The 445,802-nt window shown below is 33.0% G+C and overlaps 29 protein-coding genes, 3 long non-coding RNA genes, 1 other non-coding gene and 1 pseudogene across 49 annotated transcripts; 15 read left to right on the top strand and 19 right to left on the bottom strand.

The window, feature by feature from the left end:
* Positions 1–6,380: 6,380 nt before the first annotated feature.
* LOC111423234 (lipase member H-A-like) lies at positions 6,381–11,374 on the bottom strand. Of its 2 annotated transcripts, none has more exons than XM_023056475.2 (3): positions 10,947–11,374; positions 6,712–7,383; positions 6,381–6,664 (listed from the first exon to the last, which is right to left on the bottom strand). In XM_023056475.2, the coding sequence occupies exons 1-3, from the start codon at positions 10,993–10,995 to the stop codon at positions 6,441–6,443; spliced, it is 945 nt and encodes a 314-aa protein (XP_022912243.2). In that variant the 5' UTR covers positions 10,996–11,374; the 3' UTR covers positions 6,381–6,440. The 2 variants fall into 2 exon arrangements, with proteins under 2 accessions (XP_022912243.2, XP_022912241.2); XM_023056473.2 differs by lacking the exon at positions 10,947–11,374 and adding an exon at positions 9,669–10,667.
* A 12-nt stretch (positions 11,375–11,386) lies between these two features.
* On the bottom strand, positions 11,387–11,898 carry LOC111423236 (gem-associated protein 6-like). The gene has a single exon (XM_023056477.2). The coding sequence runs from the start codon at positions 11,864–11,866 to the stop codon at positions 11,402–11,404; it is 465 nt and encodes a 154-aa protein (XP_022912245.2). The 5' UTR covers positions 11,867–11,898; the 3' UTR covers positions 11,387–11,401.
* Positions 11,899–12,810: 912 nt separating this feature from the next.
* LOC111423232 (chaperonin containing TCP1 subunit 7) lies at positions 12,811–15,030 on the top strand. The gene is made up of 2 exons (XM_023056471.2): positions 12,811–12,924; positions 13,199–15,030. Exons 1-2 carry the CDS (start codon positions 12,919–12,921, stop codon positions 14,822–14,824), a joined length of 1,632 nt encoding a protein of 543 aa, XP_022912239.2. The 5' UTR covers positions 12,811–12,918; the 3' UTR covers positions 14,825–15,030.
* A 2,785-nt stretch (positions 15,031–17,815) lies between these two features.
* Positions 17,816–24,508, top strand: LOC111423233 (docking protein homolog). The gene is made up of 3 exons (XM_023056472.2): positions 17,816–18,048; positions 18,103–18,683; positions 23,284–24,508. The coding sequence occupies exons 1-3, from the start codon at positions 17,980–17,982 to the stop codon at positions 24,086–24,088; spliced, it is 1,455 nt and encodes a 484-aa protein (XP_022912240.2). The 5' UTR covers positions 17,816–17,979; the 3' UTR covers positions 24,089–24,508.
* Positions 24,509–24,898: 390 nt separating this feature from the next.
* Positions 24,899–25,369, bottom strand: LOC111423235 (DNL-type zinc finger protein-like). Its single transcript, XM_023056476.2, has one exon. The coding sequence runs from the start codon at positions 25,367–25,369 to the stop codon at positions 24,899–24,901; it is 471 nt and encodes a 156-aa protein (XP_022912244.2).
* A 5,712-nt stretch (positions 25,370–31,081) lies between these two features.
* Positions 31,082–79,681, bottom strand: LOC111417496 (E3 ubiquitin-protein ligase neur). Of its 2 annotated transcripts, none has more exons than XM_023049791.2 (3): positions 79,309–79,681; positions 32,212–33,839; positions 31,082–32,148 (listed from the first exon to the last, which is right to left on the bottom strand). In XM_023049791.2, exons 1-3 carry the CDS (start codon positions 79,334–79,336, stop codon positions 31,900–31,902), a joined length of 1,905 nt encoding a protein of 634 aa, XP_022905559.2. In that variant the 5' UTR covers positions 79,337–79,681; the 3' UTR covers positions 31,082–31,899. The 2 variants fall into 2 exon arrangements, with proteins under 2 accessions (XP_022905559.2, XP_022905558.2); XM_023049790.2 differs by lacking the exon at positions 79,309–79,681 and adding an exon at positions 48,869–49,303.
* A 457-nt stretch (positions 79,682–80,138) lies between these two features.
* On the bottom strand, positions 80,139–81,278 carry LOC139429314 (putative nuclease HARBI1; annotated as a pseudogene).
* Positions 81,279–85,080: 3,802 nt separating this feature from the next.
* On the top strand, positions 85,081–87,086 carry LOC111417512 (venom carboxylesterase-6-like). The gene is made up of 4 exons (XM_023049814.2): positions 85,081–85,401; positions 85,458–85,557; positions 85,610–86,350; positions 86,400–87,086. The coding sequence occupies exons 1-4, from the start codon at positions 85,150–85,152 to the stop codon at positions 87,029–87,031; spliced, it is 1,725 nt and encodes a 574-aa protein (XP_022905582.2). The 5' UTR covers positions 85,081–85,149; the 3' UTR covers positions 87,032–87,086.
* Positions 87,087–88,367: 1,281 nt separating this feature from the next.
* On the top strand, positions 88,368–109,923 carry LOC111417516 (3'-5' RNA helicase YTHDC2-like). 2 transcript variants are annotated; one of them, XM_071195421.1, is made up of 10 exons: positions 88,368–88,492; positions 96,368–97,751; positions 97,852–98,342; positions 98,401–98,574; positions 98,641–99,293; positions 107,878–108,025; positions 108,092–108,877; positions 108,939–109,090; positions 109,144–109,274; positions 109,789–109,923. In XM_071195421.1, exons 2-10 carry the CDS (start codon positions 96,404–96,406, stop codon positions 109,872–109,874), a joined length of 3,969 nt encoding a protein of 1,322 aa, XP_071051522.1. In that variant the 5' UTR covers positions 88,368–88,492; positions 96,368–96,403; the 3' UTR covers positions 109,875–109,923. The 2 variants fall into 2 exon arrangements, with proteins under 2 accessions (XP_071051522.1, XP_071051523.1); XM_071195422.1 differs by lacking the exon at positions 88,368–88,492 and adding an exon at positions 88,888–89,060.
* Positions 109,924–113,182: 3,259 nt separating this feature from the next.
* Positions 113,183–125,126, bottom strand: LOC111417508 (transmembrane protein 181). The gene is made up of 9 exons (XM_071194973.1): positions 124,836–125,126; positions 124,682–124,785; positions 124,449–124,625; positions 124,147–124,397; positions 124,003–124,083; positions 123,850–123,949; positions 123,512–123,789; positions 113,543–113,870; positions 113,183–113,488 (listed from the first exon to the last, which is right to left on the bottom strand). Exons 1-9 carry the CDS (start codon positions 124,991–124,993, stop codon positions 113,358–113,360), a joined length of 1,608 nt encoding a protein of 535 aa, XP_071051074.1. The 5' UTR covers positions 124,994–125,126; the 3' UTR covers positions 113,183–113,357.
* A 5,446-nt stretch (positions 125,127–130,572) lies between these two features.
* Positions 130,573–131,600, top strand: LOC111417498 (transmembrane emp24 domain-containing protein 5-like). The gene has a single exon (XM_023049792.2). The coding sequence runs from the start codon at positions 130,724–130,726 to the stop codon at positions 131,402–131,404; it is 681 nt and encodes a 226-aa protein (XP_022905560.1). The 5' UTR covers positions 130,573–130,723; the 3' UTR covers positions 131,405–131,600.
* Positions 131,601–136,567: 4,967 nt separating this feature from the next.
* LOC111417509 (ribosome biogenesis protein NOP53) lies at positions 136,568–138,021 on the bottom strand. Its single transcript, XM_023049812.2, has one exon. It carries the CDS (start codon positions 137,935–137,937, stop codon positions 136,609–136,611), a length of 1,329 nt encoding a protein of 442 aa, XP_022905580.2. The 5' UTR covers positions 137,938–138,021; the 3' UTR covers positions 136,568–136,608.
* A 212-nt stretch (positions 138,022–138,233) lies between these two features.
* Positions 138,234–144,952, top strand: LOC111417501 (pre-mRNA-processing factor 17). Its single transcript, XM_023049798.2, has 6 exons — positions 138,234–138,426; positions 138,496–139,039; positions 139,098–139,312; positions 143,957–144,065; positions 144,125–144,279; positions 144,333–144,952. Exons 1-6 carry the CDS (start codon positions 138,289–138,291, stop codon positions 144,864–144,866), a joined length of 1,695 nt encoding a protein of 564 aa, XP_022905566.1. The 5' UTR covers positions 138,234–138,288; the 3' UTR covers positions 144,867–144,952.
* Positions 144,953–145,520: 568 nt separating this feature from the next.
* On the top strand, positions 145,521–145,710 carry LOC111417522 (U2 spliceosomal RNA). The gene has a single exon (XR_002706690.1). It is a non-coding gene; the product is annotated as a U2 spliceosomal RNA (small nuclear RNA).
* Positions 145,711–151,805: 6,095 nt separating this feature from the next.
* On the bottom strand, positions 151,806–188,854 carry LOC111417507 (uncharacterized). Its single transcript, XM_023049810.2, has 5 exons — positions 188,485–188,854; positions 174,860–175,314; positions 174,595–174,799; positions 174,223–174,539; positions 151,806–152,911 (listed from the first exon to the last, which is right to left on the bottom strand). Exons 2-5 carry the CDS (start codon positions 175,188–175,190, stop codon positions 152,802–152,804), a joined length of 963 nt encoding a protein of 320 aa, XP_022905578.2. The 5' UTR covers positions 175,191–175,314; positions 188,485–188,854; the 3' UTR covers positions 151,806–152,801.
* Positions 188,855–197,652: 8,798 nt separating this feature from the next.
* On the bottom strand, positions 197,653–225,273 carry LOC111417494 (moesin). 2 transcript variants are annotated; one of them, XM_023049788.2, is made up of 6 exons: positions 225,102–225,273; positions 224,283–224,330; positions 214,365–214,544; positions 203,818–204,092; positions 202,695–203,766; positions 197,653–198,240 (listed from the first exon to the last, which is right to left on the bottom strand). In XM_023049788.2, the coding sequence occupies exons 2-6, from the start codon at positions 224,292–224,294 to the stop codon at positions 198,076–198,078; spliced, it is 1,704 nt and encodes a 567-aa protein (XP_022905556.1). In that variant the 5' UTR covers positions 224,295–224,330; positions 225,102–225,273; the 3' UTR covers positions 197,653–198,075. The 2 variants fall into 2 exon arrangements, with proteins under 2 accessions (XP_022905556.1, XP_022905555.1); XM_023049787.2 differs by lacking the exons at positions 224,283–224,330; positions 225,102–225,273 and adding an exon at positions 219,461–219,646.
* A 2,189-nt stretch (positions 225,274–227,462) lies between these two features.
* Positions 227,463–233,458, bottom strand: LOC139429390 (uncharacterized). Of its 3 annotated transcripts, none has more exons than XM_071195105.1 (6): positions 233,327–233,453; positions 231,578–232,511; positions 231,373–231,526; positions 231,136–231,320; positions 230,912–231,077; positions 227,463–230,859 (listed from the first exon to the last, which is right to left on the bottom strand). In XM_071195105.1, the coding sequence occupies exon 6, from the start codon at positions 230,379–230,381 to the stop codon at positions 227,886–227,888; it is 2,496 nt and encodes an 831-aa protein (XP_071051206.1). In that variant the 5' UTR covers positions 230,382–230,859; positions 230,912–231,077; positions 231,136–231,320; positions 231,373–231,526; positions 231,578–232,511; positions 233,327–233,453; the 3' UTR covers positions 227,463–227,885. The 3 variants fall into 3 exon arrangements, with proteins under 3 accessions (XP_071051206.1, XP_071051207.1, XP_071051208.1); XM_071195107.1 differs by having other exon boundaries at positions 229,130–230,859; positions 233,327–233,458; XM_071195106.1 differs by lacking the exons at positions 231,578–232,511; positions 233,327–233,453 and having other exon boundaries at positions 231,136–231,382.
* Positions 233,459–236,543: 3,085 nt separating this feature from the next.
* Positions 236,544–248,729, top strand: LOC111417514 (RNA-binding protein RO60). Its single transcript, XM_023049815.2, has 6 exons — positions 236,544–236,894; positions 237,049–237,587; positions 237,647–238,064; positions 243,716–244,071; positions 244,127–244,346; positions 244,405–248,729. Exons 2-6 carry the CDS (start codon positions 237,062–237,064, stop codon positions 244,541–244,543), a joined length of 1,659 nt encoding a protein of 552 aa, XP_022905583.2. The 5' UTR covers positions 236,544–236,894; positions 237,049–237,061; the 3' UTR covers positions 244,544–248,729.
* Positions 248,730–248,764: 35 nt separating this feature from the next.
* LOC111417515 (zinc finger protein pita-like) lies at positions 248,765–250,739 on the bottom strand. Its single transcript, XM_023049817.2, has 3 exons — positions 250,690–250,739; positions 250,444–250,630; positions 248,765–250,140 (listed from the first exon to the last, which is right to left on the bottom strand). Exons 2-3 carry the CDS (start codon positions 250,609–250,611, stop codon positions 248,920–248,922), a joined length of 1,389 nt encoding a protein of 462 aa, XP_022905585.2. The 5' UTR covers positions 250,612–250,630; positions 250,690–250,739; the 3' UTR covers positions 248,765–248,919.
* Positions 250,180–251,057, top strand: LOC139429433 (uncharacterized). The gene is made up of 2 exons (XR_011640082.1): positions 250,180–250,316; positions 250,391–251,057. It is a non-coding gene; the product is annotated as an uncharacterized lncRNA (long non-coding RNA).
* Positions 251,058–253,245: 2,188 nt separating this feature from the next.
* On the bottom strand, positions 253,246–254,304 carry LOC139429313 (uncharacterized). The gene has a single exon (XM_071194982.1). The coding sequence runs from the start codon at positions 254,302–254,304 to the stop codon at positions 253,246–253,248; it is 1,059 nt and encodes a 352-aa protein (XP_071051083.1).
* A 4,179-nt stretch (positions 254,305–258,483) lies between these two features.
* Positions 258,484–260,962, top strand: LOC111417519 (pyruvate kinase-like). Its single transcript, XM_023049825.2, has 6 exons — positions 258,484–258,597; positions 259,022–259,163; positions 259,236–259,459; positions 259,511–260,335; positions 260,385–260,607; positions 260,659–260,962. The coding sequence occupies exons 2-6, from the start codon at positions 259,022–259,024 to the stop codon at positions 260,850–260,852; spliced, it is 1,608 nt and encodes a 535-aa protein (XP_022905593.1). The 5' UTR covers positions 258,484–258,597; the 3' UTR covers positions 260,853–260,962.
* Positions 260,963–265,283: 4,321 nt separating this feature from the next.
* On the bottom strand, positions 265,284–269,540 carry LOC111417520 (pyruvate kinase-like). The gene is made up of 7 exons (XM_023049826.2): positions 269,474–269,540; positions 267,090–267,197; positions 266,930–267,038; positions 266,652–266,875; positions 265,586–266,603; positions 265,377–265,533; positions 265,284–265,312 (listed from the first exon to the last, which is right to left on the bottom strand). The coding sequence occupies exons 2-7, from the start codon at positions 267,117–267,119 to the stop codon at positions 265,300–265,302; spliced, it is 1,551 nt and encodes a 516-aa protein (XP_022905594.1). The 5' UTR covers positions 267,120–267,197; positions 269,474–269,540; the 3' UTR covers positions 265,284–265,299.
* A 3,809-nt stretch (positions 269,541–273,349) lies between these two features.
* LOC139429277 (uncharacterized) lies at positions 273,350–273,893 on the bottom strand. The gene is made up of 2 exons (XR_011639960.1): positions 273,806–273,893; positions 273,350–273,682 (listed from the first exon to the last, which is right to left on the bottom strand). It is a non-coding gene; the product is annotated as an uncharacterized lncRNA (long non-coding RNA).
* A 78-nt stretch (positions 273,894–273,971) lies between these two features.
* LOC111417518 (pyruvate kinase-like) lies at positions 273,972–292,994 on the top strand. Of its 2 annotated transcripts, XM_023049824.2 has the most exons (8): positions 273,972–274,064; positions 274,133–274,189; positions 280,626–280,755; positions 280,811–281,034; positions 281,086–281,910; positions 281,964–282,186; positions 292,606–292,765; positions 292,822–292,994. In XM_023049824.2, exons 2-8 carry the CDS (start codon positions 274,184–274,186, stop codon positions 292,832–292,834), a joined length of 1,581 nt encoding a protein of 526 aa, XP_022905592.2. In that variant the 5' UTR covers positions 273,972–274,064; positions 274,133–274,183; the 3' UTR covers positions 292,835–292,994. The 2 variants fall into 2 exon arrangements, with proteins under 2 accessions (XP_022905592.2, XP_022905590.2); XM_023049822.2 differs by lacking the exons at positions 273,972–274,064; positions 274,133–274,189 and adding an exon at positions 279,880–280,131.
* On the bottom strand, positions 292,923–334,867 carry LOC111417517 (uncharacterized). Of its 2 annotated transcripts, XM_071194884.1 has the most exons (23): positions 334,545–334,867; positions 334,367–334,483; positions 334,186–334,316; positions 333,975–334,126; positions 323,962–324,050; positions 323,785–323,906; positions 323,196–323,737; positions 322,873–323,145; positions 322,617–322,816; positions 318,689–318,845; positions 316,918–317,154; positions 316,548–316,868; positions 316,318–316,491; positions 316,092–316,259; positions 308,675–308,899; positions 308,476–308,616; positions 308,066–308,415; positions 307,790–308,014; positions 307,324–307,741; positions 307,050–307,267; positions 302,590–303,127; positions 301,743–302,539; positions 292,923–293,624 (listed from the first exon to the last, which is right to left on the bottom strand). In XM_071194884.1, the coding sequence occupies exons 2-23, from the start codon at positions 334,465–334,467 to the stop codon at positions 292,997–292,999; spliced, it is 6,207 nt and encodes a 2,068-aa protein (XP_071050985.1). In that variant the 5' UTR covers positions 334,468–334,483; positions 334,545–334,867; the 3' UTR covers positions 292,923–292,996. The 2 variants fall into 2 exon arrangements, with proteins under 2 accessions (XP_071050985.1, XP_071050986.1); XM_071194885.1 differs by lacking the exons at positions 308,675–308,899; positions 334,545–334,867 and having other exon boundaries at positions 334,367–334,507.
* On the top strand, positions 334,818–371,665 carry LOC111417503 (C2 and C2B_Munc13-like domain-containing protein staccato). 5 transcript variants are annotated; one of them, XM_023049800.2, is made up of 12 exons: positions 334,818–335,057; positions 335,110–335,235; positions 355,714–355,945; positions 357,791–358,134; positions 358,185–359,141; positions 359,192–359,404; positions 364,863–365,478; positions 365,531–365,740; positions 365,790–366,090; positions 366,144–366,267; positions 366,323–366,507; positions 371,422–371,665. In XM_023049800.2, exons 1-12 carry the CDS (start codon positions 334,855–334,857, stop codon positions 371,523–371,525), a joined length of 3,615 nt encoding a protein of 1,204 aa, XP_022905568.2. In that variant the 5' UTR covers positions 334,818–334,854; the 3' UTR covers positions 371,526–371,665. The 5 variants fall into 5 exon arrangements, with proteins under 5 accessions (XP_022905568.2, XP_022905570.2, XP_022905569.2 ...); XM_023049802.2 differs by lacking the exons at positions 334,818–335,057; positions 335,110–335,235 and adding an exon at positions 343,386–343,475; XM_023049801.2 differs by lacking the exons at positions 334,818–335,057; positions 335,110–335,235 and adding an exon at positions 343,860–344,149.
* Positions 339,637–341,035, bottom strand: LOC139428871 (uncharacterized). The gene is made up of 3 exons (XR_011639956.1): positions 340,060–341,035; positions 339,910–340,001; positions 339,637–339,852 (listed from the first exon to the last, which is right to left on the bottom strand). It is a non-coding gene; the product is annotated as an uncharacterized lncRNA (long non-coding RNA).
* Positions 348,914–355,630, top strand: LOC139428868 (succinic semialdehyde dehydrogenase). 2 transcript variants are annotated; one of them, XM_023049805.2, is made up of 3 exons: positions 348,914–348,987; positions 349,508–350,665; positions 355,005–355,630. In XM_023049805.2, the coding sequence occupies exons 2-3, from the start codon at positions 349,561–349,563 to the stop codon at positions 355,409–355,411; spliced, it is 1,512 nt and encodes a 503-aa protein (XP_022905573.2). In that variant the 5' UTR covers positions 348,914–348,987; positions 349,508–349,560; the 3' UTR covers positions 355,412–355,630. The 2 variants fall into 2 exon arrangements, with proteins under 2 accessions (XP_022905573.2, XP_071050999.1); XM_071194898.1 differs by lacking the exon at positions 348,914–348,987 and having other exon boundaries at positions 349,383–350,665.
* On the bottom strand, positions 371,647–382,135 carry LOC111417505 (NEDD4-binding protein 2). 2 transcript variants are annotated; one of them, XM_023049806.2, is made up of 5 exons: positions 380,845–382,135; positions 374,016–374,270; positions 372,491–373,953; positions 372,013–372,434; positions 371,647–371,959 (listed from the first exon to the last, which is right to left on the bottom strand). In XM_023049806.2, the coding sequence occupies exons 1-5, from the start codon at positions 381,797–381,799 to the stop codon at positions 371,881–371,883; spliced, it is 3,174 nt and encodes a 1,057-aa protein (XP_022905574.2). In that variant the 5' UTR covers positions 381,800–382,135; the 3' UTR covers positions 371,647–371,880. The 2 variants fall into 2 exon arrangements, with proteins under 2 accessions (XP_022905574.2, XP_022905575.2); XM_023049807.2 differs by having other exon boundaries at positions 374,016–374,237.
* Positions 382,136–382,676: 541 nt separating this feature from the next.
* LOC111417499 (DCN1-like protein SCCRO4) lies at positions 382,677–385,360 on the top strand. 3 transcript variants are annotated; one of them, XM_023049794.2, is made up of 4 exons: positions 382,677–382,905; positions 383,036–383,161; positions 384,363–384,928; positions 384,987–385,360. In XM_023049794.2, the coding sequence occupies exons 2-4, from the start codon at positions 383,073–383,075 to the stop codon at positions 385,052–385,054; spliced, it is 723 nt and encodes a 240-aa protein (XP_022905562.1). In that variant the 5' UTR covers positions 382,677–382,905; positions 383,036–383,072; the 3' UTR covers positions 385,055–385,360. The 3 variants fall into 3 exon arrangements, with proteins under 3 accessions (XP_022905562.1, XP_022905561.1, XP_022905564.1); XM_023049793.2 differs by having other exon boundaries at positions 382,704–382,892; XM_023049796.2 differs by lacking the exons at positions 382,677–382,905; positions 383,036–383,161 and adding an exon at positions 383,299–383,457.
* Positions 385,361–387,353: 1,993 nt separating this feature from the next.
* On the top strand, positions 387,354–388,385 carry LOC111417500 (FSHD region gene 1). The gene is made up of 3 exons (XM_071195174.1): positions 387,354–387,540; positions 387,602–387,968; positions 388,020–388,385. The coding sequence occupies exons 1-3, from the start codon at positions 387,482–387,484 to the stop codon at positions 388,365–388,367; spliced, it is 774 nt and encodes a 257-aa protein (XP_071051275.1). The 5' UTR covers positions 387,354–387,481; the 3' UTR covers positions 388,368–388,385.
* A 230-nt stretch (positions 388,386–388,615) lies between these two features.
* Positions 388,616–403,230, bottom strand: LOC111417495 (ubiquitin protein ligase E3A). The gene is made up of 8 exons (XM_023049789.2): positions 402,947–403,230; positions 402,534–402,717; positions 402,230–402,479; positions 401,952–402,140; positions 400,910–401,898; positions 396,014–396,364; positions 395,795–395,962; positions 388,616–389,318 (listed from the first exon to the last, which is right to left on the bottom strand). Exons 1-8 carry the CDS (start codon positions 402,988–402,990, stop codon positions 388,824–388,826), a joined length of 2,670 nt encoding a protein of 889 aa, XP_022905557.1. The 5' UTR covers positions 402,991–403,230; the 3' UTR covers positions 388,616–388,823.
* Positions 403,231–405,075: 1,845 nt separating this feature from the next.
* Positions 405,076–444,459, bottom strand: LOC111417511 (cyclic AMP response element-binding protein A-like). Its single transcript, XM_071194900.1, has 6 exons — positions 443,949–444,459; positions 411,712–411,922; positions 411,257–411,420; positions 410,935–411,201; positions 410,727–410,870; positions 405,076–406,374 (listed from the first exon to the last, which is right to left on the bottom strand). Exons 1-6 carry the CDS (start codon positions 444,033–444,035, stop codon positions 406,165–406,167), a joined length of 1,083 nt encoding a protein of 360 aa, XP_071051001.1. The 5' UTR covers positions 444,036–444,459; the 3' UTR covers positions 405,076–406,164.
* Positions 444,460–445,802: the final 1,343 nt, after the last annotated feature.

Genomic DNA, 445,802 nt, shown 5'->3' with positions numbered 1-445,802 from the left:
GGTTCGATTACGTGGCCTCCTCATTCTCTGGGTCTAAATCCCCTTGATTTTCTTATTAGGATTGTACAAAAGAAACAGTGTATTAAAAACCGATTGAAAATCTTGCCGAACTGCGCCATAATATTTATACAGCAGCAGAAGAAATAAATTGCAAAGGGATTTGCACAACTAGTAAAAAGATCTTTTCTGTGACGATGCAAAGCTTGTATTGGTGTCGACGGCAAATAATTTGAGCATTTGCCTTAGTTTTAGGAAAATAATGCTATAAAATTAATAATAAACAAATTTGTTTGTTTAATTTTGTCTTTAGGTTAACCTTATTTGAAAGAGTCCTTTTGCAAGACATAAGGGCAACCATCTTGTCGAAACCACATTTTGTAGTTCGTAGATATTGACTGGCACATCTTCTAACAAAGTTAAGAGGAAATAAAGAGTAAATACAAATAGTATACAAAAGTATGAATTTTTTAAATAACATGTTTTTTTTTGCAGGAAAACAGGCAATAATATTTTTTATGACAAGAAAAATAGCAAGTGTTGTACCATTTTGGAAACTTGACTAAACAGACCATCTTTTAAAATGACTTGCCAAGGGTGTTGTACTACTCCTTTTTTTAGAAATCGTGTGTCAAACTTGCTAGACATAAATTCTTTCAACCTTAACACAACCAAATAAATTTTTTTTTGCAAAACTAACGACTTTTGTTGTTTGATTTGTGACTTGTACAGTAGCATGGTTCACGAGGAATACATTATTTAAAAAATCACTATTAAATTGCGAACATTTCTGACCGTAGTACCTAAAGATATGATGTATGGGACCGATTTTTAACATTTTCAAAAATATGTCTATTACCACTTAACTAAAAGACATAGAATTTTTTTCTTATTTTTACCAGAACAGGTATGGGTTGGCCTCCCATCCGGTGCCCGCTTGACGTTGTGTTTAGGGACATCCTGTATATCTTGGTAAGTATCAACTTTATAAAAAAACATTTTATACAAAAGTTGTTTAATATTTTATTTGCCATAATAAGACAACATTAAATTGTTTTTATTTCAGAAAACAAATGAGCAATGAATAACACTTGAAGTTTCTTAAATGGCAATGTACCCTTTTGTTAGGCTCATTTGATAGATTTTTTTTCTCTTTGCGATGACGTAAAATTTCAAAGTCAGAAAATTTTTGAAAAAACCTATAAATTTAGTGCACTAATTTTTCGTTTATTTGTTTTATTTTGTATGTAAATTTAGTTTACGGTAATAATTCGAGATACTTGACGATCTCGGATGTCTAGATTAACCCTTAACCCGAAACATAGCTCCAGCAGACAGTTTGATTTGTCGTAGTGCAGTGTAATGTGAGTAGTAGACTCTAGAAACGTGCAGGTCTGTGAAACCAGTTGTTTCGAATTACGGTAAAGAGGTCCTATAGACCAGTGTTTCTAATTGCATATATACACTAAACAAAAGTAGCAACTAGTTTAGCAACTATGGATAAACCAGGTCCTAGTAGATATGATACCCGAATAAATTTGAATGATCCAGATTTTGAAATTAAATAATAAGAAGTTGTTGCTTAATAGCACAAGTTTATATTTATCGGACGAAGAACCTAATGAAATAGCAGATGATTCCGACCAGGATCCTGACTATATTTTAGAGGATAGTAATGATTCAAATCAGATGATGATTTCCTGGACATAGAACCCAGAAATGAGACTATTAGGATGGATCTCGAAGCAAATGATGTGGAAGGAGAAACTGAATCCGACGAAGTCACATATTGTGGCAAAAATTGTTTTCAGTGGACGTCGACTGAATCAACAAGAAACACTGAAACCAGATCGCATAATATCATTACACGTTTACCAGGGCTAATTACAATTAGTAGAAATTTAGGAAATAATCCTTCTAAAGAAGAGATTCATGACAACGCTCACAAGACGTTTCGATTTGAGGTTATAATTATAGAGTTACATCCCTTAGAAGAACAGACGTACTTTTTCAACGTGGCCATTTGAATTGTACAGCAGACATATTAAACTAATGCTATCTCTTTCTAACACACATTACTCTCTAGCGGTTTGTGAACTACGTATGGCATTTGTAAGAGCGAAAAACGATGATTTACTGCCAGCTCTCGTGGCGTCTACTATACCATAAAAAAGTGCCTATTAGAACTTTTTTTCATGAGCGCAGTGGTTTCCAGGCGATATGTTGTTACCAGTAGTACATAGACATTTAAACACTATCCGTTTTAGGTTATAGGCATAGCTGATGTATTCAGGATAAAGCCATATTTCCCAAACATGCCCATATCAATCTTATCCGTCTTGTTATTTCGGTGGTATTTTGCTAAAACGAAATTGAGAGAGCTACAAATGAAGTAAAAAGGATTTTCAATCGCATGACATTAACAAATTAAAATATGTTAATTTTGTAATAAGTGGGTTTCTGATAATTCCAACCACATCATGTTTATTCCATGCTAGGACGGGTCAGACACAGCAGTTGTGCCAGTTATGTAAATTTTATGGTCTGGGACTAACAAACCATCAAGCTACAGTTTTTACTACTTTTAATCATGATGCTTATGGGGTTGCTGTTATTGATCCTTGTATTTCTGATCATAAGGCAATTTCTTTTGAATATAAAATTATACACTTACTGTCTAAACAAAAAGCTAAGCACCCATTACTGAACATGGATTGCTATATTTCTGTCTATAGGTGTGTGGAAAAAATAAATTTGTCCTTTGTTGAAGATACAAACATATACATAAACAGCAAGTTTTCGAAGTTCACAAATCTTTTAACTACTGCTCTTGACGTGTGCTTTCCACTTAAGTCTAAAATATATAATTGTTGTATTCGTTATTTCTTTCCATTTTAAAGCATTAAATAAAATAACAATATCTTCTGTTTGTACTTTTATTAAAAAATGGATTATTTGTTTTTAATTCTACCGGTTTCGGTTCAATAGTAGAACCATCTTCAGGAATCCTCGAATTTCGTCAATTTATTTTTAAATCTCTTGTGATAGTTAACATGTTAAAAATGTGCGTATTCCCGCACGCACATATTCCTGTCACACTAACTTTGAACTTAACAGCTAATACCCTACAAGTAAAAAACACAAGTTCTTGTGAATTGAAGAAAAGAATTTTTTAACATGTTAACTATCACAAGAGATTTAAAAATAAATTGACGAAATTCGAGGGTTCCTGAAGATGGTTCTACTATTGAACCAAAACCGGTAGAATTAAAAACAAATAATCCATTTTTTAATAAAAGTACAAACAGAAGACTGTTATTTTATTTAAAATATATAAGATCACAAATTTTGACGCTAATAAGATTCACTGGTTTGATAATGATGTAAAAAACTGATAAACGGATATTAGATAAGATAAATTGTCAAAAATGAAAGACAGTTTCAATGTACTTTAACTGGTTGTAAAATTTTTTTTATTTTTCGTCTGACTAGTTTTGCCTTATAGGCATCTTCAGAGACTCTACATTGAGAAATTGTTATTTGTTTTACAATATTGTACTAATCCAAACTTAAACAAATTCAAAGTTTACAATTACTTACTCGTTAAAAATGTTTCTTGAAAATGATTTTTCTTGTTTCTCAAAACCTGCTTGATGAGTTTTCATTTCATTTTTAACAACGACGTAGTTCAACCATTTTAAACTGTAACGTGCTCGTCTTTAATTTTAAACGTTTAACTAATTTTTATGGCATATTTCGGAATTAAGAAATGTTCTACAACATAATCTGTCAATCCTATAGTTATTTTTTGATAAGATGGATATAACTTCACATTTTTAACGAGTAAGTAATTGTTGTAAACTTTTAATTAGTTTAAGTTTGGATTAGTACAATATTGTAAAACAAATATTTCTCAATGTAGAGTCTCTGAAGATGCCTATAAGGCGAAACTAGTCAGACGAAAAATTAAAATTTTACAACCAGTTAAAGTACATTGAAACTGTCTTTCATTTTTGACCATTCATAGATAGTTTCTTCACTGGTAACATGGATTTAATCAATTTTAACTCATATATTAGATAAGAAACTAACAGCAAATGAATAAATAGTTCAAATAACACACAAAGGGCAACTTGGACAGTAATTAGAAACTGCAACCCAATTCAAAGATGAGAACAGACGACTAGCATAACCATTTTTTGCGAATGTCGCGGACCAGCTTCCTCTATTTAATGATTTAGGTGAGATGTGTTTTTCCTTTGAGTGGGTTTCTTACGGTACAGTGCGCGATGTAATCGCAGAACTAAAAAATATAAGTAGTTTTGATGTATTTTGGATATTCCATTAGCTAAACATATTAGCAATTGTATTCGCACTTCCGTATTTCCAGACTGTCTAAAAATTGCAAAAGTTACACGATGTGTCTAATTATAGACTTATATCTATTATACCTGTAGTTAGGAAGATATTTGAAATTATTTTAAACTTGCAAATAACTTGCTATTTAGAGAATAATCAATTACTAACTAATGATGAGTTTGAATTTAGGAAGGTTGAACATGTGAAGTGATATAATAAAGTTTAAAACTTAGTCTTCAATAAACATGGGGTACCTCAAGGTTCTGTATTGAGTCCCATATTATTCTTAATTTTTATCAATGATTTATCGAAAAGTATGCCAACGCAGACAAAATGTATGATACCATGACATTAAATGTGTCAGCCTTCTCACAGAATTTGAGACAACAGATCGTGCCATCACACGAAAGCATTGCAAAATGGTTCTTCATCAATCAACTTAAAATAAATGAGTCTAAACACATGTTTTGTATTTCTCTCTTCGTCAACTTGATTCAAACTATCAATCTAAATCTATTAAATATCTCGGTATCTATTTAGGTTCGAAGCTAACATGGGATGAACATGTTTTTCAGGTAACAAAAAGATTAAACAAGACCATATTGTAGACGTACGGTTGTAACATTCTTGACGACCATTGCCTTTTATAACTTTGACGAATTTTTTAGTGCTGATTTTAGTTCTATTGGTCAGATTGTCTTCTTGTCTATACTTTTTTGTAAAGAAATATTTGTATCCTTTAAAAACCACGAATAAATTGCTATTATTATGTAATACACACAACGTACTTTTTAATAATTATACTTTCAAATCGGAATACTAAAGTTTATTATATTGAGTAAATTTAGAATATCATTTTTTGGTTCAAAAATGATTTGTTTGAAAAAAAATCTCGTTAAAAGAAAATAAGAAACTTTTTTTTCGAAAACCCGACATACTTTCTTTTTAAAATCATCATTAAAACCATGTCATTCCTTTTCAGTCGACTCTACAGTGAGATGTGGTATGTTGAGAAGCCGTTGTGCTTTCGTTGACGAACAGAAATCGTAATAGCTTGATTAACTTGCTCTTCATCTTGTGTATCGTCGCGGAATTGCCGGTATTTCTAGTACAAGAACGAAACAAAAAGAAAAAGAACCCCGGTAGATATTGAAGATTGTCGTTTGGAAAGTTTTTTTTTATTTTAAGAGACGATCTTCGAAAGTAACTGAAATCGCGCCTCCTCAAACGGTTCTCACATACTTCTTCATTTAAAAACTATGACTTACCGTCCCATTGTTAACTCTGAGACACCATCGGCGATTGTAAGAGAACGCTTAATTATCATGTTAATTATAAGATAATCCCCTCGTCTCGGGGACGATTTCGTTATTTTCAATGGAATAAATTAAATTAATTTAACCTAAGAATTTTGACGTTTAAAACGTCAAAAAAAAAAAATTTATAAATTATATTTATAAAAACCAACAAACTATCATAAATATCAATTTACGATGAATTTGTGGTTTTTGAGGACCACAAACTGATTATTTAACGCAAGGTAAACATTGTTGGAATTAAAATAATTATTTATTAAAGACCACAAGTGAAATCAAATTCGAACCAGTTTAAAAATTGAATCAATTTTAGTAGCGGCGAAGAAAACAATTAGAAAACGTTCTAAACTATTAGTTAAACGTAAAATGTTAAAAGAAACTTAATTGAAACTAATTACTAACCTCGTTATCGTCGTCTGTCATTATTTGACAGATTTCCCGAAACCATCCGAATAAAATCCGACGTACGCCGAAGTACGATTTTTTTTTTACCATTTTGGACTAATTAAATTAAGTCACAACACTTAAAAAGAAGATAAATCGTTAGATTGGGTGTTTAAAAAAATTTTAACATACCTTTTTTAAGTAAATTAATGATTTTCGTTAAGATATTGGATGGTGGTGTTGAAATGACAGCTACGTGATTTAGTATTGAGAGGTTAACAAAGGTGGCGCTAATTTGAATGTTATCAAAAAATAAGCGGGAAATTTAAAATTTATTATTTTTATTTATTATTAACCTGTTTTAACTTAATTAATTTTACCTTATTACATAATAACATTCCGAATATTAATTCCAAATGGAGATTCAGCAGAAACAAAATAAGTCCCGGTAATTTCAGGATTAATATCTTCAGTGTACAAAATCTGGCGGTTATTAAAACAAAGCCCAAAAACATAAAAAATAGCCGAGCTACATTCAGTTGCGATATATTGCGGTTTATTTATGGTATTAATAAAATATTTATAACTTATCCAATGATTACAATAAGCTACAAAGAAAAAATTAACTTGATTTAATTAAACTTTATTTAATTACCTTGACCGTGATCTGTAATAATTTCTGCAACCGTACAACCTGGTTGTAAAGGTCTCAATGGATTAAAATAAATATCTAACGTTCCCATATTTTCATTAGCTCCAAAAATTAATCCATCCGTATGTATAACAACAGTTGATTTAGCATCAGTTCCGGTTAATCGTTTTTCCGGGGGTGCACCGTTATAATTAGGTCCAGCAGCATCCAAAGCCGTTATTTTAGCTAATTTTTCATTCGATAATCTAAAAACGTTCTTTCCAACAAACCCAGCTACGTGGCAACCCAAAGAATGAGACACAACGTGGACTTGATCGAAATTTAATTTCCCAGAGTATTTTAAAAACACTAAAGTTTCAGCTATTAATTCACCAACATCCGGTGCAATCTCTCTAGCATATGTGTATCCTTGTTGATCTAAGCGATTATAATCAAAGCTGAAAACGTTACAATCGTATTTCTTTAGGTATTCATCGCGTATTTTAAGGTAATGGGGGCGAGTATGAGACTCGGTCCACCCATGGATAAGAACGATGTTAATATTTTTTATTGGGATTAACTCAGTGTTGATGTTATCGATTCGAAATTCTAATCCATTTACGCCGGAATCTTTGTTGTATAGGTAAAAGTAAATGCTCGGGATAGCTTGGGTTCGATTTAAAACTGTTAAACCATCTAAAACAAGGAAATAATTTATTTATTAGATTAATTACAGAAAACTGTAAGTATATTTGGTTGTATAGTGAATTTCACTTAAGATGCAATATACAAAACAGCTCCAGTTTTATACTAGTACTGTTACTATATAGAACTAACACTATACTTAGAACTGGAATCATTTGGGTTTAGCAGCACGTCTCTTAAGACGGCTAAACCCGAATGATTCTAGTTCTAGGTCTTGTGCTAGTTCTAACGAAAGTGCTAGTGTAAAACTAACACTAGACCTAGAACTAGAATCATTCGGGTTTAGCCGTCTTTAGAGACGTGCGGCTAAACCCATATGATTCTAGTTCTAGGTCTTGTGCTAGTTCTAACGAAAGTGCTAGTGTAAAACTAAAACTAACACTAACAACTAGTTCTAACGAAAGTGCTAGTGTAAAACTAAAACTAACACTAGACCTAGAACTAGAATCATTCGGGTTTAGCCGTCTTTAGAGACGTGCGGCTAAACCCAAATGATTCCAGTTCTAAGTATAGTGTTAGTTCTATATAATAACAGTACTAGTATAAAACTAGAACTAACACTACACCTAGAACTAAAAACATTTGGGTTTAGCCGTCTTTAGAGACGTGCGGCTAAACCCAAATGATTCCAGTTCTAAGTATAGTGTTAGTTCTACATAGTAACAGTGCTAGTGTAAAATTAGAACTAATACTAGACCTAAAACTAGAAACATTTGGATTTAGCCGCACGTCTCTCAAGACGGCTAAACCCGAATGATTCCAGTTCTAGGTCTTGTGTTAGTTCTAGCGATAATGGTAGTGTAAAACTAAAACTAACACTAGACCTAGAACTAGAAACAGTCGGGTTTAGCCGTCTTAAGAGACGTGCGGCTAAAACCAAACGATTCCAGTTCTAGGTATAATGTTAGTTGTGTATAATGTAACAGTGCTAGTGTAAAACTAGAACTAACACTAGACCTAGAACTAAAAACATTTGGGTTTAGCCGTCTTTAGAGACGTGCGGCTCAACCCAAATGATCCTAGTTCTAGGTCTTGTCTTAATTTTAGCGATAGTGCTAGTGTAAAACTAGAGCTAACATTAGACCTAGAACTAGAAGCATTCGAGTTTAGCCGCACGTCTTTCAAGACGGCTAAACCCGAATGATTCTAGTTCTAGGTCTTGTGTTAGTTTTAGCAATAGTGCTAGTGTAAAACTAGAACTAACACTAGACCTAGAACTAGAAACATTCGGGTTTAGCCGTGCGTCTGAAGACGCACGGCTAAACCTGAAACTTCTCTAGTTTCTCTAGAAACTTCGTCTAGTGTTAGTTCTAGTTTTAATTGTTATACAGCGCTAGACCATGAACTAGAATCATTCGGGTTTAGCCGTCTTAAGAGACGTTTAGCTAAACCCAATTGATTCTAGTTCTAGGTATAGTGTTAGCTCTAGTTTTACACTTGTACTGTTACTAGAACTAACACTAGACCTAGAAACATTTGGGATTAGTCGTGCGTCTCTTAAGAAGGTAACTGAGAGTTATCATAAGGACGTCACCTTTTCCAAACAAAACTACCCAATCCTGTACTATTAAGCTATGTAAGCCGTGTGTCCACTACCAAGTTTTCTTGCGGAAGTTGCTTCCAGAAGCGACTTCCAGAAGTTTTTGTCGTGTAAACACGTATTAGAAATCACGGCTTGCAGAAGTTACTTGCAGCAATTATGTGGAAACACGTGTTTGTTGCTTGCTGGAAGTAACTTGAACGACTTGCTGTGAACTACAAGTGTTTTGAAGACTTGCAGAAGAAGTCGGGTATACGTGAGTAAACGGTTTGTGGTATTCTCTTCTGTTTTCAGTTTTGTTTTGTGTTTTTTTTTGAGTTCTTTTCAAAATTTATAAAAATGGACAAAAATAAATTCGTTTGGAGTAGTGAAAAAACACATTTGGTAATTGAAAAACAAGAAAGTTATCCTGAATTATGGGACACGTCCTCAAAAGACTATAAGAATAAAATTAAAAAACAAAATGCTTTAAAGGCAATAGCCAATGATATAGACGCACCCGAAGAAGAGGTCAAAAGGAAATTGCACAACCTCCGAACACAGTTTGGTCAAGAAGTAAACAAAGAAAAGAAAAAAAAAGTGACCAAAGTGCTGATGATGTATATGTTAGCAAGTGGGAGTTTTATAATGACATGAAATACATGACGTCATCTCATGTACCCAAAGAAACTGAGGATAATTTGGTAAGAATAAGAAAATACGGATATATAATCGTTTTTCTTGTTTTTTTTCTTACCTGTTGCCAAAAATCGAAGAGTAACTAAAAGCCGGTCTTTGGGAGGTATAGCCAATCTCATTTTAGTATCCTGTTTTTGAATACTTGTTTGAATTAAAGATAAAATGTATTCAAAATCATCATTAGATATTTTCAGGAAATTTTTCAATTGCATGGAGTCTTCGGTCCGCAATTCTTCAAGTAATGTATTTTGGAAACTTAAATCAACGCGCCGCAGCACCCAATTTTTCACCCAAACACTTCTTTTTGTTTTTTTTTTTTTAATTTGCTTCTTTTTAATTAAATATGCTGCGATGGCAGCTGCCAATCTTATTTTGCCACAAGACATTTTTATACTGTCATTCGTAAAAAAAGCAAACTACTGCAAGCTGTACTCACATTGTGTGGAAACACGTCTGCAATTTCTTGCAGCAAGTTCGTCGTGATAACTTCTACAAACTACTTCTGGAAGCAGACTTCCGTAAATTTCGGTTTGAGTGGAAACACTTCAGCAAATACTTGCAGAAGTTCTTCCGCAAGTGACTTGCTAGTGGACACACGGCTTTACATTTTATGTTGGACAGTGCAAGTACATATAGTTCGTTTTTTTTTCTATAATACTTGTCAATGTAAATTTGTTAGGGTTTCTGTTGGTATTATCTAGGACCCTTATAAAATTTATGTTGTTTTCCTGATTTTTAGTAACATTTTCTTTTAGTAACTAAATAATTGAGGTTAAAATACTAATAAATTTTTAGATAAATACGATTTTAACGAAGTACATATTTATTGTAAAAGCGTTTTTTATGCACCTTTTCTTTTTGAATAACGAAAACTCAAACGTCAATGTGACATATCTATTTCAAAACATGATAAAACAAAACTCCCTGTTAATTTTGCCAACTTTACAACAATTTGCCAGGTATTATAGAAAAAAAATGAACTATAGTAGTTTCGTAACTATGATTACTGCGTTCATATATTGCGAGTTATATGAAATTCCCGATATAACATGAAAATATAAACTTATAAACAATATTACTAACAAATGATATTTGACATTTAAACGTCAAAAATATTTTAAGGACGTCAAGAATGACGTTTCGATCAAATATTATAAATTAATTTATTAATCCACCCAAAAATAAATTTATATATTAATAAATGATTTATTATTATTAATATTACATGATTTATGTGGTTTTTGAGCACCACAAACAAATTTTATAACAGTTTCCTATAAAAGATGTAAATTGGGTTGCATTAATAAATTCAAAAATAAATTAAAAAAATACTAACCTGTAATACCCCAAAAGCACAAAACACACACTAAAATACATTTAATCATTATTAAATAAAGTGTAAACTAACAATCTAGAGTAGTTAAAAGTTCAGATTGAATTGATTTCAACTTTTTGGTTTCATTTCGTTGCGTTTCGGTTTAAATACGATCCGTTGTGCGTACAGAAGCGCAAAATTTGCCAGTTATTAACGATTATTAAACAAAATTGTAACGGGTAGACCCATATGATAACCGAAGCGGTTTTAATAAATTAAAAAACGACGATTCACCGATAAATCGGACGTTAATGGATGCGAGTAGCGCCCTCAATCGGCGTTTATCGCTAAGAACTACAATTAACGTTCATTTACATCGGATATTTACATACAGATGGCGCTACTTTATCTAACCCTATGATTTATTATGGTAAAAAGTTAAAATTAAAATAAAACTCACATAATTTAAAATAATTTTATGGCATTCTTTCTATTAGTTGTATCATTCTTTCTAAAATAATCGCATTATTGCTTACACACTGTGAAATAGTATACGGAGGACCTATACTGAAATCATCACGAATTCGTAATAACTTGCCATCTTCAGTCACATCAATCAAATTCTTTATAAACCAATTTTTTAATCGTATTCTTCTTTCTTCGATATCTCGCTCGAATAGTGGTTCTTCAATAAATGTATCTCGCACCACCTCAGCATCCGGGGTTAGTTTAAACGTTTTTAAAGCGTGGAACATCACTATTTTTAAGATCTTTTTATTGTCTTTGATTTGAGTTAAAACTATCGTTTTTGAAATTGGATCTATTACGTAAACGGCACCGTTATGCACATCGTTATCTAACGTTGATATGCTTACATACTTTCCTGTTAGATCTTTTAAAAAAATTGGATCACATTTTTCAAGTTGTTCTAAAACATCCATTTTTTGTTATTTGAGGTTATGTTTTATATGTGTGAAGTTAGTTCTTATTTCAAGTTTTTTTTTTTTTTTAATTTTTAATATTTGATTTATTTTTAGATACTTAATTTAAATAAAAATTAATAAATTAATTTTAATTTTGTAATAAATAAAATAAATATTAAGCAAAATTGAGATTTATTGCTAAATTCATATCGAACCCACACGTTTCCTTTTGACATTAATTTTGAGATCAATTTTCTAGAATCGTATATATACTATATATTTCTTTCAATTAATTTAAAAGAAATTGAGAAAATTAATTTAATTTTAATTTTATGATAAGAAAAATAATGGGGTCATACACACTTATTAAATTTAGAGAAAATTTTTACGTCAAACGATATATGCAAGTATATGCATGAACACAAAGTAAAAGAAATATTTTGATCAATTTTATATTTTGCGTAATTTGAAGTGAAAAATAGCAAATATTCAAACGAAATAATTTCGCGGCTTTTCTGTGACGTAGGAACCGCACTGCCTAAAACAAGTTAAATTGTCCGTTAGATAGCGCTTGCGGTGTGACAGTGTCAAAACAAAACCATGGATGTAATAGAGTGTCTCTATTACATCCATGAACAAAACATAATAAACATAACCTACAAACACTCTATCTCTTTTCAATACAACCTAAATGACGTTCGTCTCTTTCTCGCATTTGAGCGGGGAGCAGGGGACGCAAAGGTGGATACGTACGTCATCAACGCGGGAATTTTAAAAGCCCAAATGGGTACATAAATTTTCAACAATTTTTTTAACAATGATTTTGTTCGAAAATATTAAAAAAAAAAATAACGGTAACTATATTTTTATACAAACTTTCAGAAAATATAATAAAAAAAAAATCGTGTATGACCCCATTTAAAGCAAAATTTGAGATTTGTTGCTAAATTCATATCGAACCCACACGTTTCCTTTTGATGTGCTTTTGACATTAATTTTGACATCGATTCTCTAGAATATTCCGAATCTCTTTGAATTAATTTAAAAGAAATTGAGAATATCGTCTCAAAATGATGGTAAGTATTCATTTTTATCGAAATTCATCTCAAGAATTAAGTAATTTCTTAATAACAAAGTAATTAATTATTGACATAACCTCAAAGAAGGCGTTACCGGTTTTTCATTAAACACATGACCCAAAAAATCTAAATTTTCGCTTAAATATGAACGTAATCGTACTATTTACTTCACCAACATTTATTTTATCATAAAAAAACTCAATTATTAAGATTTTTTTTTATAATTTCGTACATAACCTATAAAAAAACTAATTTATGTTTTTTTGTGTAGCAACCGCAAATTCTTCTATTAAAAGAAGGTACTGATACCTCACAAGGTAAACCACAATTAGTTTCCAACATAAATGCCTGTCAAAATGTGGTGGATGCTGTAAGAACAACTTTGGGGCCCCGTGGAATGGATAAATTGATTGTAGATCGAAATGGAAGGGCTACAATCTCAAATGATGGTGCAACTATAATGAAATTACTTGATATTGTCCACCCTGCCGGTAAAACTTTGGTTGATATAGCAAAATCTCAAGATTCTGAGGTTGGAGATGGGACAACAAGTGTTGTTTTATTAGCTGGGGAATTTCTAAAGCAAATCAAACCTTTTGTTGAAGAAGGAGTCCACCCACGAATCATCATCAAAGCGGTTCGTCGATCCTTAACGTTATGTTTAGAAAAAATCAATGAACTTGCCATCAAAATCAGTAAAGACAACACAAAGGAGTTTCGTAGCTTATTAGAAAAATGTGCTGCAACAGCAATGAGTTCTAAATTAATCCACCAACAAAGAGATTTCTTTTCAAAAATGGTTGTAGACGCCGTTTTATTACTGGATGATTTATTACCTTTAAACATGATTGGTATCAAAAAAGTACAAGGTGGGGCTCTTGAAGAATCGTTGCTTGTTGAAGGTGTTGCATTTAAAAAAACATTTTCTTACGCCGGTTTTGAAATGCAACCGAAAACTTACACAAATTGCAAAATCGCAATGTTAAACATCGAGTTGGAATTAAAAGCTGAAAGAGATAACGCCGAGGTGCGCGTAGACTCAGTTAAAGAGTACCAAAAAATTGTCGACGCCGAATGGAACATTTTATACGGAAAATTACAAAAAATACACGAAAGTGGGGCCCAAGTTGTTCTATCAAAACTCCCCATCGGAGACGTCGCCACTCAATTCTTCGCCGACCGCGACATGTTTTGTGCTGGAAGGGTACCCGAAGAAGATTTAAAACGTACAATGAAAGCTTGTGGTGGGGCTATAATGACGACAGTTCATGATCTTCAAGATTCAGTTTTGGGAACATGCGCTCAATTTGAAGAGAAACAAATTGGGGGTGATCGTTATAATATTTTCAAAGGATGTCCTCATGCAAAAACTTGCACCTTGATTCTCAGAGGGGGTGCAGAACAATTTTTAGAAGAAACCGAAAGATCTTTACATGATGCTATAATGATTGTTCGTCGTATGATTAAAAACGACGCAATCGTTGCCGGGGGTGGAGCTATCGAAATGGAACTCTCTAAAATGTTGCGCGATCATTCAAGAAGCATCGCTGGAAAGGAACAATTATTAATTGGAGCGATTGCTAAAGCCCTTGAAATAATTCCAAGACAACTTTGTGATAACGCCGGGTTTGATGCGACAAATATCTTGAATAAATTACGTCAAAAACACGCCCAAGGTAATTGTTGGTATGGAGTTGATGTTAGTAAAGAGGATATCAGCGATAATTACGAAGCTTGCGTTTGGGAACCTTCAGTTATTAAGATAAACGCGTTAACAGCCGCTTGTGAAGCGACTTGTTTGATTTTATCTGTTGATGAAACTATTAAAAATAAATCGTCGGGTGCTGGAGATATGCAAGCTCCAATGGGTCGAGGAATGGGGAGACCAATGATGTGAATTTAACAAAATTGCTTTAATTAAAAAAAAAATAGGTTAGATTTGATTTAAAAATGTAATCACGACCGTTTTTTACTTAACAGATCGTGAATATTAATTATTATTACCATTTATGCACGCATCAAATTCAATTTTGATTTTAACATTCTATTTTTCATTTCATTTCGGATTATTAATCACTTAATAAAAGCTATTTAATACAAAAACGAGTTATTTACTTACATTTGAGATTATATTCACATATCCTAGAATAATTACGATTTAGATTAATTGTTGCTAAAATTGTTCATGAAATTTTTGACACATAATTTTTGGTGGCTCCATCTGTTGTTAATTAGAGTAATTTTGACTTTATTAAATAATTATCTTTTACCTTAACTTAATTCTCCTAAATATAATATAGAAAAGTGTTTAAGATGTTATTTATGAAGAAATTTATATAAAAAGTTAATAATAATAATTTCTAAGATTTTTTAGGTATTAATATTTTAGTGACTCCATCTATTGAGCAACTTAAGAACGTTAAAATTATATTTATAATAGAAAGAAATGTGCAATTTTTTGATCTAAAATTTATAAATATTATTTTTTAATTAATATGGGTACAAAATTAATAAAAAATAAGTAGCAAAGCAATTAATTATGTTTTTATTAATTTGTACTGTCATTAAAAAGTGGCTCCATCTATTAAAAAGTGTCAGATCTTTTTGACAGAAACCAAATAAGGTTATGTTTATATTTTGAATTCGTTTTGATTTAATTAATTAAAAAATATAACAAAAGTACGAATTAAATTAATTAAGGAATAACATAATTTATTTCAATAAATCCGCTGAGTTAATAAATCAACTAAAAGCCTTAATAAGATTTATAAAGAGTAACTTAGTAAATTTAACTAAAGAAAATGTATAACTAATTATTATTAAATTAAAGGATAGATTTGATTTAAAAAAGTAATCACGACCGTTTCCTACTCGACAGATCGTTAATATTTATAATTATTACCATTTTTGCACGCATCAAATTCAATTTTGATTTTAACATTCTATTTTTCATTTCATTTCGGATTATTAATCACTTAATAAAAGCTATTTAATACAAAAACCAATTATTTACTTACATTTGAGATTATATTCACATATCCTAGAATAATGACGATTTAGATTAATTGTTGCAAAAATTGCATGAACAATTTTTGACACATAATTTTCGGTGGCTCCATCTATGGAAAATTAGAGTAATTTTGAGTTTATTAAATAATTATCTTTTACCTTAACTTATTTCTCCTAAACATAATATAGAAAAGTGTTTAAGATGTTATTTATGAAGAAATGTATATAAAAAGTTAATAATAATAATTTCTAAGATTTTTTAGGTATTAATAATTTAGTGACTCCATCTATTGAGTAACTTAAGAACGTTAAAATTATATTTATAATAGAAAGAAATGTGCATTTTTTGATCTAAAATTTATAAATATTACTTTTTAAGTAATATGGGTATAAAATTAATAAAAAATAAGTAGCAAAGCAATTAATTATGTTTTTATTAATTTGTACTGTCATTAAAAAGTGGCTCCATCTATTAAAAAGTGTCAGATCTTTTTGACAGAAACCAAATAAGGTAACGTTTATATTTTGAATTCGTTTTGATTTAATTAATTTAAAAATATAACAAAAGTACAAATTAAATTAATTAATTAAGGAATAAAATAATTTATTCCATTTATATCCACTGACTTAATAAATCAATTAAAGGTCTTAATGAGATTTAAAAAGAGTAACTTAGTAAATTTATTTAAAAAAACATGTATAACTAATTATTATTAAATTAAAGGATAGATTTGATTTAAAAATGTAATCACGACCGTTTTCTACTAGACAGATCGTTAATATTAATAATTATTACTATATCAAATTCAATTTTCATTTTAACATTCTATTTTTCATTTCATTTCGGATTATTAATCAGTTAACAAAAGCTATTTAATAAAAAAAACGAGTTATTTACTTACATTTTAGATTATATTCACATATCCTAGAATAATTACGATTTAGATTAATTGTTGCAAAAATTGTTCATGCAATTTTTGACACATACAATTTTATGTGGCTCCATCTATGAAAAATTAGAGTAATTTTGAGTTTATTAAATAATTATCTTATACCTTTACTTCATTCTCTTAATTATAATATAGAAAATTGTTAAAGATGTTATTTATGAAGAAATTTGTATAAAAAGTTAATAATAATAATTTCTAAGATGTTTTTGGTATTAATATTTTAGTGACTCCATCTATTGAGCAAGTTAAGAACGTTAAAATTATATTTATAATAGAGAGAAATGTGCATTTTTTAATCTAAAATTTAAAAATATAATTTTTTAATGAATATAGGTACAAAATTAATAAAAAATAAGTAGTAAAACAATTAATTATGTTTTTATAAATTTGTATTGTCATTCAAAAGTGGCTCCATCTATTAAAAAATGTCAGATAGTCAGATCTTTTTGACAAAAACTAAATAAGGTTATGTTTATATTTTGAATTCATTTTGCTTTAATTAATTTAAAAACATAACAAAGGTACAAATTAAATTAATTAATTAAGGAATAAAATAATTTATTCCATTTATATCCACAGACTTAATAAACCAACTAAAAGCCTTAATAAGATTTTAAAAAAGTGAAATTTAATTAAAAAACATGTATAAATAATTATTATTAAATTAAATTTAATTAGAATTGTGTTTGGTGAAAGCTAAACAAATCATTATCATGTTTATTTATAATACGATATGAATATCCTGGAATAAATTGAACATTGCCACATTTCCATTTTCAACCACAAAATTATTATAAAAAAACAATGACTTTCACTCCATATAATAACGATAATCTTATTTAATTACCTCAAAAAGTATTCTTTATAAATCCAATTAAGTATAATTTATCAAAAATTTCCTTAAATAAGTGTTGTAGAAGAAGAAACTTGGCAAATCAGCGTTGTATAAGGAAATGTCAAATGATAACTGGCTCACAGCACAACAAAATAAAAACCACATTTTATAACACTATACGTGCACAAACCGACACAGATACACGCATACACTCACTCCCTTGTGCTTAGAATGTGCTTTAGAATTGGTATATAAATCATGGGCGAAGAAAGAGTTATTTATTCAGGATACCTTTTGGTACCACCAACTGGAAAAATTGTTATTAAGGTTAGCAAAGTTATTAATATATTCATAATACATTCATTTTCGTTGGTTTTATAGAAATCTTGGCAACAAAAATACTGTCTTCTTTACAAATCAAGCAAATTTGGAATCGAACGTTTAGAAATCTATGATGACATTGGAACATCAAAACACTCCCCTCATCGAATAATCACCCTCGAAAACTGCATTAAAATCACCCAAAAAACATCAATGACCTTCTCGATAATCACCAAAACAATCTCACAAGATTTTGGCACCCAATCGGAAACATCATTAACCCAATGGATGAATGCTTTACAATCGGTCGCGTTTCGAGACGATACATCTCGGGCGACAATCGTTGAAGACAACGATTTGTATTGTTCGTCGGGTGAGGGTGTGTTTAGCGTTAAATTACACAGTTCGGATGCTTCGGAACGATGTGGATTAGAGCCGATAAATTATACTTTGGTTTTAACTCCAACTGCCATACAGCTAAGAAGTTACAACGATAATAAATTGTTATTTACGTGGCCATATTGTTTCATTCGGCGCTATGGGCATAAAGAAGGAAAATTTACGTTCGAAGCGGGGAGAAAATGCGAAACTGGTGAAGGAACTTTTTATTTAGAACATTATAATGAACTGGAGATATTTCGGTACTAAAATATTTACTTAAATTAATTTTGGAAACATTTAAGAATCATTATGTGGCTTAAAAATCGACGATTTTTATTTTAATCAATGTGAAATGATCCAAAAAGCTCCTATACCAGTGTGATTGCTAAGGAATTTAGGTGATGTTTGGAATTTTTTTTTATATTAAATATTTCATCGAATTTTTTGAAACTTTAAGAATGTATTTGTCTATTATCGAACTACACTGTGTTAATTAATTATCCTACCCGACGTCATCATTGCAAGTATGCAACCAATATCACAGTGTTCGTATTGCAATACGCAAATTGCGTATTGTGTTGCATAGTTGCAATGATGACATTGGGTAGGGTAATTAATTAACACACTGTATATCAGAATTGTTACAAGTACAAAGGAAAAGTACTCCCAGTAACCAGTACAAGTAGCGCTATAAATTATTTTTACTCCAAGTAATAAGTAACAAGTATTTTTAAAAAGTACTTGGAGTAATAAGTAATTTTAGTTAAAACTAAAATTTCAAGTACCCAGTGCAAAGTAAAACTGAAATCTCTTGTGGTAATAATACGTTCGCCTGGCCCCTGAGTGACTTTTGAACGACCTAACATCGACACTTAACCCGCGAGACATAATGCTGGGTGTTTTTTTAAGCCTGATAGATATTTAAATTGAAAAAAATAACACAAAAAATTAAATTTTAATCCAAAAAATGTTTTTGTTCGAAAGATCAATATACAGGTGTATCTGAATGACTGCAACAAACTTCAAAGGGTGATTCCTTAGTGAATTTTAAGGGTACTTTGATATATGAACCATGGGCGACTTCGGCCCCCCTAAGGAGTTACACCCCTCCAAAAATGGCGGAAAATTTAGAGGCCAAAATTGAAGATATCGTAAAACCAACAAGTGCAATTATCTTAGTTATTATTATAGGTGGAGTATTATAACTAAGACATTATATGGACACTTTTTAACAAAGAATTTCATACATAGTCAAAAAAAAATTTTCAGTTTTAGATTTTGAGATACTATGACAATTTTCGTTTTTTTAAGTGGAAACAACCACTGATTATTCGCTTACTAAATTCGTTATTTTTTTCTGATTACAAAAATATAGGGTTTGATGGTCTATTTCTTATTGTTTTAGAATAAAGCTAAAAATAAACTTTTTTTTAGTGTCGTCAAAGAAATTAAATTTACAGTTTCCTGTAAATTACGGTACTATAACTAAAAATTATTCTACAAAAAATTTATATAAAATTTACTTTATTTTCTAATATGTAACATTCTAAGATGTTAAACTTTTGGTAATTTTCATAATCCATCTTAAAAAACAGGATTTTTAATTTGCCACTTCAAAAAATTTTTGAATACAAACAAATGTTGCTATGTTTATTTGAATTATAAAAAAATATATGAGTGCCATATATCAATAATTTATTAAGTCATTTAATAATAATATTAAATATTAATAAAAAATGTGAAATAATGCAATCTATTCCAACTTTAGTGTAAACGAATATAAATTAAATACTTCAACAAATGTAATTGTTTCAAATATCAGAAATATGTTTTTTTAATTTTTAATGCTTTTTCGAGCATTGCTGGCCCTATCTCACGAATAACACGAACAATGTTGGCTTCAAAGGCGTCAATTATTCTGGTTTATCATCATAAACCAATGACTTCACGTGGCCCCACAGGAAATAATCTAGAGGTGTCAAATCGCATCATCTTGGAGGCCAATTGACAGGTTCATTTTTAACTTATTGCCAAATTTTGATTTCAATAAATCGATGGTCGCCGTATGGCACGTAGCACCATCCTGTTGCAACCACATCTCGCCCAGATCAATGTCATCCATATTTTCAAACAAAACATGATTGATCATGGTGCGGTAACGATCTCCATTGACCGTAACGCGAACTCCGACTTCATTTTTAAAGAAGTCGAATGATGTCACCAGCGTGCAAACCACACCAACCGGTGCATTTTTCTGGATGTAATGGAGTCTGTTGTGGATTGGTTTCACTCCATAAGCGGCAATTTTGTTTATTAACAAACCCGTTAAGCCAAAAATGAACCTCATCGCTGAACACAATTTTGCGATAAAACATCGGATCAGTTTCCAACTGCTCTACTTAGAGTCCAATTGGCGAAAGAACGACGCATATGATGGTCTCGTGGCTTTAATTCTTGCACCAGATGGATCTTAAGCAGGTGTAGGCCAAGATCTTTGCGCAAAATTTTCCACGTAGAGGACGCACAGAGCCTCAATTCCTGTGACTGACGACAAATTGATAAATTTGGATCTTCTTCCACACTTCAGTACGCACATTCCTTCGACGTGTTGGTGTTATTGCATCATTTAGAGAGTATGTGGTATGAAAGCTACCTACAGTTCGACGGATGGTTTGCTCAGATGGACGATTATGTGCGCCATACAAGTCATAAAGTCGTCTATAAGTTGTGCGTGATTGATGACTGATTTTCAAACTAAATCTGGAGAATTTGGTAGTGTTGTTCAAGCGTCAATCTATTCATGATGATTTGCCAGAGTTTACTGATCATAAATGTCAAAAAGTGAGCGCAATATGACAGTTCGTTTGACAGTTAACCCTTTCGCAAGTTTTATCTGGCTTAAAAAAACAGCCTTTATATACCGGCGTTAAAAAATAATGAAAATAATTTTTTTTTTTCAAAAATTGCAAGCCATCATGAAAATTTTTTCAAGTGAAAGTTATGTAAAATTATGCTATCCACCCAGCGGAAGAAAAAGAATTATAGATTTAAGAAAATAGCAGGATTAGTACTCACATCTTGTATGACCGGAAGCACAAAGAGAATGATTTCATGTCGTTATAATCCGTTTTAACGGCCTAACTATACATTCCAATCTTTTTCTTATATCACTAGTAATAATAAAAAAATATGGGGGTGAGAGCCACATCCGAGGGACACCCGGAATACAATAATTTTTTCATAGAAAAATAGTAGAACTAACATTTTAGCGACTTATGTGCTATGCCCCGAAGCACTCATAAAAAAAAACCCCTCCACTCCTCCCAGCGATAACAGTCGATTCAACACCTAAAATGGAAAAAACAAATATCGATGTTAAACTAGAAGATATTCTCCGTACCGTGACCTAGGATTTTAGAGAAACATTGAAATTTTACAAAATGTTGCACAGTTTAGAAGAAAAACTTTTATTAAAATTGCCTAAAGAATCACCCCTGAAGTTTGGGCACGTCATTCAGATACACCCCGTATATAAAATCGACAGTGATAGGGTTAGTCTAAAACTAGAACTAACACTAGACCTAGAACTAGAAAGTAGCGGATTTAACCGCACATCTCTCAAGATGGCTAAACCTGAATGATTCTATTTCTAGGTCTTGTGTTAATCTAGTGGTAGCGCTAGTGTAAAACTACAACTAACACTAGACCTAGAACTAGAAGGTATCGGATTTAACCCAACCAGAAATTTACAACCCACCCTCTGCTCCACGCCCAACCCGACATTTGAGAAATTCGCACTGGCCCTACCCCCGTCTAAAAGATATGTCGCATCAGGGTGACAAAGAATCGAGTGTTGTTGCAGCAATTTTTAAATCTGTAATGGAAGGGACACAGACAGATATCACTCAACAGAAGAATAGTTTCAGTAAATAGTCTTCAGCCAATAGTATTGTAATCTCCAAGCACTTTGACAGCAGTATATATTGTCTTCTGAAAGTATTAAATAGTCTTTGCCAACAATATCTAGCTTTCTCCAAGCAATTTGTAGTCTTTCCGACAATATTTAGCATTCTGAAAGTAGTTAATAGTCTTTTGAAAACAGTATCTTGTCTTTCCAAGCAAATAATAGTTTCTCCCAACAGTATTTAGTCTTCTCCAAGCAGATTGTAATCTTTTCTACTAGTATCGAGCATTTTGGAGGCAGTAGGTACCTGTTTTGGAGAGCATATCTCTTCTTTCCAAGTAGTTATTACTCTTTTCCGGTAGTATTTAGCATTCTGGCAGCATTAGGTAGCTTTTTGGGAAACATATCTCTTCTTTCCAAGCAGTTATTAGTCTTTTCCAGCAGTATCTAACATTCTGGAAGCAGTAGGTAGCTTTTTGGGAAGCATATCTCTTCTTTCCAAGCAGTTATTAGTCTTTTCCAGCAGTATCTAACATTCTGGAAGCAGTAGGTAGCTTTTTAGAAAGCATATCTCTTTTGCAAAGAATTATTAAAGTCTTTTAAATCAATAAGTAGTCTTAGAAGCAGTATTCCGCCTGTCCAAGTAGGTCAAAACTTTTAATAGCAATGTTTAGCGTTCTGGAAGCAATCGATATTATTTTGAAAACAGTACCTAGTCTTTTCCAAGTAATTTGTGGTCTTTTTCTGCAGTATCTAGCATTTTAGGTAACTTTTTGAAATAGTATTTCCTCTTTCCAAGCAATTTTTAGTCTTTTACTAGCAGTATATAATCTTCTGATATCAATAATTACTCTTTCGCAAACAGTCAAATTGTCGATTTTTAAGCGACATGATGATTCTTGAATTACACCATAATTTTTTGCATGATTTATTTATATTTATTGTTATTTTTTTAGTTGTATCGCTTCAAAAATGAAATCGATGAAGAAACTTTTAAAGGGCGAATCATCTCCAGCACTTTTAGATTGTGGTGATAATCAATTTCAAGCCGCTTTAACGATGGAACCACGATCAAGATCCCCTTTACCACCATCCCCAACGAGCAGTTCATCACTCCAAGATATCGAAAGTCACGTTTCTAAATCAACTACCATCGAATATTTAGATAAACGTGCCAACAATCCAATTTTTAACGAATTTGTTGTAGGAAAAAAACATCCGCCAACGAAACCCCCGCGAAAAACCCTCCAAAACTTTATTCCCGCCGAAAAAGATTACGAATTTATTAAGAAATATGACGAAATTGAGTATCGAAGTAACGCTTGGCAAGAATTAGGTGTTAACGATGTCAAACATACTGAAAATCATATTGTTAATAGTGATGATGACGGGGAATATGCATCTTGGGGGAACGCTAAAGGTGTGGAAAAACCGGTGAGCGTAACAAAAGTCGTTATGGAACCTTTATTAACGCATACAAGTTATGATAAATTAAACTTTTTTGGTTCAACTGGAAAGATATCTTCAAATTCGGGTTATAGGCAGGTTCTACCAACGCCGCCAGTACCTCAAAGAGTTAGCCCCCCATCTTTTAACGATTACGATGAAGTTACAATTTCGATGGAAAGCGTTCGTTTGGCGGATGATTCGCATTTAGGGTACGCTTTAGTTCGAAAAGCTACAACCTCATCGAAAGAAGTTGATCACCAGTTTCATAACAACGATCCTTATGCCATTATTAGTAAGCCGAAACGTGTCTAGTCGAGGAGATGTGATTTTTTTATTGATTTGTATTTAAATCAAGATGCCAACCAATTTTTTATATTATTTTTCGAAACACTTCTAATGATCCCTCTTCACTATGGCTCATGATGAGCCACTAGAATTGTCATTATGATGGCTAGCATGTTTGCTTCCACACAGTGGTATAGTCTAGATGGACCACTCCAAGCAACAGGTGCTGATGACGACCGAAATAGTTAAGCAATGACTGTGTGGACATGCCACTGCGCAGTTAGCTGCGCATGATGGCGCCCTTTGATGTGTGGCCACTTCAGGCCATGATCCATGGTCAGCCAGTGGTCCATGATAAGCCATAGTGAAGAGTGGCCATAAGATTTTTGTTATAACGATTTTATGAAGGAAATAATAACTTTAAGGTTACCAGAATGAATCAAGTGTAATAGGAGGAGTAAAAGCATCACTGTGCAATATTTGCAAAGTTTTTAGGCATAAGTTGCTAATTTCACACCAGAGTTAGAATTTAAGAGAGGGATAATTTCATAATTTTTTACTGTATATGTAAAGTGTGGTTAAATAATTACACAATTATATCATAATGTACTTATTAAAGTTAAATCGAATCAAAAATTTCATACCAATGTGGTAAAAGCTCAGTATTTTTTATATAAAGTTTTGTATATAAATTTTATTTTATAGGACCAAAGAAATATAAATTGGCAAGAACAAAAAATTATAATGTGCCATTTAATTAAGGTGCGAATAAATACATTTTTGTACTTTTATATAAAAAAGAAATTGTACATAAATCTAAAATAAAACTTGACATTTTTATTTTTTACGATTCTTTATTTCTTCCACGGTAATCTCAGTACACCCGTCAGAAGTACATCTTTTAACAGTTTCTCCCTTTTCGGCCATAATATCCTCGATGTTTCGTTTCCCATCTTGGAACCAATTCAAATTATCCGCAATTAAATGTTTACTTTTACACCCCGAACATGTAACAATCACAACACCATTTTCATATGCCACTTTTGAAATGAAATGATTATTTATTGTATTACATATTTTACACGTATATATTAACTGAAGCTTTCCCGAGACTTTTCCTAATTCATGTTTAGTTGTTGCCTTTTCGGTATCTTTTTCACTACTATAACTTCTTATTGGATATAATTTTGGCGTGTTTTCATGATAAAACTTTATTCCGTTTATTAATGTAGGTATCTCTTGATTAAAAACTTGTCTTCTTATTGTGTATGATAAAATTCTTGTTGATAATCGTCTTATAACGTTCATTGTAAATGCTGATTGAGGTTATGTTTTTTTTTTATCATGTGTCAATTTATTCTTCTAAATTAAGTGATTTATTAAAAAAATGTTTAATTTTAAACGTTTAAAATAAACGAAGTAAAGAATTTGTTGGGGAATCACTTAAACATTAAAATTTAGAAATAATTAAAAAAAAATGTGAGGTTATGTCTCAGTTGTGTCACGAAACGTCAGATCAAACGTCAGATATGGTGTACAGTGTGTGTGCAAATGAAATTAAATGAAGTGATTTACACTCAAGTTTCTGTATTGTCACTACCTTATAAATAAATTATGTAATGTAGATGATAATTAACTATGTGAGTGGTTCAATTTCTGTCAAGGAATGTGAATACACAAAAAATTCGCCGGGTAGTTTAAGCCATAAACTAACTCTGCAGAAGAGCAACCAAGATCTTCTTTTAGAAAGCACCGAAGCCCTAAAAGAATAATGGGCAGATCGTTATTCCATCTGTTACCAGCTCCGCGAGCAGTAATGGCTATTTTGAGAGTTCTATGAAATCTCTCCAACATACCATTAGCTACTTTGAGGGTGGTAAGAGAAAGCTCGAATTTGGTTGGTCCTTGAATCTCCTTTAATATGTTTAATCTCTGGTGTAAAATGAGTAATGTAGTCTAAATAGCGAGATTCACGAAGAGATTTTTTTGAACTGGAATAAAAAGAATTTATCAAAGGTTTATGGTCTAAAAGTTCTTAAAAGACATACAAAACGCAGCCTGGACCTCAACACCTATTTTAACACCAAAAACCTAAATCTAACATTTATCCTAAATTCATTAGAGACAAAATGGCAGAAAAACGGAAAGCAAGAAAAAAATGACAAACCAATAGAATTCCTGGTGATAAAACTAAATTAAATAAAACAACAGCCCAATTAAGAGCATTAACAGATAGCCACAAAGATAATAACATTCAAAATTACTTAAAAGACCTTACTGACGATGCCAGTACTGATTATTCTCTGCGGAAGGCAACAAGAAAGCTTAAAGTTCCAAAAACACATACACCTCCAATTCGAAATAGTAATGGAAATTGGGCTAAGAGCAATCAAGAAAAGGTTAATTTGTTTGCTAAACATCTGAAAGAAACTTTTACATCAAACAACCATGTTAAATAGTGTTTCTAGCATAATTCAAAGTGATCAGCAGAGCAATATACCATGTGTGCTATGACCTAATTAATGGAGAAACATTGAAATATCTACCAAAACGGACCATTACAAAACTATTACACATAATTATTGCTGCTTTTAAACAGAAATACTTCCCAAGTATACAGGATGTCCCACATAAGCAACAAAGTATATAAATGTCATTAAGGAGCCGAGATACGCAGTTCTTCCTTAGACAAAAGTTGTAGGAAATTTAGCACACTATAAACGGAAAATATTGTTATACATATAGGCTGTTCCATAACGACATACTGAAATAAACATATGTTATTTTAAATGGAATGATATAGTTTTTATTGCGTATTCTGATTTTATACACAAAACTAAGTTGACTTTAATAAGCCATGTTGATACCTAGTGCTTTTAGTTTTTGAGTTATTTTAATTAGAACTTTTCTTTAGCAATTAACACTGTGCAAATTTGCATTTTTTTTTTCTACTGATCCAGCTAGAAAGTTAAAATTTGTAACAGTTGCTGCTTGAATATTCTTAAATAGAGCGCCATTGGCTACATCGGTCCATCTTATACAGAATGTTCAAAAATGTAACTACAGTTTTACCATATTCAATTGCAAAAAAGTCGAAATTTTAAATGGACACCCCATACGTGATTAGCTTATCAGATAGAGAATTTAATTCTCTACAAATCTTCAGCACATGTCCCTATACCTATCTATTGCAGTTGTTGAGATAGAGCAGAATGAATCAAAATCATGCAAAGAATACAACAGAGTTACTAAAGCAAGCCAAAATTGCCCCTACAGACGAAATGCATAAAACCTTCGCTTCTCCAAAGATAAAGATGTCAAACATCAGAATACGGAGCAAAGTTCGAAAGCTAGAACGGCCATTGAAAATACAGCACAACATAAACTAGGCGACAAACCAACTTGTCCGTATTGCATGGATGGATTGGATGGTGTACATCGCATGAAGGATTGTCCACTAATGTGTTGTACGAAATGCAAAGCAAAGGGTCACCTAGCAAGAGATTGCAAGATATAGCGAAAATTTACGATGATCGTAGAAAGCAAAACAAATAACATGATGATATCGTTAACAATTAATGGTACCGTCCAACAAGCACTAGCAGACACAGGTTCTTGAGTTAATTTGATATCCGAAACCAAAGTACATGAGCTGGATATTTGTAACCTCGAGACAGATTCGGAAGTAAAACCTATTACTCTATCCGGATTAAATGGTGTCAAAACATAGGTCTTGCAAAATTGACTGTCGGAATAAAGGAAAATATGTTCAAAACAAAATTCTTTTGACTCTGCTATACCAGTACCTATCATTGTCGGAACAGACTTTTTTCGTCAACCATCTGTAGTACTTCAAATAGAAAAGGGAATTGCCAAGATAGAGATTGAACCTGAAAACATAACAATAAGTGACGAAATCGGTGCCTACAACCGAAACAAAGTTTAAAGCTTATTCAAACCACATTGAACACAAGCGAAGAACTTAAACGACTCTCTGAATTTGAAATGGAAATAAATTCGTTTAACCACAAAGGAATCAGTGGTGTACAGACCTAGAAGACTACCAAAGAGCGAACAAAAACATGTCGATAAAATTGTTCATGAAAAATGGAGAGAAATGAGAAGCACTTAATAAAATAACGTACAGAGATAAATTTCCTATTCCTCTTATAAATGATCAAATAGACGCTCTCTCCGCTCAGCGATACTTTACAGTACTCGATTTAAGATTCCAAGAGATATACTACATTCGGTACGCATAATGGCTTATGGGAATATAATTATATGCCATGGATAAATGCTTATTTCTCCAGACCGAGGTAGATTACCTAGGCTTTTGAATAAAATACATCGAAGTTCGACCACAATTGTACGAAGTGGAAGCGGTATCAAAATTTTCTACGCCTACTACAGCTAAACAAGTCCAAAAATTCTTGGGTCTTTCTGGGTATTTTAGACACTGCGACGTCCTTTCCTGGTTCGGTCCTAGGAAAGGGGTCTGTGTGCCCTTTTATATGTTCGGGATGTTAACGGTCTCGGGCGCCACCTTATGTTTAGAGAGTTAAGGAACTCTTTCGCCTCCAAGTAGCTTTTGGGGGTTACAATCGGAGATTCAGGGTGTTTGAGAGAGGGTGAAAAATAAAAACATACGGTTCATAAATTAAGAAAATAAAATCAAAATTTATTAATAATAAAAAAAAATCAAAATAGGGGTTTACGGAGGAAGGTAAAAAAAATCTTTATTTAAATATATAAGCGGTAAATGTCTGGCCTAGTGCAATCTTGTGGGACTCGTACTTCGGACGTAATTGAAATAATTATTCATAAGGGAATAATTGGTCTGGATGAAGTGCTACGGAAAACTCGCGATAGCACCAGGTCGGGAAGATGTTGCGGAAAACTCGCATCAACACCAGTTCGGGGAAAGTATTGCGGAAAACTCGCAGCAATACCAGGTCGGGAGAGTGTTGCGGAAAACTCGCAGCAACACCAGGTCGGGGAAAGTATTGCGGAAAACTCTTTAGCAGCAAGCTAAAGCAAGATTAAAGACTCGATCATTATCCGAAAATCAATAGATGGCAAGTCGACAGCAGAACAAATATCGTTATGACTTGCGACGACGACCACGGATTAAATATTCTGTCGGGGACTACGTAATGATGAGGTCCAATGCAATTCAGCCTGGAAAATCCAAGAAATTGCAACAAAAATACCAAGGACCTTATGTCATCACAAAGGTTCTAAATAATGACCGGTGCGTCCCTCCAGGGCGTCCCTGGAGCCCAGGTCTCTCAAAGATTTTATGCAGGAATACTGCCAAGTAATCGCCTTCCTTTTCTCATTGCGGACGATTCTTCAACACCGTCTTCAGGCATTCTGGTAAATTCATAAAGACCAAATGAGATGGTAATTGCCGTTTTGTGAACATCCTCTTCCGCAACAGGTATTTGATGATTAAATTTGGAATTTTTTTGATGATTTTGGTAAATTTTGTTTCAATGGAGAAAATGTTAGATGAAGGAATGGAAATTTTTTGAATCGGACCAATAGAACATAATTTAGCTGCATTATCGATTAAGTGATGATTTTTTATGCCAAATTTGTCAAGAAATTCTATGCTAATAATAAGTTTATCTACATCTGCTATCGTGAAGATGTGAGGAAAATTTCGTCTTAACTGTAAAGTTAATATTAAAAGTTATTTACGTAACCAGTTATGAAATAGTTAGTTTAGACCTATAAGATCTATTGTAACTTTAGCCCTCTAAAGGTTTAGGGTAAATGTAGATCCTTGATGAACCTTAATATTGCCCTGAGGTCTTGCACATTTATGTCGGTAGGTGTCAAGAGAGTTTCACCGAAAATTTGGTGTCTAGCGACGCAATTGCACAGTATATGTTCAGCTGTTTCTGACTCGTCGTTGCAAAGTCGACAAGTTTGATCCTCAACTTGTCCAATGTGGAAGAGGTGGTATTTTAGGGGCGCATAATCAATACACAAAACCAAAGAGGCATAAAACCGCTTTGGTTTTGTTTTACTCTTCGCTTGACTGTGACCTGGAAGTTCTTTCCAGCTTTAGGTGGCTTTTTTGTAGTCTACAGCCAGGTTGGGGTCCAATGAAGGGCGTGTTTGCTGCCTCTTTGGCCGCGAAGTTGGTATAGTTATTTATATTACAAGTGGGCTAGAAACATAATTACTGTACGAGTGTGCAAAATTGCGTGTAATCACACGAGTACTGTACTAATACTCTAGCCCACGTGTGATATACAACATTTTATCTACGTTTGCTAAAAATTACTTCAAAATCAATTTCTTTAAAAAGGTCTATTTGACATTTATAAAAATATTTTGAAATGATTGTTGACAAATTTGAATTAATGTTAGTTTCAATAACATGTTTACTCATCTGGAATAAGTGTTTCGAAATGTAAAAACATAACAATTAATGTTTATAATAAATACTATTGTTTCTCTTTAAATAGGTAGCACTTTTTTTTTGTATTGTTGCTCGTTGCAATAAATTAAATCTGTTCTGATTGGGCTAAAAATCGTTACGTAATGAAACCAGTGCGGTAATGAACTTCATTACGTAACTCAAATCACCTCAAATGAGTGTGGTAATGATGACTTATCCAAGCAGTCGTAGATAAAAGTTTTTTTACTATAGTTGATTATTGGCGTACTGTTAGCAGCAGTAAGAGACGAAGTGACTCTTTTGTGATTTTGATAAAGTTTGAAGGAAGTACAGAAATGTCAGCTCCAGTATCAATAAGAAAATTGAAACGTTAAGACGACAACTAATCTCATTTAATGAAATAAGAGAATGTCGTTTATTGAAATTGTAAATCTTTTCCATTGAAACATTATTTAGTTTTTTGAATCTGAAGTTTTGGTCAAATGAGTGTTAGCCTGAAAGGAGTCGAAGAATTTACAACTATTGCCCTCATATTTTTTTGCTTCGTCACCAAATTTAAAGTGAAAATGATGAGGATATTAAAAGGAATAAAATAAAGCCAAATATTAGTTAACATTTTTGTATTTACATAGAACAGAATAGTACTAATAAATGATATTTCTATAAGACTCAGTACATTCTTATTGACTAGAACTATGATATTACCGGCCCTTTTGTGTGAAATAAAAAAAAACATTACAAAAAGGCTTCGCTCTTAGGTGACTACTAAATTTATGTAGAACTGGCCATTTATTATTAAAGTTAAACGGTGGTTTGTTTCGTCCCCTTCGATTTTTAAAAAAAGGAATGTCAAAGGTCGTTTCAAATGCTTCTTTACAAAACAAAATCGGAAACAACAATGAATAACGATGACGGTAAACAATAATCGTACCGAAGAACAAAAAAAAATCGAACATATTACCAAATAAATAATAATAATAATTAATAAATTTTGTACAAAACGACTAAGTTTTTGTTTGTCTAAATTTTTTTTTTGAATTTTTTTTTATTTCTGGTTACACTTTTAAATAAATAAATAGAAATAGAAATCATTAAACGGCGCGAACCAACAGCGTGACTAATTCCTGAGGCCGCCCAAAAAAAAATCCTAAGCCTTCTCTTTGGTGATTTTTTCATCTTTTATCTTCTTCATTTCATTTTCCTTAATTTTAAATTAACTTGTCAAGAGTTTCTTTTTTTTATTTAAGTTATTATACGTCACATCGCCAAAACAAATAAATTATTAAATTAACTTTCACGTTTTGGGGCGCGAGATTCAGTCTTCATTTTCCTTAATTAAAAAGAACAAAAACGATATTTAACGCCGAGGAAGTAGACACTAAATAATGGAAGCACAAAAGTCTCCATTTCTTTAATTTTCACTTCAAGATTTATATGTACGGATAACGTCTCTTATAACAGCCCTACACAACGGACAATGTCCACCTCCTTTACCCCGCCATTGTTGTAACGCGCACTCATAACACATACACATGTGACCACACATGTATAAAACAGCGTCTATTGAATTTTCATAACAAATTGTACATTCCGCTCCAGCTCCGTAAGCTATACTTGTCCCTTCAACCCAAGTTTGTGTTGGACTATACGGGGTTGATGAAATCGTTACAGGCTATAACAAAAAATTTTAAAATTAATTATTTGATTTTATGATTTTTTTAAAATAATTAATTACCTCAATGTATGTACTACTACAATTTGACATCATAGTTCCTGTTGGTATCGCTGGTGTTGCAGAAGAAGTTGGACCAGGAACTAAAGCCATCATAGATGGTACTGGAGAAATTGGAACGATATGTTGACTACTACCATGTTGGCTACCACCACCACTATGTTGGTTACCACCATGTTGACTCACACCATGTTGACTCCCATGGGGTTGTTGTTGATTTTGGAAATGACTAGAAGCGAGTTGACCTTGAATAGCTCCGGTGGATCCTTGATGACTCGAATTTGGCCGTAAAGTAACCGTAAACCCATTAACACTATGTACTTGTAATTCCCCAGTTTGTGGAACACAACAAATTCGATTTTGCGAGTTTTGAACCATCGAGCTACGTCTCAATTCCGACTGAGAATTGATGCTGTTCATACTTTCGGAATTCGCGGGTGTGATGAGACGATTTTCTGGGTTTCTTGTAGGTGTTGTTATGTTGGTGGAGGATAAAACCCGGATTTTTCGGGTTGATCCATAAACATCGAAGAACGCCCAAAGTTTTAAAGTTTGATCGACGTGGATGATCACGCATGGTGACGCCCCATTTCTACGAATTTGTACTTCACCATTAACGGAAATAAAAAAACTAATTTCGTCCCCTACGTTTAAACTCCGCGCGAAATCCCGGCTGATAACCCAATATTCCGGGCGGTCCAAAAGGAAATTAGCATCGTCTGGTAAATCCGCTGGTTGTAACGTCGATGGGTCACAAGATGTTAACCCTAAACTTAAACAACCTTGAAACATAGGTTCGGTTGCTAAGATTTGAACAACAACTCTTTCACCAATTTGTAAAGGTCGCCCGGTGAAAACGTAGCCTTGACAAAACTCGGAGTCAACTCTCGATGCAACACTTCGACTTGAATTAAATCTAACGTTTTTTCCTTTCGTACGGTGTAAAGCCAAAGGTTGGTAATTAATTTGAGATGGTTGGTGACGCAAAGCTGGGTAACTAACTTCTTCATTTTCCCTTTGATGTATACTAACAGCACTCATCGGGTAAATAATCCTTTCAACTTCATCGTTTTCATAACTTGAAGACAACTCGTTTCTTCTAGAATTATTTAATTGATGTCGTATATCAACAAATTCAATCGCCGTTGAATTTCCATATACGTCGATTAAAGCCCATAAAGGACCTCGAGTTTCCACACCACTAAAAAACACCCCTTTTTCTTCGCCATTAATCCCAAAATGAACCTCCCCCGTCGATGTTACGTAATAAAAAAGAACCGTAGTTTGACTACAAAATCTTTCTGGTAAAGCTTTCGCCCAATATCCTGGTTTATTTGTTAAATCGGGACATGCATATTTCGGTAAACCATATCGCAACGTACTCGGGTCATTGTAAGTAAACCCTAAACGAATCACACCACTCCAATTATTTGAAATCTCTAGGAACTTTATGCATATCTTTTCGTTTACTTTTACAGGGCGAGCACTAAATGCGATTCCTTTACAAAAACTTTCTACTCTTCTTGCTGTCGTACCATCTCTAGATATACGGATATTGTCTCCATGGACGTTGTGAAAAAGTAATGGAGGTAGGTTATTGGTACCACTTGCGTTGGAGGTAGATCTTGATGCTAAAATAAAAAAAAAAGAATTAGAATGTATATTAAGAATGAATTTGCAAAAGAAAATGTTAAATAGGATGAAAATATACAACTAGTGATATCTAGTGCTAACTAGCATTGTTACTAGAACTAACATTAGACCTAGAACTAGAAACCTAGATGTGTTAGTTCTAGTTTTACATTATCATTAGAGCTAACACAACACCTAGAACTAGAATCATTCGAGTTTAGCCGTCTTGAAAGACGTGCGACTAAATCCGCATGTTTCTAGTTCTCGGTTCTGTGTTAGTTCTAGTATTGCACTAACACTAGAACTATCACAAAACCTAGAACTAAAATCATTCAGGTTTAGCCATCTTGAGAGACGTGCGGCTAAACCCGAATGCTTCTAGTTCAAGGTCTAGTGTTAGTTCTAGTTTTAGTTCAATGAAAATATACAACATAGCGATATCTAGTGCTACCTAGCATTGTCACTAGAACTAACACTAGACCGAGAACTAGAAACATTCGGATTTAGCCGCACGTATCTCAAGACGGCTAAACCCGAATGATTCTAGTTCTAGGTCTTGTGTTAGTTCTAGTGATAGTGCTAGTGTAAAACTAGAACTGACAGTAGACCTAGAACTAGAAAATATCGTTTAGCCGTACATCTTCAGACGTTGTTATAAGAACTGAAAAAAATTGAACATGTCATATAGAATGTCAAACTTTAACAAAATTGTAATTTAATCTTTAAGATGTTATTCAAAAGTCACTTTTAACATTAAAATCTTCTTGTGGCGCAAAATAATCAAATTTGATAGTTAAAACGTCAATTGGTAGCAAAAAGTAAGTTAAATAAGTAATTTAGAATATCAAACTGTCAATTTTATCTTTAAGCTATCATTTAGATGTTACTTTTGGCATTAAAATCTTCGTGTGATGCAAAATAATCAAATTTGACAGTTAGAACGTCAATTGGTAGCAAAAATTGAGGTTGACCTGTCATTAAGAATGTCAAACTGCAAGAAAATTGTAAATTTAATCTTTAAGATGTAATTCAAATGACACTTTTGATATTAAAATCTTCTTGTAATGTAAAATGATCAAATTTGACAGTAAGAATGTCAATTGGTAGCAGAAAACAAGCTAAATAAGTCATTTAGAATATTAAACTGTTAATTTTATCTTTAAGCTATCATTTAGATGTCACTTTTGACCTTAAAATCTTCGTGTGATACAGAATAATCAAATTTTACAATTAGAACGTCAATTGGTAGCACAAATTGAGATTGACATGTCATTAAGAATGTCAAATTGTAATTTAATCTTTAATATGTCATTCAAATGTCAGTTTTGACGTAAACATTTTCTTGTGATGCAAAATGACCAAATTTGACAGTTACAATGTCAATTGGTAGCAGAAAATAAGCTAAATATGTCATTTAGAATATCAAACTGTCAATTTTGTCTTCAAGCTATCATTTAGATGTTACTTTTGGCATTAAAATCTTCGTGTAATGTAAAATAATCAAATTTGACAGTTAGAACGTCAATTGATAGCAAAAATTGAGTTTGATCTATCATTAAGAATGTCAAATTGTAAGAAAATTGTAATTTAATCTTTAATATATCATTCAAATGTCAGTTTTGACGTAAACATTTTCTTGTGATGCAAAATGACCAAATTTGACAGTTACAATGTCAATTGGTAGCAGAAAATAAGCTAAATATGTCATTTAGAATATCAAACTGTCAATTTTATCTTTAAGCTATCATTTAGATGTTACTTTTGGCATTAAAATCTTCGTGTAATGTAAAATAATCAAATTTGACAGTTATAACGACAATTGGTAGCAAAAATTGAGGTTGACATATCATTTAGAATGTCAAACTGCAAGAAAATTGTAAATTTAGTATGTAAGGTGTCATTCAAATAACAGTTTTGATATTAAAATCTTCTTATAATGTAAAATGATCAAATTTTACAGTTAGAATGTCAATTGGTAACAGAAAATAAGCTAAATATGTCATTTAGAATATCAAACTGTCAATTTTATCTTTAAGCTATCATTTAGATGTTACTTTTGGCATTAAAATCTTCGTGTGATGTAAAATAATCAAATTTGACAGTTAGAACGTCAATTGGTAGCAAAAATTGAGGTTGACCTGTCATTAAGAAAGTCAAATTGTAAGACAATTGTAATTTAATCTTTAATATGTCATTCAAATGTCAGTTTTGACGTAAACATTTTCTTGTGATGTAAAATGATCAAATTTGACAGTTACAATGTCAATTGGTAGCAGAAAATAAGCTAACTATGTCATTTAGAATATCAAACTGTCAATTTTGTCTATAAGCTATCATTTAGATGTCACTTTTGGCATTAAAATATTGGTGTGATGCAAAATAATCAAATTTGACAGTTAGAACATCAATTGGTAGCAAAAATTGAGGTTGACATGTCATTTAGAATGTCAATCTGCAAGAAAATTGTAAATTTAATCTTTAAGATGTCATTCAAATGACACTTTTGATATTAAAATCTTCTTGTAATGTAAAATGATCAAATTTGACAGTTAGAATGTCAATTGGTAGCAAAAAATAAGCTAACTATGTCATTTAGAATATCAAACTGTCAATTTTGTCTATAAGCTATCATTTAGATGTCACTTTTGACCTTAAAATCTTCGTGTGATGCAAAATAATCAAATTTGACAGTTAGAACGTCAATTGGTAGCAAAAATTGAGGTTGACCTGTCATTAAGAATGTCAAATTGTAAGAAAATTGTAATTTAATCTTTAATATGTCATTCAAATGTCAGTTTTGTCGTAAACATTTTCTTGTGATGCAAAATGATCAAATTTGACAGCTAGAATGTCAATTGGTAGCAGAAAATAAGCTAAATATGTCATTTAGAATATCAAACTGTCCATTTTGTCTTTAAGCTATCATTTAGATGTTACTTTTGTCATTAAAATCTTCGTGTGATGCAAAATAATCAAATTTGACAGTTAGAAAGTCAATTGGTAGCAAAAATTGAGGTTGACATGTCATTTAGAATGTCAATCTGCAAGAATATTGTAAATTTAATCTTTAAGATGTCATTCAAATGACACTTTTGATATTAAAATTTTCTTGTAATGTAAAATGATCAAATTTGACAGTAAGAATGTCAATTGGTAGCAAAAATCGACGTTGACATGTCATTTAGAATGTCAAACTGCAAGAAAATTGTAAATTTAATCTGTAAGGTGTCATTCAAATGACAGTTTTGATATTGAAATCTTCTTGTGATGTAAAATGATCAAATTTGACAGTTAGAATGTCAGTTGGTAGCAGAAAATAAGCCAAATATGTCATTTAGAATATCAAACTGTCAATTTTGTCTTTAAGCTATCATTTAGATGTTACTTTTGGCATTAATATCTTCGTGTGATGCAAAATAATCAAATTTGACAGTTAGAACGTCAATTAGTAGCAAAAATCGAGGTTGATATGTCATTTAGAATGTCAAACTGCAAGAAAATTGTAAATTTAATCTTTAAGATGTCATTCAAATGACACTTTTGATATTAAAATCTTCTTGTAATGTAAAATGATCAAATTTGACAGTAAGAATGTCAATTGGTAGCAGAAAATAAGCTAAATATGTCATTTAGAATATCAAACTGTCAATTTTATCTTTAAACTATTATTTAGATGTCACTTTTGGCATTAAAATCTTCGTGTGATGTAAAATAATCAAATTTGACAGTTAGAACGTCAATTTGTAGCAAAAATTGAGGTTGACCTGTCATTAAGAATGTCAAATTGTAAGAAAATTGTAATTTAATCTTTAATATGTCATTCAAATGTCAGTTTTGACGTAAACATTTTCGAATTATCGAATTTGACAGTTACAATGTCAATTGGTAGCAGAAAATAAGCTAAATATGTCATTTAAATCGAATATCAAGGTCTTGTGTTAGTTCTAGTGATAGTGCTAGTGTAAAACTAGAACTAACAGTAGACCTAGAACTAGAAACATTCGGGTTTAGCCGTCTTTAGAGACGTTCGGCTAAACCTGAATGTTTCTAGTTCTAGGTTTAGTGTTAGTTCTAGTTTTACACTATCACTAGAACTAACACAAGACCTAGAACTAGAATCATTCGGGTTTAGCCGTCTTGAGAGATGTGCGGCTAAACCCGAATGTTTCTAGCTCTAGGTCTAGTGTCAGTTCTAGTTTTATATTAGCACTATTACTAGAACTAACACAACACTTAGAACTAGAATAATTCGAATTTAGCCGTCTTAAGAGACGTATGGCTAAACCGGAATGATTCTAGTTCTAGATCTAGTTTAGTTGAATAAAAATTAGAATTAGAATAAATATTAAGAATGAATTTGCAAAAGAAAATGTTAAACCGGATGTAAAATATACTATTAAACAATACCCCATATAATAGTAACCTTGTAGGTTTCTCTACTTGAAAAGTATAAGTTTAAAGTTGGGGGAAAAACCGGATGCGCTTCCTACTCACTTCGGGGATTATTCTTTCGCGTTTACGTCTCGCGTTACGGGACGTTGAGCGTCCGTCACGCCCCCCTAGGCCCCATTTCATTCATTAACCCAACTACCACGCGGTGGATGTACGCTTTGGTTGTGCCCGCGAACCGTCACGTTTTCTTCGTCGTCCTACCATCACGATTTTACATTATTACCAGAGCGTAGAGGTTTTCAAGGAAACTCTATCGAATAAGACACCCGCCACCGCGTCCAACCGGAAGTGATAATCGACGCATGTGTCCTCTTTAAGCACGTGTCCAAAACGTGTCGTTTATGAAAGACTTGTAAATTAAAATAATTATTGCGATCTGACATGGTTTTTGACATGTGCAGAAAATTTGCAACATCTGCAAGATTTTGTATTCTTTAAGCCAAGACACGAAAATAGTTAATTCCCGGCCCCTAAAGCGACAGAAGGAGCAACAGCAGCACCCCTTAAAGCAACCAAAAACTGAATTCATCGTTATCCAGGTGGGTTGAACGGTCACAATATGTCGTTGTACTACGGGGGAAGTACGAGCAGCTGTAACGTCCAGGTAAAATGGGAATAGCACTTCCCTCGAAGCACATGGCGCTCCTCACAGCTGATGCAAAGTCCCCCTTCTTCCGTTCCTTCTACAATTCACAGCCGGTTTTTCGCATTGTTCAAAGATGTGTATGTATGTATGAGATAGAAGGGATTTTTTTCTCTTCATATCTATTGTGTGTTTGCTTGGTATTATTTTTTTAATACATTAAAGTTTCCACGAGGATCTCATCATTTCAATGCAAATTACTGACGGGAAGAAAAAATTCTAGATCTATCTTATTTCCGGTTCCCCCGCATATAATTCCAACCGGATACACGGTTTTATGGACACTTATTTTAATTTGTATTTCTTTTGTGTACTTCAAAGTTGTTCTAAAAATTAATTTTGAACATGTTTTTTTAATTCAGCCACAAGATGTGAGTATTTTGAAAACGTTCTAAGAGGATTTGTATGTATTGAACACATGTTGTGGAATTAACCCCAATTGGACGTCAATTCAACGTCGCTATTTGGTCCCCCGTGGTAAAATGAACACTCGATGCGATTACTCACCACGCGAAGTAGTACAGCGAAGCGAGAAGGATTCGTTTGGGGTGGTGTATAAATGTTTATAGTCCCACGCGGTGCTATTTCAGAGACAGTTCATTAAAAACGTTAACGCGTGGGGGGCTTTCGTCCCCTGCGTACTGAAATTTAATATGGATCGTCGAGGGTTATCATTGTATTTATTCTCGAACAGAAAACAGATAGAGTGGATTAAGCGGTTTACAAATTTCTATTTTCAATTGACAGATTTCATAAGAATAAGCTATTCAATTTTATTAAAAGAAAACTTAAAGTATAACCTCGATATAATTGATTAATACGGAGAATGGAGTGTCCGTTATAGCAAAAAGTCTGTAAAACTAGAATTAACACTAGACCTAGAACTAGAAACTAGAATGACTCTAGTTAGTGATGGAACGGATAGTGATTTTGCGAAAAGCTGGATATCCGGCCACTATGGTTATAATTTCTGGTGCATTTTTGAAGTGATACCCTATATTACCACATTATTGCGATATTTGAATAAAAATGAAATTAATAAGAAAACTGATAAGATATGTCAACTTATTTGGATCCAAGATACAAAATGAACTTTTTTGATGCTGATTTAACTAACGAAGTAACTCTAAAAAAAGGATACTTTAATTAATAATTGGCGATATTTCCACAAGGATCCTTCAAGAAATTAATTTTACAGCGAATTTTGAAAATTATCGATCAAAATTGCAACATTGAAAATTTTATTAAAACTTCAAATATTGTTTTCTCAAAAACTAAAAGTTATTTTTCAAAACGGGTTGGTTCATTGGAAAGAGGACACTTTTATTAACATTTTGAGAAATTTTCATACTCATATTCCAAAAAATCGATTTTCTACAAATTATTAAAATTTAATCGGCGAAAATTCGAAAAAATTGTCGATTATTTCAAACATTTATTTCTCAAGAACTAAAAGTGATTTTTCAAAACGGCTTGTTGTATTAAAAAGGGGATACTTTAATTAATAATTGGTAATATTTCCACAAGGATCCTTCAAGAAATTAATTTTATAGCGAATTTTGAAAGTTATCGATGAAAATTGCAACATCGAAAATTTTATCAAAACTTCAAATATTGTTTTCTCAAAAACTAAAAGTTATTTTTCAAACCGGGTTGGTTCATTGGAAAGAGGACACTTTTATCAACATTTTGAGAAATGTTCATACTCATATTCCAAAAAATCGATTTTCTACGAATTATTAAAGTTTAATCGGCGAAAATTCGAAAAAATTGTCGATTATTTCAAACATTTATTTCTCAAGAACTAAAAGTGATTTTTCAAAACGGCTTGTTGCATTAAAAAGAGGATACTTTACTCAATAATTCGTGATATTTCCACAAGGATCCTTCAAGAAATTAATTTTATAGCGAATTTTGAAAATTATCGATGAAAATTGCAACATCGAAAATTTTATCAAAACTTCAAATATTGTTTTCTCAAAAACTAAAAGTTATTTTTCAAAACGGGTTGGTTCATTGGAAAGAGGACACTTTTATTAACATTTTGGGAAATTTTCATACTCATATTCCAAGAAATCGATTTTATACGAATTGTTAAAACTTAATCGGCGAAAATTGCAAAATTCGAAAAATTGTCGATCATTTCAAAAATTTATTTCTCAAAAACTAAAAGCGATTTTTCAAAACGGCTTGTTGCATTAAAAAGGGGATACTTTAATTAATAATTGGTAATATTTCCACAAGGATCCTTCAAGAAATTAATTTTATAGCGAATTTTGAAAATTATCGATTAAAATTGCAACATCGAAAATTTTATCAAAACTTCAAACATTGTTTTCTCAAAAACTAAAAGTTATTTTTCAAAACGGGTTGGTTCATTGGAAAGAGGGCACTTTTATTAACATTTTGAGAAATTTTCATACTCATATTCAAAAAAATCGATTTTCTACAAATTATTAAAGTTTAATCGGCGAAAATTCGAAAAAATTGTCGATTATTTCAAAAATTTATTTCTCAAAAACTAAAAGCGATTTTTCAAAACGGCTTGATGCATTAAAAAGGGGATACTTTAATTAATAATTGGTAATATTTCCACAAGGATCCTTCAAGAAATTAATTTTATAGCGAATTTTGAAAATTATCGATGAAAATTGCAACATCGAAAATTTTATCAAAACTTCAAACATTGTTTTCTCGAAAACTAAAAGTTATTTTTCAAAACATGTTGGTTCATTGGAAAGAGGACACTTTTATTAACATTTTGAGAAATTTTCATACTCATATTCCAAAAAATCGATTTTCTACAAATTATTAAAGTTTAATCGACGAAAATTCGAAAAAATTGTCGATTATTTCAAACATTTATTTCTCAAGAACTAAAAGTGATTTTTCAAAACGGCTTTTTGCATTAAAAAGAGAATACTTTAATTAATAATTGGTAATATTTCCACAAGGATCCTTCAAGAAATGAATTTTATAGCGAATTTTGCAAGTTATCGATGAAAATTGCAACATCAAAAATTTTATCAAAACTTCAAATATTGTTTTCTCAAAAACTAAAAGTTATTTTTCAAAACGGGTTGGTTCATTGGAAAGAGGACATTTTTATTAACATTTTGAGTAATTTTCATACTCATATTCCAAAAAATCGATTTTCTACAAATTATTAAAGTTTAATCGGCGAAAATTCGAAAAAATTGTCGATTATTTCAAAAATTTATTTCTCAAAAACTAAAAGCGATTTTTCAAAACGGCTTGTTGCATTAAAAAGAGGATACTTTAATTAATAATTGGTAATATTTTCAAAAATTGCAACATCAAAAATTTTATCAAAACTTCAAATATTGTTTTCTCAAAAACTAAAAGTTAATGTGTTAGTTCAATTCAGAATATACAACAATTTAATGATGAATAACAGTTAAAACTAGAACTAACACTAGACCTAGAACTAGAAATATTCGTTAAATATAAAAAAAATTAAAATTCCGAAGAATGAAATTTATTGGTTCTCAACTACCGGTTTCGGAAAAACTTTCCGTCATTCAAAAATTTTTTTAAATTTACAAAAACATAAACATGAGAAAATGATTTACCGTCAATTAATAGCGGCTGCGTGGTATAATAATTTCGGATGTTAAGGTTTTCCACTTTTGAATTTCTCTCGGCATTGTTAAATTTACAAGAAAATTGTTACGATAAACTTACACGTTAAAAATGTATGTTAAAAATTAAAAACTCGAACAAGATCACAAAAATATCTTAAATCTACTCTAATGTGCAACTTTTGGATTATTCTAAGATGGAAGATTTTCGGAAATAGGTTTAGGTGGTGAATTTACACTTATAAAAGGCATAAACAAACTGTAAGGATTTATATCCGTAGCTTCGTTCATTAATAATTCTTTGTTATTATTATTATATTTAGATATTTCCATTTCTTCATATAGATCTAATTTTTTAGATTTTGTTATACATACCACGCAGCCGCTATTAATTGACTGAATTCTTGAATAAATTATTAATAATATTTATTATTACAACTCATAGTTTACTTTCTCGTTATGAATCATACAAAGTTATATAACGAAAATACCCCTACATAGAAACTATAAATAACAACTAGTAGATAACCACGGGAGGTAACAGATGCTATTCATTTGGGAATCGCCTAGAAAAACCCCTAGATTAAAACCTATTTTTACAGCGCCTCTAGGGGTGATGACATCAACTACCCAGAAAATCCTATTAATCATCCCATACCACCATAACAAAATCAAAAAGAAATTGTAAACCTGAATCGAATTTATCTTGAAAAATTTTCATGTATACAGGATGTTGTGAGTCACGGCATCGTTTTAATCATATTTTTCAGCAAAAATTAAAATTACGTACTTTATGATATGAAAGGGGCGTAATCAGGTACAGTTCTTGTTGAGTCTACGCAAAATCTGTCCATATCACTAATCTGCTTAAGTTAGCAAAAACGCAGTATACACGAGATAAAATTAATGCAGATATAGTACATTGCAACAAGTTGCAGAAAACCAAAAGAAAAACAGAACTTAAGGCACAAGGTACAAACAATTTGTGAATGTATAGTAAATAGAATTTTTTGATTTGTCACTTTTGACACTTGACATAAAACATGTGATCATCAAGATTGGAGATTTTTGATGTTTTTGACGTTCAGAAACATTAAGTACGTTAAGTATTAAAAAAAATGAGCAGAATGAACCGATTAAGTTAAAATTACTCGTAGAAAGCCGTAAAACCACAACTCACAAACTAGAAAATAAAAAGATACCGTTGGGTAAACATCTAGGAAGCGGTGCGTGGCTACCGTAGAAACGAGTGGAAACGAGCGGCGGCGGCGGGCGAAACAACAAAAGCGAACAACTAAGAAACTTAAGGCGCCGTCACATAATCTCTTTAAACGCCATCGTCTTAAGGTCGATATTCGTAGTTAACTCCGTACAGAGTGATTCGTCGTCACGGCACCGGGCGATCACGGCGCGCGTCTCGTTCCCACGGTTTGGACTCTTGCACTTTCTACGGGTAAACGTGCTCATCTTCCGTGCCTTCGCCCCGTCCTTGTCTCGCCGGCAAACGATAGACAAGGACGCGGTGATTCGGATCCGTTAACTTTTGCAATTCGCTTATATTGATTTTATTAGCATTTTCTTGGGAACCAATTCGTTCGAGATCAACGGCGGCGCAGGAGGTTTATCTACTTTGCGGTGCTACTACTTACTTACTACTATAGCTTCCGTGGCGCTAGACTCGCCTAATAAGATCGATAATAATAACGCGACCGTGAGATAGATACAAGGAAGTTCATTTCCTTTTGTTCAAAAAACTATTTCAAGTTTATATCTTTATTTACTACAAAATTAATTTGACGTCAAATTAACAACTGTCAAATTTGACGTTTAAACACCAACTGTCAAATTTGACGTTTATGTCAAAATTTTAGAATTAATTTAATTTTGTTGTTGTTGTGGTTAGATTTTGAGTCGGTTATGGTCAAGGAGCACAAATTTTCACTCGGTAAAGTCTCGGCTCTCGGCTAATAATCGAGATGCTCGGCATAGCTGGGTCGTTTCTCACGGTCGGCGTCTTGAGAAACTCTTTAAAGGAGTCGAAACGCGCGGGGCGGAAATCGGCGGGTTCGTTTTTCGTCTGTTTGCCCATCCTCAATTAATGACAAAATGAAAAATTAAAACTAAATGCTTTGTTTTAATTAATTACGTTGTAATCGTGTTTTAATCATGTTGCAATCATGTTTGAATCGGTATCAATTAAGTGGAATTGTGCCAAAGACTCGCAGATCCCCTTAATTTTAGAAACAGAAACGGTGCGTATCCGATCGATTTCAACACTCCAAACCACACAAAATTGAGGTTTACGATTTAGAATTTGCGTTTGCCGACCGCCCGCCGTTTTCAATTTAGATTCCCCGATTTAGATTTCCAGACCGATCTAAATAACGAAAACGTTTCCTAAACTGCTTGTATTTAAGACTTTTTTTTAAATTTGACTAAAATTGTGCAAAAACATTTTAAACTAGAACTGTTAGTAACATTATCACTAGAACTAACTAGAAGTAACACTAGACCTAGAACTAAAAACATTCGGGTTTCTCAAGTCTCTCAAGACGGCAAAACCCGAATGATTCTAGTCTTCATTCCGTCTTGATGAACAGTATTAGTTCTAGTATTGCATTAGCACTATCACTAGAACTAACACAAGACCTAGAACTAGAATCATTCTAGTTTTCACTCCATCTTGATCAACAGTGTTAGTTCTAGTATTGCATTAGCAATATCACTAGAACTAACACAAGACCTAGAACTAGAATCATTCGGGTTTAGCCGTCTTGAGAGACTTGCGGCTAAACCCGAATGTTTCTAGTTCTAGGTCTTGTGTTAGTTCCAGTTTTGCACTAACACTATTACTAGAAGTACTACTAGACCTAACACTAGAATCATTCGGGTTTAGCCGTCTTGAGAGACGTGGGGCTAAACCCGAATGTTTCTAGTTCTAGGTCTTGTGTTAGTTCTAGTGATAGTGCTATTGCAATACTAGAACTAACACTGTTGATCAAGACGGCTAAACCCGAATGATTCTGGTTCTACGTCTTGTCTTAGTGCTAATGCAATATTAGAACTAACACTAGACCAAAAACTAGAAACATTCAGATTTAACTGCACGTCTTTCAAGACGCGTAAACCCGAATAATTCTACTTCTAGGTCTTGTATTAGTTCTAGTGATAGTGTAAAACTAGAACTAACACTAGATCTTGAACTAGAAACATTCGGGTTTAGCCGTGCGTCTCTCAAGACGGCTAAACCCGAATGATTCTAGTTCTAGGTCTTGTTAGTTCTAGTGACAGTGCTGATCCAAAACTAGAACTAACACTAAACCTAGTACTAGAAAGTTTCGGGTTTAGCATAATCGCATGGCTTAACCCGAAACTTTCAAGTTCTAGTGTTAGTTCTAGTTTTAGTTGTCATTCAATGGTAGACTATTGTATATTTGTATTAAACTAGAACTAATACTAGACCTGGAACTAGAAACATTCGAGTTTAGCAGCACGTCTCTCAAGACGGCTAAACCCGAATGATTCTAGTTCTAGGTCTTGTTAGTTCTAGTGACATTGCTCATCTAAAACTAGAACTAACACTAAACTTAGTACTAGAAAGTTTCGGGTTTAGCATAATAACTCGGCTTAACCCGAAAGATTGTAGTTTTAGTGATAGTACTATTATTACTTCTAGTTTTAATTTAATTAACACCGATCGTAAAAGCCTTCGTTTTAATAATAATATATAAATAATATATCATAATATAATATATATATATATAATTTATCATAAAACGAAACATCTGATTAACGTCAGGTTAAGCACTGATTAGCACTATATTTACATGAATATGACGCAAACGCAAATATTATGGTAATTATTTATTTAGCGAACCAATTATTAACACCGGCTAAATATGATGCAACCTCAGGAGTTATTTTATAAACTACTCAATAACGCGTTTCGTTGATTAACTTTTTGATTTAACCTCAGCTTAAATAGAATCTAACGCACGATTAGTATTCGTTAACTTCTAATCATGATTTGTTAACATTAATTTTTAATTGAAGATGACATTAATGTTATTTTAGAAAAAAATTTTTGTTCGATTAGCAATCGGTTTAAGTTAACGTGACGCTAATCGAGCTTTATAAAATTGTCTCCTAATTAAGGTGATATTATTTATCAATTAATGTTCTTTAAAGCCAACTTTTAATATATTGCCACTTTATCATAAAACGAAACATCTGATTAACGTCAGGTTAAGCATTGATTAGCACTATATTTACATGGATATGACGCAAACGCAAATATTATGGTAATTATTTGTTTAGCGAACTAATTATTAACACCGGCTGAATATGATGCAACCTCAGGAGTTATTATATAAACTACTCAACAACACGTTTGGTTGATTAACTTTTTGATTTAATGTCAGCTTGAATGGAGCCTAACGCACGATTAACATCTCGATTAGTAATACTTAACTTTTAATTATTTGTTAATATTAATTTTTGATTGAAGATGACAATGTTATTTTAGAAAAAAAAATTTATTCGATTATTCGAACTTTATAGAATTGGCCCCTAATTAAGGTGATATTATTTATCAATGGACTATCAATCAATCAATGTTATTTGAAGTCAACTTTTAATATATTGCCACTTTATCATAATACGAACATGCGATTAACGTCGGGTTAAGCGTTGATTAGCACTATATTTACATGAATATGAGGCAAACGTAAATATTATGGTAATTATTTGTTTAGCGAACTAATTATTAACATCGTCCGTGACAGCCTTCGTACTTATTCTTATAAAACTCATTTTTGATTTAATTTAACGCCAAATATACCCTAACTCATGATTAACAAAAAGATTAGAATTTATTAGCTTACTTTTAATTTATTAGTTTTTGATTGAAGATGACCAGCTTCATAAAATTGATTCCTAATTAAGGTGATATTATTTATCAATTAATATTATTTGAAGCCAACTTTTAATATATTGCCACTTTATCATAATATGGAACACCGATTAACGTTAGGTTAAGTGTTGATTAGCACTATATTTACATGAATATGACACAAACGCAAATATCATAGTAATTATTTGTTTAGCGAACTAATTATTAACACCGACCGTGAAAGCCTTCGTACTTATATCCTATAAAACTCATTTTTAATTTAACGCCAAATTTAGCTTAATTCACGATTAACAACAAGATTAGAATTTATTAGCTTACAATCATGATTTCATAACTTTTAGTTTCGATACGTTGAATTAGAACGAACCCGGAATAAACATTCTATTAATGGAAGGTTAAGCATTGATTAGCACAATCTTTAGGTTTTATAAAACTCATCTAAACTGAATATGATGCAACCTCAGGAGTTATTAAATAAACTATTAATCAACAACACGTTTGGTTGATGAACTTTTTAATTTGATTTGATGAACGCCAGCTTAAATAGAGCCACAATTAACATCACGGTTAGTATTTATTAACTTCTAATCACGATTTGTTAACATTAATTTTTGATTAAATATAACATTAACGTTATTTTAGAAAAAAAATTTTGTTCGATTAGCGATTGGTTTAAGTTAACGTGACGCTAATCGAGCTTTATAAAATTGTTTCCTAATTAAGGTGATATTATGTATCAATTAATGTTCTTTCAAGCTAACTTTTAATATATTTCCACTTTATCATAATATTGAACATCCGATTAACGTTAGGTTAAGCGTTGATTAGCACTATATTTACATGAATATGACGCAAACGCAAATATTACGGTAATTTTACATTTTAATACATTTTGGGGGAATTTAGATGAATATTTGGTGTGTTCCATACCAAAAATTTTCGAATTCGAATCACGTTTTATTTTATATTCCGACATTAATTGCGCGCGGTTCTAGATACGTGATTTACATGACGAAAGGACTTTGCCCCGTCGTTTCGTCGTGTGAAACGGACCAATCGTTTGGTTCTCACAGCTCAGTTTTCGTCAATTACCGATGACACGAGATCAAAATCTCCAGTGTTAAAATAAAAATTATTAAAAAAGAATTAAATCGATGCGTTACGCTTAAGTTGTAGGGGAAATCGTTAATGTTTGTAATTTGTAACGATCAAGTTGGTTTAATTGATTTAACAAGTTGATGAAGAAAAAATTGGTTGATTTAAATCATTATATAATTTAGAGAAAGTTATATAAATAAAGTTTCACCCGATTAGAATTACTTCAAATTTAATTAAAAAGGTCAATTATTTTTAGCTAATTTAAGGGTTATAATAAGAGTTTAAATAAAATCGTAAAGATAAGTTAAAAGATGTACGAACCTAATCCCATGCGTTTCTTAATCTTCTTAAGAACCTTCATTTTTCCTTTTAATGGTGAGAAAATAGTACCGCTGTTATTATCGCTTTTAGTTTTCTCCTGACAGCGACAATCAGCCCCGTTTTCCTTCACCCCCATCAATAAAAAACCAAAAACGTTTTTCAAACAATTTTCCCTTAGTACGTAAATAAAATCGCACGCCCCAAAAATCGCTTTCCCTCTCTGAAAATCGATTTTCAGCAACCTCTTCTTCCAAAATAAACCAACACTTTTAATCAAAAATATCTAAATCCATCGACAACCGATTCATTAAATGTTAATCGGCGTTCTGTTTTTCTTGAATTAAAGACTAGACAACGGGGGAAAAACGACGTCGACGGCGACGAAAATGTCGTTTTTCAGCGCGATTTCGAAACGGTGCGTTGCGACGTTTTGAAGTGAACTGAGGGCCGGCACGTCGTCGGCGTCGTTTTAAACGGGGGCTCATGGGGTTTGGTGGGGATCGTGGTCCAGGTGAGCCACGAGTCTCTGGCCAATCGGGGACCGCGCCGGCGCCTGCTGCTGCTGCTGTGGGGGCACACAGCCGGCATCGAACAGATGCGGCTCGCGCGCCCCGATGTCTGTCGCCGCCGCGACTTTTCTACCTTTATCTTCTTCTTCTTGTTCTTCTTTTCCGGCACCCCTCTCATATATGAAGTGTTTACTTTGATGAGAAGGTGTAAACTCTAATAAATGTTAGAGAGAGCTTTTTGGAAATGATTAAGTTCCAAAATATATTTCACAAAAATAAGAATTAAAGAGACCTGATGATGGGAGTAATTTCCGAAACGTGTGGAAAAACTTCAAAAACAAAAGTCCTCCGGGAAAGGTATTTGGAGGCTGATGCCACTTTTGACAACCCCTACAAAAACCCTTATAACACCAACTTTTTTGTGCCATACGATTTTACATTACGCTTAGGGTCTCCAGTGACCCCATGATATTATAAAGGTACTACAACCTATCGGTTGGTCCACAAAAAATCACTAAAGAACCAAGCTTTCAGACTATCATAGAAACGACTCCTCTAGAACTAACCTTCTTCTCATCCAGACAAAACACAATAGTAAACCAATTAGTGCCATGGAAAATAATAGTAGTAGCAAAATGAAGAAAAACTGCCCTTCATGACCTCTAATCCTAATCAAGAATGTTGATTTTATTCTTAAACTTGTTCTGAGCTCGATATAACAGTATCTTAAAAAAGGTGTTCCAGATCTGGATTAAGTTGAACTTTTGTAACTGTCCTTGCAATCCATAGCCTTTATCATGAAGAGTAAAGAGACTCTGCTCAACGTAAGCTTTCATCTTTTAATCACCACGTTTGTCCTACTTGTCAGAGGCGATGTTGCCTTCCCGACGAACTTCCTTAGCTGAAAAGACCAATCGAAGTCGGAACAAAAATATAATCTGTTATGTTTGTCGAACGGTGTTTTCTGAACCCTGACTTTTTGAGATACCAAGTCTTTTGCATGCCAAATCGTTCCCAAGCGCGGACTTTGCACAAATCTGGAAAAGGCTTTGCTTTTGACGAAGTGAAACAGTTTGACGAATGCGTAACAGTTTGCGTCGAAGACAAAATGGGATTCATTCAAAGTAGTTCTGCGAATGTGCAATTCTACACAGGATGTAGCGTTCTCCGTTTGTTTGCCGTTTTTGAACTATCTGGTTCTCATCAACACGATGAAGAAGTCTTGGAACGAAGGTTTTGCAGAGCGATGTTGCTTAAAGCATTTTTAATTTTCTCAACCAGATTTGTGCAAATTTGATGTCTCAGAAAGACAGTGTTCAGAGAGCATCGTTCAACAAACATAACAGATAATATGTTTCGCTTATTTCGACTTCGAGTAATCTTTTCAGATAAGGAAGTACGTCAGATGTGGTGATTAAAAGATGAAAGCTTACTTTGAGGAAAATTCGTAACTCCACAAAACTCAGATCTCTTCTCACTTTGAAACTCAGAGTCATTAGAATTACTACCAGATTAAGGTCCAGATTGTTTATTATCACTCTTGTTTCGTGTTTGGACGGATGATTTTTTGAACCCAATTTTGCATCAACCTTGCACACATATTGGCCGGAACGTAGTCAATTTCCAACCCAACCCAACTCAACCCCATGATATTATAAAGGTACTACAACGTATGGGTTGATCTACAAAAAATCACTAAAGAACCAAGCTTTCAGACTATCATAGAAACGACTCCTCTAGAACTAACCTTCTTCTCATCCAGACAAAACGACACAGTGGTAAACTAATTAGTGCCATGGAAAATAATAGTACTAGCAAAATGAAGAAAAACTGCCCTGAGTAAAATGATAGTAAAGATGACGATCGACTCATTGGAGAAATCATGAATGTTACCATACCTTCATGGCCTCTAATCCTAATCAAGAATGTTAATTTTGTTATACAGGGTGTTTCATGAGGAATGGTACATAGGTGAATATGTTATAGATTTGGTCATTTTAAGCAGAAAAGTTCCTAAAAACATGTGCTTAATTCTTAAAGGTAACTGAGATACAGTGCTTAAATGCATAAAGTGATTTATTTAAGTGTGTACATAAAATATATAAATATAAATAATAAATTCGGACTTTAAAGGAAGGGTTCGAATATCCCATCGCTTAACTCGATGTACTTGGCTGATCTTTTGAAGCAAGAGTATGTTGGTTCTACGTGTTGTACTGGTTGAACATGGATACAAGTCATGAGTACGCAATGTTCTCAACTTCAGGTTCAACTTCATTCAGAGTTTGCTCACCTGCACATTCAAAATGAAAACTTGTATTTGGAACAGAACCGGTTTCATGCAATCTGTTGAATGTTCGAGTAAATGCTCTGGAATTTGATAGCACTCGGTTAGGAAACCGTCTCATATAGTCCAGCTTCCATTGCAGAAACCGTAACAGCATATTCTGCATGAGTCAATATGTGTGGCATTATCAACAACTTAGTCGACACATCAACCAAATAATGTTAAATGTCAAACATTGAGAAGTGAATGTTGCACAGCAGCCGTGCGTGATATCAATTTATGCATTAACTGGCTGTATCTCAGTTACTTTTGAGAATTGATCACATTTTTTTAGGAACTTTTCTGCTTAAAATGAACAAATCTATAACATATTAACGTATGTACCATTCCTCATGAAACACTCTGTATAACAGTAACGATATAACAGTATCATAAAAAAAGCTGTTCCAGATCTAGATGAAGTTAGACTTTTGTAACTGTCCTTGTAATCCATAGCCTTTATCATGAACAGTAAAGAGACTCTGCTCAAAGTACGCATTCATCTTTTAATCACCACGTTTGTCTTACGGTTGTCAGAGGCGATGTTGCCTTCCTGACGAACTTCCTTAGCTGAAGAGACCAATCGAAGTCGAAACAAAAATATAATCTGTTATATTTGTCGAACGATGCTTTCTGAACGCTGCCTTCTGATTGTGAGACACCAAGTCTTTTGCTTGCCAAATCGTTCCCAAGTGCGGACAAATCTGGAAAAGGCTTTGCTTTTGACGAAGTGAAACAGTTTGGCGTCGAAGACAAAATGGGATTCATTCAAAGTAGTTCTGTGAATGTGCTGTTCTACACAGGGTGTAGTGTTCTCAGTTTGCTGGCCGTTTTCGAACTGTCTGGTTCTCATCAGCACGACGAAGAAGTGGTGGAACGAAGGTTTTGCAGAGCGATGTTGCTCAAAGCATTTTTCATTTTCTCAACCAGATTTGTGCAAACTTGGTGTCACATCAAAGACAGTGTTCAGAGAGCATCGTTCGACAAACATAACAGATTATACATATAGTAGAAACCACGAGAGCTGGCAGTAAGTCATTGCTTAAAAATGGTATGAATCAAGATATGGACGTACTACTTAGATTATTTCACCACATACATTTAAATATAGGTTATGTTAGTAATGCAGGTTATATGTCAAACATTGTCAAAGATAGTTGAGGTTAACCAGTGAAAAAGCATTAATATTAATTTATAATAAAGTTTATGTAATTATTAATTTATGTAACAAATAGTTTTAAAGGTTGTTTACAGGTCGCAAGTAAGTTTTATTTAAACTGTGGTTCAACGCTCACAAGACGTTTCAATCTAAGGTTAGGATTACGGTAGGTACATCCGTTAGAAGAACAGACGTACTTTTTCGACGTGGCTATTTGAATTGTACAGCAGACATATTAAACTAATGCTGTCTCTTTCTAACACACATTATTCTTTAGCAGTTTGTGAATTTTAATGTACTACGTAAGGCATTTGTAAGAGCGGAAAACGATGATTTACTGCCATCTCTCGTGGTTTCTACTATATTTTTGTTTCGATTTCGTTTGGTCTCTTCAGCTGAGAAAGCTCGTCAGGAAGTCAACATCGCCTCTGATAACCTTAGCACAAACGTGGTGATTAAAAGATGAAAGCTTACTTTGAGCAAAACTCCACAAAACTCAGATCTCTTTTGACTTTGAAATTTAATTTTTTGTCTTTTGAGGGATGTTGGATCTCAGAGTCATTAGAATTACTGCCAGATTGTTTATTGCCACTCTTGTTTCGTATTTGCAGCGAATGATTCTTTGAACACAATTTTGCATCAACCTTGCACACATATTGGTCGGAACGTAGTCAATTTCGCGTTCGATATTATCCTGGAACTCTTCTAAAGGTTGTCAATTTGTTTGAAAAGGCAACGAATTAACGTACAAGTTAAGTAAAGATTACGCGGTTATCGAACTTCTTCTTCAATAGATCAATTTGTTAATCATATATGTGGCATGAAGCACCATCTTGTTGAAGCCATATATTAGTGATGTCAAATCCATTAAATTCATGCAAAAATAGTGTTTTAACATGACGAAAAATATGATCCAATCACACCTAAAGCATCAAATCCATCACTTTTTGTGGTTGTAATGAAGTTTCTTGAAGCACAGTGTTGTCCAATAATGCACATTATGCTTATTAACAAAGCCATTAAGCGAAAAATCAGCTTTATCGCTGAAGATGATTTTTTGTTAAAAACCACAATTTTCTTTAAACTTCAGGGGGATTTCTTCAAGGATCTTGAAGGTTCTTGAGTTAATTTGTTCATTATTGTCTTAATTTTAATTGTAGAACAGATATCTGCAGGATGGGCTATTGCGTTTTTGACAGTAAACCATTAATATCTATATTTAGATTGTCTCAAACTTCACAAATTAGTCGGTGTCCAAATATGTCATATCCTGAATCTTGGAACTGGGATAAAGATGGGGGCTCTTCTTGACAGAAATCATTTTCTGCCAATTAACCTGTAGTCATCCATAGCTGAGGTTATTTCGAAAGCTTTTGAAGTAAGTTGTTGCATTTCCTATTTCCGAGGTTTTAGCAAAATCCTCCCCAATACTATGAGTTCATCGCCTTTCTTTTTTCATTCACTTTTCACCTTTTACTAACGAGTTGATACCAAAAAACATGCTTCCTAGTTTTATTACTAACCTTATTACCAGAAGTCAATCATTCCAGAAAAATATGTTGGATAAGGTTAGTTCTATTTACAAATGTTAATTATCTCGGGAAAAAATATTGGGTAAGATTAGTTTTGTTTATAAATGTCAATCATTTCGGGAAATTTCTTCTGCCGAGTAAAAGGACTCAGACACCAAAAAGCGTTTAACATGATTTTTAAAACACGCGGCGTTCATGTTCTTTATGCAATCCGGTAGTTATAAAGTTTTGTACCCTGGTAGTCAACACCTTGCTGGGTCACCTTAAGACAGTGATACGGAACCCTTATAGAGTCTTTTTGTCGCGTATTATACTCGTGATGTGCGGAGTTTATGTCATAGAGATGTTTATTATTATGTACATGGTTAACACAAATAAGGATGTAAGTACATGCAGGGCACGGTAAGTATATTAGTTTTTTTTAAATGTTCTTTACATGATTCTAAATTTTTTAGATTACACAAAGCGCGGATACAACTCTTTTGTAGCTTAAACACCCCGTTGATTCTCGGGCCCGAACCCCAAATGGAGATGCCATATGAGGCCACTACATGAAAACAAGAGAAATATGCTGTTTTTACTACTTCAGGTTCGGTACACGAATTCTAGAGTTTTAGTGACAATACTAGGTAGCGCTAGTTAGCACTAGATATTGCTACGTTGCATATTTTTATTGACCTAAAACTAGAACCAACAGACCTAGAACTAGAAAATATCGAGTTTAGCAGTGCGTCTGAACTAATACCAGACCTAGAATTAGAATCATTCGGGTTTAGCCGTCTTGAGAGACGTGCGGCTAAACCTGAATGTTTCTAGTTCTAGGTCTAATGTTGGTTCTAGTTTTACACTAGCAGTATCACTAGAACTAACACAAGACCTAGAACTAGAATCATTCGGGTTTAGCCGTCTTGAGAAACGTGCGGCTAAACCCGAATGTTTCTAGTTCTAAGTCTAATGTTAGTTCTAGTTTTACACTAGCAGTATCACTAGAACTAACACAAGAACTAGAACTAGAATCATTCGGGTTTAGCCGTCTTGAGAGACGTGCGGTTAAACCTGAATGTTTCTAGTTCTAGGTCTAATGTTGGTTCTAGTTTTACACTAGCAGTATCACTAGAACTAACACAAGACCTAGAACTAGAATCATTCGGGTTTAGCCGTCTTGAGAGACGTGAGGCTAAACCCGAATGTTTAAAACACGCGGCGTTCATGTTCTTTATGCAATCCGGTAGTTATAAAGTTTTGTACCCTGGTAGTCAACACCTTGCTGGGTCACCTTAAGACAGTGATACGGAACCCTTATAGAGTCTTTTTGTCGCGTATTATACTCGTGATGTGCGGAGTTTATGTCATAGAGATGTTTATTATTATGTACATGGTTAACACAAATAAGGATGTAAGTACATGCAGGGCACGGTAAGTATATTAGTTTTTTTTAAATGTTCTTTACATGATTCTAAATTTTTTAGATTACACAAAGCGCGGATACAACTCTTTTGTAGCTTAAACACCCCGTTGATTCTCGGGCCCGAACCCCAAATGGAGATGCCATATGAGGCCACTACATGAAAACAAGAGAAATATGCTGTTTTTACTACTTCAGGTTCGGTACACGAATTCTAGAGTTTTAGTGACAATACTAGGTAGCGCTAGTTAGCACTAGATATTGCTACGTTGCATATTTTTATTGACCTAAAACTAGAACCAACAGACCTAGAACTAGAAAATATCGAGTTTAGCAGTGCGTCTGAACTAATACCAGACCTAGAATTAGAATCATTCGGGTTTAGCCGTCTTGAGAGACGTGCGGCTAAACCTGAATGTTTCTAGTTCTAGGTCTAATGTTGGTTCTAGTTTTACACTAGCAGTATCACTAGAACTAACACAAGACCTAGAACTAGAATCATTCGGGTTTAGCCGTCTTGAGAAACGTGCGGCTAAACCCGAATGTTTCTAGTTCTAAGTCTAATGTTAGTTCTAGTTTTACACTAGCAGTATCACTAGAACTAACACAAGAACTAGAACTAGAATCATTCGGGTTTAGCCGTCTTGAGAGACGTGCGGTTAAACCTGAATGTTTCTAGTTCTAGGTCTAATGTTGGTTCTAGTTTTACACTAGCAGTATCACTAGAACTAACACAAGACCTAGAACTAGAATCATTCGGGTTTAGCCGTCTTGAGAGACGTGAGGCTAAACCCGAATGTTTCTAGTTCTAAGTCTAATGTTAGTTCTAGTTTTACACTAGCAGTATCACTAGAACTAACACAAGACCTAGAACTAGAATCATTCGGGTTTAGCCGTCTTGAGAGACGTGAGGCTAAACCTGAATGTTTCTAGTTCTAAGTCTAGTGTTAGTTCTAGTTCTAATTGTTATTCATCGTTAGATTGTGGTATATTTTTATTGAACGAAAAGTATAACAAATACTAGACCTAGAACCAAAAACATTCGGGTTTAACCGTGCATCTCTCAAAACGGAAATTCAGAGTTATCATAGGACGTCACTTTTTGCAAGCAAAACTTTTCCTTTGCAAAACTACTCAATGCCAGTACTATTAAGCTATGTTGCATTTTATATGGGACAGTGCAAGTGCATAGTAGTTTCGTAACTATGGTTACGGCGAATTATATGAAATTCCCGGTATTCTATGTCCTAGAAATTTTGTGATACTCTGTATAATGAAACTCGAATGACTTGTAACATTAACAACCAATAAGAATTTTGGAAAGTTTTAGTAAACAAGGATAACAATAAAATATTGATTAGTATAGAATAGTTCAGATCGTAGATGATTTTGATAAAAAAACCATTCTGCAAATGTATCTTTGTTTATTTTCTTACTGAATGTGGCCTCCTAAGCTTAATAAATTTCTTAGATCTGTACAGTTCTAAATTCCCAAATACAATTAATTAGCAAAATCTATCTAATTAAAATCATTTTGAGTTTTTGTTCTTTATTCTTTACGTTTCTTTATTTCTGCTCTGACACAATCAATTAACATCAATTTAAACCGGCTGAAATAACACAAAAAGTATCTAAATATAACTCGGGACATTTCTAAACTGAATCGAACTCCTTCAAAATATCTTTAATTCTTAAATCTCCAAAACATTTTAAAACTAATCATCAAACACAACTTCAAAGGTTTCTTGTAATTTCTTAAAATACTTAAAAATTGCAACATTTACGCGTTTCAAGGGCAATCATTAATAAGTTCGTTCGCTTCATTCATCTTGAACATTTTCGTTTTCCAAAAAACAAATTTAATCAACGAAAACATTCAATAAAAATTGTTTTTGGGAAAATCAAAATACAAAAGTTAAACCGAACTGATTTCTCTTCCAAGTTCCCATAACTCGCAAAAATAAACATAAATCACAGGTAGACCTTTACGTCTTTGAATAAAAACGACAATAGTTAACAAGGTCGTTTCGTTCGTTCCATTCGGGTTCATTGTGCGATTTTACGTAAGTCTTGGGCAACCTCGTTCCAAGACACCAAGAACAGCTGAGTTTTTAGGCTTTGGGATGAGAGAGGACCGAGAGGAGAAGCAGGTCGAATCCGATGCGGAGATTTAAATCACCGTTCCGTTCGGTTTTCGGGCCTTTTAAAAACCCGTCTCGTCGTCATATGACCGAAAGGAAGAACCAGCTACCTGTAACCAAAATCAACAACAACAACAGCCGATCATATGTTTTCTTCTACCTCTCCTCGCAGTTGATCGTTCTCGAATACAAGAAGCCGTGAGAACGGCTTTATTTCAAATTCAGACCATATGACCGCTCAATAACAAAATCTTCGCGATGTCATCACATTTGTTATTCAAAATACGTCCTCTACGAAGAATTAAGAAGAAGTGACGATGACATCAATTGGTCGTAATATTAATGTTTTGTTCGATCATATTATTGTTTTCTCACATAAATTTATTGCTTATTCTAAGAATTTTCTTTCTTTCTCGAAGATAAAACGAAGATAAAACGAAGATACAACGACAGGTGTTGTTAATTTTTCTTGTTTTACTATTAGGATCGACAAAGCTTCTTCCGGTCTGGTAAGTTGTAATTAAAGTTATGGTAATAAAATTTGTGAGTGGTTCTTCACGTGAAATTTCCATCGGAACGAACTTAAAGTTAAGTGATCCATCATGATAATTGAAAGCAACTCGCTATTTGCTGTTAACGATGTGTAACCGATCCAGATAATGTTGATTGTAACTAGGAAAAAGAAAATTATCTTCTTTTTCTTCGTTCAAAATTATATGCCACAAAATCTAATGTAAGATGAAATTAATTTGTTATTAGATTCGATTCTTTCGCTTTCTTCTTCTTGAGATAAGATCAGTCTCATTTTATTTCTTTTGATAATCTTCTTTTTGCTTCGTCTCATTCGTTTGCAAGCGATGCCGCCAATTGCAGTAGCCACAGGGAACGTAAATTCTTTATTGCTTCTATCCACCTGTCCTCTTCGTTTTAGTCGTCGTCGTCGCCTCCTCTAGAGAGATGAAGAAGCAGGTGACGTGCCAGACGTAAAACGACATGCGGGCGGCAGCCCGAGAAAGAAACAACACGTTCAAAGTATAAAACAATTTCTCATAATTACATAATAGTATTCCAAGAAAACTATTTGGTATGGAATGAATCAAAGAATTGGTATTATACACAAAGGAATGTTGAGGAAGTGTGTCACGAAGAAGAAGCTCACGCGCCAAGAAATGCGCTCGAGAAGAGGTTCAGGAGAGTTGCTTTGTGGGACGGGTCAAGGGTCGGAACTGGGGTCAGAGTGTGAGACGGCTCGAAATTTACCGTTTCCTGCGTGAATCACGGTTCCCAAAGAGAGTTAAGAGTTAAGGAGGAGAAAAATTAAGGCGAAAATGCGACCGAATTGGTTTGAAACGACTTAGAAGGGAGGAAATTGTAGTTTATAAACTAAATTAACCGTTAAAGAGCGCCAGTTTAATTAATCTTATTAAAACTTTTACTGAAATAAGTTAATGGGGTTTAAAGTCGCCTTCTTAACGAGATAACTTGGATTAATTTTTTATTGTAACAGGATGTAAATTTTAACTATGTGAAAGTCTTTTTGAAGAGATCGTATCTCCCAATTACAACTTTTAACAAAATTATGACATAAAATGGTTTCTAAACTGCAATCAAGTTCTATAAAAGTACTTCTAACAAAGTGCTAGCTACAATCATACGATGAAGAATGTATTTTGCAATGTGGTAGCTATTGGATTAAAAATGTTATTGAAGCTGCCATAAAAACCGATACAAAAGAGAAACTACTGGGAAAGTTCCTAATATCACTAGCAACTTTTTTCTTCTGTTTGCAGCTTTCAAAATATGCTAATCTTCTATAACAAAAACAGTCTTCGCATATACGGTGTCTAGCCCAAAATGGTGAAGTTGAAAACAAAAGTTATGAAATGTACCTATCAGACTGAATCTAACAAAGATAGAGGGAAAAGCGGTGATGGGGCTTTACTTACTTTAATAAAGTATTAGAAGAATTAGATTTTATGCTAATCAAGGATAACAGGCATAAATATTTCGCGAAGTGTGGAATTTGTAGTAAATTGTTAATCCTACTAGAAATAAGTAGACTTTTCGAAATATATCTTGAGTTTAGCTATTTCAATTTCCAATGCTATTGTGGTTATTTTTTTTTACAACAGATTCTGTCAACAATTCGGATTCTGCAAATTTAACGAACATGTTTGATCATGAAGTCAGTAAACCTGATAATGCAGAAAATAGTGAGTGTCAGATGTTAGAATTGTTAGTTGCAGATGATGGACAACTAAATTTAGTTAATGAAGTTCCTAATTCTAACGAAAGCATGCACAGCAGTATTTCATTACCAAGTATTATCTCATGTAGTGAAAATACTGCTATTTTTTTACATAAAAATCCAACTTCCTTGGCCACCACGACTACAATGACACCAAAACATTTCAAGAATACTTTACATACAAGAAAAACTAAAGGTAATGCAGCTATTATGAATTTTGTAGACACTTGAATATGAAGGAATAGAATTAAATAATTGTTTGGCAAAATTTATTTTTGGTTGCAATCTTTCATTTAGTGTTGATGAGTCGCAACATTTTAAAAATGTTGTAAACAAGTTACGACCCGCTTATAGGCTCCCTTCTACAACAACTTTATCTATAACTTTGCTGGACAATATTTACAAACAGAGCATAACTGAAGCTTCTAACTTTGTTACAAGTGAATCTGTAATGATTATTGATGGATGGAAAAATACGTCAAGTAATACAAAAACAATTGTTTGTGTGTTGCATAATGCCAATGATAACAAAGCCTTCGTTAATGCATGGGATTTTTTCAGCAGGTAAGAAACTTGCGAAAATAGTAATTTCTGCCAACAAATTAGTCAGAGAAACTTTCGTAGTGAAAATGGGTGATATGTTAAAACATGTTGTTTGGCTACAATCATAGAGCTAACTTCTTGCAAAAAGTGTACTCAATAAAATTTTAACAGATAACATTATAAACATTTTACGGGAGTTAAAAATGTTGATCTGGAAAGAAAAATTATTGAAGAAGGTGGTCATAGAATGAAATTACCTTGCGATACTCGTTGGTGCTCTTATAGGGGAGCTTATTTTTCATTTTTAAAAAATTTCCCCTATATGAAAGTTTTTGATGCAAAAGGAAAAACTTTAAAATCTGTATCAAATCTATACAACGAAGAATTCATAGAAATCGTTAGAAGCTATATACAACTACTAGATCCCATCTGCAAATTAATTAACACTTGCCAAAGTGCAACGTGCTCTATTGCAATTTCGAGAAGAACTAAACAAAAGAAAAGCGTATTACTTACATCCATCATTACGATAATAAAAAATTGTCAACTGAAAAAGTCCGCAAAATGAATCTATTTTTATTAAAGAATTTGAATGCTGAAGGACAAGAGAGTTTAGATGATTTTAGGCAACGTCAATGTATTTGCCAAATTCTTTTGAAAAAGCGAATTTTTAAACCGCTTCTGTTTTGGAACATACCATCCAGTCTGCTCAACTTCAGAGTTTTTTCTAAATGGTCACTCATACACACCCTTGTATGCAATAGACTAAGTTTTGAAAGGTCAAAATCGAAAAAAAAAGTTAATGACCGTTTATTACAACCTATATCTTCATATTGCAAAGTTACAATTATTGGGGAAAAGACAGACGGAAAGCCGAGACACGATACGGAGAGACACACGTGATAACAGGCTATAAGGTCAATCAGTTTCCTTTTTTGAATTGTATCCTTGCTCACGTAGATGTTGCAATCTCCCACCAACAGATCATTCTCTGCACAGTTTTATTGCAAACATTGAAAAGCCTTGTTGTGGATTGAGATAGTTGAGTGTTTTCCTTTTGGGAGAGGTTATTGTGTCGATTTTTAGGATGTCAGCGGATAAACTATCAATAGTTATAGGTGTTGAAGTGTTATACACGTTTGAAACGATAGCTAAGTCGATGATAGCAAGGATAACATCGTTTTATAAGGAATTGGTTGAATTATCGACTTATCGAGAAAGTTTGCTGCGAGTACTGCAATAAATGGGTGTTTTGATTGTACTTGTACGCTTCTTGATTTGCGAGTATGGCCGTTGCAATGTATCATAGCCATTGCAGGAGTTTCTGTATGGGAGAGATCTTGGCTAAGTTATTGAGTGACTTGGAATATGCTCGGTTTATGCCTTACACTTGATTAGATTGGGAATGTTAATAATCATACTTATTTCGGGCATTATTTTCCTCATTTATAGTACTTTGAACCCGGTTGAGTTAAATTAAGTTAGGTTACGTTGGTTTTTGTTAGCATTCTTGTGATGGTTCAAGTTGCTTGAAATTTTTGGCGTTTTAAAAAGTGAAGTTGTTACAGTTTTTCTGGAATTCCATTGTGATGTTCTCCAAATACTTGGATACTCCACGATTTGAGAATACTAGAGATATCTACGCAATGTAGTTCCAAACTTCTTGGACTTTTTCAAAAAATATTGAGATCTGAATTTTGTCCAGCGTAATTCCAGACTTTTTCTTGAAGTTTGACATCAGATCATATTAAATATTTCAAATCAATGATATCTGGGTGTAGTTCAAAACATATTCTGATGACAGAGATTCTGATTTTTGATGTCGTTTTGGCCAAATTCTCTAGAATCAAGCCAAACTCCAAGGAAAGTGTGAAATCATAACATTTCTCCTTGAAGTCTGAAATTTATGACTTGATTATTGTAATTTTAGAGTTCTTCTGAGAGTCTAATATATATGTAATGTAATTCCTAACTTCATTTTGATGTCTAAAATCTGTCATTAGTCTGGTGTAATTCCAGACTATAAATTATATGGAAAAAGGAGCGAATATTTATTTCGGGCATTATTTTCTTAATTTGTAGTAGTTTGAAGCCAGTTAAGTTAGGTTGTGTTGGTTTTTATTGACTTGCTAGCATTCTTGTGATGCCTCAAATTACTTGAGATATTTGGCGTCTTAAAAAGTGAGGTTGTTATGGTTTTTCTGGAATTCGATTGTGATATTCTCCAAATATAAATATTCGATTTTATTGTTAAATTAGAGTTAAAGTTTTGATAATATTAATAATTTTTCTCATTTGTAACAGATATTTTCCGAGAAATTGATGTAAATAACAATAGCATCCCAATTGCCCCAACAACCGTGGCAGTTCTGGCATAATCTTTGCAATAATCTTGTGCTTTAAGTCTAAATCTATGCAGTCAAACTCCAGACTATTTTTTTACAGAAATTTTGCAATGCAATCTACGACTTCCTCTTGGAGTCCCAAATATCATAGATTTATTCGAATCAAGGCAGTTCCAGACTTCTCCTTGAAATTTGGAATCCATGATTTGAGAATACTAGAGATATTTACGCAATGTAGTTCCAAACTTCTTAGACTTTCTCAAAAAATATTAAGGTATTAATTTTGCCCAGTCTGATTCCAGACTTTTTCTTGAAGTTTGACATATCTAAGTGTAGTTCAAACATATTTTGGTGACAGAGATTCTGATTTTTGACATCGTTTTGGTCATATATAGTGCATTTGGAAATTTTTCAAAATTCTCTAGAATCAAGCCAAACTCAAAATTTTATCTGTGTAATGTAATTCCAGACTATAAATTATATGGAAAAGGAGCGAATATTTATTTCGGGCATTATTTTCCCAATTTGTAGTAGTTTGAACTCAGTTGAGGTAAATTAAGTTAGGTTGCTTTAATTTTTGATGACTTGCCAGCATTCTTATGATGGTTTTTCTGGAATTCCATTGTGATGTTCTCCAGATACTTTATATGAATCTTCTGCCCATTCTACAAACGTCCTCCTCATATTCTCTAAGTTTTTGTGGATTCAGTTTTTATGGTATAAAGAGGTGCATTCGATTTTATTGTTAAATTGGAGTTAAAGTTTTGAAAATATTAATAATTTTTCTCGTTTGTAACAGATATTTTCCGAGGAATTGATGTAAATAACTTAATCACCAACATTAAATTAATTAGATTCGTAAAAAGACATGTTTTAACAAGGCACGGTTGTAAATCGAGATCTGTAAACCGCAAAATCGATGCCGGTTGTCGAATTCGTAAAATTACCTTTTTACGTTTTACGTTCGCCTGCTGCCGTTTCCTTTCAATTATCATTTTCCCACTTCCGATGACCAGGTTACCATCTGTGTACTCGTTCAAACTTATTTTTCGTTTACACATCAATTTTTTTACAAATTATTATTTTCTCTCACTATTTTTTCTGGCTCAATTTTAATAATTAGTTAATCAATGTAAGTAAATAATAAAAGAAGAATTGTTATGGTGAATAATTCGCTACAATGAATATATTGATCAGTGTTTTTCCGGTAACATCTCTTCGTGGCATCATCCTAGTGGTTACATCGATTTGCTTTCGTGCGCAACCTCCGCCTATAATACGGAACACGGGGGACGTTAATGCCAAGGCCAAACACAAAGTCTTTTCCCATGGCTCCTCCGCTGTTATACGTTCGTTCTTTAGTTCGGATCCACACGATCGACGGTTACGAAAAACGTGATTAATCACTGGGAATCGCGCGCGAACCTCTCGCATTGCGCAATTTCACTTCTTGGGTAACACACGTTTGCCTCTTCTTGTAAAGTAAGTGAGAGGCGGTTCGTGTGGTACGTAACAAGGATGTTCCTACGTGTCGTTAATCGTTATGCGAAGAAATCGCTGATTCTAACAATGAAAAAATGTCTTAAATAGAAAGAGGGACGCATTCATTTGATTTTTTGGTCTTTTGTTAAATACTAAGGAGGTAACTTTCTGCAAGGCGAGAAAAGTTGCGAGTTTCTTAAAGAAGAACCCCACCTGAGCACGTGTTGTCCACGCTCCGATCAGCTGGTGGCTTCTTTTTTAAATTTCCTTGGGCAGGTATTCCTTTTTTGTGTAGTTTTTGTTAGAAAGAAACTTCTTGTATTGTAATGTGATTTAAAAATTAAAGGTCTTAAAACCAGGTAATTTTGCACAAATTTTCTTCTTAAACTACATTCCCATTTCGAATTCGCATCGGTTAAATTATTACAGCCCCTTTTTAATATTTTTGCAAAGAGAAAAAAAACACAGAGCAAACGTTTCACCTGCTTGTACTCGAGTAATAATAATTGAAAGATGCAGAAGAGAAATAAGAGTGCGCAGCACTCCAAGCAGATGGTGCGCGATCACTCAAAGAAAAAGTGCGGCCGCATCGGTTCATACGGGTAATAAGTACACGTCGGTGACGGTTCCAAACGCGTAAGAGACCCAGAGAGACCGTTGCCAAGGGGTTCACCACCAGATGGTGACGAAGAACAACATAATGAAAGAAAAATAAGAAAAGAAAAATTTAGTCCAAAGAAAAAAATTAACACAAAAATCGTTTAATTTCAAAATTAAAAGGTGTTGACGTTTGAATTTGAAAAGAAAACATTGCTATGCACCTTGATGATTCTTAAGAAACGAAGGTATGCGAAGTTAAACGCGATGCCAAGAGCTTATATCTGGAAACTCTAAAATTAAATGAGGATTTGATGCTTTACCCGCGCAAAGTCCTTGGTTACGAAAATATCTTCACTAGAAAATACTCTAGGTGGTTAACGCCCTCAACACAATGTACCTCTAAATTAAATTAAAACATTAAAGACTTTCCAAAATTAATTTTTTTATATAAAAACGGTAATTTGATACTAGATCACCACCCTTATTTCTTACTACCGGACTTCCGCCCCAACTTTCTCTTCAAACAACGTTAACGTATCAAATGCATCCACATTGTACGGAGACGTTTCGGACGTATTCAGAGCTATTTACCTGGCGCGGTATTCTCACCCCTCGCAAATACTTCCGAGAGGGGTGTCCTCCTCAAACGCAGACAGTAGTCATCACCTGGACAACATTACTAAGTTCACCCCAAAAAATTTTCGACCCCATCGCTATTTTTCGAATTGATATTGTTTCATAATGGGGAGAAGCAACAGCGTCTAACCCTAAAATCGCGTCGCATTTTTCCAAATACCACCTGGACTTTATTCGGGGGTCGAAAAGATTTGCATCTGCCAATAAGGTATTGTTAAAGGAAAGAGTGCTCAAATAATAAGGGCACGTGTGTGCATGAAATGGACAACAAATGTTTATGAAATATATAGAGGGATGAATTAAACCTTACAAACATTTTTATTTTATCAACTTATTGCAGCTTGGATATATACAGTGAATTTCACTTAAGATGCAATATACAAAAGTATATTTCTATAGAAACTTCGATATATTATAGCTTAATGAAAACATACAACAATTTAGCCCTGAATAACAAATAAAACTAGACTAACCTAGAACTAGAAACATTCTATTTAGCCGTACGCCTCTTAAGACGATTAAACCTGAATATTTCTAGTTCTAGGTCTAATGTTAGTTCTAGTGACAGTGCAAGTGTAAATCTAGAACTAACACTATACCTAAAACTGGAATCATTCGGGTTTAGCCGTCTTTAGAGACGTGTGGCTAAACCCAAATAATTCTAGTTCTAGGTATAGTGTTACTTCTACCTAGTAGTAGTGCCAGTGTAAAACTAGAACTAACTAACTAATAGTCATTCGGGTTTAGCCGTCTTAACACTTTATCGACCGGTCATCGTTGAGGCTACCACTCAGTAAGGACCGGCTTAGTCGCGCGCGTATTTACTCCTAGTACCAGCTAAATTTTCGCTATTCATTGTGTTGTGCTTATTGCTTTTGCTTCAAAGCAATGTAATTTTATGTCTTCCCCCCACGGAATAATACATTCATCTACTGATAATTGTTGACAAGGTTTATACACATCAATAAATCTAATCTTTAAATAATTTATAACTGGCTGAATTTTTACAAGTCTGTTTGAATTTGTGGGTATATCTTCATTGTTACAAAAGTGCCAGCTCTGCAGTATCTGCATAAATCTGGTTCTACTCATTACTTTAGAAAAAAACGGAGTTTCGATGCTTGGGTCAGTTGACCAGTAATTGTGAAGTCTGTCTTTTTTTACTTGTCCCATTAGAACAATTAGACCTAAACATTTTTTCCTTTCTGGCAACGTAATGTCTATCCATTTCTTAGTTCTTGAGATATTTTTATATTTATTGATTATTTGATAGTGATATCTATTCGATTCTTTAACCAAATATTCCAAAAAGTCAATTCCAATAAATAACTTTACAATATTCATTACACTTTCTTCGTATTTTGGTAGAGTTTTTATACCTGGGCTGTCTTCGAAAGGTTCCAAAATAATTGATTTGTCCATTTGATGACCACGTATCGATGTTTACTTCAGCAGTGTCATCATTATCACTTTCTGAATCGCTAGATTGCAGTGGCAATAATTTGCGCCCAAATGATTCTAGTTCTAGGTATAGTGTTAGTTCTACATAGTAACGGTGCTAGTGTAAAACTAGAACTAACACTATACCTGGAACTAGAATCATTTGGGTTTAGCCGCACGTCTCTTAAGACGGCTAAACCCGAATGATTCTAGTTATAGATATAACAATGGTAGTATAAAACTAGAACTAATACTCTACCTAGAACTAAAAACATTTGGGTTTAGCCGTCTTAAGAGCCGTACGACTAAACCAAAATGATTCTAGCTCTATGTACAGTGTTAGTTCTACATACTAACAGTGCTAGTGTAAAACTAGACCTAACACTAGACCTAGAACTAGAAAGATTCGGGTAGACTAGAAAACCCGACTGTTTCTAGTTCTAGGTGGAGTGTTTTAATTGTTACGCAGCGCTAGATTGTTGTATATTTTTATTGAACTAAAAGTAGAACTAACACTAGACCAAGAACTAGAATCATTCGGCTTTAGCCGTCTTATTAGACGCACGGCTAAACTCGAATGTTTCTAGTTCTAGGTCTAATGTTAGTTCTGGAAACAGTGCTAGTATAAAACTAGAACTAACACTAGACCTAGAACTAGAATCATTCGGATTTAGCCGTACATCTCTCAAGACGGCTCTAATTCTAGTTTTGCACTAGCATTGTCACTAACACTAACACTAGACTTAGAATCAGAATCATTCAGGTTTATCAACTATATAGAAGGATGAATCAAACCTTAAAAATATTTTATTTATATAAACTTATTGCAGCTTGGTTATATATTTTAAAAATTGCTTAAATAGAAGAAAAACTTATTAATTACAAGAAGACAAGAAAAATTTATTTCCAATGTAATACCAGACAATTTATGGAAGACTTAGATCTTAACTCATTAACAACAACCTTGGAATTTTGCAGCGTACATAATTGCATACCACTTCTAGTATTTTGAAATATACGTTTTTGGAGCTTACAATTAACTCAATGTAATTTTACAGGTTGGAAAGTAATCAAATGAATATAAATCCAGACTTTTCATGAAGTCCAAAATTTGTGTTTAGTCGAAAATTACAAAGTTACAAATCTATGCAATGCTATTCCAGACTTCTCCTTTCAATCTGAATTTTGAGCAGTGTAATTTCCGACGAATTCTTGATGCCTGAAATTTATGCTGATGTGATGTAGTTCTACAGATACCTTTAGAGTCTGATTTTTATGCAACCTCACACTTTATCATGAAATCTAACATCTATGATATGTGGAGTGTAACTCAAGAGATAATCTCGTATTTTATTTTTTATACAAAGTAAATTCAGACATCGTGTTGGAGTTTAAAGTCTCTAACTATTGTAATATAATTAATATAATTAAACCAATTCTTGAGTCTGAAACAAATGCAATACAATTTCCTGACATTTTCTTTCAGTTCGGTATTAATGATTTATGTGATTCCAGACTTCTTGGTGGTAATCTGCTCAATTACATTCAATCTGTTTCATTTGATGATTTATTCAAAACAAGGCAGTTCGAGACTTCTCATTGAAATCTGAAATCTATAATTTGAGAATACTAGAATCTTCATAGATATCTGCACAATGTAGTTTTCCAAACTTCTTGGACTTTGTCAGAAGAATATTAAGGAATGAATTTTGCCTAGCGTAATTCCAGACCACAATTAACTCGATGTAGTCTTACAGCTATGAGAGTAATATTTCTTGGACTTTGTCAGAAGAATATTAAGGTATGAATTTTGCCTAGCGTAATTCCAGACCACAATGAACTCGATGTAGTCTTACAGCTATGAGAGTAATCAATGCAAATCCAGACTTTTCATGAAGTCGAAAATTTGTGATTAGTCGAAAATTACAAAGTTACAAATCTATGCAATGCTATTCCAGACTTCTCCTTTCAATCTGAATTCTGATCAGTGTAATTTCCGACGAATTTTTGATGCCTGAAATTTATGCTAATGTGGTGCAGTTCTACAGACACCCTTAGAATCTGATTTTTATGCAACCTCACACTTTATCTTGAAATCTAACATATATATATATATGTTAGATTTCAAGATAGATAAAAAAGATATGTGGAGTGTAACTCAAGAGATAATCTCATATTCTATTTTTTATACAAACCAAATTCAGACAACGTCTTGGAGTTTAAAGTCTTTCACTATTGTAATGTAATTCCAAACGAATTTTTGAGTATGAAACAAATGCAATACAATTTCCTATCATTTTCTTTCAGTTTGGTATTAATGATTTGTGTGATTCCAGATTTCTTAGTTAGTCAGGCAATTTGTTCAATTCCAGACTTCTTTCTTTGTGTTTGTAATATGTCCAATACGTTTAGATCCCAACTTGTAACGCATCAAATGCCTATCCCAACTCATCATTAAGTCTAGAGGCAATCCAGAAAGCATGTGATCGTGACAGCTGCAGTTCTGGTAAAGGTGGCAAATATTTCTATATTAATAGATTTTGGGTTCAGAATCAAATTCCAATAATAAATTCAATACTCTCGAAACGTTATTTACACTACTCTGATGAAACAAAGAGCAGAAAGAATGTTGCGATATACGATGTATTAAACAATTTGAAGTAGTTGTATGAATCGTAGCCGAAAATAGCTGTTAGCTGAGGTATATCTTATCTGGTATTGGCTGCCGCAACAACTGCGGCAGTTTCGTCGCTTAAAGCACCCTAACTTGGACATCCAATTATATATTTTCGTTGTGCCTGGTTCTGGCATAATCTTTGCAATAATCTTGTGCTATGAGTCTAAATCTATGCAGTCAAATTCCAGACTACTTTTTACAGAAATTTTGCAATGCAATCTACGACTTCCTCTTGAAGTCCCAAACTTCATAGATTTATTCAAAACAAGACAGTTCCAGACTTCTCCTTGAAATCTGAAATCCATGATTTGAGAATACTAGAGATATCTGCGCAATGTATTTCCAAACTTCTTGGACTTTGTCAGACGAAAAATTTAATATTATTCACGTTTTTAATAATTTTACACAAATAATTTTTCAATTTCTTATACCCATACCCATCAGATTGTAAATTTACACAAATAAGGTTTTGGTGTTTTTCAACATTATTTTCATGTTTTTATTGGAAACAATCTCATAAATGATTTTACAAGGACTCAATGTACTCTCGAAAACCCTCAAATTGATGCTCTTCGTTTGACGGTAAATGTTTCTTTATTTGTATACAAGGTATAAAATATTTTAAGATTTATAAGGATTCTTTGATCAATTAATTTTAAATTCCACATATGTACCTACAATTCTTAATTTAATTTGTATTTTGTTGTTTCTTGTAATCGTGCCTGATGAGGAATGATTTTCTTTGTCAGATGAATATTAAGGTCTGAATTTTGCCCAGCATAATTTCCAGACTTCATTACTGATTAAATATTTCAAATCAATGATATCTGGAATGATAGAGATTCTGATTTTTGACATCGTTTTGGTAATACAGTGCATTTGGAAATTTTTGTAATTTCAGAGTTCTTCTAGAGTCTGATATTTGTGCAATGTAATTCCTAACTTCGTTTTGGTGTCTAAAATCCCTCATCTGTCTGGTGTACTTCCAGATTATAAATTATATGGAAAAAGGAGCGAATACTGCGTTTTGTTCAAGATGGCAGTGTGAAAAAGTAGATTTTTTGTTAGCCTAATATTTATGTTAGCCTAGACTAGATAAAGTTAATAAAAAAAATTCAAATTGAATTTTTTTATGAATTTAAGTTTAAGATATATAATATATTCTTCCATAGTCGTTTATATATTCTGAGAAAGGTTATCTAAATAGTTTCTTAGTAGGTTCTATAAATGTTTTATATTTTTTTCTTGTATCTTGGGAGCAGCTGATTTTCACCATGAGACACACCTTGCTCTTTCCGTAGAGTATCTAGAGAAGGAACGTCGGGTTAATAAGTTTTAAGATGTAGCGGCACCTGCTACGTCTATACACAACATCTCTCGATTACCCACAAGTCGAGTTCCTTCTTAAAGCAATAAGGACTCAAGAAAGGAGTCGTCGTTGGTCCGCCGTCTCACCTTCCTCCCCTTTAATCCTACGGAGACAGGTGAGAGTCGCAGCTTCATGTAATTTCCTTAATGACAAACTTGAAAACCCGACGCGAGACGGCGTCATCGATTGACACTCAATTAAATATTAAAATGCAGATAAAAATTTTAATCGGATCCTACTAGGGTCTCTTTACGAGTGTTCGAGTTTACTGCCCTCAAGATCTATATTTAAACGACCGCAGTCTAAGTTTAACTTTATACTCAAGTAGCAAAAAAAATTATACCAAAACTTGCACACATCTAATTTTGCATTCTTAACTAAAAATCATGAAATTCTTTGGAATGTGATGGAATTTAAAATAATTGAGGTTAAATTCGTTTACCTCTAGAATGGAATCGAAGAGTTGTTGCAAAAGTAAACGCTAGAAATAGGAAAATAGAACACGGCGCGATTTCGACGTGTAAATCAACAGTTTCTGGTGGAAAAACGGTCAGTTTTCGTTGGGATAGTGTTGTCAAAAGTAGGTTTTCAGTTGAACTTTCGAAACGCTCGTCGTTTTCAGGAAAACGGTGCCGATTAAAATTAGACTTTAAGCCGTTAGAACGAGCTTTTTTTAGTTGCGTGTGTGTTTTGGGTTCTCGGGAAAGTTTTCAGATCGGAACCTACTACACCAAGAATTTAGTTGTGACATAACGAACCACTTCTATTTAACTAATTTTAAATTGATCCAAACTCATTAAATGCTAAAAAAAATAATACAAAGAAATTTCTTAATGATATTCAAAGGTTAAAACTCTTGCTTTAAAGGCGAAGGACGAAACGCCTTCTTTTCTTCTGAAAACGGTATCATCTTTCAAGGATCGAGACGATAATAATGCGCCTCTTCTGTATAGAAGTGGGGAAGAACTGCGAACGCGTGCACTTGGCACGTGTCTCGAACGGTGCCCTGCCAGCTCGAACGACAGCTGTTCATTCAGACACAACAGGATCGCAACCCCTCAAACGAAAAAAATTCAAAAAGTACATATCTAATAAAAAGAATTTGTACAAAATATTTCAACTGATTCAAAATCGATTAATTAATACAGAAAAAACTCGAAATCTATAATAACGCAAAGGCTAAATCCGAAACTTTCTAGTACTAAGTCTAGTGTTAGTTCTAGTTTTGGATCACTAAAAATAACACAAGACCTAGATCTGGAATCATTCGGGTTTAGCCGTCTTGAGAGACATGGAGCTAAAATCGAATGTTTCTAGTTCCGGATCTAGTTAGTTCTAGTTTTAGTTCCATAAAAATATATAATAATCTAGCACTGAATAACAACTAAAACTAGAACTAAAACCATTCGGATATAGCCGTCTTGAGAGACGTGGCTAAATCTTAATGTTTCTAGTTCTAGGTCTAGTGTTAGTTCTAGTTTTGCATTAACACTGTCACTAGAACTAGAATCATTCGGATTTAGCCGCACGTCTCTCAAGACGGCTAAACCCGAATGATTCTAGTTCTAGGTCTAGTGTTAGTTCTAGTTTTGCTTTAACACTGTCACTAGAACTAACATTAGACCTAGAGAACTAGAACCATTCGGATTTAGCCGCACGTTTCTCAAGACGGCTAAACCCGAATGATTCTAGTTCTAGGTCTAGTGTTAGTTCTAGTTTTGCTTTAACACTGTCACTAGAACTAACACTAGACCTAGAACTAGAATCATTCGGATTTAGCCGCACGTCTCTCAAGACGGCTAAACCCAAATGATTCTAGTGTTAGGTCTAGTATTACTTCTAGTAATAATGTTAGTGCAAAACTAGAACTAACACAAGACCTAGAACTAGAAACATTCGGGTTTAGCCGCAAGTCTCTCAAGACGGCTAAACCCGAATGATTCTAGTTCTAGGTCTTGTGTTAGTTCTAGTGATAGTGCTAATGCAATACTAGAACTAACACTGTTGATCAAGACGGAGTGAAGACTAGAATCATTCGGGTTTAGCCGTCTTGAGAGGCTTGCGGCTAAACCCGAATGTTTATAGTTCTAGGTCTAGTGTTAGTTCTACTTTTGTACTGTCACAAGGAATAACACAAGACCTGGAACTAGATTCATTCGGGTTTAGCCGTCTTGAGAGACGTGCGGCTAACCTCGAATGTTTCTAGTTCCAAGTCTAGTGTCAGTTCTAGTTCAATAAAAATATACAAGTGTGGAAGTGTGGAACTGCCTTGTTTCGAATAAATCATCAGATGCAACAGATTGAATGTAATTGAGCAGATTACTACCAAGAAGTCTGGAATCACATAAATCATTAATACCGAACTGAAAGAAAATGCCAGGAAATTGTATTGCATTTGTTTCAGACTCAAGAATTGGGTTGCAATTACATTACAACAATTAGAGACTGTAAACTCCAAGACGACATCTGAATTTGGTTTGTATAAAAAATAGAATATGAGATTATCTCTTGAGTTACACCCCATATATCATAGATGATGGATTTGAAGATAAAATGTGAGGTTGCATAAAAGTCAGACTGTAAAGGTATCCGTAGTACTGCATCACATCAGCATAAACTTTATTCATCAAGAATTCGTCGGAAATTTCTCTGATCAGAAGTCAGATTGAAAGGAGAAGTCTGGAATAGCATTGCATAGATTTGTAACGTTGTAAAATATTTCAATTGATTCAAAATCGATTAATTAATACAGAAAAAGCTCGATATAATGACGTAAAGGCTAAAGCCGAAACTTTCTAGTGCTAAGTCTAGTGTTAGTTCTAGTTTTGGATCAGGACTGTTACTAATAACACGAATCATTCGGGTTTAGACGTCTTGAGAGACGTGCGGCTAAACCCGGATTTCTAGTTCTAGGTCTAGTGGTAGTTCTAGTTTACCACTAACACTGTTGCTACGTAGAACTAACACTATACGTAGAACTAGAATCATTTGGGTTTAGCCGCACGTCTCTAAAGACGGCTAAACCCAAATGATTCTAGTGCTAGGTATGGTGTTACTTCTAGATTTACACTTGCACTGTCACTAGAACTAACATTAGACCTAAAACTACAACAATCCAACCCAACCCGAATGATTCCAGTTCATCTCTAAAGACGGGTAGTTTTGCACTAGCACTATCACTAGAACTAACACAAGACCTAGAACTAGAATTATTCGGGTCAAGCCTTCTTGAAAGGTACGGCTAAACTTGAATATTTTTAATTCCAGGTCTTGTGTTAGTTCCAGTTTTAGTACAATGAAAAATATACAACAATCTAACGTTGCTAACAACTAAAACTAGAACTAACACTAAACCTAGAACAAGAGATATTCGGGTTTAGCCGTCTTAAGAGACGTATAACTAAACCCACATAACTTTTGAGTCACATTGTATATTGATTCTCTCAGCAACAGTTTGCACAGCAGAGCGGTTAATATTTGAGCTTCCGGTCGATATAAAAATAGTAGGAGGGTTTGAGTATCGAAATTAGAGGGTAGTGGGTGTAAAAAGATAAAAAAAATAATACAAAAAAGGCCGTTAACCGAGCGCAAAAAAAGGAAATAAAGAGAAACCGTTTAAACGAACTGAAAATCAATTACCGCGCTTTGCGTGAGTCCATAAAGAAATTATCACACACTTAAAACGCAACTCAACTATCTCGGGCGTATAATACACAGTGGTAGCGAAAGCGCGTTTAATCCGGGGGCAGTGTGCAATTTATAAACATCCGGCTCCGAGTTAAACGATTTGATCTAAACAAAATTTTTTTTTGATTCTCAATTGATCTGAAGAGGTTAATCTAAGAATACGAATTTAAATAAATATCTAAATAATTTTAATTTTATGATAAAAAAAAAATGATACTACAAATATTAAAATGAAATTGACGTTGTAATAAAAATGAAAATTAAACTGCTACAAATTAAAATTTGAACGATTTTACATAAACAAATTGGACGCGAAAATATCGTCTGAAGTGAAAAAAATATTTTCTATCGGAGATTTTTACGACGGAATTTATGCGTGTGTTTGCAAAGTGTTTATTTCGACGGGCGCCTTTATAAAAATAAACTTTCCTTTACAGATTAAAAACGATAAACCCGTCTAACTATAAACGACAATTAAATAAGACTAAAAAAAAAAACATTTTAATAAAATTTTAATTAAAAAATGTTTCTGATATCGTACTTTATTTGGGTGCCACATCATTTGATTAAGTTCACATGACGCTTATTGAAACTTATTTGTGATAACTCAACAAATATTGGTTTATAATAGAAATCAATAGATGGCGCTAATAGGCAGTTTTAAATTTTTCGCCAATTTAAAGGTGTCGCCATCTAAGAGCGAGTAGATGATTTACTATTTTGTTGTACTTAATGATATACGCAACATTATAACTAAAAATAGTTGCTAAAAAAAATTTATGGTTGTTAATTTGGCATTGAGCTCGAAACTCACAATAAAATTGCCTTTAATTACTAAAAAAATTATCTAGTGACGTTTATCAAAATTATTCAATATATTGTAGTAACATACAGGGTGATTCATAATGATTTGTTTACAAGTTATACAAGTTTTACACATTTTAGCACAGAAACTTTATAGTTAATTTGTTTTCGGAAAAAAGAGTTGTCATGGAAACGCAATAATGTAAATAAATAACACTCAAACACTTATTAGTAATCCTGCCAGAATTTACAAATCAAGAATATGCGGACATAATTTTTGTTTATGGTTTCTGCAATGGAAGCAGCTGCCGTAGAATATCGCCGAAAATTTCCTAATCGTAGGCAGTCGTCTAGTCTTTCTCGGGCGTACAGCAGATTACGCGAATTTAGTATTGTGCGAAATCATGGAGGATGTCCACATGTTTGCCACAATGTACAGATAGAGAAAGCTCTTGTCAATGTGGTTACTGATGAAATTTCGGTTTCTAGCTTTTTAAATTATTAAAAATATATACAGCGTGTTCATAAAGCTTAGTTACTTTTGAAGTTTTTGAAATGGCTTTTTCATAAGTTTTTTAATTGGAACAGCCCTGTATATTGTGTACTGGTTGAATTGCCTACCAAGTTACCTTTAATTAATGATAAGTATGTCATATATCTAACTTTAGTGGTTTTCCTGATATTTAGAATTTAAAGAATAATGTGTAATAAAATATGCGTTATTGTACTTATGTTAGACCCACTTTTACCATCCTCCTGATAAACTATCTAAGGGATAGTTGCCATGGTTACAGCTCTTTTAAGCGCTCTCATTAGCTAAGAGTTGAATTTATCTATCAGATAAATGTATCAAGAGATGGTAAAAGTGAGCCTTAATATTATATTCTGTCTATTTTTATCAGTTTCTTTTGTTCTTCCTTCTTCATTTTATAATGTAAAATAATTTTGCTCCGATATACCAGATTTTAATGCGACTTGGTACTTTATGAGATTTAAAAAGATGTATTACTTACATCATATGCAATTGTTTTGCCATATAATTTACGACTTTAGAGAAAATAAGATGTACATGTTAAGAGATGCCTCAATATCTTTTATATGGCACATTAATGCTTGTAGAAGAGAAAATGGGCGGCATTTTGAACAACTTCTAAATATTAATTAAATTAATACCTAGTTGTTGAGCAACGTTTAGTAATTGTTTATAGTTTGTTGCTGCATTTCCTTCAAATAATTTAGTAATTAAAAAAGGAATTTATTGTTCTGCCATTTAATTGTATTTTTACAACGTTTTGATTATTTATTTATTAAAGTTTTTTTTTAATAGTATTTTAATATAATATTACTGATTTACAAATGACAGTCAAACAAAAAAGAAAAAATAAAAAAAAGTAACAAAAAAATAACATTTTATTACACATTTCTTTATATTCTAAATATCAGGAAAACTATTAAAGTTAAACATATGACTACTTACCATTAATTAAAGGGAACTTGATGAGCAATTCCACTAGAACACAATATACAGGATGTTCCATTTAAAAAACTTAAGAAAAAACCATTTGAAAAACATCAAATGTAACAAAGCTTTATAAACAACCTGTATAGTGTATCTAATATCTTTGAATACTATCATCTACCTATTGGCTTTGACTACTGTCTGACGTAGTTTCAAGGCAAAAATGTCGTTTCTACATAGTTTTTAAAAAAGATAGATTCTACATAGTTATATAAACAAATTTAGTTGTATTCATAATATAATAAAATATACAGGGTGTTCCATTTAAATAAATTTATGTACTCTCTGTTACGCTTAAATGGAACACCCTGTATAAGTGAAAATAATTTTACGTAACAGAAAGTGATGAGTCAAACAACTTTTGTATAAAATATTTTTTTGTTTTTTAAACGGTTTAGTAACTATCGACCGCCTGGATACTATTAACTCACCCTGTATATTCTGAGCTTCTTTTCCAAAATCGAGCTTTTCATTTGTATTCTTAATTAAACTTTTTAGTATTACCATCATAATGGCAAGACCACCTAGTTTGGCTCAAACTTTTTATTGAAAATTTAAGTTTTTTTTGACTATTTAAGAGCTCCCATCTGTGGGAAGAAGCAGAAAAGAAGACATATATTTGTTGATTTATTCCAAAATAAGATGATATATGGTCACAGTTCGATCGTTTGTGTCGAAATGTAATTTGTCCAGATTTGTCAATGAACGGTTGTCTTTAATATCGGTATCAAGCGTTGTGAATTCACCGAGCGTTGTGAATTACAGGTAACTGCAATAATGTGAGCGCTATCTGTCATTGGCCAAAGTATTGAGTGGACAACTTACAGAAATCTACCATATTATCAAATGCTCAACTATACATACTTAAAAAATGTATAGGGTGTGACAAAAGTATGGAATATAACTAATAAATTCGCCATTTGTGGTTTAAAAGAAAAATGTTCGAAGTAAAAGTTTTCTGGTTAATTGTGGGGCATACTTTGGCGATATTTGTTGGTTTGTATTGTTTTTGGTTCCGTTACTATAGTAACCAACATTATCTTAAATAGAACGCATATGTTTTTCTTGCATATTTTGAAAGAGAATATGTCCTTCTATCTGATGAATATATCATATCATAAGGTTGGATAAGAAAAAACCGAGAAAGGTTTAATGTATATGTTTGGGGTGCTATCTCCAATAGAAACATATTGTGGTCATCGATTAAAGATTTAATTCAGACGGCTATCTAAATCTATTGGAAAAGGCAGTGGAACATATCATGGAAGATATTCCGTTGGCACAGCTGGGAAACATTTGGTACCAACATGATGATGCACCTCCATACACAGCAAGAAGAGTTGTTGCCTGGTTAAATAACGAACAATATTAGTTATTTTTATTCTTATTTTTTTTTAAATTTTATTTTGTATCAGAATCCAAAATATTGTAGACTAGTTATGAATCACCCTGTATATTTTCGGGATTTTACTTTATAACTAAAAATACCAAGGTTGGCAATAACTGTTAACAATAACCTATAATAATTAAGTTATCAAAGTCATTAAAAAATAAATGATTCTTACTGAATGAATATAAAAATTGAACTTTAACCTTAAAAATTTGCAACAATTTCAACCCACCCACTTATTATAATTTTTAATCAACAATCGCTTAATAGAGACAACAAAAGTGGGAAGGTCAAAGTTCTTTACACGTCGAAATTAAATAACACCAGTTTATTTCTTCTCATAGCAGACGAGTTCTAAAAATATCTCGACCAGAACACATACACTAATCACTTATCGCTTATAAACAAGCAATTAGAACTGGAATTTGCTATCGACGGCTTCGCGTTACGTGTAACACGCATTCTTCACGTACACTTTCGCTTTTTAACTAATCCCGTTTAAGGTCGTAAAACGTCGCAATACAATTTCAATAAAAATCTCGACAAAATCGTTTTAGATTTCCAAGTCGAGATAAATTCTTTGAATAAAATGCCATAAAAAAAATTGTGTGGAAACTTTTGAACTTACCGGGTATGCCGCTACTGATTTGTCCCATAATTTTTGGAGAGGGGGTTAGTTGAAGAGCCAAAGTAGACTTGATTTTATCTTTCGAAATTTTTACCGGCTTTTTCTGGTGGTTCTATGACAGTTTAAAAATCGCGCAATAATCGATGTATACACTAATCTTTGACACACACCGGACGTACAAGTCTTGCACGCGCGTTCTATAATTTCAAATTATCGCGAAATTTTCATCATTACATTTTCACGCTTCGAAGAATAGATATTTTGACAGCTACACAGCTGCTGTAGCCTCGCACGTTGGGATTTTCAACGTTGGTTATCTACGTTGGCAACAATTACGTCGAAATGTATGAATACATAAATCACGGGACACTGTGTATTAAAATCAAACTACGTCTTTTATACACAAATTAGAAATCTTGTTTCTTACCTAATTAATTCATTTTTTTTTTAATTTTTACTAAAACGTTTATTAGAAACGTATTTAATAGTGTTTGTACATCACATATTATTTAAACCAAATAAATATGATTACTTTATCATTGAAAACAAAGTAAAAGTGACCATAAATTGTTAATAATGATTATTATGGTTGTTAAGTTGCCTAATTTTGACATTGTCTATTGCGTCTGAAAGTGGCGACATCTATTAAAAAACTAAAGAAATCAGTTAAATTAATTAATTTATTTTGTTTAATTATATTAAAGTTACTTTTTTTTGGAATATCTAATATTTAATTTATAATCAATGAATCGTTTTTATTTTAAATTGTAATTTATTAATTCTTATTGTAGAAAAAAATTATGTTGTATATTGAGTTGCCTATTTTTAAATTTAACCAATCTGTATACAGTGAATTTTACATGCAACATACAAAAATATACTTCTATAGAAACCAGGGCGTACCTAGAGATGAAAGAGAGGAATATTATCGAAAATATTCACCACTAGAAAATTCTCTGAGGTAATTTTCTCATCGTGTATGGTGGCTCCCTCTGTTGGTCCGCTAATCCATACTCCACTTCATACATCGTCTCTATCAATAATATCTGTAGAAAAATAAGCTGAGTCGGATCTGGATTGTAGCCAGTTTTGTAAGACATAAGCTGCTTTTACTATTTTTATAGCAGTTGGTACAGAAGTTGCTATAGGCTTCTCAAATATGCGAAATGGGGACACTAATATTCCAAAAGCGTCCTCTATAGTCCTTCTTGCCCTTGACAATGTATAGCAGAATATTTTGCAATGAGTATTTTTCCTTCCTCGGGTAGGGTCTCATCAAATACATCTTCAAAGGGAAATCTTTATCTCCAAGAAACGCGGTGTTATTAGGAATATGGAGTTTATTGTTTTCAATTTTTTGCTTCAAAGAGTTCTGATCGAAAACACCACCTTCAGAATATCTACCTTGGGCTCCTAGATCAATTTACCGGAAACAATAGTTTGCATCAGATACAGCCAAGAGTATTTACACTAAACGAATTTTTGGAGTTGTAGTATTCACAGCCACTAAACATTGGAGCACGAATAGCGACATGTTTGCCGTCAATAGCTCCGATACATCCTGGGAAATTTTTCATTCAAAGATTTTTCGATTTTTTTTCACTCTTCTTCAGAATTTGGTACCGAGAAAAAACATAACAGCCAAATAAAAAAAATTGCACCCAAAAACAGCTTTAGGAATTGGTCTTCTCATATTAGTATCTTTTTTCTGAATTTTATCTTTAACTTTATTAAGCAAAAACCAAAACAGGTTCCATCCTAAAAAGGTTTCTATAGCCGTTATGATCTTCCAATAACTCTCTACAAATACTATTGGTGGCACCTAGTATATTCCGCCTATTTACCCAGTCACGAACCCAGATACGCCTCTTCTTTTTAATATTTGAATTTTTCAAATGATTTCTTAACTCAGTTATTAATAGTGTTCCATCACTGATTTTGCGAAAAGGTTTGCGATGATTCTTCGGCATCCCCTTCGGCCGGATATCCGGTTATCCGGCATATGTATCCGGCCATTACACATAATTTCTGGTGCATTTCTAAAGTGATAACCTATATTGCAACATTATTGCGATATTTGAATAAAAATGAAATTAATAAGAAACCTGATAAGATATATTAACTTATTTGGATCCAAGATACAAAAACTTTTTTGATGCTGATTTAACTAACGAAACAACTCTAAAAAAGGATACTTTAATTAATAATTGGTAATATTTTGACAAGGATCCGTCAAGAAATTAATTCTATAGTGAATTTTGAAAGTTATCGATGAAAATTGCAACATTGAAAATTTTATCAAAACTTCAAATATTGTTTTCTCAAAAACTAAAAGTAATTTTTTAAAATGGGTTGATTCATTGGAAAGAGGACACTCTTATTAACACTTTGGGAAATTTTCATACTCATATTCCAAGAAGTGGATTTTATACGAATTTTTAAAACGTAATCGGCGAAAATTGCAAAATTCGAAAAAATTGTTAATCATTTCAAAAATTTATTTCTCAAAAACTAAAAGCGATTTTTCAAAACGGCTTGTTGCATTAAAAAGATGATACTTTAATTAATAATTGGTCATATTTCCAGAAGGATCCTTCATGAAATTAATTTTATAGCGAATTTTGAATATTATTGATGAAAATTGAAACATCGAAAATTTTATTAAAATTTCAAATATTGGTTTCTCAAAAACTAAAAGTTATTTTTCAAAACGTGTTGGTTCATTGGAAAGAGGACACTCTTATTGACAGTTTGAGAAATTTTCATACTCATATTAAAAGAAATGGATTTTTTACGAATTTTTAAAACTTAATCGACGAAAATTGCAAAATTAGAAAAAATTGTCAATCATTTCAAAAATTTATTTCTGAAAAACTAAAAGAGATTTTTCAAAACGGCTTGTTGCACTAAGAAGATGATACTTTAATTAATAATTGGTCATATTTCCAGAAGGATCCTTCAAGAAATTAATTTTATAGCGAATTTTGAATATTATCGATGAAAATTGCAACATCGAAAATTTTATCAAAACTTCAAATATCGTTTTCTCGAAAACTAAAAGTAATTTTTCAAAATGGGTTGGTTCATTGGAAAGAGGACACTCTTATTAATACTTTGGGAAATTTTCATACTCATATTCCAAGAAGTGTATATTATACGAATTTTTAAAACTTAATCGGCGAAAATTGCAAGGTTCGAAAAAATTGTCGATCATTTCAAAAATTTATTTCTGAAAAACTAAAAGAGATTTTTCAAAACGGCTTATTGCACTAAGAAGATGATACTTTAATTAATAATTGGTCATATTTCCAGAAGGATCCTTCAAGAAATTAATTTTATAGCGAATTTTGAATATTATCGATGAAAATTGCAACATCGAACATTTTATCAAAACTTCACATATTGTTTTCTCAAAAACTAAAAGATATTTTTCAAAACGTGTTGGTTCATTGGAAAGAGGACACTTTTGTTAACACTTTGGGACATGTTCATACTCATATTCCAAGAAATGGATTTTATATGAATTTATAAAACTTAATCGACGAAAATTGCAAAATTAGAAAAAATTGTCGATCATTTCAAAAATTTATTTCTCAAAAACTAAAAGCGATTTTTCAAAACGGCTTGTTGCACTAAGAAGATGATACTTTAATTAATAATTGGTCATATTTCCAGCAGGATCCTTCAAGAAATTAATTTTATAGCGAATTTTGAAAATTTGAAAATTTTATCAAAACTTCAAATATTGTTTTCTCAAAAACTCAAAGTTATTTTTTAAAATGGGTTGGTTCATTAGAAAGAGGACATTCTTGTTGATTGTCACAATGAGGTTTCTAAAGACAAACTTGATATAAATAAAGTTGTATCAAATGAAAAAAGTCCTATTTGGGTTGAACTTGATTATTATCTGCAGTGTCCAACACCTAAAAGAGATCCTAATTCTTGTGAATGGTGGAATACTAAGTAATAAGTTTTTAATATCCGGCCAAAGCCGGATATTTGGTAACTATCCGGTATCCGGCCTAATTTTTAAAAATGGCCGGATACCGGATAGTTACCGGATATCCGTTCCACCACTAGTTATTAATAGCACCTAGTTCCGTCTGAACTGGAAACCGTCATGGATTTCTTTATTGATAGTGCTCTCGCCCTGTTTACGACTATGTGTGAAACCGGCTTAAGTATGCTTTCGTCGAGTGCAGCAACAGATAGAAGCTTGAGCTTTATTCACACTCCATAAGTTATCCATAGTAATTAATCCCATAAATATGAACCATGTCACGTTACAGCCGTCAGACTGAATTTGCCGAGCTGTATTTGTATTTAAAAGCTTGTTCTCAGAAAATTCTCAAAATTGAGAATATTCTCCTATTATTTCTTTTTTTTTGATAATTTTTCATCTTTAAGCACTAGAACTAACACTAGACCTAGAACTAGAAATATTCCGTTTAGCCGCACCTCTCCTAAGACGTCTAGTAGGTACTAGTAGTAGGTACTAACTAGAATCCTTTGGGTTTAGCTGTACGTCTCGTAAGACGGCTAAAAACGAATATTTCCAGTTCTAGGTTTCGTGTTAGTTCTTGTTTTAGTTGTTGTGTAGCGCTGTACCATGAACTAGAATCATTCGAGTTGGGTTGGGTTGGATTGTTGTAGTTCTAGGTTTAATGTTAGTTCTAGTGACAGTGCAAGTGTAAAATTAGCCGTACGTCTCTAAAGACGGCTAAACCCAAACGATTCTAGTTCTAGGTATAGTGTTAGTTCTACATTGTAACAGTGCTAGTGTAAAACTAGAACTAACACTAGACCTAGAACTAGAAACATTCGGGTTTAGCCGTCTTATGCGACGCATGGCTAAACCAGAATGTTTCTAGTTCTAGGTCTAATGTTAGTTCTAGTGACAGTGCAAGTGTAAAACTATAACTAATACTATACCTAGAACTAGAATCATTTGAGTTTAGCCGTCTTTAGAGACGTGCGACTAAACCCAAAGGATTCTAGTTCTAGGTATAGTGTTAGTTCTAGATAGTAACAGTGCTAGTGTAAAACTAGAACTAACACTAGACCTAGAACTAGAAACATTCGGCTTTAGCCATCTTATGCGGCGCATGGCTAAACCCGAATGTTTCTAGTTCTAAGTCTAATGTTAGTTCTAGTAACAGTGCAAGTGTAAAACTAGAACTAACACTATACCTAGAACTAGAATCATTTGGGTTTAGCCGTCTTTAAAGACGTGCGGCTAAACCCAAAGGATTCTAGTTCTAGGTATAGTGTTAGTTCTAGATAGTAACAGTGCTGGTGTAAAACTAGAACTAACGCTAGACCTAGAACTAGACACATTCGGCTTTAGCCGTCTTATAAGACGCATGGCTAAACCAGAATATTTCTAGTTCTAGGTCTGATGTTAGTTCTAGTGACAGTACAACTGTAAAACTAGAACTAACACTATACCTAGAACTAGAATCATTTATGTTTAGCCGTTTTTACAGACGTGCGGCTAAACCCAAAGCATTCTAGTTCTAGGTATAGTGTTAGTTCTACATAGCAACAGTGTTACACAGTGTTAGCTATGTTGTATTTTATGTGGGACAGTACAAGTACATACTACTTTCGTAACGATGGTTACTGCATTCATATATTGCGAATTAAATGAAATTGCCGGTATAATTAAACATAAAATTATTGATATAATTATTTAAAGTAAAAATTTTAAAGCTTAAAAAAATCCAATTATATCAATTTTCTTTAAACAATAATCGATCATTTTATTGACACTCCCGTTTCGAAATTATCTCCAAAACGTCTAGGTCAAGTGTTTATCTAACAACTTAAAGATAGCTCGAGATGAGGTTTATCACTCTAACGAAACGTTTCTCCAATCACTTTGCAAAAATGACTTCTATAAAATTTATTACATTACTCATTGTGTTTCTTAATTTACAATTGGGGGTTTTTACCACAGAAGAAGCACCTAAAATTGAAATATCTAATGGATTATTACAAGGATTTTTTAGTAACAGTTATAATGGAAGGAAATTTATTGGGTTTGAAGGGATTCCGTTTGCTCGACCACCGATTGGAGAGTTACGATTTCAGGTATTTTTAAAAATAAACCTTAATTTTCGTCTAAAATAAACTTTAATCATTTTTAGCCACCGGAAGAACCTTATAATTGGACGGGTACTTGGATGGCTAATACAAAACATTCTTGTATTCAATTTTTAGAGAGTGTAGCTGGATTAGAAATGCCTTGTAAGAATTAATTCACTCAACCTCAAAGCTTTAATAACAATTCTTTTTGTAGCAAGTGAAGATTGCCTTTATTTAAACGTTTATGTCCCAAAAGAGACAATTTCTCCGGAAGATAATTTGGATGTTTTAATTTTTATCCATGGTGGCGGTTTTATGTTGGGACACCCTCATACTCTTTTCGGCCCAAAATATCTTATGGACACAGACACAATTACCGTTTCCATAAATTATCGTTTAGGTCCGTTAGGATTTTTAAGCACTCAAGATGAAATAGTACCAGGAAATAACGGATTAAAGGATCAAAACTTAGCTTTAAAGTGGGTTCAAAAAAATATAAAATTTTTTGGTGGAAATCCAGACTCGGTTACCATTTCCGGTTTATCTGCTGGTGGAGCGAGCGTACATTTCCACTTTTTATCTAGTTTATCTAAAGGATTATTTCATCGCGGGTACTCAGCCAGCGGAACGGCTTTAGATCCTTGGGTTATTCAAGAAGCTCCATTGGTTAAAGCTAAAAAATTAGCTAATTTGTTGGGGTGTAATAAAAAAGATTTGACTTCGAAAGAAATTTTGGATTGTTTTATGCAAAGATCAACACAATCACTTTTCGAAGCCACCCAAGAATTACTCGTTAAAGGAATGCCTTTTTCACCGTTTGGGCCTGTTATTGAACCAGATTTAAAAGGTGCTTTTTTGAAACGGAATCCTTTTACACAATTAGCCGATGGTGAGGTTCAAGATTTACCATGGTTGGTTGCTTTAGCTACTGAAGAAGGATTATTTCCAGCTGGATGTAAAAAAAAAGTATTTGTTTTTATTATTCATTGATTAATTTATTTTAGTTTATTACCACGATTTAGAAGAAATTGATAAAGATTGGGAAAATTTCGCACCACACATTTTTGATTATAACTACACAGTTCCAGAGAAAACGAAAAAATCAGACGTTTCCAAAAAAATTCGCTCCCATTACTTTGGAGATGGTCCAATTACTTTCGAAAAACTCGTTAAGGCTTGTAGCGATAGGCATTTTTATAGAGGAATGGAAAAATCAATAAAAGTACAACGTCGAATAACAAATTCACCCATTTACATGTTTATGTTTGCTTATCGAGGTGAACATTCATATTCCGAATTGTTCCACGTCCCGAATACTGATAAAGGAGTTTCTCATGGAGATGAAAGCTTGTATTATTTAAATACCAACCAATTCGGCAAGTTAAACGAGAACGACGAAAAAGTTAAAGACGTGATGTTAAAGATTTTGACATCATTCATGAAAACGAATAAGCCGATGTTGGATGATTTTGATTGGAAACCAATTTCGAAAGGAAAATTAGATTATTTTTATTTTAATGGATTCGAAAATTTCAAAATGGAAGTTGGTGACGATTTGGGTTCGAATGCGTTTTGGAAAAGCTTAGGGCTAAAAGAAAATGAAGATTATTCAAGAAATATAAAAGATGAATTGTAAAATTTTTATGTATGCAACCCATTTTACATAAATTTAATAAAATTAAAAAAATTGATTTACTTTTACTAAAAGTAATACAGAAAAAAAAATTAATATATTTATAAATTAAGATAATATTTAATTCATTAAATACTTATTTTTTTTATTAATTAATTAATATTTGAAGTTTAATAATCGTTGGTTATGCAGCACAATACACACTTCATCGAATTTTTACTTTCAATTAAAATCCATAAATATAGTTATTAAAAAATCGTAGTTCTACATAGTAACAGTGTTAGTGTAAAACTAAAACTAACACTAGACCTAGAACTAGAAAAATTCGGATCTGAAGACGCACGGCTAAACCCCAAACTTTCTAAGTCTAGTGTTAGTTATAGTTTTAATTGTTATACAGCGCTAGATTGTTGTATACTTTTCTTGAACTAAAAGTAGAACTAACACTAAACCTAGAACTAGAATCATTTGGGTTTAGCCGTCTTTAGAGACGTAGGGCTAAACCCAAATGTTTCAAGTTCTAGGTCTAATGTTAGTTCTAGTGACAGTGCAAGTATAAATCCAGAACTAACACTATACCTAGAACTAGAATCATTTGGGTTTAGCCGTCTTTAGAGATGTGGGGCTAAACCCAAATGATTCTAGTTCTAGGTATAGTGTTAGTTCTACATACTAACAATGCTAGTGTAAAACTAGAACTAACACTAGACCTAGAACTAGAATCATTCGAATTTAGCCGTCTTAAGAGACGTACGGCTAAACCCAAATGTTTCCAGTTCTAGGTCTAATCTTAGTTCTAGTGACAGTGCAAGTATAAATCCAGAACTAACACTATACCTAGAACTAGAATCATTTGGGTTTAGCCCCACGTCTCTAAAGACGGGTAAACCCAAATGATTCTAGTTCTAGGTATAGTGTTAGTTCTACATAATAACAGTGCTAGTGTAAAACCAGAACTAACACTAGATCTAGAACTAGAATCATTCGGGTTTAGCAGTCTTAAAAGACGTACGGGTACGGCGTACTTTTAATAAAAGTAATACGGAAAAAAAATATTAATATATTTTTAATTTAAAATAATATCTAATTGATTAAATACTTATTTTTTTTATTAATTAATTAATATTTGAAATTTAATAATCGTTAGTTATGCAACCCAATACACACTTCATCGAATTTTTACTTTCAATTAAAATCTATAAATAATTATTAAAAAATCGTTTAAAATGAGTTAAATTACTAAATTTACATAATATATTCTAAATATTAATTATAATGCATTAATAACTGTTGATTGTTTTCTAATTTTTTTATATTTGTATACTAACCAGATTGTTGTCTCGACAAGTTTTGAGAACCTGAATTGTGTAGCCTCGCAGTCTCATGTTAGATTTAAGAGTTTTCTTTATTCATTATAAGAGAATTAATTTATGTGTATGTAGTGATTAGAATTTTTCGTGGCAGGTAAGAATTTTTTATGGATACTTTACTTCTTATTTCCGTGACGTTTCGAAGTTTTAAGGTTATGTTTTGATTTGTCTCAGGGTTTATTATCGTTTTGAGACATTTTTTTTATAATCATCGTATTTCATCACCTTACAGCTTGTTTTTATGCGTCACGTGCTTGCAGACTTTGATTTAAGCATCTTGGGTTTATTTATTGAATATATAAATTATTTTTGTACTTAATTTAATTACTTCTTACAAAAAAAAGGGTTGTTTTTGTTTTTCTTTAATATTGAAATTAGTTGAATTAGTTTAAATTAAAATGTTAATTTAATTAAAAAAATTAATTTATTTTAATATTGAAATAATTAACCCCAAAAAAATCCGTTACAAAATTCAAATTTTATTTGGCAACATGGCAATTTTTGTATTGACCAATAGGAAATTGACATTTTTTAAAACAAATGAAGATCACATTTTATCGGTTATAAAAGCCCCCAACCTGTTTTTATAGCCACTTTTGCTTAGTTCTTCGTTGAAGAAGGGTGAAAAAATTTGACTCTCAGTTCTTTTTTTCTACATTTTGGTAAGATTTATTTAAATTATTTATTTAAAACGCCGTCGTTTTGAGGGTTTTGTTTGGGATACGATTTTCATGTTTAAGATTGAAAAAAATATGTTTTTTTATTAAAATTTATTGAAAAACATCAAAACGATTTATAAAATGAATCGCAAAAGAACGCCGTTTTGTTCTTTATGCGATTTTAAGGTGAATTTAATAATAAATTTTTGATTTTAAAACCTTCTGGAACGTTCTGGAACATTCTAGAACATTCTAGAAAAAAACATGGCGGCTTGTGATGCGTCAAGTTCATCCAACATAACCTCAAATTGATAAGTTATTTAAAGTTAGCTTTTTTATTTCAAGTTTTTAAATAGTAATTATCAATAATTCCATAATTAAAGTGTTAAATAACGTATACCTAAATTTTTCTTCTAAGTTTATGATGTAACTAACTTCAGACACAAGCAATAACAATTTAACCTCAATAACAGCTTTTATCATAATTAATAATTAGCAGTGTAAAAGCGACGATTTTTTTGAATCGATAGGAAATGACCTAAAAAAGATGTTAACAATAAAAACAAAGTGTAGAACATAATATATCGAAAAATCACTTTAAAGTTTCGATGTGACGTCACGTTTTCTGCCCTTAATCATGCATTTTCATATTAAATCGGTTAATACCTAACCCTTGTTTATTTCATAGGCTATGAAATAAACAATGTGTAGGTGTAAAAGTAAAGTAATTTTCACTAAACTTGTTGAGGTTACAATGTATAATTCCTCGACCTTGATGACCAATTGCAATTTTTACAGTATTTGGTATTCTCTTCGGTTTATTTCTGGTTAGATAAGTAGCATGCCTTCAAAAACATTTCCACCTCAATCAGTACTTTTTAATTCCAAATAATCGCATTGTATGCCACAATGTCCAAATAACTCATAAACAATGTAAATGACCATCTTCTAGTAATAGGAAAATGAATATAAATCAACTTCTCACTCGCTTGTTTTATTTACCGATACTTGTTTCGGCTTATAAAGCCATCATCACTCGAATCTATGATTAAAAAGAATTACAAATTTGTTATTTCGTTGAACAATTTTTTGTTTTTTATATAAAATACAAGTTGAAAAATTTGTTTTTCTTAGAACGTGAAATATCATATACTGCATACATGAACTCTCCTACATCAAAAATTGCACAATTTTTATTGAATATTTTTCAACAAATCGATGTCAAACTTGAATATAGTATCAAAATTCAAGGCAATTTATTGAAAAAAACTTTGATATCGATACAACAAATACAAAACTAATTTCTTTCGACGTTACCAACTTATATTGGAACGTTCCGATAAAATATACTTTGAACTTAATAGATATAATTTTTAGATACCATTTTAAAATTGCTAAAATTGTCTCCCAGCTTAATTTATTACTACAACATGTAGTCTCTCAAAATTATTGTTGTTTTAATGATGAATACTATGAGATAATCGAAGGACTACCAATGGGTATCCAGTATTCTATCTGATATTTTTCTAAATCATATCGAAGAACAATATGTATTGTTCACAAAAAAAATCCATCTAAACATCACATTGTCGAATAGATAAGATATGTGAGTTGTCTGGTTTCAATATCCCCTAAATCCATTTTTGGGCAAAAATGAGATATATACGCCATCTGTTAGAAAAAGTTGTTTTCTATAAAATACTCAATGATTTGAGTATGATTTGAGTTAAAAATTCAAATCAAATAGACAGCCTTTAGATATTAAAGAGAGCTACTTTCGATTTATTTTTAATACTTCCTTCAACATCGGCTTTGGATCTCCTAGCACCGATGTTTGCTCTAAGTGTCTTGAACTCCGGGAAAAAATTAAAAATGAAAAGGTTGCATCTATTAAAACAGTGCTAACTACAGAATACCGAATACATAAGCTCAGGGCCAAAGCATTTTTTGAACAGCTAAAAGAGAAACGGGACGGCCTTCTGACAATTTCTTTTGATGGTCAGAAAAACTTGGTATTGCCCAAAATACCAGATCAAAGTACCTATTATAGTAGACAACTGTACATTTACAACTTCACTACTGTAGTGGGGCACTCACATGCTCCGTTAACAAAAGATAATGTTAAAATTTTCACGTGGACTGAAGATGAACATGCCAAGGGCGCCAACGAAATCGCAAGCTGCGTCTTTTACACTTTAAACAATAGTAACTTAGAGGGAATAGATACACTTCGATTGGTCGCCGATGGATGCGGCGGCCAAAATAAAAATACCATTATGATATGTATGTTGTTCAAATGGCTAAGCAGTATAAGCAGTTCTATTAGAACAATCGAGCTGGTATTCCCAGTGGTTGGGCACTCCTACATTCCACCTGACAGGGTTTTTGCTACTATCGAAAAAGAAATAAGAAAGAAAGAAGAAATTGTAATGCCAGAAGAATACATAAATATTTTTCAAGAACATGCTACTGTTTTTAAACTTGGAAAAGATGTTCCCGATAGTGATTGGAAAGGTGCTGGTCAAAAAATCCTTAAGCCAGTGTCTCAGTGGCATTTTAAATTTAACCAATGTAAGAGATATATTATACGACGTGGCAAAAAAAACGCCATCACCATTCGAGGTGAGTTATCTTACCGTTCAGACACCGGAACATTCAAAGGAGTTTTTAGGAAAAACCAAACCGCCATGAATATCCAGCCAAAAGAAATTCCTACCGGAGTGAAACCAAAAGATCTGAAAATGAGAGATGTAAATAACTTGTTAAGCAAACATTATGGAAAGAACTGGAGAGCGGTAGAAAATTTGGCTTATTATAGAGATGTGTTGGGAAAATTTCAGAACAATAATATTCCTGGCGATTCTCGAGAAGACAGTGGGGACGAAGAGCCTAGTTTATGTGAATCAACCGAAAATATACCTGATGTTACAGTTTAAGAGTTTTTTAAGTACAGTTTTTAAATAACATATCTTTCAAAAAATAAAGTTTCCTGTTATTAGCTACAAAGAGATTTGATTCACTTTCAATTCATGCCTAATCCATTTTGTTCAGATTCAAATGAGCCTTAATCCACAGTTTGGTAGCAAACGCAACCAAACACCATTTTTAAATCCACTTTGTGATTTTTATATCTATTTCAAAAGACGTGGTTATAGAATTTTTGAAACTTCAGTAAGTCTTCTAATAACAAATAAATTATGTTTGAATTATTAACGCCAAAATCATGCCAAAATACTTTTTTGCCGTTTTCTCAAAATCGAAAAATTTGGACTTAAGGGTATTTGAAACCAAACAACTCATGTAGACAATCGAAATTAATAAAAACATTAATTTCCTCGATCTAAACCTCGACCATTCCTCTGGAAATATAAAATACAACAACTTTAGAAAACCTTCCATGATATCTACAATAATACCTTACTTAGACTATCCGCTATCAAATGAAGATCTCACCATTGAATTTAATTTTATACAACAATTGGCCTTAGATAACGGATAACCCCCGTATAAACTGATAGACAAGAATAAATAATTAAAGAATAAGAATTATATAAAACAAGAAAAAGAAACAATATACAAAGCTGTTCCATAAAATTCCATTACTCATTAAGTGACGGAAATCTTTGTTAAATATAACATAACGTTAGCCTTTAATAACAAAACCTCTATATTTAAAATCTTATCCAACCACCACCTAAAAACCAACAACAACATTTTACAACTAAGTGGCATTTACAAAGTCAATTGCACACAATGTCAATCTGCATATACAGGCTGTCCCGTATCTTCCGCATGAGAGCATTATACGGTTGTAGGATACATTATTCTGAAGCGATCTTTCTAATAAAATTTTTTCGAAATGTTTATAATAACCGCACGGGAACAGTTTAAAGTTATCCGCTATTGTCCAATAGCGGACGACTTTGATTCACCGAAAAAGTTTATTTCTCTTTCCGTGTCGAATCTATTGGTGAGCACACGTGGGAAACGAGTTATCATCGCCGTAGCGGACCCGCCGAGGGTGGCACCGATTACCTGAGTCTGATTTGCGATCTGCTGATAGGACGAAAACAGTTCGTTTAAAGTTCCCGTGCGGTTATTATAAACATTTCAAAAAAATCTTATTAGAAAGATCGCTTCAGAATAATGTATCCTACAACCGTATAATGTTCTGATGGACGCCAACTAGAGATGCGCTTAAAAGAACATAAGAAAAAAAAAACTCTAACATCTACAAGCACATTAACGAAACAAACCATGCTATGCATTTCGAAGGAGTAAAATTAATCCACAAATGCGAGAAAAGTTTTCGTGTGGACCTTCAGTAGATGATGGAAATATATCGGCACAATAATCAAAAAAATACTAAACTACTCAACGACCAACTCGTTAACATAAAAATTAATTTTATTTTAAATTTATAGAATTATGGGTTTCGATCCATACAAACGTGCCATCTCGTAACATTTCGTAACATCTGTAAAAACATTTTCCTATTAATTCAAATAATTTCGCAATATGAATTCCTACATTCTCAATCTCCTACAACTTCTAGTAGTTCTGCGGCAACTATATTCTCAAATGAGTTTGTCCAAGAGTTTTTTTAACTGTATTTCAAGACAATATTTAGTTTGTAATTTCTTTGGTTTGATTATATACGAAACTAAAGTTATCTCCTTTGTACATAAGGAATATGATGAACAAAGCTCGATTTTTTATTTCAAGTAATATTTTTTGGCAAACACTTTTTATTTTTACGAACAATCCCAAGGAATGTTAGGTTTGTTAATTCATATATCGATAAAAAACTGTCTGTCGTTACCACGTAAACGACCACAATCGGGTCATTTGCAAAAAAATATTGTTTTCGGGTCATTATTAACCCAGTCTTGGTCGTACAAGGGTTAATCATAATAGAAACAGAATCAGCTATATTTGTATACTGTTTTTATTACTTTCCATACTGTCTTCTATTTATTATCTGACTCATTAATTTCCCTGGTAATGTGAAATCTTTTGGTATCGTTTACTTTTCTTAGGTATTCTTCCTTGTATCATTTGTATACGTGTAATGATGGTTGATCTTTCTTAACCTGATTAATAACCTCTAGTGCTTCTTAAGTATGTTTCATTTGGTGTAATTCCTTTGACCACCATTTGATTGGCCCTTTAGCAACATTTTCCCACTTTCTTACTACATTTGGAAAATATTGTTCAAAAATTTTCAACAAGCGGTTGCGAAATTTGTTAAAATCGGATGGCAACCCTTCAAGGACAGATATCCAATCATTATGCCTTACTTTATTTTCAAATTTTAATATGTTTTCTATAGATATCAATCTTTTCCATTAGAGACTACTTTGATTGAAGATATTTTCCGAATCGATGCTCAATAATTGTCCTAAATGATTGGTCAAATGTACGTTAATTGTTCTAACATGCTGAGTATCGCCCTATGTGTTAGTTATTATGTTATTTATACATGATTTTGTGTTACAATAATAAAGTTCAACCTCAATAGGACTTACTGAAACGTCTTTATTTACCATCTACCTGCTGGTGTAGATGTGAATGTTAACTTTTTTTTCAACCCCTCAACCCACCCCCTGCTCCGAACCCAATCCTACATTATATTAGGAGGTGTTGTAATAGTTTAAATGTTCATTAATGTAACTAAAAATCTTATTTCGATACAAAATTCTTAAATATATCTGCAAAGAATGTAGATCTGCATGTTAACATTTTTTTACTGCTCTAAACCCAATCCCTTATTAGGCTAGACACATACAGTCTATTGACACACAGTCTATCTGGCGACAGGTAGTTAGGTAATCAGTCATTGTGCATCGAAAACCTAATAGGCCCCATACACTTGCAAACAAATTGCGCAAACTGACGTTGCACAACATGTTATTGTGCAAACAAGGTTACCCATACACTATACACAATTTTATACAAACTTCAGTTGCTTGTGCACGCATGGAAACATGCCGTCTGACGAAGCAACCTGCTTAGCTATAATAATTACTGTTACGTTGGAAGATGGTGTTAGAAAAAGAAAGCAGAGAGTATGTATGAAAGAGTGTTTAAAGGAAAGATCACTTTTTAGCCACGCAAATCTTCTCAAAGAACTTAAGTTGGGTTCACCATTAGACTATAAAAATATTTACGAATACATCCCACTACTTTTGGTGAATTATTGGTCATGGTAACACCACATATACAAAAACCAGTCGTTATTGCTCAATGTGTCGCACAAACCTCATACACAACACAATTGTTTGCGCATGAATAGCGCCGCCCAACTAATTTCAAACAATTTTGAATTCTGCAGCCAGTTGCGCAACGCATCAAGACTTGAAAACAACTGTGTACGGTATATCTTTGATCTCGAGAGATCTCAACATATAACTCCATACCGTAATTATTTACAGATATTAAGCTGTCAGAACCGTAGATCGTTTCGTATATTGACTATGTTATATACTGTTCTTCACAATCAAACATCAGGGTATCATTACTGTATATTTCAACGCTTGTCGTCGTATGGTTTACCCACTAGATCTCAGTTAGATTCTCTGCTTATGTTCCCGACCCATAGTACTGAGATTTAGCATAAATCGTTAACTGTGCAGGCCATAACCCTTTGGAATAGTCTGCCTACTGAGATTCGTAATATTCCTCACTTTATGACATTTAAAAACCATCTAAAACGTCATTTATTTCCTCTCCAAGTATCTTCCTGAGAACTTCTTCTTCTCCTTCTTCTTTTACTTCTCTTCTTCTTTTATTCTTGCAACTAATATTATGCACCGTTTTAGTGATCATAGATTTAACGTAGCAGTTTGCCATTTATTTATTCTTTTTTTTTATATATTCAATATACGGCTGACTGATTGGGTCCTTTCGAAGATATCGCTTACGCGATAAATCGACCCTTTTGCCTATATTTATACATTAAGTAGTTAAATGTATACATTTTTTTTAATTTGTATTTTTTTATTATGTCAATAAATTTATTATTATTATCATTATCAACCAACACCATACAGTACACAATTTTCGCAATACAGCGATTGTTGCGCAATTTGTTTGCCTGTGTATGGGGCCTATAACAAACAAGGGTATTTCACCCGAAAATATACATACATTGTAATCTCAACAAGTTTAATGAAAATTACTTTAATTTTAACTTTATCAAATTGATTTTGTGCGTGACTATATTGTTAACATCATTTTTAAGTCATTTCCTATCGGGATATATTGGGCCTTAATAACATTAACTAATTTAATAATTAAATAATTTTTAGATCGTTTTATTGAATTGACTTCAAACAATAAAAAAAATGTACGCAAACCGTCGAAACAGACAGTCCTTGCAGAACGAGCACACCGAGGATTTTCGCATTGGGATCGACATAATTTTCAGAGATTTCTGTGCAGATCCCGGAGTCACCGAGTTCACATTCAAACCGAATTTGAATAACGTCGAGCGGAAATACATCCACGAAAAGTGCCGCCGTTTGGGTTTGAAATCAAAATCGAAAGGAAAAGAGCCGAATCGAACCTTAACAATGTTTAAAAACGTAACTTCAAATCAAGGTACATTTGAATTTAAAATTGGTAACGACGCTAAGAGTAAATTGAAGCATTTCGTGATGAATAACTGTAACGGGCCCACTGCTACGTTTAACGACCTTCATCAGGTTGTTATTACGAATGGAAGCGAGGGTAATTTATGCTTTGGGGATCCCCCTTTTGTCAATGCCCCGAGTTCGTATGAATTTGCTGATTTTAGAAGTAATCTTCCCGTTTTTGAAATGAGAAATTTTATTTTGGAAACGATTGAAAGGAATTCCGTTACGATTATTTCCGGAGAAACCGGTTCGGGAAAAACCACTCAGATTCCTCAATACCTCTTGGAATACTCAAATTCACTTAATAAACCTTGTAGAATTATTTGCACGCAACCAAGGAGAATTTCCACCGTTGCTGTAGCTGAAAGGGTTTCAATTGAAAGAGGGGAACGAGTTGGCGAAACTTGTGGTTACCAAATAAAATTAGATTGTTGCTTAGGACCCACAACTTCACTAATTTATTGTACAACCGGTGTTTTATTGCGTACATTAATGAGCGGATTCGCCGTTTTGAAGAATGTATCTTACATAATAATCGACGAAATCCACGAAAGAGATAAATTTACCGATTTCGTTTTGATCAGTCTTCGAGAATGTATAAAACAATTCCCGAATTTGCGTTTAATATTAATGTCGGCTACGTTGGACGTGGAATTATTCGAGAATTACTTTGGAAACGTCGCTAAAGTTGAAGTCAAAGGAAGAACATATCCCATACAACATTACTTCCTCGAAAATATATTACTTGAATTAAATTATGAGTCTGAACAGATGAAATTGATTCAGAAAAAAAATAGCAAACAAAATAATGAAATAGCCGAAAGTAATAAAATTAATGAAGTTGTAGTAGTCGATCAAGATGTATTACGAGAAATGGATGAAGCTTTATTGCATTACATTTCAATTCCTAATGAAGAAAATTTCATTCAAGTCTTACATCTTATTTTATCCGAAGAAGTTTCTGTTAATCATCAGCACAGTGGTACAGGATACACGCTTTTGATGGCAGCGGCGGCTAATGGTCATATTGAATTTGTTGAAAAATTACTAAATTTAGGTAAAAAATTATTTTTATATTATTTATTCATACTCTCACTTCTGTGAGAAAGACTGTTTATTAATTATATCTACAAGAATAATAAAAAAATTTGGTTTAGGTGCTGATGTATCATTAAAATCACAAGAAAATTGCACAGCTATCGATATGGCTGAACAAAACTGCCATAACGGCGTTATAACCCTGATTCGAAATTTCGAATACATGAAGAGACAAGTTCACAATGACGTTTTAAGTCTGTACAATCAAACGATTCTTGAAGACATAATCGACCACGATTTAATCGTTGCGATCATCACACATATCCATCAAACTGAGATTAAAAACAATATGGGGGTTCTCGTATTCCTTCCGGGTTACGAAGATATCATGCTTCAACTTGAAGCTTTATCCGCATCTCCTGTTGGGAAGTTTCTCAAAATTTGCGTATTACACGGAAGCATGATGGTTAATGCGCAACACGACGTTTTCAAGCGATCACAACAACGCAAAGTGATTTTATCAACGAATGTTGCTGAAACGAGTATTACCATTGATGATATTGCCCATGTTATTGATACTGGGAAAGTTAAACAGAAATCGTACGATTCGGTGAGATAAATTTTGATTAAATAAGTTTTTTTAAATTTATTTTCTTTTGGGGTTTAAGTTGAATGGAACATCTACTTTGGAAACTACATGGATTAGTATTGCTTCTTTAAAACAAAGAGCCGGGAGAGCTGGAAGATGCGCTCCAGGAAAATGTTATCATATATTTTCTAGGACGCGTTATGAGTCGCTTTTAATAAATACCATACCGGAAATACTCACGGTACCTTTACATGTAAGCTTTTTTTATAATTTTTAATCAAACCGATTTTCCTTAATCTAATTTTTTTGATATTTTAAGGAACTTTGCCTCCAAACCAAACAACTCGCCCCACACGGGATGAAAATAGCCGATTTTCTTTCAAAAGCCCTCGAAGCCCCAAACACTCACGTTATAGTGAATGCGATAAACGATTTAGTTTCGCTTGGAGCTCTCGATTCTAACGAAAGCCTAACCGTTCTTGGTTCTCATTTACTTCGTCTCTGCATCGAACCCCATTTGGGTAAAATGCTAATCTATTCGGTAATTTTTAAATGCCTCGATCCCGTTTTAACCGTCGTTGCTACTTTGACCCATAAAGATCCTTTCGTTTTACCAACGAAAGGTTCCGAAAAAGTCGAAGCTGGGAAACGAAAGAAATCGTTAACTTGCGGGACGTTCAGCGACCATATGGCCCTGTTAATGGTTTACCAAAAATGGCAAGAAGCGAAATTAACTAAGACGGAAAGAAAGTTTTATCGCGAATATTACGTTAGTCCGAGTTGTTTGGATATGATTTCGGCGACGAGATGCCATTTGGTTAGCTTGTTAAGGCAGTCTGGTTTGGTGCCGGTTTCCAGTGGCATTAGGAATTTAGTGCAATTTAATAGAAGTTGGCCAATTGTTAAAGCAGCGCTATGTGCGGGGTTATATCCGAATGTTGCGTTTTCGCATCACAATAAAGTGGTTTCAAGGTAATACACTCACTTTCACATGAAATACACAACCCATTAAGAATTAGGCTACAATTTTGAAATTTCGGTAAAATAATGCTTTATTGTCAACTAAGAAACGATGAAAGTTTAGTTGAAAAAAACAAAAATTAACATTTTTCAAGAAAAAGCTAGTAGTGGGTTGCATCCCCACGCATGGCTATGCATGCATTAACTCTCCTACCCATGCTTTCTAATAAGGGGGGAAGTACATTTAGACGCGATAAAATAAGTTTGATACCCACTACTATTTAGTGATGCTTTGTTTTATAAAAATATGTATTGACATATGCTAAAACTTTTATAGGCGAACGGCAAATAGTGATCAGATAGAGGAACGTTATGGAGTGAGCGGTTCCGTTTCAAACATTCTAGTATTCGCTAGAGTGGTTAGAATTACTTGCGAATGCTTTTAAATTGTTCCCAACATCTTCTATGTGAACCAAAAAAAAGTTAAAAAAAAAATAAGCATTTAAAAAATACAGGTGTTTTAATATAATTTTAAAACTTTTTAAGAAAATATTGATATACAGTAAAACCTCTTAACCCAGATATGCCCATACAAATTTGGTGGTTGTTTATGAGTAGATGTTCTGAGAGGTTAGTGTTTAAGCTATACATAAACAAATTTGGAAAGCAAATTAAAAATTTATTTTGAAAAATACAAAATTCAAGCCGTACTATATAGTATAGTTCTGCTTATCTTGAGGTATGACGTAGTGGTCCCTGTGATCAAAACGAATATACATCTTCATTATGTGACATATGTCCTCTTGAAGTCGTTTGTTTTTTATTCTGCAATAGCAGTGTGGTGGCAATTCTTCTTCTAAATTTTAGCTGATCTAGTGTTCCATCACTTCTCCTATGTAGTTGCAAGGCGTTGTGGACTGACATGTCAATACAATGCGCTATAAGAGGAAAATACTGTTTTTTCTCTCTGACATACCGTATTTTCTCGAATGTAATCCGCACCTTTTTTACAAATTTTATGTGCTCTAAAATCAAATGCGGATTACAATCGGGTGCGGATTAGATTCGCAGTCGTATAGTTGCAATTTGGAAAATAGTAAAATAAAATCACATTATAACAATAACACTTTATTAAGGGTTTTAGAACGATATTTACATTTTTATGTATCATTTTCTTCCCATATTACGTCATCTTCGGATTATACAAAACTTCTTAAATGATGTTATAATATTGTTTTCAGGGATCGTTTTCCATGTCGCCTACACTCACTGAACAAGTTCAGAAGCTCCTTTAATTGCTCCCGGTTTTGTTAATTCTCGAGTTTGTTAATATACATATACATACACAGGTTGTAGTATGGATGTTATTCCACCAGGTATTATTATTGTGACAAGAAGTCTAAACCAAGGGCAATCATCTATGATTAATTAATATCCTTATTTAATAATCTTCCTGGTCTACGACTCCATACTTGTCTTAATCATTCCATCATCAGCTTTTCAATTATCCATCCTTTTTGTTGTGCCCTAACTAGGACCTCATTCGGGAAGTCTTTCAGATTTCAGAATGGTTTTTTTCTCAATAGTAGTAATGTCAGCAATTTTTCCCTATCACTTGTTACTGCTAGCATCAGTGTGATGCGCAATTTTTCGCAACCATTCGTTTATAAAGAAATTTCCCACACACCTCTTCTTTCCAGTGTGTAGTTGGGTGGCATATCCAGATATACTACCATTTTGTTGACATTTACAGTTTGAGACAAATTGAAATTTTCTTGAAAATCATTAGGAGCTTTTGGGAAAGTGTAGTTCTGCGCCTCAACGATAACACAATTCGGCGCATAAATCCCACAGTCCAACCTTAGCTAGTATTAAAAATTCTTAGTCCCTCTTTTCGTTTTCTTGAGAGAACTAGAAAACTGCCTCGTCAATTTCATGAAATCGTCTCTTCTTTGGCCCGGTAAATTTTTTGCACGATGCCTCACAATCTCCAATAGCTACCTGGTCTTTCCGCAACAGCTGCAACGTTACTCTCGTTATCAGCAAAAATTGTACCAGCTTTTCGATTTCCTTAACACTAACTTAATAACATCTCTTTAAACTTTGCTGTATAGAAGAACCTTTTAGATTTTTGCTACTTTTTTTTTATAATTACCCTATTATATGTATAATTATTAATTAAGCACACACCACGTTCGAGCTACTACGAGGGCAGTATATGAACGGAATTCGTGCTAGGCATTACTATTTATTTTTAAAATTATATTTATTTTCCAATTTTTTCTGGCTTGGTAAATTTAAAGTCTAGTCTAATAAAAACTCGTCGTAAGCAAGGTTTCTTTAGGTGCATCAGCGTCAGTCAACGGAAAAAATATATATTTATGGTTAACAACAAGCATCGCATTGTTTTGGTGTTGTCGAATTGCTCAAAGAAAGATGCGGATTACATTCGCAAACTAAATTTTTTTACCACTATGCATTTTTAAAATCGGGGTGCGGATTAGATTCGAGTGCGGATAAGATTCGAGAAAATACGGTATATACGATAAAGGCTCAAATTTTGATCATATCTGTCGACACCTCCCATTTTGGCGTTGTATAAATTGACTAAATGTTACCCGAATAATTTTCTTTTCTTTTCGAGAAAATCTTTTCGCAGAATGAATTGGATTCACCCCTGCTGAATTTGAACATAAAGTGACAATACTATTGTCATGCCATTTTACAACAATTATATTTTGGCCATTAACTTTTTTATAATCGTAGCATCCTCTTGGCTCTTTCTTCATTTTTTTAGAATCCATCAGAGGATTAGCTGGTATACTGTTTTCACGAATGGTGCCTGTGCCTCTCAACTTTTTATTGGATAGAAGCTCCAATAGCGGCAAGGTGGAAAAGAAGTTGTCAAAAAAAAGTGTATTGGTTCATTAGGCCATTTTTTCTTCAAAACGTCGGCATATTCTAAAACAACAGCAGGCCCAGCACCGTACGCACTATACTTATAACTGTATAAACTGTTTACAGCCATGACGACCAAAGTATGGTACCATGGCTTCATCAATGCAATGCATATACTATTTTCTAAAAAATTTTTATTCAGATACTCTTACTTCTATTTTAGTAGTATCTGCAAGATGAAAATCGGACATAATACATTCAAAATTATTTCGACTTATTGCTTTAGACACCAACACATTTTGACTGTCTCTTTCATACTCCCAGTACATTCTCCTTCTTGGTACTTGCATGTATCCACTGAGTAATAGTACACCTATGAATGCTTTTATTTCTGTTTTCTCTATTCTTAGGTGGTGATTCTTCTGATTTGTATAACAATTACTTTCGATTACTATTAGATCCAGTATTTCATCATCAAAGAAAAGTGAAAATAACTCCAAAGGACATACATCGTTATCATTTTCATCTACTTGGCCATTAAAAATTATATTATTAGGCTCCAAGTCGTTATCCGTCCATTTATAACTTTTCCTTTTTTTCGTATTTTTTTCTACCCTTGCTTTCTTTACCCTCAAGGCTGAAAGAGGAATTTCGTCGTCTGAAGAAAAATCGTCATCATTCTTTTGATTTTGATTCTGGCAGTCAATATTTCGGAAATTTATTTCAGCTGGAGCTTGAAGTTGTGGTCCAGGTAAATTATTTAGGTTTGTGGCATTATCCTCTCCAGAATTTTCATCGGTTTGATCTCCGCAAGCATTCTCTGGTGGAAAATGGTCAAAGAATCGACATTTTCTGCCAGTTCGTTGTCATCTTCTAACATTACCAAAGCCTCGTTTAACAAAAAACCTCTAGAATAATAGAAAAAATAAGAGGTATCCGAATGCCCACCGTCCTACATATGGTACACATAAAACAATCGGGTTGAAACAATACTCTAATAAATTTTAAAACATGTATTTGCGTGTACTATATGTAGTACGGTGGGCATATCTGGGTTAATAGCGCTCACAAAAATTTATTGGAAAAATGGCCGTTAAAGAGAGGTGGTCGTTATTGAGAGGTAATAGATAAGTGAATAAATCGTGTTGATCATTTCATTTAATGCAAAATTATAAGTATAATGAAATTACATTTTCTTGAAATGTTGTTCAATACAGGTTTGTTTTAAGTTTTAAATTTTCGTTTGTAACACCTGAGATTCACATTTTGCTAAAATGTTAATAACTTTCACAGCTAGTTCACGTTTGTTGTTACAAAATAAAAAACTGTGTACATCCCTTAGTTTTGCACATACTTCAGTCATGTTCTTAATATTTGACGTACAACTTTCAGATACTTCAACATCATTTTCACTGTTTGAATCATTGCCTTTATCGTCACTTAGTTCGTTGATTATTTCTTGGATGTCTATATTGGGATTTTCAGTTAATACATTAGAATCAATAGACGCATAATTTTCCAGGTTTATGTTTGGCATATTTTTTAAACCTGAAAAAAGCTGGGCCAGTGGAATTTCATCCTTTTCCTCAAAATCGCCTTCTTGTTCAAGATTCTTGCAGAATCCGGCTTTTGCAAAGCATTTTGAAATGGTTGTTGGAGAAACCTTTTTCCAAGCTGCTATTATCCAAATTAAGGCACCGGTCAAATTGATACTTTTTTCGGCATCTTCGAAACAACTTTCGTCATTTGTAAATGTTAAAAGCCTTTTAATTAAGGATTTTCTGTAAGCTAACTTAAAGCTATTGATGATCCCTTGATCTAATGGCTGGCAATGTGAGGTAGTGTTTGGAGGAAGAAACACTATTTTTACATGTTCTAATGTAAGTTTGGGATGGGACGTGGCGTTATCCAGAAATAAAAGTACTATTTTGCTTTCTCATTTTTTCATCAAATTGTTTTAGCCACGAAGTCATAATCTCTGTTGTCATCCAGGCCTTTTTATTACACTCCCATTTTAAAGGAAGTTTGTTGATGTGCGATCCTTTAAAGCAACGAGGGTTTTTATTTTTCCCGATGATTAACGGATCCTCCTTGTCTCCTTCCATGTTTGCGCAAAATAAAATTGTCAATCTTTGTTTGGGGTTTTTTTACCCGTACATTTATCGCCTTTGAGAGAAAACGTTTTGTTCGGCATTGCAAGATAAAACAGTCCAGTTTCGTCAGCATTGTACACATCTTTTGATAAGTAGTTCTTCAATATCAATTTTAACTTTGTTTTCCATGCTTCAACACTGATCAGGTCGACATCAGCTGATTCCCCGCAAACGGTTTTAAAGCTTATTTCATGTCTTCGACAAAATTTTTCAAGCCATTCATTTGAAGCTTTAAAACTCAAAAGTTTCAAATTTTGGGCTGCTTCCACTGCTTTTTCTTTTAATAAAGGTCCAAATATGGTGATGTTTCTATTTCTCGCTTTACAGAATCCTTCGGTTTTACGAAATTTTCTCTTTTGCTCTAGATTGGAATTTTCTTCAAACAACTTTTGTGGGATTTATTTTTTAAAATGTCGTTTCAATTGGCCGCTTCTAGAGGTGACCGTTTTTTAAAGGTGGTCGAAAATAGAGGGTTTACTGTATAAATTAATAAAAAAGTAGTTTTTTAAAATAACTTATGTATACTTAGAGGTTCAAATAGAAGGCGATATTACTATTTATATGTGTACAAAATTTCATGAAACTCAGTCAAGTAGTTTATTATTTATCGTGCTTATAAAGTGTAAATATATTGATTTGAGAAAAAACTCGTTAAAGTTTCAAGTCGTAAAAACAAATTTTTTTCAATTACAAATAACTTGTTGACTAGTCTGCAATACCCGGACCATATAACAGACCTTCAGCTTCTTCATAAAATTTACTTTCGATCGCCAACTTGTCTTTTTGTGCTTTTCGAGCTTCTTTAAACAGAGATTCGTTACGTCGTTCCTGCCGAGTAATTCGATATTCGTCCCTTTGTTCAGAGTATATTTTGGCTTCCCTCCCAATAATTATATTTAATTTACTCATTATTTCCAAAATGCTACTGTGTCCTTCATTAAATAAACTAGCCGCAATATGTGTACTAATTTCCACTATTTTTAAGCTTTTTAATCGCCAAATAGTGGAGTTGAAACTTTCATTGGCATTTTGAGTGTGGCCCCCCAAACATCTTATTAATAAATTTTCTCGGGATAAATCTTCATAAATTGAATATATGTGTTTCTGAGTATCTGGATGCAATGGCGTTGGATGCTTCATCAAGGAATCCGACCCATTTGATTTAGCTTTTTCCACTCGCACTAACTCTCGGATCCTGACGGACAATATTGGTGATTTGGATGTTCATTTGTAACTTCATAGAATCAAGAGGTTAAACAAGATATTGCTATAAAAATAATCGATTTTTTTGATCACGTGATCATGCGTGAGTTACTTTAATCACGCGTGAGTCACGTGGTTCATATGTATGGTAGTAGGGAAAATACGCTATTTTAACGGAAGTAGTTAGAATTTCGCTTTAAAATTTTGCTATCACATTCTTAAGATGTTCAGATAACTTTTTATGGAAAAAAAATATCCATAAAAAGAATTACCCCTCTTAAGTGATCGATGTTCTCCTGGGGTATCTCGTTCCATGCAACCTCTAGATGGTGTCGAAGGTCATCCAGATTCTCAGGAGGCCTGGGTACTTGTCTTAGTCGCCAACCCATCATATCCCAGACATGTTTAATTGGCGACAAGTCCGATGACCGTACAGGCCAGGGCAAAATCTGCAATCCAACCTGCTCCAGGAACCTTCTTGTAACCACAGCAGTATGGGGTCTTGCATTATCCTGTTGTGTGGCATTCTGCAACGTCTTCATGAAACCGGTGTTGGTACCTAACACCGGTTCCAGAACGTTATCGATGTAACGACATGTAAAGGTCTTTGCCCACTACACCCTTCCATACTAGGACCATAACAGGAACGTGTCAAGCACGTAAGAAAACGTTCCGAACACTACTATGCCCACTGCAATGGACCAACAGCGTTCTATTCTCGTATGAAAGGCGTATTATGCCCGTGTATGCAAACTGTAGATGCCCCGTTCGGATCTCGTTTAGTTACAGTATAAAGTAAATCAGTAGTCTCTAGTAAGTTTTTGCTGTTGCGCCTACCTGCGGATAGTATCAAAAAAGCGACGGTATGGCTATTAGAAAGTTATCTATCAGACGATTGGCAATGATTGGCCATTATTTTGGACGAGGAAGAAGAAGTAACGCAAAAACAGCGACGATGGTACTGGATTCACGATGCTCTAAAAGAATGAAAAGCTGAGTGAGAATACTGCACATTATTTAGACACTTAATTGGTGATGAAGAAAAATTTTTTCAGTACTTTCGAATGTCATCATTTCAAATTTCCCTCCAGGCTCTCTCTTTCCTTTGAGTATCCATATCAATTTTGGATGTTGAAGGTTATATAAAAATTCGTATTTACGAACACATTTCATTAGTTTTTCGTCCTCCATATTTAACAACTTGCTGAACCTGCTGCAGTGTTCAAGCGCGAAAGGAATAGTAAAACAGATGTTTGCGTAACCACGCGGTTGGGCAGCCTATGCACATCGGTGCGTGCCATGCACGGAACGTTTCGGCACCTGCAAAATATTCCTCCCTGGGAATTGCTGCCGGGTCGGGCATGGCACGGTACGGCGTTAGTCGGTGCCGGAACGGTCCAGTGGACATTGTCTCATGATAATTCATACAAAGAATATTTTTTTGCATGTGTCGATACGGTTACGCTCATAGTATGATACGGTGTAGTGGGCAAACACCCTCTTCCAGCACATATCAGCCCTCAAACTATAACCCCAGGTGTTAAGGCTGTGTGTCGGACACACAGCCCTGTTAAGGCTGTGTGTCATTTGGACGAACTCCAAATGACGTCTTTCCCCGCGATGTCGCACCCTTCTACGACTATCATTCATCCATAAACAAAACCTTGATTCATCACTGAAGATGATGTCATTCTATTGATGAACCCACCCTTGTCGTTCTTGACACCATGCAAGTCTGGCTGCTTTATGTGGAGGTGTTAATGGAAGCCGAAGATAAGGACGGTATGAATGAAGCCCAAAGGAAGAAACTCTTCTGTAAACAGTTGAAATCGACAAGTGTCCGTTCAAAGCTCTCGTCCAATCCACAGCAATTGACCTTGTTGCTTGAAATCGATCCCTGGTAGCCATCCGCCTAAGGACTCGGTCTTCACGTGCGTTGCTTCTTCGGAAGGGTCTTCCAGCAGGACAGCGCATCTGAATACCTTCTTCTGACCATAAAGTCCATATCCAAGCAACTGTAGTGTGGTCTCGATTCAGCCTTCTCCCAATCTCTCGAAATGCGAGACCCACCTCTCTCATATCAAAATTTCGACGACCGACGTCGCATTGGGGGCATTGCAAGGCGTCTACTTGACAGTTTGACAATCAAATTAACTTACAGTGCTAGGAAGAAAATATTGAAAGTTGAGTTCTTTCGGCGGAAACTTTCATCGTTTCTTAGTTGATAATAAAGCATTATTTTACCGAAGTTTCAAAGTTGTAGTTCAAATTTTAGACATTTCATATGAAAGTGAGCCTATTAAATAATAAATTAAATAATTTAATAAATTATTATTTGATAGAAATGAAAAGAGGGTTTTAATGCATTCGACTTCGTGTCTTCGAGGAACCATGGAATACTCATCAGGATTGTGGTTTGTTTTTGATGAAATGTCAAAACTTGGGAATTTGTGCAATTTAAAAGGAGTTACTGCTGTTACTCCATTAACTGTAAGCTAATTATTGGTATTAGACACCCAAATAGAACTAAAACAACTTTTTCTATTTAAAAATTAGATTGTTTTAACCGCTGGTTCAACTTTGCGATTTGATCCGGAATCGTCAATAATGGAAATCGATGATTCTTTAAACGTGAACTTGGGTGGCGATGTAGTGTGGAAATTTCGACTTGCTTTAAACGACATGATTCAACGTCACGTCACGCAACCATCTGCTAAAACTACAAAATTCGAAATGGATCTTCTCGGACTTTTTAATTATGTTCTTGTAGGCGAAGAGTCTTATTTTAATCTTGTTCAACCGTTTGAATTTGGAAAAAGGCCACGACTCCCACCAGGAAGCAATGGATATCTGCATTTTAACACAAACGGCGAATCATCGAACGACTTCGATCCAAATATGGAACCTAATTTCGGTGATAATGTTGAAAGGAATCAGCAGGTTCTTAAAAGAAATTTTAATGGAATTCCAAATGATGCTGATGATAATCACGATCATCAAAGTGGTAGTTCGAAACAATACCAACCTTGTTTGAAAACTGGTTCTTCTAAACGACAAGGTTGCGGACCACATTCAAAACAGCCTGAATTGAGTCATACCAGCGGGAATGGAGCAAACGTTCCAAGCACATCTCAAGATGGTGTTTTTAGCGATCATCGCCGTTTTGGTATTCCAACGAATGTGTTGATTGATATGACAGCGACTGGTCCTATATCGTTTGGTCCGTCGTCAATATTTTATGTTATCCGTCCATTGGAATTGAGCAATATCATGATCAGTTTATCGCAAGGAACTTGGAATTTCGCCCCGCAAACTGAGCGGAAGGTTTTTAGGAGCTTCTTGGTATATATAATTAAATTTGATTTCATTTATTAATTAATTGTACTTTTTTTTTGTAACCTAGGAAAATCAAAAGACTTTTCTTCTATACAACGTTCGGGGAACTTCGGAATTTCAAGCTTTAGCCCAATTAATGTCTACCAATGACGGTCAATATAACACACCTGCCAAAATTAATTGGTTAACTACACAAGGAGTTACATACGATCAAATCAGGTGAGTTTCCTATTAAATATATTGATAATTTGTTATTGTTTGAATAATTTTAGGGGATTTTTTCCAAATGGGATCAATTATTTCGTGGATGGGTATCAAATTAGTAGGGAGATTGGCATAAAAATAGCCACGTTGATGATGGAACGTAACGATCAACCTAACGTTTTCGCACGTCCAATTTTGGGTAGGGGTCTTGATTTTTAAGAATAATTTTTAAAGCAAATCTTTTTATTACCTCATCTTATCCGAACAATATTCTTTTTTCCAAACACTTCTTTTAGAATTTTCTCATTTTGATCGCATTTCTTTTAAAATTATTTATCTACGATGTTCGTACAGTTCCTTTAACAAAAAACATTTTAATAAATTATCCTTTTCTATGTTAGCTTAATAATTGTTACGGTTTACTTATTTTTAACTTTATTTTTTTGCATTTTTTTTGTGCATGTAGTTTATGTCGTATTGTAAATGTGTTTATTAATGTGTTAAATCCTGATCACTCCACATCATCTCCGCACCATTATCCACATCCGATTATGAAATAAGAAGATTAATTTATTTATTAAGAAGTAACAGATAAGTTAGAATTAATTTAGTATTAACGTTAATTAATGTTATTACTTTCTTGTAAGTATTAAGTTTTCTTAAAACTCCAGTTGCTTAACTAATATGTTTTCTTTTTTGGGTGATTTTTTCAGAGTTTCCTGAAAGAAGGAGTGGAGGTTATAAGAAACCACGTTGGAGAGGTGGATGGAGAGGAAGGAGAAATAATCATCAGTGGTAATTTTTGTTATTTGTTGAATTAACTATTAAAAAATGACTTTTATGTTTTATTAGTGTTTATTTATTGATTAAAAAATACTTTCTGATAAAAACTAATTTCTTACTTACAAAATTTATCACATTTAATAAAATTTCCTTTATAAGTGTTTACAGGTACACAAGATATCGAATATTACAGTAATTAATCTCCTCAATCACCTTTTAGTGTTTGAAAACTTTGAAACATACTTGAAACAATTTGAAGCACTTAACTTCATATTAAATCACTTTCTGTTAGCAGTCAATTAAATAATGTCCATAACTATAACAACCATTTTCTGAGTCAGTTCTTTTTGCAATTCCCTACTGGGAATTTCATATAACGTGCAATATATGAATGCAGTAACCATAGTTACGAAACTACTATACGCTTGCACTGTGCCATTGGGTAGTTTTGCATAAGAAAAGTTTTACTTGGAAAAAGATGAGCCGCACGTCTCTCAAGACGGCTAAACCCAATGATTCTAGTTCTAGGTCTTGTGTTAGTTCTAGTGAAAGTGGAATACTAGAACTAACACTAGAACTAGAAACATTCGGATTTAGTCGCACGTCTCTCAAGACGGCTAAACCCGAATGATTCTAGTTCCAGGTCTTGTGTTAGTTCTAGTGATAGTGCTAGTGCAATACTAGAACTAACACTAGACCGAGAACTAGGAACATTCGGATTTAGCCGCACGTCTCTCAAGATGGCTAAACCCGAATGATTCTAGTTCTAGGTCTTGTGTTAGTTTTAGTGACAGTGAAATGCTAGAACTAACACTAGACTTAGAACTAGAAACATTCGGGTTTAGCCGCACGTCTCTCAAGACGGCTAAACCTGAATGATTCTAGTTCTAGGTCTTGTGTTAGTTTTAGTGATGGTGGAATGCTAGAACTAACACTAGACTTAGAACTAGAAACATTCGGGTTTATACGCACGTCTCTCAAGACGGCTAAACCCGAATGATTCTAGTTCTAGGTCTTCTGTTAGTTCTAGTGATAGTGCAATACTAGAACTCACACTAGACCGAGAACTAGAAACATTCGGATTTAGCCGCACGTCTCTCAAGACGGCTAAACCCGAATGATTCTAGTTCTAGGTCTTGTGTTAGTTTTAGTGATAGTGTAATGCTAGAACTAGTACTAGACTTAGAACTAGAAACATTTGGGTTTAGCCGCACGTGTCTCAAGACGGCTAAATCCGAATGATTCTAGTTCTAGGTCTTGTGTTAGTTCTAGTGATTATTATTTTATTATTATTATTGCTGCCGGGCTGAGGAGAGCGGCCCCTCTCGTTACCGCGACCTATAAGATCTATTGTAACTTTAGCCCTCCAAAGATTTAGGGTAAATGTAGGTTCTTAATGAACCTTAGTATTGTCCTGAGGTCTTGAACCTTTATGTCGGTAGGTAACAGGGGAGTTTTACCGAAGACGTTGTGCCTTAGACGGCCTCTGGCGACGCAATTGCACAGTATATGTTCAGCAGTTTCTGACTCGTCGTTGCATAGTCGACAAGTTTGATCCTCAGCTTGTCCAATATGGAAGAGGTGGTATTTTAGGGGCACATGGCCGATTAGGTAGCCTGAAAGCGTTCTTAGATCCCCTTTGCTGTGGCATAAAACCTCTTTGGTTTTGTTTTGCGACGGAGTTATCATACTCTTCGCTTGTCTGTGACCTGGAAGTTCCTTCCAGCGTAAGGCTATCTTTGAAGCCTCCCAGTTGTTGATTATTTGTTTTAGGTGGCTTTTTTGTAGTCCACATCCAGGTTGGGGTCCAATGAAGGGCGTGTTTGCTGCCTCTTTGGCCAGCTTGTCGGCCTTCTCATTGCCCTCAATGTTGCTGTGACCTGAAACCCACCATAGGGTAACATCATTGCCCCTAGCGAGTTCTCTCAGGTTGTTGGTACACTCTCTGATCAGTGCGGAGCCACACGTGTAGGCCTGAATTGCCTTTAAGGCGGCCCGACTGTCTGTGAAAATGTTTATGGATGCACCTTTTTGTCCCTTCTGTAGGTTCAAAGCGGTGCAGAAGTTTATAGCAAGAACTTCTGCTTGGAAAATTGTTAAGTCCGAGCTGAGGGGCAATTTGATGTGGCTATTTGGTCCACTGATGCCCATGCCTACTCCAGATCTTACTGTCTTTGAAGCATCGGTGTACCAGGCTAGGGCTCCTCTTTTTAGTTGAGGCCCTCCCTTCTCCCAATCATCCCTGCTACTAAATATGACCTTATACGGTTGGTTGAAATTGTATTCCGTCGGTATGAGGTCCGTTTTAATTTCAATCAGGTGATTTAGACATGGGTCCTTGAGGATCTCGAGGTCTCCTCTGAGGTTACCCTGCATCAACTTGAGTGAAGAAACTGTTTTCAGTGATAAGGCACTTAAGGCTGCTTTCTTTTGTATATATATGTGGAGCGGTGTGAGACCGAGTAGGGCTTCCAAAGCAGCCGTCGGACAGGATCTCATTGCACCCGTTATGTTAAGACATGCTAACCGCTGGATTTGTGCCAGCTGTTGTTGAGCTGTCTTATGTTTTGTTTTTGGCCACCAAACCAATGAGGCGTAGGCGACCATGGGTCTGATTATTGCTACGTAGGCCCAATGAGCCATTCGTGGTTTGAGACCCCAGTTCCTTCCTAGGAGCCTGCGGCAGATCTGGTTTGCCATGATGGCCTTTTTCCTCACCTTATCTAAGTGTGAGTTCCAGTTTAGTTTACTGTCAAGTATTACCCCTAGGTATTTAGTTTCTGTTTTGAGGTTAATAGTTCTGCTTTCAATGAAGGGTGCTTTTATTTGTAGCTTCCTTCTCCGAGTGAAAGGGAGTATTTCGATTTTATTGGGATTGATGCTAAGCCCATTGCTTCTGCACCAAGTACTGGTGAGTAGTAGGGCTTTCTGCATTAGCTGAGTTATGATTGAATCATATTTACCTCGGATTGTGATTACCAGGTCATCAGCATACCCTTGTATCTTAAATCCGTTTTTAGTTAGGATGTTCATCAAGTCATCAACTACCAGGCACCATAATAAGTTCTAGGTCTAGTGTTAGTTCTAGTTTTATTTCAATAAAAATATGCAACATAGTGATATATACCTACTAGTCACTTGAACTAACATTAGAACTAGAAACATTCAGACATGTTGCATTTTATGTGGGACAAATTTTCTTGTTTAGAGTCTTTTACTTCCAACTTCTAAGTCAGTTAAGCATTAAAAGAGCAAATTTTCCATTATTACAGTTAATTATCTTCTCTTGATTGTTGTAGTCTTCCATTAAAAAAAAAGCATAAAAACAATTACGTTTGTTTATTTCGCCAATTTAAATTACAATAACACTTATTTATTATGATAATTGTTTACAGTTCATTTCGACTTACTTAAAACACTACATATTATCTAAAATAGCGAAAGTAGAAAAAGAACTTCACCAAAAAGCCCCCTTCTTGGCACCATTTCCCGTTTTAATTCAATCACTGTCATCGTCATTTCTTGCCCTATTCAACGGCCTTCTACTTTCATCTTCGGAACCATAAATAACATCTTCGTCGGAATCATTAATCATCGAAAAGGTTGGGTTATCTTTAGTTATAATTGATTCTAAAACGATTTTTTTAAATCAATCGATTACAAAATGAGATTTTTAATGTTTACCTTGAATGGTTTTAGTATTTGGAGAATAAACATAGGTCATGGCGTAAACGTAGAAATTTAATAAACCGTAAAAAGACATGAATTGAACGGAACTGTTGTAATGGGTGGACAATTGGGCGACGAAGTTATCTTCCAAAACTCCGATTCCAAATCTTAAAACTGTTATTGTTAAGCTTATCGATAAAACCACCAACATTAGTAGTGTCAAAAATTTTAATCTCATATCGAAAAATGGCATTGATCTTAATTCACTATAAGCTCTTAGTAGTAACAATAGTAAATAGGCGATGTAAATTCCGCAAAATGTAAAAAAGATTACTTTTAATGTCTAAAACAAAACATAATGGCACTGATTTATTTAAATAATCAACGTAAGAAAGCAGATGTGTAAAATAACACATTTTCTAAATCGAGTAAGTAAGATGTTTATATTTTAATTCATAAATTTGTTTCTGATTTTCTGTGATTAGTTATGTAAAATTAATGGAGCAACAGAAGTACAAAAAGGAGGCAAAAATGGATTACATTGCAACCAGAATATGTCATTTTACTCATCTTTTTCTTAAATAGATATAATTGATAAACATGAATCAATAATTATTTCATTTAATTAAGTGGAGTGGTCTATACTCAACTGATACAGACGACTTCCATATACAGGTACGTTTAAATACACTTAACCGCAAAATTAACGCACCCTTTATATATTTCGATTTATTATAATTAAAGTCAAAATTATCATACATTTTGTAAAACATATTAAAAATAGAATACATAAACAGAATTATTTCGATAATAACGATAAGTTTGACTTAAATGAATTGTAGGAAATAAACGAAAACTAAAAGTAAAAAATATCATGTAAAATGATCATTATTGTTACGAACACAAAGAACTTCTTTTGAAGAAATTCTAAGTTTATTGTGCCACATAAAAAATATTAACACTCGTCAGGTACATACATTGCAAAGCAAAAAAGTAAAGAACAAACTTATAAAATATTTAAAGTACACATAAGACGTACACAGGTTCTATTTTTGAGATAAGAATCAATTAGGTTTATACTTTTTGTATCAAAATTATACTCTCGCAGTTTGTGGTGAAGTTTTATGTTGGACGCAGTCAAAAGCCTTGCTCAAATCGCAGAAGGTGCCAATCATATGTTTGCCACTCTCAAAGCATTCGGCTGCATATTCAACAAACTTGGCTATTGAATCTGTGGTATTTTTTTCCTGGTCTAAAGCCGAATTGGGATGGTGTAAATAGATTATTATTTTCAAAAAAAGCAGTTATTCTGTTTTTTAATATCTTTTCAAAGATCTTTGAGAAAATGGGTAGCAACGAGATTGGGCGATAATTTTCAATGCAGTTGTGGTCACCTTTTTTGTATATTGGCACGACTAGAGCTGTTTTTAATTGATCTGGAAATGTACCATCTATTAAAAGATTAATTATTTTTGTTAATGGAATTGTTATTAACTCTTTTATAACTTTTACTAAACTTACATTAAGACCATATATCAGTAACGAGTGTTACCACCTCTGGCTGTTATTGTAGCCTGACATCGTTGTGACATACTTTCAATTAGACATCTGATGGTTTCTTGGGGGATATCTTCCCATACGCGAATAAGACTTTGTCGCAGCTCGTCTAAGCTGTTAGGTGGTGGATGCTGACTTCTAAACCTCCGTCGCATTATGTCCCAAAGATGCTCGATTGGGTTCAAGTCTGGACTACAGGCTGGCCACTCGAGGACTTGAATATTAACATAATTTAAATATTCAGTAACTATATGTGCCGTATGTGGCCTCGCATTATCCTGCATAAAAATGAACCCATCGCCAATGTGAGGTGCAAAAGATATCACAAAAGGTTATAAAATGTCTGTTATGTATCTTTCAGAATTCAGACGTCCACCATCAATGATAAAAAGTCCCGTGCAAGCTGTTACCCATACCATCACTGAACCGCCTCCGTATAATGTGGTTTCTCGAATGTTCCAAATGAAATGTTTCATTTGGCCTTCTGTACACTCTTGGACGACGATCAGAACTTACAAGGCAAAACCGTGACTCATCCATTAATAACACCTGGTCCTAATGATGGATTTCGCAATCCGCGTGACTTCTTGCAAAAGCCAATCTGTTTCTTCGGTGATTTGCAGATAATCTGAGATCAGTAGCTGCTGCCCGAGGTCGTAAATTTTGAGTACAAAGTCTTCTTCTTATGGTATCTTAACTAACAGCAGTGCCATAAACCTCGCTTAGTTGTATTTGGAGGCTTCGAGCGGTAGTGAACCGTTTCCTAAGTGCTCGAAGCATCAAAAATCCTCCACCGCATTTGTAACTCGTGGCCTGCCTTGGTCACGTCGTCTAGCATAATCGTTGGTCTCTAAAAATCTCTGCAGAACCCTACCGACCGTTGTATGAGCCACGCCAAACCTTCTACCCAGTTCGCGATTTATTAGTCATTGGACAAAGTTACAATTTGAACACATTCATCACGATTTAAATTTCATCTAGCACGCTCCATTATGTATTGCACGAATACCAATTGATAAGATAATTGGTAAAACAATTAAAAAGCAATGCCTACTTTTATTTTAGAAGTGAGGCTTATTTACTTAAAAAATTTCAAAATTAAATAAAGAAGACGGACAAATCCTATACAAAAGGCGTAATAATGAACAAATTATTATAAATGATATTAATAAATCGGAAATATATAATATTTCTCGAAATAAAACTAAAAGTCGGAGTGGTGCGTTAATTTTGCGGTTAAGTGTTACAATATTTTCTCTTTATATACTTTGTATATGTGAGTGAAATAATCTGAATCGGAATAAAATAATTATTGATTAGGGTAAACCATACAGTTATTGGACAGTTAAGGGATTTTTTCTTAAATGATTCTTTCTTAAAAAATAGGGATGTAAGGGAAACGCAAATTTGCGTTTCTTACATAATTTCTCCGCATATTTTACATGAATGTAGTTACTTATCTGATTTCGTAGATAATACACCAATTACATTTTTAATTATTTATTGCAAAAAAGTACAAATAGTCATTGGGCGGTAATGTTACAGTTATTGGACATACAGTGTGTCCGTAAAGTAAGGGATACAGGCGATAAAATCATAATAAACGGTTTATGGAGAAATCTTTCCGTCATTTTTAAACGAGTTATGGCGTCATCGATATTTTTTTATAATGGCAATCCCCCATTTTTATTACGGAATATGAAAGAGGATTTTTTTCTGAATCTAGTACAGTCAATATTAATATTAGTTACATAAGAAAAATTTCGAGAAAAGTTACTTTAAAGTTTAATTACTTCAAATTTGTATAATGATAAAAATAGCAGTAGCCATGAGTAACTATGGCAACCATTTATTCTAAACAATTCCCTGAGTGTCAAAAACTGATTTAGTAAGCTTCTTGAAGTTTTGGCGCGCCATCTTGTTGGAATAACTGCCGTTGGAATTGAGTTGTGTCAACATTATCGGGATGGAAGGAATGACATCGCTTTGAAAAAATTTAAACATTTCTTTCCACTTAAGGTTTCCTCAAATCTTTTGCGGATATTGGGTGTGCGACTTTCTTGGCTTTTGGATTTTGGGTAACGCAATACCGACAACTTTGTCTATTTACTTGTCCACTCAATGTAAATGTCCCTTCGTCGAAAAAATAGCCAAGTAGTTTATAATGATTTATAATGCCTATATCCGTTACTTTACGGACACACTGTATGTTAATTATAATACATTACTGTTGAAACGTGATTATACACACAATACGCTTATTTAGGATAAATTTTTTCATCTGCATCCAATCCTTCAAGTTATATTTTGTCGCCTTGCTGTTGTTTCTTGTCTTACTGATTTTGCAAGGATCATTATTAATGTTCTTATCCTGGCCAGTTTCAAGTTGTTAAAATTTGTCTGTATTTAATAAGTCTTCATCACAGGAGTTCTTATAAAGTTCATTTTCTGGGCTCATCGCCTCTTCGCCGTAACAATTATGGCATAGATAAGTATAGTCGTCATCAGGATATGAATTCGATGAGATTTTGGAATTTATTTCATATGGAAACTATGTTTAGATTCCTCACACTTCAAGTTGGTCTTATTTTGACACGTTTTTCCGTAAACAAAACGTTTGAGTTTAGTATCTTTTTATGTCTTCTTTTCTCCTCTTTTTATCGTTCTGTTTCTATCTGTAATGTAATATTCTTTTTTGATGAAGTCTGTTTAATATTGTACACATTTTTTTTGCTCCTTTTTCCACATAGACCTTCCCTATGGACGGACATATACAGGGTCATCCACGACGACCATTCATTAGAACTTTACGGGGTTCTAGCTAAAACAAAAATTTGAAAATTCAGATTTAAGTATTATTAATTGCGTTCTCTTCGACTAAAATATTTTCAGATTTCTAACACTTCCGGTTATACCGGAAGTCGACACCTACTTTATTTTTTTAAATGGAACACCCTATATATTTTTACATATTTGGATTTGTCTGTTTTCAAGGTTTATGAATAACTTTACTTTTTCGAAATTTGGAAATACCATAACTTCATTTTTTTAAATGGCACCCCCCATATTTTATTACTTAGTCGTCTTGGGTGTCTCATTTTACATCTTTTATATCCCATATGTCCTATACCTAACATTTATAGTTTGGAAGATAATTAGGGTTTTTTGAAAAATGCACACATATCATATCGATATTTAACCTAGTGTGCCATGAATAGCTAGTGTGACCTAGTGTATAACCATATGAAGTGGCCTTTTGAAAATTTGCAGACTTCTGATGTTTGATGCCAGCTTTTTAATCAAATATTTTCAGGTTCCGGGTACTTGCGGTTACACCGGAAGAGGTGACAACTTTCATATTTCAAATGGAACACCCTGTATTTCATTACATTTTTGAAATTTTTGTTCAATTTTTTTAGGCCATTTGTATGTTGCAGCCGACACGTATATGGCATTATTTGGTTACACTCTCCATAAATTATTATCAAATTCAAATAATCCTCATTACTAAATTCCAAATATGGCATTTCTTAAGAACAGATCACTACAAAAAGTAACCTAGTCATCACACCAACAGAAATAAACCATAGCTTTAGCAAATGTCAAACTGTTTACTCTTTCCTTACTGATCCTCTGATAATACATAATCACAACAACATTCCACAACACCAAATTTTTTTTCCGGCGGTAAACTAGATGATTTATAAATTATAAAAAGTAACGTTGTAGTTGACATTTTTGATTGAAAAATGTAATAAAACTCAGGGTGTTCCATTTGAAATATGAAAATTGTCACCTCTTCCGGTGTAACCACAAGTACCCGGAACCTGAAAATACTTTAGTTAAAAAGCTGGCATCAAACATCACAAGTCTACAAATTTTCAAACTTCCACTTCATCCGGTCATTCACTACATGACGGTATTCATGAGACACTAGGTTAAATATCGATGTGTGTGTATTTTTCAAAAAACTCTAATTATCTTCCAAACTATAAATGTTAGGTATAGGACATATCGGATATAAAAGATGTAAAAAGAGACACCGAAGACGACTAAGTAATAAAATATGGGGGGTGCCATTTAAAAAAATGAAGTTATGGTACTTCCAAGCATCGAAAAGTTATCGTGCCATAGTAAAGTGACCAAACGTTCTAGACAGCCATACTCGGTACCAAAACATACTCCATCATGTTGCTTAAGCATCTTCTGAATCCTAAATTGATATCCCAAAAATCGAGTGTTCTCTGATTTTTTGAACAAATGTCTGCTAGAGCAGATTTTTCTAGAAAAATTCGAATAACTCGAGAACGGCCGAATCAAATTGCAAAAAGTAAAGTTATTCATAAACCTTGAAAACAGACAAATCCAAATTTGTAAAAATATAGGGTGTTCCATTTAAAAAAATAAAGTAGGTGGCGACTTCCGGTATAACCGGAAGTGCTAGAAATCTGAAAATATTTTAGTCGAAGAGAACGCAGTTGATAATACTTAAATCTGAATTTTCAAATTTTAATTTTGGCCAGAACCCTGTAAAGTTCTAATGGACGGTCGTCGTGGATGACCCTGTATTAAAACTTGTTTCATCGCTATTAAAAATATTCTATTAGGATCTTTTAATACAGTTTCTAAATTTTTCTTTTTTATGCATCCCTCTATCTCTTCAAACCATTTTCTTATGTCGTTTTCTGACACGCAACTGCTTGCGGCCATTACTCTTTTTGAGATCCTAAATGTAATATCAGGATGACATTGTCACCAAGTACGAATTGAGCGCCGTTCGATCTGCTTGGCCATTGGTCGTCAACCCTACCTACGGATCGGACGGTCGCCAACCAACCACAACGCCCGGTTGATAGGGTTTTACCCAAGGGCGCCTATTTAAGGCGGCCGGGTTTCCATCAGCGGGAAATTCCAACCGAACTCCGAAGCGACAACAGCAGCGACAACGATAACAGCGACAACAAGCCAGCACTTCAACCGCCAATTCGAAGACGACCCCTTTCGTCTTAAAAAAAACTTTTGAGGGTTTTTTTTTGTACATATTTTGTAAATAAATTATTTCGTTTTATTCAACAACTGTTGTTTCTTCTTCGGCGCAATCCATCCCCCGTAACAATTGGCGCCCAACGTATGGCCCGATAATGCCAAAAGGACCAACAACGAGAAGCCGTTCATTGTCGACACGGCCATATCCGACGAAGGAAGATTTGGCAAGCTCTTCAGAAGAAGAGGGGCCCACCCAACCGATTAAAGAAGAGAAGAAAGGAAAAGAATCCCAAACGCAGAAGATGGGGAAGACTACCGAAGAACCGAAACAAGACAGTGCGACCGTTCAGACACAGGTTTGCGCCCTGTCAAAGTTATTGGCCGAACATGTCTGCATCCCAAAAGCCGAGCCCCCGTGCTTCACCGGCGATTCCTTGGAGGATCCTGCAGAATTCATCAAGGTAATAAAGACATATTTCACTGACACCGGCATTCCATCAGCGGAACAAACAAAGAAAGCGACCAGTTTTCTTCGAGAAGATGCCGCTGTGTGGTGGAGTGCATTCGATGATTTGGAGATGTCCTTCGCGGAATTTCACCAAGCGCTGTTGGAAAGGTTCAACAGTCCGCAAATATTGGCACAAGTCAACGGCCAATATTTCAGCCGCCATCAGCAGACTGATGAATCGGTGCAGGCGTTTTTGAAACGCAAACACCTGCAAGCCCGTCGTCTGCACCGAAAACCGGACGACGACATTGGAATGATGGTTGCCCTGCTGCTACCTCAGCTACAGCTGCACCTGTCCCCCACGCCGGCCAATATACACGAGTTGCGACACAAAGCAATTCGCACGGAGGCGCTTCTGAAGAAGTCGGGCCTCCTCAAACAACCCACAACACCATCTCCAAAGGGTAAGAAGACTCCTGAAGGGGACAACGAGGACCCCAAGAAGAAGGTGCCCCGATGCTGGTACTGCCCCGGGTACCATTGGAACCGTGACTGTCCCCTACAACGCAGCACCGGTTCGGGAAACGAAACGGCGGCCGTTCGCCCAGGACAACCCGGACGGCCGCAGTAATCTCCACATTGGAGGAACCTGGTTGCTCCAGCCGCTCAACTGTAATACTCGAGGTAGCAGGAAGGCGCAGCCTAGCTCTCCTGGATTCCGGCTCGACAAGCAACTTCGTCAGCTCAAGAGCCGTCGCGTCTTATAAACCGCTGGGAGACACTTACGCCACCCAAGCGGACCCGAATGCCCAGCTGCCCATCCTCGGGAAGGCCGAAATCGAGTTCACCATCGGTGGACTCCAGTGCACCCAGCAGTTTTTGGTGGTTCCCCGACTCAGCACCCCGTTTGTTTTTGGGGATCCCTGGTTCCGCGACCAAGGGGTGATCCTCGATTTCCAACGAGGCTGTTTTCACTTCGGGAAAGAGAAGAGGACCACGATGTACTTCCGACGGGGCAACTCCACTGCGCCACTGCCCGCTCTGGACGTCAGTACTATCCGTCACCAATTTCCGGACAAACACAAAGAGGCTTTTTTAACGACGCTTCGTGCCTTCCCCGACGTGTTTACCGACTCCCATAAGAGTACCACAGGGGCAACTCAGCACAAACTGGAGCTCACCGAAGGAGCAAGGCCGTTTCGACTACCACCATACCGCTGCTCCTATACCAAAAAGGAATTTATCGCCCGTGAAGTAGAGAAGATGGTCAACAGCCAGCGGCAGGACGGGCCGAGAGAAGAAGACGAGCGCACAGGAACGAGCACCGATACCGCCAGCGATACACTGGGGCTGTACCACCACCCAGGCGGTTCCTGCCAAGGCAGCTCGTAATGGAGCGGGCTCATGTGGCGACGCCGTTTGGTCCTCGTTGGATAGGACCCCACATGGTTATAGAGGAGGCCGGACCTACAACGTACTGGATCCGCAGACACCAGACTGCAGAGCCCAGCAAAGGCCACATCAACGACCTACGTCTGGCTCCTCCACCACATCGACACCCACCTGCGCAGCCCGAACCAGCGCCTTGCGGGAGGGGGTGTCACCAAGTACGAATTGAGCGCCGTTCGACCTGCTTGGCCATTGGTCGTCAACCCTACCTACGGATCGGACGGTCGCCAACCAACCACAACGCCCGGTTGATAGGGTTTTACCCAAGGGCGCCTATTTAAGGCGGCCGGGTTTCCATCAGCGGTCAATTCCAACCGAACTCCGAAGCGACAACAACAGCGACAACAAGCCAGCACTTCAACCGCCAATTCGAAGACGACCCCTTTCGTCTTAAAAAAAAACTTTTGAGGGTTTTTTTTTGTACATATTTTGTAAATAAATTATTTTTTCTTCAAACGTCATTAAATGACAACTTTGTTGTCGTGTTTACTCGCGGTAGAAGTAAGTCATTGTTGCATAACGACGGTTGCTAAGATCAACATAGCAAAAAAGTACTTCAGCGTTATGGCGCTAAAGTAAATTTCACTTTAGCGCCATAACGTTGAAGAACATTTCACTTTAGCGCCGTATTATTTGCAACGTTTGAAGAAAAAATACTATGTTTTATTCGGAAGAGAAGCAGATTCGTTTGTGGCTGGTCCGTCATTGCCGGACTCACTTCGTTCGTCCGGCAAACTGTCGGACACGCCACAATTTTAACGGCTCATCTGTCATTAGCGACTCACTGCGTTCGTCGCTAAGCGACAGACCACGCCATAAAAAGCACTGCTTCTCTTCCATATAAAACAATATACTATCGTTTTATTCAACAACTGTTGTTTCTTCTTCGGCGCAATCCATCCCCCGTAACAACATAATATCAAATAATAAATGTTTGTTATTTGCAAAGGGATTTTTCCTTGGATTTTCTTTCAGAAAGTTCTGAACGCTCATTAATATAATATATTTTCTTTATTCCTAGGAAAACATCTATCAGCCATCTCCTTTATCTCCTTATTATTATGGTACACGGCCCAAAACTCTCTTTACGTCCTGAATGTTTGATTTTAAAATCAAGTGTTGATTTGGGCACATTATATTTGTTGGTAATATCTCTTAGAGAAGATTTACCTTTCTGCATTTCTTGAATCACCAACAACATGTGTCTGGGATCACATGATCGCATTTTGACCAGCTTTTATAAATAATAACTACGTTGCACCATTCTACAAACCATAAACTACATTTTGGAGTTGGGTAATAATCATAACTTACCTTAATGTTTCACAATTAAACTCACAAAAAAAACACAAACCTAGTCAAAACTTTTAGCAAAAAGCACCGACGATGTTCAGGTTAACTTAACACCTCAACTTTAAATCAGATTTCAGACTATGATACATAAACCTGCGCAAAGTTCTGGTTTTTAAAATAAATCTGTGCTGTCCAATAATTATATGATTTACCCTACATGATATTAAGAATAAAAGAAAATAATAATTTACATAATAACTTCCTGCATCGTTTATATGGCTATAAGTTGGATCTTTTAATTCATTACATTTTTCCCAAGTGGCCATAATTAGGGCACAAAGCCATAAAACACCGACGATGAAAAATTTTGGGAAATAAAACGACAAAATTCTTCGTTCGTTTTGTCGTAACCCATGATAAACGCACAACCAAAATAGTAAAAGTGCAGATAGAAATGTTGCTTGTGATAAGGCATCGATCATTCCGGGTATCCAAGAATTAATCAAAAATGTCATTGGGAATAGCGGATCTAAAAGTTTTATCCAAATTTTAGGTTCCTTTTAAATAAATTCAATTTTTTTTAACTTACTGTTATAAAATAGTAACAAAAATAATAAAATCGACATCCATTTCTGCTCGATAGACCAATCGAAAATAGCATAATTTTTTAATTTATAAATAAACCATGTCTAAAATCACAAAATGAATTATTTCGATGTATCTTGTTTCAAATTTTACTTACGGTTATAATAAACGTTGAAATTAAAAAGATAAATCGAAACCATATTTCGATTTGTGTAAAAGCTGGATTATAAGTTACAAACTAAAAATTAATTAAAATCAGTTTTAAATTCTTTGGTGTTTATAGTAACCAAAAAAATCTTACGTAAAACTTTAACTCCTTAATAGTATATCTATGATGAAACCATTCCAACCCAAAAAACCTCACCGTTATAATATAATGTGTATAATCCAAAAACCCCAAATGTAACACAATAAATTCATCGCAATACCGTTTATTACAACGTAAATGTCTCGTCCTATTCCTAGAATTATTCAAAATCGGAATTGGTTTATGATCCTGTGTTAAACCTTCAATTGTAACGCTTATTTGAAAACTTTTATCAAAAATTTCATCTAAAAAAATTACCAATTAAAAAGTATTAATTGACATTTAAATTTAATCACCATCAGTATTATCTGTAGCTAACTTCGCTATTAACCACATTTGTTGATTATAACTTGTCATAGCTGGTGATCTCATTGTAAAAGGACCTGTGGCCATCTCGGAAGGTGAAATAGTCTTATTTGTTGTATCACATGATGATTTAGCATCGCATTCGGTCGTTTTAGTGATAGGTGGACCTTAAATTTTATTAGAGTTAAATTTTGAAGTAACTTTGAATTTGTAGCCAACTTACCGGCTAATCCAATAAAAATTCCCAACCCTAAACATCCAAAAAATGCTATAAAAACCATGACAAATTCGCGTTTATGCATCGAATATAAACGCATTTGAACACTTCTAAAAAGGAAAACTTAATTATAAACATAAAAATGATTTTTTTTGATTACCTTTCACACCTATCATGGTGATAAGCCGGAGCTATATATTTATTAAATTCACTGAAAAGGTCACTAAATTGTGACAAAGAGTTTCTAATTTTTAGTCCTAAGCCCGCTGTGGGTAAATGATAAGAATATCCAAGTCCCATTCCGTCGATTTTTGACATTTTTTACCAAATTATAACACTTGGTTTAATTAACAATCACGATTTGATACAAATTCTTTCATATTTATAACAATTGTTGTGGAAAATTTGATACTTTACATCGGAAAATTAGTTCTTTTAACACAATTGTTGTTTTCTCGAACATAGCGACATCTAGGGAATGATTCAATTTATTGATCTGCGCATATTTATATCAAACTGATGCGCGAATTTTTTTTGAATGTCCCGCCAAAAGTATTTCTTTAATGTTCAAATTTGGACCTCAGAGCCAAACAGTATTAAGTGACATTTTTTAAATTTTACAAGAGAGCAATTTGAAGATTTTAAATGATGTTTTTCAAACCCATTATTCTTGTAATAGGAGAGCTTGGGTTATTATTTTCCCAGTTATAATTTTGGAAGATAACTAAAGCTGATAATAACAAAGCTCCTAGATTAATTTTTTTAAATAATTTTAAAATAATTGAGATACTTAATATTATTTGGTTCTAGCAATGGACTTAATATCTTTTGACTTAATACTCTATTTGGTGACTTAACACTGTTTAGCTCCTACTAATTTATAGATACGTGAGACTTGATACTTAATTATTGTTAAAAACTTATGATAGAACAATGCAAATTTGTATAATTGCAATTTTGTAATACAAAAATTAATTCATATCATTTATAACTATACTCAATTTTTTAATTCGGAGGAGTAAAATGAAAAGTTTTTATTGAACTAGAACTACCACTAGACCTAGAACTTCTAGTTTTACATTATCACTAGAACTAACACAAGACTTAGAACTAGAATCATTCGAGTTTAGCCGTCTTGAGAGACGTGCGGCTAAACAGGAATGTTTCTAGTTCTCGATCTAGTGTTAGTTCTAGTGGTAGTGGTAGCTAGTTAGCATAAGATATTACTATGTCGTATATTTTTATTGAACTAAAACTAGTACTAACACTAGCAGTAGATAGACCTAGAATTAGAAAGTTTCGGGTTTAGCCGTGCGTCTTCAGAAATACGAAAGAAAAAACACAAAAAACTTAACAAATTAGGAGAAAGGAAAAGAAAGGAAAAGGTTGAAAAACAGACAGAAATACATAGGTTTCATCCAAAACTGACACTACTTCCACAGTATTTGATAAAAAAAGAAGAAGAAATATTACAAAAAGGACTAAAATATGCCCCAAGAAACCAAATGGACCTACAAACGCTGTCAATGGAGATTCAAGCAGCAATATAAGGACATGAAAGAGAAAATATAATCAACAAAGATATTTAACTAATGCTAATAAAGGAAGAAAAGAATCGAGAACAGTTGCGAAGAAAGAGAGACAAGAAGGCAGAAGAAGAACACAACATTATCAAGAATATAAAACAGAAAATTAAAGATGATGATCTAATATTAACTCTAGCAGACAAAAATGTAGGAATGGTTATAATGAAAAAATAACAATACATAAAAAAGACAAAAGAGTTCGTAAATGAAAATAATTTTGAGAACATAAATAAAAATTTGAAGAAGTTTTACACTAGCACTACCACTAGAACTAACACTAGACCTACAACTAGAATCATTCGGGTTTAGCCGTCTTAAGAGACGTACGGCTAAACACTAGGGCGCTCTCAAACTAGAAATCTGAATGTTTTTAGGCGGCTGGCAACATCTCGAATTTTCCTAGTGTAATTTTTGCTTAAAATTGACCAATAGCAACCCTTCTTTTTGGCGCTTCTATTTGAAAATACTCCTCTGAATTAAAAAATAGAGTACAATTAATAATGGGTAACAAAAGGCAACAAAACACTTAAAATTATGAAATATTATTTAATGAGTGAGATCACTTCAAAATGTTGTAAACGAAAACTATCAATCTTAAAATTCAAGTAACACAAAGAATTAAAATAAAAATCATTGCATTTTTCAGTCGTCTTCCTTGAGATTACCATGTGAAAGATTTTTAAAGTATTCATCGAATCCGTTAGGTACCCATGTTAGTCACTTTTGCAAATCATTATACTTTTTAGTTGAAATAGGTTTTAGTGAAATAGTTTACTTTCTTATTAGTTTCAGCAGCAATAAGTTAGCTTGGGAATAACTTCCTTAGAATTAACGGTACTTTTATCTTTTCGTGTTAGTCTTTTAGTGGCTCTATTGAAATCAACTTCAAAATTTTTTTGATTAAAATCTGTTTTAAAATATAATACTCCAGGTGTTTCTCATAAAATTTCATAAGAACCACTTTAGATATGAAAAAGGTTTGATTATTTATAGTTTTTTTATTATTGTAAAAGTAAGATTCGTATTCTTCAAGTCCATGGTTTGCATTTCCGCTACTAAATTACAAAGTAAATATCGCATATTTGTCTTAAATAAGTTTAACCTAATTATTAATTTGATTTCTACAGGGATGTTATTCCAGTTTTTCACACATGAATACAAGGGACCTTTTTCATATAAATTTAACCTATGTTTAGGGAGCATGAAGATATGATTATGTCTAGTAACATATTGGTTTGTCTTAACAGATTGTTGAAAATAGTTTTTATGTTTGAAAACAAATATTGAGCATTCGAGGATGTAAATCGCCTATAATAAATCGTTGTCTACACGATTTATTATACTTAAGATTACATAACACTCTTATCGCTTTTTTCTGAAGTTTAAAGACATTACTGAACTGTACAGATGCTCCCCACGTAATTATTAAATATCTTAAATGTGATTCGATGTTACTAGAATAGAAAATCTTGGCAATCTTTTGGTAGTTGTATTTTTAATCGCTCTAAGACCAAATGTAGATTTTAATAGCTTATAACAGAGTTGTTCCATGTGACACTTAAACTTCATAGAACTATCAAGATGAACACTCAAAATTTTAATCTCCTGTCGTAGCTCAATATCGTAGATTGTAGGAGATTTATTAACTAATTTATTGTCAAAGACCACTTTTATCTTCGTTCATTATTAGATTATTACTATCAAACCACTTTTTTAGAGCGTTCAACGTATTACTATCCATCATTTCGTTTAAAGTTGAACCGGTGACTGATACGGTAGTATCGTCTGCATAACTTGTTAAATTACAATTCATGTCGTGTAATAGCAGGTCATTTATAAAAATGACGAAAAGTAGAGGACCCAGTAGGTACCCTGTGGTACTCCATACCTTGTATACTTCGTAGTTGATATTACTGGAGCACCTTCATAGCTTATAACTTTCGTCGTATGTGATCTATTATTTAAATACGAAGTAATTATGTGTTTTGCAGGACCCCTAAACCCGTAATGCTCAAGTTTGGCCACCAACTGTCTATGTTGGTGGCCAAATTGTCTATGTACACAATCAAAAGCCTTAGACAGGTCCAAGCTTATAGTACAAACGTGTTCATTTTTTTCGTAGGCATCTAGAATACTCGTAAAAAGTTCAAAAAGAGCAGTATCAGTTCCACGACCATGTACGAACCCATTCTGTCCTTCACTGAGTAAAGAATTACTTTTTATATACCCCAAAAAGAGTATATTTTATATACAGAGGTTTGGGATATATTTAAGGAGTAAAGAAAATAAGTACGACACACACTCAACTTTTTACCATTTACGCAATAAAAAATACTTCAACAACGTTGTTCTTTTTCCAGCACGAGATCCCGTTCTAGCACGAACACGGTTAACTGGAACTTCTTCAATACAGCTAACTATAAATTGTCTTTTCTGGTCAACTTCGATGCTACTATTCCAAAATTTGTATTCATTTCCAATAATATTATCTTATTGGTGGTTGACTGATATTCTTCGCCAGCAGCTCTCCTTTGCTTTCTAATGTTTTTCTTCTAATTGACAGAATTTCTTTTTCTTTTCTTTCCTGTAGTTTCTCGAATTTCTACAGCCTTTTCCTGGGTGGATCCTTGGACAAAGTACAGCCTTCCATATGTTGCAAATTATTTGCGTCTACTTCATTTGCTTTATATTGCAGTCCACTGTCATTATTTTGAATAATAATATTTTCAAAAATATTAATTTTAGAAGTTTTCTTGAATTCGCTATTTTTATCTTCATTTACATTGTTTACAACAAAATGCTCTGAGGAGCTTTTTGATATCTGAGACTCGTCTGTATTATTTCTGAGAATTTCTTCTGTATTGACAAAAGGCACATTGTTTTTACTAACAGAGATGGTATTGACAACACCGTTATTCAAAAAAATTACATCCCCTGTAGCATAGCCACATCCGGTTGCAATAATTTTCACATTTTCATGAGGGATACCCTGCGTGCTATTAGTGGTCGGATATATTTCCATGACGATCTCGGCATCAGTTGTAATATTATCGTGCGTGTTATCTGCCACAGAAGCTAAAAGGAATCAATAACAAAACATGTTGTGTTAAACCCATGTGTCAAAAGTGAGGTTACTACTAGGAATATTAAAGCATCAAAGCATTATCAAATAATTCCTGCCAACTTCGCGAACAAAATAATGTGACTGAATGTGTCTTAATATTATAACAACTGATGTACAGTGAAACAAAACAATATTAAATCCGCACTTAATATCTAAATATTGGATATCTTTTGAAAATCATTAATAGTATTTGGTTCTGTTTAATGGAGGACTTAATATCAATAATCTGAACCTATCTAGCGAACGGGAAAAAACTTAACTTAATACACGTCTCCATTGGAAAGAGTGAAAAAAAATACTTAAAGAACAATCAAAAACACAAATATTGAAAAAAAAATGGACTTAATACTGCAACCAACTGTTTCACATATCAAAAATTAATTATTGTCTATGATTATTGTCGTAATAAAATATCTAAAACAACAGGTTGCTATGGTTACGCATGGCTACTGTTATTTTTTTATCTCAATTGAATGGAAAATCATGAAACTTTAAGGCAATTTTTCTCGGAAATTTTCTTATGTAACTAATATTAATTTTAGTTGTTAAAAAAAAATTTTAAATCTATAGCAAAAAAATTTAAATCCTTAGACCCATCTCAGCGATTTTTGTACCCGTATAAACCGTTTTTAAATGTTTTAACGAATTTATCCGTTACTTTTGGGAAGCACTGTATAATGAATTGATTAGTTGAGAGACACGTGCCAATAGATGGCGCTAAAAACGTTGAGCCAGCAGTTTTTTAACAATTACCTTTGTTTATAGATTAATTTATTATAGATTATTAGTAGAATCTATATACAAGGGAATTACCTATCTATAGTACCATTGTCTTTAAATAATCAATATTTAAAGACGATGATAGTACTTAGTAGTTTTGTTTTGGTCGGTATAGAAGTATGGTCGGTTACCGACATTATTAAAAATATACTTTTCCGCGTCTACATTTATTTTGTACAATAGACCTATTCATTAGAAGCCATTTCAATCTAACACACGTCAACTTATGGGCATAATATCTGTACAATATGAGGATTATTTTATTTATAATTTCCTATAATAAATCAATTAAAATTCATTTAACTTAACTTTTTGACCCTAACATAACTCATCTCTTTCTATTTTTATAACCACAAATCTTTTTTCTCTTTCTCATCTTGATTGAATGATTAGTTCAAAAACTACCTCCAAATTTTAAAACATCCATGCACTATCATCAAATCTCAACGTAAATTGTTTAATTTTACCCAAATTAATGTAAACTTTGTAACGAAAACGAAGCAATAACTAAAACGTACTCCACCCTGTGATATTAAAATCGTAAAAACCTCGCCGACGATGAAACTCTACGTATTTTTCGTCTTATTAGGAATTCTAACCTTAAAGGTTATTGCTTTAGAAAAGCAAATAACAATAAATGTTGATCCTCGACGGCAAGATTGTTTTTACGAGACAATCAAAGAGCAAGAAACGGTGGAAGTCGATTATCAAGTAATAGATGGGGCTCATACAGATTTAGACATATCATTTCAGATATTAGACCCTACCGGAAGGGTCCTAATTGGTGATTTTAAAAAGACTGGAAACGCTCACACTTTCACCACACAAACTAAAGGCGATTACAGTTTTTGTTTCGATAATACTTTTAGTACGGTGAGTGTTAAGACTGTATTTTTTGAATTAATTATTGATAATGATGATGATGAGAATGATTATGCCAATGAACTTGAGTTAAATCCGGAAGAAGTTTATGAGTTAAAAGTACAGGATATTTTGGAGATAATCGCGAAAGTTAAGTCTGATATGAATAAAGTGAGACAATTACAAGATATTATTAAGTCAGTTGAAGCCAGGGATCGGAATGTAGCCGAAGAAAATCATAGTACGGTTAATTTCTTTTCATTTACCCAAATTATGGTGATGTTAATTGTTGGGATTGGTCAGGTTATTACCGTTAGGAGTTTGTTTGATGAAAAATCAAGGGTACATCGATTATGGAAGAAGGTTAATTCAAGATAGGTCATTTAGTTTTAATTCAAATTTGGCCACATTTTTAAATTTCATATTTATATATTTCAGATTTATTCTGCCAAAGTTTTATTGTATTTAAGATTTTTTTTTTTTGATAATTTCTCATTGTGTCATACTTTTTTCTATGTAATTTTGTAAAATGAAAAAATAATATAAAAACTAGTCACATTTTGATAAACATCAATATTATTTAACTTTAAAATCTTTATTTAATTTAATAAACTTCCGTCGCTTTTGACATTCCTTAAATTCCCCGCAATTTCTTGTCCCAAATTAAAATTTAAGTTGAGTTCGTCAAATTTAACTTTCTCCAAACGTTTCGTTTCTTTCTGTTTTTTGACAACCACCTTTGCTTAATTTCTTTAAATATCTAATCTTTTTCAATTTTTGAGTTAATAGCGACGATTTCTCAAGTAGACATTATACTAACATATGCAGCAAAATAGCATACCATGTATTCAATAATTTTTAACAATTATAGTCGATAAAATAAATATCTGTAATCACCGAAACACGCACTAATATTTAGCGTTGTAAATACCAAACTGCTATGAACAATTAGTAATCTTTACTAAATTTCGCAAGTGAAAAGACTATTGAAGCTCTTCTGATAATAAAAATTGACCTATTGTACGTTAGATGTCAGATAAATCACATAATTCACGGTGTACCCAAGCAGGTACAGTGGTCAATAGATAGCGCTAGTTAGCATAAAATATCACTATGTTGCATATTTTTGTTGAACTAACACTAGACCTAGAAAGTTTCGGGTTTGTTTCGGGTCTGAAGACGCACGGCTAAAACCCGAACGTTTCTAGCTCTAATGTTAGTTCTAGTTTTACACTATCACTAGAACTAACACAAGACCTAGAACTAGAATCATTTAGGTTTAGCCGTCTTGAAAGACGTGCGGCTAAATCCGAATGTTTCTAGTTCTTGGTCTAGTGTTAGTTCTAGTTTTACACTAGCACTATTACAAGACCTAGAACTAGAATCATTCGGATTTAGCCATCTTGAAAGACGTGTGGCTAAATCTGAATGTTTCTAGTTCTCGGTCTAGTGTTAGTTCTAGTTTTACACTAGGTTTGAATACGACGTAAATGTTCAGCCATCACGTTATATAATTTTTTTGATGAACCTCTAATAGCTATACATTGTCAGGATAAATACTGAATTAAATATATTAAACGTTCTATAACAGATTGCCAATATTTTTTTTCGGTAATATCTAATCTTTGGTCTATTGCATCTATCGTAGTTTTGTTAGTTAAAGATTTTTTAAGTGCGTTGTATTTTGTACTGTTTTTAATGTGTATTGCAGTTCTTTCGTGTTTTTTTAGTATTTGTGATGATAAGTATTGCCAATCATTACAACCTAACTCACTATTAAGTTTTGAATTTAACGCATTATCAAATAATTTACAATAATAGCAAAAAACAGAATTGTTTGATATTGAGTACAGCAAATAATTTCTGTTAATTTTTTCTCCATTTGGAAGTGTTCTGATATAACACGTTTCAGAAAATTTACGACCCCAACCATCTTTTGGAAAATTATATTTAATTATTCGACAAGAAGAATTTTCTACTAATATATTAGAATATTCTACTAATTCTTTATATGTATATATATATCTTGTTTTAATAGATAGAATTTTTGGCCAAGAACCTGTGTCGTTTGCATCAAAACTTAAAGTAGACATTGATAGCATGGATATATTAGAACAAAAAGCTATATTTCTTTCATCTTCAACTGTCTTTGTTCCAACTTCTGTTTCTTGCATATCTACTTTTCCTATTTGTTCGGATTGCTCTGATGTTAGAGGAGCATCGGTTTGAGTTGAAACTTTTTGTTTTTTCTTGTGAATGTGTTGATTCTGCCAAAAATTTATTTAACGAACCAGCCAACTCTTGATCAATTTGTAATTGTTTGGCTTTTCTTTTTCTGCACTGAGCCCTTGATAAAGTTGTTGGCTTTTTCTTTTCTGACATCTACAAAGCCACAACATGTTAATTATTTTATGTTTAATATTCAAGGATAATTAATAGAAATACTTAATTACATAACTATAAATACTTACAATTTCAGAATTACTATTAAGATAATGGACACAAGAGCACTTTTGCGAATTTCTATTTACTTTATATTCTTTCATTTGTTTAGTCTAGTATTGGAGTGTATCGAGCCGTAAGCTTAGGGGTTTTTTATCGTATTATTTGTTTGTTTAGTTAAGTGTTGGAATGCGTTGGGGTGTATATTTAAGTCTTTAGGTAAGGTTTTTTTTAAGATTTTATTTTCTTTAAGTATAATATCTTAAATAGTCCTTTAATAAATTGTATTTGTATATACAGTTAATTCAGCTTGAAATTTTCTTATTTTTGCTCAAAATGCTCTGTGCGGTGATCACCCTGCACACCCATAGGCGGCGCGCCTGCACAAGACCTAGAACTAGATTCATTCGGGTTTAGCCGTCTTGAAAGACGTGCGGCTAAACCCAAATGATTCTAGTTCTAGATCTTGTATTAGTTCTAGTGATAGTGTAAAACTAGAACTAACACTAGACCTAGAACTAGAATCATTCGGGTTTAGCCGTCTTGAAAGACGTGCGGCTAAATCCGCATGATTCTAGTTCTAGGTATAGTGTTAATTCTACATAGTAACAGTGTTAGTGTAAAACTAGAACTAACACTGGACCTAGTTTTAATCGTTATTCAGCGCTAGATTATTGAACTAAAAGTAGAACTAACGCTACACCTAGAACAGCAATCATTTGGGTTTAGCCAAACGTCTCTAAAGACGGCTAAACCCGAATGTATCTAGTTCTAATGTTTGTTCTAGTGACAGTGCTAGTGTAAAACTAGAACTAACAAGACGTGCGGCTAAACCCAAATGATTCTAGTTCTAGGTATAGTGTTAGTTCTACATAGTAAACAGCGATAGTGTAAAACTAGAACTAACACTAGACCTAGAAACATTTGGCTTTAATTTGATTTAAAATCAAATTTAATAATTTTTAATTAAAATCACTAAATTTAATTGAATTGAAGTTAGCGACGACTTTTCAGCGACGCCGACGGTCGCAAATCCGTTGCTAAGATTGAAACGCACAGTGAAACGGATTGAACATAGAAAATATGATCATGTTGTGTTAAATGAATGTTACGAAGGTCACTGCCTGCTGTTTATCCCAGAATTCCAGAATAAATTTTGAAACTGCTAATAAAATAGGGTAAAAACGTCTCGGCTTTAAAAAGAAATAAAATCATCCCTTTAGGCGTGAGTTGCAGGGTTGAAATTTGGTGTGAATATAGCTTCGACATCCTTAAGTTGATTTTCGTTAAAATTAGAGTGCTACACCTGAAGGGTTGTCAACCCCTAATAAAAATAGGTGGAATTCGCTATGTTAGGTGAAAAAAAAATAATAAAAATCCACCCCTTAGCCGTAAGTTGCTGAGTTGTAACTTGGTGTGGATATAGCTTCGACATCTCTAAGTTGATTTTCATTACAATTAGAGTGCTACACATGAAAGGGTGTCAACCCCTAATAAAAATAGGTGAAATTCGCTATGTTAGGTGAAAAAAAAATAGAATCCACCCCTTAACCATAGAATAACAGTAATAATAATAATATAATAATACAGTACAGTAATAATAGTAATATAATAGGTGAAAAAAGAAATAAAACCTAACATAGCGAACATCCCTTCATGTGTAGCACTGTAATTGTAACGAAAATCAACTTAGGGATGTCGAAGCTATATTCACACCAAATTTCAATCCGGCTAAGGGGATTGGTTTTTACCCTATTTTATTAACAGTTTCAAAATTTATTCTGGAATTCTGGGTTAAAAAGCAGGTAGTAACCTTCGTAAAATTCATTTAATACAATATAATCATATTTTCTATCTTCAATCCGTTTCCCTGTGCGTTTTAATCTTAGCGACCGTGGTGGAATTGACAAAATCCGTCGTTAACTTCACTCCAATCTAAATTTATTATTATCATGTTTATACTGCATAATTAATTGGTAGTATCAAATTTATCATAGATCGGTGGGATTTTAAATTTCCTTTAATTTGATACCAAACACGATATATTTATATTAACAAACAAAAAAGTTGTGATAAAAAAATTAATGGTAATAATCCTCCATCTTTAATAGTAATCAAACCTTAAAATTCGAATATCTCAACCAAACGAGATAAAATAGTCGAGTTTGGACTCATTTTGAAAGAAATTCAATTCTAAATTAATAAAACTAAACTTTATCCCAACCCAACTTTTTATTATTTTTTTATTATCTTTTTCTCAATAACCCAAAAAAGAAAAAATTGTTCATTTGAATCGTTATAAATTAAAACGAAATTGATTTTAATTTAAACTCGAATTCAAAAATTTTTAATTAAATTAAAAAGTGATAAAAAATTAAATGGTAATAATCCGCCATCTTTGATAATAATCAAACCTTAAAATTCGAATATCTCGAGAACCAAACGAGATAAAATAGTCGAGTTTGGACTCATTTTGAAAGAAATTCAATTCTAAATCAATAAAAATAAACTTTATCCCAACCCAACTTTTTATTATCTTTTTCTCAATAACCCAAAAAAGAAAAAATTGTTCATTTGAATCGTTATAAATTAAAACGAAATTGATTTTAATTTAAACATGAATTCAAAAATTTTTAATTATTTAAAACGTGATAAAAAATTAAATGGTAATAATCTGCCATCTTTGATAATAATCAAACATTAAAATTCGAATATCTCGAGAATCAAACGAGATAAAATAGTCGAGTTTAGATTCATTTTGAAAGAAATTCAATTCTAAATCATTAAAAATAAACTTTATCAGAACACAACTTTTTATTATTTTTTTATTATCTTTTTCTCAATAACCCAAAAAAGAAAAAAATTTTTTCGATTGAATCGTTATAAATTAAAACGAAATTGATTTTAATTTAAACACCAATTCAAAATTTTTTAATTAAATTAAAAGGTTGTGATAAAAAATTAAATGGTAATAATCCGCCATTTTTGATAATAATCAAACCTTAAAATTCGAATATCGCGAGAACCAAACAAGATAAAATAGTCGAGTTTGGACTCATTTTGAAGGAAATTCAATTCTATATCAGTCTAAAAACGATATTATTTTTTAAGTTTAAATCTTTATTTAATTTAATTCAAACTTATTTAACAACTGTAGTTTCCCAATTTTTAAAACTATTCTTAACAAAAGTCTTTTTCTTTCCTCTTTTGTGAATATGCCTCTTCGTAACATCAAGAATATTCCTTTTTTGCATACTTTGGAACCGATCCTTCAACAAACTTCCTTCACTTTTAATATTCCTTAAATTCCCCGTAATTTCTTGTCCCAAATTAAAATCCAAGTCGGGTTCATCGAATTTAACTTTCCCCAAACGTTTCGTTTCTTTCTGTTTTAATTTTTTGGTAACCAACCGCTTTCGTTGCTTAATTTCTTTAAATTTCTCATCTTTTTCAATTTTTGAGTTAATAAATTTTAATTTATAAATATCGGCAATCTTTTTTTTTTCAATTTTAGCTTTTTTAATGTTCTCTTTTAACTCGGCTTGTTCTTTAATTTTACGGCGTTGTTTTAAAGTTTTCTTTTTGTTAACAACTGGTGGATTAACCGATTCATAGGGTGATTTATGTTGTTTTGTTGATGATTTATTTTCGGATTTATTTGGGTTTGGTAAACCTTGAGACATTTCTTTCATCCAATTTTTTTCATTTTGCGTGGCGCTCACTTTTTTGAAGATATCTTTTGTAACGCGATCTAAATGTTGTTGTTCTTTAATAAATTTTAATTCTTTATCAGCGACTTCTTTTAATAGATCTTGATGATCTTCATAGCTTGGATTATAAGACATACCAGGATGAGGTGCTTCTACTTTTGGTAAGACCCCATTCAAAGTATTTTTCATTCGAGGAATAACTTTAGTTAATTTACCAACTCCCCTTAAAGTATGACGTTTAGTTAATTTATCAATCCATTCATCATCTTTCCCATCATTTTCATCCCAAATATCTCTCACCTCCTTCTCATTTTCTTCCTCAATTTCCTTTTTGTCTTGACTTCGTTGTCTATCAGAAATCCTTTGCAACTCTTTCTTCTTTAAAATCCCTTTTAATTTCATCTCTTGTTCTTTTTTCTTCAAAATCGGACATTTCCTTTCCTCTTTAGTCCTCACCCGGTTTCTTTTTGAAATCGGATCAGGCACTTTTGTGTGCGGTTGAAGCATGGGATAACATTTTGGGGGTGCTGCGGCTTTAATTTTACGCTTTTCACGTTTTGTAAGGTTCTCAACTTGCGGGGCAACATCAATACTGAAGAATTCTTCATCTTTTAATGTTGAAAAAGGTTGACCTAACCTTTCTTCCAATCGTTGATCTTCAAGGAATTCTTCTACATCTTTTATATCAGTTTTACGCCACGATGATTTCTTTTTCTTTGATATACGTTTCTTTTTAATTCCAGGCGATTGAAGAGTCATTTTCACTTAAATAAATATTAAAAAACTCCACGCGTTATTTTTTAGGTTAGGAGAACTGTCAACGTCAACTAGTTGAATGTGGAACTGTCATTTTTTAAACTTTAATTTGATTATTAATGATTTCTATCGTAATTGTTATTAATTATAACAAAATAAATCTATTAAAAAAGGAAAAATTAATTTATGTGTAATAATAATAATTACGACTTTAATTAACATATTTATTTCCTAATATGTGTAAAAATCAATAGGTGGCGCTTAAAATTTCGACTTAATAGTTGTCGATAAAACAGAAATTTAACCTAAAACTTTATTTGTCACTTTTGTATTTACGTTACTATTTTTACAAAAATGTTAGCTTTACAACAATATTCCAGCAGTGATGAAGAATCCGAATTAAAAGCCCCGATTGAAGAAACCAAAATAAACGAGGAATTTTCCATAAAAAAGCATTTATCGGTTTGTGCAACCCCAATTGTGTTACCAACAGTAAGTACATAACCTCAAAATATTTTTTAACTGTATATTTTGATGTTATTTATGTTATTAATAATACAGGGTTCAGAAGAATGTTTACAACACATAGACCCTTCAGCGAAAGAAATCGTTTATAACCCCAAATATGAAGAATTATTCGCTCCTATGGTAGGCCCAGAAAATCCCTTTCGTACTCATCAAATGCAATCTGATCGAAACATGCTTTCGGGTTATGTTGAACCAGCACACATAAGTGAATTCCAATTTGAAAATCAACGAAGGACATTTAACAGTTTTGGTTATGCTTTGGATCCCTCGATTAGTGGGGAAACTATTGATGGAAGTAAAATAGTTGGTTCGAAAGAACTGGCTGATGAATCACAAGGAAAAACAGTTTTTGAACATACAAAATTACGTCCTTTGGATAAACGTAAAAGAAAAAGGAATAATGATGCTAGTGATATTGAAGGTTTTTTGGGACCTTGGGGTGGATTTATCGATGAACAAAGAGTTATGAAACCAACTGAAGAGGAAGCTGCAGAACTTGAGGAGTTAGCCTCTAAAAAGAATAAAAGAGGAAAACCTGTTGATGAGAAACCAATTGAGGAAAAAACTATTTTACATAGTAAAATTATATATTTATTTATTTTTTGAAATTTGAGAATAATCAAAAATTTTTTTAGTTAAAGATCCTGTTGATTATCAAGGAAGATCATTTTTACATGCACCACAAGATGTTGGGGTTAACCTTAAGAGTGATACTCCTCCAGAAAAGTGCTTTTTACCAAAAGCACATATTCATACTTGGACGGGGCATTCAAAAGGTGTTGCGGCTATTCGATGGTTTCCAAGAACTGCACATTTATTGTTATCGGCTAGTATGGATTGTAGAATTAAGGTGATTAATTTAATTTCATCTAAATTAGCACAATTGTATAATACCTATGTATTAATTAATTATACTCGACGTCATCATTTGGTTGCAGGTATGCAACCAAATACGCAAATCGTGTATTGTGATATTGGTTGCATACTTGTAATGATGACGTCGGATATGATAATTAATTAACACACTGTACATACTAATTAGGTATTTATTTTTGACACAAAATTAAACAAGATAATGTTTTGCAGCTTTTCCTAGTGATCCAGTCTGCTTTACCCATAATGTGGATAAATGTAGAATTATAATTGAAATCCATTCTACCATTTGTCAATTTTGATATAAGTAAATAATTTAGAGTTTGATTTTGTACTTTTAAACTGGTTTTAATTGTATATAGAATTTAAGTCTAACTAGTTTCGGTCTTTGGCCATCTTCAGAAACTATTTGTGCTTCTTTTGTTAAAAAGATCACATATCAAAGTTGCAAATCAGACTATTAGTTACTAAATTTACAAAACTAAGGACGAAGTGTTACAAGTTTACAGATTAAAATTTAAGTATGTTCTTAAATCATTACAGGTTAAAATTTAAGCAACAGAAATAGTCGCTGAAGATGGCCAAGGGCCGAAACTAGTTAGAGTTAAATTCTATATAAAATAAAAACCAGTTTAAAAGTACAAAATCAAACTCTAAATTATTTATCTACTTCAAAATAGATAAATATTGTCATATTTTTACCGTTTTAAGATCAAAACACAAAAATCAGAACACACATTTAGGTTATTACTGTTTTTGTTATAATTCCGCACTAAAGCTCGCGTTTGAATCGACTCGCTAAATTGAACGGCTTCATCTTCTGAAAGCGACACAGGACATCCTTGTCGTCAAGAAGCTGGATGGCCTCGATGTTGGGATGATTCATACATTTTCTTCTCATGTTTAGATGTAATTTCTGATGACACCAATGCTACATCCAAGTCGCGATGGAGCTTAGTGTTTCTTATTCTTGCACCTTAGTACTTTGTTTTGGAATCTTTGAATCAGACTTTGCAATCAGAATTTGTCTTGCAGGTACAACCTCACAGTTGGATTTCCTACGTCCATTTTAGATTTAATACTTGCTTGTATATTAGCAACTTGTTTCTTAGTCAGTGCCGGTGCTAGCAAATGAAGCTCCAGGGTGCGGGAACCGGAGTGGCGCCCCCCACCAAGCATTTTGGGCGGAATGCGGGGGATAATTCATTTTAATTTAAAAAAATTAAAAAATACATTTTAATTAAAAAAATATATATAATCAAAGAAATATAAATAAACTTAAAAAAGACTGGAATAATCATAATCCATACTTCAGCAAAAATTTAAGAATTATACTGGTGAAAAACCAAACTTAAGAGAATAGTCGGGAATACTCTGGTCAGAAGGTTAATTTGCAGGAAAAAGTCTGAAATTGCAATAGTTATAAACTAGACTTCAGCAAAAAACAGGAATTACATTGTTCAAAGTCCACATGAAGTCTGAAATTACTGTTCAGAAAAAACAAAAAATGGATTATAAACCAAACATGATTTTTCATGGCAATACTTATGTGTTCAATAAAAGAACGAGAAGAATATGAACAAGAAATCAATGGATTTGTCTTGTTATTATACAAGACAGGAAATCACCAATACGGAAACTTTGCCAATGCAGGATAAGCACAAAAGCAAAGTAACAGCTGCAGAAATGAGGTACCGGGTGGTACAAGATCCGTATAGATAATAAGAGACTCTCAAAGAGATGATGATAGACACCCAGAAAGAAGTTGCTGTCAGTATCAAGAACAAAACATACATAACGTTGGCAGAAGACTAGATACTGCTTCTAAAAAACTAAATACTGCTTTCTGAAGACTAGATACTGCTCTGGAAACTTAAATACTGCTTTCTGAAGACTAGATACTGCCGATAGGTCGAAATACATCGTCTGGAACACTAAATACTGCTTTCTAAAGACTAAAATTGCTTTGTGGAGACTAAATACTGCTTTCTGAAGACTAGATACTGCTGACAGGTCTAAGTACTGCAAAAGAAAGATAAGATATTGTTGGAGAAAACATACATAACGTTGGCAAAAGTCTAGATACTGCTTCTAGAAGACTAAATACTACTTTCTGAAGACTAGATACTGCCGACAGGTCTAAATACAGCGTCTGGAACGCTAAATACTGCTTTCTGAAGACTAGCTACTGCTGACAGGTCTAAATACTGCAAAAGAAGATAAGATATTGTTGGAGAAAACATTAAAAAGGCGCCGGCACCCCTTGCACCCTCCGGTAGCGCCGCCTCTGTTCTTAGTGATACCGTTGATTTTCTGCCAATAAGCCAATGTAGGTGTCTAAATTTGATATCAAGTTCCCCACGTTTTTTTTTTTTAGACGTGAGCTTCGTTCACTTCGTTTGGCATCCATCGTCATACCAAGATATTTTGCGGATTGCATTGCCATTTATGTGTACTGGGACATAGTTTACTCTCTTATAAGTAAAGTTTATTTACAGTGGTGGTCATATAATTAGGGAAAGCATTTTTTATTTTAAAATGTTGAGTTTTTTTATTAAATTGCTTTTTTCGATTATACTTTATTCTTATAATTCATGTAATTATTGAAACAAAAACGAAAATAATACATAATTGGCAACTTAAAAAATAAAATAAATACATATTGACTATTTTAATCTGGAGAACTATTTAAGTTCACCTTAACTTTTTTATAAATTAACAATTAATTAATTAACAACGTTTTAAATGTAAATTTTCATTTAAATCTAATATTTAGTAGGATAACCATTTCATTTAAGTACGTTTTTGGACCTTCGAGAAAGACTAGTTACTAAATGCTGACATCGTTCGATTGAAATATTCTTCCTTTACATTTTTAACAATTCATCAGCATGTTTGTTTATTTTCTTTTCCAGAGCTCTTTCAGCATCTGCCCAGAGGTTTTTAATTAGGTTTAAGTCGGGACTCTGGGCAGGCCAATCCAAAACATTAACGTTTTCGGCAGAAAACCATGCTTTAACGCTTCTTTTGGATGGTTATCCTGCATAAAAATGAATGGGACAGGCATATATGCGACCGCAAATGGCTTCATTGTATTCGCCATGATGTTTTTGTATAAATGTTGGTCCATTCGTTGAGTTATCCGACAAATAAGACCCACACCAAACCACGAAAATGCAACCCAAACCATAATATTTTCTCCACCATGCTTTACGGTCTTTAAAGTATAGCGAAGGTCTAATTCCTTGTTTGGGGGCGTCGTACATTTTTTTACCATCTCATTCAAACAAGTTGAACTTTGATTAATCGCCCCATAGTATGTTTTTCCAAAATTCTAAGGGTTTGTCGATGTGTTCCTTTGCAAACTGAATTCGACGCTTTAAATTCTTATTCAATACATGTGGCTTTTTCCTTGCATTCCATCCACGGAGTCCACTTTCCAATAGTCGACGTCTTATGGTTCGCGTTGATATTTCAATACTTAATTGTGCCGTTATTTCGCCGTGAATTTGCTTAGAACTGAATTTTGCTTGTTTTTGCATTCGTATTAAGCCGCGATTACTCGGCCTGTGGAGCGGCACACCCCGCGTGTGGAGTAAGGCGCCATGAAAGTGACTTGGCGTGATGATACGAGCCAGGAAAATTTATGTATAAAATGTAAATTTTTTAAGAATGTTTAAAAAATTTGAAGTGTCCTTAATTAGCCGTCCAAGCTAAAATAATCAGTATTTATTTATGTTATTTTTAAGTTATTACAAGCACATTATTTTCGTTTCTTTTTTAATTAATACATGAGTTATAGGATAATAGACATAATTCTTTTTTTTTAAGAAAATAGATCTAACATTTTAGTAAAAAGAACGCAAAGTTTTAAACTGAAAAATGCTGTCCTTAATTATATGACCACCACTGTATGTCGATTTATTTATATTTATTATCCATCGTTTGGTTCAATTTTCTATTGAATTTAAGGCCAATTGTAAGTTATTTTCTGCAACAGCCAAGATCGCTGTGTTATCTGCGAATGTAGCTATTAAAGTTTCTGTGATCTGAGGAAGGTCGAATGTGTAGAGTAAGTACAGTGTTGGGTCAAGCACATTTCCTAGAGGAACTCAGGCTTGTATTTCATGTAGTGGTGAATAAGCGTTTTCGTATTTTACTCTAAAATAGACTAACCAGACTTTGTCGAAAGCTTGTGCAACATCCAAAAATACGGCGGACAAAACTTTATTTTCTTCCATTGCTATTTCAATAGTAGTGGCTTTCTGTACTCTTCTATTTTGACACGCATTCGTAATATGTTTGTTATTTCATGGATCCTTTTTACATCTTCTGACGATGCAAAATCCAAGATGTATAAAGGAAGAGGCTGTTTTATTTTGTATGTTAACATCATAGTCATCATCGTTGTTCATCTTTGATATCATTAACAACACGGGTTTTATGCATCATTTTAGCTATCACCTCCAGATTTCTGGGTTGCTTATTTTCATAAGTGGACCAGGACAAATTCTTTTCAGTAAGCATCTTTGATGCTTCTCTGTACTTCTGTTTCGAATTAAGATTCAGTTTTACTCACACATCGAACAAATTACAGTGTATTAATTTAATTTTTTTATAGATTTGGGAGGTTTATAACGAAAGACGATGTGTTAGAACTTATTATGGACACAGACAAGCTGTTAGAGACATTAATTTTAACAATTCCGGGAAACAATTTCTTTCAGCAGGTAAAAACAACAATTAAAAAAAAATTATTGAGCATACTTTAATATGAACTTTTTAATAGGTTATGATCGTTACATAAAACTCTGGGATACAGAAACCGGCCAAGTTGTTTCAAGATTTACAAGCAGAAAAATTCCTTATTGCGTTAAATTCAATCCGGATCGAAATAAGCAGCATTTATTTGTTGCTGGGACGTCTGATAAAAAAATTATTTGCGTAAGATGACCAAAATAATAAAATAAAATGATTTTAATGAATAAATTTTTTAGTGGGACATCCGTTCGGGTGATATCGTCCAAGAATACGACCGACATTTAGGCGCAGTGAACACAATAACATTCGTTGATGATAACCGTCGTTTTGTCACAACATCCGACGATAAAAGTCTGCGTGTTTGGGAGTGGGATATCCCTGTGGACATGAAATACATCGCCGATCCAACGATGCATTCAATGCCGGCGGTCGCCCCCGCTCCAAATGGAAAATGGTTAGCTTGCCAAAGCATGGATAATAAAATCGTAATTTTTTCTGCTTTGAATCGATTCAAAATGAATCGAAAGAAAACGTTTACCGGGCATATGGTCGCTGGTTATGCGTGTTCTTTAGATTTTTCCCCCGATATGAGTTACTTAATTTCGGGCGATGCCGATGGAAAATGTTACATTTGGGATTGGAAAACCACTAAGTTGTATAAGAAATGGAAAGCGCACGATGATGTGTGTATAAGTGTTTTATGGCACCCCCATGAGTCGAGTAAAATGGTTTCAGCTGGTTGGGATGGTGTTATTAAGTATTGGGATTAAATTAGATAAGAATTTTTTTTAATGGTGTATATAAATTATAATTAATTAGTTTATATAACTATACTAATAAAGTAATGTTAATATCATTATTTATTTTAATAGATCCTAAATGAAACATTAAGAAGCATATTTAAATCAAAATGAATGAAATTTAATGCTAATTAATGGAATGTCAAAATTGATGGAACATTATTGTTCAGGAGGAAATAGAATGGTTCAGATAAATTTTAGGAACGTAATTACAAAAACGTCTTGTTTGAATTAAACTTGGAAAAAAGAACTATCATTTCATATGATTAAGTCCAGGTCCCTTGGGGGCGAGGCGCTGGTTTCAAATATCAGCCGAAATATGATCAATAATCTACAGCTGCAGATTAATTTCGGGTGAGTTATTATTTATTATATATATATATATATAATAATATGAATATTATTTACAGTTGCTTTTTATTACATTTATATAGGGTATATGTGGTTGTCTATCTGATGAAGTCTTGGAGTTCGAAATATAGGTTATGTCTAACATGGGCTGACACGTGATGTAAATATATGTTTGAACTTGTGGGCTTTTGAAGTATAGATAGCGCTTTAAAGTTCTCGTTGGGATTGTTTTGATATTGTGGTTTAAGAGGGGATCAATTGATTTGTTTCAGTATCGCTTCTCGGCCTATGGCTAAGATCAAAGTGTAGTATCTGTTCTTATCAGCTTAATATCTGATACGCCCCGCATGCGGGGCCAGTATATTAAACTGATTTTTGGAAATTGACGGAAGGTAGGGGCTTGCTCCACTTCTGTCACGGGTTGGCCTTGTATTGCAGTACCGCAAGGATCGGCCCACATTATTTTAATTGAATCACAGTCTATTATTTAACAAGCGCTAGCGACTAAATTACAGTTCTTATTTATTTGCTTATGTTCATCGAGAACTTTACGTTAAGGTCCGTTTACACGCCCAAACCAGTTTGTGCAAACGAATTGAATAAAATATTTACGTTCACACGCTCAGTTTAGTTTGCACAATAATATTGTGAAGTGTAAAAATTGACCCAAAAGTTGTTATTAATCAGTTTGTAGTGTTCAAAATGGAACATCTAGAACCTAGGCGAAGAAAGAACTAATACTTCTTTCAACGGCTGCGGTGTCCATTGTGAAGAGAAAGAAGGACTTGAAGACAAAAAGGAAAAAATGGTGTAAACCATGGTTGTTACTAGTGATGGAACGGATAGTGATTTTGCGAAATGCCGAATATCCGGTTATCCGGCATATCTATCAGGCCATTATGGTTATTACTTCTGGTGCATTTCTGAAGTGACATTGCCACTTTATTGCGATATTTGAATAAAAATGAAATTAATAAGAAAGCTGATAAGATATGTTAAATATCTAACTTATTTGGATCCAAGATACAAAATGAACTTTTGATGCTGATTTAACTAACGAAGCAACTCTAAAAAAAGGATAAGAATTGAATTTTATAACGAATTTTGAAAGTAATCGACAAAAAATTTTATCAAAACTTCAAATATTATTTTCTCAAAAACTAAAAGTTATTTTTCAAAACGGATTGGTTCATTGGAAAAAAAAAACACTTTTATTAATACTTTGGGAAATTTTCATACTCATATTCCAAGAAATCGATTTTATACGAATTATTAAAATTTAATCGGCGGAACTTGCAAAACTCGAAAAAATTGTCGATCATTTCAAAAATGTATTTCTCAAGAATTGAAAGTGATTTTTCAAAACGGTTTTTTGCATTAAAAAGAGGATACTTTAATTAATAATTGGTGAGATTTCCACAAGGATCCTACAAGAAATGAATTTTATAACGAATTTTGAAAGTTATTGATGAAAATTGCAACATCGAAAATTTTATCAAAACTTCAAATATTGTTTTCTCAAAAACTAAAAGTTATTTTTCAAAACGGGTTGGTTCATTGGAAAGAAAACACTTTTATTAACACTTTGGGAAATTTTCATACTCATATTCCAAGAACTCGATTTTTTAAAACTTAATCGGCGAAAATTTGCGAAATTTGAAAAAATTGTCGATCATTTCAAAAATTTATTTCTCAAAAATTGAAAGTGATTTTTCAAAATAGTTTTTTGCATTAAAAAGAGGATACTTTAATTAATAATCGAAAGTGCTAACAGCGACAGTTCTGTTAGTAATTAATGTGATGATGAATTATAAGCGAAGAGAAGAAAACTAGAGACGAAACTGCAACAAGAGATTTTATATATCGCATTGACATTGTTACAATGAGGTTGCTAATGACAAACCTGATATAAATAAAGTTGTATTCAATGAAAAACGTCCTATTGGGGTTGAACTTGATTATCTGCAGTGTCCAACACCTAAAACAGATACTAATTCCTGTGAATGGTGGAGCACTAAGTAATACGGTTTTAATATCCGTCCAAAGCCGGATATTTGGTAACTATCCGGTATCCGGCCGGATTTGAAAAAATAGCCGGATAGGCCGGATACCGAATAGTTGCCGGATATGCGTTCCACCACTAGTTTTTACAAAACTAGTGAATAATAGTATGACAAAATTGATCATACTATTCTTGTACAGAAACTTTTCTCCTTTGATATTCCAGATGGCCTTGTTCACTGGATTATGTCGTATTTATCTAACCGAAGTCAAGCAGTCAGGATTGGTAGCTTTATATCTGGCTACAAACCTATCACATCCGGTGTGCCTCAGGGCAGTCATCTTGGACCCTTACTATTCGTAATGTACATAAATGATATTTCTTCGTGTTTTATATTTTCTAAGTTTCTACTCTATGCCGACGATAATAAAATATTCACAAGGATCGGGTCTAATCTGGACTGCCTTAGACTACAGGAGGATCTTGACCTTAAATTATGACAAATGCCAAAAAATTACATTTACTAGGAAACGTTATCCTCTTAACTTCTGCCTGAGTTGAGTTTCAATGTACCGCAACGGCTTACACGTTTCAACGCTACATTTCGTCTTGATAGATCTAACACCAACCTTTATCAAAGCTCTCCATTAGTTCGAATTCTTAATTCCTATAACCAAGGCTTCAACCATGTACCTCTCTTTGACGTTTCCGTACGCTCTTTTAGAAACTATGTACTAACTAATGTATAGCTAATGTTTTGTTGATCGCTTTATCGTTGTATTTATTTTAGTTTATATCACAATTTTTTTTATATTAATTTTCGTTATTATGAGGATGCTTTGTTGGGGATATTCTCCACGTATGCATCCCGAATATGTAATAAATAAATAAATAAAAAGGATGTGTTTTCCGATATCAATTTAATTGCTAAACTACGTAGTGAGCCTGATGATTGAACCTCGGTTTAACTGGAACTTTATGTCATATTATTAAGCAGAGGTCGATTGCGGCCGAGGCGCTACAATCGATACCATCTTGGACAACTCTAATGTTAAATGGTTTAGTTCGGACGAAAAATACGAAGTCATTCCTGTATACACGAATTTGCTAAATTTAATTGCACCCATCATATCGAAAGCAGACACCGTTATGAGACGTGCGTTACCCTCCATAAACGGCTATCATCTACGCTGAAATTTTTTGCAACTGAGAGAAATCAGAAGATTATTAAGTGCCATCATTCCAGAAACAGACAGGGCATTAAAAGACATATATCTCAAAGTATATTTATTGAATATTATTTATAATAAGTTATAAAATACAAAAGGAAGTAGTACCAAAATATTTTCCAAACAAAAGGAACTTATCAAATGGTAATATAAATTATGTTGCGCCAACCTCGAAACACTGAGGTTGCGAATTGTGGTTTATGGTTAAGTGTGCAATGATTGCTGAGTGCTGAATGGGGGTTGAGTGTGAGGCTGTAGAATGTCAGTCTCCCTGTTGGCTTCTGGGTCCAAGGATCGCATATTTTTCGTGAAAAGTGATAAGATGATAAGATACGCGGTAAAGTCAACTGATAAAGTTGGGGCAGGTGATGGTAGGTTATCATTCAATATGCATGTCAAATTGTAACTGAGGCTTGACCATCGTTCATGCCAATACACAAAACTCAACCCGATTTTCTGTCAAGACAGATTTTACTCAAGTAATATTTTTTGGCTTGCGCAAACTTGTACTTTCAATGTGAAGTTAATAATTATTGTTTTATTCAATATTGGTGGAAATAAAACATATACAATATATTGTAATAATATAACCAATCATAAAACATTATTTTGAGGATTTGAAGACTTATCGTATTGAACCTAGGAGAATTTTATAAATGATAATAATAATAAATTTATTTTTTCTAATATAAAATATTATTTACGGATGAATTCCGTTATGTATTATTGGCCGTTGATGTTTTCTATTGTACATAACCCATGTAAACTCGATACGAAGTAATTTTAAAGACCATCTGACAGATGGATAACCTCAATTTGATTTTTTCTCAATTTCTTATTCAAATTCTTATTTATCCGGTTAAAACTATTGAAAATGATAATCTTAGCATAATAAGAATAGAAAACAGCCGTCATTTGTGTGAATTAATGAAATTTTAGATGAAAATCCATAATCTCAAGATTTCAGCATTTTGGAAATTTTGCCGTTGAATATAGAACAAAATGATCAGATATCTGAAAATCAATTTAAAGAAGTATTGAAACTACGAGATTTCATACATAAATATAGTTATTAAAAAAAATTTAATAATATTTAATCAAATTAAATTAGTGACATTTCAAATGTTAAGGTTGGTAATGACGGAAAATTTTAAAAACGAATTTCACGTTAATGGAATTGACCAATCAGGAGACACTATTTTTCAATTTCAAACATTATCCGAACGAAAATTTAAAATTTTAGTGTGATTTTGAACTTGAGAGAGAACGCACGCAAATTTTGGCTCGTCCAACATTATATTATTGAACATAACCTCAAAAAAAAATTTATTTGAAGAATTTCTCCGATTCAAAGAAAAAAAAATAATAACCCTAATGAAGAAACATCAATTTAGTTAATGTTCCTGATAATCCCAGAATCCCGTACCGTGGACATATTTATCCTGCAACCAACAAACTAAGCTAAGTGTTATTATTTTCTTTAAATTTATTCGTGTTAATTTAGTTAACAATTCACTTACCTTCAATACGAAAGATAATACTGAGATATTGCTCATAATAATTCTATTTATTGTTTATTTATTTGAGTTTTCAAATTTAATAGGATTAGATTTAATAGAATTATGAATTTTCATTTTACATATTTTTAAATAAACCTCAAGTAACATTACAATATATTCTTTTAAATTTATTTATGAATGTTTCTAGTTCTAGGTCTTGTGTTAGTTTTAGTGATAGTGCTAGTGTAAAACTGGAACTAACACTATACTTAGAACTAGAATCATATGGGTTTAGCCGTCTTTAGAGACGTGCGACTAAACCTGAATGATTCTGGTTCTAGGTCTTGTGTTAGTTGTAGTGATAGTGTAAAACTAGAACTAACACTAGACCTAGAACTAGAAACATTCGGATTTAGCCGTACGTCTTTCAAGACGGCTAAACCCAAATGATTCTAGTTCTAGGTCTTGTTAGTTCTAGCGATAGTGCTAGTGTAAAACTAGAACTAACACTAGACCTAGAACTAGAAACATTCGGATTTAGCCGCACGTCTTTCAAGACGGCTAAACCCGAATGATTCTAGTTCTAGGTCTTGTGTTAGTTCTAGTTTTAGTTCAATAACAATACACAACCTAGCGCTATGTAGTGTTGACTGGCACTACTTAGCACTGACACTAGAATTAATACTAGACCTAGAACTAGAAACATTCGGATTTAGCCGCACGTCTTTCAAGACGGCTAAACCCGCATGATTCTAGTTCTAGGTCTTGTGTTAGTTTTAGTGATAATGCTAGTGTAAAACTGGAACTAACACTATACCTAGAACTAGAATCATATGGGTTTAGCCGTCTTTAGAGACGTGCGACTGAATGATTCTGGTTCTAGGCCTTGTGTTAGTTCTAGTGATAGTGTAAAACTAGAACTAACACTAGACCTAGAACTAGAAACATTCGGATTTAGCCGGACGTCTCTCAAGACGGCTAAACCCGAATGATTCTAGTTCTAGGTCTTGTGTTAGTTTTAGTGATAATGCTAGTGTAAAACTGGAACTAACACTATACCTAGAACTAGAATCATATGGGTTTAGCCGTCTTTAGAGACGTGCGACTGAATGATTCTGGTTCTAGGCCTTGTGTTAGTTCTAGTGATAGTGTAAAACTAGAACTAACACTAGACCTAGAACTAGAAACATTCGGATTTAGCCGCACGTCTTTCAAGACGGCTAAACCCGAATGATTCTAGTTCTAGGTCTTGTGTTAGTTCTAATTTTAGTTCAATAACAATACACAACCTAGCGCTATGTAGTGTTGACTGGCACTACTTAGCACTGTCACTAGAATTAATACTAGACCTAGAACTAGAAACATTCGGATTTAGCCGCACGTCTTTCAAGACGGCTAAACCCGAATGATTCTAGTTCTAGGTCTAGTATTAGTTCTAGTTTTACACTAGCACTATCACTAGAACTAACACAAGACCTAGAACTATAATCATTCGGGTTTAGCTGTCTTGAGAGACGTGCGGCTAAACCCAAATGATTCTAGGTATAGTGTTAGTTCTACATAGTAACAGTGCTAGTGTAAAACTAGAACTAACACTAGACCTAGAACTAGAAACATTCGGGTTTAGCCGTCTATTATTAGTTCTAGTTTTACACTAGCACTATCACTAGAACTAACACAAGACCTAGAATTAGAATCATTCGGGTTTAGCCGCACGTCTCTAAAGACGGCTAAACCCGAATAATTCTAGTTCTAGGACTTGTGTTAGTTCTAGTGATAGTTTTTCATTTTACATATTTTTAAATAAACCCCAAGTAACATTACAATATATTCTTTTAAATTTATTTATTTTTCTCACATAAATTTAACAATCACAATCATTATTTCTTAAATCGATATTAAACGATCAATAATCCGTATTTTTTTTATAAATAAGTAGTTTATATTCGTAATTCCTTTTTGATTGTCCACTTATAACGTTGACTTTTAATTGCTTTTTTTACTTATTACTTTTTTTTTTTTTGGTTGATTATTAGACACAAATCTAAACACGCAATTTTTATTTGTATTTATGTATAATACATAACCCACAAATCGATATCTCATTTATTTTTTAAAGGTAATTTACGTATATATTGATCAATTTTTAAAAATAATACATTAAAAATCGTTTCTGTAACGTAACGTAATTTGAAACGAAACAATTTGATATGTCCTAAGTATTTTCTTCGTTAAAACCGATTTTTAAAGTATTATTATTTATTAATTCACTCCGTTTTTTTTCTCATTAACATCTATGTTTTAAGTATTTTGATTTTAGAAAAAAAGTCTCTAATACTCTTGTGCTTTTTGGATGGTTCGCAATAAGGTATCACATTCAAATGTAATTAATTACGTTTTATAATTTACGTTCTTTTTAAATACTTTTATACGTCTAAACACTTTTTCACAAACAGCAACAATCTTAAATTCGTATCATTTTTTTTTTCTTTAATCTTAAAGCTACAAATTAAGAATAACAAAACCTAAAAAGATATTTTCGTTTTGTATATTATTTGATAAAGTCGGTATCACAGTTTGATTCTAGTTTTTACGCATATTTTATTTTAAGATTGTCTTCAATTATTTGATTTTAAATTCAATTTTATTTATTTTTACTTTATTCTTTTAGTTTAAGTCGTATAATTAAGTAGTAATGATTTTAAAACATTTTCCCTGTGATACCAATCGGAATTGATTTGTTTCTTTGAAATATAGAAAGTGACTATAACAACAAGTGGAATTATCATTTTTTTACGCCAAGAACAACCTAATTTAACCGTTGTCAGTCTTTTGAAACGGCCGATGACGAATTTGTTGATGAGATGGACGTCGTTGATGACGTCGAATGTTCTCTATTGATGGAATTAATCAGTTCCTGATTCTCTTTGCGTACTGAAACAAAAAAAAAATCATTCCAATAATCTAAAATTATATTTTCGCTTTCTTTCTATCTTGAGAAACTGATTGTTATTAATAAATTTTCAAGACGTTACAATAACAACGGAATGGAGGTGGTGTTTAAAAACGATTATGGACATTAAAAATAGGTTTTAGAGGTTGCTCTAAAGAGGTGGGAGAGAATATAAGCGCTTATTTCTTATTATAACCAAGAGAGTTGTTGTTTGTGGGATGAATCTCAAAGATTTTAGATGTGGTGTTTCTAAGAACATTAAATAGCGAAATTTGACGAAGAGTTGTTTTGAAGCTTTCAAAACACAACTTTGAAATCATAACACAAAGTTTTTATTCACTTCAGAATTGATTTATAAATTTATAAGACTTATATAATAAAGTTGTACATTTCCTTTAAAACAAACTTTTACAGCCTCATGCATGCAATCAAAAACAAAGATTTTATATCTTTTTGAGAAGGCATAAAATCTTTTGTTGAAAATTGTGTCTTGTGGAAGCAAATAAAAGAGAAGATGTACTCATAAATCTCAATAATAATCATAATAAACTAGTCATATTGAAAAAGAATGTTTTTACAACCTTGTTTACGTCAATTTTAAATTATTCGTTTAAGAAACAAACGTAAAAATTTTTATACTTTTTATCTATATTGTTATTCTATTTTTAAACAGGCTTTGATGGTTATTTTAAAGTTGCAGTAAGACTGACAGTAAGTATTTCCGCTTTGTACGTTTTTAAATTCGATGTATCATGTAGGTGGTGTCTGGGAGCCAAAATAAACAATACAAACCGAATTGGCTCCGATATAGAGAGAATAGGAGAGATTGAGGAGCTGAGAGAATTCACATATCTGGGGTACAGATCCAGGGAGGATAAGAAGGACGCGGCGCATGTGAAGAAGATTGCTAAAAGGGCAAATAAGGCGATGGTGCAGGTCAGGACGTACACAATCGGTACTGGAGATGGTTTCTGAGTCTGGCGAGGGACACAGGGGTATATTGTTAAGGTGGATAAAATGTGTGTGGAGACAGGCAGAAGAGCAGTTAAATATGAAGAAATGATAAAAGACCATACTGCGGGATCCTAGGGGAATGTTGGAAGTTAGGGAGGGGAAGATTAGATATGGTATAGAAGAAAGAAGGGAATATTACAAAAGGACAGGTTATTCGGAGGCAGAGATAAGTAACAAAAGAAGGGAAGGGGTGTTGATGTGAGGGGAGTTAAGTGACAGGAATAGGGATGACGTCAACGAGTCAACGTGCCTGAGGAAGGCAATTTTGCCGAAACAGCTGTAGCACTGAAAAGTTAGTCTAATAAACTATTTAACACTGTTGACTCATACCTTTTTGATTTCACACATCTCAACGATGCAAATTGAATCCCAACTTTCCAAGGAATAGGGATGTCCAGAGACAGGAGAAAAGGACGCTGATACGAGAGGGAAGATACAATAAAAGATATAATGAGGGGACATAATGACGGAGGGGTTTCCAAAATACTTGATGAGGAAAGGAAAAGGATACTTTTGTGGCAATGAGGAGAGAGAAAACAGGTACTGGGCGGACGATGTGGAGAGGATTGGGAAACGCTAGAACATATGTTAAGAGGATGTAGCGAGCTGAGAGAAGAGGAAAGGAACCGAAGACAGATTCTGGAATAGGGGGGAGAAGACTGGGAATGGATGAGGGAGGTGGTTAGGACGAGGAGAGGGAGGAAGTTGAATTTGGTTTGTCATATATTGTAATGGAAAAGGTAGTATACTACCACAAGGGAGTATACTTGCTGCTAATAGAGCCTACTTACTACGCTAACAAAACGTTTATCAGGTCTAGAATCGTCTCCAGAACAACCAAAATCAAGGATATACAAAACTCTGATTATGCCGGTTATCACATATGGATCAGACACATGGAGCTTGACAGCTAGCGATACAAAGAAACTTCTTGTTTTTGAAAGAAAAATAATTAGACGAATATGGCGAATACGAACGAACGCAGAGATTGAAGGTATCCTAGAGAGAGAAAACATTGTACGTTTCATAAAGGTCAAACGTCTCAGGTGGTTTGGACATGTCATGAGAATGGCAAATCACCGGCTACCAAGAAGAATGTTCGCGTCTAACATGCCAGGAAGATGATGCCAAGGTTAATCTCGAAATCGCTGCAAGCATGAACTGGAGAGGGATTTTCTGAGTATGAAGGTGTGAAATTGGAAAGGCAGAACTTCAAGCCGAGATGGATGGCGGGAAGCCGTGAAGCAGGCTAAGGCTCACCCTGAGCTGTTTTTATAGTACAATTGTATGAAGTAGTAAGTATTTTTTAGTAAATATTTCAATTTTAGTACGTTTCATAGAGGTACTTATAATTACAATCTGTTCATAGAACATTAACATAACGTTAACAACACGTGCGAATATCGGATTCTGCAGATACATGCATTTCGAATCATATTAATTGATTCGCTGCCACTATGTTTCTTTCAATCGTCAAAAGATCCGTGAATCATGTAGTGCTGTGTTCTTTGAAAAGCAGCGAATGGTTTAAAACCAAACTTCATTAAACCTTTACGAAATTGTCTAAATTTGTCCTAAATTGTGAACATAAACGTTAAAAACTGGTCTATAATGTTCAAACTGTATCTAAGATTATGTAATTTTGCACTACAATTGTTTAAAATCGCAAAAATTTGTTCAAATTCATATAAATTTTTATAAAAATGTCTAAAATTATTCAAATAGCCTAAAATTAAACATAACATTAGTTGAACTACACTAGAAATAACACTAAACCTAGAAACTTTGGAGTTTAGCCGTGCGTCTTTTGAAAAGGCGTTTGACATTTCCGACACTTCTAACTTATTTCTGAAGAAGGTTGCAACATGGTATCCGAAACGTCAAACGCTTGTTTTAAAATCGAAAGTTTCTAGTTCTAGTATTGTGCTTCTTCTAGTATTAGTTTAGTTGTCCAAAATTATTTAAAAGTGTATCCAAAATTGCCTCAAATGATCAAAATAAACACTGTCTAATACGTCAAAATGTCTAAAATTGGTTTACTATCAAAATTCAAGAAGATGTTCGCATTCTTCTTTGATGAAATTGGTGGTTTGTCGCCTTTTCTCAGTCTCCATTTCCAAATTTTAATTTTAAGGTTAGAACAGGTTAGAATATCATCAAAATACCTAATAGTAGGTCTTTTGGTCACATAGAACTGCCAATTTAATATAATAGACTCCTAAATCCCTAGATTCCTTGGTTATCTCAAGGATTTATTAACTATGAGATAAATTGAGGTGGTAGTACGTACGACCCTGTTATCTACGATATAAATTGTATCTTATAGATAGCTTAACTGACAGATAGCATTGGTTTGGTAGTAACGGGCCTTAGTAGAACTAGAATCATTTGGGTTTAGCCGCACGTGTCTAAAGACGACTAAACCCAAATGTTTCTAGTTCTAGGTCTGATGTTAGTTCTAGTGACAGTGCAAGTGTAAAACTGGAACTATCCGCACGTCTCTAAAGACGGCTAAACCCAAATCATTCTAGTTCTACGTATAGTGTTAAGTCTACATAGTAACAGTGCTAGTGTAAAACAAGAACTAATCCTAGAACTAGAAACATTCGAGTTAGCCGTGCGTCTCTTAAGACGGAAACTCAGAGTTATCATAAGGACATCATCTTTTCCAAGCAAGAAAGCTTTTCCTTTGCGAAACTACCCAATGCCTTTACTATTAAGCTATGTTGCATTTTATGTGGGACAGTGCAAGTACACAGCAGTTTCGTAAGTATGATTACTGCATTCATATACATGGTGTATCTAACGAGATTTTTCAGCGAAAATTAAGGGGGATTTTCATATAACTTTTTGGTCAAAACCACTTCTTCTCCAAGTTACAGCCCTCTAGAATTAGCGAAAAAAATTGTTTTTCTTTAATTTAATAAGGATGAAATTTGGCATATAACTATTACTAATAAGGTGACATTTTTGACGATTTTTATAACCCTAATATGTTTTTATTAGGGGGCAAAAAAAATCCAACCCTATGATACTTCGCATCACAACTTTTTAATGCGTCTACATTTTTCTATTTAAAAAATTGATTTAAATAGAGGTATTCAATATGCAACTTTTTTGTCTCTTAACATTTTCTCCTAAAATTGTTAGTTTGTCCATAAAAAAATAAAATAGTACTCAGACCTATTTGACACAAATTCACAGTATGGTTATTATTTATATAAAAATATCAAGTAGACTGATGTCATAATGACAAATTTTTAAATATTAAGAACAGTTTCTTCCAAAATTGTTAATTGAATCAAAACAAAAAAAAATATAATACACAGACAATAACAATTAACAAAACTACAAAAACAAATAATAACGTTAACAAAATATTAATATAGTAGAAACCACGAGAGCTGGCAGTGACAGATCGCTTAAAAATGGTATGAATCAAGATATGGACGTACGACTTAGATTATTTCACCACATACATTTAAATGTGGTATGTTATTAATGGAGGTTATATGTCAAACATTGTCAAAGATATTATTTAATGATTTTCCTTTCAATGAAAACATTTTCGGCTTGTGAAAACATTAGCTTTGTTCGTTGGGACTGCACTACTCTGCACGACATGGCACTCGTATGACGTCATAGTGCAATGAAGTGTAAGTCAGTGCAATGTCATGTCAACTTAGTGCAGGTCAGAAAAGTGTATAAACCGTGGTCGCAACGAACAGATTTTTATAAAAAAAACTGTATAATATTTGAAATGGACGAACAGGAGATTGTCAGCGAAATACTCGTGGAAAATGAAATCATTGCAGAATGTTTTTTTGGTAGCGATTCATCAATTATTATTATATTATTATTATTTTTTATTTTTTTCAATTATTAGTAAAATATATTTTCTACCCCAAACTACTAACCCTTATTAGTTCTTTCAAAAGTACTACTTAACGTATAAAGAAATCACATGCTAAATTGCACCAAAATCGATAAGCAGCACTTGAAAAAAAAAATTTGGGGTGGAGAGAGTAGTTAACCCCAGCTACCCCTAAATGAGAAAAAACACATAGTTAATATTTTTAAATGTACTATAAGTGTATTTAATGAAGCCAAAATCGACAGGGTAGTTTTTAAATTATTCCAAAAAAGTAGGGGTAGTTTTCTACTGCCTCTACTGGGATTGAATATACTGTGTTCTCTTATACAACAAATATTAATTATTATAAGGTTTTATTTCTTAATATTTAATATTAATATTAATTATTACAAAACACGTTTTCAAATATTCCGCCATTTTAGTTATACTGCATTAAACTGCACTTATTGAACTTAATCGAAAGCAGGTGCAACAAAATCTGCACTAACTTGCACCGGCTGCACTAAATTGCACTGCACATGGCTCAACGAACAGTATGAGTGCAACTGCACTAAACTGCACTATCCCCAACGAACACACAACATCTGCACTAAATTGCTTAGTGCAAGTGAGTGCAAGTAGTGCAGTCCCAACGAACAAAGCTATTAACAGATTCATGACAACGCTCACAAGACGTTTCGATTTGAGGTTATAATTATAGAGTTACATCCCTTAGAAGAACAGACGTACTTTTTCGACGTGGCCATTTGAATTGTACAGCAGACGTATTAAAGTAATGCTATCTCTTTCTAACACACATTACTCTCTAGCGGTTTGTGAACTACGTATGGTATTTGTAACAGCGGAAAACGATGATTTACTGCCAGCTCTCGTGGCGTCTACTATAATCATAGTAAATGTTGAAAATGCCGCCCCTCAGCAACGACGCACGATTCTACCCTTCGCCTCATTCCATTTCGTATTCTTCGCACATGATGCGATGATACGATTCCGTAAATCATTGATATTTTCAACAGGAGTTGAATAAACCAGGGTTTTAAGAAAACCTCAAAGACAGAAATCTAGTAGATTTAATTCCGGAGATCTGCTGGCCAATTCTGAGGATCACCGCGGCCTATTCAACGATTTGTATAAACTTCGTCTATTGAAACGTGAAACCTGATTTCTATCGAAACGTCATCAAGAAGCAGGGGCAACTCCTCTTCGAGGAAATTACAGTATGCGTCTCCATTTAATCTCATTGGAAGAAAATATGGTCCAATTAAATAATTGTCAATGACCCCAAGCCACACATTTAATGAAAATTGGAGTTGAAAATTGGATTCAACAATTTTATGTCGATTTTCTTCAGCCCATATGTGATTATTATAAAAATTTCTGATGGATTTTTTTAAAATATTCGCCTCATCAGTAAACAAAATACGACATAAAAACTGCGGGGTTTGTGTAACCATTTGAAGAATCCATTGGCAAAAAATTAACCCAGGTTAAAAATCTCGCGGTAAGAGCGCTTGAACACGTTGCAGATGATAAGGATACAAAAGTTGTTCTTTTAAAATCCTAAACACGCTGGAATGGCTAAATTAAGAACTTCCTCTAGTGCTACATTACGTACTTCTCGTGAACGTCCGCAATCGACAATTCTTCTTAAAAAACGTCCATCTTCTCGAAGACGTTGATGAATACGCGGAAATATGCTGTGATGAAGTAGTGTACGTTCTGAATATAACTTAGCGTAAAGCCTTCTAGCTTCTAACCCATTTCCATTAGCACGACCATACACAAACTGCATGTCTGCCATTTTGGCGTTTGTGTAGTTTGCCATTGTGTTACTAATTAAGCAATAATTGTTTTAGTTTACAAAAATAATACGGACAAAATCAAAACAATGAAAATATTTGTCATTATGATACTTGCCTACTTGATATTTTTAAACAAATAATTACCAATCTCTGAATTTATGTCAAATAGGTTTAAGTATTTTTAATGGATAAACTAACGATTTTAGGAGAAAATATTAAGAGACAAAAAATACCTCTATTTAAATCAAGTTTCTAAATAAAAAAATGTGGACGCATTAAAAAGTTCTAATACAAAGTATTATAGGGGTGGATTTTTTCACCCCCTTGTAATTATATTATAGGGTTATAAAAATCGTCAAAAAATGTCACCTTATTAGTAATAGTTATCTGCCAAATTTCATCCTTCCAAATTCCTCCATAGTGAATTTATTAAAGAAAAACAATTTTTTTCCCTAATTTTAGAAAGCTGTAACTTGGAGGGGAAGTGGTTTTGACCAAAAAGTTATATGAAAGACTCTTTTGCATCAATTTATATTGTATTGTAAGTTATATGAAATTCCAGGTATATAATACACTTAAATTTTAAATGTTTTAAAATTTTTTTAAGTTTTAATAAGCAAAAAAACAACATTGCGCCTTCTCGCCACGTCATGAGGAACAAGAAGCACCATCCCTAGCAGAGATAGATTTAAAAGCCCTTCAAAACCTAATAAATAATAAGTCACCAAATCCCATGCGAAATTCCTCAAACAAGGAAGGGTCAATGTTAAAATCAACAAGTTAACTGACACTTACCTTCGTGATTTTTAAACAACTCAGAATCAACAACTTTAGGATGGGGAGCAAACGTATAATAAATAGTCGTTTTGTTCTCATAAAAAAACTCCGATCGATGCGTTAACGTAACAACAACAGCCGAAACTGAAGCAAAAAGTAAAAAGAGAAACATCCCGATAACGATACAAACGATTCTTCGTCTTCGCCTCTCTTTGGCTTTTTCTTCAACACTTAACGCGACACTTTTTCTTCTCGCGTTACTTTTTCTTCTCAAACTTTTCCGTTTTTCATCACCAAAGCTTGAACTTCTCGATGGTATTTTTCTGTCATCGTAACTTATCTGCGATCTTCTCGATCGCTTCGAAGAGTTTCTTTTGGGTTGGTGAAACGAATGAAAAGAAGCGACCGAACCCCTCCGAATGTCATCTAAAGAAGATGTTTTTAAAAGTTTGCGATCGTCCCGAAACGATGGACTCCTCGAATGACTCGGTGACGGTTGAAGACTGTTTTGATGGAAATTTTGAAGGCTATTTTGGTTGCTATTATGCAAAACGTGTTGATGAAAGTGGTGTATTTTTGCGTTTTCTATCTCATCGGCCAGAAAGATACCGTCGATGTCGTAAGCACTCATCTCGTTTTGATTGTTGGTGGTTGACTGAAAAAATCCTTCTCTCTATCCTCACTAAAACTCGGTTTGTTTTAAACCGCTAAATATAGCGAATACACAGTGCGGTCGGTGTTTCAGCTACGCAAGTCTACTTTAAGTTTCAAGGATGGGAGAACGACTGAAGAAATTGTGTTGCACGAGTTGGTCGATACCCGTGATGACGGAAGCCGCACGTGTTAATTTTCCTACGCGAATCGATTATAGGAAAAACTGGAATATAATGAGACTCATCGAAAAGGAAATCGATTTCAATTATAAATATTTTACCAAAATAATTTATTCAAAATGAAAAAGGGTTTTAAATGATTTTATGTTACTTTAAAAGCTTTCTCCTGATAGTTTGATTATTTTTTAAGACGAATCTAGCGTTAGCTTTAAGAAAGCTTTGTAAAACATTTATTTCGAATTTATAGTCGTTTAAACTCGGGTTTAAATGGTGTTAATTTGAATTTTAGAGAGTGTTTATAGTTGTAACAAAGATGTAGATAATTAAGAAGTGGATTGAGTGAGTTTTAGTGCAATAAAAATATGCAACATAGTGATATCTTATGCTAACTAGCGCTGTCGTTTGTAAAATAGATAAGATGAGAGATGTTAATCTATTTGTAGAGTCTCTCAAGATGGCCAAGGGCCGAAACTAGTTAGACTTAAATTCTATATAAAATAAAAGACAAACTTTTAATTTTATACTAACATCTAAAAAACGACACTGACCCGAAATTGTAGGTACATCTATTTTTTTTCTTTTGTAGAATTTCTTGGTGTATCTAAGTGTAGTATCTAAGTTGGTTCTTAGACGTATGCTGCAAATCAGACTTGAAATCGTATAACGTGATTGTCGCATAGCTTTATACTTTAAAACAAATGGTATTTTAGGTCTTTTGGTATTCTACATTTTTTTCTAAGATAAGTTACACCTTTACCTACGAAACAACATGAAATCTCTAAAAACGATCAAATGTCGCGTAGTCAAGTGATGTATAACGCGCTACAATTGTTGTTACAAGTTCTCTAGATGAATGAAAAACATGAAAACATCTTCATCATGTTTGTCAGAACTCTGTTAATAGTTTTACATAAATTATATCGTAAGAAATGAATACAGTAACAAGATTTGAGTGGTTTTATGCTAACTAGCGCTACCTAGCATTGTCACTAGAACTGACACTAGAGGTAGAATGATTTGAACCCGAATGATTCTAGTTCTACCTCTAGTGTTAGTTCAATGAAGAATATACAACAATTTAACGCTGAATAAAAGTTAAAATTAGAACTAACACTAGACCTAGAACTAAAAAGTATAATAATAATCACTTTATTCGGGCAATTTTATAATTACAATCTTGTGAAGTAATATAATATACAGGGTGATTCATAAGTAATGGGCCAAATTGTAAATGTACGTTCAGGAGGCCAAAATAATAATATTTTCATTAACAATAATGGGTCTTAGTCTGCTCCTTACTGAGATACAGGATGTTAAAGCGAAAAAAATAAAATAGATTTTTGTTAATAGATCAGCTACTTTTCTACATAATGACTCATAGTTGACTTATAGTTTTTGTAAGGGTAAACAATAATGTGTGAGAGGATTTGAGTTAACTCGTAGATGTCGCCACATGCGTCATATGAATTATGAAACGTCAATGAGCTTTTACGTTTAATGAATAGTTTAAAACATTTTATTGTTAAGTAAACTGATTCATTCTTGTCCTAACATAAATCAAAATGCCGAGACATAATCACTTTTCAAACGAAGAAATGAGAGACATGTTATGCGTTTACGCACAAGAACGTTTTTCTGGGCAAGCAGCATCCAGAAAATATCGTGAAATGTACCCTTACAGAAGGCAGCCAAACCGGAAGATATTTCAAAATATTTATAATCGATTGGGTGAAACAGGTTCATTTCGTCCAAAATATCATACAGGACGTCCTAAGATTATCACTCCGCAGCAAGAAGATGAAATTTTGGTAAGAATTGCGCAAAATTCTGAAATAAGCACTCGTCGATTGTCTGCAGCAACTGGAATAAGCCAACCATCCGTGACTAGAATTTTACACAAGGAAAATTTATATCCCTATCATTTTATACCTGTGCAAAATTTACTTCCAACAGATTATCGAATCAGAGTTCAATTTTGTCAGTGGCTAAAAGGAAAATTGAATAATAATCCAACATTCCTAAATAACATTCTTTTCACGGATGAAGCAACCTTTACCAGACGCGGAGTTTTTAATTGGCGAAATAGTCATGCCTGGGAAACCGAAAACCCTCGTTTAAAAAAAGATAGACATTTCCAGCACGAGTTTAAAATAAATGTGTGGTGCGGTGTAATAGGCAATACATTATTGGGCCCAGTTGAATTACCTCCTAATTTAAATGGAGAGTCATATTTAATTTTTTTAAATAATGACTTAGTCGACCTCTTGGGAGATCTTCCATTACAACTAAGAAGAAATATGTGGTTCATGCAAGACGGTGCTCCTCCACATTTTTCACGTGCTGTGCGCGAACATCTGAATGAAACATTCCCTCACCGTTGGATTGGACGTGGTAGTGAATTTCAGTGGCCACCTCGCAGTCCCGATTTTAATCCACTTGATTTTTATGTGTGGGGTTACATGAAATCAATGGTCTATGCTGAACCTACTATAAATACACGAGACGAGTTATGGAATAGAATTCAAGATGCAGCCAATTCAATACGAAATAATCCTGCTACATTTTTTAAAGTCAGACAATCCTTAACCAAACGGTTAAATGCGTGTATAAATGCTGGTGGTGGTCATGTTGAAAACCTTTTGCAGTAGCTCATAATTAAGCTTAAATTTAATTTAACTTCGCACAACATTAACATGTAGGTTTTGATAACAGTTGTCGTAAGTGGTCTTAGTTCAAGTCTGTTCTAATGTTGTATTTCGTTTTATTAACTGGCGTACAATAAATTGTTTTATTACGTAATTTTTTTATGGTTTCAGTTTAATATTGTTATCAATTATCAATTACGGTTAGGTAAATGTCAACATTCCATGCCATGCTTGTGTCTTAACAGATTAATGCTACGTCGACCACCGTGAAATGTAGTGTAGTGAATTAGTAAAATTCAAATATCTCGAAAATCGTTAATATTTTCAAGATCAAAGAAGTATAGCTTTTTTCTACAGAAATGATGGGGCTATCCAAATTAAACAAGTATGTTGTAAAATAATGAGCGATAAAAAATTTGTAGCTGATTTCATCTAATTCATATGGCGCATGTGGCGACATCTACGAGTTAACTCAAATCCTCTCACACATTATTGTTTACCCTTACAAAAACTATAAGTCAACTATGAGTCATTATGTAGAAAAGTAGCTGATCTATTAACAAAAATCTATTTTATTTTTTTCGCTTTAACATCCTGTATCTCAGTAAGGAGCAGACTAAGACCCATTATTGTTAATGAAAATATTATTATTTTGGCCTCCTGAACGTACATTTACAATTTGGCCCATTACTTATGAATCACCCTGTATAAATAATATACCTTATTCGGTACAAGAATGATTTTCAAAAGAAAAAGAAATAATAAAAATACAAAAATAAGACAAAATATTATAAAACCAATTTAATTTAACGTGATAGAAAAAATTTCGAATATTGTTGTACTTTTACTGGTTTATTTATATTTTTGTTGTCTAACTAGTTTCGGCAAAAAGACATCATCAGAGACAACTACAAGAATTAACAATTTTTAATCAATAAGTGAAATTTAAATATGTGAATTAACAATAAAAAGTTTTTTAAAAAATACTTACAAGTCAATGAATTTTACAGGAAATTAACATCGAAAATTTTCCTGGTTTAACTACTGGTTAATATTAATTATAAATAAACCAGTAAAAGTGCAACAAAATTCGAAATTTTTTCTATCACGTTAAACAAACTGGTATAATGGATATTAACTTCAAATTCAACCTAAATTTAATTTAGTTATTGAGAAAAAAGCCCGAACATATAGGCGGAGTGCAGGTCAACCCTGATCTTCCTGATCTTTCTCAATCTAACAGAAAGAAAGACCGTAAAGTAAAAAAAAAAAACAACAAAACAAAGGAAAAAAAAAAGATACCAATTGCAAGGAAATAATGAAAACTCATAGAAAAATGAGAGATAACCGTCACCCATCCATCAGCCAACATCTCAATGCTCTTTTAAATCGGTTCAGGGGCAGTCCAATCAGATGCCGAGGTAAATTATTGTATATGATGTATATCTTATAAGAAAAACACCGTTTGAAAAATTCTGTCCGGTGGGAAGGAGGTGTTAGTCTACCCCTGAAGCGAATGTTAACATTATGTATGTACGTCCGTTCTGAATTTAATCCTGTCGTGCAGGTATGGAGGGGTAGCTTCAGTGATGACCCTATAATATAAACAGGCCTTGTGGATGTATCTGCGAAATTTGACGTTCAGCCATTTTAATTGCTTAAAACTAAAAGACACATGATCATATTTCCTCAGGCCGAAAATTAAACGAATGCACGAGTTCTGAAGCTTTTGAATTTTTCCCTGATGCCTGGAATCCAAAAAAGCCCCGTATATGCTATCACAGTAATTGGAGTGTGACAATACCAGAGAGTTGCATAAAAGTTTTTTTGTGTGCCAGTCGAGACTATAACGATTAGAGTAAATCAGTTTCCTGGATATATACCCGGGGGTATTTACCCAAGATGGGTATTTAGAGGTACTTATAAAATTTAATTTAAATTGAGTTGTTGGCAGTTTTGCAAGCACTTCAAGAATGCAGAGTCGATTATATTATCGATACACCAAACTTGTTTATAACATCTACAAGAATTCTACAATGACGGTAAAATTGCATAAAAGTACTGAAGAGAATGGAAGTAGAAAAGTACTGATTGTGAGTAAAACAAGACGATACAATGTTGAACCCAAATTGTTCATCATAGTCCTGGAGAATGCATTTTAACAACTAGATTGGACCCAAAAAAGCGTAAACATTGATGGCAAATACCAAGTAATTTACGCTACGCGGACGATATAGTTCTTATTTTGGATAGCCTTGGAGAGATGAAACTAATGGTGAACGACTTAATGGAGGTGTGTGCAAGAGTCGGGCTAAATATTAACGTAAAGAAATCTAAATTTATGACAAATCTTGTTCCTAAGTCTAACATCAACATTGGGGATAATGTGATTGAGAGGGATAACAGCTATTTGTATCTTGGCCATGAGGTTCATGTATCGAGAAATAATCAAACAAGCGAACTAAACAGCCTACGGGAAACTTAGAGACATCTTCAAGAGCGATATTCCTATATATTTGAAAAGAAAGGCTTTCAATCAATTCGTGTTTCCGCTTATGACATACGGCTCCGAAACATTAACGGTAGCCACTGCTAGGAGGCTCAAAGTAACGCAAAGACCGAAATGAAGACATATGAAGAAGAACTGGCGCAAATGATCTGGGCAGCATTGTGGCAAAGCTCAACAATTGAATTCAGACAGCACAGAATAGAATCGAATGGAACAGAATAGGGAAGGCCTATGTCCAACAATAGCTGGATGATAATAATCATAATAACTTGATCTAATCTAAATTACGACAGATTCGTCTGATGATAGACGTCCATTTCATCATCTTCCTCTTAATTTTTTCGGAATCTGATGTATTTTTACTTGTATCACTTTTATACGTACTGTTTGGGTATTTACCCTGGGCCGGGGTAAATACCCGGATAAATATCCATTTTATAAATACCTACCCGTCAGGTATTTACCCAGTGCCCATCACTGGAGTAAATCAATTTTAACGAGCCATAAGCTCGACCAATCAACTGATTAGTGTGTTCCCTAAAGCTCAACGCCTCACCCATGACCAGTCCGAGGTTCTTGACAGATTTACTCAATGGAATAGGAGTATCTCCTATCGACAGGTGATAAAACCCCTACAAATTACATATAAATACCGGGGTTGGGCATAATGCACTAAAAAATAAATGTAATAAGAGTTTCACTACCACTACTTCTTCAGTGGTAGTTAAATACGAATTTCATCATCACTGAATATTTAGTGATAGTGAAAAAAAAAATTACATTATCACTAAACCTTTAGTGATAGTGAAAAAAAAATTGCACTACCACTAAATATTTAGTGATAGTGAAAACCTTTAGTGATAAATAAGATTTTTCAGTAACATAACACTGCTTCTTGAAGAATAAAAGTAAGACTATACATACAGGGTGTACAAAAAGTATGGAATAATGGTTCTACAGCCTAAACTTCAACTTATATTAAAAAAAGTTTTAAATAAATGTAACTTGAAACTATTTTCCGCATATTTTGGCGTAGAAATAAAATCAAAATGATGACGGCAGTCTGAGTTGCGACATGGTGAGTGTGTTTTTTAAATGTAACACCCTGTATATTTTAAGGTTTTTGGATTCCTTGAATTGACGACAAGACGTCAAGTCATTCCATCAAGTTAGAACAAGCGAAAGCCCAGTCCCGCAACCATCACGATTCCAAACGTGTTGTTTACAGTCGTGTGCCGGTGAGTAAAGTCACTTTTCATTCCTGTAGGACTAATATTAAGAGGAATCAAAAAAATTAATCATATTTTCAACAATTTTTATATTGCGGATACTTTGTTTCGGCATTATTTCAGCCGATTTGGCATTCCTAGCACTATAACCCATGATCATGGACGACAATTCGAATCAAAGCTCTTTTCAAAATTTCACACCCTTCTAGGAACACGTCAAATTCATACATCCACCTTCCATCCCCAAAGTAACGGAATTTTAGAAAGGTTTCACCGTTCTTTAAAAACAGCCATAACTGCCAGAGGTAACACTACGAGGTGGAACAATGATCTTCCCTTGGTTCTCCTAGGCCTCAGATCATCTCTTAAGGAAGACCTAGGTTGTTCATCTGCCGAACTTGTATACGGTCAACCACTTAGGCTTCCAGAAGAATTTTTTGTTAATATTCAACACCCTTTGGAATCTGATCCATTGCTATCTAGTTTACGAGAAACATTCTCTTGTTTGAAACCCGTAAACACAGTTTTTCATTCTAACCAAAAACCATTTATTCATAAAGATTTATTCATTTCAAAATTTGTTTTTGTCAAAATTAATGGGATTCAACCCTCTTTAACACCAAGATATGAAGGCCCATTTAAAGTGATAAAAACATTTCCGATATATTTTGTAATTTTCAAAAATAACAAGGAAGTAGCTGTTAACATCAACAACCTTAAACCAGCATTTCTTTTAAAAGAAAATTCAACATGTCACCACAGCGAGGCATCAATTCTCATAATATAAAAATTCAAAAAAAAGTTACTTTCAATTTTTAATATGAATTTTTTTTTTATTTAACCACCATATTATTCCTCTTTTTATTAATCTTTATAGGAGGGGAAGTGGCTGTAGTATGCTGTGCACACGACATGTACAAATCAAAAAGAACGTTACTATATAAAATTATCATCATTCAAATAATCAATCGATTCTATCAGTCCTTAGAATGTAGTTCATATTATTATTTAATAAAATATTAATCCACAATACACCTTGCCATACCGTTTAGTGGGAAACTTTCAATTCCGTTTTGCATTCGATCTTGCATGACAACCATCAGAATGTTGCCCAGAATTAATCCCAGTTAGGATTAAGAATTGATTTTTACTTCTGGAGATTCAAAAACGAAAAATATTCTTACAACGTAGCAACCTAATCGAAGACGAGATTGCTTGAGGAGTTTTTTTATACCATCTCTGCTGTGATTTGCAGTTATTGCATCAGCTGGTTGGAGACTGATAGGACCAAGTGGTCTTTAAAATGCTCTATTGGAATATGCACTATTGACTCACCCTGTATATACCCACACCCTGTATAAGCTGAGATTGCATGAGGAAATGTATTCCAAAATCGTGGAAAAGTCGTTCAAAAAAGTAGTCGTGATTTATTTCGCTAGATTTTCTTAATGACATCGTTTAATCGTATAATTACAGCGCATATACACCAAGAAGCATTTTTATCAACAAACTAATTGATAACTAACATCGGACATAAAATATAAATTCAAATGCATTTAGGTAACATGTTTCACTAAAAGTTTAGTGATAATACATTTTCTTCACTATCACTAAAGGTTTAGTGATAATGCAATTTTTTTCACTATCACTAAATTTTCAGTGATAATGGATTTTGCATTTTAACTACCACTGAATAGACAGTGGTAGTGCAATTTAGTGGTAGTGTAAAAATGCCCAACCCTGATAAATACTATGGATTACAGAATATGTAACTTCCGAGCTGTGAAATGCTAGTCCGAATCGGATGCTATTAGGTCTTGGGGCAGCTTCCTCTTTAAACACGTGTGGATTTGTTGGCGACCGACTTGATGCTGAACAGCACTAGAGCACTTAGTGATATTGTTAAAAAACTTTTTAGTTCGTTTTTTAATAAATTCGCTGATAGTTGGGACATTTAAGTCTTCATGGAGCTCCTCGTTTCTTACAAACCATGGCGCGTTCACTGAGATCCACAGAATTACTGGGCAAGAGTAAGTTACTAGTGGCCTGATGAGGGCCTTTGTAAAGAAGTAGAATGCACTCAGTTCGCAGTGGTTATTTTCTGTTGATTAGAGAATACAATTTGTGAAGCCTGGAATTTCCTTGGTTGACCTTTGAGATTGTGTTCAGTTTGCGCCACAATATTTATACAGCAGCAGAAGAAATAACTGCAAAGAGTCACAACTATTAAAAAGATCTTTTCTGCAACTATGCAGAGTTTTTATTAGGGCCGACGGCAAACAATTTAAGCATTTGCTTTAGTTTTAAGAAAATAATGCTATAATAATCCTTTTGTTTGTTTAATTTTGTCTTTAGGTTAACCTTATATGAAACAATCCTTTTACAAGACATAAGGGCAACCATCTTGTTGAAACCATATTTTGTAGTTCATAGATATTGACTGGCACATCTTCTAACAAAGTTAAGAGGAAATAAAGAATAAATACAAATAGTATACAAAAGTACGAATTTTTTAAATAACGTGTTTTTTGCAGAAAAACGTTTCGGGACATCCCCTGTATAAGATATTCTCTTCTCCGGGCGATTTGAACGACTTAAATGTTTGAATGTAATTTTTCTGGGATTCTGAATACAGCTTTGCTACCTCAAGATTGGCTGAAGCAGATTCTTCTATCAATTTCAAATTGCGAAGGCTCTGACGATATTAAAATTAATAGAATCAACCATTACTCTGTGATTGACGGTGGTTCACTTTCCATAACTTTGTCGTATAGCTTCGTAACGTTATCTCTAATGAGTCCGAGCTTCAAGTGGCTCTTTTTTTGACTTTGATCCTCAATCCATAAACTCAAAGCGTTTTCAACTTTTTCTATAGACCCTTTTCTAGAAAATCTGACAAATTTTGAAGATTTACAAACTGATATTTCAATACTTATTTTTTTAGCTACATCTGCTAAAATCATTATTTTATCTAGATACCTCACATTTTTATAAAAGTGATAACACTTTTCTAGATCGTTTAGAATCGGTTTTCAAGTTGAGAATATGTTTTCAATTCAAAAAAAAAAATTTGTTCCGATCTGGTTTAAATTTAGTTTCCGATAAACTCGAAAAATATTCGAAATTCAAGTGTTGTTCATTTCGTGAAGTGCATTTCAATTGAATCAGTCGTTGAACGTAAGCCAAACGCGTTTTATATGGATAGTTGAAAGACAAATGGATTGCGCACAATCATTAATCAAGCCGGTCCGGACGCGGCTCCGTTTCACGGTTTAAAAACACGGTAATTACTAACAGGGGGCCTCGCCGAATTGCATACGGAACGGCGCCAAATCGTAAATCCCGCGGACTCGCAAACCAATAAACCCCTCCGCGAACTCGCGCTACTATATTTCAACATTTCAATAAAACGAGTGGAAAACAGAGACAAACGCGGAGATGGTGTTTGCACATTTGGCCCAGTTTCAAAACAACGCGGAAACTCTATTGTATGAAAAACAGATAAAAAATTCAATGGAAGTGAAAAAAACATAAGTTGAAAATAAATTTTTTTATGTGGAGTATGCAACCAATTTTGCATCTAAAGTTTTAATGTAAAGTTGCGTGCGGTTAAATTCGAATGTTTCTAGTTTTAGCTCTAATTTTACAAAATCATTAGAACTAACACAAGACCTAGAACTAGAATTATTCGGGTTTAGCCATCTTGAAAGACGTGCGGCTAAATCCGAATGTTTCTAGTTCTAGGTCTAGTGTTAATTCTAGTGACAGTGCTAAGTAGTGCTAATCAACACTACATAGCGCTAGGTTGTGTATTGTTATTGAACTAAAACTAGAACTAACACAAGACCTAGAACTAGAATCATTCGGGTTTAGCCGTCTTGAAAGACGTGCGGCTAAATCCCAATGTTTCTAGGTCTAGTGTTAATTCTAGTGACAGTGCTAAATAGTGTTAGTTAGCACTACATAGCGCTAGGTTGTGTATTGTTATTGAACTAAAACTAGAACTAGAATCATTCGGGTTTAGCCGTCTTGAAAGACGTGCGGCTAAATCCGAATGTTTCTAGCTAGGTCTAATATTAATTCTAGTGACAGTTCTAAGTGGTGCTAGCACTACGCACTACATAGCGCTAGGTTGTGTATTGCTATTGAACTAAAACTAGAACTAACACAACACCTAGAACTAGAATCATTCGGGTTTAGCCAGTGACATGATTATTAACTGGACTGTGCGTTCCGCATACTTCCAGTGTAAAAGAGTGATACCAATAGGTTAGGCAACCAACAGTGACCATTTTAGGCAAAAGCGACCGGCCACAAGGCAAGGTTAATGCTATTGCGGGGCTGATAAATGCGCAAATAAGAAAAATACCCTTCTACTATGCACTTTACTGCTCTGCTGTACCTTTGTCAGTGACAAAATGACAAAGTATCTGTTTATAAACAAGTTCAAAATTTCGACAAAAATAATTTTTTTAATAATATTTTAATAATAACATTTTAAAACATTTTAATAATGTCATTTTAGATATTCACATGAAGCAACTTGCTCATACTTACTTGTCTTATTATGCTATTTTAGTAAGAGCGCTTTCTTATGGCGCGGCCCAGCTTTTGCCTACAATGACAAATGTTGGTTGCATACCCTACTGGCATCACTTTATTCGGCGAACACGTAGTCCAGTTGATAACCATGTCACTGCGTTTAGCCGACTTGAAAAACGTGCGGCTAAATCCGAATGTTTCTAGTTCTAGGTCTAGTGTTAATTGCAATGACAGTTCTAAATAGTGTTAGTTAGTACTACATAACGCTAGGTTGTGTATTGCTAATGAACTAAAACTAGAACTAACACAAGACCTAGAACTAGAATCATTCGGGTTTAGCCGTCTTGAAAGACGTGCGGCTAAATCCGAATGTTTCTAGATCTAGGTCTAGTATTAATTCTAGTGACAGTGGTAAGTAGTGCCAGTCAACACTACATAGCGCTAGGTTGTGTATTGTTATTGAACTAAAACTAGAACTAACACAAGATCTAGAATTAGAATCATTCGGGTTTAGCCGCCTTGAAAGACGTGCGGCTAAATCCGAATGTTTCTAGTTCTAGGGTTAATTCTAGTGACAGTGTTAAGTAGTGTTAGTTAACACTACATAGTGCTAGGTTGTGTATTGCTATTGAACTAAAACTAGAACTAACACAAGACCTAGAACTAGAATCATTCGGGTTTAGCCGTCTTGAAAGACGTGCGGCTAAATCTGAATTGTTCTAGTTCTAGGTCTAGTATTAATTCTAGTGACAGTGCTAAGTAGTTTTAGTCAACACTACATAGCGCTAGGTTGTGTATTGTTATTGAACTAAAACTAGAACTAACACAAGATCTAGAATTAGAATCATTCAAGTTTAGCCGTCTTGAAAGACGTGCGGCTAAATCCGAATGTTTCTAGTTCTAGCTCTAGTATTAATTCTAGTGACAGTGCTAAGTAGTGCCAGTCAACACTACATAGCGCTAGGTTGTGTATTGTTATTGAACTAGAACTAACACAAGACCTAGAACTAGAATCATTCGGGTTTAGCCGTCTTGAAAAACGAGCGGCTAAATCCGAATGTTTCTACTTCTAGGTCTAGTGTTAATTCTAGTGACAGTGCTAAGTAGTGTTAGTTAACACTACATAGTGCTAGGTTGTGTATTGCTATTGAACTAAAACTAGAACTAACACAAGACCTAGAACTAGAATCATTCGGGTTTAGCCGTCTTGAAAGACGTACGGTTAAATCCGAATGTTTCTAGTTCCAGGTCTAATGTTAATTCTAGTGACAGTTCTAAGTAGTGGCAATTAGCACTACATAGCGCTAGGTTGTGTATTGCTATTGAACTAAAACTAGAAGTAACACAAGACCTAGAACTAGAATCATTCTGGTTTAGCGATCTTGAAAGACGTACGGCTAAATCCGAATGTTTCTAGTTCAAGGTCTAGTATTAATTCTAGTGACAGTGCTAAGTAGTGCTAGTCAACACTACACAGCGCTAGGTTGTGTATTGTTATTGAACTAAAACTAGAACTAACACAAGATCTAGAATTAGAATCATTCGGGTTTAGCCGTCTTGAAAGACGTGCGGCTAAATCCGAATGTTTCTAGTTCTAGGTCTAGTGTTAATTCTAGTGACTGTGTTAAGTAGTACTAGTTAACACTACCTAGTGCTAGGTTGTGTATTGCTATTGAATTAAAACTAGAACTAACACAAGACCTAGAACTAGAATCATTCGGGTTTAGCCGTCTTAAGAGACGTGTGGCTAAACCCGAATGATTCTAATTCTAGGTCTAGTGTTAGTTCTAGTTTCAATTCTAAGTTGTGTATTGTTATTGAATTAAAACTAACACTACACATAGAACTAGAAAAATGGCCATTTTTTGTGGAAGATGGCCATTTTTCATGACTTTTACGGAAATATAGCCATCTTAAGAGACGAGTGGCTAAACCCGAATGTTTCTAATTCTAGGTCTAATGTTAATTAAGTTGAAAATATTTTATGTGGAGTATGCAACCAATTTTACATCTAAGATTTTAATATAATGTGTGTTGTATTGTTAGTTGCATAATTAACATTCTTACCCATATCGTCGATAATTGGAGCCATCCTCAGCGTGACTCCAACAAGTAATAAACACATAAAAAGTAATAAACACGCTGTTGCGACGATCGTCCACCGAGCTCTTTGAGGTAACTCATCTGCTTCCAAAACTTTAACATGTTGCGGTTCGATGGGAACGGCTGCCATCGCAGCCATGTGACGTCTCGCTCGTCGTTTTCGGCGTCTTCTACGTTTCCGGCGAGCTCGTCTCAACGCTTCCGAAGTCATTAACGTTTCGTCGTATTCGTCGAAATCTTCGATTTTTAGTGAAATGTAATCTTCGTCGAAATGAAGTTGTCTAATAAGAAAAGAAATTTAAATTTTTAAATCAAATCGCTATTGAATAAACTTACACATCACCGTTATTTTCGTGTCTACAACAACACGTATGTCGATGTCCACTCGGACAAGAAGATTCAATTGAAACTCCTTGAAAAAGGAAGTTGGATTCTTCATCGCTTGGTTGGTTTTGTTGTGAAATTGTTTTGTCACATTTTCCCAAATTGTATCTATTAGGACTTTCTGGGGAAGAACTCGATATTCTTTGTCTACTTCTCCCTATAAGGAAAAAAAATTTAATTTAAAAATATTTTTTAAAAAATTTAATTCTTTTTTTACCATTTCTTTTAAATCGATGTTTCGCCAACCGAATCTCATCACTATTCCTACGTTTTCGATGCCTTCGTTTAAAATCTTTATGAAACCCTCCTTTTCCGCTATCTTTATCTTTGGAAGAAGTGGTCGATGTCGAGGCGATTCTCAATCGATTCACGAATAATTTCGGGCTCGAATGTAAACTGGAAGACGTCGTCTTATCGTTTTTAATCGCTTCCACTTTGCTTTGTAGTAATGTATTTAAAACGCCTTCAAGTTTAGCAACTTCCACGCAAGTATTTCGCGTTGATAGTGGTAAATCTTCTGTTGAGACTGCTTTATCCGAAACCGACATTATTGTTATTTTATTTAAAAAAAATCAACTAAATTATTATTATTATTATTGGAGGAAACGGTAGAGACTGTTTCGGCGGAGAAGATGATCTGGACAAATAGACGTCGTCGTTCGTTCGTTGAAACTGTTAAATGAAAGAGTTAAAGATTTAATGGGGTCATAAAAAAAGCACGAATGTGTTGCTTTTGTGTGTTGTGTTTAACACCCGGGTGAACGTGTGTTGTATTATTTATAGTTAAAACGGCGTTTTTTGGTGTGTGTTTCGGAAAAACATACAATGCCTTGCCATTTTTTGTTTGAAGCCAAAAAAGAATTTGGAGGGGACAAAGAAAAGAAAATAATCGTTAAAAAAAAAATTAAATTTTGGCGTAAACGGGTAATAAAAATGTCATAGTTTAAAAATATAGTCTTTTTTTATAATAAAGAGTGTCAAAATTTTTATATTTGAATGGTTTAGATAAATTTTAAATGGATCATACTAACAAATCAATTAAAAAAAGTTTCAAAATAATTTTAGTTTTAGTTCAATAACAATATACAACCTAGCGCTATGTAATGCTAACTAGCACTACTTGGCACTGTCACTAGAAGTAACACTAAAACTAGAAAAAATTGGGTTTAGCCGTCTTGAGGGAAGTGCGACTAAATCCGAATGTTTCTAATTCTAGGTCTAGTGTTAAGTGTTAGTTCTAGTGATAGTGCTAGTGCAAAACTAGAACTAACACAAGACCTAGAACTAGAATCATTCGGGTTTAGCCGTCTTGAAAGACGTGCGGCTAAACCCGAATGTTTCTAGTTTTAGGTCTATTGTTAGTTGTAGTGACAGTGCTAAGTAGTGCTACTTAGCCCTACATAGCGCTAGGTTGTGTGTTATTATTGAACTAAAACTAGAACTAACACAAGACCTAGAGCTAGAAAAATTTGGGTTTAGTCGTCTTAAGGTGGGTTCATGCAAAGTGTTTTAGTTTTAGTCATAGTCATAAGCGTTTGCTTTAGCTGTAGCTATAAGGAAAGGGATTGGTTCATGCAATATTTAAGCACAGCACATTAAAGGAGGATTTTGACATATAAAGAGTCGTGCCACAACCAAATTAAAAAAAAAGAAATCGGGAGTGAAACTATTTTGTTTGTTATGAACAAAAGGAAAATTATAGAAGTGAATTTTTCCAAGAAAACCACTGTTTACGACAATGTCGTTATTAAATTTAGTCATACATCGAACACATTGCAGTAAAGTCCAAATTTTCAAAACCTGTTCTGCAAATTGTATTCCGGTCGTCATCTTACAAAGTACTGTTTTTTGATTTTTGAGTATTAATAATAGTAGACATATACAGGGTGTCACACAAAAAACGCCCCAAGCTGTAACTCTGTCATTTACATTCCGATTTTCATGAGCGGGTTATCAAATGAAATAGTTTCATGAATACTATGATTCATGCTACAAATAAATTTTTTCCAAGGCCGTCTTCAATTTTAAGCGATTATTAACTTTTGCTTTTCAAATTGCTCTATATTTTTCTTTACGTCATTGGATAGAGATTGTTTTTCTGAATCCACTGATGTACAATACATCCATTTTCAATATAATTTTAGTAGAGAAAAGACACCTGTATATACAGGTTGCCACACAAGAACGCCGCTAGCTGTACATCTGTCATTTACCTTCCAATTTTCATGACTTAGCTATCAAATGAAATGGTTTCATGAATACTATGATTCATGCTACAAATAAATTTTTTCCAAGGCCGTCTTCAATTTTAAGCGATTATTAACTTTTGCATTTCAAATTGCTCTATATATTTTTCTTTACGTCATTGGATAGAGATTGTTTTTCTGAATCCACTGATGTACAATACATCAATTTTGAATATAATTTTAGTAGAGAAAAGACACCTGTATATACAGGTTGCCACACAAGAACGCCGCTAGCTGTACATCTGTCATTTACCTTACAATTTTCATGACTTAGCTATCAAATGAAATGGTTTCATGAATACTATGATTCATGCTACAAATAAATTTTTTCCAAGGCCGTCTTCAATTTTAAGCGATTATTAACTTTTGCTTTTCAAATTGCTCTATATATTTTTCTTTACGTCATTGGATAGAGATTGTTTTTCTGAATCCACTGATGTACAATACATCAATTTTGAATATAATTTTAGTAGAGAAAAGACACCTGTATATACAGGTTGCCACACAAGAACGCCGCTAGCTGTACATCTGTCATTTACCTTCCAATTTTCATGACTTAGCTATCAAATGAAATGGTTTGATAAATACTATGATTCATGCTACAAATAAACTTTTTCCAACGCCATCTTCAATTTCTAGCGATTATCAACATTTGATTTTCAAATTGCTCGGTATGTTTTTCTTCACGCTATTGGATAGAGTTTTTTTTTCTGAATCCATTAGTGTACAATACATCAACATTAATTGTAATTGTAGCATAGAAAAACATTAAAATAGTTTCTGAACATTCTCTTAAAGTCCCTTGTATTATACTGTAGTGTGCCATGGGATAAATGAAAAAACAACTTATAAGTATCATTTACAACTGCTTCGGGCATTGACATAGCATTTAATGACTGTTATCAGTTTTGCGTGTTATTTTTTTCCATGGCACACTGTGACACAGAAGTGACTAAGTCAATGTTCGGAAAATGTTTTAATTGTTTTTCTCTGCTAAAATTACAATTAATGTTAATGTATTGCACATCAGTGGATTCAGAAAAACAATCTCTATCTAATGACGTGAAGAAAAATATATGGAGCAATTTGAAAAATAAAAGTTAATAATCCCTTAAAATTAAAGATGGCCTTGAAAAAAATTTATTTGTAGCATGAACCATAGTATTCATCAAACCATTTCACTTGATGCCTCGGTCATGAAAATCGGAATATAAATGACAGAGTTACAGCTTGGGGCATTTTTTGTGTGACACCCTGTATATGTGTGTATATAAATATAAAGAATTCATGTAAAATTTAAACTTCAACAAATATTATGTACATCTAAATAACGAATTATCTTCATTGCTTTTACGATGTTAGGTTTATATAGATCATAGCCTCCATTTTCTACATCCTAAGACGACGTGCCTAAAGAAGACCAACTTATTGGTTGAAACGTAACGTAGCACCGATTTAATAATTGAATAAAATATCTTTCATCGTTTTTAAACAGTGTTTTTTTTGGAAAAATTTACTTCTATAGTTATACAGCGTGTCCCGTATCTTCCGCATCAGAGCATTATACGGTTGTAGGATACATTATTCTGAAGCGATCTTTCTAATAAAATTTTTTCGAAATGTTTATAATAACCGCACGGGAACTGTTTAAAGGAACTGTTTTTCGTCCAATCAGCAGATCGCAAATCAGACTCAGGTAATCGGTGCCACCCTCGGCCGGTCCGCTACGCCGATGATAACTCGTTTCCCACGTGTACTCACCAATAGATTCGTCATGGAAAGAGAAATAAACTTTTTCGATGAATCAAAGTTGTCCGTTATTGGTCGTCGTTAAACAGTTCCCGTGCGGTTATTATAAACATTTCGAAAAAATTTTATTAGAAAGATCGCTTCAGAATAATGTATTCTACAACCGTATAATGCTCTGATGCGGAAGATACGGGACACGCTGTATATATACGATGAATATAGAGTCAACATTAGATAAAAAAAGAAAATTGTTGTCGCTGCTAGAGTAATGTGCTTGAATGCAGCTCTATTAATCGCACAAAGATTAAGAAATAAAAGACAACGGCGTTTTGGCAGAAGATCAATCAATAAAATTGGAGGGAAATTATGCTACTTTGATTAGAAACATGTTGGAGAAAAAGGAAGACGATTTGCAATTTTTTAAATATGTTCGCATGTCGTTCGAAGAGTTTCAGGAATTGTTAAGACTGGTTGAACCTTTTTTAGCAAAAACACCAAATAAAGGTGCTATCTTACAATAAAATACAAAACCTAACTGACCTAACTTCAATTTATAAAATAAAACGAAACACTGCTATATTATAAGGACACAAAAGTGAAAAGTGCGCATGCGTCACGTTACGACCAATTGTTTTAGGTTTAAAAAGTTAAAAGTTGGGCAACTCTTGGGACTAGGACAAAAACATTTTAGTCGTAAGGTGTTGCATGAACAGTACTACTATAACACAATACCTTAACTTTTCACTCTTGCGACTATGCCAACAACTACGACTAAAACATGTTGCTTAAGAGACGTGTGACTAAACCCAAATGTTTCTAGTTCTAGGCCTGGTGATAATGCTAAGTAGTGCTTGTTAGCAGTACATAAACTAGAACTAACACTAGAAACATTTGGCTTTAACTGTCATAAGAAACGTGCGGATAAGAGTTGGCTTGGGGTTGTGACAAGTTTAATAACAATAGGTTGGGTTGGGTTGAATTGTTGATGTCTTGCTTTGGTGTTGGGTTACTTTATACTAAAGTTGCACATAGTTCACACTGCTGAACATAGATAATATGCTTTATGGTCCTAAATAACCATGACAAAGGAGATTTATAGTCAATAATTCGTCATGCTGGCCAGGCTGGTGAACGAATGCTTTTACTATGAAGTTTTTAAGAGTTCTAACGGCATCAGAGATGCACGACTGGTGTCCTTAGACGACTTAATGTCCCATCCTAAGGACGGAGGCGATCTCTTTGAATAAATATGCTCTTATGCTGGAAAACAAACCCTCGCAAGCCATATGACTTGCCACTGCCTAGTGGCACGTCCCCGGCTTGCTTTAGAGTTTGGTTACTTTGTTGTTAGCTGCGTTGACGTTGAGTTGATTTGCTTTGAAATTAAATTGTTTGGGTTTGATTAATTTGCTATGCCCTTAATAATAATAATAATACTTCATATGCCTTAATTGGTTCAGGGTTGAATGAATGAAGTTGGACTATTTTGTGATTTGACTACATTGTATTAATCACCCTTGGAATTAAGGAACCAAGCCGAGGTCGCTTGTGGCCGAGGCGCTATAATTAATGCCATATCAACCCAAATCCGAACAACATATAGCAGCGTCTTGCCTAAATCAGAAGAAACAGTGGATACAAAGAGTCAAGTCGAGGTCGTTTGCGGCCGAGGCACTATATTATGTAAGTGTAAATCACTTTTGGAATCAAGAAACTAAGCCGAGGTCGCTTGCGACCGAGGCAGTGTAATTAATGTCATATTAACCCAAATCCGAACAATATATAGCAGCGCCTCGGATAAATCGAAAGAAACACTAGATTCAAGGAACCAAGCCGAGGTCGCTTGCGGCCGAGGCATTACATTGTGATAATCACCCTTGGAATCAAGGAACTAAGCCGAGGTCGCTTGCGACCGAGGTAGTGTAATTAATGTCATATTAACCTAAAACCGAACAATATATAGCAGCGCCTCGGATAAATCAGAAGAAACACTAGATTCAAGGAACCAAGCCGAGGTCGCTTACGGCCGAGGTACTACAATTAATATCATGTCAACCCAAATTCGAACAATATATAGCAGCACCTCGGCTATATCAGAAGAAACAGTGGATTTAAGGAGCCAAGCCGAGGTCGCTTGCGGCCGAGGCGCTATAATTAATGTCATATCAACCCAAATCCGTTCGATATGTAACAGCGCTTCGGCTAAATCAGAAGAAACAGTGGATTCAAGGAACCGAGCCGAGGTTGCTTGCGGCCGAGGCCCTATAATTAATGTCATATCAATACAAATCCGTTCAATATATAGCAGCGCCTCGGCTAAATCAGAAGAAACAGTAGATTCTAAGAACCAAGCCGAGGTCGCTTGCGGCCGAGGTGCTATAATTAATGTCATATCAACCCAAATCCGTTCAATATGTAACAGCGCTTCTGCTAAATCAGAAGAAACAGTGGATTCAAGGAACCAAGCCGAGGTCGCTTGCGGCTGAGGCATTACAATTAATGTTATATCAACCCAAATCCGAACAATAGATAGCAGCGCCTCGGCTAAATCAGAAGAAACACTAGATACAAGGAACCAAGTCGAGGTCGCTTGTGGCCGAGGTACTACAATTAATATTTTTAACTAATTAAAAAAGAACGCAACAATAGCTTTTCGAATTTACGTGCATTAAAATAATTCATTCCAACACTTAATAACAAATTGTATGCACACATTAAAAAATTTTTATAAAACGGACTTTTGGCAATAATGTTTTTTTTGAATTATTTATAATGTTGCAACAACTATATGGAATCTTTGGTATGTATGTAAAACTATTAACAGAGTTTTGATAAACACGATGAAGATGTTTCCACGTTTTTCATTTATTTGAAGAATTCGTAACAACAATTCATCGAAATATGTATCATTTCAAGGACAGTAGAATCTAACAGGACTGCTACATGCATTGTATTTTTGTAGCCCACTACGGGTTGGTTGCCCGCCATCTACGTCACAGTATTTGCCACGCCTGGTAACTGTCTGTGTTTTTAAAGGTTATATGATAGACATTAATACGTCTAAAAACATAAAACTTTAAAAATAATATGAATACGTCTACGATATAACCTCTACAAATACACAGCAACGCATAGACCACAACAACAGCTGGGCGTGGCAAATGGTGTGACGTAGTTTGCGGGCAGGTTGTCACAACAATGGATGTAGCAGTCCTGTTAGATTCTACTGTCCTTGGTATCATTTAATGTTTTTAGTTCTGACAATTTCAATATGTTGAAAATGAATAAGATCTCATAAATATTCTCTCACTGTAACATTTGTGGTTCTCAATCGTGTGACTTACCATGGTAATTTAGCATCAATGACTAAATAACAAACAACAATGTTTGTCATACTATGTTGCTGGAAATTGTGGCTTCTAGATAGTGTTAGCAATGCAAAATTCAATATTTGCCAATGAGGGTTCTATGCTGATGAAGTTGTCTTAGTCAAAAGACAACTTTGAATCTTGCACTTTGCAATTCATTTTTTCATTAAAGGATGCATACTTCCATCTATACTCACATCTTAACAAAGTAAAAAAAGTATAAACTGAAGATGCTGGTTTCTATGCAATTTTCTCAATTGATATTTTATGGAAATGTTGATGTCTTTTTTAAGATGACAGAATAGAATCCTACACTTTGAAATTCGTTCTTTAATGGCAATAAAGGCAAAATTGATAACTTAAATTGTGGGACTTGTTGCGCTCTATTTATACAATAGTTAGCATTAACTGCAAATTTTATATTATGTTTCTTGTAATTCGGACTAACCACGGATCCCCTAATTCGGAACGTATGATGTGTGATTTCCCGTCGTGTTTGAATAGTAGCGAGAATATCCGAAACAGTGTGGAACATAAAAAGGGAAGTCCCCGAATCATGGCTACACACAACTTTAACTCTCGCCAAAAAAACAGGAGATATTACAAAAATTGTAAAAGTAGTTATAGTAGTAAAGTACTAGCAGAAAAATATTGTGTCAGCACACACATTTTCCAATATTAAAGAGGATAAGGATAAAATAATAGGGTACATATTATTCTTTTTCCATTTAATGGTAATTTATTAATGGCGCGTTTATGTATTTACAGTTACATTGCAAATTGTGTTTCTCAACCAATGCATATGAAAATTCTGCGAAAACCAGAATATACCGAAATGAAAAATGAATTGTACAAATGGTTTCAGTTACAGCGAGAAAGAATTTACTCTAAATATTATAATGACAACAAATTTATTGCAAGCAGAGGGTGGGTAAGTTGGTTTAAAAAGAGGCATGGTATTCGTCAATCGATAGTGGTTGGAGAGAAATTATCTAGTGATTCATCTGCCGTGCAACCTTTTCTACGCAAATTCAACGAGAAAATAAATGAGCTGAACCTACTGCCAAATATGCAATGCAGATGAATCTGCATTATTGTGGAAATTACTACCTGATAGGACCTTGGTGCATGCCAAAAAAACAACAGCCTCAGGGCGAAAACCTTCGAAAAAGAGAGTAACTTTTCTTGCCTGTGCAAACGGCAATAGCACACACAAACTAAAATGATGGTATGTAATTGGAAAAGCAACAAATCCTTGAGCTTTTAATTGCGATAGACTTCCAGTTGAATACTAAGTAACAAAAAACGCCTGGATGACTTCTACCATAATTGTAAAATGGTTCCACGAGTCATTTGTTGTACAAGTGACTCGGAAATTTCAAGCGGACATTAATCTTAATGGAAAAGCCATTTAATTAGTCGAGAAACGACTATGGTCAAATAATAACCATCTTTTTGCCACCCCATTTTACCTCACTTATTTAACCCATAGACCAAAATGTGATACGATTAACTAAACTGTATTATCTAAAGAGCCTTTTGATCCATGTAGTAGGTATGGGGGAAAATGACATTTCTCGGGCTCTTAAGAACATCACATTGAGGGACACCGTGTTTTTCCTTGCCAATGCCTGGGACAAGCTCTTGCCTGATCCAATAGCAAAAATATATTTTGCTATTCAGTTGATAATAGTGATTCTGTTAGAGTCGCCACAAATTCAGAAACTGAATGGGATTCAAATGACGACGTTCCATTGTCGATTCTCAAAGAGAGATTGCTATCAAATGAAGTTCGACAAGAAATTGTTGAAATCGGTAGCATGGAATCATCAATCTAAAAAATCTGAAATTCTTGAATGGATTGTGGGAGATGAAGACCATTGACACCATTCCTTTGACGAGGAAGTTGCCAGAGAGGCTATTAGGAGTTTCAGTACCCGCATACAATAGGAGGAGGAAAACAAAGTCAAATTAAACAATTTTACCACTCAAATCTTGTTACTGTATTCATTTATGCAATAATTTATGCAAAACTATTAACAGAGTTCTGACAAACATGATGAAGATGTTTTCATGTCTTTCATTCATATATTATTATATATATTATTATACATCACTTGATTACGCGACATTTGATCGTTTTTAGAGATTTCATGTTGTCTCGTAGGTAAAGGTGTAACTTATTTTAGAAAAAATGTAGAATACCGAAAGACCTAAAATACCATTTGTTTTGAAGTATAAAGCTAAGCGACAATCACGTTATACGATTTCAAGTCTGATTTGCAGCATACGTCTAAGAACCAACTTAGATACTACACTTAGATACACCAAGAAATTCTACAAAAGAAAAAAAATAGATGTACCTACAATTTCGGGTCAGTGTCGTTTTCTAGATGTTAGTATAAAATTAAAAGTTTGTCTTTTATTTTATATAGAATTTAAGTCTAACTAGTTTCGGCCCTTGGCCATCTTGAGAGACTCTACAAATAGATTAACATCTCTCATCTTATCTATTTTACAAACGACAGCGCTAGTTAGCATAAGATATCACTATGTTGCATATTTTTATTGCACTAAAACTAGAACTAACAATAGACCTAGAATTAGAAATAAAAAAAAAGATATTTTCTAGTTCTAGGTCTAGTGTGAATTCTAGTTTTACACTAGCACTATCACTAGAACTAACACTAGACCTAGAACTAGAAATATTCGGGTTTAGCCGTCTTGAGAGACGTGCGGCTAAATCCGAATGATTCTAGTTCTAGGTCTAGTGTTAGTTCTAGTTTTACACTAGCACTATCACTAGAACTAACACAAGACCTAAAACTAGAATCATTCGGGTTTAGTCATCTTGAGAGACATGGAACTGAAAAAATGAATGTTTCTAGTTCTCGGTCTAGTGTTAGTTCTAGTGGCAGCGGTAGGTAGCGCTAGTTAGCATAAGATATAATTATGTTGTATATTTTTATTGAACTAAAACTACAACGGGAACTAGAAACATTCGGGTTTAGTCGTGAAAAAACTTTCAGTTGTCAATGTCAACTTTAACAACAATTTTATTATTATATTCGTAATCGTGATAAAATAACCTTTAAAGTGAGTCCAAACATGACGCATTTATCTCAAAAAACTAAAAACTTCGAACTTTCAACTTTTAATTTTGACATATTTATCAACTTCATAAAAAATCCTTTAAAATGAGTCCAAATTCGACATATTTAACTTTAATATTAATGGAGACACAATCACTTCCGGTTTGAAACGTCAACGTCAATTTTGACATATTTATCATCTTCATTAAAAAATCTTTAAAATGAGTCCAAACATGACGCACTTTTCTCAAAAAACGAAAAAGTTTGAATAAAAAGCATTAAACCCGAAGTTAGCAACAATGAAGATAGCAATGTAATTTTTAAATATTAATTTTAACCAACCCAACCAACCTTAATTTTTTATTTTTTTTTATTATTTTTTTTTGTGAAAAATAATAAGACATTTTATAAAAATTAAAAATAGGTCAAAATGACATTGACATTTCAAACCGGAAATTGCTTATATCTCGAGTAATATTGAAAGGAAACGTATCATGTTTGGATAACTTCATTAATATTTAAGATAAATATGTCGTGTTTGTACTCATTTTAAAGGATTTTTAATGAAGATTAAAAATATGTCAAAATTGAGGTTGACATTTTAAACCTGAAGTTAGTTATCATATAATAGACAAATGGAGAACTTCATGGTGTTCTTTCATGATGTATTCTTTATTAAAAATACCTTTAAAATGAGTCTAAACAATTTAATTTTTAATTATTAATACCAACCTTAATTTTTTATCTTTTTTTTTATTATATTTTTGTTTTTGTAAGAAATATTAAGACATTTTATAAAAATTAAGAATATGTCAAAATGACGTTGACATTTCAAACCGGAAGTTGCTTATATCTCGAGTAATATTGGAATTAAACGTATCATGTTTGGACTCATTTTAAAGGATTTTTCACGACGATTATAAATATGTCAAAATTGACGTTGACATTCTTAACCGGAAGTTGACCATAACTTCATTAATATTTAAGATATATATGTCGTGTTTGTACTCATTTTAAAGGTTTTTTAATGAAGGTTACAAATATGTCAAAATTGAGGTTGACATTTTAAACCTGAAGTTTGTTATCATATAATAGACAAATGGACAACTTCATGGTGTTCTTTCATGATGTATTCTTTATTAAAAATACCTTTAAAATGAGTGTAAACAATTTAATTTTTAATTATTAAAATACCAACCTTAATTTTTTATCTTTTTTTTATTATATTTTTGTTTTTGTAACAAATATTAAGACATTTTATAAGAATTAAGAATATGTCAAAATGCCATTGACATTTCAAATCGGAAGTGCTTATATCTCGAGTAATATTGGAATTAAACGTATCATGTTTGGACTCATTTTAAAGGATTTTTCACGACGATTACAAATATGTCAAAATTGACGTTGACATTCTCAACCGGAAGTTGACCATAACTTCATTAATATTGAAGATAAATATGTCGTGTTTGTACTCATTTTAAAGGATTTTTAATGAAGATTAAAAATATGTCAATATTGAGGTTGACATTTTAAACCTGAAGTTAGTTATCATATAATACACAAATGGACAACTTCATGGTGTTCTTTCATGATGTATTCTTTATTAAAAATACCTTTAAAATGAGTGGAAACAATTTAATTTTTAATTATTAATACCAACCTTAATTTTTTATCTTTTTTTTTATTATATTTTTGTTTTTGTAACAAATATTAAGACATTTTATAAAAATTAAGAATATGTCAAAATGACGTTGACATTTCAAACCGGAAGTTGCTTATATCTGGAGTAATATTGGAATTAAACGTATCATGTTTGGGCTTATTTTAAAGAATTTTTAATGAAAATTAGTTAGACTTAAATTCTATATAAAATAAAAATCAAACTCTAGATTATTTTCATCAAAAATGTTTACACGAATCATCATTTTGACTCTAGTATTTGTGGTTAAACTTGTGCCACGACTTACAGAACCATCCTGTATAATCGTAAAACGTAACGACTGACCAAGCGGCTTCTGTGCTTGTAATAGCTGTCATCAAATAGACAGGCACCATACAATTTTCAATAGTTTGAGCCTGTCTATTCTGAGAAGACTTATGTTTTAGAGAGATGAAAACGAAAATCTCGTTTTTCTCAACATTGTTCATTTTTCGCTTAGTCAAGTGCTGCATCAAAATTGCGATTGTGTCATTTAATGTTTTTAGTTCTGACAATTTCAATATGTTGAAAATGAGACTTCATAAATCATCTCTCTATGTAACATCTGTGCTTCTCAATCGTATAACTTGCCATGGTGATTGACAATGTTTGTAAATGACTAAAAAAGATGTACATTCAGAAACATCGCTTTTGTAGTGGAGCACAATGTAATACTAAGTGGAAATGCTGGCATCTAGATAGTGTTAGCAATGCAGAATTATTTTTAATATTGCCAATGTTCTATGCTGATGAAGTTGCATTGGTGACAATGGTAGAACAGAATCATCCTGCACTTTGAAATTCAACAAAGCAAAAAAGTAGAAAACGCAGATATTTTATGGAAATGTTGATGTCTTTTTAAGATGGCAGAATAAAACCCGGCACTTTGAAATTCGTTCTTTTGGCAACAAAGGCAAAATTGATAATTTAAATTGTGGGATGCATAAAGGAAGAACAAAGCTATCTAAGCAAATCCCTAACATAACTTGTTGCGCTCTATTCATACGATGTAACTGCATTCAAAGCTAAAGCGTAATACTAAAACAATGTTAGGACTCTAATTGAGGTAAGTTAATATACTCTATATTATATATTTTTATACTAAAATCTCTGACGCTTAATTTTATTTTATAGCAACTTCAAAAACATTAATGTATTCCGTATACTGCGACCGTGTTAATCCTTTTAGGTAAAGTACACGCCATTTACATATTCGCTTCTTTGTCATAAAACGGGCATAACATATTCTCTTTGTCGTTAAAATGTATATCATCTACACACATATTTTCGGAGTGAAGCACTAAGGATTTGCTTAATTTATGGAAATAAGGATATGAAACAGAAATAATTATTACATAGTTAAATACTTCTACATAGTTAGTATTCACACCATCAATCACATCAAAAACTAATAATTTCCTGACAATTACCGCTTAAATGATGCATGTGAAATCGATGCCGCCGCTAAATGGAGACCTTATTCTTTTAAATAATTGATATGGTAATAGGGATGGTCTATTAAAACTGAGATATTAACGTCTAAACGATCCATAAAAAATTTAGGACAAAAAAGGAGTCTTAAAAACTTAATTAAAAACCGGACGGTACAAAAAAAGTAAGGGAAAAAGGTTCTCATAAAAAACATATAAAAAAGAAAACAAATAAATCATTTCCATAGAGTAACTTACCCTCTCCTCTTCTTTGGAGTTCGTTTCCATGACACCTGCGATCGGAAACTTGACGTCACCGGCGGTTAACCCACCACGATTCCAATGTTTAAATACATTTTCCTAACCTCTAAATTATTGGAAAAAATACTAAAAATGCGAAATTAGTAAAAATGTTTAAGTTGAATTAAATTAAAATTTGTTGGGATTAAAAAAATAATATTTATATAAGTTTGCCTGAAGATTTTGGTGGGTTGCGTGAATTTCGGTGGGGTTTTGTCTTTTTATCGGTAGGGACGATACGTTTTCCGCGAAAGTCCGGCCTTTACTACTGAACTTTCCTGGTTAACAGGTTTTCGGATGCTGTCGGTTCGTGAAACGACCGCTTCGATCCGGGATGGCGCCACATGCAATCGTTTAGGAGTGTTTACATTTGGATTAATATTATTATAATAAAAATATAGGTATAATTGTGATACAAAAAGTAAATATAATAATGTATTTAATCCTTTTTTGAATCATAAATTTATGAGTTCACTTCATTTTTCAAAAAAACTAAAAAAAAAACAGATTGTGTTATTACAGCGACAAATACAAGGTGTTTCAGGTTTTTGTAGCAAGACATTAACGATAGAAAAGACTTTAAAAAATGAATAATAAAAGTTTTCTTGAATTTTTAGATATGGGCAAAGTTTTATCTAAGTCGTAAAGTTTTCAGTATTTACATAGCTAGTGTCCAACGATAAATTACGCATCCAAGGCTGTATATTTGCATAGCTAATAGCAACCCTATATCTCCCGTCCTTAGATATCCTAAATCATATTGAACATAAAAAGCTTATCTTTCTATTCCATACTAACGTTTTTGATATCTAAGCTGATTTTAGCTCATTTGCTAATGCTGAATAACGCAGTATCTGGTGATGATATCTATTGCCTCCAACACTGCCGATCGAGAACTTCTCTCTTGCAGGTTCTGATGCTAATGAATGGTTGTGCGTCCTCAATCACTTCATCCTCTCATCGTTTTGTGGTAATAAAATCCTAACAGCTACACATAATGAGCATGGCTTGTTCATTCCTCCACGTGTACCCGGGCAGCAATTGAGGTTGTGAAGACCGTCCTAGAATAAGTGGTAAATAATGAATACTTAATGAGAAATCAACCTAAATAATTACATATAACGTTTCACCTTTCTATTAGTTGTGGAACTAATGCTTCCATACCAAAAATAAATGGGCATAAAGGATCTTTGATGTCATAAGGTTATGAACATCAACCGAATTTTTCAAATTATGTTACTAAAATAATCGCTAACATTACCAAAGTAGCTTCATTGTATTTGTGATAGAACGAAGGAATTTATTTTTACGGAAATGTTGTCTTCAGGTAATTGGCAGGATGTGGTGCAAGTTAATCAAGGATAAGAAATAGTTCAAAATCAAACCTAAAATGTTAACATAGCCATTTCTAAGAAAATTATATTGGTAGAAGCGCAAACTGGAATTATCGGTATTGCTAAGTATTTAGGACAAGTTGAAAACATCACATAAGGTACCTGGGTAGAATATGGCCACCATAAGGTTTTTTTACATAAATTTTTTCGTCTTGTGTAATACATGAGGTAAAGTTTCTTTTTATTTCATCGCCTATTTATCTAATAGGTAACATAATGTAGACACAAAGAAAACGACGTGCAAGTAGAACTGTACTTATACTTTTTATTCTTTTCAGTGGGAAAGTGGCAACATTTCCCATAGTGTAGTTGAATATGCCCACGAAGGTGCAAAGCCTCATATCGGCGACTTTGTCTTCATCGCAAACAAAACAATACCAACGTTCAGTATGAGTAGCATTTCTGCTCTCTTCTCGAAGCAGTTGCTGAACTTGAAATCCTTCTCTGGAGTTGATAGGATGTCATGAATATCAGTAATTGATTTTAACGGGCTTGATTCATTGAGCAGATCTGAAAAAGGGAATATCATCTTCACTGCTATAGAAATCCGCTTCAGAAATGCTTCAATGTGTTGGATTGCTTGGTGCAGTCAATAAATTCTCTTCAGTGTGTTCATCAGACGCAGCAAGAGAAGGCCGATGCAAAAGCTTCTTCGGGAATTTTTGCGGGATCAAACGGATATATTCTGGTAGATTCAAATCCCGCTTTAATATTGAGTGAGGGCTTTGGTCCCACACTTTTGAGAAAAATGTTCCGAATCTCTGTTTGGTGATTTTTCTATCTTGATGCTGCGTTCAGTATTTTAATACTTCTTCATACCAGTAGCACTCAAACGCTCTGAAAACTGATTTGTCCACGTGCTGTAACTCATGGGTTGTGTTGCTTGGGAGGCAAAAAAGTTTGATATCGAATTTGTCCGCAGCTTCTACGATGGAATGATCCAAGTGGCATTTTATCGATAAGAAAAAAGATATGACGACTTTTCGAAAATGCACCTTTTTGATAAACACCTGTATCTCTGTAACCGTAAGAGATATCGATATGCGGTTTTCGCCATTAAGTTTCTTATAAAAATCGAGCGTGAAACACTGATATCATTTTTCCTCTATCTCTTATAGAAAGAGGAGTTTCCCTTTAAAAGTGTCCAATTTGGCCCACACTATACAGGCATTGGGTAGATTTGCGAAGGAAAAGGTGACGTCCTGTTTTAGTTCTACTCTTCGTTCAATAAAAGTATACCACAATCTAACGCTGAAAACAATTAAAACTAGTACTAACACTAGATGTATCTCAATATGGCTAAACCCAAATGATTCTAGTTCTAGATCAAGTGTTAGTTCTAGTTTTACACCAGCACTGTTACTATGTAGAACTAACAGTATACCTAGAACAAGAACCATTTGGGTTTAGACGCACGTCGCTAAAGACGATTAAATCCAAATGATTCTAGTTCTAGGTATAGTATTAGCTCTAGTTTTACACTAGCACTGCCACTTTGTAGAACTAACACTATAATACCTAGAACTAGAATCATTTGGGTTCAGCCGCACGTCGCTAAAGACGGCTAAATTTTATTGCAGTAAAACTAGAACTAACACTAGACCTAGAACTAGAAATATTCGGGTTTAGCCGTCTTGAGAGACGTGCGGCTAAATCCGAATGATTCTAGTTCTAGGTATAGTGTTAGTTCTAGTTTTATACTTGCACTGTCACTAAAACTAACATTAGACCTAGAACTAGAAACATTCGGATTTAGCCGTAGGTCTCTTAAGACGGCTAAACCAGAATGATTCTAGTTCTAGGTCTATCGCTGCATAAGAATTAAAACTAGAACTAACACTACATCTAGAACTAAAAAGTTTCGGGTTTAGTCGTCTTGAGAGACGTGGAGCAAAATCCGAATGATACTAGTTCTAGGTCTAGTGTTAGTTCTACTATTATTTCAGTAAAAATAGACAATAATTTAGCGCTTAATAGCAAATAAAACTAGAACTAACACTAGACCTAGAACTAAAAAATATCGGGTTTAGCCGGCTAAATGCGTCTAGTGTTAGCTCTAGTTTTACACTAGCGCTGTCACTAGAACTAACACAAGACCTAGATCTAGAATCATTCGCGTTTAGCCGTCTTGAGAGACTTGCGGCTAAATCCGAATGTTTCTAGTTCTAGATCAAGTGTTAGTTCTAGTTTTACAGTAACACTGTCACTATGTAGAACTAGCACTATACCTAGAATGACCCAAATGATTCTAGTTCTTGGTCTAGTTTTAGTTCAATAAAAATATGCAACATTTTTATGCTAACTTGCGCTACTTACCACCTACCAGTCGTCTTAGTGCTAGTCTTGTATATTTTTATTGAGCTATAACGGACACTGCGTTCCCCGTATTGATCCGTTATATCGAGGTTTTAAGCGTCCTTCAAACGATCACTATACAGCGTGTCCGTAAAGTAACGGATATAGGCGATAAAATCATTATAAACGATTTATGGAAAAATCCCTGAAACGGGTCTAAAGATTTAATTTTTTTGTAATTGTTTGGTGTAGGTTTTAAATTTCTTCCGCTATTTTGAAGCGAGTTATGACGTCATCGATATTTTTTCAAATAGCTATCCCCCATTTTTATTACGGAATATGAAAGAGGATTTTTTTCTGAATCTAGTACAGTCAATATTAATATTGGTTACATAAGAAAATTTTCGAGAAAAATTACTTTACAGTTTAAGTACTTCAGATTTGTTGAAATGATGAAAATAGCAGTAGCCATGAGTAACTATGGTAATCAATTATTTTAAACAATTTCCTAAGTGTCAAAAACTGGTTTAGTAAGTAGTTGACCTCTTTAATACAACACATCGTTGGCTTAGTAAGAAAACCACGTAACTCCAATTTTTACCAAAAATAAGATTTTGATGTAATTATGCAACAAATTATTAAATCTACCAATTCCGAAAACTGCGCGTATATTGAAATACAAGTTTCCGCCCAAATCTTAAAATGAAAAGCACTTAACACGACTGTCAAATTAAAAAAAATCCAGTTTTTTCTGTCTCCTGTAAAATTTTCCGAAACGGAGTTACGTGGTTTTCTTACTAAGCCGACGATATCCTGATCGCCAACTCATTAGCCAAAGTATGGTGAGCCGAGCTGTGTCTAAATTTAAAAAACATGGCCATCTCTCGAAGTCTGGCCTGCTAAATGTTTCAGGGGAAGTTCAACAAATCGTGGCTTTGGCTAGGCAAGAAAACCCTTATGGCGTAAGGAGTATTGGAATAAATCAACTGTTCACAAAATTTTAAAACTCGCAAAATATCATTCCCATAAAGTAAACCTGATTCACGAGCAATGAATCGTAGTTTTTGCAACAACAATTTTGCAACGATAATGAAGACTTTGTCAAAAACATAATTTTTTCGACAAAGGGACATTTACATTGAGTGGACAAGTAAATAGACAAAGTCAATATTATATTATTGTCAATATTATTGAAGGTGTGAGTAGAAAGATTGACATATTGTCAATATTGAGAATATTCATGGGATGGTTTGACGAAAACGAAAATATTTGATATATTGACAGTCTGAGGGAGATATTGACAATCCTACAAGCGTTAGTCATGCGAAAAAAGTTTTGAAATCTTTTAGAGTAGATACGCAAACCTCATTCAACAAATTCATTTGAGAAAACGTGTCTCTCTTTAGAAGCCATTCGCTAGCTCATATTCTCTTTTTCTTCCGGTGTTTTGCTGTTAAACCTAAAATAATAGCTACACATGCTTTTTGACGATATGCCATCTTTAAATGCCAATGCAAAACTAAGTAGATTGTCAATAAATATTGATAGTCTGAGTCTTTATTTACAATATATGTATATTGATCGTGTGAAGGACGCTTTACTGTAATGTCAAATTATATTGTCATGTTGCATTTTATGTGGCACAAAATAAGTAGGTACCAGAGACCTGCAGCGAGTGGCTCACATAGTGAATCATATTCACTGATTCGTTGCTTGAGTGTTGCCTTCATTCGTCAATAGTTACTATGAATCATGTTGTGTGGTATTCTTTCTTAAGTTACTGTAGTGTCGACTCCGAGACCTGTACCGAACGGCTCTTATGTCGAATCATATTAATCAATTCGCTGTTGCTATGGTTTATTCATTCGTCAACAGAAGTGTGAATCATGTAGTGCCATTAGAACCATTCGCGAATGAGATATTTGAAAAGTTCCGTATAATGTATTGAAATTTAAAATTTTGCTGAAAAAGTGCAAAAGTGGTAAAAAAAACTGTTTAAAAATTATCAAAAATATTCAAAATGAGTAAAATTATTTAAAATCACAAAATTTGTCCAAAATCATTTAATGTTGACTATGTAATGTAAACTAAACTAATCATTTAAAATCGCAAAAATTTGTGTTAACTACGTAAACACATGTTTAATTATCTTTCATAATCCTTTACATTTTAAGATTTTTATGTTTTAATTCAAAAATTGTTAACGGTTTTTTCGAGATGAAATTAGTAAAGTCATTTTCGATACACCATCACATTGGAAAACAGGGATTATCTCTAAATTCTTTTCTTGGTAATTAAATGTCCCACCATAGAAAATACTCGTTCAGAAGCAGCACTGCTCGCAGGAACAGACAAAATTTTAATTGCAATTCTAAATAAATTGGGATATTCCGTTGCATGGTTATTCCACCATTTCAGTACATCAAAATTTACATCTACACTAATTTTTGATGTACTATAACGTTGTACTTCGTCCTCTATTACTTCTCTTAAAGAGTTTGTATGTATAATGTTGTCATTACATAAAATTGTGTCAATGCAGAAATCTTTCACACTGTTAATTATATTTGGTTCTAAGAAAGGAAGACAGGAAACAAGCTGCGTTGTGGTAAATGCTTAAATTTGGAAGCCACTTACTTTCAATCTGGTTCAAAATATTTTCTTTTAATTTTCGTATAGGTGGGGTGTCTTCATTTACTTGTGTACATGTTTGTCTTTAACTAATCACGAGTTATTTGTTGTTTTCTTTCCGTTGCCATGTCGTTTACATAACGTGATACTGTTGTTGAGTTCGAAATCAGCTCGTCAATGTTAATATTACTTCCATACTTTGCCGCAATATCGATCAATTTTTGAACCATTTTTTTGAAGCCCTTTCTATTTACCGATGAAAAACGCCGATAATCTTCAATCACCCATTGAGAACAGACATGCAGTACACTCTCTGTGTCTTCACTATTTACATGTCTTATTTCTCGTTCGCCAATACTATTGCTTTCAATATAACATCTATGACGAACGAGGTTTGAGGTTTGCTTGCTATTATATTTTAAAATTTTGTTGCACTTTCGGCAATAAATAATTCCATCGTTATACTGTCATCTTGTTTTTTAAGAAGGCCAAATAAATTCCAAATTTTACTCACACTATTTGGTTTTGCTATTATATGATAATCACCAGTATTAATTTTTGTAATTATTTCAACATTGATTCACAACACACTCGTTTCTTGAAAAAAACTTCGTTAATAACAATTTCTCGAAGAGAATTTAAGGAACTTAGATAAAGTCACTACCAACTGACATTTCACAGCGTACTGATTGATACTCTTTGATTTAAATAAATAAAATAAACCACACAAATTTGTAACAAAAGTAACTAGATTTGTTAATATCATAGCCTTCTAATAGTGTCATCAATTAGATATACATTTCTTTTAAGTTCTGATTTCTTAAAAACGATTTTTTAACACTTTTTTTGGTTAACTTTGAATAATTTTAAACAATTTCGGATAATATTGCACGTGCTTAGACAAGTTTAAATAACTATAGATGTTTTGCGCTTTTAAATTTTAGGCAAGTTTAGATAATTGTAGACAATTTTGTAAAGTTTTCCGAATTTAGATAATTTTAGACACAACAATTTCAGACATTTTTGTGCATGTTTAGCCAAATTTAGATACAATTTAATCATATTAGGCTATTTCATAAAATTTTTTATGAACAAGTTTAATCAATTTTAGATAAATTTTGCGCTTTTAAATAATTTTGAACAAGTATACATAATTTCAGTAATATTTTGATTATTTTTCACTGGTATTTTATAAAATTTTGATAATTTTGGATATAAATAATTTAGACAATTTTGGCCAAGTTTTGATAATATTAGCCACATTTTGATCGTCTAAAACAGATGGTTTTGAACAAGTTTAAACAATTTAAGACAATTTTACGCTTTTAATTAATTTTGTACAAGCTTACATAATTTCAGTAACATTTTGAACTACTTTGTGAAATGTTGATAATTTTAAATACGTTTTGAATATTTTAGACAATTTTGTATAAGTTTAGCCAAATTTAGATAATTTTGCATAAATTTAAATTGTGTCTTAAATTCAACATAACATTAATTTATTTATGTTCGGTAGTAAAATAACAACGATTATGTACAAAAGCACTATTGAGTAGGTGAGGCAATGAATCATTTGAAATGATTCGCGAATACTTTTGACGATTCGCTGTTTTTCGTTACATATGACACTACACCATGTTGAGCGAATCGTGTGTTACATTGATTCACCATTCTTTCTTTTGTGAATGTTTCATTCGGGCGAATAAAACCATTCATGCAGGTCTCAGCCCTGGTTTCTATAGAAATATATTTTTGTACATTGCATCTTAAGTGAAATTCACTGTATAAATCATTACCCTTTCTTCTTAACTATTCACATTACCTACACAAATATAGTTAAAAAAAACTAACATAAACAACACAGTACTGAAGTACTTACCATTAAAAAGATTGGAATATTTGGAAATGTTTAAGGATTTTGAATTAAAATCAATAAATCTCCAAATAATATAATTTTAATTATTAAATCCCTAAATACAATAATAATAAACTGATAAACGCTAAATTCTCGAATAAAAATACTAATAAGTTTTTCCTAAGCATAATGTTTTTTTTTAATGATCCAGTAAATAATAGTAATATACAAATGGTTATTTTTAAAAAAAGAAATTCTCATCGTAAGAAGTATAAAACTATCTATATAAAAAGAGAAGAAAAAAAAAACTAAGAAGTAGAGTAATAAAAATTTGTTTTGACCATTTGCACCACAAACGAAATAATAATTATTAAAAAAAACTAAACTTTCGAAACTTTTCGCTAAATTAAAAAAGAATAGAAAGAAAAAATTGTGTATACCTAGCTAAGGTTGCGCGTAACAAAATAGTTTTTTATTATCTTCTTCCGTTTTCTGTGTTTATTAATTCTTAACACTTAAATTCGTAGAGTTGTAGGTAATAATAATTAAAAATAGTACGGGTTTCGTGTTAAAAGATTTTTTTCTATCGAAAAACCTTGTAAAATCTCGTAGCAAAAATTTGAAAAGGCAACAATTCGGTTGGTATTCGTTCAAAAAATGATCAATATTAATTACTTTTCTTTTAAAATATATAAGTTTTATATATTATGTACAACAAACAACAATATAGCGGACAATATCATTTAGTAGTTTTTTTCAAAAAAAAAAAATGCTGTAATAATAAATGATTATATACAACTTTTCTTAAATCGAATTCGTTTTTAAAAAGTGTTTTTTTAGGAAAATGTGTTTCTTTTTGTATTTTTTCTCGATAAAAAGGAAGCACCTGCTTGATAAGTTTCGTTATAAACGTCAAAGAAATAAATTGTTGAATAAAAAAAGTTTGATTCAAAAAAAAAAATGGCACTAAGCTACCTTAAAAAAAATAGGAAGCATAAAAATGAAAATAAAAAACTGAAATTGAAATTAATATTGAAAAAAAAAAGGAATGCATTTAAGTTCTTTTTCCTTTTTAATAATGATTAAAAGCAGGTTTATTTTATCTTTAAGATTATCCTTAATTAACCAAACAAAAAAAAGAAAGCTAGATATTATAAATGAAGCAAAAAATGAAAAAAAAAAAAAATAATAATAAGAGATAACAATCAACATAAATTAACTTTTCGGATGTTGAGCATGTATGAGTTAGTTTTTTTTATAATAAGTGTTTATTTAGTTCCTGCCTCTTCTCAAAAAAAAAAGAAAAGATTATTTTTCTTTTCGATTCTCTTTTAGCGTTGGTATGTAAAGTAGTACTTACGGCCGCGATGAGGTTTACATATTTTCAAATTGATCGACGCGACGTTTCGTATTACCCTTTCGGATCTCGCGCAAAGTCTTGTACTTGTCGCGACCTTGACGAACATTCTCCCGATGGATTTTATCCATTGCCGTCTCTTTTGTTTCGTCACGAGATTGTGCTAAATCTTTCTTCAAAGCCTACAAAAAAATAATTTTTTATTCATTTTTTAACAAATTAAATCCAGCATAACAGATTAATACGAAGAAGGGAGTGTCTGTTATAGCCAAAAGACTGTTATATAAAAAATTTTAATTTGCACTTTAAATTGTTTGAAGGAATAATTTTAATACACACAAATTTGAACAGATATTCAGACCGTTGTGTTCTGTATTTGTAGTATTAGAAGTAACACTACATCTAGAACTAGAAACATTTGTGTTTAGCCTTATGTCTCTTAAGATGGCTAAGCCCAAACGTTTCTAGTTCTAGGTCTAGTGTTAGTTCTAGTTTTATACTAGCACTATCACTAAAACTAACACAAGACCTCGAACTAGAATCATTCGGGTTTAGCCGTCTTGAAAGACGTGCAGCTAAATCCGAACGTTTCTAGCTCTAGGTCTAGTGTTAGCTCTAGTGACAGTGCTAAGTAGTGCTAGTTAGCACTACATAGCGCTAGGTTGTGTATTGTTATTGAACTAACACTAGACCTAGAACTAGAATCATTCGGGTTTAGCCGTCTTAAGAGACGTGTGGCTAAACCCGAATGTTTCTAGTTCCCGGTCTAGTGTTAGTTCTAGTGACAGTGCTAAGTAGTGCTAATTAGCACCACATAGCGCTAGATTGTGTATTGTTATTGACAGATAGTGTATCTTAAAAGGCAGAAGAGATTGAATCAAAACTTACTATGAAACAAAGAGATGGGACAGAAAGAAAAGAGACTTGCAGGAGACTGAAAAGGCCAGATGGCAACTACACAAAGAGAGGAAGATTGACCAGAAGAGAAATAAGACTGAAAAGGCAATAAGTGAAGCTCTAAAACAAAAAAGTGACTGGATAGCGTTAAGAAAGACTAGAAAGAGACTGAAAGTAGAAGAAGGAGATTGACAAGAGACTGGAAAGTGAAGAGACTCAGGGAAACAAGAAAACTTTAATAGATTCCAAAAAATATAGAAAGAAGTAGGACTGATAATTGAAGAAATAGACTAAAAAGAGATAGTGGAAGAGTCCAAAAAGAGAGCAAACATATTGGACAAAAGGAGAATCGGGAACGAAGTTGGGAAGGTAAGAAGGGAGGTTAGAAGAGCAGGCAGAAGATTGAAAAGAGACTATTAATAAATGAAAGAGATTGAATAGGGCCAGGAAGGAAAACAAAGATACTGGATAGAGAAGAAAGAAACTGGGAGGAAACTGGGAAGGCAAGTAAGGAATTAGAAAAGCAAGCAGAAGATTGAAAACAGACAATTAATAAATGAAAGATACTGAATAGGCTGAGGAAAGAGAACAAAGATAGTGGATAGAACGGAGAAAATCTGGAAGGAAATTGAAAAGGCAATAGGGAATTAGAAAAACAGGCAGATGATTGGAAAGAGACTGAATAGGGCCAGGAAAGAGAACAAAGATGCTGGACAGAAAGGAGAGAAACTGGGAGGAAGCTAGGAAGGCAAGTAAGATATTAGAAAAGCAAGCAGAAAATTGAAAAGAGAGTATTAATAGATGAAAAAGACTGAATAGGCACAGGAAAGAGAACAAAGATAGTGGATAGAATGGAGAAAAACTGGAAGGAGATTGAGAAAACCAATAGGGAATTAGAAAAACACGCAGAAGATTGGAAAGAGACTATTAATAGATGAAAGACACTTAATAGGCTCAAGAAAGAGAACAAAGATACTGGACAGAAAGAAAAAAAACTGAGAGGAAGCTGGGAAGGCAAGTAAGGAATTAGAAAAGCAAGCAGAAGATTGAAAAGAGACTATTTTTATAGATGAGACTGAATAGGCTCAGGAAAGAGGACAAAGATAGTGGATAGAAAGGAGAAAAACTGGACGGAGATTGAGAAACCAATAGGGAATTAGAAAAACGGGCAGAAGACTGCAAAGAGACTGAATAGGGCCAGGAAAGAGAACCGAATATTGGACAGAAAGGAGAGAAACTGTGAAGAAGCTGGGAAGGCAAGTAAGGAATTAGAAAAGCAAGCAGACAACAAAGATAGTGGGTAGAACAAAGACAAGAGAACAAAGATAGTGGGTAGAAAGGAGATTGAGAAAGCAATAGAGAATCAGAAAAACGGGCAAAAGATTGAAAAATAAGATTGGAATATAAGTCTCGTTAAGGGTACGGAGCGGCTGTATCTCGACAATGGTAAGGCCTAGAGGTTTGGGAAAAAAATCCTTATAGGTAAAGTGGGCAAGAGAAATAGCTGGAAATAATTTTTCAGTTCGTGATTCGACCGCTAGGGGGCGTAACTGATGAAAATTAGTCGATGAGCTATAACTTTGCGTTTTGCAATGTTTACATTTTAATATCTCCTGGACCATTAATTTGAATATTTTTGGTCTTGTTTGAAAGAGCATTTAATGCTCTTTTAAAAGATATTTTCAGTTAGACCGTGTCGTTTAAAATAGATAAGCCAGAGGACGTTATCTGCAGCGATTACATATTATTGTGATTTTTGAAAAAAAGTTAAATGGAACGGTACTATTTACTTCACAGACCTTTAGTCACCTTAAAATTTGTTAAATATTAGTGAAAACCGCATCTCGATATCGCCATCTGTTCTCGAATTATAGAAGAAAATGTTAAAAACTCGAGTGCCATCAATCGGATCTAGTTACCTCATCGAGAAAAACAAATCACATAACCATGGTAACTGTAAACATGTCATTTACTAACGCAGAAGCGTATGACGATTTATTTTCTGTGTCGAATATGATGCAACTGCATGGCAAAAATGTGCAATTAAATTACGACAAAGAAAGACATTTTTCTCTAGATGTCTTTTTAAGATTGGCTTAGCGATTACGGAAAATTGGCAACATATAGCCCATTTAGACTTCTAAATGAATTGATGGGCAATGCGATCTGAAAACCCCGAAAACAATAGACAACCTAAGCCTTGACGTTACAGAGATGGGCGGAGCTCATACTGACTCCAAACATTTTTGTTGCTAACTGCTAAATCACCATATGCAATTGTCCATTAGTGTTAAAATAAAATAAACTAAGTGATGACATTTCAAATGACATTTTTTGGCGATTTATCTTAGCAACTGTGATTAGCAACGAAATTGTTTGGAGTATAAGCTAATGCATCGAGATTTACAGAAGGCATTTCGAACATTTGTGAGCTATTTTTGCCAAAAATTTAAGTAATTCTAAGTGTTTTGGTTTATTTTGTTTTATTATCATTGATGATGTTTCATTGATCCGTTTTTATATCCGGCTGTTAAGCACGCCTGAAAAGTAGTTTTGAACCAGTTCTAAGCTTGGATAAAGAATGAAGGAAGGTTCTAGGTAATAACATTTTTGTACTCTCTTATTTGTTTGTTAAAGTAACTTGATCTGATTAAGATATACGAATTTTTTACATTTTCTTCTATAATTCGAGAATGGATGGAGATATCGAGATGCGGTTTTCACTAATATTTAGCAAATTTTATGGTGACCAAGTAAATAGTACCATTCCATTTAACGTTTTTTTAAAAATTCCAAAAATATGTAATCGCTGCAGATAACGCTCTCTAGCTTATTTGATTTAAACGGTCTTACTGAAAATATCTTTTAAGAAAGCATAAAATGCTCTTTCAAACAAGACCAAAAATATTCAAATCGGTTGAATGGTCCAAAAGATATTAAAATGTAAACATTTGAGAACGCATTGGCCTCCCTTATTATGACAAATATGAGAAATATTGCAAAACAAACGCGATATTATCCAAGCTATTAAATGATGTTGTCAAAGTTATAGCTCATAGTCTAACTTTATGATATAGCGAGAATTTTATGTTTCTCTTAAAGTCCCTAGATTTACAAAGTACCGCGGTTTGCCGCCATTTTGGCTCGAAAATCAAGCGGGAAATTTAAAACTATGTCGTTCTATTGATAACATTACGCCAAAACTCCTTTATTTTTTCTCGTGATACTCTTAAGAGTCCAAAGTCCCTCTTACTGCTATTTTCGCAACTCCAAAGGCAACAAGACGGCAATATTTTTGTAAATAAGTGGTGAGTAGCAGTAACAAGTTGTCAAACCACCATTTTGGCTCGAAATCAGGCGTCATGAACCGCGGTACTTTGTAAATCTAGGGACTTTAGTTTCTCTATGACAGTTACGCCCCCTAGGATTTTTTCCCAAAGCTCTAGTCCTTACCGTTGTCGAGATACAGCCGCTCCATACGCTTAGCGGGACACCTGTATAGGTATTAATAGATGAAAGAGACTGAATATGGCGAAAGATACTCGACAGAAAGGAGAGAAACTGGAAGGAAGCGGGGAAGGCAAGTAAGGAATTTAGTGCTAGATTTTTCATTAAACTAAAAGTAGAACTAACTAATAAAGAACGCACTTAATAACCAATTATATGCACAAATTAAAAATTTGTTATATAACGGATTTTGGCAATAACAGACATTATTACTATAATTTAAAAAATTTACCAATAATTGATCTTGAAGTCTTTCATTTCTTTCGGCCAACGTGCGTCTATCCTCAACAGGATCAACAATATTCTCATCAGTAATTAAGTCCTTACTAATATCTCCATTAACGACTTCATCGTCCTCATCATGTTGATTCTCCTCCAAATGTCCCTTAGTGGCATTAGCCAATTGTTCTTGTCTCAACTCCTCCTCTTTACGGCGAGCATTTTCGACTTCCTCTTGAAGACGTCTCGTTTCGCTATCCTTAATCTCAACTTCTTCTTGGATACGCATCACCTCCTCTTGTTTAGCCTTAATTTCCTCCTCCAATTTCAATCGTTCCGCGGCTTCCATGTTCTTGGTCTCTTCAAGACGAATCATCATGTCTTGAAGTTCTTGTTGGTTCTTCTCCAACTCCTCTTTAGCCGCCTGCAGTTGTCTTAATTGTTCTTCAAGACGACGAATCATCTCCTGAGCTTCTTGTAAACTTTGTTGACTTCTAGTCACCTCTTCCTCCATCTGACGCAATTTATCCTCGTATTCTTGTTGTTTCTTTTCGGCGCGTTCCCTCGCCGCAATTTCTAATTGTAATTTTTCCCTTTGTTGTTGTTTCGCGACTTTTTCATCCCGCGCTTGGGCTTTCATTTGTTGCACGTCGATCGTATCCGGTTTGCGTCTTCGCATGTACAATTCGTGGTTACCCATGCAAAGTGCTAAGATGCGTTTATTGATGCGAACGCGAGGCGCGAAAAACACAAAATCAGGCGCCTTTTTATCGATCGGTTTAATAATAAACTTGCGCTCATTGAACGAGATGTTGCGAATTTCGGACCAAGGGAAACCAATTTTCGGAGTTAAACGATCCTCTTTCTCGTAGATGTTTAAACCGAGCGCGTCAACTCCAAGAAACAATTCGGTACCCTTTTTATTACGAATATCGAAATAATTTACTCCGTACATTTCGAGATCTTGAGCGATTTTTAAATACTCCATCATTGCGTCTTCGCGAAGCATCCCGCGGTGTTCGTACCACCAAGTCATTATTGATTGTTCCCATTCGGTTTTTGACATTTTGTGTTGATCTAATACTCTGGGGGGAAATTAATTAATGAGGTATATTTGAAAGTTTTAAGTTTAGTACCTTTTTGGGAGTAATCGATCGTCTTCTAAACAACCTGGGGTGTGCACGCTTTTATCGTAATCACCATAACGAGCTTGTACGGCGTAAGAAGCTAACAAAACGGATGTTTCCGGGGGACAATAAATTTCATCGCCAACAATAGCATTTTTGACTTGTAAATAGAATAATCGCAGCGTTATATCTTGGATTAATTCTTCGGCTACGTCTTCGGGGTAGAATTTGGCGCGGAATTTGAATTGGAGTGGGTTTTCCTTCTTAACATCTTGATTAGTTACCTATAAAAACATATTAATCAATTAAAATCAATTATAATCAAAAGAAATTTCTTATTTTTGAAGTTTATTTCTTACCCAATGTGAGAAAGGCAAATCTCCAGTCTATTTTTTTGTAAGCATTAAAATCAAAAAGGAAATTTAGATTTGTAAGAAAAACAATTGGGGTTTGAATTGAATGTAAAATTACGTACATACAGTAGTTGCAATTAAAATACAAGGATATACGGTTTAATTAGTAAACAATGGAATTAGCGGAGATTTCCTGTACTTTTGCTACGTAACTCTAAAAAAAAACAAAGCTCTACGTATCAAAACCTAAATACAACAAATCTAATTCACAAATTTATACTTTCTTCCTAATGTTTTAAACAAAAACTAACTGTTTAAGTAACCGTTAAAAAAGGCGACGACGAAAGCGACGAGAGAGAATCCAATTCCTTTTATTTATAACTGTGTAAATACACACACAATTTGTTTTAATTGTATTTAAGCAGGACACGCAATATCCTATTAAGTTTCTTACAATGAGATTGTTGGCTCTAATAATAATTTAATTCGATATGAAATCTATTAATGATGATAATGAAATAAAAAAGAAAGATAATAAACGAAGAAGAACCTGTGTGAACGGTGCCGAGAATTTGTATTGAACGATGTCAAGGTCGACCGGTGACAGACAACATGCAACAACATAACTGTTTCATTAAAACGATTGAAAAACCTACAATCCAACTGATACCAATAAGCAACGGTTTCATCGACAGTATCGTCCCGATTTCTCAACAATACGGAGAGATATCGGGGATACATTCCTATGCAAAAATTTCTAAAAAACGATTTTCTATTTACACAAAGAAAGCCAATTATTCAAGGGAATTTATTCTTTCTATTCATTTATATCAATTTATAGTAAAGCAAAACAAATATTATTAATTTTTTAAATTCCAAAATTGTCATTGTTTGGGTTGGAGTTTAAATCACCCATCTGGAGTCTAAACCATGAGAATTGATTTGCAACTCTTGTACAGTAGACAAAAAGATTAACACTCTCATCTTATCCATTTTACAAACAAGTTTCTTAATATTTCTTTTTGTTTTGTTAAAAAAGATCACGTATCAAAGTCGAAATCAAATTATTAGTTACTAATTTACAAAATTAAAGTTTAAAAAGTTGTAAAATAAAATTAAATGTGAAATGACCCAAAAAACACGTTAAAAATAAAAAGAATGTGCGAAAAAGTGACTAACACTAGATTAACTTCAGTTATAAAACTTCTATTACATGATAACTAACTTCAGATTTAAAATGTCAACCTCAATTTTGACATATTTGTAATATTCATTAAAAATCCTTTAAAATGAGTACAAACACGACATATTTATCTTCAATATTAATGAAGTTATGGTCAACTTCCGATTAAGAATGTCAACGTCATTTTGACATATTCTTAATTTTATAAAATGCCTTAATATTAATTTGTCATAAAAACAAAAATATAATAAAAAAAAATTAAGGTTGGTATTAATATTTAAAAATTGAATTACTACCTTCATTGTTGCTAACTTTGGATTTAAAGTTTTTTATTCTAACTTTTTTGTTTTTGAGATAAGTGCGTCTAGTTTGGACTCATTTTAAAGGTTTTTTATGATAAAGAATACATCATGAAAGAACACTATGAAGTTGTCCATTTGGCTATTATATGATAACTAACTTCAGGTTTAAAATGTCAACCTCAATTTTGACATATTTGTAATCTTCATTAAAAATCCCTTAAAATGAGTACAAACACGACATATTTATCTTCAATATTAATGAAGTTATGGTCAAGTTTCGGTTGAGAATGTCAACGTCAATTTTGACATATTTGAATCATCGTGAAAAATCCTTTAAAATGAGTCCAAACATGATATAGTTCGTTTTTTTTTTTCTATAATACTTGTCAATGTAAATTTTTTAGGGTTTCTGTTGGTATTATTTTACCTTACCTTATTTTTAGTAACATTTTCAGTAACTAAATAGTTGAGCTTAAAATACTAATACATTTTTAGATTAATACGTTTTTAACGAAGTATTTATTGTAAAAACGTGCTACAAAGTAATTAAATAGAACAAAACACCTTTTCTAGGTAAATAAATGGCAAATGAACACCCCACAACATTTTTTATGCACCTTTTCTTTTTGAATAACGAAAACTCAAACGTCAGTGTGACATATCTATTTCAAAATATGATAAAACAAAACTCCCTGTTAATTTTGCCAACTTTACAACAATTTCACAGGTATTATAGAAAAAAAATGAACTATACGTATTCTTAATTTTTATAAAATGTCTTAATATTTGTCACAAAAACAAAAATATAATAAAAAAAGTAAAAAATTAAGGTTGGTATTAATATTTCAAAATTGAATTGCTATCTTCATTGTTGCTAACTTTGGCTTTAATGTTTTTTATTCTAACTTTTTTTGTTTTTGAGATAAGTGTGTCTACTTTGGACTCATTTTAAAGGTGTTTTATAATAAAGAATACACCATGAAAGAACACCGTGAAGTTGTCCATGTGCCTATTATATGATAACTAACTTCAGGTTTAAAATGTCAACCTCAATTTTGACATATTTGTAATCTTCATTAAAAATCCTTTAAAATGAGTACAAACACGACATATTTATCTTCAATATTAATGAAGTTATGGTCAACTTCCGGTTAAGAATGTCAACGTCAATTTTGACATATTTGAATCGTCGTGAAAAATCCTTTAAAATGAGTCCAAACATGATACGTATTCTTAATTTTTATAAAATGTCTTAATATTTGTCACAAAAACAAAAATATAATAATAAAAAATAAAAAATTAAGGTTGGTATTAATATTTAAAAATTGAATTACTATCTTCTACTTACTATCTATCTTTTTTATTCTAACTTTTTTTGTTTTTGAGATAAGTGCGTCTAGTTTGGACTCATTTTAAAGGTTTTTTATAATAAAGAATACATCATGAAAGAACACCATGAAGTTGTCCATTTGCCTATTATATGATAACTAACTTCAGGTTTAAAATGTCAACCTCAATTTTGACATATTTGTAATCTTCATTAAAAATCCTTTAAAATGAGTACAAACACGACATATTTATCTTCAATATTAATGAAGTTATGGTCAACTTCCGGTTAAGAATGTCAACGTCAATTTTGACATATTTGTAATCGTCGTGAAAAATCCTTTAAAATGAGTCCAAAAACAAAAATATAATAAAAAAAAAATTAAAAATTAAGGTTGGTATTAATATTTAAAAATTGAATTGCTATCTTCATTGTTGCTAACTTTGGATTTAATGTTTTTTATTCTAACTTTTTTGTTTTTTGAGATAAATGCGTCATCTTTGGACTCATTTTAAAGGTATTTTAATGAAGATGATAAATATGTCAAAATTGACGTTGACGTTTCAAACCGGAAGTGATTCTATTTCCATTAATATTAAAGCTAAATATGTCGAGTTTGGACTCATTTTAAAGGATTTTTTATGAAGTTGACTGATATGTCAAAATTAAAAGTTGAAATTCGAACTTTTTGATTTTTTGCGATAAATGCGTCAAGTTTGGACTCACTTTAAACGTTAATTTATGAAGATTGCGAATATAATAATAAAATTAAAGTTGACATTGAGAACTGAAAGTTTTTATCACGACTAAACCCGAATGTTTCTAGTTCTCGTTCTAGTTTTAGTTCAATAAAAATATACAACACAGTAATATCTTATGCTAACTAGTGCTACCTATAACTACCACTAGAACTAACACTACAAACATTCGGGTTTAGCCACACGTCTTTCAAGACGGCTAAACCCGAATGATTCTAGTTCTAGGTCTAATGTTAGTTCTAGTTTTAGTGGAATAAAATGAGAGATGCTAATCTATTTGTAGAGTCTCTAGAGATGGCCAAGAGCCGAAACTAGTTAGACTTAAATTAAACATCTAGAAAACGACACTGGCTCGAAATTGTAGGTTCATCTATTTTTTTCTCTTGCAGAATTTCTTGGAGTATCTAAGTGTCGTATCTAAGTCGGTTCTAGACGTATGATGCAAATCGGACTTGAAATCGTATAACGTAATTGGCGCTTAGATTTATCCTTTAAAACAAATAGTATTTTAGGTCTTTCGGTATTCTGCATTTTTTTCTAAGATAAGTTACACCTTTACCTACCAGACAGCATGAAAATCTCTAAAAACGATAAAATGTCGCTTAGTCAAATGATGTATACGCGGTCCAATTATGACAAGTGAAGACAACCTCATTATAAATTTTAACGAGATTAGATAGAACAGCTTCACGTCAAGCTCGTCAAGTCGATTCAAAAAACTATGTACCATGTCTACTGTAGCTTATGATTAATATGATGATGGTTTGATAAATAGATTGTTGTGCCATCAGCAATCTTGGTCCGTGGTAAGAAGCCCAAATCAAAGCATGACCCTTCAACGATAAACTGTTGCCATATTGATAAACTCTTTTCAAAAAGATGAATGGATGTGTGTATTAAAGTCTTAAAAGCACCTAAATTACGGCCTTTGTAGCATTCAAGTCCAATTGAGAGGGTGAGATTTTAATCGATGAGAGTATCGCACTTTGGCAAGTCTTCAATTGCTGATAAACCTAAATTGTTTATCGGAATGTTAGTTTATTCTAACAGTTTGTATGTTACACGACCATTAACCGGTGAAGTGCCTATTAAAAGATAAGTGTGAATTGCTTGATTAGTAAAATTGAATAATATTATCACTAAATAGTGTTTCAATTGCCAATATTTTCTAACGGAATTTTTTTTAACTCAATTTGGTTTGTAAATACGTTCTTTATCCATCTCTTGATGTTCCACCTTTTCGATCATTTAATCAGTATAAGATGTCGATAACAAAAATATCTCGTTTATGACGTCATTTAAGTATACTTATTAATCTTTCATTCTCTTGAGAGAATACTTCCTTTTAGAGAACCTTTTAGAAGATCATATGATACTTGTTCATTCCGTCTTCTATTTCTATCCATTTGATGGGCTTTATCATTTGAAGAATATTAAGAATCATCATGTCAAATTTGCAGTTAAAGTAATTTATAGACCTTGATTATGACTACCTTGTCTGCACGGGTGATTTCAATATTATTTCAATTGTCTTGCTTTAAACAGACATCTTTTTGGAGTTGTTATACACGGTGAACTTGCATCAGATTGTTAAGCAGCCTTCAATGACCCGAATTAGGCTTAGCTCTTTAATGTTACTGGATTTGATAATTGTCAATGACCTGTCTATGGTGAAGAGTAACACCCAATCGGGATTTAGACTATTTCACAGTTGTACTACTGCGCGAACTGCTGTTCTTGATGACATCGTCAAAGAGACGAACAATGGCAATGTACCGTGTTGGTTTTATTAGACTACAGTAGAGGATTGGAACACTGTATGTCATGAAGTTTTAATCGTAAATTTATTATCTCTTGGCGTGGATGGCCGGGCAGTTGAGCTGTTAGGATCGTATATTACGGAAAGAACCCAGTGGAGTTTCTCAAGAAGCAATTTTATCTCCGTTATTATTTACTCTTTATACTCGTGATCTTCCCGATGTGATAATGTCCTGTAATTACCACCATCTATATGCTGACGACACCCAAGTATCACTTATCTTTCCATCCATCCAACGTCGTGAACGTCGAGGAAATATTTTTTTTTAAATTTATCGTTCATTCCCAAAAATACATAAGAGTCCATAACAGGTATATAAACACTAAAATATAACAACAACGCAAGAAGAAGTTACATACATATACAACAAAAAAAAAAACATTTCAAAATCAGTTTAACCTAAGATTAAGGTAATAAGTCCTTGTTTCTCCCGCAAAGGAGTCAAGACCATTCTGATTCTTCACCCGTTGTGGTAAATCATTAAACCACTCCGCTACTGCTGCTGTAACACTTCTTCTCGATTATTTTTGATTTTATATATTAGCTTCACACTATCAAGCTTAATCATCTCATGTACATTAAGTACTCTTAACTCATTATACAATGCAGTATTTGTGCTATGTGATTTACAAAAGAGAATCTTTAGAAACTTATTTTGTGTTACTTGTAGCTTGTCAAGGTCTTTTTTACAAGCGTGACCCCAAAAGGTGCAAAGATAATTTATGTAAGAGTGAGCATAGGCATAATAAATAGAAAATCTCGTTTGAATTGCTGAAATATTGACCATTACGTTTTAGATGATAGCTTATACCATTTAACTTCTTTTGTGTTAATTTTATATGGTATTCAAATGTTAATCTGTTATATAAGACAATGCCCAGATATGTACTATTTGTAGCTTCTCTCAACCTAATACCAGAGATTATAAGTTCATGCCTTTTTGTTAAAGATCATATATGTACATACATTTATCGCTGTTTAATTGAATATTATTTTCATCTACCCAAGAGCAAACACTGTCCAGATCACACTGAGCATCAGAAAAGACAGAGTCCATAGACCCTCTGTAGAACAAAACAGCATCATCGCATACAAGGCAAGATCACCATGCATACAACAATTGGTTATATCATTTATATATATTAAAAAAAGCAGAGGACCAAGGACAGATCCCTGGGGTACTCCATACTTGATATGTGTCTTGCTGCTAGTAGCATTATTGTAAACAGTGTACTGCTTTCTATTTCTTAAATAATTTTTAAAAACTCTCAGTGATGGTCCCTTAACTCCCAAAGCTTCGAGCTTACTAAGCAGTATAGCATGGTCAACCACATCAAACGCCTTACACAAGTCCAGGAAAACAGCCAAAACGATTTTGCTCTCATTGAGATTTCTATAAACAAATTCTAACAATGATATAATAGCAGTCTGTGTGCTCTTACCGCCTATAAAACCATGCTGCTCACAAGTTTGGAAACCAATCGTATTCAAATGGGATAGTAGTCTACTTTTTAAAATTGATTCAAATATTTTGCCAAAGACAGACTGCATATTGATATTGATCTATAGTTCTCTGGCAGAGTTTTTGAGCCTTTTTTATACACTGGGGTTGGGTTGGGTTGGGTTGTTCTTCCTATCTTTAGGATATCAGGAAATTGATCAAGTTTTATTTCTTTATTGATAATACTTGATAGAATAGGTGACAAAACTCCTTTCAGTACTTTCACCGCTTTTGGTTTTATACCGTCATCTCATATCAATTATCATATTATTTATTATAAGCTCAATTTCATCAGCAGTTGTAGGGTTAATGTACATTGAGAAATCTATCCCATAATCCAAGCTGACATTGGCGGTCGGCTTTCCTGCAAGCAACCTGTCTACACTGAAGGTGAAGTGATCATTCATAACATTAGAAATTTCCCTAGGATCTATTGCGTCTCCCTTACAATCTTAAAAATCCATTTATTTTCTATATCAATCGACAGGGCATCCATCAGTATTCTGAAATTTTTTATCCATATGTTCCTTCTAATAAGGTAATCCAGGTAAACGCTTCGTCCTAATGTACGCTTTATCTCTTTCTTTTACTTTATTCTTGACTACTGTAGCGAACCATCCCTCACTTATATTTGTTGTTGTACGTCTTACAGATGTATTCGTGACTTTATCAATTTCCGCTTGAAGAACACCAAGCAAAGTATTCATTTCAATGTTTTCGGTATTTAATACGGTATTTTCCCGTATTGAAAGCTATTCTGGTCTATTACACTGGAAGTTGAATCCGATGAAATGCCAGGGTGTTGTGTTTGTAGACAATAATATCAGAAATGAAATTGGTAGCACGACGATTACAGTTAGCTACTTGTGTGCGTAATCTGGGCTTTCACATGGAATTTCTTAAACAAGGCGTTCAATGCTTTGAGATATGTCTACCATAACAGACATGTTCTGGATCGAGATTGCAGAAGAATGCTGTGCGAGTCTCTGGTGCTCAGCAATCTAAATTTTGCCGATGTGTTTATGACGCGTTCCTAAGAGCGAGTGATTGTTATAAAATCCAGAAAATGCAGAGCTGTTGTTTCCGTTTAATATATCGTATCAGAAGAGGTGAAAAATTGTCCTGGATCCGACTCAATCATCAATGGTTGTCCAGAAAATATATTTTTTTATCGGATCCTGAAGAGTGGTGTTCCAGTGTACTTGTATGAACGGTTACAACTGAGAAGAGAGTATTCTCAGTATTCCAAATCATAATTCTCAGTTATTCAAAAGCAGTTTTTCAGTTATTACGGTTTTCTTCTTCGGTTACTATATGTTCAAACTTGTAAATTGTCTTTATGTTGCTTCTGCAAAATTGTTGTGAACATAAAATGATGAAAAAAAAAATGGTCGGAAAACTTCTATATAAGCATACCGGTTTCATTGCATAAAAATCATCTTCAGGATCAGAATTCGTCGAATCGTATACGTTGCTTTACAAATTCTAGTTAATCTGAATGATGTTTTTAATAAAATATGTGACACACTCAAAAAGCAAACTATTTTATTTAATTAGAGTCTTATCAGGCAACGAATATTAATAGTTCTTTCCTTAGGCACTTTATCATTTCCAACGTCTTATTTACCTTAACATATTTATTTAACGTTACATAACTACGATTACACATGCTTTATTAAAAGCGGGTTATGTGTAAATTCGCCTGTTGTCATAACACTTTCCATCACAATCAAAGTTGCGGTAAAAATTGCTGTAAAGTTTCCTTTTTTATATCTTAAACATCCTTCGCTACAACCTTGAATAATGATAACTAAATCATTTCCTCCAATTCAATTTAAAAATATGAATCATATTGAGTCAATTTAATTTGTATTAACCTGTTCTTTAAAAAAAGAAATAAATTTGTCAAAGCAGTCCGATATTCAGTTTTAAATTGGCCCCACGACACGTAACTACTCGGTATAAACGTAAAAACCTTGGACTCTCGCCGTTTTCATGCAATTATCGTTTTACAAACAGCTCGTGTGTTGTATTTTTTGATTAGAATTTAATTCGTCCCATTTCGATTTGGTCGAGAAAGAAAATTTTAGAATGAAGAGAATGATAACAAAAAAAAATCCGGAGGAAACCGCAATTCTTTCGCGAAACCTACATCCTCTTTTTAAAACGTTTAATCGATCTCTAGCGGAATTATTTATCTAATCTACAGGATGGTTTCTTTTTTACAAAAGCCTCTCACCATGTCGTCGTAATCGTCACTATCACTTTCGCTATTGTAGTTTTCATTGATGTAACGTTTCGTTAATTTTTTGATTTGTTTAAAACCTTTTTCCAAAACTGTATCTTCCTAAACGTTGTGTTGAAAGAAAATTAAAATATTTATTTGATTCAAATAATTTTGGACAATATCAGTTTAAATAGGTTTTTAGATAACATCTAAAGATGTTTCGAAAAATTTTAATGATTTCTAGATAACATTCAAATTACTTATCACACCGTTTCGGGTTATTTTTATGCGATTTTGAAACATATCCAAGACTTTCTTTTCGTGTGTGTGTTCGGTTTACGTTTCTTTTATTGTCGTTTAACGGTTCGTTGAATTTCGAATTGCCGTTTGTGCAGAGAAACACATTCGCACCGTAATCTAATCTTAACGGCTTCGTGCAAGTCGCTATAATACATAATGTTGTTTGAGCTTGGTCCCCGATAAGAGAAAAAAAAGATTTTTATTAAACATTTTTGTTCTATTTTCGGATTTTATTTAAAAAAAAATAATCTATTTTTAATTTTGAAGTAATATTATTGGAATTAATTAAATTTAATACGTTAGATTAAATATTTTGATAAGTCGTTTTCAATAAAACAATTACATCATCAATATTATTTATTCCAACATTCCTTAGATAAGTTTTATTTGTTTGTTATTTCATTGTTTTAGTAAAAAAAAACACTCCAAAATGAAGAATTTTCTTGTTTTCTTTGAAAAATTTTAAACAATTTCTTTAATTTACGAAAATATGCAAATAATTTGATGTAATTTACTCGAAGGATAAAAATTTCAAAACTGAAAAATGTGTTATAATGACGTAAAACATTCTCGCTGTTTTATGATTCATCGTTTTACCTTTTACGTCCTCTACTCACGATGATGACGCGGGGCGGCGAGTAAGTGGTTTTATTTTGCGGTAAAATTGTTTGTTCGAACGACCTCGCGTCATCCCAAGGCGGCGTCATTGAGTTTCGGTTCTTACTTTTTTTTTTTAACAAAAACGAACAAGAAAATGAAAATTTGGATCATTTATATCTCTCTCACCTTCTTGTAAAGCTTGATCCAGGTCAAATCGCCCTTCGAATCCGTGTACTGTAACCCAAAGAACCAGACTTCTCTTAGCCCTATCGTTTTTACAACTTGATCGAACAGTTGTTTTCCCGTCGTTGTATGTTGGATCGCGAATTCGAGTTCCGCGTCCATCGTGGTTACACGAACATTCATCTAGAAAAAAAAATATATTAAATCATGTGTCATTTTCTTCCCAATGAATAGTATAGTTGTCAAGAAAAATCAAGGGAATTTGCGATAAATCAGGAGATGATGTTGTGTTTAATTATATGCAGTGAATTTCACTTAAAATGCAATATACGAAAATATATTTCCAGAGAAACCAGGGCGTACCTACTTACTATGTCCCACATAAAATGCAACATGTCAATATAAATTGAAATTACAGTAAAACTTCGATATAAAGGATCAATAAGGGGAACGCAGTGTCCGTTATAGCTGAATAAAAATATACAACAACCTAGAATCACAAATAAAAATAGACTAACACTACACCTAGAACTAGAAACATTCCGTTTAGCCGTACCTCTCTTAAGATGGCTAGTAGGTAACGCTAGTTAACATAAAATATCGCTATGTTGCATATTTTTATAGAACTAATACTAGAACTAACACAAGACCTAAAACTAGAACCATTCGGATTTAGCCGCACGTCTTTCAAGACGGCTAAACCCGAATGATTCTAGTTCTAGGACTAGTGTTAGTTCTAGTATTGCACAAGCACTATCTAGTTTTACACTAGAACTAACACAAGACCTAGAATCATTCGGGTTTAGCCGTCTTGAAAGACGTGCGGCTAAATCCGAATGTTTCTAGTTCTAGGTCTAGTGTTAGTTCTAGTTTTACACTAGCACTATCACTAGAACTAACACAAGACCTAGTAAAACTAGAATCATTCGGATTTAGCCGCACGTCTTTCAAGACAGCTAAACCCGAATGATTCTAGTTTTACTAGGTCTTGTGTTAGTTCTAGTGTAAAACTAGATAGTGCTTGTGCAATCATTCGGGTTTGGCCGTCTTGAAAGACGTGCGGGTAAATCCGAATGTTTCTAGTTCTAGGTCTAGTGTTAGTTCTAGTTTTACACTAGCACTATCGGTAGAACTAACACAAGACCTAAAACTAGAATCATTCGGATTTAGCCGCACGTCTTTCAAGACGGCTAAACCCAAATGATTCTAGTTGTAGGTCTAGTATTAGTTCTAGCATTGCACAAGCACTATCTAGTTTTACACTAGAACTAACACAAGACCTAGAACTAGAATCATTCGGGTTTAGCCGTCTTGAAAGACGTGCGGCTAAACCCGAATGATTCTAATTCTAGGTCTTGTGTTAGTTCTAGTTTTACGCCAGCACTATCACTAGAACTAACACAATACCTAGAACTAGAATCATTGGGGTTTAGCCGTCTTGAAAGACGTGCAGCTAAACCCGAATGATTCTAGTTCTTGGTCTAGTGTTAGTTCTAGTTTTACGCCAGCACTATTACTAAAACTAACATAATACCTAGAACTAGAATCATACGGGTTTAACCGTTTTGAAAGATGTGCAGCTAAACTGGAATGTTTCTAGTTCTTGGTCTAATGTTAGTCGTAGTTTTACACTATCACTAGAACTAACACAAGACTTAGAACTAGAATCATTCGGGCATAGCCCTCTTGAAAGACGTACGGCTAAATAAAAAACGGCACATAAAAATCTTGCATTAGCACTTTTGGTACTTTCAAATAACAATAATTCCTCCAATATCTTTTAAGTATACAACATTTAAACACTTGGCAAAAAAAAATTATGACTTTGTTATCTCTGATATAGGGTTGTTCTGATTTTAATTGAGTAACTTTCCATTACTATGTCTTTTCTCCAAAGATTCCAATCACATTTCCGTATTCTAGACTTCTCTTTCATCTCTGCATCTTACAGTTACTTTTTTGAATTCTGCCAAAATTATCTTTTATATATAGCTGATAAAAATCTCATCTTCATCCGGTCAATAACAAGTATTTTTACACTTACCACCTTCCACTCCAGTTGCCGTTCTATCTACATATTAGAATGGAGTAAACTCTATATAGGCTGTATCTAAATTGATGCGAAAGATTTTAAAGGGTGATTTTTCAACGAAAATTAAGGGGGTCTTTCATATAACTTTTTGGTTAAACCCCTTCTCCTCCAAGTTATAGCCTTCTAAAGTTAAGAGTAAAAATCTGCAACTTTCTTATCTCTTGACATTTTACAACTAACATATTGTTAGTTTGATCACAAAACACAAAATAATGCTGAGATCAATTTGACATAACTTCATTTCTTTGCCTAATAATAACCAATCTCTGAATTAATTCACCTGAACCTGTGTATTATTTTATTTCTTTGTGACCAAACTAACAATTTTAGGAGAAGATGTGAAAAAGAGACAAAAAGTTAAATCAAAAAAATAAAAATCAATAAAAGATTAAATCAAGTTTTTAAATAGAAAAATGTAGAGGTATTAAAAAGTTCTAAGGCAAAGTATTATTGGGGTTGATTTTTTCAGCCACTTGTAACAACATATTAGGGTTATAAAAATCGTCAAAAAATGTCACCTTATTAGTTATCTGTTAATAGTTATCTGCCAAATTTCATCCTTCCATAGTGATGATTCCTCCATAGTGAATTTATTAAAGAAAAACAATTTTTTTCCTCTAATTTTAGAGGGCTATAACTTGAAGGAGAAATGGTTCTGACCAAAAAGTTATTTGAAAGACCCCCCTTAATTTTCGCTGAAAAATCACCCCTTAAAATCTTTCGCATCAATTTAGATATACCCTGTATAAATAGGTGTCTTCTATCAAGAGGATAAATTTTTGCTTTAAGTCATCTTGGAATATTATTGCCCCTCTAAACTGATGATCTCCAAGTAATAATCAAGTATCTTAAGTGTGATTCGATATTACTTAAGTAAAGTAACCCGAATGTTTCTAGTTTTAGATCTAGTGTTAGTTCTAGTTGTGCATTAGCACTATCACTAGAACTAACACAAGACCTAGAACTAGAATCATTCGGGTTTAGCCGTCTTGAAAGACGTGCGGCTAAATCCGAATGTTTCTAGTTCTAGGTCTAATATTAGTTCTAGTGACAGTGTACCTATCACTGTCACTAGTTAGCACAAGCTATCACTATGTTGAATAATTTTATTAAACTAAAACTAGAACTAACACTAGACCTAGAACTAGAAAGTATCGGCTAAATCCGAATATTTCGAGTTCTAGGTCTAGTGTTAGTTCTAGTTTTACACTAGCACTATCACTAGAACTAACACAAGACCTAGATCTAGCATCATTCGGGTTTAGCCGTCTTGGGAGACGTGCGGCTGAGCTCAAATGATTCTAGTTCTGGGTCTAGTGTGCCTTCTAGTTTTACACTATCACTAGAACTAACACAAGACCTAGAACTAGAATCATTCGGGTTTAGCCGTCTTGAAAGACGTGCGGCTAAACCCAAATGATTCTAGTTTTAGGTATAGTGTTAGTTCTAGTTTTACACTAGCGCCATCACTAGAATTAACACAAGACCTAGAACTAGAATCATTCGGGTTTAGCCGTCTTGAGAGACGTGCGGCTAAATCCGAATGTTTCTAGTTCTAGGTCTAGTGTTAGTTCTAGTTTTAGTTTAATAAAAATATTCAACATAGTGATAGCTTATGTTAACTAGCGCTACCTATCACTGTCACTAGAAATAACATTAGACCTAGAACTAGAAACATTCGGATTTAGCGGCACGTCTTTCAAGACGGCTAAACCAGAATGATTCTAGATCTAGGTCTTGTGTTAGTTCTAGTGATAGTGCTAGTGTAAAACTAGAACTAACACTAGATCTAGAACTAGAAAAAATTTTTAGCCGTTGCGGTGCATCTCTTAAGATGGAAACTCAGAGTTATCATAAGCACGTCACCTTTTCCAAGAAAACTAGTCATTTCTTGTACTATTAAACTATGTTGCATTTTATGTGGGACTGTCCAAGTACATAGTAATTTGGTAACTATAGTTGCTGCATTCATATATTGCGAGATATATGAAATTCCCGGTATAATACAAGTTTTCGAATAATTTGACAATTTCAATTTTTTCCCACTGAACAGTATAGTATTTTTAAATCATTTTTAGCTCTTATCTTGGGCAACTCGTCATAACTGATTGGAGATAATCTACAAATCTCTAATTCATGGTACCGGCTATATGAGAACCAGAACAGTTCAGAGCAGTATCTAATTTAAAGAAGCAAATTTACAAAAAAAATTTTCTGTAATTTTGAGAATTCGTGGAAGGACCACTATAATATCGCCGTTAACCTAAGAATGCTTTTATGTTGGCAAATTAATAGAATTTTCTCGTTGGAAGTTAAGCAAATGTTGATAATGTGGAATACAAAATTCATAAATAAATAATTCTCACATTTAAAAAAATTTAACACTTAAATAACTGCTGACTTAACACTTTAACACCTACATTTCAAGTTTAACAAATTCAACAAAAAAGATTAGGAAAATCTCAAGTTATTTTTAATATTAAAAAATATTTTTTTAAAAAGATAACTTTGTATTAATGACTCATTGGGATTAACTTTAAAAAGGATTATAAACAAATTACTCCTAGTAATATATTTAATGTTAAAACAAACGATGAATACTAATTAGATAACCATCTGTTACTATATGGTGTAACTTCTAAATAAAACTCGATGACTAAAATTGCATCTTTTTTTTTTAAATCGGTTTCAACGAAAATCGATTCTACATAGAAAGCCGCGTTCTTATCGGGTTACGATTTATTACAAAGAAAAATAATAAAAAAACGTACGAAAAGATTAACCAAGTTTTACGAGGATAAATAAAAGTGTAGTTGTAAAAATATTATTTTTAAAAAGGATCACAAATATCAATTAGATATGTCATAATGTATCCTTTTAAAATCACGTGCGGTCATTAAGAATTGCAATTACCACCTTAACCAATCATTATAGATGCAATTATTGCTTATTTTAGTAGATAGATCAATTTTATTTCAAGGACAAAGTAAATATTTTTTAACTTTACCATTTTTCCAGACACCATTTTTACAATTTTATTATTAACACACAATCAAAAGAACACTTCATTCGCGTGAGCCCGCAGCTCGAAAGAGTCGGTTAAAACTTAAAACCACCGTCGAACTGCAAGCCTGGGGTTTTTCAAAACGGACCAATCGCGTGCCGTTTTTGATGAACGCTCAACTTGCACAGAGCAAGTGCCTATTCGACACCGACTATATGACCTATACATTTATGTATCGACGCGCGCCACCTGTTGTTCGTATTATAGTGGATACAGCCGACGGCAATTCAAAATTTCGGGTCCGTTGGGCAAGAACAAAAAAGTCCACACCAACCGGAAAGACAAAAAGGAAATCGAGAGAGAAAGAATGAGAAAATGTAGGTGATTGTGAATGAAATCGAAAGGAAATAAATGTTTCATTGTATAAAAACGGTTATTAAAAGAAGAACTATTTGCAATAGTTTAAAGAAATTTTTTTATAGGAATTGTGTTGATAATATAATTTTTTAATATTGGCTTTCTCAATAAATATATCAAAAGATATTTAAGTGTCTTCCAATATTTAATCACCAACCAGCGATTCTACATAAGTCTAGTAAGTGAGTAACGCTGGCGAATGTATTTTAGCAGAAGGAGTTAAGAAGATAGAGAATGAAGCATTAACTTCTCAAGCAAAAATTTTTAAGAGTAATCGTGTAAAATATCCTCCAGAGTGTGTGTCAGATGAAACCAAGAGTCTTTTCAATCACAAAACGAATTTCTCCCAACAAATTTTGGTATAAAAGTGAAAAAATTGAAAAGTTGAAGACAAGAAAGATAAAGTTTTATGGAGAAAACCCAAAAATTGTAATTGACCAGTACAGTTGTAAAGAAACATAGCCGCACGTCTTTCAAGACGGCTAAACCCGAATGATTCTAGTTCTAGGTCTTGTGTTAGTTCTAGTGATAGTGTTAGTGTAAAACTAGAAATAACACTAGACCTAGAACTAGAATCATTTGGGTTTAGCCGCACGTCTCTCAAGACGGCTAAACCCGAATGATTCTAGTTCTTGTGTTAATTCTAGTAATAATGTTAGTGTAATAAATGTTTCATTATATAAAGACAATTATTAAAAGAAGAAGTATTTGCAATAGTTTAAAGAAAATTTTTATAGAAATTGTGTTAATATAATTTTTTAATATTGGCTTTCTCAATAAATATTGTCTTCCAATATTTAATCACCAACCAGCGATTATACTAAGTCTGGTAAGTGAGTAAGGCTGGCGAATGTATTTTGGCAGAGGAAGTCAAGAAGATACAGAATGAAGCATTACCTTCTAAGACAATATTTTTAAGAGTAAGCGTGTAAAATGTCCTACAGTGGGTCAGTTGAAACCAAGAGTCTTTTTAATCACAAAACGAATTTCTCCCAGCAAATTTTGTGGTAAAGGTGTAAAGATTGAAAGGTGGCAAAAGCAAGAAAAACAAAGTTTTATGGAGAAAACCCAAAAATTGTAATTGACCGGTACAGTTGTAAAGGATCATAGCCGCACATCTTTCAAGACGGCTAAACCCGAATGTTTCTAGTTCTAGTGATAGTGCTAGTGTAAAACTAGAACTAACACTACACCTAGAACTAGAATCATAGACCTAGAACTAGTTCTAGGTCTTGTGTTAATTCTAGTAATAATGCTAGTGTAAATCAAGAACTAACACTATACCTACAACTAGAATCATTCGGGTTTAGCCGTCTTTAGAGACGTGCGGCTAAACCCGAATGATTCTAGTTCTAGGTCTTGTGTTAGTTCTAGTGAAAGTGTTAATGTAAAACTAGAACTAACACTATACCTAGAACTATTGGACAAGCTGAGGATCAAACTTGTCGACTATGCAACGACGAGTCAGAAACTGCTGAACATATACTGTGCCATTGCGTCGCCAGAGGCCGTCTAAGGCACAACGTCTTCGGTAAAACTCCCCTGTTACCTACCGACATAAAGGTTCAAGACCTCAGGACAATACTAAGGTTCATTAAGGACCTACATTTGCTCTAAACCTTTGGAGGGCTAAAGTTACAATAGATCTTATAGGTCGCCGTAACGAGAGGGGCCGCTCTCCTCAGCCCGGCAGCAATAATAATAATAATATACCTAGAACTAGAATCATTTGGGTTTAGCCGCACGTCCTTGAAGACGGCTAAAACGAAAAGTAGAACTAACTCAAAGTAAGTAGATGCTAGCTTACAATACCGGAATTCCGGGATTTCCAAAACCGGAATCTTGGACAAAATTGTTGCAGTATTTAATTTTGAACGTTATTCATACGTAAATACCGGTATTTGGTATTAATTTATCGATTCAGCTTTTTGGGGTAGTGGTAGTGCTTGCTAAACGGCGTGCTGACGCGCTGTATTATAATTCCAGTTAGGACTTGTTAAAAGCTAGAAGGCACAATTAACAACAATTCAGTTTACAACTATATAATAAAAAACTATTTATCGATCATAGAAAAGGGTATGATGAAACATCAGTGTGGTAACATTTCCTAATAGATGTCAACAGGCAGATTGCTAAATGTAAAAAATTTTCGAAGAAAATAAAGTGCTAGTTGATGGAGCAACTAGTGATCTTCATACCCATTTGAAAACAAATTCATGAATTTAATGTGAAGCAAAGATGTGCCCACTACCAGCGACACTGATAGTCTACTTATTTCCAAGAAACCGAAACTGATTAGCAGCTAATTCCAAAGTTGCCAAAATGATGCAAAAATTTGCCATTTCATTTCTTTATTACCTCTCAAAACATCACAGAAGGTTTACAAACAAGAGGATTTGCAGATATTTCAAAAACTTCAACCACAATAGGGAATGCGATTCTCCTCCACTCTGAGAAAATTAAAGATAAAATAACTTCTAAAATATGTAGTTTAAGTTAAAAGGTACACCCCATTCAGCATAACATTCGATGAGTGGATTTCAATATCAGGTTAGCACGTGCAATTAATTCAGTATCAGCAGAAAAATGTTTATCATTAGTTGAAGAAAAGTTAGCAAGTTTGGTTTAAAAATTAATGAAGACATAGTTAGCATCACTACTGATGGTGCAGCTGTTATGATAAAATTAGGAAAACTAAATTAGAAAGTTATGCTTGGCTCATGGTATAAATTTAGCCATAACAAATGGTTTCTATAAGACCAAAAGTACAAATGAAAATGTAGAAAATGGGGAAGCGGAAGGAGATAGAGAAATGGTGATATAACAAGAATATAACGATTCTGATGATGAAGTAGAAGAAGGGTATAGGGATGGTGTCATCATAGAGCATGATTTTAGTTATTTCTAGGGTTGACTTTAACCAAAATTTTGTGACGCCTCTCGTTGTTTAAAAGTTCACCAACAAAATGTTACAAGTAAAAGTGATAGTAGATGCGTTATATCGAAGAGATTCAAATCTTTTGACTGCCAAGGCTTCACTAATGTCAAATACGCTGTGTGAACAAGAAGGTTCAATTGCTTTGGAATTGCTAAATGCATTAAAACTTCGAATCTTGCACAGAATTTCAGATACATTACAAATACATGCAAATACACGCATAACTAAAGCATCCCTAATGTAGCGGATTGTTTCATTAAGCAAACGACTCTCACTTGCAGCTACAGAAGAAGAAACACTACTACTTGAAGATCTACAACAACCATCCTGTTCATCATCAGATGAATCAGATCTGATTGCGAGATACTAAAAAGAAAATTGCAGGAAGCCGTAAAGGGGTCGTAGTCAACTGTTCCAAAACCAAAACAATTTTCTTTTGAATAAATAATTGAAGAAGAAATGCCGTATTTCGGCAAAACTGGAAAGAGAGGGATATTTGAATAAGGTATATACATACTTACTAAATATGTTGATTATTTTAATATTGAATATATTTATTTTGAATAGTTTATTTTTGTTACTTTGTTTCTTCGTTTCAAGTTTTATAGTGCAATAAATAAAATTTGCGTTTTTTATTTCTCTTTTATAGTTTCAGCAAAAAAAGAGTCAATACCAGGATTCAGGGATTCACATTGATTGACCGAAAACCGGGATTCAAAATTTCTAAGCTCTAGCAGGTACGCCCTAGTTTCTATGGAAACATATTTTTGTATATTGCATAGTGAAATTCATAGTATGCTAAAAATGTTCGTGTCGCATTTTATGATATCGTTATTTACAACATTTTTATTAAAGTATTAAATAAAAAAACCAATCATAAAATTGCGTATCATTTATACAAAACGTTGACAAATATTTAAAATATTAACATTTATTTTATGTAATCCTTTCATGCTCAAAGGTAGGGCGGGTTTGTAATATTTGCAAATCATTTCCATTTAGGCCACAGACTAAACCGTTAATTTATTTCTAATGATTACCAAGAATATTTAAGAAATAAATATTGAGAATTAATAATAAACATGAACATATTTGTTAAATTTAAATTAAATACATGACGAACTTTTTGGTATTTCACTAAAATAATAAGATCCAATTGTTATCTAATGATCCAATAATAAATTTAGTATATTGCATAGTCACTATTATATTAACCATTTGAATTGGGTAGATTTAAAGATAATCTCAAGGTTACCATTATCTCATTTCTAAAAATTGTATAAATATAGGTAAAACAATCTGTTTTTTTTTGCAATTTGGATTATTTATGTAGTACTAATTTAAACAATTCTGAGATCCACTAATAAACGTCAAACTTATAAAAGATAACATTTAAACCCGTCTATCTATCTAATCTGGAAGGAAAATCTCAAGGAATATTATCATACCCCTTTAAAAATGTGTACTTACAGGTTTTGGCATCTTGAAGAATGATAGTTTCTAACTGCAATCAGTAAACTGAAAAAGAGAAAAATATTAAAACAAATTTACAATATTCCTGGTATTGTTTATTTTAAAATGTTTATTCATAAACTTTATTCATATCGGGGCGTTATTACTCATAAATTTTACTTCGCAATTTCGATTACGAATAAAAATTAATCAATTCGTTTCTTACAAAACTATCAATAATAAAACAATAAACCAATAAATATAAAAAAGATCAAAAATTAATTAACTCATTTTGACATTTCAAATTGTTAAAATTGTCATTTTGACATTTCGAACTGTCAAAATTGACGTTTTAATAAATCAATTTTTAAATAAAAACTCATTATTAACGTTAAATACAAATTATTGAGTAAAAAAAAAGTAATTTTTTATGTTAAACAATACGCATTGAACGTGTGACTATAATATAGAAGATGCAACAAGTGGTTTCTTCTTTGAATGGTGAATTTTATTCTTAATGGTTTTGACCCCTATCATTTCAAGAAACAATTACTTATAAAAAAAAATAAATAATAAAACGAGAAAAAGCTACTAACCCAATCGATTTAATAATCTAATTAACCGACTTTTCCCGCTACGAGCAGTTAAAACTCTCCGAACTGAAAAGGATTAACCTATAAACGATTTTGAATGAAGGGATGTGTGTTATTTTGTCTTTTGTTGGGTTATTTTTTACTTTTTTTTTGCAGGCGGATTTAGCCGGTGGCTTTATGGGGTACGCGAGCCATTCATGGCCGACTCTTGTTACTGTGGCTAACGTGTTAAATTTTGCCTTACCTGAGGAAAAAGCGACGAGATTTGGGTCCTCGCCGTCGTAGAAAAAAAAGGGGACTTCTAAAACGTGTAGCACGGTCACACCCTGTTCCTTAAACGCATGCAAAGTAGAGCCGATTGTGTGGCGGAACGGTGCAAGAACCCAACACACACTGAGCACGAGCGAATTGTCATCGCAGGATGACCAATCTTTCGAAACTCAATATTACTAGATTTAAATGATAAATAAAATCGTTCCGATAATTAAAGTTATTTTTAAAAAATTATTTTTATATTATAATTTGATAATATTTTAATAACTTAATAAGAAAAAATAAATATTTTAATTAATAATACAGTATTACAAGTTAAAAGAAATTTTGTAAATCATAGCGACGTAGAGACATCTATTAAGTTATTATGGAACTTTTGTAAGGAATAAATTATATTTATTTTATTTTTAAACAATAATCGTTATATTGTAATTATTAATTAATTATCATTAAAAAAATTATTTTTCATAAATAATTGCCGATATTATGGAACTTTTGTAAGGAATAAATTATATTTATTTTATTTTTAAACAATAATCGTTATATTGTAATTATTAATTAATTATCATTAAAAAAATTATTTTTCATAAATAATTGCCGATAATAAATTAATTAATATTTTAGAATTAATTTCTATTAAAAGATGGCGCTTTTAATAGAGTTAATAAAAATAATAAAAAATAAAGAATTTTATTATAAAGACAGACTACCCTTTGTATAGCTTAATTCCCGAAATAATCCTGAAGCTTCAACCTTTATTATATATATCTTCTAAAAGTTTAAAATTGGTTCAAAGAATTTGTGACATTTTGTTGAGATCTAACTATGATTTAAGATGATTTTTAAAGTCTGAAGTCCTACCTGTGTAATTTCAGACTTCTTCTTGTAGTCTAGAATCATATTAGTACAATTGTAGACTTACTGGGTAGGTTGTAATATATCCAGCTTAATTCTTTAGCTTGCAGTATGGCATTTATCCAGTACAGTTCCACACATTTCAGTGAAGTTTAAAGCTTTACCAATGTAATTAGGAGCCAATTCACACTGTCTAGAATGTATCCAACTATCGATTATTTCTTGCAATTTGGCCAGCATAATTACTAACAATTCTTTGAAGTTCCAATCCTGGTCAGAACAAACGTTAACTTTTCTTGCTATGTGTGTCCAGACACCTCTTAAAGAAGTTTAGAAGCGGTTAGAATGATTCTTTCTTAAACTATTAAAAGTTATTTTTAAAAAATTATTCTTTATTATAAAAAAAATAAATATTTTAGTTAAAAATAAAGTATTAAATGTTAAAAGAAGTTTTGCAAATCATAACGAAGTAGAGACATCTATTAAGTTATTATTGAACTTTTGTAAAGAATAAATTATATTTATTTTATTTTTAAACAATAATCGTTAAAATTATTCCAAGTTCTAAGCCTGGTCAGAATAAATGTTAACTTCTCTTGCTATGTGTTTCCAAACACTTCTTGGAAGTTTAGAAGCGGTTAGAAGATTCAGTTTTTACAGTGTATTAAGAGACTTCTTTCTGGTACTAAGTTTCCTGTAACATTTAGCTGGATAAAAATAACAATAAGCAATTGTATTGATATAAATACTCAAAAACTTTCAATCAAAGTACCGCGATTCATGACGCCTGTGTATTCGAAATATTCGAGCCAAAATGGCGGTTTGACAGCTTGTCAGTGCATGTTAGCAAGGTCCATTGAGTATTGGTTATAAGTTATAAGTGCACCCAGAAAAAAAATTTGTTGGATTTAAAGGTTTTCCATTTTACGACAATAAAAAACGTATATAGATTTTAATCAAAAGGTTTTATTGTTAACCCAAGTTACTAAAATATGTTATTATAAAAATCAAAATCTTAGTTATATTAAAAAGAATTCTTTTTTCGAAAAAAGATGTAGTTTTTAATTCAAAATTATTAAATGTTTCACATAATGCGTAAGGTTTTTAAATTAAAATGACTTAATTTTTATAGTAAGATTTTTGTGCTATTGAGGTAATAATGCATAAATGTTAGCAGAAAATTGATTCAACTTTATTATTAAAAGAACGGTATTTTAGTTTAAATAAACATATTCTTTACTTAATTTTTTTTATTTTTTAACCCAAATAAGTGTTTTTTCGTTTTAAAGTACAAATTAGTTATTATAAAATGTTTTTACTATTAAAAATAAAAAAATTATATTGTTATTTTAATAACCTGCAACTTTTACTTACCTTGTTATTAGTAAAAAATATAGGTAAATAATGGAAATAATAGTGAAAAATATTTAAAGTTTCACAAAAATATTTATAATATTTAAAAAAATGAGAACGATATTACAAAAGAAAAGAGAACGTTTTTTATAAAGTAATTTTTTTCTTATAGGTTTATTATCTTAAAAACAGTTAAAACTAAAGATATTTTATCTTTCAGAGATCACTCTGAGACTTAACTATATATAACCATATTGTCAATAACAAAAGGTTTAAAAATAAAGATTGTTTTAAATGTCCATTGTAAATTGCGAAAAATGTTCATCGATCTTTGATTCATGGAATTGATAAATATTAACTTTTACAATGAAGATTTAAGGTTCTTTTTATTTTCAAATCAAGGGGTAAAAAGTATTTTTTTAATTTAAAATATGGCGTTATATTTTACCGATCAATGCAAAAAAATGTACAACTATACCTAGTTAGCAGGTATAACTTATTAGTTGTAAAACAAATGAAAATGTAAACTACTATCATTAGTTGTAAATTAATTTGAAGTGATACCTGCTAACCTAACAATCCTTTCTCCAGTAGGTAAAAAATAAAAATGTGTGGGAACATTACAAATATCATTCAATCTTTTAATTACAGCACACGTAGAATTTGTAGCGATCTTATAAGCTAAATAATGTGGAAGGTACTCAACTACCTCCCAGTGGAAACAAAGAAAATAACATACATCCTTATTTACAATAATTTCAAATATTTCATAAACATTCGGTTGTTCTTCAGTGCTATCAAAAATCACATAACCTTTTTTGTACTTACTCCCTTTATACATAACTTCGTTCAAACCTTCACTTGACGATAAATCAATTTGAACCCTAAATAAATCATATTTGCCGTTCCCTAAATCCACAGTCGTAGATATTTTATAAGCTACTTCGCTGGCGAAAAAATTCTTATTTAATATCCTATTAGCAAAGTCTAGTTGCGTCTTAATAGTTAATGTTAATGGAATGTTTAATCTTGAACTGATATTTCTGGCATAACATTTGTGGTTTTGATGCAAGGCTTCAAAACGAAAGCACCATTGGTGTCGAAGTGTACCACTTTTTCTGATAACGTACGTGTAGTGTACCATAAAATGATGCTTTGGTTTTAAATGATCAGTAAATAGAGTTACATACATTCTATGATGTTTCTGTATTAAACTGTCTAGCTTTGCCAAATCGGCCTCGGTAAAATGAATTTGTAAAATGATATCAATGATTTGAACAAATAAATTCAAAAATTCATACACCTCGTCCTCAAGTGGTATTAAATCACCTATCATTAATAAAATAAAATGTACAAAGCACTTCATTTCCGAAGCAGTCATTTTAAAATTGTGTGTCTTGATACTATTTTGCCTAATAGGGGAACTGACGTTTCCTATTTGTGTAGGACCGTAATTGAACATTTGTTTGCGGTAATTTAAAATTTCTAAAGTAAAATATTTCTTTTTGTATATAAAATTATTGAGGACATGGGCTAAATTATAGTTACACACGCCGTTGAAGAGATCATGCATGATGTCAAAAGATACATTTTCAGTCACGTGAAATGATGGAATTGTATTAAAAATTGACGGTTCTTTAATACCTGTTTTTGAAGCATCCTCAATAAGAGTATCGATAATATAATTGTTTTTGTCTCTTAAAAATGTGTTCATTTGTTGTACGTCACTTTGTGTTTGAATTTTTGAGCGTTTGCAGATTCTACAGAAAAAAGTACTCGAGAATGAAACATTAAATCCTAAAATATCGTTTAACGCGAGGTTGTCTCCTAGTACAAGGCCGAGTTTAAAATATATTCGTATTGTATTATCCTTTTCAGGATTAAGAATGATTCCCTCCTGTTCTAAAACCTTAAGATCTTCAGTAAACTTATTTAAACATTGTTTATTACTAAACGTGTGCATATCAATGGATTTTATAAAGCCAAGTACAAGAATATTACTTAATTTTGATAATTGATATTGTGGTATTGTAGGAAAGCTGCAATATATCCCACATAGTTTTTGAACTCCTGCATGGGAGCTTAATGGGTCGTTAATTTCAAAGTCGTCAAAATAAAGATAATATGGCAAGAGAATCTTAGAACAGTTATGATTATTGGAACATTTATCTCGCCATGTCGAAGCATTTATAAAATTGCACAGTTTCTGGCATGTTTTAATTTGTTTTATATTGTCAAGAGTTTTTTCCAAAACACCATCACATTCAAAATATTTTTTAAATTGAAAACGTACATCAACAATACAGCCTTGGACTACATTATCGTCAATAGTAGGCGTATTATTAATTACAACTTCTGTCAAAGTGTTATTTATTGTGAAACATTTTGGGTGACTATATATGCCAATACTGCTAATGTGCTTAAAAAATTTATATTCCGATTTTATAGTTTTAAAAGGGTCTTTTAAGAATGTACTCAATCTTTCTAATTTATCGTGGATAACTGAATTTTCTGTATAGGGTAAAATACTATTAGTTATAAAGTTTGAAATAGGGGCTGTAATTGATGTTTGAGTTAAATTTTGAATATTAACAACATTTTTTCTACTAAAATTATATTGGCTATGTAAAGATAAAATGAATGCAATTAAATCATTTTCAATATAGAAATTGTTTTCATTTACAGAATTACTTGATGATGCACGAAAACGAATATCTTCATTATTAGCCTGACAAATATTTATCTGTTCTATTTTTTGCTGGGAAGTTACGGCAGTTTCTGTACTTGCGTTATAATCATCCCTATTTGGAAACATATCAGTTGGCAAAAATTGTGTTGTTAACGTATTACATAACGGTATATTTTTAGCTTCATGTTTTTTCAAATGAGTTTTGTACGAGTAAATACTTTGAAATTGTTGCGTACATTGGGGATAAGTACAAATGAATTTAAAAATGGAAGGAACTCGGTGAAAAATTTTTAAATGATTTATAACATCCGAACTAGTATTAAATTTAAGTTTGCACAAAAAACAACCGAACATTGCTATGATAGAAAAAAAAATTTTTAATTGGAGTTTTCAATGTTAAGTTGACCAACTAAACTATCCACAACAGTAATACTTTCATCCGAAATACCAAAAAAATATCGTGATAAAAACAACCAAACTAATCTGCTAATTTGTGAAAATTCTAAATTAAACACGTGTATTAATTTTATAGTAATGTCGAGACACTCTATAAATGAATTGAATTTGTATCTTATAGAGTCGCTATACACATAAAAATCTTCAAGTTTATTTTTATCGACGCCTACAACAACTATTCGTGGTTGTAATTTGATTTTCTTATCTCTGTAATTAGCTCTTACCGCTTCTATCTTTGGCAAGACATCGTTTATAGTTTTTACGTGCAACACAAAATCGTCTTGCGAGTCCAAAATTGTTGGCTTGTGAGTCCTGTTTATTCGCCTTGGCTGCAGTATTGCATGCAACAATAAAATTATTAAGTAATCTCTTGAATCTGAAAAATAATAGTGCAGATTTCGGCATTATAAGTACACAATAATATTTACCTTTTGAAAGCTCAGTATTTTTTTGCAGTTGCTCCAAGTGTTCCTTATTTAATTTGTCTCGGATGTCTCTGGAATATATCGGTAATATCAATTTCACAAAACTATTGAAATTATCTAAAAGAAGTGATCCTTTCCCTTTGTAAATGTTGTCGAAATCAATGTTAATCTGTTAAACAAAGATAAACCAAACTGTCAAAAATATTAAAAACTAACTATGCAATTACCAATTCATATCCTTTCGAGTCATTGTATTTTGGCCACTCTTTTAAAATTGTATTAAGGGAATTTACGGGCGATCTCAGTAATTTTAATCTATAGTTGGCAGTGCGTTGCCAATAATCCTTCACTTTATCCCATAAATCAGGATCAGAATTACTTAAAAGAAACGCCGTGTAATATTCTATCTCGTCTGTAAATATATACAATTTGCAATAACTTAAATAAAACACAATTAAGATTACCTTCTACATTATAAACATTAGTGGTACCATTATCAACATCCTCATTGTCTTGAGTTGGTTTTAACCTTTTCGTTATATGTTTTATGTTATTATACCGGTCATACAGTTTGCCGCTTGGATTTTTTTTATTTCTCCGTGGAGTATAGTATGTTGTCTATAATGAAAATACTTCGCTTAATGTGTTATTAATAATTTATATTAATACCTGAATTTCCGAAGGAAATAAATCTGTAATTAGTTTGGCATATATTTCAAATATCTCGCTAGAAATTTTTTTGTGCGCCAGGAACATACAGTCTGTTACGATGTGCACCAAATCTGTTTGCCTTTTTTTGTCAAGTCGTTTATTTTTTTTATAATATTCTAATATTATCTGCCCTTTAACAGAATTTTTTAATGTCTTTTCTAACCCTTCCTTTTGAACGATATCTGATGTTATAGATGAGGAAGTAGATTTGGGAGAAAGTAAATTGTTATCCAACCAGCTACTAACATTAGAGCTAGTACTACATGTTATTGTAGTTGCCAAGGGCGTCGTATAACCCTAAACAAAATGGTATTAAGTGTATTTACATTATTAGGTCCGAAACAAGAATACGATATTTCCAATTACACCAGGTTAGTACAAAATCCCGGGACGGTCAAAAACTTTGCTATTTGGGAACATATTTTTTAAATTTTGACGAGATTTAGGTTCTAAATCCGAAAATGGAAAAATATGCTGTTCTATTAAAATAAGGGTAGGAAACTTTTTTCTTTAACTGTTTCAGCATTTTGCACTAACCCTGCACGAAGTTATATTCAGAGTTGAGCAAAAAAATTGTTAAAAGTATTATTTAACCCTTTATGTGTGTATCGTTGGTACGCACCGCGACTTTTCTATAACATGCGTTGTAGAAAAGTTTTTTTGGCTATTGCAGACAGATATGTAAAATTGACTGGATTTTCAAAGGGTCAACCCTTTGATTGTAATTGAAAGATAAATCCCACCCTGCCGATGTTTAACCTTACATTTTCCGCTTTCCATTGAAACAAACGTTGTCTAAATTTAATTCTTAATCCAAATGATTCCAACGGGATCAAGTTATCAATATCTGATATACTCAATTCCTTAAACACCTCAATATCAACGCCTTTTTCTGAAAGAAAATGTATAAGGTATTATTGTTATTGTTTTAATTACACTGTGACGTAATATTTCTCAACAGTTGGGCGTTGAGTGTTTTTAATTTGTTTTGGGTTGCTGGTCACATTTTCTTCTATTTCTTTTTTTTAATTTTGAAATTTTTCTCTTTTAGGTACTACTTTTAATTCGTTTTTTTGATGTTATTTGTTCAGAAAACTTTGTTTTCCAAAATAAGTTAACGGTTTTTACACTATTTTTTTTTAATTGTAAAAGAATAAAAAATTCCAAAATTTTGAAAAAAGTAGAAAAAAACGTGACGTGTTACAATAAAATCTAAGGCAGATTTGAAATCAAGAAGGAACCCAAAATTATCTAAAAACACTCAACTGCTTAAATGTTGAGGAGAAAAGAAAGTGAAATTTTGTAGCTGAGTGTGATTATTAGATTTATAAATAAAACAAATTTATTATTCGGCAACAACCCGATGTACCTCCCGATTTTATAAGGTAAAAATCGATATTAAATTAACATCTATGCATTAGCGCACGTTTTTACACGAAAATTTAAGGAAACCATTACATTATTCATAATAAACTAAAGAAAAAAAATAAATTTTTTCAAGAAAAACGGTTAAATCCAATCCGCAAAGGCGGCGCCGAATCATCATAGTGCGGCTTGCTGTTAGGCGCCACCGACCTCGCTTACCAACGTTTGATAAGCGAAAAAAATTGCGTCCTTATACTGATGGGTTTAACTAAATTAATTTGGCAAAAATTTACTTATTAATTTATTATTTTTAATTAGATATGATTTCGAAATTATACACACCCTCGAAATCGTTTATTAATTCCGGAAAATCCCACATCAAAAGCAACGTAGTCACGTTTTCCCCGGTAATGTCCTCCATGGCGTCCCACAATTTATTTTAATGACTAAATTAGTTAATTTTAATCAATTATATTATTGAATAAATTAATAATATACCTACTACTTCCACCAAGTGATGATTCTTCCTCAGTTTACGACTAACGACCACTACACTGACTACAACTAACGGCACTAAAGATTGCTAAAGATTGAAGACTGAACCGGAGTAAACGGAGTAAACGTATTTCGGGTATTTCACAACATTGCATTATATGACAAAGAACTGGACTTCCCCAGCTTGCAAACTTTTAACCGTTTTAGCGTAAAAAGTTTCTATTTTATTCCCATAACTAAAACGTTTTATATTTAAAATAGACATTTTGAAGGATACATTATTAAATCAATAAAAGTCAGTAATAATTTAACAATTTTTGATGTTAGTTTTACTTATTTTCTATTTGACACAAAAGAAATCTGTAAATTAATTCAATAGTTTTCACTGCTTTAAAATAATATTGCGGTTATTTGAAATAACATTACATTTCTTTTAAAATAAATACTTTCTTATCTTTCCAATAGTTTTTCCTTTTATGTCAAAAGGATATGGGTTAAAACAGTAACCCTTTTATTTTAAAATGCCATTTTTCTCTCAGTGTGGTTATAAGGTTATCCAACTCGAACAAATTGACGTTGACGGGCTCATTTGATAGAGAATTGTTTTCTCTTTGCGATAACGTAAAATTGTAGTACTCTTATATCAGAAAATTTAAAAAAAAAATTTTTAAATTGTTTATTAAGTAAATTTAACTACTAACATGAATCTAGATATCCGAGATCGTCAAGTACACTGAGAAAAATGATATGGAAAATTGAACTAAATCAATTTAGTTGTTAGACAAGTAGTCATTTATGCTAGAAAATTTATTCATTTATCTAACGTAATTTAGCTGACATATACAATTCTAATGTCAAATTTATGATAGTTAATTTATCTATTTAATAAGGTGATATAACTAATTTTTAGAAAAAGAAACTACATCGTGGAAACTAGTTGATAAGTCTAGTTGTTGAGTAGTTTAGTTACCTAAAGTATTTGGTATTTTTATCTATTTTGTTCTAGTCTGAATTTCTATATACATTTAACAATAAAATATTTTACCTAAAGGGACAAATGTACTATTATTAAATACTTTATTTAGTATAAAGATGTACTTAGAAAATGTACTTTATTAGTATTAATTTATTGTATTTTAGTCGTTTTGTCTACCTGTTTTCATCGTTACATCGATCGTTTATAGAAAATATTTTGTATAACTAGTAGTAGTAGTTAGCTAATTTTTGACTAAAAATTCTAGATAATATGACTAAATTTTAGGCAGTTTTCCCACATTATTTTTCTCAGTGTACCTCGAAGTACCTCGAATTCCGAACACTAGAAGGCTTTAGAGACATGGGGCTAAACCCGAATGATTTTAGTTCTAGGTCTAATGTTAATTCTAAATAGACAACAATTTAACGCTTAGTAACAATTAAAACTAGAACTAACTATTCGAGAATTTTTTTAATTCTAGGTCTAGTGTTAGTTCTAGTTTTAGTGCAATAAAAATATACTACTACAACATAGTGACATCTAGCAACATCATGTTTGGACTCATTTTAATGTTTTTTTTTAATAAAGAATACATAATGAAAGAACATCATGAAGTTGTCCATGTGTCTATTATATGATAACTAACTTCAGATTTAAAATGTGAACCTCAATTTTGACATATTTGTAATTTTCATTAAAAATCCTTTAAAATGAGTACAAACACGACATATTTATCTTCAATATTAATGAAGTTATGGTCATCTTTCGGTTAGAAATGTCAACGTTAATTTTGACATATTTGTAATTGTCGTGAAAAATCCTTTAAAATGAGCCCAAACATGATACGTTTAATTCCAATATTAGTCAAGACCTCAATGTCATTTTGCCATTTTGACAAATTCTTAATTTTTATAAAATGTCTTAAAATTTGTCACAAAAACAAAAAAAATAAAAAATTAAGGTTGGTATTAATATTTCTAAATTAAATTGATATTGATATGTTCATTGTTGCTAACTTAGGGTTTAATGCTTTTTATTCAAACTTTTTTGTTTTTTGAGATATGTGCGTCATCTTGGGACTCATTTTAAAGGTTTTTTAATGAACATGACAAATATGTCAAAATTGACGTTGACGTTTCAAACCGGAAGTGATTGTATTTTCATTAATATTAAAGTTAAATATGTCGAGTTTGGATTCATTTTAAAGGATTTTTTATGAAGTTGACAAATATGTCAAAATTAAAAGTTGTAAGTTCGAACTTTTTGGTTTTTTGAGATAAATGCGTCAAGTTTGGACTCACTTTAAAGGTTATTTTATGAAGATTACGAATATAATAATAAAATTAAAGTTGACATTGACAACTGAAAGTTTTTTTCACTACTAAACCCGACTGTTTCTGGTTCTCGTTCTAGTTTTAGTACTATACAAATATACTATAAAACTTTCTAGTTCTAGGTCTAGTGTTAGTTCTTTAATTGTTATTTAACCTTAAATTCTTGTACATACATTTTAATTGATCTAAAAATTTTTTTTTTCATTTAATCCACTTACATTGCTTATAATTTCATCCATTTACCAATTTTGGATTAAATACAACCTTTAAATCCAATTAATTATGTGTTTTTCATTAAAAAAAACTTAAATTCAACGTCAATTTTGATAATCACCTGCAATATTTGGATCTTAATCACCATGGTAACCGAGTCAAGTTGGATAACCTAACAATAATAAAATTATAACCGTTAATATTTCGTTTCATATTTTAATTTGTTCTTTATTTTATTTTATATCTTTTTTTTATATTTTTGTATATTGCTTTTTAAGTGAAATACACTGTATAAATAAAAACATAGAAATGTCGTTTCTTCCAATGACGTCACAGCAAGGCCTATGCAGGGGGATACGTTCATAACCACTTACATATTTACAAAAATAATGCCATCTTGTTGCCTTTGGAGTTGCAAAAATAGCAATAAACAGGGCTTTCGACTCTTCAGAGTTTCACAAGAGAGAAAATGAAAGGAAATTTGGCATAATTTTATCAACAGAACGACATAGTTTTAAATTTCCCGCTTGACTTTCGAGCCAAAATGGCGGAAAACCGCGATACTTTTTATTCGAGATTTATTCAAAACGTTATCTATTGGTTTTACTGATAACTTTAGTAGCGATTGCAACTGCAGGTAGTTGATGAGAAAGAGGCCAAATTATAAGGATTACACTATTAAATAAGAATACATAAATTTGCTTAAAATGCTGCATATAAGAAGTACATAACCTCCTCTAGCAGATGTCTCTACTGTTAGAGTTAAATCGTTCCAAATGTAGTTGGCAAAAATGGTATTTTGCCAAACCCGATATCGCATTCCACCCAGAAAAAAAAGTGACAGCAATACATAACTTAACACGTTAGCAAAAAGAGTTTCCCAATAAAACAGGTAAGAAAATACATTTTAAAAACATTTAACACTTTCAGTGACTATGCCAACCACCTAACATTGATATAGCTCCTAACTTAACCTATTAGCAGCCATGACTAAATCTCAAACCTTGCTCTTTGTATTGAACCTAATTTTTTTTCTTATTCTTTAGCTAAGATATCATCATGAATGAAGAAAAGAAAACAAGCGTAAAACCGCCTCTTGACCGATTAACACGATTTATTTACCTAAACACTGAAAAGCCAAGATTTATCAGTGGGAATCCTGAGGTTCATAACAAATTTTTACCAAATGAAGTGACTTTTAATAACGAAATTAATTCCTCTGAGTGTCAAAAAGTTCCAGTTTTAATACAATCACTTTCAAAGAAAAATATTCCATACAAAGAAGCCGTTTTTTTCGCTTTAGTCTCATTAATACGATCGCGTACAGCTGAGAAATTTAATCCGCACGATTTATATACGGCGGTTTTAAATCAATTTGATTGCAACGAAGATTTATTTTCGTTTGTTAAATGTTATCGGGCACAAGCTAAAAATGTACCGAGTGGTTTAAAAAAAATTATTGCTGCTTATTATTTTCGAAAAGAACCTATGGAGTTGGTTAAAACTGTTACGGAAAGTAATAGTTATCACGGATGGTCGCATAAAGATTTATTTAAGTTGATCCATTACAAAACGGATAATATTTGTTAGTACAAGATCAAACAAAAAAAATCCTCAAAAATTAAATGTTTTTTTTTGTTTTAGTATTTGATTTAATCATAAAATATGTTTTATTCGGTATGGAAAGAGCTCTATCTTCTTCTGGAGGTACAAAAGAAGAAAACGAAATTTTGGATTATTTAAAAAAAATCGAAACTTTTAAAAGATCTGAAGATGAACAATTCGCGATTGAATGTTTCAACGAATTGGAGATTAGCAAGGTTAAACAACTTCCAGGAAAGCTAAACAAATCTTACATTGTTTGGGAAGCTTTAATTCCAAGATTATCACTTTCCGAATTGATTCAGAATCTCCCAAAGTTGTACAAAATGGGATTTTTAAAACAAGGAACTCTACATGATAAAGTAATTGAAATTTTATTGGATAAAAAAAGAATTGAAGCTTCGAAAATCCAACCAATTGAAGTTTTTATTGGATTAAAAAATTTAGAAAAAGGCGGAAAGTAAGTTTTTTTTTTTTAATACAGGGCGTCTCACGCAACTGGTTCGTTAAAAATTTTTAAGTTCCACTATCCATACAGTTTTGAAATTTTAGTAGCATAGGTTGTTCATTTGATCTAACATATTTTCAAAATGGCTGCCACTTCCGGTCTACCGGAAGTAGACCATAACTTCGTTATTTTCAATTATTATAGTTTTTATTACACCTATTAATTGTACAGGGTGGGCAAATTTCCCTCTCTCTTTTTTGGAGACTAATCCAATCCTACAAACACCCTCATTTCAGTGGTGTCCATAACGTCGATTTTGATCAAAAATTAGTGGGCATCACTGCTCTAAATCGATTAAACGTCAAAATTGTTGATTTTCGAAAATTAACTCAATCATAACTCAAAAACTAAAAGCGATGGAGAAAAACATTTTATACATAAAATCTTAGTAATGGGCCATAAAGACTAGATCCATAACAAGATTGAACCCAATTGTTACCATTTTTTATTTATAAGCTCTAAATTGATTAACCATCAAAATTGTTGATTTTCGAAAATTAACTCAATCATAACTCAAAAACTAAAAGCGATGGAGAAAAACATTTTATACATAAAATCTTAGTAATGGGCCATAAAGACTAGATCCATAACAAGATTGAACCCAATTATTGGCATTTTTTATTTATAAGCTCTAAATCGATTAAACATCAAAATTGTTGATTTTCGAAAATTAACTCAATCATAACTCAAAAACTAAAAGCGATGGAGAAAAACATTTTATACATAAAACCTTAGTAATGGGCGATAAAGACTAGGTCCATAACAAGATTGAACCCAATTATTACCATTTTTTATTTATAAGCTCTAAATCGATTAAACATTAAAATTGTTGATTTTTTGGAAAATTAACTCAATCATAATTCAAAAACTAAATTCGATGGACAATTATTTTTTATACATAAATCCTTAATAGTGGACCATAAAAACTAGATCCATAAAAAGATTTAACCCAATTATTACCATTTTTTATTTATAAGCTCTAAATCGATTAAACATCAAAATTGTTGATTTTCGAAAATTAACTCAATCATAACTCAAAAGCTAAAAGCCATGGAGAAAAATTTTTTATACATAAAACCTTAGTAATGGGCGATAAAGACTATATCCATAACAAGATTGAACCCAATTATTACCATTTTTTATTTATAAGCTCTAAATCGATAAAACATCAAAACTGTTGATTTTCGAAAATTAACTCAATCATAACTCATAAACTAAAAGCGATGGGGAAATATTTTTTATACATAAAACCTTAGTAATGGACCATAAAGACTAGATCCATAAAAAGATTGAACTCAATTATTACCATTTTTTATTTATAAGCTCTAAATCGATTAAATATCAAAATTGTTGATTTTCGAAAATTAACTCAATTATAACTCAAAAACTAAAGGCGATGGGGAAATACTTTTTATACATAAAACCTTAGTAATGGGCGATAAAGACTAGATCCATAACAAGATTGAACCCAATTATTACCATTTTTTATTTATAAGCTCTAAATCGATAAAACATCAAAACTGTTGATTTTCGAAAATTAACTCAATCATAACTCATAAACTAAAAGCGATGGGGAAATATTTTTTATACATAAAACCTTAGTAATGGACCATAAAGACTAGATCCATAAAAAGATTGAACCCAATTATTACCATTTTTTATTTATAAGCTCTAAATCGATTAAATATCAAAATTGTTGATTTTCGAAAATTAACTCAATTATAACTCAAAAACTAAAGGCGATGGGGAAATACTTTTTATACATAAAACCTTAGTAATGGGCGATAAAGACTAGATCCATAACAAGATTGAACCCAATTATTACCATTTTTTATTTATAAGCTCTAAATCGATTAATCATCAAAATTGTTGATTTTCGAAAATTAACTCAATCATAACTCAAAAACTAAAAGCGATGGAGAAAAATTTTTTATACATAAAACCTTAGTAATGGACCATAAACACTAGATCTATAAAAAGATTAAACCCAATTATAACCGTTCTTTATTTAGTAGATTTAAATCGACTAAACATCAAAATTGTTGATTTTCGAAAATTAACTCAATCATAACTCAAAAACTAAAAGCGATGGAGAAAAACTTTTTATACATAAAACCTTATTAATGGTCGATAAAGACTAGATCCATAACAAGATTGAACCCAATTATTACCATTTTTTATTTATAAGCTCTAAATCGATTTAACATAAGAATTGTTGATTTTCGAAAATTAACTCAATCATAACTCATAAACTAAAAGCGATGGGGAAATATTTTTTATACATAAAACCTTAGTAATGGGCGATAAAGACTAGATCCATAACAAGATTGAATCCAATTATTACCATTTTTTATTTATAAGCTCTAAATCGATTAAACATCAAAATTGTTGATTTTCGAAAATTAACTCAATCATAACTCAAAAACTAAAAGCGATGGGGAATTATTTTTTATACATAAATCCTTAATAATGGACTATAAAGATTAGATCCATAAAAAGATTTAACCCAATTATTACCATTTTTTATTTATAAGCTCTAAATCGATTAAACATCAAAATTGTTGATTTTCGAAAATTAACTCAATCATAACTCATAAACTAAAACCGATGGGGAAATATTTTTTATACATAAAACCTTAGTAATGGACCATAAAGACTAGATCCATAAAAAGATTGAACTCAATTATTACCATTTTTTATTTATCAGGTCTAAATCAGTGGTGGCCATAACGTCGATCGCTAAGAAAATCATGAATCTGAAATATCTATATCTGGGCCTCAGAACAAAAAAAACGGAAGGTTACTTTAAATCCTTCAGCCGATCTTGGCAAGACATTTATATAAAAAGTCTATCTTGATTAAAAATTGGTGGACACCACTGTTCTATGTTCTTTTGTTTTTAAGTTATAGCCAAAAAGTCAAATTTTCGTGATTTCAAAAAATGCTCATATTTCTTTGAAATGGGGTTGATACGTTCTTAAGACACTTTTTTAAGTAGAATATACTGCCGTTGAGAAATTTTAAACATACTTGATGATTTTAAATACAATCTACAGTGTGTCCCCGGATAGGTGAAACGACTCTTATAAAAGGTAAATTTTTTTCGATATTAATTGTAATCTTTTGGGGTTTAGCCCTGCTTGATTAACGACTAATTTTGAACATATTATCAATTATTAAAAAACAAGTGAGCCTTGACAGTGAAAGAAAAACTCTTTTTGTGGCAGGTAAAGTACCTTTTCTGTTTACAGTACGTGAAAGTGTTACTAAGAAGTTTTGTTCAGAATGAAAAACTATGGGCATATGCAAATTTTCGGATTGATCGGCCTACTTTGAAAAAATCCATATCAAACAATTTTATTTCTAACAAAGACTGCCATGGAAAAACAAAATTGCTTTCCTGTCACTGTTAATATCTCAAACTGTAATTTAGTAAACTTAAAGTGTTTTTTAAACAGAATGTTAACATTACAGGAAAAAGTTTACGTGATTCAGTGTTATGGAACCGGGAAAAAACCGATTATTGCTTTATTTTGTGAAAAATTTCCAAATACTGCAATTAAAAGAAGTACTTGTTGGCGTTTAATCAAAAGATTTCTTACAGCAGGAAGTATTCACTCTAAGAAAAAAAAAATATGATGAAACTGATTAACTATGATCAACTGTTTTCCTTTGTGGGCGAACACACACTTAATTTCTTGTGAACATTTTCAGAACGGTTTGTTTATTTCTCCCTAATAATCTGAATCTCAAAACAAAAAGTCGTAATAAGGTACTATTGACAAAAATAATAAACAATAGGTTTTATCAAAGTAGGCTGATGAAAATTTGCATATGGCCATAACTTTTCATTCTGAATAAAATTTCTTAGTAACATTTTACCATACTGTAAACAGAAAAGGTACTTTACCTGACACACAAGAAGTTTTAGCTTCAGTATCACCACTCACTTGTTTTTTAAAATTTGAAAATATGTTCAAAATTAGTCTTTAATCAAGCAGGCCTGAACCCCAAAAGATGACAGTTAATATCGAAAAAAATTTACATTTTATAAGAGTCGTTTCATCTATCCGGGGACACACTGTATACTTGATTATGATGTTACTAAGAAGAGCATATTTTTAGCTTTCCAATGATGTATCGCATGTATGGCTATTTGCGGAAAATAAGCGTTAATATTCAATTCCAAAGTATAGAGTAGTTGCTATATGGTTTTGTACCATTATTCAGGTATTATCATTTGTTTAGTGAAAATAATTTTGCTTTTAAGTTTAATAAAATTGCTATAAAATAAACAATTTATAGGTTGGGTGTTGACCGGGTTAATAGGAAAATGCATGGTTAACATTGCTTGTGACGTCACAAAACGTGACGTAACGTGTTTTTTTGGGTCATTTCACATTGTCTATATTACTTTGAATCTTTATTTCGTGATTCTTGTATCTCTTCGGACAATTACCCGATAGGTAAAACCGATTTTTTAATTAGATCTGCCCTATGACGTAATATTTTATGTAGACTTTGTGGCATATAATACCAAGGATACAAATTAACATAGATCTTTACAGGATTTATACAATCAGATTAGAATACTACACTATTTACTTCGAAATCACAGGAAATAGTAATTAAAATGGTACTTATTCGTTTTATAAAATTTTCATTCTTTCCTGAGATTTCAGAAGCTAATTTAGGACTTGGCTGTATTGCTGTTATTGGTTGTCCCAAAACCTGGCTTGGACATACCAGAAGACCCATGTTACGACGAAATTTTTCTTGTATTTCTTTCTTCCTTGTTTCTACTTATCTCTTATCTTCTTTCCTGGCTTGCCATTTACATATCTTTAATCAGTAAACGATATGTAAAATGCCCTCAAACGCTTTTATCCACGCATGGAGGCTTGAAATTTCATATTCCAACTTATCTTGTTTTATCACTCTTTCTAATACGACATCTATGTCATTCATTTGCAATTTCAAGCAACCACAAAGATGACAGTTTTCACCGGGCGTATTAGTACAAAGCGAGCGCTTTTTCAGCTGTAATTTTTGGTGGTAGTTGTTGTGAAGGGGAATCTGACAAACACATTTTTTTATTTTTGTGACCCTCTTAGGAAATAAACTAGACACTTGTTTAATTATATAAGCTACATCTCTTTTTCCCGTTCAGCTAAGACTTACTCTTGATGCGTAAGTCAGTTCATCTTGCGTAAACGGCTGCAGGAGGGGACGAACTTTTCTTCGTTTGACTGAATCACTACAACTACCAAAAGATTTTCTGGTCTTCCAGACCGTGATAGAATTTTTTTGGGTGGAAGTCCCTTAAAAACGATTTTCTCGCCGAGCCATTTCTCAGTCTTTGAGATAAATATCTTTTTAATACGATAATATTGTTTCATTTTAACATTAATTGACTGCAAAAGTTTTTAATCGTTTTCTTAATTAAATGTTTAAAATCCTCCTCATGTTCCAAAAAGTCGCTTTTTTGCGTCAATCTGGCCATTTTGAAAATCTCTAAGAATAGTGTATCCTGAAAAAGGTCTAACAAACCAGTTACGTGAGACACCCCCATATTAAATAATTTTAATAAATTTTCGTTGTAGACCAAAAGATCCTAATTTAATAAAATACCTACTAAGTAAAGAAGATATTGAAATGAAGGAAAAACTTGACAAGAAACCAAATTTTGCGCATCAAGAACCAGCAAAATGCGCCCAAGTAATATCTGCTTTACAAAAAGCTTTCCAAACGTCGCTTTTGAATCTTTGTCCTATGTCTCGAAACGTTATGATTACCGTTGAAATTCAAGATAAAATGAATGAGCCGTGTTTAACTACGAAAAATGTTACGAGAATTGAAGCTGCCGCTTTGGTTATATTGTGTATGATTAAAATGACTAGAAATTATACGGTGGGCGTTTTTAACGGAAATGGCATATCAACGATGCAATTCGAAAAAAGTATGTAATGAATTAAAAAAAATTTATATAACTATAATTTTTCTTTTAATTTTAGATGCATCTATTGGTCAAATAATAAAAAAATTAAAAGAAGCTCACCACGGTCAAGCGAATTTTAATACACCTTTTGATTGGGCAAAAAAGAATAAAAAATCAATCGATTTTTTCATAAATATTTTTATGACATCCACGTTTTGTGTCGTCCCCGATCAAGATCAACGATTAAAAACGGGATATGAAAATTATTGTAAAGAATTAAAATTACACGATATAAGGTAATCAATTTCGAATAAAATTAAATTCGATTTAATATTAAATTTTTTTTAATTTTAGAGTTATACAATTCGCGCCAGCTTCGCACCGGTTGGATTATGCTTCAAGCGTGGCCGATTCAAAACCATACCTTGACGTTTGTGGTTTTGATGTAAACACTATGAAAGTAATTGATGGGTTTATGAACTATTTGTTTTAGTTTGTAAGCGAATTATGCCATTTAAAACGGTAGTTAATCATTAATTTTAAGAAAAATCTGACGAGACCTCCGATGAAAATGTGTTCAAAAATTGCATTCAAAAAAAAAAAATAAATAAATAAATAAAAAGGACAAAAACAAGGAAGTACAGTATGCAAAATCCACATTTGGACACCATCCGAAATATTAGAAAATTACGAATTACGCAAGAATGGAAATTTCAAATATTTTTCATGTTTTATTTTACTTAGAAGAGTATTTGCTTGCTCAAGTTGATTTTAATCAAATCAAACACTGAGCTGAATGCCTATTTGCTTAATAACAGCACTTAAACACCTCGGCATTAATTCCTCTAGTTTAGTGGTTAATTGACGTAATATTTCAATTTCTTGAATATTGACAATAGGATTAAGATCTGGGCTGTGTTTTGAGGTGCTCTGAATTGTTGTACATGATTTAAAGTCTAGAATCTTGCACGGTATGCTTCGAATCATTATCCTGTTGAAAGATAAAATCTCGTAACATCCTAATTTTTCTGCACATTGCTCAATTTTTTTTCAAAATATTTATACACCCCTTCGCAGTCAATAATCCATCTATAAAATGATGATTTCGGACTTCTACTGCTGAAAAAGATTCCCATACCTGTATATAACTGTTATTTTGCTCTCAGAAGGTTAAGAACTGCTAATAGACGACTAAATATTAATTGCAGAAACTGAATATTGTTGACAGAAGCAAAATTCTGCTAAAGGCGAACTAGATATTGCTAATGAAAGATTAAATAGCGTTTGCAGAAGACTACTTACAATTTGCACAAGACAAAATATTGGTGGTAAAGACTACTATTAGCAGAAGGCTTAAATCTGTGTCGCAGTCAATATTTCATCTATAAAATGAAGATTTCGGACTCCTGTCGCTGAAAAACATCTCCATATCATCACCAAAATATTGAATTTAGTCTCCTATGTGAAAATTACCATTTACCAGAATAAATGGGAATGTATTTTCGAAATGTTACAGTTTTTATTGTTTAAGGATGTCATCTGCTTCCTGTTGTTAATAATTTACGGTAAGTTTTCAATTTTTGCAAAGAGAATACTAATCAATTTGAATACAATATCAACACATTAATTTATTACGGCAAATTCTGGATATGGGAAAACATTTATATAATGAAATGGTTCAAGTAAGAGAAAGATGAATAAAATCTGCTGGCAGAGAATTAGATACTGTTTTCAGAACACTTAATACTACTGGGAGATGACTAATGGAAGACTAGATAGCGTTTGCAGAAGACTACTTATTGTTTGTATAAGACAAAATATTGCTCATAGAAGACTAGATACCGTTTCTAGAAGACTACTGTTACCAGGAGGCTTAAACTTGTTTGCAGATAATTACATTTTGCTCTCAGAAGTGTAGGAACTGCTAATAGAAGACCAAATATTAAGTGCAGAAACTGAATATACTTGAGAGAAGCAAAATTCTGCTAAAGGCGAACTAGATATTGCTAATGAAAGACTAAATAGCGTTTGCAGAAGACTACTTACAGTTTGCACAAGACAAAATATTGGTGGTAGAAGACTAGACACTGTTTCTAGAAGACTACTATTAGCAGAAGGCTTAAACCTATTTCGCAATCAATATTCCATCTATAAAATGAAGATTTCGAATTCCTGCCACTGAAAAACATAGTTTTACATACTCCAAAGTCTAGAATGTAGGGGGAATCATTATCCAATTGAAAGATAAAATCTCGTAAACATCCCAATTTTTCTTTGTTCATTTGAAAGTTCAGTTGACATTCTACCCACTTCGAATTTTCTGCAATTTTTATAATAATTCAACACACTTTGAAGTTTAAAGAAAAAACAGTGTTTAACAAAGAAATTGAGGACAAAACACGATTAAAAATTTTGTATAACAGCGGTTATACACAGTAATACAAAAATCTTGCAATCTGTTCGAATACTATTTTTGCTGTTAATAAAATGCTCTTTCGCATACAGTTGTCGAACTGTATAGGTAGGGTAAGGTGTTGTATCTTGGACCATTTTATTTCTAAAGTTGATATTTCAATATTTATCAGTTATTGCTGTAAAGGATAAAATTCATAGTTGGAATCGAAAGATGAGTAATCTTCGAAAGAAAAAAATGTGATTTGATCAACGTTGATTGGAACAACGTTGAATGTATCTTGGACCAATTAGTAATGGAGAACTCCAATAAATGTTGAACTCAATGCCCTGGTTGGCGATGCGGACATAAGCAGATTTGTTAAATTTCAGCGAATTAGATGGCTGGGACACATAAGAAGAATGGAAGACGGAAATCCTTACAGAATGGAAACCAACAGAGCTAAGACCTCGTAAAAGATGATTAGATGACGTGAAGGATGACTTGAAGGCGATGGGAGCGAGGAATTGCTGGAGAGTGGCTAGGAGTAGACGGGAATGGTGTTGTTTAATTACAAAACATTATATTGACTAAAGTCAACTGAAAAGATAATTTGTTCTCTTATATTGTTGACAATTCAAGGGTAGCTGGAGTGGGAAGACATAATAGTATCAACAAAAGAAACATCTCCATCGCTAAGAGCAAAGTTTCTGGCTGCTTTTGTGCCAACTATTTTTTTTTGTAAAATTGTTTCCCTCATCAATTTTATTCACTATGATGACCACAAAATGTTTTTCTTTTTTCTAGTTGTACTACTACATAATCGTTTTCTTGAATAGAGCCGATTTTGGAGGACAATGTACAATTATATTTGACGTTTCGTCAACATTATAAATTTTGCTTAGCTCAAATTTATATCGCGTTAAGCATGTTGTTGGATGTTGGAAAAGAATTCATTCCATACCAGCTTTTCTTTCTTTAATCCATGAATCTGGTATATTTTTTTTATTTGCAACACTAATTTTTGTAGTCACTTATTTTACTAATAGATGTTGTTTGTTATATTGAATGTGGTGTTGCCTTAGCAATTTGGTTATATATGGACTAGTCTAAGTACGAATATGCCATTGGTCTAAAGTACACGTTTGGTAACGTTTTTGAAAAGTCGTTCTTGTTTTACTATGTTATGATTACAAGCATCACTTCACTTTTAAATTAAAGACAAATGAACGCAGAATATACTTGACTAAGAATTTTTAACTCTGCTCTTAATGTAGAGTGAAAATACTTAGTTTAATCAAACTTAAAAATTTACTTTAGGACACTAAAAACATATTACTATGATGTATACTCTCCAGTGGAGTAAATATTATGTTTGTAGATGCTTGTTTTATAAGTAAAACTACTACCCATCCAAGGTACAACACATTCTCATAACCAAGACATCCACTTTTGCTTTTATTCTTCTAAGTGAAATAAATCATCAAAAATATTTGAAATTTATTCTACTATTCTTGAGTAATTCGTGATTTTCTAATTTTATGTGGGGTACGAATACGGATTTTGCATACTGTAAATAAACTAAAAAAACATTGTTTTTAAGCAAAAATAATAGTGATGAAAATGTTCTGTGATCCTCTTTATGTTTATCTTTTTAAATAGGGGAAAAAGTAATAAAAAAATTTTAAAATAAGATACAAAAACTGGTCGAAAAACGAAAAATAAATATTAATATAAAATAAAATAGTTTGAGGATTTAGTATTTTTACATGATCATACTAATTAAATTAAGAACTTACTAAGCAATTAGGATATAAGTTTTAAATTAAACTAATAATGATAAAATCTTATTAATATTAACTAATAATCATAATTTTGTTTCTTTATGATTAATTTTTAGAGAATAAGGTGCTTAATCAACTTGTTTTTTTAGATATATCTTAATTAATCTTAATCATGTTTTATGTTTTTTTTAATTATTATCTAATTTATTAAATGAGTCAGTGGCCTTATATTTTTTGTTATATCTCGAAAGAAAAAAACCATCTCATGGAAAAGAAAGACTGTTGTTAAGTTTTGTTATTTAGGTTTTTTGGCTAAAAAAATCCAATTTCTTTGTTATTTATATGCATCTCAATAAAATCTAATTTTTTGTACTATTTATTCATTCATGAAATCTGTTATTTTTATATTTTGTAACTAAATTATACATTAACTGCTTCTTGTAGTTATGACTACACTTTTGTGGACTTTTCTAACACGTTGTTAATAAAAATTATCTTCTAAGCGTATTCGTTTTATTTAAAACACATTTGGGAAAAATTGGGATAATTAAAAAATTATTTTATTTTTTTTATCATTACTTTCCTAACTTACACTAATTTTTTACCAATTCATTCACGCCATAAAAATAATAAGAAATCAAATCTCTAAATTAACAAAAAGTATCATTAAAAACATCTTTTTTTTTCTATTTTTTAGGGTTGATGAGCCGCTTGTCGATGATGTCTCCTCAATGAAGATTTATCTGTAAATGCTTTATCGCAATCACGACATTTAAACATTTTTCCTGTATGTGTCACCAAATGCCTACTCAACCCAGATGCGTGACAAAAAACTTTAGGGCACAAAGTACAATAATGTAATTGAATATCAGTAGGATTTGTGTTAAGATGTGTCCGAAGATGTACTCTAAGCGGTTCTTTTTGTGTAAATCCTTTAGGACAATGCGGGCAACTATAAGGTTTTTGACCTGTATGCGTCATTAAATGGCGGAATAAAATTTCTTTTTGAGCAAAACTTTTCTGGCAAACCTCGCATTGAAAGGGGCGTTCTCCCGTGTGGATTCGTTCGTGTCTAATTAAAGCAGATCGAGTTGGAAACCATTTTTCGCAAATACCACAACTATAACCACGTTGTTGCATATGCACGGAAGCGTGTCTTCGTAATTGAATCCGTCTTGCAAATGATTTTGGACAATTCGGACATTGAAAAACTTTTAATTCTCCATCTTCGTTGTATTCTCTTGGAGATTCTATCGCAACGGGTTCTTGATCTTCTTCTGTTAATAATTCCATTAAAATAACTGACCCATCCTCTGTTGTAACTTGAACTTGGGTTGGCTTTCCTGGATGTTGATCAACTTTCATTTGAAGCTCCCCGGTTAAATTCAAATTTGGGTGAGAAGCCAAAGTGTTTTTAACAGCTTCCGCTATCGCCTCTAAATCTTGATCCCCAATAACTTGTTCTTCATCTTGTTGGTCGTATTGACTTTCCATTAAAAATAAATTTTCATCTTCTTGTTCTGCATCAATAACTTCTTTTTTAAGACTCACTTCAGTGTTTATGGTACAAGCTTCTTTGTTTACATCTTCAACATCTTGGGGTAACGTGATGTTTTCGGGGGCCTCCTCAGGTTCGTTATCTTCCGGTTGGATGTAAGCCACTTGAGTTACCCCTACTAAATCTTCTTCTGTGTGGACATCTACATTATCTATTTCTGCTGGTTCTTTCTCCTGTATCATTGGTTCTTTATCCAGTTCTGAGGATGTATCTTCTTCGGTGTTGTTCAAAACTTTTAAGTGGAGGCGAAGCTTCATGTCGGAAGTTTCACATTTTTTACGAAATGTGTACGATTTTTCCAATTGATACCGACAAGGGTGGCATATTTTATCTGGGAGTCCATCACCTTCAAAAACCTAAATTAAAAACAATTTAATTATAATTTAAAATAATTTGAGGTTAAGTTTTGGTAATTTGACAGAAACAATTGGCAACACTGGAATACTTAGTTTCTCACTTCTCTATAGCCATAAATATTAGAAACAATAACAGGATTTAATGATTCAAATTAATTGCAAACGTTATTGTACGTGTACGTAAATACTCCATAAAATCGATTCTAACAATTAAAACTTCGTTGCGAGGAATTTGTTTTATAATTTTCAGGTTAGATTTTTTACCAACCAAAACATCGGTAAAGTTTCGGCGTCGATTCTCACCTCGAGGGAAACGCAAGCCATGATTCGTAAAGCCAACGGGGGATCGTCATTGTTGAAAATGGAGACGAGTTCGTCCTCTCGGGCCATACATAACCTACAGATCTCATTTACATCAACAATTATCTCCTGGACCTCTCCCGGTTTCTGTTTCCTACTGTACGTTTTCATGTTCTCTCCGTTGTTGGTGCTGAAAAACGGATTCGGTAAATCAGTGATCTGCCTTTTGAGACGCACACACTACGCTACCACTTTATCGGCGGACATGACAGTTGCAGCGACGCCGCGCAAATGTCGGTAAAAAAACGTTACAAAGAATACGTCAAGCGGGAAATTCAAAATTCGATTAAATAAATTCAAATATTTAAGAAATTTATTGCAAATTATTAACGAAAGTGTTTAATTAGATACATTTATGCTGTAAGGGTTGAAATTTAATACATTTGTAATTAAATTAATTCGATAAAAAAAATAATTATAGGAAGCGGCAATAAATATGGCGCTAAATTTAAATTATTAACCTAAATTTTTATGATCCATTTAGAAAGAAGTGAAATGTTGTTAATTAACAGGTTGAAAACGAAAAGATTTCAATTATAAATAAATTAATATATATAAAAATTAACTTGAGTAACACTTGGAGATCTGTTCGTTGCCTTGTAACCATTTCCTGAACTGACACACCATCTTTTTGGGGGTCTTCCAGATGGTCTTGAACCGGGGGTGTTATTTACAAGCACAAATTGAAGAGCAACAACGAGACAAATCCACTTTTTGTCAAAAATGAGTTAAATACAGTTTTCGACATCAAAGTTTCATTTTCAGCCTGGAGATAACAACTGAAAGTTTTATAAAAACAAAAAGTAGCCAATATTTCTGGTAGAAGAATTAATTTGAAATCCAAAATAAACAATAACATTTTTTCCAATCGGCCTTTGTTTTGGAGATAATCGACTTCAAAGTTTGAAAATTTTCAATTTTACCCTCACACTGAAAATAAAACTTTGAAGCGCATTATGTCGACTACAAAAACCGATTCGAAAAAATGCTCTTCTTAATTTTTGATTAAAAATGAATTTTTCTATCAGAAATATTAGCTACTTTTATAAAACTTTCCGAACTGTAAGTTCCGATGTTGAACGGCTTTGTATTCTTGGCGCAATTCCCCTTTCAGGATACTTTCCTGGACGTTCAAAGCTTTGTTTTGAACGCTGTTTTGAAAGCTTTAATATGGACAATTTTACCCTGTCATTATTTTCTTACATTATTTCTTCCCTTGTTAAGAGAAATTCCGCTACACATCATTTTTTTCTTTAGCAAAAGGAATCGATATACGTCTATTACTATTAAAGGAACTAACAATAACCGATATCGATAATTTAATTCCTCTGTCACAATTCGGGATACGAATTAGATGTAGAAAAGTATTATTTGGTTGGAAGACAGAAAATGTTTGTATTAACCAAACTAATTTATTAAAAGGCTTATATTTATAATATATTTTTGAGTTTTTGCACACCACTGGCATCCACTATAAGTGCTTCTACAACATCCTCAAGCTTAGATAGTTGGATAGATGAAAATACCTCAATACATTTTCTTAAGGATATTTCTTGTAGATCAACCTAAAACTGAAATTATAAACTGATATTATAATTTTACAAGACTGTTCATCGGCACTTAAACCTAAACCTCCTTTTTAAATATCATTGTTTTTGTCATACTTAACGCGTTTATAAAAATATGTAACGTATATGTTACGGGTAAAGTTAGTAGGAAGGGTTGACCTCAATAGGTTTAACCGGGTAGTTTTAAAATAAGCCAACATAACTACCAACACCACCTACCTCACCCTACTAGCTTTATTCATAACATACATACGAATTGATGAGATGAGTACTTGTTTGTTACTGATACTTACTTTATAGAACTGTTGCTTACTTTTTACTTTTTTTTTATGATGTTTAGTAACTTTTAGTTTTCTTCTTAATATATTTGTTTATTTTATATTTATGTTTATTTAAAAAAAAATAAATACAGGTGTCCCGAAACTCAACGGCAAGCGGGCACCGGGTGAGAGGTCAACCCATACTTGTTCCATGTCTCTTAATTAAATGGTAATAGGTATCGTTCCCGTACATCATATCTTTAGGTACTACAGTCAGAAATGCTCACAATTTAATAGTGATTTTTTTAATAATGTATTCCTTGTGAACCATGCTACTATAGAAATCACAAATCAAACAACAAAGATGTGCCACTCAATATCTACGAACTACAAAATGTGGTTTCAACAAGATGGTTGCCCTTATGTCTTGCAAAAGGACTGTTTCAAATAAGGTTAACCTAAAGACAAAATTAAACAAACAAAAGGAATTATTCTTTTATTTATTATTATTAATTTTATAGCATTATTGTAGGGTATTATTTAAATGGACTATACCTTTTACAGTATGATTTCACACTTATGAAATATGATTTCGCACTAGCGAAAACAGATTACATGCAAATGAAATTTGATTTCGCACTAGCGAAAACAGATTACATGCAAATGAAATTTGATTTCACACTAACGAAAACAGAATTCATACAAATGAAATTTGATTTCTCACTAACGAAAACAGATTTCATACAAATGAAATATGATTTCACACTAACGAAAACAGAATTCATACAAATGAAATTTTATTTCAAACCAATGAAAACAGATTTCACAGTATTTAAATATTTAATTAGAACATTATTTATAACAAAAAATTATTAAATTAAATTTAACAACCAATCTAGCAACCAATAAATTATTAATTATATTTCTTGAATGTTTTCTTGTTGTAGTGCTGCTGCATAATAACGTTCTACATGATTCGAATATCTTAGTAAGTGTTGTTGTTGAACTTCTTGAATTGCTCTATCTGAAATTTCTTCTAAGATGCGCATTCTATATTCATGAAGTGTTAACCCTTGATTATTAACGCGTCTGTAATTCAATATTTCTTGCATTCTTTCTTGCATTTGCACTTTTACGGAAGATTTGAAACTACTCCATAACAACTCAATCGGATTTAGTAAATAAGAATATGGAGCAAGGCGTACTATTTCTATATCTTCTTCGGGTTCAAGTTCAGATTCAAGATTTGAATGTACAGGAGCATTATCAATAATAAATGTTGGCTTCTCGATGCCATCCGCAGTGCAAGTTGCTATTAAGCGACGCAGCCATTGTTTACAGTCGTGAGCTTTGTAGGATCCTCTTCTATGTTCAAATGAGATAATTCGCATCGCACTCATTGCCCCAATGCAATGTAAATTGCTTCCTTTACAAGCCGGAAGAATTACGTGTGCTTTATGACCTATTTTGGATCTACCTTCTTTTCGCCGACAATATAAATTAAAATTTGTTTCATCGATCCAAATAAGAGTTCTACCATTTGCTCGACTTTGTAATATTTGGTTTACATACTCTTTACGCTTGACTTTGTTTTCCTCATTATTCATATTTACTATTTGTGGTCTTAGTGCCTTAAGTGAAAATAATTGCCCGTCCAACCAGTTTTTCATTGTGTTTTGGCAAACGTTAACTTGAAATTCATTGCTAACATGATCACATAAGCCTTTCAATGTTATTGTAGAATCTTCCTCAATCCATCTAACCAATGCATCGGAAATTGCGGCGGTCTTTTTGGAAGAAGCATTACCACCTTTCTTTTTTGGAAGTGATTGATCTTTTTTCAACCATTCATAAGCAGTACGAACGTTCACTCCTAAAGCTGTAGCTGTAGCTCGCCAATCTTTGCCTTCTTCGTGTGCTTTTATAATTCTTTCTCTATCACTAATTGATATTTTATTATATTTAACACGAGACATTGCAAATGTAAAATCAAAACTTATGATATATTTTTATGATTGTCACAAAATGTCAAATAATTTTCATTCAAAATTAAAAATGATATTTGCCAAATATTTATTTAAATATTAATGAAACCAATATCTAATTATTAATTATTAATTGTGAAATCTGTTTTCATTGGTTTGAAATCAAATTTCATTTGTATGAAATCTGTTTTCGCTAGTGTGAAATCAAATTTTATTTGTGTGAATTCTGTTTTCGTTAGTGTGAAATCAAATTTCATTTGTATGAAATCTGTTTTCGCTAGTGTGAAATCAAATTTCATTTGTGTGAATTCTGTTTTCGTTAGTGTGAAATCAAATTTCATTTGTATGAAATCTGTTTTCGCTAGTGTGAAATCATATTTCATAAGTGTGAAATCATACTGTAAAAGGTATAGTTTATTATTACTATTATTTCCACCTCAAAGATTTTTTTTCACTTATTTATACTATAACTAACTTCTCTGCGTGTCGTCTTCTCACATCTGCTTCTCAACTTCTTATGTGTATGTCGTTCCAACTTCTATCCCCACCACCTGTCCTTCCAGACCCTTCTTTACCACAACCAGTCCCCACATTATTGTCTTAAAACTAAAGCAAATGCTCAAATTGTTTGCCGTCGGCACTAATACAAGCTCTGAATCGTCGCAAAAAAGATCTTTTTACTAGTTGTGCAAATCTCTTTGCATTTATTTCTTCTGCTGCTGTATAAATATTGTGGCACAGTTCGGCAAGATTTTCAATCGGTTTTTAATATACTGTTTCTTTTATGCAATCCTAATAAAAAGATCAAGGGGATGTATGCCTAGAGAATGAGGAGGCCACGTAATCGAACCAAGACGCCTAATCCATCTTTCTGGCTATTCTGTATGCAATACCGTACAGAACAAGGAGGACAAGCATAATGAACTGGGCAACCATCTTGTTGAAACCACATTTCTCTGTAGATATTGAATGGCACATCTTCTAAGAACAGAAAAACAGGCAATAATATTTTTTAGAAAAAGAAAAATAGCAAGTGTTATACCATTTTGGAATTTTGACTAAACAGGCCATCTTTTAAAATAACTTGCCAAGGGTGTTGTACTACTCCTTTGTTTAGAAATCGTGTGTCAAACTAAATAGACGTAAATTCTTTCAACCTTAACTCAATCAAACTAATACATTTTTTTGCAAAACTAACGACTTTTGTTGTTTGATTTGTGACTGCTATAGTAGCATGGTTCATAAGGAACACATTATTAAAAAAAAACACTATTAAATTGCGAACATTTTTGACCGTAATACCTAAAGATATGATGTACGGGAACGATTTTTAACATTTTCAATAATATGTCTATTACCACTTAACTAAGAGACATAGAATTTTTTTTTATGTTTACCAGAACAGATATGAGTAGGCCTCTCACCCGGTGCCTGCTTTACGTAGAGTATCGGGACATCCTGTATACATTTATTTTACAAATTAACTGTCTATCATTTATTTACCTATATACTGTCTTGCGGTCACAATTATTCTTTTCAGAGTAGGCTATGAAAAAGAAACCTTTTGTCTGTCATTAGATTGTTAATTTTTAAATATTATGTTATAAAATCTTTTAGATTTTAGATCTCGGACCTTTTTAAATCAAGTAACAATATATGAAACAGTTGATAGAACTAAAGACCATGCCTTAAAGAATTATTTTCTTTCAGAGTGGGCTGTGAAGAGAGAAGCTTTTGTCTTTCATTACATTATTAATTTATAGTAATTGAAGACGCAAGTTTCCTCTTCATGGCCTACTGAGATAAAATATCTATTAATGTATACTCGTGATCTTTTTAAATGAAAATAAGAGAAGGATGGCTAGCTCGGGGTCGGGGACGGTCGGGTTGGTTTACTTTGAAACCCTGCGCAAGGCTAAGGGGCCGGAGTAATCACGACGGCCAAAGCAGGTAGAGAAAGAGTAATTTAGAATTTGTCACTACGGGATTTTTAAATAGGTTTATTGTAATAAAAACCAGCTAAATATTCGATTAAATTATCGAAAATAGCATAATAAATTATTTAATGTATTATGTTTTATTAAAAAATGATTTTTGGAAAACAAATAAAAATTGTTCCTAATTTAAATAAATTTTATGATGATAACTATTAAAATATAAATACAGAAAAAATATTAAATGATAATATTATTACGTTTTTCAACGTGTTTCAATTATTTTTTCTAATTTAAATCAATTTCATGATGATAATATATTAAGATATTAATACTGATTAATTATTAATATTATTACAGTATGATTCAGCACTATTTTAATCATTTAATCCTTATTTTGAACATTTTTAGATGACTTGAAGACAATTTTGGATTATCTTAACTAATTTTAAATGAGTTTACTAGATTTTAAGCGGTTGCAGCTAATTTTATGTGTCCCTAGAAGATTTTGCAAGGTTTTAAAACATTTCAGATAATTTTCAACCAGTTTAAATCGATTCAGCAATTTCACGCCATTTTAGATTGATTTTCAACAATCTTAGGTGAGTTTAGATGATTCCAGATGATGTTATAACGTTTTGAACTATTTTTTGAACATTTTTGGATGATTCTAAGATAGTTTTAGATGATTTTGACTGGTCTGAGTGGCTGCAGTGGTCCTACAAGATTTTAGAGAATTTTGAATGGTTCAAGTCGATTTTAAACAATTTCAAATGATTCTCAACCATTTTAAACTGATTAAATAATTTATACCAATTTTAAACTCAATTTCAACAGTTTTAAGTCATTTTAAATTCCAGATGGCATTATACCGTTTTAAACTATTTTTTGAACATTTTTGGGTGATTTAAGTCGGTTTTGGATGATTTTAACTGATCTTAAATAATTTTACTAAATATTAAGTTTCTGCAGATGATTTTACGTGTGTATAGAAGATTTGGCAGGATTTTGAACAGTTTTTGACGGTTTGATCTTCAACCATTTTAGATAGTTTCTAAATGATTTTACTATATTTTAATTGATTTTGAGCCGCTGTAAACTGATTTACAAGATTTTTAAACGATGTAAGATGGTCTTCAGATTCACCATTTACTGGTGAATGGTCCTCTATTATCATCATAAAACTTATTTATGAAATTAATTAATTCTTGTATTGACAAGGAGGTTTACCATTAATAGAAACAATTAACTATTTAAAAATCCCGTAGTGACAAATTCTAAATTACTCTTTCTCTACCTGCTTTGGCCGTCGTGATTACTCCGGCCCCTTAGCCTTGCGCAGGGTTTCAAAGTAAACCAACCCGACCGTCCCCGACTCCGAGCTAGCCATCCTTCTCTAATTTTCATTTAAAAAGATCACGAGTATACATTAAAATAACTACTTTAATAGATGTAATACCAAAAATAATTCTTTAAATCAATAGATACTCTGCCTACTATTTAATAGTATTAATTTACATTAAAATGACTATTTTAATAGATGTAATAGCAATAACCATTTTTTGAATCAACTGTTAAATAGTAGATAAAATATGTATTAATTTACATTAAAATAACTATTTTTATAGATATAATAATAATAATCATTCTTTAAATCATCAAATAATCAACTCTAAATGAATTATTAATCAATTATACTTTTGTATAAAATATTAATTTTTTTATTTAATTTACGTTGAAACAACCGTTTGACATCAACTAATTTCAATAGAAATAATTGCAAATACAGCTATTTGCTATTTTCTGTAGTTTTTTTAACGAAAATTTAGTTAATTCGACTACTATTTTTCGTTCAGTGTATTTTGCACGCTTATTTGGCCACCCTGTATATTTTATGCCAATCATAACTGAAAAGGCAAAATCAAGGATGGATGCGAATCATGTTCGACTTAGGTTGGTTACTAATTATTACCTGCAAGGGTAATTAATACTATTATAATTTTTGTTATTTTATCAACGAAAGGTGTTAAAAAGGAATAAAGTAAATTTATTAATTTTATGAATTATGTATTTCCAAAACAAACATTGATAACTGATAACAAATCGGGATTTCCTATTTAAAAGTGATCGAATGCCAATTACAAACAGTGCAACGTCCACTTGATATATCAAATAATTTCGAATAGTAGTTATTTATAAATAATAATAATATTTATCAAGTTAGCTGTTAATGTTTGACGTTGTTGACAAAAAAATAACAACGTGGACGCAACGTTAAACGTTTTATTTTACTCTACAATTTATACACGGTTTTTTTACCCAACCCTGGTTTTAACGTAATCCCGATAAGGTGAGATCATTTTTTATTTCTATTAATAAATTATTAAAACGCAAAAATAAAAATTCCAAAATTTTTTCTAACCAATTCCAATCAACTCCTTTGCTACATATTTATTGCGTATTTTTTATAAAGTGCTATTAGTATTATAATTGCACTTTATTAATCATTATTAATTGACAAGTGAAAGTTTTCGATGCAATGGCTCCGAATAACTTTCAATTGTATCTAATATTTCTATCAAATATCTTCCAACATTTCCGAAATGTTCCTCAATTGCTTCCAATGTCACTCTAAATTACTTACAATTATTCTTAATAAACGCAGTGATGACTCCTAATTGTTCATAAACTTTCTGTAAAGCTCCCAATTTCTACCATTACCTTTGAAAGGATGAAGAATCATTAGAATCCTCTAAATCATTGTTTTATTTTAGATGGCTAATGTAATATCGGATAAAGTCCCCAAAGGGCAGATGCAAGCCTTGCAGGCTATGACTCAGCTGGATCATATCTGCGCTCTTGACATCCATTCATTAGCCCCTAGAACTCGACTTACCGGAATAATTTGCACTATTGGTAATAAAACATAAAAATCAATACTACCCAAAACTTTCTTTAATTCATTTATTTTTTTACAATAAATTTTAGGACCATCATCTCAAGATGTTGACCGTTTGGTTGACATGTTGAAAACTGGAATGAATATTGCTCGATTAAACTTTTCCCACGGTACTTATGAATATCATTCAACGACGATTACAAATGTTAGAGCTGCTGCTGAAAAGTATGGACAAGAATTAAATTGTAAATATCCCGTTGGAATCGCTTTGGATACTAAGGGACCGGAAATTCGAACCGGTTTATTAGAAGGGGTAATAAAATTAGTACATTAAATAATTTTGTAATTAATTTATTTAAAATAGGGTCCTTCAGCTGAAGTGGAACTAGTAAAAGGCGAAGAAATTAAAGTAACAACTGATAAAGCATACGCTGAAAAGAGCAGTGCCCAAGTGCTTTACGTCGATTATGATAATATAACCTCAGTGTGTCAGCCAGATAACCACATTTTCATCGATGATGGTTTAATGTCGCTTAAAGTGGGTAGTATTCAAGGTCAAACCATGGTTTGTACCGTTGACAATGGAGGAAAGTTGGGTAGTAAAAAAGGTGTAAATTTACCTGGAGTAAACGTCGATTTACCAGCTGTTTCCGAAAAGGATAAAGCCGATTTGCAATTCGGCGTTGAACAAGGCGTCGATATGATTTTCGCCTCGTTCATTCGTAACCCAGAGGCGGTGGGGGAGATTCGAAGTATTTTGGGCGAACGTGGAAAAGATATTCAAATTATTTCCAAGATTGAAAGTCAACAAGGTATGAACAACATCGAAGGGATTATTGAGGCTTCCGATGGAATTATGATTGCTCGTGGTGATTTGGGCATTGAAATCCCAACGGAAAAGGTGTTTTTGGCTCAAAAATCCATTCTTGCCAAATGCAATAAAATTGGCAAACCCGGAGTGTGCGCCACACAAATGTTGGAGTCAATGACTTATAAACCAAGACCAACACGCGCAGAGAGTTCTGATGTAGCTAACGCCGTTTTGGATGGAGCTGATTGCGTGATGCTTTCTGGTGAAACTGCGAAAGGAGATTATCCTCTGGAATGTGTTGGAACTATGGCTAATATTTGCAAAGAAGCTGAAGCTGCCGTTTGGCATAGACAATTATTTAATGATTTGAATGCTAAGGTAATTTATTTTTAACTTATAGGACTATTTTATATTGATTTATTTTTAGATTATCCCACCAATTGATCCAGCGCATACAGTTGCTATTGCAGCTGTTGAAGCTTCAACGAAATGCTTAGCTTCAGCAATTATTGTTGTGACTTCATCTGGAAAATCAGCTCATTTATTGTCAAAGTATCGTCCTAGATGCCCTATTATTACTGTTACTAGAAATGCTCAAGTTGCTCGTCAATGTCATTTGCACAGAGCTTGTCGTCCAATCATTTTTGAAGGTGATTAATCTTTTAAATTAAACGTTAAATTAATTTTCTTTTTTTTTTTAGATGAACGTGTCGATGATTGGTTACACGATGTTGATGCTCGCGTCCAAGCTGGAATAAATCATGGTAAAGTGCAAGGTTTTATCGAGAGTGGTGATCCAGTGGTGGTTGTTACTGGATGGAGACAAGGATCAGGTTTTACAAACACCATGAGGATCGTGTTAGTAACCGATACTCTTGAATCTGTGGTGTACTGAAAATGTCCTCTCTTCAAAATCCAAAATCATTCTTTTTCCAGTTCTATTTACCAGTTTTTTCCTTTTGAAAAATTTGTATATTTGCTATTATAAATACACTATTATCTATTTTTTTTTCTTTTCAGTTATGTCTATTAAAAAAATCAACCAAAATCTCACCTCCATCGGAGAAGAAATTATTATTTAGACATAAGAATATAAAAATATTTTTAATTTATAACTTATTTATAACAATTAAACTTTGGTCCTTAAATAATTGGACCGCTTTATCCATCACTTGACTAACCAACAAGTGAACAATGTTGAGAAAAATGAGATTTTCGTTTTCATCTCTAAAAATATAAGATTTCTTAGAATATTTTTATTACAGAACACTGTTGACAGCTATCACAAGCACAGAAGCCGCTTGGTACGTTTTACGATTATACAGGATGTTTCTGTAAGTCGTGGCATAAATTTAACCACAAATACTAGAGTTAAAATGATTCGTGTAAAAATTTTTTAAGTAAATAATCTAGAATTTGATTTTGTACTTTAAACTGGTTTTTATTTTATATAGAATTTAAGTCTAACCAGTTTCGGCTCTTGGCCATCTTCAGAGACACTACAAATAGATTAACAACTCTCATCTTATCCATTTTACAAACAAGTTACTTAATGTTTCTTTTTCTTTTGTTAAAAAAGATCACATATCAAAGTCGAAATCAGAATATTACACTGCGAGAAATGGATTGTACTATGCACTAAAAATATACTATAAGGTATAATACTTTACTACGGAAAGTGACAGCGAGACGAGATTGTATTCAGTACAATAAATATAATGAATAATACAATGAATTGCTGCATGTATAATATTTTTTCTATAATACGATTCGTACAATCTATTTCTTTCAGAGTAGTTACTAACTTACAAAATTAAAGTTTAAAAAGTTGTAAAATGAAATTAAGGACAAAGTGTTAGAGAACTTTCCAAAGAAACTTAGGAAAAATTCAAGAATCATCATGTCACTTAAAAATCGACGATCCTTTTTTAATCAACGTGAAATGATACAAAAAAACATTTTAAAAATAACTAGAAAGTGCGGAAAAGTGACTAACACTAGATTAACTTCAGTTATAAAATTTCTATTATACAGTATGTCCCCGGATCGAGTTACAAAGAGGAAAAAAAAATTTATTAATGATTTTTAAAACTTATCTCAGCATAAATAATGCGTTGGATATGTTCAAACCACTAAATCACACGAACTTTATATTCTAACTATAGAAGTTAACTAATTATTCCCATTTTTATGTAAAAATTAGACTTCTTAATTAAAAATTTTTCAAGTTCAATTTACGATATGTAACCATACAAACCATAAAAGTTACAACTTATGTTAGTGAAAAATATACGAACAAATCAAATTAAAATATGGCTAAAATTGAATAATAGTTATTTAAATGTAAATTTATGTAATAACACACTATGTAAGTAATAAATATTATTTATTTGTAAGTGAACAAATCCTCTTTCAAACAAATCACCTCCTAATTCGGCACACATTTGAAGACGAATTCTAAATTCTTTATAAGAATTACGATTTTCCGCCAGTGGTAGAGATTCTATTACATTAATTATTTTTAGTTTTAATAGTTCTGCATCATTTTGTAATGGTTCACTGTAAACAATTTCTTTCAATCGTCAAATAGGAGCATTTCGTCAAATCCATTTTTGATGAAATTATAAATTTAACCATTTGGCACAATGTGTGAATGGTAAGCTGTCTTGCTGAAAGTACACTGACCGTATAAAATTTAAGGGTAATTGGATTTACATCACTCCAATAACGACAATACTGGAAAGAAACAATGTCATTTGTTGAAAAGCTATTAGAGAAGCAGCGTCTTAATCATTTAGTCTCTTTGTCGGCTTCTTTATGGATAATACAGAACCCGTTTCCAAAAATTTTTTCATAAGTTGCGAGCCTCAACATGAGATTTTCTTGTGCCCGGATATTTTAGGTGGAATTTTTGTATAACTACACGAAAACATGATTCACCAGTACCATAGCACTGTACTAAATAAATTCTCTCTTTCACGGTTAACATTGCATGAAAAGACTTAATCTCACTAACATAAGCTTTAAGGTTTCTATGGTTACATATCATAAATGGAACTTGAAAAATTTAGAAAAAAGTCCAATTTTTACATAAAAATGGGAATAATTAGTTAACTTTTATAGTTAGAGTATAAAATTCATGCGATTTAGTAGTTTGAACATATCCGACGCATTATTAATGTTGAGATAAGTTTGAAAAATCAGTAACATACATTTTTTTCCTCTTAGTAACTCGATCCGGGGACATACTGTAAGATAACTAAGTTCTGGTTTAAAATGTCAACCTCAATTTTGACATATTTGTAATCTTCATTAAAAATCATTTAAAATGAGTACAAACACGACATATTTATCTCCAATATTAATGAAGTTATGGTCAACTTCCGGTTAAGTATGTCAACGTCAATTTTGACATATTTGTAATCGTCGTGAAAAATCCTTTAAAATGAGTCCAAACATGATACGTTTAATTCCAATATTACTCAAGATATAAGCAACTTCCGGTTTGAAATGTCAACGTTATTTTGACATATTCTTAATTTTTATAAAATGTCTTAATATTTGTCACAAAAACAAAAATATAATAAAAAAAAATCAAAAATTAAGGTTGGTATTAATATTTAAAAATTAAATTGCTATCTTCATTGTTACTAACTTCGGGTTTAATGTTTTTTATTCTAACCTTTTTGTTTTTGAGATAAGTGCGTGTTGTTTGCACTCATTTTAAAAGTTTTTTTTAATAAAAAATACATCATTAAAGAACACCATGAAATTGTCCATTTGTCTGTTATATGATAACTAACTTCAAGTTTAAAATGTCAATATCAATTTTGACATATTTGTAATCTTCATTAAAAATCCTTTAAAATGAGTACAAACACGACATATTTATCTCCAATATTAATGAAGTTATGGTCAACTTCCGGTTAAGAATGTCAACGTCAATTTTGACATATTTGTAATCGTCGTGAAAAATCCTTTAAAATGAGTCCAAACATGATACGTTTAATTCCAATATTTCTCGAGATATAAGCAACTTCCGGTTTGAAATGTCAATGCCATTTTGACATATTCTTAATTTTTATAAAATGTCTTAATATTTGTCACAAAAACAAAAATATAATAAAAAAAAATCAAATTAAGGTTGGTATTAATATTTAAAAATTAAATTGCTATCTTCATTGTTACTAACTTCGGGTTTAATGTTTTTTATTCTAACCTTTTTGTTTTTGAGATAAGTGCGTGTTGTTTGGACTCATTTTAAAAGTTTTTTTTAATAAAAAATACATCATGAAAGAACACCATGAAATTGTCCATTTGTCTGTTATATGATAACTAACTTCAAGTTTAAAATGTCAATATCAATTTTGACATATTTGTAATCTTCATTAAAAATCCTTTAAAATGAGTACAAACACGACATATTTATCTCCAATATTAATGAAGTTATGGTCAACTTCCGGTTAAGTATGTCAACGTCAATTTTGACATATTTGTAATCGTCGTGAAAAATCCTTTAAAATGAGTCCAAACATGATACGTTTAATTCCAATATTACTCAAGATATAAGCAACTTCCGGTTTGAAATGTCAACGTTATTTTGACATATTCTTAATTTTTATAAAATGTCTTAATATTTGTCACAAAAACAAAAAAATAATTAAAAAAAATCGAAATTTAGGTTGGTATTAATATTTAAAAATTAAATTGCTATCTTCATTGTTGCTAACTTCGGGTTTAATGTTTTTTATTCTAACTTTTTTGTTTTTTGAGATAAGTGCGTTATCTATGGACTCATTTTAGAGGGTTTTTAATGAAGATGACAAATATGACAAAATTGGCGTTGACGTTTCAAACCGGAAGTGATTGTATCTCCATTAATATTAATGTTAAATATGTCGAGTTTGGACTCATTTTAAAGGGTTTTTTATGAAGTTGACAAATATGTCAACAAAAAGTTCGAACTTTTTGGTTTTTTAAGGTAAATGTGTCATGTTTGGACATACTTTAAAGGTTATTTTATAAAGATTACGAATATAATAATAAAATTAAAGTTGACATTGACAACTGAAAGTTTTTTCACGGCTAAACCCGATACTTTCTAGTTCTAGGTCTAGTGTTAGTTCTAGTTTTAATTGTTATTTAGCGTTAGATTGTGGTATATTTTTATTGAACGAAAAGTAGATCTAGAACCAGAAACATTCGTGGTTAGCCGTGAGTTTCTCACAGTTATCACCTTTCATATTTCATTCATATTTTACAAGTTATATGAAATTCCCGGTATATTAGTTATTTAATAGAAATTAAATAAATACATAAAGATATAGAAAATAAATTTTAATTTATTGCACATCACTGAAAATAAAAAAAAATTTTTAGCAACTTTATCAATACATATAATTAAATGTGATAAACTTACACAATTCTTATTGTATCCACAAACTCGGAAGCTTGATTAAAACCAAAAACAACAACTACTCTATCTCCAATTTTAATAAATGTGTTGGTTTTGCCATGATTTATTCCAGCTTGAATTCGATCATCAACATCTTTTAACCAATCACTTTTTGGATTATCTACAAACACCATAAATTAATTGTCTTTAATCAACTTTATTAAAACATTAACTTTCAAAAATAAGTGGACGAATTCCTCTGTATAAATGAGATTGCCGAGCAAATTGGTGATTCTCAGTAATGGCAATAATAGGACATTTAGGGCGATATTTTGCTATTAATTGGCTCGACCCCCCAGTTGAATTAACAACAATAATCGCAGTGGCTAAAGATTTAATTGAAGCTTCAACGGCGGCTCTAGCAATTGTTTGAGATACATCAGATTTTAACTCATTTTGATAAATCGCAGCTTCAGCTTCTTTACAAATCTTATCCATAATTTTAACACATTCCACCGGATAATTCCCCTTAGCAGTTTCACCAGAAAGCATAACGCAATCAGCTCCATCCAAAACAGCGTTAGCTACATCGCAACTTTCTGCGCGAGTTGGTCTAGGATTTTTTACCATTGACTCCAACATCTGCGTGGCGCAAATTCCGGGTTTTCCCAGCTTATTGCATCGGGCTAAAATTGATTTTTGAGCCAAAAACACTTTTTCCGTTGGTATTTGAATGCCCAAATCTCCACGAGCAACCATAACCCCATCGGAAGCTTTAATAATCCCATCTAAATTATTCAAACCTTGATGATTTTCAATCTTGGAGATAATCAAAATATTTTTTCCACTATCTCCCAAAATATTACGAATTTTTGTTATCGCTTCCGGGGTTCGAATGAACGAGGCAAAAATCATATCGACACCTTTTTCAACGCCGAATAGTAAGTCGGATTTATCTCTTTCGGAAATATCGGGTAAATTAATATCAATTCCAGGTAAAGTAACTCCTTTTTTACTTCCCAACATCCCACCATTTTCAACGGTACAAATCAAGTTGGGATCTTCAACATTGTTCACTTTAAGTGATATTAAACCATTATCGATGTAGACCAAAGTATTCGTTTGAACAACTTTGGTTATATCTTTATAATCAACGTAAACTACATGAGCATTACTTTTTTCAGCGAATTCTTTATCAGTTGTTAATGTAATTTGATCGCCTTTATGAAGTTCAACTTCAGCGGAACCACCCTAAACGCAAAAAATTAAAAATCAATCCTAATTTTAAGTGTATTTTACCAATTCTAATAAACCAGTTCGAATTTCCGGCCCTTTCGCATCCAAAGCGATCCCAATGGGAAATTGGGTCTTAATTTGTTTGCCATATTCAATAGCAGCCGCTCTAATATTCGCAATTGATTCTCCATGCTCTTGATGAGAACCATGGGAAAAGTTCAATCTAGCAATATTCATTCCATTTTTCATCAAATCGATTAAAACGGGGATGCTACGAGATGTTGGACCTAAAAAATGATTAATTTTACAGCGATTTAGATTAACGAAAAAATGTTTGTTACCGATGGTGCAAATTATTCCTGAAAGACGAGTTTTTGGTGTGAAGAAACGGGGGTGAAAAGTGCAGGTGTTATTTAGATTGATTTGGTTCCACGTTGTTGTAAAGATTGTCTAAACTTATATAGTTAAGGAAGAGAAAGAAATTATAATAATTAAACGTACCTCATCGATTTTTTTACTAGTATTAGTCATTTTAGATTGGTGTGAAGAAATTTAGAAAGAAGAACGATTCTATATGATGATTTTGCATGGTATAATTTTCCTTTTATACTTCATCGATATTTTTACAAATAAACATAATAATAATATGGTTTTGTAAAACCCCATAAACAATCAATAGATATGAAACAACAACCGCAAATAAACAAGCATAATGATAATCAATTATTTGTGTGTGTATGTAGGAAAGCGGAGGGTATGCTACGCACACAGCACCTAGGCCCCAACGGGCCCCTTGTACATCCTCCTACACTGTCTCCGGCTACATCAACCAGCCTAAGGAATTTCCGAAGGCTAGGATGCAGCTCAGAGGTGTGTTCCTGATGCCATCTGTGGTCGGCCATTCCTCTCCGAAGTCTCTCATTCTGAGGTCTTGCAGAGTGGGGCATTCACACAAGATGTGTCGGACCGTCTCCTCGCTCTCTTTACAGAGGCGACAGAGAGGACTAATAGCAAGCTTAAGGTTATAAAGATGCTTGTTTACCTTACAGTGACCCGTGACGAGTCCCGTTACAGTTCGTAGAGCGTTTCTACCAAGCCTTACGAAAGACAAGGCTGCCTCTGCTGAAGGATAATGTAATACTTCCTTAGACAGATGGCAACCCTTAACCCTATCCCACCAGTTCATGAACTTTTTGTGGGTAAAATCTTTAATTATCTCAATCTGAGTTGATAAGGACGGAGCGATTATCGGTTCAGGCGAACATGGCGCTCGCTTGGCAGCCCTTTTGGCAAGCCTATCAGCGTGCTTGTTACCTGAACAAGTCGAGTGTCCTTTTATCCATTGAAGTATGACACAGTTATGCACTGCGGCCTTCTCCAATGTCAGATGACAACCCATAACAAGTCCTGAGGTAATTGTTATTCTACTCAGGGCTAAAATAGCTTGTCTACTGTCAGTATAAATTGTAAAAGTCTTACCTACCAAGTTGGATCTGACAATAACGTCAGCGGCAAGTTGTATGGCGATTAACTCCGCCTGTATGGCGGTGGTACTTATACCTAAAGGTTCAGATACGTGGAGTCGGAGATCGTACGAGAAGACTCCGGCTCCAGCTCCTTCCCGTCTCTTTGAACCATCAGTGTAGATTTTAAGGCTGTTTTTTACCTCTACTTCTGTGGAGCTTGGGTGGGTGAGATATTTCTTCGTAAAAATGTGTTGTAGGGGTGTAAAGTCCGTTACACACTCCAGAATTGGTGAGTAATCCACCATTTCATTCCAGAGATTGGCATTTTTACTATTTCTCTCACCCATTAGAATTCCTGCTGCTCGCAGTCGAGTCATGGTCACCAATGCCACCTCTTGGATGAACAAATGAAGTGGCGTTAGGTTTAACATGTTTTCCATGGCTGCAGTGGGGGTAGTCCGCAGCGCACCTGTAACATACAAACACGCAAGTCTCTGTACTTTATTAAGTGCAGTAGTGGATGTAGACTGTAGGGTCTTTGACCACCATACTACTGCACCATAAGTAAGCATAGGTCGGATTACAGCCGTGTAAATCCAGAGGGCATTTCTGGGTGACAAACCCCATGTCTTACCTATAGCCCTCCGGCATTGACCATGTCATTTTATTGTCAAGTGTGATGCCCAGATATTTAACTTCTTTTGACAATACCAATGGAGTATCAGCAAGGGATGGCATTCTGGGATTGCCAACCTTCCTCATCCGTGTGAAAAGAATCAACTCCGTCTTCTTAGGATTCACAGAGAGTCTTTGTTCGTCACACCAAGTCTCTATCAGTTTGAGAGCTACTTGCATCCTGTCAAACAGCACGTTTATATACTTGCCTTTGACGAGAATGGTTAAATCATCTGCGTAACCAACTGTGATAAAGTTGGCTTCGGCGAGGCGGTTCAAGAGGCTATCCAGGGTGAGGTTCCACAAAAGTGGGGATAGTACACCCCCTTGTGGACAGCCTCGAGTAACTCCTCCTTGAAGACTGACATCGCCAGCCCTAAGCTTAACTGTCTTATGTTTAAGAGTGTTCTCAATCCAACCACAAAGAGTCGGTGGAACATTATGCTCTAACAAGGCATCGTTAATACCAGAGAAAGTTGTTTTATCAAAAGCTCCCTCTATATCTACGAAAACCCCCAGGGCGGACTCCTTTAGGTCCAGCGCCCCACCAACAAAGCTGGTCACTGAGTGAAGAGCCGTTAGTGTGGACTTGCCCTGAGTGTAAGCGTGTTGATTAGGATTTACTGGTTTAGTTGGAAGACAAATCTCTAATATAGCGATCACACAGTCTCTCCAGAGTTTTCAAAAGAAAGGAGGAGAGACTGATTGGTCTAAACGATTTCGGTGTGAAATAATCAAGCTTACCCGGTTTTGGTATGAAGTTCACTGTGACCTCACGCCATCGACTGGGTATATAGCGCAGCGCCAGGCATGCTTGGAAGATTTCCAAGATTTCCAATCAATTATTTATTGCCGTTTTATTTTAAAACTGCTGAATTGATTTACAGATTTCTTTTATATCAAACATCTAAACTATTAATAATTGAATGTAAATAAAATTCGATGCACTTCAAATGGATTACTTTATTTATTTCTTTTTCTCTACCGATTATTATTTATTTCTAAACGAATTTATAATTTCTTAATCCTCTCCAATCTCAATTCTCTAAGATTCTGAGGGTAATTTGAAAATGAAAACATATAAAGAAACACTCAACAACATTTATCCTAAGAATGTTTTGTAACCAATTGACGTATTCTCCTGATGATGCTATAATATGCGGCAAAACCGGTAGAGAAAAAGAAACAAATAAAGTAATCCATTTGAAGTGCAAAAAAAATCGAATTTTATTTACATTGAATAAAAAATGGAAAGAAAATCATTAAATAATATATTAATAATTGCATTAATTATACAGGTCATCCACGACGACCGTTCATCAGAACTTTACAGGGTTCTAGCTAAAACAAAAATTTGATAATTCAGATTTAAGGATTATTAATTGCGTTCTCTTCGACTAAAATATTTTCAGATTTCTAGCACTTCCGGTTATACCGGAAGTCGCCACCTATTTTATTTTTTTAAATAGAACACCCTATATATTTTTACAAATTTAGATTTGTCTGTTTTCAAGGTTTATGAATAACTTTACTTTTTGCAATTTGATTCGGCCGTTCTCGAGTTATTCGAATTTTTCTAGAAAAATCTGCTCCAGCAGACATTTGTTAAAAAAATCAGAGAAAACTCGATTTTTGGGATATCAATTTAGGATTCAGAACATGCGTAAACAACGTGATGGAGTATGTTTTGGTGCCAAGTACGGCCGTCTAGAACGTTTGGTCACTTTACTACGGCACGTTAACTTTTCGAAATTTAGAAATACCATAACTTCATTTTTTTAAATGGCACCCCCATATTTTATTACTTAGTCGTCTTAGGTGTCTTATTTTACATCTTTTATATCAGATATGTCCTATACCTAACATTTATAGTTTGGTTAACACTAGGTTAAATATCATATCGATATTTAACCTAGCGTATAACCATATGAAGTGGCCTTTTGAAAATTTGCAGACTTCTGATGTTTGATGCCAGCTTTTTAGTAAAATATTTTCAGGTTCCGGGTACTTGGGGTTACACCGGAAGAGGTGACAATTTTCATATTTCAAATGGAACACCCTGTATTTCATTACATTTTTGAAATTTTTGTTCAATTTTAGGCCATTTGTATGTTGCAGCCGACACGTATGCGCAATTATTTGGTTGCACTCTCCATAAATTATTATCAAATTCAAATAATCCTCATTACTAAATTCCAAATGTGGCATTTCTTGAGAACAGATCACTACAAAAAGTAACCTAGTCATCACACCAACAGAAATAAACCATAGTGAATGATTCTAGTTGTAGGTCTTGTGTTAGTTCTAGTGATAGCGGTAGTGTAAAACTAGAACTAACACTAGACCTAGGACTAGAAAATATCTATTAACTTTCTAGTGGTCTAGTGTTAGTTCTAGTGTTAGTTTAATAACAATACAGAACTAGAATCATTCGGGTTTAGCCGTCTTGAAAGACGTGCGGCTAAATCCGAATGTTTCTAGTGTTAGTTTAATAACAATACACAACCTAACGCTATCTAGTGCTAACTAGCACCAGTTAGCACTGTCACTAGAACTAACACTAGACCTAAACCTAGAAACATTCGGATTTAGCCGCACGTCTTTCAAGACGGCTAAACCCGAATGATTCTAGTTCTAGGTCTTGTGTTATTTCTAGTTTTAGTTCAATAGCAATACACAACCTAGCACTATGTAGTGCTAACTAACACTACTTAGCACTGTCATTAGAATTAACATTAGACCTAGAATTAGAAAGATTCGGATTTAGCCGTACGTCTCTCAAGACGGCTAAACCCGAATGATTCTAGTTCTAGGTCTTGTGTTAGTTCTAGTTTTAGTTCAATAGCAATACACAACCTAGCGCTATGTAGTGTTAACTAGCACTAGTTAGCACTGTCACTAGAATTAACACTAGAGCTAGAACTAGAAACATTCGGATTTAGCCGCACGTCTTTCAAGACGGCTAAACCCGAATGATTCTGTGCTAGTGATTCTGTGCGAGTGATAGTGCTCGTGTAAAACTAGAACTAACACTAGATCTAGAACTGGAAACACTCGGGTTTAGCCGTGCGTCTGAGAACGCTCGTTAGTTCTAGTTTTACACTAGCACTGTTACTTGTAGAACTAAAACTAGGTGTCCACTTGCGAGAAATACTCTCGAGAGAAGCTATCGAAAGTATTTTTTGTGGTGGACACACATCTGAGAGTAACTATCAGAGAGTTTCTACCAACTTTCGGAGAGTAAACAGGTTGAGATTTGTACTCAAGTGGATACGCATAAGTTATCTATTATGAGAGTAACTGTCAAAAAACGAACACGGTTCGAATTTTGCTGCGAGTTTTCTCAATATAACACGTTTAAAGATAACGTCTAAAAGAAAATGGTCCCAAGAAGAAATATTTTCTTCATACACTTCATATGAAGAAAATTCAGTTCTTTGGAATACCAAATCTAAAGAACATAGAAATCGGGAAACGAGGGATGCAATTTTAACAAGTATTGGACAGAAATTTAAACGGGATTTGTACCATTGGTAATATCTAGTCTTCTGACAACATAATTTGGTCTTCTGACAGTAAAATTAAGTCTTCTGCTAACAGTATTTGGTTTTTTAGTAGTAGTGTGTAGTCTTCTGTAAGAAGGATGTGCTTCATTTGCAGTATCTAGTCTTTTACTAGCAATACTTAGTCTTCTGCCAGTAATATCTAGTCTTCCACAACAGTATTTCGTCTTCTGATAGTAGTGTGAAGTCTCCTGTAAGAAGAATCTGCTTCAGTTGCAACATCTAGCCTTTCATTAGTAATACTTAGTCTTCTGCCAGCAATACCTAGTCTCTTTCAGCAATTGAGGCGTTTAAGTTTATATTTTCTAATAATTTTCCAAAATACTGCCAGACCACTATTAAGCTACCATGTGCACGACAATAAACTTATAGTTTGCATTTATAAGTGCCATTAAAGCAATCGAGTTCACTTAAGTAAAGGTCTTAACCAGTAATAAATACGTACGAAGTTTCAAATTCTACGGTTTACTTACAGCCGAAATACAAAACAAAATGTAAATTTTTGGCTCAACTTTGATAGCTAATAGCTCCATCACATCCAAAAAAGTTATATGCTTTTGTGCATTTTTACAAATTATTCAATACGTTTCTTTCCATTCACGTCGCTAATGTAGAGTTTCTTTTGCAGTACGCGTCCGTTATAGCCGGCAGATTGCTAAACTCTTCCAACAGTTTCTGCACTTATTAATTTGATTTTGAAGGTTTGCTGCTATTTTTGGGAATTTTCTCCGAAGATTTGCAATAACTTCTTCTCTAATGCTTCGTTCATCTCGGGGAGTTAGCAATTTTGGACGGCCCCTACGTGGTGCATTTTCAATATTTCCGGCATTTACAAACTTTTTAATTATGTACTGAATAGTAGAAGCACTTTTATCAGGTATTTTAGCTATTTGGCGTGTAGAACGACCCTCCTTACGCAATTTTATGACTATTTTTCTACACCTATATCCGTTCTTCAGGGTGGTATGGAGTGTAACCATTACTGGTAGGTTAGATAAGGTTGGGTTAGGTTGGGATTTACAAAGACATGACAAAATTTCCGTCAGAATTCAGCAATTTTGAAGAATTATTAATTTATTTTATTATTTTAATGAATTTAAGTGTTTTTTTATTTACAAATGCGTTCAAATAAAATAATTATAACTATAATAAATAAATTATCTCTTATATACAATTCTATTTTAGAAATCTTGCAAAAACCGTTGGTGTACGATGACTTTTGACACTGACTGTAAGTAGGTAATTCCTGGCTTCTATGGAAATATAATATTTTTGTATTTTACATCTTAAGTAAAATCATTGTCTTTAAATATTTAAAGACAAGGGTTAAATTCACTGTATATTGTTATACCATCTTAATAACTATCTTTTAGAACCGCACTGTATACACCTATCAAAAATAATAAGTGAGGTTATGTACAACTGTCACTTTCCTAACCTATATCATAATTTTTAATTGTAATACTTGATAGTGATTTAACAACACTTTCACAACTAATCTTTTAAACTATACCTTATCATGTGATTATTACAATTTAATTGTTTCTAATATATTTTAAAACTTGAATGCTCGAGTATTTCACTCATCGTGGAAATCAAAATGAAGCAACAATTTATTTGCGTTATGTTAAAAAATCGGATTGGTAATAAATTGTGTTTTTGCTAATAGGAAATGTGATTGGTCGTTTTAACGCATGCGAAATGGTTGCCTCGATTTGGTTTACCCGGTGGACGAGAAGGGCAATACTACTATAGTATAAAACCATTTCTAGGTAAGTGTTGTATCCTCATCTCTGTTTAACATTTTATTTATTCGGTTATTTCTATTTCTATTTAATAGCCCATCCACCATATTCTTAAAGGAGTCTTATCGTAAATTCGAGGATACGTTATGGAGGTACGTAAAAACATTTATTATTTATTTATTGATATAAACTTGTTTATTCTAAGAACACTGATGCATCATCAAATTTTAATGTATTGAAGAACGGTTCTCAAAAGCTAATATTTTTAAATTACTTTGTATAAACAAAGTTTGAAACTAAAAGAAAATGTATTAAAGTTTTAGATAAACTTAAAATTAAACGTTGATATAATACAAACTTAATCAAATACTTTAAAAGGTGTAAAAGTTGGTTGTTTTATGTCGGATTTAATACAATTTTAGGTTGTTTAATAAGGAAAAACAATAAGGTCATCACGCAATATGGCTTCCAATGCTGGGTTACACGTGAAATACGCGTGACCTGAAACGCTAAGGTCGATAAAGACACCTTGTTCAGACCTTGTCGAAGTATAGCAAAAAACATGTCATCTTGGTTGCATACTTTATTATATATTTTTTAGCAATTTCTTGTTTTTTAATTTTATTTGTTGTTTGTAATTCGTATCTACAAATTTTAAAATATTTAATTATTGTAAATATTATTTCACTTAATCTAATAATATTGAAAATAAAAATAATGGCATGAAGTTAGGAACAAAAATTACTTTGAGATGATCTTTACGTTGATAAATATGATAAATAACGTTAAAAAGATTAAGAAAATTATTTTAACTGTATTTTTTTTTAATTAAATAATAATTAAAGAATTGATAAAGAGAAAACATCTATTTTTAAAAATTAATAAGTGAGGTTAAAAATAATTTTTTAGTTTTATCAAGTTTGCCGATTAATGTAAATAGAAAAAATGTTTGAAGTTATTTCTTCTTCCTCTTTATATAAGGCCTTTGCTTTGTACCAGCTTTCATACCACCTTGTGGGCGAGCGTCCAGGAAGTCTGTTTAATCTTGGGATACCATATTATTATTATCTATTTAATATATCAGTGTATTTAAATATAGCTCCCGTAGATAGAATCCAAATTGGGTTATTCCTTCAGAGCAAATCCATGGAATAGAGCAATTCTATGTTCTAGTGTTAATTGTTATTAGGTGTTAGATTGTTGTCGATTGTTGTGACGTTTAGCCGCACGTCTCTCAAGACAGCTCTTGTGTTAATTGTAGTGATATTGCTAGTGTAAAACTAGACCTAACACTAGACCTAGACCTAGAAAGTTTCTAGTTTGTCTAGTGTTAGTTCTAGTTTTAGTTCAATAAAAATGTATAACATAGTAATATCTTATGCTAACTAGCACTTCCTACCACTGTCACTAGAACTAACACTAGACCGAGAACTAGAAACATTCGGATTTAGCCGCACGTCTCACAAGACGGCTAAACCCGAATGATTCTAGTTCTAGGTCTTGTGTTAATTCTAGTGATAGTGCTAGTGTAAAACTAGAACTAACACTAGACCTTTTATATTCGCATTGTCGCTAGAACTAATACTACACCTAGAACTAGAAACATTTGGGTTTAGCCGTACGCCTTTTAAAACGACTAAACCCGAATGTTTCTCTTTCTAGGCCGGATATTTGTTCTAGAGACAGTGCTAAGTAGCACTAAGTTGCACTACATAACACTAAGTTATTGTATATTTTTATTGAACTAAAACTAGAACTAACACTAGATCTACAGCTAGAAACTTTCGGGTTCAGTCGTGCGTCTTCAGATTCTCAACACGGCTGAACCTGAATGTTTCTAGGTCTAGTGTTAGTTCTAGTTTTAGTTCATTAGAACAATATAATGCTGAATAACATCTAAAACTAAAGCAAACACTAGAACTAGAAACATTCGGATTTAGTCGTACGTCTCATAAGACGGCTAAACCCGAATTATTCTAGGTGTAGTGTTAGTTCTAGTTTTGCATTAGTACTGTCACTAGAACTAATACTAGACCTAGAACTACAAACATTCGAGTTTAGCTGTACGCCTCTTAAAACGGCTTATACTTTTTGTCCTGCATAGCTATTATAGTTGGGACCAACCCCTCAAGAATGTTCCCCGAGTTGTCTATATTATCAATAAATCAAGGGCGGTAGTTCTAGTGTTAATTGTTATTAAGTGTTAGATTGTTGTCGAAGTCCCGTTCGTGACGTTAGCACTGAATAACAATTAAAACTAGAACTAGAAACATTCGCGTTTAGCCGCACGTCTCTTAAGACGGCTAAACCCGAATGATTCTACTTCTAGGTCTTGTGTTAATTCTAGTGATAGTGCTAGTGTAAAATTAGAACTAACACTAGACCTAGAACTAGAAACTTTCTACGGCTAGGTCTAGTGTTAGTTCTAGTTTTAGTTCAATCAAAATGTATAACATAATATCTTATGCTAACTAGCGCTTTCTACCACTGTCACTAGACCGAGAACTAGAAAGATTCGGATTTAGCCGCACGTCTCTCAAGACGAGTAAACCCGAATGATTCTAGTTCTAGATCTTGTGTTAGTTCTAGTGCTAGTGTAAAACGAGAACTAACACTAGACCTAGAACTAGAAACTTTCTACTTCTAGGTCTAGTGTTAGTTCTAGTTTTAGTTCAATCAAAATGTATAACATAATATCTTATGCTAACTAGCGCTTTCTACCACTGTCACTAGAACTAACACTAGACCTAGAACTAGAAAGATTCGGATTTAGCCGAACGTCTCTCAAGACGAGTAAACCCGAATGATTCTAGTTCTAGGTCTTGTGTTAATTCTAGTGATAGTGCTAGTGTAAAACTAGAACTAACACTAGACCTTTTGTATTCGCACTGTCACTAGAACTAATACTACACCTAGAACTAGAAACATTCGGGTTTAGCCGTACGCCTCTTAAAATAGCCAAACCCGCATGTTTCTCATTCTAGGTCGAATATTTGTTCTAATGCAGTGCTAAGTACCGTAATATGGGGTTACTTGGACACGTTTTTTGTGCATTTTTCAAGATTAAAAGTGAAGAAATAAAGTTAGAATAACAGAAACTAGTTCATCATACCAACTTAACCTTCAGGATTATATATCTATCATAAAACGTTGAAAATACCAAATACAAACAACAAAAAATATATAAAAAAGTGATGTCCGAATAGCCCCAATAAGGCTTCTTGGACACTAATCTTGGTTTTTGGGACAATCTTTTACTTTGCATGTCAGATGGTCAAGTTCCCCTGACAATGTAACTGAAGAATTAAGGAACGTATTTTTATGTAAAAGACACATTTTTTATTGAATTAAACATTAAAAAATATTAAATACATTTTAACGAAACTGTATTTATTTCTTCTTACAAGTGTTTCACTTGTTTATCGAATGTCGGCCTTTGTCAAGGGGAACCCCCAATTCGCAACAACAGCCAAAGTTTCAGAAATCAACAGTTCCTCAGACTTGCTTAATACAGTCGGATGTCCAACGGGTCTTGAATTCCTTCCAAGCATCTTTCGTATTAATGTTGTCCGAGACACTTTGAACGTTTCTGCGGCTTTTTTCTTTGACATCCCTTTCCAAACTGCATCCATGGCCTTTTCCAAGTCTTCCACTTTGTGATTCACGGGTTTTGACCTTGGAGTTTTTTGATACGTGCGCATCATTTTTTAACAACAGAAACAAAAACATAACCTAACCTCGCTTTCGTGTCACAGGACTGAACACGTATGCGTTGTGTCCATGTAACTCCGGAGTGGCCAAGTAACCCCATCTTACGGTAACACTAAGTTATTGTATATTTTTATTGAACTAAAACTAGAACTAACACTAGACCTAGAAATTTTCGGGTTCAATCGTGCGTCTTCAGATTCTCAACACGGCTGAACCTCAATGTTTCTGGTTCTAGGTCTAGTGTTAGTTCTAGTTTTAGTTCAATAGAACAATATAATGCTGAATAACATCTAAAACCAAAGCAAACACTAGCACTAGAACTAGAAACATTCTAGGTCTAGTGTTAGTTCTAGTTTTGCATTAGTACTGTCACTAGAACTAATACTATACCTAGAACTACAAACATTCGAGTTTAGCCGCACGCCTCTTAAAACGGCTTATACTTTTTGTCTTGCATAGCTATTATAGTTTCGACCAACCCCTTAAGAATGTTGATCGCCATCTGCGCAAGCTTTTTCGTCTTTACCTTTGGGTGGACTTGGGACCCTCGATGTAACGACCTTCTCAGTAGACGCTACTTTATTAGCATATGAAACTCCTCTCTTCATTTCAGCGTTCTGGACCTTGGCCTTTCTTTCTCCGGCCTTTCGCATCTCTTTGATTCCTCTTGGGCAAACTTCCCGGACTTCGAATAACTTTTTTCCTTCTTCGTTCTTGGTCGTATTTACCAGAACTAACGGCAACTTCTTGTCTTTTCCGTTCATTCTCTTCACGCTCTTTAAGTGGATTCCCTTTTCCCTCAAGTGTTCTTCTATTTTCTTGGTTTCAATTCCCCCCGGGATTCCTTTTAGCACAACTTTCAACTCCTTCTCCTCTGGGAGTTGGTAATAATGAAACTTCAATTTCATCATTTCGAATACTCGGCGTAGTTTCATAAAACCTTCCGGTGTTGCCATGAATATCTTTATTGCTTCCTTCGCATTAAAGTTTTTCACAATGTTTACGCCATTTTCCATCAGTTCCATTTTTGGGATATCCTCCTCTTCCGGTTCGGCTGGTAAGACCCTTGGACCGGGATGAAGCTAGCTTCGCTAGCGTCCAATGCCATTTCGCTGTCCGAAATTGGACTGGAGTTTGCGCCTCCTCTTTGCTTTTCTCCTCACCTTTGATAAATCTTGTCAGATCGCGGAACTTCACTTCGTGCCTCGTTAAGCTGCCTATCAAAACTTTCAGCTGCTTCAAGCAACTTCTTAATTCTTTATTGTCTATATTTGGCACTCTCAGGTCGCCACTGCTTTTCGAGGGTTTATTCCTCTTAGGAAAATCCTCAATTTTCCTGGACCCCTAGAACTAATCTAGTGTCAGTTCTAGTGCCAGTGTTAGCTTTAGTTTTAGTTGTTAAGTATTTCCTAATTGAAAGTGTGAAATAATAGTTGCCTATCCATGTGTGACGTCACGAACGGACCTTCGAGCTGCGCTTTACCTGATTCTCGGCTCTTTCGATATGGATAGTGCTTTAGACTTTCTTCGTGTCTTTCTGCCTTCCATTTGTATTTGGCCCCAATTGTCCGTATTTAGCTCGACTATAATGTTTTGACAAAATCACATGTATGCTGTTTTGTTGTATCCTATTGATTTTTCCATGATCTGTCTGATTGCAAAGACCGGGTCTACAGTTTTTCCTAAAGTAGTTGTTGTCAACATACTTTATCGTTGAAAATTTAGCTCACCTGTATATATATTTTAACTCTGTTTTTTTTTTTGAAAAATATAAATTGAGCGGTAAAAAATATCTTGATTAGATTCGATGAAATGAATAAAACAATATAATTTTATTGGCTAGCTTATAAATTATTTATTATTGTTCTTTTTTTTTTTAGAAAATCCAAAAACTAATAAAACTTATGATTAGAATTAAGATCACACAACAAATTTTTTATCGTTAATTAAACAAAGAGGGTTTCTTAAACATTGTTTATCTGGAAAAGATTTTTTTTAATATTATTTAATTTGATCAACTCAAAAATTTATTTTGGCACACCACCTAAAACAAATTCTGCATCTATTTTTATAACCACACTGAACATTATTGCATGAGTCTTGGATCTAAAAGATTATTGAGAGTCTAACTTGAAAACCGTTTCAACAAACTTTATTTTTTCCCCCATTTAACACACTCTCCATCATAGGGTTTCCCTAAATCATTTTCTTGTCTATGCTTGTTTCAATCGCGAATAGATTACAAAGGCTCGATCCGGTATATAAAGGAAAATTTAGATCTTACAAAACAGTCGTTCGTAATCATTTTTCTCGATCGGTCTTCTGTCAACGTTTAAATTTAAAGTACCAGTTTAGAATGACTTATTCTAGTATTTTCGATGGGGTGCGTATATTTTCGTTTTATGTTTACATATTTGAGTGAGAGTGTTTTAATTTTTCAGAAGATATCGTGCCAAATTTGTTGGTAAATTTCCAAATCAAATTTTGACCTCTTTCTAACAACGTCTATTTTTAAATATGTGTTTTGATGTGAATTTAAATTTATAGAAATGTTTTAAAATTAAAACGATTAAGCATTTTTCTAAAATAATAAAATTATGTATTAATTTTGATCTGTCATTTTGACAACCTCATGACATATTAACATAGTAATTCGTATAATAGATTTATTTCTGTATTTTACTTATTATTTCTCCCCTCCAAACTTCGGAGTTCAATAAGTTGAAATAAATAGGCAAAATGATAATAATAAGCTAATAATTCAATTAATAATTCATTAACAGGGAATTTTGTTATATTAAGTTTTGATCTATTTGTCAAAATGACGTTTGAACTGTCATTATTGAAAATTAAATTCATTTTTTAAATCTTTTTTAGGTAACAGCTTCAACAACCGACATAACTCGGGCTCAAAAACAAGCCTTAACCCAGCTTGATCACATTTGCGACTTAAACACCCATTATTTCACCCCAAAAACTCGTCTTTCAGGGATAATATGCACCATTGGTACTAAAAAATTAATTTATTTTTTTTAAATCATTAATGAAATAATTATTTTTAGGGCCAGCATCTCGAGATGTTCCCGTCTTAATCGAAATGATGAAAACTGGGATGAATATTGCGAGATTAAACTTTTCCCATGGTACTCATGAGTACCACGCAGAAACCATTGCAAATATTAGAGCCGCTGTTGCTGAATACAGCAAGCAAGTGAAGATACAATTTCCTCTTGGAATCGCTTTGGATACTAAAGGACCCGAAATTCGAACCGGATTATTAGAAGGGGTTAGAAAAAAATTGATTTGGGATTATTTATTAACATTTTTTTGTATTTAGGGAGGTTCTGCTGAAGTTGAATTAATCAAAGATGCTAAAATTAAGTTAACAACCGATAAACAATACGCTGATAAAGGAAATGCGGATATAATTTACGTGGATTATGACAACATAACCAAAGTTGTCCAACCAGATAATTACGTTTACATCGACGATGGTTTAATAACCATCAAAGTAGACAGCATAGAAGGTCCAACTTTAAATTGTACCGTTGAAAGCGGTGGGATGTTGGGTAGCAAAAAAGGTATTAATTTACCAGGAGTTAATGTCGATTTACCCGCCGTCTCCGAAAGAGATAAAGCCGATTTGCGTTTTGGCGTTGAAAAAGGTGTCGATATGATTTTTGCTTCGTTCATTCGCAACCCAGAAGCGGTAACGGAAATTCGCCAAATTTTGGGTGAACAAGGAAAAAATATCATGATTATTTCCAAGATTGAAAATCAACAAGGTGTGGATAATTTAGATGCGATTATTGAAGCTTCCGACGGGATTATGGTCGCTCGCGGCGATTTAGGGATTGAAATCCCAACAGAGAAAGTGTTTTTGGCTCAAAAATCGATTTTAGCCCGATGTAATAAACGCGGAAAACCCGGAATTTGCGCCACGCAAATGTTGGAGTCGATGGTTAAAAATTCAAGACCGACTCGAGCTGAAAGTTCTGATGTAGCTAACGCTGTTTTGGATGGAGCCGATTGTGTTATGCTTTCTGGTGAAACTGCCAAAGGAAGTTATCCTTTGCAGTGTGTTAGAACCATGGCTAAAATTTGTAAAGAAGCTGAAGCTGCCGTTTGGCATTGGAGATTATTCAGCGATTTAAATTCTAAAGTAATTTTATTTATTTATCATCGTGTTTATTTATTAAATATTAATTAATTTAGATTGATCCCCCAATCGATCCCGCCCATTCAATCGCCATCGCCGCCGTTGAAGCATCAACTAAATGTTTAGCAGCTGCGATTATCGTCGTTACCGCAACTGGGAGATCAGCACATTTAATCGCTAAATATCGCCCAAACTGCCCGATTATTGCAATTACTAGGAATGCGCAAGTTGCGCGTCAAGCTCACCTATACAGAGCTATTCTTCCACTTATTTATGAAGGTTATTAAATTTCTAAATAATTTTTTTATTAGCTTATTCGATAGTTTAACAAAGTTGAAGACATCCATAATTTTTTATTTTTCAAACTGGGCTTTAGTTTTTCTAAAAAAAATAATGTAAATTTGAAGAAACTTTGGTGACGTCATCGTCGTTTCGCACTAAGGTTTGTGTATAAGAGGTTGTCTAGGTTTATATGCAACCATACTGCGCATTATGTAATTGGTGAAAAACTTTGATTATATATAATATGGATTGAGCCAACGAGAGAGATAGCTTGCGCAAGGTGATCGAACCGAGATAGACATAGAAGCGTACTGACATATAATGGGCGTGCGTTAATTTATAAGATAAAAAACTATCAATTAGAAGTAACATTTATAATACTTACAGGTGATGTAAAACTGTATTATCGCGAACTTTGCACACGAAACAATACATTTTTAAACATAACGGTGTGACTGGCTGTGACACAACAAAACGATAAACGTCAGGTTTGAAACTTTTGTGCGCATGCGCCCGTCTGTTTAGTACCGTTTTATGTCTATCTTTGTTACACTTTCACATTATCGCTTTCCATCTGCGTCTATTCACCTTGAGCCACATTTTTGTTAGTAGATATATTCAGTTAGCTCAATCCATATTATATAGGGTGATTTATAACATACGGAGCAGATTAAAAGAGCAAGTACTAGGGGCCAAACTGAAGATATTTTCTTAATAATGTTTTGACTACAACGTAATAATCACAGAGATATAGAGCATTAAAGTTGAATTAATTGCCCAGCATTTCTTACGTTATACGGTATTACACTACGTTTAAATTCAAACTGCGAATATTTCGGGGTTACTTAAGCAATGCCTGATTAGCACCAATAATAAAATCTTTGTAATATGGCAGTTACGGCTATTTAAAAATTTGTTAAATCACTCAAAAACTGGTGTTTGTTTTTTGAGAACCGCTGATACCATGTTTTTATTGCTGTCAATCCAGTTGACTTGGTTACCTAGCAACGGACACGTCATTTAATTTTAATAATCAATGTCATTTAACGTCAAAATTAGAATTTTTACTAATCAAAAAATACAACGCTGCATACGCAAGACGTCTGTATTTAGAACGATATCCAAATCGACAGATCCCTTCTGAAAACACTTTTCTTCGGTTAATCCAGCGGGGAAGAGAGACAGGAAATTTGCAACCTAAGAAAGGTCTTGGTGGCGGTAGACTAAACAGACATGGAGTGAATGTGGAAGAAGAAATTCTAGAAATTGTGGAACCGGATCGAAGCACGAGTACTCGTCAAATTTCTGACCAACTCGAGGTATCCCAGAATTTTGTTTGGCGTACGTTGAAAAGTAACGGTTTACACCCCTATCATTTTCAAAAAGTGCAAGGACTGACTCCCGCTGACTATCCTTTGCGGTTGCAATTTTGCGAGTGGCTACTAAATCGTATCAACAGAGAAGCAGATTTTGCGGACAGTATACTGGTAACGGATGAATGCTGTTTTACCAGAAATGGTGTTCTAAATGTTCACAATTCCCATGTGTGGTCGGACGAAAATCCACACGTTATTCGTCAAGGCTCTTTTCAACAACGATTCAGAGTGAATCTATGTGTTTATACCAACCGAGGACTCGGCCGAGTACACTGTCTCGCCACTGTACTCGTTACGTGTGACCTAGGCTTTATAAAGAGATTATTATTATTATTGTTATTTTCTTGTTTTAGAGATTTTGTAATTTTGCATTTAAAACATTATTATTATCCGTTGCATAAATTAACATCTATTATTTCTTTTCATAAATTACGTATTAAAACTAAACAATTAAATTGTCTACTTTGACAGCTCCTTCAAAAATGAGGATGGCGTTGACAAGTATTTTAATTGTTCTTTAGTGAATATCAGCGGTTCTCAAAAGTTGACGCTAACTTATTTAAAAAATTAAGATGCGATATCTATGTAACTATTAAGATTTTAACAAAACATTATTAAGAAAATCTCTTCAGTTTGACCTCAAGTATCTACCCATTTAGTCTCCTCCGTATGTTATAAATCACCCTGTATATAATCAAAGGTGAAAAATAATACCGGGAAATAATTCAAATTTTTAAAGTAATGAACTTGAATTACTTTAATATACAGGCTGTCTCACGTAACTGGTTCGTTAGAACTTTTTCAGGTTCCACTATTCGTGGAGATTTGAAATTTTGGTAGCATGGGTTGTTCATTCGGATAATAATAATAATAATAAATAAATTTATTGCCATAATAAGAAACAAAAAATACAAATTAAAGAAAATGTATACATTTAACTTAATGCATAAATACGGGCAAAAGGGTCGATTTATCGCGTAAGCGATATCTTTCAAACAACCCAATCAATCAGCAGTATACTAAGTTATATAAGAAAAACTATGAATAAACGGCAAGCTGCTATGCTAAACTTATGGTCACTAAAAACGGTGCATAATGATAGTTGCTGGAATAAAAGAAGAAGAGAAGGGAGAAAAAAAAAAGTTCTCAGGAAGATACTTGGAGAGCCAATAAATGACGTTTTAGGTGGTTTTTAAATGTTACAAGGTGAGGAATATTACGGATCTCAGTAGGCAGACTATTCCAAAGGGTTATTGTGCAGGGTTATTGCCTGCACAGCAAACGATTTATGGTAAATCTCGGTACTATGGGTCGGGAACATAAGCACAGAATCTAACTGAGATCTAGTGGGTAAACCATGCGACGACAAGCGTTGAAATATACAATACAGATACCTCGGGGTTTGATTGTGAAGAACAGTATATCACATAGTTAATATACGAAACGATCTACAGTTCTGACAGCTTAATATCTGCAAATAATTACGGTATGGGGTTATGTGTTGAGATCTCTCGAGATCAAAGATATACCGTATGCAGTTGTTTTGAAGTCTTTGCAGTTTGTTTCATAGTGTTATCGAAAGATCAGGATATGCCGTGTCAGCATAATCAATATGGGGGAAAATCAGCGAAAAACAAAGATTCAATGTGTTCATCAAACGCTGCATGAGAAGGCCGATGCGTCGGAATGCTTGGCGCAAAAGCTTCTTCGGGAATTTTTGTGGGATCAAACGGATATACTCTCGTAGCTTCAAATCCCGTTTTAATATTCACCGGGGCGAGGGCTTTGTCTCACACTTTGCAAAAAGTGTTCCGAATCTCTGTTCTTGATGCTACGTCCAGTATTTCAATACGTTCTCATCCCAGTAGTACTCAAACGCTCTGAAAACTGATTTGTCCATGTGCTGTAACTCATGGGTTGTGTAGCTTGCGAGGCAGAAAAGTTCTACATCGAATTTGTCTGCAGCTTCTATGATGGAATGAACCAAGTGGCATTTAGCGCCATCAAATATCAGTAAGCACGGCCCAGAAAACTTATATTTTGGAAAATGGTGGATCCAGCTGACAAAAGCGTTCACTGTCATACTGCCTTTGGCAGTCATTTGGCAACTGCATCTGCTGGTAAAGAATCTAGCTACTCTGGCTTCATTCTTTTCCCTTGAACAAGATCATTGGGGGGACTACGTAGCTAATGACACTTCCACACAAAACAATAGTGACACTTTCAGCGTGCTCAGGGGTCACTAGGTGTACTTATTCATGAGATCATTGTCTTCCATCATCTTCCTAAGTTTCTTGAAATAGTCTGAACCAACAGCTTTGTTGAGGTTGTGAACCCTAGCACGATTCAGAGCAGTAATGACGGTATGGGGTTATGTGTTGAGATCTCTCGAGATCAAAGATATACCGTATGCAGTTGTTTTAAAGTCTTTGCAGTTTGTTTCGTAGTGTTATCGAAAGATCAGGATATGCCGTGTCAGCATAATCAATATGGGGGAAAATCAGGGAAAAACAAAGATTACGACGGATCATGGGAGGAAGGAAGCAACGGAGACTTTTCAGTGAGTGGAAACAATGATAGACCTTTCTGCAAACGGATTGAATTTGAGGTTTCCAGGACATTGTAGAATCCATAACCACCCCAAGGTTTCTAACCGTGTCTGACAGCTGAATAATGTCTCCGTCAAGCATTAAGTGAATGGATGAAAAATCATTCAGCTTTGCCAGTAAAGGTCGACTGCCAAACGCAATTGCTTGAGTTTTAGCAGTATTTAATTTAAGGCCGTAACGTTTGGACCAATCCAAAATATTGGAAAGGTCATGATTAAGACGTGCAATTCCTTCGGGAAAATCATCAATAGTTGTGGTAGTGTAAATTTGGAGGTCATCAACATACACATGATAGTTACAAGAAATACAGTGGGTGACGGCATTAATGAAAATCGAAAAGAGCAACGGACCCAACACACTACCCTGGGGTACACCACATTTAATATCACAAGCAGACGAGAGCGCAAAATCAGCACGCACACACAAGGAACGACTTGAAAAGTAAGATTGAAACCAAGATAAACATGAAGAGGTAAATCCAAGGGCAGCTAGTGACGCCAACAAAAGATCGTGATCAACCGAATCGAACGCCTTGCTAAAATCAAGTAATACAAGGATGGTAACACAACGTTTGTCGCAAGCATACCTAATATCATCTGTAGTCTTAATAATAAATCGCTGTTGTCGTGCTATGGCAACATTGGTGATTGCAACGGTTACGCAAGATCCTATAGTTTTCACGATTAATAGTATTTGGAATATGTTTAAGTAATAGCTTTGCAAGAATCGAATCGGATCTTTCGATCTAAAATATTTTCAAGATGGCTACCACCGGAAGTAGACCATAACTTCGTTATTTTATATACAGTTTGTTAGGTAAACATACGGCAAAAATTCAAAGGGTTATTCCTTGGCCTATTCTAAAAATATTGCGTCCTATGATGATTTTTGCAAAACCCCTTTGTTTCGAAGATATAGGGCGGACAAAATTTGCGACAGTAACAACATTTTATTATCAAAAAGTACATATAAAGTTGCTCAATCTACAATAAATGTTCGAAATGACTTCCTCCAGCCTTAATACAAGCATTCTGAGTTACATTCAGCAATTATCCAACACTGGAGTAGCGTAAATTAATGACTTCAGAGATTCCCAGATTTATTTGCAACCATACAATTCTCTATCTTTTGTTTGTTAGTATGATTTGTTTTGGATTGTCCTTATTATCAAACATTATGTTGGTTAGCCCCACAGCTAGACTGTTTATAGCCTTTCTTTTCGAAGCAATTGCTGAACTTGAAGCCTTCTCTGGAGTTGATAGGATGTGACGAATATCAGTAATTGATTTAAAGGGGCTTGATTCATTGAGCTTAATTCTTTGGCGTAAATCTGCCAAGGGAATATCATCTTCATCAATTGCTATAAACATAGCAGCCGATGCGATTATCGACTCCAAACAAGTCGGCAGAAACGTTGTAATCTGTACTGATAGCAGACAGGCTATGCTGGCGGTTGGCAGGCATCATACTGCATCATCGTGGGTGATGTCCTATCGGCAATCGCTCGAAGAGGCAAACGTATACAACAACGTCAGATAAAATGGCGAAAAGGACACATCGGAATTAAAGGACATGATCATGCGGACAGGTTGGCGAAACGGGCGGCTAACAAGTCACCGATCTCCCCTGAACCGTTTGTACCACTAGCTGTTAATACAGCATCAAAACTGATAAACTCCATCTCCCACCGAGCTTTTTGCGATAGATGGGATGGGACAGTAGTAGGTGCCTTTGCTAAGAAAACTCTGCTCTACCCTGACCGGAAGACATCTACTCAGTTTCTGGGAAAATCGCAAAGTGACTTGAGGCTTCTCACCCACTTCCTGACCGGACACTGCAGGTTACGTAAGCACATGTTTTACATGAAGCTGGCGAATACACCCCTCTGTAGAGGGTGTGAAATGGAAGACGAGACGGTAATTCATATTGTTTGTGACTGTCCAAACCTCGTGTACTTAAGGGAATCTATTTTCGGAGTACCATGACTCCAAATTTCGGATATAAGGAACATACCTTTCTGTTCTATATTAACGTTCATGAAAAGATTGGGCTGGTTTTCTGACCCTTGAATGAACAGTAAATTGTGGGGACGTACAAAGGGTCCGCTGGGGCCTAAGTGCTGTGAGTAACTCACCCCCACATGAAACTACATACATACATACATCATCTTCATCGCTATAGAAATTCGCTTCAGGAATGCTTCAATGTGTTGGATCGCTTTGTGCAGTCAATGGATTCTCTTCAATGTGTCCATCAGACACTGCATGAGAAGGCCGATGTGTCGGAATGCTTGACGCAAAAGCTTCTTCGGGAATTTTTGTGGGATCAAATGGATATATTCCCGTAGCTTCAAATCCCATTTTAATATTCACCGGGGTGAGGGCTTTGTCTCACACTTTGCAAAAAAGTGTTCCGAATCTCTGTTCTTGATGCTACGTCCAGTATTTCAATACGTTCTCATCCCAGTAGTACTCAAACGCTCTGAAAACTGATTTGTCCATGTGCTGTAACTCATGGGTTGTGTAGCTTGGGAGGCAGAAAAGTTCTATATCGAATTTGTCTGCAGCTTCTATGATGGAATGAACCAAGTGGCATTTAGCGCCATCAAATATCAGTAAGCACGGTCCAGAAAACTTATATTTTGGAAAATGGTGGATCCAGCTGACAAAAGCGTTCACTGTCATACTGCCTTTGGCAGTCATTTGGAAACTGCATCTGCTGGGTGTACTTATTCATGAGATCAATGTCTTCCATCATCTTCCTAAGTTTCTTGAAATAATCTGAACCAACAGCTTTGTTGAGCTTCTGAACCCTAGCACGATTCATATTTTGGGCTTTCCTTTTTCGAATATTCGTAAACCGTTTCAAAAAACCTCGCAGCCAATCTCTTCCCATCAAAAAGCCATTGATTCTCCCTGCAATATTATTTGCCTCACTTCTTGATGCACATACCAAGTACACGTGGAGTCAAAGGATATCCGACATCGCTTAGTCGTATGATACGAGACGATATCTCTCTTTGTTCTTGAGCAGTAAGAAGTGGTTTTCTTCCCAGTTTGGATTTTGTGTCCTTGTTCTCTTTCAGATATCGTCGGAGTGTTCGCCTAGTAACATTAAAATGTTTGGAAGCTGTCAAAATCCTATGCAATCAGTTTAAAGACTATTTCAATACACCACAAGGCTCAGTAGAATGGCAAGAGAACTGGGTACAAAGAGGTTTAACATAACTACTTTATATAAAATATTAGTTTACTTTTATACCATTTTGACTACCTTTACTAGTACCATTCTAGTTTTTACCATTCTCGGTCTAGTGTTAGTTCTAGTTTTACACTAGCATTATCACTATCACTAGAACTAACACAAGACCTAGTGGCAGTGGTAGGTAACGCATAAGATGAAAGATAATACAACATATCTTTATCTGTATGAAACTGAAACAAGAACTAACACTAGACCTAGAACTAGAAAACTTCGGGTTTATTATTTATTATTATTATTATTATTGCTGCCGGGCTGAGGAGGGCGGCCCCTCTCGTTACCACGACCTATAAGATCTATTGTAACTTTAGCCCTCCAAAGGTTTAGGGCAAATGTAGGTCCTTAATGAACCTTAGTATTGTCCTGAGGTCTTGAACCTTTATGTCGGTAGGTAACAGGGGAGTTTTACCGAAGACGTTGTGCCTTAGACGGCCTCTGGCGACGCAATTGCACAGTATATGTTCAGCAGTTTCTGACTCGTCGTTGCATAGTCGACAAGTTTGATCCTCAGCTTGTCCAATGTGGAAGAGGTGGTATTTTAGGGGCACATGGCCGGTTAAGTAGCCTGAGAGCGTTCTTAGATCCCCTTTGCTGAGGCATAAAACCTCTTTGGTTTTGTTTTGCGACGGAGTTATCATACTCTTCGCTTGTCTGTGACCTGGAAGTTCTTTCCAGCGTAAGGCTATCTTTGAAGCCTCCCAGTTGTTGATTATTTGTTTTAGGTAGCTTTTTTGTAGTCCACATCCAGGTTGGGGTCCAATGAAGGGCGTGTTTGCTGCCTCTTTGGCCAGCTTGTCGGCCTTCTCATTGCCCTCAATGTTGCTGAATTGCCTTTAAGGCGGCCCGACTGTCTGTGAAAATGTTTATGGATGCATCTTTTTGTCCCTTCTGTAGGTTCAAAGCGGTGCAGAAGTTTATAGCAAGAACTTCTGCTTGGAAAATTGTTAAGTCCGAGCTGAGGGGCAATTTGATGTGGCTATTTGGTCCACTGATGCCCATGCCTACTCCAGATCTTACTGTCTTTGAAGCATCGGTGTACCAGGCTAGGGCTGCTCTTTTTAGTTGAGGCCCTCCTTTCGCCCAATCATCCCTGCTACTAAATATGACCTTATACGGTTGGTTGAAATTGTATTCCCTCGGTATAAGGTCCGTTTTAATTTCAATCAAGTGATTTAGACATGGGTCTTTGAGGATCTCGAGGTGTCCTCTGAGGTTACCCTGCATCAACTTGAGTGAAGAAACTGTTTTCAGTGATAAGGCACTTAAGGCTGCCTCCTTTTGTATATATATGTGGAGCGGTGTGAGACCGAGTAGGGCTTCCAAAGCAGCCGTCGGACAGGATCTCATTGCACCCGTTATGTTAAGACATGCTAACCGCTGGATTTGTGCCAGCTGTTGTTGAGCTGTCTTATGTTTTGTTTTTGGCCACCAAACCAATGAGGCGTAGGCGACCATGGGTCTGATTATTGCTACGTAGACCCAATGAGCCATTCGTGGTTTGAGACCCCAGTTCCTTCCTAGGAGCCTGCGGCAGATCTGGTTTGCCATGATGGCCTTTTTCCTCACCTTATCTAAGTGTGAGTTCCAGTTTAGTTTACTGTCAAGTATTATCCCTAGGTATTTAGTTTCTGTTTTGAGGTTAATAGTTCTGCTTTCAATGGAGGGTGCTTTTATTTGTAGCTTCCTGCTCCGAGTGAAAGGGACTATTTCGATTTTATTGGGATTGATGCTGAGCCCATTGCTTCTGCACCAAGTACTGGTGAGTAGTAGGGCTTTCTGCATTAGCTGAGTTATTATTGAATCATATTTACCTCGGATTGTGATTACCAGGTCATCAGCATACCCTTGTATCTTAAATCCGTTTTTAGTTAGGGTGTTCATCAAGTCATCAACTACCAGGCACCATAATAGAGGAGATAGCACTCCCCCTTGGGGACATCCTCTTAGCGCCTTTATAGTCAGCGACTCGCCTCCCAGACTGGCTGTGATCTGCCGACTTTTCAACATGGCTATACACCACTTGATTGTCGACGGATGTATGTCTTTTACGTTTAAAGCCTTCTCTATGGATTCATATGAGGTGTTATCAAACACTCTCTATATCTATGAAAGCACAAAGGGCTATCTCTTTGGTTGCAATTGCCTCCTCTAAGGTGCTAGTCAAAGCATGGAGAGCGGTAATTGTTGATTTTGCTTTCTGGTAAGCATGTTGGCTAGGGTGGAGTGGATTTGTGACAAGCACTCCATTCCTTAGGTATTGATCGATTACCTTTTCCATCCCTTTGAGGAGAAATGAAGTTAGGTTAATTGGTCTGTACGCCTTGGGGTCCGCGTTTGAACGCCTACCACCTTTAGGTATGAAGACCACCTTTACTTTCCTCCATAGAGTGGGTATATAGCTAAAGCTGTAGCTAGTTATATATAGGGATATTATTATTGGGAGAAGGTCTTCTAAGCCTTTTTGCAGAAAGATAGGCAGAATTCCATCTCCTCCAGGTGATTTTAGGGGCTTGAAATTGAAACTTCGGGTTTAGCCGTGCGTCTTCAGACGAATGTTTCTAGGTCTAGTGTTAGTTCTAGTTTTATGCTAGAACTAGAACTAACACAAGAACTAGAATCATTCGGGTTTAGCCATACAGAGAGACGTGCGGCTAAACCCAAATGTTTCTAGGCTGCCGGCAACATTTATTTTCCTTGTGTAATTTTTGCTTAAAACTAACCAATAATTCTTTGAGGTTCTTTTAGGTTGCACGCGCAATTCGCCGCCTCTTACGTCACAAAACACTCCCGTTCTTGCCCCTCACCCTCAAACTAAAATCAAAGTATTGCAGTATAGGAACCTAGACAACCTCATATATAACCTTGCTTTCAAAAATTTAAAATCAACAAAAGTTGAATGACCGAGATGCCACGAGAATCTTATGCGCTAGAAGAAGAGATCCGAACGATGCACGTTTGTGTCTTCTTGATGTTACGCGAAAACTTTGTAAACGTCACCAAAGCTTTTATAGAGAGGATTTTGAATTTTAATATTAATTATTGCAAAAATTAAACAATTTTAGGATTTGAAAATGTTACCAATTTATCTATTTTTACATTGTTCATCGATTTTCTCTATTCCATTGAGGGTAACGGTCCCATTTAATTAAATAATTAAAACATTTTTATAGATGATCGATTGCTCAGTGATTGGTTAAAAGATGTTGATGCTCGAGTCCAAGCCGGAATAAATCTGGGAAAAACAAACGGTCTCATAAGCTTGGGAGACTCAGTAGTTATTGTTACCGGTTGGAGACAAGGTTCCGGTTTTACAAACACCATGAGAGTTGTGTAAGTAAATAGCAAATTTTATAAACGCCAATTGTATTTGATTTTTTTGTTTTTAGGTATGTGGAGTAAAATACTAAGAATAAAGTCATTCAAACCAAGGAAAATTCCAAAAAAATAGAAATAAATGCTATAAAGTAATCAGAAAATAACATCGATATTAATTAATTATCACTTTTATATACTCAAAAAGATGTAACAATAATCTAATTAAAGCATTTTTGAACACAAACATTAATTTTTATTATCACAACAACATTCTTGATCATACGTAAAAGTTCCTAATAATTTTTGAGCTAACGAATCAATAACATCGTTACTAATCTCCAAAATAACCAACATTCCTTGTAATTGCCTACTTTGCATCGTTCCAATAGTCTTAAAACACTCCTTTTTCAAATTCTTCGATTTTTCTTCTTTTGAAATTTCGGATAAATCTTTAAGCTCCACTTTTACATCTTTATCTTCTTTCCCTCTCCAATGCAACATTTTTTCTGTAATACGCGCCATCGTGCGGATTTTTTCATCGGGAACAACGATGGTGGTCGTGTAATCAGTGGCGGGAAGTCTTTGTTCAAAATACAAATCTTGCCGGAAAGGTTTTGGCCCAATTCCTAATTCGGCAATATCCCGCATAAATTCTAAGTCTATTTTTGAAGGTCTAGAGTTTCTTTCTCTCACATAGGTGTTTCTAAGATAAGCTGTGGTGACTTCTTCTTGCTTCTTTAAGCGCCACTCACTTAAATAAACCGCGTTATGATAACGGTAACAATCTGGGGCTGGAGTTATATAATTCGTATCTGATTGGCCACCACGTTCTCGACGTTTTTGATATCTTTGGTGTTTATTCATAAAATATAATCTACAAATTAAAAAACTTATTTAATGAATAATTTAATAACTTAGATTCTTTTTTGTGCCTTATATCTTATCTTTAATCTAACCTATATGTGTTTGTGTCTTGTATAAACAACCGTGCAGATCTGGGGCAGTGCAGATTGATGCTAAATAAAAATATACGAGAAAAGACTATCTTTAGCGAGATTGATACGTAAGATTAAATACTGCTAGTAAAAGACTAAAAACTGCTTGGAAAGAGGAAATACTATTTCAAAAAGTTACCTACTGCTTCTAAAATGCTAGATACTGCAGAAAAAGACCACAACTTACTTGGAAAAGACTAGATACTGTTTTCAAAATAATACCTATTGCTTCCAGAATGCTAAACATTACTGTTAAAGGTTTTGACCTACTTGGACAGGCGGAATACTGGTTCCAAGACTACTTATTGCTTTCAAAGACTTTAGTAATTGTTTGGAAAAGAGATATGCTTTTCAAAAAGCTACCTACTGCTTCCAGAATGTTAGATACTGCTAGAAAAGACTAGTAACTGCTCGGAAAGAAGAAATATGCTTCCCAAAAAGCTACCTAATGCTTCCAGAATGTCAAATACTACTGGAAAAGACTAATAACTGTTTAGAAAGAAGAGATATGCTCTCCAAAAAAGGTACCTACTGCTTCCAAAATGCTAGATACTGGTGGACAAGATTACAGTTTGCTTGGAGAAGACTAGATAGTGCTAGCAAACAACTACAATTTGCTTGGAAAGACAAGATACTGTTTCCAAAAGACTATTAACTACTTTCAGAATGCTAAATATTGTTGGAAAGACTACTAATTGCTTGGAGAAAGCTAGATATTGTTTGCAAAGACAATTTAATGCTTTCAGAAAACTATACACTGCTGCCAAAACATTACTAAGTGCTTGGAGATTACAATACTACTGGCTGAAGACTAGTTACTGAAACTATTCTTCTGTTGGGTGATATCTTTCTGTCCCTTCCATTACAGATTTAAAAATTGCTGCTACAACACTCGATTCTTTGTCACCCAGATGCGACATATCTTTTTAGAGGGGAGTAGGGCTCTCCTCTTTAAACGTTACATTCGGATCCACCTAATTTACTGATTTATTTCAGAATTTTGCGTAGAAATTCCACTTTGAGTTAGGTTAATTAACATTTGCAGTGCGAATTTCTCATGTCGGATTGGGCATGGAGCAGAGGGTGGGTTATAAATTTCGGGTTAGGTTAAACCCGATACTTTCTAGTTCTAGGTCTGGTGCTAGTTCTAGTTTTAGACTAGCACTAACACAAGACCTACAACTAGAATCAATCGGGTTTAGCCGTCTCGAGAGACGTGTGGCTAAACCCGAATGTTTCTAGTTCTAGGCCTAGTGTTAGTTATAGTTTTACACTAGCACTGTTACTATGTAAAACTAACACTATACCTAAAACTAGAATCATTTGGGTGTAGCCGCACGTCTTTAAAGACAGCTTAACCTGAATGTTTCTAGTTCTAGGTCTAGTGTTAGTTCTAGTTTTACACTAGCACTATCACTAGAACTAACACAAGACCTAGAACTAGAATCATTCGGGTTTAGCCGTCTTAAAAGACGTGCGGCTATCCAACCCAGATTCGCGGATTCTGAACTTTCCGGAATCAATTTTATGTAAACGCTTATAACTGATTCTGAAATGTTGTGGTGTTTGCCCTGAGATGTAATAATGCAAATGGGTTTGGAAATATTCACTGAAAAGACAGCCGGTCCAATCATAACCTAAATTTGTTTCAAAACGCAGCTTTCAATAACACCAACCTCAACGTTGTCTAAGCACTTAGAATGATTCTGAACTTTCTGGAAACAGTTACAAAGTAATAAAACTATGTGTATTTAGTAGATGGATAGATTTTATTTAGGCTCAACCGATTTGAAGTACTAACATATAAGTATTTGAAATCGGTTGAGCCTAATGAAAATCTATTCATCTACTAACTACACATAGCTTAAATTACTTTGTAACTAAATATAAAGATGGAAAGAAGTAATTACAATAATAATTTCTGGAAACAGTTCCTGCCAACTTGCATAATTTTATGTGAACACTCAAAACTGAGTCTGATAAGTTTTAGTATTTGCCAAAAAGTGTAATAATGCAAATGGAATAGGTTTGGAAAGTTTCAAAATGCAGCTTTGAATAACACAAGAATCTTTCAGAATCTATTGTAAGTATGACAATAGAATAAAGTCTAACCTCAACGTTGTCTAAATACTTAGAACTGATTCTGAACTTTCTGGAATCAGTTAACTAATCCATCTTTTTCAACCAAATTGCAGTATTTGTAGAAGTGTATGCAAATCTCTGAACATTTTCCTCAATGTTTTACGGAAATAATAAGCAATAACACTCTGGTCTAGCCAACGGGGTTCCTATTTTGCGATTGAAAATCTTGCCGAACTGCGCCACAATCTTTATACAGCAGCAGAAGAAATAAATGCAAAGAGATTTGCACAACTAGGAAAAATTTAGTTTTTTTATTTAGTTTTAAGACAATGCAATAAAATTAATAATTCCTTTTGTTTAATTTTGTCTTTAGGTTAACCTTATTCGAAACGAAACAATCGTTTTGCAAGACATAAAAGAAACCATCTTGTTGAAACCACATTTTGTAGTTCGTAGATATTGAGTTGCACATCTTCTAACAAAGTTAAGAGGAAATAAAGAGTAAATACAAATAGCATACGGAAGTATGAATTTTTTAAATAACGTGTTTTTTTGCAGAAAAACAGGCAATAATATTTTTTATGAAAAGACAAATGGCAAGTGTGTACCATTTTGGAAACTTGACTAAACAGGCCATCTTTTAAAATTACTTGCCAAGGATGTTGTACTACTCCTTTGTTTAGAAATCGTGTGTCAAACTTAATAGACATAACTTCTTTCAACCTTAACTCAATAAAACTAAAATTTTTTTTTGCAAAACTAACGACTTTAGTTGTTTGATTTGTGACTTCTATAGTATTAAGCATTTCCAACAGTAGTTAGTTTTTTGTCAGCAGTTTTTATTCTTCTTCCAGCAGTTTTTAGTCTTCTGTCAGCATTATTTAGTCTTTTCTAACAGAATTTAGTCTTTTGTCAACAGTATGTTGTCTTCTGTCAGCAGTATTTAGTGTTCTTAAACAGTACTTAGTCTTCTGCCAGCAGAATTTAGTCTTTTCTAACAGTATTTACTTCTTTTCAATAATCTTTAATCTTTTTCAAAAGTATTTTGTTTTCTGCCATGATGTCCTATCCCCCTCTTTAACTTATTGGTTCCTGAATGCTAGATACCGTTGACAAAAGACTAATTATTGCTATCAGAAGATTAAATACTGCTAGTTAAAGACTAAGAACTGCTTGGAAAGAGGAAATACTATTTCAAAAAGTTACCTAAAATGCTAGATACTGCAGAAAAGACCACAAATTACTTGGAAAAGACTAGATACTGTTTTTAAAATAATACCTATTGCTTCCAGAACGCTAAACACTGCTGTTAAAGGTTCTGATCTACTTGGACACGCGGAATACAGCTTCTAAGACTACTTACAGCTTTCAAAGACTTTAATAATTGTTTGGAAAAAAGATATGCTTTCCAAAAAGCTACTACTGCTTCCAGAATGTTAAATACTGCTAGAAAGACTAATAACCGCTTGGAAAGAAGAGATATGCTTCCCAAAAAGCTAGCTAATGGTGCCAGAATGCTAAATACTACTGGAAAAGACTAATAACTACTTGGAAAGAAGAGATATACTCTCCAAAAAAGGTACCTACTGTTTCCAAAATGCTAGATACTGGTGGAAAAGATTACAATCTGCTTGGAGAAGACTAGATAGTGCTAACAAACAACTACAAATTGATTAGAAAGGCGAGATACTACTGCCATAAGACTTACTGCTTTCAGAGAGCTATATACTACTAGAAAAGAGTGCGACCTGCTTGGAAAAGACTAAATACTGCTGGGAGAAACTATTATCTGCTTGGAAAGACAAGATACTGTTTCCTAAAGACTATTTCAACTACTTCCAGAATGCTAAATATTGTTGGAAAGACTACTAATTGCTTGGAGAAAGCTAGATATTGTTGGCAAAAACTATTTAATGCTTTTAGAAGACTATATATTGCTGCTAAAACACTACCAAGTACTTGGAGATTACAATAATACTGGCTGAAGACTATCTACTGAAACTATTCTGCTGTTGAGTGATATCTTTCTGTGTCCCTTTCATTACAGATTTAAAAATTGCTGCTACAACACTCGATTCTGTGGGGCGGGGTGGGGCCCCCCTCTTTAAAGGTTACATTCGGATCCACCTAATTTACTAATTTATTTCAGAATTTTGTGTAGTAATTCCACTTGAGTTAGGTTAATTAACATTTAAACCAGTGTGAATTTCTTAAATGTCGCGTTGGGCTTGGAGCAGAGGGTGGGTTGTAAATTCCGGGTTGGGTTAATCCCGATACTTTCTAGTTCTAGTTTTACACTTGCACTATCACTAGCACTAACACAAGACCTACAACTTGAATCATTCGGGTTTAGCCGTCTTGAGAGGTGTGGCTAAACCCAAATGTTTCTAGTTCTCGGTCTAGTGTTAGTTCTAATTAGACTTGACTAAACAGGCCATCTTTTAGAATTACTTGCCAAGGGTGCTGTACTACTTTTTTTAGAAATCGTGTGTCAAACTTAATAGACATAAATTTTGCAAATCTAACGACTGTAGTCTTTTCCAATACTTAAACAGTATTTAGTCTTCTGCCATCAGTATTCAGTCTTTTCCAACAGTATTTAATCTTTTGCTAGCAATATTTAGTGTTCTGTCAGCAGTGTTTAGTCTATTTTAACAATATTTAGTCTTATGCCAACAGTATTTTGTCTTCTGTCAGCAATATTTAGTGTTCTTCAACAGTATTTAATCTTCTGCCAGCAGAATTTAGTCTTTTCTAACAATATTTAGTTTTTTTTCTATAATATTTAATCTTTTCCAAAAGTATTTTGTCTTCTGCCATCAGTATTTAGTCTTTTCCAACAGTATTTAATCTGTTACTATCAATGTTTAGTGTTTTGTCAGCAGTATTTAGTCTTTTCTGACAGTATTTAGTCTTCTGCCATCAGTATTTAGTCTTTTCCAACAGTATTTAATCTTTTGCTAGCAATATTTAGTGTTCTGTCAGCAGTGTTTAGTCTATTTTAACAATATTTAGTCTTATGCCAACAGTATTTTGTCTTCTGTCAGCAATATTTAGTGTTCTTCAACAGTATTTAATCTTCTGCCAGCAGAATTTAGTCTTTTCTAACAATATTTAGTTTTTTTTCTATAATATTTAATCTTTTCCAAAATTATTTTGTCTTCTGCCATCAGTATTTAGTCTTTTCCAACAGTATTTAATCTGTTACTATCAATGTTTAGTGTTTTGTCAGCAGTATTTAGTCTTTTCTGACAGTATTTAGTCTTCTGCCATCAGTATTTAGTCTTTTCCAACAGTATTTAATCTTTTGCTAGCAATATTTAGTGTTCTGTCAGCAGTATTTAGTCTATTTTAACAGTATTTAGTCTTTTACGAACAGTATTTTGTCTTCTGTCAGTAATATTTAGTGTTCTTAAACAGTATTTAGTCTTCTGCCAGCAGAATTTAGTCTTTTCTAACAATATTTAGTTTTTTTTTCAATAATATTTAATCTTTTCCAAAAGTATTTTGTCTTCTGCCATCAGTATTTAGTCTTTTCCAACAGTATTTAATCTGTTACTATCAATGTTTAGTGTTTTGTCAGCAGTATTTAGTCTTTTCTGACAGTATTTAGTCTTCTGCCATCAGTATTTAGTCTTTTCCAACAGTATTTAATCTTTTGCTAGCAATATTTAGTGTTCTGTCAGCAGTGTTTAGTCTATTTTAACAATATTTAGTCTTATGCCAACAGTATTTTGTCTTCTGTCAGCAATATTTAGTGTTCTTCAACAGTATTTAATCTTCTGCCAGCAGAATTTAGTCTTTTCTAACTATATTTAGTTTTTTTTCTATAATATTTAATCTTTTCCAAAATTATTTTGTCTTCTGCCATCAGTATTTAGTCTTTTCCAACAGTATTTAATCTGTTACTATCAATGTTTAGTGTTTTGTCAGCAGTATTTAGTCTTTTCTGACAGTATTTAGTCTTCTGCCATCAGTATTTAGTCTTTTCCAACAGTATTTAATCTTTTGCTAGCAATATTTAGTGTTCTGTCAGCAGTATTTAGTCTATTTTAACAGTATTTAGTCTTTTACGAACAGTATTTTGTCTTCTGTCAGTAATATTTAGTGTTCTTAAACAGTATTTAGTCTTCTGCCAGCAGAATTTAGTCTTTTCTAACAATATTTAGTTTTTTTTTCAATAATATTTAATCTTTTCCAAAAGTATTTTGTCTTCTGCCATCAGTATTTAGTCTTTTCCAACAGTATTTAATCTGTTACTATCAATGTTTAGTGTTTTGTCAGCAGTATTTAGTCTTTTCTGACAGTATTTAGTCTTCTGCCATCAGTATTTAGTCTTTTCCAACAGTATTTAATCTTTTGCTAGCAATATTTAGTGTTCTGTCAGCAGTGTTTAGTCTATTTTAACAATATTTAGTCTTATGCCAACAGTATTTTGTCTTCTGTCAGCAATATTTAGTGTTCTTCAACAGTATTTAATCTTCTGCCAGCAGAATTTAGTCTTTTCTAACTATATTTAGTTTTTTTTCTATAATATTTAATCTTTTCCAAAATTATTTTGTCTTCTGCCATCAGTATTTAGTCTTTTCCAACAGTATTTAATCTGTTACTATCAATGTTTAGTGTTTTGTCAGCAGTATTTAGTCTTTTCTGACAGTATTTAGTCTTCTGCCATCAGTATTTAGTCTTTTCCAACAGTATTTAATCTTTTGCTAGCAATATTTAGTGTTCTGTCAGCAGTATTTAGTCTATTTTAACAGTATTTAGTCTTTTACGAACAGTATTTTGTCTTCTGTCAGTAATATTTAGTGTTCTTAAACAGTATTTAGTCTTCTGCCAGCAGAATTTAGTCTTTTCTAACAATATTTAGTTTTTTTTTCAATAATATTTAATCTTTTCCAAAAGTATTTTGTCTTCTGCCATCAGTATTTAGTCTTTTCCAACAGTATTTAATCTGTTACTATCAATGTTTAGTGTTTTGTCAGCAGTATTTAGTCTTTTCTGACAGTATTTAGTCTTTTGCCATCAGTATTTAGTCTTTTCCAACAGTATTTAATCTTTTGCTAACAATATTTAGTGTTCTGTCAGCAGTGTTTAGTCTATTTTAACAATATTTAGTCTTATGCCAACAGTATTTTGTCTTCTGTCAGCAATATTTAGTGTTCTTCAACAGTATTTAATCTTCTGCCAGCAGAATTTAGTCTTTTCTAACAATATTTAGTTTTTTTTCTATAATATTTAATCTTTTCCAAAAGTATTTTGTCTTCTCCCATCAGTATTTAGTCTTTTCCAACAGTATTTAATCTGTTGCTAGCAATGTTTAGTGTTTTGTTAGCAGTATTTAGTCTTTTGCTAACAGTATTTAGTCTTCTGCCATCAATATTTAGTGTTCTTAAACAGTATTTAGTCTTCTGCCAGCAGAATTTAGTCTTTTCTAACAATATTTAATTTTTTTTCAATAATATTTAATCTTTTCCAAAAGTATTTTGTCTTCTGCCATCAGTATTTAGTCCTTTCCAACAGTATTTAATCTGTTACTAGCAATATTTAGTGTTTTGTCAGCAGTATTTAGTCTTTTTTGACAGTATTCAGTCTTTTGCCAACAGTATTTAGTCTTTTCCAACAGTATTTAATCTTTTGCTAGCAATATTTAGTGTTTTATCAGCAGTATTTAGTCTATTTTAACAGTATTTAGTCTTTTGCCAACAGTATTTTGTCTTCTGCCAGCAATATTTAGTGTGCTTAAACAGTATTTAATCTTCTGCCAGCAGAATTTAGTCTTTTCTAACAATATTTAGTTTTTTTTCAATAATAATTAATCTTTTCCAACAGTGGAAAACTAAATATGAAGAAAAATTAAGTCCAAGGTAAGCTCACTTTATGATATATCAAATAATTAAGGATTAAAGACTTACCTTAGCCTCCATTTAATTTTAAACGCTTGAAATTTATCCCTCAGATAATTATGGAACGTATAATTATTCCGCATTGCAGACCCTTCCTTTTTACAAGAATTTAAATACCAAGCACATCCCATAAAAAATTGTGCTTTAATAAACCAAAAAGTCCCAACAATCAAAAAACTTTCAAAAATAACGATACTTGCGGATTGTTCCCATATGGTTTGTCCCGCATCAGGTTTATTACACCGACTTAACATCAAAAAGAAATTAATGCAACATCTTGAAAAGCTTTGATAATCTTCCAGAGTGTTTCCGTAAAACATGAAAGTCACTATCGCATAATATAACATGTAAACGGTGATGTAAACGCATAATGTAAGGAAAAGTGGGAACGCTTTTCGAATTGTTTTAGTAACGGTTGAAGTCCAAGAAATAATTTCCAAAAAATTAATAAGCATTAAGATCATTATAAAGATCATGATGCCCAAAATCACTTCGAGGTCTTTGTGGATTAAGACAACGTGGCTGTAAGATATAAATTTTTTTCTATCGGCGTGTTTTAGTTCATCCAACATCGAATTAATCGCAATGTTCCTTTGAATAAACAAAACGATGCTGCAAATGTTGAGAATGCAGAAAATTAGGAGTCCAACTTCACGCCAACTTTTAAATATTCCACAATATCTGTTTAAAATTGCTTGTATCAGAAAAATTAATATCCTAAAGCTTATATAAATATAAACCAAGAAGAAAATGATGTTCAATTTGTTCCAATTTTCGCTCAAATTCAATAATTTCGCTGTAATTATCTAAATTAAATTTGAATTAAATTGGTTATGACTATGTAATATTAACTTACTCTTTGTGATGGGTACATGTATTTCGATTCTCTTTCCCAAGCTAATTTAACATCGGCAAATAAATTAGTATTTGCATTATACAACAGAAATTCGATTATAATAAATTTAGTTCGTTCATCAAGCCATTTATTATCGAATAATAACCTTACTCTATAAAGCGCGTTTGATCTAGTTTTACCAATATCTACGGTGTAACCATCTCCGTTATAAATCATTAAAGATCCGGTGTAAGAATTTGAAGATTTTTCCTCGTGAAACCACCACATACTATTGTTATGTTTCAAAGCGTTATTATATGATGCATTTAATATTGGGTAATTATCCAAAGCACTAATACATTTATCCATATCAAACATACTCGCTACCATTGCTTGTGGGCACCTAACATCCATCGCCCTTTGTTGTCTTATTCGTACATTTCCTATGTATTTGTTGTTGATATCGCTAATTAAGCCGGAATCTGCTACCATGTAAGGCCAATACCAACTTTTTGGGGTTATTGCTAATATTAGCGTTTTATTTAAGTATTCATAGAGCCTAAAAGTTTTGTTTTAATACATTTTTATTTAACCTTTCAATATACGCGTGCTAACTATCAGTCCATGCAATTTAAATTTGACAACACTAGAGTAATCTCTTTTGTAATCGGAATGTTTCTAGTTCTCGGGCTAGTGTTAGTTTTAGTTTTAGTGCAATACTAGAACTAACATTAGACCGAGAACTAGAAACATTCGGATATAGCCGCAAGTCTCTCAAGACGGCTAAACCCGAATGATTCTAGATCTAGGTCTTGTGTTAATTCTATTTTTGTACTAGCACTATCACTAGAACTAATACTAGACCTAAAACTAGAATAATTCGGATTTAGCCGCATGTCTCTCAAGACGGTTAGTTTTAGTGACAGTGCAATAAAAATATGTAACATAGTAATTCTCATATTTTTTAATTTTTCTCAACATTGATGCATCTGAAAGCAAAAGTGTTAGACGGCAATGTGTAAAGGGTAAAATTTGCTACAACTTTTGTTCTAAAAGTTTTTCTGTATCATGCTCGAAAACAGATTTTTCCATTACCTACTTGTGAAACTACGAATTCTACTAATTTTCAGATTTTCGAATATTTCTCTGCATTGATGCATCTCAGAGCAAAAGTGTGAGATAGCAATGCGTAAAGGGTAAAGTTTCCTACAACTTTTGTTCCAAAAGTTTTTCTGTATCATGCTCGGGGTACCGATTTTTTACCATTAACCATTTGTGAAACTACGAATTCTTTAATTTTGAGATTTTCGAATATTTCTCTACATTGATACATCTGAGAGCAAAAGTGTTAGATAGCGATGTATAAAAGGTAAAATTTGCTACAACTTTTGTTCTAAAAGTTTTTCTATATCATGCTCGGAATATCGATTTTTTCCATTAACCACTTGTGAAACTACGTATTCTTCTAGATTTTTCAGATTTTCGAATATTTTTTTACATTGAGGCACCTAAGAGCAAAAGTGTTAGATAGCAATGTGTAAAGGGTAAAATTTGCCACAACTTTTGTTCCAAAAGTTTTTCTGTATCATGGTTGGAATACCGACTCTTTTCCATTAACCACTTGTTGTGAAATTACGAATTCTTCTAATTTTCAGATTTTCGAATATTTCTCTACATTGATACATCTGAGAGCAAAAGTGTTAGATAATAATGTGTAAAGGGTAAAATTTGCTACAACTTTTGTTCTAAAAGTTTTTCTGTTTCATGCTCGGAATACCAATTTCTTCCATTACCCATTTGTGAAACTACGAATTTTTCAAATTCTTTCTGATTTTCGAATATTTCTCTGCATTGATGCATCTGAGAGCAAAAATGTTAGATAATAATGTGTAAAGGGTAAAATTTGCTACAACTTTTGTTCTAAAAGTTTTTCTGTTTCATGTTCGGAATACCGATTTTTTCCATTAACCACTGGTGAAACTACGAATTCTTCTAGTTTTCAGATTTTCGAATATTTCTCTATATTGATACATCTGAGAGCAAAAGTGTTAGATGATAATGTGTAAAAGGTAAAATTTGCTACAACTTTTGTTCTAAAAGTTTTTCTGTATCATGCTCGGAATACCGATTTTTTCATTAACTACTGGTGAAACTACGAATTCTTCTAATTTTCAGATTTTCGAATATTTCTCTATATTGATACATCTGAGAGCAAAAGTGTTAGATAACAATCTGTAAAGGGTAAAATTTGCTACAACTTTTGTTCTAAAAGTTTTTCTGTATCATGCTCGGAATACTGATTTTTTCTATTACTCACTTGCGAAATTACGAATTTTTCTAATTTTTTCAGATTTTCGAATATGTTTTTACATTCTGCATCTGAGAGCAAAAGTGTTAGATAACAATAGCTTTGTTCGTTGGGACTGCACTACTTGCACTAACCAGTTTAGTGCAGATGTTGTGTGTTCGTTGGGGATAGTGTAGTTTAGTGCAGTTGCACTCACACTGTTCGTTGGGCCATGCGCAGTGCAACTTAGTGCAGATTTTGTTGCACCTGCTTTCAATTAAGTTCAATAAGTGCAGTGTAATTCAGTGTAACGAAAATGGCGGAATATAAGCGTGTTTTGTAATAATTAATATTAATATTAAATATTAAGAAATAAAACCTTATAATAATTAATATTTGTTGTATTAGAGAACAGAGTACATTCAATCCCAGTAGAGGCAGCAGAAAATGGACCAGATAGTAGATAGATAAATGGACTTTTTTTAAGGTTATTATAAATTATTAGGCAAAGGAAGAATTTCAAATCAGCCCGTCATTGTTAAGGCCAAATTCTTCGCGAAATCTGCAGAAGATAAAATTAAAGCTGTTGGTGGTGCTTGTATATGAACAGCTTAAGTTGTAATAAAGTTATTATAAAAAGAAAAGAATATTATTATAAAGTTGAAACCTCAACATATTATACACTTTTTTTGATAAAAATCTGTTCGTTGCAACCACGGTTTACACACTTTTCTGTCCTGCACTCAATTGACAAGACATTGCACTTACTTACACTTCATTGCACTATGACGTCATACTAGTGCCATGTCGTGCAGAGTAGTGCAGTCTCAACGAACAAAGCTAATGTGTAAAGGGTAAAATTTGCCACAACTTTTGTTCTAAAATTTTTTCTGTATCATGCTCGGAATATCGATTTTTTTCCATTAACCACTTGTGAAACTACGTATCCTCCTAGTTTTTTCAGATTTTCGAATATTTCTCTACATTGATACGCCTGAGAGCAAAAGTGTTAGATAACAATATGTGGAGGGTAAAATTTGCTACAACTTTTGTTCTAAAAGTTTTTCTGTATCATGCTCGGAATACCGACTTTTTCCATTAACCACTTGTGAAACTACGTATTCTTCTAATTTTTGCAGATTTTCGAATATTTCCTTACATTGATGCATCTGGGAGCAAAAGTGTTAGATAACAATGTGTAAAAAATAAAATTTGCTACAACTTTTATTCTAAAAGTTTTTCTGTATCATGCTCGGAATACGGATTTTTGCCATTAACCACTTGTGAAACTACGAATTCTTCTAATTTTTTCAGATTTTCGAATATTTCTCTACATTGATACATCTGAGAGCAAAAGTATTATTACATAACAATGTGTAAAGGGTAAAATTTGCTACAACTTTTGTTCTAAAAGTTTTTCTGTATCATGCTCGGAATACCGACTTTTTCCATTAACCACTTGTGAAACTACGTATTCTTCTAATTTTTTCAGATTTTCGAATATTTCTCTATATTGATACATCTGAGAGCAAAAGTGTTAAATAACAATATGTAGAGGGTAAAATTTGCTACAACTTTTGTTCTAAAAGTTTTTCTGGTTCATGCTCTCAATACCGATTTTTTTCCATTAATCACTTTTGAAACTACGAATTCTTCTATTTTTTTCAGATTTTCGAATATTTCATACATTGATACATCTGAGAGCAAAAGTGTTAGATAACAATATGTAGAGGGTAAAATTTGCTACAACTTTTGTACTAAAAGTTTTTCTGTTTCATGCTCGGAATACCAATTTCTTCCATTAACCACTTGTGAAACTACGAATTCTTCTAATTTTTTCAGATTTTCGAATATTTCTTTACGTTGATGCATCTGAGAGCAAAAGTATTAAGGAGCAATGTGTAAAGGATAAAATTTGCTACAACTTTTGTTCTAAAAGTTGTTCTGTATCATGCTCGGAATACCGTTTTGTTCCATTACCCACTTGTGAAACTACGAATTTTTCTAATTTTTTCAGATTTTCGAATATTTCTCTACATTGATGCATCTGAGAGCAAAAGTGTTAGAGAACGATGTGTAAAGGGTAAAATTTGCTACAACTTTTACGCTAAAAGTTATGTGGTATTTCTATGGACAGTATGATGGCTAAGCGCGTGTACTGAAAGGTTAATGATTTTATTTAATAATTTTTTACTCATCGTGTGTAGTAACATTGTAAATTCCTTTAGGTGTTTTAGGGGCAGATGTCCCATACACGAAGATATCTTCCAAATGTTTACTAAAATGCGCCGCTCTATCATCTCGATAAAAACTTATTAAAACAAGCAGGAATATAAGCATTATAAAAACGTAGTAAATATTTTTGTAAGTTCGTTTCATAGCTGATTTATCCTTAATTTCACGTTTTCTTTTCTAAATTAAAAAATTATTTTATTAATGATTAAATCACAATCACTTATTATTAGTACCACGAAAAGATCACCACCCAAAGGCTTATACATAGGTAAAATGTAAGGTCGAATTCCACTCCTATCTAAATGGCGATATAAAAATCTTCTTTGATTTTCCACGTCGAATATGATTTCTCTAAATAGATATGTTGTGCCAACGGCGGGAACCCAAGCGTTTAATGAATAAAATGATAGATGGATTAATGAGTGTATCGCTAAGAATAAATTTTCGCAAACAAAAATGTTGATTAATAAAGATATTACGACGACCAAAATCCAATCGTGAGCCACCACCGAAGAAATAAATGGGCCGTAAACCAAGCAATACATCAGACAGAGTGTGTTTATTATAAATAGAGATATATGAGTTATGGTGCTGTACCAAGTTGGGAAATAACCGTATCTACCACGAAATCTTCCTGATTTATAACTTCCCCTAAAAGAAATAAAAATATTTTTATGTTAAACTTCTAAATTTTCTTACCGTAAGAAACAAGCTAAAACATAATTAACAGGAGCCACCACAATAGTAACAATAACAATCGTTTTTATAATAAACCAAACATCATTAAACCGACTAATTCCAATTCCATCCTGATATTCAAAAATCGGTGGGTGAATCATGTACAGAGCGAAAGCAAAAGTTCCTAAAACGTGCGTTAACATGATACTTAATCGTTGTGGATAAGACCAATATTGATCATGGGATCTAAAACAAAATGTGTTATTTTTAATCATTTTTAATTTATTATTGCATTACGTATCTAAAATATTCCAAGTGTGATTACCACCGTGATGTGAATTAAAAAATAACCAAGGTGTTCTAATTGTAAGTTCGGATGGATGAGTTGGTTTGACGAAATAATGGCTGTAATGTCCGGAGGTGACGCTGAATCTTTTTTGGACGTTGAAGTGCCACGAAATGTAACTTTGGACGTCGTAGACCCGGATGCTTTCGCAGTACCATTCCGGGCGAAATCCGGAACAATCGCTCCATAATTCTAAACGAACGATGTTTCCTAACGCTTCATCGGTTGCGATTAAAAAATGATTAACACTGGCCGTTTGAAGTAATCGCGAAAACGGATCGGGATGGTTTAAGATGTGCCTCTAAAAAAATCACCAAAGAAAATATTAATAAATAAAATCAAATTAATTAATTATTAATACCCTGCTATTACTAATAGATCCATAAAGTTGAATACCAATATGAGCTGTTGTTCCGGACGATTTAAAATCAGCTGTTGTTACTCTAACTAAATAACCAAATCGGCTTTGTTTGGCGTTATCTCCCAAAAAATAAATTAAATCCTAACAATTAATAAATTATTAATTTTTTTGTTTTTGGTATCATTATTATTATTATTACGGAAGGTCTACTTCGATATGGCCATAAAATCAACAAGAAACAATAAATAAAAATAGCAATTAATGTGAAAATTACAACGATGAAGTGGACAGATAATTCTAAATTTGTTGAAATATCAACTATTCCATAAATTTTATATGAAACGCTGAAAAAGCTTGGTGCTAACGGACCACCAACTTCGGGGCATTCGCATTCTAAACGAGATGTGGTACTTGATTCTAAAACCTATTTAAAGAAGTTATTAATAAATTAATCGTAATTAGTGGTATATATCCGGCAACTATCCAGTACAATTTTTTCGAATTTTGCAATTTTCGCCGATTAAGTTTTAAAAATTCGTATAAAATCGATTTCTTGGAATATGAGTATGAAAATTTCCCAAAATGTTATTAAAAGTGTCCTCTTTCCAACGAACCAACACGTTTTGAAAAATAACTTTTAGTATTTGAGAAAACAATATTTGAAGTTTTGATAAAATTTTCGATGTTGCAATTTTCGTCGATAATTTTCAAAATTCGCTATAAAATTCATTTCTTGAAGGATCCTTGTGGAAATATCACCAATTATTAATTAAAGTATCCTCTTTTTAATGCAACAAGCCGTTTTAAAAAATCGCATAGTTTTTGAGACATACATTTTTGAAATGATCGAAAATTTTTTCGTATTTTGCAATTTTCGACAATTAAGTTTTAAAAATTCGTATAAAATCCATTTCTTGAAATATGAGTATGAAAATTTCCCAAAGTGTTAATAAAAGTGTCCTCTTTCCAATGATCCAACTCGTCTTGAAAAATAACTTTAGTTTTTGAGAAAACAATATTTGAAGTTTTGATAAAATTTTCGATGTTGCAATTTTCATCGATAATTTTCAAAATTCGCTATAAAATTAATTTCTTGAGGGATCCTTGTAGAAATATCACCAATTATTAATTAAAGTATCCTCTTTTTAATACAACAAGCCGTTTTAAAAAATCGCTTTTAGTTTTTGAGATATACATTTTTGAAATAATCGACAATTCTTTCGTATTTTGCAATTTTCGACAATTAAGTTTTAAAAATTCGTATAAAATCCATTTCTTGGAATATGAGTATGAAAATTTTCCAAAGTGTTAATAAAAGTGTCCTCTTTTCAATGATCCAATCCGTTTTGAAAAAGAACTTTTAGTTTTTGAGAAAGCAATATTTGAAGTTTTGATAAAATTTTCGATGTTGCAATTTTCGTCGATAATTTTCAAAATTCGCTATAAAATTAATTTCTTGTAGGATCCTTGTGGAAATATCACCAATTATTAATTAAAGTATCCTCTTTTTAATGCTACAAGCCGTTTTGAAAAATCACTTTCAGTTCTTGAGAAATAAATTTTTGAAATAACCGACAATTTTTTCGAATTTTGCAATTGTCGACGATTAAACTTTAATAATTCGTATAAAATTAATTTCTTGGAATATGAGTATGAAAATTTCCCAAAGTGTTAATAAAAATGTCCTCTTTCCAATGATCCAATCCGTTTTGAAAAAGAACTTTTAGTTTTTGAGAAAGCAATATTTGAAGTTTTGATAAAATTTTCGATGTTGCAATTTTCGTCGATAATTTTCAAAATTCGCTATAAAATTAATTTCTTGAAGGATCCTTGTGGAAATATCACCAATTATTAATTAAAGTATCCTCTTTTTAATGCTAGAAGCCGTTTTGAAAAATCACTTTCAGTTCTTGAGAAATAAATTTTTGAAATAACCGACAATTTTTTCGAATTTTGCAATTGTCGACGATTAAACTTTAATAATTCGTATAAAATTAATTTCTTGGAATATGAGTATGAAAATTTCCCAAAATGTTATTAAAAGTGTCCTCTTTCCAATGAAACAACGCGTTTTGAAAAATAACTTTTAGTTTTTGAGAAAACAATATTTGAAGTTTTGATAAAATTTTCGATGTTGCAATTTTCGTCGATAATTTTCAAAATTCGCTATAAAATTAATTTCTTGAAGGATCCTTGTGGAAATATCACCTATTATTAATTAAAGTATCCTCTTTTTAATGCAAGAAGCCGTTTTGAAAAATCACTTTCAGTTCTTGAGAAATAAATTTTTGAAATAATCGACAATTTTTTCGAATTTTGCAATTTTCGCAGATTAAGTTTTCAAAATTCATATAAAATCGATTTCTTGGAATATGAGGATGAAAATTTCCCAAAGTGTCTTCTTTCCAATAAACAAACCCGTTTTGAAAAATAGCTCCAAGTTTTTGAGAAAACAATATTTGAAGTTTTGATAAAATTTTCGATGTTGCAATCTTCATCGATAAATTTCAAAATTCGCTATAAAATTCATTTCTTGAAGCATCCTTGTGTAAACATCACCAATTATTAATTAAAGTATCCTCTTTTTAATGCAATAAGCCGTTTTGAAAAATCACTTTCAGTTCTTGAGAAATAAATTTTTGAAATAATCGACAATTTTTTCGAATTTTGCAATTTTCGCAGATTAAGTTTTCAAAATTCATATAAAATCCATTTCTTGGAATATGAGTATGAAAATTTCCCAAAGTGTTAATAAAAGTGTCCTCTTTCCAATGATCCAATCCGTTTTGAAAAAGAACTTTTAATATTTGAGAAAGCAATATTTGAAGTTTTGATAAAATTTTCGATGTTGCAATTTTCGTCGATAATTTTCAAAATTCGCTATAAAATTAATTTCTTGAAGGATCCTTGTGGAAATATCACCAATTATTAATTAAAGTATCCTCTTTTTAATGCAACAAGCCGTTTTGAAAAATCGCGTTTAGTTTTTGAGAAATAAATGTTTGAAGTAATCGACAATTTTTTAGAATTTTGCAATTTTCGCCGATTAAGTTTTAAAAATTCGTATAAAATCCATTTCTTGGAATATGAGTATGAAAATTACCCAAAATGTTATTAAAAGTGTCCTCTTTCCAATGAACCAACATGTTTTAAAAAATAACTTTTAGTTTTTGAGAAAACAATATTTGAAAACAAAAATTTGAACCATTGGATTTGTCAATCTATAATAAAGAAAGGTGTCTAGAATTTTGTTCCATTATCATATCTAAATTGAACATTATTGTCGTTCTGGTATATCATCCACCGAATGGAGATAAACAAGAGTTCCTTGATAGGATGGAAAGCATTCTTGATTACCTGACAGAAACTCAACAGCACAAAACCATATTTATTATGGGGGACTGTAATGTTTGTATAACGTGAGTGATAGATTAATGGCAGTAATGGCTAAATATGGTTTATGACCCGTATTCGACAAACCATCCAGAGTAGGAGGAAAAAGATGCGTTGATAATATCTTTGCACATAAATTCGTGGAAATATATAAAACAGATACAATTGATTTTCATTTGGGGGATCACTTGGCGCAATCGTTGGTATTTTCACTGTTGTTCAGAAAATACAAAAAATAATTCAGTGCAGAAAAATAAACGAAGAAACCATTTGTAACTTTAAAAATTTATTAAAACAATGTGATTGGGGTGCTTTAAGTAATAAAAACTTAGATGCTCAGGCAAGCTACACATTTTTTCACACCACATTTATGAATTGCTACAATGAAGCTTTTCCAAAGGTAAGTGTGAGAAAATCTACTGATACCATAAAGATAAAATGGGAAACTGATAAGCTAGATCAGTACAAAAATTATTTGAATGCCTTGTACACAGTAATTGATGTGACGAACGATGAAAGATACAAAAAGTTATACAAACACCTGAAAGAAGAATATAGAAAGCATGTTGATAAAGCAAAGAGAAGTGCTATAAGTAAATATGTTTATAACTCAGATAATAAAATAGCGGCGGCCTGGGAAATAACAAAGAAGGAAACGGGAAAAATAAAATGTAAGCATGAGGAAGACTACCAAATAGATGTTGATAATATCAACAACTTTTTAACTAGCACATCAACCCTGATTACAAACAGCATTGGAAATACAAGTATCGATCCAGCCTCTTTAATAAAGAAGAAAATAAATAATAGTATCGATCATATCAAACAAGTCAAAGATGAAGACATTATAAAAATAATAAGATGTTTGAAAACAACAAATACAAAAGATATATATGGAGTGTCAGTAAGGCTACTCAAAGAAATAAACGAATTAATAATAAATCAACTAACGGTGGTTATAAATAAATGCCTGGTTGAAGGAATTTTTCCAGAAGAACTAAAATTTGCCAAAATAGTCCCAATAAAGAAACTTGGAGATTGAAATGACTGTAGTAAATATTGGCCAATTTCTATCTTACCAACTATGTCAAAAATTATTGAATCGATTATAAAGCAGAAGATTATGACGCATTTAAGCGAGGAAAATATTCTAACAAAATATCAATATGGGTACCAACCTCAAAAATCGACAACTACAGCTCTCCTAAGTGTTCTACAATTGATTCTTGACGGTTTTGATGAACAAAGGTTTACACAAATTGCTTTCTGCGACTTGACCAAAGCGTTTGATCTGGTGGATCATAAAATTTTGATAGAAAAAATAAGTGCGTGTGGAATGAAAGGAGGTATAAAAAGATTACTCAACATTGAATCGGATTTACTGTGTCTCTACGCTGATGATACGTCCTTTATAAATTATGGCGGAAATATAACCGATTTAAAATTTAAAACTTCAGAAACATTAAACGGTGCTAAAAGATGGTTCAATTTTAACAAACTTAAACTTAATGACGAAAAAACCAAGGTGCTGACCTTTTATACAAGAATGAACGATGATGTGACAAATAAAAGTGCTAAATTTTTGGCTGTTACTTTGTCAGAAACTTTAACCAGGACAGAGCATATTAATGAACTAAAAAAGAAACTAGCAAGTTCGTTGTATTGTTTAAGGGTTGTGACCAAGTATTTATCATCAGATATAGCTAAAGTCGTTTACCACGCCTACTTCCACAGTATGGTAGCGTATGGAATTGAAGTTTGGGGGGTATCTAGTCAAATAATCGATATCTTTAAACTGCAGAAAAAAGCGGTAAGAATTTAGTGGTAGGAATTAAACAATCGGGAAAGCTGTAGAACAATTTTCAAAAAATTAGGAATTTTAACGATACCCTGCTTGACTTATATTCATACGTAGAAACACCTATATACACGAAATGCAGATATACATGACTACCATACCAGATACGGAAATGTTCAGGTTCCGTACTATAGGATAGAAAAATCCCAGAATTCTTTCAAATATGTTGGCATAAATTTATACAACTTGATACCATCCGAAATAAGATCATTAAATAACAGTCAATTTAAAATTACTATGAAGAGAATGTTATTGGAAGGCGAGTTCTATTCGGTGCAGAAATTTGTAACTAAATTAGAATCAGGAAATACCAATTATTTATTTATTTGAAGAGTCTAATAAAGCGATGTTGATGTGTTTAAATTATGTAATATAAATATTTTTTTTCTTTTGTATTGTATTGACGAGAAAAATGTATTATGCATGCTTATTCAATAAATATTATTATTATTATTTGATGTTTTGATAAAATTTTCGATGTTGCAATTTTCGTCGATAACTTTCAAAATTCGCTATAAAATTCATTTCTTGAAGGATCCTTGTGGAAATATCACCAATTATTAATTAAAGTATCCTCTTTTTAATGGAACAAGCCGTTTTATAAAATCGCTTTTAGTTTTTGAGAAATACGTTTATGAAATGATCGCCAATTTTTTCGTATTTTGCAATTTTCGACAAATAAGTTTTAAAAATTGGTATAAAATCCATTTCTTGGAATATGAGTATGAAAATTTCCCAAAGTGTTAATAAAAGTGTCCTCTTTCGAATGATCCAACCCGTTTTGAAAAATAACTTTTAGTTTTTGAGAAAACAATATTTGAATTTTTGATAAAATTTTCGATGTTGCAATTTTCGTTGATAATTTTCAAAATTCGCTATAAAATTAATTTCTTGAAGGATCCTTGTGGAAATATCACCAATTATTAATTAAAGTATCCTCTTTTTAATGCAACAAGCCGTTTTGAAAAATCGCTTTTAGTTTTTAAGATATACATTTTTGAAATGATCGACAATTTTTTCGTATTTTGCAATTTTCGACAATTAAGTTTAAAAAATTCGTATAAAATCCATTTCTTGGAATATGAGTATGAAAATTTCTCAAAGTGTTAATAAAAGTGCCCTCTTTCCAATGATCCACCCCGTTTTGAAAAATAACTTTTAGTTTTTGAGAAAACAATATTTGAAGTTTTGATAAAATTTTCGATGTTGCAATTTTCGTCGATAATTTTCAAAATTCGCCATAAAATTAATTTCTTGAAGGATCCTTGTGGAAATATCACCAATTATTAATTAAAGTATCCTCTTTTTAATGCAACAAGCCGTTTTGAAAAATCACTTGCAGTTCTTGAGAAATAAATTTTTGAAATAATCGACAATTTTTTCGAATTTTCCAATTTTCGACGATTAAACTTTAATAATTTGTATAAAATTGATTTCTTGGAATGAGTATGAAAATTTCCCAAAATGTTATTAAAAGTGTCCTGTTTCCAATGAACCAACACGTTTTGAAAAATAACTTTTAGTTTTTGAGAAAACAATATTTGAAGTTTTCATAAAATTTTCGATGTTGCAATTTTCGTCGATAATTTTCAAAATTCGCTATAAAATTAATTTCTTGAAGCATCCTTGTGGAAATATCACCAATTATTAATTAAAGTATCCTCTTTTTAATGCAACAAGCCGTTTTGAAAAATCGCTTTTAGTTTTTGAGAAATACATTTTTGAAATGATCGACAATTTTTTCGAATTTAGCAATTTTCGCCGATTAAGTTTTAAAAATTCGTATAAAATCGATTTCTTGGAATATGAGCATGAAAATTTCCCAAAATGTTATTAAAGGTGTCCTCTTTCCAATGAACCAACACGTTTTGAAAAATAACTTTTAGTTTTTGAGAAAACAATATTTGAAGTTTTGATAAAATTTTTGATGTTGCAATTTTCATCGATAACTTTCAAAATTCATTATAAAATTAATTTCTTGGAGGATCCTTGTGGAAATATCACAAATTATTAATTAAAGTATCCTCTTTTTAATGCAACAAGCCGTTTTGAAAAATCGCTTTTAGTTTTTGAGAAATAAATTTTTGAAATGATTAACAATTTTTTTTAATTTTGTAATTTTCCCCGATTAAGTTTTAAAAATTCGTATAAAATCCAATTCTTGGAATATAAGTATGAAAATATTCCAAAGTGTTAATAAGAGCGTCCTCTTTCCAATGATCCAACACGTTTTGAAAAATAACTTTTAGTTTTTGAGAAAACAATATTTGAAGTTGTGATAAAATTTTCGATGTTACAATTTTCATCGATAATTATCAAAATTCGCTATAAAATGATTGTATAATAAAAGGTTAATTTAATTTACCGTGCAAATATCGTGCTTAAATTCCCCATTAACAAACATAGGACATGAGTACATCATGAAACTATTTAAATATTGAATCCCAACAGTTTCAATTCGTTCACGCTCATTTTCAATGTCTTCATCATCATCATCGTCTTCTCCTTTTAAAGCTCGAAGCTTTCTTTTAGCCTATTTAAAAAAAAAATATTTTATTAAATTTGTTTAATTATTTAATTTAATTCTTTACCGCAATATCTTCTTTATACGGTAAAACAGCAATGTACCAAAATTCCACTGTCGACGTGTTACTACTAAAAGTAACAAATTTGGAAGAATTTGTTTTATCAAAAATCAATATTTCTGTTTTAGGATTTGCAAAATCTTCAAAAACGGGTTTTGTACCATTTGTATCAACAATAACCTTTTAAGAAAAAATAAATTAATAAATAAAAATAATTTTGGTTCATCTCAACCTACTCTTAATCGTTCAACACGTGTAATATTTTGTATGTAAACTCCTAAAGTATATCCTAAATATTTCTTAACATTAATCCTATAAACTCTCATAAATCTATTGATGATGTGGTCAGTCCAATCGTCTGGATGACTTGGTACAACGATTCCATCCGCTTGAACGTTAACACTTTGACTCGGCAAATTTATTTCAATCACCGGGTTAGTGTTAAAATTTTTAGTAACTTCTTCATCTCCCGAGTAAAATTGGATCATTAAATATTGTATAGTACATTTATAACTTTCGTGGTGCCAAAAAAACGCTTCTTTATCAATTAACGACCACTACAAATTCAATTATTAATTTTTTGATTAAAATATAAATTAATCTAACAATAAATCGAAACTCCTTCTCAGTTGGTGGCATCGCAACCGGATATCCCAATTCAACGTAAAAAATCTCATTAATATCCGTGATTATGTAATCGATATTTTCTTTTTCAGTAAATATTTTACTCGTTAAGCTTGATTCGGTGAATACTAAATGTTCCTCTTTGTAATGATGTGTTTTTGATCGTGCAAATAATAAATTTGATAACGCTTCTAAACCATCGTTGGTTATCATTATAAACTAAAAGAAAAAAATAATGTATTATTGATTATATCACATAGGAATCTCCAAAACAGAGTTGAGGAGGTAAATACTGAAGCAGAAGAAATGGGAACCAACCACAGACTAGTCATGGCAACTATTAATAATATAGAAATCGAAAGAGAAGAGATGAAAACCAACACGAAAATAAACAGCCATAAACTAAGGCAGGAAGGTTCTGCTCTAGAAGACATATCAACTTGGAAAGTTCGGGAATTATCATCTAGGGTAACATTGTTGAAAAATTCTTTAAGTTCTTCCGAATTTATGTTGTCTCTTTTAGTTATGGAAGCTGTTTTTGCATACACATTACCCTTGCCAAAATTACTTCAAATTCGACTTGTTTCAAGCAGTTTCCCTTGCAGAAAATTGCATAGAAGAACTAAAAAATCTGCTAAACAATGTTAACACATCTTTTAACAATATATTTCTGGAAGGAAAACAGTTGATATGGAATATATTTGGAGAACAATTGAAAAGAGCAAGACTTGTACTTAAACAAAGAAATAGAGCGAATTTTGAAACAGAAACTATAGAAGAATATTACAAAATATCAGTTTTCATTCCATTCTTAGATAATGTCATAATGCAATTAGACGACAGATTTATTGCACACAAAGATTTTGGATGTTTAGTTCCATCACTAGAAGATTTTACAATAGTTTACCAAAAGAATTTCCCAATTCTCCTTTAAATGCATTATCAATTTGTGATTCGATTCTCTCCTCATATTTATACGTTGTTGAAAATTTTGTGCACCTTGCCAGTAAGCACAGCTACTCCAGAGAGAACATTTTCATCTCTAAAATTGTTGAAAACATATTTAACAAATACTATAAGATTAAATGGAATGATGCTATTGTATGCAGAAGATAGTTATCCTTCAATAACAATTACGCCCGAAAAGTGTTGGATAAACTTCAAAAGAAAATATATAGGTACTTATACTTAGACTTTCTGGATACGACACTGTTTATATCACAGTATAATATCACAAGATGGAAAGATAGATTTAGACATAAATGCAAGAATAAGGAAAACAAACAACATATATCATACTCTAAACAGAACAATTTTTGGGAAGGAGATAGATAAAAAGATAAAATTGAAAGTGTACAACTAGGTGACAGTCCCAATATTAACATATGCCAGTGAATCATGGAGACTCCAAGATAAACAAGAAGGAAAGATCACAGCAATGGAAAATAGTGGGGAAGACGAAGTGGGATAGGATAAGGAATGAGGAAATAAGACAAGAGGAAATAATAAGCAAAATAGAGAGAAAGCAACTAAACTGGTACTCTCACATAATTAGAATAGAATATAACACAATAGTAAAAAAGGTATTTGAAGCAAAGAATAAGGATAAGAAAAAAAGGGGAAGACCTAGATCTGGAAAGAAGAAGCCGGAAAAGTGGAAGAATTAATCCGACGCCATCATGCATAAGGATCAGAGGAAGAAGGAGAAGAAAAAATTAAATTAATTAAAATTTGCAGCAATTAAAAAAATTACATCATCAGTTATAATATCATCGATATTTTCATCATAATCTTCGTAATCCTCTTCTTTTCCACCATGAAAAGGAGGACTGTGTACTTTAGCTTCGTCAAAACTGTACGGTTTTATAAAGTCCGGGTCAAACAAGGCACTAATTTGTTTATAAAATTCACTAAAAAGAAAAAATAAATTAATCAATTTAATTATAGTCTCACTACGTTTCTTTGTGAATGAAGTGAGAGCATTTTATGTAGTTATACTCTATTTTTTAATTCGGAGGAATAAAATGAAAAGTTATGTTTACACAGTGTAATTTTTCAAAGCTATTTTCAAAGCTTTTAGAAACCTGAATAAACACTAGTACTATCACTAGAACTAACACAAGACCTAGAACTAGAATCATTCGGGTTTAGCCGTCTTGAGGGACGTGCGGCTAAACCCGAATGCTTTTAGTTCTAGGTCTAGTGTTAGTTCTAGTTTTACACTAGCACAATCGCTAGAACTAGCACAAGACCTAGAACTAGAATCATTCGGGTTTAGCCGTCTTGAGAGACGTGCGGTTAAACCCGAATGTTCCTAGTTCTAGGTCTAGTGTTAGTTCTAGTTTTACACTAGTACTATCACTAGAACTAGCAGAAGACCTAGAACTAGAATCATTCGGGTTTAACCGTCTTGGGAGACATGCGGCTAAATTCGAATGTTTCTAGGCGGCCGGCAACATCTCCGAATTAACAAATAGAGTATCGTATAAAATATATCATTTTTTGGTATAATTCAAGAATCATCATGTCGCTTAAAATACGACAATTTTTTTTAATCAACGGGAAATCATTCAAGTAAACCGTTACAAAGAAAAAAAGTGCGGAAAAGTGTAAAACTTACCGAAAAATCACTTTAAAGTTTCCACGTGACGTCATCAACCGTGCTAGGATATATTTCCGCAGCACATTTGGTTAAAACGCATATTTTCGGGTGAAATACGGTGGTTTCTTAGACTTTAATAATTGTTTGGAAAAGAGATATGTTTTCCAAAAAGCTATCTACTGCTCCCAGAATGTTAGATACTACTGGAAAAGACTAACAACTGCTTGGAAAGAAGAGATATGCTTCCCAAAAAACTACCTAATGCTGCCAGAATGCTAAATACTACTAGAAAAGACTAATAACTAATTGAAAAGAAGGGATATGCTCTCCAAAAAAGGTACCTACTGCTTCCAAAATGCTAGATACTGGTGGACAAGATTACAATCTGCTTGGAGAAGACTAGATAGTCCTAGCAAACAACTACAAACTGGTTGGAAAGACGAGATACTGCTTCTATAAGACTACTTACTGCTTCCAGAGCGCTATATACTACTAGAAAAGATTACAACCTGCTTGGAGAAGACTAAATACTGCTGGGAGAAACTATTATCTGCTTGGAAAAACAAGATACTGTTTCCAAAAGACTATTAACTACTTTCAGAATGCTAAATATTGTTAGAAAGGCTATTTAATGCTTTCAAAAGACTATATTATATATATTATAGTATATATTAGTATAGTATAATCTATTAGTATTAGTATATATTATTATATATACATTGCTACAATGTTTCGAGGAAAACTTTCCTCTTCTTCAGGCACAACTGAAAAGCACAAAAACGGAGATAGAAATTAAAATACAAATAGAAAATCAAACAAAGTTTAAAAAATTAAAGAATTACCGTCAAGTTATGAGATAACAAATGGCGAACGAAATACAAAGACGATAGCAACAATCGACATCACAGCGGATCACATAAATCAACTAAACTGTGACAGAGGTTTCTTTCTCGGACTGGTTGTGCGGGTGTTATTACATCGTAATGCGTACGGTTGGGGTGGGGAAGGGAGAGAGGAAAACGAAATTGTGAGACAAATTTGAAAACGTAAAGTTAAACAAATATGGTAAAGAATTTAGGGATGTCGTGATCTAAAGTTTCGTTAATGAGTAACTCCTGTAGAACTGGAACTCCTCGTAGATGTCCATTAGTTTGGATTTTTTTAAAGTTTTTGATAAGTTTACAGTTCTCGAATTTGATAGTTGTTTAAAATCGTTGACATGCTTGTGGACTGCTGAAGTTTGCTTTGATAAGTGCTCCTTAAATCTTACAAAGATGTTTCTTCCTGTCTGACCGATGTAAGTTTTTTCACATACAGGACAGTCAATCCTATAAATGCCACTAAGTTCTTCGTTTTTGAATTTGTGTTTGTTGTAATATGTATAATTGTCTGAATATGTTGTTTTTTGATGTAAAGGCGGGAGTAATATCATACTTATGGAGGATACGTGAGATAGGATGGGTGATTGACGAAAATTACTTTTCATCGTTTTCCATCCCTTTATGTAATAAATTCACGATGATAATAGAATCAAAAATAGAAAAATTTTCTAGTTCTAGGTCTAGTGTTAGTTCTAGTTGTACACTAATACTATCACTAGAACTAATACAAGACCTAGAACTAGAATCATTTGGGTTTAGCCGTCTTGAGGGACGTGCGGCTAAACCCGAATGTTTCTAGTTCTCGGTCTAGTGTTAGTTCTAGTATTGCACTATAACTAGAACTAACACAAGACCTAGAACTAGAATCATTCGGGTTTAGCCGTCTTGAGAGACGTGGGGCTATATCCGAATGTTTCTAGTTTTCGGTCTAGTGTTAGTTCTAGTATTAACACAGAGTCTATTGACACACAGTCTATCCAACGACAAATAGTCAGTCGTTATGTATCGAAAGCCTAAGAGAAATAAGGGCATAAGAAATAGCTTGGTAGAAATACAACTCTCTAAACAAACACTTCGTACTAAAAATTGAACGCATGTGGCGCCATCTGTTGGGGATATTTTGGAATTATTCAGCTAAGAACCGAACCACTAGAATACAGATGGATTGGGTATATATATAAAAATTCCAACCACAGAATAACTGTTTGGAAAGTGGTTTTCAACCACTATGTGGCTCCAATTAACGTTCCGACTGATTGGGAATTCCTCAGATGCAATTACCTATGGCAATTACACCTGTCAAATAATTCAGCCACATTTGAATATCACTGCATCATATGACATGTGGGATTGCATCTGACGAGCTTCCAACCAGTTATAACGTTAGCTGAAACAATGCTATAATGTCAATTATAATCTAATTATTTAATCCTACCATTATTACTTTATTATACTCTTACCGAAAAATCACTTTAAAATGACGTTTTCATCTGTCATTCTGAACAAGCTTCAACTTTAAAAAGTTGAAGTTAGCGGCAAATTTAAAAATATAAAACGGATTGGAATCTATACTTTTTAAATGAAAAGAATGATACTGGCAATAATTGTTATTGCTGTCTCTCATCATTCCCACTATTAGTAATAAAATTGTTAGTTTAATTAAATTATTTCAGTATAGACCTAATGCCATCTTACGGGGGGATTTCGACATACAATCAGTCCCAAGTTCTCCTTTCAAAGATCCCTGAAACTGAAACAAGGGTGTTTCATCCATAAATATACATTGTAATCTCATCTAGTTTAGTGAAAATAACTTCATTTTTAAGTTTATCAGATTGATTTTGTGCGTAGTTATAAAATAAACAATTTGTAGGTTAGGTGTTGACCGGTTTAATAGGAAAATGCATGGTTAACATTGCTTGTGACGTCACATCGAATCTTTAATGTGATTTTTCGGTAAGTTCTACACTTTTCCGCACTTTCCTTTTATTTTTAACGTGTTTTTTGGGTTATTTCACAATGATTAAAAAAAAATCGTCGATTTTTAAGCCACATGATGATTTTTGAATTTTAAGGTCGGTAAAATAGTTTTCTATTGTATCAAAAATTCAAAAATTATCAATTTCACAACACCACAATAAAGTTGTCACTTAATGACGTTTGAAGGAAAAATAAGTAGTTATTTCGCATCTTTTTACTCAAAGTAAATCTCTTCCATGTCAATTCTTGGTGTCATATGAAATTGCTCGCTCGTTATCAACGTTTTTAAACCGTTCATCATATTTTTTAATAACAAAGCTTTCGCTTTTGTGTGAGCTATTTCTTTTGGAATATCCTCTAAATCGAAATACGGTAATAACCCGACCATTTGTTCCAATCTAGGCCAAGTCCAATCAGTCTAAAAATTAATTTTTAATTAAATTAAAGTAACGATATAAAATTTTTTCTTTTAACAATTTTAGCAAATTCGTTTAGCATAGAAATTTGGAACTCGTTTGCTTCAATATCTTTCATCACCAACATTTCTTGATCTTTCAATAAAATCAAAGCGAATTGAACAGCGTCGTTGAATTTTCCAGAAGAAATCATCGAAGAAAATGAAAGATCCGTTAATGATAATTTCGAGTTGCATAACGGACAAGGTATTTTTCCTTTTTGTGCTTCGTGTAATAAAGCTATTTGAGCTTGCATTGATAAATCTAAAGAATCTGTTATGGTAGAAATAACCTAAAAAGATTTATAAATGAAAAATAAACGAATTTATAAATTAAACCTACTCTAAACGATGACATAGAATTACATCTAGATAATTTACATGGAAATCTAACATGCGTTTTTGAATCAATAGGTTTTAACACAACGGTATGTTCAGATTTGTGATATAACCGGAAATAAATTGATTTATAATCGGTGTAATGTCCTATTAAAATATCTTTAGGCCCTTTTCCATTTGGAGCGCCTCCGTTTATACTGTAAAGTCCAAAAGCTATCGAATCGGTGATTGCATTTCCGATTAATGTACAATTTATTCCTATAACATCAACGTAATTTTCAAAAAGAGTTTTGTTTCCAACATCGGATGAGCAATTTAATGTTAAGGCTAAGTTTGGACATGTTGTAATTTCTTGGACGTTCGTACATTGGGTTGAAATTCGTTTCTTACATAAAAGAAATCGATATTTTTTGTTGTATTTTAGATCGGTTATTAAATCTATTTGCCGCCCTTTTAGTTCGTATAATTTTCTTGTTAATGAGGAATCATCAGGTAGTTTTAAATTTTGTCTTTTCGATATCCGGCTTGATTTATTTATTAGTTGTTCTATAAAAAAAAAATTTTATGCAAATTTAATCGCTTTAATTATTTACCTATTATTGGTGATTCCCCAAAATAAAAGTTTTGTTCTAACTTTTTCTCGGAACTAACCATTACGAACATGTTTGGATTTGAACATTGAACCCACCCGCTTTCTGGAGTATTTGTTTCTATTCTATAAAATGTTTAGGATCGGTTAGGTTGTTAAAAAATTTTGAGTTTTTGAATACTTTAATTCGTCGTTGGATGATGATCTAAAAGATAATCGAGGAGCTTTCTTTTCAATTCGTATGTAACGATTAACTAAGCGAAACCAACACTAAAATTATATAATATAATAATATACAGGATGGTCTATTTAACGTGAGACAAGCGATTATCTCGAAAACGGTTCATTTTACATAAAAATGAACCAAATTAAAGTTATTCTGTGCGAAGGGGGAAACCATATGACGATAACATTTTTTGACCTTGACCTTATTTTCAAGGTCATATGAAGGTCACGATCAATTTTTTTAAATGGCACCCTATGTTTTTGATTGCAAAATCTGAATCTATGGGTAAAAGTAAAACAATAAAAAGAAAATTACTGTGTAGTTTTGCCAGTACGACGGCGAAACATCTTTTGTAGACAAAATCTGAATAATTTTTTTACTCAAATAGTTTTAAATATTGTTTATTTATAAAAAAATGATTAAACTATATTATTAATCAACAAGCATAAAATTTATAATAAATGTTCAAATATTTCTCCACCCACTTCAATACATTTATTAACCCTTCTACTAAAGCTTGCGAGGTCTCTCGTGTTGTGATTGTATGCGTATGTTAGGTTCTTTTTCCCTTTGTACCCGGTTCCCGTAAAATAAAACGCACCACACAGTTTAACCGCTTTATTTCACGACTCCACAACTCAACATAACCTCTCATAACATAACCCTCTCGCGCCCGTTATATCGCTACTATTGATTTCTTTTTTTACATTTTATTATTTTACTAATAGATGGCACTACATTCGGCCTCGCTACTGTTTGAATCGTCCTCGATTCGTTCTTCAAAGTCCTCCGGAAGTTGACACCAAGGTTTCATCAGGTCTGCTGCAAATATTGAGTTGAACTTCCTTTGAGTACGTTGCGCACCGGGTACATCCACCAAATGGTATCGATCATTTCCTAGCACTTCATTAACTAGGTAGGGTCCTTTGTAGAGTGGCATCATCTTTCGTGGTTGCCCTGTAGCTGAAGCTTCGCGTTTTATCAGTACTAGATCGCCTTCTTGATATCTTCGGGGTTTTTTATATTGCTTGTCGCTTATATCTTTTTGAATCTTCTGCATCTTTTCGATGTTTTGTATCGCTATTTCTCGTACTTTAAATAACTGATCGTCTTCTAATTTGTTATCTTCTTCTAAGGCCATAATAACGTAATTCTGTAGAATGTTTCTCGGTTGAAAACCAAATAGTAACTCATGCGGGGTCTTCTTCGTAGTTTTATTCATTTGACTATTTAATGCAAACTGAATTTCTCTCAATTTTGTGTCCCAAGCCCGTTCATCATCAGGATGCATTGTTTTAATCGCTGTCATGATCGTTTGGTTAAATCTTTCCACCTGTCCATTTGCTCTAGGTGTAGCTGTCGCGTTTTTTATGTGTTGAATGTTGTTTTCCTTACAAAAATCTTCAAAATCTTGTGACGTAAACGCTGTTCCTCGATCAGTAATTTGTCTTGTCGGACATCCAAATATACCAGTTATCTCTCGCAATATCTCAATAGTTGGTTTCGACTTTGTACTCTTCACTGCTCGGATAAAAACGTACTTGGTGAAGTTATCCACACCAACCAAAATATGAGTATTTCGTCGCTTGCTGATTGGAAAGGGGCCCAGATGATCAATATTTACTGTATTAAAAGGGATAGGAATTCGTTCGATGTTGTGTAATTCAATTTCTTTCCTTCCAGATATCTTGTGATATGCACACTCAACACAAGATTTAATATAATTCGTGACTCGTTTTCGCATTTTTGTAAACCAAAAATAACGCTTCAGATGATCTAGTGTTTTCTCCAACGCATAGTGACCCATGTCATCATGACTTCCCTTGATTATTTTCCAAATGATAGCTTTTGGTACCACCCATCTTCGACCTATCGGCCCTTTCCGGTAAATTCTGTTTTTATAGATCTAGTAGTCTTGGTGAATTTGTTTTGCGTTGTTGTCTTTTGGAGTTTGCTCTAAAATCGTTTTTATTTTTTTCAATGTTTGGTCCTGAAGTTGCATGGTCAGTAACCAATGATCATCGATTGTCACGGATAATACATCGAGGCATGCAACGTTAGCCTCCTGTGGATCTTCTGCCGGCTGTCTGCTTAATGCATCCACGTGTGCCATGTCCTTCCCTGGTCTATACTCAACATCAAAGTCAAATTCTTGCAACTTTAACACCCATCGTCCAATTCGAGGTATCAAATCTTTCTTTTTCATTATTGTCTTCAAGGAATTGCAATCACTCACTACTTTAAATTTACGTCCTAGTAGATACATTCGGAAACGTTCTAATGTCTCAGTAACGGCCAAAACTTCAAGTTCATAACTATGATAACGGCTTTCTAAATCAGTTGTCTGACGACTGAAGTAAGCTAATGGTTTCATGTCTTCACCTGGTAGTTTCTGAAATAATATTCCTGCGATGCCAATTTTACAAGCATCCGTATGAATTTCTAGACTTCCTTCAGGGTTGTATATCGTTAATATAGGTCTACGGGATAACTCTCTTTTCACTTGCCGAAATGCACTCTCTTGGTCTCCGCTCCAAGTCCATACAGCATCCTTTCTCGTCAGTAAAGTTAATGGCCTTACAATCAAAGAGTAGTTCTTAATGAATTTGCGGAAGAAACCAGCCAATCCCAAGAATCGACGAACGTCTTGTGCATTCTTTGGCTGTCCAAATTCTTGAACCGCTTCCACTTTCCGTTTTCCTGGTCTCACACCATTTTTATCTACTTATCCCTCCGCTGCAATTGTTAGGTTCTTTTTCCCTTTGTACCCGGTTCCCGTAAAATAAAACGCACCACACAGTTTAACCGCTTTATTTCACGACTCCACAACTCAACATAACCTCTCATAACATAACCCTCTCGCGCCCGTTATATCGCTACTACTGATTTCTTTTTTTACATTTTATTATTTTACTAATAGATGGCACTACACGTATATAGGTCCCCATCTGGGAATTTTACAACTTTTAAGGATATTATGGAGCGTGTTCTGAGCACTCTTGCGAACCACAAGCATGTTGTGGTCCTGGGTGACTTCAATGTCAGATTTGGTAGCGGAGAGTCAAATGCTGTTGAACTGTGTAATATTTTTTCTTCTTTCGGGTTTTCACCATCTATCTCCGGACCCACCAGGGGCAAAAACTGTCTTGACAATATATTTGTTAATTTTGCTGTTGTGGTCGTGAATAATATCTCTGATCACCATGGTCAATTTGTCTCTGCTGCAGTATCACTTCCAATTGGAATTGACTACAGTTCTGTAATGTACAGGAGGATTACCGTTGAGGGGAATTTGAGATTCTTTGAATCCTTTCAGGGTTATACTTGGGAATTTCTCTGTGATGACAGTTTCAATTTCAAGGATAGATTTGACTATTTCTTTCATAGATTTCTATCAACTTTTTATATGGCGTATCCTCTAACTAGAAAACGTGTTAGAAATTGTGACGGAGGCGTAAAGTGGTTCAATAATACACTGCGTCAGATCTAATCTTCGTTCCAATCTTTTCAATCGTTATGGAACTGCTAATCTTAAGGAAATGAGGGATAGAGCAAGGTCGGCGTACCGTAATGGCATCGTTGAGGCTAAACGGAAGGCCGCTGTCGGATACATTAACGCATCGAGCAACAAATCGCGGGCCTCTTGGACTTTGATTAATGGGTGCAGGGTCAGTGTGGACAAGCAGAATGTTGCGGATATGGATCCCGATAATCTAAACAGCTTTTTTGTAAATGTCGCTAATAACAATGTTGCTAAACTCGGCCCGTCTATTGGGTCCCCCTTACATCTGTGTCGTAGTAACTTTGACAATGTTCCTGTTTTCTCTTTTGTTGAGGTATCAGAGAGTAAAGTTAGAAGTGTTCTACAGTGTTTAAAGACAAACGGAACTAGAGACATATACGGTGTTTCTACGGGGGCTATAAAATGTAACATTAGCCTCATGGTTGCGCTCCTTACCATAATGGTTAACAGCATGATGCGATCACATACTTTCCCGGATCAATTAAAGATAGCTTCCATTGTGCCTATTTTTAAGCATGGGGATAAAAACGATTGTTCGAATTATCGTCCCATTAGCATTCTCCCGATACTGTCCAAAATATTTGAGCGCGTAATCTACAAACAAATAATGGCACACGTGGAATTGTATGATGTGCTTTTCGAGAATCAGTTCGGCTTTCGACCTGGTTGGAGCATCGGAGATGTGATTGTTAATTTTATCAATGTCTGTCACAGTACGTATGAAGATCGGGAGTACTGTGCTGCTCTATTTCTTGATTTGTCTCGTGCTTTTGATAGTGTGTCGCACCGTATTCTTCTCCTGAAGCTGAAGTCGGTTTTTCGCTTTGATTTAAATAGTGTTGCTCTTATCGAATCATACCTGTCCGATAGGTTTCAAGTGGTTAAATGTGGAGACAAAGTATCTGGAAAACTTCCAATCTCGAGGGGTGTCCCTCAGGGATCTATTTTGGGGCCCCTTTTGTTCCTCATGTACTTTAATGATTTTCCTGGTTACCTGGGAGAGGGTGTAAAGTGTTTGTTGTACGCTGATGATGCCACATTGCTTGTCTCCGGGTTAACCTACGAGGAGGTAATGTCTTCCTCAAACAAATTGTTGACTGCTGACACCAGTCGTTGGTGTGTAGCTAATGAACTATGTTTGAATAAAGACAGAACGGTTCAGACACTTGCTGGGCATAACAGTGAGCTCCAGAGATCTGAAATTTGATGTGCATATGGCTGAAATTGGTAAAAAGGTCTCAAGAAACATTTTTCTACTACGTAGACTAGTGAGCTCGGTATCTGTCGAGGTGGCCAAAACAGCGTATTATGCGCTGATACACTCAATGATTGACTATGCTATTATTGCCTGGAGTGGGAGTCCAGCAAGTAATTATGTGTTTGGTTTGCAACGCAGAGCTGTGAGAGTGTTGGCAAAACTTAGTTATAGGGAAGATTGTCGCCTCGCCTTTGAATCCTTGAATATTAAGGAGTAATATTGTCATTGTATGGATGTATTTTTATTGTATTTTCTTCTCGGCTCCTGCGTCTGTATTTTGTTGTATATTCTGTTTAAAATGAAGTGTGTAAGCCTTGGGCATAGAGCACTAATAAAGTTATTATTATTATTATTTCTTTACATCTTAAAAGGTTTTCTTGGCTACTATTTCTGTATGCATTTTTTTTATTATTATTAAGCTTTTCGATCCCTGTGCCCATTAGCCACCGAATAAATTCAACAAATTCTTAACTCAATGTAGTCTAATGTTCAATGGATTGTATTTGCCAAAGAGGAACAGGATTAGAATCTAATTCCAGTGCTTGCGAGGAATCGCCCGATAATACCACATACACCCAACATTTTTGGATTTAACACGAAAACGGTGATTTTTATGAATATTATCTAAGAGTAATAAAAGTTTCTAAACTAAATTTACTACTAGAAACTGCAAAAATAAATGTAGGGTTATGAAAGAATAAAAAAGTTCTGAGCAAACAAACTTTAGGAACAGCCGGTAAGCATTGTTGCCGCGGACCGATCCAACTCATAAATTGCCTAACAATTTTACACGACATTGATTTATACTGTACCAAATTTCAGTGCTTTACTGTAAATAGTGTTTAAGATATTTGGAAAAAAGTGTTAAAATATCCTAACGTTGATGGCCTGTATCTTTGAAATTTGAAGACTTTTACTATTTTTTGTTACATGAATCGTCATCCTTTTCACTCTAGTATAATATGTGGTTAAATTTATTCCCCGAGTCACCAAAACACCCTGTATAATAAATATCTTTTCTATTTAAACTTAGCAACTCAATATTGCATGTCGGTAATCGCACGCCACTATCCAGAAGATTTTGCAAAAACTCTCTCTTTGGCTATGGTATCTATTGCAGTTAAATAACATGAGGTTGATGTCACCTACCTCATTACCAAGGTTTATATATTAAAGGTTGTCTAAGTACCTATGCTGCAGTACTTTGATTTAGTTTGTGGGCGAGGGGCAAGAGCAGGAGTGTTTCGTAACGTAAGCAATCACGAATTGCGCACGCAACCTCATGGCCATGTGGTGCTCCGTGCATTTGTTTAATTTGAATTGCTTGGCGGTATTATTTTCCACATGTGACGTAATGCGCAGTATGGTTGCGTACGAATCTAGACAACCTCTTATATATAAACCTTGCCTAATTACCACATGAACATCCAGGAGAGTCTGCAATACCCAGTTTATAAAGATGGCTAGGGAATTTACCATGGCCAAATTTCACCCTCGCAATAGAGGTGTATAGAAATCTGGTCACTCGTCCATTCTTGAACCAAAAATTTTCAAATATATGCGAGTGGATTCGTGCATATTGGGTCATCCTAATCCTCCAACAGTTGACCCAGTATTTGTCCCACTCAGCTTCTAAAATCTCTTGTCTCACCATGGTGATTAGATTCTCCACATATATTCTGCCTATACCACTTACTACCGCATCCTTCGCTAGACTATCCACTATTTCGTTCGGCTTTAGGTTTACATGACCTTTTATCCAACTTATCCAACAAAATTGAATCCTATAGTTTTGTCACCTTAACCGATCAACGGTTTCTAAAACTTTCTGCACGGAATAATGTTTATACCGTGATAGGGCTTCTAACACACTCTTAGAGTTACTCATGATGTACACGTTCCCAATTTGGTTTTGTTCTACGTATTCAGGAAAATACAGACTAAAATTTTTTCAACCTATACTTTTTACTTATTTTGAGTAGGTCGTCCCAGTACGCGCAGCCATAACCATCTTTTGTCTTTGAGCCATCTGTGTATATAAGGTGACCGTCAGAGAGTGACTGTTTGGTTTCCAGGAAAATGTGTTTGTCCACTTCGCAGTGTCCTGTATATTTTGGGAATCGTACTGATACAGGTTGTTCCGCTATGAAGAAGTTGTTTGGTGTTACAACCACTGTAATATCTGATAGGTACTTTCGCATGTACTCATATCCCGTGCACAACGGCGAGAAGCGTTTATATCCTGTACCATGGATTTTATTTATGCATGCTGTGCACACTACATGTAAAAAATCAAGATCGTGTTGCTAAACAAAATCAATTATTATATTATTATATTCAAGTCAATTCAAGTCATTCAAATTAATATACACAAATGTGTACGGTTTATTTTATTATTTATTAAAATATTATTAATTTATTAAAATACACTTGTATCTTATTATATTGTGGACATATACCCACAATAGGCAATTGTTAGTCCTCTTAAGTCTTAAAATAAACTTGGACACCATGAATCTTTGTCACAATTGTAAAGGTGGTTCCCGCGCTTCAACACGCAACGCTTCCACTGGTGTAGACGACATCGCTCCCACACACAACCTCTAAGCTTTGTTTTGAATAATCTCGAGTCTTTTAATTACATTTGCACTAGCATTGCCATAAAGTACACAACCATAATCCAATTGCGACATTATGCAAGCTTCAGAACCAATACATCCGCTCCCCAAGACACTCTACCAATACACCTCATAATATTCAAATAAGTTTCGCACTTGCGAACCAAGAAGTTGATATGCCCTGTCCACCTAAGCTTATTGTTTACGATCATGTCCAAATATTTTTGATTTGTTCTCACGGGAAAGTACAAGTTATCCAGCACTTTAGTATCGTTTGTTAATTAATTAGATCTTTAGATTGTTAATAATGAGTTTTGAACTGTACGAATATTTAGACAATCAAATTGTAGGTACAGGCGTTGGCGATTGTGCAGAGAGTTTTTACGATGCAGTCTCTAAGTTTTCTCAATTGCAAATTAAATTAAATGTCTTGCACATTAATATACGCAGTTTAAATAAAAATTTTGATGAACTGTTAGTACTTCTCTCGCAATATGACGGCGTCTTTGATTGCATAGTTCTTACTGAGACTTGGAGTGTGGAGTGCACAGGCTACTACTATCTTCCAAATTACAACCTTTATTACTCAAATAGTAGATTTAATCAAAACGATGGGGTTATTGCTTACGTTAAATGTAACTTAAAGTGTGAGGTTGATTTACACTCAGTTGACAATTTAATAATTATGAGATTGAACATTATTTTATATGGTACTATAAAAGCTTCAATAAGTTGTTTCTATAGACCACCGTCATTAGACTGTTATGAGTTTTTAAAAAGTTTTGAGGATTACTTGAGTGGTTGTTGTGTTAAATCCCTAGAATTGATCGTGGGCGATTTGAATTTTAACCTTCTCGACTCTGCTTCTGATGTCGTCGTTACTTACTCTAATCTTCTAGCGCAAAACGGTTTCAAATCTTATATAAATAGGCCAACTCGTGTAGAGCTTAATTCAAGTACCTGTATAGACCATATGTTTCTTAAATCTAACCTTGCTGACGATAACATTCTGCCACTAGTCCTCCATCAAAAAATAACCGATCACTATCCGATTTTTATACAGCTATGTTTTAAAGATGCACAGGTGAGGAGTCCTACCAAGAGGGTCGCGTATCAGGCAGATACAACTAAATCATTTTTAAATTATAATACTTTGCAGAACAGATTAAAGAACATTAACTGGTCGACTCATTTAGTTGGAAATATTGACGAATGCATAAATAATTTAGAAAGTGTTATAAAAGATGAAATAAAGTTTCTAAATTGCTTGCAAATAACTAGTTGTTAAGGTTCCTAACAATTTGCGCGAGACGATCTTGCAGAGCCATTAAGGATATCTCATTCGTAAGAATGCAAATGTCATCTACATATCGAATTATTTTTGATGGGGACCACCTGGTCGTGCAAATCTCTCAAATATAGGTTCTAAGCCCTATCTCTGAACCGGATCTCATATACACAAGTCGATTTTTGTATAACTTGACTACCTTATTTGCAACATTCCGAGGTAATCCAAGGTTTGCCAACTTCTCTTCCAGAATATAGAGGTCCAGATATTTTTAAAAAATTGGTTGTAACTCTGTATACAGATGTGAAACATCCGTGCTTACTTCCGTCTTAGTTTTTTTGGTACTGGGTTTTTTGAATTTTCTGTCATCCACAACTTTTGTATCTGCGCTATGAGTTCCTACATCTACATTACTGTCACTGATTAATGATTCAGGTCCAGAAGTAGAGGAAATTTGACGTTTCAACGACTGTGTAGGTTCTGACAAAGGTTTTGGAGTTTCAGTCATTTTAGTCGACTGCTTGTCCTCTGGGGGTGATTCACTTCTTTATTATTTGAGTGTCTCAATGATTCTACCTGTCGTATTTTAGTTGTAATATACTCTCCTCTGATTCTGTACTGAATGGTGTCCTTTCCGGATGTTTAGCACTATTGTCACCAGCGTGGACCTGAATATCGGCAATTATTGTACTTGCCGAAGATTTGTTTCCTTTGTTAACAGGACACTTCCTAGCCACGTGCCCTAAACTTTTGCAAGCAAAACATCTTGGTTCATCAGTTGATAAAAAGATTCTAAAATGATTTTGTTTATATTCAATAGGAGTATAGTCAGGAAAAAGATCCGACTCCTCCAAAATAATATAAACCTGACGTCTAAAACTAAGGACGTGTTTATATTCTGGGTTGTTAACACCCGCACAAATAAAATTGCATCACATCAAAAATTATTGCTTGTTCTCTATCAGGGAAATTGTTTTTTACGCCTTTTGCTAGTACCGAAGCAAATGACGAATTACTTTCAGTATTTATGCTTAACGATATGACAACAGAAGAATAATTCGTTCGATTACCCCCGTCCACAGAAATAATCGTGACCTTGAAAACAAGGTCAAGGTCAAAGAAATGTTATCGTCACGTCATATGGTTTCCCCTTCGCACAGAACAATTTTAATTTGGTTCATTCTTATGTAAAATGAACCGTTTTCGAGATAATCGCTTGTCTCACGTTAAATGGACCATCTGTATAACATATTAATATAAAACTATTATAAAAAAACTTACTGTAACAACTACAGATGTTGAATAAAACCCATAAGCGGATTCTTTAACAAAAGCTTTAAGAATATAAGGCTCCAAAACAGTTAAATTTGATTTATCCAAAATAATTTCATTTTTGTTATCCAATTTAGGTTGATGAAGAAATTGTTTCGTCTCTAAAATAATGTTAATTTATCTCATTTTATTAAGTTTTGAAGAAAAAAATAAAATTTACTTATATTCTGTAAGCTCCATTGGATATCTAACACAGAATTAACACAAGATTTTCTTATTTGTAGCCGAAAAATCAAAGGCGAATGCTTATCCGAGTTCCAATAAGGATTCGATGACCCAGAAATCGATTTACTACAAAAAAAATAATTAACTATCGACTCAAAAAAATGTATTTTACGCACCATTTATCAAACACCACATTTGGTTTGCATTCAAATTCGGGTTTAACCCGAATTAATCTTAGTATTAAAATTAGAACTTGCAAGAGATATTTAAATCGCATTTTTGAAGGTTTTTCTCTGAAATTAACCGACTATGATTTTATTTTTTTAATTATAAAATTTCTTTATTTAATGCTACCTAATAAAAATAATACAAGGTGGTTGTTTCGAAATAATTACAATAATGGCACGCTTCTATTAAGGTGTGTGTCATCCATAGTCAGCCAACCGTTCAACAAATTGTGGAAATCCGTGCATTTACCAAACGGAAGTCGAGCTCGTCAAGTGTATCGCGCGCGTTGTCAATGACCCTTCCTTTCGGTTACGTTTTTTCAGTAAACAACGATCAACCATACCAAACGAACAAAAAAATCTCCAAATACGAATATCTAAACCGCAATGTTTGGTTAAATTATTTAAGGGATATTTTTAACAAAAAAAATCCCTAAATGACTCAATACTTGTGTATAAAATTGTTATCGTTATCATTGAACGCTTACGAGAGAAATTCCCGGTTAAATACAATGCGCGATCAGTGTAACAGTTGTAAGAAGTTGAGACGGAAGGCTAGCGTGAAGAACTTTGAGAGGAGAAAGTGTGTGAGGAGGATTAAAAATTTTGAAGGTATCCCGGCTAGGAAACCGCCACAAAAGTAATTAGAAAGGTTGTTTTTGGGGGTTGCAAATTGATTTGAGAAATTTTAGGAAATTTAGGAATTTTATACCATTCAATGGGATAATTGAGAATCAATTAAAAGTGAAAATGAATCCAAATCGATGGTTTAATAAGTGGATTTATAGAAGAATTCATCCTGTTCAAGACAATAATACGTAAGTTTTTCAAATCGGTGATTTTTTATAAAAATAATTTTTATAATAAAGCAATATTATTAATAACAACATTTTTAAAGAGTTTATAAATTATACAAAGAAAAATTTTTGATCTTTGGAAGCGATCCAACAGGGTTTGATTTTTAATCAATGATTTAAATCAAAAACAAAACTGAAAATAAAACTGTACGTTATTACAAAATTAACAAAACATTTTTTTCAAAACAAGTTTTGTTGCCTTTTCCACAGCTAACTTGTTTTATAAAGTAGTAAACAGAAGCTGATGATGTGAACAAAGTGCACATAAAAATTGCTTTCTTATTGGCAGTACCTTCTCTACTGCAGCAATGTGTTTTTGTGACATCCACCATTGTAAAGTACTACTTGCAATTACTTAAGACTTCCTCTGAAAACATTACTGATGAAAATGGTTCCATTTTGGCTAATAGTTTTATAGTTAACGGTAGTAAACCGGTTGGCCTTTAATTGGTCTTTATTGTATTTAAAGCCTCCTCTTTTTCTATGGATGTTAACTTATACGTAGTTTTAGTAACATCTAAAATATAGGCTATCTAATGGTTAGACGTAAGTGCCTGCTTATACCATTTATCAAAAACTTTCATATGTACTGATGATAATTTTTCTTCGAGTAATGTATTTAATTCTTTCCAAACTTCCACTGCGTCAGATAAGAAAGCGTTCTTTTTTGTCATTTGTCAAGTGCTACAGTTATAGATTTTAAGATATTAATAATCTTCAGCTGAGCGTTTGAGACCAATGTTTGAAACTTTTCTATTTCCTTTTTATTCTCGTCACACACCTTTAATAGTTTCTCCCATTGGCTTACATATACTTCCAAATAATCTGCCATACTATTCCACCTCACATCACTTGGCAGCACTAATGCTTTTCCATCAAACTGTCTCTTTGATATGTGTTACTTCTAAATCTTTGCAAAGTAAGTTTAGAAGGTGAGCTGAACACCCATAAGTTATCACTGAAACGCTGGGGTCCAATATCTCTTGTATGGTTCTTCTCATTAGTGCGATATTAGCAGCATTAACCGTTACAAATGATGTCACGTTATAGTTGTATTTTGATTTATACGAGGAAATTATATTGCAAACAATATCAGTTAAATAGCCACTTGTATATAGATTTCCTCATGTATCTATAGTTTCATACAAAAAAAGGAGTGTCCAGTTTCAGTGGTTATACTGCGCATGTTATTGGCCCATTGCGTATATTAGACCAACCATCAATAGATAGGTTTACGCCACACCCTGTAAGACTTCCACAACATTTAGTTTTCTTTTCTTCATAAATTTGTTCCAAAAGTGTCGTAGAAATAGTTTTGCCAGGAGGGGGATTATAACTAGGTCGTAACAATTCAATTACCTTCTTCACTTGCGTTTTATCCATACATCCAAAGCTGCTCTTTGTTCCAAACACAGCTCATACAATTTGTTTATCTACTTCTTGTTTTTTATCAATATGCGTTCGAACAATAAAGTTTTCCAAATTTGTGTTAGCATTCGTTTTGCGTTTTTTAGATATAACAGCTCATTAGAAAACTGTTCATTACTAGCAATGATTGATTCAGATGAGTTCTTAATTCCCATAGAACAATATTGAAATAATTGAAAATAGTACTTTCTCATATTTTGTTCAAAATTTTAGTAAATTTTTAAATATCATCAAAACTGCAGAAGATAATTAAATATGCATAAACGGTAACCCAGTTTTTGACCATGTTGTATTACATACACGGCCAAGGACCATATTATTGTATTTTACAACATTCCTTGCGACGTGTCCTGCCAATCGCCACTTCGGGCCAAAAATCCTTGTTACTTTGTTTCTGAGACTGATCTTTTGATGATTTATGATTTAATTTCATTAATTGTTGTTGATAATGAATAAAGGACGACTTGTTGTTCCCACCAATACACAACAAAACTTTCTTTCCGTGATTATTTGGCTTTGCTTTGCTTATAAATCCACTTTTTGCAAAAAAGTTCTCCTCAATCCCAACTATGTTTCGAAGGGATGCAGTCAAGACACTGGGAACTCCAAATAATGACAACCCAAGTTTTCAACGTAAAGGTAAACATCTAATTTTCAGAAATAACATCACAATGAGTTCGTGAAAATCCCTGGAGAATTTAATTGTAAACCAACGTAACGTAACGTTGTTATACGCAACGTATGTATTCCAATTGTACTTCTCTGTGAAGGAACTAACAAATATTTAATCATAATAGTATAATAATGAGAGTTCTACAGCGAAAGTTGCTCTCCATGCTCCCCCTGTGAAGTCTGCTCCAATGTCTGATCTAGTTACTTTTCCAATACCAACCTAATTTTTTTTTTCCCCAAGTTTAGGTGGGCAACACTTCCTATACTTATAACATTGGAGCGTGATGTCACAAGGGGAGCAACTTCCGCTTCAGAACTCTCATTATTATACTACTATTCATCACAATCGTGACATTCACTGCACAGTAATACGAAATGAGTATCACATATATTATATTTTTATTGCACAAGTTACATAATGTCCTGCTTTTTCTTGAGCATAGGTGACACCATCCTTGTTTCTTAATTTTATTATTGGACGGTTCTGGGTCGGTATTTGCAAAAGTGACATCAATCAATCTTCTCTTTAGAGGTGTAGGAATAGTTGCAATGATTCTTCCAAAATTCAATTGTTCTTCGGCTAATTTAAGAGCGACTTCTTTGAGAAATGTTCTTCGCAACATTTTGTCTTCTTTGTTTTTCATGTAATTATAAATTACAAATGCGTTTATACCTGCAATATTTAATAAGGCAAAAAATAACTGGTGTGAAGTTATCCATAAATCCCAGCAATAAACTTAAAACATTAATAATTCCGTAACCAATACGATTTGGGTAACCAAATTTCACACACAGGTCACTCTTACCCTCAAGAACAGCTAACCACCCCCATTTGGTAAAAAAAAAATTTTTCAACCCTCACCCCCGAAAAAGGGATGTTTTCGCCCTGATGGGCACCTTCGAATTAAACGAAATTCTACCACATAATAGAACACACTTCTAAGTATTTTTATCAATTTTCAAAACACCGTAAGCCCTAACGGTTTTCGAGAAAAAAAATCAGTATTATAAACCGCGGATGGGACTTTAGGGGTGAATTTGACCCCGTTGGGCACCTCCAAAATTGACGAAATTTTAGGATGATTTAGAGGATGCCTTTAGCGATTGAAATCAACCATCCAAACACCGTAATGTATTACGGTTTCCGAGAAAAAAAATGTGTTATTAGACACTATAGGTATACAGCGCGGCGCGGACTTTGGGGGTGAATTTGACCCCGTTGGGCACCTCCAAAATTGACGAAATTTTAGGATGATTTAGAGGATGCCTTTAGCGATTGAAATCAACCATCCAAACACCGTAATGTATTACGGTTTCCGAGAAAAAAAATGTGTTATTAGACACTATAGGTACAGATTGCGTCGCGGACTTTGGGGGTGAATTTGACCCCGTTGGGCACCTCCAAAATTGACGAAATTTTAGGATGATTTAGAGGATGCCTTTAGCGATTGAAATCAACCATCCAAACACCGTAATGTATTACGGTTTCCGAGAAAAAAAATGTGTTATTAGACACTATAGGTACAGATCGCGGCGCGGACTTTGGGGGTGAATTTGACCCCGTTGGGCACCTCCTAAATTGACGAAATTTTAGGATGATTTAGAGGATGCCTTTAGCGATTGAAATCAACCATCCAAACACCGTAATGTATTACGGTTTCCGAGAAAAAAAATGTGTTATTATAGTCGAGCCGTCGAATTTGTGCAGTGGTAAATCACCGTGACAGGTACTTACAAAAAAAGGGGTAGTCGGTTCCTTCGTTATGTAACCGCCTACTCCCACCAGGGTCTATAAGGCGCAGCTACACTATACGAGAATAAACCTTTCTTTACAGTCAGATAAGAAGTTATGAATACCGTTCATAGTGCGTCGGCGGCTTTTATTATTTTTTTGTCTCCAGTAACGCGCTCAGTGCGCTACCCCCAGAAGGGGTGTGGTCACTTACTTTGACGAATCCGGACAGGGCGACCGATGATGTGAGAAATTTACTTACTTGTCACGGTGATTTATCACTGCACAAATTCGACGGCTCGACTATAGACACTATAGGTACAGATCGCGGCGCGGACTTTGGGGGTGAATTTGACCCCGTTGGGCACCTCCAAAATTGACGAAATTTTAGGATGATTTAGAGGATGCCTTTAGCGATTGAAATCAACCATCCAAACACCGTAATGTATTACGGTTTCCGAGAAAAAAAAAAGTGTTATTAGACACTATAGGTATACAGCGCGGCGCGGACTTTGGGGGTGAATTTGACCCCGTTGGGCATCTCCAAAATTGATGAAATTTTAGGATGATTTGGAGGGCGGACTTTTGATAGAAAAAAAACTTTTGATAGAGAAAGAAATTTATTATATTAATGGTCTGTTTTACTTATAATTAAATTGTGTAATGGATTGAGAATATGATTATAATTACTTGCTACTGCGTTCCAGACCGTTTCCAACCCTTGTTCATTTAAGTAAATGCCATCCCTGTGTAGAAATTTGTATTAAATACATAAGAAAAGAAACATTTTTACGTTTTGTTACCCTTCCATCATGGTTCTGTTAACAATTGCTTCAATGTCGGTACAATTGATTTGCTTTTCAGCACAAAACCGTCGAATGTAATGATTGATTTCCTATAAAGGCATGGAGAGTATTTATTTATAGCATGACAGAGAAGTTATAATATCTTACGTTCACAGACTCGAAGTTTTTGCAGTGAGGAATTGTGCAAATTTGTATTCCTTTAGGATTTAAGGAAAGAAGGAAGCGGAAGAGGTGAGAATATTGGGACTTCAGTTGGGATGGTGATGTTTTATGGAGTATATCTTTAGTTCTTATCATTATAACGATATGACGTTCAACAATATCTCCACAAAACCAAGGGTAACATGTTTTTGGAATACACTTTGCGCGCCGCAAAAGTTTTAGTATTGTTTGACCGCCTACTGCTAAGTTGAGGAAATATTTTCCGTTGCTTGACTGTTTTGGTTGTCGTCCTAAAATATATACCATTAGTAGGAATTAATTTCACATCTGTTAGAACAAATACTTTGTAGTTAGTTCTAGTACGTAGCATTCGGCAAAAATTACTATCGCCCAAAAACAGTAATTTCGTCGACATCTTCACTGGTCACTGGTTTTAACAAGAGATAACTAGAACAGCTGATCTCTGCAATAGCTGAGGAATCTTTATATATTATAAGTTTACTCCTCACCTTTCGGGCAAAATCTAAAAAATGTGTATGACGCTCTAAAACAACACCGAATAAGTCGGCAACTATTTTCCCGGAATGCACTTATAATGCAAAAAATATGGACATATTTTTTCCTTAATACCTGCGCCTTTTGTAACTGCACGTGGCGGAGTTCTTACCCTTTGCCAGTAACGACTAAAAGCCCATAAAACTACAAAATGCCTTTCTTAACAAAATTTATTTTTTCCATGAAATATTAAGAGTTTCGCAGTTTTCATAATCTATTAAAATCGCTAAAGGCACCTACTATCTGCTCTACATACGTGTACAATTTAATAACGAAATTGTTTCTCTGAAGCCGTGGTCGGTGTTTGGATGGTCGATTTAAATTGCTAAAGGCATCCTCTAAATCATCCTAAAATTTCGTCAATTTTGGAGGTGCCCAACGGGGTCAAATTCACCCCCAAAGTCCGCGCCGCGTTGTATACCTATAGTGTCTAATAACACATTTTTTTTCTCGGAAATCGTAATACATTACGGTGTTTGGATGGTTGATTTCAATCGCTAAAGGCATCCTCTAAATCATCCTAAAATTTCGTCAATTTTGGAGGTGCCCAACGGGGTCAAATTCACCCCCAAAGTCCGCGCCGCGATCTGTACCTATAGTGTCTAATAACACATTTTTTTTCTCGGAAACCGTTATACCTTACGGTGTTTGGATGGTTGATTTCAATTGCTAAAGGCATCCTCTAAATCATCCTAAAATTTCATCAATTTTGAAGGTGCCCAACGGGGTCAAATTCACCCCTAAAGTCCCATCCGCGGTTTATAATACTGATTTTTTTTCTCGAAAACCGTTAGGGCTTACGGTGTTTTGAAAATTGATAAAAATACTTAGAAGTGTGTTCTATTATGTGGTAGAATTTCGTTTAATTCGAAGGTGCCCATCAGGGCGAAAACATCCCTTTTTCGGGGGTGAGGGTTGAAAAAATTTTTTTTTACCAAATGGGGGTGGTTAGCTGTTCTTGAGGGTAAGAGTGACCTGTGTGTGAAATTTGGTTACCCAAATCGTATTGGTTACGGAATTATTAATGTTTTAAGTTTATTGCTGGGATTTATGGATAACTTCACACCAGTCAAAAAATAAGGTCAGTGGCTACATCTTTGTTCTTCTTGAAGAGGTGTATGAGGAAGCTGGTCTACAATATCTACCCCACCTTTGGTGACGTAAAATGTTATCACTTGTGGTTTCTGATCCGCAGATGACTGATCGATCATAAAACAAGTACAACCGATTTATATTTCTTTGGTACATACGATACCAGCAACATTTTATCTTTATAACCAAATAGACCGATTTTTGCTTGGCGATACTTGCTTGTTAAAAATTCATGAGGAATTTCCCTCTTGTGTCTTTTTTTTAACTACCAACAAGGGTTTGGTAATAATTATTGAGCAATTCCAAAGCCAGTGGAATACTAATATACCAGTTATCTGTAGTAATATTCCTATTTGAACCTTTGATGGGTATAACAAGTCTCTTCACTACCTCACCAGTAGAATTGCTCTTTGCATTTGTACCACGTGGTTGAGTTCCAGTACAAAGTTCATGGTTATATGTATATAATGTTCTAGAATCAACTAGATTATACATTTTTGGGCATTGTTCCACGAATATATCAAATATATGTGCCATCTTGTCGGTTTTTAGACGATTTGGTCTACTTGTCAGAGATCTCATTAAAACCAAAAGCGAACAAATTCAATACCAGTGCCATCGGTATACCACATGTCCAGAAAACTAAGATAGGAAGCTCTCAACATTCCACTTATTATTAAAATACCAATAAATGCTTTGACTTCAGCTACAGCGATATTCAGCGCATCTCGCTTTCTAGTGAAGTTTTCTTTTATTAAATCTATGTATTCATTTTTTTTCCGTAATTAATACAAGAATTTTATATGTCATAAAGCATTCAAATGAGAAGATCGGAGTTGTTGCTTCTTTTGAATTGTCTTTAGGGCCAGGAAGATGGGATATAATAATCTCTGCTCTTGTTCTTTTTGGAGTTGGAAACTGTTTTTTCCACTTGAAGCTCCTACAAAATAATTTTTAATAACTGTTTCTTCATTTTCGCTTGACTCAAAGTTAGGATTAGCCTCTATGGCGTTAGATTCGATTTCCACACGACTCTTCGTCATTTACTGAATCGCTTTTAAAGTTATTGTCATTGCTGGAATCCTCTTCAAGCATAATATTTTGTACTAGGTCTACGCATTTCATAGGAGTCCACGACGATGTATCTACGACGTTTTTGAGGTTGGATTCGTGTATTAACATTTAAACAAATATTTCAGCCCAAAAACTCTTAATGACACCGAACTCACATGGGGTAAAACGAATTACTCAATTAGTCGCGTGGGGTGCAAATGAGATTTTTAATTTGTTTTCAAAAAACTAACAACTTTAAATAAAAACAAAACTCGCGGAACTATTCCTTACATACTGACAAGAAATTACATAAATGCGCGCACTTTTGCAGGGTTGCAAACCAAAGATAACCAAACTTTAAAATTAACTGGAAATTGATGCAATTTGGGTTGCCTACATTTCTATAAAATTTCCAACGTTTAACCCCCTATAATTTCAATGCAACAATAATTCTCTCACGCAATGAAGAACAATTCAATGTTATATTACTTTACTATCATTAAATTGCGCAACGTATAATTAGAAAAACCGAGGCAAATCCGGTTATTTCCATAATAAATAATTTTTCTTTTAAAACCCACTCAGTATTGATTTGAGTGCAGAACATCGTCTAGGGTAGGGTATTTTCCCATTATGAAACCAGAGTACAAACCTATAATGTTGCGTAGAGGGTTGTTTCGTTGGTTTAGAACTAGAAGAGAGTAAGTTCATGCTTAAATAGATTATAAACAACACATTTATTAGATAAGAAAATTATCACGGTTTATTTTTATCATTCAGTCATGAAATTATTATGATTTAAATCATTTCTAATTATAACCGAGATATTAAAAAAAAATTACCGACTTCTTGTTATGTTTTGAAAATGATTAATCAACCCACGTTTCATTTTGTTTTAATTAAGTATATTCAAGTTCAAACCGAGCTAAACAAAGTGTGTCATACGCATAATAACGAGCACATCTATAAATAAATTTACAGAGTAAATCTTTGTTTTAATATAACTAAATTTCAAACGTAATTAATTACTTCTCAAAACATGTCGTGACGAATTTTCGAAGAAACCTTGATCAAATGTTTGATGTCACAGACGTGGTTGAGTAATTTCCGTATGACTGAATTCGAGCTGTAAACCGCAAGGAAAAGGTTTTATTTTCTTGCTTTGCCGCAAATCGTCTACGGTTCTAGAGAGAAAACGTGGTCCAATTCTCAGTTACCGGTTGAAAGGCGTTCGGTTAAAGTGTGTTAAAACGATTTTTTTGTTAAGACGAACTTTGTTAGTTAAAAAATCGAAAATGTCTGAAGATTTCATGATCCGTGCCTTCGAAAACTATCAAAGACACGATTCGGTTGAGCAAGAGGAACACGATAAAAGGTAGAAAATGTTTATCCAAAAATTTGTACCGGCTCAAAATATATCTCATTGTTTTCGTCTAAAAATAGGATATAAGTGTAGTAAATTTAATTGTGGGAAAGTAGATTTGTAAATAACATAATAAATTCTAAAAATATCTATTTAATGGAATAAACAGGATGGTTAAGTTTTTCAAAAATGAATTTGATTTAAAACTAAAAGTACAATTATAAAAAAAAAACGAACATAGGTAAAGTCTAAATTTAGAATGTGATTCTTTATTGTTCCGACTCCCAACAAAGTGGAACCGTTATTTTTGTTAGGTTTTGACCTATTTAACCACTATTATTCCCCATTCGATTTAATTCATATCACGTAATTATTACAAAGAAAACAGGAACTTTATACATAATTTTGTTTTGAAACGATGCCTACAAGGCAATAATGAAAGAAATGAGTCATCTATCCGTTTTAATATGGAAATTGAATGTAATTGTAACTAAAAAGAAACACGTAATACTTTTCTTTTTTGCTTACGTTATTTATTTTTTGTTGACGTCAAAATTTATCCTGTTTTTATGACTCTTTAAGATATTTAACGATTCCTTGCTTTAAAAGACCCAAGTATTTGATGATGATGATTACGATAATTAATGATTGCGATTCATTACAACCTCAACTAATTAAAAGAGAAGAATTTACTGAAACTAAAATCATAGTTATTAATCTTGTTTGTTGTAAAATACTGTTTAATTATTGAAATAAGACTATACGACAGCAACAAACTATTATATACCCTTGTTTTTCTATCTATTTTACAAGCCGATATCTTCGTCGTTTCTAGAAATAGCGAAATATTAAATACATCACGAGAAATCCTGATCTTTCCTTCATCTAAAACTGGGGTTTGTCCTGTCGATATCTTGATATTCACAACGAAAGAAAAATAAAGAACGTCGTGTTCCGAATACACGTCAAAATTATCAAACTTCAAGTCCGTGTGCAGCCGTTATGGAACTGAATTAAAAAAAAAGCTTTATCTATTTGGAAAAAACACACCTTGGGCTATCTAAATCCGGAATTCTCTGGTCAATATCTATTAGCGTCGGCCAAAAAACACGCTTAATAAACAACCCTACATAGAATCGGTAAATTGATATTGCTCAATTTATGGTGGCAAGAAAAACTATACCCGTATCAATAACATAGGAAACTTTCTGCTCTTTCTATTGCTGTACAAAAAAATCGAAAACAATGTTTTGAAACAATTTTTTTTGGGAACAACATCTTTACCGGTGCGTTTTTGGAGCTCATTAAATCACTTTCGGGTTAATAACTTTCTTATATGATACGGACAAAACTCTAAAACTACATAGAACCGATAGGAAATTTTCGCTCTATACAATGGTATATAACTTTAGTAGATCACATAGTTGCATAAGCATTTTATACCTCAAAAACCGCGAATAATTGTCGTATGCAAACATTTATGCTGTCATAACTTTCTTATATGATACAGACAAACCTTTGAGACCATATAGAGACTATAGGAAATTTTCCACTCTATACAGTGGCATATAACTTTGCTAGATCACATTATTACACAAGCACTTTATTCCCAAAAACCGCGAAAACTAGGTATAATTGCCGTATGAAAACGTTTACAGTATCATAATTTTTTTATATGATACGGACAAAACTCTGAGACCATACAGAAACTATATAAAAATTTCTGCTGTATACAATGGTATATAACTTTAGTACATCACATAATTGCACAAGCATTTTATCTCCCAAAAATTGCGAAAATCGCGTATAATTGCCGTATGCAAATGTTTAAAGCGTCATAACTTTCTTATATGATACGGACAAAACTCTGAGACCATACCGAACCTATAGGAAATTTTCCGCTGTATACAGTGGTATATAACTTTAGTAGATCACATGGTTGCACAAGCATTTTACCCCCAAAAACTGCAAAAACCGCGAATAATTGTAGTATACAGACGTTTACGGTGTCATGACATTCTTATATGATACGGACAAAGCTTTGAGGCCATACAGACACTATATAAAATTTTCTGCTCTATACATTGGTATATAACTTTAGTAGATCACATGGTTGCACAAGCATTTTATCTCCCAAAAACTGCGAATATCGCGTATAATTGCCGTATGCAAATGTTTAAGGCGTCATAACTTTCTTATATGATACGGACAAAACTCTGCGACCATACCGAACCTATATGAAATTTTCTGCTCTATACAATGGTATATAACTTTAGTAGATCACGTGGTTGCACAAGCATTTTATCCCCCAAAAACTGCGACAATCACGTTTGATTGCCGTACGTAAATGTTTAAGGTGTCATAACTTTGTTATATGACACGGACAAAACTTTAAAACTACTTAGAACCTATAGGAAATTTTCCGCTGTATACAGTGGTATATAACTTTAGTAGATCGCATGGTTGCACAAGCATTTTACCCCCAAAAACTGCAAAAACCGTGAATAATTGTAGTATGCAGACGTTTACGGTGTCATGACTTTCTTATATGATACGGACAAAGCTCTGAGGCCATACAGACACTATATAAAATTTTCTGCTCTATACAATGGTATATAACTTTAGTAGATCACATCGTTGCACAAGCATTTTATCTCCCAAAAATTGCAAAAATCGCATATGATTTCCGTATGCAAATGTTTAAGGTTTCATAACTTTTTTATATGATACAGACAAACCTTTGAGACCATACCGAATTTATATAAAATTTTCTGCTCTATATAATGGTATATAACTTTAGTAGATCATATGGTTACAGAAGTATTTTATCCCCCTAAAACTGCAATAATCGTCTATAATTGCTGTATACAAATGTTTACGGCGTCATAACTTTCTTATTCATATTGAACCCATAGGAAATTTTCCCCTCTATACAATGGTATATAACATTAGTAGACCACATGATTACACAAGCATTTTATTCCCCAAAAACCTCGAATAATTGTCATATGCAGACGTTTACGGTGTCATAACTTTCTTATATGATACGGACAAAGCTCTGAGACCATACAGAGACTATACAAAATTTTCTGCTCTATACAATGGTATATAACTTTAGTAGATCACATAATTGCACAATCATTTTATTCCCCAAAAACCGCAAAAACCGCGAATAATTGTCGTATGCAGACGTTTACGGTGTCATAACGTTCTTATATGATACGGACAAAGCTCTGAGACCATACAGAGACTATACAAAATTTTCTGCTCTATACAATGGTATATAACATTAATAGATCACATGGTTTCACAAGTAGTTTATCCCCCAAAAACCGCGTATAATTGCCGTATTTAAACGTTTATACCGTCATAATTTTTGTGTATGACACGGACAAAACTCTAAAGCCATATAGAACCTATATGAAATTTTCTGCTCTATACAATGGTATATAACTTTAGTAGATCATATTGTTACACAAGTATTTTAACCCCCTAAAACCGCGAAAATCGTCTATAATTGCTATATACAAATATTTAAGGCGTCATAACTTTCTTATATGATACGGACAAAACTCTGAGACCATATTGAACCCATAGGAAATTTTCCGCTCTATACAATGGTATATAACATTACTAGACCACATGGTTTCACAAGCATTTTCTCCCCCAAAAACTGCTATATACATAATATTTTTATTAATATTATTACTTCCCATCTTGTTAGAATAATTAGGTGAATAAAATAACTTTGGTTTTGAGATGGATAAATTTTATTTTCGGCTCAACCGGTTTCAACTATTTTTAGTCATCTTCAGGAGCGTTAGCCACGTCAACTTTACTTTTAATTAAATTCCTTGTTGTTAAAGAAAACGATTATAAATAAGAAGATGAATCCAGATTTTGAAAATTGAAAGTAAAGTTGACGTGGTTAAGGCTCCTGAAGATGACTAAAAATAGTTGAAACCGGTTGAGCCGAAAATAAAATTTATCCATCTCAAAAGCAAAGTTATTTTATTCACCTAATTATAATGTTTTTATGCTACGGTTCTTGTGCGTATGTACTAGAATATCTAGATAATAATCAATAACGAAATTGTCTAGATACATATTTGCTTGCTTATGATTAGATAAAAGTGTTTTATAGCTTGAATAGTATGTCGTAATACAGACTCTGTTCTTTCAGTTTTACTAAGAGAAAGTGTTAAATGTGCAAATTCTTTTACTAAATATAATCTCCAGTCATTGGGCATCATATTCTCCTAATATATTCTTCAAAATTTGTTTTAATACTTAATTGATACGTATTTTTATGCACATGAGCACAACAAGGGTGTAACTGTTGGATCTCTTTCAGAACAATTTAGTACTACATACTTTGTATGCGTATTTTAAGTAATCCAAGACGGTAGTTACGTTGAATGCTAACATCCAAAAACACGAAGGAGGCAGTGATATTACACCAGCATAACACAAGATACGCTGACTCGAAGAAATGGGCTTTCTTACTACACTACCAGTAGCATCTAACAATAAAAACTAGTATTACTAGACTCTATTGCAGCTTAGTTCTTTACTAAGCACATAGACTGTTAAGGGTTGCTTTAAAGGAAAAATCAGGGTTTCTCGTGATAAAGTAGATAGAAAAACAAGGGTAATGACCTAATAGTTTGTTCCTGAGAGGTTCGTTGCTGTCGTCGCATGAGTAAACAGTCTTATCTTAACAATTAAACAGTATTTTACAACAAACAAGATTAACAACTATGATTTTAGTTTCAGTAGATTTTTCTCTTTTAATTAGTTGAGGTTGTAATGAATCGCATTAAAAACAAATGGATGTACTTTACTAAAAGGTCAGCTCATAAAATTACCTTAAATTTTCTTTTGGATATAAGATATCTCAATATTTTGAAATTTAAATTAAGTATAGTTGTGTCACCCAATAGATGTCGCTGTGTACGAAGAATATTTAAACACTTTTTTATTAATTTTAAAGAAATCCCAGTATGAATAAAATCTAATTTTTAACCATTATCAATTATTTAATTTATTAATAATTAAATATAAACATTTTATAATCATTTTAAAAAATCTTTCCATCGTGAAGTTAGCTTCAACTCCTCTAGCAAGACGAAATTAAATTAAATTAAATTATCGAATTGAAACCAAATTATCTAATAAAAATTTAGTTACAAAACTTTAACCTTCTCTCAGTTACGCAACAATCGTTTTTCAACGCTAATCTCGTTAAACGTTGTAACAAATAACCTCGACTTTTTTTATTTAATTTTATTATCAACGTCATCTAAGAGATGTCGCTATCTGCAAGAAAATTTAACTGGTGATAGTTAATACGTCAAGTCTGTTTTTTAGGTTAAGTAAAAGTCAGTTAGAAGGTCGTTTATTTTAAAAAATAAACCTTTCGCATGATGTATGCGATTAATCGGTGTCGCGTGACAAATGTGATAATGTCAAACGTAAGAAGTATGCATCTGTTAAAAGAAAAAGCTTTTGTGAACGGGAAATGGAGTGCAGCGGAAAATCAACAAACTTTCGATGTTTACAACCCGGCTAATGGAAAAGTTGTCGGCTCGGTTCCGGATATGGATGTAAGCGATGCTAATTTAGCGATAAAAGCGGCTTCCGAAGCGTTTGAAACGTGGAAATTGACCACTGCTAAAGAACGGTCGAAATTATTAAGGAAATGGTTTGATTTATTAGAAGCTAACGCTGAAGGTATTGCTGAAATTATGACCGCTGAGTCGGGAAAACCATTAACAGAAGCTAAAGGGGAAGTTGTTTACGGTAATGCTTTTATTGAATGGTTCTCAGAAGAAGCACGAAGAATCAATGGGGAAATAATTCCCAGCCCGGTGGCTACTAGAAAGATTTTAGTTGAAAAATTTCCAATTGGAGTTGTTGGTTTGATTACCCCGTGGAATTTCCCACATGCTATGATAACAAGAAAAGCTGGTGCAGCTTTAGCTGCTGGTTGTACTTGCGTTATAAAACCAGCTGAAGATACACCATTAACTGCATTAGCAATTTGCCAGTTAGCTCACGAAGCTGGATTTCCCGAAGGTGTTTTAAATGTAATCACTTGCGATCGAAAAAACGCACCTGATATTGGAAAATTATTATGTACAAGCCCCAATGTTGCCGGTATTTCTTTCACCGGCTCAACTTATGTTGGAAAACTTTTAAACCAACAATGCGCCCCACATATAAAAAGAGTTGGATTAGAATTAGGTGGAAATGCTCCATTTATCATCTTTGATAGTGCTAATATTGATAAAGCCGTTCAAGGAGCTTTGGCTTCGAAATTTCGCAATTGTGGGCAAACTTGCGTTTCAGCGAATCGATTTTTAGTTCAAGAAAACGTTTATGACGAATTTGTTAATAAATTTACCGAAGAAATTAAAAAGATGTCAATCGGAGATGGGGTTAACCCTGGAGTTAATGTTGGACCTTTAATTAATGAAATGCAATTTAATAAAGTTTATACAATGGTTGAAGATGCTAAAAAATTAGGTACAAAATTAGGAAAAATTCAAGAATCATCATGTGGCTTAAAAATCGACGATTTTTTTTTAATCAATGTGAAATAACCCAAAAAACACGTTAAAAATAAAAAGAAAGTGTGGAAAAGTGTAGAACATGCCAAAAATTAAATTAAAGTTTCGACGTGACGTCACGCTTTGTGACGTCACAAGCAATATTAACCATGCAGTTTCCTACTAAACCGGTCAACATCTAACCTACAAATTGTTTGTTTTATAAAAACGCACAAATCAATCTGATAATCTTAAAAGTAAAGTTATTTTCACTAAACTAGGTGAGATTACAACGTATATTTTCGGATGAAACGCCCTTTCATGCATAATGACTACAATAGACTGTGTGTCAATAGACTCTGTGTTAATACTAGAACTACACTACACTGAAAACTAGAAATATTTGGATTTAGCCCAACACCTCTCAAGACGGCTAAACCCGAATGATTCTAGTTCTAGGTCTTATGTTAGTTCTAATGCAAAACTAGAACTAACACAAGACCTTCAACTAGAATCATTCGGGTTTAGCCCCACGTCTCTCAAGACGGCTAAACCCGAATGATTCTAGTTTTAGGTCTTGTGTTAGTTCTAGTGTTAGTGTAAAACTAGAACTAACCCTAGAACTAGAAACTATTGGGTTTAACCGTGCGTCTTTCAAGACGGCTAAACCCGAATGATTCTAGTTCTAGGTCTTGTGTTAGTTCTAGTGATAGTGTACAATTAGAACTAAGACTACACCTAGAACTAGAAATTATCGGGTTTAGCCGTGCGTCTTAAGACCGATACTTTCTAGCTCTAGGTCTACTGTTGGTTCTAGTTTTAGTTCAATAAAATATGCAACATAGTGATATCTTATGCTAACTAGCGTTACCTACCACTGTCACTAGAACTAACATGAGACCTAGAATTAGAAACATTCGGATTTAGCCGCACGTCTTTCAAGACGGCTAAACCCGTCTTGTCTACATTTCTAGTTCTAGATCTATTGTTAGCTCTAGTTTTACAGTAGCACTGTCACTAGAACTAACACAAGACCTAGAACTAGAATCATTCGGGTTTAGCCGTCTTGAAAGACGTGCGGCTAAATCCGAATGTTTCTAGTTCTCGGTCTAGTGTTAGTTCTAGTTTTAGTGCAATAAAAATATGCTTAGAACTAGAAACATTCGGGTTTAGCCGCACGTCTCTCAAGACGGCTAAACCCGAATGATTCTAGTTCTAGGTCTTATGTTAATTTTACTATCCGTGCAAAAAGTCAAGGCCCCTCACTTTAGAGATCGATATCTTCGTAACCGCTCGATGGAAAAACTTGCGGTAAAGTTTATTGTAATCAGTGAACATTTTTGCGTATTACATGTTAATTTGGAAATTTTCGGATCCGCGGTTTTTCTTTTATCGCGAGTTAAGTGAAAAAAGTACCCGATTTTTGAGGGTGCCAGCAACTTTGTCTACTTTGCGATTTTTTTTCTCTAAAACTATTTGACGAAAAAATTTCAAATTTGAACTGGTGGTAAACCGACGTATTCTAAATGCGGATCATATTTTAGTTTTTCGATATTCCATATAGTTTCGGGAAAAATCGCGGTTTAGTAGGATGCGGTTATTTCGAAAACGACCTGGCGGATTTCAACGCGGTTTTTACCACAATATGTCAAATAATGTCGGTTTATTTAGTTATTTATTTATTCATCCAAAATAAACAAGGTTTCCCCTAATTACAGATTTCGGAATAACCTATACTAAATTAATACATAATAATTAAACAAAATTGAATTAAATATTAAACTAAATTTAATATTAAACCAAGCCGTACTCGATTTGTAAGCAAATAAGTAAAAATACACAAAATGAAACAAGATAAAAGAATAACATAAAAACAGAACAGACGAATGGAACAGAGTGCGCGAAGAATTATGAACTATAATAAGATTTTATAAGATCAGCCACTGCACTGGGCGGTTGCAGCGTTCATCACAGACATCAAATTCTTTTTTACTGTTTTTACATCAACGCCAAGTAGTGGGATGAAGGAAGCCATAGATAGGTTGTCGAATTCCGTTATCAATTTTTCAAAATTAGGGCTCCCTAATTGTTTAAGAGCGATTTAATGGAATTACAAATTAAAGAGAAACAGAAATAAGCTATACGGGGAGAGGAGGGTTCCGTCCAATCGGAACAGACGGTGCGTCCCAAACAGTACGTCGCGTCTTTATCTTACCTACATAAAGAAATAAGGCGCGACGTCCTGTCTGGGACGCACTATCTGCACGTCGCGCCTTTATCTTACCTACATAAAGAAATAAGACGCAACGTCCTGTCTAGGACGCACCATCTGTTCCGATTTTACGGAACCCTCCTCTCCCCGTATAGCTTATTTCTGTTTCTCTTTAATTTGTACTTCCATTAAATCGTTCTTAAACAATTAGGGAGCCCTAATTTTCAAAAATTGATGAACAGATGATGCGTCCCAGACAGTACGTCGCGCCTTTATCTTACCTACATAAAGAAATAAGGCGCGACGTCCTGTCTGGGACGCACCATCTGTTCCGATCAGACGGAATTCCCGTCACCCCGCAGTGCTTATTTCTGTTTCTCTTTAATTTGTAATTTCATTAAATCGCTCTTAAAAAATTAGAGAGCTCTAATTTTGAAAAACTGATAACGGAATCCGACAACCGACATTGTTTGACATATTTTGGTCAAATCCGCGAGGAAATCCACCTAGCCGTTTTCGACATAACAGCGTCTTACTAAACCACGATTTTCCGTGAAACTGTATGGAATATCGAAAAAATAAAATATGCCACTCATTGAACACATCAGGCTACCACCTGTTCAAAATTCATTCATCATTTTTCGTACGATAGTTTTCGAGAGAAAAAATCGCAAAGTTGATAAAGTTGCCGGTACCGTAAAAAGCAATGCAAAGAAAACCGTGGGTCCGAAAATTTTCAAATTAACATTTGTTACGTAGTTGTTTTTTATCGAGCGGTTGCGAAGATATAGATCTCCAAAATGAGGGGCCTTGACTTTTTGCGCGGATAGTAGTGACAGTGTTAGTGTAGAACTAGAACTGACACTAGACCTACTTCATGCCCAACCCGACATTTGAAAAATTCGCAGTAGTGTTTTGGCAGCAGTATATAGTCGTCTGAAAGCATTAAATAGTCTTTGCCAACAATATCTAGCTTTCTCCAAGCAATTAGTAATATTTCCAACAATATTTAGCATTCTGACAGTAGTTAATGGTCTTTTGGAAACAGTATCTTGTCTTTCCAAGCACTAGTAATAGTTTCTCCCAGCAGGTGGTAATCTTTTCTAGTAGTATCGCTCTGAAAGCAGTAAGTAGTCTTATGGAAGCAGTATCTCGTCTTTCCAATCAGTTTATAGTTACGTATGTTAGCACTATCTAGTCTTCTCCAAGCACATCACAATCTTTTCCACCTGTATGTAGCATTTTGGAAGCAGTAGGTACCTTTTTTTTTGGAGCATATCTCTTCTTTCCAAGTAGTTATTAGTCTTTTGCACCACTATCTAGCATTTTGGAAGTAGTAGGTACCTTTTTTGGAGAGCATATCTCTCCTTTCCAAGTAGTTATTAGTCTTTTCCAGTAGTATTTAACATTCTGGAAGCAGTAGGTAGCTTTTTGGAAAGCATATCTCTTTTCCAAACAATTATTAACGTCTTTGAAAGCAATAAGTAGTCTTGGAAGCAGTATTCCGCCTGTCCAAGTAGGTCAAAACCTTTAACATCAGTGTTTAGCGTTCTGGAAGCAATAGGTATTATTCTGAAAACAGTATCTAGTCTTTTTCAAGTAAGTTGTGGTCTTTTTCTGCAATATCTAACATTTTAGAAGCAGTAAGTAACTTTTTGAAATAGTAATTTCTCTTTCCAAAAAGTTTTTAGTCTTTTACTAGCACTATTTATTCTTCTGATAGCAATAATTAGTCTTTTGCCAACAGTATCTAGCATTCAGAAACCAATAAGTTAAAGATTTTAGGTTATCTTTAGTTTATAGATGGTAAACAACGACATTTTAGTTGTAGAAACAACCGTTTTTCACTCGAAAATATGCGTTTTAACTAAATGTATGGTTAACACGGTCGATGACGTCACAAAAAGTGACGTCACGTCGAAACTTTAAAGTGATTTTTGTAAGTTTTACACTTTTCCGCACTTTTTTTTATTTGTAACGGCTTACTTGAGTGATTTCCGGTCGATTAAAAAAAAAATAGTCGATTTATAAGCGACATGATGTTTCTTGAATTATTCCCAAAATTATATTTAAAACTGTGGTAAATGAAAATAATAAATTTTAGGTGCAACTATAAAAACTGGTGGACAACCAATAGAAAACTTAGGAAAATTGTTTTACACCCCCACCGTGATAACAAACGTTTCGGCATCAATGCAAGTTTACAATGAAGAAGTTTTTGGCCCAGTCGCCACAATAATCAAGTTTCAATCTGAAGAGGAAGTTTTAAAAGTTGCTAATAACACAGAAAGAGGATTAGCTGGTTATTTTTATTCTCAAGATATTTCCCAAATTTTTCGAGTTTCTAAATTATTAGAAGTAGGAATGGTTGGGATTAATGAGGGGTTGATATCGACGGTGGAAGCCCCATTTGGGGGCATTAAAGAGTCGGGTATCGGACGGGAAGGGTCTCATTATGGTATTGATGAATACACTTACATTAAATATATGTGTGTTGGTAATTTAGGTTAAAAATGTTGGTTCACTTTAGGATTTTAATTAATTATTGTGATAAGAATTTGTCTTCCAATAAAAATATAATTAATATTTAAAAAAAAAATTTAACCACAATAATTTGTGGATTAAAATGTGGTGAGATACAGAATTTTAGAAAGTTAAAAAAACGTTTTATCTGTTATTTAGTTTAAAATCCAAATATATATACAAATAAAAAGTTAAGTATAAAAAAAAGTTTTTTAATTTTATAACTTTTCCTTTTTCTTATCATTTCCCTTCATTTTTAATTATTAATTTTGATTATTAATTTTGTTTAGAATACAAGAAATCGATGGAGGATTTTTTGAGACGTTCGGACATTTGTTTCGAGAAAAATCGATTTACGCCGCCGCCAAAGAAAAACAAGAAAAGGAAACAGTCGCAAAGGAAGCTGCAGATTTAGAAGCGGTTATTGAGAATGTTCCGGAAATTGCTGAAACGGAAGAAATTCCATCCAGTTCTGATAGTGAACCGGAAGATCAAACTTTGTATATTTCGACAGCTTTAAATGTAAGTCATGAAATCTCTTCTTTGTAATGTATATTGTAAATACGAGATATTCTTTTGGGTGTTCTAAGAAGCTTTGTTCAAAAAGATTTCTGATTTAAATTTAGCTCCAAAAAAATAGTAAATAATTCTCAAATTATTACACTTGTATTGGGAAACCCAATTCTATATAAACATATAGATTTAATATAAAAAATTTCGAGGAAAAGCAGTTTGAACTGAATTGTTAGGTTAACTTGATTTTGTAACTTAACAAAAAAGACAAATTTAAAAAGATCGTCTTATCCGTATTTTTGGGAGCAGAGAAGTGATTTAATTGTTATTCAGCGTTAGATTGTGGTATATTTTCATTCTACGAAAAGTAGAACTAACACTAGACCTAGAACCAGAATCACTCGGGTTTAACCATGCGTCTCTTAAGACGGCTAAACCCGAATGAGTCTAATTCTAGGTCTTATGTTAGTTGTAGTGCAAAACTAAAACTAACACTAGACCGAAAACTAGAAACATTCGGCTTTAGCTCCACGTCTCTCAAGACGGCTAAACCTGAATGATTCTAGTGTTAGGTCTTGTGTTAGTTCTAGTGATAGTGTTAGTGTAAAACTAGAACTAACACTAGAACTAGAAAGAATCGGGTTTAGCCATGCGTCTGTTAAGACGGAAAGTCAAAATTATAAGCAAAACTTTTCGTTTGCAAAACAATCCAATGCCTGTACTATTAAGCTGTCTTGCATTTTATGTAGGACAGTGCAAGTGCATAGTAGTTTCGTAACTATGGTTACTGCATTAATATATTGCGACTTACATGAAATTCCCGGTATAAAGCTCTCTTTCATCGTTATCCATTTTAAAGTAATAAACGACTTTGTTATTAAGACCATCAATAGAAATAAACAACAATGAAAAATTATCATTTATGGCAAAGACTTTTTGTCTCAACTTCTACTACTTATTTTCAACACGATTATACCAAGAATGACCACGAAAATTCCTATTTATTATTAAAACGAAAATTTTCTTTATCTTTTTGGTTAGATATAATTCTAAGTAACTTTTTCTATATCAATTTACAGTATAACCGCAAATATTATGGATGTGGCAAATACATAAAATCTTCTATTTATAAATATTTCCTGAGAAATAACTTTATGAATGAAATCTACTCGTAAAAGTTAAAAGTGAAAGTGGTCGCAAAATCATGTCGTTCTTAGTTTCGTATTCGCGCCCCCTAAAAATAACTCAACGGGCTGCATGCCTCATCAAAAATTTTGTTTTACGTTTTCTACCTCTCGTAGAAATATCGCATCTAAATTTAGCCAGAAATCTCTCTCCACTTAGTAATCGTGACCGAGAGTACGTTCTTACGTAAACCTTTATTAGTTTCCTACTTGCGAGATGTTCAGCCCCCGTTATAGCCAATGTTTTTTACGAGAGAGCGCGACCGTCTTATCCCGAAACTAACGCCCAAACGAGAATAACTTTGGCAAAAGCCACGATCCCGAATTTCTTAGCAACAACAACAAGGCAGCTTGATTTTCGACCAGGACGAAACGGTGAAAATCGATTTTTTTTTCGCAAAACGTTATGTTTCGCGCGGGGAAACATAGCGTCAGCGATTTAAGTTTAAACCGGAACCATCCGAGATTGATTAGGCGAAAATCGCTCTCTATTTTAACATTTCGCGGGCTTAAAAAAGAGGAATGGCAGCAGAGAAATCAGTTAAATGTTTCTTCAATGACCGTAAGTCTATTTCTGTAAACCATTTTAATTTAAAAATTCCCCAAAATTTAAATTTAGAATCTATTTTTAAGTGTCATTCAAAAGTTTAATTAATCATTCTATTTACAGATAGACGAATTGTACGTGGAAATGTTATATGTTATCATCCACAACGTTGGATGCGATGTGAATTACGAGGTTGGGCAAACAGCTTTGTTATCGTACATCCAAGATGCTTTCAAGATCGATAACAGGAAGCACCAAGATTTATTCGATATCGCCCAAAAGAAAGAACCCCCTGAAATGTTATTAAATATCGAAGTCATTGAAGCCAAAGATTTGGTTTCGAAAGATCCGAATGGGCTTGCCGATCCTTTTGTAACGCTTTACTTGGCTTCGAATTCTTCGCAACGTTATAATTCTTCTGTTAAACCAACTACGTTAAGTCCAGTTTGGGAAGAACATTTCGCTTTGTAAGTTCATCTTTTTTAACAAAAATTTATTTAAAATTGCTTTCTTTTAGGCCAGTTCCAGAAAATCCATCCGATGATACACTATGCCTTGAAGTATGGGATTTTGACCCCGCCGAAACTGTCGGTGAAAAATTCGGGAAATTCTTCGACGTAAAAGGAGTTAGAGGAATGCGTAGACTCGTTAAAGAAATCGCTGTAACTGCTACTTCGGGGCAACATCGCAACGAATTAATCGGCCGCGCTCAAATCCCATTAAGCGCAATCCCCGCTTCCGGAATGACAATGTGGTATAGCTTAGATAAAAAGAACAAAATAACCCGCCAAGGAGTAATCAAAGTACGAATAGCTTTCAGTTCAGAAAAAAACGTTCACGTCGCCGCCCAAGAACATAAACATCTCTTAAGAATCTTACTTTTACACGAATTAGAAACGTCGAAAGTGGCCCCATTTTGGTGGTGTGGCTCTTTTAGTCCTCAAGGAAATGCTTTAATAACCCAACACGTTGCGCAATCGGGATTATCAACTCCAGATATTGCTTTAGCACAATGGATCGTTTACACAAATGTGCACCGAACGCATCCGTTAAGTTTCGATTTATTCGTTGATATTTTAGAGAAGCTTTGCAAACCGATTCAGTATAATAGTTTTGAAGAGGAAGATTTAAAGTTGTTTTGGGACGCGACAAAAAAATTAATCCCGACTTGTTTGAGTATGATTCGAAAGATTCGCAAAACCAATTTTAAAGAAAAAAATCAGTTGAAGCAGGTTGCGAAAGTTTTAAACGTTTTGGGGTTAATTTCTATGTTGGATCCTCCGGAAAATATTAACGAGTTATTAGAAAATTGCGTCGTGAAGGGGGCGAAAGATTGGTTTGAGCACATTTTGGAAAATACTCAGTTGGTGGAGGATAGTGATGAGGCGAAAATGAAACGGTTGGTTAAAATCGTTCAATTAGTTCGGACTGATTTACAGAAAGCCATTGAGTATTATGATAAGATGTTTCATGAGTAAGTTTATTTTTAATTTTTTTTGTTTTTAATAACCATTTTTTTTTAAGATCATTAAATTTTAAATATGCCAAAGAATTATACAAGATTTATCAAAATAAACTCACCGACCTCATCGAACCGGAAGTGAAACACGTCAGCGAAACAATGGCTAGGATGCCCCACGTTGGATTTACCAACATAAAACAAGTAGACACCAATCAACCTATGGTCGTTGGAACAACTTTATTCGAATTATATTTATACATACAAAGATTTGTAATGTAAGTATAGTAAAAGGTAGATATAACAGATTAATACGGGGAAGGAAGTGGAAATGCTTAAATTATTCTATTCGTGTTTTGTAATGTTGACGCTTATTCGGCTTATTCGACAGTAATAAATACAGCGTGTGTAGAAATTGACTCTGAATCTTAAAATGTTGTATCATGCTTCGTATGGTTTCAGGAAGCACTTAACCCATTTAGATCTTTAGAAACAATATTTAAAATATAAAATACAACATAATACATTTTAGTAGATTTTTTGAATGTTACGTTAACGCAACATTGGGACTAACTCCATAGTAAATGGAAATTTACATTTGATGCACATAAATACTATCGTGCTCTGATATACCTAATTGTGGAACCACGTCCTCTGGTGTATCTTAATTGTTGTTGACACTAATAAGGCTTCATACAAGCCTTTATAAGTTTAACATTTATAAATAACGGCCACCACCATTTTTTTCCTGGTAATAGTGTTTCAAATGTTCCGACAATATCAGATGGCAAATCTTATATTCCACCGTTAGTTTCTTCATTAATATCTTCCTCATTGGTCAAATTGTCACTATAAAATTGTACATACCATCATAAAATGTTCTTGAGTCACAATATTGTGATGTACTCACTTTTCCACACTTATTACAAAAATTATATTATATGTACAGTCATGTTCACGGGAAATGCACACTCAAGGTCAAGCGCTGTTGTAAGATCCGACATGCCGCTGGCTTAGTGTGCATTTCCCGCGAACATGACTGTACATAATGAACTTTTTTTAAGCATTCTTTGAAAAGAACAAAAAGGTGTCAAAAATTATATTTGCGTAAACAATAACACCTAAAATCAATAACATTTATTACTAGCAATAATATTCTCAATTTTGTCGTAATTTGGAGCGTAAATGAAACCCGACTCGTTGAATAAACATAATTAAAATATATATTATATTCTTTCTTTTTATTATAGATAGCAATTTTTAATTTTTATTTAATTAATAACCGCCTGAATGCACCCTAACCAACTATTTGCAGTCACAAAAACAACTTCAGACAAGTTTACGAATGCAATTCATATGTATACCTACTGGTAGGTGCTAGGTCCCAATGTTGCGTTATCGCAACGTTCAACTTCAAAGTCACTTGGAAACTAGATTTTGTAAAAATAGTTAGTTATTCATCCACATTCTTGTTCTATGAAGTATGCTGTATATGAAAAACATTCAGGATTAAAAAATTCAGGTTCCTTTTTACAATATTTTTAAAATTATATTACCATGCTAAAAATTTCACCATTTTTGTTAATTTATATTTACGCTTAAAAGTTGAATTATCTATGACAAAAAACTGCATAGGTGTGCTCAAATCCTTCTTAAACGAATAGTATTTTTCTGATCAAAAATCAATGCTTTTAAATATTAAAAAAAAATCATTTTGCGAACGTTGCGTTAACGCAACTATGGTCCTAAATGGGTTAAAAGAAACGGATATAATTCAAGAAACATCATGTCGCTTAAAAATCGACATTTTTTTTTAATCGGCGGGAAATCACATGAAATAAGCTGTTACAAATAATGAAAAAGTACGGAAAAGTGTTAAACTTATCGAAAAACTTATATTTTGTGTGGTAACCATATATTTTCGCAACACATTTGGTTAAAACTCATATTTTCGAGTGAAATACGGTTGTTTCTTAGGTTTTCTATAAACTAAAGATAACCTAAAATCTATACCTAATGCCCTACCTCCTCTTTAACTCTTTGATTCTGCGAAAAGCCGGATACCAGATATTCGGCATACCCTTCGGCCGGATATCCGGCATATTATGGTTATAATTTCTGGTACATTTCTAAAGTGATACCCTACATTATTGCGATATTTGAAAGCTGATAAGATATGTCAACTTATTTAGACCCAAGATACAAAATGAATTTTTTTGATGCTGATTTAACTAACGAAGCAACTCTAAAAAGAGGCTACTGTAATTAATAATTGGCGATATTTCCACAAGAATCCTTCAAGAAATGAATTTTATAGCGAATTTTGAAAATTATCGACGAAAATTGCAACATCGAAAATTTTATCAAAAACTAAAAGTTATTTTTCAAAACATGTTGGTCCATTGGAAAGAAGACACTTTTATTGACATTTTGGCAAATTTTCATACTCCTATTCCAAAAACTGGATTTTATACGAATTTTTAAAACTTAATCGGTGAAAATTGCAAAATTCGAAAAATTTGTCGATCATTTCAAGAATTTATTTCTCAACAACTGAAAGTGATTTTTCAAAATGGCTTATTGCATTAAAAAGAGGATACTTTAATTAATAATCGAAAGTGATAACAGCGACAGTTCTGTTAGTATTGAATGTGATGATGAATTACAAGCGAAGAAACGAAAAGTACACGAAACTGCAACAAGAGATTTTATACATCGTATTGGGATTGTTACAATGAGATTGCTAATGATAAATAAAGTTGTATTCAATTGAAAAAGTCCTATTGGGGTTGAACTTGATTATCTGCAGTGTCCAACACCTAAAAGATCATGTAACGCCGTATCGATTACATTCAGATGTTAACCTGTGAGAGACGTAGATCCTTTCGTTTATTAACCATTTTATTTAAAATCCTTCATAACTGCACCCCAAAGTACTTATCAGATAGGTTCCAGCAATTATCAACTCATGAGCTTGCTACTCGTTCACGTTCTGATACTATTCTTACATTTCCCGTTCATCAGTCGCTTGCGCTGTGGAATGGACTGCCTTCTGAAATTCGTAATATTTCTAGAATTACTAATTTTAGACATGTTTTAAAGAGCCACTTGCTTGCCCTTCGACTGGCTGTTTCCTGATTCTTTGTTCTTTGTCTTTCTCTTTTTTCCTCTCTTCAACTGCTTTTACTTGTTGGCAACTGATATCCCACAGGTTCTTTTGGTTTCTTTTAGCCGCTCTCTATCTCTCTTTTCGTGTCTTTTCTTTATTTTTCTCTGTGTTTTTCTTTTCTTGCTTAATCTTATTTGGTGATGTTAATAATATCTGATCACTACTTGCCATATTCAGTAAATATTATTTTTATTTTTGTTTGTTCTGTTGGGTCATTTGGTAGAGATCGCTTGTGCGATAAAATGATCCATTTGCTGATACTGCTTACTGTTTAAGTTAAGTGTATCTTATGTAATTTTGTATTTTTATCTGTGGCAATAAATGCTAAATAAATAAATAAAAGAGATACTAATTGCTGTGAATGGTGGAGTACTAAGTAAAAGGTTTAAAAAATATCCGACTAAAGCCGGGTAACTATCCGGTATCTGGCCGGATTTTAAAAAATTGCCGGATAGGCTGGATACCGGATAGTTGCCGGATATCCGTTCCACGACTTATTATTGTTATCAGATTATTTTTTTTAGTAGTTATTAGCGCCATCTAGTGATCCTGAATGCTAGCTACTGTTTGTAAAAGACTAATTATTGCTATCAGAAGATTAAATACTGCTAGTAAAAGACTAAAAACTGCTTGGAAAGAAGATATACTATTTCAAAAAGTTACCTACTGCTTCTAAAATGCTAGATACCGCAGGAAAAGACCACAACCTACTTGGAAAAGACTAGATACTGTTTTCAAAATAAAACCTATTGCTTCCAGAACGCTAAACAGTGCTGTTAAAGGTTTTGACCTACTTGGACAGGCGCAATACTGCTTCCAAGACCACTTATTGCTTTCAAAGACTTTAATAATTGTTTGGAAAAGAGATATGCTTTCCAAAAAGCTACCTACTGCGTCCAGAATGTTAAATACTGTTGGAAAAGACTAATAACAGCTTGGAAGTAAGAGATATGCTTCCCAAAAAGCTACCTAATGCTGCCACAATGCTAAATACTACTGGAAAAGACTAATAATTACCTGGAAAGAAGAGATATGCTCTTCAAAGAAGGTACCTACTGCTTCCAAAATGCTAGATACTAGTGGAAAAGATTACAATCTGCTTGGAGAAGACTAAATAGTGCTAACAAACAACTACAAACTGATTGGAAAGGCGAGATACTACTTCCATAAGACTACTTACTACTTTCAGAGCGCTATATACTACTGGAAAAGAGTGCGACCTGCTTGGAAAAGACTAAATACTGCTGGGAGACACTATTATCTGCTTGGAAAGACAAGATACTGTTTTCAAAAGACTATTAACTACTTTCAGAATGCTAAATATTGTTGGAAAGACTACTAATTCTTTGGAGAAAGCTAGATATTGTTGGCAAAGACTATTTAATGCTTTCAGAAGATTATATACTGCTGCCAAAGCACTACTAAGTGCTTGGAGATTGCAATATTATTGGCTGTCGACTGTTTACTGAAACTATTCTTCTGTTGAGTAATATCTTTTTGTGTCCCTTCCATTACAGATTTAAAAATTGCTGCTACAACACTCCATTCTTTCGATTCTTTCTGTATATCTATCGTGTTTCTTCTTTTTATTTTATTGTTTTCATCTTTTATATATAATAATAAATGTTATTATTATTATTGTATTGATCTAGGAGTATTATTCAATTTGATAACCTTTGCTGGTTCCCACTTATTCTTATATCTGTATACTACATTATTTTTTGTTTAAAGTTTTTGTAAAATTCATTATAATTTTTGGTCTTAATAGTTCATTTCTTATAGGTAATATAGTTTTTATTCTTCTACTAAATAAAAGTTCAGCAGGTGACAATGTTGTACCTAAAACTGGTGTTCTATGATATTCCATTAAAACATTATATAGGTCTAAATCTCCTTCCATTGCTTTTTTTAACATTTTTTACACATACCAATTGCCTTTTCTGCTAGTTCATTACTTTTAGGGTGATACGGATTGGAAATTTTAATTATAAAATTCCATACAATACCTAAAATCTTGAAATTTTTTAGAGCTGAAAGGCATATTGTCGGCTATCATTATTTGTGGAACTCCGTGTATTGAAAATATAGTGATTAATTCTTCCGAATTCTTTTGCTTTAATTTAACTAACTCTAACTGTAATGTTGGATGTTCAGTTATAATCATAGGTTCTTTAGGTTTTTTGTTCTGAAACTTCACACACATTCTACATTTGGCTATTTATTCTTTTATATCTTTTATCATTCCTTGCCAATAAAATAATGTTTTAGCTTATGCGATGGTTTTTGTCATTCCAAAATGTGTTACATGTAATTTTTTAATTTTTTCTGGAACCATATAGACATATTTATAGTGTGAACTAAATCATTTAAATCAGGTACAGTTATTTTTTCTGTCCTTTTACATGCTCTAATAGCATTCGCGATTAATAAACATTTACCTGGTTTGTATACAACATTTAAATCATATTTCAATAATTTTATTTGAATTCTTTGTAATCTGTTCGATGGAATTTTATTTATGTCTTATAGTCTTTTTATAAATCACCTAAAATAATTTTTTTTTAAAGTTTGGGGACAGATCTTTGTCCAACGGAACACGAAACCTTCGAAATAAAAAACTTTTACGTCTGGTTTTACAGCGCCGTAGCGCAATGGCTCGATATCGCGCTTTACAAAGCTCTCCAACGCATCGATAAAGCCGTTAGTTTGGATAAATTAGTACCGGTCGATGCAGAAATGAAAATAAGCTCATCGGCTATTGATTCATTAAGCATTTTCTATCAAATAAAAGTTTTTTGGCAGGAATTAAATTGGCCCGACGTCGAAGGTTCTTACACGTTCATCGCGAAAATCATTGATGATATTTGCCGATGTTGCGTTTATTACGCGGATAGAGTTTCGGATGCCGTCGAAGGAATGGGCGATATAAAAGACGTTTACGAGCAACGATTTCAAGTAACCAACGAATGGTGTCTTGCCATCAACAATATCGATTACGTTTTGCAACATTTAATACCGTTCACAAAAGAAATGGAGATGGAGAAAATAATCGAGAAATTAGGTGACATTAAAAGCCCCTTAGAAGCGCAAAGATGCCAACACACTTTAGACACCGTTATTGTTAATGCAGTTGATACCGTTAAAAATAAAATTATTGAGTTACTTGAAACCGTTGCGGAAAAGGTTAAATTTATTTATTATTAAATTAAATTATTATTAATTATTAATAATTTAGATGACGCCATCAATGAAGCGACTTCTCATAGAAGGAGCAGAATTATTCCAACAAGATTGTAATAGCATCGATAAAGTAATGAGATATTTAGATGATAATTTGCACACACTTCACGATCAATTAAACGAAGAAAATTTTAGCCGCATTTTAGATATTATTTTTATTTATTTAAATAATATCTTAACCGATTTAATACAATCCAACTTGGAGGTAAAATTAATTAAAAAAGAAATCAAATTAATTAATTAATTAATTTTAGAAACGACGACCACCATCGTTCTTCTCAAATTTACATGAAACGTTAAAACTAATGAAACATTCTTTTAAATTAAACGACACTGAAGAAGAATGCGAACAATTAAAAAAAACCGAACATTTATTGTACTTAAATGGTTTAGAAACGTCCGAATTAATCCATCAAGTTCATTTAGATTTATGGAAAGAACAAGAAAAAAAAGATTCGAATTTGGGGCAGTTAACGATTAAGTGTAAATTTGATAATTGCGAGTTAAAAATTGAAGTTTTAAATGGAAAGAACTTAGTGGCTATGGATTCTAATGGTAATTGTGTTGTTATTGTTTAATTATTATTTATAATTTTATTTAATTAATAGGATCAACAGATTCTTTTGTAAGAATTCATCTTTTACCTGAAGATAAATTCACGAATGTAACAAAACCAAAAACTCAAACTCAACATAAAACTTTATTTCCACTTTACGACGAACACTTTACGCTGTAAGTGTAACTAAAACTTTTTTTTTCTTTACTTCATAATAATATGATGTTATAGGAAATTGACTACCGATCAAAGAAATTTGGAAAACGGTTTGATTTTATTTAGTTGTAAAGATTACGATATGCTAGGTTACAACAATCAGTATATTGGAGAAGCTTTTATGCATTTTAAAGATGTTCCAAGTAATGGTGTTAATTCGCAACAATTAGTTTTGTATTTGCATAGACCAAAAACTTTAGGTAAGTTTTAAGTGTTTAGTTGCTAAAGTATTGTCAAGCTGGTAATTACAAGTAAAAAGGTGTTTTTAAGAATAAAAAGTACTTAAACTTGTTATACTAAAACCTGATTTTTAAAATCAAAGAGTTGCTATAAAAGTTAAGGCTTACTTATTTGTTTGTGGACCTCAAATTCTTACAAAAATATCAACAATAACATTAAAATAAGCCAAATCCACGTCAATAATATAAAATGTTAATAAAAGGTTTTGTCCACGACTATCTTATAATATATACCTACCTTATCAATGAGTTTTCTAAAACGAAATGGTAGTCATTTTTCAGGGAGTAAATAATAGCGGTGAATAACCATTATTTACGGGTAATCAATTTGACAGACTAATAATAAATATTTAAAACGTCAAAGTTTCAAAAAACGTCAATTTAATTGTTTTAGGACTTTCTAAAGGTTTGACATTAAAAAAAACGTAAACAAATTCCTTTTCATAGATAAGATATAATATATTTGTTATATAGATGGGAACTATAACCGTTTGATTGAAATGCGCAATTAGTTTTGGATACTGTCACCTACAGCGCTGAAATCATTGGCAGGCGAGAAATATAATTTAAATTTGTTATTTGAAAGGTTTATCGATGATTTAATACGAAAACATTGCTTGGCGACAAAACTTTACAAACTGTGCAAAACATTAAACACATTAAATTTTAAATATAAAAAAAATTAAAATTCCATCCAACCTGACGACAGAAATTTTTTCCGAAACCGGTAGTTGAGAACCAATAAATTTCATTCTTCGGAATTTTATTTTTTTTTTTATATTTAACATTACTGACCGAAGTCAACAATGGAGTCCTTTATCAAACACATTAAATTTTGTCGTTTACAATGTTTTACAAAGAAACATCTAAAAAACATGACTAGGCATTAAATTATTATTGTACAGGGTTTATTAAAAAGTTTTTAAATGAATAACAAAGACTATTCTTTAATTTTTTTATTATTATTTTTACCACATCGTTTCCTTTTAATTTTATTGCATTTATCCAATGCTGCTTCCCCATCAATCGAAGTGTACTTATTATAAAGCAACAACAACAAATCGCTTTTTCTTCAAATCGCTAGCAACTCTTCCACTGTACACAATACAACGCAATTAAAAATATTACTATGTCAAACCTGGTCAAACCAGTCAAACTGACAACTCAAAAAATTGACAAAATGGGTTCTGTAATCGAAAGCAACGCCATAAGTGACAGTATCCAGCATTAAACGTATGCTCCCAACTTCATTAATACGAGTGACTGGTGCATGTTCCTTTTTTCGTATGATTTAAACATAAATTAATTAATTTTTGTAAAAAAACATGACGTTTCATAAAATTGACGTTTAATTTTGACAAATTGTTGTGAAGTTGGTTACAGTTGGTAACATTGAATTTGTCTCACATGGACGCTTATACTTTATTCAAAAATTTATTTAAAAAAATTAATTTATGGAATCAATTTCAACAGTAGTCGTGGACAAAGTATAGTATTCTACTCACATATAATGAGCTATTATTCACGGGTAATCAACTTGACAGACTTATAATAATTATTTAAAACGTCAAAATTCCAAAAAACGTCAATTTAATTGTTTTAGGACTTTCTAAAGGTTTGACATTAAAAAATCGTAAACAAATTCCTGTTTTCGTATGATTTAAGCATAAATTAATTAATTTTTGTAAAAACAAAGCATGACGTTTCATAAAATTCACATTTAATTTTAACAAATTGTTATGAAGTTGGTTACACTTGGTAACATTGAATTTGTGTCACATTGACGTTTAAACTTTTAAAGAAATTTAAACAAATAAATTTATAGAATCAATTTCAATCGTAGTCATGGACAAAGTATAGTATTCTACTCAAATATAATGAGCTATTATTCACGGGTAATCAACTTGGCAGACTAATAATAATCATTTGAAACGTCAAAATTTCAAAAAACGTCAATTTAATTGTTTTAAGACTTTCTAAAGGTTTGACATTAAAAAAAACGTAAACAAATTCCTTTTTTCGTATGATTTAAACATAAATTAATTAATTTTTGTAAAAAAACATGACGTTTCATAAAATTGACGTTTAATTTTGACAAACTGTTGTGAAGTTGGTTACTGTTGGTAACATTGAATTTGTGTCACATTGACGTTTAAACTTTTAAAGAAATTTAATAAAATAAATTTATAGAATCAATTTCAATCGTAGTCATGGACAAAGTATAGTATTCTACTCAAATATAATGAGCTATTATTCACGGGTAATCAATATGACAGACTAATAATAATTATTTGAAACGTCAAAATTTCAAAAAACGTTAATTTAATTGTTTTAGGACTCTCTAACGGTTTGATATTAAAAAAACGTAAACAAATTCCTCTTTTCGTATGATTTAAGCATAAATTAATTAATTTTTGTAAAAACAAAGCATGACGTTTCATAAAATTCACATTTAATTTTGACAAATTGTTGTGAAGTTGGTTACACTTGGTAACATTGAATTTGTGTCACATTGACGTTTAAACTTTTAAAGAAATTAAAAAAAATAAATTTATAGAATCAATTTCAATCGTAGTCATGGACAAAGTATAGTATTCTACTCAAATATAATGAGCTATTATTCACGGGTAATCAACTTGGCAGACTAATAATAATCATTTGAGACGTCAAAATTTCAAAAAACGTCAATTTAATTGTTTTAGGACTTTCTAAAGGTTTGACATTAAAAAAAAACGTAAACAGATTCCTTTTTTCGTATGATTTAAGCATAAATTAATTAATTTAAAAAAACATGACATTTCATAAAATTGACATTTAATTTTGACAAATTGTTGTGAAGTTGGTTACAGTTGGTACCATTGAATTTGTATCACATTGACGTTTAAACTTTTAAAGAAATTTAGAAAAATAAATTTATAGAATCAATTTCAATCGTAGTCATGGACAATGTATAGTATTCTACTCAAATATAATGAGCTATTATTCACGGATAATCAACTTGGCAGACTAATAATAATCATTTGAAACGTTAAAATTCCAAAAAACGTCAATTTAATTGTTTTAAGACTTTCTAAAGGTTTGACATTAAAAAACGTAAACAAATTCCTTTTTTCTGATGATTTAAGCATAAATTAATTAATTTTTGTAAAAACAAAGCATGACGTTTCATAAAATTAACATTTAATTTTGACAAATTGTTGTGAAGTTGGTTACAGTTGGTGACATTGAATTTGTGTTACATTGACGTTTAAACTTTTAAAGAAATTTAATAAAATAAATTTATAGAATCAATTTCAATCGTAGTCATGGACAAAGTATAGTATTCTACTCACATATAATGAGCTATTATTCAGGGGTAATCAATTTGACAGACTAATAATAATTATTTGATACGTCAAAATTTCAAAAAACGTCAATTTAATTGTTTTAGGACTTTCTAAAGGTTTGACATTAAAAAATCGTAAACAAATTCCTTTTTTCGAATGATTTAAGCATAAATTAATTAATTTTTGTAAAAACAAAGCATGACGTTTCATAAAATTCTCATTTAATTTTGACAAATTGTTGTGAAGTTGGTTACACTTGGTAACATTGAATTTGTGTCACATTGACGTTTAAACTTTATTAAAAAATGTATTTAAAAAAAATAATTTATGGAATCAATTTCAACAGTAGTTGTGGACAAAGTATAGTATGCTACTCACATATAATGAGCTATTATTCACGGGTAATCAACTTGACAGACTAATAATAATCATTTGAAACGTAAAATTTCAAAAAACGTCAATTTAATTGTTTTAGGACTTTCTAAAGGTTTGACATTAAAAAATCGTAAACAAATTCCTTTTTTCGAATGATTTAAGCATAAATTAATTAATTTTTGTAAAAACAAAGCATGACGTTTCATAAAATTCACATTTAATTTTGACAAATTGTTGTGAAGTTGGTTACAGTTGGTGACATTGAATTTGGTCACATTGACGTTTAAACTTTATTAAAAAATGTATTTAAAAAAAATAATTTATGGAATCAATTTCAACAGTAGTTGTGGACAAAGTATAGTATGCTACTCACATATAATGAGCTATTATTCACGGGTAATCAACTTGACAGACTAATAATAATCATTTGAAACGTCAAAATTTCAAAAAACGTCAATTTAATTGTTTTAGGACTTTCTAAAGGTTTGACATTAAAAAATCGTAAACAAATTCCTTTTTTCGAATGATTTAAGCATAAATTAATTAATTTTTGTAAAAACAAAGCGTGACGTTTCATAAAATTGACGTTTAATTTTGACAAATTGTTGTGAAGTTGGTTACAGTTGGTGACATTGAATTTGTGTCACATTGACGTTTAAACTTTATTAAAAAATGTATTTAAAAAAAATAATTTATGGAATCAATTTCAACAGTAGTTGTGGACAAAATATAGTATGCTACTCACATATAATGAGCTATTATTCACGGGTAATCAACTTGACAGACTTATAATAATTATTTGAAACGTTAAAATTCCAAAAAACGTCAATTTAATTGTTTTAGGACTTTCTAAAGGTATAACATTAAAAAATCGTGAACAAATTCCTTTTTTCGTATGATTTAAGCATAAATTAATTTTTGTAAAAAAAAAAAAACATGACGTTTCATCAAATTGATATTTAATTTTGACAAATTATTGTAAAGTTGGTTACAGTTGGTAGCATTGAAATTGTGTCACATTGACGTTTAAACTTTATTCAAAAATTTATTTAAAAAAATTAATTTATGGAATAAATTTCTACAGTATTCGTGGACAAAGTATAGTATTCTACTCAGTGCATATTATAATATATTATACTATAATTATATAATAATATATTATTAATGTTTTTAGATACGGATGCTTTAAAAGCTTTGGAATATAGACAAGGAGATAAACAGGCCAAAGAATTTCTTCGTAGATTTAAAATGCGCATGAACTCACCAAAATCATCTTAAAAACAAATAAACCCACGCCTAAGACTGTAATTTTTAACATGTTATTTATTAATTTTTTAATTTTAAAACTAATTATATGTAATATTGTTGATTAAGAAAATGAAATAAAAAAACCACCAAATTTGTTTTTACAAAACTAATTTTATTTCTTTTCCTTAAACATTAATCTTTATCAAAAAACTATAACATTTTGATATAAATCTTTATAAAACCCCAAATATAAAGAAATGTTTTTAAAAGAAATTTAATAGTTACGATTATTCTTTATCTTGGTTGAAACTAATACATGATAAAACATATGGCAAAATTAGAACGTGATACTTAATTATTATGAAGATAAAAATAAGGAAATAGATTATTTTTTTAAATCATTGGTCATAACAACATTTTTGTGTAACTTAATCTTCAACATACCATCGTTGATAAAAGTAAATCTAAAAATGAAATTTAGTTTTAATTCCATTCTTGGTTAAAAATTTTTACTTACCGAATATTCCTTTTTTTTAATCTACCAATAACGGCCGGTCTTAATTTTGATATTCCACCAACACTTCGATTTCCTTGCCCGGTAATAATAAAATAATCGGTAGGTTTAACCAATTTTGAGACGCATTTATCGATATAAATGTCCAAAGAAATCAAAGCTTCGGTAACTTTTAAATAGTGAAGATCGAGCGTGTCTTTACTTTTAAAATTTTCGACAAGGTAAAAATACGTCGCTTTTTGATCGCAAAGATCGCGCTTACGACGCAAATCTTCCGCTAATTTCGAGTAGAAAACCGCCACTTGTCCCATTCCTTTACGATGATATTGCTGCGCGACGTTTTGTAAATGTTGAGCTTTTTGTGCGTAAGAAATCGCATCGTCACGATATTGTTGGGCGTTATTGTAATCTTCATCACTTTTAATCTAAACAAAAAAAAATTAAATCAATTAATTAATTATTACAACAAAAATTGTTTTACTTGTTCAACAATCGTTTTATTTTGAACCATATCTCGAACCAATGCATCTGAAATTGGATCTTCTCGAACATTTCCATCCGAAACGATGTATTTATGATTAACGTTAGCTATTAAAGTATCAACAACCTCATCATAATTATAATTATGGCTCTCTAATAATTTATCGATCATGGCATTATTAACAGTTGGAAACGATTCGTACAATTTTTTCTTTTTCATAATCATCGCTAATGTTTGTGGCGCCATCGTTTTATATTGTTCATTTTCTTTTTTTTGGCAAAACATAGCTAATTGCTCGTCCATAATCACGGATAAATTCGGGCCATTAGCCTCCTCTTGTTGTTCATGATTCAATTTATGCGCATATTCCTCGTCTTTATTAACCAACAAATTTTGTTCTTCAATTTGTTGACAAACCGATTGCAAATAAAGTGCGTGAATTTGTTTTACCATCGAAATAGGCATTTGTACATTCGTGGCTAAATTTTTATTAATAAACGCTTCATTCCCAAGCTGTTTTTCGAGTTGTTCCACCAATTCGCGACCTAAATTTATTTGAACAACTTCTTCATCGAAATCATCATCAACATCTTGAGTTTCATCCGTCGAAATTTGAGGAGTTATTGGGGGAGTTTTTGATGTTTGAGAGGTTCCTTGACGTTGATTTTTTAATCCCCAAAGAAAGTCTGAGTAATGTTCTTTTTTAAACGTAACGTTTTCTTCGAATTGCTTTTTTAATTCAATTTTTTCTTGTTTTAATTGATCCTTTTTCGATACTGTTTCGGAAGATTTAGCCGCATCATTAAAATTATTTGTTGGAAGTTCATTTTGAACAATTACTTTTTTTTTCTCAACTTCTAATTTTGGATCATACGGAGTCTCTAATAACAACTCCATCGTCCAATTTATATCTTGTTTGCATTTGTCGTATATCTCCAACATATATTCGATTGGAATATGTGGAAAGAAGTCTTTTAATTGTTGCTCGACTTGGGTTTTATTGTTTTCTGGGATTGTTGCGACCTCTTCCTCTATGGTCATACAACCTATATCAACGGTGATTCTTTTTCTTGGTACACTTTGTACAATTGCAATACCACTTGGGTTAATCGAACGATTTTTGGTGTTTATTACCGAAACTCCATCAGCTTCTTTACAGTTTAAAGCGAAACGAAAATCATCGGCGTGAGTATTTGTGGTTTTATCAGAGTGTTGGATTCTCGGACGCGAAGCATCATCTATTTTCTTATAAATTTCAAAATCCATTTCAATAGGTAACTTAGTTGATGGGACGTTTACAACCGTATTCCACGATTGTAAAGCTTTCTCATTCGTACCCCAAGCAGTTAAATGATTCTTTTCGTTTGAACTTGATGACTTTAAGTCAGAACTTTTATCTTGAGTTGTTTGGGTTAAATGAATCTGATTAATTGATGAAACATTGGTGGGCATTAACGGAAAAGCTAATAAAAAAAAACAAAGTTAAATCAACGCCAAATGTTTCTCTTAAAATTAATGCGTTTACCCCCATAAAGATTTAAAGCTGTGTTTGGGGCAGAGGATGTATTATCATCCAATAAATCAATTAAATTCATTACGGGTTTACTTTCTGTCGCGTTTAGTTCGCTTGAGTAACTTTTTTTCGATTCAATTCCCGAGGTTTTAGATTCGTCCGGTTTAAGTTCACCTTGATTTGTGTTGGGGTCGTTTTGAATGTTTTTAATCTCGCCCGATGATTTATTTTGCTCTAATGATTCAATAGATGGGTAAAGTATGGTAGCTTAAAATATAATTTGAAATTTTTATTGACTTGTTAGTAACCTATACTATAGTTTGTTGTTAGTGTCATGTTATTAGTACTATTAGTTGAGTTGAACATCATTTTAACCCATTTTCTGCCATGGTATTACAAATTTTAGTTTTCTTAAGTTGACAGTGTTGATTAGTTATTGAAATACATTATTTTACATTATTACTGGGGACTTTAACAGTCAACACAAGATGTAGGGCTACGAATCTGACAACCAAAGAGGAAGAGCACAAATTGATACAGAGAGAAGCCTGCAAGTCTTGAATGATGGTCGACCAACATTCTTCTCATAATATGCTGATAATAACCAAAATATACTTGAACCGTTACTTGCCTCCAGCGACCTCGCTAGATTGGCTACATATCATACTGCATGATACATTGGGCAGCGATCACTTCCCAGTCTTTACTGAGCTGCAGACACCAAACAGGACGAAGACTATTAGACTTCACGCCACGTAGGTACAATTACTATCTGCTAGGATTGACTGGATAAGATATAACGAAATTTTAAAGAAATATAACATTGTGACAAAATGAAAGTACAGGGTGGTTCAAATTCGCTGTCCGAATAGGCTATCTCCGAAATTATAAGAGTTAGAAAAAAAGTAGCTTACATGTCATGATCTCGTTTTTTGAGAAACTGCTAATGCCAAAAACCTCAAAGCGCTATCGTCTTTTGTTTTTCCCCTAGAGGCCAAAATTGAAAATATCGTAAAACCAGCAAGTGCAATTATCTTGGTTATTATTATAGGTGGAGTATTATAACTAAGACATTATATGGACACTTTTTTACAGAGAATTTGATGGCGTAGTCAAAAAAAATCTTTCGGTTTTAAATTTCTAAATATTATGACAATTTTCGCTTTTTTAAATGGAAACAACCACTGATTATTCGCTTATTAAATTCGTTATTTTTTTCTGATTACAAAAATATGGGGTCTATTTCTTATTGTTTTAGAATAAAGCTTAAAATAAACTTTTTTTTAGTGTCGCCAAAGAAATTAAATTTACAGTTTCCTGTAAACTACGATAATATAACTAAAAATTTATATATAAAATTTACTTTATTTTCTAATATGTGATATTCTAACATGTTTGACACTTCAGAAAATTTTCGAATATAAATAAATGTTGCTATGTTTATTTGAATTAAAAAATAAAAAAAATATATATATGAGCGACATCTATCAATAATTTATTAAGTCATTTAATAATAATATTAAATATTAATAAAAAATGTGAAATAATGCAATCTATTCCAACTTTTGTGTAAAACAAATATAAATTAAATAGTTCAACAAATGTATTTGTTTCAAATATGAGAAATATGTTTTTTTTTTAATTTTTAGTTATAATTTACAGGAACCTGTAAATTTAATTTCTTTGTCGACACTAAAAAAAAGCTTATTTTTAGCTTTATTCTAAAACAATAATAAATAGTTAAGAAATAGTTAATTAAAATTGAGATGGAAAGAAATAACAAAAAAAAAATAATAATAATAAGAAATAGACCTATCAAACCCTATATTTTTGTAATCAGAAAAAAATAACGAATTTAATAATAAATAAATAATTAATAAATTAATTTTTATAATTTAATATTTTAATGTTATAAAAAGCGTTCATATAACGTCGTAGTTATAATACTTCACCTATAATAATAACCAAGATAATTGCACTTGTTGGTTTTACGATATTTTCAATTTTGGCTTCTCGGGGAAAAACAAAAGATGATAGCGCTTTGAGGTTTTCGGCATTAGCAGTTTCTTGAAAAACGAGATCATGACATGTAAGCTACTTTTTTTCTAACTCTTATAGTTTCCGAGTTAGCCTATTTGGACATCGAATTTGAACCATCCTGTACATACCATGATGTACTCTTGGGAATTCACAGTGCTATCTCACAGACGAGTAAAAAAGGAAAAAAAGCGACGACTAAATTGGAACCCTTGTCCATAGTGGGACCGGGAGTGTAAAAGACGCCTATAAACTATACAGGGTGTATCTGAATGACTGCAACAAACTTCAAGGGGTGATTCTTTAGTGAATTTTAAGGGTACTTTGATATATGAACCATGGGCGACTTCAGCTCCCCTAAGGAGCTACACCCCTTTTTCTAATTTTCCCAATCTTTCTAATGTATTTATCATCTGCATAACAAAAAATTTCGCAAAAATGCAAAGGGGGTGGTTACATTTAGTAGTTTAGAAGGGTAGATTGAAAGTACAAATAGGGTCAAAACGTGCCCTATTATGAGTTAAACATATTCCCCAAATTTCATTTTCCTAGCGTTTATGGTTTTTGAGAAAAAGAAATTAAACCAAAATTTTCCGCTATTTTTGGAGGGGTGTAGCTCCTTACGGGAGCCGAAGACGCCTATGGTTCATATATCAAAGTACCCTTAAAATTCACTAAAGAATCACCCCTTGAAGTTTGTTGCAGTCATTCAGATACACCTGTATATCTAAAACTTTATATCTTTCTTTAATGATAATAATATTACCATACTCCAAAAAGACCCTCTTTCTTCTTTTATTAATAAACTAAAAAATATACTAAAAAAGTCTTCAAATACCTTAAACAAATTTTTTCCCTCGACCAAAAAATACATGCCCATGAACCCTCTACATCCCACCTTACAGTGTTTGATAAAATTACACAAGACAGACAATCAACATGGAGGCAGCTGTATACTAGTACGTAATGATAGTACACGGAGCTGATGAATATAAAAGAAAAAAGTAAAGAATTTGTTATTGAATGTAGTGCTATAAAATTAAATGTACAAAACGTAACGATTATCTGTATATACCGATCACCAAAATCGGATATAGAAGACTTTTTTTAACATTTTAGAGGACATACTATTAGAATGTTCACCGCAAACATCGAAAACTAAATTATTATTAACTGGTGATTTCAATATAAATCTAGAAAATAGAAATACTAATACTCTCAGATTGTTAGAAATGCTTAACCGACACAATTTTAGACCAACTATCAACAAACCAACACGGATAACTGAATATTCCAGCTCACTTATTGACAATATTTATGTGAACATAGAAAGTTGTAACAGTGAAGTAATCATTTCAACTCTTTCCGATCATACAGCGCAGAAGATATTTTTTCCAATAACAACTATAGATGGCAACACACAAGTAAAAATGCTTAAAAAACGTATATTTAGCAATACAATTCTCTCAGAAATACATGCTGAAATACATACAATTGATTGGAATTTTTTAAGTAGCTATAAAGAGACTGACGAGTTATATGACAAGTTCATAGATATAATACATAATTGCATAATTAAAAAATCAGAGAAAAATTTAATTAAAATGAATGTTAAATCGGCTACTAATAAATGGTTAACAAAAGAAATAAAAAACAAAACGAGTGTGAAGCGTCATCATATGAAGAAATGTTAATGGGTAAAATTGATAAAGAATATTACAATATTTACTCCCGACATGTTCGAAACGAAATAGCGATATCAAAAAGAATTGTTTTTACCAATTTTATAGAAACAGCTAAAAATAAAGTAAGCGCTACATGGAATACCATCAATACGCTCAGACAAAATAAGCAATCTGAAGATCTCGATTATGTGATTTTCAACACAACTAAAATCAGTCATAATGTCTTTAAATAATACGTCTGCAGTTGGTTACTACAAAGTTCCGATCTCTGTTCTAAAAGCTTGCGTCGATTATCTTGCTGAACCTTGAAATAGTATTATAAACCTGTCATTTGGTTCTGCAACTTATGCACACCACCTGAAAAGAACCTTAGTAAGGCTATTGTATAAGAAAGGTGACAAATCAGACTTTTCGAATTATAGGCCAATCGCTTTAATACCTAATGTTGCGAAGGTTTTTGAAAATATAGTACTGATGAGACTTAAAAGCTACATTTACAAAAATCAAATACTGAATAAGTCACAAAATGGCTATATCTACAACCAGAGCAATTTTTCAGTTGATGGAAAAAATTCTAACTGGAATAAACAATAAAACGAACTTACCGGTTGCATAATGATGGATCTAAGCAAAGCATTTGATAGTGTTCATCGCGACACCCTTTTAATGAAGATGGAAGCAATGGGAATTCGAGGTATTGCGCTAGAGTGGTTCAGATCTTACCTCTCAGACAGGGAACAGTGTGTTATCGCTTATGATCAAAAGGGAAATGAACTAGCATCAAAATGGGTACGGGTTCTACAAGGAGTGTGATATAATATGTGTGCATCTTTTAAAAAACCCTAATTATCTCCCAAACCATTAATCTTAGGTATGGGACATATGGGATATAAAAGATGTAGAATGAGACACCGAAGACGACTAAGTAATAAAATATGGGGGGTGCCATTTAAAAAAATTAAGTTATGGTACTTCCAAATTTCGAAAACTTAATGTGCCATAGTAAAATGACCAAACGTTCTAGACAGCCGTTCTCGGCACCAAAACATACTCCATCATGTTGCTTAAGCATGTTCTGAATCCTAAATTGATATCTCAAAAATCGAGTGTTCTCTGATTTTTTGAATAAATGTGTGTTGGCGCAAATTTTTCTAGAAAAATTCGAATAACTCGAGAACCGCTGAATCAAATTGCAAAAAGTAAAGTTATTTATAAACCTTGAAAACAGACAAATCCAAATATGTAAAAATATACAGTGTTTCATTAAAAAAAATAAAGTAGGTGGCGACTTCCGGTATAACCGGAAGTGCTGGAAATCTGCAAATATTTTAGTCGAAGCAATTGATAATACTTTTTATAATTTAATTCTAAATTGTGTCATTATTAATGAAAAATTTTCGAATAATAATTTCCTATACAGGGTGTGTCAAATGTCTGGAATATACGTCTGTGAAGTTAGCACCTCATTTTTTTAAAACTTCAAATTTCTCTTGAGTTCCCATTGAACCCCATTGAGTTCTATAGTTCTCTACCATTTTTATTAAAAGTTCCGCAAAAATAGGCAAAAACATCGATATCGACTTTTTGGGGTGCTAAGTTCACAAAACGAGATCACAAAATTTGCAATAACTATTAAACGAATGCACGTATCTAAAAACTTTATTAAAATATCTTTTAGAACTCGTGAGGTGCTAATCAGAACTCCTGCCAGAACTCCCGAAACTTTTCAAAATTTTCACCCCTCCGGGACATTTACGAAATCTCAATGTGAACACTTGAAATTGCGCACAGTTTCTTAAATATTAGTTTTACGACTTCGGGCCTTAATCATTTTCGTTAGAACTCATGAGGTGATACCCAGAACTCCTATTTCTTAAATTTCTTAAATGTTTCGGTTTATTTTCATCTAACATTGACAATCTAAACATTAACATTTAAGAAATAGGAGTTCTGGGTAGCACCTCATGAGTTCTAACAGAAATGATTAAGGTCCGAAGCCGTAAAACTAATATTTAAGAAACTGTGCCAATTTCAAGTGTTCACATTGAGATTTCGTAAATGTCCCGTAGGGGTGAAAATTTTGAAAAGTTCCGGGATTTCTGATAGGAGTTCTAGGTAGCACCTCACGAGTTCTAACGAAAATGATTAAGGCTCGAAGCCGTAAAACTAATATTTAAGAAACTGTGCGCGATTTCAAGTGTTCACATTGAGATTTTGTGAATGCCCCGGAGGGGTGAAAATTTTGAAAAGTTCCGGAAGTTCTGATAGGAGTTCTAGGTAGCACCTCACGAGTTCTAACGAAAATGGTTAAGGCTCGAAGCCGTAAAACTAATATTTAAGAAACTATGCGCGATTTCAAATGTTCACATTGAGATTTCGTAAATGTCCCGGAGGGGTGAAAATTTTGAAAAGTTCCGGGAGTTCTGAATAGCACCTCACGAGTTCTAAAAGATATTTTAATAAAGTTTTTAGATACGTGCATTCGTTTAATAGTTATTGCAAATTTTGTGATCTCGTTTTGTGAACTTAGCACCCCAAAAAGTCGATATCGATGTTTTTGCCTATTTTTGCGAAACTTTTAATAAAAATGGTAGAGAACTATAGAACTCAATGGGGTGCAATGGGAACTCAAGAGAAATTTGAAGTTTTAAAAAAATGAGGTGCTAACTTCACAGACGCCTGGAATATAGCCAATAACTTCGCCATTTGTTGTTTTAAAGAAAAATGTTTCAAATAAAATATATTTATTAATTATGGCGCATTTTTTGGCGATGTTTGCTTGTTTACATGATTTTTTGTTTCCTTGCTATGGCAAACAAAAGGGCTAGACACCCTGTATTTAAGCAAATTTTAAAAAAATTTTGGCAGTTAATGGGTTAAAGTTCTTTTATCATTTAATATAGAAAATGATGTTCAATCTTGCATTTTAGTCATAAAATGTTAGAATTTGTTTAATTTAATGGAAGCCTCATTGACTCAAAATTAACATAGATTCAAAATATATTTCCTATTTATCTATATATTTATAATGTAAATATAAAAATTGTTTTACTAATAATTTATTAGAAAATTAAGATAATAAACTATCTAAAATTTATTTAAAATATATTAAAACCTACCATTATTATCCACCTTAACTTCTTCCTTAGAATTATTTCCCTTCTCCTCTTCCTTTTTAGTATCAAAACGATGAACATATTCGATAATCGGTTCTTCATCTTCAGGTTTTTTCCCAAACAAAAAATCGAAATTATCCATCGAGTTAGAGCTGGCCAAATTTTTTGTTGTCACTCCTCTCCATTGAGGTACATTGCAATCAAAGTTAGCATAATTTTCTTCTGGTCCCATAAATAATGGAGGAAACAACCGTTTTTGAGGGATACTCTGCTTATATCTTAATTGAAATTCCCGCGCCAAAGACGAAGTGGTGATTGATTGATCGTATTTGTTTAACATTTTTATTATTTTATCTTTAGGAACGTTGTGCTTATTTTTCTTGGCTAAAATGCTTGGGTCGCAAGCCCAATCGGTGTTTGGTTCCAAAATTTCAATTATATACCCATATTCCACTGCCATCAAACAATAAACCTTCATTTCCCAAGCTACCAGATTTGTATTGTCAATGATAACAGGGCTAAAACCTTTACACATCAATTTATGACAACGCTGTTGATTCCAATCGTGGGCGATTTCCAATTTCTTAACATCGTAATTATATCCTCCACCTTGCTTAAAATAATCATCTGTACTCAAAATAAATTGTTCCGCGGGATATTTAATATTGGAAGCTCGAAATATTTCATTCGCAAGATGAGTTTTTCCACTCCCAGGGAGTCCACGCATCAAAACAATTATTTTCCAACCATCTCTTATTATGTTGACAATTCTTGATTTCTCTTCTCTACTTTCTGGCTCTTTAGTACTTTGCTTCGCAATTTCATAAAGATAAAAACCTGTTCTTTGGATATTATATTGGTGCTGTGATGCCACCATATTAATAATCTCTGGGGAAAGAGTCGGAAATTGCCTATAAAGGAAGTCCAGATCTTCGCTAACAAATTCGGGTTGAGACATGATTAATCAAAGAATCGTAACACACACTAAAATTGTAACGAATTATACATGAATTCTATGAACGCAATAGATTTCTGGGATCTTATCGTAACTTGAACACGCAACATAAGATAAAAACACAAAGGCCAGATAAGTAGGGATTTCACATTCCACCTTATTATTTTTACAGGATGACCAACCGTGTGGATTTTTATTTTTAATTAATTAACTCGCACTATAATAACGTATCAAGTAGTAGAATTACGAATATTGTAATGTTTCGACGGAAAATGCATTAGAATTGCTAATAGAGGCACTTAAATACTCACACCGTGAAAAATAAACATATGTTATTAAGCTGTCAATGAAAATAGTGCCAACTTAAAAACTTAATGTATAAAAAAATTATTTGTTTATTTCAATTTTGTGAATTTATAACTTTTGATTCAATAAAATAAATAATTAATAAGAATTAACAATTAAATAATAAATAATTATTATACCAACTAGTGTACTTCCATTGACTCAAAATCAATATAGATCTTTCTATTTATCCACATAATTACAACGCAAATATAAAAATCGTTTTACTAATAATTAATTTATTAAAAAATTAAGATAATAAATGATTTAAAATTTATTAAAACATTATCCAAAGTTCACCCATTAATATAATAAATAAAATAATTAGTGAAGATCTCTCAATGATCTTAATACCAACCTAAAAAAATATGAATTAAATTTTTTCTTTTTATAATTGAGATATAAAATTAATTTGTATATTAATTTTTATGTTTATAATAAAATTTAGTGTGGTTAAAAAAAATATTTCGATAAAAATAAATTGTAAAAAGTAATTTTTGATGTAAATGTGAAAACGTAAAAAATTCCTAGATTCAAGGTCAAGTGCCATAGACCAGCTGATAGACGTTTATGGACTACTGCTGCTGGCTGGTTCCACCAGAAATTTTATGGTCGAAACGATCGATTTCTGCATCGTTTTCGATCATTCCGCACCTTCACGGATGATCGGTTAAAGTAGAGCCGTTCCTAAAAATTCAACCCGACCTGACGGGGTTCCAATGCTGGGAGGGGTATATTATCACCAAACAGGGTAAATAGCTTAGGTAAATTCCATTTTTTGGACTGTTTTGTTAATTTTTATAAAGTTAATCATTAAAAACACGTTGCAGAATTTTAAAATGAATCGCGTGCTTGTTTTTTAATAATAATTTTTTTTTTCAATTCGTTTTTTAGGTTAGTTACTGATAAACGAGATATAGTTTCTGGTGAAATGCCCCGCAGTAAACGCAGGGCACCTGCGGACATGAGTGCGCCCGATGACGACAGGTACCCCACGAAAAGGTTACGCAATTCCACAAAGTAAGTACTATTAATTGTTATAAAATTTATTTTTTTTCGCTCATGCCAAAGTTGAATTTGATAAGAAACTTTTTTTAAATTTTTTAATTAGTGATATCTAGGTGATTTTTTTGTTTGATAAAGTTAGGTTAGAAGTTGATGCCTTAAGCTATTTTTAGTGCTACCTGTGCTTTGGGACATTGTTATTTTTGTATGAGTGTAATTGTGGATGTGTTTGTGATCTTTTAAATTATTAATCGAACGAGAAAAAAATCTTATTTTTTCATTTAATTTGGGTTAGGAATGGGCGATGACAGGTTAGTACACTTTAATAATTCATTAATTATCTCAAATTACATTTAACTCATTCATGTCTGGGTTTAAAAATAAATTCGGACTTGTCAAGTCGCATATTTATATATTCGTTATTTGGTTTTTATAATCATATTTTTTAGTAAAATTTTATTTATTTCGGTGTCGTTTTTATTAACAATTAAGATTTCGGTTAAAATTAATGAAATTTTATTAATAAAATAATGACAAGTAGACATAACCTCAAATGTGTCATTTTTATTGATGTACAGGGTGAATCAAAAATTTCTTTTAATATTTTTTAGTAAAATATTATTTATTTCGTTGTCGTTTTTATTAACAATTAAGATTTAGGTTAAAATTTATGAATAGAATAATGACAAATAGACATAACCACAAATGTGTCATTTTTATTGATGTACAGGGTGAATCAAAAATTTCTTTTAATATTTTTTAGTAAAATATTATTTATTTCGTTGTCGTTTTTATTAACAATTAAGATTTAGGTTAAAATTTATGAATAAAATAATGACAAGTAGACATAACCTCAAATGTGTCATTTTTATTGATGTACAGGGTGAATCAAAAATTTCTTTTAATATTTTTTAGTAAAATGTTATTTATTTTCTTGTCGTTTTTATTCACAATTAAGATTTAGGTTAAAATTTATGAATAGAATAATGACAAATAAACATAACCACAAATGTGTCATTTTTATTGATATACAGGGTGAATCAAAAATTTCTTTTAATATTTTTTAGTAAAATATTATTCATTTCGTTGTCGTTTTTATTAACAATTAAGATTTAGGTTAAAATTTATGAATAAAATAATGACAAGTAGACCTCAAATGTGTAATTTTTATTGATGTATGTACAGGGTGGATCAAAAATTCCTTTTTAATTTTTAGTTCTCGAAGATATTCACGATTGGACGAGGTCTCTTCATTCAGCCAGAAAAAGTGCCTGACATGGTTTCGAGAGTACACATGTCCTGATGAACCGGAAGTATTGGGCCCCGAGGGTATGGAGAAATTTTGCGAGGATATTGGCGTCGAACCGGAAAACGTCGTCATGCTGGTATTGGCGTATCGGATGCAGGCGCGGCAGATGGGTTTTTTTAGTCAGGAGGAGTGGGTTCGAGGCTTGACGGATCTTCAGTGCGATTCAATCCAAAAGCTTCAGGGTCGTCTCGAACAGTTACGCTGTATGCTAAATGATCAGCATTCGTTTAAGGCGATTTATCGGTACGCGTACGATTTTGCTCGAGATAAAGATCAACGCAGCATGGATATGGAAACGGCCAAAGCTATGCTTCAGTTGCTCTTGGGCAAACATTGGCCGCTATACGCCCAATTTAGCCAGTTTCTCGAACAGAGCAAGTACAAGGTGATCAATAAGGATCAGTGGTGTAATATATTGGAATTTTCGCGTACTATCAATATAGACTTATCCAATTATGATGTAGATGGAGCATGTAAGTATCCCAATTTTTTAATTATATTTTTAAACATTTTCTAAAACACTCGTTTTAGGGCCAGTAATGTTGGATGAGTTTGTAGAATGGTTGAAAGCGTCTCGAGATAAGTCTGATATTAGTTGAGTCGCGCACGTTTTGTGTGCCATCAATGGACTTACCTAACTAATTACTTAAATGTGTCGTATCATCGCGTCACGGTCTCCGGCAAAGGGGGTAGCGAGTTTTGAGTGCTCCGCGTTCCACCATCTGTGCATCCAACTGCGACAAAACCGTACTACTACTACACCGAATAAATAAATAAAAATATACAAGACGGGTTCTACAACAAACAGCAAACAAGCAAAAAAAGTAATTTAATAATAATAACACCGGCTATAGTTGTATTATCATCAATTTTAACATTAAGAAACCACTGATTCCTCGTTTATATATTTTTTGTTAAATTAGTTTACAATTTAATTTCCTCTATCTACGGTTTCCTTCTGTGCCACGGTCCCAGCCCTCAAGGGCAACCCTTTCCTCCTCTCTCCCTTTGCCTTAGATCTCTCGTCGTGATAAAAAAAACGCAAAAATGAATCGTCATTTCTCGATACAATAATTTAATCTTTAATCTTATTATTTTTTTTACAAGGAATTGTACCTTTACCTTTTTCGTCCTTTTGTTAAATAAGACTCTTAGTCGAATAAACTACAAACCACAATGTGAAGTAACTTAAAGACAATGATGAAAAACAAATAAACATGAAAAAAGGGCTTTGTTTTAATATTTTAGTTAAAAAAATCTAAATTTTGGAAATTAACCTCAAATTACCGATTTAGCTTGTTTCTACTTTACCGACATAACCTAACTTGACTGTGTTTTCAGGAAAAATAATAAAAATAATCTTTATCGGTCAAAATAATTATTAAATCTATTTAAATTAGTTAAAATTAATAAGGAATGTCCGAATATGATAAAGTACGCCCTGGAAAACGCGTATTAAAAGGGGAAAAGTGAATAACCTAACCTCAAAAAAATTTCACTTAAAATTATTGTATTTTCTTTTCACAAAAGAGGTAAAAAATACTATAAAAAACAAGAAGATGTCCCAAAAATTGATCAAGACGCTATCGAGCATGGTAATTGATGGAAAGGAACGAAATTTGATGATTTAAATGGAGCTGTAGCAATTGAATTTGGAAAATACACTTAAGTGCGCGCTTTAGATAATAGACTTTTATTTTAGGAGCCCCGCACGATGAAAGTGAAGGATCAGCACCTGAAAAAAACTTACAGTGGTTCCATTAAATTAATGTCAACATGCTTTGAAATCGGGTTATAATAAATATTTGAGGGTTGAGAAGTTACAGGAAGGTCTGATGCAATTGGGGCTATGGAACAATGGAAGAATTCTCGATACAATAATATAATCTTATTATTTTTTTTTACAAGGATTTGTACCTTTACCTTTTTCGTCGTTTTATTAAATAAGACTCTTAAGTCGAATAAACTACAAACCACAATGTGAAATAACTTAAAGACAGTGATTAAAAATAGATAAACATGAAAAAGGGGGTTTTGTTTTAATATTTTCGTTAAATCTAAAATTTTAAAAACAACCTCAAATTACCGATTTAACTTGCTTCTACTTTACCGACATAACCTAAATTGAATCTATTATCGCAATAATAATAAAAATAATCTTTATCGGTCAAAATAATTATTAAATCTTTTTAAATTAGTTAAAAAATTAATAAGGCATGTCCGAATATGATAAAGTACGTCTTGAAAAACTCGTATTAAAAGGAGAAAAGTAAGTAACCTAACCTCAAAAATTTTTTACTTAAAATTATTGTATTTTCTTTTCACAAAAGAGATGAAAAGCGTAAGCACAAACATAAAAAGCAAGAGGATGTCCCAAAAATTGATCAAGACACTATCGAGCATGGTAATTGTTGGCAAGTAACGAAATTTAATGATTTAAATGGAGCCGTAGCAATTGAATTTGGAAAACACACCTATGTGCGCTCTTTAGGTAATGGATTTTAGGAGCCTCGCACGATGAAGGTGAAAGACCAGCGCCTGAAGAAAATTTACAGCAGTTCCATTAAATGAATGTCAACTTGCTTTGAAATCGGGTTATAATAAATATTTGAGGGTGGAAAAAGATGGGAAAGTTACAGGAAGGTCTGATGCAATTGGGGCTATGGAACAATTATATAACAATATGGAATATAATCTTATTATTTTTTTTTACAAGGAATTGTACCTTTTTCGTCGTTTTATTAAATAAAACTCTTACAATTAGTCGAATAAACTACAAACCACAATGTGAAGTAACTTAAAGACAGTGATTAAAAACAGATAAACATGAAAAAAGGGAATTTATTTTAATATTTTCGTTAAAAGAATCTAAAATTTTAAAAACAACCTCAAATTACCGATTTAACTTGTTTCTACTTTACCGACATAACCTAACTTGAATCTATTATCGCAATAATAATAAAAGTAATCTTTATCGGTCAAAATAATTATTAAATCTTTTAAATTAGTTAAAAAAATAATAAGGAATGTCCGAATATGATAAAGTACGTCCTGGAAAACTCGTATTAAAAGGAGAAAAGCAAAAGTAAGTAACCTAACCTCAAAAAAATTTGACTTAAAATTATTGTATTTTCTTTTCACAAAAGAGGTAAAAAGCGTAAACACAAACACAAAAAACAAGAGGATGTCCCAAAAATTGATCAAGACGCTATCGAGCATGGTAATTGGTGGAAAGCAACAAAATTTGATGATTTAAACGGAGCCGTAGCAATTGAATTTGGAAAACATACCTACGTGCGTGCTTTAGACAATGGACTTTTTACTTTAGGAGCCCCGCACGATGAGGGTGATGGACCAGCACCTGAAGAAATACTTACAGCAGTTCCAATAAATGAACGTCAACTTGCTTTGAAATCGGGTTATAATAAATATTTGAGAGTAGAAAAAGATGGGAAAGTTACAGGAAGGTCTGATGCAATTGGGGCTATGGAACAATGGGAACCTGTTTTTCAGGTATGTATAATTTTTTTTTAAATTCATCTATACCTTTTTTATATTGCACAGGAAGGTAAATTGGCTCTGCAAGGTTCGAATGAATGTTTTTTATCTTTGGATGATGACGATAATGTGGTTGCTGATGATAAGAAAGCGTCTGAAAAGAATATGGTACAAATACGATCGCAAACTACAAAGGAGGTGAACCCAATGAAAGATGTTCCAGTGGAAGAACAAGGAAGTTTGGCCCAAATTGAGGTAAATTATATTAAAAAATTTCAAAAGTTTCAAGATAAGAGAATGCGCATTAATCCCAATGATAAAAAAGAGTTGGATAAAGCTAAAGTGGATGGGACTTTGCACGAGACATTATTAGATCGAAGGAGTAAAATGAAAGCGGATCGTTATTGTAAATAAAAAGGATTTTTTTAGAAATTTTATTTCTAATTAATTACTTTATCATTTTTAACTTACCTTTCTTATTTCATTCAATCCTGGTATAATTTAATTAAAGCATAAAATCTCACTTTCCATGAATAAAATTCCAAATCACTTTTCACAAATAATTATAGGAAAATGAATTATTATTTGTGACCAAATATGATTTATTTACAAAAAAAACTCAGTTATTACAGACCTAAAAAAAATAGAAGAAAACAGTCACAGATTGAAAAAACAACTTAATTATTAATCATGTTTTTTATGACTCCAATTTTTTTTTTAACCATACACAATAATTAGTTCATAAAGAACATACAGTGAAAGAAAGAAACGTAAACTTAATAGTGAGCGGTGAAAATTAATAAAAGAACGTGTCTGTACTGTCTCTTTATGTACACACAACGAAAACTCGACACATTTCTTTCACGTTTATTATAACATACCAAAACCTTGATAATAATTGATCGCTTTCACTAATCGATCTTTCAATTTTTCTTTCGACGAATACTCTGGCAATAAAAGCACGTTGAAACACGTGTGAGCGGTTGGTAACCGGTCCGAATCCGGCCCATTTTTTGCAATGACCAGTTTTAATTTGCTCAATCCCCCGATCGGGACTCGATCCGATCCGGTCGTAAATTGCAATAATTTTCGTTTTTCTTCTATCGAGAACGCGTGTACGACCGACCAGAAATGTTTAATGATCGGCGAATCACTTGTGTATCCCCCGTCGTATTCCGTTGCTTGCTCCAAACTGTTGAAATTGAACGTTTTACTACCACATATTAATAATTCGACTTCTTCCGGACGGAACAGTAACTCTAATGGTGACTCATCAGTTACCATTTGGAAGCCTTTATAAAAGGCACGAAATTGTTTTTCGACTGATTTATTTAATAGGAAATCTGCGTACATTTCTACAAACTCCTAAAATTGAAAATATTTTTAGTTTTAATGTAATTTAAATTGCTGAAAGGTTGGGAAAAAGGCTCTCTTATAACTGTCCCTCGCCGATTTTGTTGTAAGATTTACGTATTTTTTTATACGTGCTAATAAAGCCCTTGGGGTAAGTTATAAGGGTGATATTCACTTTTAAGGATCTTTTCATTGATGTATCACACATATATCTGAGGTATTTAGGAGGTAAACTACCCTGCTTGTTTGGAATAATTTAAAAACTAATCTGTCGATTTTAGCAGCATTAAGTACCCTAATAGTACGTTTAATAAAAATAACGCCCTATAAATTCAAAAAACTAAGTGTAGAAAGAAGAGGAGACTTTACTGAGGATGAAAATGGCAGGAATATAGAGACAGAAATATAGAATATAGATAACAGGAAAGGAAAGAAAAATAATGGAGGAGATGGAGAGGTTTGGGATAGAAATAATAGGAATTGGTGAAGCGAAAAAGAAGGGAAGGGACAATTATCAAACAATTATAGTCTATGCTTTTCAGGAGTCCAAGGAAATACTTGGAGCAAGGAGGGAGTAGGAATAATTATAACAGGGGAACTAAATAAAAAAGTAAATAAGTATGCACCAGTAAATTCAAGAATTCTGGAATTGGGAATTGACCTAAACAGAAAAGTGAATATAATTCAAATCTACGCACCAACAGAAGGAACAGAAGAAGAAGAAATACGAGATTTTTACTCAAGTCTGCAGAAAACCTTGGATAAATCCAGAGAATTTATAATGAGAGACTGGAATGTGAAAATAGGTAATGATATACACAAGGGAGGAGGTAGTATAGGAGAATATGGGGATCAAGGAATGCTGGAATTTTGTTAAATAAACAACTTATTGATTGAAAACACTATGTGGAGTCAGAGGAGGCAAGATAAATACGTGTTTGTGGCGGAAGAAAGGAATGCTAAGAGTATTATTGGTTACATCACATACACCTGGAATCTCCAAAACAGAGTCGAGGAGGTAAGGACTGAAGTAGAAATGAGAACCAACCACAGACTAGTTAGTAATTAGGCAGCTACTAATAATATAGAAATCGAAAGAGAAGAGATGAAAACCTACACGAAAATAAACATCCATAAACTAAGACAGGAGGATGACTAAAATACCAAGAAAAAACAAACAGCGAATTTCAAAAACTAGAACAAACAGAGAATTTTTAACATTGGAAGAAAAGTGGAGTATTTTTAAAAAGATAATGCGAAATAAAGTTATGAAGGTGCGTGAAATGGGAAAATATAATAATCAGACAAAGAGAACACACTGGTGGCATAAAGAGGAATAACAGGAAATTCTGGAATTAAATAAGAAAACTAAAGGGAGATCAAAGGAAATAAATAAAAGCCGTCAAAGATAAAAACAACGATATAAAGACAACTACAAATAAAATTCTGGACATATGGGCGGATTTTTATGCAGAAAACTTCAAGGACGGAAAACGGACACAAACATGGAGGAAGGAAGAGAAGATGAGATAAGGGAAGACATTATAGACATAGCAACTGAAGAGATAACAATGCAAGAATTAGGGGAGGCAATGATGAAGATGAAAACAGACAAGGCTTGCTGCAAAGACAAGATAGATCCGGAGATGGTAAAATATTAGGGAATAAAAGGAAAAGAGTGGCTTCTAAGTATATATAAAACCGCATGGGGGTTGGAAACAATCCCGAAAAATTGGGAAGATGATATCATCTTAACAATACATGAAAAAGGAAGCTACTAGAACTGGAAAATTACAAAGCCATATGCCCATCATCTACAAATTATAAATTATACACAAAGATAATAGAAAAAATGTTAAGAAGAGTAGTGGAAAATAAACTAGACGATGAACAAGCAGCATACATGTATATCATCATATGAGTACTTGGGCAGTATAACATCACAAGATGTAAGGATAGACAATTAGACATAAATGCAAGAATAAGGAAAACAAACAACGTTTGTCATTACTCTAAACAGAATCGTTTTTGGGAAGAAGAAGATAGATAAAAAGATAAAATTGAAAGTGTACAACTCGGTGGCAGTCCAAATATTAACATCTGCCAGTGAATCATGGAGACTCCAAGATAAACAAGAAGGAAAGATCACAACAATGGAAATGAAATTTTTACAGAAAATAGTGGAGATGCTATGGTATAGGATAAAGAATGAGGAAATAAGACTGGGAGTAGATGAAGAGGAGATAATCAATAAAATAGATATATATATATATATATAACAGCGAAAGTATGGCCTAAAATAAGGTTTACGTATTTTTCTCCAGGAGTAAGTTGGGAATTGACACTTTTAAGGATCTTTTCATTGATATATCACACATATATTTGAGGGATTTAGGAGGTAAACTACACCGCTTTTTTGGAATAATTTAAAAATTACCCTGTCGATTTTGGCGGCATTAAGTACCCTAACAGTATGTTTAAAAATATTAACTACTTGTAGTTCCCCTGCGAAGTTACAGAGTAAAATAGATAACCCTTTTCTGTAAGAATAATGTGATAAAACAATATTTTGAACAAAATCATACATTAACTTCTGCCCATATAAAATATGTACTTCCCAAATACTGGACAAAACATTACTGGATTCTTGGAGTAGTCGGATGTTAAGTTTAAACATTTGTCTATACCTGCACGGACAACAGATCAAATACAATCACTTAATTTAATACCTTCTGATGAGTTATTGTCTACCAGTACGACGTCAATTTGCATCAGAGACATAATATTTTAAAATTGCAAGTACTAACGCATAACTAGTTGTCTTCCCCGCGATTTATTAATGTTTTTAAATACGCGTGGTTTACAAGTGTGTATATGTTAAGTAGATGAGAGACCAGAACAGTTTGAAAATCCTGCGGACGCGGACGTTTACTTTTTGAGTGGAAAACCAATATGAAATATCTATGGGGACATAGCTGTTGTGTATGGTGTGTACAATCTTCGCGTTTAAAACATTTTTTCCATGATGTTCATTATTGCCAACAATACATTGAATAAAAATATCTTAAGAAAAACAAATTAAACTAAAACGTAGAATACCATCTATAATATACAACCATTTCTTTGTCAATTGTATTTTAACTCATTATTAATAAATATTTCCTGATTACCTATTATTCCTGATAAGTTCTTTCAAAGTACTATTTAATGTATAACCCCAGCTACACCTAAATGTCGAATAGGGCCTATTTTACAGCATGAATCTTAATTTGCAATTACGATTTTCTGCAAAATAGTGTTCAAAAGTGTAAGTTTTATCAAATTATTCGTACGGAAAAGGGTTGTCTATTTTACCCCATAATTTCGCAGGGGATGGTCAGAGGTAAATGGGAAAAAACTTCTTCTCCTGATGCTTATGTCTGATGACGTCGCATAAATCTTTTCCTATTCCTCCATCCATCTTTTCCAGTCCCTCCAATTCCTAGCTAATTCCTTTATATCTGCTAGAGTCTCCCTTCTTTCGTCCCACTTCTTCCTAGGCCTTCCCCTCTTGTTCTTATCCTTATTCTTTGTTTCAAATACTTTTTTTATTATTATGTTATGTTCCATTATGCTTTCTCTCTATTTTGCTGATTATCTCCTCTTCATCTACTCCCAGTCTTAGTTCTTCATTTCTTATCCTATACCATGGCATCTCCACTATTTTCTGTAAAAATTTCATTTCCATTGCTGTGATCTTTCCTTCTTGTTTATCTTGGAGTGTCCATGATTCAGTGGCATATGTTAATATTGGGATTGCCACCTCCTTTTCCCAAAAATTGTTCTGTTTAGAATATGATATACGTTGTTTGTTTTCCTTATTCTTGCATTTATGTCTAGGTCTATCCTTCCATCTTGTGATATTATACTGCCCAAGTACTCATATGATGATACTTCTTCTATGTTTTGTTCACTAGGTCGCCAGCATTATGTCGTCAGCATAAGCAATAGTAAATTATCTTTTTTTACTAGCTTCAAACTTTTATAACCTATTATTGTTTGATATTTATTTGTTCTTGTTATTGTATTTTTTTATCACTGTGTCCATTAATATTATAAATAACAAGGGGCTTAGGCTATCGCCTTGTTTTATTCCCTTGTTCATTTCGAAAGTTTTTGATGTTTCTCCCTTCATTTGTACTATACCCATGACTTTCTTGTACAGGTTTTCAATTATTTTTATTAGTTTTTGTGGCACCATTAGTTGTTCTAGACACTTCCATATAATACTATGGTTAACCGTCTCAAAAGCTGCTTTTAGGTCCAACAATATTAGGTATATTCTCTATTTTCCTTTCAATGATATTTCGGATTACATGAATGTTATCGTTCGTTTGTTGGCTTACTCTGGTCCATTACTACCATCTTTTAGATAAATTTATCTTATAGATAAACCCATCTACTAGCCAATCAGAGCGCGTAAAATAGCCGTAACCGTGGTAATAATCTCTTAGATAGCTTAACCAGAAGATGGTAGTAACGAGCCTCTGTATGCTGCTTGTTCGTCTTCTAGTTTATTTTCCACTACTCTTCTTAACCTTTTTCCTATTATCTTTGTGTATAATTTGTAACTTGTAGATGATAGGCATATGGCTTTGTAATTTTCACAGTTCGAGTAGCTTCCTTTTTCATGTATTTGTAAGATGATATTATCTTCCCAATCTTTCGGGATTGTTTGCAATTCCCATGCAGTTTTATATACACTTAGAAGCTACTCTTTCCCTTTTATTCCCGAATATTTTACCATCTCCGGATCTGTCTTGTCTTTGCAGCAAGCCTTGTCTTTTTTCATCTTCATCATTGCCTCTCCTAATTCTTGCATTGTTATCTCTTCAGTTGCTAAGTCTGTAGTGTCTTCCCTTATCTTATCTTCTCTTCCCTGCTCCATTGTATGTGTCCATTTTCCGTCCTTGAACTTTTCCACATAAAAATCCGCCCATATGTCCACAATTTGATTTGTAGTTGTCTTTATCTCGTTGTTTTTATCTTTGACGGCTTTTATTTGTTTCCTTTGATCTTCCTTCCGTTTTCTTATTTAATTCCAGAATTTCATGTTATTCCTCTTCATTCCACCAGTGTGTTCTCTTTGCCTGATTATTGTATTTTCCCATTCGACGCACCTCCATAGCTTTATTTCGCATTATCTCTTTAAAAACACTCCACCTTTCTTCCAATGTTAAAGTCTCTGTTTGTTCTAGTTTTTGAAATTCGTTGTTTGTTTTTTCTTGGTATTTTAGTATTCATCTCTTCTCTTTCGATTTCTATATTATTAGTAGTTGCCTAACTATTAACTAGTCTTTAGTTGGTTCCTATTTCTACTTCAGTCTTTACCTCTTCGACTCTGTTTTGGAGATTCCAGGTGTATGTGATGTAATCAATAATACTCTTGGCATTCCTTTCTTCCGCCACAAACGTATATTTATCTTGCCTACTCTGACTCCACATAGTGTTTTCAATCAATAAGTTGTTTATTTAACAAATGCATTCCAGCATTCCCTGATCCCCATATTCTCCTATACTACCTCCCCCCTTGTGTATATCATTATCTATTCTCGCATTCCAGTCTCTCATTATAAATTCTCTGGATTTATCAAAGGTTTTCTGCAGACTTGAGTAAAAATCTCGTATTTTTTCTTCTTCTGTTCCTTCTGTTGGTGCGTAGATTTGAATTATATTCACCTTCCTGTTTAGGTCAATTCCCAATTCCAGAATTCTTGAATTTACTGGTGCATATTTATTTACTTTTTTATTTAGTTCCCCTGTTATAATTATTCCTACTCCCTCCTTGCTCCATGTATTTCCTTGGACTCCTGAAAAGTATAGACTATAATTGTTTGATAATTGTCCCTTCCCTTCTTTTTCGCTTCACTAATTCCCATTATTTCTATCCCAAACCTCCCCATCTCCTCCATTATTTCTCTTTCCTTTCCTGTTAAAGTTGTAATATTCCACGTCCTCATCTTTATAACTTTCCTATTTTTTCTTTGCGTTTATTTATATTCCTGCCATTTTCATCCTCAGTAAAGTCTCCTCTTCTTTCTACACTTAGTTTTTTGAATTTATAGGGCGTTATTTTTATTAAACGTACTATTAGGGTAATGCCGCCAAAATCGACAGAGTAGTTTTTAAATTATTCCAAACAAGCAGGAGTTGTTTATCCCCTGAAACACTCAGATGTATGTGTGATATATCAATAAAAAGCTCCTTAAAAATAAATATCAGAGTTACATTCACCAAATTTCGATAGCTGTTTTCGTCTTCAAGCTATAAGCGAATATATATCGTTCACCCCAATTTTTAACAATTATAACTCGCCCCAGGGGCTTTGTTAGCACGTATAAAAAAATATGTAAACCTTATTTTAGTCCATACTATCGCTGTACCAAATTCGAAATTGGTGAATTCTCTTGTTAGATCAGGAAGTTGGTAAAGGTAGGTCTTATACTTACAAATTTATTTGTTTGAGTCACAGCAACCTGATCACCATTTTCTTTTAAGTCATGATTAATTAATCCTCCAAAAACGTCTTGATAACTTATTCTAAAAGTTTGCATAAAAACATCTTCTAAATCCGGTTCATTATATTCCAACATTTGTTTTAAACTATTATATAGAGTCTAAAAATAATCAATATAATTATTTTATTTACTAATTTTTTTTATTTTTACCGGATTCCATTCAGATAAATCTTCAAACGACCCCCTTTTTCCCATTAACTTCCGGTAAAGTACCATGGGAAAATTAACTGCTAAAATGATGTTGTTATAAATGGCCAAACCCAAAACGATTCCGATGAGTGTGAATTGAGCTTCGTTTTCAAAACTGGTTGGGTTAAACCAAACGGTTTGTGAGTCTTGTTGATAGGTGAACATTGCATAATCAGGATTAAAAATTTCTTCTATTACTAATTGGAAGAATTCCTTTGAAACACCTCCCTCATCGATTCCTTGCTCGTTTTCAAACTCCACGACGAGTTGCTTTTTTAAATCGATCGGGTTTTCCATTGCAATCATCTCCAACTATATTAAAAAAAATAAAAATAATTCAGCTGAATTAATTAAACTTAGGAGATAAGTAATACAAAATAGACTTCTTGACCTTTAAAATTTTTATAATAATCTTACTTGGAACTAGTTTCGACATACTAAGATATATTATAATGATCTTAAAAACAATTACCTATTTGACTCTAATACCTCTAAAATTACTGATTTTATGTATGGTATTTTTAAACAAATTGATTATAAACCAATACACTCCTTGAAAAACTCGTTACAGCTCAATTTATACACAAATGTTGATACCACTGATGACTTAATTAAAATACTTAATCACATAATTCAACAAAACTATTGTCGCTTTGATCAAAAAATTTATAAACTTGAAAATGGACTTCCTATGGGTCTTTCCATTTCCGGCTTATTAGCTGATTTGTATTTGGATAATATTGAAAAGAACTTTATTGTTAATTCAAAATATCGACGACGACATTATATGTGTATGGAATGGAAATAAATTCGATCTTGATGCTATCTTATATAAACAACATCCACAAAAATCTTAAATTCACCATAGAGATAGAAAAGGACAACTGTTCAAATTTCTTAGACTTAAAAATATAAAAAAGTGACCATAATCTTAAATTTGACATTTTCAGGAAGCCTTCCTCTTTAAATACCGTCATCCCTTATGATTCCTTCCATCCCAACAACTAAAAATTAGCTGCGTTCCAAGCCTTTATTGAAATATCTTCTTATTATTATACATCCAGACTAATGGTTGTCCAAGTTGTACCATCGATAAATTACTGTATAAAAATCTTATAAAACAAGACCCTTGATACTCTACAAATAAAAATAACTTTGAAGATTATAAGACAATAACATATAACAAAATAAATTGCAAAATTAAAACCATATTACAATCCTATGGTGTGTTTGTCAGCTATAAATGTAACGGACAACTAGGTGATTCCATTTCTAATTACAAACAAAAGGAAAACGCTTTGGATTGTAGTGGTATCTTTGTTAAATGTTGTGATTGTACTTCTATGTACAGTGTGACTGTAAAGTAGCGGATATAGGCGATAAAATCATTATAAATGGTTTATGAAAAAATGCCGGAAATGGGTCTAAAGATTTAAATTTGTTGCAATTTTTTAGTGTAGATTTCAAATTTTTTCAGGCATTTTTAAACTAGATATGACGTCATCGAATTCAAATTTATATAAATGACAAAAGTACCAATATAAGTAACTATGGTAACCAATTATTTTAAACAATTCCCTGCGTGTCAAAAACTGATTTAGTAAAGCTTCTTGCAGTTTGGTGGCGCGCCATCTTGTTGGAATAACTGCCTTTGAAAAAATTTAAACATCTTTTTCCAGCTAAGGTTTCCTCAAATCTTTTGCGGATATTGGGTGTGCGACTTTCTTGGCTAATTTGGGTTTCTGGGTAACCCAATACCGACAATTTTGTCTATTTACTTGTCCACTCATCATTGTCATAATAATTCACCTTAGGGGAATTTCATATGGTACACGTTAGGGTTTGCATACACAGTTTTGCCATAAACACTCAGTTAAAGACAGTTGGAGCTACGTGACGGTATGTGTAGGACAGTTATCTACACTACTGTGCACGATATATCAAACTAACAATGGACAACGACGATCTGATAGCTGTACTTGGCTTAACACTTGTTCTACAGAATAGAAAAAGAAGAAGAGCTCGTTCGGAATGGTGTAAACGCTGGTTATTGAAAAGAAAGCAGTTCTCTCACGTAAATTTATTAAGCGAATTGAGATTTACACCAACAGATTACAAAAATTATTTACGAATGGATGAAAATCTTTATTTGAAACTGTTATCATTGATCACTCCGTTAATACGAAGACATGATACTGTTATGAGAAATGCAATATCAGCACATGAGAGACTATCAGCAACATTACGATTTCTTGCTACAGGAAGAACATACGAGTGTCTTAAAGTGTCATACGAGTGCGATACTTGAACAAACTGAGAAGTCTGAGAACTGTACATGCAAGCTCGCCGGATGCCACATACGCCTGGTTATGCATGCGCGCAAACATAACCGAGCGGCAGAAAATATCAATTTTGATATTTGCTTGGTTGCATGTACAATAACTGTATAATTTTATCACATACACGCTAGGGTTTGCCTGTCGGTTATGCATGTAAGGCTAAAACCATCATGCAAACCCTATGGTCTCCATTACAGTAACATGAGGATTTTCTTATCCAGTCAAAACCACGTTTTATTGAACCACTCCTGAAGCATTTGTCAAAACTGTCAAAATATCATGTCCTAATAAAAATATAATCGATTGCCGACATTTCCCGGAAAATTTCCTTTCTGGTGGGCAAATAAAACATGGGGCTTACCATTTAAAATTTTCTCTTTCTTGCCATTGAACGGGAAAAAAAGGTAATTCACTTTTTGCCCACCTGTACAAGATATTGTGATACAGCAAACGATGATATATTTGACAGTATTTGAAGAGTAATCGTGCCAATTTAGAGCTTTTTTTGAATGAACGTTTGCTGAGATATGGAATTTTAAAAAGCATGGTGAAAATTGCCAAGAAAAATTTAAAATCAAAATAACTCGAAAACAAAAATTGCTAGGTACCAATAACTTTTATCAAAGTCAACTTATTTTTTCGCATATAATTAAAAGGTGCAATAAAAACTATAGCATTCCATTTAAAATAACGGAGAAACGAATCTTGGAAATACTTTAGATCGAAAGGTCGGTATGAACCTCCCACATACACAAAATTTCAGAAATGTAGATGCAATGCAACAGAAATAAAACGGGTGTTGCTGACTTTTTGGCGGACACTGTATACAGGTGTTTCAGGTTTTTGTAGCAAGACTTTAACAGTCAATAGATCTTTTAAAATTAACACAAAAACTTTGAGTTGACTGTGAGTTTTTAAATGGAACATCCTGTATATTTTAAGGTTTTTGGATTCCTTTTGACAAGGTGTTACAAAATGCCATAAGGTTTTAATGCTTTAAACTGCATAGCTTTCGAGATATTGAACTTTTATTTAAAAAGATTTGACATAGCAACAACCAAATAGACAACCAAAGCCTTCACGTCATAGAAATGGGCGGAGCTTATACCGACTCCAAACATCACCGGTAAATCACCATATGCAATTTTTCATTAGTATTTAAATAAAATAAACTAAGTGACTTATTCAGTCTATTATGGTGTCATTATGGAATAGACAACCTAAGCCTTGACGTCACAGGGTGGACCTTATACCGACTCCAAACAATTTCGTTGCTAACGATAAATCGTCAAAAAATGTCATTTGAAATGTGATCACCTAGTTTATTTTATTTTAACTCTAATGAAAAATTGCATATGGTGATTTACCGTTAGCAACACAGTTAGCAACGAAAATGTTTAGAGTCGGTATAAGCTCCGCCCATCTCTGTGACGTCAAGGCTTAGGTTGACTATTGTTTGGAGTTGGTATAAGCTCCGCCCACCTCTGTGTCGTCAGACTTAGGTAGTCTATTCGAGCGGAAACTGTCTCCGTTACCATAGTAACACACATAACAATAGACTGCCTAAGTCTGACGTCACAGAGGTAGGCGGAGCTTATACCGATTCTAAACAATTTCGTTGCTAACTACAGTTGCTAACGATAAATCGCTATGAAAATGTCATTTAAAATGTCTCTTAGTTTATTTTATTATAACACTAATTGAAAAATTGCATGAAGATGTTTGGAGTCGATATAAGCTCCGCCCATCCCTGTGACGTCAAGGCTTAGGTCCATAATTCCATAATTTGATTGTCGCTACGTCAAATCTTTGTAAATAAAAGTTGTAATATCTCGAAAATTATGCAGTTTAAAGCATTAAAACCTTATGGCATTTTGCAACACCTTGTCAAAAAGAATCCAAAAACCTTAAAATATACAGAGTGTTTCATTTAAAAAACACACTCACCATGTCGCAAGTCACCATGCCGTCATCATTTTTATTTTATTTCTACGCCAAAATATGCGGAAAATAGTTTCAAGTTACATTTATTTAAAACTTTTTTTAATATAAGTTGAAGTTTAGGCTGTAGAACAATTATTCCAAACTTTTTGTACACCCTGTATGTATAGTCTTACTTTTAGTCTTCAAGAAGCAGTGTTATGCTACTGAAAAATCTTATTTATCACTAAAGGTTTTCACTATCACTAAATATTTAGTGGTAGTGCAATTTTTTTTCACTATCACTAAATATTCAGTGATGATGAAATTCGTATTTTAACTACCACTGAAGAAGTAGTGGTAGTGAAACGCTTATTGCATTTATTTTTTAGTGCATTATGGCCAACCCTGATTGTAATAGACCATTTCCATACATATTGTTTTGTAGATTTGGCTGATGATGACATCTTAGTATGCCGAAACTAGTTCCAAGTAAATAAAGTTGATTATTAAAAAAATGTTGAAGGTCAAGAGATTACTTATCTCCTAACTTTAATACCTCTAATATTATGGATCTTTTAGAATAAATTAAATTTACCTCAACTAAAGCGTCGTCAATAATATGATCCCTCCTAACTTTTAATCTCAAATATGGATTTGACGGTTGTCCAATAACACTTTGCATAAAACTTATTCTCCTATTATCAAACATTCGTATCCGATTATCAAAGTACAATCCTAACGTTTTCGTTGGCGGCGTTAAAATAAATGAATACGTCATAAAACTGAATTTTCCCAAATCACTCTTAAAATTAGCAAAATCTCTATCCATCTCAACCGTATCGCTCAATGGTTCGTTATAAAACTCGCTAAACGGTATAAACGGTTTTCGACTATCCAAAACGTTCACACCAAGCATTGTAGCTAATGGATCGATCGGATAACTAGTTTTTGATAATTTCAAATCATCGTATTCCTCTCGTAAATCAGGCGATTCCATAACTCCAGCTAAAATGTTTGCGTAATATAAAATTTTCATTAATTTCGTAGCTGACGTCACAACAGTATCATCTTGAACATCTTGCGTATAAGTATTAAAACCGGTGATAACCCTCAATGTAATTAATTGTTGTAAATTCTCCAAGATATTTTGCATATTACTTCGTCCGGGTCCCGACCAAGCGAGCGCTAATTTCGCTTGCAAATCTAAAGATAAGTGTTCTAAAGCTCTACAAAGCATTGGAAGCGCCATTTCGACAAAATCGCCTGTACCCAGAGCGGGAATTTCGAATACAATTAGGATGATGTTGATGATTTCATCACTGGTAAAATTGATGAATTTTGCTTTTAGTTCAATTTCTAAAACGGAGGCTAAAGTAACTAGGGCGGTTACTAATGAACCTTCGAAATGTGTTGTATTTAATTTAAATAGGGCTCGATAAGCTCTTCTTACTGAGGGTAAGTCAACAATGGGAATTGTTTTTCTAGATTCTCCGCCTGCGGACGGAGATACACAACTATCTTCATCTTTATCCTTTTCGCCTTCTAACGAACGCACATCTTCTTTTTTTAATGTTGTTAAATCAGCTAAAAATAAATATTTATTTATTTTATTCATTTCATTTAGTAGTATTTCTCACCATTTGTTTTGTCTAACATTGCATCAATTGGCGAATTCATATCGTTTTGTAAGAAACTATTCGACAGTTTCGACATGTTACTAAACACAGCTCCTAATATTTTCACTAATGGGACATATTTCCCCGTTTCTTCACACAAGTCTATTATCTCGTAACATTTTTGTTCCGTCAAATAAGGTATACTTTCCTCTAAAATTATAAAAGATAAATTACAACCAAGATCTCTTTGTTTATAGATAATAAACAAAGTGTATTGTATCCTCTAAAAATAGCCTTACCTGTTTTTAATTCACTGCTGGCACAAGAAGGTTCTGTATTCAAATTTAAATGTAAATCATTACTAGGTAAATCAGTTTCAGCCGTTGTAGGCGAACTTTTCTCCACACCTTTAGCATTCAACATAATTTGACTATGTGTTCTAGGCATTTTGTTTGGATGTCTCTCACAAAGCCTTGCGTCTTGTGAAAACAATTGAATAGCTTGAGCTGCTGCTTCGTTAGCAGACAAAGTATTTACCTTAAACACAAACTAAAACAAAATCATTTAAATTTAATTTAAAAATCAAATGTACCAAAAACTTACAGATTCACTAGATCTACAATAAATATTATTGCAATTCGAGTTGCCACAACCATCTATGAGCTGATAGAAATATCTCTCGATGAGCTTCTTAGCTGCTGCACGTTTCATTTCGTTGTCAGGGCCGTCTAAATCGCCCCTTTCGCCGATTTTGATATCACCACTTGACGAAGCCTCCGGGTTGGTCCTGTAGAGTACATTTTAATAAGTGAAACGTTGGAATCGAAATGAAACGAGCGACAAAGCCGCAAACCAAGTCGAAACTGACAAAGAGCCGTACGAAAATACCCAAAGACGATGACATTCAACATTTGACGTTTCAAACCTAACCTCAAACGGGCACAAACAAAACGTTATTTTTACCCGTGCGAATCGTCGGGGAGGCGTATTTTCGTATGGGGTTACGCAATGTTTACCTTGAAGCGTCGTCCGGGACCAGGTTTCTGTCCGGCGAGCTCATAGAATACGTGGGGAGCTATGCGAAGGATACTACGCGAGATTTTGGTTTTGAGGTTATGTTCGTGCGCGGGTTTTTTTTATTACATTTATGCGCGATTTTCGATGCGTGTATTTCTGGGTATATAAAGCTTCGAATCCGGTAGAGATTTTCTTTTTGAAACTTATATTTATTTGATCTTTAATCGGACGATTTTAGTTTATTTGACAGATGTCACTTTTTTACTAAAACGTCAAGAGCGTCATCGTTGGACAGATTTTGAACTAACACTAAAAATAAACTATTTTCTTTATTTTAAACGTATGTTTCGGGGAAATCGTCTTTTTATTGGCTACAAAAATAATGTTAGTTTACTTTTTATTATTATCCGTTTGAAATGTTTGTGTTGTCACGAATCATTTAAAATTATTATTACCCAAAAATATTAATAACCAAAAGATGGCGCTACGATAGATCGATTTAATTTTTTAATTTCTTTCTCAATAATTTAATAATAATCGTATCCGCCCCATTTTTTTAATTGTTATAGCTTTTAAAATATTTTATTTATAAAAGCGTATTCGATTTATTTTTTAATTAAATGGAATGTTTAATTTTTTTAGTAGTTATTAGCGCCATCTACTGATCCTTAATGCTAGCTACTGTTTGTAAAAGACTAATTATTGCTATCAGAAGATTAAATACTGCTAGTAAAAGACTAAAAACTGCTTGGAAAGAGGAAATACTATTTGAAAAAGTTGCCTACTGCTTCTAAAATGCTAAATACTACAGAAAAAAAGCACAACTTCCTTGGAAAAGACTAAATGCTGTTTTCAAAATAATAACTATTGCTTCCAGAACACTAAACACTGTTCTTAAAAGTTTTGACCTACTTGGACAGGCGGAATACTGCTTCCAAAACTACTTATTGCTTTTAAAGACTTTAATAATTGCTTGGAAAAGTGATATGCTTTCTAAAAAGCTACCTCATCGTGTGACAGATTTTGAACACTTAAAAATAAAGTATTTTCTTTATTTTAAACGTTATGTTTTGAGGAAATCGTCTTTTTATTGGCTACAAAAATAAGGTTAGTTTACTTTTTATTATTATCCCTTTGAAATGTTTGTGTTGTCACGAATTATTTAAAATTATTATTGCCCAAAAATATTATTGAGCAAAAGATGGCGCTACGATAGATCGATATAATTTTTTAATTTCTTTCTCAATAAATTTAATAATAATCGTATCCACCCCAATTCTTTAATTGTTATAGCTTTTCAAATATTTTGTTTATAAAAGCGTTTAATTTATTTTATGAGGAAATGTTTAATTTTTTAGTAGTTATCAGCGCCATCTAGTGGTGCTATCAAGTGATCCTGAATGCTTGATACTGTTAGCAAAAGACGCAAAAGACTAATTATTGCTATCACAAGATTAAATATTGCTAGTAAAAGATTAAAAACAGCTTGGAAAGAGGAAATACTATTTCAAAAAGTTGCCTACTGCTTCTAAAATGCTAGATACTGAAGAAAAAGACCACAAATTCCTTGGAAAAGATTAGACACTGTTTTATTGCTTCTAGAAAGCTAAATACTGCTGTTAAACGTTTTGACCTACTTGGACAGGCGGAATACTACTTCCAAGACTACTTATTGCTTTCAAAGCCTTTAATAATTGTTTGGAAAAGAGATATGCTTTCTAAAAAGCTACCTCATCGTTGGACAGATTTTGAACTAACACTAAAAATAAATTATTTTCTTTATTTAAACGTTATATTTCGGCGAAATCGTCCTTTTATTGGCTACAAAAATAAGGTTAGTTTACTTTTTATTATAATCCGTTTGAAATGTTTGTGTTATCACGAATCATTTAAAATTATTATTACCCAAAATTATTGACCAAAAGATGGCGCTACAATAGATCGATTTAATTTTTTAATTTCTTTCTCAATAAATTTAATAATAATCGTATCCACCCCAATTTGTTAAAGCTTTTAAATTATTTTATTTATAAAAGCGAGTTTGATTTATTTTATTGGGAAATGTTTATTTTTTATATTTTAGTAGTTATTAGCGCCATCTAGTGGTTATTAAAGTAAATAAAGCGAATTTAATGTATTAACGATTCATTTTATTTTCAAAAAATAATAATAATAAGGTGAACACCCACAGTGCAAGACGCTTTAAAAACAAATAATGAGAGATAACTGTACAAAAATACTGTGTGAAAAGAATGTATAAATTCCCAACGCGAAATAAAGGGGGCAACAAATTATTACCACTTTACGAAAAGGACTTATTTTTAGCAGGTAGTTCGTTTTTTACTATATATTAGTTAATAATAAATGCGAACATCGCTTATATAAACGGGTTTAAGTCTCGTTTAATTAAATTCCCTAAATAAAAATATAACAATATATTAATTAAATGTTTTGCTAGGTTTTACAAAATAGAAAACAATATTAATCGTTCTATCACTAAATATATTTTAAATTTAACAGAAAACGACTAAGCTTTTAATATTAACTACATAAATATTATAATTATATTATTTAAAAATATATACCATTTCTTTATCTATGTAAATTGTAAATATAATAACATTTCTTTGAAACTAAAATAACTCCTTGCTATTTAATAATAATATTATATATAAAAAAAAACATTTTAAAGGAATGTTCTGCTCATTTCAATAACTAGACTTAACTCCATTGCACCATTTTCTCCAATCAAAACAACAAATCTCTCTTAAAAATTCGAATTGCAGCAGAATTATTTATTCATTAATAAATTAAGAAAAATACAGACTGTTTTGTCCTAGGATCTTTCAACTGAAACGTTGAATTGTAAATAAAACCAACAAATATGAAGAGTATTTTCATATTTCTTTTCAAACCGCTTTAATAAAGCACCTATTTAAAAACTTTTAACCTTATTTTAATTTACTATATGGTAAAAAATTCTCATTTAAAAATATATCCTTTTTAAATCTATTTTTTTTAAATTTTCCATTTGATTTCGTTTTGCGCGCATTTTATAAAGGCACTTTTAACGCCGAGTTAAGTACTTTTACGCTTATAAAATTATTTGGAAGACACAACGTTTTTTTCTTTTGTTTACCTCTGTAAATAATGCGATTTTATATAAATTTCTTTTCTCGTATGTTTTTTGTACTTTGATTTCGGGTGAACACTGGTCTCACTTTGCGAACCTTCCCATCAATTGAGGATGAGTTTTCGTTACTAACGCTTGTAATTTCGCTAATTGATTCATCAGACTACTGTTGCTATCTTCAAGCGTTTCAATTTTCTTTTTGTACTCGGAATTTTCCGATACCAAGATATCCACTTTTCTTTCTAATTGATCCATGTATTCTTTTTTCTTTCTTCTACTTTCTTGAGCCGATATCTACAAAATTTAAATAAAAATTAATCTCATTATTTAATAATCAAATTAATTATGGTATAATTCAATCATCATGTCGTTTAAAAATCGTAATTTTTTTTTAATCGACTATAATGTCGTTGTTAACCATCTATGAACTAAAGATAATGTAAAATCTATACCTGAATGCTAGATACTGTTGGCAAAAAACTAATTATTAGTATCAGAAGATTAAATACTGCTAGTAAAAGACTAAAAACTGCTTAGAAAGAGGAAATACTATTTCAAAAAGTTACTTACTGCTTCTAAAATGTTAAATACTGCAGAAAGAATACTGCTTCCAAGACTAGTTATTGCTTTCAAAGACTTTAATAATTGTTTGGAAAAGAGATATGCTTTCCAAAAAGCTACCAACCGCTTGCAGAATGTTAGATGCTGCTGGAAAAGACTAATAACTGCTTGGAAAGAACAGCTTTGCTTCCCAAAAGCTACCTAATGCTGCCAGAATGCTAAATACTACTGGAAAAGGTTACAGGCTCTCTTTAAACGTTACATTCGGATTCACCTAATTTACCGATTTATTTCAGAATTTTTGGTAAAAATTCCACTTTGAGTTACTTACCGAAAAACCTATATTTTGTGTGCTAACCATATATTTTCGCAGCACATTTGGTTAAAGCGCATATTTTCGGGTAAAATACGGTTGTTTCTTAGGTTTTTGACGCACAACGACTAAAATGTCGTTGTTTACCATCTATAAACTAAAGATAACCTAAAATCTTTAACTTATTGGTTCCTGAATGCTAGATACTGTTGGCAAAAGAGAAATTATTGCTACCAGAAGATTAAATACTGCTAGTAAAAGGCTAAAAACTGCTTGAAAAGAAGAAATACTGCAGAAAAAGACCACAACTTACTTGGAAAAGACTAAATACTGTTGTCAAAATATTACCTATTGCTTTCAGAACGCTAAACACTGCTGTTAAAGGTTTTGACCTACTTGGACAGGCGGAATACTGCTTCCAAGACTACTTATTGCTTTCGAAAACTTTAATGATTGTTTGGAAAAGAGATATGCTTTTCAAAAAGCTACCTAATGCTGCCAGAATGCTAAATATTACTGGAAAAGACTAATAACTATATAGAAAGAAGAGTTATGCTATCAAAGAAAGGTACCTATTGCTTCCAAAATGCTAGATACTGGTGGAAAAGATTACAATCTGCTTGGAGAAGACTAGATAGCGCTAACAAACAACTACAAACTGATTGGAAAGATGAGATACTACTTCCATAAGACTACTTACTGCTATCAGAGCGCTATATACTACTAGAACAGATTACGACCTGTTTCGAGAAGACTAAATACTGCTAGGAGAAACTATTATCTGCTTGGAGAGACAAGATACTGTTTCCAACAGACTATCAACTACTTTCAGAATGCTAAATATTGTTGGAAAGACTACTAATTGCTTGGAGAAAGCTAAATATTGTTGGCAAAGACTATTTAATGCTTTCAGAAGACTATATACTGCTGCCAAAACATTACTAAGTGCTTGGAGATTACAATACTACTGGCTGAAGACTTCCATTACAGATTTAAAAATTGCTGCTACAACACTCGATTCTTTGTCACCCAGATGCGACATATCGTTTTAGAGGGGGGTAGGGCACATTCGGATACACCTAATTTACTGATTTATTTCAGAATTTTATGTAGAAATTCCACTTTGAGTTAGGTTGATCAACATTTAAACCAGTGCGAATTTCTCAAGAGGTCTTCAGACACATTCGGCTAAACCCAAATGTTTCTAGTTCTAGGTCTTGTGTTAGTTCTAGTTTTAGTTCAATAAAAATATGCAACATAGTGATATCTTATGCTAACTACTGCTACCTAACACTCACTACAACTAACATTAGATCTAAAACTAGAAACATTCAGGTTTAACCATGCGTCTTTAGACGAATATTTCTAGTTCTCGCAACCCACCCCAACCCATACGTTCAGCTACGATGCCCCGCAGACATCACATTAAGCAATTGGAGAGAGGTCTTCTTCTATTGAGGCGTAGAAGCAAGTACATCATAAAGCTGAAAATGTTTGGTTAGGTGGGACAACAGTAGCTCGCTGTCTAAAAGTCATAATCAAAGTATTCGACTGATATAAATTGACTCCTGACTTGATTATTGTCATGTATCACAAGCAAGCGGAGGGGAGAGGTCCAAAAATTGTCCCCTAAGTAACTTCGCAAGACAGTCGATCAAGATTGCATACGCCCAGAGTCGCCCATAACTACCTTTTGAAAGGTGAGCATACTAGAGATCAAACAATGGCAAACTAGAACTATCATCTATCTAGCATTAACAATACCAGCAATAAAAAAAGGCTATATGGTAGATAATAAATAAAGAACTAAAAGGGAATCAGTAATACAATATTAATAACCTTTCCAGCCCGGATGCTCAGAACTTCAATAATTATTTCTTCAAGGTTGCGGTGAATACAGTAAAAACTATCCCTGTTTTTTAATCTTCCGACGCACGGCTAAACCCGATACTTTCTAGTTCTAGGCCTAGTGTTAGTTCTACTTTTACACTAACGCTATCACTAGAACTAACACAAGACCTAGAACAACAATCATTGTTTCAATCTGAATGTTTCTAGTTTTCGATCTAGTGTTAGTTCTAGTATTAACACAGAGTCTATTGACACACAGTCTATCTAACGACAGATAGTCAGTCGTTATGCATCGAAAGCCTAAGAAAAACAAGGGTGTTTCACTTATAAATATACGTTGTAATCTCACCCAGTTTAGTAATAGTATGTTAAAAAACAAGTTTCGTAAGACACGCTTGAAATGCACGAATTCAAGTTGAAAAACGAGTGGCGACGCCACGAGTTTTTTAATGAATAACTGCTTTAAGTCTTATGAAACGTGTTTTTTATCCTTTTTTTTTTAACAAAATTAAAATAAATTTTGACAATGTAGGGAAATAGGTATGTAGCAGTTGGTGACACAATTTCTTGACAATTAGAAACTGTCAAAACACAAAATGTATTCACCTGAAAAAAATGTTTCATGTACACCTCCCAAAATAAGAGAAATTGCTCAGTGTTCAATGTCCTCATCATTGTGGACCTTGTATTCGATGCTAAGAACGTGTTTAAACATCCATAGACAAAAATTGTCACATTGACAACTAGAAAAATTAATCACCCAATGTTACCAACTTGAACTGGTTCCATAAAATGTTACTAAAATCTCATTACAGCACCCGTTTGAGTACTGTTAGAGCTTTCGTTACCGTCGCGAATTACAAAAAAATAACTTTACTTTTAAGTTTATCAGATTGATTTTGTGTGTGGCTATAAAATAAACAATATTGTAGTTATCCATGTTGCAAGGTGTATGTTAATAAAAGTCAAAAATAAACCTATTACTTGCGTTTATTCAGATTTGCACTGTGTTCGCGAACATAAGAATAAGGGGAATTCCAATGTTTATAAACACTACATTGAAACTGTGCTTAATATTAATTATAAAGATATAAAACTTTTACATAAATGTAATAAAAGTTAGAAAATGGATCTTCTTACAATTTTCAGTCTTTTTTTTGAAAGACTGTAAACTTAAATGTTAAAATTTTTCCCTCCCTCGCGAACACGTGTCTCCAACTTGTTGTTTTTCCTTTGTACGATCGGTTCAGTCTCTTTTCTTCTCGTTACTCCGGCGCATCGCTGCGAGACTTCTAACAAAGTTTTTTCAGACTTTCATTTATCGTTTTCGGTCATTTATTTGGTTGAAAATCTCGCAGCTCTCTTCTTCTTTCGTTTTCACTGTTTTCGTAAGGTTTTGTACATTTTTTTAAATATTTAAATTTAATTAGTTTTATTTTTTAGATTTAACTTTACAAAATTTTATATTCAACCTCTGTAACCTTTTTGACCTTCAAAATTTTTCACAATTAACTTTTGATTTCAATATGTTCAAATTTAAAATTTTCATCGCTTGTGAGCATCAGAAACACTGACTGTAAGTTATTTAAATTTAACCTTTTTTTGTTGTTTATTTTAAGTTTTCTGTAACTATTATCGATGCAAATCTGAATAAACGCAAACAAGAGATTTAATTTTTACTTTTATTAAAAAATAAACGATTTGTAGGTTAGGTGTTAACCGGTTTAATAGGAAACTGCATGGTTAATATTGCTTGTGACGTCACATCGAAACTTTAATATCATTTTTTCGGTATGTTCTACACTTTTCCGCTTTCTTTTTATTTTTAACGTGTTTTTTGGGTCATTTCACATTGATTAAAAAAAATCATCGATTTTTAAGCCACATAATGATTCTTAAATTTTTCCTTAATTATTATTACCTTATTTTTAATTTTCCTCCTTATTTTCTTTAACGATTTTTCTTCAGCTTTCGTAAGCGGTAAACGAGTTGGAACTGGATATCCCTCAGCTATTAAAGTTCGTTTTTCTTCCTCTGTTAATATCAAAGTTCCAGTTGAACCTTTCTGTTATCAAAATAACCAGAAACAATTAAAAATTCTAAATAATTTTAATTTTTTATTTACTTACAGGTTGAGTACTTATTAATGGGGTATTAATTGGTTGTCTCGTAGTATGTGTAACCATAACACGCGCGTTCGTCTTTCGAACACATGGTGAATGCGAATTATCTTCGCTATCTTCACTGCTACTACACGACGGAGGAGTTGGAGGCAGGTGAAATCTCGTTCCTGGTTCAATTTTCACGTTAATCTTTGAAAGTGAAAACTTTGGGGCGAAGACGTTATTAGAAGTTAACATTAAGTTGGAGTTTCGGATTATTCCGCAGGTACGTTTCTAAAAAATAATTTATTTATTCATCCTCTTAATTAAATGTATTGATAAATCTTACTGGTGGATCTGCTAAGAAAGAGTCCGCAAAATCATCGTTTTGTTGTGGAGATGATGGACAAGATGAGTGTACGCTATCCGTTTCACTTAAAGGTTCATCTTTTATTACCATTTCTGAGTTCAAGCGATGCGTTGGAATCATAGGAAAAAAATCTTCTTCCATATCTAAAAAGTTATTATTTTTAATTATTTTGCTTTTTAAGGTTAACATATGTTAGGTTGTCAAATTTTGACAGGACGATAATTTTAGAAGGTTATTCATAGATGGCGTAACAAATTTAATTTTTAAACAAATTATTACACAAAAATTAATTATTCAATTAATTAATTAAATAATTAATAAAAATTAAATAATTTTTGTATATAAAGTAATTTTTTGTAAAGGATTTGGAATTAATTTGAATTCACCAAAAGATGGCGCTAGTTTGATGGCGCGATTTTAAAATTAAATTTTACCTTCAATTCGTTTGCTGGATATCGGCGAATCCGGTAATGAATCCCCATCAGAAGCCAAACTATAAGAATGTTCCGTTTTAATGGGTCTCGTTCCTAAAGCAGCGTCTGTCATTAATCTATCGTGCAAAACCGGTGAAATTTCTTTGTCGAGGAAATTCCATTCAACTTGGAGATCAGCCGATGAGTTCACTCTTAACACTTCTTGCATTGTCTATAAACAAGAAAATTGCATAAATTATAGAAAAGTCAAAGAAAAAGAATTTCTTTGTGTATTTTTTTGGTGTATCAAGGAAACTGAATGAGTAATCATGATGTCATGCAGAAAATAAGCACATTGCAGAAATCAAAAGATTTCAAAATAAATTGAGTTTGGGTAATAAATCAAATAAGTTGAGGTAGATCAGTTTATTTATTCTTAAATATTTATTTCTTTAATAAATCAATCTGACAAAAAGGAGATATCAAAAGAATAATAAAAGTTTAAATTAATTAAACTCAAAAATAGATTTATTTTTTTACAATGTATTGTGTCGAAAATTCGCCAAATAAACAGTGTACTCGTAATAATTCAAAAATTATTTTAATATCAAATAAAAAAAACTGTAACTTTACAACTTTTGGGTGGGAGAGACACGCTGAAACACACACTTGTTCATTTCTGATTGGTTGAGTTCGTAGTGAATCACACGTCCTGAATATGCGCCGGCGTTGGTTTTAATAAAATTCGAATCTCGTCGTAATCAGAACCCATAAATAAAACTCAACGTCGTGAAAGGAGCATCTTTCAACTCGGCGCGATTCAAAGATTAGAGATTTTTATCTGGTACTTTTGCTTCAAAAACCGGGTCAAACTCTTCAACGATACACAATCGTTTTGTGACATTTCACAGTTGATTTTGACCTTTAAAAAAAAATCTTTCGATTGCGCGATTCGCGTTCAAGCTTATATCTAAAGGCAAAAAAAAATCTGTCGATGGTGAAAGTGGCAAAATGATACAATTTTTTTTTTTTCGTTGGGTTCAACGAGAACATAGAGAAAAGCGGCTTTCTAAAGTCTCTTGCGGTTTCATAAAACGAGGCTTTTTATAAATTACCGTGGGAGGTTTAATTTTATGGATCGCTTAATTACCGTATTGGCGTAAATTAATAAAAAATGAGATGTACCCGGACTTTGATGGTTGATAATGTTCTGTTTAATTTAGTTATCTATTAAATTAACGCAATTTTAATTGCGATTTTAAACTAAATTTTTTGAATGTTTTTAACACTTTGGTTTCGGGGAATTTTATCAAATGTGGAATAACCAGAATCGCGAATTTTTTTTTGGATTCATTTAAAATTATTTAAATATTTCAAAACTCCATTCTATGAAACATTTTTAATTTGTTTGAATCTCTAATCGAGTTTAACCGTCTGAAGACGCAAACGATGAGAGGAAGATTACAATGACACAATAGGAGGTGTTGATCACGTAGATCAATATTTAGCTAAAAATCTAATTTCAAGAAAATGGGGCAAGAAGATTTTCTTCCATCTTTTTTCCATCATTTAGATTTATTCAATCACGTGGGCTACATAAGTAGATGTGATAAGTCAACATGCACAGAACAATAAAACAAAATACAATAGTAAATTATACAGTGTGTCCGTAAAATAACGGATATAGGCGATGAAATCGTTGCAAACGGGTTACGGAAAAATTCCTAAAACGGGTCTGAAGATTTAAATTTTTTAACCAATCACTTTAAACAATTTCCTAAGTATCAAAAAATGGCGTAGTAAGTAGTTGAGCTCTTTAATACGACATATCCTGATCGTCAACTCATTAGCCAAAGTATGGTGAGCCTACCTGTGAGTAAATTAAAAACCATGGGCATCCCTTGAAACATTTCTCGAAGTCTGGCCTACCAAATGTTTCAGGGGAGGTTAAACAAAACGTGGTTTTAGCTGGGAAAGAAAACCCTCATCTTACTTCATGTTACTTCTTACTGTAAGGGGTATTTCACTTAACCCGTAGGGCTGGGTAGTCGGCGGATTTTCCGCCGGCGCTCGCGATAGTGCCATCAGTGTTGGTGGGTTCCGCGGGTGAAGTGAAAAATTATAGTGCAAGATGAGTAAGATAAGCAATCCCAAGAAGGAAGGTGGAAAAAAGGAGGTAGCGAAGGAGGGAAGTAAGATGGAAGGTGGAAAGGACAAAAAGGAGTCGGAGAAAGGAAAAGCAGGTACGTCAAAAATGGCAGAGGAGGAACAGTTAGCGTTTGGAAGAAGAGGCAATGTGGCTAGGTCTCCGCCGAAGGTGGCGCAATTAGTTGAGCGTATAGAGGAGGTTGTTCGTCCACTGATGTCCGAGTACGAAGAGCAAGGGGCAATTCCTAGAGAAAGGGCATCGTCGTTGCCGACGATGACCGAAAGAAAGAGAAAAAAGTGTGACTTAGATATCTCAGTGGAGCCGGAAAAGGATGTTAGTAGTCCACTTGAGCGAATGCGTGAAGCAGGACTTGCAGGGCTTTCTGATTAATGACCCGTCCAGGCTTTCAAAGAACACGAGGCTGACAATATTGGAGAGGTTTAATAAAGTAGAGGAATTGTTTAATGAGTTGGTGATAGAAAATGAGGTGAATAAGCGTGTTATTGAAGAGTTGAAAGCGATGCAAAGGGTACCGGTGGTGGGTGCGATGGCACCATCTTATGCTGGGGCGGTGTCTTCAAGAATGACGGGATCGGAAGCAAGAGGAAAGAATGTGATTATAGTCAAATGCAAAGAAGATGGAAAATTAGATAACAGCGAGTTGGTTAAACGAGCGGTGTGCGAGGATATGCTGAAGGGCTTGAACACTGTGAAGGTTAGGAATTTAAGGAAGATAAGGGAAAATGGAGTGGTGATACAAACGGAGACGAATGAAGATGTGGAAGTGATTATGAAGAGTGGTAGATTGAACGAGTTAGGTTTGAAGGCTGAAACACCGAGGAAAGCAGCGCCGTGCGTTATTTTGTACGATGTAGAAAAAGAGATTAGTACAGAAGAACTAGTACGCGAACTGGCCGTCAGAAATCTGGATATGACGGAGGAAGAGGTTAAGAAGGAGATAAAGATTAGGTCGAGGGACGTTCGTAGGGAGGGAAACAAGGATAAATCAAATGTTATTTTAGAGGTTTCGCCGGGTATAAGGAGAAGGTTGATTGGAAGGGGCAGGATTTTTGTGAGAAGCTTTTCGTACAAGGTGAGTGACATTGTGTTGGTGTTGCGTTGCAACAAGTGTTTGGCTTTTGGTCACGTTGCGAGGTTTTGTGAAAGGGCTGTAGTATGTAGAAGTTGTGGAGTGGAGGGACACGTCGGAAAGGATTGTAAGAATGGTGATAAACCTAAGACTTGCCCGAATTGCAAGGTTAGGAGTAGGGACGCCGGACATTTGGTGCTTGATACGGGGTGTCCGGAGTATAGGGGGGCGTTGGAAATGAGTAGATCGCGTATAAACGATGGGTAGAGAGGGTTGTGGGTTTAAGTTTTGGGAGTGTTTCTAGTCACGTTTTGAATTTGTGCTACTTTTTGGAATTATTGTTAGGATAGGATGTTTTAAGGTTTTGTGAGTGTGTTTTAACGTTTTTTTGTTTTCCGATATTTTGTTGTTTAGAATTTCTTTTGCGAAAATGAGTGAGTTCTTATATTGCATGATGATGTAAAAACGGTAAAAGGGCAAGGCCCATAGACCGTAAAAGGACTGTAGTGATATTTTTGTTAGTGTTTGTTTGTAAGGGGTATTAGGTCTAATTTGGACATTAGTAAATCAACGGTTCACAAAATTTTAAAACCCGCAAAATATCATTCCTATCAAGTAAACCTCATTAAAGAGCATTTAGTCGTAGTTTTTGCAACAACACTTTTACAACGAAAACGAAGACTTTGCAAAAACATAATTGTTACCGACGAGGGAACATTTACATTGAGTGGACAAGTAAATAGACAAAATTGTCGATATTGGGCTACCCAAAATTCACATTGGGCAAGAAAGTCACACTCAATATCCGCAAAAGATGGTATGGAGCGAAATAGTACGGGATACTGTCCTGGGTTATTACCTTTTTGATGAAACCTTAACTGGAGACAGATGTTTAGATTTTTTCAAAACGATATCATTCTTTTCATAACAGCCAGATTTTCCGATAATGTTAACCCAACCCTATTCTAACGGCTGTTATTCCAATAAGGCGCACCACCACACTTCAACAAGCTATACTAAATCACTTTTTGACACTTAGGAAATTGTTTAAAATGATTGGTTACCATAGTTACTCATGGCTACTGCTATTTTTATCATGTTAAGCAAATTTGAATAGTTAAACTTTAAACTAATTTTTCTCGAAAATTTTCTTATGTAACTAATATATTGACAGTACTGGATTCAAAACAATATCCTCTTTCATATTCCGCAATAAAAATGGGGTATTGCCATTTACAAAAAATTTAAATCTTTAGACCGTAATGATTTTATCGCCTATATCCGTTACTTTACGGACACACTGTATAATACGTTATAACTAATAAAAATCACTACTTATCTAAAAATTCCTGTCTTGAATAGAACACAGACTCTAAGAAGTACCGTTTTACAAGTTGTTTAAATTTTTTGGGGCACTCCTGAAATCTAATCGACAAGGGTAATCTATTATAAATTCTTGGGAAGTCATAAAAGGGGCTTCTTTCAAATGTAGAGGTGACATGTCGAGAGAGAATGAGATTATCTCCACCACGAGTATCATATTTGTGAGCAGAAATTACAAAACGACTTATATTAGTCTTTACATAAACCAAAGCCTTAATAAAAGCACCCTCCATTGAAAGCAGAACTATTAACCTCAAAACAAGTTAAATACCTAGGGGTAATACTAGACAGTAAATTAAACTGGATCTCACACTTAGATAAGGTGAGGAAAAAAAACCATCATGGCAAACCAGATCTCGCTCCTATGAAGGAACTGGGGTCTCAAACCACGAATGGCTCATTGGGCCGACGTAACAATAATCAGACCCATGGTCGCCTACGCCTCATTGGTTTGGTGGCCAAAAACAAAACATAAGACAACACAACAACAGCTGGCAGAAATCCAGCCGTTAGCATGTCCTAACATAACGGGTGCAATGAGATCCTGCCCGACGGCTGCTTTGGAAGCCCTACTCGGTCTCACACCGCTCCATTTATGTATACAAAAGGAGGCAGCTTCAAGTGCCTTATCACTGAAAACAGTTTCTTCAGAACAGAAACCTCAAGAAACAGAAATCCTCAAGGACCCATGTCTAAATCACCTGATTGAAATTAAAACGGATCTTATACCGACAGAATACAATTTCAACCAGCCATATAAGGTCATATTTAGAAGCAGGGATGATTGGGCGAAGGGAGGGCCTCAACTAAATAGCCTGGTATAGCGATGCTTCAAAGACAGTTAGATCCGGAGTAGGTATGGGCATCAGTGGCCCAAACAGCCACATTAATCTGCCCCTCAGCTCGGACATAACAATTTTCCAAGCAGAAGTTCTTGCTATAAACTTCTGCACCGCTTTGAACCTACACAAGGGACAGAAAGGTGCATGCATAAACATTTTCACAGACAGTAGGGCCGCCTTAAAGGCAATTCAGGCCTACACGTGTGACTCCGCATTGATCAGAGAGTGCACCAGCAACCTGAGAGAACTCGCTAGGGGCAATGATGTTACCCTATGGTGGGTTCCAGGTCACACCAACATTGAGGACAATGAGAAGGCGGACAAACTGGCCAAAGAGGCAGTGAACACGCCCTTCATTGGACCCCAATCTGGCTGTGGACTACAAAAAAGCCACCTAAAACAAATAATCACCAATTGGGAGGTCTCAAAGGTAGCCTTACGCTGGAAAGAACTTCCAGGTCACAGACAAGTAAAGAGTATGATAACTCCGTCGCAAACAAAACCAAAGAGGTTTTATGCCTCAGCAAAGGGGATCTAAGGATGCTCTCCTCTTGCACATTGGACAAGCTGAGGATCCAACTTGTCGACTTTGTAACGACGAGTTAGAATCAGCTGAACATATACTGTGCAATTGCGTCGCCAGAGGCCGTCTAAGATACAATATTTTCGGAAAAACTTTTTTGACACCTACCGACATAAAGGTTCAAGACCTAAGCGCAATACTAAGATTCATCAACGACCTACATTTACGCTAAACCTTTGGAGGGCTAAAGTTACAATAGATCTTATAGGTCGCGGTAACGAGAGGGGCCGCTCCCCTCAGCCCGGCAGCAATAATAATAATAATAAGCCTTCGATACATAGATGCATGGCAAGGTGAGTATCGAATGACTCCTGAAAGCTTCCCTACGTGATTCCCTGCCATGTAAGTCGAACAATAATCTAATGACGCGTTTCTGTGCCACAAACACGCGATTCGACTCAGTCGTAGCACCCCACACTACTATATTATAGGAAATAGAGTAATTAAACTTTTTTTAATTTCAAAATTGCATAATAGGCTGAGTTCATTTTCTTGCACACAGTTGTATGTAATTTTCAAACGATCCAACATCAAAGAAAGAAATTGTGTATGTTGCGCAATTAATAGTTTATCCTCAAAACTAGACGGCAATGTTTGACACTTGTAAAAACTGATACAAATGATTTTATCAACATTTAACGTAATCCTATTACGCTCAGACCATACAGAAAACTTTTTAACTCGTTCGCCATGGCGTAGTATAGAATTAGTACCTCACTGGCTACTCTACTTTGACCGGCGTAGCATCAATGAGTGCCTCAATTCATTCAAAATTCAAAAAGTCTAGTCAAAAATACTTATATATGTTTTATAATTTTATTACAGTGTATTTTATAAGGATTTATGACAAAACTTCAAAACTATAAATATTAGAAAATAATTATGTATTTTTGACCAACCCAAATGATGATATTTTTAAATTTTTTTTGCTTTATGTATAAAAAAAAGACATAGAACACAGTAATTCTTATTACAACCTAGACAGTACTACTTGCTTCTGGTTGCTTTATTTTGAGTTACATTTCTACCGAACTGTTCTGTATTGTTGGCATAGCAAATTACACATCGATTTCTCTTGTGTTCTTTCAATTTTTGTAAGTTATTTGTTTCTTCAGGCTCCGCAGGCAGGTTACTCGTAGATAAGAGTGTTTCGGCAAACTGTTCTCGAAATTCAATGACGACAATCTTACTCTGTGTAATTTCTTTGAATAAAAAAATACATTGACCAATGCAGAATCTAAAATTAGTTCAATAGCTAATTTTCGATACCATTTAGTACCTGTTCTCAGGCAATGTGAATATACTTTTACGTAGTCAGATAAGTAAATATAAACTTTCGAGTTATTGTACCTAGTCAAAAATAGCTAAAAATTGTTCTATTTTCGTTTCATGTTGTTGAACTCAAATGATTTCGTCAGTATGTTTTGTTGTGAGTAACAACACATCACGAGCATCTTTTCATTTTACCATTACAATACCACAAGTGTTTTTTTTGGGCTTTTATTTCTAGAAGGTTCTTTAGTAACGATAAAACAATATTTGAATAAGCATTCCCACCTCCTTGGTCATCTTTTCCACGGTACACCTGGAAATCATATGTGTATCCACCTGTGGTGCATAATTTGTATGTATATCTTTATGCCAAATTTATGTTCCTGTTTTTTATGTACTGTTTGAACCTTAGACGTCCACGGAAGGGCACTAACGTTTCATCAAGGCATATGCAGGAGTCGAGCGTAAGAACGTTTTGAAATCTTTTTGCTATTTTTTTCATCAACGGTGTCACCTTTCGGAATCTATCATTAGAAAAACTTGCATCTTCGTTATTGTTGAAATGCCACATCTACAATAGCTGTTCAAATCGATTTCTTGGCATCACACTTTTCACTTTATTGGAATATAAAATATTGATACTCCAATAAGCCTTTAGACGTGGCAATTGTATTAATGTGTAGTTTAGGTGTTTGTTGTATTAGTGTGGATGGGCCACACGATAATACCTAAAAAAATGTGAGATACAAACTTTGAATATCTTTTTTTCACTAATTTTATCATTTTTTGAAAATCTGCTTATGGCACCATATTTGTCTATCAAGAAACAACATACAACAAAAAAATCAGACATTTTGATATAGAAAGCTGATAAAAATTCGCTCCTTAAGTGATTAAACAGCGTTATTATCCTGAGTCCGGTATTTCAAAGAGATATTGATGGAGAACGGTTGCAGTGAGTGAATAAAAAGCCGAATATTATATATACATACATATTATGTAATCAAAGAACATTGAGCAGATGTTATGGAACAGCCTGAAGCAGAAGCCTTATCGCTTGCAAACGCTACAAGTCTTACGCCGATACTACATCAATATCAAAACTGCATAGTCTTTAAGAACAGTACATAAAGCTTCATTGTTATATGTAATGGTCAGTTTGGATGGCCAATTCGAGAATGAAAGTGATAACTAATCAAGTCCCTGCCACCACAGTCTGCATTGAACTGGATCTCGGGATGATGTCCTGAATATGGCTTATTCGATTGGCAACAAACGTCTTCCAGCGTCAAATTCAATCAATTCAAGCCATTTAAGCACTATCATGATTTTCAGTTTAAGGAATGATGAGAAGCTTGACATCAGGAATCTTGCTAAATCCGTCAATAGAACAGCACCACACAACTCCAGTCAAGGTATGGAAATAAGTTTCAACGGGGCAACCCTAGACTTAGCACAGACAAAATTTAGTTTAATAGTATTACCAAATAAAGTACTGCGCAGATAGGACACCGGACAGTAGCCCACTGAAGAGGCGTCCCAGAAGAGATGAAGTTCCACAGTCTCATTTGATGATGGATGTAATTGTCGTGGAATCTAAATTTTGACAGAAGTGAAACTTGGATTTTAGCGACCCATTGGATCATAAATATGAGCTATGCTTGATAATAAGGTACACGAGGTCGCTTGCGGAAAAGTCGACAGATACAGATTCAAAAATTCTACAGTTTTCAAGAAAATTTATGATTTAATTTGATTACGCCGAGGCGCTATATCGCTATCATATCTACAGTATTTTTCTAACTTTATGTAAAGATATTCAAGCAACGGCATCTTTAATCGCATCCTTTAATTGATCAGTAGTGGCATTTATTTGAGCTGTGCGATAAACAATTTGTTTCAATCGGTCCCATAGGAACAAATCCATTAATGTTAAATCTGGACTCCTAGGAGGCCACTAAACTGGTCCTTGTTTCCTAATCCAGTGGTCTGGAAACGTATGGTCTAACCATTGTCTAACCGTTGCCGAATAATGTGCTGGACATCCATCTTGTTGAAAATAAAATGAACGACTGTATTCTAATGGAAGATTGTCTAATACACCGTCGAGGAAATTTCTTAACATAGCTAAATAACTATTCGCATTACAAGTAGTGTCAAAGAAGTATGGCTCTATTATTCCGTAATAAGAAATGGTGCACCATACATTTAGTTTAACACAGTACTGACGCCTCCGTGGTATTCGAAAATACGGATTAGAGTCTTTCCAATATTGTGCATGTTGCGAAGCCACAACACGATTGGTCCAAAAAGTTGATTCATCAGAAAACATTATTTTCTTATGAAATCCTCTTTCCATACAGCCAATCCACACACAAAAATCCAAACATTTTGCTTCTGAATTTATGGACGTATCTTGTTGTGTTTTAATATCTTCTGAATTTGCGACAGTTTACCAAATTGTAGATTTTCAGCTCTTCTTCTCAATGATAATTTCGGGTGTTCCTCTACTGAATGTAATGCCAACAATATGCTTGCATCATTTTTATCGTATCTCTTGGTATTCGCAACAATGACCCAGTGCTTGAAAACTTCAAAATTATTTTACGGCAAGTAGTCTCAGAAACGTACACATTGGAGAATTTTTCATTAAATTCCTGAATAACTCGACGATAACATTTTTCGCCTTTCCCATAACATTGCACCAGTAAATATTTTGCTGTAAAGTAAGCATTTTAAGCTGACAATACTACGGCTAATAAAGTATAAAAGCGAAGTGTCAATAAAGCTTATCACTATCAACGCCTACTAGTACAAAAATGATCACAAATAAATAAAAGTAGGCCGATCTTTTCGAGAATTGGTATTAGAGACTACCTTTTATTTTTGAACAACTTTTCCTAGTAACTTATTTCCTTATCTTCTCAAATAAATGCACTTTACTTTTGTACCATTTAAAATTTTTTCAATTTTCTGAACACCGCGTATAAAATGTGTTAAATGTTTCTATCCCAATCTTACTCTAAGAACTAGCAATTTTTTTTATCAAGATTAACTTTTTTCGATAAAATTAAAAATAAAAAAGTTTATCCTATTCAACACCTTTTCCGTGGACATACTGTACAATCTTTCTAGTTCTAGGTCTAGTATTAGTTCTAGTTTTACACTATCGCTATCACTAGAACTAATACAAGACCTAGAACTAGAATCATTCGGATTTAGCCGTCTTGAGAGACGTGCGGCTAAATCCGAATGTTTCTAGATCTAGGTCTAAAGTTAGTTTTAGTGACAGTGTTAGTTAGCGCTAGTTAGCATAAAATATCGCTATGTTGCATATTTTTATTGCACTAAAACTAGAACTAACACTAGACCTAGAACTAGAAACATTCTAGTTATAGATAGTTATAGATATTTTCTAGTTCTAGGTCTAGTGTTAGTTCTAGTTTTACGCTAACACTATCACTAGAACTAACACAAGACCTAGAACTAGAAACATTCGGGTTTAGCCGTCTTGAGAGATGTGCGGCTAAATCCGAATGTTTCTAGTTTTCCGTCTAGTGTTAGTTGTAGTATTGCACTAGCACTATCTCTAGAACTAACACAAGACCCAGAACTAGAATCATTCGGGTTTAGCCGTCTTAAAAGACGTGCGGCTAAACCCGAATGTTTCTAGAACTACGTCTAATGTTAGTTTTAGTGACAGTGGTAGCTAGCGCTAGTTAACATAAAATATCGCTATGTTGCATATTTTTATTGCAGTAAAACTAGAAGTAACACTAGACCTAGAACTAGAAACATTCTAGTTATAGATAGTTATAGATATTTTCTAGTTCTAGTGTTAGTTCTAGTTTTACGCTAACACTATCACTAGAACTAACACAAGACCTAGAACTAGAAACATTCGGGTTTAGCCGTCTTGCGAGACGTGCGGGTAAATCCGAATGTTTATAGTTCTCGGTCTAGTGCTAGTTGTAGTATTGCACTAGCACTATCTCTAGAACTAACACAAGATCCAGAACTAGAAATCATTCGGGTTTAGTTGTCTTAAAAGACGCGCGGCTAAACCCGAATGTTTCTAGATCTAGGTCTAATGTTAGTTTTAGTGACAGTGTTAGCTAGCGCTAGTTAGCATAAAATATCGCTATGTTGCATATTTTTATTGCACTAAAACTAGCACTAACACTAGACCTAGAACTAGAAACATTCTAGTTATAGATAGTTATAGTTATAGATATTTTCTAGTTCTAGGTCTAGTGTTAGTTCTAGTTTTACGCTAACACTATCACTAAAACTAACACAAGACCTAGAACTAGATACATTCGGGTTTAGCCGTCTTGAGAGACGTGCGGCTAAATCCAAATGTTTCTAGTTCTCCGTCTAGTGCTAGTTGTAGTATTGCACTAGCACTATCTCTAGAACTAACACAAGACTTAGAACTAGAATCATTCGGGTTTAGCCGTCTTAAAAGACGTGCGGCTAAACCAGAATGTTTCTAGATCTAGGTCTAATGTTAGTATTAGTGACAGTGTTAGCTAGCGCTAGTTAGCATAAAATATCGCTATGTTGCATATTTTTATTGCACTAAAACTAGAACTAACACTAGACCTAGAATTAGAAACATTCTAGTTATAGATAGTTATAGTTATAGATATTTTCTAGTTCTAGGTCTAGTGTTAGTTCTAGTTTTACGCTAACACTATCACTAGAACTAACACAAGACCTAGAACTAGAAACATTCGGGTTTAGCCGTCTTGCGAGACGTGCGGGTAAATCCGAATGTTTATAGTTCTCGGTCTAGTGTTAGTTCTAGTATTGTACTAGCACTATCTTTAAAACTAGTACAAGACCTAGAACTAGAATAATTCGGGTTTAGTCGTCTTGAGAGATGTTGTTAATGAATTTTCTACATTTGTGTTAATTTATTTAATTATTCGTTTTAGTTTACTGTAAATCCCCGTTTTAAAAACAAAATTAACTGCAAACAGTTGTTAAAATCATCATCATAACCATTTCAACACCTTTTCCGTGGACATACTGTACAATCTTTCTAGTTCTAGGTCTAGTGCTAGTTGTAGTATTGCACTAGCACTATCTCTAGAACTAACACAAGACTTAGAACTAGAATCATTCGGGTTTAGCCGCCTTAAAAGACGTGCGGCTAAACCCGAATGTTTCTAGATCTACGTCTAATGTTAGTTTTAGTGACAGTGGTAGCTAGCGCTAGTTAGCATAAAATATCGCTATGTTGCATATTTTTATTGCACTAAAACTAGAACTAACACTAGACCTAGAATTAGAAACATTCTAGTTATAGATAGTTATAGTTATAGATATTTTCTAGTTCTAGGTCTAGTGTTAGTTCTAGTTTTACGCTAACACTATCATTCGGATTTAGCCGTCTTGAGAGACGTGCGGCTTAATCCGAATGTTTCTAGTTTTCCGTCTAGTGTTAGTTGTAGTATTGCACGAGCACTATTTCTAGAACTAACACAACACCTAGAACTAGAATCATTCGGGTTTAGCCGTCTTAAAAGACGTGCGGCTAAACCAGAATGTTTCTAGATCTAGGTCTAATGTTAGTTTTAGTGACAGTGGTAGCTAGCGCTAGTTAGCATAAAATATCGCTATGTTGCATATTTTTATTGCACTAAAACTAGACCTAGAACTAGAAACATTCTAGTTATAGATAGTTATAGTTATAGATATTTTCTAGTTCTAGGTCTAGTATTAGTTCTAGTTTTACGCTAACACTATCACTAGAACTAACACAAGACCTAGAACTAGAATCATTCGGGTTTAGCCGTCTTGGGAGACGTTCGGCTAAATCCGAATGTTTATAGTTCTCGGTCTAGTGTTAGTTCTAGTATTGTACTAGCACTATCTTTAAAACTAGTACAAGACCTAGAACTAGAATAATTCGGGTTTAGTCGTCTTGAGAGATCTTGTTAATGAATATTCCACATTTGTGTTAATTTATTTAATTATTCGTTTTAGTTTACTGTAAATCGCCGTTTTTACACAAACAAACTCAACTTAACTGCAAACAGTTGTTAAAATCATCATCATAACCATTTCAATGAACAGTTTCTATTCATAGATGAAAATATAATAAAGAAGATCTCTTCAAAACGGAGTTAATCGTTTAAACAGTCCATCGAAAACGACCATTATAAAAGTCATTAACCCTTTTTCCGGTCACAAAAATCTATGAAGCGTCGTCCAATTCGTTTATGTTGTTGGGTGCAGTTTTGTTATCATCGGTTCCGTTCTTTATGAATCACTATTTATTTTATGTACATTTTAAATTCGGTTGATAGCGAAAAGAATATTTTTAAGGCAAATTAAGTTAAAAGCGGCGACTTTTTAAGTCAATATTTTACCACGCTTCCGGTTTTAAAAATTCGTCTCACGTAAAAATGTACCTGGTCACGATAATCTCTCGACGTGAAAAGGGTTTTTAAAATCCTGTATCCTGTGTTTAAAGATAAAAGATGATGGGATCTAAGGAATGAATGAAGATTATGAGTTGAATTATTTAGTGAATTAAAGGAAATTTTTATGGTAACTTTTGGTCATCTTTGTACGTGTTAAAAGAAATTCGAAAGGTAAACGAAGTGGATGGCTCAGTCTTGAAGTCAATGCACTCGCTTTTCTTCACGGTAGTGATTTTGAGCCTTCACCTTGTCCATTCCGGTCCAATGCCGACGTACATTAGCAGGTTTTCGAGGTGTAGCATAAATTCTAAAAGCTACCTACTACTGTAATGGTTATAAAAAGGGGAAACATTCTCACGTGATTCTCGGTTGATTTAAATTTTATTAATCAACTCTTTTTTCATTTTGTTTCCTTTATTTTATTTTATAACCATTCTATAGGTCAATTACGTTCCCTATCTTATCTATTCCCCTCCGGACGAATAACTTTCAATAAACGTCCGGTGGAATGCCGAAGAACTAGTGACGTAATTCGCCGTCGATTAACAGGCTTCGTCGCAACTTTAAAATACCGTTTCGAACCGACTCAACTGATCCGTGTCTAAAGTTTGAAGGAAGAGAACTCACGACGATTCATTTTAACATTTTATTTAAAATTTAACATTTTCGACAAACCTCTTTTTTCATCACTTTATCGTTTGGGCAAAGTTCCGTTAAGTAAACGTTTCACGTGAAGCGTTGAATTCCTGTTAGACAATTTATTAACAATTCCTCGACGAAGACGTTTACAGGAAAGAGAGAATGAATGTTTGCTGTAAAATGCTTTAAAATGTAGTAGTACTTTCGCCTTAATGTTTAATTTATATTGCTTTTTTTTTGATTTGATAGAAATCCGCAAGCGACGTTCACTCGGAGGAATTCCAACGGAATGAAGAATCAAAAGGTTATTGTACTTGAGAAACCGTCGAATAATGGGGGGCCTTTCACGAGACTTGACTGGTATTGTGAGACGAGGTTTTGTCATAAAACTAGGGCATGGATATTGGCGAAAATTACTTAATTAGTCGGTAAGTATGCATTTTCATTTCTTTGAGGAGTTAGATAACTCAACCAATAAATATTAATGAAAAATTACCCGACATAAATAATTTTAACAAAAATAATCCATTACTTACTTATTCGAACAACTTTTAAAGTAATATAGTACGTTATTGTTTAACGTTTATACAAATTACAAAGTTAATGCAGTTTCGCAAAGAAATTTCCACGTAAAAAGCATTTTTTTAGATAAGGAACGACATTTTACATATTTCTCGATGTTAAATTTTACAAGCACACGATTTCCAACTCTTTGTTCATTACGCAACCCAAATAATACAAATACTTATTTAAAAAAAATAAGCGACTACATCAAACGATTTCATATTACGTCACGGCTTATTTTCAGCTTCTTAAAAATTGAAGTGGAATCACTTACTTTAATTAAAAATTACAACATTGTTTTCTTATCTTAACGAACAACGGATATTGGATATTAATTTGTAAATTTAATATCCGGAAGTTTTTATATCAATAATTGGTTCTAAGAATAGATCGTGATGTCTCGAAAGAAAAGTGTTGAAATCCGGTAAAGGTGAAAATGATCGGTTTTTAGAAAGAGGGTCGGCATCATTGGACTGAAGTGAAAGAGAGAGAAAGGTCTCCGTTATGCTATCTTTATAACCCGCAGTATTTCGCTTGAGAATCATCAACGTTCGGCGAACAATTGTAAAACTCCTATTTTTATAGATATATAGGTAGTGTAAATATATTTATACAGGTACAAACGCCCACGTGTTCACCTTTGTGCGATAACGACGGGGTTTGAATATTGCGAATAATTCGCGGGCGAACTGATAATTGTTATCTTTTTGAAACGGTAATAAACAGAAATTGTATGAGTTTTCATAAAAAAATAAACTACGTGCCAAAAAAATTGCAACACCTTGAAAGAGATGAGTCACAAAGCTGAACTTTTTACAAGTAATTTGTATTTATTTCAGTAGTAAATCAATTGAAAAAAAATATCAATAAAGTGTTACTACCCCACGATTGTTCACGCATTGTCTAAACTTTGCAAAGCATGCTCTGAATGAGATAATCAATGATATCTTGTGGAATCTCATCCTAGGCTGGCTATAGATGATGACGAAGTTCCTGCAAGGTTTGCTGCTTGTGGTAAACATTTTGTATAGCTAAACACACATGTACAGGGTGTCCCAATTTCGATGTCCGCATAGACCATCTCCGAAACTAAAAGAGATAGAAAAAAAGTAGCTGACATGTCATGATCTCGTTTTTCGAGAAAATGCTAATGCCGAAAACTCCGAACAGCTATCGTCTTTTGTTTTCGCCCTATCGGCAAAAACTGAAAATTTTGCAAAAACGACAATCGCGAATATCTCACCATCTTTTATTTTCGAGATTTTAGACGTAACTTTATTTTTTTAAATGGAAACCATAGTTGGCTATGACTTAAAATAATTTGTTATTTTTTTCTGATAACAAATATATATAGTTTGTGGGGTATATTTCTTATAGTTATTGAATAATTAACAAAAATTCATTTTGTTCCATCTAAATCTAATGTATGTATTTAAAAGTTAATGTTGCTATGGTGATAACTAAGGCACGGAACTTTTGTGACAAAAGAATACGATTTCCCCCTCCACTTGTTCTCAGTGGCTTCCTAGAAAACTAGCCAATGAGAACAAGTGGAGGGGGGAAATCGTATCGTTTTGTTACAAAAGTTTCGTGCCCTAGTGATAACCATACATACTATGATGGAATATAATGTATCAATTTTTTTTGTTCTTTCTAAAACTATTGTATGTATTTAAAACTTAATGTTGTTATGGTGATAACCATACCATGAGGGAAAGCATTGTTTTTAATTATTGTCAATGTTAGTAGCAAGGAGTTTGTAGTAGTATTTAAAAATTCACTAACAACTCTGGCATTATGTGCTGGTGCTCCGTCATATTGAAAATATATCATTTGAGACATATTTAGTGCCAAATTGTCGACCAAAGGCTCAAGTGCTGCCTTAATATATTGAGGTATTTCTCTGAGTTTAAGTTTTTCTATTATCTATTATCTAAAAGGGCACACCATACATTGAACCCCAAGCTTCTTTGAACACTCAGAAACTTCTTCGGTTCAGATAACATTTTGAACAAACAGCAGACTATTTAATTTTTCTAAATATCATCTACAAAATTCTAATCTTCGATTGACATCTCCGGCACGTAAATAAGGAGTTAGCCCCGCTTTGTATGGTTTATACTTATTTTTCTTTCATATTCGGGAGCAACGGCTTTTGGGTCAGACGTTGCAATTTCTCTTGCAGGTCATTTTGGTATGTTTTTGTATGCGGTTTGGGGAAGGACCAAATATCTATTAAATTTTCTGCTAACCGGCTGAAGGTTCTTACATGCGGTTGTCTTCTTTCTGGATATCTTGTGAAATAAAATTCCGCGGCTAACGTCGCATTCTTATCTGATAACATATAGCATTCCATCATGTTACATTTTTCATAATTTTCGAAATTCATTGTAAAGTTTTATTCAGTTTTGTTATATTTTGACACTTAACATGCTGGTGCATCGAACCAGCACATAATGCCAGAGTTGTTATCGAATTTTTAAATACAAACTTTGGCAATTATTTGATACATTATGTTGCATCATAGTATGTATGGTTATCACCATAGCAACATTAACTTTTAAATACATACATTAGTTTTAGATAGAACAAAATGAATTTTTGTTAATTATTCAATAACTATAAGAAATATACCCCACAAACTATATATATTTGTTATCAGAAGAAAATAACAAATTATTTTAAGCCATAGCCAACTATGATTTCCATTTAAAAAAATAAAGTTACGTCTAAAATCTCGAAAATAAAAGATGGGAAAAAAATTCTACCTACTCCACTGAATTCTTCGTAAAAAGTTGCCCATATAATGTTTTATTTATAATACTCCATCTTTGATAATAAGTGAGATATTCGCGAATGTCGTTTTCGCAAAATTTTCAGTTTTTGCCGATAGGGCGAAAACAAAAGACGATAGCTGTTCGGAGTTTTCGGCATTAGCATTTTCTCAAAAAACGAGATCATGACATGTAAGCTACTTTTTTTCTATCTCTTTTAGTTTCGGAGAGGGCCTATGCGGACATCGAAATTGGGACACCCTGTACACACACATTATATCCCACACATGCTCGATTTAAACCTAAATCCAGAGAGTGAGCTGGCCAGGGGAGAATTTCTACTCCTTCTACTTGTAGGAAGTTCTGACTAACAATAAGTGGGCATTATCCTGATAGAACATGATGTCAGGGAGTTTGTTTACCCTGGGTATAGGTATACTAGTGGGCCTATCCGGCCATTTCTAAAAATCCGGCCAGATACCGGATAGTTACCAAATATCCGACTTTGGTGGGATATTAAAAACCTATTACTTCCACCATTCACAGGAATTAGTATCTCTTTTAGGTGCTGGATACTGCAGATAATAATCAAGTTCAACTCCAATAGGACTTTTTTCATTGAATACAACTTTATTTATTTCAGGTTTGTCATTAGCAACCTCATTATAACAATCCCAATATATTACGCAGGATATTAGGAGACAGTCTAGCGACCTGAGGAGCCTCCATCACTTATGTAAACTAGTAAGGAATCCGGCTTTATATGCGGAATATAAGGATTAGCTGAGATGTCATTTGGGGTCTATTGAGACTGCCAAAAAGATGTACTATAGAAAATAGCATGGGACCTGGCCCGACAGGAGCATTCCATAGACAAAATTATTACAGCGACTAATACCTTTATAGGTGATAATGGTGCCGAGGTCTCAGCTCCCATTGATATTGCTGAACTTTTTAATGAATTTTTTATCAATTCTGTTGGAAAATTGGTGAGCTGCTCGACTGTAAATGTTTCTGAGGCACTAATAAGCATAAAAAATAATGACAGCTCACTTTTTCTAACTCCAGTTACAGTTTCAGAAGTTGCTAACATAATTAAGTCCGTGGCTATCAAGCACTCGAGCGGTTGTGATGAGATACCTTGTTCCTTGTTGGGCAAGGTATCTCACATTGTAACTGATACATTGACAGCTCTTATTAATGAGTCGTTTGTATGCGGGGAATTTCCGTGTGAGTTCAAGATAGGCTCCATAACCCCCATTTTCAAAAAGGTAGATCCTTCAGTGATGTCCAATTATAGACCTGTAGCTGTTCTTCCTGCAATTTCAAAGATTTTTTAAAGAGCATTTTTTACGCGACTAAATAAATTCTGGTATTTGTGGCCCAGAAGAAAGTCATTAGGTCGATGTTTGATTTGTCTTATAATGAATCATGTAAGGAATCATTTCGAAAGAATCGCTTATTAACCATGCCTTGTGTTTATATTCTGCAATCACTCTTATATATAAAGAAACACCTTACGGAGTTTGCTAGGAGTGGTGATATAAATACTCAATACCCCACTAGGCAGGCTAGCAATCTGTACATACCGAAATGCCGACTGTCTCTCACCCAAAATAGCCCTCAACATATGATGATTCGCTTATACAATCATTTGCCGATAACATTTAAGAGGCTTGATTTCAACCGTTTCAAGTATAAATTGAAAATCTTCCTTACATCCAAATGCTTTTACTCAGTGGGGGAATATTTACTAAACACGGAATGGGACCACGACGATGACAGAGAATTGCAGTAATTTGTTTTGTTTCCTTTTGTGATTGTTTTTTGTATTTTCGCTGTGCATGTTCGCTGTGAGATGACGAAACGTACGTATTGTACTGACTATCTTTTGTAATCATTAGCGTAATGACAATTTCTGATGCTGTACAGCCTATGGAAATAAAGATATTATTATTATAATTATTAATACGATTTTCGTCTAGTTTCCTTCTCTTCGCTTGTAATTCATCATCACATTCATTACTAAGAGAACTGTCGCTGTTATCGCTTATAAATTAAAGTATCCTCTTTTTAATGCAAAAAGCCGTTTTGAAAAATCACTTTTAGTTCTTGACAAATAAATTTTTGGAATCGACAATTTTTTCGAATTTTGCAATTTTCGCCGATTAAGTTTTAAAAATTCGTATAAAATCCAATTCTTGGAGTATGAGTATGAAAATTTTCCAAAGTGTTAATAAAAGTGTCCTCTTTCCAATGATCCAACCCGTTTTGAAAAATAACTTTTAGTTTTTGACAAAACAGTATTTGAAGTTTTGATAAAATTTTCGATGTTGCAATTTTCATCGATAACTTTCAAAATTCGCTATAAATTAATTTCTTGAAGGATCCTTGTGGAAATATCACCAATTATTAATTAAAGTATCCTCTTTTTAATGCAAAAAGCCGTTTTGAAAAATCACTTTTAGTTCTTGAGAAATAAATTTTTGAAGTAATCGACAATTTTTTCGAACTTTCCAATTTTCGCCGATTAAGTTTTAAAAATTCGTATAAAATCCAGTTCTTGAAATATGAGTATGAAAATTTTCCAAAGTGTTAATAAAAGTGTCTTCTTTCCAATGAACCAACCCGTTTTGAAAAATAACTTTTAGCTTTTGAGAAAACAATATTTAAAGTTTTGATCAAATTTTCGATGTTGCAATTTTCATCGATAACTTTCAAAATTCGCTATAAATTAATTTCTTGAAGGATCCTTGTGGAAATATCACCAATTATTAATTAAAGTATCCTCTTTTTAATGCAACAAGCCGTTTTGAAAAATCACTTTTAGTTCTTGACAAATAAATTTTTGAAGTAATCGACATTTTTTTCGAATTTTGCAATTTTCACCGATTAAGTTTTAAAAATTCGTATAAAATCCAGTTCTTGGAATATGTGTATGAAAATTTACCAAAGTGTTAATAAAAGTGTCCTCTTTCCAATGAACCAACCCGTTTTGAAAAATAACTTTTAGCTTTTGAGAAAACAATATTTAAAGTTTTGATCAAATTTTCGATGTTGCAATTTTCATCGATAACTTTCAAAATTCGCTATAAATTAATTTCTTGAAGGATCCTTGTGGAAATATCACCAATTATTAATTAAAGTATCCTCTTTTTAATGCAACAAGCCGTTTTGAAAAATCACTTTTAGTTCTTGACAAATAAATTTTTGAAATAATCGACATTTTTTTCGAATTTTGCAATTTTCGCCGATTAAGTTTTAAAAATTCGTATAAAATCCAATTCTTGGAGTATGAGTATGAAAATTTTCCAAAGTGTTAATAAAAGTGTCCTCTTTCCAATGATCCAACCCGTTTTGAAAAATAACTTTTAGTTTTTGACAAAACAGTATTTGAAGTTTTGATAAAATTTTCGATGTTGCAATTTTCATCGATAACTTTCAAAATTCGCTATAAATTAATTTCTTGAAGGATCCTTGTGGAAATATCACCAATTATTAATTAAAGTATCCTCTTTTTAATGCAAAAAGCCGTTTTGGAAAATCACTTTTAGTTCTTGAGAAATAAATTTTTGAAGTAATCGACAGTTTTTTCGAACTTTCCAATTTTCGCCGATTAAGTTTTAAAAATTCGTATAAAATCCAGTTCTTGAAATATGAGTATGAAAATTTTCCAAAGTGTTAATAAAAGTGTCCTCTTTCCAATGATCCAACCCGTTTTGAACAATAACTTTTAGTTTTTAACAAAACAGTATTTGAAATTTTGATAAAATTTTCGATGTTGCAATTTTCATCGATAATTTTCAAAATTCGCTATAAAATTCATTTCTTGAAGGATCCTTGTGGAAATATCACCAATTATTAATTAAAGTATCTTCTTTTTAATGCAAAAAGCCGTTTTGAAAAATCATTTTCAGTTCTTAAGAAATAAATTTTTGAAATGATTGACAATTTTTTAGAATTTTGCAATTTTCGCCGATAAAGTTTTAAAAATTCGTATAAAATCCACTTCTTGGAATATGAGTATGAAAATTACCCAAAGTGTTAATAAATGTGTCCTCTTTCCAGTGATCCAACCCGTTTTGACAAATAACTTTTAGTTTTTGACAAAACAGTATTTGAAGTTTTGATAAAATTTTCGATGTTGCAATTTTCATCGATAATTTTCAAAATTCGCTATAAAATTCATTTCTTGAAGGATCCTTTTGGAAATATCATCAATTATTAATGAAAGTACTCTCTTTTTAATGCAAAAAGCCGATTTGACAAATCACTTTTAGTTCTTGAGAAATAAATTTTTGAAATAATCGACAATTTTTTAGAATTTTGCAATTTTCGCCGATTAAGATTTAAAAATTCGTATAAAATCGATTACTTGGAATATGAGTATGAAAATTTACCAAAATGTTAATAAAAGTGTCCTCTTTCTAATGATCCAACCCGTTTTGAAAAATAACTTTTAATTTTTGAGAAAACAACATTTGAAGTTTTGATAAAATTTTCGATGTTGCAATTTTCATCGATAACTTTCAAAATTCGCTATAAATTAATTTCTTGAAGGATCCTTGTGGAAATATCACCAATTATTAATTAAAGTATCCTCTTTTTAATGCAAAAAGCCGTTTTGAAAAATCACTTTTAGTTTTTGAGAAATAAATTTTTGAAATGATCGACAATTTTTTCCAATTTTGCAATTTTCGCCGATTAAGTTTTAAAAATTCGTATAAAATCCATTTCTTGGAATATCAGTATGAAAACTTCCCAAAATGTTGATAAAAGTACCCTCTTTGCAATGAACCAACCCGTTTTGAAAAATAACTTTTAGTTTTTGAGAAAACAATATTTGAAGTTTTGATAAAATTTTCGATGTTGCCACAATTTTCATCGATAAATAATTCTAGAACTAGAAAGTATCAATGTTTCTAGTTCTAGGTCTAGTGTTAGTTCTAGTTTTCGTTCAATAAAAATATGCAATATAGACCTACAATTAAAAACATTCAGACATATTGCATTTTATGTAGGACAAAGTTAGTAGGTACGTCCTGGTTCCTATGGAAATATATTTAGGTATATTGCATATTAGTGAAATTCACTGTATACCTACTATTATGCTGCATTTCGATAATGCATAAATTTTTTTTTTATTAATTTTTATAACAAAAATATTGTAAATAGAAATTTGTGTCACGGTCACGCCATAAAACAGGATGTGATCCTAAAAAAAAATAAATACCAACAATACAGGTAATCTACCGTTACGTCATTCAGGTTGAGTTAATCGCAAAAAGGATTTACTAAAAAATTTCCTAATAAATTGACACCATCGCTATGTATCATTTAAAATTAATTTTCCAATCGATTAAGAAATCAAACTGTCCGCCACGATAATAAAAATCGTATTGTGAATGAAATGAAATAAAAAAATTAAATAACCAAAAAAGAACAAATTAAAGTGGTGTTTAAAGTTTGTTTGCTTTTGCTCGTAGTAGAACATTTCGTAATTGAACACATAAAAAAAATGAGTGAAATTTTTGGTGTAATACCACCATTGTGTTTAAGGTGTGATAAGAAACAATAAGTAATTAGGACTAAAGTCGAAGCAAAATAAGGAAAATACGATATAAATCGATTTAATTGAGTAAATGATCTTTTTGGTCCTTATTATTGTTTCAGTATTAAAAGTAGTTGAAATGAGATCACGTGGCGTCTCGGTTTATGGTGAAACCGTTCCCATACTCTAGAATCCATAACGTTTTATGAATCACGAGCCGAATATACACTCTCTTTACGAAACCGCTAGAGTTTGCGGTTTTCAAACGGAATCGCATTTGAATACACTCGTATTTATTTATAACTAACAATGCGATAAACAGATCCTCGTTAATTATTCCTAGTGTTTTACTTAAATTGTTTATGTAATAATTATTGTTTACAAAAGTTCTTATCGATAAAAATTATTTAATCATTAACAACTACAAATGATTCTAGTTCTAGGTCTAATGTTAGTTCTAGTGACAGTGCAAGTGTAAAACTAGAACTAGCACTATACCTAGAACTGGAATCATTTAGGTTTAGCCGTCTTTAGAGACGTGCGGCTAAACCCAAATGATTCTAGTTCTAGATATAGTGTGAGTTCTACATAGTAACAGTGCTAGTGTAAAACTAGAACTAACACTATACCTAGAGCTAGAATCATTCGGGTTTAGCCGTCTTTAGAAACGTAAGGCTAAACCCAAATGATTTTAGTTCTAGGTCTAATGTTAGTTCTAGTGACAGTGCAAGTGTAAAACTAGAACTAGCACTATACCTAGAACTAGAATCATTTGGGTTTAGCCGTCTTTAGAGACGTGCGGCTAAACCCAAATGATTCTAGTTCTAGATATAGTGTGAGTTCTACATAGTAACAGTGCTAGTGTAAAACTAGAACTAACACTATAGCTAGAGCTAGAATCATTCGGGTTTAGCCGTCTTTAGAAACGTAAGGCTAAACCCAAATGATTTTAGTTCTAGGTCTAATGTTAGTTCTAGTGACAGTGCAAGTGTAAAACTAGAACTAGCACTATACCTAGAACTAGAATCATTTGGGTTTAGCCGTCTTTAGAGACGTGCGGCTAAACCCAAATGATTTTAGTTCTAGGTCTAACGTTAGTTCCAGTGACAGTGCAAGTGGAAAACTAGAACAATCACTATACCTAGAACTAGAATCATTTAGGTTTAGCCGTCTTTAGAGACGTGCGGCTAAACCTAAATGATTCTAGTTCTAGATATAGTATGAATTCTACATAGTAACAGTGCTAGTGTAAAACTAGAACTAACACTATACCTAGAGCTAGAAACATTCGGGTTTAGCCGTCTTTAGAAACGTAAGGCTAAACCTAAATGATTTTAGTTCTAAGTATAGTGTAAGTTCTACATAGTAACAGTGCTAGTGTAAAACTAGAACTAAAATTATACCTAGAGCCAGAATCATTCTGGTTTAGTCGTCTTTAGAAACGTAAGGCTAAACCCAAATGATTCTACTTCTAGGTATAACGTTAGTTCTACATAATAACAGTGTTAGTGTAAAACTAGAACTAACACTAGACCAATAACTAGAATCATTTGGGTTTAGCCGTCTTTAGAGACGTGCGGCTAAACCCAAATGATTCTAGTTCTAGGTATAGTGTGAGTTCTACATAGTAACAGAGCTAGCGTAAAACTAGAACTAACACTAGACCTAGAACTAGAAACATTCTAGGAACTTTCTAGTTCTAGGTCTAGTGTTAGTTCTAGTTTTAATTGTTATGCAGCACTAGACCAGGAACTAGAATTATGCGGATTTAACCGTCTTAAGAGACGTCCAGCTAATCACAAATGTTTCTAGTTCTAGATCTAATGTTAATTCTAGTGACAGCGCAAGTGTAAAATTAGAACTAACGCAATACCTAATATTTAATCATTAACATCACAAAACCTATTGACAATTTTAACAATTTAAGAGTTAAGTTTTTAAATTTTATTTTCTATACCATATTTGCATACGTTTTAAAATGTCGGCGAGCTTCGCACCTTACGTAATCAATGGACGTAAAGCATAAAATAACAGGTGCAAAGTGGTTATGTCAATGCTGAGGGCAACAAAGTTCTTAGGAGTACGTTGACCGACGATCGCGAACGTATATGTGTTGCGCGACCAAGAATTTTAATGATATCTGATTGTAAATTAAAAAGAAATAGTAACCAAAAAGACCAGAATACTCAAAACTCAACCCTGTATAAATAACACAAATACCTATTTATTTACCAGCACGTTCTAAGACCTAGTTTTTTTATTCGTCGCTTTATAGTTTAACAAATTGAAGTTTGCATTTCATTTAACACGCAATGATTGTTCGTAGTAAGCAATAAAACGGCATATAGAACGCGGCGTTTTCATTTTGTTATATGTCGAAATAGAATTTCGAATTTAACAATAACTTTAATAACAACCAATGACATCTGTTGTTAACTTCTTTTTAGAAAGATTCTTAGAAATTTAAATATTTAAAGATAAAAATGATAACTTTTGATTGACCTTGTACATTATATACAGTATTAATTAAAATAAAACGATCAGTTTTTTTATTTTAATTTTTATTAATTAAGTATTATGTAACACAAGATTCTTTAGAACTCGGCTTTTCTAAGAAATCTAATATTTATTCCTCTCGATAACGAAGTAGTGCTTTATCGTATATCTTTTTTTACTTTTCTGATTCTTGGTTATTACGTAAATACACGGAATGAATAGTTAAGTTTAACAAAAATGCCTTGAAAAGTTGTTACAGAGAATAGGGAATACCTTCTTTGATAAAATAAATAAAGGTATATGGTTTTCGGCGCATAGAGTCGATACATAAAATAAATATTTAGTTGTTACAGAGCTTTGTATACAGAACAAATTATGTTTTTTTTATCGTTCCGGCAAACGATAAACAGAATCGGGCTAGTGTACATCCGGCCTAGATTCGAAAATAGTTTTTCGTTTTAAAGCAAAAAAGAAATTCCCAATATTTATTTACTAAATTAAGAATTTTTATATTAAATATACTTATGTTTAGTCAACTCATCTTGTATAATAACTTATACACTTGTTGGCTATCAAAAGGAAACATTCTGTTATCAAGGTTAAAAAGCTCAAAATGAAAGAGAGATAGTGTTATAATAATAATAGATGCACCTTCAATTAGAAGGTTTTCTGTACACTAGAAGGAATTTAGGTTAAATACTACAATAATAATTGCAAGCCCATTTTTTCTTTGGCAAACAAAGTTACAGGATATATGTATTTAGAAATCCTGCAAGATGGTAATATTATTAATGACCAAAAAATGTTATGAAATTTTTCATTGCTAATTACATCACCAAGATATCTCGGAAAAACTAGATTTAGGTGTTTGGATGGAGTTAGTGTTTCTAAATAATAAGCAAATACAAAAATTATCAAATAGTTCTTATCAGCAGATAAAAATTGTTTGAAAGATCATGGCTAAAAAACGTTTGAGTTAATGGTATTAGATTTTGGAAAATCATCTGGAGTTATCGAGTTAATTCATCTTGCAGGCAAATTGTGACCAATCTAGCAAATAAGATTTCATCCACAATAGCAAAAAAGTATTGGAAGCAAAATTACTTAATTTTTTGAGTAGGACGAAGTAACCAAACTTGATTAATCTTCCAAAAGTTCAAATAGCTTTTAGATCTTTGTGGAAGATGCAGAGACGAAACACTAGAGTTCACCATTAAGTATAGAAGCAAGGCAGAAAAGATTTTGAAGGCAATAGAAATGGATAAAACGAACTCCAATGACATAAAACTAAACCAGCTAAGATGGAACGGACATATACAAAGAATGTCAAGCGGAAGGCTACTAAAACAAATATGGCAATGGACGCCCAAAGGAAGAAGAATGAGAGCATAAATTAAACTACAAATGAATTGATCATAATTCTAATTACAAACAAAATTATCAAACAAGAAAGAACGAACAAAAAAAACTGCCAAAAATAGACAGATTGTAATATTAAGTACAAGGTGGCGAAATTAGAGTGCAAAGTAATGTATCTCTAGTGTATGTAACTCAGTGTTTCAACAGCGATGGATCGGAAGAGGACACCTATTTCCATTGCCAGCCAGATTCCCACACTTAACTTGTTTGAATATTTATTTATGGGGATGGTTAACGGTATTTTAAACTCAACATACAACCAGACAAGACATGGAAAATAGGATTCGGAATGCCTTTCACAAACTAGCAAGAGCAGAAATTTAAGACTCAGTTTTCTCCACTCAAGAGAGGCTCTTCTTTAGGGCAATTAGTAGTAGTTAGTTTTGCAATTATCATTCTATTTCTAATTCTATTCCATTTTCTAAATGGACTAAAAAAGAATAGAATGAGGAATGCTCTCAAAAGTGAGATGAAGTATCTTCTAAACTATGGCACATAAAAAAACGGATCGAAATCCATTGAATGTTCTCATAAAATGTTCTTTGACCGATATTTGAGGTTAGGAACATGATATCAAGATACGGCTTTCACTAGCTGGTTTGAACTTCATTTTGCTGTTTTTCATGAAAAGAAAGTAATACCAAAAGATTTAAGTTTTGCAATAAATTTTTTACATGGAGTAGTTTCCGAGATAGAGTACTTTGCACGCTTATTTGGCCACCCTGTACAACAATTGGCATATTCTATTATATATTTTTCTTTAAATTATAAATATCACGAAAACTACTGAAGTTAGACATATGACATACTTAACATTAATTAAAGGAAACTTGATGGGCAATTCAACCAGCACACAATATACAGGGTGTTCCATTTAAAAAACTTATAGAAAAGCCGAGATACTAATAACTCACCTGTATAATTTCTGATAAAGCTACATCATTGTTAAAATGTCAAAGAACAAAATGAAACTTCTCCGTCAATTTCTACTTCATTTCATGTTTATCACTTCATGTATTGATTTGATGACACTCAAGCAGTTGTTAAGAAGACCGCGATAGTTTAAATTCCGCGCAATAAATTGATTCAAAATCATCACGAATTTGGAAGTGTTCAAAGTTAATAATTTGATGATGGTTTTAGAAACAACTCAGAAATCGGATGTTTGAATATTGGCATAATTTAACTCTGGAGAAGGAATCCCGGATTCATAGCATAAATCGCTAACGGAATTATAGCTGGAAAAGCCCCTCGAATATATTTTATATCAAGGTTATACCGTGAATTTCACTTAAGATGCAATATACAAAAATATGTTTCCATAGAAACCAGGGCGTACTTACTTACTTTGTCCCACATAAAATATAACATGTCAATATAATAGTGTTAGTTCTAGTTTTAATTGTTATGCAGCACTAGACCAAGAACTAGAAACATTCGGGTTTAGCCGGACGTCTCTTAAGACGTCTAATGTTAGTTCTACTGACAATGCAAGTGTAAAACTAGAACTAGCACTATACCTATCGTCTTTAAAGATTTCATCCTTTAATCCTTTAAGATTTCATCCACAATAGCAAAAAAGTAGTGGAATCAAAATTACTTACTTTCTTGAGTAGGACGAAGTAATCAAACTTGATCAATCTTCCAAAAGCTCAGATACACAACATCTAATTGATCTCATAACAAACTCATCCCCAACAAATTGGATGAAGCATGATACATTTGTCACAGACAACCATAGACAAGACTGTTTCAAACAACTTTGACGTACCAAGGCAGAGTATATTCAAAGCTTGTCAAAACTCAATGCAGTAGTGATTTAGCTCTGTAATTCTTAATCTCAACAAGATTATCTTTTTCAAAATTGGACAAATGCATGGCTGCTTTTAGATCTTTGTGTAAGATGTAGAGACGTACCACTACAGTTCACCATAAAGACTAGAAACAAGACAGAGAAGATTTTGAAGGCAACAGCAATGGATTGCTGGCGAAGTACTAAACTAGGCTAATGTGGCAATGGATGCCCAAAGGAAAAAGAATGAAAACATAAATTAAAATGAAAATGAATTGGTCATAATTCTAATTACAAACAAAATTATCAAACAAAAAAAAACTGACAAAAATAGACAGATTACACATTTTTCTTTAAATTACAAAATATCAAAATGTATAAAGTTTTGTGAACGCACTATATAGTGTATATAATATCTTTGGATACTATCATCTACCTACTAAAATGAAACTGTTTACCACTTCATATATTAATTTGATGGCACTCAAGCAGTTGTTATGAAGAAGATTTAAGATAGTTTACAAATTCCGCGCAATAAATTGATTCAAAACCATTACATTTCCATATGGGAGTGTTCAAAGTTAATAATTTGATGATGGTTTTAGAAACAACTCAGAAATCGGATGTTTTGATTCTTGGCATAATTTAACTCCGAAGAAGGAATCCCGGATTAATAGTATAAACCGCTAACGGAATTATAGCTGGAAAAGCCTCTCGAATATATTTTATATCAAGGTTATGCAGTGAATTTCACTTAAGATGCAATATACAAAGATATATTTCTATAGAAACCTGTACGTACTTACTTTATCCCACATAATAATATAACATGTCAATATAATTTGATATTAAAAATAAATAAAACTAGACTAACACTAGAACTAACACTAGACTTAGAACTAGAAAGTTTTGGGTTTAGCCGTGCGTCTGAAGACGCTTAGTTCTAGTTTTAATTATTATGCAGCGCTAGACCAAGAACTAGAATCATTCGGGTTTAGCAGTCTTAAGAGACGTTCGGCTAAACCCAAATGTTTCTAGTTCTAGCTCTAATGTTAGTTCTAGTGACAGTGCAAGTGTAAAATTAGAACTAGTACCATACCTAGAACTAGAATCATTCGGGTTTAGCCGTCTTTAGAGACGTGCGGCTAAACCCGAATGATTCTAGCTCTAGGTATAGTGTTAGTTCTACATAGTAATAGTGTTAGTGTAAAACTTGAACTAACACTAGACAGTGCAAGTATAAAATTAGAACTAACACTATAGCTAGAACTAGAATCGTTCGGGTTTAGCCGTCTTTAGAGACGTGCGGCTAAACCTGAATGATTCTAGTTCTAGGTATAGTGTTAGTTCTACATAGTAATAATGTTAGTGTAAAACTAGAACTACCACTAGACAGTGCAAGTATAAAACTAGAACTAACACTATACCTAGAACTAAAATCATTCGGGTTTAGCCGTCTTTAGAGACGTGCGGCTAAACCCGAATGATTCTAGTTCTAGGTATAGTGTTAGTTCTACATAGTAATAATGTTAGTGTAAAACTAGAACTAACACTAGACAGTGCAAGTATAAAACTAGAACTAACACTATACCTAGAACTTGAATCATTCGGGTTTAGCCGCACGTCTCTAAAGACGGCTAAACTAAGCGGCTAAATGTTTCTAGTTCTAGCTCTAATGTTAGTTCTAGTGACAGTGCAAGTGTAAAATTAGAACTAGTACCATACCTAGAACTAGAATCATTCGCGTTTAGCCGTCTTTAGAGACGTGCGGCTAAACCCGAATGATTCTAGCTCTAGGTATAGTGTTAGTTGTACATAGTAATATTGTTACTGTAAAATTAGAACTACCACTAGACAGTGCAAGTATAAAACTAGAACTAACACTATACCTAGAATCGAATCCTTCGGGTTTAGCCGTCTTTAGAGACGTGCGGCTAAACCCGAATGATTCAAGTTCTAGGTATAGTGTTAGTTCTACATAGTAATAGCGTTACTGTAAAACTAGAACTACCACTGGACAGTGCAAGTATAAAACTAGAACTAACGCTAGACAGTGCAAGTATAAAACTAGAACTAACACTATACCTAGAACTAGAATCATTCGGGTTTAGCCGTCTTTAGAGACGTGCGGCTAAACCCGAATGATTCAAGTTCTAGATATAGTGTCAGTTCTACATAGTAACGGTGTTAGTGTAAAACTAGGTCTAGTGTTAGTTCTAGTTTTAATTATGCAGCGCTAGACCAAGAAGTAGACTCATTCGGGTTTAGCCGTCTTAAGAGACGTCTGGCTAAACCTACATGTTTCTAGTTCTAGGTCTAATGTTAGTTGTACATAGTAATAGTGCTAGTGTAAATCTAGAACTAACACTAGACCTAGAACTAGTACTATTAAGCCATGTTGCATTTTATGTAGGACAGTGCAAATGCAAAGTAGTTTCGTAACTATGGTTATTCCATTTATATATTGCGAGTTATATAAAATTTCCGGTATGTTAGAAAAATTTTTATTTCTAATCATGGCAATTTTGAAATTATTAAAGATCTGAAATATCCTGTATATGCCTTGATTTTAAATTTAAATAATTGTAATGGGGTCTATTAGAGAAAGTTGATGTGATCAATTCATTGTGATTATCTTAAGCTTGGTATAATGTGTCCCGTATCTGATTTAATTAAAAGAAAATTGAAAGCGTTACTTTTGGCTAACCTAGATGATACAGAGATTAAAAAAACAGTTATTAAACCGGTTTAAAATTTTTTTTTTTCAAATATTTTTAAAAAAATCAAAAAAATGTGAAAGAATCAATTTGAAAGTTCTTTTTTGGGGTTACCCAAAACCACCGAGTGATTAAACCGGTTTCTTCAGCACTTTAATCATTTACTAATTGCCTCTCCGAAAAATAATGACTCGAAAATACGTTAAAAATACTTTAACCGTGTTATAATGAGTTGGAAAAGTTTCTTCATCTTAAAAATCATTTTTTATAATTTAATATCGACCAAAAATATTTAATCAATGAATTAACATAATAACTTATTTATTTTATTTAATATCACTGCTGTCGACGTAATTCAGTGAAATTCAAGGAAATCACATCAAGATAAACACAATTTTATTTAACAAAAAAGGAATATGCAATATTTTAAGATGTATAGAAGATATCAAAAATTGTATATTTTCCATATGGTCAAAATGAAATATACAGAATGCATCAAAAATTGTTTGAATCAATTTTAATATTAATTAATTTCGATTAAAAATTAACTTACCGGATCTAAATCTGACTCAAACAATTCTTTGAGTTCCTCAGGAGAGCCCAACTCAAAGAGAGACTTGTTGATCGAGAACGTTTCCATGGTAACCGGAGGGTGCGTCACTAATTCCTAGGGAAATCCGCGATTGTTCAGTGGAGGGATCGCCGAACGAACTTTTTATCCATATGGAATTTCTGGCACACTTCTCCAGAGAACTCCCGTTACTATAACCCGATATCGAAACACACACCAATTTATTATCTATAAACGATTTTTTCCTCAATCACTTTCCGCAAATCCAAATAATACTTTACTTCCCGTTTGTTTTACGTCGTTTAATCCAGAAATAAATCGAAAAAATAAACGGAAACGAGCCGGTTTTAATTAAAACGGTGTGCGACCGGCTTAAGGCGGCGTTCACACCACGGGCACGCAACCGCGAAACGAAACCAACAATTTACGTGAAACAAGTGAACGTCTGTAAAGTATCTTGATGTAGTCGTAGTCGGCGTCGCCGTCGAGTAACGGGGAGTTCCGAGTGGCGCACGCGCAGTTTTCGCGGTTGGAATGCGTTAATTATCAATTGGAGCGGCGCCGTTTTTTCATTTTTAAGTTTGTAGGGTTTTTACTTTGTTTTAACTAAAACAACTTGAACGTTTTATTTGTACTCTTTGATTTATTACCAAGTTCATAAATATGACGTTAACAGAGATTTGTTGATGTAATTGATATTTGTGAAAAGTTTATAATTAGAATTATGATCAATTCATTTGCAGTTTAATTTATGCTCTCTTTCTTCTTCTTTTGGGCATCCATTGCCATTTTTGTTTTAGTAGCATTCCGTTTGATATTCTTAGCTGGATAGTAATCAAACTTTTTCTGATTTCTTATTTTTTGGTCTTGTAGCACTTTTTTTAACTTGTTTCATCATTTTCTCCCTTTCAATCTTTTCAATTCGTTCCATTTCCGGTGTGTCGGTGTAAATTTTGGAACTTTCTTGTCTAGATTTAAAGCTCAATATATATCAGCATTCTTTTTTCTCCCTTTGAATACGTTTACAAGCAACTGTTCAACAATACTTGTCACCATCTTGCCAGAAGGACCTGGAAAGTCTCTCATTGCATCTTGTTTTGCTACGGACATATCTAAATCCTGAATTGCCACAGGTGTGCTGAAAGGCCTGTCAGTGACTATTACTGGAAGGTAATCATTTTCAGAGAAAACTTTAGTGGAAAAATTTCTGTTTTAGCAAACGCTTTCACGATGTTTATAAGGGTAAATGATAACAAGTATGGTTCACGTGAAAGTTGGGGAATGTGATTTATTTTAATCGTTGTCCCAGGATTGGAGCTCAAAAAGTCGTTGAATGATGCTTTACACCTTGATTTAAATGGCCAGACATAGATCCCGATATCTAGGGGCTGCATTTGGTGGGTGCAGTGCGGCGGAAATGAAAGTAGTTTAATACCGTTTTCTCTACAATATAAAATAGCTGCAAGGCTAATCTGCGTCTCGTGGTTATCAACTATGAGTAATATTGGATTTTCGGCACTGCAGTCCTTATGCTTCTTGAGATTCCAACACCTTTACAAAAATTTCAGCAGTATCCACCCAGGCTTTGCTCCAAAACACACGGAGCCTGGTGCTGAACCATACAGATATTCATCTTTTATTCTTACCCTGGGAAAGATGTAAATAGGACGCAAGGAAACTCCAGAAGCCGCTATAATTCCACAGAATATTACTAATGTACCACGCTCCCCAGAAACCACCTGCCCAACCTGCTTCTTTCCGCTTTGTGCAATTACTTTCGGTGGCTGTAGAACAGTTGTTATTCCTGTTTCGTCACAGTTCAGAATCCTTCTCCAT

The sequence above is a fragment of the Onthophagus taurus genome, chromosome 3, assembly GCF_036711975.1.
Source record: "Onthophagus taurus isolate NC chromosome 3, IU_Otau_3.0, whole genome shotgun sequence".
Classification (NCBI taxonomy): Eukaryota; Metazoa; Arthropoda; class Insecta; order Coleoptera; family Scarabaeidae; genus Onthophagus; species Onthophagus taurus.
Note: the sequence above shows the minus strand (reverse complement) of the source record. Positions and strands in the feature narration are given on the sequence as shown.

Bases quoted from the DNA above. Each gene is read 5' to 3' on its own strand.
- LOC111423234 (XM_023056473.2), bottom strand. From the start codon at position 9,996: ATGTCTTGTGGCAAAATAAGATTGGCAGCTGCCATCGCAGCATATTTA. The intron at 7,384-9,668 runs GTAAGAAAAAAA...TCCTTGTTTTAG, and splicing joins TCTTCGATTTTTGGCAACAG to ATGGTTTAACAGTTTTAAAT. The intron at 6,665-6,711 runs GTAATTAAATAA...TTTTCTTTGTAG, and splicing joins TATTACAGATCACGGTCAAG to CTTATTGTAATCATTGGATA.
- LOC111423236 (XM_023056477.2), bottom strand. From the start codon at position 11,866: ATGGATGTTTTAGAACAACTTGAAAAATGTGATCCAATTTTTTTAAAA.
- LOC111423233 (XM_023056472.2), top strand. From the start codon at position 17,980: ATGGGCGAAGAAAGAGTTATTTATTCAGGATACCTTTTGGTACCACCA. The intron at 18,049-18,102 runs GTTAGCAAAGTT...TTGGTTTTATAG, and splicing joins CTGGAAAAATTGTTATTAAG to AAATCTTGGCAACAAAAATA. The intron at 18,684-23,283 runs GTACTAAAATAT...TTATTTTTTTAG, and splicing joins AATGAACTGGAGATATTTCG to TTGTATCGCTTCAAAAATGA.
- LOC111423235 (XM_023056476.2), bottom strand. From the start codon at position 25,369: ATGAACGTTATAAGACGATTATCAACAAGAATTTTATCATACACAATA.
- LOC111417496 (XM_023049790.2), bottom strand. From the start codon at position 49,004: ATGGGGGTGAAGGAAAACGGGGCTGATTGTCGCTGTCAGGAGAAAACT. The intron at 33,840-48,868 runs GTTCGTACATCT...TTTTTATTTTAG, and splicing joins TAAGAAACGCATGGGATTAG to CATCAAGATCTACCTCCAAC. The intron at 32,149-32,211 runs GTAATTAATTAT...TTTTTGTTATAG, and splicing joins GTAGTAGTACATACATTGAG to CCTGTAACGATTTCATCAAC.
- LOC111417512 (XM_023049814.2), top strand. From the start codon at position 85,150: ATGAGGTTTATCACTCTAACGAAACGTTTCTCCAATCACTTTGCAAAA. The intron at 85,402-85,457 runs GTATTTTTAAAA...AATCATTTTTAG, and splicing joins TTGGAGAGTTACGATTTCAG to CCACCGGAAGAACCTTATAA. The intron at 85,558-85,609 runs GTAAGAATTAAT...TTCTTTTTGTAG, and splicing joins AGCTGGATTAGAAATGCCTT to CAAGTGAAGATTGCCTTTAT.
- LOC111417516 (XM_071195421.1), top strand. From the start codon at position 96,404: ATGTACGCAAACCGTCGAAACAGACAGTCCTTGCAGAACGAGCACACC. The intron at 97,752-97,851 runs GTAAAAAATTAT...AATTTGGTTTAG, and splicing joins TGAAAAATTACTAAATTTAG to GTGCTGATGTATCATTAAAA. The intron at 109,091-109,143 runs GTGAGTTTCCTA...GAATAATTTTAG, and splicing joins GTTACATACGATCAAATCAG to GGGATTTTTTCCAAATGGGA.
- LOC111417508 (XM_071194973.1), bottom strand. From the start codon at position 124,993: ATGTCAAAAATCGACGGAATGGGACTTGGATATTCTTATCATTTACCC. The intron at 124,626-124,681 runs GTAAGTTGGCTA...ATAAAATTTAAG, and splicing joins AATTTTTATTGGATTAGCCG to GTCCACCTATCACTAAAACG. The intron at 124,084-124,146 runs GTAAGATTTTTT...ATTAATTTTTAG, and splicing joins TTAAGGAGTTAAAGTTTTAC to TTTGTAACTTATAATCCAGC.
- LOC111417498 (XM_023049792.2), top strand. From the start codon at position 130,724: ATGAAACTCTACGTATTTTTCGTCTTATTAGGAATTCTAACCTTAAAG.
- LOC111417509 (XM_023049812.2), bottom strand. From the start codon at position 137,937: ATGACTCTTCAATCGCCTGGAATTAAAAAGAAACGTATATCAAAGAAA.
- LOC111417501 (XM_023049798.2), top strand. From the start codon at position 138,289: ATGTTAGCTTTACAACAATATTCCAGCAGTGATGAAGAATCCGAATTA. The intron at 138,427-138,495 runs GTAAGTACATAA...TTAATAATACAG, and splicing joins CCCCAATTGTGTTACCAACA to GGTTCAGAAGAATGTTTACA. The intron at 139,313-143,956 runs GTGATTAATTTA...ATTTTTTTATAG, and splicing joins GTATGGATTGTAGAATTAAG to ATTTGGGAGGTTTATAACGA.
- LOC111417507 (XM_023049810.2), bottom strand. From the start codon at position 175,190: ATGTCGGTTTCGGATAAAGCAGTCTCAACAGAAGATTTACCACTATCA. The intron at 174,800-174,859 runs GTAAAAAAAGAA...TTTTCCTTATAG, and splicing joins ACATCGATTTAAAAGAAATG to GGAGAAGTAGACAAAGAATA. The intron at 152,912-174,222 runs GTAAGAATGTTA...TTTTTGTTTCAG, and splicing joins TCCAATTATCGACGATATGG to TACGCAAAGAGAATCAGGAA.
- LOC111417494 (XM_023049787.2), bottom strand. The intron at 204,093-214,364 runs GTGAGAGAGATA...ATGTTTTTATAG, and splicing joins GGATCAAGCTTTACAAGAAG to GTAACTAATCAAGATGTTAA. The intron at 203,767-203,817 runs GTACTAAACTTA...ATTTCCCCCCAG, and splicing joins GATCGATTACTCCCAAAAAG to AGTATTAGATCAACACAAAA.
- LOC139429390 (XM_071195105.1), bottom strand. From the start codon at position 230,381: ATGTTCGGTTGTTTTTTGTGCAAACTTAAATTTAATACTAGTTCGGAT.
- LOC111417514 (XM_023049815.2), top strand. From the start codon at position 237,062: ATGAATGAAGAAAAGAAAACAAGCGTAAAACCGCCTCTTGACCGATTA. The intron at 238,065-243,715 runs GTAAGTTTTTTT...TTTTCGTTGTAG, and splicing joins AATTTAGAAAAAGGCGGAAA to ACCAAAAGATCCTAATTTAA. The intron at 244,347-244,404 runs GTAATCAATTTC...TTTTAATTTTAG, and splicing joins TTAAAATTACACGATATAAG to AGTTATACAATTCGCGCCAG.
- LOC111417515 (XM_023049817.2), bottom strand. From the start codon at position 250,611: ATGAAAACGTACAGTAGGAAACAGAAACCGGGAGAGGTCCAGGAGATA. The intron at 250,141-250,443 runs GTGAGAATCGAC...TTTTTAATTTAG, and splicing joins TGGCTTGCGTTTCCCTCGAG to GTTTTTGAAGGTGATGGACT.
- LOC139429313 (XM_071194982.1), bottom strand. From the start codon at position 254,304: ATGTCTCGTGTTAAATATAATAAAATATCAATTAGTGATAGAGAAAGA.
- LOC111417519 (XM_023049825.2), top strand. From the start codon at position 259,022: ATGGCTAATGTAATATCGGATAAAGTCCCCAAAGGGCAGATGCAAGCC. The intron at 259,164-259,235 runs GTAATAAAACAT...AATAAATTTTAG, and splicing joins CGGAATAATTTGCACTATTG to GACCATCATCTCAAGATGTT. The intron at 260,336-260,384 runs GTAATTTATTTT...ATTTATTTTTAG, and splicing joins TTAATGATTTGAATGCTAAG to ATTATCCCACCAATTGATCC.
- LOC111417520 (XM_023049826.2), bottom strand. From the start codon at position 267,119: ATGACTAATACTAGTAAAAAAATCGATGAG. The intron at 266,604-266,651 runs GTAAAATACACT...TTTTGCGTTTAG, and splicing joins GAACTGGTTTATTAGAATTG to GGTGGTTCCGCTGAAGTTGA. The intron at 265,534-265,585 runs GTTAATGTTTTA...TGGTGTTTGTAG, and splicing joins TCGTCCACTTATTTTTGAAA to ATAATCCAAAAAGTGATTGG.
- LOC111417518 (XM_023049822.2), top strand. From the start codon at position 279,964: ATGCTTGTTTCAATCGCGAATAGATTACAAAGGCTCGATCCGGTATAT. The intron at 281,035-281,085 runs GTTAGAAAAAAA...TTTTGTATTTAG, and splicing joins GAACCGGATTATTAGAAGGG to GGAGGTTCTGCTGAAGTTGA. The intron at 282,187-292,605 runs GTTATTAAATTT...ACATTTTTATAG, and splicing joins TCTTCCACTTATTTATGAAG to ATGATCGATTGCTCAGTGAT.
- LOC111417517 (XM_071194884.1), bottom strand. From the start codon at position 334,467: ATGCGATTTAAATATCTCTTGCAAGTTCTAATTTTAATACTAAGATTA. The intron at 322,817-322,872 runs GTTAAAAGAAAA...ATTAATTTTTAG, and splicing joins TAAACGAATTTGCTAAAATT to ACTGATTGGACTTGGCCTAG. The intron at 316,260-316,317 runs GTAAAGAATTAA...TTTTTTAAATAG, and splicing joins CGTATAAAGAAGATATTGCG to GCTAAAAGAAAGCTTCGAGC.
- LOC111417503 (XM_023049800.2), top strand. From the start codon at position 334,855: ATGACTCAATACTTGTGTATAAAATTGTTATCGTTATCATTGAACGCT. The intron at 358,135-358,184 runs GTAAGTTCATCT...GCTTTCTTTTAG, and splicing joins TGGGAAGAACATTTCGCTTT to GCCAGTTCCAGAAAATCCAT. The intron at 359,405-364,862 runs GTAAGTATAGTA...TTTTTTTTAAAG, and splicing joins TACATACAAAGATTTGTAAT to TTTGGGGACAGATCTTTGTC.
- LOC139428868 (XM_023049805.2), top strand. From the start codon at position 349,561: ATGATGTATGCGATTAATCGGTGTCGCGTGACAAATGTGATAATGTCA. The intron at 350,666-355,004 runs GTACAAAATTAG...AATAAATTTTAG, and splicing joins TGAAGATGCTAAAAAATTAG to GTGCAACTATAAAAACTGGT.
- LOC111417505 (XM_023049806.2), bottom strand. From the start codon at position 381,799: ATGTCTCAACCCGAATTTGTTAGCGAAGATCTGGACTTCCTTTATAGG. The intron at 373,954-374,015 runs GTAAACGCATTA...TTTTTTTATTAG, and splicing joins AGCTTTAAATCTTTATGGGG to CTTTTCCGTTAATGCCCACC. The intron at 371,960-372,012 runs GTAAGTAAAAAT...TTTCATTTTTAG, and splicing joins TTAAAAAAAAGGAATATTCG to ATTTACTTTTATCAACGATG.
- LOC111417499 (XM_023049793.2), top strand. From the start codon at position 382,861: ATGCTGGGAGGGGTATATTATCACCAAACAGG. The intron at 382,893-383,035 runs GTAAATAGCTTA...TTCGTTTTTTAG, and splicing joins GTATATTATCACCAAACAGG to GTTAGTTACTGATAAACGAG. The intron at 383,162-384,362 runs GTAAGTACTATT...TTTAATTTTTAG, and splicing joins AGGTTACGCAATTCCACAAA to TTCTCGAAGATATTCACGAT.
- LOC111417500 (XM_071195174.1), top strand. From the start codon at position 387,482: ATGTCCGAATATGATAAAGTACGTCCTGGAAAACTCGTATTAAAAGGA. The intron at 387,541-387,601 runs GTAAGTAACCTA...TTTTCACAAAAG, and splicing joins TTAAAAGGAGAAAAGCAAAA to AGGTAAAAAGCGTAAACACA. The intron at 387,969-388,019 runs GTATGTATAATT...TATATTGCACAG, and splicing joins AATGGGAACCTGTTTTTCAG to GAAGGTAAATTGGCTCTGCA.
- LOC111417495 (XM_023049789.2), bottom strand. From the start codon at position 402,990: ATGAGCTCGCCGGACAGAAACCTGGTCCCGGACGACGCTTCAAG. The intron at 402,141-402,229 runs GTAAGGCTATTT...TTATAATTTTAG, and splicing joins CAGCAGTGAATTAAAAACAG to AGGAAAGTATACCTTATTTG. The intron at 395,963-396,013 runs GTAAAAATAAAA...GATTATTTTTAG, and splicing joins ATTTATCTGAATGGAATCCG to ACTCTATATAATAGTTTAAA.
- LOC111417511 (XM_071194900.1), bottom strand. From the start codon at position 444,035: ATGGAAACGTTCTCGATCAACAAGTCTCTCTTTGAGTTGGGCTCTCCT. The intron at 411,923-443,948 runs GTAAGTTAATTT...TCTTGTTTATAG, and splicing joins TTGAGTCAGATTTAGATCCG to ACAATGCAAGAAGTGTTAAG. The intron at 411,202-411,256 runs GTAAGATTTATC...ATTATTTTTTAG, and splicing joins CTTTCTTAGCAGATCCACCA to AAACGTACCTGCGGAATAAT.